We start from the raw sequence: 576716 nt of genomic DNA on the forward strand, positions 1-576716 counted from the left end.
GAAAGCCCCCCACTCTCTCCCCATCACAGGTATGTGACAGCCCCCAGCTCTCTCCCCATCACAGGTGTTTTACAGTCCCCATCTCTCGTGCCATCACAGGTGTGTGACAACCCCAAGGTCTCTCCCCATCACAGCTGTGTGACATCCCCCAGCTCTCTCCCCATCACCGGTGAGTTACAGCCCCCAGGTCTCTCCCCACCACTGGTATGTGACAACCCCCAGCTGTCCCGTATCACAGGTGCCTGACAAACCCCAAGTCTCTCCCCATCACATGTATGTGAGAGCCCCCAGCTGTCGCCACATCACAGGTATGTGACAACGCCAAGCTCTCTCCTCATCACAGGTGTGTGACCATCCCCAGTTGTCTCCATATCGCAGGTGCGAGAAAGCCCGCAGCTCTTTCCACTTCACAGGTGGGTGACAGCCGCCAGCTCTCGCCCCATCACAGTTGACTGACAGCCCCCATCTCTCTCTCCATCACAAGTGAGTGACAGCCCCCAGTTCTCTCCCCATCACAGGTGTTTGACAGTCCCCATCACTTTTCCCATCACAGGTGTGTGACAGACCCCAGCTCTCTCCCCATCACAGGTATCTGAGAGCCCCCATCTTTCTCCGCATCACAGGAGCCTAACAGCCCCCAACTCACTCCCCATCACAGGTATGTCACAACCGCCATTGTCTCCACATCACAGGGATGTGACAACCACTTGCTGTCTCTGCATCATAGGTATGTGGGAGCCCCCAGCTCTCTCCCCATCACAGGTGTGTGAGAGCCCCCAGCTCTCTACCCATCAAAGGTGTGTGAAGCACCCAGCTATTTCCCCATCACAGGTTTGTGACAGCCACCAGCTGTCTCCACATCACAAGTATGTGACAGCAACTACCTGACTCCACATCACAGGTATGTGACTGGCCCCAGCACTCTCCCCATCAGAAGTGTTTGACAGTCCCCATCTATTTCCCCTTCACAAGTGAGTGACAGCCCCAAGCTCCCTTCCCTTCACAGGTGTGTGATATCCCCCAGCTCTCTCCTCATCCCCGGTGAGTGACAGCCCTCAGCTGTCTGCCAATCACAGAGGTGTGACAGCCCCCAGCTGTCCTACAATTACAAGTAAGTGACAATCCCCATCTCTCTCTCCATCACAGGTGTGTGACAACCCCAAGCTCTCTCCCCATCAGAGATGTGTGACATCCCCTAGGTCTATCCCCATCACCGGTGAGTTACAGCCCCCAGCTCTCTCCCCGTCACTGGTATGTGACAGCCCCCAACTGTCTCCATATCACAGGTGCCTGAGAAACCCCAAGTCGCTCCCCATCACAGGTATGTGACAGCCCCCACGTCTCTCACCGTCACAGGTGTTTGATTGTCTGCATGTCTTTCCCCATCACAGGTGTGTGATAGCCGCCAGCTCGTTCCCCATCACAGGTGTGTCAGTCCCCAACTCTCGCCCCATCACAGGGGAGTGACAGTCCCTATCCCTTCCCCTTCACAGGTGTGTGACAGCCCCCAGCTCTCTCATGATCACAGGTATGTGACAGCCCCCAGCTCTCTCCACATCACAGGCATGTGACAGCCCCCAGCTCTGTCCGCATCACAGGTGCCTGAAAGCCCAACACTCTCTCCCCATCAAAGGTATGTGACAGCCCCCAGTTGTCTCCACATCACAGTTATGTGACAGACCCCAGCTCTCTCCCCATCTCAGGTGTTTGACAGTCCCCATCTCTCGTGCCATCACAGGTGTGTGACAACCCCAAGGTCTCTCCCCATCACAGTTGTGTGACATCCCCCAGCACTCTCCCCATCACCGGTGAATTACAGCCCCCAGCTCTCTCCCCACCACTGGTATGTGACAACCCCCAGCTGTCTCCGCATCACAGGTGCCTGACAGCCCCCAACTCTCTCCGCATCACTTGTATGTTAACACCCTCAGCTGTCTGCACATCACAGGTGTGTGACGGTCCCCAGTTGTCTCCATATCACAGGTGCGTGAAAGCCCCCAGCTCTCTCCGCTTCACCGGTGGGTGAGGGCCCCAAGCTCTCTCCTGATCACAGGTGAGTGACAGCGCCCAGCTCTCTCCCCATCACAGGTGTTTGATATTCCCCATCTCTCTCCCCATCACAGATGTGTGACAGCCCCCAGCGCTCTCCCCATCACAGGTATGTGACAGTTCCCAGCTGTCACAGCATCACAGGTATTTGACAGGCCCCAGCTGTCTCAGCATCACAGGTATGTGACAGTCCCCATCTCTCTCCCCATCACAGGTGAGTGACGATCCCCAGCTGTCTCTCCATCACATGTATGGGACAGCCCCCAGCTCTCTCCGCATCAAAGGTGCCTGACAGCCCCCAACTCTCTAGGCATCACTGGTATCTTAACGCCCCCAGCCGTTTGCACATCACATGTGTGTGACCGTCACCAGTTGTCTCCATATCAGAGGTTCGTGAAAACCCCCAGCTCCCTCCCCTTCACATGTGGGTGACAGCCCCAAGCTCTCTCCTGATCACAGGTGAGTGACAGCCCCCAGCTCTCTCCCCATCACAGGTATGTGACAGCCCCCACCTGTGTCCACATCACACGTATGTGACAGCCCCCAGCTCTCTCCCCATCACAGGTGTTTGACATTCTTCATCTCTCTCCCCATCACAGGTGTGTGACAGCCCCCAGCTTTCTACCCATCCGAGCTATTTGACATCCCCCAGCTTTCAATGCATCACAGTTGCCTGACAGGCCCCAGCTTTCTCCCCATCACAGGTATGTGACAGCCCCCAGCTGTCTCAGCATCACAGGTATGTGGCAGTCCCCATCTCTCTCCACATCACAGGTGTGTCACAGACCTCAGCTCTCTCCCCATCTCAGGTGAGTAACGGCCCCCGGCTGTCTCCCCATCACATGTATGTGACGCCCCCAGCTGTCTCCGCATTAAAGGTGCCTGACAACCCCTCAACTCTCTCCCCATCACAAGTATGTTACAGCCGACAGCTGTCTCCACATCACAAGTATGTGACAGCCACCAGGTCTCTCCCCATCGCAAGTATGTGATAGCCCCCAGCTCTCTCCCCGTTATACGTATGTGACAGCCCCCAGCTGTCTCCACATCACAGGTATGTGACAATGCAAAGCTCTCTCCCCATCACATTTGTGTGACCGTCCCCAGCTGTCTCCATATCACAGGAGTGTGAATGTCCCCCGCTCTCTCCCCTTCACAGGTGGGTGACAGCCCCCAGCTCTAGCCCCATCAAAATTGATTGACAGACCCCATGTCTTTCCACATCACAAGTGAGTGACAGCCCCAAGCTCTCTCCCCATCACAGGTGAGTGACGACCCCCAGCTGTCTCCCCATCACAGGTGTGTGAGAGCCCCCAGCTCTCTCTGCATCACAGGTATGTGAAAGAAACCAGCTGTCTCCGCATTACAGGTATCTGACAGTCCCCATCTCTTTCCACATCACAGGTGTTTGACAGACCCCAGCTCTCTCCCCATTTCAGGTTAGTAAGAAATCCCAGCTCTCTCCCCATCACAGGTATCTGAGAGCCCCCATCTGTCCCCGCATCACTGGAGCCTAACAGCCCCCAACTCTCTACCCATCACAGGTATGTCACAACCGCCATTGTCTCCACAGCACAGGGATGTGACAACCACTAGCTGTCTCTGTACCATAGCTATTTGTGAGCCCCCAGCTCTCTCCCCATCACAGGTGTGTGACAACACCCAGCTGTCTCCACATCACAAGTATGTGACAGCAACTCCCTGACTCCGCATTAAAGGTATGGAACTGGTCCCAGCACTCTCCCCATCAGAAGTGTTTGACAGTCCCCATCTCTTTCCCCTTCACAAGTGAGTGACAGCCCCAAGCACCTTTCCCATCACAGGTGTGTGACATCCCCCAGCTCTCTCCCCATCCCCGGTGAGTGACAGCCCCCAGCTCTCTCCCAATCACAGCAGTGTGACAGACTACATCTGTCTTAGAATTACAAGTAAGTGACAATCCCAATCTCTCTCCCCATCACAGGTGTGTGACAACCACAAGCTCTCTCCCCATCACAGGTGTGTGACATTCCCCAGCTCTCTCCCCATCACCGGTGAGTTACAGCCCCCAGCTCTCTCCCCATCACAGGTGAGTGACAGCCCCCAGCTGTCTACCCATCACAGGTGTGTGAAGCCCCAGCTCTCTCACCATCACAGGTGAGTGATAGGCCCCGGCTCTCTCCCCATCTCAGGTATGTGACAGCCCCCAGCTGTCTCCACATCACAAGTATGTGACAGCAACTGCCTGACTCGGCATCACAGGTATGTGACTGGCCCCAGCACTCTCACCATCAGAGGTGTTTGACAGTCCCCATCTCTTTCCCGTTCACAAGTGAGTGAAAGCCACAAGCTCCCTTCCCATCACAGGTGTGTGACATCCCCCAGCTCTCTCCCCATCCCCGGTGAGTGACAGCCCCCAGCTCTCTCCCAATCACAGCAGTGTGACAGCCCCAGCTGTCCTAGAATTACAAGTAAGTGACAATCCCCATCTCTCTCTCCATCACAGGTGTGTGACAACCCCAAGCTCTCTCTCCATCAGAGGTGTGTGATATACCCCAGCTCTATCCCCATCACCGTGGAGTTACAGCCCCCAGCTCTCTCCCCATCACAGGTATGTGACAGCCCCCACGTCACTCACCATCACAGGTGTTTGATAGTCCGCATGTCTTTCCCCATCACAGGTGTGTGATAGCCGCCAGGTCTCTCCCCATTACAGGAGAGTGACTGCCCCCAGCTTGCTCCCGAACACAGGTGTGTCAGTCCCCAACTCTCTCCCCATCACAGGGGAGTGACAGTCCCCATCCATTTCCCTTCACAGGTGTGTGACAGCCCCCAGCTCTCTCCCGATCCCAGGTATGTGACAGCCCCCAGCTCTCTCCACATCACAGTTGTGTGACAGCCCCCAGCTGTGTCCGCATCACAGGTGCCTGAAAGCCCCCAACTCTCTCCCCATCACAGGTGTGTGACAGCCCCCAGTTGTCTCCACATCAAAGGTATGTGAGAGATCCCAGCTCTCTCCCCGTCACAGGTGTTTCACAGTCCCCATCTCTCGCGCCATCACAGGTTTGTGACAACCCCCAGCTCTCTCCCCATCACCGGTGAGTTACAGCCCCCAGGTCTCTCCCCACCACTGGTATGTGACAACCCCCAGCTGTCCCGCATCACAGGTGCCTGACAAACCCCAAGTCTCTCCCCATCACATGTATGTGAGAGCCCCCAGCTGTCGCCACATAACAGGTATGTGACAACGCCAAGCTCTCTCCTCATCACAGGTGTGTGACCATCCCCAGTTGTCTCCATATCGCAGGTGCGAGAAAGCCCGCAGCTCTTTCCGCTTCACAGGTGGGTGACAGCCGCCAGCTCTCGCCCCATCACAGTTGACTGACAGCCCCCATCTCTCTCCCCATCACAAGTGAGTGACAGCACCCAGTTCTCTCCCCATCACAGGTGTGTGACCCTCCCAAGCTGTCTCCATATCACAGGTGCGTGAAAGATCCCAGCTCTCTCCCTTTCACAGGTGGGTGAGAGACACCAGCTCTCTCCCCATCACAGGTGAGTGACAACCCCCAGCTGTCTCCCCATCACAGGTGTGCGACAGACCCCAGCTGTCTCCCCATCACAGGTGAGTGATAGGCCCCAGCTTTCTTCCCATCGCAGGTATGTGACAGCCCCCAGCTGATTCTGCATCACAGGAGCCTGACAACCCCCAACTTTCTCCCCATCACTGGTATGTGTCAACCCACAGCTGTCTCCACATCACAGGTATGTGAAACACACCAGCTGTCTCCGCATCACAGGTATCTGACAGCCCCCAGTCTCTCCCTATCACAGGTGTTTGACAGTCCCCGTCACTTTTCCCATCACAGGTGTGTGACAGACCCCAGCTCTCTCCCCATCACAGGTATCTGAGAGCCCCCATCTTTCTCCGCATCACAGGAGCCTAACAGCCCCCAACTCTCTCCCCATCACAGGTATGTCACAACCGCCATTGTCTCCACATCACAGGGATGTGACAACCACTTGCTGTCTCTGCATCATAGGTATGTGGGAGCCCCCAGCTCTCTCCCCATCACAGGTGTGTGACAGCCCCCAGCTCTCTACCCATCAAAGGTGTGTGAAGCCCCCAGCTATTTCCCCATCACAGGTGAGTGATAGCCCCCAGCTCTCTCCCCATCACAGGTTTGTGACAGCCACCAGCTGTCTCCACATCACAAGTATGTGACAGCAACTACCTGACTCCACATCACAGGTATGTGACTTGCCCCAGCACTCTCCCCATCAGAAGTGTTTGACAGTCCCCATCTATTTCCCCTTCACAAGTGAGTGACAGCCCCAAGCTCCCTTCCCTTCACAGGTGTGTGATATCCCCCAGCTCTCTCCCCATCCCCAGTGAGTGACAGCCCTCAGCTATCTGCCAATCACAGAGGTGTGACAGACCCCAGCTGTCCTACAATTACAAGTAAGTGAAAATCCCCATCTCTCTCTCCATCACAGGTGTGTGACAACCCCAAGCTCTCTCCCCATCAGAGGTGTGTGACATCCCCCAGCTCTATCCCCATCACCGGTGAGTTACAGCCCCCAGCTCTCTCCCCATCCCTGGTATGTGACAGCCCCCAACTGTCTCCATATCACAGGTGCCTGAGAAACCCCAAGTCTCTCCCCATCACAGGTATGTGACAGCCCCCACGTCTCTCACCGTCACAGGTGTTTGATTGTCTGCATGTCTTTCCCCATCACAGGTGTGTGATAGCCGCCAGCTCGTTCCCCATCACAGGTGTGTCAGTCCCCAACTCTCTCCCCATCACAGGGGAGTGACAGTCCCTATCCCTTCCCCTTCACAGGTGTGTGACAGCCCCCAGCTCTCTCACGATCACAGGTATGTGACAACCCCCAGCTCTCTCCACATCACAGGCATGTGAGAGCCACCAGCTGTGTCCGCATCACAGGTGCCTGAAAGCCCCCCACTCTCTCCCCATCACAGGTATGTGACAGCCCCCAGCTCTCTCCCCATCACAGGTGTTTGACAGTCCCCATCTCTCGTGCCATCACAGGTGTGTGACAACCCCAAGGTCTCTCCCCATCACAGCTGTGTGACATCCCCCAGCACTCTCCCCATCACCAGTGAATTACAGCCCCCAGCTCTCTCCCCACCACTGGTATGTGACAACCCCCAGCTGTCTCCGCATCACAGGTGCCTGACAGCCCCCAACTCTCTCCGCATCACTTGTATGTTAACGCCCACAGCTGTCTGCGCATCACAGGTGTGTGACCGTCCCCAGTTGTCTCCATATCACAGGTGCGTGAAAGCCCCCAGCTCTCTCCGCTTCACCGGTGGGTGAGGGCCCCAAGCTCTCTCCTGATCACAGGTGAGTGACAGCCCCCAGCTCTCTCCCCATCACAGGTGTTTGATATTCCCCATCTCTCTCCCCATCACAGATGTGTGACAGCCCCCAGCTCTCTCCCCATCACAGGTATGTGACAGTTCCCAGCTGTCACAGCATCACAGGTATTTGACAGGCCCCAGCTGTCTCAGCATTACAGGTATGTGACCGTCCCCATCTCTCACCCCATCACAGGTGTGTCACAGCCCCCAGCTCTCTCCCCATCACAGGTGAGTGACGATCCCCAGCTGTCTCCCCATCACATGTATGTGACAGCCCCCAGCTCCCTCCCCTTCACATGTGGGTGATGGCCCCTAGCTATCGCTCCAACACATGTATGTGACAGCCCCCATCTCTCTCCCCATCACAAGTGAGTGACAGCCACCAGCTCTCTCCCATTCACAGGTGTGTGACAGACACCAGCTCTCTCCCAATCACAGGTGTGTGACAGCCCCCAGCTCTCTACCCATCAAAGGTGTGTGAAGCACCCAGCTATTTCCCCATCACAGGTTTGTGACAGCCACCAGCTGTCTCCACATCACAAGTATGTGACAGCAACTACCTGACTCCACATCACAGGTATGTGACTGGCCCCAGCACTCTCCCCATCAGAAGTGTTTGACAGTCCCCATCTATTTCCCCTTCACAAGTGAGTGACAGCCCCAAGCTCCCTTCCCTTCACAGGTGTGTGATATCCCCCAGCTCTCTCCCCATCCCCGGTGAGTGACAGCCCTCAGCTGTCTGCCAATCACAGAGGTGTGACAGCCCCCAGCTGTCCTACAATTACAAGTAAGTGACAATCCCCATCTCTCTCTCCATCACAGGTGTGTGACAACCCCTAGCTCTCTCCCCATCAGAGATGTGTGACATCCCCCAGGTCTATCCCCATCACCGGTGAGTTACAGCCCCCAGCTCTCTCCCCGTCACTGGTATGTGACAGCCCCCAACTGTCTCCATATCACAGGTGCCTGAGAAACCCCAAGTCGCTCCCCATCACAGGTATGTGACAGCCCCCACGTCTCTCACCGTCACAGGTGTTTGATTGTCTGCATGTCTTTCCCCATCACAGGTGTGTGATAGCCGCCAGCTCGTTCCCCATCACAGGTGTGTCAGTCCCCAACTCTCGCCCCATCACAGGGGAGTGACAGTCCCTATCCCTTCCCCTTCACAGGTGTGTGACAGCCCCCAGCTATCTCACGATCACAGGTATGTGACAGCCCCCAGCTCTCTCCACATCACAGGCATGTGACAGCCCCCAGCTGTGTCCGCATCACAGGTGCCTGAAAGCCCAACACTCTCTCCCCATCACAGGTATGTGACAGCCCCCAGTTGTCTCCACATCACAGTTATGTGACAGACCCCAGCTCTCTCCCCATCACAGGTGTTTGACAGTCCCCATCTCTCGTGCCATCACAGGTGTGTGACAACCCCTAGCTCTCTCCCCATCAGAGATGTGTGACATCCCCCAGGTCTATCCCCATCACCGGTGAGTTACAGCCCCCAGCTCTCTCCCCACCACTGGTATGTGACAACCCCCAGCTGTCTCCGCATCACAGGTGCCTGAGAGCCCCCAACTCTCTCTGCATCACTTGTATGTTAACGCCCTCAGCTGTCTGCACATCACAGGTGTGTGACCGTCCCCAGTTGTCTCCATATCACAGGTGCGTGAAAGCCCCCAGCTTCTCCACTTCACCGGTGGGTGAGGGCCCCAAGCTCTCTCCTGATCACAGGTGAGTGACAGCCCCCAGCTCTCTCCCCATCACAGGTGTTTGAGATTCCCCATCTCTCTCCCCATCACAGATGTGTGACAGCCCCCAGCCCTCTCCCCATCACAGGTATGTGACAGTTCCCAGCTGTCACAGCATCACAGGTATTTGACAGGCCCCAGCTATCTCAGCATCACAGGTATGTGACAGTCCCCATCTCTCACGCCATCACAGGAGTGTCACAGCCCCCAGCTCTCTCCCCATCACAGGTGAGTGACGATCCCCAGCTGTCTCCCCATCATATGTATGTGACAGCCCCCAGCTCTCTCCGCATCAAAGGTGCCTGAGAGACCCCAACTCTCTAGGCATCACTGGTATCTTAACGCCCCCAGCCGTTTGCAAATCACATGTGTGTGACCGTCCCCAGTTGTCTCCATATCACAGGTGCGTGAAAGCCCCCAGCTCCCTCCCCTTCACATGTGGGTGACAGCCCCAAGCTCTCTCCTGATCTCAGGTGAGTGACAGCCCCCAGCTCTCTCCCCATCACAGGTATGTGACAGCCCCCACCTGTGTCCACATCACAGGTATGTGACAGCCCCCAGCTCTCTCCCCATCACAGGTGTTTGACATTCTTCATCTCTCTCCCCATCACAGGTGTGTGACAGCCCCCAGCTCTCTACCAATCCGAGCTATTTGACATCCCCCAGCTGTCACTGCATCACAGTTGCCTGACAGGCCCCAGCTTTCTCCCCATCACAGGTATGTGACAGCCCCCAGCTGTCTCAGCATCACAGGTATGTGGCAGTCCCCATCTCTCTCCACATCACAGGTGTGTCACAGACCTCAGCTCTCTCCCCATCTCAGGTGAGTAACGGCCCTCGGCTGTCTCCCCATCAAATGTATGTGACAGCCCCCAGCTGTCTCCGCATTAAAGGTGCCTGACAACCCCTCAACTCTCTCCCCATCACAAGTATGTTACAGCCGACAGCTGTCTCCACATCACAAGTATGTGACAGCCACCAGGTCTCTCCCCATCGCAAGTATGTGATAGCCCCCAGCTCTCTCCCCGTTATACGTATGTGACAGCCCCCAGCTGTCTCCACATCACAGGTATGTGACAATGCAAAGCTCTCTCCCCATCACATTTGTGTGACCGTCCCCAGCTGTCTCCATATCACAGGAGTGTGTATGTCCCCCGCTCTCTCCCCTTCACAGGTGGGTGACAGCCCCCAGCTCTAGCCCCATCAAAATTGATTGACAGACCCCATGTCTTTCCACATCACAAGTGAGTGACAGCCCCAAGCTCTCTCCCCATCACAGGTGAGTGACGGCCCCCAGCTGTCTCCCCATCACAGGTGGGTGACAGCCCCTAGCTCTCTCTGCATCACAGGTATGTGAAAGAAACCAGCTATCTCCGCATCACAGGTATCTGACAGTCCCCATCTCCTTCCACATCACAGGTGTTTGAGAGACCCCAGCTCTCTCCCCATTTCAGGTGAGTAAGAAATCCCAGCTCTCTCCCCATCACAGGTATCTGAGAGCCCCCATCTGTCCCCGCATCACTGGAGCCTAACAGCCCCCAACTCTCTACCCATCACAGGTATGTCACAACCGCCATTGTCTCCACAGCACAGGGATGTGACAACCACTAGCTGTCTCTGTATCATAGCTATTTGTGAGCCCCCAGCTCTCTCCCCATCACAGGTGTGTGACAACACCCAGCTGTCTCCACATCACAAGTATGTGACAGCAACTCCCTGACTCCGCATTAAAGGTATGGAACTGGTCCCAGCACTCTCCCCATCAGAAGTGTTTGACAGTCCCCATCTCTTTCCCCTTCACAAGTGAGTGACAGCCCCAAGCACCTTTCCCATCACAGGTGTGTGACATCCCCCAGCTCTCTCCCCATCCCCGGTGAGTGACAGCCCCCAGCTCTCTCCCAATCACAGCAGTGTGACAGACTACATCTGTCTTAGAATTACAAGTAAGTGACAATCCCAATCTCTCTCCCCATCACAGGTGTGTGACAACCACAAGCTCTCTCCCCATCACAGGTGTGTGACATTCCCCAGCTCTCTCCCCATCACCGGTGAGTTACAGCCCCCAGCTCTCTCCCCATCACAGGTGAGTGACAGCCCCCAGCTGTCTACCCATCACAGGTGTGTGAAGCCCCAGCTCTCTCCCCATCACAGGTGAGTGATAGGCCCCGGCTCTCTCCCCATCTCAGGTATGTGACAGCCCCCAGCTGTCTCCACATCACAAGTATGTGACAGCAACTGCCTGACTCGGCATCACAGGTATGTGACTGGCCCCAGCACTCTCACCATCAGAGGTGTTTGACAGTCCCCATCTCTTTCCTGTTCACAAGTGAGTGAAAGCCCCAAGCTCCCTTCCCATCACAGGTGTGTGACATCCCCCAGCTCTCTCCCCATCCCCGGTGAGTGACAGCCCCCAGCTCTCTCCCAATCACAGCAGTGTGACAGCCCCCAGCTGTCCTAGAATTACAAGTAAGTGACAATCCCCATCTCTCTCTCCATCACAGGTGTGTGACAACCCCAAGCTCTCTCTCCAACAGAGGTGTGTGATATACCCCAGCTCTATCCCCATCACCGTGGAGTTACAGCCCCCAGCTCTCTCCCCATCCCTGGTATGTGACAGCCCCCAACTGTCTCCATATCACAGGTGCCTGAGAAACCCCAAGTCTCTCCCCATCACAGGTATGTGACAGCCCCCACGTCTCTCACCGTCACAGGTGTTTGATTGTCTGCATGTCTTTCCCCATCACAGGTGTGTGATAGCCGCCAGCTCGTTCCCCATCACAGGTGTGTCAGTCCCCAACTCTCTCCCCATCACAGGGGAGTGACAGTCCCTATCCCTTCCCCTTCACAGGTGTGTGACAGCCCCCAGCTCTCTCCACATCACAGGCATGTGACAGCCACCAGCTATGTCCGCATCACAGGTGCCTGAAAGCCCCCCACTCTCTCCCCATCACAGGTATGTGACAGCCCCCAGTTGTCTCCACATCACAGTTATGTGACAGACCCCAGCTCTCTCCCCATCACAGGTGTTTGACAGTCCCCATCTCTCGTGCCATCACAGGTGTGTGAAAACCCCAAGGTCTCTCCCCATCACAGTTGTGTGACATCCCCCAGCACTCTCCCCATTACCGGTGAATTACAGCCCCCAGCTCTCTCCCCACCACTGGTATGTGACAACCCCCAGCTGTCTCCGCATCACAGGTGCCTGACAGCCCCCAACACTCTCCGCAACACTTGTATGTAAACGCCCTCAGCTGTCTGCACATCACAGGTGTGTGACCGTCCCCAGTTGTCTCCATATCACAGGTGCGTGAAAGCCCCCAGCTCTCTCCGCTTCACCGGTGGGTGAGGGCCCCAAGCTCTCTCCTGATCACAGGTGAGTGACAGCCCCCAGCTCTCTCCCCATCACAGGTGTTTGATATTCCCCATCTCTCTCCCCATCACAGATGTGTGACAGCCCCCAGCCCTCTCCCCATCACAGGTATGTGACAGTTCCCAGCTGTCACAGCATCACAGGTATTTGACAGGCCCCAGCTGTCTCAGCATCACAGGTATGTGACAGTCCCCATCTCTCACCCCATCACAGGTGTGTCACAGCCCCCAGCTCTCTCCCCATCACAGGTGAGTGACGATCCCCAGCTGTCTCCCCATCACATGTATGTGACAGCACCCAGTTCCCTCCCCTTCACATGTGGGTGACGGCCCCTAGCTATCGCTCCAACACATGTATGTGACAGCCCCCATCTCTCTCCCCATCACAAGTGAGTGACAGCCACCAGCTCTCTCCCATTCACAGGTGTGTGACAGACACCAGCTCTCTCCCAATCACAGGTGTGTGACAGCCCCCAGCTCTCTACCCATCAAAGGTATGTGAAGCACCCAGCTATTTCCCCATCACAGGTTTGTGACAGCCACCAGCTGTCTCCACATCACAAGTATGTGACAGCAACTACCTGACTCCACATCACAGGTATGTGACTGGCCCCAGCACTCTCCCCATCAGAAGTGTTTGACAGTCCCCATCTATTTCCCCTTCACAAGTGAGTGACAGCCCCAAGCTCCCTTCCCTTCACAGGTGTGTGATATCCCCCAGCTCTCTCCCCATCCCCGGTGAGTGACAGCCCTCAGCTGTCTGCCAATCACAGAGGTGTGACAGCCCCCAGCTGTCCTACAATTACAAGTAAGTGACAATCCCCATCTCTCTCTCCATCACAGGTGTGTGACAACCCCAAGCTCTCTCCCCATCAGAGATGTGTGACATCCCCCAGGTCTATCCCCATCACCGGTGAGTTACAGCCCCCAGCTCTCTCCCCGTCAATGGTATGTGACAGCCCCCAACTGTCTCCATATCACAGGTGCCTGAGAAACCCCAAGTCGCTCCCCATCACAGGTATGTGACAGCCCCCACGTCTCTCACCGTCACAGGTGTTTGATTGTCTGCATGTCTTTCCCCATCACAGGTGTGTGATAGCCGCCAGCTCGTTCCCCATCACAGGTGTGTCAGTCCCCAACTCTCGCCCCATCACAGGGGAGTGACAGTCCCTATCCCTTCCCCTTCACAGGTGTGTGACAGCCCCCAGCTATCTCACGATCACAGGTATGTGACAGCCCCCAGCTCTCTCCACATCACAGGCATGTGACAGCCCCCAGCTGTGTCCGCATCACAGGTGCCTGAAAGCCCAACACTCTCTCCCCATCACAGGTATGTGACAGGCCCCAGTTGTCTCCACATCACAGTTATGTGACAGACCCCAGCTCTCTCCCCATCACAGGTGTTTGACAGTCCCCATCTCTCGTGCCATCACAGGTGTGTGAAAACCCCAAGGTCTCTCCCCATCACAGTTGTGTGACATCCCCCAGCACTCTCCCCATCACCGGTGAATTACAGCCCCCAGCTCTCTCCCCACCACTGGTATGTGACAACCCCCAGCTGTCTCCGCATCACAGGTGCCTGAGAGCCCCCAACTCTCTCTGCATCACTTGTATGTTAACGCCCTCAGCTGTCTGCACATCACAGGTGTGTGACCGTCCCCAGTTGTCTCCATATCACAGGTGCGTGAAAGCCCCCAGCTTCTCCGCTTCACCGGTGGGTGAGGGCCCCAAGCTCTCTCCTGATCACAGGTGAGTGACAGCCCCCAGCTCTCTCCCCATCACAGGTGTTTGATATTCCCCATCTCTCTCCCCATCACAGATGTGTGACAGCCCCCAGCCCTCTCCCCATCACAGGTATGTGACAGTTCCCAGCTGTCACAGCATCACAGGTATTTGACAGGCCCCAGCTGTCTCAGCATCACAGGTATGTGACAGTCCCCATCTCTCACCCCATCACAGGTGTGTCACAGCCCCCAGCTCTCTCCCCATCACAGGTGAGTGACGATCCCCAGCTGTCTCCCCATCATATGTATGTGACAGCCCCCAGCTCTCTCCGCATCAAAGGTGCCTGTCAGACCCCAACTCTCTAGGCATCACTGGTATCTTAACGCCCCCAGCCGTTTGCAAATCACATGTGTGTGACCGTCCCCAGTCGTCTCCATATCACAGGTGCGTGAAAGCCCCCAGCTCCCTCCCCTTCACATGTGGGTGACAGCCCCAAGCTCTCTCCTGATCTCAGGTGAGTGACAGCCCCCAGCTCTCTCCCCATCACAGGTATGTGACAGCCCCCACCTGTGTCCACATCACAGGTATGTGACAGCCCCCAGCTCTCTCCCCATCACAGGTGTTTGACATTCTTCATCTCTCTCCCCATCACAGGTGTGTGACAGCCCCCAGCTCTCTACCAATCCGAGCTATTTGACATCCCCCAGCTGTCACTGCATCACAGTTGCCTGACAGGCCACAGCTTTCTCCCCATCACAGGTATGTGACAGCCCCCAGCTGTCTCAGCATCACAGGTATGTGGCAGTCCCCATCTCTCTCCACATCACAGGTGTGTCACAGACCTCAGCTCTCTCCCCATCTCAGGTGAGTAACGGCCCTCGGCTGTCTCCCCATCAAATGTATGTGACAGCCCCCAGCTGTCTCGGCATTAAAGGTGCCTGACAACCCCTCAACTCTCTCCCCATCACAAGTATGTTACAGCCGACAGCTGTCTCCACATCACAAGTATGTGACAGCCACCAGGTCTCTCCCCATCGCAAGTATGTGATAGCCCCCAGCTCTCTCCCCGTTATACGTATGTGACAGCCCCCAGCTGTCTCCACATCACAGGTATGTGACAATGCAAAGCTCTCTCCCCATCACATTTGTGTGACCGTCCCCAGCTGTCTCCATATCACAGGAGTGTGTATGTCCCCCGCTCTCTCCCCTTCACAGGTGGGTGACAGCCCCCAGCTCTAGCCCCATCAAAATTGATTGACAGACCCCATGTCTTTCCACATCACAAGTGAGTGACAGCCCCAAGCTCTCTCCCCATCACAGGTGAGTGACGGCCCCCAGCTGTCTCCCCATCACAGGTGGGTGACAGCCCCTAGCTCTCTCTGCATCACAGGTATGTGAAAGAAACCAGCTATCTCCGCATCACAGGTATCTGACAGTCCCCATCTCTTTCCACATCAAAGGTGTTTGAGAGACCCCAGCTCTCTCCCCATTTCAGGTGAGTAAGAAATCCCAGCTCTCTCCCCATCACAGGTATCTGAGAGCCCCCATCTGTCCCCGCATCACTGGAGCCTAACAGCCCCCAACTCTCTACCCATCACAGGTATGTCACAACCGCCATTGTCTCCACAGCACAGGGATGTGACAACCACTAGCTGTCTCTGTATCATAGCTATTTGTGAGCCCCCAGCTCTCTCCCCATCACAGGTGTGTGACAACACCCAGCTGTCTCCACATCACAAGTATGTGACAGCAACTCCCTGACTCCGCATTAAAGGTATGGAACTGGTCCCAGCACTCTCCCCATCAGAAGTGTTTGACAGTCCCCATCTCTTTCCCCTTCACAAGTGAGTGACAGCCCCAAGCACCTTTCCCATCACAGGTGTGTGACATCCCCCAGCTCTCTCCCCATCCCCGGTGAGTGACAGCCCCCAGCTCTCTCCCAATCACAGCAGTGTGACAGACTACATCTGTCTTAGAATTACAAGTAAGTGACAATCCCAATCTCTCTCCCCATCACAGGTGTGTGACAACCACAAGCTCTCTCCCCATCACAGGTGTGTGACATTCCCCAGCTCTCTCCCCATCACCGGTGAGTTACAGCCCCCAGCTCTCTCCCCATCACAGGTGAGTGACAGCCCCCAGCTGTCTACCCATCACAGGTGTGTGAAGCCCCAGCTCTCTCCCCATCACAGGTGAGTGATAGGCCCCGGCTCTCTCCCCATCTCAGGTATGTGACAGCCCCCAGCTGTCTCCACATCACAAGTATGTGACAGCAACTGCCTGACTCGGCATCACAGGTATGTGACTGGCCCCAGCACTCTCACCATCAGAGGTGTTTGACAGTCCCCATCTCTTTCCCGTTCACAAGTGAGTGAAAGCCCCAAGCTCCCTTCCCATCACAGGTGTGTGACATCCCCCAGCTCTCTCCCCATCCCCGGTGAGTGACAGCCCCCAGCTCTCTCCCAATCACAGCAGTGTGACAGCCCCCAGCTGTCCTAGAATTACAAGTAAGTGACAATCCCCATCTCTCTCTCCATCACAGGTGTGTGACAACCCCAAGCTCTCTCTCCATCAGAGGTGTGTGATATACCCCAGCTCTATCCCCATCACCGTGGAGTTACAGCCCCCAGCTCTCTCCCCATCACAGGTATGTGACAGCCCCCACGTCACTCACCATCACAGGTGTTTGATAGTCCGCATGTCTTTCCCCATCACAGGTGTGTAATAGCCGCCAGGTCTCTCCCGATTACAGGAGAGTGACTGCCCCCAGCTCGCTCCCGAACAGAGGTGTGTCAGTCCCCAACTATCTCCCCATCACAGGGGAGTGACAGTCCCCATCCATTTCCCTTCACAGGTCTGTGACAGCCCCCAGCTCTCTCCCGATCACAGGTATGTGACAGCCCCCAGCTCTCTCCACATCACAGTTGTTTGACAGCCCCCAGCTGTGTCCGCATCACAGGTGCCTGAAAGCCCCCACTCTCTCCCCATCACAGGTATGTGACAGCCCCCAGTTGTCTCCACATCAAAGGTATGTGAGAGATCCCAGCTCTCTCCCCGTCACAGGTGTTTCACAGTCCCCATCTCTCGCGCCATCACAGGTGTGTGACAACCCCAAGCTCTCTCCCCATCACCGGTGAGTTACAGCCCCCAGGTCTCTCCCCACCACTGGTATGTGACAACCCACAGCTGTCCCGCATCACAGGTGCCTGAGAAACCCCAAGTCTCTCCCCATCACATGTATGTGAGAGCCCCCAACTGTCGCCACATCACAGGTATGTGACAACGCCAAGCTCTCTCCTCATCACAGGTGTGTGACCATCCCCAGTTGTCTCCATATCGCAGGTGAGAGAAAGCCCACAGCTCTTTCCGCTTCACAGGTGGGTGACAGCCGCCAGCTCTCGCCCCATCACAGTTGACTGACAGCCCCCATCTGTCTCCCCATCACAAGTGAGTGACAGCCCCCAGTTCTCTCCCCATCACAGGTGTGTGACCCTCCCAAGCTGTCTCCATATCACAGGTGCGTGAAAGATCCCAGCTCTCTCCCTTTCACAGGTGGGTGAGAGACACCAGCTCTCTCCCCATCACAGGTGAGTGACAACCCCCAGCTGTCTCCCCATCACAGGTGTGCGACAGACCCCAGCTGTCTCCCCATCACAGGTGAGTGATAGGCCCCAGCTTTCTTCCCATCGCAGGTATGTGACAGCCCCCAGCTGATTCTGCATCACAGGAGCCTGACAGCCCCCAACTTTCTCCCCATCACTGGTATGTGTCAACCCACAGCTGTCTCCACATCACAGGTATGTGAAACACACCAGCTGTCTCCGCATCACAGGTGTCTGACAGCCCCCAGTCTCTCCCCATCACAGGTGTTTGACAGTCCCCGTCACTTTTCCCATCACAGGTGTGTGACAGACCCCAGCTCTCTCCCCATCACAGGTATCTGATAGCCCCCATCTTTCTCCGCATCACAGGAGCCTAACAGCCCCCAACTCTCTCCCCATCACAGGTATGTCACAACCGCCATTGTCTCCACATCACAGGGATGTGACAACCACTTGCTGTCTCTGCATCATAGGTATGTGGGAGCCCCCAGCTCTCTCCCCATCACAGGTGTGTGACAGCCCCCAGCTCTCTACCCATCAAAGGTGTGTGAAGCCCCCAGCTATTTCCCCATCACAGGTGAGTGATAGCCCCCAGCTCTCTCCCCATCACAGGTTTGTGACAGCCACCAGCTGTCTCCACATCACAAGTATGTGACAGCAACTACCTGACTCCACATCACAGGTATGTGACTGGCCCCAGCACTCTCCCCATCAGAAGTGTTTGACAGTCCCCATCTATTTCCCCTTCACAAGTGAGTGACAGCCCCAAGCTCCCTTCCCTTCACAGGTGTGTGATATCCCCCAGCTCTCTCCCCATCCCCAGTGAGTGACAGCCATCAGCTGTCTGCCAATCACAGAGGTGTGACAGCCCCCAGCTGTCCTACAATTACAAGTAAGTGAAAATCCCCATCTCTCTCTCCATCACAGGTGTGTGACAACCCCAAGCTCTCTCCCCATCAGAGGTGTGTGACATCCCCCAGCTCTATCCCCATCACCGGTGAGTTACAGCCCCCAGCTCTCTCCCCATCCCTGGTATGTGACAGCCCCCAACTGTCTCCATATCACAGGTGCCTGAGAAACCCCAAGTCTCTCCCCATCACAGGTATGTGACAGCCCCCACGTCTCTCACCGTCACAGGTGTTTGATTGTCTGCATGTCTTTCCCCATCACAGGTGTGTGATAGCCGCCAGCTCGTTCCCCATCACAGGTGTGTCAGTCCCCAACTCTCTCCCCATCACAGGGGAGTGACAGTCCCTATCCCTTCCCCTTCACAGGTGTGTGACAGCCCCCAGCTCTCTCACGATCACAGGTATGTGACAACCCCCAGCTCTCTCCACATCACAGGCATGTGAGAGCCACCAGCTGTGTCCGCATCACAGGTGCCTGAAAGCCCCCCACTCTCTCCCCATCACAGGTATGTGACAGCCCCCAGTTGTCTCCACATCACAGTTATGTGACAGACCCCAGCTCTCTCCCCATCACAGGTGTTTGACAGTCCCCATCTCTCGTGCCATCACAGGTGTGTGACAACCCCAAGGTCTCTCCCCATCACAGCTGTGTGACATCCCCCAGCACTCTCCCCATCACCAGTGAATTACAGCCCCCAGCTCTCTCCCCACCACTGGTATGTGACAACCCCCAGCTGTCTCCGCATCACAGGTGCCTGACAGCCCCCAACTCTCTCCGCATCACTTGTATGTTAACGCCCTCAGCTGTCTGCACATCACAGGTGTGGGACCGTCCCCAGTTGTCTCCATATCACAGGTGCATGAAAGCCCCCAGCTCTCTCCGCTTCACCGGTGGGTGAGGGCCCCAAGCTCTCTCCTGATCACAGGTGAGTGACAGCCCCCAGCTCTCTCCCCATCACAGGTGTTTGATATTCCCCATCTCTCTCCCCATCACAGATGTGTGACAGCCCCCAGCCCTCTCCCCATCACAGGTATGTGACAGTTCCCAGCTGTCACAGCATCACAGGTATTTGACAGGCCCCAGCTGTCTCAGCATTACAGGTATGTGACCGTCCCCATCTCTCACCCCATCACAGGTGTGTCACAGCCCCCAGCTCTCTCCCCATCACAGGTGAGTGACGATCCCCAGCTGTCTCCCCATCACATGTATGTGACAGCCCCCAGCTCCCTCCCCTTCACATGTGGTTGACGGCCCCTAGCTATCGCTCCAACACATGTATGTGACAGCCCCCATCTCTCTCCCCATCACAAGTGAGTGACAGCCACCAGCTCTCTCCCATGCACAGGTGTGTGACAGACACCAGCTCTCTCCCAATCACAGGTGTGTGACAGCCCCCAGCTCTCTACCCATCAAAGGTGTGTGAAGCACCCAGCTATTTCCCCATCACAGGTTTGTGACAGCCACCAGCTGTCTCCACATCACAAGTATGTGACAGCAACTACCTGACTCCACATCACAGGTATGTGACTGGCCCCAGCACTCTCCCCATCAGAAGTGTTTGACAGTCCCCATCTATTTCCCCTTCACAAGTGAGTGACAGCCCCAAGCTCCCTTCCCTTCACAGGTGTGTGATATCCCCCAGCTCTCTCCCCATCCCCGGTGAGTGACAGCCCTCAGCTGTCTGCCAATCACAGAGGTGTGACAGCCCCCAGCTGTCCTACAATTACAAGTAAGTGACAATCCCCATCTCTCTCTCCATCACAGGTGTGTGACAACCCCAAGCTCTCTCCCCATCAGAGATGTGTGACATCCCCCAGGTCTATCCCCATCACCGGTGAGTTACAGCCCCCAGCTCTCTCCCCGTCACTGGTATGTGACAGCCCCCAACTGTCTCCATATCACAGGTGCCTGAGAAACCCCAAGTCGCTCCCCATCACAGGTATGTGACAGCCCCCACGTCTCTCACCGTCACAGGTGTTTGATTGTCTGCATGTCTTTCCCCATCACAGGTGTGTGATAGCCGCCAGCTCGTTCCCCATCACAGGTGTGTCAGTCCCCAACTCTCTCCCCATCACAGGGGAGTGACAGTCCCTATCCCTTCCCCTTCACAGGTGTGTGACAGCCCCCAGCTATCTCACGATCACAGGTATGTGACAGCCCCCAGCTCTCTCCACATCACAGGCATGTGACAGCCCCCAGCTGTGTCCGCATCACAGGTGCCTGAAAGCCCAACACTCTCTCCCCATCACAGGTATGTGACAGGCCCCAGTTGTCTCCACATCACAGTTATGTGACAGACCCCAGCTCTCTCCCCATCACAGGTGTTTGACAGTCCCCATCTCTCGTGCCATCACAGGTGTGTGAAAACCCCAAGGTCTCTCCCCATCACAGTTGTGTGACATCCCCCAGCACTCTCCCCATCACCGGTGAATTACAGCCCCCAGCTCTCTCCCCACCACTGGTATGTGACAACCCCCAGCTGTCTCCGCATCACAGGTGCCTGAGAGCCCCCAACTCTCTCTGCATCACTTGTATGTTAACGCCCTCAGCTGTCTGCACATCACAGGTGTGTGACCGTCCCCAGTTGTCTCCATATCACAGGTGCGTGAAAGCCCCCAGCTTCTCCGCTTCACCGGTGGGTGAGGGCCCCAAGCTCTCTCCTGATCACAGGTGAGTGACAGCCCCCAGCTCTCTCCCCATCACAGGTGTTTGATATTCCCCATCTCTCTCCCCATCACAGATGTGTGACAGCCCCCAGCCCTCTCCCCATCACAGGTATGTGACAGTTCCCAGCTGTCACAGCATCACAGGTATTTGACAGGCCCCAGCTGTCTCAGCATCACAGGTATGTGACAGTCCCCATCTCTCACCCCATCACAGGTGTGTCACAGCCCCCAGCTCTCTCCCCATCACAGGTGAGTGACGATCCCCAGCTGTCTCCCCATCATATGTATGTGACAGCCCCCAGCTCTCTCCGCATCAAAGGTGCCTGTCAGACCCCAACTCTCTAGGCATCACTGGTATCTTAACGCCCCCAGCCGTTTGCAAATCACATGTGTGTGACCGTCCCCGTCGTCTCCATATCACAGGTGCGTGAAAGCCCCCAGCTCCCTCCCCTTCACATGTGGGTGACAGCCCCAAGCTCTCTCCTGATCTCAGGTGAGTGACAGCCCCCAGCTCTCTCCCCATCACAGGTATGTGACAGCCCCCACCTGTGTCCACATCACAGGTATGTGACAGCCCCCAGCTCTCTCCCCATCACAGGTGTTTGACATTCTTCATCTCTCTCCCCATCACAGGTGTGTGACAGCCCCCAGCTCTCTACCAATCCGAGCTATTTGACATCCCCCAGCTGTCACTGCATCACAGTTGCCTGACAGGCCACAGCTTTCTCCCCATCACAGGTATGTGACAGCCCCCAGCTGTCTCAGCATCACAGGTATGTGGCAGTCCCCATCTCTCTCCACATCACAGGTGTGTCACAGACCTCAGCTCTCTCCCCATCTCAGGTGAGTAACGGCCCTCGGCTGTCTCCCCATCAAATGTATGTGACAGCCCCCAGCTGTCTCGGCATTAAAGGTGCCTGACAACCCCTCAACTCTCTCCCCATCACAAGTATGTTACAGCCGACAGCTGTCTCCACATCACAAGTATGTGACAGCCACCAGGTCTCTCCCCATCGCAAGTATGTGATAGCCCCCAGCTCTCTCCCCGTTATACGTATGTGACAGCCCCCAGCTGTCTCCACATCACAGGTATGTGACAATGCAAAGCTCTCTCCCCATCACATTTGTGTGACCGTCCCCAGCTGTCTCCATATCACAGGAGTGTGTATGTCCCCCGCTCTCTCCCCTTCACAGGTGGGTGACAGCCCCCAGCTCTAGCCCCATCAAAATTGATTGACAGACCCCATGTCTTTCCACATCACAAGTGAGTGACAGCCCCAAGCTCTCTCCCCATCACAGGTGAGTGACGGCCCCCAGCTGTCTCCCCATCACAGGTGGGTGACAGCCCCTAGCTCTCTCTGCATCACAGGTATGTGAAAGAAACCAGCTATCTCCGCATCACAGGTATCTGACAGTCCCCATCTCTTTCCACATCAAAGGTGTTTGAGAGACCCCAGCTCTCTCCCCATTTCAGGTGAGTAAGAAATCCCAGCTCTCTCCCCATCACAGGTATCTGAGAGCCCCCATCTGTCCCCGCATCACTGGAGCCTAACAGCCCCCAACTCTCTACCCATCACAGGTATGTCACAACCGCCATTGTCTCCACAGCACAGGGATGTGACAACCACTAGCTGTCTCTGTATCATAGCTATTTGTGAGCCCCCAGCTCTCTCCCCATCACAGGTGTGTGACAACACCCAGCTGTCTCCACATCACAAGTATGTGACAGCAACTCCCTGACTCCGCATTAAAGGTATGGAACTGGTCCCAGCACTCTCCCCATCAGAAGTGTTTGACAGTCCCCATCTCTTTCCCCTTCACAAGTGAGTGACAGCCCCAAGCACCTTTCCCATCACAGGTGTGTGACATCCCCCAGCTCTCTCCCCATCCCCGGTGAGTGACAGCCCCCAGCTCTCTCCCAATCACAGCAGTGTGACAGACTACATCTGTCTTAGAATTACAAGTAAGTGACAATCCCAATCTCTCTCCCCATCACAGGTGTGTGACAACCACAAGCTCTCTCCCCATCACAGGTGTGTGACATTCCCCAGCTCTCTCCCCATCACCGGTGAGTTACAGCCCCCAGCTCTCTCCCCATCACAGGTGAGTGACAGCCCCCAGCTGTCTACCCATCACAGGTGTGTGAAGCCCCAGCTCTCTCCCCATCACAGGTGAGTGATAGGCCCCGGCTCTCTCCCCATCTCAGGTATGTGACAGCCCCCAGCTGTCTCCACATCACAAGTATGTGACAGCAACTGCCTGACTCGGCATCACAGGTATGTGACTGGCCCCAGCACTCTCACCATCAGAGGTGTTTGACAGTCCCCATCTCTTTCCCGTTCACAAGTGAGTGAAAGCCCCAAGCTCCCTTCCCATCACAGGTGTGTGACATCCCCCAGCTCTCTCCCCATCCCCGGTGAGTGACAGCCCCCAGCTCTCTCCCAATCACAGCAGTGTGACAGCCCCCAGCTGTCCTAGAATTACAAGTAAGTGACAATCCCCATCTCTCTCTCCATCACAGGTGTGTGACAACCCCAAGCTCTCTCTCCATCAGAGGTGTGTGATATACCCCAGCTCTATCCCCATCACCGTGGAGTTACAGCCCCCAGCTCTCTCCCCATCACAGGTATGTGACAGCCCCCACGTCACTCACCATCACAGGTGTTTGATAGTCCGCATGTCTTTCCCCATCACAGGTGTGTAATAGCCGCCAGGTCTCTCGCGATTACAGGAGAGTGACTGCCCCCAGCTCGCTCCCGAACAGAGGTGTGTCAGTCCCCAACTATCTCCCCATCACAGGGGAGTGACAGTCCCCATCCATTTCCCTTCACAGGTCTGTGACAGCCCCCAGCTCTCTCCCGATCACAGGTATGTGACAGCCCCCAGCTCTCTCCACATCACAGTTGTTTGACAGCCCCCAGCTGTGTCCGCATCACAGGTGCCTGAAAGCCCCCACTCTCTCCCCATCACAGGTATGTGACAGCCCCCAGTTGTCTCCACATCAAAGGTATGTGAGAGATCCCAGCTCTCTCCCCGTCACAGGTGTTTCACAGTCCCCATCTCTCGCGCCATCACAGGTGTGTGACAACCCCAAGCTCTCTCCCCATCACCGGTGAGTTACAGCCCCCAGGTCTCTCCCCACCACTGGTATGTGACAACCCACAGCTGTCCCGCATCACAGGTGCCTGAGAAACCCCAAGTCTCTCCCCATCACATGTATGTGAGAGCCCCCAACTGTCGCCACATCACAGGTATGTGACAACGCCAAGCTCTCTCCTCATCACAGGTGTGTGACCATCCCCAGTTGTCTCCATATCGCAGGTGAGAGAAAGCCCACAGCTCTTTCCGCTTCACAGGTGGGTGACAGCCGCCAGCTCTCGCCCCATCACAGTTGACTGACAGCCCCCATCTGTCTCCCCATCACAAGTGAGTGACAGCCCCCAGTTCTCTCCCCATCACAGGTGTGTGACCCTCCCAAGCTGTCTCCATATCACAGGTGCGTGAAAGATCCCAGCTCTCTCCCTTTCACAGGTGGGTGAGAGACACCAGCTCTCTCCCCATCACAGGTGAGTGACAACCCCCAGCTGTCTCCCCATCACAGGTGTGCGACAGACCCCAGCTGTCTCCCCATCACAGGTGAGTGATAGGCCCCAGCTTTCTTCCCATCGCAGGTATGTGACAGCCCCCAGCTGATTCTGCATCACAGGAGCCTGACAGCCCCCAACTTTCTCCCCATCACTGGTATGTGTCAACCCACAGCTGTCTCCACATCACAGGTATGTGAAACACACCAGCTGTCTCCGCATCACAGGTGTCTGACAGCCCCCAGTCTCTCCCCATCACAGGTGTTTGACAGTCCCCGTCACTTTTCCCATCACAGGTGTGTGACAGACCCCAGCTCTCTCCCCATCACAGGTATCTGATAGCCCCCATCTTTCTCCGCATCACAGGAGCCTAACAGCCCCCAACTCTCTCCCCATCACAGGTATGTCACAACCGCCATTGTCTCCACATCACAGGGATGTGACAACCACTTGCTGTCTCTGCATCATAGGTATGTGGGAGCCCCCAGCTCTCTCCCCATCACAGGTGTGTGACAGCCCCCAGCTCTCTACCCATCAAAGGTGTGTGAAGCCCCCAGCTATTTCCCCATCACAGGTGAGTGATAGCCCCCAGCTCTCTCCCCATCACAGGTTTGTGACAGCCACCAGCTGTCTCCACATCACAAGTATGTGACAGCAACTACCTGACTCCACATCACAGGTATGTGACTGGCCCCAGCACTCTCCCCATCAGAAGTGTTTGACAGTCCCCATCTATTTCCCCTTCACAAGTGAGTGACAGCCCCAAGCTCCCTTCCCTTCACAGGTGTGTGATATCCCCCAGCTCTCTCCCCATCCCCAGTGAGTGACAGCCATCAGCTGTCTGCCAATCACAGAGGTGTGACAGCCCCCAGCTGTCCTACAATTACAAGTAAGTGAAAATCCCCATCTCTCTCTCCATCACAGGTGTGTGACAACCCCAAGCTCTCTCCCCATCAGAGGTGTGTGACATCCCCCAGCTCTATCCCCATCACCGGTGAGTTACAGCCCCCAGCTCTCTCCCCATCCCTGGTATGTGACAGCCCCCAACTGTCTCCATATCACAGGTGCCTGAGAAACCCCAAGTCTCTCCCCATCACAGGTATGTGACAGCCCCCACGTCTCTCACCGTCACAGGTGTTTGATTGTCTGCATGTCTTTCCCCATCACAGGTGTGTGATAGCCGCCAGCTCGTTCCCCATCACAGGTGTGTCAGTCCCCAACTCTCTCCCCATCACAGGGGAGTGACAGTCCCTATCCCTTCCCCTTCACAGGTGTGTGACAGCCCCCAGCTCTCTCACGATCACAGGTATGTGACAACCCCCAGCTCTCTCCACATCACAGGCATGTGAGAGCCACCAGCTGTGTCCGCATCACAGGTGCCTGAAAGCCCCCCACTCTCTCCCCATCACAGGTATGTGACAGCCCCCAGTTGTCTCCACATCACAGTTATGTGACAGACCCCAGCTCTCTCCCCATCACAGGTGTTTGACAGTCCCCATCTCTCGTGCCATCACAGGTGTGTGACAACCCCAAGGTCTCTCCCCATCACAGCTGTGTGACATCCCCCAGCACTCTCCCCATCACCAGTGAATTACAGCCCCCAGCTCTCTCCCCACCACTGGTATGTGACAACCCCCAGCTGTCTCCGCATCACAGGTGCCTGACAGCCCCCAACTCTCTCCGCATCACTTGTATGTTAACGCCCTCAGCTGTCTGCACATCACAGGTGTGGGACCGTCCCCAGTTGTCTCCATATCACAGGTGCATGAAAGCCCCCAGCTCTCTCCGCTTCACCGGTGGGTGAGGGCCCCAAGCTCTCTCCTGATCACAGGTGAGTGACAGCCCCCAGCTCTCTCCCCATCACAGGTGTTTGATATTCCCCATCTCTCTCCCCATCACAGATGTGTGACAGCCCCCAGCCCTCTCCCCATCACAGGTATGTGACAGTTCCCAGCTGTCACAGCATCACAGGTATTTGACAGGCCCCAGCTGTCTCAGCATTACAGGTATGTGACCGTCCCCATCTCTCACCCCATCACAGGTGTGTCACAGCCCCCAGCTCTCTCCCCATCACAGGTGAGTGACGATCCCCAGCTGTCTCCCCATCACATGTATGTGACAGCCCCCAGCTCCCTCCCCTTCACATGTGGGTGACGGCCCCTAGCTATCGCTCCAACACATGTATGTGACAGCCCCCATCTCTCTCCCCATCACAAGTGAGTGACAGCCACCAGCTCTCTCCCATGCACAGGTGTGTGACAGACACCAGCTCTCTCCCAATCACAGGTGTGTGACAGCCCCCAGCTCTCTACCCATCAAAGGTGTGTGAAGCACCCAGCTATTTCCCCATCACAGGTTTGTGACAGCCACCAGCTGTCTCCACATCACAAGTATGTGACAGCAACTACCTGACTCCACATCACAGGTATGTGACTGGCCCCAGCACTCTCCCCATCAGAAGTGTTTGACAGTCCCCATCTATTTCCCCTTCACAAGTGAGTGACAGCCCCAAGCTCCCTTCCCTTCACAGGTGTGTGATATCCCCCAGCTCTCTCCCCATCCCCGGTGAGTGACAGCCCTCAGCTGTCTGCCAATCACAGAGGTGTGACAGCCCCCAGCTGTCCTACAATTACAAGTAAGTGACAATCCCCATCTCTCTCTCCATCACAGGTGTGTGACAACCCCAAGCTCTCTCCCCATCAGAGATGTGTGACATCCCCCAGGTCTATCCCCATCACCGGTGAGTTACAGCCCCCAGCTCTCTCCCCGTCACTGGTATGTGACAGCCCCCAACTGTCTCCATATCACAGGTGCCTGAGAAACCCCAAGTCGCTCCCCATCACAGGTATGTGACAGCCCCCACGTCTCTCACCGTCACAGGTGTTTGATTGTCTGCATGTCTTTCCCCATCACAGGTGTGTGATAGCCGCCAGCTCGTTCCCCATCACAGGTGTGTCAGTCCCCAACTCTCGCCCCATCACAGGGGAGTGACAGTCCCTATCCCTTCCCCTTCACAGGTGTGTGACAGCCCCCAGCTATCTCACGATCACAGGTATGTGACAGCCCCCAGCTCTCTCCACATCACAGGCATGTGACAGCCCCCAGCTGTGTCCGCATCACAGGTGCCTGAAAGCCCAACACTCTCTCCCCATCACAGGTATGTGACAGCCCCCAGTTGTCTCCACATCACAGTTATGTGACAGACCCCAGCTCTCTCCCCATCACAGGTGTTTGACAGTCCCCATCTCTCATGCCATCACAGGTGTGTGAAAACCCCAAGGTCTCTCCCCATCACAGTTGTGTGACATCCCCCAGCACTCTCCCCATCACCGGTGAATTACAGCCCCCAGCTCTCTCCCCACCACTGGTATGTGACAACCCCCAGCTGTCTCCGCATCACAGGTGCCTGATAGCCCCCAACTCTCTCTGCATCACTTGTATGTTAACGCCCTCAGCTGTCTGCACATCACAGGTGTGGGACCGTCCCCAGTTGTCTCCATATCACAGGTGCGTGAAAGCCCCCAGCTCTCTCCGCTTCACCGGTGGGTGAGGGCCCCAAGCTCTCTCCTGATTACAGGTGAGTGACAGCCCCCAGCTCTCTCCCCATCACAGGTGTTTGATATTCCCCATCTCTCTCCCCATCACAGATGTGTGACAGCCCCCAGCCCTCTCCCCATCACAGGTATGTGACAGTTCCCAGCTGTCACAGCATCACAGGTATTTGACAGGCCCCAGCTGTCTCAGCATCACAGGTATGTGACAGTCCCCATCTCTCACCCCATCACAGGTGTGTCACAGCCCCCAGCTCTCTCCCCATCACAGGTGAGTGACGATCCCCAGCTGTCTCCCCATCATATGTATGTGACAGCCCCCAGCTCTCTCCGCATCAAAGGTGCCTGACAGACCCCAACTCTCTAGGCATCACTGGTATCTTAACGCCCCCAGCCGTTTGCAAATCACATGTGTGTGACCGTCCCCAGTTGTCTCCATATCACAGGTGCGTGAAAGCCCCCAGCTCCCTCCCCTTCACATGTGGGTGACTGCCCCAAGCTCTCTCCTGATCACAGGTGAGTGACAGCCCCCAGCTCTCTCCACATCACAGGTATGTGACAGCCCCCACCTGTGTCCACATCACAGGTATGTGACAGCCCCCAGCTCTCTCCCCATCACAGGTGTTTGACATTCTTCATCTCTCTCCCCATTACAGGTGTGTGACAGCCCCCAGCTCTCTACCAATCCGAGCTATTTGACATCCCCCAGCTGTCACTGCATCACAGTTGCCTGACAGGCCCCAGCTTTCTCCCCATCACAGGTATGTGACAGCCCCCAGGTGTCTCAGCATCACAGGTATGTGGCAGTCCCCATCTCTCTCCACATCACAGGTGTGTCACAGACCACAGCTCTCTCCCCATCTCAGGTGAGTAACGGCCCTCGGCTGTCTCCCCATCAAATGTATGTGACAGCCCCCAGCTGTCTCGGCATTAAAGGTGCCTGACAACCCCTCAACTCTCTCCCCATCACAAGTATGTTACAGCCGACAGCTGTCTCCACATCACAAGTATGTGACAGCCACCAGGTCTCTCCCCATCGCAAGTATGTGATAGCCCCAAGCTCTCTCCCCGTTATACGTATGTGACAGCCCCCAGCTGTCTCCACATCACAGGTATGTGACAATGCAAAGCTCTCTCCCCATCACATTTGTGTGACCGTCCCCAGCTGTCTCCATATCACAGGAGTGTGTATGTCCCCCTCTCTCTCCCCTTCACAGGTGGGTGACAGCCCCCAGCTCTAGCCCCTTCAAAATTGATTGACAGACCCCATGTCTTTCCACATCACAAGTGAGTGACAGCCCCAAGCTCTCTCCCCATCACAGGTGAGTGACGGCCCCCAGCTGTCTCCCCATCACAGGTGTGTGACAGCCCCTAGCTCTCTCTGCATCACAGGTATGTGAAAGAAACCAGCTATCTCCGCATCACAGGTATCTGACAGTCCCCATCTCTTTCCACATCACAGGTGTTTGAGAGACCCCAGCTCTCTCCCCATTTCAGGTGAGTAAGAAATCCCAGCTCTCTCCCCATCACAGGTATCTGAGAGCCCCCATCTGTCCCCGCATCACAGGAGCCTAACAGCCCCCAACTCTCTACCCATCACAGGTATGTCACAACCGCCATTGTCTCCACAGCACAGGGATGTGACAACCACTAGCTGTCTCTGTATCATAGCTATTTGTGAGCCCCCAGCTCTCTCCCCATCACAGGTGTGTGACAACACCCAGCTGTCTCCACATCACAAGTATGTGCCAGCAACTCCCTGACTCCGCATTAAAGGTATGGAACTGGTCCCAGCACTCTCCCCATCAGAAGTGTTTGACAGTCCCCATCTCTTTCCCCTTCACAAGTGAGTGACAGCCCCAAGCACCTTTCCCATCACAGGTGTGTGACATCCCCCAGCTCTCTCCCCATCCCCGGTGAGTGACAGCCCCCAGCTCTCTCCCAATCACAGCAGTGTGACAGACTACATCTGTCTTAGAATTACAAGTAAGTGACAATCCCAATCACTCTCCCCATCACAGGTGTGTGACAACCACAAGCTCTCTCCCCATCACAGGTGTGTGACATTCCCCAGCTCTCTCCCCATCACCGGTGAGTTACAGCCCCCAGATCTCTCCCCATCACAGGTGAGTGACAGCCCCCAGCTGTCTACCCATCACAGGTGTGTGAAGCCCCAGCTCTCTCCCCATCACAGGTGAGTGATAGGCCCCGGCTCTCTCCCCATCTCAGGTATGTGACAGCCCCCAGCTGTCTCCACATCACAAGTATGTGACAGCAACTGCCTGACTCGGCATCACAGGTATGTGACTGGCCCCAGCACTCTCACCATCAGAGGTGTTTGACAGTCCCCATCTCTTTCCCGTTCACAAGTGAGTGAAAGCCCCAAGCTCCCTTCCCATCACAGGTGTGTGACATCCCCCAGCTCTCTCCCCATCCCCGGTGAGTGACAGCCCCCAGCTCTCTCCCAATCACAGCAGTGTGACAGCCCCCAGCTGTCCTAGAATTACAAGTAAGTGACAATCCCCATCTCTCTCTCCATCACAGGTGTGTGACAACCCCAAGCTCTCTCTCCATCAGAGGTGTGTGATATACCCCAGCTCTATCCCCATCACCGTGGAGTTACAGCCCCCAGCTCTCTCCCCATCCCTGGTATGTGACAGCCCCCAACTGTCTCCATATCACAGGTGCCTGAGAAACCCCAAGTCTCTCCCCATCACAGGTATGTGACAGCCCCCGCGTCTCTCACCGTCACAGGTGTTTGATTGTCTGCATGTCTTTCCCCATCACAGGTGTGTGATAGCCGCCAGCTCGTTCCCCATCACAGGTGTGTCAGTCCCCAACTCTCTCCCCATCACAGGGGAGTGACAGTCCCTATCCCTTCCCCTTCACAGGTGTGTGACAGCCCCCAGCTCTCTCCACATCACAGGCATGTGACAGCCACCAGCTATGTCCGCATCACAGGTGCCTGAAAGCCCCCCACTCTCTCCCCATCACAGGTATGTGACAGCCCCCAGTTGTCTCCACATCACAGTTATGTGACAGACCCCAGCTCTCTCCCCATCACAGGTGTTTGACAGTCCCCATCTCTCGTGCCATCACAGGTGTGTGACAACCCCAAGGTCTCTCCCCATCACAGTTGTGTGACATCCCCCAGCACTCTCCCCATCACCGGTGAATTACAGCCCCCAGCTCTCTCCCCACCACTGGTATGTGACAACCCCCAGCTGTCTCCGCATCACAGGTGCCTGACAGCCCCCAACTCTCTCCGCAACACTTGTATGTTAACGCCCTCAGCTGTCTGCATATCACAGGTGTGTGACCGTCCCCAGTTGTCTCCATATCACAGGTGCGTGAAAGCCCCCAGCTCTCTCCGCTTCACCGGTGGGTGAGGGCCCCAAGCTCTCTCCTGATCACAGGTGAGTGACAGCCCCCAGCTCTCTCCCCATCACAGGTGTTTGATATTCCCCATCTCTCTCCCCATCACAGATGTGTGACAGCCCCCAGCCCTCTCCCCATCACAGGTATGTGACAGTTCCCAGCTGTCACAGCATCACAGGTATTTGACAGGCCCCAGCTGTCTCAGCATCACAGGTATGTGACAGTCCCCATCTCTCACCCCATCACAGGTGTGTCACAGCCCCCAGCTCTCTCCCCATCACAGGTGAGTGACGATCCCCAGCTGTCTCCCCATCACATGTATGTGACAGCCCCCAGCTCTCTCCGCATCAAAGGTGCCTGACAGACCCCAACTCTCTAGGCATCACTGGTATCTTAACGCCCCCAGCCGTTTGCACATCACATGTGTGTGACCGTCCCCAGTTGTCTCCATATCACAGGTGCGTGAAAGCCCCCAGCTCCCTCCCCTTCACATGTGGGTGACAGCCCCAAGCTCTCTCCTGATCACAGGTGAGTGACAGCCCCCAGCTCTCTCCCCATCACAGGTATGGGACAGCCCCCACCTGTGTCCACATCACAGGTATGTGACAGCCCCCAGCTCTCTCCCCATCACAGGTGTTTGACATTCTTCATCTCTCTCCCCATCACAGGTGTGTGACAGCCCCCTGCTCTCTACCCATCCGAGCTATTTGACATCCCCCAGCTGTCACTGCATCACAGTTGCCTGACAGGCCCCAGCTTTCTCCCCATCACAGGTATGTGACAGCCCCCAGCTGTCTCAGCATCACAGGTATGTGGCAGACCCCATCTCTCTCCACATCACAGGTGTGTCACAGACCTCAGCTCTCTCCCCATCTCAGGTGAGTAACGGCCCCCGGCTGTCTCCCCATCACATGTATGTGACAGCCCCAAGCTGTCTCCGCATTAAAGGTGCCTGACAACCCCTCAACTCTCTCCCCATCACAAATATGTTACAGCCGACAGCTGTCTCCACATCACAAGTATGTGACAGCCACCAGGTCTCTCCCCATCGCAAGTATGTGATAGCCCCCAGCTCTCTCCCCGTTATACGTATGTGACAGCACCCAGCTGTCTCCACATCACAGGTATGTGACAATGCAAAGCTCTCTCCCCATCACATTTGTGTGACCGTCCCCAGCTGTCTCCATATCACAGGAGTGTGAATGTCCCCCGCTCTCTCCCCTTCACAGGTGGGTGACAGCCCCCAGCTCTAGCCCCATCAAAATTGATTGACAGACCCCATGTCTTTCCACATCACAAGTGAGTTACAGCCCCAAGCTCTCTCCCCATCACAGGTGAGTGACGGCCCCCAGCTGTCTCCCCATCAGAGGTGTGTGACAGCCCCCAGCTCTCTCTGCATCACAGGTATGTGAAAGAAACCAGCTGTCTCCGCATCACAGGTATCTGACAGTCCCCATCTCTTTCCACATCACAGGTGCTTGACAGACCCCAGCTCTCTCCCCATTTCAGGTGAGTAAGAAATCCCAGCTCTCTCCCCATCACAGGTATCTGAGAGCCCCCATCTGTCCCCGCATCACTGGAGCCTAACAGCCCCCAACCCTCTACCCATCACAGGTATGTCACAACCGCCATTGTCTCCACAGCACAGGGATGTGACAACCACTAGCTGTCTCTGTATCATAGCTATTTGTGAGCCCCCAGCTCTCTCCCCATCACAGGTGTGTGACAACACCCAGCTGTCTCCACATCACAAGTATGTGACAGCAACTCCCTGACTCCGCATTAAAGGTATGGAACTGGTCCCAGCACTCTCCCCATCAGAAGTGTTTGACAGTCCCCATCTCTTTCCCCTTCACAAGTGAGTGACAGCCCCAAGCACCTTTCCCATCACAGGTGTGTGACATCCCCCAGCTCTCTCCCCATCCCCGGTGAGTGACAGCCCCCAGCTCTCTCCCAATCACAGCAGTGTGACAGACTACATCTGTCTTAGAATTACAAGTAAGTGACAATCCCAATCTCTCTCCCCATCACAGGTGTGTGACAACCACAAGCTCTCTCCCCATCACAGGTGTGTGACATTCCCCAGCTCTCTCCCCATCACCGGTGAGTTACAGCCCCCAGCTCTCTCCCCATCACAGGTGAGTGACAGCCCCCAGCTGTCTACCCATCACAGGTGTGTGAAGCCCCAGCTCTCTCCCCATCACAGGTGAGTGATAGGCCCCGGCTCTCTCCCCATCTCAGGTATGTGACAGCCCCCAGCTGTCTCCACATCACAAGTATGTGACAGCAACTGCCTGACTCGGCATCACAGGTATGTGACTGGCCCCAGCACTCTCACCATCAGAGGTGTTTGACAGTCCCCATCTCTTTCCCGTTCACAAGTGAGTGAAAGCCCCAAGCTCCCTTCCCATCACAGGTGTGTGACATCCCCCAGCTCTCTCCCCATCCCCGGTGAGTGACAGCCCCCAGCTCTCTCCCAATCACAGCAGTGTGACAGCCCCCAGCTGTCCTAGAATTACAAGTAAGTGACAATCCCCATCTCTCTCTCCATCACAGGTGTGTGACAACCCCAAGCTCTCTCTCCATCAGAGGTGTGTGATATACCCCAGCTCTATCCCCATCACCGTGGAGTTACAGCCCCCAGCTCTCTCCCCATCACAGGTATGTGACAGCCCCCACGTCACTCACCATCACAGGTGTTTCACAGTCCGCATGTCTTTCCCCATCACAGGTGTGTAATAGCCGCCAGGTCTCTCCCCATTACAGGAGAGTGACTGCCCCCAGCTCGCTCCCGAACAGAGGTGTGTCAGTCCCCAACTATCTCCCCATCACAGGGGAGTGACAGTCCCCATCCATTTCCCTTCACAGGTCTGTGACAGCCCCCAGCTCTCTCCCGATCACAGGTATGTGACAGCCCCCAGCTCTCTCCACATCACAGTTGTGTGACAGCCCCCAGCTGTGTCCGCATCACAGGTGCCTGAAAGCCCCCAACTCTCTCCCCATCACAGGTATGTGACAGCCCCCAGTTGTCTCCACATCAAAGGTATGTGAGAGATCCCAGCTCTCTCCCCGTCACAGGTGTTTCACAGTCCCCATCTCTCGCGCCATCCCAGGTGTGTGACATCCCCCAGCACTCTCCCCATCACCGGTGAATTACAGCCCCCAGCTCTCTCCCCACCACTGCTATGTGACAACCTCCAGCTGTCTCCGAATCACAGGTGCCTGACAGCCTCCAACTCTCTCCGCATCACTTGTATGTTAACGCCCTCAGCTGTCTGCACATCACAGGTGTGTGACCGTCCCCATTTGTCTCCATATCACAGGTGCGTGAAAGCCCCCAGCTCTCTCCGCTTCACCGGTGGGTGAGGGCCCCAAGCTCTCTCCTGATCACAGGTGAGTGACAGCCCCCAGCTCTCTCCCCATCACAGGTGTTTGAGATTCCCCATCTCTCTCCCCATCACAGATGTGTGACAGCCCCCAGCCCTCTCCCCATCACAAGTATGTGACAGTTCCCAGCTGTCACAGCATCACAGGTATTTGACAGGCCCCAGCTGTCTCAGCATCACAGGTATGTGACAGTCCCCATCTCTCACCCCATCACAGGTGTGTCACAGTCCCCAGCTCTCTCCCCATCACAGGTGAGTGACGGTCCCCAGCTGTCTCCCCATCACATGTATGTGACAGCCCCCAGCTCTCTCCGCATCAAAGCTGCCTGACAGACCCCAACTCTCTATGCATCACTGGTATCATAACGCCCCCAGCCGTTTGCACATCACATGTGTGTGACGGACCCCAGTTGTCTCCATATCACAGGTGCGTGAAAGCCCCCAGCTCCCTCCCCTTCACATATGGGTGACAGCCCCAAGCTCTCTCCTGATCACAGGTGAGTGACAGCCCCCAGCTCTCTCCCCATCACATGTGTTTGACATTCTTCTTCTCTCTCCCCATCACAGGTGTGTGACAGCCACCAGCTCTCTACCCATCCGAGCTATTTGACATCCCCCAGCTGTCACTGCATCACAGTTGCCTGACAGGCCCCAGCTTTCTCCCCATCACAGGTATGTGACAGCCCCCAGCTGTCTCAGCATCACAGGTATGTGGCAGTCCCCATCTCTCTCCACATCACAGGTGTGTCACAGACCTCAGCTCTCTCCCCATCTCAGGTGAGTAACGGCCCCCTGCTGTCTCCCCATCACATGTATGTGACAGCCCCCAGCTGTCTCCGCATTAAAGGTGCCTGACAACCCCTCAACTCTCTCCCCATCACAAGTATGTTAAAGCCGACAGCTGTCTCCACATCACAAGTATGTGACAGCCACCAGGTATCTCCCCATCGCAAGTATGTGATAGCCCCCAGCTCTCTCCCCGTTATACGAATGTGACAGCCCCCAGCTGTCTCCACATCACAGGTATGTGACAATGCAAAGCTCTCTCCCCATCACATTTGTGTGACCGTCCCCAGCTGTCTCCATATCACAGGAGTGTGAATGTCCCCCGCTCTCTCCCCATCACAGGTGGCTGACAGCACCCAGCTCTAGCCCCATCAAAATTGATTGACAGACCCCATGTCTTTCCACATCACAAGTGAGTGACAGCCCCAAGCTCTCTCCCCATCACAGGTGTGTGACAGCCCCCAGCTCTCTCTGCATCACAGGTATGTTAAAGGAACCAGCTGTCTCCGCATCACAGGTATCTGAGAGTCCCCATCTCTTTCCACATCACAGGTGTTTGACAGACCCCAGCTCTCTCCACATTTCAGGTGAGTAAGAAATCCCAGCTCTCTCCCCATCACAGGTATCTGAGAGCCCCCATCTGTCCCCGCATCACTGGAGCCTAACAGCCCCCAACCCTCTACCCATCACAGGTATGTCACAACCGCCATTGTCTCCACAGCACAGGGATGTGACAACCACTAGCTGTCTCTGTATCATAGCTATTTGTGAGGCCCCAGCTCTCTCCCCATCACAGGTGTGTGACAACACCCAGCTGTCTCCACATCACAAGTATGTGACAGCAACTCCCTGACTCCGCATTAAAGGTATGGAACTGGTCCCAGCACTCTCCCCATCAGAAGTGTTTGACAGTCCCCATCTCTTTCCCCTTCACAAGTGAGTGACAGCCCCAAGCACCTTTCCCATCACAGGTGTGTGACATCCCCCAGCTCTCTCCCCATCCCCGGTGAGTGACAGCCCCCAGCTCTCTCCCAATCACAGCAGTGTGACAGACTACATCTGTCTTAGAATTACAAGTAAGTGACAATCCCAATCTCTCTCCCCATCACAGGTGTGTGACAACCACAAGCTCTCTCCCCATCACAGGTGTGTGACATTCCCCAGCTCTCTCCCCATCACCGGTGAGTTACAGCCCCCAGCTCTCTCCCCATCACAGGTGAGTGACAGCCCCCAGCTGTCTACCCATCACAGGTGTGTGAAGCCCCAGCTCTCTCCCCATCACAGGTGAGTGATAGGCCCCGGCTCTCTCCCCATCTCAGGTATGTGACAGCCCCCAGCTGTCTCCACATCACAAGTATGTGACAGCAACTGCCTGACTCGGCATCACAGGTATGTGACTGGCCCCAGCACTCTCACCATCAGAGGTGTTTGACAGTCCCCATCTCTTTCCCGTTCACAAGTGAGTGAAAGCCCCAAGCTCCCTTCCCATCACAGGTGTGTGACATCCCCCAGCTCTCTCCCCATCCCCGGTGAGCGACAGCCCCCAGCTCTCTCCCAGTCACAGCAGTGTGACAGCCCCCAGCTGTCCTAGAATTACAAGTAAGTGACAATCCCCATCTCTCTCTCCATCACAGGTGTGTGACAACCCCAAGCTCTCTCTCCATCTGAAGTGTGTGATATACCCCAGCTCTATCCCAATCACCGTGGAGTTACAGCCCCCAGCTCTATCCCCATCACAGGTATGTGACAGCCCCCACGTCACTCACCATCTCAGGTGTTTGATAGTCCGCATGTCTTTCCCCATCACAGGTGTGTGATAGCCGCCAGGTCTCTCCCCATTACAGGAGAGTGACTGCCCCCAGCTCGCTCCCGAACAGAGGTGTGTCAGTCCCCAACTATCTCCCCATCACAGGGGAGTGACAGTCCCCATCCATTTCCCTTCACAGGACTGTGACAGCCCCCAGCTCTCTCCCGATCACAGGTATGTGACAGCCCCCAGCTCTCTCCACATCACAGTTGTGTGACAGCCCCCAGCTGTGTCCGCATCACAGGTGCCTGAAAGCCCCCAACTCTCTCCCCATCACAGGTATGTGACAGCCCCCAGTTGTCTCCACATCAAAGGTATGTGAGAGATCCCAGCTCTCTCCCCATCACAGGTGTTTCACAGTCCCCATCTCTCGCGCCATCACAGGTGTGTGACAACCCCAAGCTCTCTGCCCATCACAGGTGTGTGACATCCCCCAGCTCTCTCCCCATCACCGGTGAGTTACAGCCCCCAGGTCTCTCCCCACCACTGGTATGTGACATCCCCCAGCTGTCCCGCATCACAGGTGCCTGACAAACCCCAAGTCTCTCCCCATCACATGTATGTGAGAGACCCCAGCTGTCGCCACATCACAGGTATGTGACAGCGCCAAGCTCTCTCCTCATCACAGGTGTGTGACCATCCCCAGTTGTCTCCATATCGCAGGTGCGAGAAAGCCCGCAGCTCTTTCCGCTTCACAGGTGGGTGACAGCCGCCAGCTCTCGCCCCATCACAGTTGACTGACAGCCCCCATCTCTCTCCCCATCACAAGTGAGTGACAGCCCCCAGCTGTCTCCCCATCACAGGTGTGTGACCTTCCCAAGCTGTCTCCATATCACAGGTGCGTGAAAGATCCCAGTTCTCTCCCTTTCACAGGTGGGTGACGGACCCTAGCTATCGCTCCAACACATGTATGTGACAGCCCCCATCTCTTTCCCCATCACAAGTGAGTGACAGCCACAAGCTCTCTCCCCATCACAGGTATCTGAGAGCCCCCATCTGTCTCCGCATCACAGGAGCCTAACATCCCCCACCTCTCTCCCCATCACAGGTATGTCACAACGCCCATTGTCGCCACATCAAAGGTATGTGACAACTACTAGCTGTCTACGCATCACAGGTATGTGTGAGCCCCAGCTCTCTCCCCATCACAGGTGAGTGACAACCCCCAGCTGTCTCCCCATCACAGGTGTGCGACAGACCCCAGCTGTCTCCCCATCACAGGTGAGTGATAGGCCCCAGCTTTCTTCCCATCGCAGGTATGTGACAGCCCCCAGCTGATTCTGCATCACAGGAGCCTGACAGCCCCCAACTTTCTCCCCATCACTGGTATGTGTCAACCCCCAGCTGTCTCCACATCACAGGTATGTGAAACACACCAGCTGTCTCCGCATCACAGGTATCTGACAGCCCCCAGTCTCTCCCCATCACAGGTGTTTGACAGTCCCCATCACTTTTCCCATCACAGGTGTGTGACAGACCCCAGCTCTCTCCCCATCACAGGTATCTGAGAGCCCCCATCTTTCTCCGCATCACAGGAGCCTAACAGCCCCCAACTCTCTCCCCATCACAGGTATGTCACAACCGCCATTGTCTCCACATCACAGGGATGTGACAACCACTTGCTGTCTCTGCATCATAGGTATGTGGGAGCCCCCAGCTCTCTCCCCATCACAGGTGTGTGACAGCCCCCAGCTCTCTACCCATCAAAGGTGTGTGAAGCACCCAGCTATTTCCCCATCACAGGTGACTGATAGCCCCCAGCTCTCTCCCCATCACAGGTTTGAGACAGCCACCAGCTGTCTCCACATCACAAGTATGTGACAGCAACTACCTGACTCCACATCACAGGTATGTGACTGGCCCCAGCACTCTCCCCATCAGAAGTGTTTGACAGTCCCCATCTATTTCCCCTTCACAAGTGAGTGGCAGCCCCAAGCTCCCTTCCCTTCACAGGTGTGTGATATCCCCCAGCTCTCTCCCCATCCCCGGTGAGTGACAGCCCTCAGCTGTCTGCCAATCACAGAGGTGTGACCGCCCCCAGCTCTCCTACAATTACAAGTAAGTGACAATCCCCATCTCTCTCTCCATCACAGGTGTGTGACAACCCCAAGCTCTCTCCCCATCAGAGGTGAGTGACATCCCCCAGCTCTATCCCCATCACCAGTGAGTTACAGCCCCCAGCTCTCTCCGCATCCCTGGTATGTGACAGCCCCCAACTGTCTCCATATCACAGGTGCCTGAGAAACCCCAAGTCTCTCCCCATCACTGGTATGTGACAGCCCCCACGTCTCTCACCGTCACAGGTGTTTGATTGTCTGCATGTCTTTCCCCATCACAGGTGTGTGATAGCCGCCAGCTCGTTCCCCATCACAGGTGTGTCAGTCCCCAACTCTCTCCCCATCACAGGGGAGTGACAGTCCCTATCCCTTCCCCTTCACAGGTGTGTGACAGCCCCCAGCTCTCTCCACATCTCAGGCATGTGACAGCCACCAGCTGTGTCCGCATCACAGGTGCCTGAAAGCCCCCCACTCTCTCCCCATCACAGGTATGTGACAGCCCCCAGTTGTCTCCACATCACAGTTATGTGACAGACCCCAGCTCTCTCCCCATCACAGGTGTTTGACATTCCCATCTCTCGTGCCATCACAGGTGTGTGACAACCCCAAGGTCTCTCTCCATCACAGTTGTGTGACATCCTCCAGCTCTCTCCCCATCACCGGTGAATTACAGCCCCCAGCTCTCTCCCCACCACTGGTATGTGACAACCCCCAGCTGTCTCCGCATCACAGGTGCCTGACAGCCCCCAACTCTCTCCGCATCACTTGTATGTTAACGCCTTCAGCTGTCTGCACATCACAGGTGTGTGACCCTCCCCATTTGTCTCCATATCACAGGTGCGTAAAAGCCCCCAGCTCTCTCCGCTTCACCGTTGGGTGAGGGCCCCAAGCTCTCTCCTGATCACAGGTGAGTGACAGACCCCAGCTCTCTCCCCATCACAGGTGTTTGATATTCCCCATCTCTCTCCCCATCACAGATGTGTGACAACCCACAGCCCTCTCCCCATCACAGGTATGTGACAGTTCCCAGCTGTCACAGCATCACAGGTATTTGACAGGCCCCAGCTGTCTCAGCATCACAGGTATGTGACAGTCCCCATCTCTCACCCCATCACAGGTGTGTCACAACCCCCAGCTTTCTCCCCATCACAGGTGTTTGATATTCCCCATCTCTCTCCCCATCACAGATGTGTGAGAGCCCACAGCCCTCTCCCCATCACAGGTATGTGACAGTTCCCAGCTGTCACAGCATCACAGGTATTTGACAGGCCCCAGCTGTCTCAGCATCACAGGTATGTGACAGTCCCCATCTCTCACCCCATCACAGGTGTGTCACAACCCCCAGCTCTCTCCCCATCACAGGTGAGTGACGATCCCCAGCTGACTCCCCATCATATGTATGTGACAGCCCCCAGCTCTCTCCGCATCAAAGGTGCCTGACAGCCCCCAAATCTCTATGCATCACTGGTATCTTAACGACCCCAGCCGTTTGCACATCACATGTGTGTGACCGTCCCCAGTTGTCTCCATTTCACAGGTGCGTGAAAGCCCACAGCTCCCTCCCCTTCACATGTGGGTGACAGCCCCAAGCTCTCTCCTGATCACAGGTGAGTGACAGCCCCCAACTCTCTCCCCATCACAGGTGTTTGACATTCTTCATCTCTCTCCCCATCACAGGTGTGTGACATCCCCCAGCTCTCTACCCATCCGAGCTATTTGACATCCCAAAGCTGTCACTGCATCACAGTTGCCTGACAGGCCCCAGCTTTCTCCCCATCACAGGTATGTGACAGCCCCCAGCTGTCTCAGCATCACAGGTATGTGGCAGTCCCCATCTCTCTCCACATCACAGGTGTGTCACAGACCTCAGCTCTCTCCCCATCTCAGGTGAGTAACGGCCCCCGGCTGTCTCCCCATCACATGTATGTGACAGCCCCCAGCTGTCTCCGCATTAAAGGTGCCTGACAACCCCTCAACTCTCTCCCCATCACAAGTATGTTACAGCCGACAGCTGTCTCCACATCACAAGTATGTGACAGCCACCAGGTCTCTCCGCATCGCATGTATGTGATAGCCCCCAGCTCTCTCCCCGTGATACATATGTGACAGCCCACAGCTCTCTCCCCATCACAGGTGTGTGACAGACCCCAGCTCTCTCTGCATCACAGGTATGTGAAAGAAACCAGCTGTCTCCGCATCACAGGTATCTGACAGTCCCCATCTCTTTCCACATCACAGGTGTTTGAGAGACCCCAGCTCTCTCCCCATTTCAGGTGAGTAAGAAATCCCAGCTCTCTCCCCATCACAGGTATCTGAGAGCCCCCATCTGTCCCCGCATCACTGGAGCCTAACAACCCCCAACTCTCTACCCATCACAGGTATGTCACAACCGCCACTGTCTCCACAGCACAGGGATGTGACAACCACGAGCTGTCTCTGTATCATAGCTATTTGTGAGCCCCCAGCTCTCTCCCCATCACAGGTGTGTGACAACACCCAGCTGTCTCCACATCACAAGTATGTGACAGCAACTCCCTGACTCCGCATTAAAGGTATGGAACTGGTCCCAGCACTCTCCCCATCAGAAGTGTTTGACAGTCCCCATCTCTTTCCCCTTCACAAGTGAGTGACAGCCCCAAGCACCTTTCCCATCACAGGTGTGTGACATCCCCCAGCTCTCTCCCCATCCCCGGTGAGTGACAGCCCCCAGCTCTCTCCCAATCACAGCAGTGTGACAGACTACATCTGTCTTAGAATTACAAGTAAGTGACAATCCCAATCTCTCTCCCCATCACAGGTGTGTGACAACCACAAGCACTCTCCCAATCACAGGTGTGTGACATTCCCCATCTCTCTCCCCATCACCGGTGAGTTAGAGCCCCCAGCTCTCTCCCCATCACAAGTGAGTGATAGGCCCCGGCTCTCTCCCCATCTCAGGTATGTGACAGCCCCCAGCTGTCTCCACATCACAAGTATGTGACAGCAACTGCCTGACTCGGCATCACAGGTATGTGACTGGCCCCAGCACTCTCACCATCAGAGGTGTTTGACAGTCCCCATCTCTTTCCCGTTCACAAGTGAGTGAAAGCCCCAAGCTCCCTTCCCATCACAGGTGTGTGACATCCCCCAGCTCTCTCCCCATCCCCGGTGAGTGACAGCCCCCAGCTCTCTCCCAATCACAGCAGTGTGACAGCCCCCAGCTGTCCTAGAATTACAAGTAAGTGACAATCCCCATCTCTCTTTCCATCACAGGTGTGTGACAATCCCAAGCTCTCTCTCCATCACAGGTGTGTGATATACCCCAGCTCTATCCCCATCACCGTGGAGTTACAGCCCCCAGCTCTCTCCCCATCACAGGTATGTGACAGCCCCCACGTCACTCACCATCACAGGTGTTTGATAGTCCGCATGTCTTTCCGCATCACAGGTGTGTGATAGCCGCCAGGTCTCTCCCCATTACAGGAGAGTGACTGCCCCCAGCTCGCTTCCGAACACAGGTGTGTCAGTCCCCAACTCTCTCCCCATCACAGGGGAGTGACAGTCCCCATCCATTTCCCTTCACAGGTGTGTGACAGCCCCCAGCTCTCTTCCGATCACAGGTATGTGACAGCCCCCAGCTCTCTCCACATCACAGTTGTGTGACGGCCCCCATCTGTCTCCTCATCACAGGAGCCTAACATCCCCCACCTCTCTCCCCATCACAGGTATGTCACAACGCCCATTGTCGCCACATCAAAAGTATGTGACAACCACTAGCTGTCTACGCATCACAGGTATGTGTGAGCCCCAGCTCTCTCCCCATCACAGGTGAGTGACAACCCCCAGCTGTCTCCCCATCACAGGTGTGCGACAGACCCCAGCTGTCCCCCATCACAGGTGAGTGATAGGCCCCAGCTTTTTTCCCATCGCAGGTATGTGACAGCCCCCAGCTGATTCTGCATCACAGGAGCCTGACAGCCCCCAACTTTCTCCCCATCACTGGTATGTGTCAACCCCCAGCTGTCTCCACATCACAGGTATGTGAAACACACCAGCTGTCTCCGCATCACAGGTATCTGACAGCCCCCAGTCTCTCCCCATCACAGGTGTTTGACAGTCCCCATCACTTTTCCCATCACAGGTGTGTGACAGACCCCAGCTCTCTCCCCATCACAGGTATCTGAGAGCCCTCATCTTTCTCCGCATCACAGGAGCCTAACAGCCCCCAACTCTCTCCCCATCACAGGTATGTCACAACCGCCATTGTCTCCATATCACAGGGATGAGACAACCACTTGCTGTCTCTGCATCATAGGTATGTGGGAGTCCCCAGCTCTCTCCCCATCACAGGTGTGTGACAGCCCCCAGCTCTCTACCCATCAAAGGTGTGTGAAGCCCCCAGCTATTTCCCCATCACAGGTGAGTGATAGGCCCCAGCTCTCTCCCCATCACATGTTTGTGAAAGCCACCAGCTGTCTCCACATCAAAAGTATGTGACAGCAACTACCTGACTCCACATCACAAGTATATGACTGGCCCCAGTACTCTCCCCATCAGAAGTGTTTGACAGTCCCCATCTATTTCCCCTTCACAAGTGAGTGACAGCCCCAAGCTCCCTTCCCATCACAGGTGTGTGACATTCACCAGCTGTCTCCCTATCCCCGGTGAATGGCAGCCCTCAGCTCTCTCCCAATCACAGCAGTGTGACAGCCCCCAGCTGTCCTAGAATTACAAGTAAGTGACAATCCCCATCTCTCTCTCCATCACAGGTGTGTGACAACCCCAAGCTCTTTCCCCATCAGAGGTGTGTGACATCCCCCAGCTCTATCCCCATCACCGGTGAGTTACAGCCCCCAGCTCTCTCCCCATCACTGGTATGTGACAGCCCGCAACTGTCTCCATATCACAGGTGCCTGACAAACCCCAAGTCTCTCCCCATCACTGGTATGTGACAGCCCCCACGTCTCTCACCGTCACAGGTGTTTGATTGTCTGCATGTCTTTCCCCATCACAGGTGTGTGATAGCCGCCAGCTCGTTCCCCATCACAGGTGTGTCAGTCCCCAACTCTCGCCCCATCACAGGGGAGTGACAGTCCCTATCCCTTCCCCTTCACAGGTGTGTGACAGCCCCCAGCTATCTCACGATCACAGGTATGTGGCAGCCCCCAGCTCTCTCCACATCACAGGCATGTGACAGCCCCCAGCTGTGTCCGCATCACAGGTGCCTGAAAGCCCAACACTCTCTCCCCATCACAGGTATGTGACAGGCCCCAGTTGTCTCCACATCACAGTTATGTGACAGACCCCAGCTCTCTCCCCATCACAGGTGTTTGACAGTCCCCATCTCTCGTGCCATCACAGGTGTGTGAAAACCCCAAGGTCTCTCCCCATCACAGTTGTGTGACATCCCCCAGCACTCTCCCCATCACCGGTGAATTACAGCCCCCAGCTCTCTCCCCACCACTGGTATGTGACAACCCCCAGCTGTCTCCGCATCACAGGTGCCTGATAGCCCCCAACTCTCTCTGCATCACTTGTATGTTAACGCCCTCAGCTGTCTGCACATCACAGGTGTGGGACCGTCCCCAGTTGTCTCCATATCACAGGTGCGTGAAAGCCCCCAGCTCTCTCCGCTTCACCGGTGGGTGAGGGCCCCAAGCTCTCTCCTGATCACAGGTGAGTGACAGCCCCCAGCTCTCTCCCCATCACAGGTGTTTGATATTCCCCATCTCTCTCCCCATCACAGATGTGTGACAGCCCCCAGCCCTCTCCCCATCACAGGTATGTGACAGTTCCCAGCTGTCACAGCATCACAGGTATTTGACAGGCCCCAGCTGTCTCAGCATCACAGGTATGTGACAGCCCCCACCTGTGTCCACATCACAGGTATGTGACAGCCCCCAGCTCTCTCCCCATCACAGGTGTTTGACATTCTTCATCTCTCTCCCCATCACAGGTGTGTGACAGCCCCCAGCTCTCTACCAATCCGAGCTATTTGACATCCCCCAGCTGTCACTGCATCACAGTTGCCTGACAGGCCCCAGCTTTCTCCCCATCACAGGTATGTGACAGCCCCCAGCTGTCTCAGCATCACAGGTATGTGGCAGTCCCCATCTCTCTCCACATCACAGGTGTGTCACAGACCTCAGCTCTCTCCCCATCTCAGGTGAGTAACGGCCCTCGGCTGTCTCCCCATCACATGTATGTGACAGCCCCCAGCTGTCTCGGCATTAAAGGTGCCTGACAACCCCTCAACTCTCTCCCCATCACAAGTATGTGACAGCCACCAGGTCTCTCCCCATCGCAAGTATGTGATAGCCCCCAGCTCTCTCCCCGTTATACGTATGTGACAGCCCCCAGCTGTCTCCACATCACAGGTATGTGACAATGCAAAGCTCTCTCCCCATCACATTTGTGTGACCGTCCCCAGCTGTCTCCATATCACAGGAGTGTGAATGTCCCCCGCTCTCTCCCCTTCACAGGTGGGTGACAGCCCCCAGCTCTAGCCCCATCAAAATTGATTGACAGACCCCATGTCTTTCCACATCACAAGTGAGTGACAGCCCCAAGCTCTCTCCCCATCACAGGTGAGTGACGGCCCCCAGCTGTCTCCCCATCACAGGTGTGTGACAGCCCCCAGCTCTCTCTGCATCACAGGTATGTGAAAGAAACCAGCTGTCTCCGCATCACAGGTATCTGACAGTCCCCATCTCTTTCCACATCACAGGTGTTTGACAGACCCCAGCTCTCTCCCCATTTCAGGTGAGTAAGAAATCCCAGCTCTCTCCCCATCACAGGTATCTGAGAGCCCCCATCTGTCCCCGCATCACTGGAGCCTAACAGCCCCCAACCCTCTACCCATCACAGGTATGTCACAACCGCCATTGTCTCCACAGAACAGGGATGTGACAACCACTAGCTGTCCCTGTATCATAGCTATTTGTGAGCCCCCAGCTCTCTCCCCATCACAGGTGTGTGACAACACCCAGCTGTCTCCACATCACAAGTATGTGACAGCAACTCCCTGACTCCGCATTAAAGGTATGGAACTGGTCCCAGCACTCTCCCCATCAGAAGTGTTTGACAGTCCCCATCTCTTTCCCCTTCACAAGTGAGTGACAGCCCCAAGCACCTTTCCCATCACAGGTGTGTGACATCCCCCAGCTCTCTCCCCATCCCCGGTGAGTGACAGCCCCCAGCTCTCTCCCAATCACAGCAGTGTGACAGACTACATCTGTCTTAGAATTACAAGTAAGTGACAATCCCAATCTCTCTCCCCATCACAGGTGTGTGACAACCACAAGCTCTCTCCCCATCACAGGTGTGTGACATTCCCCAGCTCTCTCCCCATCACCGGTGAGTTACAGCCCCCAGCTCTCTCCCCATCACAGGTGAGTGACAGCCCCCAGCTGTCTACCCATCACAGGTGTGTGAAGCCCCAGCTCTCTCCCCATCACAGGTGAGTGATAGGCCCCGGCTCTCTCCCCATCTCAGGTATGTGACAGCCCCCATCTGTCTCCACATCACAAGTATGTGACAGCAACTGCCTGACTCGGCATCACAGGTATGTGACTGGCCCCAGCACTCTCACCATCAGAGGTGTTTGACAGTCCCCATCTCTTTCCCGTTCACAAGTGAGTGAAAGCCCCAAGCTCCCTTCCCATCACAGGTGTGTGACATCCCCCAGCTCTCTCCCCATCCCCGGTGAGTGACAGCCCCCAGCTCTCTCCCAATCACAGCAGTGTGACAGCCCCCAGCTGTCCTAGAATTACAAGTAAGTGACAATCCCCATCTCTCTCTCCATCACAGGTGTGTGACAACCCCAAGCTCTCTCTCCATCAGAGGTGTGTGATATACCCCAGCTCTATCCCCATCACCGTGGAGTTACAGCCCCCAGCTCTCTCCCCATCCCTGGTATGTGACAGCCCCCAACTGTCTCCATATCACAGGTGCCTGAGAAACCCCAAGTCTCTCCCCATCACAGGTATGTGACAGCCCCCACGTCTCTCACCGTCACAGGTGTTTGATTGTCTGCATGTCTTTCCCCATCACAGGTGTGTGATAGCCGCCAGCTCGTTCCCCATCACAGGTGTGTCAGTCCCCAACTCTCTCCCCATCACAGGGGAGTGACAGTCCCTATCCCTTCCCCTTCACAGGTGTGTGACAGCCCCCAGCTCTCTCCACATCACAGGCATGTGACAGCCACCAGCTATGTCCGCATCACAGGTGCCTGAAACCCCCCCACTCTCTCCCCATCACAGGTATGTGACAGCCCCCAGTTGTCTCCACATCACAGTTATGTGACAGACCCCAGCTCTCTCCCCATCACAGGTGTTTGACAGTCCCCATCTCTCGTGCCATCACAGGTGTGTGAAAACCCCAAGGTCTCTCCCCATCACAGTTGTGTGACATCCCCCAGCACTCTCCCCATCACCGGTGAATTACAGCCCCCAGCTCTCTCCCCACCACTGGTATGTGACAACCCCCAGCTGTCTCCGCATCACAGGTGCCTGACAGCCCCCAACTCTCTCCGCAACACTTGTATGTTAACGCCCTCAGCTGTCTGCACATCACAGGTGTGTGACCGTCCCCAGTTGTCTCCATATCACAGGTGCGTGAAAGCCCCCAGCTCTCTCCGCTTCACCGGTGGGTGAGGGCCCCAAGCTCTCTCCTGATCACAGGTGAGTGACAGCCCCCAGCTCTGTCCCCATCACAGGTGTTTGATATTCCCCATCTCTCTCCCCATCACAGATGTGTGACAGCCCCCAGCCCTCTCCCCATCACAGGTATGTGACAGTTCCCAGCTGTCACAGCATCACAGGTATTTGACAGGCCCCAGCTGTCTCAGCATCACAGGTATGTGACAGTCCCCATCTCTCACCCCATCACAGGTGTGTCACAGCCCCCAGCTCTCTCCCCATCACAGGTGAGTGACGATCCCCAGCTGTCTCCACATCACATGTATGTGACAGCCCCCAGCTCTCTCCGCATCAAAGGTGCCTGACAGCCCCCAACTCTCTAGGCATCACTGGTATCTTAACGCCCCCAGCCGTTTGCACATCACATGTGTGTGACCGTCCCCAGTTGTCTCCATATCACAGGTGCGTGAAAGCCCCCAGCTCCCTCCCCTTCACATGTGGGTGACAGCCCCAAGCTCTCTCCTGATCACAGGTGAGTGACAGCCCCCAGCTCTCTCCCCATCACAGGTATGGGACAGCCCCCACCTGTGTCCACATCACAGGTATGTGACAGCCCCCAGCTCTCTCCCCATCACAGGTGTTTGACATTCTTCATCTCTCTCCCCATCACAGGTGTGTGACAGCCCCCTGCTCTCTACCCATCCGAGCTATTTGACATCCCCCAGCTGTCACTGCATCACAGTTGCCTGACAGGCCCCAGGTTTCTCCCCATCACAGGTATGTGACAGCCCCCAGCTGTCTCAGCATCACAGGTATGTGGCAGTCCCCATCTCTCTCCACATCACAGGTGTGTCACAGACCTCAGCTCTCTCCCCATCTAAGGTGAGTAACGGCCCCCGGCTGTCTCCCCATCACATGTATGTGACAGCCCCAAGCTGTCTCCGCATTAAAGGTGCCTGACAACCCCTCAACTCTCTCCCCATCACAAATATGTTACAGCCGACAGCTGTCTCCACATCACAAGTATGTGACAGCCACCAGGTCTCTCCCCATCGCAAGTATGTGATAGCCCCCAGCTCTCTCCCCGTTATACGTATGTGACAGCCCCCAGCTGTCTCCACATCACAGGTATGTGACAATGCAAAGCTCTCTCCCCATCACATTTGTGTGACCGTCCCCAGCTGTCTCCATATCACAGGAGTGTGAATGTCCCCCGCTCTCTCCCCTTCACAGGTGGGTGACAGCCCCCAGCTCTAGCCCCATCAAAATTGATTGACAGACCCCATGTCTTTCCACATCACAAGTGAGTGACAGCCCCAAGCTCTCTCCCCATCACAGGTGAGTGACGGCCCCCAGCTGTCTCCCCATCACAGGTGTGTGACAGACCCCAGCTCTCTCTGCATCACAGGTATGTGAAAGAAACCAGCTGTCTCCGCATCACAGGTATCTGACAGTCCCCATCTCTTTCCACATCACAGGTGTTTGACAGACCCCAGCTCTCTCCCCATTTCAGGTGAGTAAGAAATCCCAGCTCTCTCCCCATCACAGGTATCTGAGAGCCCCCATCTGTCCCCGCATCACTGGAGCCTAACAGCCCCCAACCCTCTACCCATCACAGGTATGTCACAACCGCCATTGTCTCCACAGCACAGGGATGTGACAACCACTAGCTGTCTCTGTATCATAGCTATTTTTGAGCCGCCAGCTCTCTCCCCATCACAGGTGTGTGACAACACCCAGCTGTCTCCACATCACAAGTATGTGACAGCAACTCCCTGACTCCGCATTAAAGGTATGGAACTGGTCCCAGCACTCTCCCCATCAGAAGTGTTTGACAGTCCCCATCTCTTTCCCCTTCACAAGTGAGTGACAGCCCCAAGCACCTTTCCCATCACAGGTGTGTGACATCCCCCAGCTCTCTCCCCATCCCCGGTGAGTGACAGCCCCCAGCTCTCTCCCAATCACAGCAGTGTGACAGACTACATCTGTCTTAGAATTACAAGTAAGTGACAATCCCAATCTCTCTCCCCATCACAGGTGTGTGACAACCACAAGCTCTCTCCCCATCACAGGTGTGTGACATTCCCCAGCTCTCTCCCCATCACCGGTGAGTTACAGCCCCCAGCTCTCTCCCCATCACAGGTGAGTGACAGCCCCCAGCTGTCTACCCATCACAGGTGTGTGAAGCCCCAGCTCTCTCCCCATCACAGGTGAGTGATAGGCCCCGGCTCTCTCCCCATCTCAGGTATGTGACAGCCCCCAGCTGTCTCCACATCACAAGTATGTGACAGCAACTGCCTGACTCGGCATCACAGGTATGTGACTGGCCCCAGCACTCTCACCATCAGAGGTGTTTGACAGTCCCCATCTCTTTCCCGTTCACAAGTGAGTGAAAGCCCCAAGCTCCCTTCCCATCACAGGTGTGTGACATCCCCCAGCTCTCTCCCCATCCCCGGTGAGTGACAGCCCCCAGCTCTCTCCCAATCACAGCAGTGTGACAGCCCCCAGCTGTCCTAGAATTACAAGTAAGTGACAATCCCCATCTCTCTCTCCATCACAGGTGTGTGACAACCCCAAGCTCTCTCTCCATCAGAGGTGTGTGATATACCCCAGCTCTATCCCCATCACCGTGGAGTTACAGCCCCCAGCTCTCTCCCCATCACAGGTATGTGACAGCCCCCACGTCACTCACCATCACAGGTGTTTGATAGTCCGCATGTCTTTCCCCATCACAGGTGTGTAATAGCCGCCAGGTCTCTCCCCATTACAGGAGAGTGACTGCCCCCAGCTCGCTCCCGAACAGAGGTGTGTCAGTCCCCAACTATCTCCCCATCACAGGGGAGTGACAGTCCCCATCCATTTCCCTTCACAGGTCTGTGACAGCCCCCAGCTCTCTCCCGATCACAGGTATGTGACAGCCCCCAGCTCTCTCCACATCACAGTTGTGTGACAGCCCCCAGCTGTGTCCGCATCACAGGTGCCTGAAAGCCCCCAACTCTCTCCCCATCACAGGTATGTGACAGCCCCCAGTTGTCTCCACATCAAAGGTATGTGAGAGATCCCAGCTCTCTCCCCGTCACAGGTGTTTCACAGTCCCCATCTCTCGCGCCATCACAGGTGTGTGACAACCCCAAGCTCTCTCCCCATCACCGGTGAGTTACAGCCCCCAGGTCTCTCCCCACCACTGGTATGTGACAACCCACAGCAGTCCCGCATCACAGGTGCCTGAGAAACCCCAAGTCTCTCCCCATCACATGTATGTGAGAGCCCCCAACTGTCGCCACATCACAGGTATGTGACAACGCCAAGCTCTCTCCTCATCACAGGTGTGTGACCATCCCCAGTTGTCTCCATATCGCAGGTGAGAGAAAGCCCACAGCTCTTTCCGCTTCACAGGTGGGTGACAGCCGCCAGCTCTCGCCCCATCACAGTTGACTGACAGCCCCCATCTCTCTCCCCATCACAAGTGAGTGACAGGCCCCAGTTCTCTCCCCATCACAGGTGTGTGACCCTCCCAAGCTGTCTCCATATCACAGGTGCGTGAAAGATCCCAGCTCTCTCCCTTTCACAGGTGGGTGAGAGACACCAGCTCTCTCCCCATCACAGGTGAGTGACAACCCCCAGCTGTCTCCCCATCACAGGTGTGCGACAGACCCCAGCTGTCTCCCCATCACAGGTGAGTGATAGGCCCCAGCTTTCTTCCCATCGCAGGTATGTGACAGCCCCCAGCTGATTCTGCATCACAGGAGCCTGACAGCCCCCAACTTTCTCCCCATCACTGGTATGTGTCAACCCACAGCTGTCTCCACATCACAGGTATGTGAAACACACCAGCTGTCTCCGCATCACAGGTATCTGACAGCCCCCAGTCTCTCCCCATCACAGGTGTTTGACAGTCCCCGTCACTTTTCCCATCACAGGTGTGTGAAAGACCCCAGCTCTCTCCCCATCACAGGTATCTGAGAGCCCCCATCTTTCTCCGCATCACAGGAGCCTAACAGCCCCCAACTCTCTCCCCATCACAGGTATGTCACAACCGCCATTGTCTCCACATCACAGGGATGTGACAACCACTTGCTGTCTCTGCATCATAGGTATGTGGGAGCCCCCAGCTCTCTCCCCATCACAGGTGAGTGATAGCCCCCAGCTCTCTCCCCATCACAGGTTTGTGACAGCCACCAGCTGTCTCCACATCACAAGTATGTGACAGCAACTACCTGACTCCACATCACAGGTATGTGACTGGCCCCAGCACTCTCCCCATCAGAAGTGTTTGACAGTCCCCATCTATTTCCCCTTCACAAGTGAGTGTCAGCCCCAAGCTCCCTTCCCTTCACAGGTGTGTGATATCCCCCAGCTCTCTCCCCATCCCCAGTGAGTGACAGCCCTCAGCTGTCTGCCAATCACAGAGGTGTGACAGCCCCTAGCTGTCCTACAATTACAAGTAAGTGAAAATCCCCATCTCTCTCTCCATCACAGGTGTGTGACAACCCCAAGCTCTCTCCCCATCAGAGGTGTGTGACATCCCCCAGCTCTATCCCCATCACCGGTGAGTTACAGCCCCCAGCTCTCTCCCCATCCCTGGTATGTGACAGCCCCCAACTGTCTCCATATCACAGGTGCCTGAGAAACCCCAAGTCTCTCCCCATCACAGGTATGTGACAGCCCCCACGTCTCTCACCGTCACAGGTGTTTGATTGTCTGCATGTCTTTCCCCATCACAGGTGTGTGATAGCCGCCAGCTCGTTCCCCATCACAGGTGTGTCAGTCCCCAACTCTCTCCCCATCACAGGGGAGTGACAGTCCCTATCCCTTCCCCTTCACAGGTGTGTGACAGCCCCCAGCTCTCTCACGATCACAGGTATGTGACAACCCCCAGCTCTCTCCACATCACAGGCATGTGAGAGCCACCAGCTGTGTCCGCATCACAGGTGCCTGAAAGCCCCCCACTCTCTCCCCATCACAGGTATGTGACAGCCCCCAGTTGTCTCCACATCACAGTTATGTGACAGACCCCAGCTCTCTCCCCATCACAGGTGTTTGACAGTCCCCATCTCTCGTGCCATCACAGGTGTGTGACAACCCCAAGGTCTCTCCCCATCACAGCTGTGTGACATCCCCCAGCACTCTCCCCATCACCAGTGAATTACAGCCCCCAGCTCTCTCCCCACCACTGGTATGTGACAACCCCCAGGTGTCTCCGCATCACAGGTGCCTGACAGCCCCCAACTCTCTCCGCAACACTTATATGTTAACGCCCTCTGCTGTCTGCGCATCACAGGTGTGTGACCGTCCCCAGTTGTCTCCATATCACAGGTGCATGACAGCCCCCAGCTCTCTCCGCTTCACCGGTGGGTGAGGGCCCCAAGCTCTCTCCTGATCACAGGTGAGTGACAGCCCCCAGCTCTCTCCCCATCACAGGTGTTTGATATTCCCCATCTCTCTCCCCATCACAGATGTGTGACAGCCCCCAGCCCTCTCCCCATCACAGGTATGTGACAGTTCCCAGCTGTCATAGCATCACAGGTATTTGACAGGCCCCAGCTGTCTCATCATTACAGGTATGTGACCGTCCCCATCTCTCACCCCATCACAGGTGTGTCACAGCCCCCAGCTCTCTCCCCATCACAGGTGAGTGACGATCCCCAGCTGTCTCCCCATCACATGTATGTGACAGCCCCCAGCTCCCTCCCCTTCACATGTGGGTGACGGCCCCTAGCTATCGCTCCAACACATGTATGTGACAGCACCCATCTCTCTCCCCATCACAAGTGAGTGACAGCCACCAGCTCTCTCCCATTCACAGGTGTGTGACAGACACCAGCTCTCTCCCAATCACAGGTGTGTGACAGCCCCCAGCTCTCTACCCATCAAAGGTGTGTGAAGCACCCAGCTATTTCCCCATCACAGGTTTGTGACAGCCACCAGCTGTCTCCACATCACAAGTATGTGACAGCAACTACCTGACTCCGCTTCACAGGTATGTGACTGGCCCCAGCACTCTCCCCATCAGAAGTGTTTGACAGTCCCCATCTATTTCCCCTTCACAAGTGAGTGACAGCCCCAAGCTCCCTTCCCTTCACAGGTGTGTGATATCCCCCAGCTCTCTCCCCATCCCCGGTGAGTGACAGCCCTCAGCTGTCTGCCAATCACAGAGGTGTGACAGCCCCCAGCGGTCCTACACTTACAAGTAAGTGACAATCCCCATCTCTCTCTCCATCACAGGTGTGTGACAACCCCAAGCTCTCTCCCCATCAGAGATGTGTGACATCCCCCAGGTCTATCCCCATCACCGGTGAGTTACAGCCCCCAGCTCTCTCCCCATCACTGGTATGTGACAGCCCCCAACTGTCTCCATATCACAGGTGCCTGAGAAACCCCAAGTGGCTCCCCATCACAGGTATGTGACAGCCCCCACGTCTCTCACCGTCACAGGTGTTTGATTGTCTGCATGTCTTTCCCCATCACAGGTGTGTGATAGCCGCCAGCTCGTTCCCCATCACAGGTGTGTCAGTCCCCAACTCTCGCCCCATCACAGGGGAGTGACAGTCCCTATCCCTTCCCCTTCACAGGTGTGTGACAGCCCCCAGCTATCTCACGATCACAGGTATGTGACAGCCCCCAGCTCTCTCCACATCACAGGCATGTGACAGCCCCCAGCTGTGTCCGCATCACAGGTGCCTGAAAGCCCAACACTCTCTCCCCATCACAGGTATGTGACAGCCCCCAGTTGTCTCCACATCACAGTTATGTGACAGACCCCAGCTCTCTCCCCATCACAGGTGTTTGACAGTCCCCATCTCTCATGCCATCACAGGTGTGTGAAAACCCCAAGGTCTCTCCCCATCACAGTTGTGTGACATCCCCCAGCACTCTCCCCATCACCGGTGAATTACAGCCCCCAGCTCTCTCCCCACCACTGGTATGTGACAACCCCCAGCTGTCTCCGCATCACAGGTGCCTGATAGCCCCCAACTCTCTCTGCATCACTTGTATGTTAACGCCCTCAGCTGTCTGCACATCACAGGTGTGGGACCGTCCCCAGTTGTCTCCATATCACAGGTGCGTGAAAGCCCCCAGCTCTCTCCGCTTCACCGGTGGGTGAGGGCCCCAAGCTCTCTCCTGATTACAGGTGAGTGACAGCCCCCAGCCCTCTCCCCATCACAGGTATGTGACAGTTCCCAGCTGTCACAGCATCACAGGTATTTGACAGGCCCCAGCTGTCTCAGCATCACAGGTATGTGACAGTCCCCATCTCTCACGCCATCACAGGTGTGTCACAGCCCCCAGCTCTCTCCCCATCACAGGTGAGTGACGATCCCCAGCTGTCTCCCCATCATATGTATGTGACAGCCCCCAGCTCTCTCCGCATCAAAGGTGCCTGACAGACCCCAACTCTCTAGGCATCACTGGTATCTTAACGCCCCCAGCCGTTTGCAAATCACATGTGTGTGACCGTCCCCAGTTGTCTCCATATCACAGGTGCGTGAAAGCCCCCAGCTCCCTCCCCTTCACATGTGGGTGACAGCCCCAAGCTCTCTCCTGATCACAGGTGAGTGACAGCCCCCAGCTCTCTCCCCATCACAGGTATGTGACAGCCCCCACCTGTGTCCACATCACAGGTATGTGACAGCCCCCAGCTCTCTCCCCATCACAGGTGTTTGACATTCTTCATCTCTCTCCCCATCACAGGTGTGTGACAGCCCCCAGCTCTCTACCAATCCGAGCTATTTGACATCCCACAGCTGTCACTGCATCACAGTTGCCTGACAGGCCCCAGCTTTCTCCCCATCACAGGTATGTGACAGCCCCCAGCTGTCTCAGCATCACAGGTATGTGGCAGTCCCCATCTCTCTCCACATCACAGGTGTGTCACAGACCTCAGCTCTCTCCCCATCTCAGGTGAGTAACGGCCCTCGGCTGTCTCCCCATCAAATGTATGTGACAGCCCCCAGCTGTCTCGGCATTAAAGGTGCCTGACAACCCCTCAACTCTCTCCCCATCACAAGTATGTTACAGCCGACAGCTGTCTCCACATCACAAGTATGTGACAGCCACCAGGTCTCTCCCCATCGCAAGTATGTGATAGCCCCCAGCTCTCTCCCCGTTATACGTATGTGACAGCCCCCAGCTGTCTCCACATCACAGGTATGTGACAATGCAAAGCTCTCTCCCCATCACATTTGTGTGACCGTCCCCAGCTGTCTCCATATCACAGGAGTGTGTATGTCCCCCGCTCTCTCCCCTTCACAGGTGGGTGACAGCCCCCAGCTCTAGCCCCATCAAAATTGATTGACAGACCCCATGTCTTTCCACATCACAAGTGAGTGACAGCCCCAAGCTCTCTCCCCATCACAGGTGAGTGACGGCCCCCAGCTGTCTCCCCATCACAGGTGTGTGACAGCCCCTAGCTCTCTCTGCATCACAGGTATGTGAAAGAAACCAGCTATCTCCGCATCACAGGTATCTGACAGTCCCCATCTCTTTCCACATCACAGGTGTTTGAGAGACCCCAGCTCTCTCCCCATTTCAGGTGAGTAAGAAATCCCAGCTCTCTCCCCATCACAGGTATCTGAGAGCCCCCATCTGTCCCCGCATCACTGGAGCCTAACAGCCCCCAACTCTCTACCCATCCCAGGTATGTCACAACCGCCATTGTCTCCACAGCACAGGGATGTGACAACCACTAGCTGTCTCTGTATCATAGCTATTTGTGAGCCCCCAGCTCTCTCCCCATCACAGGTGTGTGACAACACCCAGCTGTCTCCACATCACAAGTATGTGACAGCAACTCCCTGACTCCGCATTAAAGGTATGGAACTGGTCCCAGCACTCTCCCCATCAGAAGTGTTTGACAGTCCCCATCTCTTTCCCCTTCACAAGTGAGTGACAGCCCCAAGCACCTTTCCCATCACAGGTGTGTGACATCCCCCAGCTCTCTCCCCATCCCCGGTGAGTGACAGCCCCCAGCTCTCTCCCAATCACAGCAGTGTGACAGACTACATCTGTCTTAGAATTACAAGTAAGTGACAATCCCAATCTCTCTCCCCATCACAGGTGTGTGACAACCACAAGCTCTCTCCCCATCACAGGTGTGTGACATTCCCCAGCTCTCTCCCCATCACCGGTGAGTTACAGCCCCCAGCTCTCTCCCCATCACAGGTGAGTGACAGCCCCCAGCTGTCTACCCATCACAGGTGTGTGAAGCCCCAGCTCTCTCCCCATCACAGGTGAGTGATAGGCCCCGGCTCTCTCCCCATCTCAGGTATGTGACAGCCCCCAGCTGTCTCCACATCACAAGTATGTGACAGCAACTGCCTGACTCGGCATCACAGGTATGTGACTGGCCCCAGCACTCTCACCATCAGAGGTGTTTGACAGTCCCCATCTCTTTCCCGTTCACAAGTGAGTGAAAGCCCCAAGCTCCCTTCCCATCACAGGTGTGTGACATCCCCCAGCTCTCTCCCCATGCCCGGTGAGTGACAGCCCCCAGCTCTCTCCCAATCACAGCAGTGTGACAGCCCCCAGCTGTCCTAGAATTACAAGTAAGTGACAATCCCCATCTCTCTCTCCATCACAGGTGTGTGACAACCCCAAGCTCTCTCTCCATCAGAGGTGTGTGATATACCCCAGCTCTATCCCCATCACCGTGGAGTTACAGCCCCCAGCTCTCTCCCCATCCCTGGTATGTGACAGCCCCCAACTGTCTCCATATCACAGGTGCCTGAGAAACCCCAAGTCTCTCCCCATCACAGGTATGTGACAGCCCCCACGTCTCTCACCGTCACAGGTGTTTGATTGTCTGCATGTCTTTCCCCATCACAGGTGTGTGATAGCCGCCAGCTCGTTCCCCATCACAGGTGTGTCAGTCCCCAACTCTCTCCCCATCACAGGGGAGTGACAGTCCCTATCCCTTCCCCTTCACAGGTGTGTGACAGCCCCCAGCTCTCTCCACATCACAGGCATGTGACAGCCACCAGCTGTGTCCGCATCACAGGTGCCTGAAATCCCCCACTTTCTCCCCATCACAGGTATGTGACAGCCCCCAGTTGTCTCCACATCACAGTTATGTGACAGACCCCAGCTCTCTCCCCATCACAGGTGTTTGACAGTCCCCATCTCTCGTGCCATCACAGGTGTGTGACAACCCCAAGTTCTCTCCCCATCACAGTTGTGTGACATCCCCCAGCACTCTCCCCATCACCGGTGAATTACAGCCCCCAGCTCTCTCCCCACCACTGGTATGTGACAACCCCCAGCTGTCTCCGCATCACAGGTGCCTGACAGCCCCCAACTCTCTCCGCAACACTTGTATGTTAACGCCCTCAGCTGTCTGCACATCACAGGTGTGGGACCGTCCCCAGTTGTCTCCATATCACAGGTGCGTGAAAGCCCCCAGCTCTCTCCGCTTCACCGGTGGGTGAGGGCCCCAAGCTCTCTCCTGATTACAGGTGAGTGACAGCCCCCAGCTCTCTCCCCATCACAGGTGTTTGATATTCCCCATCTCTCTCCCCATCACAGATGTGTGACAGCCCCCAGCCCTCTCCCCATCACAGGTATGTGACAGTTCCCAGCTGTCACAGCATCACAGGTATTTGACAGGCCCCAGCTGTCTCAGCATCACAGGTATGTGACAGTCCCCATCTCTCACGCCATCACAGGTGTGTCACAGCCCCCAGCTCTCTCCCCATCACAGGTGAGTGACGATCCCCAGCTGTTTCCCCATCATATGTATGTGACAGCCCCCAGCTCTCTCCGCATCAAAGGTGCCTGACAGACCCCAACTCTCTAGGCATCACTGGTATCTTAACGCCCCCAGCCGTTTGCAAATCACATGTGTGTGACCGTCCCCAGTTGTCTCCATATCACAGGTGCGTGAAAGCCCCCAGCTCCCTCCCCTTCACATGTGGGTAACAGCCCCAAGCTCTCTCCTGATCACAGGTGAGTGACAGCCCCCAGCTCTCTCCCCATCACAGGTATGTGACAGCCCCCACCTGTGTCCACATCACAGGTATGTGACAGCCCCCAGCTCTCTCCCCATCACAGGTGTTTGACATTCTTCATCTCTCTCCCCATCACAGGTGTGTGACAGCCCCCAGCTCTCTACCAATCCGAGCTATTTGACATCCCACAGCTGTCACTGCATCACAGTTGCCTGACAGGCCCCAGCTTTCTCCCCATCACAGGTATGTGACAGCCCCCAGCTGTCTCAGCATCACAGGTATGTGGCAGTCCCCATCTCTCTCCACATCACAGGTGTGTCACAGACCTCAGCTCTCTCCCCATCTCAGGTGAGTAACGGCCCTCGGCTGTCTCCCCATCAAATGTATGTGACAGCCCCCAGCTGTCTCGGCATTAAAGGTGCCTGACAACCCCTCAACTCTCTCCCCATCACAAGTATGTTACAGCCGACAGCTGTCTCCACATCACAAGTATGTGACAGCCACCAGGTCTCTCCCCATCGCAAGTATGTGATAGCCCCCAGCTCTCTCCCCGTTATACGTATGTGACAGCCCCCAGCTGTCTCCACATCACAGGTATGTGACAATGCAAAGCTCTCTCCCCATCACATTTGTGTGACCGTCCCCAGCTGTCTCCATATCACAGGAGTGTGTATGTCCCCCGCTCTCTCCCCTTCACAGGTGGGTGACAGCCCCCAGCTCTAGCCCCATCAAAATTGATTGACAGACCCCATGTCTTTCCACATCACAAGTGAGTGACAGCCCCAAGCTCTCTCCCCATCACAGGTGAGTGACGGCCCCCAGCTGTCTCCCCATCACAGGTGTGTGACAGCCCCTAGCTCTCTCTGCATCACAGGTATGTGAAAGAAATCAGCTATCTCCGCATCACAGGTATCTGACAGTCCCCATCTCTTTCCACATCACAGGTGTTTGAGAGACCCCAGCTCTCTCCCCATTTCAGGTGAGTAAGAAATCCCAGCTCTCTCCCCATCACAGGTATCTGAGAGCCCCCATCTGTCCCCGCATCACTGGAGCCTAACAGCCCCCAACTCTCTACCCATCACAGGTATGTCACAACCGCCATTGTCTCCACAGCACAGGGATGTGACAACCACTAGCTGTCTCTGTATCATAGCTATTTGTGAGCCCCCAGCTCTCTCCCCATCACAGGTGTGTGACAACACCCAGCTGTCTCCACATCACAAGTATGTGACAGCAACTCCCTGACTCCGCATTAAAGGTATGGAACTGGTCCCAGCACTCTCCCCATCAGAAGTGTTTGACAGTCCCCATCTCTTTCCCCTTCACAAGTGAGTGACAGCCCCAAGCACCTTTCCCATCACAGGTGTGTGACATCCCCCAGCTCTCTCCCCATCCCCGGTGAGTGACAGCCCCCAGCTCTCTCCCAATCACAGCAGTGTGACAGACTACATCTGTCTTAGAATTACAAGTAAGTGACAATCCCAATCTCTCTCCCCATCACAGGTGTGTGACAACCACAAGCTCTCTCCCCATCACAGGTGTGTGACATTCCCCAGCTCTCTCCCCATCACCGGTGAGTTACAGCCCCCAGCTCTCTCCCCATCACAGGTGAGTGACAGCCCCCAGCTGTCTACCCATCACAGGTGTGTGAAGCCCCAGCTCTCTCCCCATCACAGGTGAGTGATAGGCCCCGGCTCTCTCCCCATCTCAGGTATGTGACAGCCCCCAGCTGTCTCCACATCACAAGTATGTGACAGCAACTGCCTGACTCGGCATCACAGGTATGTGACTGGCCCCAGCACTCTCACCATCAGAGGTGTTTGACAGTCCCCATCTCTTTCCCGTTCACAAGTGAGTGAAAGCCCCAAGCTCCCTTCCCATCACAGGTGTGTGACATCCCCCAGCTCTCTCCCCATCCCCGGTGAGTGACAGCCCCCAGCTCTCTCCCAATCACAGCAGTGTGACAGCCCCCAGCTGTCCTAGAATTACAAGTAAGTGACAATCCCCATCTCTCTCTCCATCACAGGTGTGTGACAACCCCAAGCTCTCTCTCCATCAGAGGTGTGTGATATACCCCAGCTCTATCCCCATCACCGTGGAGTTACAGCCCCCAGCTCTCTCCCCATCCCTGGTATGTGACAGCCCCCAACTGTCTCCATATCACAGGTGCCTGAGAAACCCCAAGTCTCTCCCCATCACAGGTATGTGACAGCCCCCACGTCTCTCACCGTCACAGGTGTTTGATTGTCTGCATGTCTTTCCCCATCACAGGTGTGTGATAGCCGCCAGCTCGTTCCCCATCACAGGTGTGTCAGTCCCCAACTCTCTCCCCATCACAGGGGAGTGACAGTCCCTATCCCTTCCCCTTCACAGGTGTGTGACAGCCCCCAGCTCTCTCCACATCACAGGCATGTGACAGCCACCAGCTATGTCCGCATCACAGGTGCCTGAAATCCCCCACTTTCTCCCCATCACAGGTATGTGACAGCCCCCAGTTGTCTCCACATCACAGTTATGTGACAGACCCCAGCTCTCTCCCCATCACAGGTGTTTGACAGTCCCCATCTCTCGTGCCATCACAGGTGTGTGACAACCCCAAGGTCTCTCCCCATCACAGTTGTGTGACATCCCCCAGCACTCTCCCCATCACCGGTGAATTACAGCCCCCAGCTCTCTCCCCACCACTGGTATGTGACAACCCCCAGCTGTCTCCGCATCACAGGTGCCTGACAGCCCCCAACTCTCTCCGCAACACTTGTATGTTAACGCCCTCAGCTGTCTGCACATCACAGGTGTGTGACCGTCCCCAGTTGTCTCCATATCACAGGTGCGTGAAAGCCCCCAGCTCTCTCCGCTTCACCTGTGGGTGAGGGCCCCAAGCTCTCTCCTGATCACAGGTGAGTGACAGCCCCCAGCTCTCTCCCCATCACAGGTGTTTGATATTCCCCATCTCTCTCCCCATCACAGATGTGTGACAGCCCCCAGCCCTCTCCCCATCACAGGTATGTGACAGTTCCCAGCTGTCACAGCATCACAGGTATTTGACAGGCCCCAGCTGTCTCAGCATCACAGGTATGTGACAGTCCCCATCTCTCACCCCATCACAGGTGTGTCACAGCCCCCAGCTCTCTCCCCATCACAGGTGAGTGACGATCCCCAGCTGTCTCCCCATCACATGTATGTGACAGCCCCCAGCTCTCTCCGCATCAAAGGTGCCTGACAGCCCCCAACTCTCTAGGCATCACTGGTATCTTAACGCCCCCAGCCGTTTGCACATCACATGTGTGTGACCGTCCCCAGTTGTCTCCATATCACAGGTGCGTGAAAGCCCCCAGCTCCCTCCCCTTCACATGTGGGTGACAGCCCCAAGCTCTCTCCTGATCACAGGTGAGTGACAGCCCCCAGCTCTCTCCCCATCACAGGTATGGGACAGCCCCCACCTGTGTCCACATCACAGGTATGTGACAGCCCCCAGCTCTCTCCCCATCACAGGTGTTTGACATTCTTCATCTCTCTCCCCATCACAGGTGTGTGACAGCCCCCTGCTCTCTACCCATCCGAGCTATTTGACATCCCCCCAGCTGTCACTGCATCACAGTTGCCTGACAGGCCCCAGCTTTCTCCCCATCACAGGTATGTGACAGCCCCCAGCTGTCTCAGCATCACAGGTATGTGGCAGTCCCCATCTCTCTCCACATCACAGGTGTGTCACAGACCTCAGCTCTCTCCCCATCTCAGGTGAGTAACGGCCCCCGGCTGTCTCCCCATCACATGTATGTGACAGCCCCAAGCTGTCTCCGCATTAAAGGTGCCTGACAACCCCTCAACTCTCTCCCCATCACAAATATGTTACAGCCGACAGCTGTCTCCACATCACAAGTATGTGACAGCCACCAGGTCTCTCCCCATCGCAAGTATGTGATAGCCCCCAGCTCTCTCCCCGTTATACGTATGTGACAGCCCCCAGCTGTCTCCACATCACAGGTATGTGACAATGCAAAGCTCTCTCCCCATCACATTTGTGTGACCGTCCCCAGCTGTCTCCATATCACAGGAGTGTGAATGTCCCCCGCTCTCTCCCCTTCACAGGTGGGTGACAGCCCCCAGCTCTAGCCCCATCAAAATTGATTGACAGACCCCATGTCTTTCCACATCACAAGTGAGTGACAGCCCCAAGCTCTCTCCCCATCACAGGTGAGTGACGGCCCCCAGCTGTCTCCCCATCACAGGTGTGTGACAGCCCCCAGCTCTCTCTGCATCACAGGTATGTGAAAGAAACCAGCTGTCTCCGCATCACAGGTATCTGACAGTCCCCATCTCTTTCCACATCACAGGTGTTTGACAGACCCCAGCTCTCTCCCCATTTCAGGTGAGTAAGAAATCCCAGCTCTCTCCCCATCACAGGTATCTGAGAGCCCCCATCTGTCCCCGCATCACTGGAGCCTAACAGCCCCCAACCCTCTACCCATCACAGGTATGTCACAACCGCCATTGTCTCCACAGCACAGGGATGTGACAACCACTAGCTGTCTCTGTATCATAGCTATTTGTGAGCCCCCAGCTCTCTCCCCATCACAGGTGTGTGACAACACCCAGCTGTCTCCACATCACAAGTATGTGACAGCAACTCCCTGACTCCGCATTAAAGGTATGGAACTGGTCCCAGCACTCTCCCCATCAGAAGTGTTTGACAGTCCCCATCTCTTTCCCCTTCACAAGTGAGTGACAGCCCCAAGCACCTTTCCCATCACAGGTGTGTGACATCCCCCAGCTCTCTCCCCATCCCCGGTGAGTGACAGCCCCCAGCTCTCTCCCAATCACAGCAGTGTGACAGACTACATCTGTCTTAGAATTACAAGTAAGTGACAATCCCAATCTCTCTCCCCATCACAGGTGTGTGACAACCACAAGCTCTCTCCCCATCACAGGTGTGTGACATTCCCCAGCTCTCTCCCCATCACCGGTGAGTTACAGCCCCCAGCTCTCTCCCCATCACAGGTGAGTGACAGCCCCCAGCTGTCTACCCATCACAGGTGTGTGAAGCCCCAGCTCTCTCCCCATCACAGGTGAGTGATAGGCCCCGGCTCTCTCCCCATCTCAGGTATGTGACAGCCCCCATCTGTCTCCACATCACAAGTATGTGACAGCAACTGCCTGACTCGGCATCACAGGTATGTGACTGGCCCCAGCACTCTCACCATCAGAGGTGTTTGACAGTCCCCATCTCTTTCCCGTTCACAAGTGAGTGAAAGCCCCAAGCTCCCTTCCCATCACAGGTGTGTGACATCCCCCAGCTCTCTCCCCATCCCCGGTGAGTGACAGCCCCCAGCTCTCTCCCAATCACAGCAGTGTGACAGCCCCCAGCTGTCCTAGAATTACAAGTAAGTGACAATCCCCATCTCTCTCTCCATCACAGGTGTGTGACAACCCCAAGCTCTCTCTCCATCAGAGGTGTGTGATATACCCCAGCTCTATCCCCATCACCGTGGAGTTACAGCCCCCAGCTCTCTCCCCATCACAGGTATGTGACAGCCCCCACGTCACTCACCATCACAGGTGTTTCACAGTCCGCATGTCTTTCCCCATCACAGGTGTGTAATAGCCGCCAGGTCTCTCCCCATTACAGGAGAGTGACTGCCCCCAGCTCGCTCCCGAACAGAGGTGTGTCAGTCCCCAACTATCTCCCCATCACAGGGGAGTGACAGTCCCCATCCATTTCCCTTCACAGGTCTGTGACAGCCCCCAGCTCTCTCCCGATCACAGGTATGTGACAGCCCCCAGCTCTCTCCACATCACAGTTGTGTGACAGCCCCCAGCTGTGTCCGCATCACAGGTGCCTGAAAGCCCCCAACTCTCTCCCCATCACAGGTATGTGACAGCCCCCAGTTGTCTCCACATCAAAGGTATGTGAGAGATCCCAGCTCTCTCCCCGTCACAGGTGTTTCACAGTCCCCATCTCTCGCGCCATCACAGGTGTGTGACATCCCCCAGCACTCTCCCCATCACCGGTGAATTACAGCCCCCAGCTCTCTCCCCACCACTGCTATGTGACAACCTCCAGCTGTCCCGCATCACAGGTGCCTGACAAACCCCAAGTCTCTCCCCATCACATGTATGTGAGAGCCCCCAGCTGTCGCCACATCACAGGTATGTGACAGCGCCAAGCTCTCTCCTCATCACAGGTGTGTGACCATCCCCAGTTGTCTCCATATCGCAGGTGCGAGAAAGCCCGCAGCTCTTTCCGCTTCACAGGTGGGTGACAGCCGCCAGCTCTCGCCCCATCACAGTTGACTGACAGCCCCCATCTCTCTCCCCATCACAAGTGAGTGACAGCCCCCAGCTCTCTCCCCATCACAGGTGTGTGACCGTCCCAAGCTGTCTCCATATCACAGGTGCGTGAAAGATCCCAGCTCTCTCCCTTTCACAGGTGGGTGACGGACCCTAGCTATCGCTCCAACACATGTATGTGACAGCCCCCATCTCTCTCCCCATCACAAGTGAGTGACAGCCACAAGCTCTCTCCCCATCACAGGTATCTGAGAGCCCCCATCTGTCTCCGCATCACAGGAGCCTAACATCCCTCACCTCTCTCCCCATCACAGGTATGTCACAACGCCCATTGTCGCCACATCAAAGGTATGTGACAACTACTAGCTGTCTACGCATCACAGGTATGTGTGAGCCCCAGCTCTCTCCCCATCACAGGTGAGTGACAACCCCCAGCTGTCTCCCCATCACAGGTGTGCGACAGACCCCAGCTGTCTCCCCATCACAGGTGAGTGATAGGCCCCAGCTTTCTTCCCATCGCAGGTATGTGACAGCCCCCAGCTGATTCTGCATCACAGGAGCCTGACAGCCCCCAACTTTCTCCCCATCACTGGTATGTGTCAACCCCCAGCTGTCTCCACATCACAGGTATGTGAAACACACCACCTGTCTCCGCATCACAGGTATCTGACAGCCACCAGTCTCTCCCCATCACAGGTGTTTGACAGTCCCCATCACTTTTCCCATCACAGGTGTGTGACAGACCCCAGCTCTCTCCCCATCACAGGTATCTGAGAGCCCCCATCTTTCTCCGCATCACAGGAGCCTAACAGCCCCCAACTCTCTCCCCATCACAGGTATGTCACAACCGCCATTGTCTCCACATCACAGGGATGTGACAACCACTTGCTGTCTCTGCATCATAGGTATGTGGGAGCCCCCAGCTCTCTCCCCATCACAGGTGTGTGACAGCCCCCAGCTCTCTACCCATCAAAGGTGTGTGAAGCCCCCAGCTATTTCCCCATCACAGGTGAGTGATAGCCCCCAGCTCTCTCCCCATCACAGGTTTGTGACAGCCACCAGCTGTCTCCACATCACAAGTATGTGACAGCAACTACCTGACTCCACATCACAGGTATGTGACTGGCCCCAGCACTCTCCCCATCAGAAGTGTTTGACAGTCCCCATCTATTTCCCCTTCACAAGTGAGTGACAGCCCCAAGCTCCCTTCCCTTCACAGGTGTGTGATATCCCCCAGCTCTCTCCCCATCCCCGGTGAGTGACAGCCCTCAGCTGTCTGCCAATCACAGAGGTGTGACCGCCCCCAGCTCTCCTACAATTACAAGTAAGTGACAATCCCCATCTCTCTCTCCATCACAGGTGTGTGACAACCCCAAGCTCTCTCCCCATCAGAGTTGTGTGACATCCCCCAGCTCTATCCCCATCACCGGTGAGTTACAGCCCCCAGCTCTCTCCCCATCCCTGGTATGTGACAGCCCCCAACTGTCTCCATATCACAGGTGCCTGAGAAACCCCAAGTCTCTCCCCATCACTGGTATGTGACAGCCCCCACGTCTCTCACCGTCACAGGTGTTTGATTGTCTGCATGTCTTTCCCCATCACAGGTGTGTGATAGCCGCCAGCTCGTTCCCCATCACAGGTGTGTCAGTCCCCAACTCTCTCCCCATCACAGGGGAGTGACAGTCCCTATCCCTTCCCCTTCACAGGTGTGTGACAGCCCCCAGCTCTCTCCACATCACAGGCATGTGACAGCCACCAGCTGTGTCCGCATCACAGGTGCCTGAAAGCCCCCCACTCTCTCCCCATCACAGGTATGTGACAGCCCCCAGTTGTCTCCACATCACAGTTATGTGACAGACACCAGCTCTCTCCCCATCACAGATGTTTGACAGTCCCCATCTCTCGTGCCATCACAGGTGTGTGACGACCCCAAGGTCTCTCCCCATCACAGTTGTGTGACATCCCCCAGCTCTCTCCCCATCACCGTTGAATTACAGCCCCCAGCTCTCTCCCCACCACTGGTATGTGACAACCCCCAGCTGTCTCCGCATCACAGGTGCCTGACAGCCCCCAACCCTCTCCGCATCACTTGTATGTTAACGCCCTCAGCTGTCTGCACATCACAGGTGTGTGACCGTCCCCAGTTGTCTCCATATCACAGGTGCGTGAAAGCCCCCAGCTCTCTCCGCTTCACCGGTGGGTGAGGGCCCCAAGCTCTCTCCTGATCACAGGTGAGTGACAGCCCCCAGCTCTCTCCCCATCACAGGTGTTTGATATTCCCCATCTCTCTCCCATCACAGATGTGTGACAGCCCCCAGCCCTCTCCCATTCATAAGTATGTGACAGTTCCCAGCTGTCACAGCATCACAGGTATTTGACAGGCCCCAGCTGTCTCAGCATCACAGGTATGTGACAGTCCCCATCTCTCACCCCATCACAGGTGTGTCACATCCCCCAGCTCTCTCCCCATCACAGGTGAGTGACGATCCCCAGCTGTCTCCCCATCACATGTATGTGACAGCCCCCAGCTCTCTCCGCATCAAAGGTGCCTGACAGCCCCCAACTCTCTATGCATCACTGTTATCTTAACGCCCCCAGCCATTTGCACATCACATGTGTGTGACCGTCCCCAGTTGTCTCCATATCACAGGTGCGTGAAAGCCCCCAGCTCCCTCCCCTTCACATGTGGGTGACAGCCCCAAGCTCTCTCCTGATCACAGGTGAGTGACAGCCCCCAGCTCTCTCCCCATCACAGGTATATGACAGCCCCCACCTGTGTCCACATCACAGGTATGTGACAGCCCCCAGCTCTCTCCCCATCACAGGTGTTTGATATTCTTCATCTCTCTCCCCATCACAGGTGTGTGACCGCCCCCAGCTCTCTACCCATCAGAGCTATTTGACATCCCCCAGCTGTCACTGCATCACAGTTGCCTGACAGCCCCCAGCTTTCTCCCCATCACAGGTATGTGACAGCCCCCAGCTGTCTCAGCATCACAGGTATGTGGCAGTCCCCATCTCTCTCCACATTACAGGTGTGTCACAGACCTCAGCTCTCTCCCCATCTCAGGTGAGTAACGGCCCCCGGCTATCTCCCCATCACATGTATGTGACAGCCCCCAGCTGTCTCCGCATTAAAGGTGCCTGACAACCCCTCAACTCTCTCTCCATCACACGTATGTTACAGCCGACAGCTGTCTCCACATCACAAGTATGTGACAGCCACCAGGTCTCTCCCCATCGCAAGTATGTGATAGCCCCCAGCTCTCTCCCCGTTATACGTATGTAACAGCCCACAGCTGTCTCCACATCACAGGTATGTGACAACGCAAAGCTCTCTCCCCATCACATTTGTGTGACCGTCCCCAGCTGTCTCCATATCACAGGAGTGTGAATGTCCCCTGCTCTCTCCCCTTCACAGGTGGGTGACAGCCCCCAGCTCTAGCCCCATCAAAATTGATTGACAGACCCCATGTCTTTCCACATCACAAGTGAGTGACAGCCCCAAGCTCTCTCCCCATCACAGGTGAGTTATGGCCCCAGCTGTCTCCCCATCACAGGTGTGTGACAGACCCCAGCTCTCTCTGCATCACAGGTATGTGAAAGAAACCAGCTGTCTCCGCATCACAGGTATCTGACAGTCCCCATCTCTTTCCACATCACAGGTGTTTGAGAGACCCCAGCACTCTCCTCATTTCAGGTGAGTAAGAAATCCCAGCTCTCTCCCCATCACAGGTATCTGAGAGCCCCCATCTATCCCCGCATCACTGGAGCCTAACATCCCCCAACTCTCTACCCATCACAGGTATGTCACAACCGCCATTGTCTCCACAGCACAGGGATGTGAAAACCACGAGCTGTCTCGGTATCATAGCTATTTGTGAGCCCCCAGCTCTCTCCCCATCACAGGTGTGTGACAACACCCAGCTGTCTCCACATCACAAGTATGTGACAGCAACTCCCTGACTCCGCATTAAAGGTATGGAACTGGTCCCAGCACTCTCCCCATCAGAAGTGTTTGACAGTCCCCATCTCTTTCCCCTTCACAAGTGAGTGACAGCCCCAAGCACCTTTCCCATCACAGGTGTGTGACATCCCCCAGCTCTCTCCCCATCCCCGGTGAGTGACAGCCCCCAGCTCTCTCCCAATCACAGCAGTGTGACAGACTACATCTGTCTTAGAATTACAAGTAAGTGACAATCCCAATCTCTCTCCCCATCACAGGTGTGTGACAACCACAAGCTCTCTCCCCATCACAGGTGTGTGACATTCGACAGCTCTCTCCCCATCACCGGTGAGTTACAGCCCCCAGCTCTCTCCCCATCACAGGTGAGAGACAGCCCCCAGCTGTCTACCCATCACAGGTGTGTGAAGCCCCAGCTCTCTCCCCATCACAGGTGAGTGATAGGCCCCGGCTCTCTCCCCATCTCAGGTATGTGACAGCCCCCAGCTGTCTCCACATCACAAGTATGTGACAGCAACTGCCTGACTCGGCATCACAGGTATGTGACTGGCCCCAGCACTCTCACCATCAGAGGTGTTTGACAGTCCCCATCTCTTTCCCGTTCACAAGTGAGTGAAAGCCCCAAGCTCCCTTCCCATCACAGGTGTGTGACATCCCCCAGCTCTCTCCCCATCCCCGGTGAGTGACAGCCCCCAGCTCTCTCCCAATCACAGCAGTGTGACAGCCCCCAGCTGTCCTAGAATTACAAGTAAGTGACAATCTCCATCTTTCTCTCCATCACAGGTGTGTGACAACCCCAAGCTCTCTCTCCATCAGAGGTGTGTGATATACCCCAGCTCTATCCCCATCACCGTGGAGTTACAGCCCCCAGCTCTCTCCCCATCACAGGTATGTGACAGCCCCCACGTCACTCACCATCACAGGTGTTTGATAGTCCACATGTCTTTCCCCATCACAGGTGTGTGATAGCCGCCAGGTCTCTCCCCATTACAGGAGAGTGACTGCCCCCAGCTCGCTCCCGAACAGAGGTGTGTCAGTCCCCAACTCTATCCCCATCACAGGGGAGTGACAGTCCCCATCCATTTCCCTTCACAGGTGTGTGACAGCCCCCAGCTCTCTACCCATCAAAGGTGTGTGAAGCACCCAGCTATTTCCCCATCACAGGTTTGTGACAGCCACCAGCTGTCTCCACATCACAAGTATGTGACAGCAACTACCTGACTCCACATCACAGGTATGTGACTGGCCCCAGCACTCTCCCCATCAGAAGTGTTTGACAGTCCCCATCTATTTCCCCTTCACAAGTGAGTGACAGCCCCAAGCTCCCTTCCCTTCACAGGTGTGTGATATCCCCCAGCTCTCTCCCCATCCCCGGTGAGTGACAGCCCTCAGCTGTCTGCCAATCACAGAGGTGTGACAGCCCCCAGCTGTCCTACAATTACAAGTAAGTGACAATCCCCATCTCTCTCTCCATCACAGGTGTGTGACAACCCCAAGCTCTCTCCCCATCAGAGATGTGTGACATCCCCCAGGTCTATCCCCATCACCGGTGAGTTACAGCCCCCAGCTCTCTCCCCGTCACTGGTATGTGACAGCCCCCAACTGTCTCCATATCACAGGTGCCTGAGAAACCCCAAGTCGCTCCCCATCACAGGTATGTGACAGCCCCCACGTCTCTCACCGTCACAGGTGTTTGATTGTCTGCATGTCTTTCCCCATCACAGGTGTCTGATAGCCGCCAGCTCGTTCCCCATCACAGGTGTGTCAGTCCCCAACTCTCGCCCCATCACAGGGGAGTGACAGTCCCTATCCCTTCCCCTTCACAGGTGTGTGACAGCCCCCAGCTCTCTCACGATCACAGGTATGTGACAGCCCCCAGCTCTCTCCACATCACAGGCATGTGACAGCCCCCAGCTGTGTCCGCATCACAGGTGCCTGAAAGCCCAACACTCTCTCCCCATCACAGGTATGTGACAGGCCCCAGTTGTCTCCACATCACAGTTATGTGACAGACCCCAGCTCTCTCCCCATCACAGGTGTTTGACAGTCCCCATCTCTCGTGCCATCACATGTGTGTGAAAACCCCAAGGTCTCTCCCCATCACAGTTGTGTGACATCCCCCAGCACTCTCCCCATCACCGGTGAATTACAGCCCCCAGGTCTCTCCCCACCACTGGTATGTGACAACCCCCAGATGTCTCCGCATCACAGGTGCCTGATAGCCCCCAACTCTCTCTGCATCACTTGTATGTTAACGCCCTCAGCTGTCTGCACATCACAGGTGTGGGACCGTCCCCAGTTGTCTCCATATCACAGGTGCGTGAAAGCCCCCAGCTCTCTCCGCTTCACCGGTGGGTGAGGGCCCCAAGCTCTCTCCTGATCACAGGTGAGTGACAGCCCCCAGCTCTCTCCCCATCACAGGTGTTTGATATTCCCCATCTCTCTCCCCATCACAGATGTGTGACAGCCCCCAGCCCTCTCCCCATCACAGGTATGTGACAGTTCCCAGCTGTCACAGCATCACAGGTATTTGACAGGCCCCAGCTGTCTCAGCATCACAGGTATGTGACAGTCCCCATCTCTCACGCCATCACAGGTGTGTCACAGCCCCCAGCTCTCTCCCCATCACAGGTGAGTGACGATCCCCAGCTGTCTCCCCATCATATGTATGTGACAGCCCCCAGCTCTCTCCGCATCAAAGGTGCCTGACAGACCCCAACTCTCTAGGCATCACTGGTATCTTAACGCCCCCAGCCGTTTGCAAATCACATGTATGTGACCGTCCCCAGTTGTCTCCATATCACAGGTATGTGACAGCCCCCAGCTCTCTCCACATCACAGTTGTGTGACAGCCCCCAGCTGTGTCCGCATCACAGGTGCCTGAAAGCCCCCAACTCTCTCGCCATCCCAGGTATGTGACAGCCCCCAGTTGTCTCCACATCAAAGGTATGTGAGAGATCCCAGCTCTCTCCCCGTCACAGGTGTTTCACAGTCCCCATCTCTCGCGCAATCACAGGTGTGTGACAACCCCAAGCTCTCCCCCATCACAGGTGTGTGACATCCCCCAGCTCTCTCCCCATCACCGGTGAGTTACAGCCCCCAGGTCTCTCCACACCACTGGTGTGTGACAAACCCCAGCTGTCCCGCATCACAGGTGCCTGACAAACCCCAAGTCTCTCCCCATCACATGTATGTGAGAGCCCCCAGCTGTCTCCACATCACAAGTATGTGACAGCAACTACCTGACTCCACATCACAGGTATGTGACTGGCCCCAGCACTCTCCCCTTCAGAAGTGTTTGACAGTCCCCATCTATTTCCCCTTCACAAGTGAGTGACAGCCCCAAGCTCCCTTCCCATCACAGGTGTGTGACATTCCTCAGCTGTCTCCCCATCCCCGGTGAGTGACAGCCCTCAGCTCTCTCCCAATCACAGCAGTGTGACAGCCCCCAGCTGTCCTAGAATTACAAGTAAGTGACAATCCCCATCTCTCTCTCCATCACAGGTGTGTGACAACCCCAAGCTCTCTCCCCATCAGAGGTGTGTGACATCCCCCAGCTATATCCCCATCACCGGTGAGTTACAGCCCCCAGCTCTCTCCCCATCATTGGTATGTGACAGCCCGCAACTGTCTCCATATCACAGGTGCCTGACAAACCCCAAGTCTCTCCCCATCACTGGTATGTGACAGCCCCCACGTCTCTCACCATGACAGGTGTTTGAGGGTCCGCATGTCTTTCCCCATCACAGGTGTGTGATAGCCGCCAGCTCCCTCCCCATTACAGGTGAGTGACAGCCCCCAGCTCGCTCCGCATCACAGGTGTGTCAGTCCCCAACTCTCTCCCCATCACAGGGGAGTGACAGTCCCCATCCCTTCCCCTTCACAGGTGTGGAACAGCCCCCAGCTCTCCTCCGATCACAGGTATGTGACAGCCCCCAGCTCTCTCCACATCACAGGTGTGTGTCAGCCCCCAGCTGTGTCCACATCACAGGTGCCTGAAAGCCGCCACCTCTCTCCCCATCACAGGTATGTGACAGCCCCCAGTTGTCTCCACATCACAAGTATGTGACACACCCCAGCTCTCTCCCCATCACAGGTGTTTGACAGTCCCCATCTCTCGCTCCATCACAGGTGTGTGACAGCCCCCAACTCTAGCTCCATCACAGGTGTGTGACCGTCCCCATCTATCTCCATATCACAAGTGCGTGACTACGCCCAGCTCTCTCCCCTTCACAGGTGGGTGACAGCCCCAAGCTCTCTCCTGATCACAGGTGAGTGACAGCCCCCAGCTCTCTCCAAATCACAGGTGACTGACATCCCCCATCTCTCTTCCCATCTCAGGTGAGTAACCGCCCTCAGCTCGCTCCCCATCATAGGTATGTGACAGCCCCACCTGTAACAGCATCACAGGTATGTGACAGTCCCCATCTCTCTCTCCATCACAGGTGTGAGATAGCCCCAAACTGTCTCCCCATCACAGGTGAATGACGGCCCCCAGCTCTCTCCGAATTACAGGTATATTATAGTCCCCAGCACTCTCCACATCACAGGTATGTGACAATGCCAAGCTCTCTCCCCATCACAGGTGTGTGACCGTCCCCAGTTGTCTCCATATCACAGGTGCGTGAAATCCCCCAGCTATCTCCCCTTCACCGGTGGGTGAGAGCCCAAAGCTCTCTCCTGATCACAGGTGAGTGACAACCACCAGCTCTCTCCCTGTCACAGGTGTTTGATATTCCCAATCTCTCTCCCCATCACAGGTGTGTGACAGCCCCCAGCTCTCTCCCCGTCACAGGTGTTTGATATTCCCCATCTCTCTCCCCATCACAGGTGTGTCACAGCCCCCAGCTCTCTCCCCATCAGAGGTATGTGACACATCCCAGCTGTCACAGCATCACAGGTGTTTGACAGCCCACAGCTGTCTCAGCATCACATGTATGTGACAGTCCCCATCTCGCTCCCCATCACAGGTGAGTCACAGCCCCCAGCTCTCTCTCCATCACAGGTGAGTGACGGCCCCCAGCTGTCTCCCCATCACATGTATGTGACAGCCCCCAGCTCTCTCTGCATCACAGGTATGTGAAAGAAACCAGCTGTTTCCGCATCACAGGTATCTGACAGTCCCCATCTCTTTCCCCATCACAGGTGTTTGACCGACCCCAGCTCTCTCCCCATTTCAGGTGAGTAAGAAATCCCAGCTCTCTCCCCATCACAGGTATCTGAGAGCCCCCATCTGTCCCCGCATCACAGGAGCCTAACAGCCCCCAACTCTCTACCCATCACAGGTATGTCACAACCGCCATTGTCTCCACAGCACAGGGATGTGACAACCACTAGCTGTCTCTGTATCATAGGTATGTGTGAGCCCCCAGCTCTCTCCCCATCACAGGTGTGTGACAACACTCAGCTGTCTCCACATCACAAGTATGTGACAGCAACTACCTGACTCCGCATTAAAGGTATGGAACTGGCCCCAGCACTCTCCCCATCGGAAGTGTTGGACAGTCCCCATCTCTTTCCCCTTCACAAGTGAGTGACAGCCCCAAGCTCCTTTCCAATCACAGGTGTGTGACATCCCCCTGCTCTCTCCCCATCCCCGGTGAGTGACAGCCCCCAGCTCTCTCCCAATCACAGCAGTGTGACAGTCCACATCTGTCTTAGAATTACAAGTATGTGACAATCCCCATCTCTCTCCCCATCACAGGTGTGTGACAACCTCAAACTCTCTCCCCATCACAGGTGTGTGACATCCCCAAGCTCTCTCCCCATAACAGGGGAGTGACAGTCCCTATCCCTTCCCCTTCACAGGTGTGTGACAGCCCCCAGCTCTCTCCACATCACAGGCATGAGACAGCCCACAGCTGTGTCTGCATCACAGGTGCCTGAAAGCGCCCCACTCTATCCCCAACACAGGTATGTGACAGCCCCCATTTGTCTCCACATCACAGTTATGTGACAGACCCCAGCTCTCTCCCCATCACAGGTGTTTGACAGTCCCCATCTCTCGTGCCATCACAGGTGTGTGACAACCCCAAGGTCTCTCCCCATCACAGTTTTGTGACATCCCCCAGCTCTCTCCCCATCACCGGTGAATTACAGCCCCCAGCTCTCTCCCCACCACTGGTATGTGACAACCCCCAGCTGTCTCCGCATCACAGGTGCCTGAGAGCCCCCAACTCTCTCCGCATCACTTGTATGTTAACGCCCTCAGCTGTCTGCACATCACAGGTGTGTGACCGTCCCCAGTTGTCTCCATATCACAGGTTCGTGAAAGGCCCCAGCTCTCTCCGCTTCACCGGGGGGTGAGGGCCCCAAGCTCTCTCCTGATCACAGGTGAGTGACAGCCCCCAGCTCTCTCCCCATCACAGGTGTTTGATATTCCCCATCTCTCTCCCCATCACAGATGTGTGACAGCCCCCAGCCCTCTCCCCATCACAAGTATGTTACAGTTCCCAGCTGTCACAGCATCACAGGTATTTGACAGGCCCCAGCTGTCTCAGCATCACAGGTATGTGACAGTCCCCATCTCTCACCCTATCACAGGTGTGTCAAAGCCCCCAGCTCTCTCCGCATCAAAGGTGCCTGACAGCCCCCAACTCTCTATGCATCACTGGTATCTTAACGCCCCCAGCCTTTTGCACATCACATGTGTGTGACCGTCCCCAGTTGTCTCCATATCACAGGTGCGTGAAAGCCCCCAACTCCCTCCCCTTCACATGTGGGTTACAGCCCCAAGCTCTCTCCTGATCACAGGTGAGTGACAGCCCCCAGCTCTCTCCACATCACAGGTATGTGACAGCCCCCACCTGTATCCACATCACAGGTATGTGACAGCCCCCAGCTCTCTCCCCATCACAGGTGTTTGACATTCTTCATCTCTCTCCCCATCACAGGTGTGTGACAGCCCCCAGCTCTCTACCCATCCGAGCTATTTGACATCCCCCAGCTGTCACTGCATCACAGTTGCCTGACATCCCCCAGCTTTCTCCCCATCTCAGGTATGTGACAGCCCCCAGCTGTCTCAGCATCACAGGTATGTGGCAGTCCCCATCTCTCTCCACATCACAGGTGTGTCACAGACCTCAGCTCTCTCCCCATCTCAGGTGAGTAACGGCCCCCGGCTGTCTCCCCATCACATGTATGTGACAGCCCCCAGCTGTCTCCGCATTAAAGGTGCCTGACAACCCCTCAACTCTCTCTCCATCACACGTATGTTACAGCCGACAGCTGTCTCCACATCACAAGTATGTGACAGCCACCAGGTCTCTCCCCATCGCAAGTATGTGATAGCCCCCAGCTCTCTCCCCATTATACGTATGTGACAGCCCCCAGCTGTCTCCACATCACAGGTGAGTGACGGCCCCCAGCTGTCTCCCCATCACAGGTGTGTGACAGCCCCCAGCTCTCTCTGCATCACAGGTATGTGAAAGAAACCAGCTGTCTCCGCATCACAGGTATCTGACAGTCCCCATCTCTTTCCACATCACAGGTGTTTGACAGACCCCAGCTCTCTCCCCATTTCAGGTGAGTAAGAAATCCCAGCTCTCTCCCCATCACAGGTATCTGAGAGCCCCCATCTGTCCCCGCATCACTGGAGCCTAACAGCCCCCAACTCTCTACCCATCACAGGTATGTCACAACCTCCATTGTCTCCACAGCACAGGGATGTGACAACCACTAGCTGTCTCTGTATCATAGCTATTTGTGAGCCCCCAGCTCTCTCCCCATCAGAGGTGTGTGACAACACCCAGCTGTCTCCACATCACAAGTATGTGACAGCAACTCCCTGACTCCGCATTAAAGGTATGGAACTGGTCCCAGCACTCTCCCCATCAGAAGTGTTTGACAGTCCCCATCTCTTTCCCCTTCACAAGTGAGTGACAGCCCCAAGCACCTTTCCCATCACAGGTGTGTGACATCCCCCAGCTCTCTCCCCATCCCCGGTGAGTGACAGCCCCCAGCTCTCTCCCAATCACAGCAGTGTGACAGACTACATCTGTCTTAGAATTACAAGTAAGTGACAATCCCAATCTCTCTCCCCATCACAGGTGTGGGACAACCACACGGTCTCTCCCCATCACAGGTGTGTGACATTCCCCAGCTCTCTCCCCATCACTGGTGAGTTACAGCCTCCAGCTCTCTCCCCATCACAGGTGAGTGACAGCCCCCAGCTGTCTACCCATCACAGGTGTGTGAAACCCCAGCTCTCTCCCCATCACAGGTGAGTGATAGGCCCCGGCTCTCTCCCCATCTCAGGTATGTGACAGCCCCCAGCTGTCTCCACATCACAAGTATGTGACAGCAACTGCCTGACTCGGCATCACAGGTATGTGACTGGCCCCAGCACTCTCACCATCAGAGGTGTTTGACAGTCCCCATCTCTTTCCCGTTCACAAGTGAGTGAAAGCCCCAAGCTCCCTTCCCATCACAGGTGTGTGACATCCCCCAGCTCTCTCCCCATCCCCGGTGAGTGACAGCCCCCAGCTCTCTCCCATTCACAGGTGTGTGACAGACACCAGCTCTCTCCCCATCACAGGTGTGTGACCGTACCAAGCTGTCTCCATATCACAGGTGCCTGAAAGTTTCCAGCTCTCTCCCTTTCACAGGTGGGTGACGGCCCCTAGCTATCGCTCCAACACATGTATGTGACAGCCCCCATCTCTCTCCCCATCACAAGTGAGTGACAGACACCAGCTCTCTCCCATTCACAGGTGTGTGACAGACACCAGCTCTCTCCCCATCACAGGTGAGTGACAGCCCCCAGCTCTCTCCCCATCACAGGTATCTGAGAGCCCCCATCTTTCTCCGCATCACAGGAGCCTAACATCCCCCACCTCTCTCCCCATCACAGGTATGTCACAACGCCCATTGTCGCCACATCAAAGGTATGTGACAACCACTAGCTGTCTACGCATCACAGGTATGTGTGAGCCCCAGCTCTCTCCCCACCACAGGTGAGTGACAACCCCCAGCTGTCTCCCCATCACAGGTGTGCGACAGACCCCAGCTGTCTCCCCATCACAGGTGAGTGATAGGCCCCAGCTTTCTTCCCATCGCAGGTATGTGACAGCCCCCAGCTGATTCTGTATCACAGGAGCCTGACAGCCCCCAACTTTCTCCCCATCACTGGTATGTGTCAACCCCCAGCTGTCTCCACATCACAGGTATGTGAAACACACCAGCTGTCTCCGCATCACAGGTATCTGACAGCCCCCAGTCTCTCCCCATCACAGGTTTTTGACAGTCCCCATCACTTTTCCCATCACAGGTGTGTGACAGACCCCAGCTCTCTCCCCATCACAGGTATCTGAGAGCCCCCATCTTTCTCCGCATCACAGGAGCCTAACAGCCCCCAACTCTCTCCCCATCACAGGTATGTCACAACCGACATTGTCTCCACATCACAGGGATGTGACAACCACTTGCTGTCTCTGCATCATAGGTATGTGGGAGCCCCCAGCTCTCTCCCCATCACAGGTGTGTGACAGCCCCCAGCTCTCTACCCATCAAAGGTGTGTGAAGCCCCCAGCTATTTCCCCATCACAGGTGAGTGATAGCCCCCAGTTCTCTCCCCATCACAGGTTTGTGACAGCCACCAGCTGTCTCCACATCACAAGTATGTGACAGCAACTACCTGACTCCACATCACAGGTATGTGACTGGCCCCAGCCCTCTCCCCATCAGAAGTGTTTGAGAGTCCCCATCTATTTCCCCTTCACAAGTGAGTGACAGCCCCAAGCTCCCTTCCCTTCACAGGTGTGTGATATCCCCCAGCTCTCTCCCCATCCCCAGTGAGTGACAGCCCTCAGCTGTCTGCCAATCACAGAGGTGTGAAAGCCCCCAGCTGTCCTACAATTACAAGTAAGTGACAATCCCCATCTCTCTCTCCATCACAGGTGTGTGACAACCCCAAGCTCTCTCCCCATCAGAGGTGTGTGACATCCCCCAGCTCTATCCCCATCACCAGTGAGTTACAGCCCCCAGCTCTCTCCCCATCCCTGGTATGTGACAGCCCCCACGTCTCTCACCGTCACAGGTGTTTGATTGTCTGCATGTCTTTCCCCATCACAGGTGTGTGATAGCCGCCAGCTCGTTCCCCATCACAGGTGTGTCAGTCCCCAACTCTCTCCCCATCACAGGGGAGTGACAGTCCCTATCCCTTCCCCTTCACAGGTGTGTGACAGCCCCCAGCTCTCTCCACATCACAGGCATGTGACAGCCCCCAGCTGCGTCCGCATCACAGGGGGCTGAAAGCCCCCCACTCTCTCCCCATCACAGGTATATGACAGCCCCCAGTTGTCTCCACATTCACAGTTATGTGACAGACCCCAGTTCTCTCCCCATCACAGGTGTTTGACAGTCCCCATCTCTCGTGCCATCACAGGTGTGTGACAACCCCAAGGTCTCTCCCCATCACAGTTGTGTGACATCCCCCAGCTCTCTCCCCATCACCGGTGAATTACAGCCCCCATCTCTCTCCCCACCACTGGTATGTGACAACCCCCAGCTGTCTCCGCATCACAGGTGCCTGACAGCCCCCAACTCTCTCCGCATCACTTGTATGTTAACGCCCTCAGCTGTCTGCACATCACAGGTGTGTGACCGTCCCCAGTTGTCTCCATATCACAGGTGCGTGAAAGCCCCCAGCTCTCTCCGCTTCACCGGTGGGTGAGGTCCCCAAGCTCTCTCCTGATCACAGGTGAGTGACAGCCCCCAGCTCTCTCCCCATCACAGGTGTTTGATATTCCCCATCTCTCTCCCCATCACAGATGTGTGACAGCCCTCAGCCCTCTCCCCATCACAGGTATGTGACAGTTCCCAGCTGTCACAGCATCACAGGTATTTGACAGGACCCAGCTGTCTCAGCATCACAGGTATGTGACAGTCCCCATCTCTCACCCCATCACAGGTGTGTCACAGCCCCCAGCTCTCTCCCCATCACAGGTGAGTGACGATCCCCAGCTGTCTCCCCATCACATGTATGTGACAGCCCCCAGCTGTCTCAGCATCACAGTTGCGTGACAGGCCCCAGCTTTCTCCCCATCACAGGTATGTGACAGCCCCCAGCTGTCTCAGCATCACAGGTATGTGGCAGTCCCCATCTCTCTCCACATCACAGGTGTGTCAGAGACCTCAGCTCTCTCCCCATCTCAGGTGAGTAACGGCCCCCGGCTGTCTCCCCATCACATGTATGTGACATTCCCCAGCTGTCACTGCATCACATTTGCCTGACAGGCCCCAGCTTTCTCCCCATCACAGGTATGTGACAGCCCCCAGCTGTCTCAGCATCACAGGTATGTGGCAGTCCCCATCTCTCTCCACATCACAGGTGTGTCACAGACCTCAGCTCTCTCCCCATCTCAGGTGAGTAACGGCCCCCGGCTGTCTCCCCATCACATGTATGTGACAGCCCCCAGCTGTCTCCGCATTAAAGGTGCCTAACAACCCCTCAACTCTCTCCCCATCACAAGTATGTTACAGCCGTCAGCTATCTCCACATCACAAGTATGTGACAGCCACCAGGTCTCTCCCCATCGCAAGTATGTGATAGCCCCCAGCTCTCTCAGCGTTATACGTATGTGACAGCCTCCAGCTGTCTCCACATCACAGGTATGTGACAATGCAAAGCTCTCTCCCCATCACATTTGTGTGACCGTCCCCAGCTGTCTCCATATCACAGGAGTGTGAATGTCCCCCGCTCTCTCCCCTTCACAGGTGGGTGACAGCCCCCAGCTCTAGCCCCATCAAAATTGATTGACAGACCCCATGTCTTTCCACATCACAAGTGAGTGACAGCCCCAAGCTCTCTCCCCATCACAGGTGTGTGACAGCCCCCAGCTCTCTCTGCATCACTGTTATGTGAAAGAATCCAGCTGTCTCCGCATCACAGGTATCTGACAGTCCCCATCTCTTTCCACATCACAGGTGTTTGACAGACCCCAGCTCTCTCCCCATTTCAGGTGAGTAAGAAATCCCAGCTCTCTCCCCATCACAGGTATCTGAGAGCCCCCATCTGTCCCCGCATCACTGGGGCCTAACAGCCCCCAACTCTCTACCCATCACAGGTATGTCACAACCGCCATTGTCTCCACAGCACAGGGATGTGACAACCACTAGCTGTCTCTGTATCATAGCTATTTGTGAGCCCCCAGCTCTCTCCCCATCACAGGTGTGTGACAACACCCAGCTGTCTCCACATCACAAGTATGTGACAGCAACTCCCTGACTCCGCATTAAAGGTATGGAACTGGTCCCAGCACTCTCCCCATCAGAAGTGTTTGACAGTCCCCATCTCTTTCCCCTTCACAAGTGAGTGACAGCCCCAAGCACCTTTCCCATCACAGCTGTGTGACATCCCCCAGCTCTCTCCCCATCCCCGGTGAGTGACAGCCCCCAGCTCTCTCCCAATCACAGCAGTGTGACAGACTACATCTGTCTTAGAATTACAAGTAAGTGACAATCCCAATCTCTCTCCCCATCACAGGTGTGTGACAACCACAAGCTCTCTCCCCATCACAGGTGTGTGACATTCCCCAGCTCTCTCCCCATCACCGGTGAGTTACAGCCCCCAGCTCTCTCCCCATCACAGGTGAGAGACAGCCCCCAGCTGTCTACCCATCACAGGTGTGTGAAGCCCCAGCTCTCTCCCCATCACAGGTGAGTGATAGGCCCCGGCTCTCTCCCCATCTCAGGTATGTGACAGCCCCCAGCTGTCTCCACATCACAAGTATGTGACAGCAACTGCCTGACTCGGCATCACAGGTATGTGACTGGCCCCAGCACTCTCACCATCAGAGGTGTTTGACAGTCCCCATCTCTTTCCCGTTCACAAGTGAGTGAAAGCCCCAAGCTCCCTTCCCATCACAGGTGTGTGACATCCCCCAGCTCTCTCCCCATGCCCGGTGAGTGACAGCCCCCAGCTCTCTCTCAATCACAGCAGTGTGACAGCCCCCAGCTGTCCTAGAATTACAAGTAAGTGACAATCCCCATCTCTCTCTCCATCACAGGTGTGTGACAACCCCAAGCTCTCTCTCCATCAGAGGTGTGTGATATACCCCAGCTCTATCCCCATCACCGTGGAGTTACAGCCCCCAGCTCTCTCCCCATCACAGGTATGTGACAGCCCCCACGTCACTCACCATCACAGGTGTTTGATAGTCCGCATGTCTTTCCCTACCACAGGTGTGTGATAGCCGCCAGGTCTCTCCCCATTACAGGAGAGTGACTGCCCCCAGCTCGCTCCTGAACACAGGTGTGTCAGTCCCCAACTCTCTCCCCATCACAGGGGAGTGACAGTCCCTATCCATTTCCCTTCACAGGTGTGTGAAAACCCCAGCTCTCTCCCGATCACAGGTATGTGACAGCCCCCAGCTCTCTCCCCATCACAGGTGTTTGACAGTCCCCATCTCTCGCTCCATCACAGGTGTGTGACAGCCCCCAGCTCTACCTCCATCACAGGTGTGTGACCGTCCCCATCTATCTCCATATCACAAGTGCGTGACTACGCCCAGCTCTCTCCCCTTCACAGGTGGGTGACAGGCCCAAGCTCTCTCCTGATCACAGGTGAGTGACAGCCCCCAGCTCTCTCCCCATCACAGGTGACTGACATCACCCATCTCTCTTCCCATCTCAGGTGAGTAACCGCCCTCAGCTCGCTCCCCATCATAGGTATGTGACAGCCCCACCTGTAACAGCATCACAGGTATTTGACAGTCTCCATCTCTCTCTGCATCACAGGTGTGAGATAGCCCCAAACTGTCTCCCCATCACAGGTGAATGACGGCCCAAGCTCTCTCCGAATTACAGGTATATTATAGCCCCCAGCAGTCTCCACATCACAGGTATGTGAAAATGCCAAGCTCTCTCCCCATCACAGGTGTGTGACCGTCCCCCGTTGTCTCCATATCACAGGTGCGTGAAAGCCCCCAGCTATCTCCCCTTCACCGGTGGGTGAGAGCCCAAAGCTCTCTCCTGATCACAGGTGAGTGACAGCCACCAGCTCTCTCCCTGTCACAGGTGTTTGATATTCCCCATCTCTCTCCCCATCACAGGTGTGTGACAGCCCCCAGCTCTCTCCCCGTCACAGGTGTTTGATATTCCCCATCTCTCTCCCCATCACAGGTGTGTCACAGCCCCCAGCTCTCTCCCCATCAGAGGTATGTGACAGATCCCATATGTCACAGTATCACAGGTATTTGACAGCCCCCAGCTGTCTCAGCATCACAGGTATGTGACAGTCCCCATCTCTTTCCCCATCACAGGTGTTTGACAGACTCCAGCTCTCTCCCCATTTCAGGTGAGTAAGAAATCCCAGCTCTCTCCCCATCACAGGTATCTGAGAGCCCCCATCTTTCTCCGCATCAAAGGAGCCTAACAGCCCCCAGCTCTCTCCCCATCACAGGTATGTCACAACCGCCATTGTCTCCACATCACAGGGATGTGACAACCACTTGCTGTCTCTGCATCATAGGTATGTGGGAGCCCCCAGCTCTCTCCCAATCACAGGTGTGTGACAGCCCCCAGCTCTCTACCCATCAAAGGTGTGTGAAGCCACCAGCTATTTCCCCATCACAGGTGAGTGATAGCCCCCAGCTCTCTCCCCATCACAGGTTTGTGACAGCCACCAGCTGTCTCCACATCACAAGTATGTGACAGCAACTACCTGACTCCACATCACAGGTATGTGACTGGCCCCAGCACTCTCCCCATCAGAAGTGTTTGACAGTCCCCATCTATTTCCCCTTCACAAGTGAGTGACAGCCCCAAGCTCCCTTCCCTTCACAGGTGTGTGATATCCCCCAGCTCTCTCCCCATCCCCGGTGAGTGACAGCCCTCAGCTGTCTGCCAATCACAGAGGTGTGACAGCCCCCAGCTGTCCTACAATTACAAGTAAGTGACAATCCCCATCTCTCTCTCCATCACAGGTGTGTGACAACCCCAAGCTCTCTCCCCATCAGAGATGTGTGACATCCCCCAGGTCTATCCCCATCACCGGTGAGTTACAGCCCCCAGCTCTCTCCCCGTCACTGGTATGTGACAGCCCCCAACTGTCTCCATATCACAGGTGCCTGAGAAACCCCAAGTCGCTCCCCATCACAGGTATGTGAGAGCCCCCACGTCTCTCACCGTCACAGGTGTTTGATTGTCTGCATGTCTTTCCCCATCACAGGTGTGTGATAGCCGCCAGCTCGTTCCCCATCACAGGTGTGTGAGTCCCCAACTCTCTCCCCATCACTGGGGAGTGACAGTCCCTATCCCTTCCCCTTCACAGGTGTGTGACAGCCCCCAGCTATCTCACGATCACAGGTATGTGACAGCCCCCAGCTCTCTCCACATCACAGGCATGTGACAGCCCCCAGCTGTGTCCGCATCATAGGTGCCAGAAAGCCCCACACTCTCTCCCCATCACAGGTTTGTGACAGCCCCCAGTTGTCTCCACATCACAGTTATGTGACAGCCCCCAGCTCTACCTCCATCACAGGTGTGTGACCGTCCCCATCTATCTCCATATCACAAGTGCGTGACTACGCCCAGCTCTCTCCCCTTCACAGGTGGGTGACAGCCCCAAGCTCTCTCCTGATCACAGGTGAGTGACAGCCCCCAGCTCTCTCCCCATCACAGGTGACTGACATCCCCCATCTCTCTTCCCATCTCAGGTGAGTAACCGCCCTCAGCTCGCTCGCCATCATAGGTATGTGACAGCCCCACCTGTAACAGCATCACAGATATGTGACAGTCCCCATCTCTCTCTCCATCACAGGTGTGAGATAGCCCCAAACTTTCTCCCCATCACAGGTGAATGACGGCCCCCAGCTCTCTCCGAATTACAGGTATATTATAGCCCCCAGCAGTCTCCACATCACAGGTATGTGACAATGCCAAGCTCTCTCCCCATCACAGGTGTGTGACCGTCCCCAGTTGTCTCCATATCACAGGTGCGTGAAAGGCCCCAGCTATCTCCCCTTCACCGGTGGGTGAGAGCGCAAAGCTCTCTCCTGATCACAGTTGAGTGACAACCACCAGCTCTCTCCCTGTCACAGGTGTTTGATATTTCCCATCTCTCTCCCAATCACAGGTGTGTGACAGCCCCCAGCTCTCTCCCCATCAGAGGTATGTGACAGATCCCAGCTGTCACAGCATCACAGGTATTTGACAGCCCCCAGCAGTCTCAGCATCACAGGTATGTGACAGTCCCCATCTCGCTCCCCATCACAGGTGTGTCACAGCCCCCAGCTCTCTCCCCATCACAGGTGAGTGACGGCCCCCAGCTGTCTCACCATCACATGTATGTGACAGCCCCCAGCTCTCTCTGCATCACAGGTATGTGAAGGAAACCAGCTGTTTCCGCATCACAGGTATCTGACAGTCCCCATCTCTTTCCCCATCACAGGTGTTTGACCGACCCCAGCTCTCTCCCCATTTCAGGTGAGTAAGAAATCCCAGCTCTCTCCCCATCACAGGTATCTGAGAGCCCCCATCTGTCCCCGCATCAAAGGAGCCTAACAGCCCCCAACTCTCCTCCCATCACAGGTATGTCACAACCGCCATTGTCTCCACAGCACAGGGATGTGACAACCACTAGCTGTCTCTGTATCATAGGTATGTGTGAGCCCCCAGCTCTCTCCCCATCACAGGTGTGTGACAACACTCAGCTGTCTCCACATCACAAGTATGTGACAGCAACTACCTGACTTCGCATTAAAGGTATGGAACTGGCCCCAGCACTCTCCCCATCAGAAGTGTTGGACAGTCCCCATCTCTTTCCCCTTCACAAGTGAGTGACAGCCTCAAGCTCCTTTCCAATCACAGGTGTGTGACATCCCCCTGCTCTCTCCCCATCCCCGGTGAGTGACAGCCCCCAGCTCTCTCCTCACCACAGGTATGTGACAGCCCCCAGCTGTCTCCGCATCACAGGTGCCTGACAAACCCCAAGTCTCTCCCCATCACACGTATGTGAGAGACCCCATCTCTCGCCACATCACATGTATGTGACAACTCCAAGCTCTCTCCTCATCACAGGTGTGTTACCATCCCCACCTGTGTCCATATCACAGGTGCGTGAAAGCCCCCAGGTCTTTCCGCTTCACAGGTGGGTGACAGCACCCAGTTCTCGCCCCATCACAGTTGATTGACTGCCCCCACCTCTCTCACCATCACAGGTGAGTCACAGCCCCCAGCTGTCTCCCCATCACAGGTATATGACAGCTCCCAAGTCTCTCCCCATCACGGTTATGTGAAAGCCCCCAGCTGTCTCCGCACCACAGGTGCCTGACAGCCCCCAGCTCTCTCCGCATCACAGGTATGTGACATCCCCCAGCCGTCTCCACATCACAGCTATGTGACAGCCCCCAGCTGTCTCCCCATCACAGGTATGTGGCAGCCCCCAGCTGTCTCCGCATCACAGGGGTGTGACAGCCCCCAGCTCTCTCCCTATCACAGGTGTGTGACAGCCCCCCTTCTCTTCTGGTCACTCCTCCCCCATTTGGCCACAGCCTCCTCCTTTCCGACATCCCACAAAATCCTCACATCTACTCAGTTTACCCTGAGACCCAAACTTCCCCAATGTAAGGTATAGTCACAGCCAAACCTTGTTCTCGAGAACAGAGTGTTTGCTGGGCTGCTAAGCTCCGTGCTCTTCTACAGAACATATCTTCCATGGATTCTGTCTCTACATGGCTTTGTGTCCTTGATCCTGTCACTAGATCCCTTAGGATCTCAGACCGCTGACCTACAAAACTAGAGCAGACCCAATGCCCTCTAAAGCCCCTTCTATTTCTGAAACCATGATTCTATGTGTTTTCTCCACAGTAGTCTCCCCCGGTCCTCTCTGTGACCCTTTTGTGTACCGTGTGAAGGTTCAGGGTCATACAGGTGTTCTGTTGTTCCTCCCTCTGCATCTTCAGGTGAGGCCACACACCTGTGTCTTGTCGACACCTCCCCCGAAAGGTTTCCCTGTATTTGTCCTCTCCTAAATGAAAGTCATGAATGAATCACCAATCCCCAAATTCCCTGGCAAATGCCTGTGCTATCAGACAGAGCCTGTGAGAACAGCCTAAATCAAGCCTGTCCTTTGCAGAAGAGATTTCCGACTTAACCATGCAGATTGCGGAAATGAGCAAGAATCTTCAGGAAGTGGAGAAGACCAGGAAGCAAGTGCAGTGAGAAAAGTCAGATCTCCAGGCTGCCCTGGAAGAGATGGAGGCACGTGTCAGGAATGTGAAGGAGGGCGGGGCGCTGAGGAAGGGGACTAGACCACCCCCAGTGGCCCTTCCTGCAGTAGGCTCTGGGTCTCCAATGGGAAGAATCCAGCCCCAACTCCGCCCTGGGCTGGGACCAGCTGCTCTCTGCTGCCTCGCCTCATGGGTGTTCCCTAGTCCATCGTATTTCTCCTATTGAATAAATAAACTTGTTCATTATGACCTCAACGTCTTCCTCTCAGAAAGCAAGAACTCAATCACCAAACATTATGAGAGCCAGCTCAGAATCCCTTAGTTTTAACAGAGAGTTATACACGGTCATCTTTGGCTGCTGGGAATTCTGTGTGGTCCAAACAGTGCAGGATCCTGATGCTATCACCAGCTGTGGCCAGAGAGGGGCAGATGCTTAAGAGGGTCTAGGGAAATTTGACCTATGCAGGATAACAGGAGAGCAATTCCTCTGTCTTTCTCTGTCTTTTTTGAGAAGAGGTTGGCTCCTGACTTATAGTCTCTATTTAAAAAGTCACAGTAATCAAAATTTTTACTAATTGAAAATGATGCTCTCTCCTCCTCAAGACATAAGATTGTTAACAACAAAGCTTCAGTTCTAGTTTCATTACTAGTAACAATTTGGGAGCAAACTGTTTGACCTTCTTGAGTACTGTTGTATTTATTTGTAAAATGAGCCTAATAATACCCTTTTTATCATAATGGGGATGAAAAACCTCATTCAAGAAGGTGGCTGCCCCTGGCAATCCCAATCACTCCTTTACTTTTATCAGGGTTCCTTGAAGCATGAAGAGGGCAAGATTTTGCGTGTCCAGCTAGAGTTGAACCAGCTGAAATCTGAGCTTGACTGCAAGATCATTGAGAAGGAAGAAGAAATCGAGCAGCTGAAAAGAAACAGCCAGCGGGCAGCAAAGGCCATGCAGAGCGTGCTGGATGCTGAGATCCGGAGCCGGAATGTTGCTCTGAGGCTGAAGAAGAAGTTGGAGAGAGACCTCAGTGAGATGGAGATTCAGCTGGGCCACTCCAACCGCCAGGTGGCAGAGACCCAGAAACACCTGTGCTCAGTCCAGAGCCAGCTCAAGGTGAGTGCACGGCCCCTGGAGGACCTGGCGGAACCTCAGCCAGCCCTGGGCTCCAGTCTCACCCCTGGTTTCTCGTGAAGGACTCCCAGCTGCATCTGGATGACGCCCTGAGGAGCAACGAGGACCTCAAGGAGCAGCTGGCCCTCGTGGAGCGCAGGAATGGCCTCTTGCTGGAGGAGCCGGAGGAGAGGAAGGTGGCCCTGGCGCGGACGGAGCGCACCCGCAAGCTGGCGGAGCACGAGCTGCTGGAGGCCAGCGACCGCGTGTAGCTCCTTCACTCCCACGTTTGTCCGTCCTCACTCCACTCTGGGTCCACCCTGGAGGCAGGCAGGACCCAGGCTTGATGGAGAGGAGTTCCCACCGCTCCTTCCAGGCTAGTGGTCAAGAAAAACTTTCATTAGGCCTAGTTCTCGGAATAACTTGGTCTCTAGATGGACAGATTGCTGAGCTTTCTTTTATCTGAAGATAAAAGATCATGGGGAAATGAGAGCAAGGCATGACAAATTACTGCATAAAAGGGCTGGAAAAAGCTTCACAGAGGTGGTAACATTTAAGCTGTAAGCTTAGAAAATTAGGATTGTCTTTTGAAATAATTACTTTTAGGAAAGTTAAAGAATTTCTTGTTTCATTTCTTATTTTTTTGGACCACACCACATGGCATAAGGTATCTTAGTTCCCCAACCAGGGATCGAAACCGCACCCTGCGCAGTGGAAACACAAAGCCCTGATCACTGGACCGCCAGGGAATTCCCCCAAAATTCCTTGCTTTAAAAACTATTTTTTGAATTAGCCAAAAAACTAGAAAAATACCAACCATATTGTTAGCATTTTGGGGATCTCCTATTCTAGGCTCTTGTTTCTATACATAAATATGCTATTTTTTGTAAACGTGATCAATCCTTTTGCAACTTTTTTTCATTTAACAACGTGTTGTGAACATATTTCTATATTTTAAAATAGTTTTCTATGATACGGTTTTTTAATGGCAGAAAAGCAGTCCATTTTAGTTGTGTATTATGGCACATTTATTTAATCAGTCTTCTACGGTTGGATATTTTTAGACTGTTCCCAATAAAAATTTTTAGGATTAGAAGATTGTATGACTAACTTCTTCATAACTAAATTTTCACATATATCCATGATTACTATTTCCTTAATATTCCTAAAAGTAAGTAAATTCCTGGAAGTATATATTCATGGTCAAAACAGCAAAGACATTTATGATATGTTGTAAATTGGTCTTTAACAAAGTTGTCCCAATTTTTACTCCCATGGGGAAAAGAAGTGAGAGTGCTTAGCTATTTTTTTTTAATCTTCACTGATTTTATGGTTGAAAATGCCTCATTTTAAAAATTCTTATTTCTTTGATTACTAATGAGGTGGAACACTTTTGTCGTATTTGTTGGCTATTTGTATTTCTTCTGGTGTGTCTTAGCTATTTGTACTTTTGCCCTTTTTTCTTAATGATTTGTATTTTTTACATATTAAGGAAGGAAATATTTTTTCAGTAATGCACATTGCAAATGTTTTCTCGTTTGTCATCATCCTAACAACTCTGTACAATGTTTTGATCATGAGAATTATTTTTCATTTCACATAGTTATGTCAACCATTTCCTTGTTCCAGCACCTTTAACTAAATAATTTATCCTTCCTCAAATATTTGAATGTCCACATTTATCATTTACTCAATTCTTTTATGTACAATTCTCGGGCCTGTTTTGGGATATCTGTCCTGTCACAAATGAAAGTCTTTTTAATTTTTTTTCACCTGTGTGAAAAATAAGAAATGGAACGTTCTCGAGCTTGACTTCTTTCCCCACCCAACCCTCTCCCTTCCAATCGTTGTAAGTGTCCAAATGTAGCCCGAAACTCTTATCTAATTTTTCTTGTAGAACACGTGCCTGATAAATACCAAGAAAAAACTGGGAGCTGACATAGCCCAATGCCAGGCAGAGGTGGAGAAGTCTATCCAGGAGTCCAAAAATGCAGAGGAGAAGGCCAAGAAGGCCGTCACGGATGTGCACTCCATTCTTTCTTATCAGAGATGCTGTCTGGAGATAAGAAAGGGGCTTCTACGCCGCCCCTTTGGGACCTGCAAGTAGGTTTCCTCTCCTCACCCCTGCATTCAGTCAGTGGTGGCTTCCCAGAGAGACGGAAGGAGACAGAGCCTCAGCAGAGGCAAAGTGGGAGGGGAACCATGCAGCATCAGTGGTGGCTGCGGGAAGGAGGAAAGCATCACCGTGCCTAGTACCAGCTTCACAGCACCCTCCGTGTGCCCGCATAGGAGGGGTGGGTGGCCCACTGATGCCTCTTGTGAACTTAACCAGGCGGCCATGATGGCCGAGGAGCTGACAGAGAAGGAGCAGGACACCAGCGCCCACCTGGAATGGCTGAAGAAGCACCTGGAGCAGATGGTGAAGGACCTGCAGCACCGCCTGGACAAGGCTGAGCAGCTGGCCTTGAAGGGCGGCAAGAAGCACATCCAGAAGCTGGAGGCCAGTGTGGGTCTCTCAATCTCTCTGAATCCGGGAAGTGAAAACGGCACTCCCCGATCCTTCTCTCTTCTTGTATATTGACTCACATCCTTATCCTGTGGCTGGGGACAGCCACCCAATATCGTCAGTAGTTCCTGAGTTAATTAACATCCCCCAAGACTGACTATATAAGTATCTTTTTTGATTGTAGGTACGTGAGCTTGAAGGAGAGGTAGGTTGAAAGTGAGCAGAAACGTAATGCTGAGGCTGTTAAAGGTTTGCGGAAACACGAGAGAAGAGTAAAGGAACTCACCTACCAGGTAAGGGGAAGAGCTTTCTAGAATATCCAGACTTCCTACACAAAGGGAAATTGAAAACCTGGTGACTATGTGGTACTCACAAATAGCTACATGTTAACTTGATATACATAAGGGGCAAATGACACAATCACCTATCACAGACCCTTTCCTAAGCTAGGAAAATCAGGAAGGCCTTTAGAAAATCGTGTAAGTGAGGAAGGAATACAGGTTTCAAAGACAGATAAACTGGTATTAGTCCTAGTTTGGCCTCTTACTTTTTAAACTCGATGGGTTACCTAACACTCTCAACTTTAATTCATCACCTGTAAAATAGAATAAAAACATCTACTCACCAGAGTAGGGAGGTAAGGATTAGAGACGTGTATAACTCTCCAATATAGTGCCTGCACACAGTGGACATTTAACAAGAGTGGCTACTGTTAATACTATGAAGGAAGCCTCAGAGTGGACCACATTTATCCCAGGCCCACCTGCCATCATATCAAAGTGATTTACTTCACCACCTGTAGTGGGTTGATTTTGTTGGATTCAATGCAGACCATTTTTGTCAAACTTCCAGACTGAGGAAGAGTGCAAGAATGTTCTCAGGCTGCAAGACCTGGTAGATAAATTACAGGCAAAGGTGAAATCATACAAGAGACAAGCTGAGGAGGCTGTAAGTATCTTTAATCCCTTGAGGGAAGAAGAAAACTTCGTTGGGGCTAGAAAGTATATTAAGAGAATGTGTTAATGAGAAAGAAAGAGACCAAGTAAGAATATGTCATTCTTATTTTAAGAGAGATGATATAAATATGAATTTACCCCCAAATCCTAATTATAGAATAAGACCTCAAGACGAGATATTTTTATTATTAAGCAATTTGTAGGGGTTGGGGGAAAAAAAGAAAATTCCAAATAACCCACCTTACTTGATAGCTGCAAAGAATATCCAGCAGAAAATCTAACACCATGATAAATATTCCTCTCCCTCTAGAAATGCACAAAATCAATTGTTCCCAAAAGCCAAACAGAAATCTTTTACCCCAGCTGACTCCTTCCCTCACTACCACTGTCATCAGCAGGGACTTATCCCTGCACATTCGCTGTAGCAAATTAGGATGTGTTGGAGGGTTCTCCAGCTTCACTTTTCCTGGTTTTTCCCCACTCTTCCAGACACAATGGAGTGGGAAAGAGGTAAGAAAAGGGAACACGAAAGGGAGAGGCACGAATGGTAGTAAGTCCAAGCAACAAAGGGTATACTTTCTTCCTATCCCCATCCCCCCACCCGCAGCGTCTCTGTATACCAGAGTCAAAATATATGGCAAAAACATTTCAACTGGGATTTTCCCAAAGTTAGAATTTGACCTTACATTTACTGTCTAACTTCTGTGAGCGAGCGCACATGGGTCTCTTCCTCCTTTCCACTCAGTCCATACATCGTAAATAGACTTCACGTATACATGGGTTTGACATAATGAGCTCGTCTCTTCCATTTCAAAACTATTTCTTCTTTCATTCTTTAGAATAAAAAATGTAATTGAAGTTACAACTTCTGTCTGCATTTGAAATCAGACATGACAAACAAACCCTAAGAAGAAAATATCTGAGTTGAGGAAATAATCCTGTTTGTGAAAAGTGCAATGAGAACCACAAAGTCTAACTCTCACAACTTTATTCTTAGGAGGAACAATCCAATGCTAATCTTGCCAGATTCCGCAAGCTCCAGCACGAGCTGGAGGAGGCCGAGGAACGGGCTGACATTGCCGAGTCCCAGGTCAACAAGCTGCGGGTGAAGAGCCGGGAGATTCACACACAAGTCAGTGCAGAGTGAACACATCTGCCTGATGCTGCCAAGGGGCTGAAGAAATGCACAAAATGTGCTATTTTGGGTCACTTGCTTTCTGATGTTTTTCTCTTCATGTTGAATAAATAAAAACTACAGTGAACTGATAAACTGAACCAGACTTATTTACTTCCAAAATTATTTATTCTCAAACACAGCTCTCACCTAGCTATTATTTTTTTAACATTATATATGGCTTTGTGGAACATTCAATATCTGTACCTCCCTCACCACCCCGCATCCCCGTTCCCATCTCCAGCTCCACCACACACACACACAATTATCTTTTACTGGACTTAATTTTATTAAACCTCTCTAGACTGTTACAAATGACTAAGGAAACCACTCATGGAGGTTACCCCTTCAGACAGGACACACTCATGCACCCACTCCACAGGTGGTTACTGAGCATCTACTATGCGCCCGGGCACTGCTCTCAGTACTATGGAGATAGCAGTGAACAAAGCATAGTTCCCTCCCTCTGGGAACTTATATTCTGCAAGGAAAGAAAGGCAGACAACAAATAAGAAGCTGTGTCTACTATATTTAAAATAGATAATCAACAAGAACCTACTGTATAGCACAGGGAACTCGGCTCAGTATTCTGTAATAACTTAAATGGGAAAAGAATTCGAAAAAGAATGGACACTTGTATGGGTATAAATGATTCACTCTGCTGTACACCTGTAACTAACACATCATTGTTAATCAACTATACTCCATCATAAAATTTTTGTAAAAAGATCTACCAAAAAAATAAGAAGCTGTGTAATGTGTCAGGTAAGTGCTCATGAGAAATAAAAAAAAGTAAGAGGGAGGCAGTTAGTACTTTGTAGAGAGGAATCAAGCAAGGCCTCTCTAAGAAAAACACATTTGAGCTGAGACCTGAAGGAGGCAAGAGTATTCCAGGCAGAGGGAACAAAAGAAAATGCAACGGCCCTGAGGCAGGGGCAGTTTGGCATGTCCCAGGGACAGGAAGGAGGCCAGCAGGGCTAGAGGAGAATGAGCAAGATAGTTACGGCATAAGAGAGGAACCTGGGACCCCAGGGATCATGTAGGGCTTCAGGGCCACCTGAGGACTTTTTTCTTCACTCAGAGTGAGATGGGACATCTTTGGAGTGTTTTGAGCAGAGGAGTGATATTAACACACATTTTAAAAGAATCACTCTGGGGACTTCCCTGGTGGCGCAGTGGTTGAGAATCTGCCTGCCAATGCAGGGGACACTGGTTCGAGCCCTGGTCCTGGAAGATCCCACATGCCGCGGAGCAACTAAGCCCATGCACCACAACTACTAAGCCTGTGCTCTAGAGCCCGCAAGCCACAACTACTGAGCCCGCATGCTGCAACTACTGAGGCCCTCACACCTAGAGCCCGTGCTCCGCAACAAGAGAAGCCACCTCAATGAGAAGCCTCTGCACCGCAAGGGAGAGTAGCCCCCTCTCGCTGCAACTAGAGAAAGCCCGTGCGCAGCAAAGAAGACCCAACACAGCCAAAATGAATAAATAAATAAGTCTTTTAAAAAAAAAAAAAAGAATCACTCTGCTGCATTGAGAATACAGTGAAGGAGGCAGAGGTAGAAACTGTGAGACCAGTTAGGAGCCTACTGCAAAATAAAAGATAAAAAATGACAGTGGCTTAGACCAGAGAGATAGGCACTGGGAGATGACGAGAAGCAGATGGATTCTAGATGTACTGTGAAGGTAGCGCACATAGGGTTTTCTGACAGATTGGATGGATGAGTGGGTGAGGGAGAGAGAGAGAGAGAGGACTTATGAAAAGAGGAAGAATAAAACAAGAAAGATTTAGTGCAGTATAAACATGAGGAGTTTGGTATCTAGAAAGAGAGGAAGCAGTAGAACAAAAATGCAATCTAGACAAAAATTGTACTTTATGCACCCCTGTCCCACTTCCTCCTTCTACCATCCACACTCCCTTGCCTCCCAACCCCTATCAGCCTCACTCCTTTACAGTATAAACTGCACAGGCCTCAATCGCAAAAATGTCTAAAATTAATAACAGTTTAAAACAAAAAAATTCAAAATACTCTCCTAAATTAAATTTTGGATCAAAGAGGCAGCCAAAAGTAGAATCACAAAAATTTCTAGAAGTAAACATAAGAGTAAATCTTTGTGACCTTGGTTTACACAAAGATTTCTTAGATGCCAACACCAAAAGCACAAGCCATGAGAGAAAAAATTGATAAACTAGATTTCATCAAAATTCAGTTTCTGGGCTTCCCTGGTGGCGCAGTGGTTAAGAATCCACCTGCCAATGCAGGGGACACGGGTTCGATCCCTGGTCCGGGAAGATCCCACATGCCGCGGAACAACTAAGCCCCTGTGCCACAACTACTGAGCCTGTGCTCTAGAGCCTGCGAGCCGCAACTACTGAAGCCTGTACACCTAGAGCCTTTGCTCCGCAGCAAGAGAAGCCACTGCAATGGGAAGCCCACGCACCGCAACGAAGAGTAGCCCCCGCTCGCTGCAACTAGAGAAAGCCCGCATGCAGCAACGAAGACCCAACACAGCCAAAAATAAAAATAAAAATAAATAAATTTATTTTAAAAAAAATTCAGTTTCTGCACTTTGAAAAACACTGTTAAACAGAATGAAAGGACAAGCCACCGACTGAGAAAAAGTATTTGCAAATTATACCCCTGATAAAGGACTTGTGTCCAGAATACATACAGAAATCTATATCTTCACTAAAAAGAAAACAAATCACCCAATTTTTAAAGAGCCAAAAGATTTAACCAAACATTTCACCAAAGAAGATATACACAGAGCACATGAAAAATGCTCATCATGAATCATTAGGGGACTAATAATTAAAACATAATGAGATATCACAACACACCTATTACAATGACTAAAAGTCCAAGTGTTGGCCAAGAGGTGGAGGTACTGGACCTCTCACACTGGCTAGTGGTCATGTAAAACAGCATAACCATTTTGGAAAATACTTTGGCAGCCTCTTAAAAAGTTAAGAAATTACCCATTTGTTCCAGTCGTTCCACTTCTAGGTATTTACTCAAGAGAAATGAAAACGTATGTCCACACAAATATTCACAGCATATTTATCTGTAATAGCCCCAACTGAAAACCACCCAAATGGCCATTAACAGGTGAATGGACAAACACATTGTGGTAAATCCATATAATGTAATACTACAAAATGATAAAAATAAACTATTGGGTTTCCCTGGTGGCACAGTGTTTAAGAATCCGCCTGCCAATGTAGGGGACACGGGTTCGAGCCCTGGTCCTGGAAGATACCACATGCCGTGGGGCAACTAAGTCCATGCACCACAACTACTGAGCCTGTGCTCTAGAGCCCGAGAGCCACAACTACTGAAGCCCACGCACCTAGAGCCCGTGCTCCACAACAAGAGAAGCCACTGCAATGAGAAGCCCGCACATCGCAACGAAGAGTAGCCTCCGCTCGCCGCAACCAGAGAAAAGCCCGCCCGCAGCAACGAAGACCCAATGCAGCCAGAAACAATAAATAAATAAAATAATAAAATAAATAATTTAAAAAAAAATGATAAAAATAAACTATTAACACACACAAAAACATGGATGGATCTCAAAATAATAATGCTGATGGAAAGTAGCCAGACCAAAAAAGTGTATACTCTATTATTCCATTTATATAAAATTCTAGGGAAAAAAAATGAATCTATAGTGACTGAAAGCTGACTAGTGGTTGCCTAGGTATAGAGAGGCAGGATTTATGGGAGGCACAGAAGGACAGTAGGATGTATTACAAAAGACCAGGAGGAAACTTTGGGGGTGATGGACATGTTCATTATCTTGATTCAGATGATGGTGTCACAGTGTCTACATATGTCGAGACTCTTTAAATATGTACAGTTCGTTATACATCAATTATATCCCCATAAAGCTGTTAAAATTTTTCATTGGGGGAAATACTACAATTATAGTGCTTTGGGAAAATAATAATTAGGATACTGTATGTCCAACTTTAAAGCCAGAGTTATAATTTTTGATAGGAATTACATTAAATCTATTTACCAGTTTGGGGAAAATTAGCTTACTTACTATGTTGATTCTTCCAATTCGTGAATAAAGTATGTTTTTCCATTTATTCAGATCCTCTTCAATTTCTGTCTTCCTTGTTTTACAGTTTCCAGCATACAAGTCCTGTACATGTTTTGTTAGATTTACACCTAAATTCTTCTTTTTCTTTCTTTTTGTTTTTAAGTAATTGTAAATTGTATTGTATTTCTTTGTGGTTTTTTTTGTGGCTGCATTGGGCCTTTGTTGCTGCATGCAGGCTTTCTCTAGTTGCAGCGAGCGGGGGTTACTCTTCATTGTGATGCGCGGGCTTCTCACTGCAGTGGCTTCTCTTGTTGTGGAGCACGGGCTCTAGGCACATGGGCTTCAGTAGTTGTGGCTCTCGGGCTCTAGAGCATAGGCTCAGTTGTTGTGGTGCACGGCCTGAGTTGCTCCATGGCATGTGGGATCTTCCCGGACCAGGGATCAAACCTGTGTCCCCTGCATTGGCAGGCAGATTTTTAACCACTGCGCCACCAGGGAAGTCCCTGTATTTCTAATTTTGGTGTCCACATGTTCACTGCTAGCATACAGCCTAAAGAAATACAACTGATTTTTGTATGTTTATGTTATACACTGAAACCCTACTGAACTCACTTCATAGTTCTGAGTTTGGGGGAAAATTCTTTGGGATTTTCTACATCAACAATCATGTACCTCAGAAAACAACCACTTAAGGTGAATCTAAATTAATTAAAATGAAGTCCAAAATTACACAGTAAACTGTGGGGAAAAAGTCTGATTGGGATTTTATCATAAAAATCAAGCCAGAACTACTGAAATAAATTTATTTTCTCTTATACTTCCCAAGATTTACGTTATAACTGCATCTCTGTTAATTCTCAGAACAAAGAATGAATCAATGTTGGAATTGGGAGGGAAGGAACATCCTTCTCACAATCTTGTATGATGTGGCACCCTTTATGTTTAACTTTTGCAATGCAATCATAAAGAATGTCCTTTTTTGCAAAAACTGTATCATGTCTTCATTAATATTTTAAGGGTCTTCCTAATCCTTTGATCCTAAACTCACTCTCTTGAAGCACTTATTAGATCATCACTGTCCATGTTCAGAACTTTATAATTATTAACTTGTTCAGTGCTGCTGCATCACCCTGGCCAGTGGCTTTGCAGAATTCAAGCAGGTTTCTAATACCACTTTCATCAACTTCATTAAATTCTGAAAATTTTGCAGTATTTGTCATTTTATTTTGCAGTCATGTTGCACTGACTATTGCATATTTACAACACCTGATAATCAGTATGCTCATGTACTAGGGAATAACAAAACTGACTCCATATCAGATCTGTTTCTTTTACTTTAACCTTTGTACTTCGTTTTTGCTACAACTTAATGTTGCCTATAGCCTGAAATATACAGGATAGCCAATTCTCAAGGCTCTGGACTTTACAGGTGTAACACTTTTCCATTCATAGAGAGATAAAAAGTTGCAGAACAGAGAATAACATTTGTCTTGTTGGAGGTTTACAGGAACACCATGACCTGACCTAAGTGGACAGTGCAAGAGCAAAGGATTCCGACACCAAGTTTGCAACAGCTAACAACACTCCCTCCCCTTTTAGTATAAAAAAAGCCTGAATTCTACCTCAGGGAAGATCGTTCTAGCCCATCCTACCTGAGGACCCTAGCCCACCATCTTCTCGGTCTGCTGGCTTTCTGAATAAAGTCACTATTCCTTGCCCCAACCACTCGTCTCTCGATTTGTTAACCTGTTGTGCAGCAAGCAATATGAGCTTGGGCTCCGTAACGATCATTAGAGAATACTTATTGTTTTCTTATGCCACATCGCTACTGTGGAGACTCTAATAACAGGCATTGTACTACTGCAAACCTTAAAACAGTCATACCCTTTGCCCAGAAAGTCTATTCTATAAATATCGTCAAGATATGCATAAACATATGTACACATATGTTTACAGGAATATTTAAAAGAAAAAAAAATTAGCGCACCCTAAGTGCCCCAAAATAGAAAACTGAGTACAGTCATAGGATGGAACGATATGTAACTATTAAAAATCATGATGTAGAAAAAGAGTTAATATCATGATAAAATTTCCTATAATCTGTTAAGTTGTAAAGGCAGAACACAAAACCATGCTTACAGGCTGATACCCTAATTGTGTATTTGTTTAAAGCACGTGTTTAAAAAAAAAACTGTGTATGTGTTTACAAACATAAAAAAAAGTGTAAAAGGACTTAATCCAAATTCCGGTAGAGATTACTTCTATGCTAAAATCTTAGGAGTGATTTAACTTTTTCATTCAGTGTTTGATTATGTTTGTCAATCTTTCTACAATGTGTACCTCACTTTGGGAATTTTTTTAAAGGCTCGTATTTTTTAAATACAATAAATAAAAGGAACGTGCTTCTTAAGAGGACTTCATATTCAATTCTCATCAAAGACATGGGTATAACTGACAAGAGAAAGGTGAAGAGGAGAAGGTCATTTGATGGACGAGACCATTAGCACAACTACTAAAAGCTGTTGCCTTTCATCCAAGTTTTTGGTAAGCATTAACATTCCAGGGCTAACACAGCAGCTGTCGGTGAGCAAACTTAAATTCTGCCTCCTGGCTGTGACAGAGGTTTGGACACATGTTACGTTGACACCAGTGTCCCCAGGCACCTTCACTGCGGACTTAGTCGGTCCCATTTTCCTAAGTGGGAAGCTGAAGAATCAGCTGTGGGCAGAATCAAAGAACCTTACTTCCTTAAGGATGGAAGTTACCAGCCTGATTCCTCCCTCCTGGCTCCAAGCGCCACCAAGATGCTGCTTCCGGAGCCCACGAGAGAAAAAGAAAGCCTCTTCGCTGATGAAGGATGAAAACATTCCCCTTGGGGAACACACCCAAAACAGGGCTTTTCTTATATTATAGTAGCCTGACCTTCCCAAGAGGGCGGGCTATTTTCTCAGCTCCTCACAGAAACAACGGCTTATGGCTCTCTCTTGGGGCAACTGAGGTACAACACAGGGGGAGCCCTCAGATTATGAAAAATGTTGTTAGGAGGATGGATGGGAAAGGTGGTATCTTTGGAGCAACAGAATCATATTTTTTTCCGGTATATTCTGAAAAATAATTCTATTGATACCCACAGTTTTTAGTACCCAAAAATGGATTTAGCCCTATATATTACATAAGTATATGTATATGCAATGTAATAAAATGCCTATAAACGTACTGAAAAACTTCAAATGGAATTTGGCGACTTGAGAATTTTCAGAAATTTCCTTGCAGCCCAGTCACGTCAAGAGCCGGGAGTTCGAATTCCCTCGCCACTTCCGGCTTCACACCCTCCCACCACACGCACAGTTAAGCTCTGGTATCGCGGAGCTGACGAGAAACGCCTGCCTCTCTCACAAACTCCAAATGTACACTCACCGGCCAGGGCCCCTCACCATCTCCAGGCTGGTCCCAACCCTGGCGGAATCACTTCCAGCCTTTCCTTCCCCGGTGGTGCACTCCTCCCATGATGCCCCGGGGCGCACCCCTCCCATGATGCCCCGGGGCGCACCCCTCCCATGATGCCCCAGGGCGCACCCCTCCCATGATGCCCCGGGGCACACTCCTCCCATGATGCCCCGGGGCGCACCCCTCCCATGATGCCCCGGGGCGCAACGGAAGCAACTCCTCACCTCTCTGGGAAATTGAAACCGCCTTTCTTCTCGGTAGTTACCGGGTGTTTCCTTGGAAGTCGACGGCTGCTGATTTTTTCATGTGTTTTCAATACTGTGATCCATCCACCCTCCCTGAACTAGATGGTAAGCTGTTTGAGAGAACCAACTTCTAATCCCCAATGCCTGGAACGGTGTCTTTATAAGCCATTTGCTAAATGAAGAGCAGCTAAACTTTTTGTTTGACAGAGTGAAGCAAAGCTGAGTAGAAAAACAGCAGATAACAGAGCCAACGCTCAGCAGAGAATATGGAAGAATAGTGTTACCTTTATAATAACAGCTGACATTTAAAACCCTAAATCCTTACCTTAGTTTGCAAGGCTCTAAGCATCTGGCCCCTAGCCGCTTCTGCCACTTCATTCCTTGCTACTGTATCCCTGGCTCCTTTCATCCCTGCCCTACTGGCCTTTATTCTGTTCCTCTGCAGGCAAGTTCCCCTCCCAGAGCCTTTGCATTTGTTTCCTCTGCCTGGAATACTGTGCCCCGTTGATATTCTCCTGGCTTGCTCTTCCTCTAAGTGCTCAAATACCATCTCTTTAGAGAAACTTATCCTGATTGATCCATTTCAAACCCACACAGCCACTGTTTCCTTATCCTAATTTTCCTTTCCTTCAGAGAATTTATCACTAATTGACATTTGATATCTGTTTGTTTGTTGTCTGTCCCCACATACACACACACTAGAATAGAGTTTCCATGAGGGCAGAGACTTTGCCTGTTCTGTTCCCTAGTGCTTAAAATCTTCCCAGCATGTAGTAAGCCCTCAATGAATGTTTGATGAATAAACAATTGAATACGTGCATGCTCCCTGTTACCGGCTCTGTGCATTACAGCTTCAAAATTAGCAATTCCATATGTGAATTTCATCACCATCCTGGTTTTGTGAGAGATCTCAAGCTGGTTCCATCTAGCCCCATCTTGGTCAAGTTTGAGGATTTTGCCATCACACCCCCACCACCTTTTGGGTAGGGTGATAAATTTATCTGGGTTTGCCCAGGATTGTCCAGATTTTAAAACTGAAGTCTCGGGAATCTCTTCAATTCCAAGCAAATTAGGAAGGTTGGTCACCCTGCTTTGAGGTATCTAGGCTCCATCTTCCTCGTCTTGTTTTATTGTTGTGAGTGTGTGGAATGAGGGGGTGGGGGTGGGGGGTGGTGGTGACTTAAAGAGTGTTCTGGGCCATCTGGAGAGGAAATTGGCTATATGTAGTGGGTAGAATGGGAGGGCTGGATGGCCAGTAGTGAGGCTGTGGTCAGCTGATGGGCCTTACCAAACAGCAACAAAAAAAGAGATGAAAGAACAATAGAAGATGCTGTCCTGGCTTCCAGAGCCCTCTGGCACAAGCAATGGTTGGTACATTCTCTAGAGAAAGCTCCTGGCTTCTACGTCTCAGGCTCTGCTGTTGACATGGCCTCACCCACTCCATGTCACTTTCAAAAAGTAGCCTATCATGCATTTATTAACTCAGTTGTCACAAGAACCCCATGAGTTAGGTATTGTCATTATCCCCATTTTACAGATGAAGAAACTGAGGCTCAGAAAAGTAGAATAAGTTGCGCAAATTCAAATAGTTTAAATAGTGAAGTCAGGATTTGAACCTCAGTATTCTGACTCTCAAAGTCCACTCTTAGTCACTACATTATCACGCAGCTCTTAACAATGTAAATATACATTTGGGCTATGCCTAGCCAAGGGCATAAAATATTTTTTTTTTTTTAGGCTACGTTGTTTCATGCCCCAACAGTTGAAATTAAAAGTAATTGATCACGCGTTTCTTAGTTCTAATGAGGCTTTAAGCACTGAAGAAACCAACAAAAAAAATACAACTACTAGACAAAAAAGGGCAAATGACATAGACCCTAAGTCTCACAGGCATCAGTCAAGATTATGAGGCCAGATAAGAAAGTCTCCAGTTTACTGGACAGACCTAACTGGTAGAGTTTCTTCTCTGAACACAATGTTCCCAGGCCATGCACACACTCTCTCCATGATATTTTCAAAGAAGGATGCTTCATTTGCATGTAATTCTGAGAAGCATGTATAATTCTGAGAGCGTTAGTGTCTTAACAGGATCTTGCAAAGCCAGAAACAGCTGTCTTGTAGTGAAAACACAAACTGGACTTGGATTCAAACCAGACTTGTTCTAGCTCCCATTCTGCCACTTACTAGCTGTATGACTAAGTCACTTAATCTCGCCAAGCCTCAGTTTTCCAACCTGTAAAACTGATAAATCTATATCCTCACTGATTGAAGGAAAATCAGTTTAAACATTTCTCTGGATAATCCCCCATCAACTTTTTGCTTTGCAAAATTGTAGTGTAGAAATGCCAGCAGTATGGAAGTTTATGTATTGCACTTGAAAGAGTTCTGAACTAGCGCTCTTGGATCTGAGAGTAGAATGGGAAGGGGGTCTGTCTAATTAATTAGCATTAATTAGGTAACCTGTCCAGAACCTCAGTTTCTGATTCTGTAACATCAGGGTTAGATTAGGTAATATTCAAGGTTCCCCTCTAGTTCTGGATCTAATATTCTCACTCAATATTTTTAATTAGGCGATTAAATATAAATTTGTATCATTCACTAATATACCTGTCCTGTGACTTTTGCCCAGAAATTTCTGTTTCTGGCTGGGGAACTTCTTGCTGCTTTTGGAAATTTCATCTGTTACATAGCTCTTAGATAGTTGTAACGGGTAAGGGATAATCCTCCTATCAGCACAATTAACTGCCCTTTCTTCTCAAGTAGCCCTCTGCGGAATGAACTTGATTACACTTGTTTCCTGGGCCTCTCTATTTGGCCCTGCTGCTGCTTTCTCCATCCAAATCTGCATTTCCTCTGAATGCACATTATATAGTGATTGGTGGAGAGATTTGCTCCCAGGGAAATCAGGAAAACTTGTTCCTCCTCCTTAACACCTGCTCACTCCTTAATCCTTGCCTTCAAAGCTTCCACCGCCACCATCCTGCTGACATTAATGTCAGGATCACCTCTCTGACTGACCCAATGCCCTTTTCATGGTCCTCCTTTTCTCCATCTTCCCTGTAGAGCTTTTTAGTATATCCTCTCTCTTGAAAATACCACCCTCTCAAAAATACCACCTCCCTTGACTTCTTCTGACACTAATAATGAAGTTCCCATCACCTTAGAGTTGACAAAATGATTTTGTAACAAGACTGGAGAAAACCCTCATTGACAGAACTCCTCTCAGGGTTGGGAGAGATGGAATGATGGTGTGGGGTGTGAGCTGGGGACTACAGGGCATAGTGGTGGGATAAAGATGAAGCTCCCAAAGGGAGTATGTGAGTAAAAATAGGTGATCACCAAACTTTCTAAGGATAAAAGTGGTGTTCTTTACTTGAGGACTTTTATTTTGTTGTGTAACCGGATGAGTAGGCATGCAGGTCAATGGCAGAGCTAAAACGCCCCATGTAACAGAGGAACAACTGAGTACCCATAGGGGTCGGGCAGACACCTCAGGGGAAGAAAGGAAATCAACCACCTGCATCAGTGTGAAGGAAAATGGACTTCGTGGAAGTCATTGCTGATGGAAACTGAATACTTTAGGGGATGTAATATAATCCTCTTCTAGTCTGCTCTACAAAATCTTCAGTAAAGCCTGCATTGCTCACTTATGTTTTTTGTGCTAGTGGATTATTTGCCAAGGTCTGTGTCAAGGTTGATACAGATTGAAGCATACTGTTTGGCACTGGCTGGAAAGAGACTGCCTGTGGAGACAGCCACATCTTGACAGTATCTCATTTGATCCCCACACTATCCTCATGACTTGGGCAGAAACAGAATTATGTTTCTGATTTTGCAGCGGAAGGAGAAACATCACAGCTGCGAAGAGAGGTGATGGGACTTGCCATTTATGGCAGTAAATGACAGAAGTAAAATATGGATCCACGTGGCTCTTTTGACTCCAGCAAGATCTCACTCAGGTATTTGTTTACCTGAAGAATAACCTTTTTTTTTCCACTCTTTTTCTCTTCATTTCCACCTCTCACCTCCGCAACATGCAGCCTTTCTCTGAGAACCCAGCTTCCTTAATAAGTTCAACTATCAACTGCATACAGGTGACACCCTCATACTCACAGACCTACATCTTCAGCCTTAATGTCTCCTGTATGTAAACTTTGAATCCTTATCTCTACCTACTTAGCTGGATATCACCATCATCTCAATCTCAATCTGTCCAAAATCGAAATTCCTATTTCCCCCCCTTCACTATTTCTCCTGGGCAGGTATCATGCCCCTAGATTTCTAGGCTGCAATGAGGGCTGTACGAAACGTAGGATCCTCTGATTCCTTTTTCCTCCTCAAACTCGGCATCATCAAAGTCTTGTGGATCCTGCCTTCAGGGTATCCCTTGGGTTTTCTCTTTCCTTTTACATCTCATTTCTGTACTGTTTAATCAAAGGCCCTCTTCATTTTACACCATGATTATTTTTATATTCAATGCAAATAGATATTACTTGCATGTTTAATATTATGTTGAGAGGATTGTAATATATTAATGTGGGATAGGGCCTCGAAAAATAAGTCTAGAGGACTTCCCAGTGGTCCAGTGGGTAAGACTCCGCGCTCCCAATGCAGGGGGCCCGGGGTCGATCCCTGGTCGGGGAACTAGATCCCACGTGCATGCCACAACTAAAGATCCCGCATGCCACAAAGAGGATCTCACATGCCGCAACTAAGACCTGGAGCAGCCTAAATAAATAAATAAATGTTAAAAATAATAATAATAAGTCTAGAGCTCAGAGAGGTCTTAAATGAGCTAAACATATTCCTTTCACCTCCTGGGGTTCTCTTTTTGCCAGGCCTAAATGGGACAGTGAGGCAGACAACTTCAAGCCCACACAATACTCTTCTTGAACCTACGGGATGGATCCGGAGATACCAGGGGACAATCACTGGGAAAGCCAGCCCTCTGGTGCTATGGAGAATTTTAACACACATCTGAATTTATAGGGTCATCCAGGGGTTAATTCTAACTGCCCACCTACTCCCATAAATCATATCAGAGCCTGTATAATCATCTTGGCAAGTTGTACACCAAGATTTTCTAAATAGTTGCTAAGTGGTTCTAGGACCTCAGGTTCTCCCTCTCCATTATATCCTACCATCAGTTCTATACTAATCTTCAGATATATGTGTGTGTCTACACACACACGTTCACTTTTCTGCTTAAAACCTTAAAAGGTTCCCCAATGATCTCAGAATAATGTCCTGACTCCTTCCATGGGCATTGGGAGCCCATCACAGACAAGCCCAGCCCACTTCTCCAGCCTCACCTCCGTGTTACCCCCAACCCTTCCATCCAGGCTTGCCCATTCCACCTTCCTGAAACACACCCTGGGAAGTCTTGTTTCTAGCCACAATCCCTACGTTCCCTAAGCCTGGAACCTCCTCCCTGTACTCTTAAAATCTGCCTCCTTTAAGAGAGAGTAGAGGATAGAGGAAAAGGCGAGGCTTTGGAATCAGCAACCTGGGATTCCAATTCTGGCTCCATTGCCTATTAACTGTGGGGTCTTTTGGTCAATCACTTAACTCCCTTAGGCCTCAGTTCCCCATATGGACAATGGGAATAATAAGAATATAAACAGTATAACCCCCTAAGGCTTGCAGAGAAAAATAAACATAATAAAATATACAAAAGTGCTATGTAAACTGGAAAGAACTACAAAAAACATTATTATTATTATTTATTATTATTATTATTATTATAATCTCCACAGTCTCCATCCCCTTCAGATCTCTTCTCTCCTCCAAAGCAGTATCATTATCATTTATAACAATTCGAGAATATTTTACATACACAACATACCTTACGGGTTTTAAATACCTTGTCCATACATCTAGTCCACTGTGCATCTCACTCATATTGGCACTTAACCTTGGAAAAGTAATTTATCTTTTCGTGTCTATGTACTCTCTTCCCATGTCCATTATCACCTCCTTTGGAGCAATGTCCCTATTTCATATCTCCTTTCCCCATTGCCAGCACTCAAAAGTGATGGGCTTGCACAAGTGAAAGGTTATAGGCATTGGCTCTAGAGCCAGAGAGGATTTGAATCCCATTTCTGCCACTTACTAGTTGTGTGGCCTTAGGCAGTTTATTTAAACTCTCAGTGGCCCAAATTTCTTCAGCCATAAAATGGGAATGATGTTAGCACCTACCCCACACAATTATTATGATGCTTAAGTGAGCCAATATGGATAAAGCCTGGCACGTAGTGAGTTCTTAATAAATATAAACTATTACTATTAAGTGAGACTGAGTCTGATTCCATTCTTTTCTGCCTTATCACTTCAGCCCTCTTTCAACACAGATTCCCCATGCATCGTCCTTATTCATTTATACACAGGAACAAAATCTACTGAGCATCTGTTACATACAAAAGACTGTCCCTTGGATAAAAGCAGCTGTGTTTATGCCTGATCACTCTCTGTTGCTTTCTCCTGGGCCAAATGGTACTAAGAATGAGACGAGTTCTCTGTGGATTGCAGCCTTCAGCCTTCTCCTCTTGTTTTCTCAAGCAGGGAGTAAGATGGTGTTCCAACAACATCACATCACCAGGTACAAAAAAGTTCTTCATATTTTTTTACTGAAAGGCTTCTCAGGCCCATTAACACGCTAGTATTTATGGTGAATCTCCAACAACAGGGAATAGAGTTGGCCACGTTTCCTGAACTCATTTAACCACGGGACCTTTTATTTCACAGTTTCTCTCAGAATCAGCATTCTGTCAAATCTATTTTGGAAAATGCTCCGTGGAAGTCCTATTCCTATCTGTTTCTCCTTTGTCCACAATTTCATTTTGACTAATGCAAACTGTCCTTGGAAATGCCTCACCTATATGAGACTACCCACTGGAAGACTAGAGAATCTTTTTTTCTTTTTAATTGAAGTATAGTTGATTTACAATATTGTGTTAGTTTCAGGTGTACGGAAAAGTGACTCAGTTTTATTGTTTTCAGATTATATTCCATTATAGGTTATTACAAAATATTGAGTATAATTCAGTACACATTGATCATATACAACATAAACAAGTCAGGCTGTATTGCTGTAAATGGCTCTAACTTCTAAAATGTATGATAATTCCCACGTAGTCAAACATTACTTATGTTTCAGCCAAAAAACAACCCCAAGCAACCATAAGAGTTGTCACAAAGACCATGTATTTTCATTAGAACTTCTAGAACTTCCCATGGAACATACGACTCCTTTTTTTTGTTTGTTTTTTCCTTTAGCTTGCTCATCTGTTTCCCATTCTATAGCAGATTAGAAAAAGGAAGATTGGGCTAACAGAGGCAAACACACTAACCACTCGTTCATTGTGGCATTATTTAGAATAGCCAAGACATGGAAACGATCTAAGTGTCCACTGATGGATAAATGGATAAAGAAAAGGTCATATATAATGGAATATTATTCAGCCATAGAAGAGAATTGAAATCTTGCCATTGGCAACAGTGGACCTTGAGGGCGTTATGCTATGTGAAATAAGTCAGACACACAAAGACAGATCCTGTATAATCTCATGTATATGTGGAATCTTAAAAAACCAAACTCATAGCAACAGAGATCAGATCTGTGGCTGCCAGAGGTGGCGGGTGAGAGGAGGGAGAACTGGGTGAAAGGGGTTAAAAGGTACAAACTTCCAATTATGACATAAATAAGTTCCGTGGTTTTTAAGTACAGCATGGTAACTGTAGTTAATTACACTGTGTTGTATATTTGAAATTTGCTAAGAGAGTAGAGCTTAAAAGCTCTCATCACAAGGGCTTCCCTGGTGGCGCAGTGGTTGAGAGTCTGCCTGCCAATGCAGGGGACACGGGTTCGAGCCCTGGTCTGGGAGGATCCTACATGCCGCGGAGCAACTGGGACCGTGAGCCACAACTCCTGAGCCTGCGCATCTGGAGCCTGTGCTCCGCAACAAGAGAGGCCGTGATAATGAGAGGCCCGCGTGCCGCGATGAAGAGTGGCCCCCACTTGCCGCAACTAGAGAAAGCCCTCGTACAGAAACGAAGACCCAACACAGCCATAAAAAAAAAAAATCTCATCACAAGAAAAAGAAAGTGTAAGTGAAGGGATAGATGTTAAGTAGACCTAATGCTGTGATCATTTTGCAATATATACATATATCAAATCATTATGTTGTACACCTTAAACATATACAGTGTTATATGTCAGTTACATCTCAATAAAACTGGTGGGGCAGGTGGGTAGGAAAGGCCACCTCTGTGTCCTCAGGACTCACTGGACACACCCTCTTGTGTCTGTCTCCAGGCAACGCCGGGGTGAGCAAGAAGGGTGGGAAGAAGAAGGGCTCATCTTTCCAGACCGTGTCCGCTGTGTTCAGGGTTTGTTTTTTGGCAACTTCCACATTCGGTTGTATTTCTGCCCAGTGCAACGGCGTTTGCTAAGGTTAATGTGCTTCTTCTGGTTTGTGTCTCAGGAAAATTTAAACAAATTGATGGCCAATTTAAGGAGCACTCATCCTCACTTTGTGTGATGTCTGATTCCCAATGAGACCAAGACTCCTGGTGAGTAAGAATCCATCAGAACAGGACTCCCTGAAACGTATGCAAAATTCTGTGGGTGTGGGTGTGGGTGCACACGTGAGTATGTACATGTGTCCGTGTGCACGTGCATGTGTGTTTCCCTGAGGACAGGCTCATGATAGCCTTTATCACTTCTCAGTCTCTGAAATAGGGCTGCCAAATTTAGCAAATTAAAACCGCGAGATGCCCCATTAAATTCGAATTTCAGATGAGACAATGAAAAATTTCTTAGTATAAATATGACCCATGCAATATTTGGGATATACTTATACTAAAAAAAAAAAAAAAAGATTTACTGTTTCTCTGAAATTCAAATTCAACTGGGCATCCTGGGCATATTTTATCTGGCATCCCTACTATGAAATTATATCCAAAATATTACGTACATATATAGGTACATTAAATCCATACCTTTCATAAAATTCTTAAAAACCTTTCCCCCCAAAGTGAAGAGCCACTATATTTGGCAAATAATCAGCTTAGGTGTTCCATAATAAAAACAGCATCAATAACAACTGTTTTCTGAGCCTAATTCAGTCCCATTATTATGTTATCTCTACTGTTTACAACACTTCACTGCAAGATAAGCATAATCATCTCCATTTTATAAATGAGAAAACTGAGAGTCAGAGACCAGGTATATAGACATAGAACACCATGTGGTACAGTAGAGGTTTAACCATTACCAATCCTGGATTCACAAATATGGCTGAGTTTCAGGGCCATTTGTCACAAAGGAACGAACAAACCATCACACAGACTGGCTATGAGGCAGCTCTCTCACCAGCCAAGCTGTTGAATCCCAAAGGCTGGGCTTCTGGCATCAAGGTCCTGCTTCAGCAATGTTACAGGAGAGCAGAGGAATTAGATGATCAAGGAAAAGATCCCAGCTCCACCTATTACTGCCCAAGGGACCGCAGCTGAGTCCTTTAGCTTTCTAGTCTATAAAAGGAGGATTAAAATGGCATTTTCTTTATGCATTCACTTAGTTATTAATTCATTCATTTATTGAGTGAGCGCTTATAAAGTGTTGACTCATTTTGTAAATATTAACTCATTTAACCTGCCTTAGAGGGCTGTTGTGAGAATTAAATAAGCCAGTACACGTAAAGCATTAGAACCAGGTCCCATCACAAGAACAAAAAAATTGTAACTATGTATGTTGACGGAGGTTAACCAGACTTATTGTGGTGATCATCTCAAAATATATACAAACATCGAATCAATATGTTGTACACCTGAAACTAGTAAAATGTTATATGCCAATTACACCTAATTTTTTTCACACACGCACACTGTATTTTATTTTTACAAGAGATAAATAGACTGACACCAAGCATCGTACATGGATGACCACAACAAAAGCAACAATGATTGCAATTACCAAACATGAAACACACTCATACTATGTCATAATATTGACATTCAGTCCAGTAATCCTCCACTGTAACAGCTCCTTTACTTTGCAGTGAAAATTGATTTGTATATTCTTTGCCTCTGAGTCCTTGTGGGATTTTTTTTTAAATTCAGACAGAAAGTCACAAAAATTATACTCAGCCTCATCAGTTCACTCAGTCCCATGTAATTAATTTTTTTGTTCATCTTGATCTTTTGTTAGCACTTTTATGAGTTCCTCAGTTTTTCATTAGAGTTCTGAAAATGCTTATTCATTCAGTTCAGCTGTACAGTCAGTTATCAGAAACATGTACTTGTCAGTCTTTGCCATGAATTTCTTGAAGATGAAACCCTTTTATAGGAACATATTTGCAAAAGCATCAGAGTACACCCAGAACTGTCTGTAAATGACAAAAGACTTAAAAATGACCACAGTTAAAGATCTGATGAAAGTTCATAATAATGCAGTTGACAAGAAAATTAGTTATTTCTGAGATATACATTTTAAAGTAATAACTAGGATTATGACTTATAACATTATACCAGAACATATAAGATTTTTAGAAATTTCATGTAATGTCTGAAACATTTATATTAACATATTTCCATACAAATAACCCAATGAAAGTTTAGTATTAGTTGTTTTGTTTGTTTGTTTGTTTTATACTGCAGGTTCTTATTAGGCATCCATTTTATACACATCAGTGTATACATGTCAATCGCAATCGCCCAATTCAGCACACCACCATCCCCACCCCACCGCAGTTTTCCCCCCTTGGTGTCCATATGTCCGTTCTCTACATCTGTGTCTCAACTTCTGCCCTGCAAACCGGCTCATCTGTACCATTTTTCTAGGTTCCACATACATGCGTTAATATACGATATTTGTTTTTCTCTTTTTGACTTACTTCACTCTGTATGACAGTCTCTAGATCCATCCACGTCTCAACCATTGACTCAATTTCCGTCCTTTTTATGGCTGAGTAGTATTCCACTGTATATATGTACCACACTTCTTTATCCATTCGTCTGTCGATGGGCATTTAGGTTGCTTCCATGACCTGGCTATTGTAAATAGTGCTGCAGTGAACATTCGGGTGCGTGTGTCTTTTTGAATTACGGTTTTCTCTGGGTATATACCCAGTAGTGGGATTGCTGGGTCATATAGTAATTCTAATTTTAGTTTTTTAAGGAACCTCCATATTGTTCTCCATAGTGGCTGTATCAATTTACATTCCCACCAACAGTGCAAGAGGGTTCCCTTTTCTCCACACCCTCTCCAGCATTTGTTGTTTGTAGATTTTCTGATGATGCCCATTCTAACTGGTGTGAGGTGATACCTCATTGTAGTTTTCATTTGCATTTCCCTAATAATTAGTGATGTTGAGCATCTTTTCATGTGCTTCGTGGCCGTCTGTATGTCTTCTTTGGAGAAATGTCTATTTAGGTCTTCTGCCCATTTTTGGATTGGGGTGTTTGTTTCTTTAATATTAAGCTGAATGAGCTGTTTATATATTTTGGAGATTAATCCTTTGTCCGTTGATTCGTCTGCAAATATTTTCTCCCATTCTGGGGGTTGTCTTTTCATCTTGTTTATGGTTTCCTTTGCTGTGCAAAAGCTTTGAAGTTTCATTAGGTCCCATTTGTTTATTTTTGTTTTTATTTCCATTACTCTAGGAGGTGGATCAAAAAAGATCTTGCTGTGATTTATGTCAAAGAGTGTTCTTCCTGTGTTTTCCTCTAAGAGTTTTATAGTGTCCATTCTCACATTTAGGTCTCTAATCCATTTTGAGTTTAGTTTTGTGTATGGTGTTAGGGAGTATTCTAATTTCATTCTTTTACATGTAGCTTTCCAGTTTTCCCAGCACCACTTATTGAAGAGACTGTCTTTTCTCCATTGTATATCTTGGCCTCCTTTGTCATAGATTAGTTGACCATAGGTGTGTGGGTTTATCTCTGGGTTTTCTATCTTGTTCCATTGATCTATGTTTCTGTTTTTGTGCCAGTACCATACGGTCTTGATTACTGTAGCTTTGTAGTATAATCTGAAGTCAGGGAGTCTGATTCCTCCAGCTCCGTTTTTTCCCCTCAAGACTGCTTTGGCTATTACAGGTATGTGACATTCCCCATCTCTCCCCCCATCACAGGTGAGTGACAGCCCCCAGCTCTCTCCCAATCTCAGGTATGTGACAGCCCCCAGCTGTCTTCGCATCACAGGTGCCCGACAGCCCCCAACTCTCTCCCCATCACAGGTATCAGACAGCCCCCAACTCTCTCCCCATCACAGGTATGAGACAGCCCCCAGCTGTCTCCGCATCACAGGTATGTGACAGCCAGCAGCTGTCTGCGCAGCACAGGAATGTGACAGCCACCAGTAGTTTCTGCATCAAAGGTATGTGACAGACCCAGCTCTCTCCCCATCACAGGTGTTTGACGGTCCCCATTTGGCTCCCCATCAGAGGTGTGTGACAGCCGCCAGCTCTCTCCCCATGAGAGGTGAGTGACAGCCCACAGCTCTCTACTCATCAGAGGTGTCCGAAGCCCCCAGCTCTCTCCCAATCACAGGTGAGAGACAGTCCCCAAATCTCTCCCCATCACAGGTATGTGAGAGCCCCCAGCTGTCTCCACATCACAGGTATGTGTGAACCCCAGCTCTCTACCCTTCACAGGTGTTTGACAGTCCCCATCTCTCCCTCCATCACAGGTATGGGACAGTCCCCATCTCTCCCCCCATAACAGGTGCGAGAGAGCCCCCAGCTCTCTCCCTATCAAAGGTGAGTCACAGCCTCCAGCTCTCTCCCCATGTGAGGTATATGACAGACCCCAGCTGTCTCTGCATCACAGGTGAACGAAAGCCCCCAACACTCTCCCGATCACAGGTATGTGACAGCCCCAAGCTGTCTCGGCATCAAAGGTATGTTACAGCCCCCAACTCTCCCCCCATCACAAGTGTTTTACGGTCCCCATCTCTCTCCCCATCACAGGTGTGTGACAGCCCCCAACTCTCTCCCCATCACAGGTACGTGACAGCCCCAGCTGTCTCCACATCTCAGGTATATGACAGCCATTAGCTGTCTCCGCATCACAGGTATGCGTGAGCCTCCAGCTCTTTCCCCATCACAGGTGAGTGACAGCCCGATCTCTCTACCCTTCATAGGTGTGTGAAGCCCCCAGCTCTCTCCCCATCACAGGTGAGGGACAGCCCCAAATTCTCTCCCCATCACAGGTATGTGAAAGCCCCCAGCTCTCTCCCCATCACAGGTGTGTGACAGCCCCCAGCTGTCTCAGCATTACAGGTATGTGAAAGTCCCCATCTCTCCCACCATCACAGGTGTGTGAGAGCCCCCAGATCTCTCCCGATCACAGGTGAGTGACAGCCCACATCTCTCTCCCCATCTCAGGTATGTGACAGCCTACAGCTCACTCCCCATCACAGGTGCCCGACAGCCCACAACTCTTTCCACATCACACGTATGTGACAGCCAGCAGCTGTCTCCGCATCACAGGTGCCTGATAGCCCCCAACTCTCTCCCCATCACAGCTAAGTTACAGCCCCCAGGTCTCCACACATCACAGGGATTTGACAGTCCCCATCTCCTTCCCATTTACAGGTGGGGGACAGCCCCCAGCTCTCTCCCCATTCCTGGTGTGTGAGAGCCCGCAGCTCTCTCCCCATCACAGGTGTGTGACAGCCCCCAGGTTTCTGCACATCACAGGTATGTAACAGCCATCAGCTCTCTCCCCATCACAGGTGTGTTACAGCCCCTAGGTCTCTCCCCATCACTGGTGAGTGGCAGGAACCAACGCTCCCCCCATCACAGGTATTTGACAGCCCCGTGCTGTCTCCATATCACAGGTATGTGACAACGCCAAGCTCTCTTCCCATCAGACGTGTGTGACCATCCCAAGCTCTCTCCATATAACAGGTGCGTGAAAGCCCCCAGCTCTCTCCCCTTCACAAGTGGGTGACATGCCCCAGCTCTCTCCCCATCACAGGTGATTGACAGCCCCCATCTCTCTCCCCATCAAAGGTGAGTGATAGCCCCAAGCTCTCTCCACATCACTTTTGTGTGACAGCCCCCAGCACTCTCCCCATCACAGGCATGTGACAGCACCCAGCTGTCTCCCAATCACAAGTTTGTGAGAGCCCCCAACTGTCTCCGCATTACAGGTGCCTGACAGCTCCCAACTCTGTCCTGATAACAGGTATTTGACAGCCCCCAGCTGTCTCCGCATCACAGGTGCCTGACAGCTCCCAACTCTGTCCTGATAACAGGTATTTGACAGCCCCCAGCTGTCTCCGCATCACAGGTGCCTGACAGACCCCAACTCTCTCCTCATCACAGGTATGTGACAGAGCCCAGTATCTCCACATCAAAGGTATGTAAGAGCCACTAGTTGTCTCCACATCACAAGTATGAGTGAGCCCCAGCTCTCTCCCAATCACAGGTGAGTGACAGCCAAATCTCTCTCCCCATCACAATTGTGTGACAGCCCCCAGCTCTCTTCCCATCACAGGTGTTTGACAGTCCCCATCTCTCTATCCATTACTGGTGTGTGAAAGCCTCCAGATCTCTCGCCATCCAATGTGAGTGATAGCCTCCAACTCTCTCCCCATTACAGGTATGTGAAAGACCCCATTGTGTCCACATCACAGGTATGTGAAAACCACTACCTAGCTCCCCATTACAGGTGTTTGACAGTCCCCATCGCTCTCACCATCAGAGGTGTGCAACAGCCCCCAGCTCTCTCCCCATCACAGGTATGTGACAGCCCCCAGATCTCTCCCCATCACAGGTGTTTGAGAGTCCCAATATCTCTCCCCATCACAGATGTGTCACAGCACCCAGGTCTCTCCCCATCACTGTTGCGTGACAGCCCCCAACTCTCCCCCCATCACAGGTATGTGACAGCCCCCAGCAGTCTCCAAATCACAGGTATGTGACAACGCCAAGCTCTTTCCCCATAACAGGTGTGTGACCATCCACAGCTGTCTCCATATAACAGGTGACTGACAGCCCCCAGCTCTCTCCCCTTCACAGGGGGGTGACAGCTGCCAGCTATCTCCCCATCACAGTAGACTGACAGACCCCATCTCTCTCCCCATCACAGGTATGTGACAAACCCAAGCTCTCTCCCCATCACAGTTGGGTAAAAGCCCCCATCGCGCTTCCCATTACAGTTCAGTGAGAGCCCCTAGCTCTCTCTCGAACACAAGTGTTTGACAGTCCCCATCTCTCTCCCCATCACAGCTGAGTGACAGCTCCCAGCTATCTCCCCATCACAGGTGAGTGACAGAGCCCATCTCTCTCCGCATCACAGGTTAGTGAGAGCCCTCTGCTCTCTCCCCATCACAGGTGAGTGACAGCCACTAGCTCTCTCCCCTTTACTGGTATGTGACAGCCCCCAGCTGTCTCAGCATTACAGGCATGTGACAGTCCCAATCTCTCCCCCCTTCACAGGTGTGTGAGAGCCCCCAGCTCTCTCTCGATCACAGGTGTGTGACAGCCCACAGCTCTCTCCCCTTCTCAGGTATGTGACAGCCCACAGCTGTCTCCACATCACAGGTATGTGACAGCCAGCAGCTCTCTCCACATCACAGGTATATGACAGCCAGCAGATGTCTCCGCATCACAGGTGCCTGATAGCCACCAACTCTCTCCCCATCACAGGTATATGACAGCCCCCAGGTTTTGCCCCATCACAGGTGTTTGACAGTTCCCATCACTTTCCCGATCAAAGGTGTGGGACAGCCCCCAGTTCTCTCCCCATTACAGGTGAGTGACAGCCCCCATCTCTCTCCCCATCACAGGTGTGTGACAGTCCCCAGCTCTCTTCCCATCATAGGGGAGTGACATCCCCCACCACTCTCCCCAAAAAAGGTATGTGACAGCCCCCAGCTTTCTGCACATCACAGCTATGTAACAGCCACCAGTTTTCTCAACATCACAGGTACGTGACAGACCCCAGCTCTCTCGCAATCACAGGTGTGTGACAGCCCCCAGGTCTTTCCCCATCACTGGTGAGTTAAAGCCCCCAAATCTCCCCCCATCACAGGTATGTGACTGCCCACAGCTGTCTCCACATCATAGGTATGTGACAACCCCAAGCTCTCGCCCCATCAGCGGTGTATGACCGTGCCCAGCTGTCTCTATATCACAGGTGTTTGAAAGTCCCCAGCTCTATCCGCTTCACAGGTGGGTGACAACCCCCATCTCTCACCTCATCACAGGTGATTGACCGATCCATCTCTCTCCCCATCAAAGGTGAGTGACAACCCCAAGCTCTCTCCACATCACTTTTGTGTGACAGCTCCCAGCACTCTCCCCGTCACCAGTATGTGAGAGCAACCAACTCTCTCCCAGTCACAGGTATGTGAGGGCCCCCAGCTGTCTTCACATTATAGGTGATTGAGAGCCCCCATCTCTCTCCCCATCACAGGTATGTTACAAAACCCAGCATCTCCACATCACAGGTATGTGACAGCCCCCAGCTGTCTCCACATCACAGGTGCCTGACAGCCCCAAACATTCTCCCCATCACAGGTATGTGTCAACCCCCAGCTCTCTCCACATCACAGGTACGTGAAAGACACCAGCTCTCTCTGCATCACAGGTATCTGACAGCTCCCAAGTCTCTCCCCATCACAGGTGTTTGACAGTCCCCATCTCTTTCCCCATCACAGGTGTGTGAAGACCCCAGCTCTCTCCCCATTTCAGGTGAGTAAGAGATCCCAGCTCTTTCCACATCACAGGTATCTGAGAGACCCCAGCTGTCTCCACATCACAGGAGCCTAACAGCCCCCAACCCTCTCCCCATCACAGGAATGTCACAACCCCCATTGTCTCCACATCACAGGTATGTGACAACCACTAGCTGTCTCAGCATCATAGGTATGTGTGAGCCCCCAACTCTCTCCCTATCACAGATGTGTGACAGCCCTCAGCTCTCTCCCCATCACAGGTGAGTGACAGGTCCCAGCTCTCCGCCAATCACAGGTGGTTGACAGCCCCCATCTCTCTTCCCATTACAGGTGAGTAACAACCCCCAGCTCTCTCCCCATCACAGGTATATGACAGCCCCCAGCTTTCTCCGCCTCACAGGTGAGTGACAGCACCCAACTCTCTCCCAATCAGAGGTATGTGACAGGCCCCAATACTCTCCCCTTCAGAAGTGTTTGACAGTCCCCATCTCTTTCCCCTTCACAAGTGCGTGACAACCCCAAGCTCCCTTCGCATCACAGGTGTGTGAAATCCCCCAGCTCTCTCCCCATCCCCGGTGTGTGACAGCCCCCAGCTCTCTCCCAATCACAACATTGTGACAGCGCCCAGCTGACTTAGCATTACAAGTAAGTGACAATCCCCAACACTCTCCTCATCACAGGTATGTGACAGCCCCAAGCTTTCTCCCCATCACAGGTGTGTGACATCCCCCAGCTCTTTCCCCATCACCGGTGAGTTACAGCCCCCAGCTCTCTCCCCATTACAGGTATGTGATAGCCCCCAGCTGTCTCCGCATCACAGGTGCCTGACAAACCCAAAGTCTCTCCCCATCACAGGTATGTGAGAGACCCCAGCTGTCTCCAGATCACAGGTATGTGACAATGCCAAGCTCTCTCCCCATCACATGTGTGTGACCGTCCACAGGTGTCTCCATATCACAGGTGCGTGACAGACCCCAGCTCTCGCCCCATCACAGTTGACTGACAGCTCCCCTCTCTCTCCCCATCACAATAGCGTGACAGCCCACAGCTCTCTCCCCATCACAGGTGTGTGACCGTCCCCAGCTGTCTCCATATCACAGGTGAGTGACAACGCGCAGCTCTCTCCCCATCACAGGTGAGAGACAGCCCCCATCTCTCTCCTCATTACAGGTGAGTGACAGCCCCCAGCTCTCTGCCCATCACAGGTGAGTGGCAGCCCCCAGCACTACCCATCACAGTTATGTGACAGCCCCCAGCTGTCTCAGCGTCACAGGTATGTGACAGTCCCCATCTCTCTCCCCATCAAAGGTGTCTGACAGCCCCCAGCAGTCTCCACATCACAGGTATTTGACAGCCCCCACCACTCTTCCCATCACCGGTGTTTGACAGTCCCCATCTCTCTCCCCATCACAGGTATGTGACAGCCCCCAGCTGTCTCCGAATCACAGGTGCCTGAAAGTCCCCAACTCTATCCGCATCACAGGTATGTGACAGATCCCATCAGTCTCCAAGTCACAAGTATGTGATAGCGACCAGCGTTCTCCGCATCAAAGGTATTTAACATCCCCCACCTCTCTTCCCATCACCAGTGTTTGACAGTCCCCATCTCTCTCCCCATCACAGATATGTGACAGCCCCCAGCTGTCTCCGCATCACAGGTGCCTGACAGGCCCCTAGTCTCTCCCCATCACAGGTATGTGACAGCCCACAGCTGTCTCCACATCACAGGTATAAGACAGCCCGCAGCTGTCTCCACATCACAAGTATGTGATAGTACCCATCTCTCTCCCCATCACAGGTATGTGACAGAACCCAGCTGTCTCCACATCACAGGTATGTGACAGCCCCCAGCTCTCTACCCATCAGAGGTGTTTGACAGTCCTCATCTCTCCCCATCACAGGTGAGTGACATCCCCCAGCTCTCTCCCCTTCAGAAGTAGTTGACAGACCCCAGGTGTCACCGCATCACAGTTGCCTGGCAGACCCCAACTCTCTCCCAATCACAGGTGTGTGACCGACCCCAGCTATCTCCATATCACAGGTGTGTGTCAGCCCCAGCTCTCTCCCCATCACAGGTGATTGACATACCCATCTATCTTCCCATCTCTGGTAATTAAGAGCCCTCAGCTCTCTCCCCATCACAAGTATGTGACAGCGCCCAGTTGTAACAGCATCACAGGTATGTGACAGTCCCCATCTCTCTCCCCATCACAGGTGTGTGACAGCCAGAAGCTGTCTCCCCATCACAGGTGAGTGAAGGGCCCCAGCTCGCTCCCAATTACAGGTATATGATAGCCCCCAGCAGTCTCCAAATCACAGGTGTGTGACAACGCCAAGCTCTCTCCCCATCACAGGTGTGTGACCGTCACCAGTTGTCTCCATAACACAGGTGCGTGAAAGCCCCAAGCTCTCTCCCCTTCACAGGTGGGTGACAGACCCAAGCTCTCTCCCCATCACAGGTATGTGACAGCCCCCACCTGTCTCCACATCACAGGTATGTGACAGGCCCCAGCTCTCTCCCCATCACAGGTGTTTGATATTCCCCATCTCTCCCCCCATCACAGGTGTGTGACAGCTCCCAGCTCTCTCCCCATCAGAGCTATTTGACATCCCCCAGCTGTCACTGCATCACAGTTGCCTGACAGCCCCCAGCTCTCTCCCCATCACAGGTATGTGACAGCGCCCAGCGGTCTCAGCATCACAGGTGCCCGACAGCCATCAACTCTCTCCCCATCACAGGTATGTGACAGGCCCCAGGTGTCTCCTCATTACAGGTATGTAAAAGCCACCAGCTGACTCCGCATAACAGGTATGTGACAGACCCCAGCTCTCTCCCCATCACAGGGGTTTGACAGTCCTCATGTCTCTCCCCATCACAGGTGAGTGACAGCCTCCAGCTCTCTCCCCATCACAGGTGAGTGACAACACTCAGCTCTGTCCCCATCACAGGTATGTGACAGCCCTTTGCTGTCTCTGCATCACAGGTGTTTGACAGTCCCCTACTCTCGCCCCTTCACACGTATGTGACAGCCCCCAGCTCTCTCCCCATTACAGGTGAGTGACAGCCCCAAGCTCTCTCTCCATCACAGGTCTGTGACAGCCCCAAGCTCTCTCCCCGTCAGAGGTATTTGAGAGCCCCCAGCTGTCACGGCATAACAGTTGCCTGACCTCCCTCATCGCTATCACCATCAGAGGTGTGTGACCGTCCCAAGTTGTCTCCATATCACAGCTGTGTAACACTCCCGGCTCTCTTCCCATCACAGGTATGTCCAGCCACCAAGTGTCTCAGCATCACAGGTATGTGACAGCCCCCAGGTGTCTCCACATCATAGGAGCCTGACAGCCACCAGATCTCTCTCCATCACAATTGTTTGACAGTCCCCATCTCCCTCCCCATCACAGGTGATTGACTGTCCTCATGTCTCACCGCATCACAGGTGTCTGACAAACCCCAAGTCTCTCCCCATGACAAGTATGTGAGAGCCCCCAGCTGTCGCCACATCACAGGTATTTGACAACGCCAAGCTCTCTCCTCATCACAGGTGTGTGACCACCCCAGCTGTCTCCATATGGCAGGTGCGTGAAAGCCTGCAGCTCTTTCCGCTTCACAGGTGGGTGACAGCCCCCATCTCTCTCCCCATCACAAGTGAGTGACAGCCCACAGCTCTCTCCTCATCACAGGTGTGTGACCGTCCCCAGCTGTCTCCATATCACAGGTGCGTGAAAGATCCCAGCTCTCTCCCTTTCACAGGTGGGTGACGGCCCCTAGCTATCGCTCCAACACATGTATGTTACAGCCCCCATCTCTCTCCCCATTACAAGTGAGTGACAGCCCCCAGCTCTCTCCCAATCACAGGTGTGTGACCGTCCCCAGGTGTCTCCATATCACAGGTGAGTGACAATGCCCAGCTCTCTCCCATTCACAGATGTGTGACAGCCACCAGCTCTCTCCCAATCACAGGTGAGTGACAGCCCCCAGCTCTCTCCCCATCACAGGTATCTGAGAGCCCCCATCTGTCTCCGCATCACAGGAGCCTAATATCCCCCACCTCTCTCCCCATCACAGGTATGTCACAACGCCCATTGTCTCCACATCACAGGTATGTGGCAACCACTAGCTGTCTACGCATCACAGGTATGTGTGAGCCCCAGCTCGCTCTGCATCACAGGTGAGTGACAACCCCCAGCTCTCTCCCCATCACAGGTGTGCGACAGACCCCAGCTGACTCCCCATCACAGGTGAGTGGTAGGCACCTGCTTTCTCCCCATCACAGGTATGTGTCAACCCCCAGCTGTCTCCACATCACAGGTATGGGAAACACACCAGCTGTCTCCGCATCAGAGGTATCTGACAGCCCCCAGATCTCTCGCCATCACAGGTGTTTGACAGTACCCATCTCTTTTCCCATCACAGGTGTGTGACAAGCCCCAGCTCTCTCCCCATCACAGGCATCTGAGAGCCCCCATATTTCTCCGCCTCACAGGAGTCTAACAGCGCCCAACTCTCTCCCCATCACAGGTATGTCACAACCCCCATTGTCTCCACATCACAGGGATGTGACAACCAGTAGCTGTCTCTGCATCATAGGTATGTGTGAGCCCACAGCTCTCTCCCCATCACAGGTGTGTGACAGCCATCAACTGTCTCCACATCACAAGTATGTGACAGGAACTACCTGACTCCGCATCACAGGTATGTGACGGGCCTCAGCACTCTCCCCATCAGAAGTGTTTGACAGTCCCCATCTCTTTCCCCTTCCCAAGTGAGTGACAGTCCCAAGCTCCCTTCCCAACACAGGTGTGTGACATCTCCCAGCACTCTCCCGATCCCTGGTGAGTGACAGCCCCCAGCTTTCTCCCAATCACAGCAGTGTGACAGCCCCCAGCTGTCTACCCATCAGAGCTATTTGACATCCCCCAGCTGTCACTGCATCACAGTTGCCTAACAGCCGCCAACATTCTCCCCATCACAGGTATGTGACAGCCCCCAACTGTCTCAGCTTCACAGGTATGAGGCAGTCCCCATCTCTCTCCACATCACAGGTGTGTGACAGCCCTCAGCTCTCTCCCCATCACAGGTGCGTAATGGTCCCCGGCTGTCTCCCCATCACATGTATGTGACAGCTCCCAGCTGTCTCCGCATGAAGGGTGCCTGACAACCCCTCAACTCTCTCCCCATCACAAGTATGTTACAGCCGACAGCTGTCTCCACATCACAGGTATGTGACAGCCACCAGGTCTCTCCCCATCGCAGGTATGTGATAGCCCCCAGCTCTCTCCCCGTTATACGTAGGTGACAGCCCACAGCTGTCTCCACATCACAGGTATGTGACAACGCAAAACTCTCTCCCCATCACATTTGTGTGACCGTCCCCAGCTGTCTCCATATCACAGGGGTGTGAAAGTCCCCCGCTCTCTCCCCTTCACAGGTGGGTGACAGCCCCCAGCTCTAACCTCATCAAAATTGATTGACAGACCCCATCTCTTTCCACATCACAAGTGAGTGACAGCCCCAAGCTATCTCCCCATCACAGGTGAGTGACGGCACCCAGCTGTCTCCCCATCACAGGTAATTGACAACACCCAGCTCTCTCTGCATCACAGGTATGTGAAAGAAACCAGCTGTCTCCGCATCACAGGTATCTGACAGTCCCCATCGCTTTCCCCATCACAGGTGTTTGACAGACCCCAGCTCTCTCCCCGTTTCAGGTGAGTAAGAAATCCCAGCTCTCTCCCCATCACAGGTATCTGAGAGCCGCCATCTGTCCCCGCATCACAGGAGCCTAACAGCCCCCAACTCTCTACCCATCACAGGTATTTCACAACCGCCATTGTCTCCACAGCACAGGGATGTGACAACCACTAGCTGTCTCTGTATCATAGATATGTGTGAGCCCCCAGCTCTCTCCCCATCACAGGTGTGTGACAACACCCAGCTGTCTCCACATCACAAGTATGTGACAGCAACTACCTGACTCCGCATTAAAGGTATGGAACTGGCCCCAGCACTCTCCCCATCACAAGTGTTTGACAGTCCGCATCTCTTTCCCCTTCACAAGTGAGTGACAGCCCCAAGCTCCTTTCCCATCACAGGTGTGTGACATCCCCCAGCTCTCTCCCCATCCCCGGTGAGTGAGAGCCCCCAGCTCTCTCCCAAACACAACAGTGTGACAGTCGACATCTGTATTGGAATTACAAATAAGTGAAAATCCCCATCTCCCTCCCCATCACAGGTGTGTGACAAACCCAAACTCTCTCCCCATCACAGGTGTGTGACATCCCCCAGCCCTCTCCCCATCACCCGTGAGTTACAGCCCCCAGCTCTCTCCCCATCACAGGTGAGTGATAGGCCCAGCTCTCTCCCCATCACAGGTGCTTGATATTCCCCATCTCTCTCCCCATCACAGGTGTGTGACAGCCCCCAGCCCTCTCCCCATCACAGGTATGTGACAGTTCCCAGCTGTCACAGCATCACAGGTATTTGACAGGCCCCAGCTGTCTCAGCATCACAGGTATGTGACAGTCCCCATCTCTCTCCCCATCACAGGTGTGTCAGAGCCCCCAGCTCTCTCCCCATCACAGGTGAGTGCCGGCACCCAGCTGTCTCCCCATCACATGTATGTGACAACACCCAGCTGTCTACGCATCAAAGGTGCCTGACAGCCCCCAACTCTCTCTGCATCACCTGTATCTTAACGCCCCCAGCTGTCTACACATCACAGGTGTGTGACTGTCCCCAGTTGTCTCCATATCACAGGTGCGTGAAAGCCCCCAGCTCTCTCCCCTTCACATGTGGGTGACAGCCCCAAGCTCTCTCCTGATCACAGGTGAGTGACAGCCCCCAGCTCTCTTCCCATCACAGGTATGTGAAAGGCCCCACCTGTGTCCACATCACAGTTATGTGACAGCCCCCAGCTCTCTCCCCATCACAGGTGTTTGACATTCTTCATCTCTCTCCCCATCACAGGTGTGTGACAGCCCCCAGCTCTCTACCCATCAGAGCTATTTGACATCCCCCAGCTGTCACTGCATCACAGTTGCCTAACAGCCCCCAGCTTTCTCCCCATCACAGGTATGTGACAGCCCCCAGCTGACTCACCCTCACAGGTATGTGGCAGTCCCCATCTCTCTCCACATCACAGGTGTGTCACAGCCCTCAGCTCTCTCCCCAGCTCAGGTGAGTAACGGTCCCCGGCTGTCTCCCCATCACATGTATGTGACAGCCACCAGCTGTCTCCGCATTAAAGGTGCCTGACAACCCCTCAACTCTCTCCCCATCACAAGTATGTTACAGCCGACAGCTGTCTCCACATCACAAGTATGTGACAGCCACCAGGTCTCTCCCCATCGCAAGTATGTGATAGCCCCCAGCTCTCTCCCCGTTATACATATGTAACAGCCCACAGCTGTCTCCACATCACAGGTATGTGACAACGCAAAGCTCTCTCCCCATCACATTTGTGTGACCGTCTCATGCTGTCTCCAAATCACAGGTGTGTGAATGTCCCCCGCTCTCTCCCCTTCACAGGTGGGTGACAGCCCCCAGCTCTAGCCCCATCAAAATTGATTGACAGACCCCATCTCTTTCCGCATCACAAGTGAGTGACAGCCCCAAGCTCTCTCCCCATCACAGGTCAGTGAAGGCCCCCAGCTGTCTCCCCATCACAGGTGTTTGACAGTCCCCAGCTCTCTCCCCATCACAGGTGTGTTACACAACCCAGCACTATCCCCATCACAGTTGAGTGACATCGCCAAGCTCTCTCCCCATCACAGGTGTGTGACAGCCCGCAGCTCTCTCCCCATCTCTGGTGAGTGATAGCTCCCAGCTCTCTCCCCATCACAGGTTTGTGACAGCCCCCAGCTGTCTCCACATCACAGCTTCCTGACAAGCCCCAACCCTCTTCCCATCACAGGTATGTGACAGCCACCAGATATCTCCACATCACAGGTATGTGACAATGCCAAGCTCTCTCCCCATCACAGGTGTGTGGCCGTCCCCAGCTGTCTCCATATCACAGTTGCTTGAAAGCCCCCAGCTCTCTCCACTTAACCAGTGGGGGACGGCATGCAGGTCTCGCCCCATCACATGTATGTGACAGACCCCATCTCTCTCCCCATCACAGCTGTGTCAAGTCTCCAGGTCTCTCCCCATCACAGGTGAGTGACAGCCTCCAACTCTCTCCCCATCACAGGTATGTCACAGCCCCCAGCTGTCTCCACATCACAGGTATGAGACAGCTCCCAGCTGTCTCCACATCACAAGTATGTGATAGTCCCCATCTCTCTACCCATCACAGGTATGTGACAGACCCCAGCTGTCTCCACATCACAGGTATGTGACAGACACCAGGTGTCTCCGCATCACAGTTATGTGACATCCCCCAGCTCTCTCCCCATCGCAGGTGTTTGACAGTCCCCATCTCTCTCCCCATCACAGGTGTGTGGAAGGCCCCAGCTCTCTCATCCTCAGATGTGTTGGACAGTCCCCATCTCTCTCCCCATCACAGGTGAGTAACCGCCCCCAGCTCTCTCCCTATCACACGTGTGTGACAGCCCCCAGCTGTCTCCGCATCACAGGTATGTGACAGCAACTAGCTCTCTCCTTATCCCAGGTATGTGACAGCCGCCAGCTCTCTCCCCATCACAGGTGTTTGACAGTCCCCATCTCTCTCCCCATCACAGGTGTGTGACAGAACCCAGCACTCTCCCCATCACTGGTGAGTGACATCCCCAAGCTCTCTCCCAATCACAGGTGAGTAACAACCGCAAGCTCCTCCCCCATCACAGGAATGTAACAGTCCCCAGCTGTCTCTGCATCACAGGTGCCTGAGAGCCCCCAACTCTATCCCCATCACAGGTATTTGACAGCCCCCAGCTGTCTCCACATCACAGGTATTTGACAGCCCCCAAGTCTCTTCCCATCAACGGTGTTTGACAGTTCCCATCTCTCTCCCCATCACAGGTGTGTGACAGCCCACATCTCTCTCCCCATTCACAGGTGAGTGACAGCCCCCAGCTGTCTCCCCATCACAGGTATGTGACAGCCCCCAGCTCTCTACGCATCACATGTGTCTGACAGCCCTCAACTCTATCCCCATCACACGTATGTGACAGCCCCCAGCTGTCTCCTCATCACAGGTATGTGACAGCCACTAGCTGTCTCCACATCCCAGGTATGTGACAGCCGCCATCTCCCTCCCCATCACAGGTGTTTCACAGTCTCCCACTCTCTCTCCATCACAGGTGAGTGACAGCCCCAAGCTTTCTCCCCGTCACAGGTGAGTGACACCCCCCAGCTCTCTCCCCATCAGAAGTAGTTGACAGACCCCAGGTGTCACCGCATCACAGTTGCCTGGCAGACCCCAAGACTCTCCCAATCACAGGTGTGTGACTGACCCCAGGTCTCTCCCCATCACAGGTAATTGACATACCCCATCTTTCTTCCCATCTCAGGTAATTAAGAGCCCTCAGCTCTCTCCCCATCACAAGTATGTGACAGCGCCCAGCTGTAACAGCATCACGGGTAGGTGACAGTCCCCATCTCTCTCCCAATCACAGGTGTGTGACAGCCAGAAGCTGTCTCCCCATCACAGGTGAGTGACAGCACTCAGCTCTCTCCCAATTACAGGTATATGATAGCCCCCAACAGTGTCCACGTCACAGGTGTGTGACAACGCCAAGCTCTCTCCCCATCACAGGTATGTGACAGCCCCCAAGTGTCTCCACTTCACAGGTATGTGAAAACGCCCAGCTCTCTCCCCTTCACATGTGGGTGCCATCCCCCAGCTCTCTCCCCAAAATAGGTGAGAGACAGCCACCATCTCCCTCCCCATTACAGGTGAGGGACAGTCCCCAGCTCTCACCCCATCACAGGTGAGTGGCAGCCACCAGCTCTCTCCCCATCAAAACTGTGTGACATACCCCAGCTTTCTCCACATCACAGGTGAGTGCCAAGCCCCAGCTTTCTCCCATTCACAGGTATGTGTCAGACCCTAGCTGTCTCCACAACACAGGTATGTGAAAGAAACCAGTTGTCTCCGCATCACAGGTATGTGACAGCCCCCAGGTCACCCCCATCACAGGTGTTTGACAGTCCGCATCTCTTTCCCAATCACAGGTGTGTCACAGCCCCCAGCTCTCTCACTATTACAGGTATGTGACAACCTCCAGATGTCTCCGCATCACAGGTATGTGACAGCCCCCATCTCTCTCCCCATCACAGGTGTGTGACAGCCACCAGCTCTCTCCCCATCATAGGTGAGCAACATGCCACAGCTCTCTCCCCATCACAGGTGAGAGACAGCCCCCTGCTATCTCCCCATTACAGGTGTGTGAGAGACCCGAGCTCTCTCTCTATAAAAGTTTAATGAGAGCCCACAACTCTCTCATGGTCACAGGTATGTGAGAGCCCCTAGCTGACTCTGCATCACTGGTGATCGACAGCCCCCAGCTCTCTGCCAATCACAGGTATGTGACAGCCCCCATCTCTCTCCCCATCACAGGTGTGTGACAGCCACCAGCTCTCTCCCCATCATAGGTGAGCAACATGCCACAGCTCTCTCCCCATCACAGGTGAGAGACAGCCCCCTGCTATCTCCCCATTACAGGTGTGTGAGAGACCCGAGCTCTCTCTCTATAAAAGTTTAATGAGAGCCCACAACTCTCTCATGGTCACAGGTATGTGAGAGCCCCTAGCTGACTCTGCATCACTGGTGATCGACAGCCCCCAGCTCTCTGCCAATCACAGGTATGTGACAGCCCCCATCTCTCTCCCCATCACAGGTGTGTGACACCCCCAGCTTTCCCACCATCACCTGTGTGTGACATCCCCCAGCTGTCTCAGCATTACAAGTATGATACAATCCCTAACTCTCTCCCCATTCCAGGTATGTGACAGCCCTCACTTCTCTCCACAACACAGGTATGTGACAACCCAAACCTGTCTCCGCATCACAGGTGTCTGAGAGCCCCGAACTCTCTCCCCATCACAGGAGTGTGACCGTCCCCATTTGTCTACATATCACAGGTGCGTGACAGCCCCAGCTCTCTCCCCATCACAGGTATGTAACCTCCTCCATCTCTCTCCCCATCACAGGTGAGTGACAGTCCCCAGCTCTCTCCCCATCACAGGTGAGTGACATCCCCTTCTTTTCTCCAAATCACTGGTATGTGACAGCCACCAGCTCTCTCCGCATCACAGGTGCGTGACAGCCACCAAATGTCTCCCCATCACAGGTATGTGTCAACCCCCAGCTGTTACCGCATCACAGGTAGCTGACAGCTCCCAGGTCTCTCCCCATCACAGGTGTTTGACAGTCCCCATCTCTTTCCCCATCACAGGTGTGTGACAGACCCCAGCTCTCTCCCCATTTCAGGTGAGTAAGAAATCCCAGCTATCTCCCCATCACAGGTATCTGAGAACCCCCATCTGTCTCTGCATCACAGGAGCCTAACAGCCCCCAACTCTCTACCCATCACAGGTATGTCACAACACCCATTGTCTCTACATCACAGGTATGTGACAACGACTAGCTGTCTCTGCATCATATGTATGTGTGAGCCCCCAGCTCTCTCCCCATCACAGGTGTGTGACAACCCCCAGCTCTCTCCCCATCACAGATGAGTGAGAGGCCCCAACTCTCTACCCATAACAGGTGTGTGAAGCCCCCAGCTCTCTCCCCATCACAGGTATGTGACAAACCCCACCTGTCTCCACTTCAGAAGTATGTGACAGCAACTCCCTGACTCTGAATCACAGGTATGTGACTGGCCCCAGCACTCTCCCCATCAGAAGTGTTTGACAGTCCCCATCTCTTTCTCCTTCAGAAGTGAGTGAGAGCCCGAACCTCCCTTCCCATCACAGGTGTGTGACATTCCCCAGCTCTCTCCCCATCCCCGGTTCGTGACAGCCCCTAGCTCTTTCCAAGTCACAGAAGTGTGAGAGCCCCCAGGTGTCTTAGCATTACATGTAAGTGACAATCCCAATCTCTCTCCCCATCACAGGAGTGTGACAACACCAAGCTCTCTCCCCATCACACGTGTGTGACATCCCCAGGCTCTCTCCCCATCTCAGGTGACTTACAGCCCACAGCTCTTACCCATCACAGGTATGTGACAGCCCGCAGCTGTCTCCGCATCACAGGTGCCTGACAAACCCCTCAACTCTATCCCCATCACAAGTATGTTACAGCCGACAGCTGTCTCCACATCACAGGTATGTGACAGCCACCAGGTCTCTCCCCATCGCTCGTATGTGACAGCCCCCATCTCTCTCCCCATCACAGGTGTTTGACATTCTTCATCTCTTTCCCCATCACAGATGTGTGACAGCCCCCAGCTCTCTACCCATCAGGGCTATTTGACATCCCCCAGCTGTCACTGCATCAGAGTTGCCTGACAGCCCCCAGCTTTCTCCCCATCACAGGTATGTGACAGCCCCCAGCTGTCTCAGCATCACAGGTATGTGGCAGTCCCCATATCTCTCCACATCAAAGGTGTATGACAGCCCTCAGCTCTCTCCGCATCACAGGTGAGTAACGACCGCCGGCTGTCTCCCCATCACATGTATGTGACAGTCCCCAGCTGTCTCCGCATTAAAGTTGCCTGACAACCTCTCAACTCTCTCCCCATCACAAGTATGTTACAGCCGATAACTGTCTCCACATCACAGGTATGTGACAGCCACCAGGTCTCTCCTCATCGCAGGTATGTGATAGCCCCCAGCTCTCTCCCCGTTGTACGTATGTGACAGCCCCCAGCTGTCTCCACATCACAGGTATGTGACAACGCAAAACTCTCTCCCCATCACATTTGTGTGACCGTCCCCAGCTGTCTCCATATCATAGGTGTGTGAAAGTCCCCCGCTCTCTCCCCTTCACAGGTGGGTGACAGCCCCCAGCTCTAGCCCCATCAAAATTGGATTGACAGACCCCATCTCTTTCCATATCGAAAGTGAGTGACAGCCCCAAGCTCTCTCCCCATTACAGGTGAGTGACGGCCCCCAGCTGTCTCCCCATCACAGGTGTGTGACAGCCCCCAGCTCTCTCTGCATCACAGGTATGTGAAAGAAACCAGCTGTCTCCGCATGACAGGTATCTGACAGTCCCCATCTCATTCCCCATCACAGGTGTTTGACAGACTCCAGCTCTCTCCCCATTTCAGGTGAGTAAGAAATCCCAGCTCTCTCCCCATCACAGGTATCTGAGAGCCCCCATTTTTCCCTCATCACAGGAGCCTAACAGCCCCGAACTCTCTACCCATCACAGGTATGTCACAACCGCCATTGTCTCCACAGCACAGGGATGTGACAACCACTAGCTGTCTCTTTATCATAGCTATGTGTGAGCCCCCAGCTCTCTCCCCATCACAGGTGTGTGACAACACCCAGCTGTCTCCACATCAAAAGAATGTGACAGCAACTACCTGACTCCGCATTAAAGGTATGGAACTGGCCTCAGCACTCTCCCAATATGAAGTGTTTGACAGTCCCCATCTCTTTCCCCTTCAAAAGTGAGTGACAGCCCCAAGCTCCTTTCCCATCACAGGTGTGTGACATCCCCCAGCTCTCTCCCCATCCACGGTGAGTGACAGCCCGCAGCTCTCTTCCAATCACAGAAGTGTGACAGTCCATATCTCTCTTAGAATTACAAGCAAGTAACAATCCGCGTCTCTCTCCCCATCACAGGTGTGTGACAACCCCAAGCTCTCTCCTCATCACAGGTGTGTGACCATCCCCAGCTGTCTCCATATCGCAGGTGCGTGAAAGCCCGCAGCTCTTTCCGCTTCACAGGTGGGTGACAGCCCCCATCTCTCTCCCCATCACAAGTGAGTGACAGCCCCCAGCTCTCTCCCAATCACAGGTGTGTGACCGTCCCCAGGTGTCTCCATATCACAGGTGAGTGACAATGCCCAGCTCTCTCCCATTCACAGGTGTGTGACAGCCACCAGCTCTCTCCCCATCACAGGTATCTGAGAGCCCCCATCTGCCTCCACATCACAGGAGCCTAACATCCCCCACCTCTCTCCCCATCACAGGTATATCACAAATTCCATTGTCTCCACATAACAGGTATGTGTGAGCCCCAGCTCTCTCCCCATCACAGGTGAGTGACAACCCCCAGCTCTCTCCCCATCACAGGTGTGCGACAGACCCCAGCTGTCTCCCCATCACAGGTGAGTGGTAGGCCCCAGCTTTCTCCCCATCACAGGTATGTGACAGCCCCCAGCTGATGCCGCATCACAGGAGCCTGACAGCCCACAACTTTCTCCCCATCACAGGTATGTGTCAACCCACAGCTGTCTCCACATCACAGGTATGAGAAACACACCAGCTGTCTCTGCATCACAGGTATCTGACAGCCCCCAGTTCTCTCCCCATCACAGGTGTTTGACAGTCCCCATCTCTTTTCCCATCACAGGTGTGTGACAGACCCCAGCTCTCTCCCCATCACAGGCATCTGAGAGCCCCCATATTTCTCCGCATCACAGGAGTCTAACAGCCCCCAACTCTGTCCCCATCACAGGTATGTCACAACCCCCATTGTCTCCTCATCACAGGGATGTGACACCCACTAGCTGTCTCTGCAACATAGGTATGTGTGAGCCCCCAGCTCTCTCCCCATCACAGGTGTGTGACAGCCACCAGCTGTCTCCACATCACAAGTATGTGACAGCAACTACCTGACTCCGCATCACAGGTATGTGACTGTCCCCAGCACTCTCCACATTAGAAGTGTTTGACAGTCCCCATCTCTTTCCCCTTCACAAGTGAGTGACAGTCCCAAGTTCCCTTCCCATCACAGGTGTGTGACAACCCCAAGCTCTCTCCTCATCACAGGTGTGTGACCATCCCCAGCTGTCTCCATATCGCAGGTGCGTGAAAGCCCGCTGCTCTTTCCGCTTCAAAGGTGGGTGACAGCCCCCATCTCTCTCCCCATCACAAGTGAGTGATAGCCCCCAGCTCTCTCCTCATCACAGGTGTGTGACCGTCCCCAGCTGTCTCCATATCACAGGTGAGTGAAAGATCCCAGCTCTCTCCCTTTCACAGGTGGGTGACGGCCCCTAGCTATCACTCCAACACATGTATGTGACAGCCCCAATCTCTCTCCCCATCACAAGTGAGTGACAGCCCCCAGCTCTCTCCCAATCACAGGTGTGTGACCGTCCCCAGGTGTCTCCATATCACAGGTGAGTGACAATGCCCAGCTCTCTCCCATTCACAGGTGTGTGACAGCCACCAGCTCTCTCCCCATCACAGGTATCTGAGAGCACCCATCTGTCTCCACATCACAGGAGCCTAACATCCCCCACTTCTCTCCCCATCACAGGTATGTCACAAATCCCATTGTCTCCACATAACAGGTATGTGTAAGCCCCAACTCTCTCCCCATCACAGGTGAGTGACAAACCCCAGCTCTCTCCCCATCACAGGTGTGCGGCAGACCCCAGCTGTCTCCCCATCACAGGTGAGTGGTAGGCCCCAGCTTTCTCCCCATCACAGGTATGTGACAGCCCCCAGCTGATGCCGCATCACAGGAGCCTGAGAGCCCCCAACTTTCTCCCCATCACAGGTATGTGTCAACCCATAGCTGTCTCCACATCACAGGTATGTGAAACACACCAGCTGTCTCCGCATCACAGGTATCTGACAGCCCCCAGTTCTCTCCCCATCACAGGTGTTTTACAGTCCCCATCTCTTTTCCCATCACAGGTGTGTGACAGACCCCAGCTCTCTCCCCATCACAGGCAGCTGAGAGCCCCCATATTTCTCCGCATCACAGGAGTCTAACAGCCCCCAACTCTGTCCCCATCACAGGTATGTCACAACCCCCATTGTCTCCTCATCACCGGGATGTGACACCCACTAGCTGTCTCTGCATCATAGATATGTGTGAGCCCCCAGCTCTCTCCCCATCACAGGTGTGTGACAGCCACCAGCTATCTCCACATCACAAGTATGTGACAGCAACTACCTGACTCCGCATCACAGGTATGTGACTGGCCCCAGCACTCTCCACATCAGAAGTGTTTGACAGTCCCCATCTCTTTCCCCTTAACAAGTGAGTGACAGTCACAAGCTCCCTTCCCATCACAGGTGGGTGACATCTCCCAGCTCTCTCCCCATCACTGGTGAGTGACAGCCCCCAGCTCTCTCCCAATCACAGCAGTGTGACAGCCCCCAGCTCTCTACCCATCAGAGCTATTTGACATCCCCCAGCTGTCACTGCATCACAGTTGCCTGACAGACCCCAGCTTTCCCCCTTCACATGTATGTAACAGCCCCCACCTGTCTCAGCATCACAGGTATGAGGCAGTCCCCATCTCTCTCCACATCACAGGTGTGTGACAGCCCCCAGCTCTCTCCTAATCACAGCAGTGTGACAGTCGACATCTGTCTTAGAATTACAAGTAAGTGACAATCCGCATCTCTCTCCCCATCACAGGTGTGTGGCATCCCCCAGCTCTCTCCCCATCACCGGTGAGTTACAGCCCCCAACTCTCTCCCCATCACAGGTGAGTGACAGCCCCCAGCTGTCTACCCATCACAGGTGTGTGAAGCCCCCAGCTCTCTACCAATCACAAGTGAGTGATAGGCCCCAGCTCTCTCCCCATCTCAGGTATGTGACAGCCCCCAGCTGTCTCCACATCATAAGTATGTGACAGCAACTGCCTGACTCGGCATCACAGGTATGTGACTGGTCCCAGCACTCTCACCATCTGAGGTGTTTGACAGTCCCCATCTCTTTCCCGTTCACAAATGAGTGAAAGCCCCAAGCTCCCTTCACATCACAGGTGTGTGACATCCCCCAGCTCTCTCCCCATCCCCGGTGAGTAACAGCCCCCAGTTCTCTCCCAATCACAGCAGTGTCACAGCCCCCAGCTGTCCTAGAATTACAAGTAAGTGACAATCCCCATCTCTCTCTCCATCACAGGTGTGTGAAAACCCCAAGCTCTCTCCCCATCAGAGGTGTGTGACATCCCCCAGCTCTATCGCCATCACCGGTGAGTTACAGCCCCCAGCTCTCTCCCCATCACTGGTATGAGATAGCCCCCAACTGTCTCCATATCACAGGTGCCTGACAAACCCCAAGTCTCTCCCCATCACAGGTATGTGACAGCCCCCTACGTCTCTCACCATCACAGGTGTTTGATAGTGCGCATGTCTTTCCCCATCACAGGTGTGTGATAGCCGCCAGGTCTGTCCCCATTACAGGTGAGTGACAGACCCCAGCTCGCTCCCCAACACAGGTGTGTCAGTCCCCAACTCTCTCCCCATCACAGGGAAGTGACAGTCCCCATCCCTTCCCCTTTACAGGTGTGTGACAGCCCCCAGCTCTCTCCCGATCACAGGTATGTGACAGCCCCCAGCTCTATCCACATCCCAGGTGTGTGACAACCCCCAGCTCTGTCCACATCACAGGTACCTGAAAGCCCACAACTCTCTCCCCATCACAGGTATGTGACAGCCCCCAGTTGTCTCCACATCACAGGTATGTGACAGACCCCAGCTCTCTCCCCATCACAGGTGTTTGACAGTCCCCATCTCTCGCGCCGTCACAGGTGTGTGACAACCCCAAGCTCTCTCCCCATCACAGGTGTGTGACATCCCCCAGCTCTCTCCCCATCACCGGTGAGTTACAACCCCCAGCTCTCTCCCCACCACAGGTATGTGACAACCCCCAGCTGTCTCCGCATCACAGGTCCCTGACAAACCCCAAGTCTCTCCCCATCACAGGTATGTGAGAGACCACAGCTGTCGCCACATCACAGGTATGTGACAACGCCAAGTTCTCTCCTCATAACAGGTGTGTTACCATTCCCAGCTGTCTCCATATCACAGGTGCATGAAAGCCCGCAGCTCTTTCCGCTTCACAGGTGGGTGACAGCACCCAGCTATCGCCCCATCACAGTTGATTGACAGCCCCCATCTCTCTCTCCATCACAAGTGAGTTACAGCCCACAGCTCTCTCCCCATCACAGGTGTGTGACCGTCCCCAGCTGTCTCCATATCATAGGTGCGTGAAAGATCCCAGCTCTCTCCCTTTCACAGGTAGGTGACGGCCCCTAGCTATCGCTCCAACACATGTATGTGACAGCCCCCAGCTGTCTCCGCATTAAAGGTGCCTGACAACCCCTCAACTCTCTCCCCATCACAAGTATGTTACAGCCGACAGCTGTCTCGACATCACAGGTATGTGACAGCCAACAGGTCTCTCCCCATCGCATGTATGTGATAGCCCCCAGCTCTCTCCCCGTTATACATATGTGACAGCCCCCAGCTGTCTCCACATCACAGGTATGTGACAACACAAAGGTCTCTCCCCATCACATTTGTGTGACCGACCCCAGCTGTCTCCATAACACAGGGGTGTGAAAGTCCCCCGCTCTCTCCCCTTCACAGGTGGGTGACAGCCCACAGCTCTAGCCACATCAAAATTGATTGACAAACCCCATCTCTTTCCACATCACAAGTGAGTGACAGCCCCAAGCTCTCTCCCAATTACAGGTGAGTGACGGCCCCCAGTTGTCTCCCCATCACAGGTGTGTGACAGCCCCCAGCTCTCTATGCATCACAGGTATGTGAAAGAAACCAGCTGTCTCCGCATCACAGGAGCCTAACATCCCCCACCTCTCTCCCCATCACAGGTATGTCACAACGCCCATTGTCTCCACATCAGAGGTATGTGGCAAGCAGTAGCTGTCTACGCATCACAGGTATGTGTGAGCCCCAGCTCTCTCCCCATCACAGGTGAGTGACAAACCCCAGCTGTCTCCCCATCACAGGTGTGCGACAGACCCCAGCTCTCTCCCCATCACAGGTGAGTGATAGGCCCCAGCTTTCTCCCCATCACAGGTATGTGACAGCCACCAACTGATTCCGCATCACAGGAGCCTGAGAGCCCACAACTTTCTCCCCATCACAGGTATGTGTCAACCCCCAGCTGTCTGAACCTCACAGGTATGTGAAACACACCAACTGTCTCCGCATCACAGGTATCTGACAGGCCCCAGGTCTCTCCCCATCACAGGTGTTTGACAGTCCCCATCGCTTTTCCCATCACAGGTGTGTGACAGACGCCAGCTCTCTCCCCAACACAGGTATCTGAGAGCCCACATCTTTCTCCTCATCACAGGAGCCTAACAGCGCCCAACTTTCTCCCCATCACAGGTATGTCACAACCCCCATTGTCTCCACATCACAGGGATGTGACAACCACTAGCTATCTCTGCATCATAGGTGTGTGTGAGCCCCCAGCTCTCACCCCATCACATGTGTGTGACAGCCCCCAGCTCTCTACCCATCACAGGTGTGTGAAGCCCCCAGCTATTTTCCCATCACAGGTGAGTGATAGCCCCTAGCTCTCTCCCCATCACAGGTTTGTGACAGCCACCAGCTGTCTCCACATCACAAGTATGTGACAGCAACTACCTGACTCCGCTTCACAGGTATGTGACTGGCCCCAGCACTCTCCCCATCAGAAGTGTTTGAGAGTCACCATCTATTTCCCCTTCACAAGTGAGTGACAGCCCCAAGCTCCCTTCCCTTCACAGGTGTGTGATATCCCCCAGCTCTCTCCCCATCCCCGGTGAGTGACAGCCCTCAGCTGTCTGCCAATCACAGAGGTGTGACAGCCCCCAGCTGTCCTACAATTACAAGTAAGTGACAATCCCCATCTCTCTCTCCATCACAGGTGTGTGACAACACCAAGCTCTCTCCCCATCAGAGGTGTGTGACATCCCCCAGCTCTATCCCCATCACCGGTGAGTTACAGCCCCCAGCTCTCTCCCCATCACTGGTATGTGACAGCCCCCAAGTGTCTCCATATCACAGGTGCCTGAGAAACCCCAAGTCTCTCCCCATCACAGGTATGTGACAGCCCCCACGTCTCTCACCGTCACAGGTGTTTGATTGTCTGCATGTCTTTCCCCATCACAGGTGTGTGATAGCCGCCAGCTCGTTCCCCATCACAGGTGTGTCAGTCCCCAACTCTCTCCCCATTACAGGGGAGTGACAGTCCCTATCCCTTCCCCTTCACAGGTGTGTGACAGCCCCCAGCTCTCTCACGATCACAGGTATGTGACAGCCCCCAGTTCTCTCTACATCACATGTATGTGACAGCCCCCAGCTGTGTCCACATCACAGGTGCCTGAAAGCCCCCCACTCTCTCCCCATCACAGGTATGTGACAGCCCCCAGTTGTCTCCACATCACAGTTATGTGACAGACCCCAGCTCTCTCCCCATCACAGGTATCTGAGAGCCCACATCTTTCTCCGCATTACAGGAGCCTAACAGCGCCCAACTCTCTCCCTATCACAGGTATGTCACAACCCCCATTGTCTCCACATCACAGGGATGTGACAACCACTAGCTGTCTCTGCATCATAGGTGTGTGTGAGCACCCAGCTCTCACCCCATCACAGTAGTGTGACATCCCCCAGCTCTCTCCCCATCACCTGTGAATTACAGCCCCCAGCTCTCTCCCCACCACTGGTATGTGACAACCCACACCTGTCTCCGCATCACAGGTGCCTGACAGCCCCCAACTCTCTCCGCATCACTTGTATGTTAACGCCCTCAGCTGTCTGCACATCACAGGTGTGTGACCGTCCCCAGTTGTCTCCATATCACAGGTGCGTGAAAGCCCCCAGCTCTCTCCGCTTCACCGGTGGGTGAGGGCCCCAAGCTCTCTCCTGATCACAGCTGAGTGACAGCCCCCAGCTCTCTCCCCATCACAGTTGTTTGATATTCCCCATCTCTCTCCCCATCACAGATGTGTGACAGCCCCCAGCCCTCTCCCCATCACAGGTATGTGACAGTTCCCAGCTGTCACAGCATCACAGGTATTTGAAAGGCCCCAGCTGTCTCAGCATCACAGGTATGTGACAGTCCCCATCTCTCACCCCATCACAGGTGTGTCACAGCCCCCAGCTCTCTCCCCATCACAGGTTAGTGACGATCCCCAGCTGTCTCCCCATCACATGTATGTGACAGCCCCCAGCTCTCTCCGCATCAAAGGTGCCTGAGAGCCCCCAACTCTCTAGGCATCACTGGTATCTTAACGCCCCCAGCCGTTTGCACATCACATGTGTGTGACCGTCCCCAGTTGTCTCCATATCACAGGTGCGTGAAAGCCCCCAGCTCCCTCCCCTTCACATGTGGGTGACAGCCCCAAGCTCTCTCCTGATCACAGGTGAGTGACAGCCCCCAGCTCTCTCCCCATCACAGGTATGTGACAGCCCCCACCTGTGTCCACATCACAGGTATGTGACAGCCCCCAGCTCTCTCCCCATCACAGGTGTGTGACATCCCCCAGCTCTCTCCCCATCACCGGTGAGTTACAACCCCCAGCTCTCTCCCCACCACAGGTATGTGACAACCCCCAGCTGTCTCCGCATCACAGGTGCCTGACAAACCCCAAGTCTCTCCCCATCACAGGTATGTGAGAGACCACAGCTGTCGCCACATCACAGGTATGTGACAACGCCAAGCTCTCTCCTCATCACAGGTGTGTTACCATCCCCAGCTGTCTCCATATCACAGGTGCATGAAAGCCCGCAGCTCTTTCCACTTCACAGGTGGGTGACAGCACCCAGCTATCGCCCCATCACAGTTGATTGACAGCCCCCATCTCTCTCTCCATCACAAGTGAGTTACAGCCCACAGCTCTCTCCCCATCACAGGTGTGTGACCGTCCCCAGCTGTCTCCATATCATAGGTGCGTGAAAGATCCCAGCTCTCTCCCTTTCACAGGTAGGTGACGGCCCCTAGCTACCGCTCCAACACATGTATGTGACAGCCCCCAGCTGTCTCCGCATTAAAGGTGCCTGACAACCCCTCAACTCTCTCCCCATCACAAGTATGTTACAGCCGACAGCTGTCTCGACATCACAGGTATGTGACAGCCAACAGGTCTCTCCCCATCGCATGTATGTGATAGCCCCCAGCTCTCTCCCCGTTATACATATGTGACAGCCCCCAGCTGTCTCCACATCACAGGTATGTGACAACACAAAGGTCTCTCCCCATCACATTTGTGTGACCGACCCCAGCTGTCTCCATATCACAGGGGTGTGAAAGTCCCCCGCTCTCTCCCCTTCACAGGTGGGTGACAGCCCACAGCTCTAGCCCCATCAAAATTGATTGACAAACCCCATCTCTTTTCACATCACAAGTGAGTGACAGCCCCAAGCTCTCTCCCAATTACAGGTGAGTGACGGCCCCCAGTTGTCTCCCCATCACAGGTGTGTGACAGCCCCCAGCTCTCTATGCATCACAGGTATGTGAAAGAAACCAGCTGTCTCCGCATCACAGGAGCCTAACATCCCCCACCTCTCTCCCCATCACAGGTATGTCACAACGCCCATTGTCTCCACATCAGAGGTATGTGGCAAGCAGTAGCTGTCTACGCATCACAGGTATGTGTGAGCCCCAGCTGTCTCCCCATCACAGGTGAGTGACAAACCCCAGCTGTCTCCCCATCACAGGTGTGCGACAGACCCCAGCTCTCTCCCCATCACAGGTGAGTGATAGGCCCCAGCTTTCTCCCCATCACAGGTATGTGACAGCCACCAACTGATTCCGCATCACAGGAGCCTGAGAGCCCACAACTTTCTCCCCATCACAGGTATGTGTCAACACCCAGCTCTCTGAACCTCACAGGTATGTGAAACACACCAACTGTCTCCGCATCACAGGTATCTGACAGGCCCCAGGTCTCTCCCCATCACAGGTGTTTGACAGTCCCCATCGCTTTTCCCATCACAGGTGTGTGACAGACGCCAGCTCTCTCCCCAACACAGGTATCTGAGAGCCCACATCTTTCTCCTCATCACAGGAGCCTAACAGCGCCCAACTTTCTCCCCATCACAGGTATGTCACAACCCCCATTGTCTCCACATCACAGGGATGTGACAACCACTAGCTATCTCTGCATCATAGGTGTGTGTGAGCCCCCAGCTCTCACCCCATCACATGTGTGTGACAGCCCCCAGCTCTCTACCCATCACAGGTGTGTGAAGCCCCCAGCTATTTTCCCATCACAGGTGAGTGATAGCCCCTAGCTCTCTCCCCATCACAGGTTTGTGACAGCCACCAGCTGTCTCCACATCACAAGTATGTGACAGCAACTACCTGACTCCGCTTCACAGGTATGTGACTGGCCCCAGCACTCTCCCCATCAGAAGTGTTTGAGAGTCACCATCTATTTCCCCTTCACAAGTGAGTGACAGCCCCAAGCTCCCTTCCCTTCACAGGTGTGTGATATCCCCCAGCTCTCTCCCCATCCCCGGTGAGTGACAGCCCTCAGCTGTCTGCCAATCACAGAGGTGTGACAGCCCCCAGCTGTCCTACAATTACAAGTAAGTGACAATCCCCATCTCTCTCTCCATCACAGGTGTGTGACAACACCAAGCTCTCTCCCCATCAGAGGTGTGTGACATCCCCCAGCTCTATCCCCATCACCGGTGAGTTACAGCCCCCAGCTCTCTCCCCATCACTGGTATGTGACAGCCCCCAAGTGTCTCCATATCACAGGTGCCTGAGAAACCCCAAGTCTCTCCCCATCACAGGTATGTGACAGCCCCCACGTCTCTCACCGTCACAGGTGTTTGATTGTCTGCATGTCTTTCCCCATCACAGGTGTGTGATAGCCGCCAGCTCGTTCCCCATCACAGGTGTGTCAGTCCCCAACTCTCTCCCCATTACAGGGGAGTGACAGTCCCTATCCCTTCCCCTTCACAGGTGTGTGACAGCCCCCAGCTCTCTCACGATCACAGGTATGTGACAGCCCCCAGTTCTCTCTACATCACATGTATGTGACAGCCCCCAGCTGTGTCCACATCACAGGTGCCTGAAAGCCCCCCACTCTCTCCCCATCACAGGTATGTGACAGCCCCCAGTTGTCTCCACATCACAGTTATGTGACAGACCCCAGCTCTCTCCCCATCACAGGTATCTGAGAGCCCACATCTTTCTCCGCATTACAGGAGCCTAACAGCGCCCAACTCTCTCCCTATCACAGGTATGTCACAACCCCCATTGTCTCCACATCACAGGGATGTGACAACCACTAGCTGTCTCTGCATCATAGGTGTGTGTGAGCACCCAGCTCTCACCCCATCACAGTTTTGTGACATCCCCCAGCTCTCTCCCCATCACCTGTGAATTACAGCCCCCAGCTCTCTCCCCACCACTGGTATGTGACAACCCACACCTGTCTCCGCATCACAGGTGCCTGACAGCCCCCAACTCTCTCCGCATCACTTGTATGTTAACGCCCTCAGCTGTCTGCACATCACAGGTGTGTGACCGTCCCCAGTTGTCTCCATATCACAGGTGCGTGAAAGCCCCCAGCTCTCTCCGCTTCACCGGTGGGTGAGGGCCCCAAGCTCTCTCCTGATCACAGCTGAGTGACAGCCCCCAGCTCTCTCCCCATCACAGTTGTTTGATATTCCCCATCTCTCTCCCCATCACAGATGTGTGACAGCCCCCAGCCCTCTCCCCATCACAGGTATGTGACAGTTCCCAGCTGTCACAGCATCACAGGTATTTGACAGGCCCCAGCTGTCTCAGCATCACAGGTATGTGACAGTCCCCATCTCTCACCCCATCACAGGTGTGTCACAGCCCCCAGCTCTCTCCCCATCACAGGTTAGTGACGATCCCCAGCTGTCTCCCCATCACATGTATGTGACAGCCCCCAGCTCTCTCCGCATCAAAGGTGCCTGAGAGCCCCCAACTCTCTAGGCATCACTGGTATATTAACGCCCCCAGCCGTTTGCACATCACATGTGTGTGACCGTCCCCAGTTGTCTCCATATCACAGGTGCGTGAAAGCCCCCAGCTCCCTCCCCTTCACATGTGGGTGACAGCCCCAAGCTCTCTCCTGATCACAGGTGAGTGACAGCCCCCAGCTCTCTCCCCATCACAGGTATGTGACAGCCCCCACCTGTGTCCACATCACAGGTATGTGACAGCCCCCAGCTCTCTCCCCATCACAGGTGTGTGACATCCCCCAGCTCTCTCCCCATCACCGGTGAGTTACAACCCCCAGCTCTCTCCCCACCACAGGTATGTGACAACCCCCAGCTGTCTCCGCATCACAGGTGCCTGACAAACCCCAAGTCTCTCCCCATCACAGGTATGTGAGAGACCACAGCTGTCGCCACATCACAGGTATGTGACAACGCCAAGCTCTCTCCTCATCACAGGTGTGTTACCATCCCCAGCTGTCTCCATATCACAGGTGCATGAAAGCCTGCAGCTCTTTCCACTTCACAGGTGGGTGACAGCACCCAGCTATCGCCCCATCACAGTTGATTGACAGCCCCCATCTCTCTCTCCATCACAAGTGAGTTACAGCCCACAGCTCTCTCCCCATCACAGGTGTGTGACCGTCCCCAGCTGTCTCCATATCATAGGTGCGTGAAAGATCCCAGCTCTCTCCCTTTCACAGGTAGGTGACGGCCCCTAGCTACCGCTCCAACACATGTATGTGACAGCCCCCAGCTGTCTCCGCATTAAAGGTGCCTGACAACCCCTCAACTCTCTCCCCATCACAAGTATGTTACAGCCGACAGCTGTCTCGACATCACAGGTATGTGACAGCCAACAGGTCTCTCCCCATCGCATGTATGTGATAGCCCCCAGCTCTCTCCCCGTTATACATATGTGACAGCCCCCAGCTGTCTCCACATCACAGGTATGTGACAACACAAAGGTCTCTCCCCATCACATTTGTGTGACCGACCCCAGCTGTCTCCATATCACAGGGGTGTGAAAGTCCCCCGCTCTCTCCCCTTCACAGGTGGGTGACAGCCCACAGCTCTAGCCCCATCAAAATTGATTGACAAACCCCATCTCTTTCCACATCACAAGTGAGTGACAGCCCCAAGCTCTCTCCCAATTACAGGTGAGTGACGGCCCCCAGTTGTCTCCCCATCACAGGTGTGTGACAGCCCCCAGCTCTCTATGCATCACAGGTATGTGAAAGAAACCAGCTGTCTCCGCATCACAGGAGCCTAACATCCCCCACCTCTCTCCCCATCACAGGTATGTCACAACGCCCATTGTCTCCACATCAGAGGTATGTGGCAAGCAGTAGCTGTCTACGCATCACAGGTATGTGTGAGCCCCAGCTGTCTCCCCATCACAGGTGAGTGACAAACCCCAGCTGTCTCCCCATCACAGGTGTGCGACAGACCCCAGCTCTCTCCCCATCACAGGTGAGTGATAGACCCCAGCTTTCTCCCCATCACAGGTATGTGACAGCCACCAACTGATTCCGCATCACAGGAGCCTGAGAGCCCACAACTTTCTCCCCATCACAGGTATGTGTCAACCCCCAGCTCTCTGAACCTCACAGGTATGTGAAACACACCAACTGTCTCCGCATCACAGGTATCTGACAGGCCCCAGGTCTCTCCCCATCACAGGTGTTTGACAGTCCCCATCGCTTTTCCCATCACAGGTGTGTGACAGACGCCAGCTCTCTCCCCAACACAGGTATCTGAGAGCCCACATCTTTCTCCTCATCACAGGAGCCTAACAGCGCCCAACTTTCTCCCCATCACAGGTATGTCACAACCCCCATTGTCTCCACATCACAGGGATGTGACAACCACTAGCTATCTCTGCATCATAGGTGTGTGTGAGCCCCCAGCTCTCACCCCATCACATGTGTGTGACAGCCCCCAGCTCTCTACCCATCACAGGTGTGTGAAGCCCCCAGCTATTTTCCCATCACAGGTGAGTGATAGCCCCTAGCTCTCTCCCCATCACAGGTTTGTGACAGCCACCAGCTGTCTCCACATCACAAGTATGTGACAGCAACTACCTGACTCCGCTTCACAGGTATGTGACTGGCCCCAGCACTCTCCCCATCAGAAGTGTTTGAGAGTCACCATCTATTTCCCCTTCACAAGTGAGTGACAGCCCCAAGCTCCCTTCCCTTCACAGGTGTGTGATATCCCCCAGCTCTCTCCCCATCCCCGGTGAGTGACAGCCCTCAGCTGTCTGACAATCACAGAGGTGTGACAGCCCCCAGCTGTCCTACAATTACAAGTAAGTGACAATCCCCATCTCTCTCTCCATCACAGGTGTGTGACAACACCAAGCTCTCTCCCCATCAGAGGTGTGTGACATCCCCCAGCTCTATCCCCATCACCGGTGAGTTACAGCCCCCAGCTCTCTCCCCATCACTGGTATGTGACAGCCCCCAAGTGTCTCCATATCACAGGTGCCTGAGAAACCCCAAGTCTCTCCCCATCACAGGTATGTGACAGCCCCCACGTCTCTCACCGTCACAGGTGTTTGATTGTCTGCATGTCTTTCCCCATCACAGGTGTGTGATAGCCGCCAGCTCGTTCCCCATCACAGGTGTGTCAGTCCCCAACTCTCTCCCCATTACAGGGGAGTGACAGTCCCTATCCCTTCCCCTTCACAGGTGTGTGACAGCCCCCAGCTCTCTCACGATCACAGGTATGTGACAGCCCCCAGTTCTCTCTACATCACATGTATGTGACAGCCCCCAGCTGTGTCCACATCACAGGTGCCTGAAAGCCCCCCACTCTCTCCCCATCACAGGTATGTGACAGCCCCCAGTTGTCTCCACATCACAGTTATGTGACAGACCCCAGCTCTCTCCCCATCACAGGTATCTGAGAGCCCACATCTTTCTCCGCATTACAGGAGCCTAACAGCGCCCAACTCTCTCCCTATCACAGGTATGTCACAACCCCCATTGTCTCCACATCACAGGGATGTGACAACCACTAGCTGTCTCTGCATCATAGGTGTGTGTGAGCACCCAGCTCTCACCCCATCACAGTTTTGTGACATCCCCCAGCTCTCTCCCCATCACCTGTGAATTACAGCCCCCAGCTCTCTCCCCACCACTGGTATGTGACAACCCACACCTGTCTCCGCATCACAGGTGCCTGACAGCCCCCAACTCTCTCCGCATCACTTGTATGTTAACGCCCTCAGCTGTCTGCACATCACAGGTGTGTGACCGTCCCCAGTTGTCTCCATATCACAGGTGCGTGAAAGCCCCCAGCTCTCTCCGCTTCACCGGTGGGTGAGGGCCCCAAGCTCTCTCCTGATCACAGCTGAGTGACAGCCCCCAGCTCTCTCCCCATCACAGTTGTTTGATATTCCCCATCTCTCTCCCCATCACAGATGTGTGACAGCCCCCAGCCCTCTCCCCATCACAGGTATGTGACAGTTCCCAGCTGTCACAGCATCACAGGTATTTGACAGGCCCCAGCTGTCTCAGCATCACAGGTATGTGACAGTCCCCATCTCTCACCCCATCACAGGTGTGTCACAGCCCCCAGCTCTCTCCCCATCACAGGTTAGTGACGATCCCCAGCTGTCTCCCCATCACATGTATGTGACAGCCCCCAGCTCTCTCCGCATCAAAGGTGCCTGAGAGCCCCCAACTCTCTAGGCATCACTGGTATATTAACGCCCCCAGCCGTTTGCACATCACATGTGTGTGACCGTCCCCAGTTGTCTCCATATCACAGGTGCGTGAAAGCCCCCAGCTCCCTCCCCTTCACATGTGGGTGACAGCCCCAAGCTCTCTCCTGATCACAGGTGAGTGACAGCCCCCAGCTCTCTCCCCATCACAGGTATGTGACAGCCCCCACCTGTGTCCACATCACAGGTATGTGACAGCCCCCAGCTCTCTCCCCATCACAGGTGTGTGACATCCCCCAGCTCTCTCCCCATCACCGGTGAGTTACAACCCCCAGCTCTCTCCCCACCACAGGTATGTGACAACCCCCAGCTGTCTCCGCATCACAGGTGCCTGACAAACCCCAAGTCTCTCCCCATCACAGGTATGTGAGAGACCACAGCTGTCGCCACATCACAGGTATGTGACAACGCCAAGCTCTCTCCTCATCACAGGTGTGTTACCATCCCCAGCTGTCTCCATATCACAGGTGCATGAAAGCCCGCAGCTCTTTCCACTTCACAGGTGGGTGACAGCACCCAGCTATCGCCCCATCACAGTTGATTGACAGCCCCCATCTCTCTCTCCATCACAAGTGAGTTACAGCCCACAGCTCTCTCCCCATCACAGGTGTGTGACCGTCCCCAGCTGTCTCCATATCATAGGTGCGTGAAAGATCCCAGCTCTCTCCCTTTCACAGGTAGGTGACGGCCCCTAGCTACCGCTCCAACACATGTATGTGACAGCCCCCAGCTGTCTCCGCATTAAAGGTGCCTGACAACCCCTCAACTCTCTCCCCATCACAAGTATGTTACAGCCGACAGCTGTCTCGACATCACAGGTATGTGACAGCCAACAGGTCTCTCCCCATCGCATGTATGTGATAGCCCCCAGCTCTCTCCCCGTTATACATATGTGACAGCCCCCAGCTGTCTCCACATCACAGGTATGTGACAACACAAAGGTCTCTCCCCATCACATTTGTGTGACCGACCCCAGCTGTCTCCATATCACAGGGGTGTGAAAGTCCCCCGCTCTCTCCCCTTCACAGGTGGGTGACAGCCCACAGCTCTAGCCCCATCAAAATTGATTGACAAACCCCATCTCTTTCCACATCACAAGTGAGTGACAGCCCCAAGCTCTCTCCCAATTACAGGTGAGTGACGGCCCCCAGTTGTCTCCCCATCACAGGTGTGTGACAGCCCCCAGCTCTCTATGCATCACAGGTATGTGAAAGAAACCAGCTGTCTCCGCATCACAGGAGCCTAACATCCCCCACCTCTCTCCCCATCACAGGTATGTCACAACGCCCATTGTCTCCACATCAGAGGTATGTGGCAAGCAGTAGCTGTCTACGCATCACAGGTATGTGTGAGCCCCAGCTGTCTCCCCATCACAGGTGAGTGACAAACCCCAGCTGTCTCCCCATCACAGGTGTGCGACAGACCCCAGCTCTCTCCCCATCACAGGTGAGTGATAGGCCCCAGCTTTCTCCCCATCACAGGTATGTGACAGCCACCAACTGATTCCGCATCACAGGAGCCTGAGAGCCCACAACTTTCTCCCCATCACAGGTATGTGTCAACCCCCAGCTCTCTGAACCTCACAGGTATGTGAAACACACCAACTGTCTCCGCATCACAGGTATCTGACAGGCCCCAGGTCTCTCCCCATCACAGGTGTTTGACAGTCCCCATCGCTTTTCCCATCACAGGTGTGTGACAGACGCCAGCTCTCTCCCCAACACAGGTATCTGAGAGCCCACATCTTTCTCCTCATCACAGGAGCCTAACAGCGCCCAACTTTCTCCCCATCACAGGTATGTCACAACCCCCATTGTCTCCACATCACAGGGATGTGACAACCACTAGCTATCTCTGCATCATAGGTGTGTGTGAGCCCCCAGCTCTCACCCCATCACATGTGTGTGACAGCCCCCAGCTCTCTACCCATCACAGGTGTGTGAAGCCCCCAGCTATTTTCCCATCACAGGTGAGTGATAGCCCCTAGCTCTCTCCCCATCACAGGTTTGTGACAGCCACCAGCTGTCTCCACATCACAAGTATGTGACAGCAACTACCTGACTCCGCTTCACAGGTATGTGACTGGCCCCAGCACTCTCCCCATCAGAAGTGTTTGAGAGTCACCATCTATTTCCCCTTCACAAGTGAGTGACAGCCCCAAGCTCCCTTCCCTTCACAGGTGTGTGATATCCCCCAGCTCTCTCCCCATCCCCGGTGAGTGACAGCCCTCAGCTGTCTGCCAATCACAGAGGTGTGACAGCCCCCAGCTGTCCTACAATTACAAGTAAGTGACAATCCCCATCTCTCTCTCCATCACAGGTGTGTGACAACACCAAGCTCTCTCCCCATCAGAGGTGTGTGACATCCCCCAGCTCTATCCCCATCACCGGTGAGTTACAGCCCCCAGCTCTCTCCCCATCACTGGTATGTGACAGCCCCCAAGTGTCTCCATATCACAGGTGCCTGAGAAACCCCAAGTCTCTCCCCATCACAGGTATGTGACAGCCCCCACGTCTCTCACCGTCACAGGTGTTTGATTGTCTGCATGTCTTTCCCCATCACAGGTGTGTGATAGCCGCCAGCTCGTTCCCCATCACAGGTGTGTCAGTCCCCAACTCTCTCCCCATTACAGGGGAGTGACAGTCCCTATCCCTTCCCCTTCACAGGTGTGTGACAGCCCCCAGCTCTCTCACGATCACAGGTATGTGACAGCCCCCAGTTCTCTCTACATCACATGTATGTGACAGCCCCCAGCTGTGTCCACATCACAGGTGCCTGAAAGCCCCCCACTCTCTCCCCATCACAGGTATGTGACAGCCCCCAGTTGTCTCCACATCACAGTTATGTGACAGACCCCAGCTCTCTCCCCATCACAGGTATCTGAGAGCCCACATCTTTCTCCGCATTACAGGAGCCTAACAGCGCCCAACTCTCTCCCTATCACAGGTATGTCACAACCCCCATTGTCTCCACATCACAGGGATGTGACAACCACTAGCTGTCTCTGCATCATAGGTGTGTGTGAGCACCCAGCTCTCACCCCATCACAGTTTTGTGACATCCCCCAGCTCTCTCCCCATCACCTGTGAATTACAGCCCCCAGCTCTCTCCCCACCACTGGTATGTGACAACCCACACCTGTCTCCGCATCACAGGTGCCTGACAGCCCCCAACTCTCTCCGCATCACTTGTATGTTAACGCCCTCAGCTGTCTGCACATCACAGGTGTGTGACCGTCCCCAGTTGTCTCCATATCACAGGTGCGTGAAAGCCCCCAGCTCTCTCCGCTTCACCGGTGGGTGAGGGCCCCAAGCTCTCTCCTGATCACAGCTGAGTGACAGCCCCCAGCTCTCTCCCCATCACAGTTGTTTGATATTCCCCATCTCTCTCCCCATCACAGATGTGTGACAGCCCCCAGCCCTCTCCCCATCACAGGTATGTGACAGTTCCCAGCTGTCACAGCATCACAGGTATTTGACAGGCCCCAGCTGTCTCAGCATCACAGGTATGTGACAGTCCCCATCTCTCACCCCATCACAGGTGTGTCACAGCCCCCAGCTCTCTCCCCATCACAGGTTAGTGACGATCCCCAGCTGTCTCCCCATCACATGTATGTGACAGCCCCCAGCTCTCTCCGCATCAAAGGTGCCTGAGAGCCCCCAACTCTCTAGGCATCACTGGTATCTTAACGCCCCCAGCCGTTTGCACATCACATGTGTGTGACCGTCCCCAGTTGTCTCCATATCACAGGTGCGTGAAAGCCCCCAGCTCCCTCCCCTTCACATGTGGGTGACAGCCCCAAGCTCTCTCCTGATCACAGGTGAGTGACAGCCCCCAGCTCTCTCCCCATCACAGGTATGTGACAGCCCCCACCTGTGTCCACATCACAGGTATGTGACAGCCCCCAGCTCTCTCCCCATCACAGGTGTGTGACATCCCCCAGCTCTCTCCCCATCACCGGTGAGTTACAACCCCCAGCTCTCTCCCCACCACAGGTATGTGACAACCCCCAGCTGTCTCCGCATCACAGGTGCCTGACAAACCCCAAGTCTCTCCCCATCACAGGTATGTGAGAGACCACAGCTGTCGCCACATCACAGGTATGTGACAACGCCAAGCTCTCTCCTCATCACAGGTGTGTTACCATCCCCAGCTGTCTCCATATCACAGGTGCATGAAAGCCCGCAGCTCTTTCCACTTCACAGGTGGGTGACAGCACCCAGCTATCGCCCCATCACAGTTGATTGACAGCCCCCATCTCTCTCTCCATCACAAGTGAGTTACAGCCCACAGCTCTCTCCCCATCACAGGTGTGTGACCGTCCCCAGCTGTCTCCATATCATAGGTGCGTGAAAGATCCCAGCTCTCTCCCTTTCACAGGTAGGTGACGGCCCCTAGCTACCGCTCCAACACATGTATGTGACAGCCCCCAGCTGTCTCCGCATTAAAGGTGCCTGACAACCCCTCAACTCTCTCCCCATCACAAGTATGTTACAGCCGACAGCTGTCTCGACATCACAGGTATGTGACAGCCAACAGGTCTCTCCCCATCGCATGTATGTGATAGCCCCCAGCTCTCTCCCCGTTATACATATGTGACAGCCCCCAGCTGTCTCCACATCACAGGTATGTGACAACACAAAGGTCTCTCCCCATCACATTTGTGTGACCGACCCCAGCTGTCTCCATATCACAGGGGTGTGAAAGTCCCCCGCTCTCTCCCCTTCACAGGTGGGTGACAGCCCACAGCTCTAGCCCCATCAAAATTGATTGACAAACCCCATCTCTTTCCACATCACAAGTGAGTGACAGCCCCAAGCTCTCTCCCAATTACAGGTGAGTGACGGCCCCCAGTTGTCTCCCCATCACAGGTGTGTGACAGCCCCCAGCTCTCTATGCATCACAGGTATGTGAAAGAAACCAGCTGTCTCCGCATCACAGGAGCCTAACATCCCCCACCTCTCTCCCCATCACAGGTATGTCACAACGCCCATTGTCTCCACATCAGAGGTATGTGGCAAGCAGTAGCTGTCTACGCATCACAGGTATGTGTGAGCCCCAGCTGTCTCCCCATCACAGGTGAGTGACAAACCCCAGCTGTCTCCCCATCACAGGTGTGCGACAGACCCCAGCTCTCTCCCCATCACAGGTGAGTGATAGGCCCCAGCTTTCTCCCCATCACAGGTATGTGACAGCCACCAACTGATTCCGCATCACAGGAGCCTGAGAGCCCACAACTTTCTCCCCATCACAGGTATGTGTCAACCCCCAGCTCTCTGAACCTCACAGGTATGTGAAACACACCAACTGTCTCCGCATCACAGGTATCTGACAGGCCCCAGGTCTCTCCCCATCACAGGTGTTTGACAGTCCCCATCGCTTTTCCCATCACAGGTGTGTGACAGACGCCAGCTCTCTCCCCAACACAGGTATCTGAGAGCCCACATCTTTCTCCTCATCACAGGAGCCTAACAGCGCCCAACTTTCTCCCCATCACAGGTATGTCACAACCCCCATTGTCTCCACATCACAGGGATGTGACAACCACTAGCTATCTCTGCATCATAGGTGTGTGTGAGCCCCCAGCTCTCACCCCATCACATGTGTGTGACAGCCCCCAGCTCTCTACCCATCACAGGTGTGTGAAGCCCCCAGCTATTTTCCCATCACAGGTGAGTGATAGCCCCTAGCTCTCTCCCCATCACAGGTTTGTGACAGCCACCAGCTGTCTCCACATCACAAGTATGTGACAGCAACTACCTGACTCCGCTTCACAGGTATGTGACTGGCCCCAGCACTCTCCCCATCAGAAGTGTTTGAGAGTCACCATCTATTTCCCCTTCACAAGTGAGTGACAGCCCCAAGCTCCCTTCCCTTCACAGGTGTGTGATATCCCCCAGCTCTCTCCCCATCCCCGGTGAGTGACAGCCCTCAGCTGTCTGACAATCACAGAGGTGTGACAGCCCCCAGCTGTCCTACAATTACAAGTAAGTGACAATCCCCATCTCTCTCTCCATCACAGGTGTGTGACAACACCAAGCTCTCTCCCCATCAGAGGTGTGTGACATCCCCCAGCTCTATCCCCATCACCGGTGAGTTACAGCCCCCAGCTCTCTCCCCATCACTGGTATGTGACAGCCCCCAAGTGTCTCCATATCACAGGTGCCTGAGAAACCCCAAGTCTCTCCCCATCACAGGTATGTGACAGCCCCCACGTCTCTCACCGTCACAGGTGTTTGATTGTCTGCATGTCTTTCCCCATCACAGGTGTGTGATAGCCGCCAGCTCGTTCCCCATCACAGGTGTGTCAGTCCCCAACTCTCTCCCCATTACAGGGGAGTGACAGTCCCTATCCCTTCCCCTTCACAGGTGTGTGACAGCCCCCAGCTCTCTCACGATCACAGGTATGTGACAGCCCCCAGTTCTCTCTACATCACATGTATGTGACAGCCCCCAGCTGTGTCCACATCACAGGTGCCTGAAAGCCCCCCACTCTCTCCCCATCACAGGTATGTGACAGCCCCCAGTTGTCTCCACATCACAGTTATGTGACAGACCCCAGCTCTCTCCCCATCACAGGTATCTGAGAGCCCACATCTTTCTCCGCATTACAGGAGCCTAACAGCGCCCAACTCTCTCCCTATCACAGGTATGTCACAACCCCCATTGTCTCCACATCACAGGGATGTGACAACCACTAGCTGTCTCTGCATCATAGGTGTGTGTGAGCACCCAGCTCTCACCCCATCACAGTTTTGTGACATCCCCCAGCTCTCTCCCCATCACCTGTGAATTACAGCCCCCAGCTCTCTCCCCACCACTGGTATGTGACAACCCACACCTGTCTCCGCATCACAGGTGCCTGACAGCCCCCAACTCTCTCCGCATCACTTGTATGTTAACGCCCTCAGCTGTCTGCACATCACAGGTGTGTGACCGTCCCCAGTTGTCTCCATATCACAGGTGCGTGAAAGCCCCCAGCTCTCTCCGCTTCACCGGTGGGTGAGGGCCCCAAGCTCTCTCCTGATCACAGCTGAGTGACAGCCCCCAGCTCTCTCCCCATCACAGTTGTTTGATATTCCCCATCTCTCTCCCCATCACAGATGTGTGACAGCCCCCAGCCCTCTCCCCATCACAGGTATGTGACAGTTCCCAGCTGTCACAGCATCACAGGTATTTGACAGGCCCCAGCTGTCTCAGCATCACAGGTATGTGACAGTCCCCATCTCTCACCCCATCACAGGTGTGTCACAGCCCCCAGCTCTCTCCCCATCACAGGTTAGTGACGATCCCCAGCTGTCTCCCCATCACATGTATGTGACAGCCCCCAGCTCTCTCCGCATCAAAGGTGCCTGAGAGCCCCCAACTCTCTAGGCATCACTGGTATCTTAACGCCCCCAGCCGTTTGCACATCACATGTGTGTGACCGTCCCCAGTTGTCTCCATATCACAGGTGCGTGAAAGCCCCCAGCTCCCTCCCCTTCACATGTGGGTGACAGCCCCAAGCTCTCTCCTGATCACAGGTGAGTGACAGCCCCCAGCTCTCTCCCCATCACAGGTATGTGACAGCCCCCACCTGTGTCCACATCACAGGTATGTGACAGCCCCCAGCTCTCTCCCCATCACAGGTGTGTGACATCCCCCAGCTCTCTCCCCATCACCGGTGAGTTACAACCCCCAGCTCTCTCCCCACCACAGGTATGTGACAACCCCCAGCTGTCTCCGCATCACAGGTGCCTGACAAACCCCAAGTCTCTCCCCATCACAGGTATGTGAGAGACCACAGCTGTCGCCACATCACAGGTATGTGACAACGCCAAGCTCTCTCCTCATCACAGGTGTGTTACCATCCCCAGCTGTCTCCATATCACAGGTGCATGAAAGCCCGCAGCTCTTTCCACTTCACAGGTGGGTGACAGCACCCAGCTATCGCCCCATCACAGTTGATTGACAGCCCCCATCTCTCTCTCCATCACAAGTGAGTTACAGCCCACAGCTCTCTCCCCATCACAGGTGTGTGACCGTCCCCAGCTGTCTCCATATCATAGGTGCGTGAAAGATCCCAGCTCTCTCCCTTTCACAGGTAGGTGACGGCCCCTAGCTACCGCTCCAACACATGTATGTGACAGCCCCCAGCTGTCTCCGCATTAAAGGTGCCTGACAACCCCTCAACTCTCTCCCCATCACAAGTATGTTACAGCCGACAGCTGTCTCGACATCACAGGTATGTGACAGCCAACAGGTCTCTCCCCATCGCATGTATGTGATAGCCCCCAGCTCTCTCCCCGTTATACATATGTGACAGCCCCCAGCTGTCTCCACATCACAGGTATGTGACAACACAAAGGTCTCTCCCCATCACATTTGTGTGACCGACCCCAGCTGTCTCCATATCACAGGGGTGTGAAAGTCCCCCGCTCTCTCCCCTTCACAGGTGGGTGACAGCCCACAGCTCTAGCCCCATCAAAATTGATTGACAAACCCCATCTCTTTCCACATCACAAGTGAGTGACAGCCCCAAGCTCTCTCCCAATTACAGGTGAGTGACGGCCCCCAGTTGTCTCCCCATCACAGGTGTGTGACAGCCCCCAGCTCTCTATGCATCACAGGTATGTGAAAGAAACCAGCTGTCTCCGCATCACAGGAGCCTAACATCCCCCACCTCTCTCCCCATCACAGGTATGTCACAACGCCCATTGTCTCCACATCAGAGGTATGTGGCAAGCAGTAGCTGTCTACGCATCACAGGTATGTGTGAGCCCCAGCTGTCTCCCCATCACAGGTGAGTGACAAACCCCAGCTGTCTCCCCATCACAGGTGTGCGACAGACCCCAGCTCTCTCCCCATCACAGGTGAGTGATAGGCCCCAGCTTTCTCCCCATCACAGGTATGTGACAGCCACCAACTGATTCCGCATCACAGGAGCCTGAGAGCCCACAACTTTCTCCCCATCACAGGTATGTGTCAACCCCCAGCTCTCTGAACCTCACAGGTATGTGAAACACACCAACTGTCTCCGCATCACAGGTATCTGACAGGCCCCAGGTCTCTCCCCATCACAGGTGTTTGACAGTCCCCATCGCTTTTCCCATCACAGGTGTGTGACAGACGCCAGCTCTCTCCCCAACACAGGTATCTGAGAGCCCACATCTTTCTCCTCATCACAGGAGCCTAACAGCGCCCAACTTTCTCCCCATCACAGGTATGTCACAACCCCCATTGTCTCCACATCACAGGGATGTGACAACCACTAGCTATCTCTGCATCATAGGTGTGTGTGAGCCCCCAGCTCTCACCCCATCACATGTGTGTGACAGCCCCCAGCTCTCTACCCATCACAGGTGTGTGAAGCCCCCAGCTATTTTCCCATCACAGGTGAGTGATAGCCCCTAGCTCTCTCCCCATCACAGGTTTGTGACAGCCACCAGCTGTCTCCACATCACAAGTATGTGACAGCAACTACCTGACTCCGCTTCACAGGTATGTGACTGGCCCCAGCACTCTCCCCATCAGAAGTGTTTGAGAGTCACCATCTATTTCCCCTTCACAAGTGAGTGACAGCCCCAAGCTCCCTTCCCTTCACAGGTGTGTGATATCCCCCAGCTCTCTCCCCATCCCCGGTGAGTGACAGCCCTCAGCTGTCTGACAATCACAGAGGTGTGACAGCCCCCAGCTGTCCTACAATTACAAGTAAGTGACAATCCCCATCTCTCTCTCCATCACAGGTGTGTGACAACACCAAGCTCTCTCCCCATCAGAGGTGTGTGACATCCCCCAGCTCTATCCCCATCACCGGTGAGTTACAGCCACCAGCTCTCTCCCCATCACTGGTATGTGACAACCCCCAAGTGTCTCCATATCACAGGTGCCTGAGAAACCCCAAGTCTCTCCCCATCACAGGTATGTGACAGCCCCCACGTCTCTCACCGTCACAGGTGTTTGATTGTCTGCATGTCTTTCCCCATCACAGGTGTGTGATAGCCGCCAGCTCGTTCCCCATCACAGGTGTGTCAGTCCCCAACTCTCTCCCCATTACAGGGGAGTGACAGTCCCTATCCCTTCCCCTTCACAGGTGTGTGACAGCCCCCAGCTCTCTCACGATCACAGGTATGTGACAGCCCCCAGTTCTCTCTACATCACATGTATGTGACAGCCCCCAGCTGTGTCCACATCACAGGTGCCTGAAAGCCCCCCACTCTCTCCCCATCACAGGTATGTGACAGCCCCCAGTTGTCTCCACATCACAGTTATGTGACAGACCCCAGCTCTCTCCCCATCACAGGTATCTGAGAGCCCACATCTTTCTCCGCATTACAGGAGCCTAACAGCGCCCAACTCTCTCCCTATCACAGGTATGTCACAACCCCCATTGTCTCCACATCACAGGGATGTGACAACCACTAGCTGTCTCTGCATCATAGGTGTGTGTGAGCACCCAGCTCTCACCCCATCACAGTTTTGTGACATCCCCCAGCTCTCTCCCCATCACCTGTGAATTACAGCCCCCAGCTCTCTCCCCACCACTGGTATGTGACAACCCACACCTGTCTCCGCATCACAGGTGCCTGACAGCCCCCAACTCTCTCCGCATCACTTGAATGTTAACGCCCTCAGCTGTCTGCACATCACAGGTGTGTGACCGTCCCCAGTTGTCTCCATATCACAGGTGCGTGAAAGCCCCCAGCTCTCTCCGCTTCACCGGTGGGTGAGGGCCCCAAGCTCTCTCCTGATCACAGCTGAGTGACAGCCCCCAGCTCTCTCCCCATCACAGTTGTTTGATATTCCCCATCTCTCTCCCCATCACAGATGTGTGACAGCCCCCAGCCCTCTCCCCATCACAGGTATGTGACAGTTCCCAGCTGTCACAGCATCACAGGTATTTGACAGGCCCCAGCTGTCTCAGCATCACAGGTATGTGACAGTCCCCATCTCTCACCCCATCACAGGTGTGTCACAGCCCCCAGCTCTCTCCCCATCACAGGTTAGTGACGATCCCCAGCTGTCTCCCCATCACATGTATGTGACAGCCCCCAGCTCTCTCCGCATCAAAGGTGCCTGAGAGCCCCCAACTCTCTAGGCATCACTGGTATCTTAACGCCCCCAGCCGTTTGCACATCACATGTGTGTGACCGTCCCCAGTTGTCTCCATATCACAGGTGCGTGAAAGCCCCCAGCTCCCTCCCCTTCACATGTGGGTGACAGCCCCAAGCTCTCTCCTGATCACAGGTGAGTGACAGCCCCCAGCTCTCTCCCCATCACAGGTATGTGACAGCCCCCACCTGTGTCCACATCACAGGTATGTGACAGCCCCCAGCTCTCTCCCCATCACAGGTGTGTGACATCCCCCAGCTCTCTCCCCATCACCGGTGAGTTACAACCCCCAGCTCTCTCCCCACCACAGGTATGTGACAACCCCCAGCTGTCTCCGCATCACAGGTGCCTGACAAACCCCAAGTCTCTCCCCATCACAGGTATGTGAGAGACCACAGCTGTCGCCACATCACAGGTATGTGACAACGCCAAGCTCTCTCCTCATCACAGGTGTGTTACCATCCCCAGCTGTCTCCATATCACAGGTGCATGAAAGCCCGCAGCTCTTTCCACTTCACAGGTGGGTGACAGCACCCAGCTATCGCCCCATCACAGTTGATTGACAGCCCCCATCTCTCTCTCCATCACAAGTGAGTTACAGCCCACAGCTCTCTCCCCATCACAGGTGTGTGACCGTCCCCAGCTGTCTCCATATCATAGGTGCGTGAAAGATCCCAGCTCTCTCCCTTTCACAGGTAGGTGACGGCCCCTAGCTACCGCTCCAACACATGTATGTGACAGCCCCCAGCTGTCTCCGCATTAAAGGTGCCTGACAACCCCTCAACTCTCTCCCCATCACAAGTATGTTACAGCCGACAGCTGTCTCGACATCACAGGTATGTGACAGCCAACAGGTCTCTCCCCATCGCATGTATGTGATAGCCCCCAGCTCTCTCCCCGTTATACATATGTGACAGCCCCCAGCTGTCTCCACATCACAGGTATGTGACAACACAAAGGTCTCTCCCCATCACATTTGTGTGACCGACCCCAGCTGTCTCCATATCACAGGGGTGTGAAAGTCCCCCGCTCTCTCCCCTTCACAGGTGGGTGACAGCCCACAGCTCTAGCCCCATCAAAATTGATTGACAAACCCCATCTCTTTCCACATCACAAGTGAGTGACAGCCCCAAGCTCTCTCCCAATTACAGGTGAGTGACGGCCCCCAGTTGTCTCCCCATCACAGGTGTGTGACAGCCCCCAGCTCTCTATGCATCACAGGTATGTGAAAGAAACCAGCTGTCTCCGCATCACAGGAGCCTAACATCCCCCACCTCTCTCCCCATCACAGGTATGTCACAACGCCCATTGTCTCCACATCAGAGGTATGTGGCAAGCAGTAGCTGTCTACGCATCACAGGTATGTGTGAGCCCCAGCTGTCTCCCCATCACAGGTGAGTGACAAACCCCAGCTGTCTCCCCATCACAGGTGTGCGACAGACCCCAGCTCTCTCCCCATCACAGGTGAGTGATAGGCCCCAGCTTTCTCCCCATCACAGGTATGTGACAGCCACCAACTGATTCCGCATCACAGGAGCCTGAGAGCCCACAACTTTCTCCCCATCACAGGTATGTGTCAACCCCCAGCTCTCTGAACCTCACAGGTATGTGAAACACACCAACTGTCTCCGCATCACAGGTATCTGACAGGCCCCAGGTCTCTCCCCATCACAGGTGTTTGACAGTCCCCATCGCTTTTCCCATCACAGGTGTGTGACAGACGCCAGCTCTCTCCCCAACACAGGTATCTGAGAGCCCACATCTTTCTCCTCATCACAGGAGCCTAACAGCGCCCAACTTTCTCCCCATCACAGGTATGTCACAACCCCCATTGTCTCCACATCACAGGGATGTGACAACCACTAGCTATCTCTGCATCATAGGTGTGTGTGAGCCCCCAGCTCTCACCCCATCACATGTGTGTGACAGCCCCCAGCTCTCTACCCATCACAGGTGTGTGAAGCCCCCAGCTATTTTCCCATCACAGGTGAGTGATAGCCCCTAGCTCTCTCCCCATCACAGGTTTGTGACAGCCACCAGCTGTCTCCACATCACAAGTATGTGACAGCAACTACCTGACTCCGCTTCACAGGTATGTGACTGGCCCCAGCACTCTCCCCATCAGAAGTGTTTGAGAGTCACCATCTATTTCCCCTTCACAAGTGAGTGACAGCCCCAAGCTCCCTTCCCTTCACAGGTGTGTGATATCCCCCAGCTCTCTCCCCATCCCCGGTGAGTGACAGCCCTCAGCTGTCTGACAATCACAGAGGTGTGACAGCCCCCAGCTGTCCTACAATTACAAGTAAGTGACAATCCCCATCTCTCTCTCCATCACAGGTGTGTGACAACACCAAGCTCTCTCCCCATCAGAGGTGTGTGACATCCCCCAGCTCTATCCCCATCACCGGTGAGTTACAGCCACCAGCTCTCTCCCCATCACTGGTATGTGACAACCCCCAAGTGTCTCCATATCACAGGTGCCTGAGAAACCCCAAGTCTCTCCCCATCACAGGTATGTGACAGCCCCCACGTCTCTCACCGTCACAGGTGTTTGATTGTCTGCATGTCTTTCCCCATCACAGGTGTGTGATAGCCGCCAGCTCGTTCCCCATCACAGGTGTGTCAGTCCCCAACTCTCTCCCCATTACAGGGGAGTGACAGTCCCTATCCCTTCCCCTTCACAGGTGTGTGACAGCCCCCAGCTCTCTCACGATCACAGGTATGTGACAGCCCCCAGTTCTCTCTACATCACATGTATGTGACAGCCCCCAGCTGTGTCCACATCACAGGTGCCTGAAAGCCCCCCACTCTCTCCCCATCACAGGTATGTGACAGCCCCCAGTTGTCTCCACATCACAGTTATGTGACAGACCCCAGCTCTCTCCCCATCACAGGTATCTGAGAGCCCACATCTTTCTCCGCATTACAGGAGCCTAACAGCGCCCAACTCTCTCCCTATCACAGGTATGTCACAACCCCCATTGTCTCCACATCACAGGGATGTGACAACCACTAGCTGTCTCTGCATCATAGGTGTGTGTGAGCACCCAGCTCTCACCCCATCACAGTTTTGTGACATCCCCCAGCTCTCTCCCCATCACCTGTGAATTACAGCCCCCAGCTCTCTCCCCACCACTGGTATGTGACAACCCACACCTGTCTCCGCATCACAGGTGCCTGACAGCCCCCAACTCTCTCCGCATCACTTGTATGTTAACGCCCTCAGCTGTCTGCACATCACAGGTGTGTGACCGTCCCCAGTTGTCTCCATATCACAGGTGCGTGAAAGCCCCCAGCTCTCTCCGCTTCACCGGTGGGTGAGGGCCCCAAGCTCTCTCCTGATCACAGCTGAGTGACAGCCCCCAGCTCTCTCCCCATCACAGTTGTTTGATATTCCCCATCTCTCTCCCCATCACAGATGTGTGACAGCCCCCAGCCCTCTCCCCATCACAGGTATGTGACAGTTCCCAGCTGTCACAGCATCACAGTTATTTGACAGGCCCCAGCTGTCTCAGCATCACAGGTATGTGACAGTCCCCATCTCTCACCCCATCACAGGTGTGTCACAGCCCCCAGCTCTCTCCCCATCACAGGTTAGTGACGATCCCCAGCTGTCTCCCCATCACATGTATGTGACAGCCCCCAGCTCTCTCCGCATCAAAGGTGCCTGAGAGCCCCCAACTCTCTAGGCATCACTGGTATCTTAACGCCCCCAGCCGTTTGCACATCACATGTGTGTGACCGTCCCCAGTTGTCTCCATATCACAGGTGCGTGAAAGCCCCCAGCTCCCTCCCCTTCACATGTGGGTGACAGCCCCAAGCTCTCTCCTGATCACAGGTGAGTGACAGCCCCCAGCTCTCTCCCCATCACAGGTATGTGACAGCCCCCACCTGTGTCCACATCACAGGTATGTGACAGCCCCCAGCCTTCTCCCCATCACAGGTGTTTGACATTCTTCATCTCTCTCCCCATCACAGGTGTGTGACAGCCCCCAGCTCTCTACCCATCCGAGCTATTTGACATCCCCCAGCTGTCACTGCATCACAGGTGCCTGACAGGCCCCAGCTTTCTCCCCATCACAGGTATGTGACAGCCCCGAGCTGTCGCAGCATCACAGGTATGTGGCAGTCCCCATCTCTCTCCATATCACAGGTGTGTCACAGACCTCAGCGCTCTCCCCATCTCAGGTGAGTAACGGCCCCCGGCTGTCTACCCATCACATGTATGTGACAGCCCCCAGCTGTCTCGGCATTTAAGGTGCCTGACAACCCCTCAACTCTCTCCCCATCACAAGTATGTTACAGCGGACAGCTGTCTCCACATCACAAGTATGTGACAGCCACCAGGTCTCTCCCCATCGCAAGTATGTGATAGCCCCCAGCTCTCTCCCAGTTATACGTATGTGACAGCCCCCAGCTGTCTCCACATCACAGGTATGTGACAATGCAAAGCTCTCTCCCCATCACATTTGTGTGACCGTCCCCAGCTGTCTCCATATCACAAGAGTGTGAATGTCCCCCGCTCTCTCCCCTTCACAGGTGGGTGACAGCCCACAGCTCTAGCCCCATCAAAATTGATTGACAGACCCCATGTCTTTCCACATCACAAGTGAGTGACAGCCCCAAGCTCTCTCCCCATCACAGGTGAGTGACGGCCCCCAGCTGTCTCCCCATCACAGGTGTGTGACAGCCCCCAACTCTCTCTGCATCACAGGTATGTGAAAGAAACCAGCTGTCTCCGCATCACAGGTATCTGACAGTCCCCATCACTTTCCACATCACAGGTGTTTGACAGACCCCAGCTCTCTCCCCATTTCAGGTGAGTAAGAAATCCCAGCTCTCTCCCCATCACAGGTATCTGAGAGCCCCCATCTGTCCCCGCATCACTGGAGCCTAACAGCCCCCAACTCTCTACCCATCACAGGTATGTCACAACCGCCATTGTCTCCACAGCACAGGGATGTGACAACCACTAGCTGTCTCTGTATCATAGCTATTTGTGAGCCCCCAGCTCTCTCCCCATCACAGGTGTGTGACAACACCCAGCTGTCTCCACATCACAAGTATGTGACAGCAACTCCCTGACTCCGCATTAAAGGTATGGAACTGGTCCCAGCACTCTCCCCATTAGAAGAGTTTGACAGTCCCCATCTCTTTCCCCTTCACAAGTGAGTGACAGCCCCAAGCTCCTTTCCCGTCACAGGTGTGTGACATCCCCCAGCTCTCTCCCCATCCCCGGTGAGTGACAGCCCCCAGCTCTCTCCCAATCACAGCAGTGTGACAGCCCCCAGCTGTCCTAGAATTACAAGTAAGTGACAATCCCCATCTCTCTCTCCATCACAGGTGTGTGACAACCCCAAGCTCTCTCTCCATCAGAGGTGTGTGATATACCCCAGCTCTATCCCCATCACCGTGGAGTTACAGCCCCCAGCTCTCTCCCCATCACAGGTATGTGACAGCCCCCACGTCACTCAGCATCACAGGTGTTTGATAGTCCGCATGTCTTTCCCCATCACAGGTGAGTGACAGCCCCCAGCTCTCTCCCCATCACAGGTGAGTGACATCCCCTTCTTTTCTCCAAATCACTGGTATGTGACAGCCACCAGCTCTCTCCGCATCACAGGTGCGTGACAGCCACCAAATGTCTCCCCATCACAGGTATGTGTCAACCCCCAGCTGTTACCGCATCACAGGTAGCTGACAGCTCCCAGGTCTCTCCCCATCACAGGTGTTTGACAGTCCCCATCTATTTCCCCATCACAGGTGTGTGACAGACCCCAGCTCTCTCCCCATTTCAGGTGAGTAAGAAATCCCAGCTATCTCCCCATCACAGGTATCTGAGAACCCCCATCTGTCTCTGCATCACAGGAGCCTAACAGCCCCCAACTCTCTACCCATCACAGGTATGTCACAACACCCATTGTCTCTACATCACAGGTATGTGACAACGACTAGCTGTCTCTGCATCATATGTATGTGTGAGCCCCCAGCTCTCTCCCCATCACAGGTGTGTGACAACCCCCAGCTCTCTCCCCATCACAGATGAGTGAGAGGCCCCAACTCTCTACCCATAACAGGTGTGTGAAGCCCCCAGCTCTCTCCCCATCACAGGTATGTGACAAACCCCACCTGTCTCCACTTCAGAAGTATGTGACAGCAACTCCCTGACTCTGAATCACAGGTATGTGACTGGCCCCAGCACTCTCCCCATCAGAAGTGTTTGACAGTCCCCATCTCTTTCTCCTTCAGAAGTGAGTGAGAGCCCAAACCTCCCTTCCCATCACAGGTGTGTGACATTCCCCAGCTCTCTCCCCATCCCCGGTTCGTGACAGCCCCTAGCTCTTTCCAAGTCACAGAAGTGTGAGAGCCCCCAGGTGTCTTAGCATTACATGTAAGTGACAATCCCAATCTCTCTCCCCATCACAGGAGTGTGACAACACCAAGCTCTCTCCCCATCACACGTGTGTGACATCCCCAGGCTCTCTCCCCATCTCAGGTGACTTACAGCCCACAGCTCTTACCCATCACAGGTATGTGACAGCCCGCAGCTGTCTCCGCATCACAGGTGCCTGACAAACCCCTCAACTCTCTCCCCATCACAAGTATGTTACAGCCGACAGCTGTCTCCACATCACAGGTATGTGACAGCCCCCAGCTGTCTCAGCATCACAGGTATGTGGCAGTCCCCATATCTCTCCACATCAAAGGTGTATGACAGCCCTCAGCTCTCTCCGCATCACAGGTGAGTAACGACCGCCGGCTGTCTCCCCATCACATGTATGTGACAGTCCCCAGCTGTCTCCGCATTAAAGTTGCCTGACAACCTCTCAACTCTCTCCCCATCACAAGTATGTTACAGCCGATAACTGTCTCCACATCACAGGTATGTGACAGCCACCAGGTCTCTCCTCATCGCAGGTATGTGATAGCCCCCAGCTCTCTCCCCGTTGTACGTATGTGACAGCCCCCAGCTGTCTCCACATCACAGGTATGTGACAACGCAAAACTCTCTCCCCATCACATTTGTGTGACCGTCCCCAGCTGTCTCCATATCATAGGTGTGTGAAAGTCCCCCGCTCTCTCCCCTTCACAGGTGGGTGACAGCCCCCAGCTCTAGCCCCATCAAAATTGATTGACAGACCCCATCTCTTTCCATATCGAAAGTGAGTGACAGCCCCAAGCTCTCTCCCCATTACAGGTGAGTGACGGCCCCCAGCTGTCTCCCCATCACAGGTGTGTGACAGCCCCCAGCTCTCTCTGCATCACAGGTATGTGAAAGAAACCAGCTGTCTCCGCATGACAGGTATCTGACAGTCCCCATCTCATTCCCCATCACAGGTGTTTGACAGACCCCAGCTCTCTCCCCATTTCAGGTGAGTAAGAAATCCCAGCTCTCTCCCCATCACAGGTATCTGAGAGCCCCCATTTTTCCCTCATCACAGGAGCCTAACAGCCCCGAACTCTCTACCCATCACAGGTATGTCACAACCGCCATTGTCTCCACAGCACAGGGATGTGACAACCACTAGCTGTCTCTTTATCATAGCTATGTGTGAGCCCCCAGCTCTCTTCCCATCACAGGTGTGTGACAACACCCAGCTGTCTCCACATCAAAAGAATGTGACAGCAACTACCTGACTCCGCATTAAAGGTATGGAACTGGCCTCAGCACTCTCCCAATATGAAGTGTTTGACAGTCCCCATCTCTTTCCCCTTCAAAAGTGAGTGACAGCCCCAAGCTCCTTTCCCATCACAGGTGTGTGACATCCCCCAGCTCTCTCCCCATCCCCGGTGAGTGACAGCCCGCAGCTCTCTTCCAATCACAGAAGTGTGACAGTCCATATCTCTCTTAGAATTACAAGCAAGTAACAATCCGCATCTCTCTCCCCATCACAGGTGTGTGACAACCCCAAGCTCTCTCCTCATCACAGGTGTGTGACCATCCCCAGCTGTCTCCATATCGCAGGTGCGTGAAAGCCCGCAGCTCTTTCCGCTTCACAGGTGGGTGACAGCCCCCATCTCTCTCCCCATCACAAGTGAGTGACAGCCCCCAGCTCTCTCCCAATCACAGGTGTGTGACCGTCCCCAGGTGTCTCCATATCACAGGTGAGTGACAATGCCCAGCTCTCTCCCATTCACAGGTGTGTGACAGCCACCAGCTCTCTCCCCATCACAGGTATCTGAGAGCCCCCATCTGCCTCCACATCACAGGAGCCTAACATCCCCCACCTCTCTCCCCATCACAGGTATATCACAAATTCCATTGTCTCCACATAACAGGTATGTGTGAGCCCCAGCTCTCTCCCCATCACAGGTGAGTGACAACCCCCAGCTCTCTCCCCATCACAGGTGTGCGACAGACCCCAGCTGTCTCCCCATCACAGGTGAGTGGTAGGCCCCAGCTTTCTCCCCATCACAGGTATGTGACAGCCCCCAGCTGATGCCGCATCACAGGAGCCTGACAGCCCACAACTTTCTCCCCATCACAGGTATGTGTCAACCCACAGCTGTCTCCACATCACAGGTATGAGAAACACACCAGCTGTCTCCGCATCACAGGTATCTGACAGCCCCCAGTTCTCTCCCCATCACAGGTGTTTGACAGTCCCCATCTCTTTTCCCATCACAGGTGTGTGACAGACCCCAGCTCTCTCCCCATCACAGGCATCTGAGAGCCCCCATATTTCTCCGCATCACAGGAGTCTAACAGCCCCCAACTCTGTCCCCATCACAGGTATGTCACAACCCCCATTGTCTTCTCATCACAGGGATGTGACACCCACTAGCTGTCTCTGCAACATAGGTATGTGTGAGCCCCCAGCTCTCTCCCCATCACAGGTGTGTGACAGCCACCAGCTGTCTCCACATCACAAGTATGTGACAGCAACTACCTGACTCCGCATCACAGGTATGTGACTGTCCCCAGCACTCTCCACATTAGAAGTGTTTGACAGTCCCCATCTCTTTCCCCTTCACAAGTGAGTGACAGTCCCAAGTTCCCTTCCCATCACAGGTGTGTGACAACCCCAAGCTCTCTCCTCATCACAGGTGTGTGACCATCCCCAGCTGTCTCCATATCGCAGGTGCGTGAAAGCCCGCTGCTCTTTCCGCTTCAAAGGTGGGTGACAGCCCCCATCTCTCTCCCCATCACAAGTGAGTGATAGCCCCCAGCTCTCTCCTCATCACAGGTGTGTGACCGTCCCCAGCTGTCTCCATATCACAGGTGAGTGAAAGATCCCAGCTCTCTCCCTTTCACAGGTGGGTGACGGCCCCTAGCTATCACTCCAACACATGTATGTGACAGCCCCAATCTCTCTCCCCATCACACGTGAGTGACAGCCCCCAGCTCTCTCCCAATCACAGGTGTGTGACCGTCCCCAGGTGTCTCCATATCACAGGTGAGTGACAATGCCCAGCTCTCTCCCATTCACAGGTGTGTGACAGCCACCAGCTCTCTCCCCATCACAGGTATCTGAGAGCCCCCATGTGTCTCCACATCACAGGAGCCTAACATCCCCCACTTCTCTCCCCATCACAGGTATGTCACAAATCCCATTGTCTCCACATAACAGGTATGTGTAAGCCCCAACTCTCTCCCCATCACAGGTGAGTGACAAACCCCAGCTCTCTCCCCATCACAGGTGTGCGGCAGACCCCAGCTGTCTCCCCATCACAGGTGAGTGGTAGGCCCCAGCTTTCTCCCCATCACAGGTATGTGACAGCCCCCAGCTGATGCCGCATCACAGGAGCCTGAGAGCCCCCAACTTTCTCCCCATCACAGGTATGTGTCAACACATAGCTGTCTCCACATCACAGGTATGTGAAACACACCAGCTGTCTCCGCATCACAGGTATCTGACAGCCCCCAGTTCTCTCCCCATCACAGGTGTTTTACAGTCCCCATCTCTTTTCCCATCACAGGTGTGTGACAGACCCCAGCTCTCTCCCCATCACAGGCAGCTGAGAGCCCCCATATTTCTCCGCATCACAGGAGTCTAACAGCCCCCAACTCTGTCCCCATCACAGGTATGTCACAACCCCCATTGTCTCCTCATCACCGGGATGTGACACCCACTAGCTGTCTCTGCATCATAGATATGTGTGAGCCCCCAGCTCTCTCCCCATCACAGGTGTGTGACAGCCACCAGCTATCTCCACATCACAAGTATGTGACAGCAACTACCTGACTCCGCATCACAGGTATGTGACTGGCCCCAGCACTCTCCACATCAGAAGTGTTTGACAGTCCCCATCTCTTTCCCCTTAACAAGTGAGTGACAGTCACAAGCTCCCTTCCCATCACAGGTGGGTGACATCTCCCAGCTCTCTCCCCATCACTGGTGAGTGACAGCCCCCAGCTCTCTCCCAATCACAGCAGTGTGACAGCCCCCAGCTCTCTACCCATCAGAGCTATTTGACATCCCCCAGCTGTCACTGCATCACAGTTGCCTGACAGACCCCAGCTTTCCCCCTTCACATGTATGTAACAGCCCCCAACTGTCTCAGCATCACAGGTATGAGGCAGTCCCCATCTCTCTCCACATCACAGGTGTGTGACAGCCCCCAGCTCTCTCCTAATCACAGCAGTGTGACAGTCGACATCTGTCTTAGAATTACAAGTAAGTGACAATCCGCATCTCTCTCCCCATCACAGGTGTGTGACATCCCCCAGCTCTCTCCCCATCACCGGTGAGTTACAGCCCCCAACTCTCTCCCCATCACAGGTGAGTGACAGCCCCCAGCTGTCTACCCATCACAGGTGTGTGAAGCCCCCAGCTCTCTACCAATCACAGGTGAGTGATAGGCCCCAGCTCTCTCCCCATCTCAGGTATGTGACAGCCCCCAGCTGTCTCCACATCATAAGTATGTGACAGCAACTGCCTGACTCGGCATCACAGGTATGTGACTGGTCCCAGCACTCTCACCATCTGAGGTGTTTGACAGTCCCCATCTCTTTCCCGTTCACAAATGAGTGAAAGCCCCAAGCTCCCTTCACATCACAGGTGTGTGACATCCCCCAGCTCTCTCCCCATCCCCGGTGAGTAACAGCCCCCAGTTCTCTCCCAATCACAGCAGTGTCACAGCCCCCAGCTGTCCTAGAATTACAAGTAAGTGACAATCCCCATCTCTCTCTTCATCACAGGTGTGTGAAAACCCCAAGCTCTCTCCCCATCAGAGGTGTGTGACATTCCCCAGCTCTATCGCCATCACCGGTGAGTTACAGCCCCCAGCTCTCTCCCCATCACTGGTATGAGATAGCCCCCAACTGTCTCCATATCACAGGTGCCTGACAAACCCCAAGTCTCTCCCCATCACAGGTATGTGACAGCCCCCACGTCTCTCACCATCACAGGCGTTTGATAGTGCGCATGTCTTTCCCCATCACAGGTGTGTGATAGCCGCCAGGTCTGTCCCCATTACAGGTGAGTGACAGACCCCAGCTCGCTCCCCAACACAGGTGTGTCAGTCCCCAACTCTCTCCCCATCACAGGGAAGTGACAGTCCCCATCCCTTCCCCTTTACAGGTGTGTGACAGCCCCCAGCTCTCTCCCGATCACAGGTATGTGACAGCCCCCAGCTCTATCCACATCCCAGGTGTGTGACAACCCCCAGCTCTGTCCACATCACAGGTACCTGAAAGCCCACAACTCTCTCCCCATCACAGGTATGTGACAGCCCCCAGTTGTCTCCACATCACAGGTATGTGACAGACCCCAGCTCTCTCCCCATCACAGGTGTTTGACAGTCCCCATCTCTCGCGCCGTCACAGGTGTGTGACAACCCCAAGCTCTCTCCCCATCACAGGTGTGTGACATCCCCCAGCTCTCTCCCCATCACCGGTGAGTTACAACCCCCAGCTCTCTCCCCACCACAGGTATGTGACAACCCCCAGCTGTCTCCGCATCACAGGTCCCTGACAAACCCCAAGTCTCTCCCCATCACAGGTATGTGAGAGACCACAGCTGTCGCCACATCACAGGTATGTGACAACGCCAAGTTCTCTCCTCATCACAGGTGTGTTACCATCCCCAGCTGTCTCCATATCACAGGTGCATGAAAGCCCGCAGCTCTTTCCGCTTCACAGGTGGGTGACAGCACCCAGCTATCGCCCCATCACAGTTGATTGACAGCCCCCATCTCTCTCTCCATCACAAGTGAGTAACAGCCCACAGCTCTCTCCCCATCACAGGTGTGTGACCGTCCCCAGCTGTCTCCATATCATAGGTGCTTGAAAGATCCCAGCTCTCTCCCTTTCACAGGTAGGTGACGGCCCCTAGCTATCGCTCCAACACATGTATGTGACAGCCCACAGCTGTCTCCGCATTAAAGGTGCCTGACAACCCCTCAACTCTCTCCCCATCACAAGTATGTTACAGCCGACAGCTGTCTCGACATCACAGGTATGTGACAGCCAACAGGTCTCTCCCCATCGCATGTATGTGATAGCCCCCAGCTCTCTCCCCGTTATACATATGTGACAGCCCCCAGCTGTCTCCACATCACAGGTATGTGACAACACAAAGGTCTCTCCCCATCACATTTGTGTGACCGACCCCAGCTGTCTCCATAACACAGGGGTGTGAAAGTCCCCCGCTCTCTCCCCTTCACAGGTGGGTGACAGCCCACAGCTCTAGCCACATCAAAATTGATTGACAAACCCCATCTCTTTCCACATCACAAGTGAGTGACAGCCCCAAGCTCTCTCCCAATTACAGGTGAGTGACGGCCCCCAGTTGTCTCCCCATCACAGGTGTGTGACAGCCCCCAGCTCTCTATGCATCACAGGTATGTGAAAGAAACCAGCTGTCTCCGCATCACTGGAGCCTAACATCCCCCACCTCTCTCCCCATCACAGGTATGTCACAACGCCCATTGTCTCCACATCAGAGGTATGTGGCAAGCAGTAGCTGTCTACGCATCACAGGTATGTGTGAGCCCCAGCTGTCTCCCCATCACAGGTGAGTGACAAACCCCAGCTGTCTCCCCATCACAGGTGTGCGACAGACCCCAGCTCTCTCCCCATCACAGGTGAGTGATAGGCCCCAGCTTTCTCCCCATCACAGGTATGTGACAGCCACCAACTGATTCCGCATCACAGGAGCCTGAGAGCCCACAACTTTCTCCCCATCACAGGTATGTGTCAACCCCCAGCTCTCTGAACCTCACAGGTATGTGAAACACACCAACTGTCTCCGCATCACAGGTATCTGACAGGCCCCAGGTCTCTCCCCATCACAGGTGTTTGACAGTCCCCATCGCTTTTCCCATCACAGGTGTGTGACAGACGCCAGCTCTCTCCCCAGCACAGGTATCTGAGAGCCCACATCTTTCTCCTCATCACAGGAGCCTAACAGCGCCCAACTTTCTCCCCATCACAGGTATGTCACAACCCCCATTGTCTCCACATCACAGGGATGTGACAACCACTAGCTATCTCTGCATCATAGGTGTGTGTGAGCCCCCAGCTCTCACCCCATCACATGTGTGTGACAGCCCCCAGCTCTCTACCCATCACAGGTGTGTGAAGCCCCCAGCTATTTTCCCATCACAGGTGAGTGATAGCCCCTAGCTCTCTCCCCATCACAGGTTTGTGACAGCCACCAGCTGTCTCCACATCACAAGTATGTGACAGCAACTACCTGACTCCGCTTCACAGGTATGTGACTGGCCCCAGCACTCTCCCCATCAGAAGTGTTTGAGAGTCACCATCTATTTCCCCTTCACAAGTGAGTGACAGCCCCAAGCTCCCTTCCCTTCACAGGTGTGTGATATCCCCCAGCTCTCTCCCCATCCCCGGTGAGTGACAGCCCTCAGCTGTCTGCCAATCACAGAGGTGTGACAGCCCCCAGCTGTCCTACAATTACAAGTAAGTGATAATCCCCATCTCTCTCTCCATCACAGGTGTGTGACAACACCAAGCTCTCTCCCCATCAGAGGTGTGTGACATCCCCCAGCTCTATCCCCATCACCGGTGAGTTACAGCCCCCAGCTCTCTCCCCATCACTGGTATGTGACAGCCCCCAAGTGTCTCCATATCACAGGTGCCTGAGAAACCCCAAGTCTCTCCCCATCACAGGTATGTGACAGCCCCCACGTCTCTCACCGTCACAGGTGTTTGATTGTCTGCATGTCTTTCCCCATCACAGGTGTGTGATAGCCGCCAGCTCGTTCCCCATCACAGGTGTGTCAGTCCCCAACTCTCTCCCCATTACAGGGGAGTGACAGTCCCTATCCCTTCCCCTTCACAGGTGTGTGACAGCCCCCAGCTCTCTCACGATCACAGGTATGTGACAGCCCCCAGTTCTCTCTACATCACATGTATGTGACAGCCCCCAGCTGTGTCCACATCACAGGTGCCTGAAAGCCCCCCACTCTCTCCCCATCACAGGTATGTGACAGCCCCCAGTTGTCTCCACATCACAGTTATGTGACAGACCCCAGCTCTCTCCCCATCACAGGTATCTGAGAGCCCACATCTTTCTCCGCATTACAGGAGCCTAACAGCGCCCAACTCTCTCCCTATCACAGGTATGTCACAACCCCCATTGTCTCCACATCACAGGGATGTGACAACCACTAGCTGTCTCTGCATCATAGGTGTGTGTGAGCACCCAGCTCTCACCCCATCACAGTTTTGTGACATCCCCCAGCTCTCTCCCCATCACCTGTGAATTACAGCCCCCAGCTCTCTCCCCACCACTGGTATGTGACAACCCACACCTGTCTCCGCATCACAGGTGCCTGACAGCCCCCAACTCTCTCCGCATCACTTGTATGTTAACGCCCTCAGCTGTCTGCACATCACAGGTGTGTGACCGTCCCCAGTTGTCTCCATATCACAGGTGCGTGAAAGCCCCCAGCTCTCTCCGCTTCACCGGTGGGTGAGGGCCCCAAGCTCTCTCCTGATCACAGCTGAGTGACAGCCCCCAGCTCTCTCCCCATCACAGTTGTTTGATATTCCCCATCTCTCTCCCCATCACAGATGTGTGACAGCCCCCAGCCCTCTCCCCATCACAGGTATGTGACAGTTCCCAGCTGTCACAGCATCACAGGTATTTGACAGGCCCCAGCTGTCTCAGCATCACAGGTATGTGACAGTCCCCATCTCTCACCCCATCACAGGTGTGTCACAGCCCCCAGCTCTCTCCCCATCACAGGTGAGTGACGATCCCCAGCTGTCTCCCCATCACATGTATGTGACAGCCCCCAGCTCTCTCCGCATCAAAGGTGCCTGAGAGCCCCCAACTCTCTAGGCATCACTGGTATCTTAACGCCCCCAGCCGTTTGCACATCACATGTGTGTGACCGTCCCCAGTTGTCTCCATATCACAGGTGCGTGAAAGCCCCCAGCTCCCTCCCCTTCACATGTGGGTGACAGCCCCAAGCTCTCTCCTGATCACAGGTGAGTGACAGCCCCCAGCTCTCTCCCCATCACAGGTATGTGACAGCCCCCACCTGTGTCCACATCACAGGTATGTGACAGCCCCCAGCTCTCTCCCCATCACAGGTGTGTGACATCCCCCAGCTCTCTCCCCATCACCGGTGAGTTACAACCCCCAGCTCTCTCCCCACCACAGGTATGTGACAACCCCCAGCTGTCTCCGCATCACAGGTGCCTGACAAACCCCAAGTCTCTCCCCATCACAGGTATGTGAGAGACCACAGCTGTCGCCACATCACAGGTATGTGACAACGCCAAGCTCTCTCCTCATCACAGGTGTGTTACCATCCCCAGCTGTCTCCATATCACAGGTGCATGAAAGCCCGCAGCTCTTTCCACTTCACAGGTGGGTGACAGCACCCAGCTATCGCCCCATCACAGTTGATTGACAGCCCCCATCTCTCTCTCCATCACAAGTGAGTTACAGCCCACAGCTCTCTCCCCATCACAGGTGTGTGACCGTCCCCAGCTGTCTCCATATCATAGGTGCGTGAAAGATCCCAGCTCTCTCCCTTTCACAGGTAGGTGACGGCCCCTAGCTACCGCTCCAACACATGTATGTGACAGCCCCCAGCTGTCTCCGCATTAAAGGTGCCTGACAACCCCTCAACTCTCTCCCCATCACAAGTATGTTACAGCCGACAGCTGTCTCGACATCACAAGTATGTGACAGCCAACAGGTCTCTCCCCATCGCATGTATGTGATAGCCCCCAGCTCTCTCCCCGTTATACATATGTGACAGCCCCCAGCTGTCTCCACATCACAGGTATGTGACAACACAAAGGTCTCTCCCCATCACATTTGTGTGACCGACCCCAGCTGTCTCCATATCACAGGGGTGTGAAAGTCCCCCGCTCTCTCCCCTTCACAGGTGGGTGACAGCCCACAGCTCTAGCCCCATCAAAATTGATTGACAAACCCCATCTCTTTCCACATCACAAGTGAGTGACAGCCCCAAGCTCTCTCCCAATTACAGGTGAGTGACGGCCCCCAGTTGTCTCCCCATCACAGGTGTGTGACAGCCCCCAGCTCTCTATGCATCACAGGTATGTGAAAGAAACCAGCTGTCTCCGCATCACTGGAGCCTAACATCCCCCACCTCTCTCCCCATCACAGGTATGTCACAACGCCCATTGTCTCCACATCAGAGGTATGTGGCAAGCAGTAGCTGTCTACGCATCACAGGTATGTGTGAGCCCCAGCTCTCTCCCCATCACAGGTGAGTGACAAACCCCAGCTGTCTCCCCATCACAGGTGTGCGACAGACCCCAGCTCTCTCCCCATCACAGGTGAGTGATAGGCCCCAGCTTTCTCCCCATCACAGGTATGTGACAGCCCCCAGCTGATGCCGCATCACAGGAGCCTGAGAGCCCCCAACTTTCTCCCCATCACAGGTATGTGTCAACCCATAGCTGTCTCCACATCACAGGTATGTGAAACACACCAGCTGTCTCCGCATCACAGGTATCTGACAGCCCCCAGTTCTCTCCCCATCACAGGTGTTTTACAGTCCCCATCTCTTTTCCCATCACAGGTGTGTGACAGACCCCAGCTCTCTCCCTATCACAGGCAGCTGAGAGCCCCCATATTTCTCCGCATCACAGGAGTCTAACAGCCCCCAACTCTGTCCCCATCACAGGTATGTCACAACCCCCATTGTCTCCTCATCACCGGGATGTGACACCCACTAGCTGTCTCTGCATCATAGATATGTGTGAGCCCCCAGCTCTCTCCCCATCACAGGTGTGTGACAGCCACCAGCTATCTCCACATCACAAGTATGTGACAGCAACTACCTGACTCCGCATCACAGGTATGTGACTGGCCCCAGCACTCTCCACATCAGAAGTGTTTGACAGTCCCCATCTCTTTCCCCTTAACAAGTGAGTGACAGTCACAAGCTCCCTTCCCATCACAGGTGGGTGACATCTCCCAGCTCTCTCCCCATCACTGGTGAGTGACAGCCCCCAGCTCTCTCCCAATCACAGCAGTGTGACAGCCCCCAGCTCTCTACCCATCAGAGCTATTTGACATCCCCCAGCTGTCACTGCATCACAGTTGCCTGACAGACCCCAGCTTTCCCCCTTCACATGTATGTAACAGCCCCCAACTGTCTCAGCATCACAGGTATGAGGCAGTCCCCATCTCTCTCCACATCACAGGTGTGTGACAGACCCCAGCTCTCTCCTAATCACAGCAGTGTGACAGTCGACAACTGTCTTAGAATTACAAGTAAGTGACAATCCGCATCTCTCTCCCCATCACAGGTGTGTGACATCCCCCAGCTCTCTCCCCATCACCGGTGAGTTACAGCCCCCAACTCTCTCCCCATCACAGGTGAGTGACAGCCCCCAGCTGTCTACCCATCACAGGTGTGTGAAGCCCCCAGCTCTCTACCAATCACAGGTGAGTGATAGGCCCCAGCTCTCTCCCCATCTCAGGTATGTGACAGCCCCCAGCTGTCTCCACATCATAAGTATGTGACAGCAACTGCCTGACTCGGCATCACAGGTATGTGACTGGTCCCAGCACTCTCACCATCTGAGGTGTTTGACAGTCCCCATCTCTTTCCCGTTCACAAATGAGTGAAAGCCCCAAGCTCCTTTCACATCACAGGTGTGTGACATCCCCCAGCTCTCTCCCCATCCCCGGTGAGTAACAGCCCCCAGTTCTCTCCCAATCACAGCAGTGTCACAGCCCCCAGCTGTCCTAGAATTACAAGTAAGTGACAATCCCCATCTCTCTCTCCATCACAGGTGTGTGAAAACCCCAAGCTCTCTCCCCATCAGAGGTGTGTGACATCCCCCAGCTCTATCGCCATCACCGGTGAGTTACAGCCCCCAGCTCTCTCCCCATCACTGGTATGAGATAGCCCCCAACTGTCTCCATATCACAGGTGCCTGACAAACCCCAAGTCTCTCCCCATCACAGGTATGTGACAGCCCCCACGTCTCTCACCATCACAGGCGTTTGATAGTGCGCATGTCTTTCCCCATCACAGGTGTGTGATAGCCGCCAGGTCTGTCCCCATTACAGGTGAGTGACAGACCCCAGCTCGCTCCCCAACACAGGTGTGTCAGTCCCCAACTCTCTCCCCATCACAGGGAAGTGACAGTCCCCATCCCTTCCCCTTTACAGGTTTTGACAGCCCTCAGCTCTCTCCCGATCACAGGTATGTGACAGCCCCCAGCTCTATCCACATCCCAGGTGTGTGACAACCCCCAGCTCTGTCCACATCACAGGTACCTGAAAGCCCACAACTCTCTCCCCATCACAGGTATGTGACAGCCCCCAGTTGTCTCCACATCACAGGTATGTGACAGAACCCAGCTCTCTCCCCATCACAGGTGTTTGACAGTCCCCATCTCTCGCGCCGTCACAGGTGTGTGACAACCCCAAGCTCTCTCCCCATCACAGGTGTGTGACATCCCCCAGCTCTCTCCCCATCACCGGTGAGTTACAACCCCCAGCTCTCTCCCCACCACAGGTATGTGACAACCCCCAGCTGTCTCCGCATCACAGGTCCCTGACAAACCCCAAGTCTCTCCCCATCACAGGTATGTGAGAGACCACAGCTGTCGCCACATCACAGGTATGTGACAACGCCAAGTTCTCTCCTCATCAAGGGTGTGTTACCATCCCCAGCTGTCTCCATATCACAGGTGCATGAAAGCCCGCAGCTCTTTCCGCTTCACAGGTGGGTGACAGCACCCAGCTATCGCCCCATCACAGTTGATTGACAGCCCCCATCTCTCTCTCCATCACAAGTGAGTTACAGCCCACAGCTCTCTCCCCATCACAGGTGTGTGACCGTCCCCAGCTGTCTCCATATCATAGGTGCGTGAAAGATCCCAGCTCTCTCCCTTTCACAGGTAGGTGACGGCCCCTAGCTATCGCTCCAACACATGTATGTGACAGCCCACAGCTGTCTCCGCATTAAAGGTGCCTGACAACCCCTCAACTCTCTCCCCATCACAAGTATGTTACAGCCGACAGCTGTCTCGACATCACAGGTATGTGACAGCCAACAGGTCTCTCCCCATCGCATGTATGTGATAGCCCCCAGCTCTCTCCCCGTTATACATATGTGACAGCCCCCAGCTGTCTCCACATCACAGGTATGTGACAACACAAAGTTCTCTCCCCATCACATTTGTGTGACCGACCCCAGCTGTCTCCATAACACAGGGGTGTGAAAGTCCGCCGCTCTCTCCCCTTCACAGGTGGGTGACAGCCCACAGCTCTAGCCACATCAAAATTGATTGACAAACCCCATCTCTTTCCACATCACAAGTGAGTGACAGCCCCAAGCTCTCTCCCAATTACAGGTGAGTGACGGCCCCCAGTTGTCTCCCCATCACAGGTGTGTGACAGCCCCCAGCTCTCTATGCATCACAGGTATGTGAAAGAAACCAGCTGTCTCCGCATCACAGGAGCCTAACATCCCCCACCTCTCTCCCCATCACAGGTATGTCACAACGCCCATTGTCTCCACATCAGAGGTATGTGGCAAGCAGTAGCTGTCTACGCATCACAGGTATGTGTGAGCCCCAGCTCTCTCCCCATCACAGGTGAGTGACAAACCCCAGCTGTCTCCCCATCACAGGTGTGCGACAGACCCCAGCTCTCTCCCCATCACAGGTGAGTGATAGGCCCCAGCTTTCTCCCCATCACAGGTATGTGACAGCCACCAACTGATTCCGCATCACAGGAGCCTGAGAGCCCACAACTTTCTCCCCATCACAGGTATGTGTCAACCCCCAGCTCTCTGAACCTCACAGGTATGTGAAACACACCAACTGTCTCCGCATCACAGGTATCTGACAGGCCCCAGGTCTCTCCCCATCACAGGTGTTTGACAGTCCCCATCGCTTTTCCCATCACAGGTGTGTGACAGACGCCAGCTCTCTCCCCAACACAGGTATCTGAGAGCCCACATCTTTCTCCTCATCACAGGAGCCTAACAGCGCCCAACTTTCTCCCCATCACAGGTATGTCACAACCCCCATTGTCTCCACATCACAGGGATGTGACAACCACTAGCTATCTCTGCATCATAGGTGTGTGTGAGCCCCCAGCTCTCACCCCATCACATGTGTGTGACAGCCCCCAGCTCTCTACCCATCACAGGTGTGTGAAGCCCCCAGCTATTTTCCCATCACAGGTGAGTGATAGCCCCTAGCTCTCTCCCCATCACAGGTTTGTGACAGCCACCAGCTGTCTCCACATCACAAGTATGTGACAGCAACTACCTGACTCCGCTTCACAGGTATGTGACTGGCCCCAGCACTCTCCCCATCAGAAGTGTTTGAGAGTCACCATCTATTTCCCCTTCACAAGTGAGTGACAGCCCCAAGCTCCCTTCCCTTCACAGGTGTGTGATATCCCCCAGCTCTCTCCCCATCCCCGGTGAGTGACAGCCCTCAGCTGTCTGCCAATCACAGAGGTGTGACAGCCCCCAGCTGTCCTACAATTACAAGTAAGTGACAATCCCCATCTCTCTCTCCATCACAGGTGTGTGACAACACCAAGCTCTCTCCCCATCAGAGGTGTGTGACATCCCCCAGCTCTATCCCCATCACCGGTGAGTTACAGCCCCCAGCTCTCTCCCCATCACTGGTATGTGACAGCCCCCAAGTGTCTCCATATCACAGGTGCCTGAGAAACCCCAAGTCTCTCCCCATCACAGGTATGTGACAGCCCCCACGTCTCTCACCGTCACAGGTGTTTGATTGTCTGCATGTCTTTCCCCATCACAGGTGTGTGATAGCCGCCAGCTCGTTCCCCATCACAGGTGTGTCAGTCCCCAACTCTCTCCCCATTACAGGGGAGTGACAGTCCCTATCCCTTCCCCTTCACAGGTGTGTGACAGCCCCCAGCTCTCTCACGATCACAGGTATGTGACAGCCCCCAGTTCTCTCTACATCACATGTATGTGACAGCCCCCAGCTGTGTCCACATCACAGGTGCCTGAAAGCCCCCCACTCTCTCCCCATCACAGGTATGTGACAGCCCCCAGTTGTCTCCACATCACAGTTATGTGACAGACCCCAGCTCTCTCCCCATCACAGGTATCTGAGAGCCCACATCTTTCTCCGCATTACAGGAGCCTAACAGCGCCCAACTCTCTCCCTATCACAGGTATGTCACAACCCCCATTGTCTCCACATCACAGGGATGTGACAACCACTAGCTGTCTCTGCATCATAGGTGTGTGTGAGCACCCAGCTCTCACCCAATCACAGTTTTGTGACATCCCCCAGCTCTCTCCCCATCACCTGTGAATTACAGCCCCCAGCTCTCTCCCCACCACTGGTATGTGACAACCCACACCTGTCTCTGCATCACAGGTGCCTGACAGCCCCCAACTCTCTCCGCATCACTTGTATGTTAACGCCCTCAGCTGTCTGCACATCACAGGTGTGTGACCGTCCCCAGTTGTCTCCATATCACAGGTGCGTGAAAGCCCCCAGCTCTCTCCGCTTCACCGGTGGGTGAGGGCCCCAAGCTCTCTCCTGATCACAGCTGAGTGACAGCCCCCAGCTCTCTCCCCATCACAGTTATTTGATATTCCCCATCTCTCTCCCCATCACAGATGTGTGACAGCCCCCAGCCCTCTCCCCATCACAGGTATGTGACAGTTCCCAGCTGTCACAGCATCACAGGTATTTGACAGGCCCCAGCTGTCTCAGCATCACAGGTATGTGACAGTCCCCATCTCTCACCCCATCACAGGTGTGTCACAGCCCCCAGCTCTCTCCCCATCACAGGTTAGTGACGATCCCCAGCTGTCTCCCCATCACATGTATGTGACAGCCCCCAGCTCTCTCCGCATCAAAGGTGCCTGAGAGCCCCCAACTCTCTAGGCATCACTGGTATCTTAACGCCCCCAGCCGTTTGCACATCACATGTGTGTGACCGTCCCCAGTTGTCTCCATATCACAGGTGCGTGAAAGCCCCCAGTTCCCTCCCCTTCACATGTGGGTGACAGCCCCAAGCTCTCTCCTGATCACAGGTGAGTGACAGCCCCCAGCTCTCTCCCCATCACAGGTATGTGACAGCCCCCACCTGTGTCCACATCACAGGTATGTGACAGCCCCCAGCTCTCTCCCCATCACAGGTGTGTGACATCCCCCAGCTCTCTCCCCATCACCGGTGAGTTACAACCCCCAGCTCTCTCCCCACCACAGGTATGTGACAACCCCCAGCTGTCTCCGCATCACAGGTGCCTGACAAACCCCAAGTCTCTCCCCATCACAGGTATGTGAGAGACCACAGCTGTCGCCACATCACAGGTATGTGACAACGCCAAGCTCTCTCCTCATCACAGGTGTGTTACCATCCCCAGCTGTCTCCATATCACAGGTGCATGAAAGCCCGCAGCTCTTTCCACTTCACAGGTGGGTGACAGCACCCAGCTATAGCCCCATCACAGTTGATTGACAGCCCCCATCTCTCTCTCCATCACAAGTGAGTTACAGCCCACAGCTCTCTCCCCATCACAGGTGTGTGACCGTCCCCAGCTGTCTCCATATCATAGGTGCGTGAAAGATCCCAGCTCTCTCCCTTTCACAGGTAGGTGACGGCCCCTAGCTACCGCTCCAACACATGTATGTGACAGCCCCCAGCTGTCTCCGCATTAAAGGTGCCTGACAACCCCTCAACTCTCTCCCCATCACAAGTATGTTACAGCCGACAGCTGTCTCGACATCACAGGTATGTGACAGCCAACAGGTCTCTCCCCATCGCATGTATGTGATAGCCCCCAGCTCTCTCCCCGTTATACATATGTGACAGCCCCCATCTGTCTCCACATCACAGGTATGTGACAACACAAAGGTCTCTCCCCATCACATTTGTGTGACCGACCCCAGCTGTCTCCATATCACAGGGGTGTGAAAGTCCCCCGCTCTCTCCCCTTCACAGGTGGGTGACAGCCCACAGCTCTAGCCCCATCAAAATTGATTGACAAACCCCATCTCTTTCCACATCACAAGTGAGTGACAGCCCCAAGCTCTCTCCCAATTACAGGTGAGTGACGGCCCCCAGTTGTCTCCCCATCACAGGTGTGTGACAGCCCCCAGCCTTCTCCCCATCACAGGTGTTTGACATTCTTCATCTCTCTCCCCATCACAGGTGTGTGACAGCCCCCAGCTCTCTACCCATCCGAGCTATTTGACATCCCCCAGCTGTCACTGCATCACAGGTGCCTGACAGGCCCCAGCTTTCTCCCCATCACAGGTATGTGACAGCCCCGAGCTGTCGCAGCATCACAGGTATGTGGCAGTCCCCATCTCTCTCCACATCAAAGGTGTGTCACAGACCTCAGCTCTCTCCCCATCTCAGGTGAGTAACGGCCCCCGGCTGTCTCCCCATCACATGTATGTGACAGCCCAAGGCTGTCTCGGCATTAAAGGTGCCTGACAACCCCTCAACTCTCTCCCCATCACAAGTATGTTACAGCCGACAGCTGTCTCCACATCACAAGTATGTGACAGCCACCAGGTCTCTCCCCATCGCAAGTATGTGATAGCCCCCAGCTCTCTCCCAGTTATACGTATTTGACAGCCCCCAGCTGTCTCCACATCACAGGTATGTGACAATACAAAGCTCTCTCCCCATCACATTTGTGTGACCGTCCCCAGCTGTCTCCATATCACAAGAGTGTGAATGTCCCCCGCTCTCTCCCCTTCACAGGTAGGTGACAGCCCACAGCTCTAGCCCCATCAAAATTGATTGACAGACCCCATGTCTTTCCACATCACAAGTGAGTGACAGCCCCAAGCTCTCTCCCCATCACAGGTGAGTGACGGCCCCCAGCTGTCTCCCCATCACAGGTGTGTGAGAGCCCCCAACTCTCTCTGCATCACAGGTATGTGAAAGAAACCAGCTGTCTCCGCATCACAGGTATCTGACAGTCCCCATCACTTTCCACATCACAGGTGTTTGACAGACCCCAGCTCTCTCCCCATTTCAGGTGAGTAAGAAATCCCAGCTCTCTCCCCATCACAGGTATCTGAGAGCCCCCATCTGTCCCCGCATCACTGGAGCCTAACAGCCCCCAACTCTCTACCCATCACAGGTATGTCACAACCGCCATTGTCTCCACAGCACAGGGATGTGACAACCACTAGCTGTCTCTGTATCATAGCTATTTGTGAGCCCCCAGCTCTCTCCCCATCACAGGTGTGTGACAACACCCAGCTGTCTCCACATCACAAGTATGTGACAGCAACTCCCTGACTCCGCATTAAAGGTATGGAACTGGTCCCAGCACTCTCCCCATTAGAAGAGTTTGACAGTCCCCATCTCTTTCCCCTTCACAAGTGAGTGACAGCCCCAAGCTCCTTTCCCATCACAGGTGTGTGACATCCCCCAGCTCTCTCCCCATCCCCGGTTAGTGACAGCCCCCAGCTCTCTCCCAATCACAGCAGTGTGACAGACTACATCTGCCTTAGAATTACAAGTAAGTGACAATCCCAATCTCTCTCCCCATCACAGGTGTGTGACAACCACAAGCTCTCTCCCCATCACAGGTGTGTGACATTCCCCAGCTCTCTCCCCATCACCGGTGAGTTACAGCCCCCAGCTCTCTCCCCATCTCAGGTATGTGACAGCCCCCAGCTGTCTCCACATCATAAGTATGTGACAGCAACTGCCTGACTCGGCATCACATGTATGTGACTGGCCCCAGCACTCTCACCATCAGAGGTGTTTGACAGTCCCCATCTCTTTCCCGTTCAGAAGTGAGTGAAAGCACCAAGCTCCCTTCCCATCACAGGTGTGTGACATCCCCCAGCTCTCTCCCCATCCCCGGTGAGTGACAGCCCCCAGCTCTCTCCCAATCACAGCAGTGTGACAGCCCCCAGCTGTCCTAGAATTACAAGTAAGTGACAATCCCCATCTCTCTCTCCATCACAGGTGTGTGACAACCCCAAGCTCTCTCTCCATCAGAGGTGTGTGATATACCCCAGCTCTATCCCCATCACCATGGAGTTACAGCCCCTAGCTCTCTCCCCATCACAGGTATGAGACAGCCCCCACGTCACTCACCATCACAGGTGTTTGATAGTCCGCATGTCTTTCCCCATCACAGGTGTGTGATAGCCGCCAGGTCTCTCCCCATTACAGGAGAGTGACTGCCCCCAGCTCGCTCCCGAACACAGGTGTGTCAGTCCCCAACTCTCTCCCCATCACAGGGGAGTGACAGTCCCCATCCATTTCCCTTTACCGGTGTGTGACAGCCCCCAGATCTCTCCCGATCACAGGTATGTGACAGCCCCCAGCTCTCTCCACATCACAGTTGTGTGACAGCCCACAGCTGTGTCCGCATCACAGGTGCCTGAAAGCCCCCAACTCTCTCCCCATCACAGGTATGTGACAGCCCCCAGTTGTCTCCACATCAAAGGTATGTGCGAGATCCCAGCTCTCTCCCCGTCACAGGTGTTTCACAGTCCCCATCTCTCGCGCCATCACAGGTGTGTGACAACCCCACGCTCTCTCCCCATCACAGGTGTGTGACATCCCCCAGCTCTCTCCCCATCACCGGTGAGTTGCAGCCCCCAGGTCTCTCCCCACCACTGGTATGTGACAACCCCCAGCTGTCCCGCATCACAGGTGCCGGACAAACCCCAAGTCTCTCCCCATCACATGTATGTGAGAGCCCCCAGCTGTCGCCACATCACAGGTATGTGACAACGCCAAGCTCTCTCCTCATCACAGGTTTGTGACCATCCCCAGTTGTCTCCATATCGCAGGTGCGAGAAAGCCCGCAGCTCTTTCCGCTTCACAGGTGGGTGACAGCCGCCAGCTCTCGCCCCATCACAGTTGACTGACAGCCCCCATCTCTCTCCCCATCACAAGTGAGTGACAGCCCCCAGCTCTCTCCCCATCACAGGTGTGTGACCGTCCCAAGCTGTCTCCATATCACAGGTGCGTGAAAGATCCCAGCTCTCTCCCTTTCACAGGTGGGTGACGGCCCCTAGCTATCGCTCCATCACATGTATGTGACAGCCCCCATCTCTCTCCCCATCACAGGTGAGTGACATCCCCCACCTCTCTCCCCATCACAGGTATGTCAAACGCCCATTGTCGCCACATCAAAGGTATGTGACAACCACTAGCTGTCTACGCATCACAGGTATGTGTGAGCCCCAGCTCTCTCCCCATCACAGGTGAGTGACAACCCCCAGCTGTCTCCCCATCACAGGTGTGCGACCGACCCCAGCTGTCTCCCCATCACAGGTGAGTGATAGGCCCCAGCTTTCTTCCCATCGCAGGTATGTGACAGCCCCCAGCTGATTCTGTATCACAGGAGCCTGACAGCCCCCAACTTTCTCCCCATCACTGGTATGTGTCAACCCCCAGCTGTCTCCACATCACAGGTATGTGAAACACACCAGCTGTCTCCGCATCACAGGTATCTGACAGCCCCCAGTCTCTCCCTATCACAGGTGTTTGACAGTCCCCAACACTTTTCCCATCACAGGTGTGTGACAGACCCCATCTCTCTCCCCATCACAGGTATCTGAGAGCCCACATCTTTCTCCGCATCACAGGAGCCTAACAGCCCCCAACTCTCTCCCCATCACAGGTATGTCACAACCGCCATTGTCTCCACATCACAGGGATGTGACAACCACTTGCTGTCTCTGCATCATAGGTATGTGGGAGCCCCCAGCTCTCTCCCCATCACAGGTGTGTGACAGCCCCCAGCTCTCTACCATCAAAGGTGTGTGAAGCCCCCAGCTATTTCCCCATCACAGGTGAGTGATAGCCCCCAGCTCATTCCCCATCACAGGTTTGTGACAGCCACCAGCTGTCTCCACATCACAAGTATGTGACAGCAACTACCTGACTCCACATCACAGGTATGTGACTGGCCCCAGCACTCTCCCCATCAGAAGTTTTTGACAGTCCCCATCTATTTCCCCTTCACAAGTGAGTGACAGCCCCAAGCTCCCTTCCCTTCACAGGTGTGTGATATCCCCCAGCTCTCTCCCCATCCCCGGTGAGTGACAGCCCTCAGCTGTCTGCCAATCACAGAGGTGTGACCGCCCCCAGCTCTCCTACAATTACAAGTAAGTGACAATCCCCATCTCTCTCTCCATCACAGGTGTGTGACAACCCCAAGCTCTCTCCCCATCAGAGGTGTGTGACATCCTCCAGGTCTATCCCCATCACCGGTGAGTTACAGTCCCCAGCTCTCTCCCTGTCACTGGTATGTGACAGCCCCCAACTGTCTCCATATCACATGTGCCTGAGAAACCCCAAGTCTCTCCCCATCACAGGTATGTGACAGCCCCCACGTCTCTCACCGTCACAGGTGTTTGATTGTCTGCATGTCTTTCCCCATCACAGGTGTGTGATAGCCGCCAGCTCGTTCCCCATCACAGGTGTGTCACTCCCCACCTCTCTCCCCATCACAGGGGAGTGACAGTCCCTATCCCTTCCCCTTCACAGGTGTGTGACAGCCCCCAGCTCTCTCACGATCACAGGTATGTGACAGCCCCCAGCTGTCTCCACATCACAGATGCCTGACAGCCCCCAACTCTATCCCCATCACAGGTGTGTGACAGACCCCAGCTGTCTCCACATCACAGGTATGTGACTGTCTCCATTTCACTCCACATCACAGGTGTGTGACAGACGCCAGCTCTCTACCTATCACAGGTGAGTGACAGCCAACAGCTCTCTACCTATCACAGGTATGTGACAAGTCCCAGCTGTCTCCACATCACAGGTATGTGAAAGCCACCAGCTTTCTCCGCATCAGAGGTATGTGTGAGCCGCCAGCTCTCTCCCCATCAGAGGTTTTTGAAAGTTCCCATCTCTCTCCCCATCACAGGTGTGTGATATCCCAAGGGTCTCTCCCTATCACAGGTGCCTGAAAGACCCCAACTCTCTCCCCATGAAATGTGTGTGACAGCCCCAAGCTGTCTCCATGTCACAGGTATGTGATAGCCACAAGCGATCTCTGCATCACAGGTATTAGACAGCCCCTACCCCTCTTCTCATCACTGGTGTTTGACAGTCCCCATCTATCTCCCCATCACAGGTGTGTGAAGCCCACAGCTCTCTCCTCATCACAGGTGAGTGACAGCCCCCAACTCTCTCCCCATCACAGGTATGTGACAGGCCCCACCTGTTTCCGCATCACAGGTGCCTGACAAACCCCAACTCTCTCCCCATTACAGGTGTGTGACAGCCCCAGCTGTCTCAGCATTACAAGTGTGTGACAATTCCCAGCTCTTATCCCATCACACGTGTATGACAGCCCCCAGCTCTCTCCCCATCACAGGTGAGTGACAGCCCCCAGCTATCTACACATCACAGGTATGTGACAGCCCCCAGCTGTCTCCACATCACAGGTATGTGAGAGTCCCCATTTCTCTTCCCATTTCAGGTGTGTGACAGACGCCATCTATCACCCCATCAGAGGTGAGTGACAGCCCCAAGCACTCTCCCCATCACAAGTGTCTGACCACCGCCAGCTCTCTCCACATCACAGGTGTTTGACAGTCCCCAACTCTCTCCCCATCACAGGTATGTGACAGCCACCAGCTGTCTCCACATCACAGGTATGTGACAGCCGCCAGCTCTCTCCCCGTTACAAGTATGTGACAGCCCCCAGCTTTCTCCGCATCACAGGTGCCTGACAGCCCCCAACTTTCTCCTAATCACAGGTGTGTGACAGCCCCCGGCTGTCTCCATATCACAAGTATGTGACAGCAACTAGCTGACTCCGCATCACAGGTATGTGACAGGCCCCAGCACTCTACCCATCAGAAATGTTTGACAGTCCCCATCTTTTTCCCCATCACAGGTGAGTGACAGACCCAAGCTCTCTCTCCATCACAGGTGTCTGACATCCCCCAGTTCTGTCCCCATCACAGGTGAGTGACATCCCCCAGCACTCTCCCCATTACAGGTATGTGACAGCCCCCATCTCTCTCTGCATCACAGGTATGTGACAGCCCCCAGCTGTGTCCACATCACAGATATGTGACAGCCCCCAACTCTCTCCCCATCACAGGTGAGTGACAGTCCCCAAGCTCTCTCCCCATCACAGGTGTGTGACAGCCCACAGCACTCTCCCCATCACAGGTGAGTGACAGTGCCCAAGCTCTCTCCCCATCACAGGTGTGTGACAGCCCACAGCTCTCTCCCCATCCCCGGTGAGTGACAGCCCCCAGCTCTCTCCCAATCACAGAAGTGTGACAGCCCCCAGCTGTCCTAGAATTACAAGTAAGTGACAATCCCCATCTCTCTCTCCATCACAGGTGTGTGACAACCCCAAGCTCTCTCTCCATCAGAGGTGTGTGATATACCCCAGCTCTATCCCCATCACCGTGGAGTTACAGCCCCCAGCTCTCTCCCCATCACAGGTATGTGACAGCCCCCACGTCACTCACCATCACAGGTGTTTGATAGTCCGCATGTCTTTCCGCATCACAGGTGTGTGATAGCCGCCAGGTCTCTCCCCATTACAGGAGAGTGACTGCCCCCAGCTCGCTCCCGAACACAGGTGTGTCAGTCCCCAACTCTCTCCCCATCACAGGGGAGTGACAGTCCCCATCCATTTCCCTTCACAGGTGTGTGACAGCCCCCAGCTCTCTCCACATCACAGTTGTGTGACAGCCCCCAGCTGTGTCCGCATCACAGGTGCCTGAAAGCCCCCAACTCTCTCCCCATCACAGGTATGTGACATCCCCCAGTGGTCTCCACATCAAAGGTATGTGAGAGATCCCAGCTCTCTCCCTGTCACAGGTGTTTCACAGTCCCCATCTCTCGAGCCATCGCAGGTGTGTGACAACCCCAAGCTCTCTCCCCATCACAGGTGTGTGACATCCCCCAGCTCTCTCCCCATCACCGGTGAGTTACAGCCCCCAGGTCTCTCCCCACCACTGGTGTGTGACAACCCCCAGCTGTCCCGCATCACAGGTGCCTGACAAACCCCAAGTCTCTCCCCATCACATGTATGTGAGAGCCCCCATCTGTCTCCGCATCACAGGAGCCTAACATCCCCCACCACTCTCCCCATCACAGGTATGTCACAACGCCCATTGTCGCCACATCAAAGGTATGTGACAACCACTAGCTGTCTACGCATCACAGGTATGTGTGAGCCCCAGCTCTCTCCCCATCACAGGTGAGTGACAACCCCCAGCTGTCTCCCCATCACAGGTGTGCGACAGACCCCAGCTGTCTCCCCATCACAGGTGAGTGATAGGCCCCAGCTTTCTTCCCATCACAGGTATGTGACAGCCCCCAGCTGATTCTGCATCACAGGAGCCTGACAGCCCCCAACTTTCTCCCCATCACTGGTATGTGTCAACCCCCAGCTGTCTCCACATCACAGGTATGTGAAACACACCAGCTGTCTCCGCATCACAGGTATCTGACAGCCCCCAGTCTCTCCCCATCACAGGTGTTTTACAGTCCCCATCACTTTTCCCATCACAGGTGTGTGACAGGCCTCAGCTCTCTCCCCATCACAGGTATCTGAGAGCCCCCATCTTTCTCCGCATCACAGGAGCCTAACAGCCCCCAACTCTCTCCCCATCACTGGTATGTCACAACCGCCATTGTCTCCACATCACAGGGATGTGACAACGCCAAGCTCTCTCCTCATCACAGTTGTGTGACCATCCCCAGTTGTCTCCATATCGCAGGTGCGAGAAAGCCCGCAGCTCTTTCCGCTTCACAGGTGGGTGACAGCCGCCAGCTCTCGCCCCATCACAGTTGACTGACAGCCCCCATCTCTCTCCCCATCACAAGTGAGTGACAGCCCCCAGCTCTCTCCCCATCACAGGTGTGTGACCGTCCCAAGCTGTCTCCATATCACAGGTGCGTGAAAGATCCCAGCTCTTTCCCTTTCACAGGTGGGTGACGGCCCCTAGCTATCGCTCCAACACATGTATGTGACAGCCCCCATCTCTCTCCCCATCACAAGTGAGTGAGAGCCACCAGCTCTCTCCCCATCACAGGTATCTGAGAGACCCCATCTGTCTCCGCATCACAGGAGCCTAACATCCCCCACCTCTCTCCCCATCACAGGTATGTCACAACGCCCATTGTCGCCACATCAAAGGTATGTGAGAACCACTAGCTGTCTACGCATCACAGGTATGTGTGAGCCCCAGCTCTCTCCCCATCACAGGTGAGTGACAACCCCAAGCTGTCTCCCCATCACAGGTGTGCGACAGACCCCAGCTGTCTCCCCATCACAGGTGAGTGATAGTCCCCAGCTTTCTTCCCATCGCAGGTATGTGACAGCCCCCAGCTGATTCTGCATTACAGGAGCCTGACAGCCCCCAACTTTCTCCCCATCACTGGTATGTGTCAACCCCCAGCTGTCTCCACATCACAGGCATGGGAAACACACCAGCTGTCTCCGCATCACAGGTATCTGACAGCCCCCAGTCTCTCCCCATCACAGGTGTTTGACAGTCCCCATCAGTTTTCCCATCACAGGTGTGTGACAGACCCCAGCTCTCTCCCCATCACAGGTATCTGAGAGACCCCATCTTTCTCCGCATCACAGGAGCCTAACAGCCCCCAACTCTCTCCCCATCAGAGGTATGTCACAACCACCATTGTCTCCACATCACAGGGATGTGACAACCACTTGCTGTCTCTGCATCATAGGTATGTGGGAGTCCCCAGCTCTCTCCCCATCACAGGTGTGTGACAGCCCCCAGCTCTCTACCCATCAAAGGTGTGTGAAGCCCCCAGCTATTTCCCCATCACAGGTGAGTGATAGCCCCCAGCTCTCTCCCCATCACAGGTTTGTGACAGCCACCAGCTGTCTCCACATCACAAGTATGTGACAGAAACTACCTGACTCCACATCACAGGTATGTGACTGGCCCCAGCACTCTCCCCATCAGAAGTGTTTGACAGTCCCCATCTATTTCCCCTTCACAAGTGAGTGACAGCCCCAAGCTCCCTTCCCTTCACAGGTGTGTGATATCCCCCAGCTCTCTCCCCATCCCCAGTGAGTGACAGCCATCAGCTGTCTGCCAATCACAGAGGTGTGACAGCCCCCAGCTGTCCTACAATTACAAGTAAGTGACAATCCCCATCTCTCTCTCCATCACAGGTGTGTGACAACCCCAAGCTCTCTCCCCATCAGAGGTGTGTGACATCCCCCAGCTCCATACCCATCACCGGTGAGTTACAGCCCCCAGCTCTCTCCCCATCCTTGGTATGTGACAGCCCCCACGTCTCTCACCGTCACAGGTGTTTGATTGTCTGCATGTCTTTCCCCATCACAGGTGTGTGATAGCCACCAGCTCGTTCCCCATCACAGGTGTGTCAGTCCCCAACTCTCTCCCCATCACAGGGGAGTGACAGTCCCTATCCCTACCCCTTCACAGATGTGTGACAGCCCCCAGCTCTCTCCACATCACAGGCATGTGACAGCCCCCAGCTGTGTCCGCATCACAGGTGCCTGAAAGCCCCCCACTCTCTCCCCATCACAGGTATGTGACAGCCCCCAGTTTTCTCCACATCACAGTTATGTGACAGACCCCAGCTCTTTCCCCATCACAGGTGTTTGACAGTCCCCATCTCTCGTGCCATCACAGGTGTGTGACAACCCCAAGGTCTCTCCCCATCACAGTTGTGTGACATCCCCCAGCTCTCTCCCCATCACCGGTGAATTACAGCCCCCAGCTCTCTCCCCACCACTGGTATGTGACAACCCCCAGCTGTCTCCGCATCACAGGTGCCTGACAGCCCCCAACTCTCTCCGCATAACTTGTATGTTAACGCCCTCAGCTGTCTGCACATCACAGGTGAGAGACCGTCCCCAGTTGTCTCCATATTACAGGTGCGTGAAAGCCCCCAGCTCTCTCCGCTTCACCGGTGGGTGAGGGCCCCAAGCTCTCTCCTGATCACAGGTGAGTGACAACCCCCAGCTCTCTCCCCATCACAGGTGTTTTTTATTCCCCATCTTTCTCCCCATCACAGATGTGTGACAGCCCCCAGCCCTCTCCCCATCACAGGTATGTGACAGTTCCCAGCTGTCACAGCATCACAGGTATTTGATAGGCCCCAGCTGTCTCAGCATCACCGGTATGTAACAGTTCCCATCTCTCACCCCATCACAGGTGTGTCACAGCCCCCAGCTCTCTCCCCATCACAGGTGAGTGACGATCCCCAGCTGTCTCCCCATCACATGTATGTGACAGCCCCCAGCTCTCTCCGCTTCAAAGGTGCCTGACAGCCCCCAACTCTCTAGGCATCACTGGTATCTTAACGGCCCCAGCCGTTTGCACATCACATGTGTGTGACTGTCCCCAGTTGTCTCCATATCACAGGTGCGTGAAAGCCCCCAGCTCCCACCCCTTCACATGTGGGTGACAGCCCCAAGCTCTCTCCTGATCACAGGTGAGTGACAGGCCCCAGCTCTCTCCCCATCACAGGTATGTGACAGCCCCCACCTGTGTCCACATCACAGGTATGTGACAGCCCCCAGCTCTCTCCCCATCACAGGTGTTTGACATTCTTCATCTCTCTCCCCATCAGAGGTGTGTGACAGCCCCCAGCTCTCTACCCATCCGAGCTATTTGACATCCCCCAGCTGTCACTGCATCACAGTTGCCTGACAGGCCCCAGCTTTCTCCCCATCACAGGTATGTGACAGCCCCCAGCTGTCTCAGCATCACAGGTATGTGGCAGTCCCCATCTCTCTCCACATCACAGGTGTGTCACAGACCTCAGCTCTCTCCCCATCTCAGGTGAGTAACGGCCCCCGGCTGTCTCCCCATCACATGTATGTGACAGCCCCCAGCTGTCTCCGCATTAAAGGTGCCTGACAACCCCTCAACTCTCTCCCCATCACAAGTATGTTACAGCCGACAGCTGTCTCCACATCACAAGTATGTGACAGCCACCAGGTCTCTCCCCATCGCAAGTATGTGATAGACCCCAGCTCTCTCCCCGTTATACGTATGTGACAGCCCCCAGCTGTCTCTACATCACAGGTATGTGACAATGCAAAGCTCTCTCCCCATCACATTTGTGTGACCGTCCCCAGCTGTCTCCATATCACAGGAATGTGAATGTCCCCCGCTCTCTCCCCTTCACAGGTGGGTGACAGCCCCCAGCTCTAGCCCCATCAAAATTGATTGACAGACCCCATGTCTTTCCACATCACAAGTGAGTGACAGCCCCAAGCTCTCTCCCCATCACAGGTGTGTGACAGCCCCCAGCTCTCTCCCCATCCTTGGTATGTGACAGCCCCCACGTCTCTCACCGTCACAGGTGTTTGATTGTCTGCATGTCTTTCCCCATCACAGGTGTGTGATAGCCACCAGCTCGTTCCCCATCACAGGTGTGTCAGTCCCCAACTCTCTCCCCATCACAGGGGAGTGACAGTCCCTATCCCTACCCCTTCACAGATGTGTGACAGCCCCCAGCTCTCTCCACATCACAGGCATGTGACAGCCCCCAGCTGTGTCCGCATCACAGGTGCCTGAAAGCCCCCCACTCTCTCCCCATCACAGGTATGTGACAGCCCCCAGTTTTCTCCACATCACAGTTATGTGACAGACCCCAGCTCTTTCCCCATCACAGGTGTTTGACAGTCCCCATCTCTCGTGCCATCACAGGTGTGTGACAACCCCAAGGTCTCTCCCCATCACAGTTGTGTGACATCCCCCAGCTCTCTCCCCATCACCGGTGAATTACAGCCCCCAGCTCTCTCCCCACCACTGGTATGTGACAACCCCCAGCTGTCTCCGCATCACAGGTGCCTGACAGCCCCCAACTCTCTCCGCATAACTTGTATGTTAACGCCCTCAGCTGTCTGCACATCACAGGTGAGAGACCGTCCCCAGTTGTCTCCATATTACAGGTGCGTGAAAGCCCCCAGCTCTCTCCGCTTCACCGGTGGGTGAGGGCCCCAAGCTCTCTCCTGATCACAGGTGAGTGACAACCCCCAGCTCTCTCCCCATCACAGGTGTTTTTTATTCCCCATCTTTCTCCCCATCACAGATGTGTGACAGCCCCCAGCCCTCTCCCCATCACAGGTATGTGACAGTTCCCAGCTGTCACAGCATCACAGGTATTTGATAGGCCCCAGCTGTCTCAGCATCACCGGTATGTAACAGTTCCCATCTCTCATCCCATCACAGGTGTGTCACAGCCCCCAGCTCTCTCCCCATCACAGGTGAGTGACGATCCCCAGCTGTCTCCCCATCACATGTATGTGACAGCCCCCAGCTCTCTCCGCTTCAAAGGTGCCTGACAGCCCCCAACTCTCTAGGCATCACTGGTATCTTAACGGCCCCAGCCGTTTGCACATCACATGTGTGTGACTGTCCCCAGTTGTCTCCATATCACAGGTGCGTGAAAGCCCCCAGCTCCCTCCCCTTCACATGTGGGTGACTGCCCCAAGCTCTCTCCTGATCACAGGTGAGTGACAGGCCCCAGCTCTCTCCCCATCACAGGTATGTGACAGCCCCCACCTGTGTCCACATCACAGGTATGTGACAGCCCCCAGCTCTCTCCCCAATACAGGTGTTTGACATTCTTCATCTCTCTCCCCATCAGAGGTGTGTGACAGCCCCCAGCTCTCTACCCATCCGAGCTATTTGACATCCCCCAGCTGTCACTGCATCACAGTTGCCTGACAGGCCCCAGCTTTCTCCCCATCACAGGTATGTGACAGCCCCCAGCTGTCTCAGCATCACAGGTATGTGGCAGTCCCCATCTCTCTCCACATCACAGGTGTGTCACAGACCTCAGCTCTCTCCCCATCTCAGGTGAGTAACGGCCCCCGGCTGTCTCCCCATCACATGTATGTGACAGCCCCCAGCTGTCTCTGCATTAAAGGTGCCTGACAACCCCTCAACTCTCTCCCCATCACAAGTATGTTACAGCCGACAGCTGTCTCCACATCACAAGTATGTGACAGCCACCAGGTCTCTCCCCATCGCAAGTATGTGATAGACCCCAGCTCTCTCCCCGTTATACGTATGTGACAGCCCCCAGCTGTCTCTACATCACAGGTATGTGACAATGCAAAGCTCTCTCCCCATCACATTTGTGTGACCGTCCCCAGCTGTCTCCATATCACAGGAATGTGAATGTCCCCCGCTCTCTCCCCTTCACAGGTGGGTGACAGCCCCCAGCTCTAGCCCCATCAAAATTGATTGACAGACCCCATGTCTTTCCACATCACAAGTGAGTGACAGCCCCAAGCTCTCTCCCCATCACAGGTGTGTGACAGCCCCCAGCTCTCTCTGCATCACAGGTATATGAAAGAAACCAGCTGTCTCCGCATCACAGATATCTGACAGTCCCCATCTCTTTCCACATCACAGGTGTTTGACAGACCCCAGCTCTCTCCCCATTTCAGGTGAGTAAGAAATCCCAGCTCTCTCCCCATCACAGGTATCTGAGAGCCCCCATCTGTCCCCGCATCACTGGAGCCTAAGAGCCCCCAACTCTCTACCCATCACAGGTATGTCACAACCGCCATTCTCTCCACAGCACAGGGATGTGACAACCACTAGCTGTCTCTGTATCATAGCTATTTGTGAGGCCCCAGCTCTCTCCCCATCACCGGTGAGTTACAGCCCCCAGCTGTCTACCCATCACAGGTGTGTGAAGCCCCAGCTCTCTCCCCATCACAGGTGAGTGATCGGCCCCGGCTCTCTCCCCATGTCAGGTTTGTGACAGCCCCCAGCTTTCTCCACATCACAATTATGTGACAGCAACTGACTGACTCGGCATCACAGGTATGAGACTGGCCCCAGCACTCTCACCATCAGAGGTGTTTGACAGTCCCCATCTCTTTCCCGTTCACAAGTGAGTGAAAGCCCCAAGCTCCCTTCCCATCACAGGTGTGTGACATCCCCCAGCTCTCTCCCCATCCCCGGTGAGTGACAGCCCCCAGCTCTCTCCCAATCACAGCAGTGTGACAGCCCCCAGCTGTCCTAGAATTACAAGTAAGTGACAATCCCCATCTCTCTCTCCATCACAGGTGTGTGACAACCCCAAGCTCTCTCTCCATCAGAGGTGTGTGATATACCCCAGCCCTATCCTCATCACCGTGGAGTTACAGCCCCCAGCTCTCTCCCCATCACAGGTATGTGACAGCCCCCGCGTCACTCACCATCACAGGTGTGTGATAGTCCGCATGTCTTTTCCCATCACAGGTGTGTGATAGCCGCCAGGTCTCTCCCCATTACAAGAGAGTGACTGCCCCCAGCTCACTCCCGAACACAGGTGTGTCAGTCTCCAACTCTCTCCCCATCACAGGGGAGTGACAGTCCCCATCCATTTCCCTTCACAGGTGTGTGACAGCCCCCAGCTCTCTCCCGATCAGAGGTATGTGACAGCCCCCAGCTCTCTCCCGATCACAGGTATGTGACAGCCCCCAGCTCTCTCCACATCAAAGTTGTTTGACAGCCCCCAGCTGTGTCCGCATCACAGGTGCCTGAAAGCCCCCAACACTCTCCCCATCACAGGTATGTGACAGCCCCCAGTTGTCTCCACATCAAAGGTATGTGAGAGATCCCAGCTCTCTCCCCGTCACAGGTGTTTCACAGTCCCCATCTCTCGCGCCATCACAGGTGTGTGACAACCCCAAGCTCTCTCCCCATCACAGGTGTGTGACATTACCCAGCTCTCTCCCCATCACCGGTGAGTTACAGCCCCCAGGTCTCTCCCCACCACTGGTATGTGACAACCCCCAGCTGTCCCGCATCACAGGTGCCTGACAAACCCCAAGTCTCTCCCCATCACATGTATGTGAGAGCCCCCAGCTGTCGCCACATCACAGGTATGTGACAACGCCAAGCTCTCTCCTCATCACAGTTGTGTGACCATCCCCAGTTGTCTCCATATCGCAGGTGCGAGAAAGCCCGCAGCTCTTTCCGCTTCACAGGTGGGTGACAGCCGCCAGCTCTCGCCCCATCACAGTTGACTGACAGCCCCCATCTCTCTCCCCATCACAAGTGAGTGACAGCCCCCAGCTCTCTCCCCATCACAGGTGTGTGACCGTCCCAAGCTGTCTCCATATCACAGGTGCGTGAAAGATCCCAGCTCTCTCCCTTTCACAGGTGGGTGACGGCCCCTAGCTATCGCTCCAACACATGTATGTGACAGCCCCCATCTCTCTCCCCATCACAAGTGAGTGACAGCCACCAGCTCTCTCCCCATCACAGGTATCTGAGAGCACCCATCTGTCTCCGCATCACAGGAGCCTAACATCCCCCACCTCTCTCCCCATCACAGGTATGTCACAACGCCCATTGTCGCCACATCAAAGGTATGTGACAACCACTAGCTGTCTACGCATCACAGGTATGTGTGAGCCCCAGCTCTCTCCCCATCACAGGTGAGTGACAACCCCCAGCTGTCTCCCCATCACAGGTGTGCGACAGACCCCAGCTGTCTCCCCATCACAGGTGAGTGATAGTCCCCAGCTTTCTTCCCATCGCAGGTATGTGACAGCCCCCAGCTGATTCTGCATCACAGGAGCCTGACAGCCCCCAACTTTCTCCCCATCACTGGTATGTGTCAACCCACAGCTGTCTCCACATCACAGGTATGTGAAACACACCAGCTGTCTCCGCATCACAGGTATCTGACAGCCCCCAGTCTCTCCCCATCACAGGTGTTTGACAGTCCCCATCACTTTTCCCATCACAGGTGTGTGACAGACCCCAGCTCTCTCCCCATCACAGGTATCTGAGAGCCCCCATCTTTCTCCGCATCACAGGAGCCTAACAGCCCCCAACTCTCTCCCCATCACAGGTATGTCACAACCGCCATTGTCTCCACATCACAGGGATGTGACAACCACTTGCTGTCTCTGCATCATAGGTATGTGGGAGCCCCCAGCTTTCTCCCCATCACAGGTGTGTGACAGCCCCCAGCTCTCTACCCATCAAAGGTGTGTGAAGCCCCCAGCTATTTCCCCATCACAGGTGAGTGATAGCCCCCAGCTCTCTCCCCATCACAGGTTTGTGACAGCCACCAGCTGTCTCCACATCACAAGTATGTGACAGCAACTACCTGACTCCACATCACAGGTATGTGACTGGCCCCAGCACTCTCCCCATCAGAAGTGTTTGACAGTCCCCATCTATTTCCCCTTCACAAGTGAGTGACAGCCCCAAGCTCCCTTCCCTTCACAGGTGTGTGATATCCCCCAGCTCTCTCCCCATCCCCAGTGAGTGACAGCCATCAGCTGTCTGCCAATCACAGAGGTGTGACAGCCCCCAGCTGTCCTACAATTACAAGTAAGTGACAATCCCCATCTCTCTCTCCATCACAGGTGTGTGACAACCCCAAGCTCTCTCCCCATCACAGGTGTGTGACATCCCCCAGCTCTATCCCCATCACCAGTGAGTTACAGCCCCCAGCTCTCTCCCCATCACTGGTATGTGACAGACCCCTACTGTCTCCATATCACAGGTGCCTGAGAAACCCCAAGTCTCTCCCCATCACAGGTATGTGACAGCCCCCACGTCTCTCACCGTCACAGGTGTTTGATTGTCTGCATGTCTTTCCCATCACAGGTGTGTGATAGCCGCCAGCTCTTTCCCCAGCACAGGTGTGTCAGTCCCCAACTCGCTCCCCATCACAGAGGAGTGACAGTCCCTATCCCTTCCCCTTCAGAGGTGTGTGACAGCCCCCAGCTCTCTCACGATCACAGGTATGTGACAGCCCCCAGCTCTCTCCACATCACAGGCATGTGACAGCCCCCAGCTCTGACCGCATCACAGGTGCGTGAAAGCCCCACACTCTCTCCCCATCACAGGTATGTGACAGCCCCCAGTTGTCTCCACATCACAGTTATGTGACAGACCCCAGCTCTCTCCCCATCACAAGTGAGTGACAGCCACCAGCTCTCTCCCCATCACAGGTATCTGAGAGCCCCCATCTGTCTCCGCATCACAGGAGCCTAACATCCCCCACCTCTCTCCCCATCACAGGTATGTCACAACGCCCATTGTCGCCACATCAAAGGTATGTGACAACCACTAGCTGTCTACGCATCACAGGTATGTGTGAGCCCCAGCTCTCTCCCCATCACAGGTGAGTGACAACCCCCAGCTGTCTCCCCATCACAGGTGTGCGACAGACCCCAGCTGTCTCCCCATCACAGGTGAGTGATAGGCCCCAGCTTTCTTCCCATCGCAGGTATGTGACAGCCCCCAGCTGATTCTGCATCACAGGAGCCTGAGAGCCCCCAACTTTCTCCCCATCACTGGTATGTGTCAACCCCCAGCTGTCTCCACATCACAGGTATGTGAAACACACCAGCTGTCTCTGCATCACAGGTATCTGACAGCCCCCAGTCTCTCCCCATCACAGGTGTTTGACAGTCCCCATCACATTTCCCATCACAGGTGTGTGACAGACCCCAGCTCTCTCCCCATCACAGGTATCTGAGAGCCCCCATTTTCTCCGCATCACAGGAGCCTAACAGCCCCCAACTCTCTCCCCATCACAGGTATGTGACAGCCCCCAGTTGTCTCCACATCACAGTTATGTGACAGACCCCAGCTCTCTCCTCATCACAGGTGTTTGACAGTCCCCATCTCTCGTGCCATCACAGGTGTGTGACAACCCCAAGGTCTCTCCCCATCACAGTTGTGTGACATCCCCCAGCTCTCTCCCCATCACCGGTGAATTACAGCCCCCAGCTCTCTCCCCACCACTGGTATGTGACAACACCCAGCTGTCTCCGCATCACAGGTGCCTGACAGCCCCCAACTCTCTCCGCAACACTTGTATGTTAAAGCCCTCAGCTGTCTGCACATCACAGGTGTGTGACCGTCCCCAGTTGTCTCCATATCACAGGTGCGTGAAAGCCCCCATTTCTCTCCGCTTCACCGGTGGGTGAGGGCCCCAAGCTCTCTCCTGATCACAGGTGAGTGACAGCCCCCAGCTCTCTCCCCATCACAGGTGTTTGATATTCCCCATCTCTCTCCCCATCACAGATGTGTGACAGCCCCCAGCCCTCTCCCCATCACAGGTATGTGACAGTTCCCAGCTATCACAGCATCACAGGTATTTGACAGGCCCCAGCTGTCTCAGCATCACAGGTATGTGACAGTCCCCATCTCTCACCCCATCACAGGTGTGTCACAGCCACCAGCTCTCTCCCCATCACAGGTGAGTGACGATCCCCAGCTGTCTCCCCATCACATGTATGTGACAGCCCCCAGATCTCTCCGCATCAAAGGTGCCTGACAGCCACCAACTCTCTATGCATCACTGGTATCTTAACGCCCGCAGCCGTTTGCACATCACATGTGTGTGACCGTCCCCAGTTGTCTCCATATCACAGGTGTATTAAAGCCCCCAGCTCCCTCCCCTTCACATGTGGGTGACAGCCCCAAGCTCTCTCCTTATCACAGGTGAGTGACAGCCCCCAGCTCTCTCCCCATCACAGGTATGTGACAGCCCCCACCTGTGTCCACATCACAGGTGTGTGACAGCCCCCAGCTCTCTACCCATCCGAGCTATTTGACATCCCCCAGCTGTCACTGCATCACAGTTGCCTGACAGGCCCCAGCTTTCTCCCCATCACAGGTATGTGACAGCCCCCAGCTGTCTCAGCATCACAGGTATGTGGCAGACCCCATCTGTCTCCACATCACAGGTGTGTCACAGACCTCAGCTCTCTCCCCATCTCAGGTGAGTAACAGCTCCCGGCTGACTCCCCATCACATGTATGTGACAGCCCCCAGCTGTCTCCGCATTAAAGGTGCCTGACAACCCCTCAACTCTCTCCCCATCACAAGTATGTTACAGCCTACAGCTGTCTCCACATCACAAGTATGTGACAGCCACCAGGTCTCTCCCCATCGCAAGTATGTGATAGCCCCCAGCTCTCTCCCCGTTATACGTATGTGACAGCCCCCAGCTGTCTCCACATCACAGGTATGTGACAATGCAAAGCTCTCTCCCCATCACATTTGTGTGACCGTCCCCATCTGTCTCCATATCTCAGGAGTGTGAATGTCCCCCGCTCTCTCCCCTTCACAGGTGGGTGACAGCCCCCAGCTCTAGCCCCATCAAAATTGATTGACAGACCCCATGTGTTTCCACATCACAAGTGAGTGACAGCCCCAAGCTCTCTCCCCATCACAGGTGTGTGACAGCCCCCAGCTCTCTCTGCATCACAGGTATGTGAAAGAAACCAGCTGTCTCCGCATCACAGGTATCTGAGTGTCCCCATCTCTTTCCACATCACAGGTGTTTGACAGACCCCAGCTCTCTCCCCATTTCAGGTGAGTAAGAAACCCCAGCTCTCTCCCCATCACAGGTATATGAGAGCCCCCATCTGTCTCCGCATCACAGGAGCCTAACAGCCCCCAACTCTCTACCCATCACAGGTATGTCACAACTCCCATTGTCTCTACATCACAGGTATGTGACAACCCCAAGCTCTCTCTCCATCATAGGTGTTTGATCGTCCCCAGCTGTCTCCATATCACAGGTGAGTGACAACGCCCTGCTCTCTCCCCTTCACAGGTGGGTGACAGCCCCTAGCTCGCTCCCCATTATATGTGAGTGACATCCCCCAGCTCTCTCCCCAGCACAGGTAGTTCACAGCCCCCAGGTGTCACCGCATCACAGTTGCCTGACAGACCCCAACACTCTCCCCATCACAGGTGTGTGACCGACCCCAGCTATCTCCATATGACAGGTGCGTTACAGCCCCAGCTCTCTCCAATCACAGGTGATTGACATCCCCCATCTCTCTTCCAATCTCAGTTGAGTAACAGTCCTCAGCTCTCTCCCCATCACAGGTATGTGACAGGACCCAGCTGTAACAGCATCACAGGTATATGACAGTCCCCATCTCTCTCCCTATCACAGGTGTGTGACAGTCCCCTTCTCTCTCTATATCCCAGGTGTGTGACAGCACCCAGCTCTCTCACTACCACAGGTAGGTGACAGACCCCAGCTCTCTCCCCATCACAGGTATGTGACAGCCCCCAGCTGTCTCCGCATCACAGGTGCCTGACAAACCCCAAGTCTCTCCCCATCACAGGTATGTGAGAGCCCCCAGCTGTCGCCACATCACAGGTATGTGACAACGCCACGCTCTCTCCTCATCACAGGTGTGTGACCATCCCCAGCTGTCTACATATCACAGGTGCGTGAAAGCCCCCAGCTCTTTCCCCTTCACAGGTGGGTGACAGCCCCCAGCTCTCGCCCCATCACAGTTGATTGACAGCCCCCATCTCTCTCCAAGTCACACGTATGTGAGAGCCCCAAGATCTCTCCCCATCACAGGTGAGTGATAGGCCCCAGCTTTCTCCCCATCACAGGTATGTGACAGCCCCCAACTCTCTCCGCATCACAGGTGCCTGACAGCCCCCACTTTCTCCCCATCACAGGGATGTGTCAACACCCAACTGTCTCCACATCACAGGTATGTGAAAGACACGAGCTGTCTCCGCATCACAGGGATCTGACAGCCTCCAAGTCTCTCCCCATCACAGGTGTTTGACAGTCCCCATCACTTTCCCCATCACAGGTGTGTGAAAGACACCAACTCTCTCCCCATTTCAGGTGAGTAAGAGATCCCAGCTCTGTCCCCATCACAGGTGATTGTAAGCCCTCAGCTCTTTCCCCATCACAGGTATGTGACAGCCACTACATGTCTCCGCATCACAAGTATGTGTGAGCCCCAGCTCTCTCCCCAACACAGGTGTTTGACAGTCCCCATTTCTCTGCCCTTCCTGGTGTGTGACAGCCCCCAGCTCTCTCCCCTTCACAGGTGAGTGACAGTCCCCATCTCTCCCTATCACAGGTGTGTGACAGTCCCCATCTCTCTCCATATCACAGGGGTGTGACAGCAACCAGGTCTCTCGCTAGCACAAATATGTGACAGCCCCCAGCTCTCTCCCAATCACAGGTGACTGACAGCCCCCAGCTCTCTCCCCATCACAGGTATGTGACAGCCCCCCGCTGTCGCCGCATCACAGGTGCCTGACAAACCACAAGTCTCTCCCCATCACAGGTATGTGAGAGCCCACAGCTGTCGCCACATCACAGGTATGTGACAGGCCCCAGGTCTCTCCCCATCACAGGTGTTTGACAATCCCCATCTCTTTCCCGATCACAGGTGTATGACCACCCCCAGCTCTCTCCCCATTACAGGTGAGTGACAGCCCCCAGCTCTCTCCCCATCACAGGGGTGTAACAGCCCCCAGGTCTCTCCCCATGACAGGGGAGTGAGAGTCCCCAGCTCTCTCCCCATCATAGGTATGTTACAGCCCCCAGCTGTCTCCACATCACAGGTTTGAAACAGCCACCAGCTCTCTCTGCATCACAGGTATGTGACACAGCCCAGCTCTCTCCCCATCATAGTTGTTTGACAGTCCCCAGCTCTCTCCCCATCACAGCTGTTTGAAAGACCCCAGCTCTCTCCCCATCACAGGTGAGTGACAGCCCCCAGCTGTCTCCCCATCACAGGTGCCCAAGAGCACCCAACTCTCTCCCCATCACAGGTATATGATAGGCCTCAGCTGTCTCCCCATTATAGGTATGTGACAGCCCCAGCAGTCTCCACATCACCTGTATGTGACAACCCCAAGCTCTCTCCCAATCACAGGTGTGTGACCGTCCCCAGGTGTCTCGATATCACAGGTGCGTGACAATGCCCAGCTCTATCCCCTTCACAGGTGGGTGACAGACCCCAGCTCTCTCCCCATCACAGATGTGTGACAGCCCCCAGCTCTCTCCCCATCACAGGTGAGTGACAGCCCCAAGCTCTCTCCACATCACTTTTGTGTGACAGCCCCCAGCACTCTCCCCATCACAGGTGTTTGACAGTCCCCATCTCTCTCCCCAAAACAGGTTTGTGAAAGTACCCAGCTGTGTCCCCATCACAGGTATTTAACAGCCTCCATCTCTCTCCCCATCACAGGTGAGTGACAGCCCACATCTATCTCCCCATCACAGGTGAGTGACAGCCCCCATCTCTCGCCCCATCACAGGTGAGTCACAGCCCCCAACTCTCTCCCCATCACAAATGAGTGACAGCCCCTAGCTGTCTCCCTATCACAGGTATGTGACAGCCCCCAACTATCTCCACATCACAGGTATGTGACAGACCCCAGCTCTCTCCCCATCACAGGTTTTTGACAGTCCCCATATCTCTCCCCATCACAGGTGTGTGACAGCCCCCAGCGCTCTCGCCATTACAGGTGTGTGACAGCCCCCAGGTCTCTCCCCATGACAGTGGAGTGACAGCCCCCAGCTCTCTCCATTTCATAGTTATGTGACAGCCGCCAGCTGTCTCCGCATCACAGGTGCCTGACAGCCCCCAACTCTCTCCCCATCAGAGGTATGTTACAGCCCCCAGCTGTCTCCACATCACAGGTATGAAACAGCCAACAGCTCTCTCTGCATCACACGTATGTGACAACCCCAAGCTCTCTCCCCATCACAGGTGTGTGACCGTCCCCAGCTATCTCCCCATCACAGGTGAGTGACAGCCCCAATCTCTAGCCCCATCACAGGTGAGTCACAGCCCCCAGCTCTCTCCCCATCACAGATGAGTGACAGCCCCTAGCTGTCTCCCTATCACAGGTATGTGACAGCCCCCAACTATCTCCACATCACAGGTATGTGACAGACCCCAGCTCTCTCCCCATCACAGGTGTTTGACAGTCCCCATCTCTCTCCCCATCACAGGTGTGTGACAGCCCCCAGCGCTCTCGCCATTACAGGTGTGTGAGAGCCCCCAGCTCTCTCCCCATCACAGGTTTGTGACAGCCCCCAGCGCTCTCGCAATTACAGGTGTGTGACAGCCCCCAGGTCTCTCCCCATGACAGGGGAGTGACAGCCTCCAGCTCTCTCCATTTCATAGTTATGTGACAGCCGCCAGCTGTCTCCGCATCACAGGTGCCTGACAGCCCCCAACTCTCTCCCCATCAGAGGTATGTTACAGCCCCCAGCTGTCTCCACATCACAGGTATGAAACAGCCACCAGCTCTCTCCGCATCACACGTATGTGACAACTCTAAGCTGTCTCCCCATCACAGGTGAGTGACTGCCCTCAGCTCTCTCCCAATTACAGGTATATGAGAGCCCCCAGCAATCTCCACATCACAGGTATGTAACAACGCCAAGCTCTCTCCCCATCACAGGTGTGTGACCATCCCCAGTGGTCTCCATATCACAGGTGCGAGAAAGCCCCCAGCTCTCTCCCCTTCACAGGTGTGTGACAGCTCCAAGCTCTCTCCTGATCACAGGTGAGTGACAGCCCCCAGCTCTCTCCCCATCACAGGTATGTGACAGCCCCCACCTGTCTCCACATCACAGGTATGTGACAGGCCCCACCTGTGTCCACATCACAGGTGTGTGAAAGCCCCCAGCACTCTCCCCATCACAGGTATGTGACAGCCCCCACCTGTCTCCCCATCACAGTTTCCTGACAGCCCACAACTCTCTCCAAATCACATGTATGTGACAACCCCAAGCTGTCTCCACATCACAAGTATGTGACAGCAACTAGCTGTCTCCGCATCACAGGTATGTGAAAGGCCCCATCTCGCTCCCCATCAGAAGTGATTGACAGTCCCCATCTCTTTCCCCATCACAGGTGAGTGACAGCCCCCAACTCTCCCCCCATCACAGGGGAGTGACAGCCCCCAGCTCTCTCCCAATCACAGGTATGTGACAGCCCCCAGCTGTCTCCACATCACAGATGCCTGACAGCCCCCAACTCTATCCCCATCACAGGTGTGTGACAGACCCCAGCTGTCTCCACATCACAGGTATGTGACTGTCTCCATTTCACTCCACATCACAGGTGTGTGACAGACGCCAGCTCTCTACCTATCACAGGTGAGTGACAGCCAACAGCTCTCTACCTATCACAGGTATGTGACAAGTCCCAGCTGTCTCCACATCACAGGTATGTGAAAGCCACCAGCTTTCTCCGCATCAGAGGTATGTGTGAGCCGCCAGCTCTCTCCCCATCAGAGGTTTTTGAAAGTTCCCATCTCTCTCCCCATCACAGGTGTGTGACATCCCAAGGGTCTCTCCCTATCACAGGTGCCTGAAAGACCCCAACTCTCTCCCCATGAAATGTGTGTGACAGCCCCAAGCTGTCTCCATGTCACAGGTATGTGATAGCCACAAGCGATCTCTGCATCACAGGTATTAGACAGCCCCTACCCCTCTTCTCATCACTGGTGTTTGACAGTCCCCATCTATCTCCCCATCACAGGTGTGTGAAGCCCACAGCTCTCTCCTCATCACAGGTGAGTGACAGCCCCCAACTCTCTCCCCATCACAGGTATGTGACAGGCCCCACCTGTTTCCGCATCACAGGTGCCTGACAAACCCCAACTCTCTCCCCATTACAGGTGTGTGACAGCCCCAGCTGTCTCAGCATTACAAGTGTGTGACAATTCCCAGCTCTTATCCCATCACACGTGTATGACAGCCCCCAGGTCTCTCCCCATCACAGGTGAGTGACAGCCCCCAGCTATCTACACATCACAGGTATGTGACAGCCCCCAGCTGTCTCCACATCACAGGTATGTGAGAGTCCCCATTTCTCTTCCCATTTCAGGTGTGTGACAGACGCCATCTATCACCCCATCAGAGGTGAGTGACAGCCCCAAGCACTCTCCCCATCACAAGTGTCTGACCACCGCCAGCTCTCTCCACATCACAGGTGTTTGACAGTCCCCAACTCTCTCCCCATCACAGGTATGTGACAGCCACCAGCTGTCTCCACATCACAGGTATGTGACAGCCGCCAGCTCTCTCCCCGTTACAAGTATGTGACAGCCCCCAGCTTTCTCCGCATCACAGGTGCCTGACAGCCCCCAACTTTCTCCTAATCACAGGTGTGTGACAGCCCCCGGCTGTCTCCATATCACAAGTATGTGACAGCAACTAGCTGACTCCGCATCACAGGTATGTGACAGGCCCCAGCACTCTACCCATCAGAAATGTTTGACAGTCCCCATCTTTTTCCCCATCACAGGTGAGTGACAGACCCAAGCTCTCTCTCCATCACAGGTGTCTGACATCCCCCAGTTCTGTCCCCATCACAGGTGAGTGACATCCCCCAGCACTCTCCCCATTACAGGTATGTGACAGCCCCCATCTCTCTCTGCATCACAGGTATGTGACAGCCCCCAGCTGTGTCCACATCACAGATATGTGACAGCCCCCAACTCTCTCCCCATCACAGGTGAGTGACAGTCCCCAAGCTCTCTCCCCATCACAGGTGTGTGACAGCCCACAGCACTCTCCCCATCACAGGTGAGTGACAGTGCCCAAGCTCTCTCCCCATCACAGGTGTGTGACAGCCCACAGCTCTCTCCCCATCCCCGGTGAGTGACAGCCCCCAGCTCTCTCCCAATCACAGAAGTGTGACAGCCCCCAGCTGTCCTAGAATTACAAGTAAGTGACAATCCCCATCTCTCTCTCCATCACAGGTGTGTGACAACCCCAAGCTCTCTCTCCATCAGAGGTGTGTGATATACCCCAGCTCTATCCCCATCACCGTGGAGTTACAGCCCCCAGCTCTCTCCCCATCACAGGTATGTGACAGCCCCCACGTCACTCACCATCACAGGTGTTTGATAGTCCGCATGTCTTTCCGCATCACAGGTGTGTGATAGCCGCCAGGTCTCTCCCCATTACAGGAGAGTGACTGCCCCCAGCTCGCTCCCGAACACAGGTGTGTCAGTCCCCAACTCTCTCCCCATCACAGGGGAGTGACAGTCCCCATCCATTTCCCTTCACAGGTGTGTGACAGCCCCCAGCTCTCTCCACATCACAGTTGTGTGACAGCCCCCAGCTGTGTCCGCATCACAGGTGCCTGAAAGCCCCCAACTCTCTCCCCATCACAGGTATGTGACATCCCCCAGTGTTCTCCACATCAAAGGTATGTGAGAGATCCCAGCTCTCTCCCCGTCACAGGTGTTTCACAGTCCCCATCTCTCGAGCCATCGCAGGTGTGTGACAACCCCAAGCTCTCTCCCCATCACAGGTGTGTGACATCCCCCAGCTCTCTCCCCATCACCGGTGAGTTACAGCCCCCAGGTCTCTCCCCACCACTGGTGTGTGACAACCCCCAGCTGTCCCGCATCACAGGTGCCTGACAAACCCCAAGTCTCTCCCCATCACATGTATGTGAGAGCCCCCATCTGTCTCCGCATCACAGGAGCCTAACATCCCCCACCACTCTCCCCATCACAGGTATGTCACAACGCCCATTGTCGCCACATCAAAGGTATGTGACAACCACTAGCTGTCTACGCATCACAGGTATGTGTGAGCCCCAGCTCTCTCCCCATCACAGGTGAGTGACAACCCCCAGCTGTCTCCCCATCACAGGTGTGCGACAGACCCCAGCTGTCTCCCCATCACAGGTGAGTGATAGGTCCCAGCTTTCTTCCCATCACAGGTATGTGACAGCCCCCAGCTGATTCTGCATCACAGGAGCCTGACAGCCCCCAACTTTCTCCCCATCACTGGTATGTGTCAACCCCCAGCTGTCTCCACATCACAGGTATGTGAAACACACCAGCTGTCTCCGCATCACAGGTATCTGACAGCCCCCAGTCTCTCCCCATCACAGGTGTTTGACAGTCCCCATCACTTTTCCCATCACAGGTGTGTGACAGGCCTCAGCTCTCTCCCCATCACAGGTATCTGAGAGCCCCCATCTTTCTCCGCATCACAGGAGCCTAACAGCCCCCAACTCTCTCCCCATCACAGGTATGTCACAACCGCCATTGTCTCCACATCACAGGGATGTGACAACGCCAAGCTCTCTCTTCATCACAGTTGTGTGACCATCCCCAGTTGTCTCCATATCGCAGGTGCGAGAAAGCCCGCAGCTCTTTCCGCTTCACAGGTGGGTGACAGCCGCCAGCTCTCGCCCCATCACAGTTGACTGACAGCCCCCATCTCTCTCCCCATCACAAGTGAGTGACAGCCCCCAGCTCTCTCCCCATCACAGGTGTGTGACCGTCCCAAGCTGTCTCCATATCACAGGTGCGTGAAAGATCCCAGCTCTCTCCCTTTCACAGGTGGGTGACGGCCCCTAGCTATTGCTCCAACACATGTATGTGACAGCCCCCATCTCTCTCCCCATCACAAGTGAGTGACAGCCACCAGCTCTCTCCCATTCACAGGTGTGTGACAGACACCAGCTCTCTCCCCATCACAGGTGAGTGACAGCCCCCAGCTCTCTCCCCATCACAGGTATCTGAGAGCCACCATCTGTCTCCGCATCTCAAGAGCCTAACATCCCCCACCTCTCTCCCCATCACCGGTATGTCACAACGCCCATTGTCGCCACATCAAAGGTATGTGACAACCACTAGCTGTCTACGCATCACAGGTATGTGTGAGCCCCAGCTCTCTCCCCATCACAGGTAAGTGACAACCCCCAGCTGTCTCCCCATCACAGGTGTGCGACAGACCCCAGCTGTCTCCCCATCACAGGTATGTGACAGCCCCCACGTCACTCACCATCACAGGTGTTTGATAGTCCGCATGTCTTTCCCCATCACAGGTGTGTGATAGCCGCCAGGTCTCTCCCCATTACAGGAGAGTGACTGCCCCCAGCTCGCTCCCGAACACAGGTGTGTCAGTCCCCAACTATCTCCCCATCACAGGGGAGTGACAGTCCCCATCCATTTCCCTTCACAGGTGTGTGACAGCCCCCAGCTCTCTCCCGATCACAGGTATGTGACAGCCCCCAGCTCTCTCCACATCACAGTTGTGTGACAGCCCCCAGCTGTGTCCGCATCACAGGTGCCTGAAAGCCCCCAACTCTCTCCCTATCACAGATATGTGACAGCCCCCAGTTGTCTCCACATCAAAGGTATGTGAGAGATCCCAGCTCTCTCCCCGTCACAAGTGTTTCACAGTCCCCATCTCTCGTGCCATCACAGGTGTGTGACAACCCCAAGCTCTCTCCCCATCACAGGTGTGTGACATCCCCCAGCTCTCTCCCAATAACCGGTGAGTTACAGCCCCCAGGTCTCTCCCCACCACTGTTATGTGACAACCCCCAGCTGTCCCGCATCACAGGTGCCTGACAAACCCCAAATCTCTCCCCATCACATGTATGTGAGAGCCCCCAGCTGTCGCCACATCACAGGTATGTGACAACGCCAAGCTCTCTCCTCATCACAGGTGTGTGACCATCCCCAGTTGTCTCCATATCGCAGGTGCGAGAAAGCCCGCAGCTCTTTCCGCTTCACAGGTGGGTGACAGCCGCCAGCTCTCGCCCCATCACAGTTGACTGACAGCCCCCATCTCTCTCCCCATCACAAGTGAGTGACAGCCCCCAGCTCTCTCCCCATCACAGGTGTGTGACCGTCCCAAGCTGTCTCCATATCACAGGTGCGTGAAAGATCCCAGCTCTCTCCCTTTCACAGGTGGGTGACGGCCCCTAGCTATTGCTCCAACACATGTATGTAACAGCCCACATCTCTCTCCCCATCACAAGTGAGTGACAGCCACCAGCTCTCTCCCATTCACAGGTGTGTGACAGACACCAGCTCTCTCCCCATCACAGGTGAGTGACAGCCCCCAGCTCTCTCCCCATCACAGGTATCTGAGAGCCCCCATCTGTCTCCGCATCACAGGAGCCTAACATCCCCCACCACTCTCCCCATCACAGGTATGTCACAACGCCCATTGTCACCACATCAAAGGTATGTGACAACCACTAGCTGTCTACGCATCACAGGTATGTGTGAGCCCCAGCTCTCTCCCCATCACAGGTGAGTGACAACCCCCAGCTGTCTCCCCATCACAGGTGTGCGACAGACCCCAGCTGTCTCCCCATCACAGGTGAGTGATAGGCCCCAGCTTTCTTCCCATCGCAGGTATGTGACAGCCCCCAGCTGATTCTGCATCACAGGAGCCTGACAGCCCCAAACATTCTCCCCATCACTGGTATGTGTCAACCCCCAGCTGTCTCCAGATCACAGGCATGTGAAACACACCAGCTGTCTCCGCATCACAGGTATCTGACAGCCCCCAGTCTCTCCCCATCACAGGTGTTTGACAGTCCCCATCACTTTTCCCATCACAGGTGTGTGACAGCCCCCAGCTCTCTACCCATCAAAGGTGTGTGAAGCCCCCAGCTATTTCCCCATCACAGGTGAGTGATAGCCCCCAGCTCTCTCCCCATCACATGTTTGTGACAGCCACCAGCTGTCTCCACATCACAAGTATGTGACAGCAACTACCTGACTCCACATCACATGTATGTGACTGGCCCCAGCACTCTCCCCATCAGAAGTGTTTGAGAGTCACCATCTATTTCCCCTTCACAAGTGAGTGACAGCCCCAAGCTCCCTTCCCATCACAGGTGTGTGACATTCCCCAGCTGTCTCCCCATCCCCGGTGAGTGACAGCACTCAGCTCTCCCCAATCACAGCAGTGTGACAGCACCCAGCTGTCCTAGAATTACAAGTAAGTGACAATCCCCATCTCTCTCTCCATCACAGGTGTGTGACAACCCAAAGCTCTCTCCCCATCAGAGGTGTGTGACATCCCCCAGCTCTATCCCCATCACCGGTGAGTTACAGCCCCCAGCTCTCTCCCCATCACTGGTATGTGACAGCCCCCAAGTGTCTCCATATCACAGGTGCCTGAGAAACCCCAAGTCTCTCCCCATCACAGGTATGTGACAGCCCCCACGTCTCTCACCGTCACAGGTGTTTGATTGTCTGCATGTCTTTCCCCATCACAGGTGTGTGATAGCCGCCAGCTCGTTCCCCATCACAGGTGTGTCAGTCCCCAACTCTCTCCCCATTACAGGGGAGTGACAGTCCCTATCCCTTCCCCTTCACAGGTGTGTGACAGCCCCCAGCTCTCTCACGATCACAGGTATGTGACAGCCCCCAGTTCTCTCTACATCACATGTATGTGACAGCCCCCAGCTGTGTCCACATCACAGGTGCCTGAAAGCCCCCCACTCTCTCCCCATCACAGGTATGTGACAGCCCCCAGTTGTCTCCACATCACAGTTATGTGACAGACCCCAGCTCTCTCCCCATCACAGGTATCTGAGAGCCCACATCTTTCTCCGCATTACAGGAGCCTAACAGCGCCCAACTCTCTCCCTATCACAGGTATGTCACAACCCCCATTGTCTCCACATCATAGGGATGTGACAACCACTAGCTGTCTCTGCATCATAGGTGTGTGTGAGCACCCAGCTCTCACCCCATCACAGTTTTGTGACATCCCCCAGCTCTATCCCCATCACCGGTGAGTTACAGCCCCCAGCTCTCTCCCCATCACTGGTATGTGACAGCCCGCAACTGTCTCCATATCACAGGTGCCTGACAAACCCCAAGTCTCTCCCCATCACTGGTATGTGACAGCCCCCACGTCTCTCACCATCATAGGTGTTTGAGAGTCCGCATGTCTTTCCCCATCACAGGTGTGTGACAGCCCCCAGCTCTCTCCCCATCAGAGGTATGTGACAGATCCCAGATGTCACAGCATCACAGGTATTTGACAGCCCCCAGCTGTCTCAGCATCACAGGTATGTGACAGTCCCCATCTCGCTCCCCATCACAGGTATGTGACAGCCCCCACGTCTCTCACCGTCACAGGTGTCTGATTGTTTGCATGTCTTTCCCCATCACAGGTGTGTGATATCCGCCAGCTCGTTCCCCATCACAGGTGTGTCAGTCCCCAACTCTCTCCCCATCACAGGTGTGTGACAGCCCCCAGCTCTCTCCACATCACAGGCATGTGACAGCCCCCAGCTGTGTCCGCATCACAGGTGCCTGAAAGCCCCCCACTCTCTCCCCATCACAGGTATGTGACAGCCCCCAGTTGTCTCCACATCACAGTTATGTGACAGACCCCAGCTCTCTCCCCATCACAGGTGTTTGACAGTCCCCATCTCTCGTGCCATCACAGGTGTGTGACAACCCCAAGGTCTCTCCCCATCACAGTTGTGTGACATCCCCCAGCTCTCTTCCCATCACCGGTGAATTACAGCCCCCAGCTCTCTCCCCACCACTGGTATGTGACAACCCCCAGCTGTCTCCGCATCACAGGTGCCTGACAGCCCCCAACTCTCTCCGCATCACTTGTATGATAACGCCCTCAGCTGTCTGCACATAACAGGTGTGTGACAGTCCCCAGTTGTCTCCATATCACAGGTGCGTGAAAGCCACCAGCTCTCTCCACTTCACCGGTGGGTGAGGGCCCCAAGCTCTCTCCTGATCACAGGTGAGTGACAGCCCCCAGCTCTCTCCCCATCACAGGTGTTTGATATTCCCCATCTCTCTCCCAATCACAGATGTGTGACAGCCCCCAGCCCACTCCCCTTCAAAGGTATGTGACAGTTCCCAGCTGTCACAGCATCACAGGTATTTGACAGGCCCCAGCTGTCTCAGCATCACAGGTATGTGACAGTCCGCATCTCTCACCCCATCACAGGTGTGTCACAGCCCCCAGCTCTCTCCCCATCACAGGTTAGTGACGATCCCCAGCTGTCTCCCAATCACATGTATGTGACAGCCCCCAGCTCTCTCCGCATCAAAGGTGCCTGACAGCCCCCAACTCTCTATGCATCACTGGTATCTTAACGCCCCCAGCCGTTTGCACATCACATGTGTTTGACGGTCCCCAGTTGTCTCCATATCACAGGTGCGTGAAAGCCCCCAGCTCCCTCCCCTTCACATGTGGGTGACAGCCCCAAGCTCTCTCCTGACCACAGGTGAGTGACAGCCCCCAGCTCTCTCCCCATCACAGGTATGTGACAGCCCCCAGCTCTCTCCCCATCACAGGTGAGTGATAGGCCCCAGCTCTCTCCCCATCACAGGTGTTTGACATTCTTCATCTCTCTCCCCATCACAGGTGTGTGACAGCCCCCAGCTCTCTACCCATCCGAGCTATTTGACATCCCCCAGCTGTCACTGCATCACAGTTTCCTGACAGGCCCCAGCTTTCTCCCCATCACAGGTATGTGACAGCCCCCAGCTGTCTCAGCATCACAGGTATGTGGCAGTCCCCATCTCTCTCCACATCACAGGTGTGTCACAGACCTCAGCTCTCTCCCCATCTCAGGTGAGTAACGGCCCCCGGCTGTCTCCCCATCACATGTATGTGACAGCCCCCAGCTGTCTCCGCATTAAAGGTGCCTGACAACCCCTCAACTCTCTCCCCATCACAAGTATGTTACAGCCGACAGCTGTCTCCACATCACAAGTATGTGACAGCCACCAGGTCTCTCCCCATCGCAAGTGTGTGATAGCCACCAGCTCTCTCCCCGTTATACGTATGTGACAGCCCCCAGCTGCCTCCACATCACAGGTATGTGACAATGCAAAGTTCTCTCCCCATCACATTTGTGTGACCGTCCCCAGCTGTCTCCATATCACAGGAGTGTGAATATCCCCCGCTCTCTCCCCTTCATAGGTGGGTGACAGCCCCCAGCTCTAGCCCCTTCAAAATTGATTCACAGACCCCATGTCTTTCCACGTCACAAGTGAGTGACAGCCCCAAGCTCTCTCCCCATCACAGGTGTGTGACAACCCCCAGCTCTCTCTGCATCACAGGTATGTGAAAGAAACCAGCTGTCTCCGCATCACAGGTATCTGACAGTCCCCATCTTTTTCCACATCACAGGTATTTGACAGACCCCAGCTCTCTCCCCATTTCAGGTGAGTAAGAAATCCCAGCTCTCTCCCCATCACAGGTGTCTGAGAGCCCCCATCTGTCCCCGCATCACTGGAGCCTAACAGCACCCAACTCTCTACTCATCACAGGTATGTGACAACCGCCATTGTCTACACAGCACAGGGATGTGACAACCACTAGCTGTCTCTGTATCATAGCTATTTGTGAGCCCCCAGCTCTCTCCCCATCACAGGTGTGTGACAACACCCAGCTGTCTCCACATCACAAGTATGTGACAGCAACTCCCTGACTCTGCATTAAAGGTATGGAACTGGTCCCAGCACTCTCCCCATCAGATGTGTTTGACAGTCCACATCTCTTTCTCCTTCACAAGTGAGTGACAGCCCCAAGCACCTTTCCCATCACAGGTGTGTGACATCCCCCAGCTCTCTCTCCATCCCCGGTGAGTGACAGCCCCCAGCTCTCTCCCAATCACAGCAGTGTGACAGACTACATCTGTCTTAGAATTACAAGTAAGTGACAATCCCAATCTCTCTCCCCATCACAGGTGTGTGACAACCACAAGCTCTCTCCCCATCACAGGTGTGTGACATTCCCCAGCTCTCTCCCCATCACCGGTGAGTTACAGCCCCCAGCTCTCTCCCCATCACAGTTGAGTGACAGCCCCCAGCTGTCTACCCATCACAGGTGTGTGAAGCCCTAGCTCTCTCCCCATCACAGGTGAGTGATAGGCCCCGGCTCTCTCCCCATCTCAGGTATGTGACAGCCCCCAGCTGTCTCCACATCACATTTATGTGACAGCAACTGCCTGACTCGGCATCACAGGTATGTGACTGGCCCCAGCACTCTCACCATCAGAGGTGTTTGACAGTCCCCATCTCTTTCCCGTTCACAAGTGAGTGAAAGCCCCAAGCTCCCTTCCCATCACAGGTGTGTGACATCCCCCAGCTCTCTCCCCATCCCTGGTGAGTGACAGCCCCCAGCTCTCTCCCAATCACAGCAGTGTGACAGCCCCCAGCTGTCCTAGAATTACAAGTAAGTGACAATCCCCATCTCTCTCTCCATCACAGGTGTGTGACAAACCCAAGCTCTCTCTCCATCAGAGGTGTGTGATATACCCCAGCTCTATCCCCATCACCGTGGAGTTACAGCCCCCAGCTCTCTCCCCATCACAGGTATGTGACAGCCCCCACGTCACTCACCATCACAGGTGTTTGACAGTCCGCATGTCGTTCCCCATCACAGGTGTGTGATAGCCGCCAGGTCTCTCCCCATTACAGGAGAGTGACTGCCCCCAGCTCGCTCCCGAACACAGGTGTGTCAGTCCCCAACTCTCTCCCCATCACAGGGGAGTGACAGTCCCCATCCATTTCCCTTCACAGGTGTGTGACAGCCCCCAGCTCTCTCCCGATCACCGGTATGTGACAGCCCCCAGCTCTCTCCACATCACAGTTGTGTGATATCCCCCAGCTGTGTCCGCATCACAGGTGCCTGAAAGCCCCCAACTCTCTCCCCATCACAGGTATGTGACAGCCCCCAGTTGTCTCCACATCAAAGGTATGTGAGAGATCCCAGCTCTCTCCCCGTCACAGGTGTTTCACAGTCCCCATCTCTCGCGCCATTACAGGTGTGTGACAACCCCAAGCTCTCTCCCCATCACAGGTGTGTGACATCCCCCAGCTCTCTCCCCATCACCGGTGAGTTACAGCCCCCAGGTCTCTCCCCACAACTGGTATGTGACAACCCCCAGCTGTCCCGCATCACAGGTGCCTGACAAAACCCAAGTCTCTCCCCATCAAATGTATGTGAGAGCCCCCAGCTGTCGCCACATCACAGGTATGTGACAACGCCAACCTCTCTCCTCATCACAGGTGTGTGACCATCCCCAGTTGTCTCCATATCGCAGGTGCGAGAAAGCCCGCAGCTCTTTCCGCTTCACAGGTGGGTGACAGCCGCCAGCTCTCGCCCCATCACAGTTGACTGACAGCCCCCATCTCTCTCCCCATCACAAGTGAGTGACAGCCCCCAGCTCTCTCCCCATCACAGGTGTGTGACCGTCCCAAGCTGTCTCCATATCACAGGTGCGTGAAAGATCCCAGCTCTCTCCCTTTCACAGGTGGGTGACGGCCCCTAGCTATCGCTCCAAAACATGTATGTGACAGCCCCCATCTCTCTCCCCATCACAAGTGAGTGACAGCCACCAGCTCTCTCCCCATCACAGGTATCTGAGAGCCCCCATCTGTCTCCGCATCAGAGGAGCCTAACATCCCCCACCTCTCTCCCCATCACAGGTATGTCACAACGCCCATTGTCGCCACATCAAAGGTATGTGATAACCCCTAGCTGTCTACGCATCACAGGTATGTGTGAGCCCCAGCTCTCTCCCCATCACAGGTGAGTGACAACCCCCAGCTGTCTCCCCATCACAGGTGTGCGACAGACCCCAGCTGTCTCCCCATCACAGGTGAGTGATAGGCCCCAGCTTTCTTCCCATAGCAGGTATGTGACAGCCCCCAGCTGATTCTGCATCACAGGAGCCTGACAGCCCCCAACGTTCTCCCCATCACTGGTATGTGTCAACCCCCAGCTGTCTCCACATCACAGTTGTGTGACAGCCCCCTGCTGTGTCCGCATCACAGGTGCCTGAAACCCCCAACTCTCTCCCCATCACAGGTATGTGACAGCCCCCAGTTGTCTCCACATCAAAGGTATGTGAGAGATCCCAGCTCTCTCCCCGTCACAGGTGTTTCACAGTCCCCATCTCTCGCGCCATCACAGGTGTGTGACAACCCCAAGCTCTCTCCCCATCACCGGTGAGTTACAGCCCCCAGGTCTCTCCCCACCACTGGTATGTGACAACCCCCAGCTGTCCCGCATCACAGGTGCCTGACAAACCCCAAGTCTCTCCCCATCAAATGTATGTGAGAGCCCCCAGCTGTCGCCACATCACAAGTATGTGACAACGCCAAGCTCTCTCCTCATCACAGGTGTGTGACCATCCCCAGTTGTCTCCATATCGCAGGTGCGAGAAAGCCCGCAGCTCTTTCCGCTTCACAGGTGGGTGACAGCCGCCAGCTCTCGCCCCATCACAGTTGACTGACAGCCCCCATCTCTCTCCCCATCACAAGTGAGTGACAGCCCCCAGATCTCTCCCCATCACAGGTGTGTGACCGTCCCAAGCTGTCTCCATATCACAGGTGCGTGAAAGATCCCAGCTCTCTCCCTTTCACAGGTGGGTGACGGCCCCTAGCTATCGCTCCAACACATGTATGTGACAGCCCCATCTCTCTCCCCATCACAAGTGAGTGACAGCCACCAGCTCTCTCCCCATCACAGGTATCTGAGAGCCCCCATCTGTCTCCACATCACAGGAGCCTAACATCCCCCACCTCTCTCCCCATCACAGGTATGTCACAACGCCCATTGTCGCCACATCAAAGGTATGTGACAACCACTAGCTGTCTACGCATCACAGGTATGTGTGAGCCCCAGCTCTCTCCCCATCACAGGTGAGTGACAATCCCCAGCTGTCTCCCCATCACAGGTGTGCGACAGACCCCAGCTGTCTCCCCATCACAGGTGAGTGAGAGGCCCCAGCTTTCTTCCCATCACAGGTATGTGACAGCCCCCAGCTGATTCTGCATCACAGGAGCCTGACAGCCCCCAACTTTCTCCCCATCACTGGTATGTGTCAACCCCCAGCTGTCTCCACATCACAGGTATGTGAAACACACCAGCTGTCTCCGCATCACAGGTATCTGACAGCCCCCAGTCTCTCCCCATCACAGGTGTTTGACAGTCCCCATCACTTTTCCCATCACAGGTGTGTGACAGGCCCCAGCTCTCTCCCCATCACAGGTATCTGAGAGCCCCCATCTTTCTCCGCATCACAGGAGCCTAACAGCCCCCAACTCTCTCCCCATCACAGGTATGTCACAACCGCCATTGTCTCCACATCACAGGGATGTGACAACCACTTGCTGTCTCTGCATCATAGGTATGTGGGAGTCCCCAGCTCTCTCCCCATCACAGGTGTGTGACAGCCCCCAGCTCTCTACCCATCAAAGGTGTGTGAAGCCCCCAGCTATTTCCCCATCACAGGTGAGTGATAGCCCCCAGCTCTCTCCCCATCACAGGTTTGTGACAACCACCAGCTGTCTCCACATCACAAGTATGTGACAGCAACTACCTGACTCCACATCACAGGTATGTGACTGGCCCCAGCACTCTCCCCATCAGAAGTGTTTGACAGTGCCCATCTATTTCCCCTTCACAAGTGAGTGACAGCCCCAAGCTCCCTTCCCATCACAGGTGTGTGACATTCCCCAGCTGTCTCCCCATCCCCGGTGAGTGACAGCACTCAGCTCTCCCCAATCACAGCAGTGTGACAGCACCTAGCTGTCCTAGAATTACAAGTAAGTGACAATCCCCATCTCTCTCTCCATCACAGGTGTGTGACAACCCAAAGCTCTCTCCCCATCAGAGGTGTGTGACATCCCCCAGCTCTATCCCCATCACCGGTGAGTTACAGCCCCCAGCTCTCTCCCCATCACTGGTATGTGACAGCCCCCAAGTGTCTCCATATCACAGGTGCCTGAGAAACCCCAAGTCTCTCCCCATCACAGGTATGTGACAGCCCCCACGTCTCTCACCGTCACAGGTGTTTGATTGTCTGCATGTCTTTCCCCATCACAGGTGTGTGATAGCCGCCAGCTCGTTCCCCATCACAGGTGTGTCAGTCCCCAACTCTCTCCCCATTACAGGGGAGTGACAGTCCCTATCCCTTCCCCTTCACAGGTGTGTGACAGCCCCCAGCTCTCTCACGATCACAGGTATGTGACAGCCCCCAGTTCTCTCTACATCACATGTATGTGACAGCCCCCAGCTGTGTCCACATCACAGGTGCCTGAAAGCCCCCCACTCTCTCCCCATCACAGGTATGTGACAGCCCCCAGTTGTCTCCACATCACAGTTATGTGACAGACCCCAGCTCTCTCCCCATCACAGGTATCTGAGAGCCCACATCTTTCTCCGCATTACAGGAGCCTAACAGCGCCCAACTCTCTCCCTATCACAGGTATGTCACAACCCCCATTGTCTCCACATCACAGGGATGTGACAACCACTAGCTGTCTCTGCATCATAGGTGTGTGTGAGCACCCAGCTCTCACCCCATCACAGTTTTGTGACATCCCCCAGCTCTATCCCCATCACCGGTGAGTTACAGCCCCCAGCTCTCTCCCCATCACTGGTATGTGACAGCCCGCAACTGTCTCCATATCACAGGTGCCTGACAAACCCCAAGTCTCTCCCCATCACTGGTATGTGACAGCCCCCACGTCTCTCACCATCATAGGTGTTTGAGAGTCCGCATGTCTTTCCCCATCACAGGTGTGTGACAGCCCCCAGCTCTCTCCCCATCAGAGGTATGTGACAGATCCCAGATGTCACAGCATCACAGGTATTTGACAGCCCCCAGCTGTCTCAGCATCACAGGTATGTGACAGTCCCCATCTCGCTCCCCATCACAGGTATGTGACAGCCCCCACGTCTCTCACCGTCACAGGTGTCTGATTGTTTGCATGTCTTTCCCCATCACAGGTGTGTGATATCCGCCAGCTCGTTCCCCATCACAGGTGTGTCAGTCCCCAACTCTCTCCCCATCACAGGTGTGTGACAGCCCCCAGCTCTCTCCACATCACAGGCATGTGACAGCCCCCAGCTGTGTCCGCATCACAGGTGCCTGAAAGCCCCCCACTCTCTCCCCATCACAGGTATGTGACAGCCCCCAGTTGTCTCCACATCACAGTTATGTGACAGACCCCAGCTCTCTCCCCATCACAGGTGTTTGACAGTCCCCATCTCTCGTGCCATCACAGGTGTGTGACAACCCCAAGGTCTCTCCCCATCACAGTTGTGTGACATCCCCCAGCTCTCTTCCCATCACCGGTGAATTACAGCCCCCAGCTCTCTCCCCACCACTGGTATGTGACAACCCCCAGCTGTCTCCGCATCACAGGTGCCTGACAGCCCCCAACTCTCTCCGCATCACTTGTATGATAACGCCCTCAGCTGTCTGCACATAACAGGTGTGTGACAGTCCCCAGTTGTCTCCATATCACAGGTGCGTGAAAGCCACCAGCTCTCTCCACTTCACCGGTGGGTGAGGGCCCCAAGCTCTCTCCTGATCACAGGTGAGTGACAGCCCCCAGCTCTCTCCCCATCACAGGTGTTTGATATTCCCCATCTCTCTCCCAATCACAGATGTGTGACAGCCCCCAGCCCACTCCCCTTCAAAGGTATGTGACAGTTCCCAGCTGTCACAGCATCACAGGTATTTGACAGGCCCCAGCTGTCTCAGCATCACAGGTATGTGACAGTCCGCATCTCTCACCCCATCACAGGTGTGTCACAGCCCCCAGCTCTCTCCCCATCACAGGTTAGTGACGATCCCCAGCTGTCTCCCAATCACATGTATGTGACAGCCCCCAGCTCTCTCCGCATCAAAGGTGCCTGACAGCCCCCAACTCTCTATGCATCACTGGTATCTTAACGCCCCCAGCCGTTTGCACATCACATGTGTTTGACGGTCCCCAGTTGTCTCCATATCACAGGTGCGTGAAAGCCCCCAGCTCCCTCCCCTTCACATGTGGGTGACAGCCCCAAGCTCTCTCCTGACCACAGGTGAGTGACAGCCCCCAGCTCTCTCCCCATCACAGGTATGTGACAGCCCCCAGCTCTCTCCCCATCACAGGTGAGTGATAGGCCCCAGCTCTCTCCCCATCACAGGTGTTTGACATTCTTCATCTCTCTCCCCATCACAGGTGTGTGACAGCCCCCAGCTCTCTACCCATCCGAGCTATTTGACATCCCCCAGCTGTCACTGCATCACAGTTTCCTGACAGGCCCCAGCTTTCTCCCCATCACAGGTATGTGACAGCCCCCAGCTGTCTCAGCATCACAGGTATGTGGCAGTCCCCATCTCTCTCCACATCACAGGTGTGTCACAGACCTCAGCTCTCTCCCCATCTCAGGTGAGTAACGGCCCCCGGCTGTCTCCCCATCACATGTATGTGACAGCCCCCAGCTGTCTCCGCATTAAAGGTGCCTGACAACCCCTCAACTCTCTCCCCATCACAAGTATGTTACAGCCGACAGCTGTCTCCACATCACAAGTATGTGACAGCCACCAGGTCTCTCCCCATCGCAAGTGTGTGATAGCCACCAGCTCTCTCCCCGTTATACGTATGTGACAGCCCCCAGCTGCCTCCACATCACAGGTATGTGACAATGCAAAGTTCTCTCCCCATCACATTTGTGTGACCGTCCCCAGCTGTCTCCATATCACAGGAGTGTGAATATCCCCCGCTCTCTCCCCTTCATAGGTGGGTGACAGCCCCCAGCTCTAGCCCCTTCAAAATTGATTCACAGACCCCATGTCTTTCCACGTCACAAGTGAGTGACAGCCCCAAGCTCTCTCCCCATCACAGGTGTGTGACAACCCCCAGCTCTCTCTGCATCACAGGTATGTGAAAGAAACCAGCTGTCTCCGCATCACAGGTATCTGACAGTCCCCATCTTTTTCCACATCACAGGTATTTGACAGACCCCAGCTCTCTCCCCATTTCAGGTGAGTAAGAAATCCCAGCTCTCTCCCCATCACAGGTGTCTGAGAGCCCCCATCTGTCCCCGCATCACTGGAGCCTAACAGCACCCAACTCTCTACTCATCACAGGTATGTGACAACCGCCATTGTCTACACAGCACAGGGATGTGACAACCACTAGCTGTCTCTGTATCATAGCTATTTGTGAGCCCCCAGCTCTCTCCCCATCACAGGTGTGTGACAACACCCAGCTGTCTCCACATCACAAGTATGTGACAGCAACTCCCTGACTCTGCATTAAAGGTATGGAACTGGTCCCAGCACTCTCCCCATCAGATGTGTTTGACAGTCCACATCTCTTTCTCCTTCACAAGTGAGTGACAGCCCCAAGCACCTTTCCCATCACAGGTGTGTGACATCCCCCAGCTCTCTCTCCATCCCCGGTGAGTGACAGCCCCCAGCTCTCTCCCAATCACAGCAGTGTGACAGACTACATCTGTCTTAGAATTACAAGTAAGTGACAATCCCAATCTCTCTCCCCATCACAGGTGTGTGACAACCACAAGCTCTCTCCCCATCACAGGTGTGTGACATTCCCCAGCTCTCTCCCCATCACCGGTGAGTTACAGCCCCCAGCTCTCTCCCCATCACAGTTGAGTGACAGCCCCCAGCTGTCTACCCATCACAGGTGTGTGAAGCCCTAGCTCTCTCCCCATCACAGGTGAGTGATAGGCCCCGGCTCTCTCCCCATCTCAGGTATGTGACAGCCCCCAGCTGTCTCCACATCACATTTATGTGACAGCAACTGCCTGACTCGGCATCACAGGTATGTGACTGGCCCCAGCACTCTCACCATCAGAGGTGTTTGACAGTCCCCATCTCTTTCCCGTTCACAAGTGAGTGAAAGCCCCAAGCTCCCTTCCCATCACAGGTGTGTGACATCCCCCAGCTCTCTCCCCATCCCTGGTGAGTGACAGCCCCCAGCTCTCTCCCAATCACAGCAGTGTGACAGCCCCCAGCTGTCCTAGAATTACAAGTAAGTGACAATCCCCATCTCTCTCTCCATCACAGGTGTGTGACAAACCCAAGCTCTCTCTCCATCAGAGGTGTGTGATATACCCCAGCTCTATCCCCATCACCGTGGAGTTACAGCCCCCAGCTCTCTCCCCATCACAGGTATGTGACAGCCCCCACGTCACTCACCATCACAGGTGTTTGACAGTCCGCATGTCGTTCCCCATCACAGGTGTGTGATAGCCGCCAGGTCTCTCCCCATTACAGGAGAGTGACTGCCCCCAGCTCGCTCCCGAACACAGGTGTGTCAGTCCCCAACTCTCTCCCCATCACAGGGGAGTGACAGTCCCCATCCATTTCCCTTCACAGGTGTGTGACAGCCCCCAGCTCTCTCCCGATCACCGGTATGTGACAGCCCCCAGCTCTCTCCACATCACAGTTGTGTGATATCCCCCAGCTGTGTCCGCATCACAGGTGCCTGAAAGCCCCCAACTCTCTCCCCATCACAGGTATGTGACAGCCCCCAGTTGTCTCCACATCAAAGGTATGTGAGAGATCCCAGCTCTCTCCCCGTCACAGGTGTTTCACAGTCCCCATCTCTCGCGCCATTACAGGTGTGTGACAACCCCAAGCTCTCTCCCCATCACAGGTGTGTGACATCCCCCAGCTCTCTCCCCATCACCGGTGAGTTACAGCCCCCAGGTCTCTCCCCACAACTGGTATGTGACAACCCCCAGCTGTCCCGCATCACAGGTGCCTGACAAAACCCAAGTCTCTCCCCATCAAATGTATGTGAGAGCCCCCAGCTGTCGCCACATCACAGGTATGTGACAACGCCAACCTCTCTCCTCATCACAGGTGTGTGACCATCCCCAGTTGTCTCCATATCGCAGGTGCGAGAAAGCCCGCAGCTCTTTCCGCTTCACAGGTGGGTGACAGCCGCCAGCTCTCGCCCCATCACAGTTGACTGACAGCCCCCATCTCTCTCCCCATCACAAGTGAGTGACAGCCCCCAGCTCTCTCCCCATCACAGGTGTGTGACCGTCCCAAGCTGTCTCCATATCACAGGTGCGTGAAAGATCCCAGCTCTCTCCCTTTCACAGGTGGGTGACGGCCCCTAGCTATCGCTCCAAAACATGTATGTGACAGCCCCCATCTCTCTCCCCATCACAAGTGAGTGACAGCCACCAGCTCTCTCCCCATCACAGGTATCTGAGAGCCCCCATCTGTCTCCGCATCAGAGGAGCCTAACATCCCCCACCTCTCTCCCCATCACAGGTATGTCACAATGCCCATTGTCGCCACATCAAAGGTATGTGATAACCCCTAGCTGTCTACGCATCACAGGTATGTGTGAGCCCCAGCTCTCTCCCCATCACAGGTGAGTGACAACCCCCAGCTGTCTCCCCATCACAGGTGTGCGACAGACCCCAGCTGTCTCCCCATCACAGGTGAGTGATAGGCCCCAGCTTTCTTCCCATAGCAGGTATGTGACAGCCCCCAGCTGATTCTGCATCACAGGAGCCTGACAGCCCCCAACGTTCTCCCCATCACTGGTATGTGTCAACCCCCAGCTGTCTCCACATCACAGTTGTGTGACAGCCCCCTGCTGTGTCCGCATCACAGGTGCCTGAAACCCCCAACTCTCTCCCCATCACAGGTATGTGACAGCCCCCAGTTGTCTCCACATCAAAGGTATGTGAGAGATCCCAGCTCTCTCCCCGTCACAGGTGTTTCACAGTCCCCATCTCTCGCGCCATCACAGGTGTGTGACAACCCCAAGCTCTCTCCCCATCACCGGTGAGTTACAGCCCCCAGGTCTCTCCCCACCACTGGTATGTGACAACCCCCAGCTGTCCCGCATCACAGGTGCCTGACAAACCCCAAGTCTCTCCCCATCAAATGTATGTGAGAGCCCCCAGCTGTCGCCACATCACAAGTATGTGACAACGCCAAGCTCTCTCCTCATCACAGGTGTGTGACCATCCCCAGTTGTCTCCATATCGCAGGTGCGAGAAAGCCCGCAGCTCTTTCCGCTTCACAGGTGGGTGACAGCCGCCAGCTCTCGCCCCATCACAGTTGACTGACAGCCCCCATCTCTCTCCCCATCACAAGTGAGTGACAGCCCCCAGATCTCTCCCCATCACAGGTGTGTGACCGTCCCAAGCTGTCTCCATATCACAGGTGCGTGAAAGATCCCAGCTCTCTCCCTTTCACAGGTGGGTGACGGCCCCTAGCTATCGCTCCAACACATGTATGTGACAGCCCCATCTCTCTCCCCATCACAAGTGAGTGACAGCCACCAGCTCTCTCCCCATCACAGGTATCTGAGAGCCCCCATCTGTCTCCACATCACAGGAGCCTAACATCCCCCACCTCTCTCCCCATCACAGGTATGTCACAACGCCCATTGTCGCCACATCAAAGGTATGTGACAACCACTAGCTGTCTACGCATCACAGGTATGTGTGAGCCCCAGCTCTCTCCCCATCACAGGTGAGTGACAATCCCCAGCTGTCTCCCCATCACAGGTGTGCGACAGACCCCAGCTGTCTCCCCATCACAGGTGAGTGAGAGGCCCCAGCTTTCTTCCCATCACAGGTATGTGACAGCCCCCAGCTGATTCTGCATCACAGGAGCCTGACAGCCCCCAACTTTCTCCCCATCACTGGTATGTGTCAACCCCCAGCTGTCTCCACATCACAGGTATGTGAAACACACCAGCTGTCTCCGCATCACAGGTATCTGACAGCCCCCAGTCTCTCCCCATCACAGGTGTTTGACAGTCCCCATCACTTTTCCCATCACAGGTGTGTGACAGGCCCCAGCTCTCTCCCCATCACAGGTATCTGAGAGCCCCCATCTTTCTCCGCATCACAGGAGCCTAACAGCCCCCAACTCTCTCCCCATCACAGGTATGTCACATCCGCCATTGTCTCCACATCACAGGGATGTGACAACCACTTGCTGTCTCTGCATCATAGGTATGTGGGAGTCCCCAGCTCTCTCCCCATCACAGGTGTGTGACAGCCCCCAGCTCTCTACCCATCAAAGGTGTGTGAAGCCCCCAGCTATTTCCCCATCACAGGTGAGTGATAGCCCCCAGCTCTCTCCCCATCACAGGTTTGTGACAACCACCAGCTGTCTCCACATCACAAGTATGTGACAGCAACTACCTGACTCCACATCACAGGTATGTGACTGGCCCCAGCACTCTCCCCATCAGAAGTGTTTGACAGTGCCCATCTATTTCCCCTTCACAAGTGAGTGACAGCCCCAAGCTCCCTTCCCTTCACAGGTGTGTGATATCCCCCAGCTCTCTCCCCATCCCCAGTGAGTGACAGCCCTCAGCTGTCTGCCAATCACAGAGGTGTGACAGCCCCCAGCTTTCCTACAATTACAAGTAAGTAACAATCCCCATCTCTCTCTCGATCACAGGTGTGTGACAACCCCAAGCTCTATCCCCATCAGAGGTGTGTGACATCCCCCAGCTCTATCCCCATCACCGGTGAGTTACAGCCCCCAGCTCTCTCCCCATCCCTGGTATGTGACAGCCCCCAACTGTCTCCATATCACAGGCGCCTGAGAAACCCCAAGTCTCTCCCCATCACAGGTATGTGACAGCCCCCACATCTCTCACCGTCACAGGTGTTTGATTGTCTGCATGTCTTTCCCCATCACAGGTGTGTGATAGCCGCCAGCTCGTTCCCCATCACAGGTGTGTCAGTTCCCAACTCTCTCCCCATCACAGGGGAGTGACAGTCCCTATCCCTTCCCCTTCACAGGTGTGTGACAGCCCCCAGCTCTCTCCACATCACAGGCATGTGACAGCCCCCAGCTGTGTCCGCATCACAGGTGCCTGAAAGCCCCTCACTCTCTCCCCATCACAGGTATGTGACAGCCCCCAGTTGTCTCCACATCACAGTTATGTGACAGACCCCAGCTCTCTCCCCATCACAGGTGTTTGACAGTCCCCATCTCTCGTGCCATCACAGGTGTGTGACAACCCCAAGGTCTCTCCCCATCACAGTTGTGTGACATCCCCCAGCTCTCTCCCCATCACCGGTGAATTACAGCCCCCAGCTCTCTCCCCACCACTGGTATGTGACAACCCCCAGCTGTCTCCGCATCACAGGTGCCTGACAGCCCCCAACTCTCTCCGCATCACTTGTATGTTAACGCCCTCAGCTGTCTGCACATCACAGGTGTGTGACCGTCCCCAGTTGTCTCCATATCACAGGTGCGTGAAAGCCCCCAGCTCTCTCCGCTTCACCGGTGGGTGAGGGCCCCAAGCTCTCTCCTGATCACAAGTGAGTGACAGCCCCCAGCTCTCTCCCCATCACAGGTGTTTGATATTCCCCATCTCTCTCCCCATCACAGATGTGTGACAGCCCCCAGCCCTCTCCCCATCACAGGTATGTGACAGTTCCCAGCTGTCACAGCATCACAGGTATGTGTCAGTCCCCATCTCTCTCCACATCACAGGTGTGTCACAGACCTCAGCTCTCTCCCCATCTCAGGTGAGTAACGGCCCCCGGCTGTCTCCCCATCACATGTATGTGACAGCCCCAAGCTGTCTCCACATTAAAGGTGCCTGACAGCCCCCAACTCTCTATGCATCACTGGTATCTTAACGCCCCCAGCCGTTTGCACATCACATGTGTGTGACCGTCCCCAGTTGTCTCCATATCACAGGTGCGTCAAAGCCCCCAGCTCCCTCCCCTTCACATGTGGGTGACAGCCCCAAGCTCTCTCCTGATCACAGGTGAGTGACAGCCCCCAGCTCTCTCCCCAGCACAGGTATTTGACAGCCCCCACCTGTGTCCACATCACAGGTATGTGACAGCCCCCAGCTCTCTCCCCATCACAGGTGTTTGACATTCTTCATCTCTCTCCCCTTCACAGGTGTGTGACAGCCCCCAGCTCTCTACCCATCCGAGCTATTTGACATCCCCCAGCTGTCACTGCATCACAGTTGCCTGACAGGCCCCAGCTTTCTCCCAATCACAGGTATGTGACAGCCCCCAGCTGTATCAGCATCACAGGTATGTGGCAGTCCCCATCTCTGTCCACATCACAGGTGTGTCACAGACCTCAGCTCTCTCCCCATCTCAGGTGAGTAACGGCCCCCGGCTGTCTCCCCGTCACATGTATGTGACAGCCCCCAGCTGTCTCCGCATTAAAGGTGCCTGACAACCCCTCAACTCTCTCCCCATCACAAGTATGTTACAGCCGACAGCTGTCTCCACATCACAAGTATGTGACAGCCACCAGGTCTCTCCCCATCGCAAGTATGTGATAGCCCCCAACTCTCTCCCTGTTATACATATGTAACAGCCCCCAGCTGTCTCCACATCACAGGTATGTGACAATGCAAAGCTCTCTCCCCATCACATTTGTGTGACCGTCCCCAGCTGTCTCCATATCACAGGAGTGTGAATGTCCCCCACTCTCTCCCCTTCACAGGTGGGTGACAGCCCCCAGCTCTAGCCCCATCAAAATTGATTCACAGACCCCATGTCTTTCCACATCACAAGTGAGTGACAGCCCCAAGCTCTCTCCCCATCACAGGTGAGTGACGGCCCCAGCTGTCTCCCCATCACAGGTGTGTGACAGCCCCCAGCTCTCTCTGCATCACAGGTATGTGAAAGAAACCAGCTGTCTCCGCATCACAGGTATCTGACAGTCCCCATCTCTTTCCACATCACAGTTGTTTGAGAAACCCCAGCTCTCTCCCCATTTCAGGTGAGTAAGAAATCCCAGCTCTCTCCCCATCACAGGTATCTGAGAGCCCCCATCTGTCCCCGCATCACTGGAGCCTAACAGCCCCCAACTCTCTACCCATCACAGGTATGTCACAACCGCCATTGTCTCCACAGCACAGGGATGTGACAACCACGAGCTGTCTCTGTATCATAGTTATTTGTGAGCCCCCAGCTCTCTCCCCATCACAGGTATGTGACAACACCCAGCTGTCTCCACATCACAAGTATGTGACAGCAATTCCCTGACTACGCATTAAAGGTATGGAACTGGTCCCAGCACTCTCCCCATCAGAAGTGTTTGACAGTCCCCATCTCTTTCCCCTTCACAAGCGAGTGACAGTCCCAAGCACCTTTCCCATCACAGGTGTGTGACATCCCCCAGCTCTCTCCCCATCCCCAGTGAGTGACAGCCCCCAGCTCTTTCCCAATCACAGCAGTGTGACAGACTACATCTGTCTTAGAATTACAAGTAAGTGACAATCCCAATCTCTCTCCCCATCACAGGTGTGTGACAACCACAAGCTCTCTCCCCATCACAGGTGTGTGACATTCCCCAGCTCTCTCCCCATCACTGGTGAGTTACAGCCCCCAGCTCTCTCCCCATCACAGGTGAGTGACAGCCCCCAGCTGTCTACCCATCACAGGTGTGTGAAGCCCCAGCTCTCTTCCCATCACAGGTGAGTGATAGGCCCCGGCTCTCTCCCCATCTCAGGTATGTGACAGCCCCCAGCTGTCTCCACATCACAAGTATGTGACAGCAAATGCCTGACTCGGCATCACAGGTATGTGACTGGCCCCAGCACTCTCACCATCAGAGGTGTTTGACAGTCCCCATCTCTTTCCCGTTCACAAGTGAGTGAAAGCCCCAAGCTCCCTTCCCATCACAGGTGTGTGACATCCCCCAGCTCTCTCCCCATCCCCGGTGAGTGACAGCCCCCAGCTCTCTCCCAATCACAGCAGTGTGACAGCCCCCAGCTGTCCTAGAATTACAAGTAAGTGACAATCCCCATCTCTCTCTCCATCACAGGTGTGTGACAACCCCAAGCTCTCTCTCCATCAGAGGTGTGTGATATACCCCAGCTCTATCCCCATCACCGTGGAGTTACAGCCCCCAGCTCTCTCCCCATCACAGGTATGTGACAGCCCCCACGTCACTCACCATCACAGGTGTTTGATAGTCCGCATGTCTTTCCCCATCACAGGTGTGTGATAGCCGCCAGGTCTCTCCCCATTACAGGAGAGTGACTGCCCACAGCTCACTCCCGAACACAGGTGTGTCAGTCCCCAACTCTCTCCCCATCACAGGGGAGTGACAGTCCCCATCCATTTCCCTTCACAGGTGTGTGACAGGCCCCAGCTCTCTCCTGATCACAGGTATGTGACAGCCCCCAGCTCTCTCCACATCACAGTTGTGTGACAGCCCCCAGCTGTGTCCGCATCACAGGTGCCTGAAAGCCCCCAACTCTCTCCCCATCACAGGCATGTGACAGCCCCCAGATGTCTCCACATCAAAGGAATGTGAGAGATCCCAGCTATCTCCCCGTCACAGGTGTTTCACAGTCCCCATCTCTCGCGCCATCACAGGTGTGTGACAACCCCAAGCTCTCTCCCCATCACAGTTGTGTGACATCCCCCAGCTCTCTCCCCATCACCGGTGAGTTACAGCCCACAGGCCTCTCCCCACCACTGGTATGTGACAACCCCCAGCTGTCCCGCATCACAGGTGCCTGACAAACCCCAAGTCTCTCCCCATCAAATGTATGTGAGAGCCCCCAGCTGTCGCCACATCACAGGTATGTGACAACGCCAGGCTCTCTCCTCATCACAGGTGTGTGACCATCCCCAGTTGTCTCCATATCGCAGGTGCGAGAAAGCCCGCAGCTCTTTCCGCTTCACAGGTGGGTGACAGCCGCCAGCTCTCGCCCCATCACAGTTGACTGACAGCCCCCATCTCTCTCCCCATCACAAGTGAGTGACAGCCCCCAGCTCTCTCCCCATCACAGGTGTGTGACCGTCCCAAGCTGTCTCCATATCAAAGGTGCGTGAAAGATCCCAGCTCTCTCCCTTTCACAGGTTGGTGACGGCCCCTAGCTATTGCTCCAACACATGTATGTGACAGCCCCCATCTCTCTCCCCATCACAAGTGAGTGAGAGCCACCAGCTCTCTCCCATTCACAGGTGAGTGACAGCCCCCAGCTCTCTCCCCATCACAGGTATCTGAGAGCCCCCATCTGTCTCCGCATCACAGGAGCCTAACATCCCCCACCTCTCTCCCCATCACAGGTATGTCACAACGCCCATTGTCGCCACATCAAAGGTATGTGACAACCACTAGCTGTCTACGCATCACAGGTATGTGTGAGCCCCAGCTCTCTCCCCATCACAGGTGAGTGACAACCCCCAGCTGTCTCCCCATCACAGGTGTGCGACAGACCCCAGCTGTCTCCCCATCACAGGTGAGTGATAGGCCCCAGCTTTCTTCCCATCGCAGGTATGTGACAGCTCCCAGCTGTTTCTGCATCATAGGAGCCTGACAGCCCCCAACATTCTCCCCATCACTGATATGTGTCAACCCCCAGCTGTCTCCACATCACAGGTATGTGAAACACACCAGCTGTCTCCGCATCACAGGTATCTGACAGCCCCCAGTCTCTCCCCATCACAGGTGTTTGACAGTCCCCATCACTTTTCCCATCACAGGTGTGTGACAGACCCCAGCTCTCTCCCCATCACAGGTATCTGAGAGCCCCCATCTTTCTCCGCATCACAGGAGCCTAACAGCCCCCAACTCTCTCCCCATCACAGGTATGTCACAACCGCCATTGTCTCCACATCACAGGGATGTGACAACCACTTGCTGTCTCTGCATCATAGGTATGTGGGAGTCCCCAGCTCTCTCCCCATCACAGGTGTGTGACAGCCCCCAGCTCTCTACCCATCAAAGGTGTGTGAAGCCCCCAGCTATTTCCCCATCACAGGTGAGTGATAGCCCCCAGCTCTCTCCCCATCACAGGTTTGTGACAGCCACCAGCTGTCTCCACATCACAAGTATGTGACAGCAACTACCTGACTCCACATCACAGGTATGTGACTGGCCCCAGCACTCTCCCCATCAGAAGTGTTTGACAGTCCCCATCTATTTCCCCTTCACAAGTGAGTGACAGCCCCAAGCTCCCTTCCCATCACAGGTGTGTGACATCCCCCAGCTGTCTCCCCATCCCCGGTGAGTGACAGCCCTCAGCTCTCTCCCAATCACAGCAGTGTGACAGCCCCCAGCTGTCCTACAATTACAAGTAAGTGACAATCCCCATCTCTTTCTCTATCACAGGTGTGTGACAACCCCAAGCTCTCTCCCCATCAGAGGTGTGTGACATCCCCCAGCTCTATCCCCATCACCGGTGAGTTACAGCCCCCAGCTCTCTCCCCATCACTGGTATGTGACAGCCCGCAACTGTCTCCATATCACAGGTGCCTGACAAACCCCAAGTCTCTCCCCATCACTGGTATGTGACAGCCCCCACGTCTCTCACCATCACAGGTGTTTGAGAGTCCGCATATCTTTCCCCTTCACAGGTGTGTGATAGCCGCCAGCTCTCTCCCCATTACAGGTGAGTGACAGCCCCCAGGTCGCTCCGCATCACAGGTGTGTCAGTCCACAAATCTCTCCCCATCACAGGGGAGTGACAGTCCCCATCTCTTCCCCTTCACAGGTGTGGAACAGCCCCCAGCTCTCCCCCGATCACAGGTATGTGACAACCCCCAGCTCTCTCCACATCACAGGTGTGTGACAGCCCCCAGCTGTGTCCACATCACAGGTGCCTGAAAGACCCCAATTCTCTCCCCATCACAGGTATGTGACAGCCCCCAGTTGTCTCCACATCACAAGTATGTGACACACCCCAGCTCTCTCCCCATCACAGGTGTTTGACAGTCCCCATCTCTCGCTCCATCACAGGTGTGTGACAGCCCCCAGCTCTACCTCCATCACAGGTGTGTGACCGTCCCCATCTATCTCCATATCACAAGTGCGTGACTACGCCCAGCTCTCTCCCCTTCACAGGTGGGTGACAGCCCCTAGCTCTCTCCTGATCACAGGTGAGTGACAGCCCCCAGCTCTCTCCCCATCACAGGTGACTGACATCCCCCATCTCTCTTCCCATCTCAGGTGAGTAACCGCCCTCAGCTCGCTCCCCATCATAGGTATGTGACAGCCCCACCTGTAACAGCATCACAGGTATGTGACAGTCCCCATCTCTCTCTCCATCACAGGTGTGAGATAGCCCCAAACTGTCTCCCCATCACAGGTGAATGACGGACCCCAGCTCTCTCCGAATTACAGGTATATTATAGCCCCCAGCAGTCTCCACATCACAGGTATGTGACAATGCCAAGCTCTCTCCCCATCACAGGTGTGTGACCGTCCCCAGTTGTCTCCATATCACAGGTGCGGGAAAGCCCCCAGCTATCTCCCCTTCACCGGTGGGTGAGAGCCCAAAGCTCTCTCCTGATCACAGGTGAGTGACAACCACCAGCTCTCTCCCTGTCACAGGTGTTTGATATTCCCCATCTCTCTCCCCATCACAGGTGTGTGACAGCCCCCAGCTCTCTCCCCGTCACAGGTGTTTGATATTCCCCATCTCTCTCCCCATCACAGGTGTGTGACAGCCCCCAGCTCTCTCCCCATCAGAGGTATGTGACGGATCCCAGCTGTCACTGCATCACAGGTATTTGACAGCCCCCAGCTGTCTCAGCATCACAGGTATGTGACAGTCACCATCTCGCTCCCCATCACAGGTGTGTCACAGCCCCCAGCTCTCTCCCCATCACAGGTAAGTGACGGCCCCCAGCTGTCTCCCCATCACATGTATGTGACAGCCCCCAGCTCTCTCTGCATCACAGGTATGTGAAAGAAACCAGCTGTTTCCGCATCACAGGTATCTGACAGTCCCCATCTCTTTCCCCATCACAGGTGTTTGACCGACCCCAGCTCTCTCCCCATTTCAGGTGAGTAAGAAATCCCAGCTCTCTCCCCATCACATGTTTCTGAGAGCCCCCATCTGTCCCCGCATCACAGGAGCCTAACAGCCCCCAACTCTCTCCCCATCACAGGTATGTCACAACCGCCATTGTCTCCACAGCACAGGGATGGGACAACCACTAGCTGTCTCTGTATCATAGGTATGTGTGAGCCCCCAGCTCTCTCCCCATCACAGGTGTGTGACAACACTCAGCTGTCTCCACATCACAAGTATATGACAGCAACTACCTGACTCCGCATTAAAAGTATGGAACTGGCCCCAGCACTCTCCCCATTAGAAGTGTTGGACAGTCCCCATCTCTTTCCCCTTCACAAGTGAGTGACAGCCCCAAGCTCCATTCCAATCACAGGTGTGTGACATCCCCCTGCTTTCTCCCAATCACAGCAGTGTGACAGTCCACATCTGTCTTAGAATTACAAGTATGTGACAATCCCCATCTCTCTCCCCATCACAGGTGTGTGACAACCCCAAGCTCTCTCCCCATCACAGGTGTGTGACATCCCCCAGCTCTCTCCCCATCACCGGTGAGTTACAGCCCCCAGCTCTCTCCTCACCACAGGTATGTGACAGCCCCCAGCTGTCTCCGCATCACAGGTGCCTGACAAACCCCAAGTCTCTCCCCATCACAGGTATGTGAGAGACCCCATCTCTCACCACATCACATGTATGTGACAACTCCAAGCTCTCTCCTCATCACAGGTGTGTGACCATCCCCAGCTGTCTCCATATCGCAGGTGCGTGAAAGCCCCCAGGTCTTTCCGCTTCACAGGTGGGTGACAGCACCCAGTTCTGTCCCCATCACAGTTGATTGACAGCCCCCACCTCTCTCCCCATCACAGGTGAGTCACAGCCCCCAGCTGTCTCCCCATCACAGGTATGTGACAGCTCCCAAGTCTCTCCCCATCACGGGTATGTGAAAGCCCCCAGCTGTCTCCGCACCACAGGTGCCTGACAGCCCCCAGCTCTCTCCCCATTACAGGTAGGTGACAGCCCCCAGCTGTCTCCACATCACAGCTATGTGACAGCCCCCAGCTGTCTCCCCATCACAGGTATGTGGCAGTCCCCATCTCTGTCCAAATCACAGGTGTGTCACAGACCTCAGCTCTCTCCCCATCTCAGGTGAGTAACGGCCCCCGGCTGTCTCCCCGTCACATGTATGTGACAGCCCCCAGCTGTCTCCGCATTAAAGGTGCCTGACAACCCCTCAACTCTCTCCCCATCACAAGTATGTTACAGCCGACAGCTGTCTCCACATCACAAGTATGTGACAGCCACCAGGTCTCTCCCCATCGCAAGTATGTGATAGCCCCCAACTCTCTCCCTGTTATACATATGTAACAGCCCCCAGCTGTCTCCACATCACAGGTATGTGACAATGCAAAGCTCTCTCCCCATCACATTTGTGTGACCGTCCCCAGCTGTCTCCATATCACAGGAGTGTGAATGTCCCCCACTCTCTCCCCTTCACAGGTGGGTGACAGCCCCCAGCTCTAGCCCCATCAAAATTGATTCACAGACCCCATGTCTTTCCACATCACAAGTGAGTGACAGCCCCAAGCTCTCTCCCCATCACAGGTGAGTGACGGCCCCAGCTGTCTCCCCATCACAGGTGTGTGACAGCCCCCAGCTCTCTCTGCATCACAGGTATGTGAAAGAAACCAGCTGTCTCCGCATCACAGGTATCTGACAGTCCCCATCTCTTTCCACATCACAGTTGTTTGAGAAACCCCAGCTCTCTCCCCATTTCAGGTGAGTAAGAAATCCCAGCTCTCTCCCCATCACAGGTATCTGAGAGCCCCCATCTGTCCCCGCATCACTGGAGCCTAACAGCCCCCAACTCTCTACCCATCACAGGTATGTCACAACCGCCATTGTCTCCACAGCACAGGGATGTGACAACCACGAGCTGTCTCTGTATCATAGTTATTTGTGAGCCCCCAGCTCTCTCCCCATCACAGGTATGTGACAACACCCAGCTGTCTCCACATCACAAGTATGTGACAGCAATTCCCTGACTACGCATTAAAGGTATGGAACTGGTCCCAGCACTCTCCCCATCAGAAGTGTTTGACAGTCCCCATCTCTTTCCCCTTCACAAGCGAGTGACAGTCCCAAGCACCTTTCCCATCACAGGTGTGTGACATCCCCCAGCTCTCTCCCCATCCCCAGTGAGTGACAGCCCCCAGCTCTCTCCCAATCACAGCAGTGTGACAGACTACATCTGTCTTAGAATTACAAGTAAGTGACAATCCCAATCTCTCTCCCCATCACAGGTGTGTGACAACCACAAGCTCTCTCCCCATCACAGGTGTGTGACATTCCCCAGCTCTCTCCCCATCACTGGTGAGTTACAGCCCCCAGCTCTCTCCCCATCACAGGTGAGTGACAGCCCCCAGCTGTCTACCCATCACAGGTGTGTGAAGCCCCAGCTCTCTTCCCATCACAGGTGAGTGATAGGCCCCGGCTCTCTCCCCATCTCAGGTATGTGACAGCCCCCAGCTGTCTCCACATCACAAGTATGTGACAGCAAATGCCTGACTCGGCATCACAGGTATGTGACTGGCCCCAGCACTCTCACCATCAGAGGTGTTTGACAGTCCCCATCTCTTTCCCGTTCACAAGTGAGTGAAAGCCCCAAGCTCCCTTCCCATCACAGGTGTGTGACATCCCCCAGCTCTCTCCCCATCCCCGGTGAGTGACAGCCCCCAGCTCTCTCCCAATCACAGCAGTGTGACAGCCCCCAGCTGTCCTAGAATTACAAGTAAGTGACAATCCCCATCTCTCTCTCCATCACAGGTGTGTGACAACCCCAAGCTCTCTCTCCATCAGAGGTGTGTGATATACCCCAGCTCTATCCCCATCACCGTGGAGTTACAGCCCCCAGCTCTCTCCCCATCACAGGTATGTGACAGCCCCCACGTCACTCACCATCACAGGTGTTTGATAGTCCGCATGTCTTTCCCCATCACAGGTGTGTGATAGCCGCCAGGTCTCTCCCCATTACAGGAGAGTGACTGCCCCCAGCTCACTCCCGAACACAGGTGTGTCAGTCCCCAACTCTCTCCCCATCACAGGGGAGTGACAGTCCCCATCCATTTCCCTTCACAGGTGTGTGACAGCCCCCAGCTCTCTCCTGATCACAGGTATGTGACAGCCCCCAGCTCTCTCCACATCACAGTTGTGTGACAGCCCCCAGCTGTGTCCGCATCACAGGTGCCTGAAAGCCCCCAACTCTCTCCCCATCACAGGCATGTGACAGCCCCCAGATGTCTCCACATCAAAGGAATGTGAGAGATCCCAGCTCTCTCCCCGTCACAGGTGTTTCACAGTCCCCATCTCTCGCGCCATCACAGGTGTGTGACAACCCCAAGCTCTCTCCCCATCACAGTTGTGTGACATCCCCCAGCTCTCTCCCCATCACCGGTGAGTTACAGCCCACAGGCCTCTCCCCACCACTGGTATGTGACAACCCCCAGCTGTCCCGCATCACAGGTGCCTGACAAACCCCAAGTCTCTCCCCATCAAATGTATGTGAGAGCCCCCAGCTGTCGCTACATCACAGGTATGTGACAACGCCAGGCTCTCTCCTCATCACAGGTGTGTGACCATCCCCAGTTGTCTCCATATCGCAGGTGCGAGAAAGCCCGCAGCTCTTTCCGCTTCACAGGTGGGTGACAGCCGCCAGCTCTCGCCCCATCACAGTTGACTGACAGCCCCCATCTCTCTCCCCATCACAAGTGAGTGACAGCCCCCAGCTCTCTCCCCATCACAGGTGTGTGACCGTCCCAAGCTGTCTCCATATCAAAGGTGCGTGAAAGATCCCAGCTCTCTCCCTTTCACAGGTTGGTGACGGCCCCTAGCTATTGCTCCAACACATGTATGTGACAGCCCCCATCTCTCTCCCCATCACAAGTGAGTGAGAGCCACCAGCTCTCTCCCATTCACAGGTGAGTGACAGCCCCCTGCTCTCTCCCCATCACAGGTATCTGAGAGCCCCCATCTGTCTCCGCATCACAGGAGCCTAACATCCCCCACCTCTCTCCCCATCACAGGTATGTCACAACGCCCATTGTCGCCACATCAAAGGTATGTGACAACCACTAGCTGTCTACGCATCACAGGTATGTGTGAGCCCCAGCTCTCTCCCCATCACAGGTGAGTGACAACCCCCAGCTGTCTCCCCATCACAGGTGTGCGACAGACCCCAGCTGTCTCCCCATCACAGGTGAGTGATAGGCCCCAGCTTTCTTCCCATCGCAGGTATGTGACAGCTCCCAGCTGTTTCTGCATCATAGGAGCCGGACAGCCCCCAACATTCTCCCCATCACTGGTATGTGTCAACCCCCAGCTGTCTCCACATCACAGGTATGTGAAACACACCAGCTGTCTCCGCATCACAGGTATCTGACAGCCCCCAGTCTCTCCCCATCACAGGTGTTTGACAGTCCCCATCACTTTTCCCATCACAGGTGTGTGACAGACCCCAGCTCTCTCCCCATCACAGGTATCTGAGAGCCCCCATCTTTCTCCGCATCACAGGAGCCTAACAGCCCCCAACTCTCTCCCCATCACAGGTATGTCACAACCGCCATTGTCTCCACATCACAGGGATGTGACAACCACTTGCTGTCTCTGCATCATAGGTATGTGGGAGTCCCCAGCTCTCTCCCCATCACAGGTGTGTGACAGCCCCCAGCTCTCTACCCATCAAAGGTGTGTGAAGCCCCCAGCTATTTCCCCATCACAGGTGAGTGATAGCCCCCAGCTCTCTCCCCATCACAGGTTTGTGACAGCCACCAGCTGTCTCCACATCACAAGTATGTGACAGCAACTAACTGACTCCACATCACAGGTATGTGACTGGCCCCAGCACTCTCCCCATCAGAAGTGTTTGACAGTCCCCATCTATTTCCCCTTCACAAGTGAGTGAAAGCCCCAAGCTCCCTTCCCATCACAGGTGTGTGACATCCCCCAGCTCTCTCCCCATCCCCGGTGAGTGACAGCCCCCAGCTCTCTCCCAATCACAGCAGTGTGACAGCCCCCAGCTGTCCTAGAATTACAAGTAAGTGACAATCCCCATCTCTCTCTCCATCACAGGTGTGTGACAACCCCAAGCTCTCTCTCCATCAGAGGTGTGTGATATACCCCAGCTCTATCCCCATCACCGTGGAGTTACAGCCCCCAGCTCTCTCCCCATCACAGGTATGTGACAGCCCCCACGTCACTCACCATCACAGGTGTTTGATAGTCCGCATGTCTTTCCCCATCACAGGTGTGTGATAGCCGCCAGGTCTCTCCCCATTACAGGAGAGTGACTGCCCCCAGCTCACTCCCGAACACAGGTGTGTCAGTCCCCAACTCTCTCCCCATCACAGGGGAGTGACAGTCCCCATCCATTTCCCTTCACAGGTGTGTGACAGCCCCCAGCTCTCTCCTGATCACAGGTATGTGACAGCCCCCAGCTCTCTCCACATCACAGTTGTGTGACAGCCCCCAGCTGTGTCCGCATCACAGGTGCCTGAAAGCCCCCAACTCTCTCCCCATCACAGGCATGTGACAGCCCCCAGATGTCTCCACATCAAAGGAATGTGAGAGATCCCAGCTCTCTCCCCGTCACAGGTGTTTCACAGTCCCCATCTCTCGCGCCATCACAGGTGTGTGACAACCCCAAGCTCTCTCCCCATCACAGTTGTGTGACATCCCCCAGCTCTCTCCCCATCACCGGTGAGTTACAGCCCACAGGCCTCTCCCCACCACTGGTATGTGACAACCCCCAGCTGTCCCGCATCACAGGTGCCTGACAAACCCCAAGTCTCTCCCCATCAAATGTATGTGAGAGCCCCCAGCTGTCGCTACATCACAGGTATGTGACAACGCCAGGCTCTCTCCTCATCACAGGTGTGTGACCATCCCCAGTTGTCTCCATATCGCAGGTGCGAGAAAGCCCGCAGCTCTTTCCGCTTCACAGGTGGGTGACAGCCGCCAGCTCTCGCCCCATCACAGTTGACTGACAGCCCCCATCTCTCTCCCCATCACAAGTGAGTGACAGCCCCCAGCTCTCTCCCCATCACAGGTGTGTGACCGTCCCAAGCTGTCTCCATATCAAAGGTGCGTGAAAGATCCCAGCTCTCTCCCTTTCACAGGTTGGTGACGGCCCCTAGCTATTGCTCCAACACATGTATGTGACAGCCCCCATCTCTCTCCCCATCACAAGTGAGTGAGAGCCACCAGCTCTCTCCCATTCACAGGTGAGTGACAGCCCCCTGCTCTCTCCCCATCACAGGTATCTGAGAGCCCCCATCTGTCTCCGCATCACAGGAGCCTAACATCCCCCACCTCTCTCCCCATCACAGGTATGTCACAACGCCCATTGTCGCCACATCAAAGGTATGTGACAACCACTAGCTGTCTACGCATCACAGGTATGTGTGAGCCCCAGCTCTCTCCCCATCACAGGTGAGTGACAACCCCCAGCTGTCTCCCCATCACAGGTGTGCGACAGACCCCAGCTGTCTCCCCATCACAGGTGAGTGATAGGCCCCAGCTTTCTTCCCATCGCAGGTATGTGACAGCTCCCAGCTGTTTCTGCATCATAGGAGCCGGACAGCCCCCAACATTCTCCCCATCACTGGTATGTGTCAACCCCCAGCTGTCTCCACATCACAGGTATGTGAAACACACCAGCTGTCTCCGCATCACAGGTATCTGACAGCCCCCAGTCTCTCCCCATCACAGGTGTTTGACAGTCCCCATCACTTTTCCCATCACAGGTGTGTGACAGACCCCAGCTCTCTCCCCATCACAGGTATCTGAGAGCCCCCATCTTTCTCCGCATCACAGGAGCCTAACAGCCCCCAACTCTCTCCCCATCACAGGTATGTCACAACCGCCATTGTCTCCACATCACAGGGATGTGACAACCACTTGCTGTCTCTGCATCATAGGTATGTGGGAGTCCCCAGCTCTCTCCCCATCACAGGTGTGTGACAGCCCCCAGCTCTCTACCCATCAAAGGTGTGTGAAGCCCCCAGCTATTTCCCCATCACAGGTGAGTGATAGCCCCCAGCTCTCTCCCCATCACAGGTTTGTGACAGCCACCAGCTGTCTCCACATCACAAGTATGTGACAGCAACTAACTGACTCCACATCACAGGTATGTGACTGGCCCCAGCACTCTCCCCATCAGAAGTGTTTGACAGTCCCCATCTATTTCCCCTTCACAAGTGAGTGACAGCCCCAAGCTCCCTTCCCATCACAGGTGTGTGACATCCCCCAGCTGTCTCCCCATCCCCGGTGAGTGACAGCCCTCAGCTCTCTCCCAATCACAGCAGTGTGACAGCCCCCAGCTGTCCTACAATTACAAGTAAGTGACAATCCCCATCTCTCTCTCTATCACAGGTGTGTGACAACCCCAAGCTCTCTCCCCATCAGAGGTGTGTGACATCCCCCAGCTCTATCCCCATCACCGGTGAGTTACAGCCCCCAGCTCTCTCCCCATCACTGGTATGTGACAGCCCGCAACTGTCTCCATATCACAGGTGCCTGACAAACCCCAAGTCTCTCCCCATCACTGGTATGTGACAGCCCCCACGTCTCTCACCATCACAGGTGTTTGAGAGTCCGCATATCTTTCCCCATCACAGGTGTGTGATAGCCGCCAGCTCTCTCCCCATTACAGGTGAGTGACAGCCCCCAGGTCGCTCCGCATCACAGGTGTGTCAGTCCACAAATCTCTCCCCATCACAGGGGAGTGACAGTCCCCATCCCTTACCCTTCACAGGTGTGGAACAGCCCCCAGCTCTCCCCCGATCACAGGTATGTGACAACCCCCAGCTCTCTCCACATCACAGGTGTGTGACAGCCCCCAGCTGTGTCCACATCACAGGTGCCTGAAAGACCCCAATTCTCTCCCCATCACAGGTATGTGACAGCCCCCAGTTGTCTCCACATCACAAGTATGTGACACACCCCAGCTCTCTCCCCATCACAGGTGTTTGACAGTCCCCATCTCTCGCTCCATCACAGGTGTGTGACAGCCCCCAGCTCTACCTCCATCACAGGTGTGTGACCGTCCCCATCTATCTCCATATCACAAGTGCGTGACTACGCCCAGCTCTCTCCCCTTCACAGGTGGGTGACAGCCCCAAGCTCTCTCCTGATCACAGGTGAGTGACAGCCCCCAGCTCTCTCCCCATCACAGGTGACTGACATCCCCCATCTCTCTTCCCATCTCAGGTGAGTAACCGCCCTCAGCTCGCTCCCCATCATAGGTATGTGACAGCCCCACCTGTAACAGCATCACAGGTATGTGACAGTCCCCATCTCTCTCTCCATCACAGGTGTGAGATAGCCCCAAACTGTCTCCCCATCACAGGTGAATGACGGACCCCAGCTCTCTCCGAATTACAGGTATATTATAGCCCCCAGCAGTCTCCACATCACAGGTATGTGACAATGCCAAGCTCTCTCCCCATCACAGGTGTGTGACCGTCCCCAGTTGTCTCCATATCACAGGTGCGGGAAAGCCCCCAGCTATCTCCCCTTCACCGGTGGGTGAGAGCCCAAAGCTCTCTCCTGATCACAGGTGAGTGACAACCACCAGCTCTCTCCCTGTCACAGGTGTTTGATATTCCCCATCTCTCTCCCCATCACAGGTGTGTGACAGCCCCCAGCTCTCTCCCCGTCACAGGTGTTTGATATTCCCCATCTCTCTCCCCATCACAGGTGTGTGACAGCCCCCAGCTCTCTCCCCATCAGAGGTATGTGACGGATCCCAGCTGTCACTGCATCACAGGTATTTGACAGCCCCCAGCTGTCTCAGCATCACAGGTATGTGACAGTCACCATCTCGCTCCCCATCACAGGTGTGTCACAGCCCCCAGCTCTCTCCCCATCACAGGTAAGTGACGGCCCCCAGCTGTCTCCCCATCACATGTATGTGACAGCCCCCAGCTCTCTCTGCATCACAGGTATGTGAAAGAAACCAGCTGTTTCCGCATCACAGGTATCTGACAGTCCCCATCTCTTTCCCCATCACAGGTGTTTGACCGACCCCAGCTCTCTCCCCATTTCAGGTGAGTAAGAAATCCCAGCTCTCTCCCCATCACATGTTTCTGAGAGCCCCCATCTGTCCCCGCATCACAGGAGCCTAACAGCCCCCAACTCTCTCCCCATCACAGGTATGTCACAACCGCCATTGTCTCCACAGCACAGGGATGTGACAACCACTAGCTGTCTCTGTATCATAGGTATGTGTGAGCCCCCAGCTCTCTCCCCATCACAGGTGTGTGACAACACTCAGCTGTCTCCACATCACAAGTATATGACAGCAACTACCTGACTCCGCATTAAAAGTATGGAACTGGCCCCAGCACTCTCCCCATTAGAAGTGTTGGACAGTCCCCATCTCTTTCCCCTTCACAAGTGAGTGACAGCCCCAAGCTCCTTTCCAATCACAGGTGTGTGACATCCCCCTGCTTTCTCCCAATCACAGCAGTGTGACAGTCCACATCTGTCTTAGAATTACAAGTATGTGACAATCCCCATCTCTCTCCCCATCACAGGTGTGTGACAACCCCAAGCTCTCTCCCCATCACAGGTGTGTGACATCCCCCAGCTCTCTCCCCATCACCGGTGAGTTACAGCCCCCAGCTCTCTCCTCACCACAGGTATGTGACAGCCCCCAGCTGTCTCCGCATCACAGGTGCCTGACAAACCCCAAGTCTCTCCCCATCACAGGTATGTGAGAGACCCCATCTCTCACCACATCACATGTATGTGACAACTCCAAGCTCTCTCCTCATCACAGGTGTGTGACCATCCCCAGCTGTCTCCATATCGCAGGTGCGTGAAAGCCCCCAGGTCTTTCCGCTTCACAGGTGGGTGACAGCACCCAGTTCTGTCCCCATCACAGTTGATTGACAGCCCCCACCTCTCTCCCCATCACAGGTGAGTCACAGCCCCCAGCTGTCTCCCCATCACAGGTATGTGACAGCTCCCAAGTCTCTCCCCATCACGGGTATGTGAAAGCACCCAGCTGTCTCCGCACCACAGGTGCCTGACAGCCCCCAGCTCTCTCCCCATTACAGGTAGGTGACAGCCCCCAGCTGTCTCCACATCACAGCTATGTGACAGCCCCCAGCTGTCTCCCCATCACAGGTATGTGGCAGCCCCCAGCTGTCTTCGCATCACAGGGGTGTGACAGCCCCCAGCTCTCTCCCTATGACAGGTGTGTGACAGCCCCCCTTCTCTTCTGGTCACCCCTCCCCCATTTGGCCACAGCCTCCTCCTTTCCGACGCCCCACAAAATCCTCACATCTACTCAGTTTACCCTGAGACCCAAACTTCCCCAATGTAAGGTATAGTCACAGCCAAACCTTGTTCTCGAGAACAGAGTGTTTGCTGGGCTGCTAAGCTCCGTGCTCTTCTACAGAACATATCTTCCATGGATTCTGTCTCTACATGGCTTTGTGTCCTTGATCCTGTCACTAGATCCCTTAGGATCTCAGACCGCTGACCTACAAAACTAGAGCAGACCCAATGCCCTCTAAAGCCCCTTCTATTTCTGAAACCATGATTCTATGTGTTTTCTCCACAGTAGTCTCCCCCGGTCCTCTCTGTGACCCTTTTGTGTACCGTGTGAAGGTTCAGGGTCATACAGGTGTTCTGTTGTTCCTCCCTCTGCATCTTCAGGTGAGGCCACACACCTGTGTCTTGTCGACACCTCCCCCGAAAGGTTTCCCTGTATTTGTCCTCTCCTAAATGAAAGTCATGAATGAATCACCAATCCCCAAATTCCCTGGCAAATGCCTGTGCTATCAGACAGAGCCTGTGAGAACAGCCTAAATCAAGCCTGTCCTTTGCAGAAGAGATTTCCGACTTAACCATGCAGATTGCGGAAATGAGCAAGAATCTTCAGGAAGTAGAGAAGACCAGGAAGCAAGTGCAGTGAGAAAAGTCAGATCTCCAGGCTGCCCTGGAAGAGATGGAGGCACGTGTCAGGAATGTGAAGGAGGGCGGGGCGCTGAGGAAGGGGACTAGACCACCCCCAGTGGCCCTTCCTGCAGTAGGCTCTGGGTCTCCAATGGGAAGAATCCAGCCCCAACTCCGCCCTGGGCTGGGACCAGCTGCTCTCTGCTGCCTCGCCTCATGGGTGTTCCCTAGTCCATCGTATTTCTCCTATTGAATAAATAAACTTGTTCATTATGACCTCAACGTCTTCCTCTCAGAAAGCAAGAACTCAATCACCAAACATCCTGAGAGCCAGCTCGGAATCCCTTAGTTTTAACAGAGAGTTATACACGGTCATCTTTGGCTGCTGGGAATTCTGTGTGGTCCAAACAGTGCAGGATCCTGATGCTATCACCAGCTGTGGCCAGAGAGGGGCAGATGCTTAAGAGGGTCTAGGGAAATTTGACCTATGCAGGATAACAGGAGAGCAATTCCTCTGTCTTTCTCTGTCTTTTTTGAGAAGAGGTTGGCTCCTGACTTATAGTCTCTATTTAAAAAGTCACAGTAATCAAAATTTTTACTAATTGAAAATGATGCTCTGTCCTCCTCAAGACATAAGATTGTTAACAGCAAAGCTTCAGTTCTAGTTTCATTACTAGTAACAATTTGGGAGCAAACTGTTTGACCTTCTTGAGTACTGTTGTATTTATTTGTAAAATGAGCCTAATAATACCCTTTTTATCATAATGGGGATGAAAAACCTCATTCAAGAAGGTGGCTGCCCCTGGCAATCCCAATCACTCCTTTACTTTTATCAGGGTTCCTTGAAGCATGAAGAGGGCAAGATTTTGCGTGTCCAGCTAGAGTTGAACTAGCTGAAATCTGAGCTTGACTGCAAGATCATTGAGAAGGAAGAAGAAATCGAGCAGCTGAAAAGAAACAGCCAGCGGGCAGCAAAGGCCATGCAGAGCGTGCTGGATGCTGAGATCCGGAGCCGGAATGTTGCTCTGAGGCTGAAGAAGAAGTTGGAGAGAGACCTCAGTGAGATGGAGATTCAGCTGGGCCACTCCAACCGCCAGGTGGCAGAGACCCAGAAACACCTGTGCTCAGTCCAGAGCCAGCTCAAGGTGAGTGCACGGCCCCTGGAGGACCTGGCGGAACCTCAGCCAGCCCTGGGCTCCAGTCTCACACCAGGTTTCTCGTGAAGGACTCCCAGCTGCATCTGGATGACGCCCTGAGGAGCAACGAGGACCTCAAGGAGCAGCTGGCCCTCGTGGAGCGCAGGAATGGCCTCTTGCTGGAGGAGCCGGAGGAGAGGAAGGTGGCCCTGGCGCGGACGGAGCGCACCCGCAAGCTGGCGGAGCACGAGCTGCTGGAGGCCAGCGACCGCGTGCAGCTCCTTCACTCCCACGTTTGTCCGTCCTCACTCCACTCTGGGTCCACCCTGGAGGCAGGCAGGACCCAGGCTTGATGGAGAGGAGTTCCCACCGCTCCTTCCAGGCTAGTGGTCAAGAAAAACTTTCATTAGGCCTAGTTCTCGGAATAACTTGGTCTCTAGATGGACAGATTGCTGAGCTTTCTTTTATCTGAAGATAAAAGATCATGGGGAAATCAGAGCAAGGCATGACAAATTATTGCATAAAAGGGCTGGAAAAAGCTTCACAGAGGTGGTAACATTTAAGCTGTAAGCTTAGAAAATTAGGATTGTCTTTTGAAATAATTACTTTTAGGAAAGTTAAAGAATTTCTTGTTTCATTTCTTATTTTTTTGGACCACACCACATGGCATAAGGGATCTTAGTTCCCCAACCAGGGATCGAAACCGCACCCTGTGCAGTGGAAACACAAAGCCCTGATCACTGGACCGCCAGGGAATTCCCCCAAAATTCCTTGCTTTAAAAACTATTTTTTGAATTAGCCAAAAAACTAGAAAAATACCAACCATATTGTTAGCATTTTGGGGATCTCCTATTCTAGGCTCTTGTTTCTATACATAAATATGCTATTTTTTGTAAACGTGATCAATCCTTTTGCAACTTTTTTTCATTTAACAACGTGTTGTGAACATATTTCTATATTTTAAAATAGTTTTCTATGATACGGTTTTTTAATGGCAGAAAAGCAGTCCATTTTAGTTGTGTATTATGGCACATTTATTTAATCAGTCTTCTATGGTTGGATATTTTTAGACTGTTCCCAATAAAAATTTTTAGGATTAGAAGATTGTATGACTAACTTCTTCATAACTAAATTTTCACATATATCCATGATTACTATTTCCTTAATATTCCTAAAAGTAAGTAAATTCCTGGAAGTATATATTCATGGTCAAAACAGCAAAGACATTTATGATATGTTGTAAATTGGTCTTTAACAAAGTTGTCCCAATTTTTACTCCCATGGGGAAAAGAAGTGAGAGTGCTTAGCTATTTTTTTTTTAATCTTCACTGATTTTATGGTTGAAAATGCCTCATTTTAAAAATTCTTATTTCTTTGATTACTAATGAGGTGGAACACTTTTGTCGTATTTGTTGGCTATTTGTATTTCTTCTGGTGTGTCTTAGCTATTTGTACTTTTGCCCTTTTTTCTTAATGATTTGTATTTTTTACATATTAAGGAAGGAAATATTTTTTCAGTAATGCACATTGCAAATGTTTTCTCGTTTGTCATCATCCTAACAACTCTGTACAATGTTTTGATCATGAGAATTATTTTTCATTTCACATAGTTATGTCAACCATTTCCTTGTTCCAGCACCTTTAACTAAATAATTTATCCTTCCTCAAATATTTGAATGTCCACATTTATCATTTACTCAATTCTTTTATGTACAATTCTCGGGCCTGTTTTGGGATATCTGTCCTGTCACAAATGAAAGTCTTTTTAATTTTTTTTCACCTGTGTGAAAAATAAGAAATGGAACGTTCTCGAGCTTGACTTCTTTCCCCACCCAACCCTCTCCCTTCCAATCGTTGTAAGTGTCCAAATGTAGCCCGAACCTCTTATCTAATTTTTCTTGTAGAACACGTGCCTGATAAATACCAAGAAAAAACTGGGAGCTGACATAGCCCAATGCCAGGCAGAGGTGGAGAAGTCTATCCAGGAGTCCAAAAATGCAGAGGAGAAGGCCAAGAAGGCCGTCACGGATGTGCACTCCATTCTTTCTTATCAGAGATGCTGTCTGGAGATAAGAAAGGGGCTTCTACGCCACCCCTTTGGGACCTGCAAGTAGGTTTCCTCTCCTCACCCCTGCATTCAGTCAGTGGTGGCTTCCCGGAGAGACGGAAGGAGACGGAGCCTCAGCAGAGGCAAAGTGGGAGGGGAACCATGCAGCATCAGTGGTGGCTGCGGGAAGGAGGAAAGCATCACCGTGCCTAGTACCAGCTTCACAGCACCCTCCGTGTGCCCGCATAGGAGGGGTGGGTGGCCCACTGATGCCTCTTGTGAACTTAACCAGGCGGCCATGATGGCCGAGGAGCTGACAGAGAAGGAGCAGGACACCAGCGCCCACCTGGAATGGATGAAGAAGCACCTGGAGCAGACGGTGAAGGACCTGCAGCACCGCCTGGACGAGGCTGAGCAGCTGGCCTTGAAGGGCGGCAAGAAGCACATCCAGAAGCTGGAGGCCAGTGTGGGTCTCTCAATCTCTCTGAATCCGGGAAGTGAAAACGGCACTCCCCGATCCTTCTCTCTTCTTGTATATTGACTCCCATCCTTATCCTGTGGCTGGGCACAGCCACCCAATATCGTCAGTAGGTCCTGAGTTAATTAACATCCCCCAAGACTGACTATATAAGTATCTTTCTTGATTGTAGGTACGTGAGCTTGAAGGAGAGGTAGGTTGAAAGTGAGCAGAAACGTAATGCTGAGGCTGTTAAAGGTTTGTGGAAACACGAGAGAAGAGTAAAGGAACTCACCTACCAGGTAAGGGGAAGAGCTTTCTAGAATATCCAGACTTCCTGCACAAAGGGAAATTGAAAACCTGGTGACTATGTGGTACTCACAAATAGCTACATGTTAACTTGATATACATAAGGGGCAAATGACACAATCACCTATCACAGACCCTTTCCTAAGCTAGGAAAATCAGGAAGGCCTTTAGAAAATCGTGTAAGTGAGGAAGGAATACAGGTTTCAAAGACAGATAAACTGGTATTAGTCCTAGTTTGGCCTCTTACTTTTTAAACTCGGATGGGTTACCTAACACTCTCAACTTTAATTCATCACCTGTAAAATAGAATAAAAACATCTACTCACCAGAGTAGGGAGGTAAGGATTAGAGACGTGTATAACTCTCCAATATAGTGCCTGCACACAGTGGACATTTAACAAGAGTGGCTACTGTTAATACTATGAAGGAAGCCTCAGAGTGGACCACATTTATCCCAGGCCCACCTGTCATCATATCAAAGTGATTTACTTCACCACCTGTAGTGGGTTGATTTTGTTGGATTCAATGCAGACCATTTTTGTCAAACTTCCAGACTGAGGAAGAGTGCAAGAATGTTCTCAGGCTGCAAGACCTGGTAGATAAATTACAGGCAAAGGTGAAATCATACAAGAGACAAGCTGAGGAGGCTGTAAGTATCTTTAAGCCCTTGAGGGAAGAAGAAAACTTCGTTGGGGCTAGAAAGTATATTAAGAGAATGTGTTAATGAGAAAGAAAGAGACCAAGTAAGAATATGTCATTCTTATTTTAAGAGAGATGATATAAATATGAATTTACCCCCAAATCCTAATTATAGAATAAGACCTCAAGACGAGATATTTTTATTATTAAGCAATTTGTAGGGGTTGGGGGAAAAAAAGAAAATTCCAAATAACCCACCTTACTTGATAGCTGCAAAGAATATCCAGCAGAAAATCTAACACCATGATAAATATTCCTCTCCCTCTAGAAATGCACAAAATCAATTGTTCCCAAAAGCCAAACAGAAATCTTTTACCCCAGCTGACTCCTTCCCTCACTACCACTGTCATCAGCAGGGACTTATCCCTGCACATTCGCTGTAGCAAATTAGGATGTGTTGGAGGGTTCTCCAGCTTCACTTTTCCTGGTTGTTCCCCACTCTTCCAGACACAATGGAGTGGGAAAGAGGTAAGAAAAGGGAACACGAAAGGGAGAGGCACGAATGGTAGTAAGTCCAAGCAACAAAGGGTATACTTTCTTCCTATCCCCATCCCCCCACCCGCAGCGTCTCTGTATACCAGAGTCAAAATATATGGCAAAAACATTTCAACTGGGATTTTCCCAAAGTTAGAATTTGACCTTACATTTACTGTCTAACTTCTGTGAGCGAGCGCACATGGGTCTCTTCCTCCTTTCCACTCAGTCCATACATCGTAAATAGACTTCACGTATACATGGGTTTGACATAATGAGCTCGTCTCTTCCATTTCAAAACTATTTCTTCTTTCATTCTTTAGAATAAAAAATGTAATTGAAGTTACAACTTCTGTCTGCATTTGAAATCAGACATGACAAACAAACCCTAAGAAGAAAATATCTGAGTTGAGGAAATAATCCTGTTTGTGAAAAGTGCAATGAGAACCACAAAGTCTAACTCTCACAACTTTATTCTTAGGAGGAACAATCCAATGCTAATCTTGCCAGATTCCGCAAGCTCCAGCACGAGCTGGAGGAGGCCGAGGAACGGGCTGACATTGCCGAGTCCCAGGTCAACAAGCTGCGGGTGAAGAGCCGGGAGATTCACACACAAGTCAGTGCAGAGTGAACACATCTGCCTGATGCTGCCAAGGGGCTGAAGAAATGCACAAAATGTGCTATTTTGGGTCACTTGCTTTCTGATGTTTTTCTCTTCATGTTGAATAAATAAAAACTACAGTGAACTGATAAACTGAACCAGACTTATTTACTTCCAAAATTATTTATTCTCAAACACAGCTCTCACCTAGCTATTATTTTTTTAACATTATATATGGCTTTGTGGAACATTCAATATCTGTACCTCCCTCACCACCCCGCATCCCCGTTCCCATCTCCAGTTCCACCACACACACACACAATTATCTTTTACTGGACTTAATTTTATTAAACCTCTCTAGACTGTTACAAATGACTAAGGAAACCACTCATGGAGGTTACCCCTTCAGACAGGACACACTCATGCACCCACTCCACAGGTGGTTACGGAGCATCTACTATGCGCCGGGCACTGCTCTCAGTACTATGGGAATAGCAGTGAACAAAGCATAGTTCCCTCCCTCTGGGAACTTATATTCTGCAAGGAAAGAAAGGCAGACAACAAATAAGAAGCTGTGTCTACTATATTTAAAATAGATAATCAACAAGAACCTACTGTATAGCACAGGGAACTCGGCTCAGTATTCTGTAATAACCTAAACGGGAAAAGAATTCGAAAAAGAATGGACACTTGTATGGGTATAAATGATTCACTCTGCTGTACACCTGTAACTAACACATCATTGTTAATCAACTATACTCCAACATAAAATTCTTGTAAAAAGATCTACCAAAAAAATAAGAAGCTGTGTAATGTGTCAGGTAAGTGCTCATGAGAAATAAAAAAAGTATGAGGGAGGCAGTTAGTACTTTGTAGAGAGGAGTCAAGCAAGGCCTCTCTAAGAAAAACACATTTGAGCTGAGACCTGAGGGAGGCAAGAGTATTCCAGGCAGAGGGAACAAAAGAAAATGCAACGGCCCTGAGGCAGGGGCAGTTTGGCATGTCCCAGGGACAGGAAGGAGGCCAGCAGGGCTAGAGGAGAATGAGCAAGATAGTTACGGCATAAGAGAGGAACCTGGGACCCCAGGGATCATGTAGGGCTTCAGGGCCACCTGAAGACTTTTTTCTTCACTCAGAGTGAGATGGGAAATCTTTGGAGTGTTTTGAGCAGAGGAGTGATATTAACACACATTTTAAAAGAATCACTCTGGGGACTTCCCTGGTGGCGCAGTGGTTGAGAATCTGCCTGCCAATGCAGGGGACACGGGTTCGAGCCCTGGTCCTGGAAGATCCCACATGCCGCGGAGCAACTAAGCCCATGCACCACAACTACTAAGCCTGTGCTCTAGAGCCCGTAAGCCACAACTACTGAGCCCACATGCTGCAACTACTGAAGCCCTCACACCTAGAGCCCGTGCTCCGCAACAAGAGAAACCACTGCAATGAGAAGCCTCTGCACTGCAAGGGAGAGTAGCCCCCTCTCACCACAACTAGAGAAAACCCGTGCACAGCAAAGAAGACCCAACACAGCCAAAATGAATAAATAAATAAGTCTTTAAAAAAAGAAGAATCACTCTGCTGCATTGAGAATACACTGAAGGGGGCAGAGGTAGAAACTGTGAGACCAGTTAGGAGTCTACTGCAAAATAAAAGATAAAAATGACAGTGGCTTAGACCAGAGAGATAGGCACTGGGAGATGACGAGAAGCAGATGGATTCTAGATGTACTGTGAAGGTAGCGCACATAGGGTTTTCTGACAGATTGGATGGATGAGTGGGTGAGAGAGAGAGAGGGAGAGAAAGGACTTATGAAAAGAGGAAGAATAAAACAAGAAAGATTTAGTGCAGTATAAACATGAGAAGTTTGGTATCTAGAAAGAGAGGAAGCAGTAGAACAAAAATGCAATCTAGACAAAAATTGTACTTTATGCACTCCTGTCCCTCTTCCACCTTCTACCATCCACACTCCCTTGCCTCCCAACCCCTATCAGCCTCACTCCTTTACAGTATAAACTGCACAGGCCTCAATCGCAAAAATGTCTAAAATTAATAACAGTTTAAAACAAAAAAATTCAAAATACTCTCCTAAATTAAATTTTGGATCAAAGAGGCAGCCAAAAGTAGAATCACAAAAACTTCTAGAAGTAAACATAAGAGTAAATCTTTGTGACCTTGGTTTACACAAAGATTTCTTAGATGCCAACACCAAAAGCACAAGCCATGAGAGAAAAAATTGATAAACTAGATTTCATCAAAATTCAGTTTCTGGGCTTCCCTGGTGGCGCAGTGGTTAAGAATCCACCTGCCAATGCAGGGGACACGGGTTCGATCCCTGGTCCGGGAAGATCCCACATGCCGCGGAGCAACTAAGCCCCTGTGCCACAACTACTGAGCCTGTGCTCTAGAGCCTGCGAGCCGCAACTACTGAAGCCTGTACACCTAGAGCCTTTGCTCCGCAGCAAGAGAAGCCACTGCAATGGGAAGCCCACGCACCGCAACGAAGAGTAGCCCCCGCTCGCTGCAACTAGAGAAAGCCCGCATGCAGCAACGAAGACCCAACACAGCCAAAAATAAAAATAAAAATAAATAAATTTATTTAAAAAAAAATTCAGTTTCTGCACTTTGAAAAACACTGTTAAACAGAATGAAAGGACAAGCCACCGACTGAGAAAAAGTATTTGCAAATTATACCCCTGATAAAGGACTTGTGTCCAGAATACATACAGAAATCTATATCTTCACTAAAAAGAAAACAAATCACCCAATTTTTAAAGAGCCAAAAGATTTAACCAAACATTTCACCAAAGAAGATATACACAGAGCACATGAAAAATGCTCATCATGAATCATTAGGGGACTAATAATTAAAACATAATGAGATATCACAACACACCTATTACAATGACTAAAAGTCCAAGTGTTGGCCAAGAGGTGGAGGTACTGGACCTCTCACACTGGCTAGTGGTCATGTAAAACAGCATAACCATTTTGGAAAATACTTTGGCAGCCTCTTAAAAAGTTAAGAAATTACCCATTTGTTCCAGTCGTTCCACTTCTAGGTATTTACTCAAGAGAAATGAAAACGTATGTCCACACAAATATTCACAGCATATTTATCTGTAATAGCCCCAACTGAAAACCACCCAAATGGCCATTAACAGGTGAATGGACAAACACATTGTGGTAAATCCATATAATGTAATACTACAAAATGATAAAAATAAACTATTGGGTTTCCCTGGTGGCACAGTGTTTAAGAATCCGCCTGCCAATGTAGGGGACACGGGTTCGAGCCCTGGTCCTGGAAGATACCACATGCCGTGGGGCAACTAAGTCCATGCACCACAACTACTGAGCCTGTGCTCTAGAGCCCGAGAGCCACAACTACTGAAGCCCACGCACCTAGAGCCCGTGCTCCACAACAAGAGAAGCCACTGCAATGAGAAGCCCGCACATCGCAACGAAGAGTAGCCTCCGCTCGCCGCAACCAGAGAAAAGCCCGCCCGCAGCAACGAAGACCCAACGCAGCCAGAAACAATAAATAAATAAAATAATAAAATAAATAATTTAAAAAAAAAATGATTAAAATAAACTATTAACACACACAAAAACATGGATGGATCTCAAAATAATAATGCTGATGGAAAGTAGCCAGACCAAAAAAGTGTATACTCTATTATTCCATTTATATAAAATTCTAGGGAAAAAAAATGAATCTATAGTGACTGAAAGCTGACTAGTGGTTGCCTAGGTATAGAGAGGCAGGATTTATGGGAGGCACAGAAGGACAGTAGGATGTATTACAAAAGACCAGGAGGAAACTTTGGGGGTGATGGACATGTTCATTATCTTGATTCAGATGATGGTGTCACAGTGTCTACATATGTCGAGACTCTTTAAATATGTACAGTTCGTTATACATCAATTATATCCCCATAAAGCTGTTAAAATTTTTCATTGGGGGAAATACTACAATTATAGTGCTTTGGGAAAATAATAATTAGGATACTGTATGTCCAACTTTAAAGCCAGAGTTATAATTTTTGATAGGAATTACATTAAATCTATTTACCAGTTTGGGGAAAATTAGCTTACTTACTATGTTGATTCTTCCAATTCGTGAATAAAGTATGTTTTTCCATTTATTCAGATCCTCTTCAATTTCTGTCTTCCTTGTTTTACAGTTTCCAGCATACAAGTCCTGTACATGTTTTGTTAGATTTACACCTAAATTCTTCTTTTTCTTTCTTTTTGTTTTTAAGTAATTGTAAATTGTATTGTATTTCTTTGTGGTTTTTTTTGTGGCTGCATTGGGCCTTTGTTGCTGCACGCAGGCTTTCTCTAGTTGCAGCGAGCGGGGGCTACTCTTCATTGTGATGCGCGGGCTTCTCACTGCAGTGGCTTCTCTTGTTGTGGAGCACGGGCTCTAGGCACATGGGCTTCAGTAGTTGTGGCTCTCGGGCTCTAGAGCATAGGCTCAGTTGTTGTGGTGCACGGCCTGAGTTGCTCCATGGCATGTGGGATCTTCCCGGACCAGGGATCAAACCTGTGTCCCCTGCATTGGCAGGCAGATTTTTAACCACTGCGCCACCAGGGAAGTCCCTGTATTTCTAATTTTGGTGTCCACATGTTCACTGCTAGCATACAGCCTAAAGAAATACAACTGATTTTTGTATGTTTATGTTATACACTGAAACCCTACTGAACTCACTTCATAGTTCTGAGTTTGGGGGAAAATTCTTTGGGATTTTCTACATCAACAATCATGTACCTCAGAAAACAACCACTTAAGGTGAATCTAAATTAATTAAAATGAAGTCCAAAATTACACAGTAAACTGTGGGGAAAAAGTCTGATTGGGATTTTATCATAAAAATCAAGCCAGAACTACTGAAATAAATTTATTTTCTCTTATACTTCCCAAGATTTACGTTATAACTGCATCTCTGTTAATTCTCAGAACAAAGAATGAATCAATGTTGGAATTGGGAGGGAAGGAACATCCTTCTCACAATCTTGTATGATGTGGCACCCTTTATGTTTAACTTTTGCAATGCAATCATAAAGAATGTCCTTTTTTGCAAAAACTGTATCATGTCTTCATTAATATTTTAAGGGTCTTCCTAATCCTTTGATCCTAAACTCACTCTCTTGAAGCACTTATTAGATCATCACTGTCCATGTTCAGAACTTTATAATTATTAACTTGTTCAGTGCTGCTGCATCACCCTGGCCAGTGGCTTTGCAGAATTCAAGCAGGTTTCTAATACCACTTTCATCAACTTCATTAAATTCTGAAAATTTTGCAGTATTTGTCATTTTATTTTGCAGTCATGTTGCACTGACTATTGCATATTTACAACACCTGATAATCAGTATGCTCATGTACTAGGGAATAACAAAACTGACTCCATATCAGATCTGTTTCTTTTACTTTAACCTTTGTACTTCGTTTTTGCTACAACTTAATGTTGCCTATAGCCTGAAATATACAGGATAGCCAATTCTCAAGGCTCTGGCCTTTACAGGTGTAACACTTTTCCATTCATAGAGAGATAAAAAGTTGCAGAACAGAGAATAACATTTGTCTTGTTGGAGGTTTACAGGAACACCATGACCTGACCTAAGTGGACAGTGCAAGAGCAAAGGATTCCGACACCAAGTTTGCAACAGCTAACAACACTCCCTCCCCTTTTAGTATAAAAAAAGCCTGAATTCTACCTCAGGGAAGATCGTTCTAGCCCATCTTACCTGAGGACCCTAGCCCACCATCTTCTCGGTCTGCTGGCTTTCTGAATAAAGTCACTATTCCTTGCCCCAACCACTCGTCTCTCGATTTGTTAACCTGTTGTGCGGCAAGCAATATGAGCTTGGGCTCCGTAACGATCATTAGAGAATACTTATTGTTTTCTTATGCCACATCGCTACTGTGGAGACTCTAATAACAGGCATTGTACTACTGCAAACCTTAAAACAGTCATACCCTTTGCCCAGAAAGTCTATTCTATAAATATCGTCAAGATATGCATAAACATATGTACACATATGTTTACAGGAATATTTAAAAGAAAAAAAAAATTAGCGCACCCTAAGTGCCCCAAAATAGAAAACTGAGTACAGTCATAGGATGGAACGATATGTAACTATTAAAAATCATGATGTAGAAGAAGAGTTAATATCATGATAAAATTTCCTATAATCTGTTAAGTTGTAAAGGCAGAACACAAAACCATGCTTACAGGCTGATACCCTAATTGTGTATTTCTTTAAAGCACGTGTTTAAAAAAAAAACTGTGTATGTGTTTACAAACATAAAAAAAAGTGTAAAAGGACTTAATCCAAATTCCGGTAGAGATTACTTCTATGCTAAAATCTTAGGAGTGATTTAACTTTTTCATTCAGTGTTTGATTATGTTTGTCAATCTTTCTACAATGTGTACCTCACTTTGGGAATTTTTTTAAAGGCTCGTATTTTTTAAATACAATAAATAAAAGGAACGTGCTTCTTAAGAGGACTTCATATTCAATTCTCATCAAAGACATGGGTATAACTGACAAGAGAAAGGTGAAGAGGAGAAGGTCATTTGATGGACGAGACCATTAGCACAACTACTAAAAGCTGTTGCCTTTCATCCAAGTTTTCGGTAAGCATTAACATTCCAGGGCTAACACAGCAGCTGTCGGTGAGCAAACTTAAATTCTGCCTCCTGGCTGTGACAGAGGTTTGGACACATGTTACGTTGACACCAGTGTCCCCAGGCACCTTCACTGCGGACTTAGTCGGTCCCATTTTCCTAAGTGGGAAGCTGAAGAATCAGCTGTGGGCAGAATCAAAGAACCTTACTTCCTTAAGGATGGAAGTTACCAGCCTGATTCCTCCCTCCTGGCTCCAAGCGCCACCAAGATGCTGCTTCCGGAGCCCACGAGAGAAAAAGAAAGCCTCTTCGCTGATGAAGGAGGAAAACATTCCCCTTGGGGAACACACCCAAAACAGGGCTTTTCTTATATTATAGTAGCCTGACCTTCCCAAGAGGGCGGGCTATTTTCTCAGCTCCTCACAGAAACAACGGCTTATGGCTCTCTCTTGGGGCAACTGAGGTACAACACAGGGGGAGCCCTCAAATTATGAAAAATGTTGTTAGGAGGATGGATGGGAAAGGTGGTATCTTTGGAGCAACAGAATCATATTTTTTTCCGGTATATTCTGAAAAATAATTCTATTGATACCCACAGTTTTTAGTACCCAAAAATGGATTTAGCCCTATATATTACATAAGTATATGTATATGCAATGTAATAAAATGCCTATAAACGTACTGAAAAACTTCAAATGGAATTTGGCGACTTGAGAATTTTCAGAAATTTCCTTGCAGCCCAGTCACGTCAAGAGCCGGGGGTTCGAATTCCCTCGCCACTTCCGGCTTCACACCCTCCCACCACACGCACAGTTAAGCTCTGGTATCGCGGAGCTGACGAGAAACGCCTGCCTCTCTCACAAACTCCAAATGTACACTCACCGGCCAGGGCCCCTCACCATCTCCAGGCTGGTCCCAACCCTGGCGGAATCACTTCCAGCCTTTCCTTCCCCGGTGGTGCACTCCTCCCATGATGCCCCGGGGCGCACCCCTCCCATGATGCCCCGGGGCGCACCCCTCCCATGATGCCCCGGGGCGCACCCCTCCCATGATGCCCCGGGGCACACTCCTCCCATGATGCCCCGGGGTGCACTCCTCCCATGATGCCACGGGGCGCACCCCTCCCATGATGCCATGGGGCGCACTCCTCCCATGATGCCCCGGGGCGCACCCCTCCCATGATGCCATGGGGCACACCCCTCCCATGATGCCCCAGGGCGCACCCCTCCCATGATGCCCCGGGGCGCAACGGAAGCAACTCCTCACCTCTCTGGGAAATTGAAACCGCCTTTCTTCTCGGTAGTTACCGGGTGTTTCCTTGGAAGTCGACGGCTGCTGATTTTTTCATGTGTTTTCAATACTGTGATCCACCCACCCTCCCTGAACTAGATGGTAAGCTGTTTGAGAGAACCAACTTCTAATCCCCAATGCCTGGAACGGTGTCTTTATAAGCCATTTGCTAAATGAAGAGCAGCTAAACTTTTTGTTTGACAGAGTGAAGCAAAGCTGAGTAGAAAAACAGCAGATAACAGAGCCAACGCTCAGCAGAGAATATGGAAGAATAGTGTTACCTTTATAATAACAGCTGACATTTAAAACCCTAAATCCTTACCTTAGTTTGCAAGGCTCTAAGCATCTGGCCCCTAGCCGCTTCTGCCACTTCATTCCTTGCTACTGTATCCCTGGCTCCTTTCATCCCTGCCCTACTGGCCTTTATTCTGTTCCTCTGCAGGCAAGTTCCCCTCCCAGAGCCTTTGCATTTGTTTCCTCTGCCTGGAATACTGTGCCCCGTTGATATTCTCCTGGCTTGCTCTTCCTCTAAGTGCTCAAATACCATCTCTTTAGAGAAACTTATCCTGATTGATCCATTTCAAACCCACACAGCCACTGTTTCCTTATCCTAATTTTCCTTTCCTTCAGAGAATTTATCACTAATTGACATTTGATATCTGTTTGTTTGTTGTCTGTCCCCACATACACACACACTAGAATAGAGTTTCCATGAGGGCAGAGACTTTGCCTGTTCTGTTCCCTAGTGCTTAAAATCTTCCCAGCATGTAGTAAGCCCTCAATGAATGTTTGATGAATAAACAATTGAATACGTGCATGCTCCCTGTTACCGGCTCTGTGCATTACAGCTTCAAAATTAGCAATTCCATATGTGAATTTCATCACCATCCTGGTTTTGTGAGAGATCTCAAGCTGGTTCCATCTAGCCCCATCTTGGTCAAGTTTGAGGATTTTGCCATCACACCCCCACCACCTTTTGGGTAGGGTGATAAATTTATCTGGGTTTGCCCAGGATTGTCCAGATTTTAAAACTGAAGTCTCGGGAATCTCTTCAATTCCAAGCAAATTAGGAAGGTTGGTCACCCTGCTTTGAGGTATCTAGGCTCCATCTTCCTCGTCTTGTTTTATTGTTGTGAGTGTGTGGAATGAGGGGGTGGGGGTGGGGGGTGGTGGTGACTTAAAGAGTGTTCTGGGCCATCTGGAGAGGAAATTGGCTATATGTAGTGGGTAGAATGGGAGGGCTGGATGGCCAGTAGTGAGGCTGTGGTCAGCTGATGGGCCTTACCAAACAGCAACAAAAAAAGAGATGAAAGAACAATAGAAGATGCTGTCCTGGCTTCCAGAGCCCTCTGGCACAAGCAATGGTTGGTACATTCTCTAGAGAAAGCTCCTGGCTTCTACGTCTCAGGCTCTGCTGTTGACATGGCCTCACCCACTCCATGTCACTTTCAAAAAGTAGCCTATCATGCATTTATTAACTCAGTTGTCACAAGAACCCCATGAGTTAGGTATTGTCATTATCCCCATTTTACAGATGAAGAAACTGAGGCTCAGAAAAGTAGAATAAGTTGCGCAAATTCAAATAGTTTAAATAGTGAAGTCAGGATTTGAACCTCAGTATTCTGACTCTCAAAGTCCACTCTTAGTCACTACATTATCACGCAGCTCTTAACAATGTAAATATACATTTGGGCTATGCCTAGCCAAGGGCATAAAATATTTTTTTTTTTTTAGGCTACGTTGTTTCATGCCCCAACAGTTGAAATTAAAAGTAATTGATCACGCGTTTCTTAGTTCTAATGAGGCTTTAAGCACTGAAGAAACCAACAAAAAAAATACAACTACTAGACAAAAAAGGGCAAATGACATAGACCCTAAGTCTCACAGGCATCAGTCAAGATTATGAGGCCAGATAAGAAAGTCTCCAGTTTACTGGACAGACCTAACTGGTAGAGTTTCTTCTCTGAACACAATGTTCCCAGGCCATGCACACACTCTCTCCATGATATTTTCAAAGAAGGATGCTTCATTTGTATGTAATTCTGAGAAGCATGTATAATTCTGAGAGCGTTAGTGTCTTAACAGGATCTTGCAAAGCCAGAAACAGCTGTCTTGTAGTGAAAACACAAACTGGACTTGGATTCAAACCAGACTTGTTCTAGCTCCCATTCTGCCACTTACTAGCTGTATGACTAAGTCACTTAATCTCGCCAAGCCTCAGTTTTCCAACCTGTAAAACTGATAAATCTATATCCTCACTGATTGAAGGAAAATCAGTTTAAACATTTCTCTGGATAATCCCCCATCAACTTTTTGCTTTGCAAAATTGTAGTGTAGAAATGCCAGCAGTATGGAAGTTTATGTATTGCACTTGAAAGAGTTCTGAACTAGCGCTCTTGGATCTGAGAGTAGAATGGGAAGGGGGTCTGTCTAATTAATTAGCATTAATTAGGTAACCTGTCCAGAACCTCAGTTTCTGATTCTGTAACATCAGGGTTAGATTAGGTAATATTCAAGGTCCCCCTCTAGTTCTGGATCTAATATTCTCACTCAATATTTTTAATTAGGCGATTAAATATAAATTTGTATCATTCACTAATATACCTGTCCTGTGACTTTTGCCCAGAAATTTCTGTTTCTGGCTGGGGAACTTCTTGCTGCTTTTGGAAATTTCATCTGTTACATAGCTCTTAGATAGTTGTAACGGGTAAGGGATAATCCTCCTATCAGCACAATTAACTGCCCTTTCTTCTCAAGTAGCCCTCTGCGGAATGAACTTGATTACACTTGTTTCCTGGGCCTCTCTATTTGGCCCTGCTGCTGCTTTCTCCATCCAAATCTGCATTTCCTCTGAATGCACCTTATATAGTGATTGGTGGAGAGACTTGCTCCCAGGGAAATCAGGAAAACTTATTCCTCCTCCTTAACACCTACTCACTCCTTAATCCTTGCCTTCAAAGCTTCCACCCCCACCATCCTGCTGACATTAATGTCAGGATCACCTCTCTGACTGACCCAATGCCCTTTTCATGGTCCTCCTTTTCTCCATCTTCTCTGTAGAGCTTTTTACTATATCCTCTCTCTTGAAAATACCACCCTCTAGAAAATACCATCTCCCTTGACTTCTTCTGACACTAATAATGAAGTTCCCATCACTTTAGAGTTGACAAAATGATTTTGTAACAAGACTGGAGAAAACCCTCATTGACAGAACTCCTCTCAGGGTTGGGAGAGATGGAATGATGGTGTGGGGTGTGAGCTGGGGACTACAGGGCTTAGTGGTGGGATAAAGATGAAGCTCCCAAAGGGAGTATGTGAGTAAAAATAGGTGATCACCAAACTTTCTAAGGATAAAAGTGGTGTTCTTTACTTGAGGACTTTTATTTTGTTGTGTAACCAGATGAGTAGGCATGCAGGTCAATGGCAGAGCTAAGAGGCCCCATGTAACAGAGGAACAAATGAGTACCCATAGGGGTCGGGCAGACACCTCAGGGGAAGAAAGGAAATCAACCACCTGCATCAGTGTGAAGGAAAATGGACTTCGTGGAAGTCATTGCTGATGGAAACTGAATACTTTAGGGGATGTAATATAATCCTCTTCTAGTCTGCTCTACAAAATCTTCAGTAAAGCCTGCATTGCTCACTTATGTTTTTTGTGCTAGTGGATTATTTGCCAAGGTCTGTGTCAAGGTTGATACAAATTGAAGCATACTGTTTGGCACTGGCTGGAAAGAGACTGCCTGCGGAGACAGCCACATCTTGACAGTATCTCATTTGATCCCCACACTATCCTCATGACTTGGGCAGAAACAGAATTATGTTTCTGATTTTGCAGCGGAAGGAGAAAACATCACAGCTGCGAAGAGAGGTGATGGGACTTGCCATTTATGGCAGTAAATGACAGAAGTAAAATATGGATCCACGTGGCTCTTTTGACTCCAGCAAGATCTCACTCAGGTATTTGTTTACCTGAAGAATAACCTTTTTTTTTCCACTCTTTTTCTCTTCATTTCCGCCTCTCACCTCCGCAACATGCAGCCTTTCTCTGAGAACCCAGCTTCCTTAATAAGTTCAACTATCAACTGCATACAGGTGACACCCTCATACTCACAGACCTACATCTTCAGCCTTAATGTCTCCTGTATGTAAACTTTGAATCCTTATCTCTACCTACTTAGCTGGATATCACCATCATCTCAATCTCAATCTGTCCAAAATCGAAATTCCTATTTCCCCCCCTTCACTATTTCTCCTGGGCAGGTATCATGCCCCTAGATTTCTAGGCTGCAATGAGGGCTGGATGAAAGGTAGGATCCTCTGATTCCTTTTTCCTCCTCAAACTCGGCATCATCAAAGTCTTGTGGATCCTGCCTTCAGGGTATCCCTTGGGTTTTCTCTTTCCTTTTACATCTCATTTCTGTACTGCTTAATCAAGGCCCTCTTCATTTTACACCATGATTATTTTTATATTCAATGCAAATAGATATTACTTGCATGTTTAATATTATGTTGAGAGGATTGTAATATATTAATGTGGGATAGGGCCTCGAAAAATAAGTCTAGAGGACTTCCCAGTGGTCCAGTGGGTAAGACTCCGCGCTCCCAATGCAGGGGGCCCGGGGTCGATCCCTGGTCGGGGAACTAGATCCCACGTGCATGCCACAACTAAAGATCCCGCATGCCACAAAGAGGATCTCACATGCCACAACTAAGACCTGGAGCAGCCTAAATAAATAAATAAATGTTAAAAATAATAACAATAAGTCTAGAGCTCAGAGAGGTCTTAAATGAGCTAAACATATTCCTTTCACCTCCTGGGGTTCTCTTTTTGCCAGGCCTAAATGGGACAGTGAGGCAGACAACTTCAAGCCCACACAATACTCTTCTTGAACCTACGGGATGGATCCGGAGATACCAGGGGACAATCACTGGGAAAGCCAGCCCTCTGGTGCTATGGAGAATTTTAACACACATCTGAATTTATAGGGTCATCCAGGGGTTAATTCTAACTGCCCACCTACTCCCATAAATCATATCAGAGCCTGTATAATCATCTTGGCAAGTTGTACACCAAGATTTTCTAAATAGTTGCTAAGTGGTTCTAGGACCTCAGGTTCTCCCTCTCCATTATATCCTACCATCAGTTCTATACTAATCTTCAGATATATGTGTGTGTCTACACACACACGTTCACTTTTCTGCTTAAAACCTTGAAAGGTTCCCCAATGATCTCAGAATAATGTCCTGACTCCTTCCATGGGCATTGGGAGCCCATCACAGACAAGCCCAGCCCACTTCTCCAGCCTCACCTCCGTGTTACCCCCAACCCTTCCATCCAGGCTTGCCCATTCCACCTTCCTGAAACACACCCTGGGAAGTCTTGTTTCTAGCCACAATCCCTACGTTCCCTAAGCCTGGAACCTCCTCCCTGTACTCTTAAAATCTGCCTTCTTTAAGAGAGAGTAGAGGATAGAGGAAAAGGCGAGGCTTTGGAATCAGCAACCTGGGATTCCAATTCTGGCTCCATTGCCTACTAGCTGTGGGGCCTTTTGGTCAATCACTTAACTCCCTTAGGCCTCAGTTCCCCATATGGACAATGGGAATAATAAGAATATAAACAGTATAACCCCCTAAGGCTTGCAGAGAAAAATAAACATAATAAAATATACAAAAGTGCTATGTAAACTGGAAAGAACTACAAAAAGCATTATTATTATTTTTTATTATCTCCACAGTCACCATCCCCTTCAGATCTCTTCTCTCCTCCAAAGCAGTATCATTATCATTAATAACAATTCGAGAATATTTTACATACAGAACACACCTTACGGGTTTTAAATACCTTGTCCATACATCTAGTCCACTGTGCATCTCACTCATCTTGGCACTTAACCTTGGAAAAGTAATTTATCTTTTCGTGTCTATGTACTCTCTTCCCATGTCCATTATCACCTCCTTTGGAGCAATGTCCCTCTTTCATATCTCCTTTCCGCATTGCCAGCACTCAAAAGTGATGGGCTTGCACAAGTGAAAGGTTATAGGCATTGGCTCTAGAGCCAGAGAGGATTTGAATCCCATTTCTGCCACTTACTAGTTGTGTGGCCTTAGGCAGTTTATTTAAACTCTCAGTGGCCCAAATTTCTTCAGCCATAAAATGGGAATGATGTTAGCACCTACCCCACACAATTATTATGATGCTTAAGTGAGACAATATGGATAAAGCCTGGCACGTAGTGAGTTCTTAATAAATATAAACTATTACTATTAAGTGAGACTGAGTCTGATTCCATTCTTTTCTGCCTTATCACTTCAGCCCTCTTTCAACACAGATTCCCCATGAATCGTCCTTATTCATTTATACACAGGAACAAAATCTACTGAGCATCTGTTACATACAAAAGACTGTCCCTTGGATAAAAGCAGCTGTGTTTATGCCTGATCACTGTCTGTTGCTTTCTCCTGGGCCAAATGGTACTAAGAATGAGACGAGTTCTCTGTGGATTGCAGCCTTCAGCCTTCTCCTCTTGTTTTCTCAAGCAGGGAGTAAGATGGTGTTCCAACATCAGATCACCAGGTACAAAAAAGTTCTTCATATTTTTTTACTGAAAGGCTTCTCAGGCCCATTAACACGCTAGTATTTATGGTGAATCTCCAACAACAGGGAATAGAGTTGGCCACGTTTCCTGAACTCATTTAGCCACGGGACCTTTTATTTCACAGTTTCTCTCAGAATCAGCATTCTGTCAAATCTACTTTGGAAAATGCTACGAGGAAGTCCTATTCCTATCTGTTTCCCCTTTGTCCACAATTTCATTTTGACTAATGCAAACTGTCCTTGGAAATGCCTCACCTATATGAGACTACCCACTGGAAGACTAGAGAATCTTTTTTTCTTTTTAATTGAAGTATAGTTGATTTACAATATTGTGTTAGTTTCAGGTATACGGAAAAGTGACTCAGTTTTATTGTTTTCAGATTATATTCCATTATAGGTTATTACAAAATATTGAGTATAATTCAGTACACATTGATCATATACAACATAAACAAGTCAGGCTGTATTGCTGTAAATGGCTCTAACTACTAAAATGTATGGTAATTCCCACATAGTCAAACATTACTTATGTTTCAGCCAAAAAACAACCCCGAGCAACCATAAGAGTTGTCACAAAGACCATGTATTTTCATTAGAACTTCTAGAACTTCCCATGGAACTTATGACTCCTTTTTGTTTGTTTGTTTTTTCCTTTAGCTTGCTCATCTGTTTCCCATTCTACAGCAGATTAGAAAAAGGAAGATTGGGCTCACAGAGGCAAACACACTAACCACTCGTTCATTGTGGCATTATTTAGAATAGCCAAGACATGGAAACGATCTAAGTGTCCACTGATGGATAAATGGATAAAGAAAAGGTCATACATAATGGAATATTATTCAGCCATAGAAGAGAATGAAATCTTGCCATTGGCAACAGTGGACCTTGAGGGTGTTATGCTATGTGAAATAAGTCAGACACAGAAAGACAGATCCTGTATAATCTCACGTATATGTGGAACCTTAAAAAACCAAACTCATAGCAACAGAGATCAGATCTGTGGCTGCCAGAGGTGGCAGATGAGAGGTGGGAGAACTGGGTGAAAGGGGTTAAAAGGTACAAACTTCCAATTATGACATAAATAAGTTCCGTGGTTGTTAAGTATAGCATGGTAACTGTAGTTAATTACACTGTGTTGTATATTTGAAACTTGCTAAGAGAGTAGAGCTTAAAAGCTCTCATCACAAGGGCTTCCCTTGTGGCGCAGTGGTTGAGAGTCTGCCTGCCAATGCAGGGGACACGGGTTCGAGCCCTGGTCTGGGAGGATCCCACATGCCGCGGAGCAACTGGGCCCGTGAGCCACAAATCCTGAGCCTGCGCGTCTGGAGCCTTTGCTCCCCAACAAGACAGGCCGCGATAATGAGAGGCCCGCGTGCCGCGATGAAGAGTGGCCCCCATTTGCCGCAACTAGAGAAAGCCCTCGCACAGAAACGAAGATCCAACACAGCCATAAAAAAAAAATCTCATCACAAGAAAAAGAAACTGTAAGTGAAGGGATAGATGTTAAGTAGACCTAATGCTGTGATCATTTTGCAATATATACATATATCAAATCATTATGTTGTACACCTTAAACATATACAGTGTTATATGTCAGTTACATCTCAATAAAACTGGTGGGGCAGGTGGGTAGGAAAGGCCACCGCTGTGTCCTCAGGACTCAGTGGACACACCCTCTTGTGTCTGTCTCCAGGCAACGCCGGGGTGAGCAAGAAGGGCGGGAAAAGAAGGGCTCCTCTTTCCAGACCGTGTCCGCTGTGTTCAGTGTTTGTTTTTTGGCAACTTCCACATTCGGTTGTATTTCTGCCCAGTGCAACGGCGTTTGCTAAGGTTAATGTGTTTCTTCTGGTTTGTGTCTCAGGAAAATTTAAACAAATTGATGGCCAATTTATGGAGCACTCATCCTCATTTTGTGTGATGTCTGATTCCCAATGAGACCAAGACTCCTGGTGAGTAAGAATCCATCAGAACAGGACTCCCTGAAACGTATGCAAAATTCTGTGGGTGTGGGTGTGGGTGCACACGTGAGTATGTACATGTGTCTGTGTGCACGTGCATGTGTGTTTCCCTGTGGATAGGCTCATGATAGCCTTTATCACTTCTCAGTCTATGAAATAGGGCTGCCAAATTTAGCAAATTAAAACCGCGAGACGCCCCATTAAATTCGAATTTCAGATGAGACAATGAAAAATTTCTTAGTATAAATATGACCCATGCAATATTTGGGATATACTTATACTAAAAAAAAAAAAAGAGATTTACTGTTTCTCTGAAATTCAAATTCAACTGGGCATCCTGGGCATATTTTATCTGGCATCCCTACTATGAAATTATATCCAAAATATTATGTACATATATAGGTACATTAAATCCATACCTTTCATAAAATTCTTAAAAACCTTTCCCCCCAAAGTGAAGAGCCACTATATTTGGCAAATAATCAGCTTAGGTGTTCCATAATAAAAACAGCATCAATAACAACTGTTTTCTGAGCCTAATGCAGTCCCATTATTATGTTATCTCTACTGTTTACAACACTTCACTGCAAGATAAGCATTATCATCTCCATTTTATAAATGAGAAAACTGAGAGTCCGAGACCAGGTATATAGACATAGAACACCATGTGGTACAGTAGACGTTTAACCATCACCCATCCTGGATTCACAAATATGGCTGAGTTTCAGGGCCATTTGTCACAAAGGAAAGAACAAACCATCACACAGACTGGCTATGAGGCAGCTCTCTCACCAGCCAAGTTGTTGAATCCTAAAGGCTGGGCTTCTGGCATCAAGGTCCTGCTTCAGCAATGTTACAGGAGAGCAGAGGAATTAGATGATCAAGGAAAAGATCCCAGCTCCACCTATTACTGCCCAAGGGACCGCAGCTGAGTCCTTTAGCTTTCTGGTCTATAAAAGGAGGATTAAAATGGCATTTTCTTTATGCATTCACTTAGTTATTAATTCATTTATTTATTGAGTGAGCGCTTATAAAGTGTTGACTCATTTTGTAAATATTAACTCATTTAACCCGCCTTAGAGGGCTGTTGTGAGAATTAAATAAGCCAGTACACGTAAAGCATTTGAAACAGGTCCCATCACAAGAACAAAAAAATTGTAACTATGTATGCTGACGGAGGTTAACCAGACTTATTGTGGTGATCATCTCAAAATATATACAAACATCGAATCAATATGTTGTACACCTGAAACTAGTAAAATGTTATATGCCAATTACACCTAATTTTTTTCACACACACACACTGTATTTTATTTTTACAAGAGATAAATAGACTGACACCAAGCATCGTACACGGATGACCACAACAAAAGCAACAATGATTGCAATTACCAAACATGAAACACACTCATACTATGTCATAATATTGACATTCAGTCCAGTAATCCTCCACTGTAACAGCTCCTTTACTTTGCAGTGAAAATTGATTTGTATATTCTTTGCCTCTGAGTCCTTGTGGGATTTTTTTTTAATTCAGACAGAAAGTCACAAAAATTATACTCATCCTCATCAGTTCAGTCAGTCCCATGTAATTAATTTTTTTGTTCATCTTGATCTTTTGTTAGCACTTTTATGAGTTCATCAGTTTTTCATTAGAGTTCTGAGAATGCTTATTCATTCAGTTCAGCTGTACAGTCAGTTATCAGAAACCTGTACTTGACAGTCTTTTCCATGAATTTCTTGAAGATGAAACCCTTTTATAGGAACATATTTGCAAAAGCATCAGAGTACACCCAGAACTGTCTGTAAATGACAAAAGACTTAAAAATGACCACAGTTAAAGATCTGATGAAAGTTCATAATAATGCAGTTGACAAGAAAATTAGTTATTTCTGAGATATACATTTTAAAGTAATAACTAGGATTATGACTTATAACATTATACCAGAACATATAAGATTTTTAGAAATTTCATGTAATGTCTGAAACATTTATATTAACATATTTCCATACAAATAACCCAATGAAAGTTTAGTATTAGTTGTTTTGTTTGTTTGTTTGTTTTATACTGCAGGTTCTTATTAGGCATCCATTTTATACACATCAGTGTATACATGTCAATCGCAATCGCCCAATTCAGCACACCACCATCCCCACCCCACCGCAGTTTTCCCCCCTTGGTGTCCATATGTCCGTTCTCTACATCTGTGTCTCAACTTCTGCCCTGCAAACCGGCTCATCTGTACCATTTTTCTAGGTTCCACATACATGCATTAATATACGATATTTGTTTTTCTCTTTTTGACTTACTTCACTCTGTATGACAGTCTCTAGATCCATCCACGTCTCAACCAATGACTCAATTTCGGTCCTTTTTATGGCTGAGTAGTATTCCATTGTATATATGTACCACACTTCTTTATCCATTCGTCTGTTGATGGGCATTTAGGTTGCTTCCATGACCTGGCTATTGTAAATAGTGCTGCAGTGAACATTCGGGTGCATGTGTCTTTTTGAATTACGGTTTTCTCTGGGTATATGCCCAGTAGTGGGATTGCTGGGTCATATGGTAATTCTAATTTTAGTTTTTTAAGGAACCTCCATATTGTTCTCCATAGTGGCTGTATCAATTTACATTCCCACCAACAGTGCAAGAGGGTTCCCTTTTCTCCACACCCTCTCCAGCATTTGTTGTTTGTAGATTTTCTGATGATGCCCATTCTAACTGGTGTGAGGTGATACCTCATTGTAGTTTTGATTTGCATTTCCCTAATAATTAGTGATGTTGAGCATTTTTTCATGTGCTTCGTGGCCGTCTGTATGTCTTCTTTGGAGAAATGTCTACTTAGGTCTTCTGCCCATTTTTGGATTGGGGTGTTTGTTTCTTTAATATTAAGCTGAATGAGCTGTTTATATATTTTGGAGATTAATCCTTTGTCTGTTGATTCGTCTGCAAATATTTTCTCCCATTCTGGGGGTTGTCTTTTCATCTTGTTTATGGTTTCCTTTGCTGTGCAAAAGCTTTGAAGTTTCATTAGGTCCCAATTGTTTATTTTTGTTTTTATTTCCATTACTCTAGGAGGTGGATCAAAAAAGATCTTGCTGTGATTTATGTCAAAGAGTGTTCTTCCTGTGTTTTCCTCTAAGAGTTTTATAGTGTCCATTCTCACATTTAGGTCTCTAATCCATTTTGAGTTTAGTTTTGTGTATGGTGTGAGGGAGTATTCTAATTTCATTCTTTTACATGTAGCTTTCCAGTTTTCCCAGCACCACTTATTGAAGAGACTGTCATTTCTCCATTGTATATCTTTGCCTCCTTTGTCATAGATTAGTTGACCATAGGTGCGTGGGTTTATCTCTGGGTTTTCTATCTTGTTCCATTGATCTATGTTTCTGTTTTTGTGCCAGTACCATACGGTCTTGATTACTGTAGCTTTGTAGTATAATCTGAAGTCAGGGAGTCTGATTCCTCCAGCTCCGTTTTTTCCCCTCAAGACTGCTTTGGCTATTACAGGTATGTGACATTCCCCATCTCTCCCCCCATCAGAGGTGTGTGACAGCCGCCAGCTCTCTCCCCATGACAGGTGAGTGACAGCCCACAGCTCTCTACTCATCACAGGTGTCCGTATCCCCCAGCTCTCTCCCCATCCCAGGTGAGAGACAGTCCCCAACTCTCTCCCCATCACAGGTATGTGAGAGCCCCCAGCTGTCTCCACATCATAGGTATGTGTGACCCCCAGGTCTCTCCCCATCCCAGGTGTTTAACAGTCCCCATCTCTCCCTCCATCACAGGTATGGGAGAGTCCCCATCTCTCCCCCCATATCAGGTGTGTGAGAGCCCCCAGCTCTCTCCCTATAAAAGGTGAGTCACAGCCTCCAGCTCTCTCCCCATCTGAGGTATATGACAGACCCCAGCTGTCTCTGAATCACAGGTGAACGAAAGCCCCCAACACTCTCCCGATCACAGGTATGTGACAGCCCAAGCTGTCTCTGCATCAAAGGTATGTTACACCCCCAACTCTCCCCCCATCACAGGTGTTTGACGGTCCCCATCTCTCTCCCCATCACAGGTGTGTGACGGCAGCCAGCTCTCTCCCCATCACAGGTGCGTGAGAGCCCCAAGTTCTCTACCTATCAAAGGTGTGTGAAGCCCCCTGCTCTCTCCCCATCACAGTTGAGTGTAAGCCCCCAACTCTCTCCCCATCACAGGTATGTGACACACAACAACAGTCTGCTCATCACAGGTATGTGACAGCCACCAGTATTTTCCCCATCAAAGGTATGTGACAGCCCCCTGCTCTCTCCCCATCACACGTGTTTGACGGTCCCCATCTCTCTCCCCATCACAGGTGTGTGACAGCGCCCAACTCTCTCCCCATCACAGGTACGTGACAGCCCCCAGCTGTCTCCATATCTCAGGTATATGACAGCCATTAGCTGTCTCTGCATCACAGGTATGTGTGAGCCTCCAGCTCTTTCCCCATCACAGGTGAGTGACAGCCCCCATCTCTCTACCCTTCATAGGTGTGTGAAGCCCCCAGCTCTCTCCGCATCACAGGTGAGGGACAGTCCCAAACTCTCTCCCCATCACAGGTATGTGAAAGCCCCCAGCTCTCTCCCCAGCACAGGTGTGTGACAACCCCCAGCTGTCTCAGCATTACAGGTATGTGAGAGTCCACAGCGGTCGCCACATCACCGGTATGTGAGAACGCCAAGCTCTCTCCTCATCAGAGGTGTGTGACCATCCCCATCTGTCTCCATATCGCAGGTGCATGCAAGCCCGCAGCTCCTTCCGCTTCACAGGTGGGTGACAGCACCCAGCTCTCGCCCCATCACAGTTGATTGACAGCCCCCATCTCTCTCCCCATCACAAGTGAGTGACAGCCCACAGCTCTCTCCCCATCACATGTGTGTCACCGTCCCCAGCTGTCTCCATATAACAGGTGCGTGAAAGATCCAGGCTCTCTCCCTTTCACAGGTGGGTGACGGCCCCTAGCTATCGCTCCAACACATGTATGTGACAGCCCCCATCTCTCTCCCCATCACAAGTAAGTGACAACCCCCAGCTCTCTCCCAATCACAGGTGTGTGACCGTCCCCAGGTGTCTCCAGATCACAGGTGACTGACAATGCCCAGCTCTCTCCCATTCACAGGTATGTGACAGCCACCAGCTCCTTCCCCATCACAGGTGAGTGACAGCCCCCAGCTCTCTCTCCATCACAGGTATCTGAGAGCTCCCATCTGTCTCCGCATCACAGGAGCCTAACATCCCCCACCTCTCTACCCATCACAGGTATGTCACAACGCCCAATGTCTCCACATCACAGGTATGTGGCACCACTAGCTGTCTACGCATCAGAGGTATGTGTGAGCCCCACCTCTCTCCCCATCACAGGTGACTGACAACCCCCAGGTCTCTCCCCATCACAGGTGTGCGACAGACCCCAGCTATCTCCCCATCACAGGTGAGTGGAAGTCCCCAGCTTTCTCCCCATCACAGGTATGTGACAGCCCCCAGCTGATTACGCATCACAGGAGCCTGACAGCCCCCAACTTTCTCCCCATCACAGTTATGTATCAACCCCCAGCTGTCTCCACATCACAGGTATGTGAAACACACCAGCTGTCTCCGCATCACATGTATCTGACAGCCCCCAGGTCTCTCCCCATCACAGATGTTTGACAGTCGCCAACTCTTTTCCCATCACAGGTGTGTGACAGACCTCAGCTCTCTCCCCATCTCAGGCATCTGAGAGCCCCCATCCTACTCCGCATCACAGGAGTCTAACAGCCCCCAACTTTCTCCCCATCACAGATATGTCACAACCCCCATTGTCTCCACATCACAGGGATGTGACAACCACTAGCTGTCTCTGCATCATAGGTATGTGTGAGCCCCCAGCTCTCTCCCCATCACAGGTGTGTGACAGCCCCCAGCTCTCTCTGAATCACAGGTATGTGAAAGAAACCAGCTGTCTCCGCATCACAGGTATCTGACAGTCCCCATCTCTTTCCCCATCACAGGTGTTTGACAGACCCCAGCTCTCTCCCCATTTTGGGTGAGTAAAGAAATCCCAGCTCTCTCCCCATCACAGGTTTCTGAGAGCCCCCATCTGTCCCCTCATAACAGGAGCCTAACAGCCCCCAACTCTCTACCCATCACAGGTATGTCACAACCGCCATTGTCTCCACAGCACAGGGATGTGACAACCACTAGCTGTCTCTGTATCATAGGTATGTGAGAGCCCCCAGCTGTCTCCCCATCAAAGGTGTGTGACAACACCCAGCTGTCTCCACATCACAAGAATGTGGCAGCAACTACCTGACTCCGCATTAAAGGTATGGAATTGGCCCCAGCACTCTCCGCATCAGAAGTGTTTGACAGTCCCCATCTCTTTCCCCTTCACAAGTGAGTGACAGACCCAAGCTCCTTTCCCATCACAGGTGTGTGACAGCCCCCAGTTATCTCCACATCCCCGGTGAGTGACAGCCCCCAGCTCTCTCCCAATCACAGCAGTTTGACAGTCGATATCTGTCTTAGAAATACAAGTAAGTGAAAATCCCAATCTCTCTCTCCATCACAGGTGTGTGACAAACCCAATCTCTCTGCCCATCACAGGTGTGTGATATCCCCCAGCTCTCTCCCCATCACCGGTGAGTTACAGCCCCCAGCTGTCTCCCCATCACAGGTGAGTGACAGCCCCCAGCTGTCTACCCATCACAGGTGTGTGACATCCCCCATCTCTCTCCCCATCTCAGGTATGTGACAGCCCCCAGCTGTCTCTACATCACAAGTATGTGACATCAACTGCCTGACTCGGCATTACAGGTATGTGACTGGCCCCAGCACTCTCACCATCAGAGGTGTGTGACTGTCCCCATCTCTTTCCCGTTCACAAGTGAGTGAAAGCCCCAAGCTCCCTTCCCATCACAGGTGTGTGACATCCCCCAGCTCTCTCCCCATTCCTGGTGAGTGACAGCACCCAACTCTCTCCCAATCACAGCAGTGTGACATCCCCCAGCTGTCCTAGAATTACAAGTAAGTGACAATCCCCATCTCTCTCTCCATCACAGGTGTGTGACAACCCCCAGCTCTCTCCCCATCAGAGGTGTGTGACATCCCCCAGCTCTATCCCCATCACCAGTGAGTTACAGCCCCCACCTCTCTCTCCATCACTGGTATGTGACAGCCCCCAACTGTCTCCATATCACAGGTGCCTGACAAACCCCAAGTCTCTCCCCATCACAGGTATATGACAGCCCCCACGTCTCTCACCATCACAGGTGTTTGATAGTCCGCATGTCTTTCCCCATCACAGGTGTGTGATAGCCGCCAGCTCTCTCCCCATTACAGGTGAGTCACAGTCCCCAGCTCGCTCCCCAACACAGGTGTGTCAGTCCCCAACTCTCTCCCCATCACAGGGGAGTGACAGTCGCTATCACTTCCCCTTCACAGGTGTGTGACAGCCCCCAGCTCTCTCCCGATCACAGGTATGTGACAGCCCCCAGCTCTCTCCACATCACAGGTTTGTGACAGCCCCCAGCTCTCTCCCCATCACAGGTGACTGACATCCCCCATCTCTCTTCACATCTCAGGTGAGTAACCGCCCTCAGCTCTCTCCCCATCAGAGGTATGTGAAAGCCACCAACTGTAACAGCATCACAGGTATCTTACAGTCCCCATCTCTCTCTCCATCACAGGTGTGTGATAGTCCCAAACTGTCTCCCCATCACAGGTGAGTGACGGCTCCCAGCTCTCTCCGAATTACAGGTATATGATAGCCCACAGCAGTCTCCACATCACAGGTATGTGACAACGCCAAGCTCTCTCCCCATCACAGGTGTGTGACCTTCCCCAGTTGTCTCCATATCACAGGTGCGTGAAAGCCCCCATCTCTCTCGCCTTCACATGTGGGTGACAGCCCCAAGCTCTCTCCTGATCACAGGTGAGTGACAGCCCCCAGCTCTCTCCCCATCACAGGTTTGTGACAGCCCGAACCTGTGTCCACATCACAGGTCTGTGACAGCCCCCAGCTCTCTCCCCATCACAGGTGTTTGACATTCTTCATCTCTCTCCCCATCACAGGTGTGTGACAGCCCCCAGCTCTCTACCCATCAGAGCTATTTGACATCCCCCAGCTGTCACTGCATCACAGTTGCCTGACAGCCCCCAGCTTTCTCCCCATCACAGGTATGTGACAGCCCCCAGCTGTCTCAGCATCACAGATATGTGGCAGTACCCAACTCTCTCCACATCACAGGTGTGTGACAGCCCTCAGCTCTCTCCCCATCACAGGTGAGTACCGGTCACTGGCTGTCTCCCCATCACATGTATGTGACAGCCCCCAGCTGTCTCCGCATTAAAGGTGCCTGACAACCCCTCAACTCTCTCCCCATCACAAGTAAGTTACAGCCGACAACTGTCTCCACATCACAGGTATGTGACAGCCACCAGGTCTCTCCCCATCGCAGGTATGTGATAGACCCCAGCTCTCTCACAGTTATACGTATGTGACAGCCCCCTGCTGTCTCCACATCACAGATATGTGACAACGCAAATCTCTCTCCTCATCACATTTGTGTGACCGTCCCCAGCTGTCTCCATGTCACAGGGGTGTGAAGGTCCCCCGCTCTCTCCCCTTCACAGGTGGGTGAAAGCCCCCAGCTCTAGCCCCATCAAAATTGATTGACAGACCCCATCTCTTTCCACATCACAAGTGAGTGACAGCGCCAAGCTCTCTCTCCATCACAGGTGAGTGACGGCCCCCAGCTGTCTCCCCATCACAGTATGTGACAGCCCCCAGCTCTCTCTGCATCACAGGTATGTGAAAGAAACCAGCTGTCGCCGCATCACAGGTATCTGACAGTCCCCATCTCTTTCCCCATCACAGGTGTTTGACAGACCCGGGCTCTCTCCCCATATCTGGTGAGTAAGAAATCCCAGCTCTCTCCCCATCACAGGTATCTGAGAGCCCCCATCTGTCCCCGCATCACAGGAGCCTAAAAGCCCCCAACTCTCTACCCATCACAGGTATGTCACAACCGCCATTGTGTCCACAGCACAGGGATGTGACAACCACTAGCTGTCTCTGTATCATAGGTATGTGTGAGCCCCCAGCTCTCTCCCCATCACAGGTGTGTGACAACACCCAGCTGTCTCCACATCACAAGAATGTGACAGCAACTACCTCACTCCGCATTAAAGGTATGGAACTGGCCCTAGCATTCTCCCCATCAGAAGTGTTTGACAGTCCTCATCTCTTTCCCCTTCACAAGTGTGTGACATCCCCCTGCTCTCTCCCCATCCCCGGTGAGTGACAGCCCCCAGCTCTCTCCCAATCACAGCAGTGTGGCAGTCCACATCTGTCTTAGAATTACAAGCAAGTGACAATCCCCATCTCTCTCCCCATCACAGGTGTGTGACAAACCCAAGCTCTCTCCCCATCACAGGTGTGTGACATCCCCCAGCTCTATCCCCATCACCAGTGATTTACAGCCCCCAGCTCTCTCCCTACCACTGGTATGTGACAACACCCAGTTGTCTCCGCATCGCAGGTGCCTGACAAACCCCAAGTCTCTCCCCATCACAGGTATATGAGAGTCCACAGCGGTCGCCACATCACCGGTATGTGAGAACGCCAAGCTCTCTCCTCATCAGAGGTGTGTGACCATCCCCATCTGTCTCCATATCGCAGGTGCATGCAAGCCCGCAGCTCCTTCCGCTTCACAGGTGGGTGACAGCACCCAGCTCTCGCCCCATCACAGTTGATTGACAGCCCCCATCTCTCTCCCCATCACAAGTGAGTGACAGCCCACAGCTCTCTCCCCATCACATGTGTGTCACCGTCCCCAGCTGTCTCCATATAACAGGTGCGTGAAAGATCCAGGCTCTCTCCCTTTCACAGGTGGGTGACGGCCCCTAGCTATCGCTCCAACACATGTACGTGACAGCCCCCATCTCTCTCCCCATCACAAGTGAGTGACAACCCCCAGCTCTCTCCCAATCACAGGTGTGTGACCGTCCCCAGGTGTCTCCATATCACAGGTGAGTGACAATGCCCAGCTCTCTCCCATTCACAGGTGTGTGACAGCCACCAGCTCTCTCCCCATCACAGGTATCTGAGAGCCCCCATCTGCCTCCACATCACAGGAGCCTAACATCCCCCACCTCTCTCCCCATCACAGGTATATCACAAATTCCATTGTCTCCACATAACAGGTATGTGTGAGCCCCACCTCTCTCCCCATCACAGGTGACTGACAACCCCCAGGTCTCTCCCCATCACAGGTGTGCGACAGACCCCAGCTATCTCCCCATCACAGGTGAGTGGAAGTCCCCAGCTTTCTCCCCATCACAGGTATGTGACAGCCCCCAGCTGATTACGCATCACAGGAGCCTGACAGCCCCCAACTTTCTCCCCATCACAGTTATGTATCAACCCCCAGCTGTCTCCACATCACAGGTATGTGAAACACACCAGCTGTCTCCGCATCACATGTATCTGACAGCCCCCAGGTCTCTCCCCATCACAGATGTTTGACAGTCGCCAACTCTTTTCCCATCACAGGTGTGTGACAGACCTCAGCTCTCTCCCCATCTCAGGCATCTGAGAGCCCCCATCCTACTCCGCATCACAGGAGTCTAACAGCCCCCAACTTTCTCCCAATCACAGATATGTCACAACCCCCATTGTCTCCACATCACAGGGATGTGACAACCACTAGCTGTCTCTGCATCATAGGTATGTGTGAGCCCCCAGCTCTCTCCCCATCACAGGTGTGTGACAGCCCCCAGCTCTCTCTGAATCACAGGTATGTGAAAGAAACCAGCTGTCTCCGCATCACAGGTATCTGACAGTCCCCATCTCTTTCCCCATCACAGGTGTTTGACAGACCCCAGCTCTCTCCCCATTTTAGGTGAGTAAAGAAATCCCAGCTCTCTCCCCATCACAGGTTTCTGAGAGCCCCCATCTGTCCCCTCATAACAGGAGCCTAACAGCCCCCAACTCTCTACCCATCACAGGTATGTCACAACCGCCATTGTCTCCACAGCACAGGGATGTGACAACCACTAGCTGTCTCTGTATCATAGGTATGTGAGAGCCCCCAGCTGTCTCCCCATCAAAGGTGTGTGACAACACCCAGCTGTCTCCACATCACAAGAATGTGGCAGCAACTACCTGACTCCGCATTAAAGGTATGGAATTGGCCCCAGCACTCTCCCCATCAGAAGTGTTTGACAGTCCCCATCTCTTTCCCCTTCACAAGTGAGTGACAGACCCAAGCTCCTTTCCCATCACAGGTGTGTGACAGCCCCCAGTTATCTCCACATCCCCGGTGAGTGACAGCCCCCAGCTCTCTTCCAATCACAGCAGTTTGACAGGCGATATCTGTCTTAGAAATACAAGTAAGTGAAAATCCCCATCTCTCTCTCCATCACAGGTGTGTGACAAACCCAATCTCTCTGCCCATCACAGGTGTGTGATATCCCCCAGCTCTCTCCCCATCACCGGTGAGTTACAGCCCCCAGCTGTCTCCCCATCACAGGTGAGTGACAGCCCCCAGCTGTCTACCCATCACAGGTGTGTGACATCCCCCATCTCTCTCCCCATCTCAGGTATGTGACAGCCCCCAGCTGTCTCTACATCACAAGTATGTGACATCAACTGCCTGACTCGGCATTACAGGTATGTGACTGGCCCCAGCACTCTCACCATCAGAGGTGTGTGACTGTCCCCATCTCTTTCCCGTTCACAAGTGAGTGAAAGCCCCAAGCTCCCTTCCCATCACAGGTGTGTGACATCCCCCAGCTCTCTCCCCATTCCTGGTGAGTGACAGCACCCAACTCTCTCCCAATCACAGCAGTGTGACATCCCCCAGCTGTCCTAGAATTACAAGTAAGTGACAATCCCCATCTCTCTCTCCATCACAGGTGTGTGACAACCCCCAGCTCTCTCCCCATCAGAGGTGTGTGACATCCCCCAGCTCTATCCCCATCACCAGTGAGTTACAGCCCCCACCTCTCTCTCCATCACTGGTATGTGACAGCCCCCAACTGTCTCCATATCACAGGTGCCTGACAAACCCCAAGTCTCTCCCCATCACAGGTATATGACAGCCCCCACGTCTCTCCCCATCACAGGTGTTTGATAGTCCGCATGTCTTTCCCCATCACAGGTGTGTGATAGCCGCCAGCTCTCTCCCCATTACAGGTGAGTCACAGTCCCCAGCTCGCTCCCCAACACAGGTGTGTCAGTCCCCAACTCTCTCCCCATCACAGGGGAGTGACAGTCGCTATCACTTCCCCTTCACAGGTGTGTGACAGCCCCCAGCTCTTTCCCGATCACAGGTATGTGACAGCCCCCAGCTCTCTCCACATCACAGGTTTGTGACAGCCCCCAGCTGTGTCCGCATCACAGGTATCTGAAAGCCCACAACTCTCTCCCAATCACAGGTATGTGACAGCCCCCATTTGTCTCCATATCAGAGGTATGTGACAGACACCTGCTCTCTCCCCATCACAGGTATTTGACAGTCCCCATCTCTCGTGCCATCACAGGTGTGTGACAAACCCAAGCTCTCTCCCCATCACAGGAGTGTGACATCCCCAAGCTCTCTCCCCATCTCCGGTGAGTTACAGCCCCCAGCTTTCTCCCCACCACTGGTATGTGACAACACCCAGCTGTCTCCGCATCACAGGTGCCTGACAAACCCCAAGTCTCTCCCCATCACAGGTATGTGAGAGTCCCCAGCTGTCGCCACATCACAGGTATGTGACAACGCCAAGCTCTCTCCTCATCAGAGGTGTGTGACCATCCCCAGCTGTCTCCATATCGCAGGTGCGTGAAAGCCCGCAGCTCTTTCTGCTTCACAGGTGTGCGACAGACCCCAGTTGTCTCCCCATCAGAGGTGAGTGACAGGCCCCAGCTTTCTCCCCATCACAGGTATGTGTCAACCCCCAGCTGTCTCCACATCACAGGTATGTGAAATACACAAGCTGACTCCGCATCACACGTATCTGACAGCCCCCAGGTCTCTCCCCATCACAGGTGTTTGACAGTCCCCATCTCTTTTCCCATCACAGGTGTCTGACAGACCACAGCTCTCTCCCCATTACAGGTATCTGAGAGCCCCCATCTTTCTCTGCATCACAGGAGCCTAACAGCCGCCAACTCTCTCCCCATCACAGGTATGTCACAACCACCATTGTCTCCACATCACAGGGATGTGACAACCACTAGCTGTCTCTGCATCATAGGTATGTGTGAGACCCCAGCTCTCTCCCCTTCACAGGTGTGTGACAGCCCCAGGCTCTCTACCCATCACAGGTTTGTGAAGACCCCAGCTCTCTCCCCGTCACAGGTGAGGGATAGCCCCTAGGTCTCTCCCCATCACAGGTGTGTGACCGTCCAGATTTTTCTCCATATCACAGGTGCGTGAAAGCCCCCAGCTCTCTCCCCTTCACCGGTGGGTAAGAGCCCCAAGCTCTCTCCTGATCACAGGTGAGTGACAGCCCCCAGCTCTTTCCCCATCACAGGTGTTTGATACTCCCCATCTCTCTCCCCATCACATGTGTGTGACAGTCCCCATCTCTCTCCCCATCACAGGTGTGTCACAGGCCCCAGCTCTCTCCCCATCACAGGTGAGTTACGGCCCCCAGCAGTCTCCCCATCATATGTGTGTGACAGCCCCCAGCTGTCTCCGCATCAAAGGTGCCTGACAGCCCCCAACTCTCTCCGCATCACTGGTATGTTAACGCGACCAGATGTCTGCACATCACAGGTGTGTGACCGTCACCAGTTGTCTCCATATCACAGGTGCGTGAAAGCCCCCAGCTCTCTCCCCTTCACATGTGGGTGACAACCCCAAGCTCACTCCTGATCACAGGTGAGTGACAGCCCCCAGCTCTCTCCCCATCATAGGTATGTGACAGCCCCCACCTGTGTCCACATCACAGGTATGTGACAGCCCCCAGCTCTCTCCCCATCACATGTGTTTGACATACTTCATCTCTCTCCACATCATAGGTATGTGACAGCCCCCACCTGTGTCCACATCACAGGTATGTGACAGCTCCCAGCTCTCTCCCCATCACATGTGTTTGACATACTTCATCTCTCTCCCCATCACAGGTGTGTGACAGCCCCCAGCTCTCTACCCATCAGAGCTATTTGACATCCCCCAGCTGTCCCTGCATCACAGTTGCCTGACTGCCCACAGCTTTCTCCCCATCACAGGTATGAGACAACCCCCAGCTGTCTCAGCATCACAGGTATGTGGCAGTCCCCATCTCTCTCCACATCACAGGTGTGTCACAGCCCTCAGCTCTCTCCCCATCTCAGGTGAGTAACGGCCCTCGGATGTCTCCACATCACATGTATGTGACAGCCCCCAGCTGTGTCCGCATTAAAGGTGCCTGACAACCCCTCAACTCTCTCCCCATCACAAGTAAGTTACAGCCGACAGCTGTCTCCACATCACAGGTATGTGTCATCCCCCACCTCTCTCCCCATCACATGTGTTTGACATTCTTCATCTCTCTCCCTATCACAGGTGTGTGACAGCCCCCAGCCCTCTACCCACCAGAGCTATTTGACAACCCCCAGCTGTCACTGCATCACAGTTCCCTGACAGACCCCAGATGTCTCCCCATCACAGGTGAGTGATAGGCCCCAGCTTTCTCACTATCACAGGTATGTGAGAGACCCCAGCTGATTCCGCATCACAGGAGATTGACAGCCCCCAACTTAATCCCCATCACAGGAATATGTCAACCCCCAGCTATCTCCACATCACAGGAATGGGAAACACACCAGCTGTCTCCACATCACAGGTATCTGACAGCTCCCAGGTCTCTCCCCATCACAGGTGTTTGACAGTCCCCATCTCTTTTCCCATCACAGGTGTGAGACAGGCCCCAACTCTCTCTCCATCACAGGCATCTGAGAGCCCCCATCCTACTCCGCATCACAGGAGTCTAACAGCCCCCCCACACACAGGTATGTCACAACCGCCATTGTCTCCACAGCACAGCGATGTGACAACCACTAGCTGTCTCTGTATCATAGGTATCTATGAGCCCCCAGCTCTCTCCCCATCACAGGTGTGTGACAACACACAGCAGTCTCCACATCACAAGTATGTGACAGCAACTACCTGACTCCGCATTAAAGGTATGGAACTGGCCCCAGCACTCTCCCCATCAGAAGTATTTCACAGTCCCCATCTCTTTCCCCTTCACATGTGAGTGACAGCCCCAAGCTCCTTTCCCTTCATAAGTGTGAGACATCCGCCAGCTCTCTCACCATCACAGGTGTGTGACAACACCCAGCTGTCTCCACATCACAAGTATGTGACAGCAACTACCTGACTCCGCATTAAAGGTATGGAACTGGCCCCAGCACTCTCCCCATCAGAAGTATTTCACAGTCCCCATCTCTTTCCCCTTCACATGTGAGTGACAGCCCCAAGCTCCTTTCCCTTCATAGGTGTGAGACATCCCCCAGCTCTCTCCCCATCCTCGGTGAGTGACAGCCCCCATCTCTCTCCCAATCACAGCAGTGTGACAGTCCACATCTGTCTTAGAATTACAAGTAAGTGACAATCCCCATCTCTCTCCCCATCACAGGTATGTGACAACCCCAAGCTCTCTCCCCATCACCGGTGAGTTACAGCCCCCAGCTCTCTCCCCATCACTGGTATGTGACAGCCCCCAACTCTCTCCATATCACACGTGCCTGACAAACCCCAAATCTCTCCCCATCACTGGTATTCGACAGCCCCCACGTCTCTCACCATCACAGGTGTTTGATAGTCCGCATGTCTTTCCCCATCACAGGTGTGTGATAGCCGCCAGCTCTCTCCCCATTACAGGTGAGTGACAGGCCCCACCTCGCTCCCCATCACCGGTGTGTCAGTCCCCAACTCTCTCCCCATCACAGGGGAGTGACAGTCCCCATCCATTCCCCTTCACAGGTTTGTGACAGCCCCCAGCTCTCTCCCAATCACAGGTATGTGACAGCCCCCAGCTCTCTCCACATCACAGGTGTGTGACAGCCCCCAGCTGTGTCCGCATCACAGGTGCCTGAAAGCCCCCAACTCTCCCCCCATCACAGGTATGTGACAGCCCCCAGTTGTCTCCACATCACAGGTATGTGACAGACCCCAGCTATCTCCCCATCACAGGTGTTTGACAGTCCCCAGCTCTCCCTCCATCACAGGTGTGTGACCGTCCCCATCTATCTCCATATCACAGGTGCGTGACTACGCCCAGCTCTCTCCCCTTCACAGGTGGGTGACAGCCCCAAGCTCTCTCCTGATCACAGGTGAGTGACAGCCCCCAGCTCTCTCCCTATCACAGGTGACTGACATCCCCCATATCTCTTCCCATCTCAGGTGAGTAACCGCCCTCAGCTCTCTCCCCATCATAGGTATGTGACAGACCCCACCTGTAACAGCATCACAGGTATCATACAGTCCCCATCTCTCTCCCCATCACAGGTGTGTGATAGCCCCAAACTGTCTCCCCATCACAGGTGAGTGACGGCTCCCAGCTCTCTGCAAATTACAGGTATATGATAGCCCCCAGCAGTCTCCACATCACTGGTATGTGACAACGCCAAGCTCTCTCCCCATCCCAGGGGTGTGACCGTCCCCAGTTGTCTCCTTATCACAGGTGCGTGAAAACCCCCAGCTCTCTCCCCTTCACCGGTGGGTGAGAGCCCCAAGCTTTCTCCTGAACACAGGTGAGTGACAGCCCCCAGCTCTCTCCCCATCACAGGTATGTGACAGCTCCCAGCTGTCACAGCATCACAGGTATTTGAGAGACCCCAGCTGTCTCAGCACAACAGGCATGTGACAGACCCCATCTCTCTCCCCATCACAGGTGTGTCACAGCCCCCAGCTCTCTCCCCATCACAGGTGAGTGACGGCCCCCTGCTTTCTCCCCATCACATGTATGTGACAGCCCCCAGCTGTCTCCGCATCAAAGGTGCTTGAGAGCGCCCAACTCTCTCTGCATCACTGGTATGTTAACGCCCCCAGCTGTCTGCACATCACAGGTGTGGGACCGTCCACAGTTGTCTCCATATCACAGGTGCGTGAAAGCCCTCAGCTCTCTCCCCTTCACATGTGGGTGACAGCCCCAAGCTCTCTCCTGGTCACGGGTGAGTGACAGCACACAGCTCTCTCCCCATCACAGGTATGTGACAGCCCCCACCTGTGTCCACCTCACAGGTATGTGACAGCCCCCAGCTCTCTCCCCATCACAGGTGTTTGACATTCTTCATCTCTCTCCCCATCACAGGTGTGTGACAGCCCCCAGCTCTCTACCCATCATAGCTATTTGACATCCCCCAGCTGTCACTGCATCACAGTTGCCTGACAGACCCCAGCTTTCTCCCCATATCAGGTATGTGACAGCCCCCAGCTGTCTCAGCATCACAGGTATGTGGCAGTCCCCATCTCTCTCCACATCACAGGTGTGTCACAGCCCTCAGCTCTCTCCCCATCTCAGGTGAGTAACGGCCCCCGGCTGTCTCCACATCACATGTATGTGACAGCCCCCAGCTGTGTCCGCATTAAAGGTGCCTGACAACCCCTCAACTCTCTCCCCATCACAAGTATGTTACAGCCGACAACTGTCTCCACATCACAGGTATGTGACAGCCACCAGGTCTCTGCCCATCGCAGGTATGTGATAGACTCCAGCTCTCTCCCCGTTATACGTATGTGACAGCCCCCAGGTGTCTCCATATCACAGGTATGTGACAACGCAAAGCTCTCTCCCCATCACATTTGTGTCACTGTCCACAGCTGTCTCCATATCACAGGGGTGTGAAAGTCCCCCGCTCTCTCCCCTTCACAGGTGGGTGACAGCCCCCAGCTCTAGCCCCATCAACATTGATTGACAGACCCCATCTCTTTCCACATCACAAGTGAGTGACAGCCCCAAGCTATCTCCCCATCACAGGTGAGTGACGGCCTCCAGCTCTCTCTGCATCACAGGTACGTGACAGCACCCAGCTCTCTCTGCATCACAGGTATGTGAAAGAAACCAGCTGTCTCCGCATCACAGGTATCTGACAGTCCCCATCTCTTTCCCCATCATAGGTGTTTGACAGACCCCAGCTCTCTCCCCATTTCAGGTGAGTAAGAAATCCCAGCTCTCTCCCCATCACAGGTATCTGCGGGCACCCATCTGTCCCCGCATCACAGGAGCCTAACAGCCCCCAACTCTCTACCCATCACAGGTATGTCACAACCGCCATTGTCTCCACAGCACAGCGATGTGAAAACCACTAGCTGTCTCTGAATCATAGGTATCTATGAGCCGCCAGCTCTCTCCCCATCACAGGTGTGTGACACCACCCAGCAGTCTCCACATCACAATAATGTGACAGCAACTACCTGACTCCGCATTAAAGGTATGGAACTGGCCCCAGCACTCTCCCCATCAGAAGTGTTTGACAGTCCCCATCTCTTTCCCCTTCACAAGTGAGTGACAGCCCCAAGCTCCTTTCCCATCACAGGTCTGTGACATCCGCCAGCTCTCTCCCCATCCCCAGTGAGTGACAGCCCCCAGCTCTCTCCCAATCACAGCCGTGTTACAGTCCACATCTGTCTTAGAATTACAAGCAAGTGACAATCCCCATCTCTCTCCCCATCACAGGTGCGTGACATCCCCCAGCTCTCTCCCCATCACCGGTGAGTTACAGCCCCCAGCTCTCTCCCTACCACAGGTATGTGACAACCCCCAGCTGTCTCCGCATCACAGGTGCCTGACAAACCCCAAACCTCTCCCCCTCACAGGTATGTGAGAGTCCCCAGGTGTCTCCATATCACAGGTATGTGACAACGCCAAGCTCTCTCCCCATCAGTCGTGTGTGACCGTCCCAAGCTGTCTCCATATAACAGGTGCGTGAAATCCCCCAGCTCCCTCCCCTACACAAGTGGGTGACATGCCCCAGCTCTCTCCCCATCACAGGTGATTGACAGCCCCCATCTCTCTCCGCATCAAAGGTGAGTGACAGCCCCAAGCTCTCTCCACATCAGTTTTCTGTGACAGCCCCCAGCACTCTCCCCATCACAGGCATGTGACAGCAGCCAGCTGTCTCCCAATCATAGGTTTGTGAGAGCCCCCAACTGTCTCCGCATTACAGGTGCCTGACAGCCCCCAACTCTGTCCCGATAACAGGTATTTGACAGCCCCCAGCTGTCTCCGCATCACAGGTGCCTGACAGCCCCCAACTCTCTCCTCATCACCGGTATGTGAGAGACCCCAGTATCTCCACATCAAAGGTATGTAAGAGCCACTAGTTGTCTCCGCATCACAAGTATGAGTGAGCCCCAGCTCTCTCCCAATCACAGGTGAGTGACAGCCAAATCTCTCTCCCCATCACAGGTGTGTGACAGCTCCCAGCACTCTCCCCATCACAGGTGTTTGACAGTCCCCATCTCTCTCCCCATTACTGGTGTGTGAAAGCCTCCCGGTCTCTCGCCATCCAATGTGAGTGATAGCCTCCAAATCTATCCACATCACAGGTATGTGAAAGACCCCATTGTATCCACATCACAGGTATGTGACAACCACTACCTAGCTCCCCATTACAGGTGTTTGACAGTCCCCATCGCTCTCACCATCAGAGGTGCGCGACAGCCCCCAGCTCTCTCCCCATCACAGGTCAGTGACAGCCCAGTGCTTTCTACCCATCACAGTTATGTGTCAGACCCCAACAGTCTCCACACCACAAGTATCTGAAAGACACCAGCTGTCTCCCCATCACAGGTATGTGACAGCCCCCAGCTCTCTCCCAATCACAGCATTGTGACAGCGCCCAGCTGTCTTAGCATTACAAGTAAGTGACAATCCCCAACTCTCTCCTCATCACAGGTGTGTGACAGCCCCAAGCTTTCTCCCCATCACAGGTGTGTGACATCCCCCAGCTCTTTCCCCAACACCGGTGAGTTACAGCCCCCAGCTCTCTCCCCATTACAGGTATGTGACAGCCTCCAGCTGTCTCCGCATCACAGGTGCCTGACAAACCCAAAGCCTCTCCCCATCACAGGTATGTGAGAGCCCACAGCTGTCTCCATATCACAGGTATGTGACAACGCCAAGCTCTCTCCTCATCACAGGTGTGTGACCATCCCCAGCTGTCTCCATATCACAGGTGCGTGAAAGCCCCCTGCTCTTTCCCCTTCACAGGTGGGTGACAGCCCCCAGCTCTCGCCCCATCACAGTTGATTGACAGCCCCCATCTCTCTCCCCATCACAAGTGAGTGACAGCCCCCAGCTCTCTCCCCATCACAGGTGTGTGACCGTCCCCAGCTGTTTCCATATCACAGGTGCGTGAAAGCCCCCAGCTCTATTCCCTTCACAGGTGAGTGACGGCACACAGCTCTCGCCCCAGAACATGTATGTGAAAGCCCCATCTATCTCCCCATCACAAGTGAGTGACAGCCCCCAGCTCTCTCCCCATCACAGGTGTGTGACATCCACAAGCTCTCGCCCCATTACCGTTGAGGGACAGACCCCAGCTCTCTCCCCATCACAGGTGTGTGACAGCCCCCAGCTGTCACAGCATTATAAGTATGTGACAATCCCCATCTCTCTCCCCATCACAGGTGTGTGACAGCCCGCAGCTCTCTCCCCATCACAGGTGAGTGACAGCCCCCAGCTCTCTCCCCATCACAGGTATCTGACAGCCCCCAGCTGTTTCCGCATCACAGGTATCTGACAGCTCCCAGGTCTCTCCCCGTCACAGGTGTTTGACAGTCTCCATCTCATTCCCCATCACAGGTGTGTGACAGACCCCAGCTCTCTCCCCATTTCAGGTGAGTAAGAAATCCCAGCTATCTCTCCATCACAGGTATCTGAGAGCCCCCATCTGTCTCCGCATCACAGGAGCCTAACAGCCCCCAACTCTCTACCCATCACAGGTATGTCAAAACTCCCGTTGTCTCTACATCACAGGTATGTGACAACCCCAAGCACTCTCTCCATCATAGGTGTTTGATCGTCCCCAGCTGTCTACATATCACAGCTGAGTGACAACGCCCTGCTCTCTCCCCTTCACAGGTGCGTGACAGCCCCCAGCTCTCTCCCCATCATATGTGAGAGACATCCCCCAGCTATCTCCCCATCACAGGTAGTTGACAGCCGCCAGGTGTCACCGCATCACAGTTGCCTGACAGACCCCAACTCTCTCCCCGTCAGAGGTGTGTGACTGACCCCAGCTATCTCCATATGACAGGTGCGTTACAGCCCCAGCTCTCTCCAATCACAGGTGATTGACATCCCCCATTTCTCTTCCAATCTCAGTTGAGTAACAGTCCTCAGCTCTCTCCCCATCACAGGTATGTGACAGGACCCAGCTGTAACAGCATCACAGGTATATGACAGTCCCCATCTCTCTCCACATCACAGGTGTGTGACAGCCCCAAGCTGTCTCCCCATCACAGGTGAGTGACCGTCCCCATCTCTCTCCCTATCACAGGTGTGTGACAGTCCCCTTCTCTCTCCATATCACAGGTGTGTGACAGCACCCAGCTCTCTCACTATCACAGGTATGTGACAGCCCCCAGCTCTCTCCCTATCACAGGTATGTGACAGCCCCCAGCTGTCGCCACATCACAGGTATGTGACAACTCCAAGCTCTCTCCTCATCACAGGTGTGTGACCATCCCCAGCTGTCTCCATATCACAGGTGCGTGAAAGCCCCCAGCTCTTTCCCCTTCACAGGTGGGTGACAGCCCCCAGCTCTCGCCCCATCACAGTTGATTGACAGCCCCCATCTCTCTCCAAGTCACACGTATGTGAGAGCCCCAAGATCTCTCCCCATCACAGGTGAGTGATAGGCCCCAGCTTTCTCCCCATCACAGGTTTGTGTCAACCCCAAGCTGTCTCCACATCACAGGTATGTGAAAGGCACCAGCTGTCTCCGCATCACAGGGATCTGAGAGCCTCCACGTCTCACCCCATCACAGGTGTTTGACAGTCCCCATCACTTTCCCCATCACAGTTGTGTGACACACACCAACTCTCTCCCCATTTCAGGTGAGTAAGAGATCCCAGCTCTGTCCCCATCACAGGTGATTGTAAGCCCTCAGCTCTTTCCCCATCACAGGTATGTGACAGCCACTACATGTCTCTGCATCACAAGTATTTGTGAGCCCCAGCTCTCTCCCCAACACAGGTGTTTGACAGTCCCCATCTCTCTCCACTTCCAGGTGTGTGACAGCTCCCAGATCTCTCCCCATCACAGGTGAGTGACAGTCCCCATCTCTCTCCCTATGACAGGTGTGTGACAGTCCCCATCTCTCTCCCCATCACATGTGAGTGATATTCCCCAGCTCTCTCCACAGCACAGGTAGTTGACAGCCCCCAGGTGTCACCACATCACAGTTGCCTGACACAACCCAACTCTCTCCCCATCACAGGTGTGTGACCGACCCCAGCTATCTCCATAAATCAGGTGCGTGACAGCCCCAGATCTCTCCCCATCACAGGTGATTGACAGCCCCCATCTCTCTCCTCATTACAGGTGTGTGACATTCCCCAGCTCTCCCCCCATCCCTGGTTCGTGACAGCCCCTAGCTCTTTCCAAGTCACAGAAGTGTGAGAGCCCCCAGGTGTCTTAGCATTACATGTAAGTGACAATCCCAATCTCTCTCCCCATCACAGGAGTGTGACAACACCAAGGTCTCTCCCCATCACACGTGTGTGACATCCCCAGGCTCTCTCCCCATCTCAGGTGACTTACAGCCCACAGCTCTTACCCATCACAGGTATGTGACAGCCCGCAGCTGTCTCCGCATCACAGGTGCCTGACAAACCCCTCAACTCTCTCCCCATCACAAGTATGTTACAGCCGCCAGCTGTCTCCATATCACAGGTATGTGACAGCCACCAGGTCTCTCCCCATCGCTTGTATGTGACAGCCCCCATCTCTCTCCCCATCACAGGTGTTTGACATTCTTCATCTCTCTCCCCATCACAGGTGTGTGACAGCCCCCAGCTCTCTACCCATCAGGGCTATTTGACATCCCCCATCTGTCACTGCATCAGAGTTGCCTGACAGCCCCCAGCTTTCTCCCCATCACAGGTATGTGACAGCCCCCAGCTGTCTCAGCATCACAGGTATGTGGCAGTCCCCATATCTCTCCACATCAAAGGTGTATGACAGACCTCAGCTCTCTCCCCATCACAGGTGAGTAACGACCGCCGGCTGTCTCCCCATCACATGTATGTGACACTCCCCAGCTGTCTCCGCATTAAAGTTGCCTGACAACCTCTCAACTCTCTCCCCATCACAAGTATGTTACAGCCGATAACTGTCTCCACATCACAGGTATGTGACAGCCACCAGGTCTCTCCTCATCGCAGGTATGTGATAGCCCCCAGCTCTCTCCCCGTTGTACGTATGTGACAGCCCCCAGCTGTCTCCACATCACAGGTATGTGACAACGCAAAACTCTCTCCCCATCACATTTGTGTGACCGTCCCCAGCTGTCTCCATATCATAGGTGTGTGAAAGTCCCCCGCTCTCTCCCCTTCACAGGTGGGTGACAGCCCCCAGGTCTAGCCCCATCAAAATTGATTGACAGACCCCATCTCTTTCCATATCGAAAGTGAGTGACAGCCCCAAGCTCTCTCCCCATTACAGGTGAGTGACGGCCCCCAGCTGTCTCCCCATCACAGGTGAGTGACAGCCCCCAGCTCTCTCCCCATCACAGGTATCTGAGAGCCCCCATCTGTCTCTGCATCACAGGAGCCTAACATCCCCCACCACTCTCCCCATCACAGGTATGTCACAACGCCCATTGTCGCCACATCAAAGGTATGTGACAACCACTAGCTGTCTACGCATCACAGGTATGTGTGAGCCCCAGCTCTCTCCCCATCACAGGTGAGTGACAACCCCCAGCTGTCTCCCCATCACAGGTGTGCGACAGACCACAGCTGTCTCCCCATCACAGGTGAGTGATAGGCCCCAGCTTTCTTCCCATCGCAGGTATGTGACAGCCCCCAGCTGATTCTGCATCACAGGAGCCTGACAGCCCCCAACTTTCTCCCCATCACTGGTATGTGTCAACCCCCAGCTGTCTCCACATCACAGGTATATGAAACACACCAGCTGTCTCCGCATCACAGGTATCTGACAGCCCCCAGCCTCTCCCCATCACAGGTATGTCACAACCGCCATTGTCTCCACATCACAGGGATGTGACAACCACTTGCTGTCTCTGCATCATAGGTATGTGGGAGCCCCCAGCTTTCTCCCCATCACAGGTGTGTGACAGCCCCCAGCTCTCTACCCATCAAAGGTGTGTGAAGCCCCCAGCTATTTCCCCATCACAGGTGAGTGATAGCCCCCAGCTCTCTCCCCATCAGAGGTGTGTGATATCCCCCAGCTCTATCCCCATCACCGATGAGTTACAGCCCCCAGCTCTCTCCCCATCACTGGTATGTGACAGCCCGCAACTGTCTCCATATCACAGGTGCCTGACAAACCCCATGTCTCTCCCCATCACTGGTATGTGACAGCCCCAACGTCTCTCACCATCACAGGTGTTTGAGTGTCCGCATGTCTTTCCCCATCACAGGTGTGTGATAGCCGCCAGCTCTCTCCCCATTACAGGTGAGTGACAGCCCCCAGCTCGCTCCACATCACAGGTGTGTCAGTCCCCAACTCTCTCCCCATCACAGGGGAGTGACAGTCCCCATCCCTTCCCCTTCACAGGTGTGGAACAGCCCCCAGCTCTCCCCCGATCACAGGTATGTGACAGCCCCCAGCTCTCTCCATATCACAGGTGTGTGACAGCCCCCAGCTGTGTCCACATCACAGGTGCCTGAAAGCCCCCAACTCTCTCCCCATCGTAGGTATGTAACAGCCCCCATTTTTCTCCACATCACAAGTATTTGACACACCCCAGCTCTCTCCCCATCACAGGTGTTTGACAGTCCCCATCTCTCGCTCCATCACAGGTGTGTGACAGCCCCCAGCTCTACCTCCATCACAGGTGTGTGACCGTCCCCATCTATCTCCATATCACAAGTGCGTGACTACGCCCAGCTCTCTCCCCTTCACAGGTGGCTGACAGCGCCAAGCTCTCTCCTGATCACAGGTGAGTGACAGCCCCCAGCTCTCTCCCCATCACAGGTGACTGACATCCCCCATCTCTCTTCCCATCTCAGGTGAGTAACCGCCCTCAGCTCGCTCCCCATCATAGGTATGTGACAGCCCTTCCTGTAACAGCATCACAGGTATGTGACAGTCCCCATCTCTGTCTCCATCACAGGTGTGATATAGCCCCAAACCGTCTCCCCATCACAGGTAAATGACGGCCCCCAGCTCTCTCCGAATTACAGGTATATTATAGCCCCCAGCAGTCTCCACATCACAGGTATGTGACAATGCCAAGCTGCCTCCCCATCACAGGTGTGTGACCGTCCCCAGTTGTCTCCATATCACAGGTGCGTGAAAGCCCCCAGCTATCTCCCCTTCACCGGTAGGTGAGAGACCAAAGCTCTCTCCTGATCACAGGTGAGTGACAGCCACCAGCTCTCTCCCTGTCACAGGTGTTTGATATTCCCCATCTCTCTCCCCATCACAGGTGTGTGACAGCCCCCAGCTCTCTCCCCGTCACAGGTGTTTGATATTCCCCATCTCTCTCCCCATCACAGGTGTGTGACAGCCCCCAGCTCTCTCCCCATCAGAGGTATGTGACAGATCCCAGATGTCACAGCATCACAGGTATTTGACAGCCCCCAGCTGTCTCAGCATCACAGGTATGTGACAGTCCCCATCTTGCTCCCCATCACAGTTGTTTGACAGCCCTCAACTCTCTCCCCATCACAAGTGAGTGACAGCCACCAGCTCTCTCCCCATCACAGGTATCTGAGAGCCCCCATCTGTCTCCGCATCACAGGAGCCTAACATCCCCCACCTCTCTCCCCATCACAGGTATGTCACAACGCCCATTGTCGCCACATCAAAGGTATGTGACAACCACTAGCTGTCTACGCATCACAGGTATGTGTGAGCCCCAGCTCTCTCCCCATCACAGGTGAGTGACAACCCCCAGCTGTCTCCCCATCACAGGTGTGCGACAGACCCCAGCTGTCTCCCCATCACAGGTGAGTGATAGGCCCCAGCTTTCTTCCCATCACAGGTATGTGACAGCCCCCAGCTGATTCTGCATCACAGGAGCCTGACAGCCCCCAACTTTCTCCCCATCACTGGTATGTGTCAACCCCCAGCTGTCTCCACATCACAAGTATGTGAAACACACCAGCTGTCTCCGCATCACAGGTATCTGACAGCCCCCAGTCTCTCCCCATCACAGGTGTTTGACAGTCCCCATCACTTTTCCCATCACAGGAGTTTGACAGGCTTCAGCTCTCTCCCCATCACAGGTATCTGAGAGCCCCCATCTTTCTCCGCATCACAGGAGCCTAAGAGCCCCCAACTCTCTCCCCATCACAGGTATGTCACAACCGCCATTGTCTCCACATCACAGGGATGTGACAACCACTTGCTGTCTCTGCATCATAGGTATGTGGGAGCCCCCAGCTCTCTCCCCATCACAGGTGTGTGACAGCCCCCAGCTCTCTACCCATCAAAGGTGTGTGAAGCCCCCAGCTATTTCCCCATCACAGGTGAGTGATAGCCCCCAGCTCTCTCCCCATCACAGGTTTGTGACAGCCACCAGCTGTCTCCACATCACAAGTATGTGACAGCAACTACCTGACTCCACATCACAGGTATGTGACTGGCCCCAGCACTCTCCCCATCAGAAGTGTTTGACAGTCCCCATCTATTTCCCCTTCACAAGTGAGTGACAGCCCCAAGCTCCCTTCCCTTCACAGGTGTGTGATATCCCCCAGCTCTCTCCCCATCCCCAGTGAGTAACAGCCCTCAGCTGTCTGCCAATCACAGAGATGTGACAGCCCCCATCTGTCCTACAATTACAAGTAAGTGACAATCCCCATCTCTCTCTCCATCACAGGTGTGTGACAACCCCAAGCTCTATCCCCATCAGAGGTGTGTCACGTCCCCCAGCTCTATCCCCATCACCGGTGAGTTACAGCCCCCAACTCTCTCCCCATCCCTGGTATGTGACAGCCCCCAAGTGTCTCCATATCACAGGTGCGTGAGAAACCCCAAGTCTCTCCCCATCACAGGTATGTGACAGCCCCCACGTCTCTCACCGTAACAGGTGTTTGATTGTCTGCATGTCTTTCCCCATCACAGGTGTGTGATAGCCGCCAGCTCGTTCCCCATCACAGGTGTGTCAGTACCCAACTCTCTCCCCATCACAGGGGAGTGACAGTCCCTATCCCTTCCCCTTCACAGGTGTGTGACAGCCCCCAGCTCTCTCCACATCACAGGCATGTGACAGCCCCCAGCTGTGTCCGCATCACAGGTGTCTGAAAGCCCCTCACTCTCTCCCCATCACAGGTATGTGACAGCCCCCAGTTGTCTCCACATCACAGTTATGTGACAGACCCCAGCTCTCTCCCCATCACAGGTGTTTGACAGTCCCCATCTCTCGTGCCATCACAGGTGTGTGACAACCCCAAGGTCTCTCCCCATCACAATTGTGTGACATCCCCCAGCTCTCTCCCCATCACCGGTGAATTACAGCCCCCAGCTCTCTCCCCACCACTGGTATGTGACAACCCCCAGCTGTCTCCTCATCACAGGTGCCTGACAGCCCCCAACTCTCTCCGCATCACTTGTATGTTAACGCCCTCAGCTGTCTGCACATCACAGGTGTGTGACCGTCCCAAGTTGTCTCCATATCACAGGTGCGTGAAAGCCCCCAGCTCTCTCCGCTTCACCGGTGGGTGAGGGCCCCAAGCTCTCTCCTGATCACAGGTGAGTGACAGCCCCCAGCTCTCTCCCCATCACAGGTGTTTGATATTCCCCATCTCTCTCCCCATCACAGATGTTTGACAGCCCCCAGCCCTCTCCCCATCACAGGTATGTGACAGTTCCCAGCTGTCACAGCATCACAGGTATTTGGCAGGCCCCAGCTGTCTCAGCATCACAGGTATGTGGCAGTCCCCATCTCTCTCCACATCACAAGTGTGTCACAGACCTCAGCTCTCTCCCCATCTCAGGTGAGTAACGGCCCCCGGCTGTCTCCCCATCACATGTATGTGACAGCCCCCAGCTGTCTCCGCATTAAAGGTGCCTGACAACCCCTCAACTCTCTCCCCATCACAAGTATGTTACAGCCGACAGCTGTCTCCACATCACAAGTATGTGACAGCCACCAGGTCTCTCCCCATCGCAAGTATGTGATAGCCCCCAGCTCTCTCCCCGTTATACGTATGTGACAGCCCCCAGCTGTCTCCACATCACAGGTATGTGACAATGCAAAGCTCTCTCCCCATCACATTTGTGTGTCCGTCCCCAGCTGTCTCCATATCACAGGAGTGTGAATGTCCCCCGCTCTCTCCCCTTCACAGGTGGGTGACAGCCCCCAGCTCTAGCCCCATCAAAATTGATTGACAGACCCCATGTCTTTCCACATCACAAGTGAGTGACAGCCCCAAGCTCTCTCCCCATCACAGGTGAGTGACGGCCCCAGCTGTCTCCCCATCACAGGTGTGTGACAGCCCCCAGCTCTCTCTGCATCACAGGTATGTGAAAGAAACCAGCTGTCTCCGCATCACAGGTATCTGACAGTCCCCATCTCTTTCCACATCACAGGTGTTTGAGAGACCCCAGCTCTCTCCCCATTTCAGGTGCGTAAGAAATCCCAGCTCTCTCCCCATCACAGGTATCTGAGAGCCCCCATCTGTCCCCGCATCACTGGAGCCTAACAGCCCCCAACACTCTACCCATCACAGGTATGTCACAACCGCCATTGTCTCCACAGCACAGGGATGTGACAACCACGAGCTGTCTCTGTATCATAGCTATTTGTGAGCCCCCAGCTCTCTCCCCATCACAGGTGTGTGACAACACCCAGCTGTCTCCACATCACAAGTATGTGACAGCAACTCCCTGACTACGCATTAAAAGTATGGAACTGGTCCAAGCACTCTCCCCATCAGAAGTGTTTGACAGTCCCAATCTCTTTCCCCTTCACAAGTGAGTGACAGTCCCAAGCACCTTTCCCATCACAGGTGTGTGACATCCCCCAGCTCTCTCCCCATCCCCGGTGAGTGACAGCCCCCAGCTCTCTCCCAATCACAGCAGTGTGACAGACTACATCTGTCTTAGAATTACAAGTAAGTGACAATCCCAATCTCTCTCCCCATCACAGGTGTGTGACAACCACAAGCTCTCTCCCCATCACAGGTGTGTGACATTCCCCAGCTCTCTCCCCATCACTGGTGAGTTACAGCCCCCAGCTCTCTCCCCATCACAGGTGTGTGACATTCCCCAGCTCTCTCCCCATCACCGTTGTGTTACACCCACCAGCTCTCTCCCCATCACAGGTGAGTGATTTGCCCCAGCTCTCTCCCCATCTCAGGTATGTGACAGCCCCCAGCTGTCTCCACATCACAAGTATGTGACAGCAACTGCCTGACTCGGCATCACAGGTATGTGACTGGCCTCAGCACTCTCACCATCAGAGGTGTTTGACAGTCCCCATCTCTTTCCCGTTCACAAGTGAGTGAAAGCCCCAAGCTCCCTTCCCATCACAGGTGTGTGACATCGCCCAGCTCTCTCCCCATCCCCGGTGAGTGACAGCCCCCAGCTCTCTCCCAATCACCGCAGTGTGACAGCCCCCAGCTGTCCTAGAATTACAAGTAAGTGACAATCCCCATCTCTCTCTCCATCACAGGTGTGTGACAACCCCAAGCTCTCTCTCCATCAGAGGTGTGTGATATACCCCAGCTCTATCCCCATCACCGTGGAGTTACAGCCCCCAGCTCTCTCCCCATCACAGGTATGTGACAGCCCCCACGTCACTCACCATCAAAGGTGTTTGATAGTCCGCATGTCTTTCCCCATCACAGGTGTGTGATAGCCGCCAGGTCTCTCCCCATTACAGGAGAGTGACGGCCCCCAGCTCGCTCCCGAACACAGGTGTGTCAGTCCCCAACTCTCTCCCCATCACAGGTATGTCACAACCGCCATTGTCTCCACATCACAGGGATGTGACAACCACTTGCTGTCTCTGCATCATAGGTATATGGGAGCCCCCAGCTCTCTCCCCATCACAGGTGTGTGACAGCCCCCAGCTCTCTACCCATCAAAGGTGTGTGAAGCCCCCAGCTATTTCCCCATCACAGGTGAGTGATAGCCCCCAGCTCTCTCCCCATCACAGGTTTGTGACAGCCACCAGCTGTCTCCACATCACAAGTATGTGACAGCAACTACCTGACTCCACATCACAGGTATGTGAGTGGCCCCAGCACTCTCCCCATCAGAAGTGTTTGACAGTCCCCATCTATTTCCCCTTCACAAGTGAGTGACAGCCCTAAGCTCCCTTCCCTTCACAGGTGTGTGATATCCCCCAGCTCTCACCCCATCCCCAGTGAGTGACAGCCCTCAGCTGTCTGCCAATCACAGAGCTGTGACAGCCCCCAGCTGTCCTACAATTACAAGTAAGTGACAAACCCGATCTCTCTCTCCATCACAGGTGTGTGAAAACCCCAAGCTCTATCCCCATCAGAGGTGTGTGACATCCCCCAGCTCTATCCCCATCACCGGTGAGTTACAGCCCCCAGCTCTCTCCCCATTCCTGGTATGTGACAGCCCCCAACTGTCTCCATATCACAGGTGCCTGAGAAACCCCAAGTCTCTCCCCATCACAGGTATGTGACAGCCCCCACGTCTCTCACCGTCACAGGTGTCTGATTGTCTGCATGTCTTTCCCCATCACAGGTGTGTGATATCCGCCAGCTCGTTCCCCATCACAGGTGTGTCAGTCCCCAACTCTCTCCCCATCACAGGTGTGTGACAGCCCCCAGCTCTCTCCACATCACAGGCATGTGACAGCCCCCAGCTGTGTCCGCATCACAGGTGCCTGAAAGCCCCCCACTCTCTCCCCATCACAGGTATGTGACAGCCCCCAGTTGTCTCCACATCACAGTTATGTGACAGACGCCAGCTCTCTCCCCATCACAGGTGTTTGACAGTCCCCATCTCTCGTGCCATCACAGGTGTGTGACAACCCCAAGGTCTCTCCCCATCACAGTTGTGTGACATCCCGCAGCTCTCTCCCCATCACCGGTGAATTACAGCCCCCAGCTCTCTCCCCACCACTGGTATGTGACAACCCCCAGCTGTCTTCGCATCACAGGTGCCTGACAGCCCCCAACTCTCTCCGCATCACTTGTATGATAACGCCCTCAGCTGTCTGCACATAACAGGTGTGTGACCGTCCCCAGTTGTCTCCATATCACAGGTGCGTGAAAGCCCCCAGCTCTCTCCGCTTCACCGGTGGGTGAGGGCCCCAAGCTCTCTCCTGATCACAGGTGAGTGACAGCCCCCAGCTCTCTCCCCATCACAGGTATGTGACAGCCCCCACCTGTGTCCACATCACAGGTATGTGACAGCCCCCAGATCTCTCCCCATCACAGGTGTTTGACATTCTTCATCTCTCTCCCCATCACAGGTGTGTGACAGCCCCCAGCTCTCTACCCATCTGAGCTATTTGACATCCCCCAGCTGTCACTGCATCACAGTTGCCTGACAGGCCCCAGCTTTCTCCCCATCACAGGTATGTGACAGACCCCAGCTGTCTCAGCATCACAGGTATGTGGCAGTCCCCATCTCTCTCCACATCACAGGTGTGTCACAGACCTCAGCTCTCTCCCCATCTCAGGTGAGTAACGGCCCCCGGCTGTCTCCCCATCACATGTATGTGACAGCCCCCAGCTGTCTCCGCATTAAAGGTGCCTGACAACCCCTCAACTCTCTCCCCATCACAAGTATGTTACAGCTGACAGCTGTCTCCACATCACAAGTATGTGACAGCCACCAGGTCTCTCCCCATCGCAAGTGTGTGATAGCCCCCAGCTCTCACCCCGTTATACGTATGTGACAGCCCCCAGCTGCCTCCACATCACAGGTAGGTGACAATGCAAAGTTCTCTCCCCATCACATTTGTGTGACCGTCCCCAGCTGTCTCCATATCACAGGAGTGTGAATGTCCCCCGCTCTCTCCCCTTCACAGGTGGGTGACAGCCCCCAGCTCTAGCCCCATCAAACTTGATTCACAGACCCCATGTCTTTCCACATCACAAGTGAGTGACAGCCCCTAGCTCTCTCCCCATCACAGGTGTGTGACAGCCCCCAGCTCTCTCTGCATCACAGGTTTGTGAAAGAAACCAGCTGTCTCCGCATCACAGGTATCTGACAGTCCCCATCTCTTTCCACATAACAGGTGTTTGACAGAGCCCAGCTCTCTCCCCATTTCAGGTGAGTAAGAAATCCCAGCTCTCTCCCCATCACAGGTGTCTGAGAGCCCCCATCTGTCCCCGCATCACTGGAGCCTAACAGCACCCAACTCTCTACCCATCACAGGTATGTGACAACCGCCATTGCCTACACAGCACAGGGATGTGACAACCACGAGCTGTCTCTGTATCATAGCTATTTGTGATCCCCCAGCTCTCTCCCCATCACAGGTGTGTGACAACACCCAGCTGTCTCCACATCACAAGTATGTGACAGCAACTCCCTGACTCTGCATTAAAGGTATGGAACTGTCCCAGCACTCTCCCCATCAGATGTGTTTGACAGTCCACATCTCTTTCCCCTTCACAAGTGAGTGACAGCCCCAAGCACCTTTCCCATCACAGGTGTGTGACATCCCCCAGCTCTCTCCCCATCCCCGGTGAGTTACAGCCCCCAGCTCTCTCCCAATCACAGCAGTGTGACAGACTACATCTGTCTTAGAATTACAAGTAAGTGACAATCCCAATCTCTCTCCCCATCACAGGTGTGTGACAACCACAAGCTCTCTCCCCATCACAGGTGTGTGACATTCCCCAGCTCTCTCCCCATCACCGGTGAGTTACAGCCCCCAGCTGTCTACCCATCACAGGTGTGTGAAGCCCCAGCTCTCTCCCCATCACAGGTGAGTGATAGGCCCCGGCTCTCTCCCCATCTCAGTTATGTGACAGCCCCCAGCTGTCTCCACATCACATTTATGTGACAGCAACTGCCTGACTCGGCATCACAGGTATGTGACTGGCCCCAGCACTCTCACCATCATAGGTGTTTGACAGTCCCCATCTCTTTCCCGTTCACAAGTGAGTGAAAGCCCCAAGCTCCCTTCCCATCACAGGTGTGTGACATCCCCCAGCTCTCTCCCCATCCCCGGTGAGTGACAGCCCCCAGCTCTCTCCCAATCACAGCAGTGTGACAGCCCCCAGCTGTCCTAGAATTACAAGTAAGTGACAATCCCCATCTCTCTCTCCATCACAGGTGTGTGACAACCCCAAGCTCTCTCTCCATCAGAGGTGTGTGATATACCCCAGCTCTATCCCCATCACCGTGGAGTTACAGCCCCCAGCTCTCTCCCCATCACAGGTATGTGACAGCCCCCACGTCACTCACCATCACAGGTGTTTGATAGTCCGCATGTCGTTCCCCATCACAGGTGTGTGATAGCCGCCAGGTCTCTCCTCATTACAGGAGAGTGACTGCCCCCAGCTCGCTCCCGAACACAGGTGTGTCAGTCCCCAACTCTCTCCCCATCACAGGGGAGTGACAGTCCCCATCCATTTCCCTTCACAGGTGTGTGACAGCCCCCAGCTCTCTCCCGATCACCGGTATGTGACAGCCCCCAGCTCTCTCCACATCACAGTTGTGTGACATCCCCCAGCTGTGTCCACATCACAGGTGCCTGAAAGCCCCCAACTCTCTCCCCATCACAAGTATGTGACAGCCCCCAGTTGTCTCCACATCAAAGGTATGTGAGAGATCCCAGCTCTCTCCCCGTCACAGGTGTTTCACAGTCCCCATCTCTCACGCCATCATAGGTGTGTGACAACCCCAAGCTCTCTCCCCATCACAGCTGTGTGACATCCCCCAGCTCTCTCCCCATCACCGGTGAGTTACAGCCCCCAGGTCTCTCCCCACCACTGGTATGTGACAACCCCCAGCTGTCCCGCATCACAGGTGCCTGACAAACCCCAAGTCTCTCCCCATCAAATGTATGTGAGAGCCCCCAGCTGTCGCCACATCACAGGTATGTGACAACGCCAAGCTCTCTCCTCATCACAGGTGTGTGACCATCCCCAGTTGTCTCCATATCGCACGTGCGAGAAAGCCCGCAGCTCTTTCCACTTCACAGGTGGGTGACAGCCACCAGCTCTCGCCCCATCACAGTTGACTGACAGCCCCCATCTCTCTCCCCATCACAAGTGAGTGACAGCCCCCAGCTCTCTCCCCATCACAGGTGTGTGACCGTCCCAAGCTGTCTCCATATCACAGGTGCGTGAAAGATCCCAGCTCTCTCCCTTTCACAGGTGGGTGACGGCCCCTAGCTATCGCTCCAACACATGTATGTGACAGCCCCCATCTCTCTCCCCATCACAAGTGAGTGACAGCCACCAGCTCTCTCCCCATCACAGGTATCTGAGAGCCCCCATCTGTCTCCGCATCACAGGAGCCTAACATCCCCCACCTCTCTCCCCATCACAGGTATGTCACAACGCCCATTGTCGCCACATCAAAGGTATGTGACAACCCCTAGCTGTCTACGCATCACAGGTATGTGTGAGCCCCAGCTCTCTCGCCATCACAGGTGAGTGACAACCCCCAGCTGTGTCCCCATCACAGGTGTGCGACAGACCCCAGCTGTCTCCCCATCACAGGTGAGTGATAGGCCCCAGCTTTCTTCCCATCGCAGGTATGTGACAGCCCCCAGCTGATTCTGCATCACAGGAGCCTGACAGCCCCCAACTTTCTCCCCATCACTGGTATGTGTCAACCCCCAGCTGTCTCCACATCACAGGTATGTGAAACACACCAGCTGTCTCCGCATCACAGGTATCTGACAGCCCCCAGTCTCTCCCCATCACAGGTGTTTGACAGTCCCCATCACTTTTCCCATCACAGGTGTGTGACAGACCCCAGCTCTCTCCCCATCACAGGTATCTGAGAGCCCCCATCTTTCTCCGCATCACAGGAGCCTAACAGCCCCCAACTCTCTCCCCATCACAGGTATGTCACAACCGCCATTGTCTCCACATCACAGGGATGTGACAACCACTTGCTGTCTCTGCATCATAGGTATGTGGGAGCCCCCAGCTCTCTCCCCATCACAGGTGTGTGACAGCCCCCAGCTCTCTACCCATCAAAGGTGTGTGAAGCCCCCAGCTATTTCCCCATCACAGGTGAGTGATAGCCCCCAGCTCTCTCCCCATCACAGGTTTGTGACAGCCACCAGCTGTCTCCACATCACAAGTATGTGACAGCAACTACCTGACTCCACATCACAGGTATGTGACTGGCCCCAGCACTCTCCCCATCAGAAGTGTTTGACAGTCCCCATCTATTTCCCCTTCACAAGTGAGTGACAGCCCCAAGCTCCCTTCCCTTCACAGGTGTGTGATATCCCCCAGCTCTCTCCCCATCCCCAGTGAGTGACAGCCCTCAGCTGTCTGCCAATCACAGAGGTGTGACAGCCCCCAGCTGTCCTACAATTACAAGTAAGTGACAATCCCCATCTCTCTCTCCATCACAGGTGTGTGACAACCCCAAGCTCTATCCCCATCAGAGGTGTGTGACATCCCCCAGCACTATCCCCATCACCGGTGAGTTACAGCCCCCAGCTCTCTCCCCATCCCTGGTATGTGACAGCCCCCAACTGTCTCCATATCACAGGCGCCTGAGAAACCCCAAGTCTCTCCCCATCACAGGTATGTGACAGCCCCCACATCTCTCACCGTCACAGGTGTTTGATTGTCTGCATGTCTTTCCCCATCACAGGTGTGTGATAGCCGCCAGCTCGTTCCCCATCACAGGTGTGTCAGTCCCCAACTCTCTCCCCATCACTGGGGAGTGACAGTCCCTATCCCTTCCCCTTCACAGGTGTGTGACAGCCCCCAGCTCTCTCCACATCACAGGCATGTGACAGCCCCCAGCTGTGTCCGCATCACAGGTGCCTGAAAGCCCCTCACTCTCTCCCCATCACAGGTATGTGACAGCCCCCAGTTGTCTCCACATCACAGTTATGTGACAGACCCTAGCTCTCTCCCCATCACAGGTGTTTGACAGTCCCCATCTCTCGTGCCATCACAGGTGTGTGACAACCCCAAGGTCTCTCCCCATCACAGTTGTGTGACATCCCCCAGCTCTCTCCCCATCACCGGTGAATTACAGCCCCCATCACTCTCCCCACCACTGGTATGTGACAACCCCCAGCTGTCTCCGCATCACAGGTGCCTGACAGCCCCCAACTCTCTCCGCATCACTTGTATGTTAACGCCCTCAGCTGTCTGCACATCACAGGTGTGTGACCGTCCCAAGTTGTCTCCATATCACAGGTGCGTGAAAGCCCCCAGCTCTCTCCGCTTCACCGGTGGGTGAGGGCCCCAAGCTCTCTCCTGATCACAGGTGAGTGACAGCCCCCAGCTCTCTCCCCATCACAGGTGTTTGATATTCCCCATCTCTCTCCCCATCACAGATGTGTGACAGCCCCCAGCCCTCTCCCCATCACAGGTATGTGACAGTTCCCAGCTGTCACAGCATCACAGGTATTTGACAGGCCCCAGCTGTCTCAGCATCACAGGTATGTGGCAGTCCCCATCTCTCTCCACATCACAGGTGTGTCACAGACCTCAGCTCTCTCCCCATCTCAGGTGAGTAACGGCCCCCGGCTGTCTCCCCATCACATGTATGTGACAGCCCCCAGCTGTCTCCGCATTAAAGGTGCCTGACAACCCCTCAACTCTCTCCCCATCACAAGTATGTTACAGCCGACAGCTGTCTCCACATCACAAGTATGTGACAGCCACCAGGTCTCTCCCCATTGCAAGTATGTGATAGCCCCCAGCTCTCTCCCCGTTATACGTATGTGACAGCCCCCAGCTGTCTCCACATCACAGGTATGTGACAATGCAAAGCTCTCTCCCCATCACATTTGTGTGACCGTCCCCAGCTGTCTCCATATCACAGGAGTGTGAATGTCCCCCGCTCTCTCCCCTTCACAGGTGGGTGACAGCCCCCAGCTCTAGCCCCATCAAAATTGATTGACAGACCCCATGTCTTTCCACATCACAAGTGAGTGACAGCCCCAAGCTCTCTCCCCATCACAGGTGAGTGACGGCCCCAGCTGTCTCCCCATCACAGGTGTGTGACAGCCCCCAGCTCTCTCTGCATCACAGGTATGTGAAAGAAACCAGCTGTCTCCGCATCACAGGTATCTGACAGTCCCCATCTCTTTCCACATCACAGGTGTTTGACAGACCCCAGCTCTCTCCCCATTTCAGGTGAGTAAGAAATCCCAGCTCTCTCCCCATCACAGGTATCTGAGAGCCCCCATCTGTCCCCGCATCACTGGAGCCTAACAGCCCCCAACACTCTACCCATCACAGGTATGTCACAACCGCCATTGTCTCCACAGCACAGGGATGTGACAACCACGAGCTGTCTCTGTATCATAGCTATTTGTGAGGCCCCAGCTCTCTCCCCATCACAGGTGTGTGACAACACCCAGCTGTCTCCACATCACAAGTATGTGACAGCAACTCCCTGACTACGCATTAAAGGTATGGAACTGGTCCCAGCACTCTCCCCATCAGAAGTGTTTGACAGTCCCCATCTCTTTCCCCTTCACAAGTGAGTGACAGTCCCAAGCACCTTTCCCATCACAGGTGTGTGACATCCCCCAGCTCTCTCCCCATCCCCGGTGAGTGACAGCCCCCAGCTCTCTCCCAATCACAGCAGTGTGACAGACTACATCTGTCTTAGAATTACAAGTAAGTGACAATCCCAATCTCTCTCCCCATCACTGGTGAGTTACAGCCCCCAGCTCTCTCCCCATCACAGGTGTGTGACATTCCCCAGCTCTCTCCCCATCACCGGTGTGTTACAGCCACCAGCTCTCTCCCCATCACAGGTGAGTGATTTGCCCCAGCTCTCTCCCCATCTCAGGTATGTGACAGCCCCCAGCTGTCTCCACATCACAAGTATGTGACAGCAACTGCCTGACTCGGCATCACAGGTATGTGACTGGCCTCAGCACTCTCACCATCAGAGGTGTTTGACAGTCCCCATCTCTTTCCCGTTCACAAGTGAGTGAAAGACCCAAGCTCCCTTCCCATCACAGGTGTGTGACATCCCCCAGCTCTCTCCCCATCCCCGGTGAGTGACAGCCCCCAGCTCTCTCACAATCACAGCAGTGTGACAGCCCCCATATGTCCTAGAATTACAAGTAAGTGACAATCCCCATATCTCTCTCCATCACAGGTGTGTGACAATCCCAAGCTCTCTCTCCATCAGAGGTGTGTGATATACCCCACCTGTATCCCCATCACCGTGGAGTTACAGCCCCCAGCTCTCTCCCCATCACAGGTATGTGACAGCCCCCACGTCACTCACCATCACAGGTGTTTGATAGTCCGCATGTCTTTCCCCATCACAGGTGTGTGATAGCCGCCAGGTCTCTCCCCATTACAGGAGAGTGACGGCCCCCAGCTCGCTCCCAAACACAGGTGTGTCAGTCCCCAACTCTCTCCCCATCACAGGGGAGTGACAGTCCCCATCCATTTCCCTTCACAGGTGTGTGACAGCCCCCAGCTCTCTCCCGATCACAGGTTTGTGACAGCCCCCAGCTCTCTCCACATCACAGTTGTGTGACAGCCCCCAGCTGTGTCCGCATCACAGGTGCCTGAAAGCCCCCAACTCTCTCCCAATCACAGGTATGTGACAGCCCCCAGTTGTCTCCACATCAAAGGTATGTGAGAGATCCCAGCTCTCTCCCCGTCACAGGTGTTTCACAGTCCCCATCTCTCGCGCCATCACAGGTGTGTGACAACCCCAAGCTCTCTCCCCATCACAGGTGTGTGACATCCCCCAGCTCTCTCCCAATCACCGGTGAGTTACAGCCCCCAGGTCTCTCCCCACCACTGGTATGTGACAACCCCCAGCTGTCCCGCATCACAGGTGCCTGACACACCCCAAATCGCTCCCCATCACATGTATGTGAGAGCCCCCAGCTGTCGCCACATCACAGGTATGTGACAACGCCAAACTCTCTCCTCATCACAGGTGTGTGACCATCCCCAGTTGTCTCCATATCGCAGGTGCGAGAAAGCCCGCAGCTCTTTCTGCTTCACAGGTGGGTGACAGACGCCAGCTCTCGCCCCATCACAGTTGACTGACAGCCCCCATCTCTCTCCCCATCACAAGTGAGTAACAGCCCCCAGCTCTCTCCCCATCACAGGTGTGTGACCGTCCCAAGCTGTCTCCATATCACAGGTGCGTGAAAGATCCCAGCTCTCTCCCTTTCACAGGTGTGTGACGGCCCCTAGCTATCGCTCCAACACATGTATGTGACAGCCCCCATCTCTCTCCCCATCACAAGTGAGTGACAGCCACCAGCTCTCTCCCCATCACAGGTATCTGAGAGCCCCCATCTGTCTCCGCATCACAGGAGCCTATCATCCCCCACCTCTCTCCCCATCACAGGTATGTCACAACGCCCATTGTCGCCACATGAAAGGTATGTGACAACCCCTAGCTGTCTACGCATCACAGGTATGTGTGAGCCCCAGCTCTCTCCCCATCACAGGTGAGTGACAACCCCCAGCTGTCTCCCCATCACAGGTGTGCGACAGACCCCAGCTGTCTCCCCATCACAGGTGAGTGATAGGCCCCAGCTTTCTTCCCATCGCAGGTATGTGACAGCCCCCAGCTGATTCTGCATCACAGGAGCCTGACAGCCCCCAACTTTCTCCCCATCACTGGTATGTGTCAACCCCCAGTTGTCTCCACATCACAGTTGTGTGACAGCCCCCTGCTGTGTCCGCATCACAGGTGCCTGAAACCCCCAACTCTCTCCCCATCACAGGTATGTGACAGCCCCCAGTTGTCTCCACATCAAAGGTATGTGAGAGATCCCAGCTCTCTCCCCTTCACAGGTGTTTCACAGTCCCCATCTCTCGCGCCATCACAGGTGTGTGACAACCCCAAGCTCTCTCCTCATCACCGGTGAGTTACAGCCCCCAGGTCTCTCCCCACCACTGGTATGTGACAACCCCCATCTGTCCCGCATCACAGGTGCCTGACAAACCCCAAGTCTCTCCCCATCAAATGTATGTGAGAGCCCCCAGCTGTCGCCACATCACAGGTATGTGACAACGCCAAGCTCTCTCCTCATCACAGGTGTGTGACCATCCCCAGTTGTCTCCATATCGCAGGTGCGAGAAAGCCCGCAGCTCTTTCCGCTTCACAGGTGGGTGACAGCCGCCAGCTCTCGCCCCATCACAGTTGACTGACAGCCCCCATCTCTCTCCCCATCACAAGTGAGTGACAGCCCCCAGATCTCACCCCATCACAGGTGTGTGACCGTCCCAAGCTGTCTCCATATCACAGGTGCGTGAAAGATCCCAGCTCTCTCCCTTTCACACGTGGGTGACGGCCCCTAGCTATCGCTCCAACACATGTATGTGACAGCCCCAACACTCTCCCCATCACAAGTGAGTGACAGCCACCAGCTCTCTCCCCATCACAGGTATCTGAGAGCCCCCATCTGTCTCCACATCACAGGAGCCTAACATCCCCCACCTCTCTCCCCATCACAGGTATGTCACAACGCCCATTGTCGCCACATCAAAGGTATGTGACAACCACTAGCTGTCTACGAATCACAGGTATGTGTGAGCCCCAGCTCTCTCCCCATCACAGGTGAGTGACAACCCCCAGCTGTCTCCCCATCACAGGTGTGCGACAGACCCCAGCTGTCTCCCCATCACAGGTGAGTGATAGGCCCCAGCTTTCTTCCCATCACAGGTATGTGACAGCCCCCAGCTGATTCTGCATCACAGGAGCCTGACAGCCCCCAACTTTCTCCCCATCACTGGTATGTGTCAACCCCCAGCTGTCTCCACATCACAGGTATGTGAAACACACCAGCTGTCTCCGCATCACAGGTATCTGACAGCCCCCAGTCTCTCCCCATCAAAGGTGTTTGACAGTCCCCATCACTTTTCCCATCACAGGTGTGTGACAGGCCCCAGCTCTCTCCCCATCACAGGTATCTGAGAGCCCCCATCTTTCTCTGCATCACAGGAGCCTAACAGCCCCCAACTCTCTCCCCATCACAGGTATGTCACAACCGCCATTGTCTCCACATCACAGGGATGTGACAACCACTTGCTGTCTCTGCATCATAGGTATGTGGGAGCCCCCAGCTCTCTCCCCATCACAGGTGTGTGACAGCCCCCAGCTCTCTACCCATCAAAGGTGTGTGAAGCCCCCAGCTATTTCCCCATCACAGGTGAGTGATAGCCCCCAGCTCTCTCCCCATCACAGGTTTGTGACAGCCACCAGCTGTCTCCACATCACAAGTATGTGACAGCAACTACCTGACTCCACATCACAGGTATGTGACTGGCCCCAGCACTCTCCCCATCAGAAGTGTTTGACAGTCCCCATCTATTTCCCCTTCACAAGTGAGTGACAGCCCCAAGCTCCCTTCCCTTCACAGGTGTGTGATATGCCCCCGCTCTCTCCCCATCCCTAATGAGTGACAGCCCTCAGCTGTCTGCCAATCACAGAGGTGTGACAGCCCCCAGCTGTCCTACAATTACAAGTAAGTGACAATCCCCATCTCTCTCTCCATCACAGGTGTGTGACAGCCCCAAGCTCTCTCCCCATCACAGGTGTGTGACAGCCCCCAGCTCTCTCTGCATCACAGGTATGTGAAAGAAACCAGCTGTCTCCGCATCACAGGTATCTGACAGTCCCCATCTCTTTCCACATCACAGGTGTTTGACAGACCCCAGCTCTCTCCCCATTTCAGGTGAGTAAGAAATCCCAGCTCTCTCCCCATCACAGGTGTCTGAGAGCCCCCATCTGTCCCCGCATCACTGGAGCCTAACAGCACCCAACTCTCTACCCATCACAGGTATGTGACAACCGCCATTGTCTACACAGCACAGGGATGTGACAACCACGAGCTGTCTCTGTATCATAGCTATTTGTGAGCCCCCAGCTCTCTCCCCATCACAGGTGTGTGACAACACCCAGCTGTCTCCACATCACAAGTATGTGACAGCAACTCCCTGACTCTGCATTAAAGGTATGGAACTGGTCCCAGCACTCTCCCCATCAGATGTGTTTGACAGTCCACATCTCTTTCCCCTTCACAAGTGAGTGACAGCCCCAAGCACCTTTCCCATCACAGGTGTGTGACATCCCCCAGCTCTCTCCCCATCCCCGGTGAGTTACAGCCCCCAGCTCTCTCCCAATCACAGCAGTGTGACAGACTACATCTGTCTTAGAATTACAAGTAAGTGACAATCCCAATCTCTCTCCCCATCACAGGTGTGTGACAACCACAAGCTCTCTCCCCATCACAGGTGTGTGACATTCCCCAGCTCTCTCCCCATCACCGGTGAGTTACAGCCCCCAGCTCTCTCCCCATCACAGGTGAGTGACAGCCCCCAGCTGTCTCCCCATCACAGGTGTTTGAAGCCCCAGCTCTCTCCCCATCACAGGTGAGTGATAGGCCCCGGCTCTCTCCCCATCTCAGGTATGTGACAGCCCCCAGCTGTCTCCGCATTAAAGGTGCCTGACAACCCCTCAACTCTCTCCCCATCACAAGTATGTTACAGCCGACAGCTGTCTCCACATCACAAGTATGTGACAGCCACCAGGTCTCTCCCCATCGCAAGTATGTGATAGCCCCCAGCTCTCTCCCCATTATACGTATGTGACAGCCCCCAGCTGTCTCCACATCACAGGTATGTGACAATGCAAAGCTCTCTCCCCATCACATTTGTGTGACCGTCCCCAGCTGTCTCCATATCACAGGAGTGTGAATGTCCCCCGCTCTCTCCCCTTCACAGGTGGGTGACAGCCCCCAGCTCTAGCCCCATCAAAATTGATTGACAGACCCCATGTCTTTCCACATCACAAGTGAGTGACAGCCCCAAGCTCTCTCCCCATCACAGGTGAGTGACGGCCCCAGCTGTCTCCCCATCACAGGTGTGTGACAGCCCCCAGCTCTCTCTGCATCACAGGTATGTGAAAGAAACCAGCTGTCTCCGCATCACAGGTATCTGACAGTCCCCATCTCTTTCCACATCACAGGTGTTTGACAGACCCCAGCTCTCTCCCCATTTCAGGTGAGTAAGAAATCCCAGCTCTCTCCCCATCACAGGTATCTGAGAGCCCCCATCTGTCCCCGCATCACTGGAGCCTAACAGCCCCCAACACTCTACCCATCACAGGTATGTCACAACCGCCATTGTCTCCACAGCACAGGGATGTGACAACCACGAGCTGTCTCTGTATCATAGCTATTTGTGAGCCCCCAGCTCTCTCCCCATCACAGGTGTGTGACAACACCCAGCTGTCTCCACATCACAAGTATGTGACAGCAACTCCCTGACTACGCATTAAAGGTATGGAACTGGTCCCAGCACTCTCCCCATCAGAAGTGTTTGACAGTCCCCATCTCTTTCCCCTTCACAAGTGAGTGACAGTCCCAAGCACCTTTCCCATCACAGGTGTGTGACATCCCCCAGCTCTCTCCCCATCCCCGGTGAGTGACAGCCCCCAGCTCTCTCCCAGTCACAGCAGTGTGACAGACTACATCTGTCTTAGAATTACAAGTAAGTGACAATCCCAATCTCTCTCCCCATCACAGGTGTGTGACAACCACAAGCTCTCTCCCCATCACAGGTGTGTGACATTCCCCAGCTCTCTCCCCATCACTGGTGAGTTACAGCCCCCAGCTCTCTCCCCATCACAGGTGTGTGACATTCCCCAGCTCTCTCCCCATCACCGGTGTGTTACAGCCACCAGTTCTCTCCCCATCACAGGTGAGTGATTTGCCCCAGCTCTCTCCCCATCTCAGGTATGTGACAGCCCCCAGCTGTCTCCACATCACAAGTATGTGACAGCAACTGCCTGACTCGGCATCACAGGTATGTGACTGGCCTCAGCAATCTCACTATCAGAGGTGTTTGACAGTCCCCATCTCTTTCCCGTTCACAAGTGAGTGAAAGCCCCAAGCTCCCTTCCCATCACAGGTGTGTGACATCCCCCAGCTCTCTCCCCATCCCCGGTGAGTGACAGCCCCCAGCTCTCTCACAATCACAGCAGTGTGACAGCCCCCAGCTGTCCTAGAATTACAAGTAAGTGACAATCCCCATCTCTCTCTCCATCACAGGTGTGTGACAACCCCAAGCTCTCTCTCCATCAGAGGTGTGTGATATACCCCAACTCTATCCCCATCACCGTGGAGTTACAGACCCCAGCTCTCTCCCCATCACAGGTATGTGACAGCCCCCACGTCACTCACCATCACAGGTGTTTGATAGTCCGCATGTCTTTCCCCATCACAGGTGTGTGATAGCCGCCAGGTCTCTCCCCATTACAGGAGAGTGACTGCCCCCAGCTCGCTCCCGAACACAGGTGTGTCAGTCCCCAACTCTCTCCCCATCACAGGGGAGTGACAGTCCCCATCCATTTCCCTTCACAGGTGTGTGACAGCCCCCAGCTCTCTCCCGATCACAGGTTTGTGACAGCCCCCAGCTCTCTCCACATCACAGTTGTGTGACAGCCCCCAGCTGTGTCCGCATCACAGGTGCCTGAAAGCCCCGAACACTCTCCCCATCACAGGTATGTGACAGCCCCCAGTTGTCTCCACATCAAAGGTCTGTGAGAGATCCCAGCTCTCTCCCCATCACAGGTGTTTCACAGTCCCCATCTCTCGTGCCATCACAGGTGTGTGACAACCCCAAGCTCTCTCCCCATCACAGGTGTGTGACATCCCCCAGCTCTCTCCCCATCACCGGTGAGTTACAGCCCCCAGGTCTCTCCCCACCACTGGTATGTGACAACCCCCAGCTGTCCCGCATCACAGGTGCCTGACACACCCCAAATCTCTCCCCATCACATGTATGTGAGGGCCCCCAGCTGTCGCCACATCACAGGTATGTGACAACGCCAAACTCTCTCCTCATCACAGGTGTGTGACCATCCCCAGTAGTCTCCATATCGCAGGTGCGAGAAAGCCCGCAGCTCTTTCCGCTTCACAGGTGGGTGACAGACGCCAGCTCTCGCCCCATCACAGTTGACTGAAAGCCCCCATCTCTCTCCCCATCACAAGTGAGTAACAGCCCCCAGCTCTCTCCCCATCACAGGTGTGTGACCGTCCCAAGCTGTCTCCATATCACAGGTGCGTGAAATATCCCAGCTCTCTCCCTTTCACACGTGGGTGACGGCCCCTAGCTATCGCTCCAACACATGTATGTGACAGCCCCAACACTCTCCCCATCACAAGTGAGTGACAGCCACCAGCTCTCTCCCCATCACAGGTATCTGAGAGCCCCCATCTGTCTCCGCCTCACAGGAGCCTAACATCCCCCACCTCTCTCCCCATCACAGGTATGTCACAACGTCCATTGTGGCCACATCAAAGGTATGTGACAACCACTAGCTGTCTACGCATCACAGGTATGTGTGAGCCCCAGCTCTCTCCCCATCACAGGTGAGTGACAACCCCCAGCTGTCTCCCCATCACAGGTGTGCGACAGACCACAGCTGTCTCCCCATCACAGGTGAGTGATAGGCCCCAGCTTTCTTCCCATCGCAGGTATGTGACAGCCCCCAGCTGATTCTGCATCACAGGAGCCTGACAGCCCCCAACTTTCTCCCCATCACTGGTATGTGTCAACCCCCAGCTGTCTCCACATCACAGGTATATGAAACACACCAGCTGTCTCCGCATCACAGGTATCTGACAGCCCCCAGCCTCTCCCCATCACAGGTATGTCACAACCGCCATTGTCTCCACATCACAGGGATGTGACAACCACTTGCTGTCTCTGCATCATAGGTATGTGGGAGCCCCCAGCTTTCTCCCCATCACAGGTGTGTGACAGCCCCCAGCTCTCTACCCATCAAAGGTGTGTGAAGCCCCCAGCTATTTCCCCATCACAGGTGAGTGATAGCCCCCAGCTCTCTCCCCATCAGAGGTGTGTGATATCCCCCAGCTCTATCCCCATCACCGATGAGTTACAGCCCCCAGCTCTCTCCCCATCACTGGTATGTGACAGCCCGCAACTGTCTCCATATCACAGGTGCCTGACAAACCCCATGTCTCTCCCCATCACTGGTATGTGACAGCCCCAACGTCTCTCACCATCACAGGTGTTTGAGTGTCCGCATGTCTTTCCCCATCACAGGTGTGTGATAGCCGCCAGCTCTCTCCCCATTACAGGTGAGTGACAGCCCCCAGCTCGCTCCACATCACAGGTGTGTCAGTCCCCAACTCTCTCCCCATCACAGGGGAGTGACAGTCCCCATCCCTTCCCCTTCACAGGTGTGGAACAGCCCCCAGCTCTCCCCCGATCACAGGTATGTGACAGCCCCCAGTTCTCTCCACATCACAGGTGTGTGACAGCCCCCAGCTGTGTCCACATCACAGGTGCCTGAAAGCCCCCAACTCTCTCCCCATCGTAGGTATGTGACAGCCCCCATTTTTCTCCACATCACAAGTATTTGACACACCCCAGCTCTCTCCCCATCACAGGTGTTTGACAGTCCCCATCTCTCGCTCCATCACAGGTGTGTGACAGCCCCCAGCTCTACCTCCATCACAGGTGTGTGACCGTCCCCATCTATCTCCATATCACAAGTGCGTGACTACGCCCAGCTCTCTCCCCTTCACAGGTGGCTGACAGCGCCAAGCTCTCTCCTGATCACAGGTGAGTGACAGCCCCCAGCTCTCTCCCCATCACAGGTGACTGACATCCCCCATCTCTCTTCCCATCTCAGGTGAGTAACCGCCCTCAGCTCGCTCCCCATCATAGGTATGTGACAGCCCTTCCTGTAACAGCATCACAGGTATGTGACAGTCCCCATCTCTGTCTCCATCACAGGTGTGATATAGCCCCAAACCGTCTCCCCATCACAGGTGAATGACGGCCCCCAGCTCTCTCCGAATTACAGGTATATTATAGCCCCCAGCAGTCTCCACATCACAGGTATGTGACAATGCCAAGCTGCCTCCCCATCACAGGTGTGTGACCGTCCCCAGTTGTCTCCATATCACAGGTGCGTGAAAGCCCCCAGCTATCTCCCCTTCACCGGTAGGTGAGAGACCAAAGCTCTCTCCTGATCACAGGTGAGTGACAGCCACCAGCTCTCTCCCTGTCACAGGTGTTTGATATTCCCCATCTCTCTCCCCATCACAGGTGTGTGACAGCCCCCAGCTCTCTCCCCGTCACAGGTGTTTGATATTCCCCATCTCTCTCCCCATCACAGGTGTGTGACAGCCCCCAGCTCTCTCCCCATCAGAGGTATGTGACAGATCCCAGATGTCACAGCATCACAGGTATTTGACAGCCCCCAGCTGTCTCAGCATCACAGGTATGTGACAGTCCCCATCTTGCTCCCCATCACAGTTGTTTGACAGCCCCCAACTCTCTCCCCATCACAAGTGAGTGACAGCCACCAGCTCTCTCCCCATCACAGGTATCTGAGAGCCCCCATCTGTCTCCGCATCACAGGAGCCTAACATCCCCCACCTCTCTCCCCATCACAGGTATGTCACAACGCCCATTGTCGCCACATCAAAGGTATGTGACAACCACTAGCTGTCTACGCATCACAGGTATGTGTGAGCCCCAGCTCTCTCCCCATCACAGGTGAGTGACAACCCCCAGCTGTCTCCCCATCACAGGTGTGCGACAGACCCCAGCTGTCTCCCCATCACAGGTGAGTGATAGGCCCCAGCTTTCTTCCCATCACAGGTATGTGACAGCCCCCAGCTGATTCTGCATCACAGGAGCCTGACAGCCCCCAACTTTCTCCCCATCACTGGTATGTGTCAACCCCCAGCTGTCTCCACATCACAAGTATGTGAAACACACCAGCTGTCTCCGCATCACAGGTATCTGACAGCCCCCAGTCTCTCCCCATCACAGGTGTTTGACAGTCCCCATCACTTTTCCCATCACAGGAGTTTGACAGGCTTCAGCTCTCTCCCCATCACAGGTATCTGAGAGCCCCCATCTTTCTCCGCATCACAGGAGCCTAAGAGCCCCCAACTCTCTCCCCATCACAGGTATGTCACAACCGCCATTGTCTCCACATCACAGGGATGTGACAACCACTTGCTGTCTCTGCATCATAGGTATGTGGGAGCCCCCAGCTCTCTCCCCATCACAGGTGTGTGACAGCCCCCAGCTCTCTACCCATCAAAGGTGTGTGAAGCCCCCAGCTATTTCCCCATCACAGGTGAGTGATAGCCCCCAGCTCTCTCCCCATCACAGGTTTGTGACAGCCACCAGCTGTCTCCACATCACAAGTATGTGACAGCAACTACCTGACTCCACATCACAGGTATGTGACTGGCCCCAGCACTCTCCCCATCAGAAGTGTTTGACAGTCCCCATTTATTTCCCCTTCACAAGTGAGTGACAGCCCCAAGCTCCCTTCCCTTCACAGGTGTGTGATATCCCCCAGCTCTCTCCCCATCCCCAGTGAGTAACAGCCCTCAGCTGTCTGCCAATCACAGAGATGTGACAGCCCCCATCTGTCCTACAATTACAAGTAAGTGACAATCCCCATCTCTCTCTCCATCACAGGTGTGTGACAACCCCAACCTCTATCCCCATCAGAGGTGTGTCACGTCCCCCAGCTCTATCCCCATCACCGGTGAGTTACAGCCCCCAACTCTCTCCCCATCCCTGGTATGTGACAGCCCCCAAGTGTCTCCATATCACAGGTGCGTGAGAAACCCCAAGTCTCTCCCCATCACAGGTATGTGACAGCCCCCACGTCTCTCACCGTAACAGGTGTTTCATTGTCTGCATGTCTTTCCCCATCACAGGTGTGTGATAGCCGCCAGCTCGTTCCCCATCACAGGTGTGTCAGTCCCCAACTCTCTCCCCATCACAGGGGAGTGACAGTCCCTATCCCTTCCCCTTCACAGGTGTGTGACAGCCCCCAGCTCTCTCCACATCACAGGCATGTGACAGCCCCCAGCTGTGTCCGCATCACAGGTGCCTGAAAGCCCCTCACTCTCTCCCCATCACAGGTATGTGACAGCCCCCAGTTGTCTCCACATCACAGTTATGTGACAGACCCCAGCTCTCTCCCCATCACAGGTGTTTGACAGTCCCCATCTCTCGTGCCATCACAGGTGTGTGACAACCCCAAGGTCTCTCCCCATCACAATTGTGTGACATCCCCCAGCTCTCTCCCCATCACCGGTGAATTACAGCCCCCAGCTCTCTCCCCACCACTGGTATGTGACAACCCCCAGCTGTCTCCTCATCACAGGTGCCTGACAGCCCCCAACTCTCTCCGCATCACTTGTATGTTAACGCCCTCAGCTGTCTGCACATCACAGGTGTGTGACCGTCCCAAGTTGTCTCCATATCACAGGTGCGTGAAAGCCCCCAGCTCTCTCCGCTTCACCGGTGGGTGAGGGCCCCAAGCTCTCTCCTGATCACAGGTGAGTGACAGCCCCCAGCTCTCTCCCCATCACAGGTGTTTGATATTCCCCATCTCTCTCCCCATCACAGATGTGTGACAGCCCCCAGCCCTCTCCCCATCACAGGTATGTGACAGTTCCCAGCTGTCACAGCATCACAGGTATTTGGCAGGCCCCAGCTGTCTCAGCATCACAGGTATGTGGCAGTCCCCATCTCGCTCCACATCACAGGTGTGTCACAGACCTCAGCTCTCTCCCCATCTCAGGTGAGTAACGGCCCCCGGCTGTCTCCCCATCACATGTATGTGACAGCCCCCAGCTGTCTCCGCATTAAAGGTGCCTGACAACCCCTCAACTCTCTCCCCATCACAAGTATGTTACAGCCGACAGCTGTCTCCACATCACAAGTATGTGACAGCCACCAGGTCTCTCCCCATCGCAAGTATGTGATAGCCCCCAGCTCTCTCCCCGTTATACGTATGTGACAGCCCCCAGCTGTCTCCACATCACAGGTATGTGACAATGCAAAGCTCTCTCCCCATCACATTTGTGTGTCCGTCCCCAGCTGTCTCCATATCACAGGAGTGTGAATGTCCCCCGCTCTCTCCCCTTCACAGGTGGGTGACAGCCCCCAGCTCTAGCCCCATCAAAATTGATTGACAGTCCCCATGTCTTTCCACATCACAAGTGAGTGACAGCCCCAAGCTCTCTCCCCATCACAGGTGAGTGACGGCCCCAGCTGTCTCCCCATCACAGGTGTGTGACAGCCCCCAGCTCTCTCTGCATCACAGGTATGTGAAAGAAACCAGCTGTCTCCGCATCACAGGTATCTGACAGTCCCCATCTCTTTCCACATCACAGGTGTTTGAGAGACCCCAGCTCTCTCCCCATTTCAGGTGCGTAAGAAATCCCAGCTCTCTCCCCATCACAGGTATCTGAGAGCCCCCATCTGTCCCCGCATCACTGGAGCCTAACAGCCCCCAACACTCTACCCATCACAGGTATGTCACAACCGCCATTGTCTCCACAGCACAGGGATGTGACAACCACGAGCTGTCTCTGTATCATAGCTATTTGTGAGCCCCCAGCTCTCTCCCCATCACAGGTGTGTGACAACACCCAGCTGTCTCCACATCACAAGTATGTGACAGCAACTCCCTGACTACGCATTAAAAGTATGGAACTGGTCCAAGCACTCTCCCCATCAGAAGTGTTTGACAGTCCCAATCTCTTTCCCCTTCACAAGTGAGTGACAGTCCCAAGCACCTTTCCCATCACAGGTGTGTGACATCCCCCAGCTCTCTCCCCATCCCCGGTGAGTGACAGCCCCCAGCTCTCTCCCAATCACAGCAGTGTGACAGACTACATCTGTCTTAGAATTACAAGTAAGTGACAATCCCAATCTCTCTCCCCATCACAGGTGTGTGACAACCACAAGCTCTCTCCCCATCACAGGTGTGTGACATTCCCCAGCTCTCTCCCCATCACTGGTGAGTTACAGCCCCCAGCTCTCTCCCCATCACAGGTGAGTGATTTGCCCCAGCTCTCTCCCCATCTCAGGTATGTGACAGCCCCCAGCTGTCTCCACATCACAAGTATGTGACAGCAACTGCCTGACTCGGCATCACAGGTATGTGACTGGCCTCAGCACTCTCACCATCAGAGGTGTTTGACAGTCCCCATCTCTTTCCCGTTCACAAGTGAGTGAAAGCCCCAAGCTCCCTTCCCATCACAGGTGTGTGACATCGCCCAGCTCTCTCCCCATCCCCGGTGAGTGACAGCCCCCAGCTCTCTCCCAATCACCGCAGTGTGACAGCCCCCAGCTGTCCTAGAATTACAAGTAAGTGACAATCCCCATCTCTCTCTCCATCACAGGTGTGTGACAACCCCAAGCTCTCTCTCCATCAGAGGTGTGTGATATACCCCAGCTCTATCCCCATCACCGTGGAGTTACAGCCCCCAGCTCTCTCCCCATCACAGGTATGTGACAGCCCCCACGTCACTCACCATCAAAGGTGTTTGATAGTCCGCATGTCTTTCCCCATCACAGGTGTGTGATAGCCGCCAGGTCTCTCCCCATTACAGGAGAGTGACGGCCCCCAGCTCGCTCCCGAACACAGGTGTGTCAGTCCCCAACTCTCTCCCCATCACAGGTATGTCACAACCGCCATTGTCTCCACATCACAGGGATGTGACAACCACTTGCTGTCTCTGCATCATAGGTATATGGGAGCCCCCAGCTCTCTCCCCATCACAGGTGTGTGACAGCCCCCAGCTCTCTACCCATCAAAGGTGTGTGAAGCCCCCAGCTATTTCCCCATCACAGGTGAGTGATAGCCCCCAGCTCTCTCCCCATCACAGGTTTGTGACAGCCACCAGCTGTCTCCACATCACAAGTATGTGACAGCAACTACCTGACTCCACATCACAGGTATGTGACTGGCCCCAGCACTCTCCCCATCAGAAGTGTTTGACAGTCCCCATCTATTTCCCCTTCACAAGTGAGTGACAGCCCTAAGCTCCCTTCCCTTCACAGGTGTGTGATATCCCCCAGCTCTCACCCCATCCCCAGTGAGTGACAGCCCTCAGCTGTCTGCCAATCACAGAGCTGTGACAGCCCCCAGCTGTCCTACAATTACAAGTAAGTGACAAACCCGATCTCTCTCTCCATCACAGGTGTGTGAAAACCCCAAGCTCTATCCCCATCAGAGGTGTGTGACATCCCCCAGCTCTATCCCCATCACCGGTGAGTTACAGCCCCCAGCTCTCTCCCCATTCCTGGTATGTGACAGCCCCCAACTGTCTCCATATCACAGGTGCCTGAGAAACCCCAAGTCTCTCCCCATCACAGGTATGTGACAGCCCCCACGTCTCTCACCGTCACAGGTGTCTGATTGTCTGCATGTCTTTCCCCATCACAGGTGTGTGATAGCCCCCAGCTCTCTCCACATCACAGGCATGTGACAGCCCCCAGCTGTGTCCGCATCACAGGTGCCTGAAAGCCCCCCACTCTCTCCCCATCACAGGTATGTGACAGCCCCCAGTTGTCTCCACATCACAGTTATGTGACAGACGCCAGCTCTCTCCCCATCACAGGTGTTTGACAGTCCCCATCTCTCGTGCCATCACAGGTGTGTGACAACCCCAAGGTCTCTCCCCATCACAGTTGTGTGACATCCCGCAGCTCTCTCCCCATCACCGGTGAATTACAGCCCCCAGCTCTCTCCCCACCACTGGTATGTGACAACCCCCAGCTGTCTTCGCATCACAGGTGCCTGACAGCCCCCAACTCTCTCCGCATCACTTGTATGATAACGCCCTCAGCTGTCTGCACATAACAGGTGTGTGACCGTCCCCAGTTGTCTCCATATCACAGGTGCGTGAAAGCCCCCAGCTCTCTCCGCTTCACCGGTGGGTGAGGGCCCCAAGCTCTCTCCTGATCACAGGTGAGTGACAGCCCCCAGCTCTCTCCCCATCACAGGTATGTGACAGCCCCCACCTGTGTCCACATCACAGGTATGTGACAGCCCCCAGATCTCTCCCCATCACAGGTGTTTGACATTCTTCATCTCTCTCCCCATCACAGGTGTGTGACAGCCCCCAGCTCTCTACCCATCTGAGCTATTTGACATCCCCCAGCTGTCACTGCATCACAGTTGCCTGACAGGCCCCAGCTTTCTCCCCATCACAGGTATGTGACAGACCCCAGCTGTCTCAGCATCACAGGTATGTGGCAGTCCCCATCTCTCTCCACATCACAGGTGTGTCACAGACCTCAGCTCTCTCCCCATCTCAGGTGAGTAACGGCCCCCGGCTGTCTCCCCATCACATGTATGTGACAGCCCCCAGCTGTCTCCGCATTAAAGGTGCCTGACAACCCCTCAACTCTCTCCCCATCACAAGTATGTTACAGCTGACAGCTGTCTCCACATCACAAGTATGTGACAGCCACCAGGTCTCTCCCCATCGCAAGTGTGTGATAGCCCCCAGCTCTCACCCCGTTATACGTATGTGACAGCCCCCAGCTGCCTCCACATCACAGGTAGGTGACAATGCAAAGTTCTCTCCCCATCACATTTGTGTGACCGTCCCCAGCTGTCTCCATATCACAGGAGTGTGAATGTCCCCCGCTCTCTCCCCTTCACAGGTGGGTGACAGCCCCCAGCTCTAGCCCCATCAAACTTGATTCACAGACCCCATGTCTTTCCACATCACAAGTGAGTGACAGCGCCTAGCTCTCTCCCCATCACAGGTGTGTGACAGCCCCCAGCTCTCTCTGCATCACAGGTTTGTGAAAGAAACCAGCTGTCTCCGCATCACAGGTATCTGACAGTCCCCATCTCTTTCCACATAACAGGTGTTTGACAGAGCCCAGCTCTCTCCCCATTTCAGGTGAGTAAGAAATCCCAGCTCTCTCCCCATCACAGGTGTCTGAGAGCCCCCATCTGTCCCCGCATCACTGGAGCCTAACAGCACCCAACTCTCTACCCATCACAGGTATGTGACAACCGCCATTGCCTACACAGCACAGGGATGTGACAACCACGAGCTGTCTCTGTATCATAGCTATTTGTGATCCCCCAGCTCTCTCCCCATCACAGGTGTGTGACAACACCCAGCTGTCTCCACATCACAAGTATGTGACAGCAACTCCCTGACTCTGCATTAAAGGTATGGAACTGTCCCAGCACTCTCCCCATCAGATGTGTTTGACAGTCCACATCTCTTTCCCCTTCACAAGTGAGTGACAGCCCCAAGCACCTTTCCCATCACAGGTGTGTGACATCCCCCAGCTCTCTCCCCATCCCCGGTGAGTTACAGCCCCCAGCTCTCTCCCAATCACAGCAGTGTGACAGACTACATCTGTCTTAGAATTACAAGTAAGTGACAATCCCAATCTCTCTCCCCATCACAGGTGTGTGACAACCACAAGCTCTCTCCCCATCACAGGTGTGTGACATTCCCCAGCTCTCTCCCCATCACCGGTGAGTTACAGCCCCCAGCTGTCTACCCATCACAGGTGTGTGAAGCCCCAGCTCTCTCCCCATCACAGGTGAGTGATAGGCCCCGGCTCTCTCCCCATCTCAGTTATGTGACAGCCCCCAGCTGTCTCCACATCACATTTATGTGACAGCAACTGCCTGACTCGGCATCACAGGTATGTGACTGGCCCCAGCACTCTCACCATCATAGGTGTTTGACAGTCCCCATCTCTTTCCCGTTCACAAGTGAGTGAAAGCCCCAAGCTCCCTTCCCATCACAGGTGTGTGACATCCCCCAGCTCTCTCCCCATCCCCGGTGAGTGACAGCCCCCAGCTCTCTCCCAATCACAGCAGTGTGACAGCCCCCAGCTGTCCTAGAATTACAAGTAAGTGACAATCCCCATCTCTCTCTCCATCACAGGTGTGTGACAACCCCAAGCTCTCTCTCCATCAGAGGTGTGTGATATACCCCAGCTCTATCCCCATCACCGTGGAGTTACAGCCCCCAGCTCTCTCCCCATCACAGGTATGTGACAGCCCCCACGTCACTCACCATCACAGGTGTTTGATAGTCCGCATGTCGTTCCCCATCACAGGTGTGTGATAGCCGCCAGGTCTCTCCTCATTACAGGAGAGTGACTGCCCCCAGCTCGCTCCCGAACACAGGTGTGTCAGTCCCCAACTCTCTCCCCATCACAGGGGAGTGACAGTCCCCATCCATTTCCCTTCACAGGTGTGTGACAGCCCCCAGCTCTCTCCCGATCACCGGTATGTGACAGCCCCCAGCTCTCTCCACATCACAGTTGTGTGACATCCCCCAGCTGTGTCCACATCACAGGTGCCTGAAAGCCCCCAACTCTCTCCCCATCACAAGTATGTGACAGCCCCCAGTTGTCTCCACATCAAAGGTATGTGAGAGATCCCAGCTCTCTCCCCGTCACAGGTGTTTCACAGTCCCCATCTCTCACGCCATCATAGGTGTGTGACAACCCCAAGCTCTCTCCCCATCACAGCTGTGTGACATCCCCCAGCTCTCTCCCCATCACCGGTGAGTTACAGCCCCCAGGTCTCTCCCCACCACTGGTATGTGACAACCCCCAGCTGTCCCGCATCACAGGTGCCTGACAAACCCCAAGTCTCTCCCCATCAAATGTATGTGAGAGCCCCCAGCTGTCGCCACATCACAGGTATGTGACAACGCCAAGCTCTCTCCTCATCACAGGTGTGTGACCATCCCCAGTTGTCTCCATATCGCAGGTGCGAGAAAGCCCGCAGCTCTTTCCACTTCACAGGTGGGTGACAGCCACCAGCTCTCGCCCCATCACAGTTGACTGACAGCCCCCATCTCTCTCCCCATCACAAGTGAGTGACAGCCCCCAGCTCTCTCCCCATCACAGGTGTGTGACCGTCCCAAGCTGTCTCCATATCACAGGTGCGTGAAAGATCCCAGCTCTCTCCCTTTCACAGGTGGGTGACGGCCCCTAGCTATCGCTCCAACACATGTATGTGACAGCCCCCATCTCTCTCCCCATCACAAGTGAGTGACAGCCACCAGCTCTCTCCCCATCACAGGTATCTGAGAGCCCCCATCTGTCTCCGCATCACAGGAGCCTAACATCCCCCACCTCTCTCCCCATCACAGGTATGTCACAACGCCCATTGTCGCCACATCAAAGGTATGTGACAACCCCTAGCTGTCTACGCATCACAGGTATGTGTGAGCCCCAGCTCTCTCGCCATCACAGGTGAGTGACAACCCCCAGCTGTCTCCCCATCACAGGTGTGCGACAGACCCCAGCTGTCTCCCCATCACAGGTGAGTGATAGGCCCCAGCTTTCTTCCCATCGCAGGTATGTGACAGCCCCCAGCTGATTCTGCATCACAGGAGCCTGACAGCCCCCAACTTTCTCCCCATCACTGGTATGTGTCAACCCCCAGCTGTCTCCACATCACAGGTATGTGAAACACACCAGCTGTCTCCGCATCACAGGTATCTGACAGCCCCCAGTCTCTCCCCATCACAGGTGTTTGACAGTCCCCATCACTTTTCCCATCACAGGTGTGTGACAGACCCCAGCTCTCTCCCCATCACAGGTATCTGAGAGCCCCCATCTTTCTCCGCATCACAGGAGCCTAACAGCCCCCAACTCTCTCCCCATCACAGGTATGTCACAACCGCCATTGTCTCCACATCACAGGGATGTGACAACCACTTGCTGTCTCTGCATCATAGGTATGTGGGAGCCCCCAGCTCTCTCCCCATCACAGGTGTGTGACAGCCCCCAGCTCTCTACCCATCAAAGGTGTGTGAAGCCCCCAGCTATTTCCCCATCACAGGTGAGTGATAGCCCCCAGCTCTCTCCCCATCACAGGTTTGTGACAGCCACCAGCTGTCTCCACATCACAAGTATGTGACAGCAACTACCTGACTCCACATCACAGGTATGTGACTGGCCCCAGCACTCTCCCCATCAGAAGTGTTTGACAGTCCCCATCTATTTCCCCTTCACAAGTGAGTGACAGCCCCAAGCTCCCTTCCCTTCACAGGTGTGTGATATCCCCCAGCTCTCTCCCCATCCCCAGTGAGTGACAGCCCTCAGCTGTCTGCCAATCACAGAGGTGTGACAGCCCCCAGCTGTCCTACAATTACAAGTAAGTGACAATCCCCATCTCTCTCTCCATCACAGGTGTGTGACAACCCCAAGCTCTATCCCCATCAGAGGTGTGTGACATCCCCCAGCACTATCCCCATCACCGGTGAGTTACAGCCCCCAGCTCTCTCCCCATCCCTGGTATGTGACAGCCCCCAACTGTCTCCATATCACAGGCGCCTGAGAAACCCCAAGTCTCTCCCCATCACAGGTATGTGACAGCCCCCACATCTCTCACCGTCACAGGTGTTTGATTGTCTGCATGTCTTTCCCCATCACAGGTGTGTGATAGCCGCCAGCTCGTTCCCCATCACAGGTGTGTCAGTCCCCAACTCTCTCCCCATCACTGGGGAGTGACAGTCCCTATCCCTTCCCCTTCACAGGTGTGTGACAGCCCCCAGCTCTCTCCACATCACAGGCATGTGACAGCCCCCAGCTGTGTCCGCATCACAGGTGCCTGAAAGCCCCTCACTCTCTCCCCATCACAGGTATGTGACAGCCCCCAGTTGTCTCCACATCACAGTTATGTGACAGACCCCAGCTCTCTCCCCATCACAGGTGTTTGACAGTCCCCATCTCTCGTGCCATCACAGGTGTGTGACAACCCCAAGGTCTCTCCCCATCACAGTTGTGTGACATCCCCCAGCTCTCTCCCCATCACCGGTGAATTACAGCCCCCATCACTCTCCCCACCACTGGTATGTGACAACCCCCAGCTGTCTCCGCATCACAGGTGCCTGACAGCCCCCAACTCTCTCCGCATCACTTGTATGTTAACGCCCTCAGCTGTCTGCACATCACAGGTGTGTGACCGTCCCAAGTTGTCTCCATATCACAGGTGCGTGAAAGCCCCCAGCTCTCTCCGCTTCACCGGTGGGTGAGGGCCCCAAGCTCTCTCCTGATCACAGGTGAGTGACAGCCCCCAGCTCTCTCCCCATCACAGGTGTTTGATATTCCCCATCTCTCTCCCCATCACAGATGTGTGACAGCCCCCAGCCCTCTCCCCATCACAGGTATGTGACAGTTCCCAGCTGTCACAGCATCACAGGTATTTGACAGGCCCCAGCTGTCTCAGCATCACAGGTATGTGGCAGTCCCCATCTCTCTCCACATCACAGGTGTGTCACAGACCTCAGCTCTCTCCCCATCTCAGGTGAGTAACGGCCCCCGGCTGTCTCCCCATCACATGTATGTGACAGCCCCCAGCTGTCTCCGCATTAAAGGTGCCTGACAACCCCTCAACTCTCTCCCCATCACAAGTATGTTACAGCCGACAGCTGTCTCCACATCACAAGTATGTGACAGCCACCAGGTCTCTCCCCATTGCAAGTATGTGATAGCCCCCAGCTCTCTCCCCGTTATACGTATGTGACAGCCCCCAGCTGTCTCCACATCACAGGTATGTGACAATGCAAAGCTCTCTCCCCATCACATTTGTGTGACCGTCCCCAGCTGTCTCCATATCACAGGAGTGTGAATGTCCCCCGCTCTCTCCCCTTCACAGGTGGGTGACAGCCCCCAGCTCTAGCCCCATCAAAATTGATTGACAGACCCCATGTCTTTCCACATCACAAGTGAGTGACAGCCCCAAGCTCTCTCCCCATCACAGGTGAGTGACGGCCCCAGCTGTCTCCCCATCACAGGTGTGTGACAGCCCCCAGCTCTCTCTGCATCACAGGTATGTGAAAGAAACCAGCTGTCTCCGCATCACAGGTATCTGACAGTCCCCATCTCTTTCCACATCACAGGTGTTTGACAGACCCCAGCTCTCTCCCCATTTCAGGTGAGTAAGAAATCCCAGCTCTCTCCCCATCACAGGTATCTGAGAGCCCCCATCTGTCCCCGCATCACTGGAGCCTAACAGCCCCCAACACTCTACCCATCACAGGTATGTCACAACCGCCATTGTCTCCACAGCACAGGGATGTGACAACCACGAGCTGTCTCTGTATCATAGCTATTTGTGAGGCCCCAGCTCTCTCCCCATCACAGGTGTGTGACAACACCCAGCTGTCTCCACATCACAAGTATGTGACAGCAACTCCCTGACTACGCATTAAAGGTATGGAACTGGTCCCAGCACTCTCCCCATCAGAAGTGTTTGACAGTCCCCATCTCTTTCCCCTTCACAAGTGAGTGACAGTCCCAAGCACCTTTCCCATCACAGGTGTGTGACATCCCCCAGCTCTCTCCCCATCCCCGGTGAGTGACAGCCCCCAGCTCTCTCCCAATCACAGCAGTGTGACAGACTACATCTGTCTTAGAATTACAAGTAAGTGACAATCCCAATCTCTCTCCCCATCACTGGTGAGTTACAGCCCCCAGCTCTCTCCCCATCACAGGTGTGTGACATTCCCCAGCTCTCTCCCCATCACCGGTGTGTTACAGCCACCAGCTCTCTCCCCATCACAGGTGAGTGATTTGCCCCAGCTCTCTCCCCATCTCAGGTATGTGACAGCCCCCAGCTGTCTCCACATCACAAGTATGTGACAGCAACTGCCTGACTCGGCATCACAGGTATGTGACTGGCCTCAGCACTCTCACCATCAGAGGTGTTTGACAGTCCCCATCTCTTTCCCGTTCACAAGTGAGTGAAAGACCCAAGCTCCCTTCCCATCACAGGTGTGTGACATCCCCCAGCTCTCTCCCCATCCCCGGTGAGTGACAGCCCCCAGCTCTCTCACAATCACAGCAGTGTGACAGCCCCCATATGTCCTAGAATTACAAGTAAGTGACAATCCCCATATCTCTCTCCATCACAGGTGTGTGACAATCCCAAGCTCTCTCTCCATCAGAGGTGTGTGATATACCCCACCTGTATCCCCATCACCGTGGAGTTACAGCCCCCAGCTCTCTCCCCATCACAGGTATGTGACAGCCCCCACGTCACTCACCATCACAGGTGTTTGATAGTCCGCATGTCTTTCCCCATCACAGGTGTGTGATAGCCGCCAGGTCTCTCCCCATTACAGGAGAGTGACGGCCCCCAGCTCGCTCCCAAACACAGGTGTGTCAGTCCCCAACTCTCTCCCCATCACAGGGGAGTGACAGTCCCCATCCATTTCCCTTCACAGGTGTGTGACAGCCCCCAGCTCTCTCCCGATCACAGGTTTGTGACAGCCCCCAGCTCTCTCCACATCACAGTTGTGTGACAGCCCCCAGCTGTGTCCGCATCACAGGTGCCTGAAAGCCCCCAACTCTCTCCCAATCACAGGTATGTGACAGCCCCCAGTTGTCTCCACATCAAAGGTATGTGAGAGATCCCAGCTCTCTCCCCGTCACAGGTGTTTCACAGTCCCCATCTCTCGCGCCATCACAGGTGTGTGACAACCCCAAGCTCTCTCCCCATCACAGGTGTGTGACATCCCCCAGCTCTCTCCCAATCACCGGTGAGTTACAGCCCCCAGGTCTCTCCCCACCACTGGTATGTGACAACCCCCAGCTGTCCCGCATCACAGGTGCCTGACACACCCCAAATCGCTCCCCATCACATGTATGTGAGAGCCCCCAGCTGTCGCCACATCACAGGTATGTGACAACGCCAAACTCTCTCCTCATCACAGGTGTGTGACCATCCCCAGTTGTCTCCATATCGCAGGTGCGAGAAAGCCCGCAGCTCTTTCTGCTTCACAGGTGGGTGACAGACGCCAGCTCTCGCCCCATCACAGTTGACTGACAGCCCCCATCTCTCTCCCCATCACAAGTGAGTAACAGCCCCCAGCTCTCTCCCCATCACAGGTGTGTGACCGTCCCAAGCTGTCTCCATATCACAGGTGCGTGAAAGATCCCAGCTCTCTCCCTTTCACAGGTGTGTGACGGCCCCTAGCTATCGCTCCAACACATGTATGTGACAGCCCCCATCTCTCTCCCCATCACAAGTGAGTGACAGCCACCAGCTCTCTCCCCATCACAGGTATCTGAGAGCCCCCATCTGTCTCCGCATCACAGGAGCCTATCATCCCCCACCTCTCTCCCCATCACAGGTATGTCACAACGCCCATTGTCGCCACATGAAAGGTATGTGACAACCCCTAGCTGTCTACGCATCACAGGTATGTGTGAGCCCCAGCTCTCTCCCCATCACAGGTGAGTGACAACCCCCAGCTGTCTCCCCATCACAGGTGTGCGACAGACCCCAGCTGTCTCCCCATCACAGGTGAGTGATAGGCCCCAGCTTTCTTCCCATCGCAGGTATGTGACAGCCCCCAGCTGATTCTGCATCACAGGAGCCTGACAGCCCCCAACTTTCTCCCCATCACTGGTATGTGTCAACCCCCAGTTGTCTCCACATCACAGTTGTGTGACAGCCCCCTGCTGTGTCCGCATCACAGGTGCCTGAAACCCCCAACTCTCTCCCCATCACAGGTATGTGACAGCCCCCAGTTGTCTCCACATCAAAGGTATGTGAGAGATCCCAGCTCTCTCCCCTTCACAGGTGTTTCACAGTCCCCATCTCTCGCGCCATCACAGGTGTGTGACAACCCCAAGCTCTCTCCTCATCACCGGTGAGTTACAGCCCCCAGGTCTCTCCCCACCACTGGTATGTGACAACCCCCATCTGTCCCGCATCACAGGTGCCTGACAAACCCCAAGTCTCTCCCCATCAAATGTATGTGAGAGCCCCCAGCTGTCGCCACATCACAGGTATGTGACAACGCCAAGCTCTCTCCTCATCACAGGTGTGTGACCATCCCCAGTTGTCTCCATATCGCAGGTGCGAGAAAGCCCGCAGCTCTTTCCGCTTCACAGGTGGGTGACAGCCGCCAGCTCTCGCCCCATCACAGTTGACTGACAGCCCCCATCTCTCTCCCCATCACAAGTGAGTGACAGCCCCCAGATCTCACCCCATCACAGGTGTGTGACCGTCCCAAGCTGTCTCCATATCACAGGTGCGTGAAAGATCCCAGCTCTCTCCCTTTCACACGTGGGTGACGGCCCCTAGCTATCGCTCCAACACATGTATGTGACAGCCCCAACACTCTCCCCATCACAAGTGAGTGACAGCCACCAGCTCTCTCCCCATCACAGGTATCTGAGAGCCCCCATCTGTCTCCACATCACAGGAGCCTAACATCCCCCACCTCTCTCCCCATCACAGGTATGTCACAACGCCCATTGTCGCCACATCAAAGGTATGTGACAACCACTAGCTGTCTACGAATCACAGGTATGTGTGAGCCCCAGCTCTCTCCCCATCACAGGTGAGTGACAACCCCCAGCTGTCTCCCCATCACAGGTGTGCGACAGACCCCAGCTGTCTCCCCATCACAGGTGAGTGATAGGCCCCAGCTTTCTTCCCATCACAGGTATGTGACAGCCCCCAGCTGATTCTGCATCACAGGAGCCTGACAGCCCCCAACTTTCTCCCCATCACTGGTATGTGTCAACCCCCAGCTGTCTCCACATCACAGGTATGTGAAACACACCAGCTGTCTCCGCATCACAGGTATCTGACAGCCCCCAGTCTCTCCCCATCACAGGTGTTTGACAGTCCCCATCACTTTTCCCATCACAGGTGTGTGACAGGCCCCAGCTCTCTCCCCATCACAGGTATCTGAGAGCCCCCATCTTTCTCTGCATCACAGGAGCCTAACAGCCCCCAACTCTCTCCCCATCACAGGTATGTCACAACCGCCATTGTCTCCACATCACAGGGATGTGACAACCACTTGCTGTCTCTGCATCATAGGTATGTGGGAGCCCCCAGCTCTCTCCCCATCACAGGTGTGTGACAGCCCCCAGCTCTCTACCCATCAAAGGTGTGTGAAGCCCCCAGCTATTTCCCCATCACAGGTGAGTGATAGCCCCCAGCTCTCTCCCCATCACAGGTTTGTGACAGCCACCAGCTGTCTCCACATCACAAGTATGTGACAGCAACTACCTGACTCCACATCACAGGTATGTGACTGGCCCCAGCACTCTCCCCATCAGAAGTGTTTGACAGTCCCCATCTATTTCCCCTTCACAAGTGAGTGACAGCCCCAAGCTCCCTTCCCTTCACAGGTGTGTGATATGCCCCCGCTCTCTCCCCATCCCCAATGAGTGACAGCCCTCAGCTGTCTGCCAATCACAGAGGTGTGACAGCCCCCAGCTGTCCTACAATTACAAGTAAGTGACAATCCCCATCTCTCTCTCCATCACAGGTGTGTGACAGCCCCAAGCTCTCTCCCCATCACAGGTGTGTGACAGCCCCCAGCTCTCTCTGCATCACAGGTATGTGAAAGAAACCAGCTGTCTCCGCATCACAGGTATCTGACAGTCCCCATCTCTTTCCACATCACAGGTGTTTGACAGACCCCAGCTCTCTCCCCATTTCAGGTGAGTAAGAAATCCCAGCTCTCTCCCCATCACAGGTGTCTGAGAGCCCCCATCTGTCCCCGCATCACTGGAGCCTAACAGCACCCAACTCTCTACCCATCACAGGTATGTGACAACCGCCATTGTCTACACAGCACAGGGATGTGACAACCACGAGCTGTCTCTGTATCATAGCTATTTGTGAGCCCCCAGCTCTCTCCCCATCACAGGTGTGTGACAACACCCAGCTGTCTCCACATCACAAGTATGTGACAGCAACTCCCTGACTCTGCATTAAAGGTATGGAACTGGTCCCAGCACTCTCCCCATCAGATGTGTTTGACAGTCCACATCTCTTTCCCCTTCACAAGTGAGTGACAGCCCCAAGCACCTTTCCCATCACAGGTGTGTGACATCCCCCAGCTCTCTCCCCATCCCCGGTGAGTTACAGCCCCCAGCTCTCTCCCAATCACAGCAGTGTGACAGACTACATCTGTCTTAGAATTACAAGTAAGTGACAATCCCAATCTCTCTCCCCATCACAGGTGTGTGACAACCACAAGCTCTCTCCCCATCACAGGTGTGTGACATTCCCCAGCTCTCTCCCCATCACCGGTGAGTTACAGCCCCCAGCTCTCTCCCCATCACAGGTGAGTGACAGCCCCCAGCTGTCTCCCCATCACAGGTGTTTGAAGCCCCAGCTCTCTCCCCATCACAGGTGAGTGATAGGCCCCGGCTCTCTCCCCATCTCAGGTATGTGACAGCCCCCAGCTGTCTCCGCATTAAAGGTGCCTGACAACCCCTCAACTCTCTCCCCATCACAAGTATGTTACAGCCGACAGCTGTCTCCACATCACAAGTATGTGACAGCCACCAGGTCTCTCCCCATCGCAAGTATGTGATAGCCCCCAGCTCTCTCCCCGTTATACGTATGTGACAGCCCCCAGCTGTCTCCACATCACAGGTATGTGACAATGCAAAGCTCTCTCCCCATCACATTTGTGTGACCGTCCCCAGCTGTCTCCATATCACAGGAGTGTGAATGTCCCCCGCTCTCTCCCCTTCACAGGTGGGTGACAGCCCCCAGCTCTAGCCCCATCAAAATTGATTGATAGACCCCATGTCTTTCCACATCACAAGTGAGTGACAGCCCCAAGCTCTCTCCCCATCACAGGTGAGTGACGGCCCCAGCTGTCTCCCCATCACAGGTGTGTGACAGCCCCCAGCTCTCTCTGCATCACAGGTATGTGAAAGAAACCAGCTGTCTCCGCATCACAGGTATCTGACAGTCCCCATCTCTTTCCACATCACAGGTGTTTGACAGACCCCAGCTCTCTCCCCATTTCAGGTGAGTAAGAAATCCCAGCTCTCTCCCCATCACAGGTATCTGAGAGCCCCCATCTGTCCCCGCATCACTGGAGCCTAACAGCCCCCAACACTCTACCCATCACAGGTATGTCACAACCGCCATTGTCTCCACAGCACAGGGATGTGTCAACCACGAGCTGTCTCTGTATCATAGCTATTTGTGAGCCCCCAGCTCTCTCCCCATCACAGGTGTGTGACAACACCCAGCTGTCTCCACATCACAAGTATGTGACAGCAACTCCCTGACTACGCATTAAAGGTATGGAACTGGTCCCAGCACTCTCCCCATCAGAAGTGTTTGACAGTCCCCATCTCTTTCCCCTTCACAAGTGAGTGACAGTCCCAAGCACCTTTCCCATCACAGGTGTGTGACATCCCCCAGCTCTCTCCCCATCCCCGGTGAGTGACAGCCCCCAGCTCTCTCCCAGTCACAGCAGTGTGACAGACTACATCTGTCTTAGAATTACAAGTAAGTGACAATCCCAATCTCTCTCCCCATCACAGGTGTGTGACAACCACAATCTCTCTCCCCATCACAGGTGTGTGACATTCCCCAGCTCTCTCCCCATCACTGGTGAGTTACAGCCCCCAGCTCTCTCCCCATCACAGGTGTGTGACATTCCCCAGCTCTCTCCCCATCACCGGTGTGTTACAGCCACCAGTTCTCTCCCCATCACAGGTGAGTGATTTGCCCCAGCTCTCTCCCCATCTCAGGTATGTGACAGCCCCCAGCTGTCCCCACATCACAAGTATGTGACAGCAACTGCCTGACTCGGCATCACAGGTATGTGACTGGCCTCAGCAATCTCACTATCAGAGGTGTTTGACAGTCCCCTTCTCTTTCCCGTTCACAAGTGAGTGAAAGCCCCAAGCTCCCTTCCCATCACAGGTGTGTGACATCCCCCAGCTCTCTCCCCATCCCCGGTGAGTGACAGCCCCCAGCTCTCTCACAATCACAGCAGTGTGACAGCCCCCAGCTGTCCTAGAATTACAAGTAAGTGACAATCCCCATCTCTCTCTCCATCACAGGTGTGTGACAACCCCAAGCTCTCTCTCCATCAGAGGTGTGTGATATACCCCACCTCTATCCCCATCACCGTGGAGTTACAGACCCCAGCTCTCTCCCCATCACAGGTATGTGACAGCCCCCACGTCACTCACCATCACAGGTGTTTGATAGTCCGCATGTCTTTCCCCATCACAGGTGTGTGATAGCCGCCAGGTCTCTCCCCATTACAGGAGAGTGACTGCCCCCAGCTCGCTCCCGAACACAGGTGTGTCAGTCCCCAACTCTCTCCCCATCACAGGGGAGTGACAGTCCCCATCCATTTCCCTTCACAGGTGTGTGACAGCCCCCAGCTCTCTCCCGATCACAGGTTTGTGACAGCCCCCAGCTCTCTCCACATCACAGTTGTGTGACAGCCCCCAGCTGTGTCCGCATCACAGGTGCCTGAAAGCCCCGAACACTCTCCCCATCACAGGTATGTGAGAGCCCCCAGTTGTCTCCACATCAAAGGTCTGTGAGAGATCCCAGCTCTCTCCCCGTCACAGGTGTTTCACAGTCCCCATCTCTCGTGCCATCACAGGTGTGTGACAACCCCAAGCTCTCTCCCCATCACAGGTGTGTGACATCCCCCAGCTCTCTCCCCATCACCGGTGAGTTACAGCCCCCAGGTCTCTCCCCACCACTGGTATGTGACAACCCCCAGCTGTCCCGCATCACAGGTGCCTGACACACCCCAAATCTCTCCCCATCACATGTATGTGAGGGCCCCCAGCTGTCGCCACATCACAGGTATGTGACAACGCCAAACTCTCTCCTCATCACAGGTGTGTGACCATCCCCAGTAGTCTCCATATCGCAGGTGCGAGAAAGCCCGCAGCTCTTTCCGCTTCACAGGTGGGTGACAGACGCCAGCTCTCGCCCCATCACAGTTGACTGAAAGCCCCCATCTCTCTCCCCATCACAAGTGAGTGACAGCCCCCAGCTCTCTCCCCATCACAGGTGTGTGACCGTCCCAAGCTGTCTCCATATCACAGGTGCGTGAAAGATCCCAGCTCTCTCCCTTTCACACGTGGGTGACGGCCCCTAGCTATCGCTCCAACACATGTATGTGACAGCCCTAACACTCTCCCCATCACAAGTGAGTGACAGCCACCAGCTCTCTCCCCATCACAGGTATCTGAGAGCCCCCATCTGTCTCCACATCACAGGAGCCTAACATCCCCCACCTCTCTCCCCATCACAGGTATGTCACAACGCCCATTGTCGCCACATCAAAGGTATGTGACAACCACTAGCTGTCTACGAATCACAGGTATGTGTGAGCCCCAGCTCTCTCCCCATCACAGGTGAGTGACAACCCCCAGCTGTCTCCCCATCACAGGTGTGCGACAGACCCCAGCTGTCTCCCCATCACAGGTGAGTGATAGGCCCCAGCTTTCTTCCCATCACAGGTATGTGAAAGCCCCCAGCTGATTCTGCATCACAGGAGCCTGACAGCCCCCAACTTTCTCCCCATCACTGGTATGTGTCAACCCACAGCTGTCTCCACATCACAGGTATGTGAAACACACCAGCTGTCTCCGCATCACAGGTATCTGACAGCCCCCAGTCTCTCCCCATCACAGGTGTTTGACAGTCCCCATCACTTTTCCCATCACAGGTGTGTGACAGGCCCCAGCTCTCTCCCCATCACAGGTATCTGAGAGCCCCCATCTTTCTCTGCATCACAGGAGCCTAACAGCCCCCAACTCTCTCCCCATCACAGGTATGTCACAACCGCCATTGTCTCCACATCACAGGGATGTGACAACCACTTGCTGTCTCTGCATCATAGGTATGTGGGAGCCCCCAGCTCTCTCCCCATCACAGGTGTGTGACAGCCCCCAGCTCTCTCTGCATCACAGGTATGTGAAAGAAACCAGCTGTCTCCGCATCACAGGTATCTGACAGTCCCCATCTCTTTCCACATCACAGGTGTTTGACAGACCCCAGCTCTCTCCCCATTTCAGGTGAGTAAGAAATCCCAGCTCTCTCCCCATCACAGGTATCTGAGAGCCCCCATCTGTCCCCGCATCACTGGAGCCTAACAGCCCCCAACACTCTACCCATCACAGGTATGTCACAACCGCCATTGTCTCCACAGCACAGGGATGTGACAACCACGAGCTGTCTCTGTATCATAGCTATTTGTGAGCCCCCAGCTCTCTCCCCATCACAGGTGTGTGACAACACCCAGCTGTCTCCACATCACAAGTATGTGACAGCAACTCCCTGACTACGCATTAAAGGTATGGAACTGGTCCCAGCACTCTCCCCATCAGAAGTGTTTGACAGTCCCCATCTCTTTCCCCTTCACAAGTGAGTGACAGTCCCAAGCACCTTTCCCATCACAGGTGTGTGACATCCCCCAGCTCTCTCCCCATCCCCGGTGAGTGACAGCCCCCAGCTCTCTCCCAATCACAGCAGTGTGACAGACTACATCTGTCTTAGAATTACAAGTAAGTGACAATCCCAATCTCTCTCCCCATCACTGGTGAGTTACAGCCCCCAGCTCTCTCCCCATCACAGGTGTGTGACATTCCCCAGCTCTCTCCCCATCACCGTTGTGTTACAGCCACCAGCTCTCTCCCCATCACAGGTGAGTGATTTGCCCCAGCTCTCTCCCCATCTCAGGTATGTGACAGCCCCCAGCTGTCTCCACATCACAAGTATGTGACAGCAACTGCCTGACTCGGCATCACAGGTATGTGACTGGCCTCAGCACTCTCACCATCAGAGGTGTTTGACAGTCCCCATCTCTTTCCCGTTCACAAGTGAGTGAAAGACCCAAGCTCCCTTCCCATCACAGGTGTGTGACATCCCCCAGCTCTCTCCCCATCCCCGGTGAGTGACAGCCCCCAGCTCTCTCACAATCACAGCAGTGTGACAGCCCCCATATGTCCTAGAATTACAAGTAAGTGACAATCCCCATATCTCTCTCCATCACAGGTGTGTGACAATCCCAAGCTCTCTCTCCATCAGAGGTGTGTGATATACCCCACCTGTATCCCCATCACCGTGGAGTTACAGCCCCCAGCTCTCTCCCCATCACAGGTATGTGACAGCCCCCACGTCACTCACCATCACAGGTGTTTGATAGTCCGCATGTCTTTCCCCATCACAGGTGTGTGATAGCCGCCAGGTCTCTCCCCATTACAGGAGAGTGACGGCCCCCAGCTCGCTCCCAAACACAGGTGTGTCAGTCCCCAACTCTCTCCCCATCACAGGGGAGTGACAGTCCCCATCCATTTCCCTTCACAGGTGTGTGACAGCCCCCAGCTCTCTCCCGATCACAGGTTTGTGACAGCCCCCAGCTCTCTCCACATCACAGTTGTGTGACAGCCCCCAGCTGTGTCCGCATCACAGGTGCCTGAAAGCCCCCAACTCTCTCCCAATCACAGGTATGTGACAGCCCCCAGTTGTCTCCACATCAAAGGTATGTGAGAGATCCCAGCTCTCTCCCCGTCACAGGTGTTTCACAGTCCCCATCTCTCGCGCCATCACAGGTGTGTGACAACCCCAAGCTCTCTCCCCATCACAGGTGTGTGACATCCCCCAGCTCTCTCCCAATCACCGGTGAGTTACAGCCCCCAGGTCTCTCCCCACCACTGGTATGTGACAACCCCCAGCTGTCCCGCATCACAGGTGCCTGACACACCCCAAATCGCTCCCCATCACATGTATGTGAGAGCCCCCAGCTGTCGCCACATCACAGGTATGTGACAACGCCAAACTCTCTCCTCATCACAGGTGTGTGACCATCCCCAGTTGTCTCCATATCGCAGGTGCGAGAAAGCCCGCAGCTCTTTCTGCTTCACAGGTGGGTGACAGACGCCAGCTCTCGCCCCATCACAGTTGACTGACAGCCCCCATCTCTCTCCCCATCACAAGTGAGTAACAGCCCCCAGCTCTCTCCCCATCACAGGTGTGTGACCGTCCCAAGCTGTCTCCATATCACAGGTGCGTGAAAGATCCCAGCTCTCTCCCTTTCACAGGTGTGTGACGGCCCCTAGCTATCGCTCCAACACATGTATGTGACAACCCCCATCTCTCTCCCCATCACAAGTGAGTGACAGCCACCAGCTCTCTCCCCATCACAGGTATCTGAGAGCCCCCATCTGTCTCCGCATCACAGGAGCCTATCATCCCCCACCTCTCTCCCCATCACAGGTATGTCACAACGCCCATTGTCGCCACATGAAAGGTATGTGACAACCCCTAGCTGTCTACGCATCACAGGTATGTGTGAGCCCCAGCTCTCTCCCCATCACAGGTGAGTGACAACCCCCAGCTGTCTCCCCATCACAGGTGTGCGACAGACCCCAGCTGTCTCCCCATCACAGGTGAGTGATAGGCCCCAGCTTTCTTCCCATCGCAGGTATGTGACAGCCCCCAGCTGATTCTGCATCACAGGAGCCTGACAGCCCCCAACTTTCTCCCCATCACTGGTATGTGTCAACCCCCAGTTGTCTCCACATCACAGTTGTGTGACAGCCCCCTGCTGTGTCCGCATCACAGGTGCCTGAAACCCCCAACTCTCTCCCCATCACAGGTATGTGACAGCCCCCAGTTGTCTCCACATCAAAGGTATGTGAGAGATCCCAGCTCTCTCCCCTTCACAGGTGTTTCACAGTCCCCATCTCTCGCGCCATCACAGGTGTGTGACAACCCCAAGCTCTCTCCTCATCACCGGTGAGTTACAGCCCCCAGGTCTCTCCCCACCACTGGTATGTGACAACCCCCATCTGTCCCGCATCACAGGTGCCTGACAAACCCCAAGTCTCTCCCCATCAAATGTATGTGAGAGCCCCCAGCTGTCGCCACATCACAGGTATGTGACAACGCCAAGCTCTCTCCTCATCACAGGTGTGTGACCATCCCCAGTTGTCTCCATATCGCAGGTGCGAGAAAGCCCGCAGCTCTTTCCGCTTCACAGGTGGGTGACAGCCGCCAGCTCTCGCCCCATCACAGTTGACTGACAGCCCCCATCTCTCTCCCCATCACAAGTGAGTGACAGCCCCCAGATCTCACCCCATCACAGGTGTGTGACCGTCCCAAGCTGTCTCCATATCACAGGTGCGTGAAAGATCCCAGCTCTCTCCCTTTCACACGTGGGTGACGGCCCCTAGCTATCGCTCCAACACATGTATGTGACAGCCCCAACACTCTCCCCATCACAAGTGAGTGACAGCCACCAGCTCTCTCCCCATCACAGGTATCTGAGAGCCCCCATCTGTCTCCACATCACAGGAGCCTAACATCCCCCACCTCTCTCCCCATCACAGGTATGTCACAACGCCCATTGTCGCCACATCAAAGGTATGTGACAACCACTAGCTGTCTACGAATCACAGGTATGTGTGAGCCCCAGCTCTCTCCCCATCACAGGTGAGTGACAACCCCCAGCTGTCTCCCCATCACAGGTGTGCGACAGACCCCAGCTGTCTCCCCATCACAGGTGAGTGATAGGCCCCAGCTTTCTTCCCATCACAGGTATGTGACAGCCCCCAGCTGATTCTGCATCACAGGAGCCTGACAGCCCCCAACTTTCTCCCCATCACTGGTATGTGTCAACCCCCAGCTGTCTCCACATCACAGGTATGTGAAACACACCAGCTGTCTCCGCATCACAGGTATCTGACAGCCCCCAGTCTCTCCCCATCACAGGTGTTTGACAGTCCCCATCACTTTTCCCATCACAGGTGTGTGACAGGCCCCAGCTCTCTCCCCATCACAGGTATCTGAGAGCCCCCATCTTTCTCTGCATCACAGGAGCCTAACAGCCCCCAACTCTCTCCCCATCACAGGTATGTCACAACCGCCATTGTCTCCACATCACAGGGATGTGACAACCACTTGCTGTCTCTGCATCATAGGTATGTGGGAGCCCCCAGCTCTCTCCCCATCACAGGTGTGTGACAGCCCCCAGCTCTCTACCCATCAAAGGTGTGTGAAGCCCCCAGCTATTTCCCCATCACAGGTGAGTGATAGCCCCCAGCTCTCTCCCCATCACAGGTTTGTGACAGCCACCAGCTGTCTCCACATCACAAGTATGTGACAGCAACTACCTGACTCCACATCACAGGTATGTGACTGGCCCCAGCACTCTCCCCATCAGAAGTGTTTGACAGTCCCCATCTATTTCCCCTTCACAAGTGAGTGACAGCCCCAAGCTCCCTTCCCTTCACAGGTGTGTGATATGCCCCCGCTCTCTCCCCATCCCCAATGAGTGACAGCCCTCAGCTGTCTGCCAATCACAGAGGTGTGACAGCCCCCAGCTGTCCTACAATTACAAGTAAGTGACAATCCCCATCTCTCTCTCCATCACAGGTGTGTGACAGCCCCAAGCTCTCTCCCCATCACAGGTGTGTGACAGCCCCCAGCTCTCTCTGCATCACAGGTATGTGAAAGAAACCAGCTGTCTCCGCATCACAGGTATCTGACAGTCCCCATCTCTTTCCACATCACAGGTGTTTGACAGACCCCAGCTCTCTCCCCATTTCAGGTGAGTAAGAAATCCCAGCTCTCTCCCCATCACAGGTGTCTGAGAGCCCCCATCTGTCCCCGCATCACTGGAGCCTAACAGCACCCAACTCTCTACCCATCACAGGTATGTGACAACCGCCATTGTCTACACAGCACAGGGATGTGACAACCACGAGCTGTCTCTGTATCATAGCTATTTGTGAGCCCCCAGCTCTCTCCCCATCACAGGTGTGTGACAACACCCAGCTGTCTCCACATCACAAGTATGTGACAGCAAATCCCTGACTCTGCATTAAAGGTATGGAACTGGTCCCAGCACTCTCCCCATCAGATGTGTTTGACAGTCCACATCTCTTTCCCCTTCACAAGTGAGTGACAGCCCCAAGCACCTTTCCCATCACAGGTGTGTGACATCCCCCAGCTCTCTCCCCATCCCCGGTGAGTTACAGCCCCCAGCTCTCTCCCAATCACAGCAGTGTGACAGACTACATCTGTCTTAGAATTACAAGTAAGTGACAATCCCAATCTCTCTCCCCATCACAGGTGTGTGACAACCACAAGCTCTCTCCCCATCACAGGTGTGTGACATTCCCCAGCTCTCTCCCCATCACCGGTGAGTTACAGCCCCCAGCTCTCTCCCCATCACAGGTGAGTGACAGCCCCCAGCTGTCTCCCCATCACAGGTGTTTGAAGCCCCAGCTCTCTCCCCATCACAGGTGAGTGATAGGCCCCGGCTCTCTCCCCATCTCAGGTATGTGACAGCCCCCAGCTGTCTCCGCATTAAAGGTGCCTGACAACCCCTCAACTCTCTCCCCATCACAAGTATGTTACAGCCGACAGCTGTCTCCACATCACAAGTATGTGACAGCCACCAGGTCTCTCCCCATCGCAAGTATGTGATAGCCCCCAGCTCTCTCCCCATTATACGTATGTGACAGCCCCCAGCTGTCTCCACATCACAGGTATGTGACAATGCAAAGCTCTCTCCCCATCACATTTGTGTGACCGTCCCCAGCTGTCTCCATATCACAGGAGTGTGAATGTCCCCCGCTCTCTCCCCTTCACAGGTGGGTGACAGCCCCCAGCTCTAGCCCCATCAAAATTGATTGACAGACCCCATGTCTTTCCACATCACAAGTGAGTGACAGCCCCAAGCTCTCTCCCCATCACAGGTGAGTGACGGCCCCAGCTGTCTCCCCATCACAGGTGTGTGACAGCCCCCAGCTCTCTCTGCATCACAGGTATGTGAAAGAAACCAGCTGTCTCCGCATCACAGGTATCTGACAGTCCCCATCTCTTTCCACATCACAGGTGTTTGACAGACCCCAGCTCTCTCCCCATTTCAGGTGAGTAAGAAATCCCAGCTCTCTCCCCATCACAGGTATCTGAGAGCCCCCATCTGTCCCCGCATCACTGGAGCCTAACAGCCCCCAACACTCTACCCATCACAGGTATGTCACAACCGCCATTGTCTCCACAGCACAGGGATGTGACAACCACGAGCTGTCTCTGTATCATAGCTATTTGTGAGCCCCCAGCTCTCTCCCCATCACAGGTGTGTGACAACACCCAGCTGTCTCCACATCACAAGTATGTGACAGCAACTCCCTGACTACGCATTAAAGGTATGGAACTGGTCCCAGCACTCTCCCCATCAGAAGTGTTTGACAGTCCCCATCTCTTTCCCCTTCACAAGTGAGTGACAGTCCCAAGCACCTTTCCCATCACAGGTGTGTGACATCCCCCAGTTCTCTCCCCATCCCCGGTGAGTGACAGCCCCCAGCTCTCTCCCAGTCACAGCAGTGTGACAGACTACATCTGTCTTAGAATTACAAGTAAGTGACAATCCCAATCTCTCTCCCCATCACAGGTGTGTGACAACCACAAGCTCTCTCCCCATCACAGGTGTGTGACATTCCCCAGCTCTCTCCCCATCACTGGTGAGTTACAGCCCCCAGCTCTCTCCCCATCACAGGTGTGTGACATTCCCCAGCTCTCTCCCCATCACCGGTGTGTTACAGCCACCAGTTCTCTCCCCATCACAGGTGAGTGATTTGCCCCAGCTCTCTCCCCATCTCAGGTATGTGACAGCCCCCAGCTGTCTCCACATCACAAGTATGTGACAGCAACTGCCTGACTCGGCATCACAGGTATGTGACTGGCCTCAGCAATCTCACTATCAGAGGTGTTTGACAGTCCCCATCTCTTTCCCGTTCACAAGTGAGTGAAAGCCCCAAGCTCCCTTCCCATCACAGGTGTGTGACATCCCCCAGCTCTCTCCCCATCCCCGGTGAGTGACAGCCCCCAGCTCTCTCACAATCACAGCAGTGTGACAGCCCCCAGCTGTCCTAGAATTACAAGTAAGTGACAATCCCCATCTCTCTCTCCATCACAGGTGTGTGACAAACCCAAGCTCTCTCTCCATCAGAGGTGTGTGATATACCCCAACTCTATCCCCATCACCGTGGAGTTACAGACCCCAGCTCTCTCCCCATCACAGGTATGTGACAGCCCCCACGTCACTCACCATCACAGGTGTTTGATAGTCCGCATGTCTTTCCCCATCACAGGTGTGTGATAGCCGCCAGGTCTCTCCCCATTACAGGAGAGTGACTGCCCCCAGCTCGCTCCCGAACACAGGTGTGTCAGTCCCCAACTCTCTCCCCATCACAGGGGAGTGACAGTCCCCATCCATTTCCCTTCACAGGTGTGTGACAGCCCCCAGCTCTCTCCCGATCACAGGTTTGTGACAGCCCCCAGCTCTCTCCACATCACAGTTGTGTGACAGCCCCCAGCTGTGTCCGCATCACAGGTGCCTGAAAGCCCCGAACACTCTCCCCATCACAGGTATGTGACAGCCCCCAGTTGTCTCCACATCAAAGGTCTGTGAGAGATCCCAGCTCTCTCCCCATCACAGGTGTTTCACAGTCCCCATCTCTCGTGCCATCACAGGTGTGTGACAACCCCAAGCTCTCTCCCCATCACAGGTGTGTGACATCCCCCAGCTCTCTCCCCATCACCGGTGAGTTACAGCCCCCAGGTCTCTCCCCACCACTGGTATGTGACAACCCCCAGCTGTCCCGCATCACAGGTGCCTGACACACCCCAAATCTCTCCCCATCACATGTATGTGAGGGCCCCCAGCTGTCGCCACATCACAGGTATGTGACAACGCCAAACTCTCTCCTCATCACAGGTGTGTGACCATCCCCAGTAGTCTCCATATCGCAGGTGCGAGAAAGCCCGCAGCTCTTTCCGCTTCACAGGTGGGTGACAGACGCCAGCTCTCGCCCCATCACAGTTGACTGAAAGCCCCCATCTCTCTCCCCATCACAAGTGAGTGACAGCCCCCAGCTCTCTCCCCATCACAGGTGTGTGACCGTCCCAAGCTGTCTCCATATCACAGGTGCGTGAAAGATCCCAGCTCTCTCCCTTTCACACGTGGGTGACGGCCCCTAGCTATCGCTCCAACACATGTATGTGACAGCCCCAACACTCTCCCCATCACAAGTGAGTGACAGCCACCAGCTCTCTCCCCATCACAGGTATCTGAGAGCCCCCATCTGTCTCCACATCACAGGAGCCTAACATCCCCCACCTCTCTCCCCATCACAGGTATGTCACAACGCCCATTGTCGCCACATCAAAGGTATGTGACAACCACTAGCTGTCTACGAATCACAGGTATGTGTGAGCCCCAGCTCTCTCCCCATCACAGGTGAGTGACAACCCCCAGCTGTCTCCCCATCACAGGTGTGCGACAGACCCCAGCTGTCTCCCCATCACAGGTGAGTGATAGGCCCCAGCTTTCTTCCCATCACAGGTATGTGACAGCCCCCAGCTGATTCTGCATCACAGGAGCCTGACAGCCCCCAACTTTCTCCCCATCACTGGTATGTGTCAACCCACAGCTGTCTCCACATCACAGGTATGTGAAACACACCAGCTGTCTCCGCATCACAGGTATCTGACAGCCCCCAGTCTCTCCCCATCACAGGTGTTTGACAGTCCCCATCACTTTTCCCATCACAGGTGTGTGACAGGCCCCAGCTCTCTCCCCATCACAGGTATCTGAGAGCCCCCATCTTTCTCTGCATCACAGGAGCCTAACAGCCCCCAACTCTCTCCCCATCACAGGTATGTCACAACCGCCATTGTCTCCACATCACAGGGATGTGACAACCACTTGCTGTCTCTGCATCATAGGTATGTGGGAGCCCCCAGCTCTCTCCCCATCACAGGTGTGTGACAGCCCCCAGCTCTCTACCCATCAAAGGTGTGTGAAGCCCCCAGCTATTTCCCCATCACAGGTGAGTGATAGCCCCCAGCTCTCTCCCCATCACAGGTTTGTGACAGCCACCAGCTGTCTCCACATCACAAGTATGTGACAGCAACTACCTGACTCCACATCACAGGTATGTGACTGGCCCCAGCACTCTCCCCATCAGAAGTGTTTGACAGTCCCCATCTATTTCCCCTTCACAAGTGAGTGACAGCCCCAAGCTCCCTTCCCTTCACAGGTGTGTGATATGCCCCGCTCTCTCCCCATCCCCAATGAGTGACAGCCCTCAGCTGTCTGCCAATCACAGAGGTGTGACAGCCCCCAGCTGTCCTACAATTACAAGTAAGTGACAATCCCCATCTCTCTCTCCATCACAGGTGTGTGACAGCCCCAAGCTCTCTCCCCATCACAGGTGTGTGACAGCCCCCAGCTCTCGCTGCATCACAGGTATGTGAAAGAAACCAGCTGTCTCCGCATCACAGGTGTCTGACAGTCCCCATCTCTTTCCACATCACAGGTGTTTGACAGACCCCAGCTCTCTCCCCATTTCAGGTGAGTAAGAAATCCCAGCTCTCTCCCCATCACAGGTGTCTGAGAGCCCCCATCTGTCCCCGCATCACTGGAGCCTAACAGCACCCAACTCTCTACCCATCACAGGTATGTGACAACCGCCATTGTCTACACAGCACAGGGATGTGACAACCACGAGCTGTCTCTGTATCATAGCTATTTGTGAGCCCCCAGCTCTCTCCCCATCACAGGTGTGTGACAACACCCAGCTGTCTCCACATCACAAGTATGTGACAGCAACTCCCTGACTCTGCATTAAAGGTATGGAACTGGTCCCAGCACTCTCCCCATCAGATGTGTTTGACAGTCCACATCTCTTTCCCCTTCACAAGTGAGTGACAGCCCCAAGCACCTTTCCCATCACAGGTGTGTGACATCCCCCAGCTCTCTCCCCATCCCCGGTGAGTTACAGCCCCCAGCTCTCTCCCAATCACAGCAGTGTGACAGACTACATCTGTCTTAGAATTACAAGTAAGTGACAATCCCAATCTCTCTCCCCATCACAGGTGTGTGACAACCACAAGCTCTCTCCCCATCACAGGTGTGTGACATTCCCCAGCTCTCTCCCCATCACCGGTGAGTTACAGCCCCCAGCTCTCTCCCCATCACAGGTGAGTGACAGCCCCCAGCTGTCTCCCCATCACAGGTGTTTGAAGCCCCAGCTCTCTCCCCATCACAGGTGAGTGATAGGCCCCGGCTCTCTCCCCATCTCAGGTATGTGACAGCCCCCAGCTGTCTCCGCATTAAAGGTGCCTGAAAACCCCTCAACTCTCTCCCCATCACAAGTATGTTACAGCCGACAGCTGTCTCCACATCACAAGTATGTGACAGCCACCAGGTCTCTCCCCATCGCAAGTATGTGATAGCCCCCAGCTCTCTCCCCGTTATACGTATGTGACAGCCCCCAGCTGTCTCCACATCACAGGTATGTGACAATGCAAAGCTCTCTCCCCATCACATTTGTGTGACCGTCCCCAGCTGTCTCCATATCACAGGAGTGTGAATGTCCCCCGCTCTCTCCCCTTCACAGGTGGGTGACAGCCCCCAGCTCTAGCCCCATCAAAATTGATTGACAGACCCCATGTCTTTCCACATCACAAGTGAGTGACAGCCCCAAGCTCTCTCCCCATCACAGGTGAGTGACGGCCCCAGCTGTCTCCCCATCACAGGTGTGTGACAGCCCCCAGCTCTCTCTGCATCACAGGTATGTGAAAGAAACCAGCTGTCTCCGCATCACAGGTATCTGACAGTCCCCATCTCTTTCCACATCACAGGTGTTTGACAGACCCCAGCTCTCTCCCCATTTCAGGTGAGTAAGAAATCCCAGCTCTCTCCCCATCACAGGTATCTGAGAGCCCCCATCTGTCCCCGCATCACTGGAGCCTAACAGCCCCCAACACTCTACCCATCACAGGTATGTCACAACCGCCATTGTCTCCACAGCACAGGGATGTGACAACCACGAGCTGTCTCTGTATCATAGCTATTTGTGAGCCCCCAGCTCTCTCCCCATCACAGGTGTGTGACAACACCCAGCTGTCTCCACATCACAAGTATGTGACAGCAACTCCCTGACTACGCATTAAAGGTATGGAACTGGTCCCAGCACTCTCCCCATCAGAAGTGTTTGACAGTCCCCATCTCTTTCCCCTTCACAAGTGAGTGACAGTCCCAAGCACCTTTCCCATCACAGGTGTGTGACATCCCCCAGCTCTCTCCCCATCCCCGGTGAGTGACAGCCCCCAGCTCTCTCCCAGTCACAGCAGTGTGACAGACTACATCTGTCTTAGAATTACAAGTAAGTGACAATCCCAATCTCTCTCCCCATCACAGGTGTGTGACAACCACAAGCTCTCTCCCCATCACAGGTGTGTGACATTCCCCAGCTCTCTCCCCATCACTGGTGAGTTACAGCCCCCAGCTCTCTCCCCATCACAGGTGTGTGACATTCCCCAGCTCTCTCCCCATCACCGGTGTGTTACAGCCACCAGTTCTCTCCCCATCACAGGTGAGTGATTTGCCCCAGCTCTCTCCCCATCTCAGGTATGTGACAGCCCCCAGCTGTCTCCACATCACAAGTATGTGACAGCAACTGCCTGACTCGGCATCACAGGTATGTGACTGGCCTCAGCAATCTCACTATCAGAGGTGTTTGACAGTCCCCATCTCTTTCCCGTTCACAAGTGAGTGAAAGCCCCAAGCTCCCTTCCCATCACAGGTGTGTGACATCCCCCAGCTCTCTCCCCATCCCCGGTGAGTGACAGCCCCCAGCTCTCTCACAATCACAGCAGTGTGACAGCCCCCAGCTGTCCTAGAATTACAAGTAAGTGACAATCCCCATCTCTCTCTCCATCACAGGTGTGTGACAACCCCAAGCTCTCTCTCCATCAGAGGTGTGTGATATACCCCACCTCTATCCCCATCACCGTGGAGTTACAGACCCCAGCTCTCTCCCCATCACAGGTATGTGACAGCCCCCACGTCACTCACCATCACAGGTGTTTGATAGTCCGCATGTCTTTCCCCATCACAGGTGTGTGATAGCCGCCAGGTCTCTCCCCATTACAGGAGAGTGACTGCCCCCAGCTCGCTCCCGAACACAGGTGTGTCAGTCCCCAACTCTCTCCCCATCACAGGGGAGTGACAGTCCCCATCCATTTCCCTTCACAGGTGTGTGACAGCCCCCAGCTCTCTCCCGATCACAGGTTTGTGACAGCCCCCAGCTCTCTCCACATCACAGTTGTGTGACAGCCCCCAGCTGTGTCCGCATCACAGGTGCCTGAAAGCCCCCAACTCTCTCCCAATCACAGGTATGTGACAGCCCCCAGTTGTCTCCACATCAAAGGTATGTGAGAGATCCCAGCTCTCTCCCCGTCACAGGTGTTTCACAGTCCCCATCTCTCGCGCCATCACAGGTGTGTGACAACCCCAAGCTCTCTCCCCATCACAGGTGTGTGACATCCCCCAGCTCTCTCCCAATCACCGGTGAGTTACAGCCCCCAGGTCTCTCCCCACCACTGGTATGTGACAACCCCCAGCTGTCCCGCATCACAGGTGCCTGACACACCCCAAATCTCTCCCCATCACATGTATGTGAGGGCCCCCAGCTGTCGCCACATCACAGGTATGTGACAACGCCAAACTCTCTCCTCATCACAGGTGTGTGACCATCCCCAGTAGTCTCCATATCGCAGGTGCGAGAAAGCCCGCAGCTCTTTCCGCTTCACAGGTGGGTGACAGACGCCAGCTCTCGCCCCATCACAGTTGACTGAAAGCCCCCATCTCTCTCCCCATCACAAGTGAGTGACAGCCCCCAGCTCTCTCCCCATCACAGGTGTGTGACCGTCCCAAGATGTCTCCATATCACAGGTGCGTGAAAGATCCCAGCTCTCTCCCTTTCACAGGTGGGTGACGGCCCCTAGCTATTGCTCCAACACATGTATGTGACAGCCCCCATCTCTCTCCCCATCACAAGTGAGTGACAGCCACCAGCTCTCTCCCATTCACAGGTGTGTGACAGACACCAGCTCTCTCCCCATCACAGGTGAGTAACAGCCCCCAGCTCTCTCCCCATCACAGGTATCTGAGAGCCCCCATCTGTCTCTGCATCACAGGAGCCTAACATCCCCCACCACTCTCCCCATCACAGGTATGTCACAACGCCCATTGTCGCCACATCAAAGGTATGTGACAACCACTAGCTGTCTACGCATCACAGGTATGTGTGAGCCCCAGCTCTCTCCCCATCACAGGTGAGTGACAACCCCCAGCTGTCTCCCCATCACAGGTGTGCGACAGCCCCCAGCTGTCTCCCCATCACAGGTGAGTGATAGGCCCCAGCTTTCTTCCCATCGCAGGTATGTGACAGCCCCCAGCTGATTCTGCATCACAGGAGCCTGACAGCCCCAAACATTCTCCCCATCACTGGTATGTGTCAACCCCCAGCTGTCTCCACATCACAGGCATGTGAAACACACCAGCTGTCTCCGCATCACAGGTATCTGACAGCCCCCAGTCTCTCCCCATCACAGGTGTTTGACAGTCCCCATCACTTTTCCCATCACAGGTGTGTGACAGACCCCAGCTCTCTCCCCATCACAGGTATGTCACAACCGCCATTGTCTCCACATCACAGGGATGTGACAACCACTTGCTGTCTCTGCATCATAAGTATGTGGGAGTCCCCAGCACTCTCCCCATCACAGGTGTGTGACAGCCCCCAGCTCTCTACCCATCAAAGGTGTGTGAAGCCCCCAGCTATTTCCCCATCACAGGTGAGTGATAGCTCCCAGCTCTCTCCCCATAACATGTTTGTGACAGCCACCAGCTGTCTCCACATCACAAGTATGTGACAGCAACTACCTGACTCCACATCACAGGTATGTGACTGGCCCCAGCACTCTCCCCATCAGAAGTGTTTGACAGTGCCCATCTATTTCCCCTTCACAAGTGAGTGACAGCCCCAAGCTCCCTTCCCATCACAGGTGTGTGACATTCCCCAGCTGTCTCCCCATCCCCGGTGAGTGACAGCCCTCAGCTCTCCCCAATCACAGCAGTGTGACAGCCCCCAGCTGTCCTAGAATTACAAGTAAGTGACAATCCCCATCTCTCTCTCCATCACAGGTGTGTGACAACCCAAAGCTCTCTCCCCATCAGAGGTGTGTGACATCCTCCAGCTCTATCCCCATCACCGGTGAGTTACAGCCCCCAGCTCTCTCCCCATCACTGGTATGTGACAGCCTGCAACTGTCTCCATATCACAGGTGCCTGACAAACCCCAAGTCTCTCCCCATCACTGGTATGTGACAGCCCCCACGTTTCTCACCATCACAGGTGTTTGAGAGTCCGCATGTCTTTCCCCATCACAGGTGTGTGACAGCCCCCAGCTCTCTCCCCGACACAGGTGTTTGATATTCCCCATCTCTCTCCCCATCACAGGTGTGTGACAGCCCCCAGCTCTCTCCCCATCAGAGGTATGTGACAGATCCCAGATGTCACAGCATCACAGGTATTTGACAGCCCCCAGGTGTCTCAGCATCACAGTTATGTGACAGTCCCCATCTCGCTCCCCATCACAGGTGTTTGACAGCCCCCATCTCTCTCCCCATCACAAGTGAGTGACAGCCACCAGCTCTCTCCCCATCACAGGTATCTGAGAGCCCCCATCTGTCTCCGCATCACAGGAGCCTAACATCCCCCACCTCTCTCCCCATCACAGGTATGTCACAACGCCCATTGTCGCCACATCAAAGGTATGTGACAACCACTAGCTGTCTACGCATCACAGGTATGTGTGAGCCCCAGCTCTCTCCCCATCACAGGTGAGTGACAAACCCCAGCTGTCTCCCCATCACAGGTGTGCGACAGACCCCAGCTGTCTCCCCATCACAGGTGAGTGATAGGCCCCAGCTTTCTTCCCATCGCAGGTATGTGACAGCCCCCAGCTCATTCTGCATCACAGGAGCCTGACAGCCCCCAACTTTCTCCCCATCACTGGTATGTGTCAACCCCCAGCTGTCTCCACATCACAGGTATGTGAAACACACCAGCTGTCTCCGCATCACAGGTATCTGACAGCCCCCAGTCTCTCCCCATCACAGGTGTTTGACAGTCCCCATCACTTTTCCCATCACAGGTGTGTGACAGGCCTCAGCTCTCTCCCCATCAGAGGTATCTGAGAGCCCCCATCTTTCTCCGCATCACAGGAGCCTAACAGCCCCCAACTCTCTCCCCATCACAGGTATGTCACACCTGCCATTGTCTCCACATCACAGGGATGTGACAACCACTTGCTGTCTCTGCATCATAGGTATGTGGGAGCCCCCAGCTCTCTCCCCATCACAGGTGTGTGACAGCCCCCAGCTCTCTACCCATCAAAGGTGTGTGAAGCCCCCAGCTATTTCCCCATCACAGGTGTGTGATAGCCGCCAGCTCGTTCCCCATCACAGGTGTGTCAGTCCCCAACTCTCTCCTCATCACAGGGGAGTGACAGTCCCTATCCCTTCCCCTTCACAGGTGTGTGACAGCCCCGAGCTCTCTCCACATCACAGGCATGTGACAGCCCCCAGCTGTGTCCGCATCACAGGTGCCTGAAAGCCCCTCACTCTCTCCCCATCACAGGTATGTGACAGCCCCCAGTTGTCTCCACATCACAGTTATGTGACAGACCCCAGCTCTCTCCCCATCACAGGTGTTTGACAGTCCCCACCTCTCGTGCCATCACAGGTGTGTGACAACCCCAAGGTCTCTCCCCATCACAGTTGTGTGACATCCCCCAGCTCTCTCCCCATCACCGGTGAATTACAGCCCCCAGCTCTCTCCCCACCACTGGTATGTGACAACCCCCAGCTGTCTCCGCATCACAGGTGCCTGACAGCCCCCAACTCTCTCCACATCACTTGTATGTTAACGCCCTCAGCTGTCTGCACATCACTGGTGTGTGACCGTCCCAATTTGTCTCCATATCACAGGTGCGTGAAAGCCCCCAGCTCTCTCCGCTTCACCGGTGGGTTAGGGCCCCAAGCTCTCTCCTGATCACAGGTGAGTGACAGCGTCCAGCTCTCTCCCCATCACAGGTGTTTGATATTCCCCATCTCTCTCCCCATCACAGATGTGTGACAGCCCCCAGCCCTCTCCCCATCACAGGTATGTGACAGTTCCCAGCTGTCACAGCATCACAGGTATTTGACAGGCCCCAGCTGTCTCAGCATCACAGGTATGTGGCAGTCCCCATCTCTCTCCACATCACAGGTGTGTCACAGACCTCAGCTCTCTCCCCATCTCAGGTGAGTAACGGCCCCCGGCTGTCTCCCCATCACATGTATGTGACAGCCCCCAGCTGTCTCCGCATTAAAGGTGCCTGACAACCCCTCAACTCTCTCCCCATCACAAGTATGTTACAGCCGACAGCTGTCTCCACATCACAAGTATGTGAGAGCCACCAGTTCTCTCCCCATCGCAAGTATATGATAGCCCCCAGCTCTCTCCCCGTTATACGTATGTGACAGCCCCCAGCTGTCTCCACATCACAGGTATGTGACAATGCAAAGCTCTCTCCCCATCACATTTGTGTGACCGTCCCCAGCTGTCTCCATATCACAGGAGTGTGAATGTCCCCCGCTCTCTCCCCTTCACAGGTGGGTGACAGCCCCCAGCTCTAGCCCCATCAAAATTGATTGACAGACCCCATGTCTTTCCACATCACAAGTGAGTGACAGCCCCAAGCTCTCTCCCCATCACAGGTGAGTGACGGCCCCAGCTGTCTCCCCATCACAGGTGTGTGACAGCCCCCAGCTCTCTCTGCATCACAGGTATGTGAAAGAAACCAGCTGTCTCCGCATCACAGGTATCTGACAGTCCCCATCTCTTTCCACATCACAGGTGTTTGAGAGACCCCAGCTCTCTCCCCATTTCAGGTGAGTAAGAAATCCCAGCTCTCTCCCCATCACAGGTATCTGAGAGCCCCCATCTGTCCCCGCATCACTGGAGCCTAACAGCCCCCAACACTCTACCCATCACAGGTATGTCACAACCGCCATTGTCTCCACAGCACAGGGATGTGACAACCACGAGCTGTCTCTGTATCATAGCTATTTGTGAGCCCCCAGCTCTCTCCCCATCACAGGTGTGTGACAACACCCAGCTGTCTCCACATCACAAGTATGTGACAGCAACTCCCTGACTACGCATTAAAGGTATGGAACTGGTCCCAGCACTCTCCCCATCAGAAGTGTTTGACAGTCCCCATCTCTTTCCCCTTCACAAGTGAGTGACAGTCCCAAGCACCTTTCCCATCACAGGTGTGTGACATCCCCCAGCTCTCTCCCCATCCCCGGTGAGTGACAGCCCCCAGCTCTCTCCCAGTCACAGCAGTGTGACAGACTACATCTGTCTTAGAATTACAAGTAAGTGACAATCCCAATCTCTCTCCCCATCACAGGTGTGTGACATTCCCCAGCTCTCTCCCCATCACTGGTGAGTTACAGCCCCCAGCTCTCTCCCCATCACAGGTGTGTGACATTCCCCAGCTCTCTCCCCATCACCGGTGTGTTACAGCCACCAGCTCTCTCCCCATCACAGGTGAGTGATTTGCCCCAGCTCTCTCCCCATCTCAGGTATGTGACAGCCCCCAGCTGTCTCCACATCACAAGTATGTGACAGCAACTGCCTGATTCGGCATCAAAGGTATGTGACTGGCCTCAGCACTCTCACCATCAGAGGTGTTTGACAGTCCCCATCTCTTTCCCGTTCACAAGTGAGTGAAAGCCCCAAGCTCCCTTCCCATCACAGGTGTGTGACATCCCCCAGCTCTCTCCCCATCCCCGGTGAGTGACAGCCCCCAGCTCTCTCACAATCACAGCAGTGTGACAGCCCCCATATGTCCTAGAATTACAAGTAAGTGACAATCCCCATATCTCTCTCCATCACAGGTGTGTGACAATCCCAAGCTCTCTCTCCATCAGAGGTGTGTGATATACCCCACCTGTATCCCCATCACCGTGGAGTTACAGCCCCCAGCTCTCTCCCCATCACAGGTATGTGACAGCCCCCACGTCACTCACCATCACAGGTGTTTGATAGTCCGCATGTCTTTCCCCATCACAGGTGTGTGATAGCCGCCAGGTCTCTCCCCATTACAGGAGAGTGACGGCCCCCAGCTCGCTCCCAAACACAGGTGTGTCAGTCCCCAACTCTCTCCCCATCATAGGGGAGTGACAGTCCCCATCCATTTCCCTTCACAGGTGTGTGACAGCCCCCAGCTCTCTCCCGATCACAGGTTTGTGACAGCCCCCAGCTCTCTCCACATCACAGTTGTGTGACAGCCCCCAGCTGTGTCCGCATCACAGGTGCCTGAAAGCCCCGAACACTCTCCCCATCACAGGTATGTGAGAGCCCCCAGTTGTCTCCACATCAAAGGTCTGTGAGAGATCCCAGCTCTCTCCCCGTCACAGGTGTTTCACAGTCCCCATCTCTCGTGCCATCACAGGTGTGTGACAACCCCAAGCTCTCTCCCCATCACAGGTGTGTGACATCCCCCAGCTCTCTCCCCATCACCGGTGAGTTACAGCCCCCAGGTCTCTCCCCACCACTGGTATGTGACAACCCCCAGCTGTCCCGCATCACAGGTGCCTGACACACCCCAAATCTCTCCCCATCACATGTATGTGAGGGCCCCCAGCTGTCGCCACATCACAGGTATGTGACAACGCCAAACTCTCTCCTCATCACAGGTGTGTGACCATCCCCAGTAGTCTCCATATCGCAGGTGCGAGAAAGCCCGCAGCTCTTTCCGCTTCACAGGTGGGTGACAGACGCCAGCTCTCGCCCCATCACAGTTGACTGAAAGCCCCCATCTCTCTCCCCATCACAAGTGAGTGACAGCCCCCAGCTCTCTCCCCATCACAGGTGTGTGACCGTCCCAAGCTGTCTCCATATCACAGGTGCGTGAAAGATCCCAGCTCTCTCCCTTTCACACGTGGGTGACGGCCCCTAGCTATCGCTCCAACACATGTATGTGACAGCCCTAACACTCTCCCCATCACAAGTGAGTGACAGCCACCAGCTCTCTCCCCATCACAGGTATCTGAGAGCCCCCATCTGTCTCCACATCACAGGAGCCTAACATCTCCCACCTCTCTCCCCATCACAGGTATGTCACAACGCCCATTGTCGCCACATCAAAGGTATGTGACAACCACTAGCTGTCTACGAGTCACAGGTATGTGTGAGCCCCAGCTCTCTCCCCATCACAGGTGAGTGACAACCCCCAGCTGTCTCCCCATCACAGGTGTGCGACAGACCCCAGCTGTCTCCCCATCACAGGTGAGTGATAGGCCCCAGCTTTCTTCCCATCACAGGTATGTGAAAGCCCCCAGCTGATTCTGCATCACAGGAGCCTGACAGCCCCCAACTTTCTCCCCATCACTGGTATGTGTCAACCCACAGCTGTCTCCACATCACAGGTATGTGAAACACACCAGCTGTCTCCGCATCACAGGTATCTGACAGCCCCCAGTCTCTCCCCATCACAGGTGTTTGACAGTCCCCATCACTTTTCCCATCACAGGTGTGTGACAGGCCCCAGCTCTCTCCCCATCACAGGTATCTGAGAGCCCCCATCTTTCTCTGCATCACAGGAGCCTAACAGCCCCCAACTCTCTCCCCATCACAGGTATGTCACAACCGCCATTGTCTCCACATCACAGGGATGTGACAACCACTTGCTGTCTCTGCATCATAGGTATGTGGGAGCCCCCAGCTCTCTCCCCATCACAGGTGTGTGACAGCCCCCAGCTCTCTCTGCATCACAGGTATGTGAAAGAAACCAGCTGTCTCCGCATCACAGGTATCTGACAGTCCCCATCTCTTTCCACATCACAGGTGTTTGACAGACCCCAGCTCTCTCCCCATTTCAGGTGAGTAAGAAATCCCAGCTCTCTCCCCATCACAGGTATCTGAGAGCCCCCATCTGTCCCCGCATCACTGGAGCCTAACAGCCCCCAACACTCTACCCATCACAGGTATGTCACAACCGCCATTGTCTCCACAGCACAGGGATGTGACAACCACGAGCTGTCTCTGTATCATAGCTATTTGTGAGCCCCCAGCTCTCTCCCCATCACAGGTGTGTGACAACACCCAGCTGTCTCCACATCACAAGTATGTGACAGCAACTCCCTGACTACGCATTAAAGGTATGGAACTGGTCCCAGCACTCTCCCCATCAGAAGTGTTTGACAGTCCCCATCTCTTTCCCCTTCACAAGTGAGTGACAGTCCCAAGCACCTTTCCCATCACAGGTGTGTGACATCCCCCAGCTCTCTCCCCATCCCCGGTGAGTGACAGCCCCCAGCTCTCTCCCAATCACAGCAGTGTGACAGACTACATCTGTCTTAGAATTACAAGTAAGTGACAATCCCAATCTCTCTCCCCATCACTGGTGAGTTACAGCCCCCAGCTCTCTCCCCATCACAGGTGTGTGACATTCCCCAGCTCTCTCCCCATCACCGTTGTGTTACAGCCACCAGCTCTCTCCCCATCACAGGTGAGTGATTTGCCCCAGCTCTCTCCCCATCTCAGGTATGTGACAGCCCCCAGCTGTCTCCACATCACAAGTATGTGACAGCAACTGCCTGACTCGGCATCACAGGTATGTGACTGGCCTCAGCACTCTCACCATCAGAGGTGTTTGACAGTCCCCATCTCTTTCCCGTTCACAAGTGAGTGAAAGACCCAAGCTCCCTTCCCATCACAGGTGTGTGACATCCCCCAGCTCTCTCCCCATCCCCGGTGAGTGACAGCCCCCAGCTCTCTCACAATCACAGCAGTGTGACAGCCCCCATATGTCCTAGAATTACAAGTAAGTGACAATCCCCATATCTCTCTCCATCACAGGTGTGTGACAATCCCAAGCTCTCTCTCCATCAGAGGTGTGTGATATACCCCACCTGTATCCCCATCACCGTGGAGTTACAGCCCCCAGCTCTCTCCCCATCACAGGTATGTGACAGCCCCCACGTCACTCACCATCACAGGTGTTTGATAGTCCGCATGTCTTTCCCCATCACAGGTGTGTGATAGCCGCCAGGTCTCTCCCCATTACAGGAGAGTGACGGCCCCCAGCTCGCTCCCAAACACAGGTGTGTCAGTCCCCAACTCTCTCCCCATCACAGGGGAGTGACAGTCCCCATCCATTTCCCTTCACAGGTGTGTGACAGCCCCCAGCTCTCTCCCGATCACAGGTTTGTGACAGCCCCCAGCTCTCTCCACATCACAGTTGTGTGACAGCCCCCAGCTGTGTCCGCATCACAGGTGCCTGAAAGCCCCCAACTCTCTCCCAATCACAGGTATGTGACAGCCCCCAGTTGTCTCCACATCAAAGGTATGTGAGAGATCCCAGCTCTCTCCCCGTCACAGGTGTTTCACAGTCCCCATCTCTCGCGCCATCACAGGTGTGTGACAACCCCAAGCTCTCTCCCCATCACAGGTGTGTGACATCCCCCAGCTCTCTCCCAATCACCGGTGAGTTACAGCCCCCAGGTCTCTCCCCACCACTGGTATGTGACAACCCCCAGCTGTCCCGCATCACAGGTGCCTGACACACCCCAAATCGCTCCCCATCACATGTATGTGAGAGCCCCCAGCTGTCGCCACATCACAGGTATGTGACAACGCCAAACTCTCTCCTCATCACAGGTGTGTGACCATCCCCAGTTGTCTCCATATCGCAGGTGCGAGAAAGCCCGCAGCTCTTTCTGCTTCACAGGTGGGTGACAGACGCCAGCTCTCGCCCCATCACAGTTGACTGACAGCCCCCATCTCTCTCCCCATCACAAGTGAGTAACAGCCCCCAGCTCTCTCCCCATCACAGGTGTGTGACCGTCCCAAGCTGTCTCCATATCACAGGTGCGTGAAAGATCCCAGCTCTCTCCCTTTCACAGGTGTGTGACGGCCCCTAGCTATCGCTCCAACACATGTATGTGACAGCCCCCATCTCTCTCCCCATCACAAGTGAGTGACAGCCACCAGCTCTCTCCCCATCACAGGTATCTGAGAGCCCCCATCTGTCTCCGCATCACAGGAGCCTATCATCCCCCACCTCTCTCCCCATCACAGGTATGTCACAACGCCCATTGTCGCCACATGAAAGGTATGTGACAACCCCTAGCTGTCTACGCATCACAGGTATGTGTGAGCCCCAGCTCTCTCCCCATCACAGGTGAGTGACAACCCCCAGCTGTCTCCCCATCACAGGTGTGCGACAGACCCCAGCTGTCTCCCCATCACAGGTGAGTGATAGGCCCCAGCTTTCTTCCCATCGCAGGTATGTGACAGCCCCCAGCTGATTCTGCATCACAGGAGCCTGACAGCCCCCAACTTTCTCCCCATCACTGGTATGTGTCAACCCCCAGTTGTCTCCACATCACAGTTGTGTGACAGCCCCCTGCTGTGTCCGCATCACAGGTGCCTGAAACCCCCAACTCTCTCCCCATCACAGGTATGTGACAGCCCCCAGTTGTCTCCACATCAAAGGTATGTGAGAGATCCCAGCTCTCTCCCCTTCACAGGTGTTTCACAGTCCCCATCTCTCGCGCCATCACAGGTGTGTGACAACCCCAAGCTCTCTCCTCATCACCGGTGAGTTACAGCCCCCAGGTCTCTCCCCACCACTGGTATGTGACAACCCCCATCTGTCCCGCATCACAGGTGCCTGACAAACCCCAAGTCTCTCCCCATCAAATGTATGTGAGAGCCCCCAGCTGTCGCCACATCACAGGTATGTGACAACGCCAAGCTCTCTCCTCATCACAGGTGTGTGACCATCCCCAGTTGTCTCCATATCGCAGGTGCGAGAAAGCCCGCAGCTCTTTCCGCTTCACAGGTGGGTGACAGCCGCCAGCTCTCGCCCCATCACAGTTGACTGACAGCCCCCATCTCTCTCCCCATCACAAGTGAGTGACAGCCCCCAGATCTCACCCCATCACAGGTGTGTGACCGTCCCAAGCTGTCTCCATATCACAGGTGCGTGAAAGATCCCAGCTCTCTCCCTTTCACACGTGGGTGACGGCCCCTAGCTATCGCTCCAACACATGTATGTGACAGCCCCAACACTCTCCCCATCACAAGTGAGTGACAGCCACCAGCTCTCTCCCCATCACAGGTATCTGAGAGCCCCCATCTGTCTCCACATCACAGGAGCCTAACATCCCCCACCTCTCTCCCCATCACAGGTATGTCACAACGCCCATTGTCGCCACATCAAAGGTATGTGACAACCACTAGCTGTCTACGAATCACAGGTATGTGTGAGCCCCAGCTCTCTCCCCATCACAGGTGAGTGACAACCCCCAGCTGTCTCCCCATCACAGGTGTGCGACAGACCCCAGCTGTCTCCCCATCACAGGTGAGTGATAGGCCCCAGCTTTCTTCCCATCACAGGTATGTGACAGCCCCCAGCTGATTCTGCATCACAGGAGCCTGACAGCCCCCAACTTTCTCCCCATCACTGGTATGTGTCAACCCCCAGCTGTCTCCACATCACAGGTATGTGAAACACACCAGCTGTCTCCGCATCACAGGTATCTGACAGCCCCCAGTCTCTCCCCATCACAGGTGTTTGACAGTCCCCATCACTTTTCCCATCACAGGTGTGTGACAGGCCCCAGCTCTCTCCCCATCACAGGTATCTGAGAGCCCCCATCTTTCTCTGCATCACAGGAGCCTAACAGCCCCCAACTCTCTCCCCATCACAGGTATGTCACAACCGCCATTGTCTCCACATCACAGGGATGTGACAACCACTTGCTGTCTCTGCATCATAGGTATGTGGGAGCCCCCAGCTCTCTCCCCATCACAGGTGTGTGACAGCCCCCAGCTCTCTACCCATCAAAGGTGTGTGAAGCCCCCAGCTATTTCCCCATCACAGGTGAGTGATAGCCCCCAGCTCTCTCCCCATCACAGGTTTGTGACAGCCACCAGCTGTCTCCACATCACAAGTATGTGACAGCAACTACCTGACTCCACATCACAGGTATGTGACTGGCCCCAGCACTCTCCCCATCAGAAGTGTTTGACAGTCCCCATCTATTTCCCCTTCACAAGTGAGTGACAGCCCCAAGCTCCCTTCCCTTCACAGGTGTGTGATATGCCCCCGCTCTCTCCCCATCCCCAATGAGTGACAGCCCTCAGCTGTCTGCCAATCACAGAGGTGTGACAGCCCCCAGCTGTCCTACAATTACAAGTAAGTGACAATCCCCATCTCTCTCTCCATCACAGGTGTGTGACAGCCCCAAGCTCTCTCCCCATCACAGGTGTGTGACAGCCCCCAGCTCTCTCTGCATCACAGGTATGTGAAAGAAACCAGCTGTCTCCGCATCACAGGTATCTGACAGTCCCCATCTCTTTCCACATCACAGGTGTTTGACAGACCCCAGCTCTCTCCCCATTTCAGGTGAGTAAGAAATCCCAGCTCTCTCCCCATCACAGGTGTCTGAGAGCCCCCATCTGTCCCCGCATCACTGGAGCCTAACAGCACCCAACTCTCTACCCATCACAGGTATGTGACAACCGCCATTGTCTACACAGCACAGGGATGTGACAACCACGAGCTGTCTCTGTATCATAGCTATTTGTGAGCCCCCAGCTCTCTCCCCATCACAGGTGTGTGACAACACCCAGCTGTCTCCACATCACAAGTATGTGACAGCAACTCCCTGACTCTGCATTAAAGGCATGGAACTGGTCCCAGCACTCTCCCCATCAGATGTGTTTGACAGTCCACATCTCTTTCCCCTTCACAAGTGAGTGACAGCCCCAAGCACCTTTCCCATCACAGGTGTGTGACATCCCCCAGCTCTCTCCCCATCCCCGGTGAGTTACAGCCCCCAGCTCTCTCCCAATCACAGCAGTGTGACAGACTACATCTGTCTTAGAATTACAAGTAAGTGACAATCCCAATCTCTCTCCCCATCACAGGTGTGTGACAACCACAAGCTCTCTCCCCATCACAGGTGTGTGACATTCCCCAGCTCTCTCCCCATCACCGGTGAGTTACAGCCCCCAGCTCTCTCCCCATCACAGGTGAGTGACAGCCCCCAGCTGTCTCCCCATCACAGGTGTTTGAAGCCCCAGCTCTCTCCCCATCACAGGTGAGTGATAGGCCCCGGCTCTCTCCCCATCTCAGGTATGTGACAGCCCCCAGCTGTCTCCGCATTAAAGGTGCCTGACAACCCCTCAACTCTCTCCCCATCACAAGTATGTTACAGCCGACAGCTGTCTCCACATCACAAGTATGTGACAGCCACCAGGTCTCTCCCCATCGCAAGTATGTGATAGCCCCCAGCTCTCTCCCCATTATACGTATGTGACAGCCCCCAGCTGTCTCCACATCACAGGTATGTGACAATGCAAAGCTCTCTCCCCATCACATTTGTGTGACCGTCCCCAGCTGTCTCCATATCACAGGAGTGTGAATGTCCCCCGCTCTCTCCCCTTCACAGGTGGGTGACAGCCCCCAGCTCTAGCCCCATCAAAATTGATTGACAGACCCCATGTCTTTCCACATCACAAGTGAGTGACAGCCCCAAGCTCTCTCCCCATCACAGGTGAGTGACGGCCCCAGCTGTCTCCCCATCACAGGTGTGTGACAGCCCCCAGCTCTCTCTGCATCACAGGTATGTGAAAGAAACCAGCTGTCTCCGCATCACAGGTATCTGACAGTCCCCATCTCTTTCCACATCACAGGTGTTTGACAGACCCCAGCTCTCTCCCCATTTCAGGTGAGTAAGAAATCCCAGCTCTCTCCCCATCACAGGTATCTGAGAGCCCCCATCTGTCCCCGCATCACTGGAGCCTAACAGCCCCCAACACTCTACCCATCACAGGTATGTCACAACCGCCATTGTCTCCACAGCACAGGGATGTGACAACCACGAGCTGTCTCTGTATCATAGCTATTTGTGAGCCCCCAGCTCTCTCCCCATCACAGGTGTGTGACAACACCCAGCTGTCTCCACATCACAAGTATGTGACAGCAACTCCCTGACTACGCATTAAAGGTATGGAACTGGTCCCAGCACTCTCCCCATCAGAAGTGTTTGACAGTCCCCATCTCTTTCCCCTTCACAAGTGAGTGACAGTCCCAAGCACCTTTCCCATCACAGGTGTGTGACATCCCCCAGCTCTCTCCCCATCCCCGGTGAGTGACAGCCCCCAGCTCTCTCCCAGTCACAGCAGTGTGACAGACTACATCTGTCTTAGAATTACAAGTAAGTGACAATCCCAATCTCTCTCCCCATCACAGGTGTGTGACAACCACAAGCTCTCTCCCCATCACAGGTGTGTGACATTCCCCAGCTCTCTCCCCATCACTGGTGAGTTACAGCCCCCAGCTCTCTCCCCATCACAGGTGTGTGACATTCCCCAGCTCTCTCCCCATCACCGGTGTGTTACAGCCACCAGTTCTCTCCCCATCACAGGTGAGTGATTTGCCCCAGCTCTCTCCCCATCTCAGGTATGTGACAGCCCCCAGCTGTCTCCACATCACAAGTATGTGACAGCAACTGCCTGACTCGGCATCACAGGTATGTGACTGGCCTCAGCAATCTCACTATCAGAGGTGTTTGACAGTCCCCATCTCTTTCCCGTTCACAAGTGAGTGAAAGCCCCAAGCTCCCTTCCCATCACAGGTGTGTGACATCCCCCAGCTCTCTCCCCATCCCCGGTGAGTGACAGCCCCCAGCTCTCTCACAATCACAGCAGTGTGACAGCCCCCAGCTGTCCTAGAATTACAAGTAAGTGACAATCCCCATCTCTCTCTCCATCACAGGTGTGTGACAACCCCAAGCTCTCTCTCCATCAGAGGTGTGTGATATACCCCACCTCTATCCCCATCACCGTGGAGTTACAGACCCCAGCTCTCTCCCCATCACAGGTATGTGACAGCCCCCACGTCACTCACCATCACAGGTGTTTGATAGTCCGCATGTCTTTCCCCATCACAGGTGTGTGATAGCCGCCAGGTCTCTCCCCATTACAGGAGAGTGACTGCCCCCAGCTCGCTCCCGAACACAGGTGTGTCAGTCCCCAACTCTCTCCCCATCACAGGGGAGTGACAGTCCCCATCCATTTCCCTTCACAGGTGTGTGACAGCCCCCAGCTCTCTCCCGATCACAGGTTTGTGACAGCCCCCAGCTCTCTCCACATCACAGTTGTGTGACAGCCCCCAGCTGTGTCCGCATCACAGGTGCCTGAAAGCCCCGAACACTCTCCCCATCACAGGTATGTGACAGCCCCCAGTTGTCTCCACATCAAAGGTCTGTGAGAGATCCCAGCTCTCTCCCCATCACAGGTGTTTCACAGTCCCCATCTCTCGTGCCATCACAGGTGTGTGACAACCCCAAGCTCTCTCCCCATCACAGGTGTGTGACATCCCCCAGCTCTCTCCCCATCACCGGTGAGTTACAGCCCCCAGGTCTCTCCCCACCACTGGTATGTGACAACCCCCAGCTGTCCCGCATCACAGGTGCCTGACACACCCCAAATCTCTCCCCATCACATGTATGTGAGGGCCCCCAGCTGTCGCCACATCACAGGTATGTGACAACGCCAAACTCTCTCCTCATCACAGGTGTGTGACCATCCCCAGTAGTCTCCATATCGCAGGTGCGAGAAAGCCCGCAGCTCTTTCCGCTTCACAGGTGGGTGACAGACGCCAGCTCTCGCCCCATCACAGTTGACTGAAAGCCCCCATCTCTCTCCCCATCACAAGTGAGTGACAGCCCCCAGCTCTCTCCCCATCACAGGTGTGTGACCGTCCCAAGCTGTCTCCATATCACAGGTGCGTGAAAGATCCCAGCTCTCTCCCTTTCACACGTGGGTGACGGCCCCTAGCTATCGCTCCAACACATGTATGTGACAGCCCCAACACTCTCCCCATCACAAGTGAGTGACAGCCACCAGCTCTCTCCCCATCACAGGTATCTGAGAGCCCCCATCTGTCTCCACATCACAGGAGCCTAACATCCCCCACCTCTCTCCCCATCACAGGTATGTCACAACGCCCATTGTCGCCACATCAAAGGTATGTGACAACCACTAGCTGTCTACGAATCACAGGTATGTGTGAGCCCCAGCTCTCTCCCCATCACAGGTGAGTGACAACCCCCAGCTGTCTCCCCATCACAGGTGTGCGACAGACCCCAGCTGTCTCCCCATCACAGGTGAGTGATAGGCCCCAGCTTTCTTCCCATCACAGGTATGTGACAGCCCCCAGCTGATTCTGCATCACAGGAGCCTGACAGCCCCCAACTTTCTCCCCATCACTGGTATGTGTCAACCCACAGCTGTCTCCACATCACAGGTATGTGAAACACACCAGCTGTCTCCGCATCACAGGTATCTGACAGCCCCCAGTCTCTCCCCATCACAGGTGTTTGACAGTCCCCATCACTTTTCCCATCACAGGTGTGTGACAGGCCCCAGCTCTCTCCCCATCACAGGTATCTGAGAGCCCCCATCTTTCTCTGCATCACAGGAGCCTAACAGCCCCCAACTCTCTCCCCATCACAGGTATGTCACAACCGCCATTGTCTCCACATCACAGGGATGTGACAACCACTTGCTGTCTCTGCATCATAGGTATGTGGGAGCCCCCAGCTCTCTCCCCATCACAGGTGTGTGACAGCCCCCAGCTCTCTACCCATCAAAGGTGTGTGAAGCCCCCAGCTATTTCCCCATCACAGGTGAGTGATAGCCCCCAGCTCTCTCCCCATCACAGGTTTGTGACAGCCACCAGCTGTCTCCACATCACAAGTATGTGACAGCAACTACCTGACTCCACATCACAGGTATGTGACTGGCCCCAGCACTCTCCCCATCAGAAGTGTTTGACAGTCCCCATCTATTTCCCCTTCACAAGTGAGTGACAGCCCCAAGCTCCCTTCCCTTCACAGGTGTGTGATATGCCCCCGCTCTCTCCCCATCCCCAATGAGTGACAGCCCTCAGCTGTCTGCCAATCACAGAGGTGTGACAGCCCCCAGCTGTCCTACAATTACAAGTAAGTGACAATCCCCATCTCTCTCTCCATCACAGGTGTGTGACAGCCCCAAGCTCTCTCCCCATCACAGGTGTGTGACAGCCCCCAGCTCTCGCTGCATCACAGGTATGTGAAAGAAACCAGCTGTCTCCGCATCACAGGTGTCTGACAGTCCCCATCTCTTTCCACATCACAGGTGTTTGACAGACCCCAGCTCTCTCCCCATTTCAGGTGAGTAAGAAATCCCAGCTCTCTCCCCATCACAGGTGTCTGAGAGCCCCCATCTGTCCCCGCATCACTGGAGCCTAACAGCACCCAACTCTCTACCCATCACAGGTATGTGACAACCGCCATTGTCTACACAGCACAGGGATGTGACAACCACGAGCTGTCTCTGTATCATAGCTATTTGTGAGCCCCCAGCTCTCTCCCCATCACAGGTGTGTGACAACACCCAGCTGTCTCCACATCACAAGTATGTGACAGCAACTCCCTGACTCTGCATTAAAGGTATGGAACTGGTCCCAGCACTCTCCCCATCAGATGTGTTTGACAGTCCACATCTCTTTCCCCTTCACAAGTGAGTGACAGCCCCAAGCACCTTTCCCATCACAGGTGTGTGACATCCCCCAGCTCTCTCCCCATCCCCGGTGAGTTACAGCCCCCAGCTCTCTCCCAATCACAGCAGTGTGACAGACTACATCTGTCTTAGAATTACAAGTAAGTGACAATCCCAATCTCTCTCCCCATCACAGGTGTGTGACAACCACAAGCTCTCTCCCCATCACAGGTGTGTGACATTCCCCAGCTCTCTCCCCATCACCGGTGAGTTACAGCCCCCAGCTCTCTCCCCATCACAGGTGAGTGACAGCCCCCAGCTGTCTCCCCATCACAGGTGTTTGAAGCCCCAGCTCTCTCCCCATCACAGGTGAGTGATAGGCCCCGGCTCTCTCCCCATCTCAGGTATGTGACAGCCCCCAGCTGTCTCCGCATTAAAGGTGCCTGAAAACCCCTCAACTCTCTCCCCATCACAAGTATGTTACAGCCGACAGCTGTCTCCACATCACAAGTATGTGACAGCCACCAGGTCTCTCCCCATCGCAAGTATGTGATAGCCCCCAGCTCTCTCCCCGTTATACGTATGTGACAGCCCCCAGCTGTCTCCACATCACAGGTATGTGACAATGCAAAGCTCTCTCCCCATCACATTTGTGTGACCGTCCCCAGCTGTCTCCATATCACAGGAGTGTGAATGTCCCCCGCTCTCTCCCCTTCACAGGTGGGTGACAGCCCCCAGCTCTAGCCCCATCAAAATTGATTGACAGACCCCATGTCTTTCCACATCACAAGTGAGTGACAGCCCCAAGCTCTCTCCCCATCACAGGTGAGTGACGGCCCCAGCTGTCTCCCCATCACAGGTGTGTGACAGCCCCCAGCTCTCTCTGCATCACAGGTATGTGAAAGAAACCAGCTGTCTCCGCATCACAGGTATCTGACAGTCCCCATCTCTTTCCACATCACAGGTGTTTGACAGACCCCAGCTCTCTCCCCATTTCAGGTGAGTAAGAAATCCCAGCTCTCTCCCCATCACAGGTATCTGAGAGCCCCCATCTGTCCCCGCATCACTGGAGCCTAACAGCCCCCAACACTCTACCCATCACAGGTATGTCACAACCGCCATTGTCTCCACAGCACAGGGATGTGACAACCACGAGCTGTCTCTGTATCATAGCTATTTGTGAGCCCCCAGCTCTCTCCCCATCACAGGTGTGTGACAACACCCAGCTGTCTCCACATCACAAGTATGTGACAGCAACTCCCTGACTACGCATTAAAGGTATGGAACTGGTCCCAGCACTCTCCCCATCAGAAGTGTTTGACAGTCCCCATCTCTTTCCCCTTCACAAGTGAGTGACAGTCCCAAGCACCTTTCCCATCACAGGTGTGTGACATCCCCCAGCTCTCTCCCCATCCCCGGTGAGTGACAGCCCCCAGCTCTCTCCCAGTCACAGCAGTGTGACAGACTACATCTGTCTTAGAATTACAAGTAAGTGACAATCCCAATCTCTCTCCCCATCACAGGTGTGTGACAACCACAAGCTCTCTCCCCATCACAGGTGTGTGACATTCCCCAGCTCTCTCCCCATCACTGGTGAGTTACAGCCCCCAGCTCTCTCCCCATCACAGGTGTGTGACATTCCCCAGCTCTCTCCCCATCACCGGTGTGTTACAGCCACCAGTTCTCTCCCCATCACAGGTGAGTGATTTGCCCCAGCTCTCTCCCCATCTCAGGTATGTGACAGCCCCCAGCTGTCTCCACATCACAAGTATGTGACAGCAACTGCCTGACTCGGCATCACAGGTATGTGACTGGCCTCAGCAATCTCACTATCAGAGGTGTTTGACAGTCCCCATCTCTTTCCCGTTCACAAGTGAGTGAAAGCCCCAAGCTCCCTTCCCATCACAGGTGTGTGACATCCCCCAGCTCTCTCCCCATCCCCGGTGAGTGACAGCCCCCAGCTCTCTCACAATCACAGCAGTGTGACAGCCCCCAGCTGTCCTAGAATTACAAGTAAGTGACAATCCCCATCTCTCTCTCCATCACAGGTGTGTGACAACCCCAAGCTCTCTCTCCATCAGAGGTGTGTGATATACCCCACCTCTATCCCCATCACCGTGGAGTTACAGACCCCAGCTCTCTCCCCATCACAGGTATGTGACAGCCCCCACGTCACTCACCATCACAGGTGTTTGATAGTCCGCATGTCTTTCCCCATCACAGGTGTGTGATAGCCGCCAGGTCTCTCCCCATTACAGGAGAGTGACTGCCCCCAGCTCGCTCCCGAACACAGGTGTGTCAGTCCCCAACTCTCTCCCCATCACAGGGGAGTGACAGTCCCCATCCATTTCCCTTCACAGGTGTGTGACAGCCCCCAGCTCTCTCCCGATCACAGGTTTGTGACAGCCCCCAGCTCTCTCCACATCACAGTTGTGTGACAGCCCCCAGCTGTGTCCGCATCACAGGTGCCTGAAAGCCCCCAACTCTCTCCCAATCACAGGTATGTGACAGCCCCCAGTTGTCTCCACATCAAAGGTATGTGAGAGATCCCAGCTCTCTCCCCGTCACAGGTGTTTCACAGTCCCCATCTCTCGCGCCATCACAGGTGTGTGACAACCCCAAGCTCTCTCCCCATCACAGGTGTGTGACATCCCCCAGCTCTCTCCCAATCACCGGTGAGTTACAGCCCCCAGGTCTCTCCCCACCACTGGTATGTGACAACCCCCAGCTGTCCCGCATCACAGGTGCCTGACACACCCCAAATCTCTCCCCATCACATGTATGTGAGGGCCCCCAGCTGTCGCCACATCACAGGTATGTGACAACGCCAAACTCTCTCCTCATCACAGGTGTGTGACCATCCCCAGTAGTCTCCATATCGCAGGTGCGAGAAAGCCCGCAGCTCTTTCCGCTTCACAGGTGGGTGACAGACGCCAGCTCTCGCCCCATCACAGTTGACTGAAAGCCCCCATCTCTCTCCCCATCACAAGTGAGTGACAGCCCCCAGCTCTCTCCCCATCACAGGTGTGTGACCGTCCCAAGATGTCTCCATATCACAGGTGCGTGAAAGATCCCAGCTCTCTCCCTTTCACAGGTGGGTGACGGCCCCTAGCTATTGCTCCAACACATGTATGTGACAGCCCCCATCTCTCTCCCCATCACAAGTGAGTAACAGCCCCCAGCTCTCTCCCCATCACAGGTATCTGAGAGCCCCCATCTGTCTCTGCATCACAGGAGCCTAACATCCCCCACCACTCTCCCCATCACAGGTATGTCACAACGCCCATTGTCGCCACATCAAAGGTATGTGACAACCACTAGCTGTCTACGCATCACAGGTATGTGTGAGCCCCAGCTCTCTCCCCATCACAGGTGAGTGACAACCCCCAGCTGTCTCCCCATCACAGGTGTGCGACAGCCCCCAGCTGTCTCCCCATCACAGGTGAGTGATAGGCCCCAGCTTTCTTCCCATCGCAGGTATGTGACAGCCCCCAGCTGATTCTGCATCACAGGAGCCTGACAGCCCCAAACATTCTCCCCATCACTGGTATGTGTCAACCCCCAGCTGTCTCCACATCACAGGCATGTGAAACACACCAGCTGTCTCCGCATCACAGGTATCTGACAGCCCCCAGTCTCTCCCCATCACAGGTGTTTGACAGTCCCCATCACTTTTCCCATCACAGGTGTGTGACAGACCCCAGCTCTCTCCCCATCACAGGTATGTCACAACCGCCATTGTCTCCACATCACAGGGATGTGACAACCACTTGCTGTCTCTGCATCATAAGTATGTGGGAGTCCCCAGCACTCTCCCCATCACAGGTGTGTGACAGCCCCCAGCTCTCTACCCATCAAAGGTGTGTGAAGCCCCCAGCTATTTCCCCATCACAGGTGAGTGATAGCTCCCAGCTCTCTCCCCATAACATGTTTGTGACAGCCACCAGCTGTCTCCACATCACAAGTATGTGACAGCAACTACCTGACTCCACATCACAGGTATGTGACTGGCCCCAGCACTCTCCCCATCAGAAGTGTTTGACAGTGCCCATCTATTTCCCCTTCACAAGTGAGTGACAGCCCCAAGCTCCCTTCCCATCACAGGTGTGTGACATTCCCCAGCTGTCTCCCCATCCCCGGTGAGTGACAGCCCTCAGCTCTCCCCAATCACAGCAGTGTGACAGCCCCCAGCTGTCCTAGAATTACAAGTAAGTGACAATCCCCATCTCTCTCTCCATCACAGGTGTGTGACAACCCAAAGCTCTCTCCCCATCAGAGGTGTGTGACATCCTCCAGCTCTATCCCCATCACCGGTGAGTTACAGCCCCCAGCTCTCTCCCCATCACTGGTATGTGACAGCCTGCAACTGTCTCCATATCACAGGTGCCTGACAAACCCCAAGTCTCTCCCCATCACTGGTATGTGACAGCCCCCACGTTTCTCACCATCACAGGTGTTTGAGAGTCCGCATGTCTTTCCCCATCACAGGTGTGTGACAGCCCCCAGCTCTCTCCCCGACACAGGTGTTTGATATTCCCCATCTCTCTCCCCATCACAGGTGTGTGACAGCCCCCAGCTCTCTCCCCATCAGAGGTATGTGACAGATCCCAGATGTCACAGCATCACAGGTATTTGACAGCCCCCAGGTGTCTCAGCATCACAGTTATGTGACAGTCCCCATCTCGCTCCCCATCACAGGTGTTTGACAGCCCCCATCTCTCTCCCCATCACAAGTGAGTGACAGCCACCAGCTCTCTCCCCATCACAGGTATCTGAGAGCCCCCATCTGTCTCCGCATCACAGGAGCCTAACATCCCCCACCTCTCTCCCCATCACAGGTATGTCACAACGCCCATTGTCGCCACATCAAAGGTATGTGACAACCACTAGCTGTCTACGCATCACAGGTATGTGTGAGCCCCAGCTCTCTCCCCATCACAGGTGAGTGACAAACCCCAGCTGTCTCCCCATCACAGGTGTGCGACAGACCCCAGCTGTCTCCCCATCACAGGTGAGTGATAGGCCCCAGCTTTCTTCCCATCGCAGGTATGTGACAGCCCCCAGCTCATTCTGCATCACAGGAGCCTGACAGCCCCCAACTTTCTCCCCATCACTGGTATGTGTCAACCCCCAGCTGTCTCCACATCACAGGTATGTGAAACACACCAGCTGTCTCCGCATCACAGGTATCTGACAGCCCCCAGTCTCTCCCCATCACAGGTGTTTGACAGTCCCCATCACTTTTCCCATCACAGGTGTGTGACAGGCCTCAGCTCTCTCCCCATCAGAGGTATCTGAGAGCCCCCATCTTTCTCCGCATCACAGGAGCCTAACAGCCCCCAACTCTCTCCCCATCACAGGTATGTCACACCTGCCATTGTCTCCACATCACAGGGATGTGACAACCACTTGCTGTCTCTGCATCATAGGTATGTGGGAGCCCCCAGCTCTCTCCCCATCACAGGTGTGTGACAGCCCCCAGCTCTCTACCCATCAAAGGTGTGTGAAGCCCCCAGCAATTTCCCCATCACAGGTGTGTGATAGCCGCCAGCTCGTTCCCCATCACAGGTGTGTCAGTCCCCAACTCTCTCCTCATCACAGGGGAGTGACAGTCCCTATCCCTTCCCCTTCACAGGTGTGTGACAGCCCCCAGCTCTCTCCACATCACAGGCATGTGACAGCCCCCAGCTGTGTCCGCATCACAGGTGCCTGAAAGCCCCTCACTCTCTCCCCATCACAGGTATGTGACAGCCCCCAGTTGTCTCCACATCACAGTTATGTGACAGACCCCAGCTCTCTCCCCATCACAGGTGTTTGACAGTCCCCACCTCTCGTGCCATCACAGGTGTGTGACAACCCCAAGGTCTCTCCCCATCACAGTTGTGTGACATACCCCAGCTCTCTCCCCATCACCGGTGAATTACAGCCCCCAGCTCTCTCCCCACCACTGGTATGTGACAACCCCCAGCTGTCTCCGCATCACAGGTGCCTGACAGCCCCCAACTCTCTCCACATCACTTGTATGTTAACGCCCTCAGCTGTCTGCACATCACTGGTGTGTGACCGTCCCAATTTGTCTCCATATCACAGGTGCGTGAAAGCCCCCAGCTCTCTCCGCTTCACCGGTGGGTTAGGGCCCCAAGCTCTCTCCTGATCACAGGTGAGTGACAGCGTCCAGCTCTCTCCCCATCACAGGTGTTTGATATTCCCCATCTCTCTCCCCATCACAGATGTGTGACAGCCCCCAGCCCTCTCCCCATCACAGGTATGTGACAGTTCCCAGCTGTCACAGCATCACAGGTATTTGACAGGCCCCAGCTGTCTCAGCATCACAGGTATGTGGCAGTCCCCATCTCTCTCCACATCACAGGTGTGTCACAGACCTCAGCTCTCTCCCCATCTCAGGTGAGTAACGGCCCCCGGCTGTCTCCCCATCACATGTATGTGACAGCCCCCAGCTGTCTCCGCATTAAAGGTGCCTGACAACCCCTCAACTCTCTCCCCATCACAAGTATGTTACAGCCGACAGCTGTCTCCACATCACAAGTATGTGACAGCCACCAGTTCTCTCCCCATCGCAAGTATATGATAGCCCCCAGCTCTCTCCCCGTTATACGTATGTGACAGCCCCCAGCTGTCTCCACATCACAGGTATGTGACAATGCAAAGCTCTCTCCCCATCACATTTGTGTGACCGTCCCCAGCTGTCTCCATATCACAGGAGTGTGAATGTCCCCCGCTCTCTCCCCTTAACAGGTGGGTGACAGCCCCCAGCTCTAGCCCCATCAAAATTGATTGACAGACCCCATGTCTTTCCACATCACAAGTGAGTGACAGCCCCAAGCTCTCTCCCCATCACAGGTGAGTGACGGCCCCAGCTGTCTCCCCATCACAGGTGTGTGACAGCCCCCAGCTCTCTCTGCATCACAGGTATGTGAAAGAAACCAGCTGTCTCCGCATCACAGGTATCTGACAGTCCCCATCTCTTTCCACATCACAGGTGTTTGACAGACCCCAGCTCTCTCCCCATTTCAGGTGAGTAAGAAATCCCAGCTCTCTCCCCATCACAGGTATCTGAGAGCCCCCATCTGTCCCCGCATCACTGGAGCCTAACAGCCCCCAACACTCTACCCATCACAGGTATGTCACAACCGCCATTGTCTCCACAGCACAGGGATGTGACAACCACGAGCTGTCTCTGTATCATAGCTATTTGTGAGCCCCCAGCTCTCTCCCCATCACAGGTGTGTGACAACACCCAGCTGTCTCCACATCACAAGTATGTGACAGCAACTCCCTGACTACGCATTAAAGGTATGGAACTGGTCCCAGCACTCTCCCCATCAGAAGTGTTTGACAGTCCCCATCTCTTTCCCCTTCACAAGTGAGTGACAGTCCCAAGCACCTTTCCCATCACAGGTGTGTGACATCCCCCAGCTCTCTCCCCATCCCCGGTGAGTGACAGCCCCCAGCTCTCTCCCAATCACAGCAGTGTGACAGACTACATCTGTCTTAGAATTACAAGTAAGTGACAATCCCAATCTCTCTCCCCATCACAGGTGTGTGACATTCCCCAGCTCTCTCCCCATCACTGGTGAGTTACAGCCCCCAGCTCTCTCCCCATCACAGGTGTGTGACATTCCCCAGCTCTCTCCCCATCACCGGTGTGTTACAGCCACCAGCTCTCTCCCCATCACAGGTGAGTGATTTGCCCCAGCTCTCTCCCCATCTCAGGTATGTGACAGCCCCCAGCTGTCTCCACATCACAAGTATGTGACAGCAACTGCCTGATTCGGCATCAAAGGTATGTGACTGGCCTCAGCACTCTCACCATCAGAGGTGTTTGACAGTCCCCATCTCTTTCCCGTTCACAAGTGAGTGAAAGCCCCAAGCTCCCTTCCCATCACAGGTGTGTGACATCCCCCAGCTCTCTCCCCATCCCCGGTGAGTGACAGCCCCCAGCTCTCTCACAATCACAGCAGTGTGACAGACTACATCTGTCTTAGAATTACAAGTAAGTGACAATCCCCATCTCTCTCTCCATCACAGGTGTGTGACAACCCCAAGCTCTCTCTCCATCAGAGGTGTGTGATATACCCCACCTCTATCCCCATCACCGTGGAGTTACAGCCCCCAGCTCTCTCCCCATCACAGGTATGTGACAGCCCCCACGTCACTCACCATCACAGGTGTTTGATAGTCCGCATGTCTTTCCCCATCACAGGTGTGTGATAGCCGCCAGGTCTCTCCCCATTACAGGAGAGTGACTGCCCCCAGCTCTCTCCCGAACACAGGTGTGTCAGTCCCCAACTCTCTCCCCATCACAGGGGAGTGACAGTCCCCATCCATTTCCCTTCACAGGTGTGTGACAGCCCCCAGCTCTCTCCCGATCACAGGTTTGTGACAGCCCCCAGCTCTCTCCACATCACAGTTGTGTGACAGCCCCCAGCTGTGTCCACATCACAGGTGCCTGAAAGCCCCCAACTCTCTCCCAATCACAGGTATGTGACAGCCCCCAGTTGTCTCCACATCAAAGGTATGTGAGAGATCCCAGCTCTCTCCCCGTCACAGGTGTTTCACAGTCCCCATCTCTCGCGCCATCACAGGTGTGTGACAACCCCAAGCTCTCTCCCCATCACAGGTGTGTGACATCCCCCAGCTCTCTCCCAATCACCGGTGAGTTACAGCCCCCAGGTCTCTCCCCACCACTGGTATGTGACAACCCCCAGCTGTCCCGCATCACAGGTGCCTGACACACCCCAAATCTCTCCCCATCACATGTATGTGAGAGCCCCCAGCTGTCGCCACATCACAGGTATGTGACAACGCCAAACTCTCTCCTCATCACAGGTGTGTGACCATCCCCAGTTGTCTCCATATCGCAGGTGCGAGAAAGCCTGCAGCTCTTTCCGCTTCACAGGTGGGTGACAGACGCCAGCTCTCGCCCCATCACAGTTGACTGACAGCCCCCATCTCTCTCCCCATCACAAGTGAGTGACAGCCCCCAGCTCTCTCCCCATCACAGGTGTGTGACAGTCCCAAGCTGTCTCCATATCACAGGTGCGTGAAAGATCCCAGCTCTCTCCCTTTCACAGGTGGGTGACGGCCCCTAGCTATTGCTCCAACACATGTATGTGACAGCCCCCATCTCTCTCCCCATCACAAGTGAGTGACAGCCACCAGCTCTCTCCCATTCACAGGTGTGTGACAGACACCAGCTCTCTCCCCATCACAGGTGAGTGACAGCCCCCAGCTCTCTCCCCATCACAGGTATCTGAGAGCCCCCATCTGTCTCCGCATCACAGGAGCCTAACATCCCCCACCACTCTCCCCATCACAGGTATGTTACAACGCCCATTGTCGATACATCAAAGGTATGTGACAACCACTAGCTGTCTACGCATCACAGGTATGTGTGAGCCCCAGCTCTCTCCCCATCACAGGTGAGTGACAACCCCCAGCTGTCTCCCCATCACAGGTGTGCGACAGACCCCAGCTGTCTCCCCATCACAGGTGAGTGATAGGCACCAGCTTTCTTCCCATCGCAGGTATGTGACAGCCCCCAGCTGATTCTGCATCACAGGAGCCTGACAGCCCCAAACATTCTCCCCATCACTGGTATGTGTCAACCCCCAGCTGTCTCCACATCACAGGCATGTGAAACACACCAGCTGTCTCCGCATCACAGGTATCTGACAGCCCCCAGTCTCTCCCCATCACAGGTGTTTGACAGACCCCATCACTTTTCCCATCACAGGTGTGTGACAGACACCAGCTCTCTCCCCATCACAGGTATCTGAGAGCCCCCATCTTTCTCTGCATTACAGGAGCCTAACAGCCCCCAACTCTCTCCCCATCACAGGTATGTCACAACCGCCATTGTCTCCACATCACAGGGATGTGACAACCACTTGCTGTCTCTGCATCATAGGTATGTGGGAGTCCCCAGCTCTCTCCCCATCACAGGTGTGTGACAGCCCCCAGCTCTCTACCCATCAAAGGTGTGTGAAGCCCCCAGCTATTTCCCCATCACAGGTGAGTGATAGCCCCCAGCTCTCTCCCCATCACATGTTTGTGACAGCCACCAGCTGTCTCCACATCACAAGTATGTGACAGCAACTACCTGACTCCACATCACAGGTATGTGACTGGCCCCAGCACTCTCCCCATCAGAAGTGTTTGACAGTGCCCATCTATTTCCCCTTCACAAGTGAGTGACAGCCCCAAGCTCCCTTCCCATCACAGGTGTGTGACATTCCCCAGCTGTCTCCCCATCCCCGGTGAGTGACAGCCCTCAGCTCTCCCCAATCACAGCAGTGTGACAGACCCCAGCTGTCCTAGAATTACAAGTAAGTGACAATCCCCATCTCTCTCTCCATCACAGGTGTGTGACAACCCAAAGCTCTCTCCCCATCAGAGGTGTGTGACATCCCCCAGCTCTATCCCCATCACCGGTGAGTTACAGCCCCCAGCTCTCTCCCCATCACTGGTATGTGACAGCCCGCAACTGTCTCCATATCACAGGTGCCTGACAAACCCCAAGTCTCTCCCCATCACTGGTATGTGACAGCCCCCACGTTTCTCACCATCACAGGTGTTTGAGAGTCCGCATGTCTTTCCCCATCACAGGTGTGTGACAGCCCCCAGCTCTCTCCCCGACACAGGTGTTTGATATTCCCCATCTCTCTCCCCATCACAGGTGTGTGACAGCCCCCAGCTCTCTCCCCATCAGAGGTATGTGACAGATCCCAGATGTCACAGCATCACAGGTATTTGACAGCCCCCAGCTGTCTCAGCATCACAGTTATGTGACAGTCCCCATCTCGCTCCCCATCACAGGTGTTTGACAGCCCCCATCTCTCTCCCCATCACAAGTGAGTGACAGCCACCAGCTCTCTCCCCATCACAGGTATCTGAGAGCCCCCATCTGTCTCCACATCACAGGAGCCTAACATCCCCCACCTCTCTCCCCATCACAGGTATGTCACAACGCCCATTGTCGCCACATCAAAGGTATGTGACAACCACTAGCTCTCTACGCATCACAGGTATGTGTGAGCCCCAGCTCTCTCCCCATCACAGGTGAGTGACAACCCCCAGCTGTCTCCCCATCACAGGTGTGCGACAGACCCCAGCTGTCTCCCCATCACAGGTGAGTGATAGGCCCCAGCTTTCTTCCCATCACAGGTATGTGACAGCCCCCAGCTGATTCTGCATCACAGGAGCCTGACAGCCCCCAACTTTCTCCCCATCACTGGTATGTGTCAACCCCCAGCTGTCTCCACATCACAGGTATGTGAAACACACCAGCTGTCTCCGCATCACAGGTATCTGACAGCCCCCAGTCTCTCCCCATCACAGGTGTTTGACAGTCCCCATCACTTTTCCCATCACAGGTGTGTGACAGACCCCAGCTCTCTCCCCATCACAGGTATCTGAGAGCCCCCATCTTTCTCCGCATCACAGGAGCCTAACAGCCCCCAACTCTCTCCCCATCACAGGTATGTCACAACCGCCATTGTCTCCACATCACAGGGATGTGACAACCACTTGCTGTCTCTGCATCATAGGTATATGGGAGCCCCCAGCTCTCTCCCCATCACAGGTGTGTGACAGCCCCCAGCTCTCTACCCATCAAAGGTGTGTGAAGCCCCCAGCTATTTCCCCATCACAGGTGAGTGATAGCCCCGAGCTCTCTCCCCATCACAGGTTTGTGACAGCCACCAGCTGTCTCCACATCACAAGTATGTGACAGCAACTACCTGACTCCACATCACAGGTATGTGACTGGCCCCAGCACTCTCCCCATCAGAAGTGTTTGACAGTCCCCATCTATTTCCCCTTCACAAGTGAGTGACAGCCCTAAGCTCCCTTCCCTTCACAGGTGTGTGATATCCCCCAGCTCTCTCCCCATCCCCAGTGAGTGACAGCCCTCAGCTGTCTGCCAATCACAGAGGTGTGACAGCCCCCAGCTGTCCTACAATTACAAGTAAGTGACAAACCCCATCTCTCTCTCCATCACAGGTGTGTGAAAACCCCACGCTCTATCCCCATCAGAGGTGTGTGACATCCCCCAGCTCTATCCCCATCACCGGTGAGTTACAGCCCCCAGCTCTCTCCCCATCCCTGGTATGTGACAGCCCCCAACTGTCTCCATATCACAGGCGCCTGAGAAACCCCAAGTCTCTCCCCATCACAAGTATGTGACAGCCCCCACATCACTCACCGTCACAGGTGTTTGATTGTCTGCATGTCTTTCCCCATCACAGGTGTGTGATAGCCGCCAGCTCGTTCCCCATCACAGGTGTGTCAGTCCCCAACTCTCTCCCCATCACAGGGGAGTGACAGTCCCTATCCCTTCCCCTTCACAGGTGTGTGACAGCCCCCAGCTCTCTCCACATCACAGGCATGTGACAGCCCCCAGCTGTGTCCGCATCACAGGTGCCTGAAAGCCCCTCACTCTCTCCCCATCACAGGTATGTGACAGCCCCCAGTTGTCTCCACATCACAGTTATGTGACAGACCCCAGCTCTCTCCCCATCACAGGTGTTTGACAGTCCCCATCTCTCGTGCCATCACAGGTGTGTGACAACGCCAAGGTCTCTCCCCATCACAGTTGTGTGACATCCCCCAGCTCTCTCCCCATCACCGGTGAATTACAGGCCCCAGCTCTCTCCCCACCACTGGTATGTGACAACCCCCAGCTGTCTTCGCATCACAGGTGCCTGACAGCCCCCAACTCTCTCCGCATCACTTGTATGTTAACGCCCTCAGCTGTCTGCACATCACAGGTCTGTGACCGTCCCAAGTTGTCTCCATATCACAGGTGCGTGAAAGCCCCCAGCTCTCTCCGCTTCACCGGTGGGTGAGGGCCCCAAGCTCTCTCCTGATCACAGGTGAGTGACAGCCCCCAGCTCTCTTCCCATCACAGGTGTTTGATATTCCCCATCTCTCTCCCCATCACAGATGTGTGACAGCCCCCAGCCCTCTCCCCATCACAGGTATGTGACAGTTCCCAGCTGTCACAGCATCACAGGTATTTGACAGGCCCCAGCTGTCTCAGCATCACAGGTATGTGGCAGTCCCCATCTCTCTCCAAATCACAGGTGTGTCACAGACCTCAGCTCTCTCCCCATCTCAGGTGAGTAACGGCCCCCGGCTGTCTCCCCATCACATGTATGTGACAGCCCCCAGCTGTCTCCGCATTAAAGGTGCCTGACAACCCCTCAACTCTCTCCCCATCACAAGTATGTTACATCCGACAGCTGTCTCCACATCACAGGTATGTGACAGCCACCAGGTCTCTCCCCATCGCAAGTATGTGATAGCCCCCAGCTCTCTCCCCGTTATACGTATGTGACAGCCCCCAGCTGTCTCCACATCACAGGTATGTGACAATGCAAAGCTCTCTCCCCATCACATTTGTGTGACCGTCCCCAGCTGTCTCCATATCACAGGAGTGTGAATGTCCCCCGCTCTCTCCCCTTCACAGGTGGGTGACAGCCCCCAGCTCTAGCCCCATCAAAATTGATTGACAGACCCCATGTCTTTCCACATCACAAGTGAGTGACAGCCCCAAGCTCTCTCCCCATCACAGGTGAGTGACGGGCCCAGCTGTCTCCCCATCACAGGTGTGTGACAGCCCCCAGCTCTCTCTGCATCACAGGTATGTGAAAGAAACCAGCTGTCTCCGCATCACAGGTATCTGACAGTCCCCATCTCTTTCCACATCACAGGTGTTTGAGAGACCCCAGCTCTCTCCCCATTTCAGGTGAGTAAGAAATCCCAGCTCTCTCCCCATCACAGGTATCTGAGAGCCCCCATCTGTCCCCGCATCACTGGAGCCTAACAGCCCCCAACACTCTACCCATCACAGGTATGTCACAACCGCCATTGTCTCCACAGCACAGGGATGTGACAACCACGAGCTGTCTCTGTATCATAGCTATTTGTGAGCCCCCAGCTCTCTCCGCATCACAGGTGTGTGACAACACCCAGCTGTCTCCACATCACAAGTATGTGACAGCAACTCCCTGACTACGCATTAAAGGTATGGAACTGGTCCCAGCACTCTCCCCATCAGAAGTGTTTGACAGTCCCCATCTCTTTCCCCTTCACAAGTGAGTGACAGTCCCAAGCACCTTTCCCATCACAGGTGTGTGACATCCCCCAGCTCTCTCCCCATCCCCGGTGAGTGACAGCCCCCAGCTCTCTCCCAATCACAGCAGTGTGACAGACTACATCTGTCTTAGAATTACAAGTAAGTGACAATCCCAATCTCTCTCCCCATCACAGGTGTGTGACATTCCCCAGCTCTCTCCCCATCACTGGTGAGTTACAGCCCCCAGCTCTCTCCCCATCACAGGTGTGTGACATTCCCCAGCTCTCTCCCCATCACCGGTGTGTTACAGCCACCAGCTCTCTCCCCATCACAGGTGAGTGATTTGCCCCAGCTCTCTCCCCATCTCAGGTATGTGACAGCCCCCAGCTGTCTCCACATCACAAGTATGTGACAGCAACTGCCTGACTCGGCATCAAAGGTATGTGACTGGCCTCAGCACTCTCACCATCAGAGGTGTTTGACAGTCCCCATCTCTTTCCCGTTCACAAGTGAGTGAAAGCCCCAAGCTCCCTTCCCATCACAGGTGTGTGACATCCCCCAGCTCTCTCCCCATCCCCGGTGAGTGACAGCCCCCAGCTCTCTCACAATCACAGCAGTGTGACAGACTACATCTGTCTTAGAATTACAAGTAAGTGACAATCCCCATCTCTCTCTCCATCACAGGTGTGTGACAACCCCAAGCTCTCTCTCCATCAGAGGTGTGTGATATACCCCACCTCTATCCCCATCACCGTGGAGTTACAGCCCCCAGCTCTCTCCCCATCACAGGTATGTGACAGCCCCCACGTCACTCACCATCACAGGTGTTTGATAGTCCGCATGTCTTTCCCCATCACAGGTGTGTGATAGCCGCCAGGTCTCTCCCCATTACAGGAGAGTGACTGCCCCCAGCTCGCTCCCGAACACAGGTGTGTCAGTCCCCAACTCTCTCCCCATCACAGGGGAGTGACAGTCCCCATCCATTTCCCTTCACAGGTGTGTGACAGCCCCCAGCTCTCTCCCGATCACAGGTTTGTGACAGCCCCCAGCTCTCTCCACATCACAGTTGTGTGACAGCCCCCAGCTGTGTCCACATCACAGGTGCCTGAAAGCCCCCAACTCTCTCCCAATCACAGGTATGTGACAGCCCCCAGTTGTCTCCACATCAAAGGTATGTGAGAGATCCCAGCTCTCTCCCCGTCACAGGTGTTTCACAGTCCCCATCTCTCGCGCCATCACAGGTGTGTGACAACCCCAAGCTCTCTCCCCATCACAGGTGTGTGACATCCCCCAGCTCTCTCCCAATCACCGGTGAGTTACAGCCCCCAGGTCTCTCCCCACCACTGGTATGTGACAACCCCCAGCTGTCCCGCATCACAGGTGCCTGACACACCCCAAATCTCTCCCCATCACATGTATGTGAGAGCCCCCAGCTGTCGCCACATCACAGGTATGTGACAACGCCAAACTCTCTCCTCATCACAGGTGTGTGACCATCCCCAGTAGTCTCCATATCGCAGGTGCGAGAAAGCCCGCAGCTCTTTCCGCTTCACAGGTGGGTGACAGACGCCAGCTCTCGCCCCATCACAGTTGACTGACAGCCCCCATCTCTCTCCCCATCACAAGTGAGTGACAGCCCCCAGCTCTCTCCCCATCACAGGTGTGTGACCGTCCCAAGCTGTCTCCATATCACAGGTGCGTGAAAGATCCCAGCTCTCTCCCTTTCACAGGTGGGTGACGGCCCCTAGCTATTGCTCCAACACATGTATGTGACAGCCCCCATCTCTCTCCCCATCACAAGTGAGTGACAGCCACCAGCTCTCTCCCATTCACAGGTGTGTGACAGACACCAGCTCTCTCCCCATCACAGGTGAGTGACAGCCCCCAGCTCTCTCCCCATCACAGGTATCTGAGAGCCCCCATCTGTCTCCGCATCACAGGAGCCTAACATCCCCCACCACTCTCCCCATCACAGGTATGTCACAACGCCCATTGTCGATACATCAAAGGTATGTGACAACCACTAGCTGTCTACGCATCACAGGTATGTGTGAGCCCCAGCTCTCTCCCCATCACAGGTGAGTGACAACCCCCAGCTGTCTCCCCATCACAGGTGTGCGACAGACCCCAGCTGTCTCCCCATCACAGGTGAGTGATAGGCACCAGCTTTCTTCCCATCGCAGGTATGTGACAGCCCCCAGCTGATTCTGCATCACAGGAGCCTGACAGCCCCAAACATTCTCCCCATCACTGGTATGTGTCAACCCCCAGCTGTCTCCACATCACAGGCATGTGAAACACACCAGCTGTCTCCGCATCACAGGTATCTGACAGCCCCCAGTCTCTCCCCATCACAGGTGTTTGACAGTCCCCATCACTTTTCCCATCACAGGTGTGTGACAGACACCAGCTCTCTCCCCATCACAGGTATCTGAGAGCCCCCATCTTTCTCTGCATCACAGGAGCCTAACAGCCCCCAACTCTCTCCCCATCACAGGTATGTCACAACCGCCATTGTCTCCACATCACACGGATGTGACAACCACTTGCTGTCTCTGCATCATAGGTATGTGGGAGTCCCCAGCTCTCTCCCCATCACAGGTGTGTGACAGCCCCCAGCTCTCTACCCATCAAAGGTGTGTGAAGCCCCCAGCTATTTCCCCATCACAGGTGAGTGATAGCCCCCAGCTCTCTCCCCATCACATGTTTGTGACAGCCACCAGCTGTCTCCACATCACAAGTATGTGACAGCAACTACCTGACTCCACATCACAGGTATGTGACTGGCCCCAGCACTCTCCCCATCAGAAGTGTTTGACAGTGCCCATCTATTTCCCCTTCACAAGTGAGTGACAGCCCCAAGCTCCCTTCCCATCACAGGTGTGTGACATTCCCCAGCTGTCTCCCCATCCCCGGTGAGTGACAGCCCTCAGCTCTCCCCAATCACAGCAGTGTGACAGACCCCAGCTGTCCTAGAATTACAAGTAAGTGACAATCCCCATCTCTCTCTCCATCACAGGTGTGTGACAACCCAAAGCTCTCTCCCCATCAGAGGTGTGTGACATCCCCCAGCTCTATCCCCATCACCGGTGAGTTACAGCCCCCAGCTCTCTCCCCATCACTGGTATGTGACAGCCCGCAACTGTCTCCATATCACAGGTGCCTGACAAACCCCAAGTCTCTCCCCATCACTGGTATGTGACAGCCCCCACGTTTCTCACCATCACAGGTGTTTGAGAGTCCGCATGTCTTTCCCCATCACAGGTGTGTGACAGCCCCCAGCTCTCTCCCCGACACAGGTGTTTGATATTCCCCATCTCTCTCCCCATCACAGGTGTGTGACAGCCCCCAGCTCTCTCCCCATCAGAGGTATGTGACAGATCCCAGATGTCACAGCATCACAGGTATTTGACAGCCCCCAGCTGTCTCAGCATCACAGTTATGTGACAGTCCCCATCTCGCTCCCCATCACAGGTGTTTGACAGCCCCCATCTCTCTCCCCATCACAAGTGAGTGACAGCCACCAGCTCTCTCCCCATCACAGGTATCTGAGAGCCCCCATCTGTCTCCACATCACAGGAGCCTAACATCCCCCACCTCTCTCCCCATCACAGGTATGTCACAACGCCCATTGTCGCCACATCAAAGGTATGTGACAACCACTAGCTCTCTACGCATCACAGGTATGTGTGAGCCCCAGCTCTCTCCCCATCACAGGTGAGTGACAACCCCCAGCTGTCTCCCCATCACAGGTGTGCGACAGACCCCAGCTGTCTCCCCATCACAGGTGAGTGATAGGCCCCAGCTTTCTTCCCATCACAGGTATGTGACAGCCCCCAGCTGATTCTGCATCACAGGAGCCTGACAGCCCCCAACTTTCTCCCCATCACTGGTATGTGTCAACCCCCAGCTGTCTCCACATCACAGGTATGTGAAACACACCAGCTGTCTCCGCATCACAGGTATCTGACAGCCCCCAGTCTCTCCCCATCACAGGTGTTTGACAGTCCCCATCACTTTTCCCATCACAGGTGTGTGACAGACCCCAGCTCTCTCCCCATCACAGGTATCTGAGAGCCCCCATCTTTCTCCGCATCACAGGAGCCTAACAGCCCCCAACTCTCTCCCCATCACAGGTATGTCACAACCGCCATTGTCTCCACATCACAGGGATGTGACAACCACTTGCTGTCTCTGCATCATAGGTATATGGGAGCCCCCAGCTCTCTCCCCATCACAGGTGTGTGACAGCCCCCAGCTCTCTACCCATCAAAGGTGTGTGAAGCCCCCAGCTATTTCCCCATCACAGGTGAGTGATAGCCCCGAGCTCTCTCCCCATCACAGGTTTGTGACAGCCACCAGCTGTCTCCACATCACAAGTATGTGACAGCAACTACCTGACTCCACATCACAGGTATGTGACTGGCCCCAGCACTCTCCCCATCAGAAGTGTTTGACAGTCCCCATCTATTTCCCCTTCACAAGTGAGTGACAGCCCTAAGCTCCCTTCCCTTCACAGGTGTGTGATATCCCCCAGCTCTCTCCCCATCCCCAGTGAGTGACAGCCCTCAGCTGTCTGCCAATCACAGAGGTGTGACAGCCCCCAGCTGTCCTACAATTACAAGTAAGTGACAAACCCCATCTCTCTCTCCATCACAGGTGTGTGAAAACCCCACGCTCTATCCCCATCAGAGGTGTGTGACATCCCCCAGCTCTATCCCCATCACCGGTGAGTTACAGCCCCCAGCTCTCTCCCCATCCCTGGTATGTGACAGCCCCCAACTGTCTCCATATCACAGGCGCCTGAGAAACCCCAAGTCTCTCCCCATCACAAGTATGTGACAGCCCCCACATCTCTCACCGTCACAGGTGTTTGATTGTCTGCATGTCTTTCCCCATCACAGGTGTGTGATAGCCGCCAGCTCGTTCCCCATCACAGGTGTGTCAGTCCCCAACTCTCTCCCCATCACAGGGGAGTGACAGTCCCTATCCCTTCCCCTTCACAGGTGTGTGACAGCCCCCAGCTCTCTCCACATCACAGGCATGTGACAGCCCCCAGCTGTGTCCGCATCACAGGTGCCTGAAAGCCCCTCACTCTCTCCCCATCACAGGTATGTGACAGCCCCCAGTTGTCTCCACATCACAGTTATGTGACAGACCCCAGCTCTCTCCCCATCACAGGTGTTTGACAGTCCCCATCTCTCGTGCCATCACAGGTGTGTGACAACGCCAAGGTCTCTCCCCATCACAGTTGTGTGACATCCCCCAGCTCTCTCCCCATCACCGGTGAATTACAGGCCCCAGCTCTCTCCCCACCACTGGTATGTGACAACCCCCAGCTGTCTTCGCATCACAGGTGCCTGACAGCCCCCAACTCTCTCCGCATCACTTGTATGTTAACGCCCTCAGCTGTCTGCACATCACAGGTCTGTGACCGTCCCAAGTTGTCTCCATATCACAGGTGCGTGAAAGCCCCCAGCTCTCTCCGCTTCACCGGTGGGTGAGGGCCCCAAGCTCTCTCCTGATCACAGGTGAGTGACAGCCCCCAGCTCTCTTCCCATCACAGGTGTTTGATATTCCCCATCTCTCTCCCCATCACAGATGTGTGACAGCCCCCAGCCCTCTCCCCATCACAGGTATGTGACAGTTCCCAGCTGTCACAGCATCACAGGTATTTGACAGGCCCCAGCTGTCTCAGCATCACAGGTATGTGGCAGTCCCCATCTCTCTCCAAATCACAGGTGTGTCACAGACCTCAGCTCTCTCCCCATCTCAGGTGAGTAACGGCCCCCGGCTGTCTCCCCATCACATGTATGTGACAGCCCCCAGCTGTCTCCGCATTAAAGGTGCCTGACAACCCCTCAACTCTCTCCCCATCACAAGTATGTTACATCCGACAGCTGTCTCCACATCACAGGTATGTGACAGCCACCAGGTCTCTCCCCATCGCAAGTATGTGATAGCCCCCAGCTCTCTCCCCGTTATACGTATGTGACAGCCCCCAGCTGTCTCCACATCACAGGTATGTGACAATGCAAAGCTCTCTCCCCATCACATTTGTGTGACCGTCCCCAGCTGTCTCCATATCACAGGAGTGTGAATGTCCCCCGCTCTCTCCCCTTCACAGGTGGGTGACAGCCCCCAGCTCTAGCCCCATCAAAATTGATTGACAGACCCCATGTCTTTCCACATCACAAGTGAGTGACAGCCCCAAGCTCTCTCCCCATCACAGGTGAGTGACGGGCCCAGCTGTCTCCCCATCACAGGTGTGTGACAGCCCCCAGCTCTCTCTGCATCACAGGTATGTGAAAGAAACCAGCTGTCTCCGCATCACAGGTATCTGACAGTCCCCATCTCTTTCCACATCACAGGTGTTTGAGAGACCCCAGCTCTCTCCCCATTTCAGGTGAGTAAGAAATCCCAGCTCTCTCCCCATCACAGGTATCTGAGAGCCCCCATCTGTCCCCGCATCACTGGAGCCTAACAGCCCCCAACACTCTACCCATCACAGGTATGTCACAACCGCCATTGTCTCCACAGCACAGGGATGTGACAACCACGAGCTGTCTCTGTATCATAGCTATTTGTGAGCCCCCAGCTCTCTCCGCATCACAGGTGTGTGACAACACCCAGCTGTCTCCACATCACAAGTATGTGACAGCAACTCCCTGACTACGCATTAAAGGTATGGAACTGGTCCCAGCACTCTCCCCATCAGAAGTGTTTGACAGTCCCCATCTCTTTCCCCTTCACAAGTGAGTGACAGTCCCAAGCACCTTTCCCATCACAGGTGTGTGACATCCCCCAGCTCTCTCCCCATCCCCGGTGAGTGACAGCCCCCAGCTCTCTCCCAATCACAGCAGTGTGACAGACTACATCTGTCTTAGAATTACAAGTAAGTGACAATCCCAATCTCTCTCCCCATCACAGGTGTGTGACAACCACAAGCTCTCTCCCCATCACAGGTGTGTGACATTCCCCAGCTCTCTCCCCATCACTGGTGAGTTACAGCCCCCAGCTCTCTCCCCATCACAGGTGTGTGACATTCCCCAGCTCTCTCCCCATCACCGGTGTGTTACAGCCACCAGCTCTCTCCCCATCACAGGTGAGTGATTTGCCCCAGCTCTCTCCCCATCTCAGGTATGTGACAGCCCCCAGCTGTCTCCACATCACAAGTATGTGACAGCAACTGCCTGACTCGGCATCACAGGTATGTGACTGGCCTCAGCACTCTCACCATCAGAGGTGTTTGACAGTCCCCATCTCTTTCCCGTTCACAAGTGAGTGAAAGCCCCAAGCTCCCTTCCCATCACAGGTGTGTGACATCCCCCAGCTCTCTCCCCATCCCCGGTGAGTGACAGCCCCCAGCTCTCTCACAATCACAGCAGTGTGACAGACTACATCTGTCTTAGAATTACAAGTAAGTGACAATCCCCATCTCTCTCTCCATCACAGGTGTGTGACAACCCCAAGCTCTCTCTCCATCAGAGGTGTGTGATATACCCCACCTCTATCCCCATCACCGTGGAGTTACAGCCCCCAGCTCTCTCCCCATCACAGGTATGTGACAGCCCCCACGTCACTCACCATCACAGGTGTTTGATAGTCCGCATGTCTTTCCCCATCACAGGTGTGTGATAGCCGCCAGGTCTCTCCCCATTACAGGAGAGTGACTGCCCCCAGCTCGCTCCCGAACACAGGTGTGTCAGTCCCCAACTCTCTCCCCATCACAGGGGAGTGACAGTCCCCATCCATTTCCCTTCACAGGTGTGTGACAGCCCCCAGCTCTCTCCCGATCACAGGTATGTGACAGCCCCAGGCTCTCTCCACATCACAGTTGTGTGACAGCCCCCAGCTGTGTCCGCATCACAGGTGCCTGAAAGCCCCCAACTCTCTCCCCATCACAGGTATGTGACAGCCCCCAGTTGTCTCCACATCAAAGGAATGTGAGAGATCCCAGCTCTCTCCCCGTCACAGGTGTTTCACAGTCCCCATCTCTCGCGCCATCACAGGTGTGTGACAACCCGAAGCTCTCTCCCCATCACAGGTGTGTGACATCCCCCAGCTCTCTCCCCATCACCGGTGAGTTACAGCCCCCAGGTCTCTCCCCACCACTGGTATGTGACAACCCCCAGCTGTCCCGCATCACAGGTGCCTGACAAACCCCAAGTCTCTCCCCATCACATGTATGTGAGAGCCCCCAGCTGTCGCCACATCACAGGTATGTGACAACGCCAAGCTCTCTCCTCATCACAGGTGTGTGACCATCCCCAGTTGTCTCCATATCGCAGGTGCGAGAAAGCCCGCAGCTCTTTCCGCTTCACAGGTGGGTGAGAGTCGCCAGCTCTCACCCCATCACAGTTGACTGACAGCCCCCATCTCTGTCCCCATCACAAGTGAGTGACAGCCCCCAGCTCTCTCCCCTTCACAGGTGTGTGACCGTCCCAAGCTGTCTCCATATCACAGGTGCGTGAAAGATCCCAGCTCTCTCCCTTTCACAGGTGGGTGACGGCCCCTAGCTATTGCTCCAACACATGTATGTGACAGCCCCCATCTCTCTCCCCATCACAAGTGAGTGAGAGCCACCAGCTCTCTCCCATTCACAGGTGTGTGACAGACACCAGCTCTCTCCCCATCACAGGTGAGTGACAGCCCCCAGCTCTCTCCCAATCACAGGTATCTGAGAGACCCCATCTGTCTCCGCATCACAGGAGCCTAACATCCCCCACCTCTCTCCCCATCACAGGTATGTCACAACGCCCATTGTCGCCACATCAAAGGTATGTGACAACCACTAGCTGTCTACGCATCACAGGTATGTGTGAGCCCCAGCTCTCTCCCCATCACAGGTGAGTGACAACCCCCAGCTGTCTCCCCATCACAGGTGTGCGACAGACCCCAGCTGTCTCCCCATCACAGGTGAGTGATAGGCCCCAGCTTTCTTCCCATCGCAGGTATGTGACAGCCCCCAGCTGTTTCTGCATCATAGGAGCCTGACAGCCCCCAACTTTCTCCCCATCACTGGTATGTGTCAACCCCCAGCTGTCTCCACATCACAGGTATGTGAAACACACCAGCTGTCTCCGCATCACAGGTATCTGACAGCCCCCAGTCTCTCCCCATCACAGGTGTTTGACAGTCCCCATCACTTTTCCCATCACAGGTGTGTGACAGACCCCAGCTCTCTCCCCATCACAGGTATCTGAGAGCCCCCATCTTTCTCCGCATCACAGGAGCCTAACAGCCCCCAACTCTCTCCCCATCACAGGTATGTCACAACCGCCATTGTCTCCACATCACAGGGATGTGACAACCACTTGCTGTCTCTGCATCATAGGTATGTGGGAGTCCCCAGCTCTCTCCCCATCACAGGTGTGTGACAGCCCCCAGCTCTCTACCCATCAAAGTGTGTGAAGCCCCCAGCTATTTCCCCATCACAGGTGAGTGATAGCCCCCACCTCTCTCCCCATCACAGGTTTGTGACAGCCACCAGCTGTCTCCACATCACAAGTATGTGACAGCAACTACCTGACTCCACATCACAGGTATGTGACTGGCCCCAGCACTCTCCCCATCAGAAGTGTTTTACAGTCCCCATCTATTTCCCCTTCACAAGTGAGTGACAGCCCCAAGCTCCCTTCCCATCACAGGTGTGTGACATCCCCCAGCTGTCTCCCCATCCCCGGTGAGTGACAGCCCTCAGCTCTCTCCCAATCACAGCAGTGTGACAGCCCCCAGCTGTCCTACAATTACAAGTAAGTGACAATCCCCATCTTTCTCTCTATCACAGGTGTGTGACAACCCCAAGCTCTCTCCCCATCAGAGGTGTGTGACATCCCCCAGCTCTATCCCCATCACCGGTGAGTTACAGCCCCCAGCTCTCTCCCCATCACTGGTATGTGACAGCCCGCAACTGTCTCCATATCACAGGTGCCTGACAAACCCCAAGTCTCTCCCCATCACTGGTATGTGACAGCACCCACGTCTCTCACCATCACAGGTGTTTGAGAGTCCGCATATCTTTCCCCATCACAGGTGTGTGATAGCCGCCAGCTCTCTCCCCATTACAGGTGAGTGACAGCCCCCAGGTCGCTCCGCATCACAGGTGTGTCAGTCCACAACTCTCTCCCCATCACAGGGGAGTGACAGTCCCCATCCCTTCCCCTTCACAGGTGTGGAACAGCCACCAGCTCTCCCCCGATCACAGGTATGTGACAACCACCTGCTCTCTCCACATCACAGGTGTGTGAGAGCCCCCAGCTGTGTCCACATCACAGATGCCTGAAAGACCCCAATTCTCTCCCCATCACAGGTATGTGACAGCCCCCAGTTGTCTCCACATCACAAGTATGTGACACACCCCAGCTCTCTCCCCATCACAGGTGTTTGACAGTCCCCATCTCTCGCTCCATCACAGGTGTGTGACAGCCCCCAGCTCTACCTCCATCACAGGTGTGTGACCGTCCCCATCTATCTCCATATCACAAGTGCGTGACTACGCCCAGGTCTCTCCCCTTCACAGGTGGGTGACAGCCCCAAGCTCTCTCCTGATCACAGGTGAGTGACAGCCCCCAGCTCTCTCCCCATCACAGGTGACTGACATCCCCCATCTCTCTTCCCATCTCAGGTGAGTAACCGCCCTCAGCTCACTCCCCATCATAGGTATGTGACAGCCCCACCTGTAACAGCATCACAGGTATGTGACAGTCCCCATCTCTCTCTCCATCACAGGTGTGAGATAGCCCCAAACTGTCTCCCCATCACAGGTGAATGACGGCCCCCAGCTCTCTCCGAATTACAGGTATATTATAGCCCCCAGCAGTCTCCACATCACAGGTATGTGACAATGCCAAGCTCTCTCCCCATCACAGGTGTGTGACCGTCCCCAGTTGTCTCCATATCACAGGTGCGGGAAAGCCCCCAGCTATCTCCCCTTCACCGGTGGGTGAGAGCCCAAAGCTCTCTCCTGATCACAGGTGAGTGACAACCACCAGCTCTCTCCCTGTCACAGGTGTTTGATATTCCCCATCTGTCTCCCCATCACAGGTGTGTGACAGCCCCCAGCTCTCTCCCCGTCACAGGTGTTTGATATTCCCCATCTCTCTCCCCATCACAGGTGTGTGACAGCCCCCAGCTCTCTCCCCATCAGAGGTATGTGACAGATCCCAGCTGTCACAGCATCACAGGTATTTGACAGCACCCAGCTGTCTCAGCATCACAGGTATGTGACAGTCACCATCTCGCTCCCATCACAGGTGTGTCACAGCCCCCAGCTCTCTCCCCATCACAGGTGAGTGACGGCAACCAGCTGTCTCCCCATCACATGTATGTGACAGCCCCCAGCTCTCTCTGCATCACAGGTATGTGAAAGAAACCAGCTGTTTCCGCATCACAGGTATCTGACAGTCCCCATCTCTTTCCCCATCACAGGTGTTTGACCGACCCCAGCTCTCTCCCCATTTCAGGTGAGTAAGAAATCCCAGCTCTCTCCCCATCACAGGTTTCTGAGAGCCCCCATCTGTCCCCGCATCACAGGAGCCTAACAGCCCCCAACTCTCTCCCCATCACAGGTATGTCACAACCGCCATTGTCTCCACAGCACAGGGATGTGACAACCACTAGCTGTCTCTGTATCATAGGTATGTGTGAGCCCCCAGCTCTCTCCCCATCACAGGTGTGTGACAACACTCAGCTGTCTCCACATCACAAGTATATGACAGCAACTACCTGACTCCGCATTAAAAGTATGGAACTGGCCCCAGCACTCTCCCCATCAGAAGTGTTGGACAGTCCCCATCTCTTTCCCCTTCACAAGTGAGTGACAGCCCCAAGCTCCTTTCCAATCACAGGTGTGTGACAACCCCCTGCTCTCTCCCCATCCCCGGTGAGTGACAGACCCCAGCTCTCTCCCAATCACAGCAGTGTGACAGTCCACATCTGTCTTAGAATTACAAGTATGTGACAATCCCCATCTCTCTCCCCATCACAGGTGTGTGACAACCCCAAGCTCTCTCCCCATCACAGGTGTGTGACATCCCCCAGCTCTCTCCCCATCACCGGTGGGTTACAGCCCCCAGCTCTCTCCTCACCACAGGTATGTGACAGCCCCCAGCTGTCTCCGCATCACAGGTGCCTGACAAACCCCAAGTCTCTCCCCATCACAGGTATGTGAGAGACCCCATCTCTCACCACATCACATGTATGTGACAACTCCAAGCTCTCTCCTCATCACAGGTGTGTGACCATCCCCAGCTGTCTCCATATCGCAGGTGCGTGAAAGCCCCCAGGTCTTTCTGCTTCACAGGTGGGTGACAGCACCCATTTCTGTCCCCATCACAGTTGATTGACAGCCCCCACCTCTCTCCCCATCACAGGTGAGTCACAGCCCCCAGCTGTCTCCCCATCACAGGTATGTGACAGCTCCCAAGTCTCTCCCCATCACGGGTATGTGAAAGCACCCAGCTGTCTCCGCACCACAGGTGCCTGACAGCCCCCAGCTCTCTCCCCATCACAGGTAGGTGACAGCTCCCAGCCGTCTCCACATCACAGCTATGTTACAGCCCCCAGCTGTCTCCCCATCACAGGTATGTGGCAGCCCCCATCTGTCTTCGCATCACAGGTGTGTGACAGCCCCCAGCTCTCTCCCTATGACAGGTGTGTGACAGCCCCCCTTCTCTTCTGGTCACCCCTCCCCCATTTGGCCACAGCCTCCTCCTTTCCGACGCCCCACAAAATCCTCACATCTACTCAGTTTACCCTGAGACCCAAACTTCCCCAATGTAAGGTATAGTCACAGCCAAACCTTGTTCTCGAGAACAGAGTGTTTGCTGGGCTGCTAAGCTCCGTGCTCTTCTACAGAACATATCTTCCATGGATTCTGTCTCTACATGGCTTTGTGTCCTTGATCCTGTCACTAGATCCCTTAGGATCTCAGACCGCTGACCTACAAAACTAGAGCAGACCCAATGCCCTCTAAAGCCCCTTCTATTTCTGAAACCATGATTCTATGTGTTTTCTCCACAGTAGTCTCCCCCGGTCCTCTCTGTGACCCTTTTGTGTACCGTGTGAAGGTTCAGGGTCATACAGGTGTTCTGTTGTTCCTCCCTCTGCATCTTCAGGTGAGGCCACACACCTGTGTCTTGTCGACACCTCCCCCGAAAGGTTTCCCTGTATTTGTCCTCTCCTAAATGAAAGTCATGAATGAATCACCAATCCCCAAATTCCCTGGCAAATGCCTGTGCTATCAGACAGAGCCTGTGAGAACAGCCTAAATCAAGCCTGTCCTTTGCAGAAGAGATTTCCGACTTAACCATGCAGATTGCGGAAATGAGCAAGAATCTTCAGGAAGTGGAGAAGACCAGGAAGCAAGTGCAGTGAGAAAAGTCAGATCTCCAGGCTGCCCTGGAAGAGATGGAGGCACGTGTCAGGAATGTGAAGGAGGGCGGGGCGCTGAGGAAGGGGACTAGACCACCCCCAGTGGCCCTTCCTGCAGTAGGCTCTGGGTCTCCAATGGGAAGAATCCAGCCCCAACTCCGCCCTGGGCTGGGACCAGCTGCTCTCTGCTGCCTCGCCTCATGGGTGTTCCCTAGTCCATCGTATTTCTCCTATTGAATAAATAAACTTGTTCATTATGACCTCAACGTCTTCCTCTCAGAAAGCAAGAACTCAATCACCAAACATCCTGAGAGCCAGCTCGGAATCCCTTAGTTTTAACAGAGAGTTATACACGGTCATCTTTGGCTGCTGGGAATTCTGTGTGGTCCAAACAGTGCAGGATCCTGATGCTATCACCAGCTGTGGCCAGAGAGGGGCAGATGCTTAAGAGGGTCTAGGGAAATTTGACCTATGCAGGATAACAGGAGAGCAATTCCTCTGTCTTTCTCTGTCTTTTTTGAGAAGAGGTTGGCTCCTGACTTATAGTCTCTATTTAAAAAGTCACAGTAATCAAAATTTTTACTAATTGAAAATGATGCTCTGTCCTCCTCAAGACATAAGATTGTTAACAGCAAAGCTTCAGTTCTAGTTTCATTACTAGTAACAATTTGGGAGCAAACTGTTTGACCTTCTTGAGTACTGTTGTATTTATTTGTAAAATGAGCCTAATAATACCCTTTTTATCATAATGGGGATGAAAAACCTCATTCAAGAAGGTGGCTGCCCCTGGCAATCCCAATCACTCCTTTACTTTTATCAGGGTTCCTTGAAGCATGAAGAGGGCAAGATTTTGCGTGTCCAGCTAGAGTTGAACCAGCTGAAATCTGAGCTTGACTGCAAGATCATTGAGAAGGAAGAAGAAATCGAGCAGCTGAAAAGAAACAGCCAGCGGGCAGCAAAGGCCATGCAGAGCGTGCTGGATGCTGAGATCCGGAGCCGGAATGTTGCTCTGAGGCTGAAGAAGAAGTTGGAGAGAGACCTCAGTGAGATGGAGATTCAGCTGGGCCACTCCAACCGCCAGGTGGCAGAGACCCAGAAACACCTGTGCTCAGTCCAGAGCCAGCTCAAGGTGAGTGCACGGCCCCTGGAGGACCTGGCGGAACCTCAGCCAGCCCTGGGCTCCAGTCTCACACCAGGTTTCTCGTGAAGGACTCCCAGCTGCATCTGGATGACGCCCTGAGGAGCAACGAGGACCTCAAGGAGCAGCTGGCCCTCGTGGAGCGCAGGAATGGCCTCTTGCTGGAGGAGCCGGAGGAGAGGAAGGTGGCCCTGTCGCGGATGGAGCGCACCCGCAAGCTGGCGGAGCACGAGCTGCTGGAGGCCAGCGACCGCGTGCAGCTCCTTCACTCCCACGTTTGTCCGTCCTCACTCCACTCTGGGTCCACCCTGGAGGCAGGCAGTACCCAGGCTTGATGGAGAGGAGTTCCCACCGCTCCTTCCAGGCTAGTGGTCAAGAAAAACTTTCATTAGGCCTAGTTCTCGGAATAACTTGGTCTCTAGATGGACAGATTTCTGAGCTTTCTTTTATCTGAAGATAAAAGATCATGGGGAAATCAGAGCAAGGCATGACAAATTATTGCATAAAAGGGCTGGAAAAAGCTTCACAGAGGTGGTAACATTTAAGCTGTAAGCTTAGAAAATTAGGATTGTCTTTTGAAATAATTACTTTTAGGAAAGTTAAAGAATTTCTTGTTTCATTTCTTATTTTTTTGGACCACACCACATGGCATAAGGGATCTTATTTCCCCAACCAGGGATCGAAACCGCACCCTGTGCAGTGGAAACACAAAGCCCTGATCACTGGACCGCCAGGGAATTCCCCCAAAATTCCTTGCTTTAAAAACTATTTTTTGAATTAGCCAAAAAACTAGAAAAATACCAACCATATTGTTAGCATTTTGGGGATCTCCTATTCTAGGCTCTTGTTTCTATACATAAATATGCTATTTTTTGTAAACGTGATCAATCCTTTTGCAACTTTTTTTCATTTAACAACGTGTTGTGAACATATTTCTATATTTTAAAATAGTTTTCTATGATACGGTTTTTTAATGGCAGAAAAGCAGTCCATTTTAGTTGTGTATTATGGCACATTTATTTAATCAGTCTTCTACGGTTGGATATTTTTAGACTGTTCCCAATAAAAATTTTTAGGATTAGAAGATTGTATGACTAACTTCTTCATAACTAAATTTTCACATATATCCATGATTACTATTTCCTTAATATTCCTAAAAGTAAGTAAATTCCTGGAAGTATATATTCATGGTCAAAACAGCAAAGACATTTATGATATGTTGTAAATTGGTCTTTAACAAAGTTGTCCCAATTTTTACTCCCATGGGGAAAAGAAGTGAGAGTGCTTAGCTATTTTTTTTTTAATCTTCACTGATTTTATGGTTGAAAATGCCTCATTTTAAAAATTCTTATTTCTTTGATTACTAATGAGGTGGAACACTTTTGTCGTATTTGTTGGCTATTTGTATTTCTTCTGGTGTGTCTTAGCTATTTGTACTTTTGCCCTTTTTTCTTAATGATTTGTATTTTTTACATATTAAGGAAGGAAATATTTTTTTAGTAATGCACATTGCAAATGTTTTCTCGTTTGTCATCATCCTAACAACTCTGTACAATGTTTTGATCATGAGAATTATTTTTCATTTCACATAGTTATGTCAACCATTTCCTTGTTCCAGCACCTTTAACTAAATAATTTATCCTTCCTCAAATATTTGAATGTCCACATTTATCATTTACTCAATTCTTTTATGTACAATTCTCGGGCCTGTTTTGGGATATCTGTCCTGTCACAAATGAAAGTCTTTTTAATTTTTTTTCACCTGTGTGAAAAATAAGAAATGGAACGTTCTCGAGCTTGACTTCTTTCCCCACCCAACCCTCTCCCTTCCAATCGTTGTAAGTGTCCAAATGTAGCCCGAACCTCTTATCTAATTTTTCTTGTAGAACACGTGCCTGATAAATACCAAGAAAAAACTGGGAGCTGACATAGCCCAATGCCAGGCAGAGGTGGAGAAGTCTATCCAGGAGTCCAAAAATGCAGAGGAGAAGGCCAAGAAGGCCGTCACGGATGTGCACTCCATTCTTTCTTATCAGAGATGCTGTCTGGAGATAAGAAAGGGGCTTCTACGCCGCCCCTTTGGGACCTGCAAGTAGGTTTCCTCTCCTCACCCCTGCATTCAGTCAGTGGTGGCTTCCCGGAGAGACGGAAGGAGACGGAGCCTCAGCAGAGGCAAAGTGGGAGGGGAACCATGCAGCATCAGTGGTGGCTGCGGGAAGGAGGAAAGCATCACCGTGCCTAGTACCAGCTTCACAGCACCCTCCGTGTGCCCGCATAGGAGGGGTGGGTGGCCCACTGATGCCTCTTGTGAACTTAACCAGGCGGCCATGATGGCCGAGGAGCTGACAGAGAAGGAGCAGGACACCAGCGCCCACCTGGAATGGATGAAGAAGCACCTGGAGCAGACGGTGAAGGACCTGCAGCACCGCCTGGACGAGGCTGAGCAGCTGGCCTTGAAGGGCGGCAAGAAGCACATCCAGAAGCTGGAGGCCAGTGTGGGTCTCTCAATCTCTCTGAATCCGGGAAGTGAAAACGGCACTCCCCGATCCTTCTCTCTTCTTGTATATTGACTCCCATCCTTATCCTGTGGCTGGGCACAGCCACCCAATATCGTCAGTAGGTCCTGAGTTAATTAACATCCCCCAAGACTGACTATATAAGTATCTTTCTTGATTGTAGGTACGTGAGCTTGAAGGAGAGGTAGGTTGAAAGTGAGCAGAAACGTAATGCTGAGGCTGTTAAAGGTTTGTGGAAACACGAGAGAAGAGTAAAGGAACTCACCTACCAGGTAAGGGGAAGAGCTTTCTAGAATATCCAGACTTCCTGCACAAAGGGAAATTGAAAACCTGGTGACTATGTGGTACTCACAAATAGCTACATGTTAACTTGATATACATAAGGGGCAAATGACACAATCACCTATCACAGACCCTTTCCTAAGCTAGGAAAATCAGGAAGGCCTTTAGAAAATCGTGTAAGTGAGGAAGGAATACAGGTTTCAAAGACAGATAAACTGGTATTAGTCCTAGTTTGGCCTCTTACTTTTTAAACTCGGATGGGTTACCTAACACTCTCAACTTTAATTCATCACCTGTAAAATAGAATAAAAACATCTACTCACCAGAGTAGGGAGGTAAGGATTAGAGACGTGTATAACTCTCCAATATAGTGCCTGCACACAGTGGACATTTAACAAGAGTGGCTACTGTTAATACTATGAAGGAAGCCTCAGAGTGGACCACATTTATCCCAGGCCCACCTGTCATCATATCAAAGTGATTTACTTCACCACCTGTAGTGGGTTGATTTTGTTGGATTCAATGCAGACCATTTTTGTCAAACTTCCAGACTGAGGAAGAGTGCAAGAATGTTCTCAGGCTGCAAGACCTGGTAGATAAATTACAGGCAAAGGTGAAATCATACAAGAGACAAGCTGAGGAGGCTGTAAGTATCTTTAAGCCCTTGAGGGAAGAAGAAAACTTCGTTGGGGCTAGAAAGTATATTAAGAGAATGTGTTAATGAGAAAGAAAGAGACCAAGTAAGAATATGTCATTCTTATTTTAAGAGAGATGATATAAATATGAATTTACCCCCAAATCCTAATTATAGAATAAGACCTCAAGACGAGATATTTTTATTATTAAGCAATTTGTAGGGGTTGGGGGAAAAAAAGAAAATTCCAAATAACCCACCTTACTTGATAGCTGCAAAGAATATCCAGCAGAAAATCTAACACCATGATAAATATTCCTCTCCCTCTAGAAATGCACAAAATCAATTGTTCCCAAAAGCCAAACAGAAATCTTTTACCCCAGCTGACTCCTTCCCTCACTACCACTGTCATCAGCAGGGACTTATCCCTGCACATTCGCTGTAGCAAATTAGGATGTGTTGGAGGGTTCTCCAGCTTCACTTTTCCTGGTTGTTCCCCACTCTTCCAGACACAATGGAGTGGGAAAGAGGTAAGAAAAGGGAACACGAAAGGGAGAGGCACGAATGGTAGTAAGTCCAAGCAACAAAGGGTATACTTTCTTCCTATCCCCATCCCCCCACCCGCAGCGTCTCTGTATACCAGAGTCAAAATATATGGCAAAAACATTTCAACTGGGATTTTCCCAAAGTTAGAATTTGACCTTACATTTACTGTCTAACTTCTGTGAGCGAGCGCACATGGGTCTCTTCCTCCTTTCCACTCAGTCCATACATCGTAAATAGACTTCACGTATACATGGGTTTGACATAATGAGCTCGTCTCTTCCATTTCAAAACTATTTCTTCTTTCATTCTTTAGAATAAAAAATGTAATTGAAGTTACAACTTCTGTCTGCATTTGAAATCAGACATGACAAACAAACCCTAAGAAGAAAATATCTGAGTTGAGGAAATAATCCTGTTTGTGAAAAGTGCAATGAGAACCACAAAGTCTAACTCTCACAACTTTATTCTTAGGAGGAACAATCCAATGCTAATCTTGCCAGATTCCGCAAGCTCCAGCACGAGCTGGAGGAGGCCGAGGAACGGGCTGACATTGCCGAGTCCCAGGTCAACAAGCTGCGGGTGAAGAGCCGGGAGATTCACACACAAGTCAGTGCAGAGTGAACACATCTGCCTGATGCTGCCAAGGGGCTGAAGAAATGCACAAAATGTGCTATTTTGGGTCACTTGCTTTCTGATGTTTTTCTCTTCATGTTGAATAAATAAAAACTACAGTGAACTGATAAACTGAACCAGACTTATTTACTTCCAAAATTATTTATTCTCAAACACAGCTCTCACCTAGCTATTATTTTTTTAACATTATATATGGCTTTGTGGAACATTCAATATCTGTACCTCCCTCACCACCCCGCATCCCCGTTCCCATCTCCAGTTCCACCACACACACACACAATTATCTTTTACTGGACTTAATTTTATTAAACCTCTCTAGACTGTTACAAATGACTAAGGAAACCACTCATGGAGGTTACCCCTTCAGACAGGACACACTCATGCACCCACTCCACAGGTGGTTACGGAGCATCTACTATGCGCCGGGCACTGCTCTCAGTACTATGGGAATAGCAGTGAACAAAGCATAGTTCCCTCCCTCTGGGAACTTATATTCTGCAAGGAAAGAAAGGCAGACAACAAATAAGAAGCTGTGTCTACTATATTTAAAATAGATAATCAACAAGAACCTACTGTATAGCACAGGGAACTCGGCTCAGTATTCTGTAATAACCTAAACGGGAAAAGAATTCGAAAAAGAATGGACACTTGTATGGGTATAAATGATTCACTCTGCTGTACACCTGTAACTAACACATCATTGTTAATCAACTATACTCCAACATAAAATTCTTGTAAAAAGATCTACCAAAAAAATAAGAAGCTGTGTAATGTGTCAGGTAAGTGCTCATGAGAAATAAAAAAAGTATGAGGGAGGCAGTTAGTACTTTGTAGAGAGGAGTCAAGCAAGGCCTCTCTAAGAAAAACACATTTGAGCTGAGACCTGAGGGAGGCAAGAGTATTCCAGGCAGAGGGAACAAAAGAAAATGCAACGGCCCTGAGGCAGGGGCAGTTTGGCATGTCCCAGGGACAGGAAGGAGGCCAGCAGGGCTAGAGGAGAATGAGCAAGATAGTTACGGCATAAGAGAGGAACCTGGGACCCCAGGGATCATGTAGGGCTTCAGGGCCACCTGAAGACTTTTTTCTTCACTCAGAGTGAGATGGGAAATCTTTGGAGTGTTTTGAGCAGAGGAGTGATATTAACACACATTTTAAAAGAATCACTCTGGGGACTTCCCTGGTGGCGCAGTGGTTGAGAATCTGCCTGCCAATGCAGGGGACACGGGTTCGAGCCCTGGTCCTGGAAGATCCCACATGCCGCGGAGCAACTAAGCCCATGCACCACAACTACTAAGCCTGTGCTCTAGAGCCCGTAAGCCACAACTACTGAGCCCACATGCTGCAACTACTGAAGCCCTCACACCTAGAGCCCGTGCTCCGCAACAAGAGAAACCACTGCAATGAGAAGCCTCTGCACTGCAAGGGAGAGTAGCCCCCTCTCACCGCAACTAGAGAAAACCCGTGCACAGCAAAGAAGACCCAACACAGCCAAAATGAATAAATAAATAAGTCTTTAAAAAAAGAAGAATCACTCTGCTGCATTGAGAATACACTGAAGGGGGCAGAGGTAGAAACTGTGAGACCAGTTAGGAGTCTACTGCAAAATAAAAGATAAAAATGACAGTGGCTTAGACCAGAGAGATAGGCACTGGGAGATGACGAGAAGCAGATGGATTCTAGATGTACTGTGAAGGTAGCGCACATAGGGTTTTCTGACAGATTGGATGGATGAGTGGGTGAGAGAGAGAGAGGGAGAGAAAGGACTTATGAAAAGAGGAAGAATAAAACAAGAAAGATTTAGTGCAGTATAAACATGAGAAGTTTGGTATCTAGAAAGAGAGGAAGCAGTAGAACAAAAATGCAATCTAGACAAAAATTGTACTTTATGCACTCCTGTCCCTCTTCCACCTTCTACCATCCACACTCCCTTGACTCCCAACCCCTATCAGCCTCACTCCTTTACAGTATAAACTGCACAGGCCTCAATCGCAAAAATGTCTAAAATTAATAACAGTTTAAAACAAAAAAATTCAAAATACTCTCCTAAATTAAATTTTGGATCAAAGAGGCAGCCAAAAGTAGAATCACAAAAACTTCTAGAAGTAAACATAAGAGTAAATCTTTGTGACCTTGGTTTACACAAAGATTTCTTAGATGCCAACACCAAAAGCACAAGCCATGAGAGAAAAAATTGATAAACTAGATTTCATCAAAATTCAGTTTCTGGGCTTCCCTGGTGGCGCAGTGGTTAAGAATCCACCTGCCAATGCAGGGGACACGGGTTCGATCCCTGGTCCGGGAAGATCCCACATGCCGCGGAGCAACTAAGCCCCTGTGCCACAACTACTGAGCCTGTGCTCTAGAGCCTGCGAGCCGCAACTACTGAAGCCTGTACACCTAGAGCCTTTGCTCCGCAGCAAGAGAAGCCACTGCAATGGGAAGCCCACGCACCGCAACGAAGAGTAGCCCCCGCTCGCTGCAACTAGAGAAAGCCCGCATGCAGCAACGAAGACCCAACACAGCCAAAAATAAAAATAAAAATAAATAAATTTATTTAAAAAAAAATTCAGTTTCTGCACTTTGAAAAACACTGTTAAACAGAATGAAAGGACAAGCCACCGACTGAGAAAAAGTATTTGCAAATTATACCCCTGATAAAGGACTTGTGTCCAGAATACATACAGAAATCTATATCTTCACTAAAAAGAAAACAAATCACCCAATTTTTAAAGAGCCAAAAGATTTAACCAAACATTTCACCAAAGAAGATATACACAGAGCACATGAAAAATGCTCATCATGAATCATTAGGGGACTAATAATTAAAACATAATGAGATATCACAACACACCTATTACAATGACTAAAAGTCCAAGTGTTGGCCAAGAGGTGGAGGTACTGGACCTCTCACACTGGCTAGTGGTCATGTAAAACAGCATAACCATTTTGGAAAATACTTTGGCAGCCTCTTAAAAAGTTAAGAAATTACCCATTTGTTCCAGTCGTTCCACTTCTAGGTATTTACTCAAGAGAAATGAAAACGTATGTCCACACAAATATTCACAGCATATTTATCTGTAATAGCCCCAACTGAAAACCACCCAAATGGCCATTAACAGGTGAATGGACAAACACATTGTGGTAAATCCATATAATGTAATACTACAAAATGATAAAAATAAACTATTGGGTTTCCCTGGTGGCACAGTGTTTAAGAATCCGCCTGCCAATGTAGGGGACACGGGTTCGAGCCCTGGTCCTGGAAGATACCACATGCCGTGGGGCAACTAAGTCCATGCACCACAACTACTGAGCCTGTGCTCTAGAGCCCGAGAGCCACAACTACTGAAGCCCACGCACCTAGAGCCCGTGCTCCACAACAAGAGAAGCCACTGCAATGAGAAGCCCGCACATCGCAACGAAGAGTAGCCTCCGCTCGCCGCAACCAGAGAAAAGCCCGCCCGCAGCAACGAAGACCCAACGCAGCCAGAAACAATAAATAAATAAAATAATAAAATAAATAATTTAAAAAAAAAATGATAAAAATAAACTATTAACACACACAAAAACATGGATGGATCTCAAAATAATAATGCTGATGGAAAGTAGCCAGACCAAAAAAGTGTATACTCTATTATTCCATTTATATAAAATTCTAGGGAAAAAAAATGAATCTATAGTGACTGAAAGCTGACTAGTGGTTGCCTAGGTATAGAGAGGCAGGATTTATGGGAGGCACAGAAGGACAGTAGGATGTATTACAAAAGACCAGGAGGAAACTTTGGGGGTGATGGACATGTTCATTATCTTGATTCAGATGATGGTGTCACAGTGTCTACATATGTCGAGACTCTTTAAATATGTACAGTTCGTTATACATCAATTATATCCCCATAAAGCTGTTAAAATTTTTCATTGGGGGAAATACTACAATTATAGTGCTTTGGGAAAATAATAATTAGGATACTGTATGTCCAACTTTAAAGCCAGAGTTATAATTTTTGATAGGAATTACATTAAATCTATTTACCAGTTTGGGGAAAATTAGCTTACTTACTATGTCGATTCTTCCAATTCGTGAATAAAGTATGTTTTTCCATTTATTCAGATCCTCTTCAATTTCTGTCTTCCTTGTTTTACAGTTTCCAGCATACAAGTCCTGTACATGTTTTGTTAGATTTACACCTAAATTCTTCTTTTTCTTTCTTTTTGTTTTTAAGTAATTGTAAATTGTATTGTATTTCTTTGTGGTTTTTTTTGTGGCTGCATTGGGCCTTTGTTGCTGCACGCAGGCTTTCTCTAGTTGCAGCGAGCGGGGGTTACTCTTCATTGTGATGCGCGGGCTTCTCACTGCAGTGGCTTCTCTTGTTGTGGAGCACGGGCTCTAGGCACATGGGCTTCAGTAGTTGTGGCTCTCGGGCTCTAGAGCATAGGCTCAGTTGTTGTGGTGCACGGCCTGAGTTGCTCCATGGCATGTGGGATCTTCCCGGACCAGGGATCAAACCTGTGTCCCCTGCATTGGCAGGCAGATTTTTAACCACTGCGCCACCAGGGAAGTCCCTGTATTTCTAATTTTGGTGTCCACATGTTCACTGCTAGCATACAGCCTAAAGAAATACAACTGATTTTTGTATGTTTATGTTATACACTGAAACCCTACTGAACTCACTTCATAGTTCTGAGTTTGGGGGAAAATTCTTTGGGATTTTCTACATCAACAATCATGTACCTCAGAAAACAACCACTTAAGGTGAATCTAAATTAATTAAAATGAAGTCCAAAATTACACAGTAAACTGTGGGGAAAAAGTCTGATTGGGATTTTATCATAAAAATCAAGCCAGAACTACTGAAATAAATTTATTTTCTCTTATACTTCCCAAGATTTACGTTATAACTGCATCTCTGTTAATTCTCAGAACAAAGAATGAATCAATGTTGGAATTGGGAGGGAAGGAACATCCTTCTCACAATCTTGTATGATGTGGCACCCTTTATGTTTAACTTTTGCAATGCAATCATAAAGAATGTCCTTTTTTGCAAAAACTGTATCATGTCTTCATTAATATTTTAAGGGTCTTCCTAATCCTTTGATCCTAAACTCACTCTCTTGAAGCACTTATTAGATCATCACTGTCCATGTTCAGAACTTTATAATTATTAACTTGTTCAGTGCTGCTGCATCACCCTGGCCAGTGGCTTTGCAGAATTCAAGCAGGTTTCTAATACCACTTTCATCAACTTCATTAAATTCTGAAAATTTTGCAGTATTTGTCATTTTATTTTGCAGTCATGTTGCACTGACTATTGCATATTTACAACACCTGATAATCAGTATGCTCATGTACTAGGGAATAACAAAACTGACTCCATATCAGATCTGTTTCTTTTACTTTAACCTTTGTACTTCGTTTTTGCTACAACTTAATGTTGCCTATAGCCTGAAATATACAGGATAGCCAATTCTCAAGGCTCTGGCCTTTACAGGTGTAACACTTTTCCATTCATAGAGAGATAAAAAGTTGCAGAACAGAGAATAACATTTGTCTTGTTGGAGGTTTACAGGAACACCATGACCTGACCTAAGTGGACAGTGCAAGAGCAAAGGATTCCGACACCAAGTTTGCAACAGCTAACAACACTCCCTCCCCTTTTAGTATAAAAAAAGCCTGAATTCTACCTCAGGGAAGATCGTTCTAGCCCATCTTACCTGAGGACCCTAGCCCACCATCTTCTCGGTCTGCTGGCTTTCTGAATAAAGTCACTATTCCTTGCCCCAACCACTCGTCTCTCGATTTGTTAACCTGTTGTGCGGCAAGCAATATGAGCTTGGGCTCCGTAACGATCATTAGAGAATACTTATTGTTTTCTTATGCCACATCGCTACTGTGGAGACTCTAATAACAGGCATTGTACTACTGCAAACCTTAAAACAGTCATACCCTTTGCCCAGAAAGTCTATTCTATAAATATCGTCAAGATATGCATAAACATATGTACACATATGTTTACAGGAATATTTAAAAGAAAAAAAAATTAGCGCACCCTAAGTGCCCCAAAATAGAAAACTGAGTAGAGTCATAGGATGGAACGATATGTAACTATTAAAAATCATGATGTAGAAGAAGAGTTAATATCATGATAAAATTTCCTATAATCTGTTAAGTTGTAAAGGCAGAACACAAAACCATGCTTACAGGCTGATACCCTAATTGTGTATTTCTTTAAAGCACGTGTTTAAAAAAAAAACTGTGTATGTGTTTACAAACATAAAAAAAAGTGTAAAAGGACTTAATCCAAATTCCGGTAGAGATTACTTCTATGCTAAAATCTTAGGAGTGATTTAACTTTTTCATTCAGTGTTTGATTATGTTTGTCAATCTTTCTACAATGTGTACCTCACTTTGGGAATTTTTTTAAAGGCTCGTATTTTTTAAATACAATAAATAAAAGGAACGTGCTTCTTAAGAGGACTTCATATTCAATTCTCATCAAAGACATGGGTATAACTGACAAGAGAAAGGTGAAGAGGAGAAGGTCATTTGATGGACGAGACCATTAGCACAACTACTAAAAGCTGTTGCCTTTCATCCAAGTTTTCGGTAAGCATTAACATTCCAGGGCTAACACAGCAGCTGTCGGTGAGCAAACTTAAATTCTGCCTCCTGGCTGTGACAGAGGTTTGGACACATGTTACGTTGACACCAGTGTCCCCAGGCACCTTCACTGCGGACTTAGTCGGTCCCATTTTCCTAAGTGGGAAGCTGAAGAATCAGCTGTGGGCAGAATCAAAGAACCTTACTTCCTTAAGGATGGAAGTTACCAGCCTGATTCCTCCCTCCTGGCTCCAAGCGCCACCAAGATGCTGCTTCCGGAGCCCACGAGAGAAAAAGAAAGCCTCTTCGCTGATGAAGGAGGAAAACATTCCCCTTGGGGAACACACCCAAAACAGGGCTTTTCTTATATTATAGTAGCCTGACCTTCCCAAGAGGGCGGGCTATTTTCTCAGCTCCTCACAGAAACAACGGCTTATGGCTCTCTCTTGGGGCAACTGAGGTACAACACAGGGGGAGCCCTCAGATTATGAAAAATGTTGTTAGGAGGATGGATGGGAAAGGTGGTATCTTTGGAGCAACAGAATCATATTTTTTTCCGGTATATTCTGAAAAATAATTCTATTGATACCCACAGTTTTTAGTACCCAAAAATGGATTTAGCCCTATATATTACATAAGTATATGTATATGCAATGTAATAAAATGCCTATAAACGTACTGAAAAACTTCAAATGGAATTTGGCGACTTGAGAATTTTCAGAAATTTCCTTGCAGCCCAGTCACGTCAAGAGCCGGGAGTTCGAATTCCCTCGCCACTTCCGGCTTCACACCCTCCCACCACACGCACAGTTAAGCTCTGGTATCGCGGAGCTGACGAGAAACGCCTGCCTCTCTCACAAACTCCAAATGTACACTCACCGGCCAGGGCCCCTCACCATCTCCAGGCTGGTCCCAACCCTGGCGGAATCACTTCCAGCCTTTCCTTCCCCGGTGGTGCACTCCTCCCATGATGCCCCGGGGCGCACCCCTCCCATGATGCCCCGGGGCGCACCCCTCCCATGATGCCCCAGGGCGCACCCCTCCCATGATGCCCCGGGGCACACTCCTCCCATGATGCCCCGGGGCGCACCCCTCCCATGATGCCCCGGGGCGCAACGGAAGCAACTCCTCACCTCTCTGGGAAATTGAAACCGCCTTTCTTCTCGGTAGTTACCGGGTGTTTCCTTGGAAGTCGACGGCTGCTGATTTTTTCATGTGTTTTCAATACTGTGATCCATCCACCCTCCCTGAACTAGATGGTAAGCTGTTTGAGAGAACCAACTTCTAATCCCCAATGCCTGGAACGGTGTCTTTATAAGCCATTTGCTAAATGAAGAGCAGCTAAACTTTTTGTTTGACAGAGTGAAGCAAAGCTGAGTAGAAAAACAGCAGATAACAGAGCCAACGCTCAGCAGAGAATATGGAAGAATAGTGTTACCTTTATAATAACAGCTGACATTTAAAACCCTAAATCCTTACCTTAGTTTGCAAGGCTCTAAGCATCTGGCCCCTAGCCGCTTCTGCCACTTCATTCCTTGCTACTGTATCCCTGGCTCCTTTCATCCCTGCCCTACTGGCCTTTATTCTGTTCCTCTGCAGGCAAGTTCCCCTCCCAGAGCCTTTGCATTTGTTTCCTCTGCCTGGAATACTGTGCCCCGTTGATATTCTCCTGGCTTGCTCTTCCTCTAAGTGCTCAAATACCATCTCTTTAGAGAAACTTATCCTGATTGATCCATTTCAAACCCACACAGCCACTGTTTCCTTATCCTAATTTTCCTTTCCTTCAGAGAATTTATCACTAATTGACATTTGATATCTGTTTGTTTGTTGTCTGTCCCCACATACACACACACTAGAATAGAGTTTCCATGAGGGCAGAGACTTTGCCTGTTCTGTTCCCTAGTGCTTAAAATCTTCCCAGCATGTAGTAAGCCCTCAATGAATGTTTGATGAATAAACAATTGAATACGTGCATGCTCCCTGTTACCGGCTCTGTGCATTACAGCTTCAAAATTAGCAATTCCATATGTGAATTTCATCACCATCCTGGTTTTGTGAGAGATCTCAAGCTGGTTCCATCTAGCCCCATCTTGGTCAAGTTTGAGGATTTTGCCATCACACCCCCACCACCTTTTGGGTAGGGTGATAAATTTATCTGGGTTTGCCCAGGATTGTCCAGATTTTAAAACTGAAGTCTCGGGAATCTCTTCAATTCCAAGCAAATTAGGAAGGTTGGTCACCCTGCTTTGAGGTATCTAGGCTCCATCTTCCTCGTCTTGTTTTATTGTTGTGAGTGTGTGGAATGAGGGGGTGGGGGTGGGGGGTGGTGGTGACTTAAAGAGTGTTCTGGGCCATCTGGAGAGGAAATTGGCTATATGTAGTGGGTAGAATGGGAGGGCTGGATGGCCAGTAGTGAGGCTGTGGTCAGCTGATGGGCCTTACCAAACAGCAACAAAAAAAGAGATGAAAGAACAATAGAAGATGCTGTCCTGGCTTCCAGAGCCCTCTGGCACAAGCAATGGTTGGTACATTCTCTAGAGAAAGCTCCTGGCTTCTACGTCTCAGGCTCTGCTGTTGACATGGCCTCACCCACTCCATGTCACTTTCAAAAAGTAGCCTATCATGCATTTATTAACTCAGTTGTCACAAGAACCCCATGAGTTAGGTATTGTCATTATCCCCATTTTACAGATGAAGAAACTGAGGCTCAGAAAAGTAGAATAAGTTGCGCAAATTCAAATAGTTTAAATAGTGAAGTCAGGATTTGAACCTCAGTATTCTGACTCTCAAAGTCCACTCTTAGTCACTACATTATCACGCAGCTCTTAACAATGTAAATATACATTTGGGCTATGCCTAGCCAAGGGCATAAAATATTTTTTTTTTTTTAGGCTACGTTGTTTCATGCCCCAACAGTTGAAATTAAAAGTAATTGATCACGCGTTTCTTAGTTCTAATGAGGCTTTAAGCACTGAAGAAACCAACAAAAAAAATACAACTACTAGACAAAAAAGGGCAAATGACATAGACCCTAAGTCTCACAGGCATCAGTCAAGATTATGAGGCCAGATAAGAAAGTCTCCAGTTTACTGGACAGACCTAACTGGTAGAGTTTCTTCTCTGAACACAATGTTCCCAGGCCATGCACACACTCTCTCCATGATATTTTCAAAGAAGGATGCTTCATTTGCATGTAATTCTGAGAAGCATGTATAATTCTGAGAGCGTTAGTGTCTTAACAGGATCTTGCAAAGCCAGAAACAGCTGTCTTGTAGTGAAAACACAAACTGGACTTGGATTCAAACCAGACTTGTTCTAGCTCCCATTCTGCCACTTACTAGCTGTATGACTAAGTCACTTAATCTCGCCAAGCCTCAGTTTTCCAACCTGTAAAACTGATAAATCTATATCCTCACTGATTGAAGGAAAATCAGTTTAAACATTTCTCTGGATAATCCCCCATCAACTTTTTGCTTTGCAAAATTGTAGTGTAGAAATGCCAGCAGTATGGAAGTTTATGTATTGCACTTGAAAGAGTTCTGAACTAGCGCTCTTGGATCTGAGAGTAGAATGGGAAGGGGGTCTGTCTAATTAATTAGCATTAATTAGGTAACCTGTCCAGAACCTCAGTTTCTGATTCTGTAACATCAGGGTTAGATTAGGTAATATTCAAGGTCCCCCTCTAGTTCTGGATCTAATATTCTCACTCAATATTTTTAATTAGGCGATTAAATATAAATTTGTATCATTCACTAATATACCTGTCCTGTGACTTTTGCCCAGAAATTTCTGTTTCTGGCTGGGGAACTTCTTGCTGCTTTTGGAAATTTCATCTGTTACATAGCTCTTAGATAGTTGTAACGGGTAAGGGATAATCCTCCTATCAGCACAATTAACTGCCCTTTCTTCTCAAGTAGCCCTCTGCGGAATGAACTTGATTACACTTGTTTCCTGGGCCTCTCTATTTGGCCCTGCTGCTGCTTTCTCCATCCAAATCTGCATTTCCTCTGAATGCACCTTATATAGTGATTGGTGGAGAGACTTGCTCCCAGGGAAATCAGGAAAACTTATTCCTCCTCCTTAACACCTACTCACTCCTTAATCCTTGCCTTCAAAGCTTCCACCCCCACCATCCTGCTGACATTAATGTCAGGATCACCTCTCTGACTGACCCAATGCCCTTTTCATGGTCCTCCTTTTCTCCATCTTCTCTGTAGAGCTTTTTACTATATCCTCTCTCTTGAAAATACCACCCTCTAGAAAATACCATCTCCCTTGACTTCTTCTGACACTAATAATGAAGTTCCCATCACTTTAGAGTTGACAAAATGATTTTGTAACAAGACTGGAGAAAACCCTCATTGACAGAACTCCTCTCAGGGTTGGGAGAGATGGAATGATGGTGTGGGGTGTGAGCTGGGGACTACAGGGCTTAGTGGTGGGATAAAGATGAAGCTCCCAAAGGGAGTATGTGAGTAAAAATAGGTGATCACCAAACTTTCTAAGGATAAAAGTGGTGTTCTTTACTTGAGGACTTTTATTTTGTTGTGTAACCAGATGAGTAGGCATGCAGGTCAATGGCAGAGCTAAGAGGCCCCATGTAACAGAGGAACAAATGAGTACCCATAGGGGTCGGGCAGACACCTCAGGGGAAGAAAGGAAATCAACCACCTGCATCAGTGTGAAGGAAAATGGACTTCGTGGAAGTCATTGCTGATGGAAACTGAATACTTTAGGGGATGTAATATAATCCTCTTCTAGTCTGCTCTACAAAATCTTCAGTAAAGCCTGCATTGCTCACTTATGTTTTTTGTGCTAGTGGATTATTTGCCAAGGTCTGTGTCAAGGTTGATACAAATTGAAGCATACTGTTTGGCACTGGCTGGAAAGAGACTGCCTGCGGAGACAGCCACATCTTGACAGTATCTCATTTGATCCCCACACTATCCTCATGACTTGGGCAGAAACAGAATTATGTTTCTGATTTTGCAGCGGAAGGAGAAAACATCACAGCTGCGAAGAGAGGTGATGGGACTTGCCATTTATGGCAGTAAATGACAGAAGTAAAATATGGATCCACGTGGCTCTTTTGACTCCAGCAAGATCTCACTCAGGTATTTGTTTACCTGAAGAATAACCTTTTTTTTTCCACTCTTTTTCTCTTCATTTCCGCCTCTCACCTCCGCAACATGCAGCCTTTCTCTGAGAACCCAGCTTCCTTAATAAGTTCAACTATCAACTGCATACAGGTGACACCCTCATACTCACAGACCTACATCTTCAGCCTTAATGTCTCCTGTATGTAAACTTTGAATCCTTATCTCTACCTACTTAGCTGGATATCACCATCATCTCAATCTCAATCTGTCCAAAATCGAAATTCCTATTTCCCCCCCTTCACTATTTCTCCTGGGCAGGTATCATGCCCCTAGATTTCTAGGCTGCAATGAGGGCTGGATGAAAGGTAGGATCCTCTGATTCCTTTTTCCTCCTCAAACTCGGCATCATCAAAGTCTTGTGGATCCTGCCTTCAGGGTATCCCTTGGGTTTTCTCTTTCCTTTTACATCTCATTTCTGTACTGCTTAATCAAGGCCCTCTTCATTTTACACCATGATTATTTTTATATTCAATGCAAATAGATATTACTTGCATGTTTAATATTATGTTGAGAGGATTGTAATATATTAATGTGGGATAGGGCCTCGAAAAATAAGTCTAGAGGACTTCCCAGTGGTCCAGTGGGTAAGACTCCGCGCTCCCAATGCAGGGGGCCCGGGGTCGATCCCTGGTCGGGGAACTAGATCCCACGTGCATGCCACAACTAAAGATCCCGCATGCCACAAAGAGGATCTCACATGCCACAACTAAGACCTGGAGCAGCCTAAATAAATAAATAAATGTTAAAAATAATAACAATAAGTCTAGAGCTCAGAGAGGTCTTAAATGAGCTAAACATATTCCTTTCACCTCCTGGGGTTCTCTTTTTGCCAGGCCTAAATGGGACAGTGAGGCAGACAACTTCAAGCCCACACAATACTCTTCTTGAACCTACGGGATGGATCCGGAGATACCAGGGGACAATCACTGGGAAAGCCAGCCCTCTGGTGCTATGGAGAATTTTAACACACATCTGAATTTATAGGGTCATCCAGGGGTTAATTCTAACTGCCCACCTACTCCCATAAATCATATCAGAGCCTGTATAATCATCTTGGCAAGTTGTACACCAAGATTTTCTAAATAGTTGCTAAGTGGTTCTAGGACCTCAGGTTCTCCCTCTCCATTATATCCTACCATCAGTTCTATACTAATCTTCAGATATATGTGTGTGTCTACACACACACGTTCACTTTTCTGCTTAAAACCTTGAAAGGTTCCCCAATGATCTCAGAATAATGTCCTGACTCCTTCCATGGGCATTGGGAGCCCATCACAGACAAGCCCAGCCCACTTCTCCAGCCTCACCTCCGTGTTACCCCCAACCCTTCCATCCAGGCTTGCCCATTCCACCTTCCTGAAACACACCCTGGGAAGTCTTGTTTCTAGCCACAATCCCTACGTTCCCTAAGCCTGGAACCTCCTCCCTGTACTCTTAAAATCTGCCTTCTTTAAGAGAGAGTAGAGGATAGAGGAAAAGGCGAGGCTTTGGAATCAGCAACCTGGGATTCCAATTCTGGCTCCATTGCCTACTAGCTGTGGGGCCTTTTGGTCAATCACTTAACTCCCTTAGGCCTCAGTTCCCCATATGGACAATGGGAATAATAAGAATATAAACAGTATAACCCCCTAAGGCTTGCAGAGAAAAATAAACATAATAAAATATACAAAAGTGCTATGTAAACTGGAAAGAACTACAAAAAGCATTATTATTATTTTTTATTATCTCCACAGTCACCATCCCCTTCAGATCTCTTCTCTCCTCCAAAGCAGTATCATTATCATTAATAACAATTCGAGAATATTTTACATACAGAACACACCTTACGGGTTTTAAATACCTTGTCCATACATCTAGTCCACTGTGCATCTCACTCATCTTGGCACTTAACCTTGGAAAAGTAATTTATCTTTTCGTGTCTATGTACTCTCTTCCCATGTCCATTATCACCTCCTTTGGAGCAATGTCCCTCTTTCATATCTCCTTTCCGCATTGCCAGCACTCAAAAGTGATGGGCTTGCACAAGTGAAAGGTTATAGGCATTGGCTCTAGAGCCAGAGAGGATTTGAATCCCATTTCTGCCACTTACTAGTTGTGTGGCCTTAGGCAGTTTATTTAAACTCTCAGTGGCCCAAATTTCTTCAGCCATAAAATGGGAATGATGTTAGCACCTACCCCACACAATTATTATGATGCTTAAGTGAGACAATATGGATAAAGCCTGGCACGTAGTGAGTTCTTAATAAATATAAACTATTACTATTAAGTGAGACTGAGTCTGATTCCATTCTTTTCTGCCTTATCACTTCAGCCCTCTTTCAACACAGATTCCCCATGAATCGTCCTTATTCATTTATACACAGGAACAAAATCTACTGAGCATCTGTTACATACAAAAGACTGTCCCTTGGATAAAAGCAGCTGTGTTTATGCCTGATCACTGTCTGTTGCTTTCTCCTGGGCCAAATGGTACTAAGAATGAGACGAGTTCTCTGTGGATTGCAGCCTTCAGCCTTCTCCTCTTGTTTTCTCAAGCAGGGAGTAAGATGGTGTTCCAACATCAGATCACCAGGTACAAAAAAGTTCTTCATATTTTTTTACTGAAAGGCTTCTCAGGCCCATTAACACGCTAGTATTTATGGTGAATCTCCAACAACAGGGAATAGAGTTGGCCACGTTTCCTGAACTCATTTAGCCACGGGACCTTTTATTTCACAGTTTCTCTCAGAATCAGCATTCTGTCAAATCTACTTTGGAAAATGCTACGAGGAAGTCCTATTCCTATCTGTTTCCCCTTTGTCCACAATTTCATTTTGACTAATGCAAACTGTCCTTGGAAATGCCTCACCTATATGAGACTACCCACTGGAAGACTAGAGAATCTTTTTTTCTTTTTAATTGAAGTATAGTTGATTTACAATATTGTGTTAGTTTCAGGTATACGGAAAAGTGACTCAGTTTTATTGTTTTCAGATTATATTCCATTATAGGTTATTACAAAATATTGAGTATAATTCAGTACACATTGATCATATACAACATAAACAAGTCAGGCTGTATTGCTGTAAATGGCTCTAACTACTAAAATGTATGGTAATTCCCACATAGTCAAACATTACTTATGTTTCAGCCAAAAAACAACCCCGAGCAACCATAAGAGTTGTCACAAAGACCATGTATTTTCATTAGAACTTCTAGAACTTCCCATGGAACTTATGACTCCTTTTTGTTTGTTTGTTTTTTCCTTTAGCTTGCTCATCTGTTTCCCATTCTACAGCAGATTAGAAAAAGGAAGTTTGGGCTCACAGAGGCAAACACACTAACCACTCGTTCATTGTGGCATTATTTAGAATAGCCAAGACATGGAAACGATCTAAGTGTCCACTGATGGATAAATGGATAAAGAAAAGGTCATACATAATGGAATATTATTCAGCCATAGAAGAGAATGAAATCTTGCCATTGGCAACAGTGGACCTTGAGGGCGTTATGCTATGTGAAATAAGTCAGACACAGAAAGACAGATCCTGTATAATCTCACGTATATGTGGAACCTTAAAAAACCAAACTCATAGCAACAGAGATCAGATCTGTGGCTGCCAGAGGTGGCAGATGAGAGGTGGGAGAACTGGGTGAAAGGGGTTAAAAGGTACAAACTTCCAATTATGACATAAATAAGTTCCGTGGTTGTTAAGTATAGCATGGTAACTGTAGTTAATTACACTGTGTTGTATATTTGAAACTTGCTAAGAGAGTAGAGCTTAAAAGCTCTCATCACAAGGGCTTCCCTTGTGGCGCAGTGGTTGAGAGTCTGCCTGCCAATGCAGGGGACACGGGTTCGAGCCCTGGTCTGGGAGGATCCCACATGTCGCGGAGCAACTGGGCCCGTGAGCCACAAATCCTGAGCCTGCGCGTCTGGAGTCTTTGCTCCCCAACAAGAGAGGCCGCGATAATGAGAGGCCCACGTGCCGCGATGAAGAGTGGCCCCCATTTGCCGCAACTAGAGAAAGCCTTCGCACAGAAACGAAGATCCAACACAGCCATAAAAAAAAAATCTCATCACAAGAAAAAGAAACTGTAAGTGAAGGGATAGATGTTAAGTCGACCTAATGCTGTGATCATTTTGCAATATATACATATATCAAATCATTATGTTGTACACCTTAAACATATACAGTGTTATATGTCAGTTACATCTCAATAAAACTGGTGGGGCAGGTGGGTAGGAAAGGCCACCGCTGTGTCCTCAGGACTCAGTGGACACACCCTCTTGTGTCTGTCTCCAGGCAACGCCGGGGTGAGCAAGAAGGGCGGGAAAAGAAGGGCTCCTCTTTCCAGACCGTGTCCGCTGTGTTCAGTGTTTGTTTTTTGGCAACTTCCACATTCGGTTGTATTTCTGCCCAGTGCAACGGCGTTTGCTAAGGTTAATGTGTTTCTTCTGGTTTGTGTCTCAGGAAAATTTAAACAAATTGATGGCCAATTTATGGAGCACTCATCCTCACTTTGTGTGATGTCTGATTCCCAATGAGACCAAGACTCCTGGTGAGTAAGAATCCATCAGAACAGGACTCCCTGAAACGTATGCAAAATTCTGTGGGTGTGGGTGTGGGTGCACACGTGAGTATGTACATGTGTCTGTGTGCACGTGCATGTGTGTTTCCCTGTGGATAGGCTCATGATAGCCTTTATCACTTCTCAGTCTATGAAATAGGGCTGCCAAATTTAGCAAATTAAAACCGCGAGACGCCCCATTAAATTCGAATTTCAGATGAGACAATGAAAAATTTCTTAGTATAAATATGACCCATGCAATATTTGGGATATACTTATACTAAAAAAAAAAAAAGAGATTTACTGTTTCTCTGAAATTCAAATTCAACTGGGCATCCTGGGCATATTTTATCTGGCATCCCTACTATGAAATTATATCCAAAATATTATGTACATATATAGGTACATTAAATCCATACCTTTCATAAAATTCTTAAAAACCTTTCCCCCCAAAGTGAAGAGCCACTATATTTGGCAAATAATCAGCTTAGGTGTTCCATAATAAAAACAGCATCAATAACAACTGTTTTCTGAGCCTAATGCAGTCCCATTATTATGTTATCTCTACTGTTTACAACACTTCACTGCAAGATAAGCATTATCATCTCCATTTTATAAATGAGAAAACTGAGAGTCAGAGACCAGGTATATAGACATAGAACACCATGTGGTACAGTAGACGTTTAACCATCACCCATCCTGGATTCACAAATATGGCTGAGTTTCAGGGCCATTTGTCACAAAGGAAAGAACAAACCATCACACAGACTGGCTATGAGGCAGCTCTCTCACCAGCCAAGCTGTTGAATCCCAAAGGCTGGGCTTCTGGCATCAAGGTCCTGCTTCAGCAATGTTACAGGAGAGCAGAGGAATTAGATGATCAAGGAAAAGATCCCAGCTCCACCTATTACTGCCCAAGGGACCGCAGCTGAGTCCTTTAGCTTTCTGGTCTATAAAAGGAGGATTAAAATGGCATTTTCTTTATGCATTCACTTAGTTATTAATTCATTTATTTATTGAGTGAGCGCTTATAAAGTGTTGACTCATTTTGTAAATATTAACTCATTTAACCCGCCTTAGAGGGCTGTTGTGAGAATTAAATAAGCCAGTACACGTAAAGCATTTGAAACAGGTCCCATCACAAGAACAAAAAAATTGTAACTATGTATGCTGACGGAGGTTAACCAGACTTATTGTGGTGATCATCTCAAAATATATACAAACATCGAATCAATATGTTGTACACCTGAAACTAGTAAAATGTTATATGCCAATTACACCTAATTTTTTTCACACACACACACTGTATTTTATTTTTACAAGAGATAAATAGACTGACACCAAGCATCGTACACGGATGACCACAACAAAAGCAACAATGATTGCAATTACCAAACATGAAACACACTCATACTATGTCATAATATTGACATTCAGTCCAGTAATCCTCCACTGTAACAGCTCCTTTACTTTGCAGTGAAAATTGATTTGTATATTCTTTGCCTCTGAATCCTTGTGGGATTTTTTTTTAATTCAGACAGAAAGTCACAAAAATTATACTCATCCTCATCAGTTCAGTCAGTCCCATGTAATTAATTTTTTTGTTCATCTTGATCTTTTGTTAGCACTTTCATGAGTTCATCAGTTTTTCATTAGAGTTCTGAGAATGCTTATTCATTCAGTTCAGCTGTACAGTCAGTTATCAGAAACCTGTACTTGACAGTCTTTTCCATGAATTTCTTGAAGATGAAACCCTTTTATAGGAACATATTTGCAAAAGCATCAGAGTACACCCAGAACTGTCTGTAAATGACAAAAGACTTAAAAATGACCACAGTTAAAGATCTGATGAAAGTTCATAATAATGCAGTTGACAAGAAAATTAGTTATTTCTGAGATATACATTTTAAAGTAATAACTAGGATTATGACTTATAACATTATACCAGAACATATAAGATTTTTAGAAATTTCATGTAATGTCTGAAACATTTATATTAACATATTTCCATACAAATAACCCAATGAAAGTTTAGTATTAGTTGTTTTGTTTGTTTGTTTGTTTTATACTGCAGGTTCTTATTAGGCATCCATTTTATACACATCAGTGTATACATGTCAATCGCAATCGCCCAATTCAGCACACCACCATCCCCACCCCACCGCAGTTTTCCCCCCTTGGTGTCCATATGTCCGTTCTCTACATCTGTGTCTCAACTTCTGCCCTGCAAACCGGCTCATCTGTACCATTTTTCTAGGTTCCACATACATGCATTAATATACGATATTTGTTTTTCTCTTTTTGACTTACTTCACTCTGTATGACAGTCTCTAGATCCATCCACGTCTCAACCAATGACTCAATTTCGGTCCTTTTTATGGCTGAGTAGTATTCCATTGTATATATGTACCACACTTCTTTATCCATTCGTCTGTTGATGGGCATTTAGGTTGCTTCCATGACCTGGCTATTGAAAATAGTGCTGCAGTGAACATTCGGGTGCATGTGTCTTTTTGAATTACGGTTTTCTCTGGGTATATGCCCAGTAGTGGGATTGCTGGGTCATATGGTAATTCTAATTTTAGTTTTTTAAGGAACCTCCATATTGTTCTCCATAGTGGCTGTATCAATTTACATTCCCACCAACAGTGCAAGAGGGTTCCCTTTTCTCCACACCCTCTCCAGCATTTGTTGTTTGTAGATTTTCTGATGATGCCCATTCTAACTGGTGTGAGGTGATACCTCATTGTAGTTTTGATTTGCATTTCCCTAATAATTAGTGATGTTGAGCATTTTTTCATGTGCTTCGTGGCCGTCTGTATGTCTTCTTTGGAGAAATGTCTACTTAGGTCTTCTGCCCATTTTTGGATTGGGGTGTTTGTTTCTTTAATATTAAGCTGAATGAGCTGTTTATATATTTTGGAGATTAATCCTTTGTCTGTTGATTCGTCTGCAAATATTTTCTCCCATTCTGGGGGTTGTCTTTTCATCTTGTTTATGGTTTCCTTTGCTGTGCAAAAGCTTTGAAGTTTCATTAGGTCCCAATTGTTTATTTTTGTTTTTATTTCCATTACTCTAGGAGGTGGATCAAAAAAGATCTTGCTGTGATTTATGTCAAAGAGTGTTCTTCCTGTGTTTTCCTCTAAGAGTTTTATAGTGTCCATTCTCACATTTAGGTCTCTAATCCATTTTGAGTTTAGTTTTGTGTATGGTGTGAGGGAGTATTCTAATTTCATTCTTTTACATGTAGCTTTCCAGTTTTCCCAGCACCACTTATTGAAGAGACTGTCATTTCTCCATTGTATATCTTTGCCTCCTTTGTCATAGATTAGTTGACCATAGGTGCGTGGGTTTATCTCTGGGTTTTCTATCTTGTTCCATTGATCTATGTTTCTGTTTTTGTGCCAGTACCATACGGTCTTGATTACTGTAGCTTTGTAGTATAATCTGAAGTCAGGGAGTCTGATTCCTCCAGCTCCGTTTTTTCCCCTCAAGACTGCTTTGGCTATTACAGGTATGTGACATTCCCCATCTCTCCCCCCATCAGAGGTGTGTGACAGCCGCCAGCTCTCTCCCCATGACAGGTGAGTGACAGCCCACAGCTCTCTACTCATCACAGGTGTCCGTATCCCCCAGCTCTCTCCCCATCCCAGGTGAGAGACAGTCCCCAACTCTCTCCCCATCACAGGTATGTGAGAGCCCCCAGCTGTCTCCACATCATAGGTATGTGTGAGCCCCAGGTCTCTCCCCATCCCAGGTGTTTAACAGTCCCCATCTCTCCCTCCATCACAGGTATGGGAGAGTCCCCATCTCTCCCCCCATATCAGGTGTGTGAGAGCCCCCAGCTCTCTCCCTATAAAAGGTGAGTCACAGCCTCCAGCTCTCTCCCCATCTGAGGTATATGACAGACCCCAGCTGTCTCTGAATCACAGGTGAACGAAAGCCCCCAACACTCTCCCGATCACAGGTATGTGACAGCCCAAGCTGTCTCTGCATCAAAGGTATGTTACACCCCCAACTCTCCCCCCATCACAGGTGTTTGACGGTCCCCATCTCTCTCCCCATCACAGGTGTGTGATGGCAGCCAGCTCTCTCCCCATCACAGGTGCGTGAGAGCCCCAAGTTCTCTACCCATCAAAGGTGTGTGAAGCCCCCTGCTCTCTCCCCATCACAGTTGAGTGTAAGCCCCCAACTCTCTCCCCATCACAGGTATGTGACACACAACAACAGTCTGGTCATCACAGGTATGTGACAGCCACCAGTATTTTCCCCATCAAAGGTATGTGACAGCCCCCTGCTCTCTCCCCATCACACGTGTTTGACGGTCCCCATCTCTCTCCCCATCACAGGTGTGTGACAGCGCCCAACTCTCTCCCCATCACAGGTACGTGACAGCCCCCAGCTGTCTCCATATCTCAGGTATATGACAGCCATTAGCTGTCTCTGCATCACAGGTATGTGTGAGCCTCCAGCTCTTTCCCCATCACAGGTGAGTGACAGCCCCCATCTCTCTACCCTTCATAGGTGTGTGAAGCCCCCAGCTCTCTCCGCATCACAGGTGAGGGACAGTCCCAAACTCTCTCCCCATCACAGGTATGTGAAAGCCCCCAGCTCTCTCCCCAGCACAGGTGTGTGACAACCCCCAGCTGTCTCAGCATTACAGGTATGTGAAAGTCCCCATCTCTCCCACCATCACAGGTGTGTGAGAGACCCCAGATCTCTCCCCATCACAGGTGAGTGACAGCCCACATCTCTCTCCCCATCTCAGGTATGTGACAGCCTACAGCTCACTCCCCATCACAGGTGCCCGACAGCCCACAACTCTTTCCACATCACAAGTATGTGACAGCCTCCAGCTGTCTCCGCATCACAGGTATGTGACAGCCAGCAGCTGTCTCCTCATCACACGTGCCTGATAGCGCCCAAATCTCTCCCCATCACAGCTAAGTGACAGCCCCCAGGTCTCCACACATCACAGGGATTTGACAGTCCCCATCTCCTTCCCATTTACAGGTGTGCGACAGCCCCCAGCTCTCTCCCCATTACTGGTGTGTGAGAGACCCCAGGTCTCTCCCCATCACAGGTGTGTGCCAGTCCCCATCTCTCTCCCCATCACAGGGAAGTCACAGCCCCCAGCACTCTCACCGTCACAGGTATGTGACAGCCCACAGTTTCTGCACATCACAGGTATGTAACAGCCATCAGGTCTCTCCCCATCACAGGTGTGTTACAGCCCCTAGTTCTCTCCCATCACTGGTGAGTGGCAGCCACCAACGCTCCCCCCATCACAGGTATTTGACAGCCCCGTGCTGTCTCTATATCACAGGTATGTGACAACGCCAAGCTCTCTCCCCATCAGACGTGTGTGACCGTCCCAAGCTGTCTCCATATAACAGGTGCATAAAAGCTCCCAGCTCTCTCCCCTTCACAAGTGGGTGACATGCCCCAGCTCTCTCCCCATCACAGGTGATTGACAGCCCCCATCTCTCTCCGCATCAAAGGTGAGTGACAGCCCCAAGCTCTCTCCACATCACTTTTCTGTGACAGCCCCCAGCACTCTCCCCATCACAGGCATGTGACAGCACCCAGCAGTCTCCGAATCACAGGTTTGTGAGAGCCCCCAACTGTCTCCGTTTTACAGGTGCCTGACAGCCCCCAACTCTGTCCCGATAACAGGTATTTGACAGCCCCCAGCTGTCTCCGCATCACAGGTGCCTGACAGCTCCCAACTCTCTCCTCATCACAGGTATGTGACAGACCCCAGTATCTCCACATCAAAGGTATGTAAGAGCCACTAGTTGTCTCCGTATAACAAGTATGAGTGAGCCCCAGCTCTCTCCCAATCACAGGTGAGTGACAGCCAAATCTCTCTCCCCATCACAGGTGTGTGACAGCCCCCAGGTCTCTCCCCATCACAGGTGTTTCACAGTCCCCATCTCTCTCCCCATTACTGGTGTGTGAAAGCCTCCAGGTCTCTCGCCATCCAATGTGAGTGATATCCTCCAACTCTCTCCCCATCACAGGTATGTGAAAGACCCCATTGTGTCCACATCACAGGTATGTGAAAACCACTACCTAGCTCCCCATTACAGGTGTTTGACAGTCCCCATCGCTCTCACCATCAGAGGTGTGCGAAAGCCCCTAGCTCTCTCCCCATCACAGGTGAGTGACAGCCCCCAGCTCTCTCCCCATCACAGGTATGTGACAGCACCCAGCTATCTCAGCATCACAGGTATGTGACTGTCCCCATTTCTCTCCCCATCACAGGTGTGTGAGAGCCCGCAACTCTCTCCCTATCACAGGTACGTGACAGCCCCCAGCTGTCTCCACATCACAGGTATATGACCGCCACTAGCTGTCTCCGCATAACACATATGTGTGAGCTCCCAGCTCTCTCCCCATCACAGGTGAGTGACAGTCCCCATCTCTCTAACCTTCAGAGGTGTGTGAAGACCCAGCTCTCTCCACATCACAGGTGTGTGACAGCCCCCAGCTGTCTCAGAATTACAGGTATGTGAAAGTCCCCATCTCTCCCCCCATCACAGGTGTGTGAGAGCCCCCAGATCTCTCCCCATCACAGGTGAGTTACAGCCCACCCCTCTCTGCCTATCTCAGGTATGTGACAGCCTACAGCTCTCTCCCCATCACAGGTGCCCGACAACCCCCAAGCTCTCTCCACATCACAGGTATGTGACAGCTTCCAGCTGTCTCCGCATCACAGGTATGTGACAGCCAGCAGCTGTCTCCTCATCACAGGTGCCTGAGAGACCCCAACTCTCTCCCCATCACAGGTAAGTGACAGCCCCCAGTTCACGACCCATCACAGGTGAGTGACAGCCCCCATCTCTCTCCCCATTACAGGTGAGTGACAGCCCCCTGCTCTTTCCCCATCACAGGTGAGCGACAGCCCCTAGCTCTCTCCCCATCACAGGTATGTGACAGCCCATATCTCTCCCCCATCACAGCTGAGTGACAGCTGCCAACTATCTCCCCATCACAGGTGAGTGACAGAGCCCATCTCCCTCCCCATCACAGTTTAGTAAGAGCCGCCTGCTCTCTCCCCATCACAGGTATGTGACAAACCCAAGCTCTCTCCCCATCACAGGTGGGTGACAGCCCCCATACCGCTTCCCATTACAGTTCAGTGACAGCCCCTATCTCTCTCTCGATTACAAGTGTTTGACAGTCCCCATCTCTCTCCCCATCACAGCTGAGTCACAGCTCCCAGCTATCTCCCCATCACAGGTGAGTGACAGAGCCCATCTCCCTCCCCATCACAGTTTAGTAAGAGCCGCCTGCTCTCTTCCCATCACAGGTTAGTGACAGCCCCTAGCTCTCTCCCCTTCACTGGTATGTGAGAGCCCGCAGCTGTCTCAGCATTACAGGTATGTGACAGTCCCCATCTCTCCCCCCATCACAGGTGTGTGAGAGCCCCCAGCTCTCTCCCGATCACAGGTGTGTGACAGCCCACAGCTCTCTCCCCATTTCAGGTAGGTGACAGCCCACAGATGTCTCAACATCACAGGTATGTGACAGCCAGCAGCTGTCTCCACATCACAGGTATATGACAGCCAGCAGCTCTCTCCGCATCACAGGTGCCTGATAGCCACCAACTCTCTCCCCATCACAGGTATACGACAGCCCCCAGGTTTTGCCCCATCACAGGTATTTGATAGTTCCCATCACTTTCCCGATCACAGGTGTGGGACTGCCCCCAGTTCTCTCCCCATTACAGGTGAGTGACAGCCCCCATCTCTCTCCCCATCACAGGTGTGTGACAGTCCCCAGCTCTCTTCCCATCACAGGAGAGTGACATCCCCCACCACTCTCCCCATCAAAGGTATGTGACAGCCCCCAGCTTTCTGCACATCACAGCTATGAACAGCCAGCAGTTTTCTCCACATCACAGGTATGTGACAGACCCCAGCTCTCTCGCCATCACAGGTGTGTGACAGTCCCCAGGTCTTTCCCCATCACTGGTGAGTGAAAGCCCCCAATTCTCCCCCCATCACAGGTATGTGACTGCCCACAGCTGTCTCCACATCATAGGTATGTGACAACCCAAAGATCTCTCCCCATCAGAGGTGTGTGACCGTGCCCAGCTGTCTCTATATCACAGGTGTGTGAAAGCCCCCAGCTCTCTCCACTTCACAGGTGGGTGACAACCCCCATCTCTCTCCTCATCACAGGTGTTTGACAGATCCATCTCTCTCCCCATCAATGGTGAGTGACAACCCCAAGCTCTCTCCACATCACTTTTGTGTGACAGCTCCCAGCACTCTCCCCATCACCGATATGTGACAGCACCCAACTCTCTCCCAGTCACAGGTATGTGAGTGCCCCCAGCAGTCTTCGCATTATAGGTGCCTGAGAGCCCCCATCTCTCTCCCCATCACAGGTATGTTACAAACCCCAGCATCTCCACATCACAGGTATGTGACAGCCCCCTGCTGTCTCCACATCACAGGTGCCTGACAGCCCCCAACATTCTCCCCATCACAGGTATGTGTCAACCCCCAGCTCTCTCCACATCACAGGTATGTGAAAGACACCAGCTGTCTCTGCATCACAGGTATCTGACAGCTCCCAAGTCTCTCCCCATCACAGGTGTTTGACAGTCCCCATCTCTTTCCGCATCACAGGTGTGTGAAGACCCCAGCTCTCTCCCCATTTCAGGTGAGTAAGAGATCCCAGCTCTCTCCACATCACAGGTATCTGAGAGACCCCAGCTGTCTCCGCATCACAGGAGCCTAACAGCCCCCAACTCTCTCCCCATCACAGGAATGTCACAACACCCACTGTCTCCACATCACAGGTATGTGACAACCACTAGCTGTCTCTGCATCATAGGTATGTTTGAGCCCCCAGCTCTCTCCCTATCACAGGTGTGTGACAGCCCCAAGCTCTCTCCCCATCACAGGTGAGTGACAGGTCCCAGCTCTCTGCCCATCACAGGTGATTGACAGACCCCATCTCTCTTCCCATTACAGGTGAGTAACAACCCGCAGCTCTCTCACCATCACAGGTATGTGACAGCCCCCAGCTTTCTCCGCCTCACAGGTGAGTGACAGCACCCAACTCTCTCCCAATCACAGGTATGTGACAGGCCCCAATACTCTCCACATCAGAAGTGTTTGACAGTCCCCATCTCTTTCCCCTTCACAAGTGAGTGACAGCCCCAAGCTCCCTTCGCATCACAGGTGTGTGAAATCCCCGAGCTCTCTCCCCATCCCCGGTGTGTGACAGCCCCCAGCTCTCTCCCAATCACAGAATTGTGACAGCGCCCAGCTGTCTTAGCATTACAAATAAGTGACAATCCCCAACTCTCTCCTCATCACAGGTGTGTGACAGCCCCAAGGTTTCTCCCCATTACAGGTATGTGACAGCCCCCAGTTGTCTCCGCATCGCAGGTGCCTGACAAACCCCAAGTCTCTCCCCATCACAGGTATTTGAGAGTCCACAGCGGTCGCCACATCACAGGTATGTGACAACGCCAAGCTCTCTCCTCATCACAGGTGTGTGACCATCCCCAGCTGTCTCCATATCACAGGTGCGTAAAAGTCCCCAGCTCTTTCCCCTTCACAGGTGGGTGACAGCCCACAGCTCTCTCCCCATCACAGGTGTGTGACCGTCCCAGCTGTCTCCATATCACAGGTGCGTGAAAGATCCCAGCTCTCTCCCTTTCACAGGTGGGTGACAGCCCCTAGCTATCGCTCCAACACATGTATGTGACAGCCCCCATCTCTCTCCCCATCCCAAGTGAGTGACAATCCCCAGCTTTCTCCCAATCACAGGTGTTTGACCGTCCCCAGCTGTCTCCATATCACAGGTGCGTGAAAGATCCCAGCTCTCTCCCTTTCACAGGTGGGTGACAGCCCCTAGCTATCGCTCCAACACATGTATGTGACAGCCCCCATCTCTCTCCCCATCCCAAGTGAGTGACAGTCCCCAGCTCTCTCCCAATCACAGGTGTTTGACCGTCCGCAGGTGTCTCCATATCACAGGTGAGAGACAATGCCCAGCTCTCTCTCATTCACAGGTGTGTGACAGCCACCAGCTCTCTCCCCATCACAGGTGAGTGACAGCCCCCATCTCTCTCCCCATCACAGGTATCTGAGAGACCCCATCTGTCTCCGCATCACAGGAGCCTAACATCCCCCAGCTCTATCCCCATCACAGGTATGTCACAACGCCCATTGTCTCCACATCACAGGTATGTGGCAACCACTAGCTGTCTATGCATCACAGGTATGTGTGAGTCCCAGCTCTCTCCCCATCACAGGTGAGTGACAACCCGCAGCTGTCTCCCCATCACAGGTGTGCGACAGAACCCAGCTGTCTCCCCATCACAGGTGAGTGATAGGCCCCAGCTTTCTCCCCATCACAGGTATGTGACAGCCCCCAGCTGTCTCCACATCACAGGAGCCTGACAGCCCCCAACTTTCTCCCCATCACAGATATGTGTCAACCCCCAGCTGTCTCCACATCACAGTTATGTGAAACACACCAGCTCTCTCCGCATCACAGGTATCTGACAGCACTCAGGTCTCTCCCCATCACAGGTGTTTGACATTCCCCATCTCTTTTCCCATCACAGGTGTGTGACAGACCCCAGCTCTCTCTCCATCACAGGTATCTGAGAGCCCCCATCCTTCTCCGCATCACAAGAGTCTAACAGCCACCAACTCTCTCCTCATCACAGATATGTCACAACCCCCATTGTCTCCACCTCACAGGGATGTGACAACCACTAGCTGTCTCTGCATCATAGGTATGTGTGAACCCCCAGCTCTCTCCCCATCACAGGTGTGTGACAGCCCCCAGCTCTCTCTGCATCACAGGTATGTGAAAGAACCAGCTGTCTCCGCATCACAGGTATCTGACAGACCCCATCTCTTTCCCCATCACAGGTGTTTGACAGACCCCAGCTCTCTCCCCATTTCAGGTGAATAAGAAATCCCAGCTCTCTCCCCATTACAGGTATCTGAGAGCCCACATCTGTCCCCGCATCACAGGAGCCTAACAGCCCCCAACTCTCTACCCATCAAAGGTATGTCACAACCGCCATTGTCTCCACAGCACAGGGATGTGACAACCACTAGCTGTCTCTGTATCATAGGTATGTGTGAGCCCCCAGCTCTCTCCCCATCACAGGTGTGTGACAACACCCAGCTGTCTCCACATCACAAGTATGTGACAGCAACTACCTGACTCCGCACTAAAGGTATGGAACTGGCCCCAGCACTCTCCCCATCAGAAGTGTTTCACAGTACCCATCACTTTCCCCTTCACAAGTGAGTTACAGCCCCAAGCTCCTTTCCCAACACAGGTGTGTGACATCCCCCTGCTCTCTCCCCATCACCGGTGAGTTACAGCCCCCAGCTTTCTCCCCACCACTGGTATGTGACAAACCCCAGCAGTCTCCGCATCACAGGTGCCTGACACCCCCAAATCTCTCCCCATCACAGGTATGTGAGAGCCCCCAGCTGTCGCCACATCACAGGTATGTGACAACTCCAAGCTCTCTCCTCATCACAGGTGTGTGACCATCCCCAGCTGTCTCCATATTGCAGGTTCGTGAAAGCCCGCAGCTCTTTCCGCTTCACAGGTGGGTGACAGCACCCAGCTCTCGCCCCATCCCAGTTGATTGACAGCCCCCATCTCGCTCCTCATCACAAGTGAGTGACAGCCCACAGCTCTCTCCCCATCACAGGTGTGTGACCGTCCCCAGCTGTCTCCATATCACAGTTGCGTGAAAGATCCCAGCTCTCTCCCTTTCACAGGTGGGTGACAGCCCCTAGCTATCGCTCCAACACATGTATGTGACAGCCCCCATCTCTCTCCCCATCCCAAGTGAGTGACAATCCCCAGCTCTCTCCCAATCACAGGTGTGTGCCGTCCCCAGGTGTCTCCATATCACAGGTGAGTGACAATGCCCAGCTCTCTCCCATTCACAGGTGTGTGACAGCCACCAGCTCTCTCCCCATCACAGGTGAGTTACAGCCCCCAGCTCTCTCCCCATCACAGGTATCTGAGAGCCCCCATCTGTCTCCGCATCACAGGAGCCTAACATCCCCCACCTCACTCCCCATCACAGGTATGTCACAACGACCATTGTCTCCATATCACAGGTATGTGGCAACCACTAGCTGTCTACGCATCACAGGTATGTGTGAGCCCCAGCTCTCTCCCCATCACAGGTGAGTGACAAACCCCAGCTCTCTCCCCATCTCAGGTGAGTGACAGACCCCAGCTGTCTCCCCATCACAGGTGAGTGATAGGCCCCAGCTTTCTCCCCATCACAGGTATGTGACAGCCCCCAGCTAATTCCGCATCACAGGAGCCTGACAGCCCCCAGCTTTCTCCCCATCACAGGTATGTGTCAACCCCGAGCTGTCTCCACATCACAGGTATGTGAAACACACCAGCTGTCTCCGCATCACAGGTATCTGACAGCACCCAGGTCTCTCCCCATCACAGGTGTTTGACAGTCCCCATCTCTTTTCCCATCACAGGTGTGGGACAGACCCGAGATCTCTCCCCATCACAGGTATCTGAGAGCCCCCATCTTTCTCCGCATCACAGGAGCCTAACAGCCCCCAACTCTCTCCCCATCACAGGTATGTCACAACCCCCACTGTCTCCACATCACAGGGATGTGACAATCACTAACGGTCTCTGCATCACAGGTATGTGTGAGCCCCCAGCTCTCTCCCCATTACAGGTGTGTGACAGCCCCCAGCTCTCTACCCATCACAGGTGTGTGAAGACCCCAGCTCTCTCCCCATCACAGGTGAGTGATAGCCCCTAGCTCTCTCCCCATCACAGGTATGTGACAGCTCCCAGCTCTCTCCCCATCACAGGTGTTTCATATTCCGCAGCTCTCTCCCCATCACAGGTGTGTGACAGCCCCCAGCTCTCTCCCCATTACAGGTGTGTGACAGCCCCCAGCTCTCTACCCATCACAGGTGTGTGAAGACCCCAGCTCTCTCCCCATCACAGGTGAGTGATAGCCCCTAGCTCTCTCCCGATCACAGGTGTGTGACCGTCTCCAGTTGTCTCCATATCACAGGTGCGTGAAAGCCCCCAGCTCTCTCCCCTTCACCGGTGGGTGAGAGCCCCAAGCTCTCTCCTGATCACAGGTGAGTGACAGACCCCAGCTCTCTCCCCATCACAGGTGTTTCATATTCCGCAGCTCTCTCCCCATCACAGGTGTGTGACAGCCCCCAGCTCTCTCCCCATCACAGGTATGTGACAGCTCCCAGCTGTCCCAGCATCACAGGTGTTTGAAAACCCCCAGCTGTCTCAACACAACAGGTATGTGACAGTCCCCATCACTCTCCCCATCACAGGTGTGTCACAGCCCCCAGCTCTCTCCCCATCACAGGTGAGTGACGGCCCCCAACAGTCTCCCCATCACATGTATGTGACAGCCCCCAGCTGTCTCCGCATCAAAGGTGCCTGACAGCCCCCAACTCTCTCTGCATCACTGGTATGTTAACGCCCCCAGCTGTCTGCACATCACAGGTGTGTGACCGTCCCCAGTTGTCTCCATATCACAGGTGCGTGAAGGCCCCCAGCTCTCTCCCCTTCACATGTGGGTGACAGCCCCAAGCTCTCTCCTGATCACAGGTGAGTGACAGCCCCCAGCTCTCTCCCCATCACAGGTATGTGACAGCCCACACCTGTGTCCACATCACAGGTATGTGACAGCCCCCAGCTCTCTCCCCATCACAGGTGTGTGACAGGCCCCAGCTGTCTCAGCATCACAGGTATGTGGCAGTCCCCATCTCTCTCCACATCACAGGTGTGTGACAGCCCTCCGCTCTCTCCCTATCACAGGTGAATAACTGCCCCCGGCTGTCTCCCCATCACATGTATGTGAAAGCCCCCAACTGTCTCCGCATTAAAGGTGCCTGACAATACCTCAACTGTCTCCCCATTACAAGTATGTTACAGCCGACAGCTGTCTCCACATCACAGGTATGTGACAGCCACCAGGTCTCTCCCCATCGCAGGTATGTGATAGCCCCGAGCTCTCTCCCCATTATACGTATGTGACAGCCCCCAGGTGTCTCCACATCACAGGTATGTGACAACGCAAAGCTCTCTCCCCATCACATTTGTGTGACTGTCCCCAGCTTTCTCCATATCTCAGTGGTGTGAAAGTCCCCCGCTCTCTCCCCTTCACAGATGGGTGACAGCCCCCAGCACTAGCCCCATCAAAATTGATTGACAGACCCCATCTCTTTCCACATCACAAGTGAGTGACAGCCCCAAGCTCTCTCCCCATCACAGGTGTGTGACAACACCCAGCTGTCTCCACATCACAAGTATGTGACAGCAACTACCTTACTCCGCATTAAAGGTATAGAACTGGCCCCACCACTCTCACCATCAGAAGTGTTTGACAGTCCCCATCTCTTTCCCCATCACAAGTGAGTGACAGCCCCAAGCTCCTTTCCCATCACAGGTGTGTGACATCCACCAGGTCTCTCCCCATCCCCGGTGTGTGACAGCCCCCAGCTCTCTCCCAATCACAGCAGTGTGGCAGTCGACATCTGTCTTAGAATTACAAGCATGTGACAATCCCCATCTCTCTCACCATCACAGGTGTGTGACAACCCCAAGCTCCTTTCCCATCACAGGTGTGTGACATCCTCCAGCTCTCTCCCAATCACCAGTGAGTTACAGCCCCCAGCTCTCTCCCCATCACAGGTATGTGACAGCTCCCAGCTGTCACAGCATCACAGGTATGTGACACCCCTAAGCTGTCTCAGCATCACAGGAATGTGACATTCCCCATCTCTCTCCCCATCACAGGTGTGTCACATCCCCCAGCTCTCTCCCCATCACAGGTGAGTGACGGGCCCCAGCTGTCTCCCCATCACATGTATGTGACATACCCCAGCTGTCTCCGCATCAAAGGTGCCTGACAGTCCCCAACTCTCTCCATATCACTGGTATGTTAACGCCCCCAGCTGTCTGCACATCACAGGTGTGTGAACGTCCCAAATTGTCTCCATATCACAGGTGCGTGAAAGCCCCCAGCTCTCTCCCTTTCACATGTGGGTGACAGCCCCAAGCTCTCTCATGATCACAGGTGAGTGACAGCCCCCAGCTCTCTCCCCATCACAGGTATGTGACAGCCCCCACCTGTGTCCACATCACAGGTATGTGACAGTCCCCAGCACTCTCCCCGTCACAGGTGTTTGACAATCTTCATCTCTCTCCCCATCACAGGTATGTGACAGCCCTCAGTTGTCTGACATCACAGGTTTGTGACTGACCCCAGCTCTCTCCCCATCACAGGTGTTTGACAGTCCCCATCTCTCGCTCCATCACAGGTGAGTGACAGTCCCCAGCTCTCCCTCCATAACAGGTGTGTGACCGTCCCCATCTATCTCCATATCACAGGTGCGTGACTAGGCCCAGCTCTCTCCCCTTCACAGGTGGGTGACAGCCCCTAGCTCTCTCCTGATCACAGGTGAGTGACAGCCCCCAGCTCTCTCCCCATCACAGGTGACTGACATCCCCCATCTCTCTTCACATCTCAGGTGAGTAACCGCCCTCAGCTCTCTCCCCATCAGAGGTATGTGAAAGCCACCAACTGTAACAGCATCACAGGTATCTTACAGTCCCCATCTCTCTCTCCATCACAGGTGTGTGATAGCCCCAAACTGTCTCCCCATCACAGGTGAGTGACGGCTCCCAGCTCTCTCCGAATTACAGGTATATGATAGCCCACAGCAGTCTCCACATCACAGGTATGTGACAACGCCAAGCTCTCTCCCCATCACAGGTGTGTGACCTTCCCCAGTTGTCTCCATATCACAGGTGCGTGAAAGACCCCATCTCTCTCGCCTTCACATGTGGGTGACAGCCCCAAGCTCTCTCCTGATCACAGGTGAGTGACAGCCCACAGCTCTCTCCCCATCACAGGTTTGTGACAGCCCGAACCTGTGTCCACATCACAGGTCTGTGACAGCCCACAGCTCCCTCCCCATCACAGGTGTTTGACATTCTTCATCTCTCTCCCCATCACAGGTGTGTGACAAACCCAGCTCTCTACCCATCAGAGCTATTTGACATCCCCCAGCTGTCACTGCATCACAGTTGCCTGACAGCCCCCAGCTTTCTCCCCATCACAGGTATGTGACAGCCCCCAGCTGTCTCAGCATCACAGATATGTGGCAGTACCCAACTCTCTCCACATCACAGGTATGTGACAACCCCCAGCTCTCTCCCCATCACATGTGTTTGACATTCTTCATCTCTCTCCCCATCACAGGTGTGTGACAACCCCCACCTGTGTCCACATCACAGGTATGTGACAGCCCCCAGCTCTCTCCCCATCACATGTGTTTGACATACTTCATCTCTCTCCACATCATAGGTATGTGACAGCCCCCACCTGTGTCCACATCACAGGTATGTGACAGCCCCCAGCTCTCTCCCCATCACATGTGTTTGACATTCTTCATCTCTCTCCCAATCACAGGTGTGTGACAGCCCCCAGCTCTCTACCCATCAGAGCTATTTGACATCCCCCAGCTGTCCCTGCATCACAGTTGCCTGACTGCCCCCAGCTTTCTCCCCATCACAGGTATGTGACAACCCCCAGCTGTCTCAGCATCACAGGTATGTGGCAGTCCCCATCTCTCTCCACATCACAGGTGTGTCACAGCCCTCAGCTCTCTCCCCATCTCACGTGAGTAACGGCCCTCGGATGTCTCCACATCACATGTATGTGACAGCCCCCAGCTGTGTCCGCATTAAAGGTGCCTGACAACCCCTCAACTCTCTCCCCATCACAAGTAAGTTACAGCCGACAGCTGTCTCCACATCACAGGTATGTGACATCCCCCACCTCTCTCCCCATCACATGTGTTTGATATTCTTCATCTCTCTCCCTATCACAGGTGTGTGACAGCCCCCAGCCCTCTACCCACCAGAGCTATTTGACAACCCCCAGCTGTCACTGCATCACAGTTCCCTGACAGACCCCAGATGTCTCCCCATCACAGGTGAGTGATAGGCCCCAGCTTTCTCACTATCACAGGTATGTGAGAGACCCCAGCTGATTCCGCATCACAGGAGATTGACAGCCCCCAACTTAATCCCCATCACAGGAATATGTCAACCCCCAGCTATCTCCACATCACAGGAATGGGAAACACACCAGCTGTCTCCGCATCACAGGTATCTGACAGCTCCCAGGTCTCTCCCCATCACAGGTGTTTGACAGTCCCCATCTCTTTTCCCATCACAGGTGTGAGACAGGCCCCAACTCTCTCTCCATCACAGGCATCTGAGAGCCCCCATCCTACTCCGCATCACAGGAGTCTAACAGCCCCCCCACACACAGGTATGTCACAACCGCCATTGTCTCCACAGCACAGCGATGTGACAACCACTAGCTGTCTCTGTATCATAGGTATCTATGAGCCCCCAGCTCTCTCCCCATCACAGGTGTGTGACAACACCCAGCAGTCTCCACATCACAAGTATGTGACAGCAACTACCTGACTCGCATTAAAGGTATGGAACTGGCCCCAGCACTCTCCCCATCAGAAGTATTTCACAGTCCCCATCTCTTTCCCCTTCACATGTGAGTGACAGCCCCAAGCTCCTTTCCCTTCATAGGTGTGTGACATCCCCCAGCTCTCTCCCCATCCTCGGTGAGTGACAGCCCCCATCTCTCTCCCAATCACAGCAGTGTGACAGTCCACATCTGTCTTAGAATTACAAGTAAGTGACATTCCCCATCTCTCTCCCCATCACAGGTATGTGACAACCCCAAGCTCTCTCCCCATCACCGGTGAGTTACAGCCCCAGCTCTCTCCCCATCACTGGTATGTGACAGCCCCCAACTCTCTCCATATCACAGGTGCCTGACAAACCCCAAATCTCTCCCCATCACTGGTATTCGACAGCCCCCACGTCTCTCACCATCACAGGTGTTTGATAGTCCGCATGTCTTTCCCCATCACAGGTGTGTGATAGCCGCCAGCTCTCTCCCCATTACAGGTGAGTGACAGGCCCCAGCTCGCTCCCCATAACCGGTGTGTCAGTCCCCAACTCTCTCCCAATCACAGGGGAGTGACAGTCCCCATCCATTCCCCTTCACAGGTTTGTGACAGCCCCCAGCTCTCTCCCAATCACAGGTATGTGACAGCCCCCAGCTCTCTCCACATCACAGGTGTGTGACAACCCCCAGCTGTGTCCGCATCACAGGTGCCTGAAAGCCCCCAACTCTCCCCCCATCACAGGTATGTGACAGCCCCCAGTTGTCTCCACATCACAGGTATGTGACAGACCCCAGCTATCTCCCCATCACAGGTGTTTGACAGTCCCCAGCTCTCCCTCCATCACAGGTGTGTGACCGTCCCCATCTATCTCCATATCACAGGTGCGTGACTACGCCCAGCTCTCTCCCCTTCACAGGTGGGTGACAGCCCCAAGCTCTCTCCTGATCACAGGTGAGTGACAGCCCCCAGCTCTCTCCCTATCACAGGTGACTGACATCCCCCATATCTCTTCCCATCTCAGGTGAGTAACCGCCCTCAGCTCTCTCCCCATCATAGGTATGTGACAGACCCCACCTGTAACAGCATCACAGGTATCATACAGTCCCCATCTCTCTCCCCATCACAGGTGTTTGATAGCCCCAAACTGTCTCCCCATCACAGGTGAGTGACGGCTCCCAGCTCTCTCCAAATTACAGGTATATGATAGCCCCCAGCAGTCTCCACATCACTGGTATGTGACAACGCCAAGCTCTCTCCCCATCCCAGGTGTGTGACCGTCCCAAGTTGTCTCCTTATCACAGGTGCGTGAAAACCCCCAGCTCTCTCCCCTTCACCGGTGGGTGAGAGCCCCAAGCTTTCTCCTGAACACAGGTGAGTGACAGCCCCCAGCTCTCTCCCCATCACAGGTATGTGACAGCTCCCAGCTGTCACAGCATCACAGGTATTTGAGAGACCCCAGCTGTCTCAGCACAACAGGCATGTGACAGACCCCATCTCTCTCCCCATCACAGGTGTGTCACAGCCCCCAGCTCTCTCCCCATCACAGGTGAGTGATGGCGCCCTGCTTTCTCCCCATCACATGTATGTGACAGCCCCCAGCTGTCTCCGCATCAAAGGTGCTTGAGAGCGCCCAACTCTCTCTGCATCACTGGTATGTTAACGCCCCCAGCTGTCTGCACATCACAGGTGTGGGACCGTCCACAGTTGTCTCCATATCACAGGTGCGTGAAAGCCCCCAGCTCTCTCTCCTTCACATGTGGGTGACAGCCCCAAGCTCTCTCCTGATCACGGGTGAGTGACAGCGCACAGCTCTCTCCCCATCACAGGTATGTGACAGACCACACCTGTGTCCACATCACAGGTATGTGACAGCCCCCAGCTCTCTCCCCATCACAGGTGTTTGACATTCTTCATCTCTCTCCCCATCACAGGTGTGAGACAGCCCCCAGCTCTCTACCCATCATAGCTATTTGACATCCCCCAGCTGTCACTGCATCACAGTTGCCTGACAGACCCCAGCTTTCTCCCCATATCAGGTATGTGACAGCCCCCAGCTGTCTCAGCATCACAGGTATGTGGCAGTCCCCATCTCTCTCCACATCACAGGTGTGTCACAGCCCTCAGCTCTCTCCCCATCTCAGGTGAGTAACGGCCCCCGGCTGTCTCCACATCACATGTATGTGACAGCCCCCAGCTGTGTCCGCATTAAAGGTGCCTGACAACCCCTCAACTCTCTCCCCATCACAAGTACGTTACAGCCGACAACTGTCTCCACATCACAGGTATGTGACAGCCACCAGGTCTCTCCCCATCGCAGGTATGTGATAGCTCCCAGCTCTCTCACAGTTATACGTATGTGACAGCCCCCTGCTGTCTCCACATCACAGATATGTGGCAACGCAAAGCTCTCTCCCCATCACATTTGTGTGACCGTCCCCAGCTGTCTCCATGTCACAGGGGTGTGAAGGTCCCCCGCTCTCTCCCCTTCACAGATGGGTGAAAGCCCCCAGCTCTAGCCCCATCAAAATTGATTGACAGACCCCATCTCTTTCCACATCACAAGTGAGTGACAGCGCCAAGCTCTCTCTCCATCACAGGTGAGTGACGGCCCCCAGCTGTCTCCCCATCACAGTATGTGACAGCCCCCAGCTCTCTCTGCATCACAGGTATGTGAAAGAAACCAGCTGTCGCCGCATCACAGGTATCTGACAGTCCCCATCTCTTTCCCCATCACAGGTGTTTGACAGACCCCAGCTCTCTCCCCATATCTGGTGAGTAAGAAATCCCAGCTCTCTCCCCATCACAGGTATCTGAGAGCCCCCATCTGTCCCCGCATCACAGGAGCCTAAAAGCCCCCAACTCTCTACCCATCACAGGTATGTCACAACCGCCATTGTCTCCACAGCACAGGGATGTGACAACCACTAGCTGTCTCTGTATCATAGGTATGTGTGAGCCCCCAGCTCTCTCCCCATCACAGGTGTGTGACAACACCCAGCTGTCTCCACATCACAAGAATGTGACAGCAACTACCTCACTCCGTATTAAAGGTATGGAACTGGCCCTAGCACTCTCCCCATCAGAAGTGTTTGACAGTCCCCATCTCTTTCCCCTTCACAAGTGAGTGACAGCCCCAAGCTCCTTTCCCATCACAAGTGTGTGACATCCCCCTGCTCTCTCCCCATCCCCGGTGAGTGACAGCCCCCAGCTCTCTCCCAATCACAGCAGTGTGGCAGTCCACATCTGTCTTAGAATTACAAGCAAGTGACAATCCCCATCTCTCTCCCCATCACAGGTGTGTGACAAACCCAAGCTCTCTCCCCATCACAGGTGTGTGACATCCCCCAGCTCTATCCCCATCACCAGTGATTTACAGCCCCCAGCTCTCTCCCTACCACTGGTATGTGACAACACCCAGTTCTCTCCGCATCGCAGGTGCCTGACAAACCCCAAGTCTCTCCCCATCACAGGTATGTGAGAGTCCACAGCGGTCGCCACATCACAGGTATGTGAGAACGCCAAGCTCTCTCCTCATCAGAGGTGTGTGACCATCCCCATCTGTCTCCATATCGCAGGTGCATGCAAGCCCGCAGCTCCTTCCGCTTCACAGGTGGGTGACAGCACCCAGCTCTCGCCCCATCACAGTTGATTGACAGCTCCCTTCTCTCTCCCCATCACAAGTGAGTGACAGCCCACAGCTCTCTCCCCATCACATGTGTGTCACCGTCCCCACCTGTCTCCATATCACAGGTGCGTGAAAGATCCAGGCTCTCTCCCTTTCACAGGTGGGTGACGGCCCCTAGCTATCGCTCCAACACATGTACGTGACAGCCCCCATCTCTCTCCCCATCACAAGTGAGTGACAACCCCCAGCTCTCTCCCAATCACAGGTGTGTGACCGTCCCCAGGTGTCTCCAGATCACAGGTGACTGACAATGCCCAGCTCTCTCCCATTCACAGGTATGTGACAGCCACCAGCTCCTTCCCCATCACAGGTGAGTGACAGCCCCCAGCTCTCTCACCATCACAGGTATCTGAGAGCTCCCATCTGTCTCCGCATCACAGGAGCCTAACATCCCCCACCTCTCTACCCATCACAGGTATGTCACAACGCCCAATGTCTCCACATAACAGGTATGTGGCAACCACTAGCTGTCTACGCATCAGAGGTATGTGTGAGCCCCAGCTCTCTCCCCATCACAGGTGACTGACAACCCCCAGGTCTCTCCCCATCACAGGTGTGCGACAGACCCCAGCTATCTCCCCATCACAGGTGAGTGGAAGGCCCCAGCTTTCTCCCCATCACAGGTATGTGACAGCCCCCAGCTGATTCCGCATCACAGGAGCCTGACAGCCCCCAACTTTCTCCCCATCACAGTTATGTATCAACCCCCAGCTGTCTCCACATCACAGGTATGTGAAACACACCAGCTGTCTCCGCATCACATGTATCTGACAGCCCCCAGGTCTCTCCCCATCACAGATGTTTGACAGTCGCCAACTCTTTTCCCATCACAGGTGTGTGACAGACCTCAGCTCTCTCCCCATCTCAGGCATCTGAGAGCCCGCATCCTACTCCGCATCACAGGAGTCTAACAGCCCCCAACTTTCTCCCCATCACAGATATGTCACAACCCCCATTGTCTCCACATCACAGGTGTGTGACAGCCCCCAGCTCTCTCTGAATCACAGGTATGTGAAAGAAACCAGCTGTCTCCGCATCACAGGTATCTGACAGTCCCCATCTCTTTCCCCATCACAGGTGTTTGACAGACCCCAGCTCTCTCCCCATTTTAGGTGAGTAAATAAATCCCAGCTCTCTCCCCATCACAGGTTTCTGAGAGCCCACATCTGTCCCCGCATCACAGGAGCCTAACAGCCCCCAACTCTCTACCCATCACAGGTATGTCACAACCGCCATTGTCTCCACAGCACAGGGATGTGACAACCACTAGCTGTCTCTGTATCATAGTTATGTGTGAGCCCCCAGCTGTCTCCCCATCAAAGGTGTGTGACAACACCCAGCTGTCTCCACATCACAAGAATGTGGCAGCAACTACCTGACTCCGCATTAAAGGTATGGAATTGGCCCCAGCACTCTCCCCATCAGAAGTGTTTGACAGTCCCCATCTCTTTCCCCTTCACAAGTGAGTGACAGACCCAAGCTCCTTTCCCTTCACAGGTGTGTGACATCCCCCAGTTATCTCCACATCCCCAGTGAGTGACAGCCCCCAGCTCTCTCCCAATCACAGCAGTTTGACAGTCGACATCTATCTTAGAAATACAAGTAAGTGAAAATCCCCATCTCTCTCTCCATCACAGGTGTGTGACAAACCCAATCTCTCTGCCCATCACAGGTGTGTGATATCCCCCAGCTCTCTCCCCATCACCGGTGAGTTACAGACCCCAGCTTTCTCCCCACCACTGGTATGTGACAACACCCAGCTGTCTCCGCATCACAGGTGCCTGACAAACCCCAAGTCTCTCCCCATCACAGGTATGTGAGAGTCCGCAGCCGTCGCCACATCACAGGTATGTGACAACGCCAAGCTCTCTCCTCATCAGAGATGTGTGACCATCCCCAGCTGTCTCCATATCGCAGGTGCGTGAAAGCCCGCAGCTCTTTCTGCTTCACAGGTTTGCGACAGACCCCAGCTGTCTCCCCATCAGAGGTGAGTGACAGGCCCCAGCTTTCTCCCCATCACAGGTATGTGTCAACCCCCAGCTGTCTCCACATCACAGGTATGTGAAATACACAAGCTGACTCCGCATCACACGTATCTGACAGCCCCCAGGTCTCTCCCCATCACAGGTGTTTGACAGTCCCCATCTCTTTTCCCATCACAGGTGTCTGACAGACCACAGCTCTCTCCCCATCACAGGTATCTGAGAGCCCCCATCTTTCTCTGCATCACAGGAGCCTAACAGCCGCCAACTCTCTCCCCATCACAGGTATGTCACAACCCCCATTGTCTCCACATCACAGGGATGTGACAACCACTAGCTGTCTCTGCATCATAGGTATGTGTGAGACCCCAGCTCTCTCCCCTTCACAGGTGTGTGACAGCCTCAGGCTCTCTACCCATCACAGGTTTGTGAAGACCCCAGCTCTCTCCCCGTCACAGGTGAGGGATAGCCCCTAGCTCTCTCCCCATCACAGGTGTGTGACCGTCCAGAGTTGTCTCCATATCACAGGTGCGTGAAAGCCCCCAGCTCTCTCCCCTTCACCGGTGGGTAAGAGCCCCAAGCTCTCTCCTGATCACAGCTGAGTGACAGCCCCCAGCTCTCTCCCCATCACAGGTGTTTGATACTCCCCATCTCTCTCCCCATCACAGGTGTTTGACAGTCCACATCTCTCTCCCCATCACAGGTGTGTCACAGCCCCCAGCTCTCTCCCCATCACAGGTGAGTTACGGCCCCCAGCAGTCTCCCCATCATATGTGTGTGACAGCCCCCATCTGTCTCCGCATCAAAGGTGCCTGACAGCCCCCAACTCTCTCCGCATCACTGGTATGTTAACGCCACCAGATGTCTGCACATCACAGGTGTGTGACCGTCACCAGTTGTCTCCATATCACAGGTGCGTGAAAGCCCCCAGCTCTCTCCCCTTCACATGTGGGTGACAACCCCAAGCTCACTCCTGATCACAGGTGAGTGACAGCCCCCAGCTCTCTCCCCATCATAGGTATGTGACATCCCCCACCTGTGTCCACATCACAGGTATGTGACAGCCCCCAGCTCTCTCCCCATCACATGTGTTTGACATACTTCATCTCTCTCCACATCATAGGTATGTGACAGCCCCCACCTGTGTCCACATCACAGGTATGTGACAGCCCCCAGCTCTCTCCCCATCACATGTGTTTGACATTCTTCATCTCTCTCCCCATCACAGGTGTGTGACAGCCCCCAGCTCTCTACCCATCAGAGCTATTTGACATGCCCCAGCTGTCCCTGCATCACAGTTGCCTGACTGCCCCCAGCTTTCTCCCCATCACAGGTATGTGACATCCCCCACCTCTCTCCCCATCACATGTGTTTGACATTCTTCATCTCTCTCCCTATCACAGGTGTGTGACAGCCCCCAGCCCTCTACCCACCAGAGCTATTTGACAACCCCCAGCTGTCACTGCATCACAGTTCCCTGACAGACCCCAGATGTCTCCCCATCACAGGTGAGTGATAGGCCCCAGCTTTCTCACTATCACAGGTATGTGAGAGACCCCAGCTGATTCCGCATCACAGGAGATTGACAGCCCCCAACTTAATCCCCATCACAGGAATATGTCAACCCCCAGCTATCTCCACATCACAGGAATGGGAAACACACCAGCTGTCTCCGCATCACAGGTATCTGACAGCTCCCAGGTCTCTCCCCATCACAGGTGTTTGACATTCCCCATCTCTTTTCCCATCACAGGTGTGAGACAGGCCCCAACTCTCTCTCCATCACAGGCATCTGAGAGCCCCCATCCTACTCCGCATCACAGGAGTCTAACAGCCCCCCCACACACAGGTATGTCACAACCGCCATTGTCTCCACAGCACAGCGATGTGACAACCACTAGCTGTCTCTGTATCATAGGTATCTATGAGCCCCCAGCTCTCTCCCCATCACAGGTGTGTGACAACACCCAGCAGTCTCCACATCACAAGTATGTGACAGCAACTACCTGACTCCGCATTAAAGGTATGGAACTGGCCCCAGCACTCTCCCCATCAGAAGTATTTCACAGTCCCCATCTCTTTCCCCTTCACATGTGAGTGACAGCCCCAAGCTCCTTTCCCTTCATAGGTGTGTGACATCCCCCAGCTCTCTCCCCATCCTCGGTGAGTGACAGCCCCCATCTCTCTCCCAATCACAGCAGTGTGACAGTCCACATCTGTCTTAGAATTACAACTAAGTGACAATCCCCATCTCTCTCCCCATCACAGGTATGTGACAACCCCAAGCTCTCTCCCCATCACCGGTGAGTTACAGCCCCCAGCTCTCTCCCCATCACTGGTATGTGACAGCCCCCAACTCTCTCCATATCACAGGTGCCTGACAAACCCCAAATCTCTCCCCATCACTGGTATTCGACAGCCCCCACGTCTCTCACCATCACAGGTGTTTGATAGTTCGCATGTCTTTCCCCATCACAGGTGTGTGATAGCCGCCAGCTCTCTCCCCATTACAGGTGAGTGACAGGCCCCAGCTCGCTCCCCATCACCGGTGTGTCAGTCCCCAACTCTCTCCCCATCACAGGGGAGTGACAGTCCCCATCCATTCCCCTTCACAGGTTTGTGACAGCCCCCAGCTCTCTCCCAATCACAGGTATGTGACAGCCCCCAGCTCTCTCCACATCACAGGTGTGTGACAGCCCCCAGCTGTGTCCGCATCACAGGTGCCTGAAAGCCCCCAACTCTCCCCCCATCACAGGTATGTGACAGCCCCCAGTTGTCTCCACATCACAGGTATGTGACAGACCCCAGCTATCTCCCCATCACAGGTGTTTGACAGTCCCCAGCTCTCCCTCCATCACAGGTGTGTGACCGTCCCCATCTATCTCCATATCACAGGTGCGTGACTACGCCCAGCTCTCTCCCCTTCACAGGTGGGTGACAGCCCCAAGCTCTCTCCTGATCACAGGTGAGTGACAGCCCCCAGCTCTCTCCCTATCACAGGTGACTGACATCCCCCATATCTCTTCCCATCTCAGGTGAGTAACCGCCCTCAGCTCGCTCCCCATCATAGGTATGTGACAGACCCCACCTGTAACAGCATCACAGGTATCATACAGTCCCCATCTCTCTCCCCATCACAGGTGTGTGATAGCCCCAAACTGTCTCCCCATCACAGGTGAGTGACGGCTCCCAGCTCTCTCCAAATTACAGGTATATGATAGCCCCCAGCAGTCTCCACATCACTGGTATGTGACAACGCCAAGCTCTCTCCCCATCCCAGGTGTGTGACCGTCCCCAGTTGTCTCCTTATCACAGGTGCGTGAAAACCCCCAGCTCTCTCCCCTTCACTGGTGGGTGAGAGCCCCAAGCTCTCTCCTGAACACAGGTGAGTGACAGCCCCCAGCTCTCTCCCCATCACAGGTATGTGACAGCTCCCAGCTGTCACAGCATCACAGGTATTTGAGAGACCCCAGCTGTCTCAGCACAACAGGCATGTGACAGACCCCATCTCTCTCCCCATCACAGGTGTGTCACAGCCCCCAGCTCTCTCCCCATCACAGGTGAGTGATGGCGCCCTGCTTTCTCCCCATCACATGTATGTGACAGCCCCCAGCTGTCTCCGCATCAAAGGTGCTTGAGAGCGCCCAACTCTCTCTGCATCACTGGTATGTTAACGCCCCCAGCTGTCTGCACATCACAGGTGTGGGACCGTCCACAGTTGTCTCCATATCACAGGTGCGTGAAAGCCCCCAGCTCTCTCCCCTTCACATGTGGGTGACAGCCCCAAGCTCTCTCCTGATCACGGGTGAGTGACAGCCCACAGCTCTCTCCCCATCACAGGTATGTGACAGCCCCCACCTGTGTCCACATCACAGGTATGTGACAGCCCCCAGCTCTCTCCCCATCACAGGTGTTTGACATTCTTCATCTCTCTCCCCATCACAGGTGTGTGACAGCCCCCAGCTCTCTACCCATCATAGCTATTTGACATCCCCCAGCTGTCATTGCATCACAGTTGCCTGACAGACCCCAGCTTTCTCCCCATATCAGGTATGTGACAGCCCCCAGCTGTCTCAGCATCACAGGTATGTGGCAGTCCCCATCTCTCTCCACATCACAGGTGTGTCACAGCCCTCAGCTCTCTCCCCATCTCAGGTGAGTAACGGCCCCCGGCTGTCTCCACATCACATGTATGTGACTGCCCCCAGCTGTGTCCGCATTAAAGGTGCCTGACAACCCCTCAACTCTCTCCCCATCACAAGTATGTTACAGCCGACAACTGTCTCCACATCACAGGTATGTGACAGCCACCAGGTCTCTGCCCATCGCAGGTATGTGATAGACTCCAGCTCTCTCCCCGTTATACGTATGTGACAGCCCCCAGGTGTCTCCATATCACAGGTATGTGACAACGCAAAGCTCTCTCCCCATCACATTTGTGTCACTGTCCACAGCTGTCTCCATATCACAGGGGTGTGAAAGTCCCCCGCTCTCTCCCCTTCACAGGTGCGTGACAGCCCCCAGCTCTAGCCCCATCAACATTGATTGACAGACCCCATCTCTTTCCACATCACAAGTGAGTGACAGACCCAAGCTCTCTCCCAATCACAGGTGAGTGACGGCCTCCAGCTCTCTCTGCATCACAGGTACATGACAGCACCCAGCTCTCTCTGCATCACAGGTATGTGAAAGAAACCAGCTGTCTCCGCATCACAGGTATCTGACAGTCCCCATCTCTTTCCCCATCATAGGTGTTTGACAGACCCCAGCTCTCTCCCCATTTCAGGTGAGTAAGAAATCCCAGCTCTCTCCCCATCACAGGTATCTGAGGGCCCCCATCTGTCCCCGCATCACAGGAGCCTAACAGCCCCCAACTCTCTACCCATCACAGGTATGTTCCAACCGCCATTGTCTCCACAGCACAGCGATGTGAAAACCACTAGCTGTCTCTGAATCATAGCTATCTATGAGCCGCCAGCTCTCTCCCCATCACAGGTGTGTGACACCACCCAGCAGTCTCCACATCACAAGAATGTGACAGCAACTACCTGACTCCGCATTAAAGGTATGGAACTGGCCCCAGCACTCTCCCCATCAGAAGTGTTTGACAGTCCCCATCTCTTTCCCCTTCACAAGTGAGTGACAACCCCAAGCTCCTTTCCCATCACAGGTGTGTGACATCCGCCAGCTCTCTCCCCATCTCCAGTGAGTGACAGCCCCCAGCTCTCTCCCAATCACAGCCGTGTTACAGTCCACATCTGTCTTAGAATTACAAGCAAGTGACAATCCCCATCTCTCTCCCCATCACAGGTGTGTGACAACCCCATGCTCTCTCCCCTTCACAGGTGCGTGACATCCCCCAGCTCTCTCCCCATCACCGGTGAGTTACAGCCCCCAGCTCTCTCCCCACCACAGGTATGTGACAACCCCCAGCTGTCTCCGCATCACAGGTGCCTGACAAACCCCAAACCTCTCCCCCTCACAGGTATGTGAGAGTCCCCAGGTGTCTCCATATCACAGGTATGTGACAACGCCAAGCTCTCTCCCCATCAGTCGTGTGTGACCGTCCCAAGCTGTCTCCATATAACAGGTGCGTGAAATCCCCCAGCTCCCTCCCCTACACAAGTGGGTGACATGCCCCAGCTCTCTCCCCATCACAGGTGATTGACAGCCCCCATCTCTCTCCGCATCAAAGGTGAGTGACAGCCCCAAGCTCTCTCCACATCACTTTTCTGTGACAGCCCCCAGCACTCTCCCCATCACAGGCATGTGACAGCAGCCAGCTGTCTCCCAATCATAGGTTTGTGAGAGCCCCCAACTGTCTCCGCATTACAGGTGCCTGACAGCCCCCAACTCTGTCCCGATAACAGGTATTTGACAGCCCCCAGCTGTCTCCGCATCACAGGTGCCTGACAGCCCCCAACTCTCTCCTCATCACCGGTATGTGAGAGACCCCAGTATCTCCACATCAAAGGTATGTAAGAGCCACTAGTTGTCTCCGCATCACAAGTATGAGTGAGCCCCAGCTCTCTCCCAATCACAGGTGAGTGACAGCCAAATCTCTCTCCCCATCACAGGTGTGTGACAGCTCCCAGCACTCTCCCCATCACAGGTGTTTGACAGTCCCCATCTCTCACCCCATTACTGGTGTGTGAAAGCCTCCCGGTCTCTCGCCATCCAATGTGAGTGATAACCTCCAAATCTATCCACATCACAGGTATGTGAAAGACCCCATTGTATCCACATCACAGGTATGTGACAACCACTACCTAGCTCCCCATTACAGGTGTTTGACAGTCCACATCGCTCTCACCATCAGAGGTGCGCGACAGCCCCCAGCTCTCTCCCCATCACAGGTCAGTGACAGCCCAGTGCTTTCTACCCATCACAGTTATGTGTCAGACCCCAACAGTCTCCACACCACAAGTATCTGAAAGACACCAGCTGTCTCCCCATCACAGGTATGTGACAGCCCCCAGATCTCTCCCCATCACAGGTGTTTGAGAGTCCCCATATCTCTCCCCATCACAGATGTTTGACAGCACCCAGGTCTCTCCGCATCACTGTTGTGTGACAGCCCCCAACTCTACCCCCATCACAGGTATGTGACAGCCCCCAGCAGTCTCCACATCACAGGTATGTGACAACGCCAAGCTCTTTCCCCATAACAGGTGTGTGACCGTCCCCAGCTGTCTCCATATCACAGGTGAGTGACAGCCCCCAGCTCTTTCCCCTTTACAGGTGGGTGACAGACCCCAGCTCTCTCTCCATCACAGGTGATTGACAGACCCCAGCTCTCTCCCCATCACCAGTGAGTGACAGCCCCCAGCTCTCTCCCCATCACAGGTATGTGACAGCACCCAGCTATCTCAGCATCACAGGTATGTGACTGTCCCCATCTCTTTCCCCATTACAGCTGTGTGAAAACCCCCAGTTCTCTCCCCACCACAGGTATGTGACAGCCACCAGCTGTCTTCGCCTCACAGATATGTGACAACCCCCAACACTCTCCCCAACACAGTTGTATGACTGTCCCCAGGTGTCTCCATATCACAGGTGCTTGACAGCCCCAGCTCCTACCCCATCACAGATATGTAACAGCCCCCATCTCTCTCCCCATCACAGCTGAGTGACAGCTCCCAGCTATATCCCCATCACAGGTCTGTGACAGCCCCCTTCTCGATGCCCATCCTATATGAGTGACAGCCCCTAGCTTTCTCCCCTTCACTGGTATGTGACAGCGCCCAGCTCTATCCCCATCACACGTGTTTGATGGTCCCCATGTCTCTCCCCATCACAGGTGTGTGAGAGCCCCCAACTCTCTCCCTATCACAGGTATGTGACAGCCCCCAGCTATCTCCACATCACAGGTATATGACCGCCACTAGCTGTCTCCGCATCACACATATGTGTGAGCCCCCAGCTCTCTCCCCATCTCAGGTGAGTGACAGTCCCCATCTCTCTAACCTTCATAGGTATGTGAATACCCAGCTCTCTCCACATCACAGGTGTGTGACAGCCCCCAGCTGTCTCAGCATTACAGGTATGTGAAAGTCCCCATCTCTCCCGCCATCACAGGTGTGTGAGAGCCCCCAGATCTCTCCCCATCACAGGTGAGTGGCAGCCCACCGCTCTCTGCCCATCTCAGGTATGTGACAGCCTACAGCTCTCTCCCCATCACAGGTGCCCAAAAACCCCCAACTCTCTCCACATCACAGGTATGTGAAAGCTCCCAGCTTTCTCCGCATCACAGGTATGTGACAGCCAGCAGCTGTCTCCTCATCACAGGTGCCTGATAGACCCCAACTCTCTCCCCATCACAGGTAAGTGACAGCCCCCAGGTCTCCACCCATCACAGTTGAGTGACAGCCACCATCTCTCTCCCCATTACAGGTGAGTGACAGCCCCCTGCTCTCTCCCCATCACAGGTATGTGAGAAACCCAAGCTCTCTCCCCATCACAGGTGGGAGACAGCCCCCATCGCGCTTCCCATTACAGTTCAGTGACAGCCCCTAGCTCTCTCTCGATCACAAGTGTTTGACAGTCCCCATCTCTCTCCCCATCACAGCTGAGTGACAGCTCCCAGCAATCTCCCCATCACAGGTGAGTGACAGAGCCCATCTCTCTCCCCATCACAGGTTAGTGAGAGCCCCCTGCTCTCTCCCCATCACAGGTGAGTGACAGCCCCTAGCTCTCTCCCCTTCACTGGTATGTGACAGACCCCAGCTGTCTCAGCATTACAGATATGTGACCGTCCCCATCTCTCCCCCCTTCACAGGTGTGTGAGAGCCCCCAGCTCTATCCCGATCACAGGTGTGTGACAGCCCACAGCTCTCTCCCCATCTCAGGTATGTGACAGCCCACAGCTTTCTCCACATCACAGGTATGTGACAGCCAGCAGCTGTCTCCACATCACAGGTATATGACAGCCCCCAGGTTTTGCCCCATCACAGGTGTTTGACAGTTCCCATCACTTTCCCAATCACAGGTGTGGGACAGCCCACAGTTCTCTCCCCATTACAAGTGAGTGACAGCCCCCATCTCTCTCCCGATCACAGGTGTGTGACAGTCCCCAGCTCTCTTCCCATCACATGGGAGTGACATCCCCCACCACTCTCCCCATCAAAGGTATGTGACAGCCCCCAGCTTTCTGCACATCACAGCTATGTAACAGCCACCAGTTTTCTCCACATCACAGGTATGTGACAGACCCCAGCTCTCTCGCCATCACAGGTGTGTGACAGCCCCCAGGTCTTTCGCCATCACTGGTGAGTGAAAGCCCCCAACTCTCCCCCAATCACAGGTATGTGACTGCCCACAGCTGTCTCCACATAATAGGTATGTGACAGCCCCAAGCTCTCTCCCCATCAGAGGTGTGTGACCGTGCCCAGCTGTCTCTATATCACAGGTGTGTGAAAGCCCCCAGCTCTCTCCACTTCACAGGTGGATGAAAACCCCCATCTCTCTCCTCATCACAGGTGATTGACAGATCCATCTCTCTCCCCATCAAATGTGAGTGACAACCCCAAGCTCACTCCATATCACTTTTGTGTGACAGCTCCCAGCACTCTCCCCATCACCGGTATGTGACAGCACCCAACTCTCTCTCAGTCACAGGTATGTGAGAGCCCCCAGCTGTCTTCACATTATAGGTGCCTGATAGCCCCCATCTCTCTCCCCATCACAGGTATGTAACAAACCCCAGCATCTCCACATCACAGGTATGTGACAGCCCCCAGCTGTCTCCACATCACAGGTGCCTGACAGCCCCCAACATTCTCCCCATCACAGGTATGTGTCAACCCCCAGCTCTCTCCATATCACAGGTATGTGATACCAGCTGTCTCTGCATCACAGGTATCTGACAGCTCCCAAGTCTCTCCCCATCACAGGTGTTTGACAGTCCCCATCTCTTTCCCCATCACAGGTGTGTGAAAACCACAGGTCTCTCCCCATTTCAGGTGAGTAAGAGATCCCAGCTCTCTCCACATTACAGGTATCTGAGAGACCCCAGCTGTCACCGCATCACAGGAGCCTAACAGCCCACAACTCTCTCCCCATCACAGGAATGTCACAACCCCTATTGTATCCACATCACAGGTATGTGACAACCATTAGCTGTCTCTGCATCATTGGTATGTGTGAGCCCCCAGCTCTCTCCCTATCACAGGTGTGTGACAGCCCCCAGCTCTCTCCCCATCACAGGTGAGTGACAGGTCCCAGCACTCTGCCCATCACAGGTGATTGACAGCCCCCATCTCTCTTCCTATTACACGTGAGTAACAACCCCCAGCTCTCGCCCCATCACAGGTATGTGACAGCCCCCAGCTTTCTCCGCCTCACAGGTGAGTGACAGCACCCAACTCTCTCCCAATCACAGGTATGTGAAAGGCCCCAATACTCTACCCATCAGAAGTGTTTGACAGTCCCCATCTCTTTCCCCTTCACAAGTGATTGACAGACCCAAGCTCCCTTCGCATCACAGGTGTGTGAAATCCCCCAGCTCTCTCCCCATCCCTCGTGTGTGACAGCCCCCAGCTCTCTCCCAATCACAGCATTGTGACAGCGCCCAGCTGTCTTAGCATTACAAGTAAGTGACAATCCCCAACTCTCTCCTCATCACAGGTGTGTGACAGCCCCAAGCTTTCTCCCCATCACAGGTGTGTGACATCCCCCAGCTCTTTCCCCAACACCGGTGAGTTACAGCCCCCAGCTCTCTCCCCATTACAGGTATGTGACAGCCTCCAGCTGTCTCCGCATCACAGGTGCCTGACAAACCCAAAGTCTCTCCCCATCACAGGTATGTGAGAGCCCACAGCTGTCTCCATATCACAGGTATGTGACAACGCCAAGCTCTCTCCTCATCACAGGTGTGTGACCATCCCCAGCTGTCTCCATATCACAGGTGCGTGAAAGCCCCCAGCTCTTTCCCCTTCACAGGTGGGTGACAGCCCCCAACTCTCGCCCCATCACAGTTGATTGACAGCCCCCATCTCTCTCCCCATCACAAGTGAGTGACAGCCCCCAGCTCTCTCCCCATCACAGGTGTGTGACATCCACAAGCTCTCGCCCCATTACCGTTGAGGGACAGACCCCAGCTCTCTCCCCATCACAGGTGTGTGACAGCCCCCAGCTGTCACAGCATTATAAGTATGTGACAATCCCCATCTCTCTCCCCATCACAGGTGTGTGACAGCCCGCAGCTCTCTCCCCATCACAGGTGAGTGACAGCCCCCAGCTCTCTCCCCATCACAGGTATCTGACAGCCCCCAGCTGTTTCTGCATCACAGGTATCTGACAGCTCCCAGGTCTCTCCCCGTCACAGGTGTTTGACAGTCTCCATCTCATTCCCCATCACAGGTGTGTGACAGACCCCAGCTCTCTCCCCATTTCAGGTGAGTAAGAAATCCCAGCTATCTCTCCATCACAGGTATCTGAGAGCCCCCATCTGTCTCCGCATCACAGGAGCCTAACAGCCCCCAACTCTCTACCCATCACAGGTATGTCAAAACTCCCGTTGTCTCTACATCACAGGTATGTGACAACCCCAAGCACTCTCTCCATCATAGGTGTTTGATCGTCCCCAGCTGTCTACATATCACAGCTGAGTGACAACGCCCTGCTCTCTCCCCTTCACAGGTGGGTGACAGCCCCCAGCTCTCTCCCCATCATATGTGAGAGACATCCCCCAGCTATCTCCCCATCACAGGTAGTTGACAGCCGCCAGGTGTCACCGCATCACAGTTGCCTGACAGACCCCAACTCTCTCCCCGTCAGAGGTGTGTGACCGACCCCAGCTATCTCCATATGACAGGTGCGTTACAGCCCCAGCTCTCTCCAATCACAGGTGATTGACATCCCCCATTTCTCTTCCAATCTCAGTTGAGTAACAGTCCTCAGCTCTCTCCCCATCACAGGTATGTGACAGGACCCAGCTGTAACAGCATCACAGGTATATGACAGTCCCCATCTCTCTCCACATCACAGGTGTGTGACAGCCCCAACCTGTCTCCCCATCACAGGTGAGTGACAGTCCCCATCTCTCTCCCTATCACAGGTGTGTGACAGTCCCCTTCTCTCTCCATATCACAGGTGTGTGACAGCACCCAGCTCTCTCACTATCACAGGTATGTGACAGCCCCCAGCTGTCGCCACATCACAGGTTAGTGGCAGCCCCCAGGTCTACCCATCAGTTATGTGACAGCCCCCTGCTGTCTCATCATCACAGGTATGTGACAGTCCCCATCTCTCTCCCCATCAAAGGTGTGTGACAGTGCCCAGATCTCTCCACATCATAGGTGAGTGATAGACCCCAGCCTTTTCCCAATCACAGGTATGTGACAACTCCGTGCCATCTCCACATCATAGATGCCTGACAGCACCCAACTTTCTCCCGATCACAGGTATGTGTTAGACTTTAGCTGTCTCCACATCACAGGTATGTGCAAGACACCAGGTGTCTCCGCATCACAGGTATGTGACAGCCCCCAGGTCTCTCCCCATCACAGGTGTTTGACAGTCCGCATGTGTTTCCCCATCACAGGTGTTTGAGATCCGCCAGCTCTCTCCCCATTACAGGTGAGTGACAGCCCCCAGCTTTCTCCCCAACACAGGGGAGTGAATGTCCCCATCCCTTCCCCTTCACAGGTGTGTGAGAGTCCCCAGCTCTCTCCCGATCACAGGTAAGGGACAGCCCCCAGCTCTCTCCACATCACAAGTGTGTCACAGCCCACAGCTGTGTCTGCATCACAGGTGTCTGAAAGCCCCCAACTCTGTCCGCATCACAGATATGTGACAGCCCCCAGTTGTCTCCACATCACAGGTATGTGAAAGACCCCATCTCTCTACCCATCACAGGTGTTTGACATTCCCCATCTCTTGCGCCATCACAGGTGTGGGAGAGCCCCCTGCTCTCTCTCCATCACAGGTGTGTGAACGTCCCCATCTATCTCCATATCACAGGTGCGTGACAACGCCCAGCTCTCTCCCCTTCACAGGTGGGTGAGAGCCCAAAGCTCTCTCTCCATCACAGGTGTGTGACAGCCCACAGTTCTTTTCCCAGCACATGTGAGTGACATCCCACAGCTCTCTCCCCATCACAGGTATTTAATAGCCTCCATCTCTCTCCCCATCATAGGTGTTTGACAGTCCCCTGCTCTCTCCCCATCACAGCTGTTTGAAAGACCCCAGCTCTCTCCCCATCAAAGGTGAGTGACAGCCCCCAGCTGTCTCCCCATCACAGGTGCCCAACAGCACCCAACTCTCTCCCCATCACAGGTATATGATAGGCCCCAGCTGTCTCCACATCACAGGTATGTGACAGCCCCCAGCTCTCTCCCCATTATAGGTATGTGACAGCCCCCAGCAGTCTCCACATCACATGTATGTGACAACCACAAGCTCTCTCCCCATCACAGGTGTGTGACCGTCCCCAGGTGTCTCCATAACACAGGTGCGTGACAATGCCCAGCTCTCTCCCCTTCACAGGTGGGTGACAGCCCCCAGCTCTCTCCCCATCACAGGTGAGTGACAGCCCCAAGCTCTCTCCACACCACTTTTGTATGACAGCCCCCAGCACTCTCCCCATCACAGGTGTTTGACAGTCCCCATCTCTTTCCCCAAAACAGGTTTGTGAAAGTACCCAGCTGTCTCCCCATTACAGGTATTTAACAGCCTCCATCTCTCTCCCCATCACAGGTGAGTGAGAGCCCACAGCAATCTCCCCATCACAGGTGCGTTACAGCCCCAGCTCTCTCCCATCACAGGTGATTGACATCCCCCATCTCTCTTCCAATCTCAGTTGAGTAACAGCCCTCAGCTCTCTCCGCATCACATGTATGTGACAGCCACCAGCTGTAACAGCATCACAGGTATATGTCAGTCCCCATCTCTCTCCCCATCACAGGTGTGTGACAGCCCCAAGCTGTCTCCCCATCACAGGTGTGTGACAGCACCCAACTCTTATCCCCATCACAGGTGAGTGACAGTCCCCATCTCTCTCCCTATCACAAGTGTGTGCCAGTCCCCATCTCTCCCCATATCACAGGTGTGTGACAGCAACCAGCTCTCTCGCTAGCACCAATATGTGACAGACCCCAGCTCTCTCCCAATCACAGGTGACTGACAGCCCCCAGCTCTCTCCCCATCACAGGTATGTGACAGCCCCCAGCTGTCGCCGCATCACAGGTGCCTGAGAAACCCCAAGTCTCTCCCCATCACAGGTATGTGAGAGCCCACAGCTGTCACCACATCACAGGTATGTGACAGCCCCCAGGTCTCTCCCCATCACAGGTGTTTGACAATCCCCATCTCTTTCCCCATCACAGATGTGTGACAACCCCCAGCTCTCTCCCCATTACAGGTGAGTGACAGCCCCCAGCTCTCTCCCCATCACAGGGGTGTAAGAGCCCCCAGATCTCTCCCCATGACAGGGGAGTGACAGCCCCCAGCTCTCTCCCCATCATAGGTGTGTGACAGCCGCCAGCTGTCTCCGCTTCACAGGTGCCTGACAGCCCCCAACTCTCTCCCCATCACAGGTATGTTACAGCCCCCAGCTGTCTCCACATCACAGGTTTGAAACAGCCACCAGCTCTCTCTGCATCACAGGTATGTGACAGAGCCCAGCTCTCTCCCCATCATAGGTGTTTGACAGTCCCCTGCTCTCTCCCCATCACAGCTGTTTGAAAGACCCCAGCTCTCTCCCCATCAAAGGTGAGTGACAGCCCCCAGCTGTCTCCCCATCACAGGTGCCCAACAGCACCCAACTCTCTCCCCATCACAGGTATATGATAGGCCCCAGCTGTCTCCACATCACAGGTATGTGACAGCCCCCAGCTGTCTCCCCATTATAGGTATGTGACAGCCCCCAGCAGTCTCCACATCACATGTATGTGACAACCACAAGCTCTCTCCCCATCACAGGTGTGTGACCGTCCCCAGGTGTCTCCATAACACAGGTGCGTGACAATGCCCAGCTCTCTCCCCTTCACAGGTGGGTGACAGCCCCCAGCTCTCTCCCCATCACAGGTGAGTGACAGCCCCAAGCTCTCTCCACACCACTTTTGTATGACAGCCCCCAGCACTCTCCCCATCACAGGTGTTTGACAGTCCCCATCTCTTTCCCCAAAACAGGTTTGTGAAAGTACCCAGCTGTCTCCCCATTACAGGTATTTAACAGCCTCTATCTCTCTCCCCATCACAGGTGAGTGAGAGCCCACAGCAATCTCCCCATCACAGGTGAGTGACAGCCCCCATCTCTCGCCCCATCACAGTTGAGTCACAGCCCCCAGCTCTCTCCCCATCACAGATGAGTGACATCCCCTAGCTGTCTCCCTATCACAGGTATGTGACAGCCCCCAGCTTTCTCCACATCACAGGTATGTGACAGACCCCAGCTCTCTCCCCATCACAGGTGTTTGATAGTCCACATCTCTCTCACCATCACAGGTGTGTGACAGCCCCCAGCTCTCTCCCCATTACAAGTATGTGACAGCCCCCATATGTCTCCCCATCTCAGGTGAATGACAGCCCCCAGCTGTCTCCCCATTACAGGTATGTGACAGCCCCCAGCTGTCTCCGCATCACAGGTGCCTGACAGCCCCCAACTCTCTCCCCATCACAGGTATGTGACAGACCCCTGTATCGCCACATCACAGGTATGTGACAGACACAACTTGTCTCCGCATCACAAATATGTGTGAGCCCCAGCTCACTCCCCATCACAGGGGTTTGGCAGTCACCATCCATCTCCCCTTCACAGGTTTGTGACAGCCCCCAGCTCTCTCCCCATGACAGGTGAGTGACAGCCCCCAACTCTCTCCCCATCACAGGTGTGTGACAGCCCCCAGGTCTCTCCCCATGACAGGGGAGTGACAGCCCCCAGCTCTCTCCCCTATATAGTTATGTGACAGCCGTCAGCTCTCTCCGCATCACAGGTGCCTGACAGCCCCCAACTCTCTCCCCATCACAGGTATGTTACAGCCCCCAGCTGTCTCCACATCACAGGTATGAAACAGCCACCAGCTCTCTCCGCATCACACGTATGTGACAACCCAAAGCACTCTCCCCATCACAGGTGTGTGACCGTCCCCACTGTCTCCATATCACAGGTATATGAAAACCCCCAGCTGTCTCCCCATTATAGGTGACAACCCCCAGCTGTCTCCACATAAAAGTTATGTGACAACCCCAAGCTCTCTCCCAATCACAGGTGTGTGACCTTCCCCAGCTTCCTCCATATCATAGGTGCATGACCACGCCCAGCTGTCTTCCTTTCACAGGTGGGTGATAGCACCCAGCTCTCTCCCCATCACAGGTGAGTGAGAGACCTCATCTCTCTCCCCATTACAGGTGAGTGACAGCCCCACGCTCTCTCCCCATCACACGTATCTGACAGCCCCCCGCTGTCTCCACATCACAGGAGCCTGACAGACCCCAACTCTCTCCCCATCACAGGTATGTGACAGCCCCCATTGTCTCCAAATCACAGGTATGTGACAACCCCTAGCTTTCTCCCCATAACAGTAATGTGACAGCCCCCACCTGTCTCCACATCACAGGTATGTGAGAGCCCCCAGGTCTCACCCCATCACAGGTGTTTAACAATCCCCATCTCCTTCCCCATCACAGGTGTGTGACAGCCCCCAGCTCTCTCACCGTTAAAGGTGAGTAACAGCCCCCAGGTCTTTCTCCATCACATGTGATTTTAAGCCCCCAGCTCTCTCCCCATTACAGGTATGTGACAGACACCAGGTGTTTCCACATCATAGGTGCCCGACAGCTCCCAACACTCTCCCCATCAAAGGTATGTGACAGCCCCCAGCTGTCTCCGCATCACAAGTATGTGACAGACCCCAGTATCGCCACATCACAGGTATGAGACAGCCACGACTTGTCTCCGCATCACAAATACGTGTGAGCCCCAGCTCACTCCCCATCACAGGTGTTTGACGGTCCCCATCCATCTCCCCTTCACAGGTGTGTGACAGCCCCCAGCTCTCTGCCCATCACAGGAGCCTGACAGCCCCCAGCTCTCTCCCCATCACAGGTATGTGACAGCCCCCAGCTTTTTCTGAATCACAGGTGCCTGACAGCCCTCAACTCTCTCCCCTTCACAGGTATGTGACAGCTCCCACCTATCTCCCCATCACACGTATGGGTCAGCCCCCAACTGTCTCCACTTCACAGGTATCTGAAAGACACGAGCTCTCTCCGCATCACAGGTATGTGACAGCCCCCAGGTCTCTCCCCATCACAGGTGTTTGACAGTCCCCATCTCTTTCCCCATCACAGGTGTGTGAAAACTCCCAGCTCTCTCCCCATTACAGGAGAGTGAAAGCCCCCAACTCTCTCCCCATCACAAGTGTATGAGAGCCCCCAGGTCTCTCCCCATGACAGGGGAGTGACAGCCCCCTGCTCTCTCCCCATCATAGGTATGTTACAGCCGCCAGCTGTCTCCGAATCACAGGTGCCTGACAGCCCCCAACTCTCTCCCTATCACAGGTATGTTACAGCCCCCAGCTGTCTCCACATCACAGGTATGAAACAGCCACCAGCTCTCTCTGCATCACAGGTATGTGACAGACCCCAGCACTCTGCAAATCATAGGTGTTTGACAGTCCCCAGCTCTCTCCGCATCACAGCTGTGTGACAGACCCCAGCTCTCTCCCCATCACAGGTGAGTGACAGCCCCCAGCTGTCTCCCCATCATAGGTGCCCGATAGCACCCAACTCTCTCCCCATCACAGGTATATAATAGGCCCCAGCTGTCTCCATATCACAGGTATGTGACAACCCCCAGCTGCCTCCCCATTATAGGTATGTGACAGCCCCCAGCAGACTCCACATCACATGTATGTGACAACCCCAAGCTCTCTCCCCATCACAGGTGTGTGACCGTCCCCAGGTGTCTCCATATCACAGGTGCGTGACAATGCCCAGCTCTCTCCCCTTCACAGGTGGGTGACAGACCCCAGCTCTCTCCCCATCACAGATGTGTGACAGCCCCCAGCTCTCTCCCCATCACAGGTGAGTGACAGACCCAAGCTCTCTCCACATCACTTTTGTGTGACAGCCCCCAGCACTCTCCCCATCACAGGTATTTAATAGCCTCCATCTCTCTCCCCATCACAGGTGTTTGACAGTCCCCATCTCTTTCCCCATCACAGGTGTGTGAAAACCCCCAGCTCTCTCCCCATTACAGGTGAGTGACAGCCCCCAACTCTCTCCCCATCACAGGGGTATGAGAGCCCCCAGGTCTCTCCCCATGACAGGGGAGTGACAGCCCCCTGCTCTCTCCCCATCACACGTATCTGACAGCCCCCCGCTGTCTCCACATCACAGGAGCCTGACAGACCCCAACTCTCTCCCCATCACAGGTATGTGACAGCCCACATTGTCTCCACATCACAGGTATGTGACAAACCCTAGCTTTCTCCCCATAACAGTAATGTGACAGCCCCCACCTGACTCCACATCACAGGTATGTGAGAGCCCCCAGGTCTCACCCCATCACAGGTGTTTAACAATCCCCATCTCCTTCCCCATCACAGGTGTGTGACAGCCTCCAGCTCTCTCACCGTTAAAGGTGAGTAACAGCCCCCAGGTCTCTCTCCATCACATGTGATTTTAAGCCCCCAGCTCTCTCCCCATTACAGGTATGTGGCAGACACCAGGTGTTTCCACATCATAGGTGCCCGACAGCTCCCAACACTCTCCCCATCAAAGGTATGTGACAGCCCCCAGCTGTCTCCGCATCACAAGTATGTGACAGACCCCAGTATCGCCACATCACAGGTATGAGACAGCCACGACTTGTCTCCGCATCACAAATATGTGTGAGCCCCAGCTCACTCCCCATCACAGGTTTTTGACGGTCCCCATCCATCTCCCCTTCACAGGTGTGTGACAGCCCCCAGCTCTCTGCCCGTCACAGGAGCCTGACAGCCCCCAGCTCTCTCCCCATCACAGGTATGTGACAGCCCCCAGCTTTTTCTGAATCACAGGTGCCTGACAGCCCTCAACTATCTCCCCTTCACAGGTATGTGACAGCCCCCACCTATCTCCCCATCACACGTATGTGTCAGCCCCCAACTGTCTCCACTTCACAGGTATCTGAAAGACACCAGCTGTCTCCGCATCACAGGTATGTGACAGCCCCCAGGTCTCTCCCCATCACAGGTGTTTGACAGTCCCCATCTCTTTCCCCATCACAGGTGTGTGAAAACCCCCAGCTCTCTCCCCATTACAGGTGAGTGACAGCCCCCAACTCTCTCCCCATCACAGGGGTATGAGAGCCCCCAGGTCTCTCCCCATGACAGGGGAGTGACAGCCCCCTGCTCTCTCCCCATCATAGGTATGTTACAGCCGACAGCTATCTCCGCATCACAGGTGCCTGACAGCCCCCAACTCTCTCCCTATCACAGGTATGTTACAGCCCCCAGCTGTCTCCACATCACAGGTATGAAACAGCCACCAGCTCTCTCCGCATCACAGGTATGTGACAGACCCCAGCACTCTCCAAATCATAGGTGTTTGACAGTCCCCAGCTCTCTCCCCATCACAGATATGTGACACCCCTCAACTCTCTCCCCATCACAGGTGTGTGACAGCCCCCAGTTGTCTCAGCATTACAGGTATGTGACAGTCCCCATCTCTCTCTCCATAACAGGTGTGTGACAGCCCCCAGCTCTCTCCCCATCACAGGTGAGTGACAGACCCAGCGCTCTCCCTATCTCAGATACGTGACAGCCCGCAGGTGTCTCCGCATCACAGGTGACTGACAGCCCCTAGCTCTCTCCACATCTCACATATGTTACAGTCCCCAGCTGTCTCCACAGCACAGGTATGTAACAGCCACCAGATGTCTACGCATCACAGGTATGTGACAACCCCCAGCTCTCTCCCCATCACAGGTGTGGGACAGTCCCCGGCTCTCTCCCCATCATATGTATGTGACAGCTGCGAGCTGTCTCACCATCACAGGTATGTGACAGCACCCAGGTATCTCCCCACTACTAGTATGTGATAGCCCCCATCTTTCCCCACATCACAGGTATGTGAACTACCCCAAGCTCTCTCCCCATCACAGGTGTGTGACCGTCCCCAGCTGTCTCCATATCACAGCTGAGTGACAGCCCTCATCTCTCTCCCCATCACAGGTGAGTGAAAACCCCCAGCTCTCTACTCATCACAGGTGTGTGAAACCCCCAGCTCTCTCCCAATCACAGGTGAGTGACAGCCCCCAACTCTATCCCCATCACAGGTATGTGACAGCCCCCAGCTTTCTCCGCACCACAGGTGCCTGACAGCCCCCAACTCTCTCCCCATCACAGGTATGTGACAGCCCCCAGCCGTCTGCACATCACAGGTATGTGACAGTTCCCAGCTGTCTCCCCATCTCAGGTATGTGAGAGCCCCCACCTGTCTTCCAATCACAGGTATGTGACAGCCGCCAGCTGTCTCCCAATCACAGTTGTGTGACAGCCCCCAGCTCTCTCCCAATCACAGGTGTTTGACTGTTTCCATATCTCTCCCCATCACAGGTGTTGACAGCCCCCATGTCTCTCCCCATTACTGGTGCGTGACAGCCCCCAACTCTCCCCCCATCACAGGTATGTGACAGCCCCCAGCTGTCTCCACATCTCAGGTATGTGATAGCCCCCAGCTCTCTCCCCATTACAGGTATATGATAGGCCCCAGCTGTCTCCACATTACAGGTATGTGAGAACGCCAAGCTCTTTCCCCATCACAGGTGTGTGACCTTCCCCAGCAGTCTCCATATCACAGGTGCGTGACTGCCCCCAGCTCTCTCCCTATCACAGATAGGTGCCAGCCCCCAGCTCTCTCCCAATCACAGGTGATTGACAGCCCCCATCTTTCTCCCCATCAAAAGTGAGAGACAGCCCCCAGCTCTCTCCCCATCATAGGTGAGTGACGGCCCCCAGCTGTCTCCCCATCACAGGTGAGTGACAGCCCCAAGCTCTCCCCACATCACTTTTGTGTGAAAGCCTCCAGCACTCTCCCCATCTCAGGTGTTTGACAGTCCCCATCTCTCTCCCCAACACAGGTGTGTGAATGTACCCAGCTCTCTCCTCATCACAGGTATATAACAGTCCCTATTTCTCTCCCCCTCACAGGTGAGGGACAGCCCACAGCTATCTCCCGATCACTGGTATGTGACAGCCCCCAGCTGTCTCCGCATCACAGGTGCGTGACAGCCCCCAGCTCTCTCCATATCACAGGTATGTGACAGCCCCCAGCTCTCTCCCCATCACAGGTGATAGACAAACCCTATCTCTCCTCCCATCACAGGTGAGTAACAGCCCCCAGCTCTCTCCCCATCATAGGTATGTGACAGACCCCAGCTCTCTCCATATCATAGATGTTTGACAGTCCCCATCGCTCTCCCCATCACAGGTGATTGACAGCCCTCAGCTCTCTCCGTATGATAGATATGTGACAACCCACGCTGTCTCCGCCTCACAGGTGCGTGACAGCCCCCAACTGTCTCCCCATTATAGGTATGTGTTAGACACCAGCTGTCTCCACATCACAGGTATGTGACAAGCCCGAGGTCTCTCCCCATCACAGGTGTGTGCCGTCCCCAGCTCTCCCCATATCACAGGTGCGTGACAACGCCCAACTCTCTCCCCTTCATAGGTTGGTGACAGCCCCCAGCTCTCTACCCATCACAGGTGAGAGACAGCCCCCATCTCTCTCCCCATTACAGGTGAGTGACAGCCGCCAGCCCTCTCCACATCACAGGTATCTGAGAGCCCCCAGCTGTCGTTGCATCACAGGAGCCTGACAGGTCCGAACTCTCTCCCCACCACAGGTATGTGACAGACCCCAGGTCTCTCCCCATCACAGGTGTTTGACAATCCCCATCTCCTTCCCCATCACAGGTGCCTGACAGCCCCCAACTCTCTCCCCATCACAGGTATGTGACAGCCCACAGCTGTCTCCACATCACAGGTGCCTGACAGCACCCAACTCTCTCCCCATCACAGGTACGTGACAGACCCCAGTATCTCCACATCACAGGTATGTGACAGCCACGACTTGTCTCCGCATCACAAATATGTGTGAGCCCCAGCTCATTCCCCATCACAGATATTTGACAGTCCCCATCCATCTCCCCTTACCAGGTGTGTGACAGCCCCCATCTCTCTCGCCATCAAAGGTGAGTGACAGCCCCCAGCTCTCTCCCCATCACAGGTTAGTGAGAGCTCCCAGGTGTCTCAGCATCACAGGTATGTGACGGTCCCCATCTCTCTCCCCATCACAGGTGTGTGATAGACCCCAGCTCTCTCCGCATCACAGGTGAGTGACGTCCCCCGGCTGTCTCCCCATCACATATATGTGACAGCCCCCAGCTGTCTCCGCATCAAAGGTGCCTGACTGCCTCCAACTCTCTCCCCATCTCAGGTATGTTACAGACGCCTGCTGTCTCCACATCACAGGTATGCGACAGCCCCCAGCACTCTCCACATCACAGGTGCATGACAGCCCCCAGCTCTCTCCCCATCACAAGTGTTTGACAGTCCCCATCTCATTCCCCAACACACGTATGTGACAGCCCTCAGCACTCTCTCCATTACAGGTGAGTAACAGCCCCAAGCTCTCTCCCCATCACTGCTGTGTGACCGTCCCCAGCTGTCTCCATACCACAGGTGCGTGACAGTCCCAGCTCTCTCCCCATCAAAGGTCAGTGACAGCCCCCACCTCTCTCCCCATCAGAGGGGATTGACAGCCCCCATCTCTCTTCCCATCACAGGTAAGTAACAGACCCCAGCTCTCTCTCCATCACAGGTATGTGACAGCCCACAGCTGTTTCAGCATCACAGGTATGTGACAGCCCCCAGCTGTCTCAGCATCACAGGTATGTGACATTCCCCATCACTCTCCCCATCACAGGTGAGTGACAGCCCCCAGCTGTCTCAGCATCATAGGTATGTGACAGTCCCCATCTCTCTCCCCATCACATATGTGTCACAGCCCCCAGCTCTCTCCCCATCACAGGTGAGTGACGGCCCCCGGCTGTCTCCCCATCACAAGTATGTCACAGCCACCAGCTCTCTCTGCATCACAGGTATGTGAAAGCCCCCAGCTCTCTACCCATCATAGGTGTTTGACAGTCTCCAGCTCTCTCCCCATCACAGGGGTGTGACAGCCCCCAGCTCTCTCCCCATCACAGGTTAGTGAGAGCCCCCAACTCTACCCATGATAGGTATGTGACAACCGACAGCTGTCTCCGCCTCAGTGTTGCGTGGCAGCCCCCAACTCTCTCCCCATCACAGGTACACGACAGGCCCCAGCTGTCTCCACTTCACAGATATGTGACAGCCCGCAGCTGTCTCCACATTATATGTATGGGACAGTACCCAGCTGTCTCCAAATCACAGGTATGTGACAACCCCAACCTCTCTCCCCATTACAGGTTTGTGACCATCCCCAGGTGTCTCCATATCACAGGTGAGTGACAGCCCCCAGCTCTCTCCCCATCCCAGGTGAGTGAGAGCCCCCATCTCTCTCCCCATCACAGGTGAGTGGCAGCCTCCAGCTCTCTCCCCATCACAGGTATGTGACAACCCCCAGCTGTCTCAGCGACACACATATGTGACAGTCCCAATCTGTCTCCCCATCTCAGGTATCTGACAGCCCCCAGCTGTCTCCTCATCACAGGTGCCTGACAGCCCCCACCTTTCTCCCCATCACAGGTATGTGTCAGCCCCCAACTGTCTCCACTTCACAGGTATCTGTAAGACATCAGCTGTCTCCGCATCAGAGGTATGTGGCAGACCCCAGGTCTCTCCCCACTACAGGTGTTTGACATACCCCATCTCTTCACCCATCACAGGTGTGTGACAACCCCCAGCTCTCTCCCCATTACAGGTGAGTGACAGCCCGCATCTCTCTCCCCATCACAGGTGTGTGACAGCCCCCAGCTCTCTCCCCATGACAGGGGAGTGACAGCCCCCAGCTCTCTCCCCATCATAGGTATGCGACAGCCACCAGCTGTCTCCGCATCACAGGTGCCTGACAGCCCCCAACTTTCTCCCCATTACCGGTATGTGACAGACCCAAAGTCTCTCTCCATCACAGGTGTTTGAATGTCCCCATAACTCTGTCCATCACAGGTGTGTGACAGCCGCCAGGTCTCGCCCCATCACTGGTGCCTGACAGCCACCAGCTCTCTACCCATCACAGGTGAGTGACAGCCCCCAGCAATCTCCCCATCACAGGTATGTGACAGCCCCCAGTTGTCTCTGCATCACAGTTGCCCGACAGCCCCCAACTCTCTGCCTATCACAGGTATTTGACAGCCCCCATCTCTCTTCCCATTACAGGTGAGTAAAAGACCCAGCTCTCTCCCCATCACAGGTATGTGACAGCCCCCACCTGTCCCCGCCTCACAGGTGTTTGACAGTCCCCATCTCTCTACTCATCACATGTATGTGACAGCCCCCAACTCTCTCCCCATCACAGGTGAGTGGCAGTCCCCAGCTCTCTCCCCTTCCGAGGTATTTGACTGCCCCCAGCTGTTACCTCATCAAAGTTGCCTGACAGCCCCCAATTCCCTCCCCATCACAGGTGAGTGAACGCCCCCTGCACTCTCCCCATCACAGGTATGTGACAGCCCCATCTTTCTTCCCATTACAGCTGAGTAAGAGCCCCCAGCTCTCTCCCCATCACAGGTATGTTACAGCCGCCACCTGTCTCCTCATCACAGGTATGTGACAACAACCAGCTCTCTCCCCATCATAGGTGTTTGACAGTCCCCATCTCTCTCCCCGTCACAGGTGTGTGACCGTCCCCATCTCTCTCCCCGTCACAGGTGTGTGACCGTCCCCATCTCTCTCCCCATCACAGGTGTTTGACAGTCCCCATCTCTCTCCCCATCACAGGTGTGTGAAAGTACCCAGCTCTCTCCCCATCACAGGTATGTAACTGCCTCTATCTCTCTCCCCATCACAGGTGAGTGACAGCCCCCAGCTATCTCCCCATCACAGGTGTGTGACAGCCCCCATCTCTCTCCCCATCACAGGTGAGTCACAGCGCCCTGCTCTCTCCCCATCACAGGTGAGTCACAGCCCCTAGCTCTCTCCCCCTCACTGGTATGTGACAGCCCACAGCTGTCTCCACATCACAGGTGCGTGACAGCTCCCAGCTCTCTCCCAATCTCAGGTACGTGACAGCCCCCTGCTCTCTCCCCATCACAGGTATGTGACAGCCCCCAGCTGTCTCCACATCACAGGTATGTGACAGCCCCCAGCTGTGTCCCCATTATAGGTATATAACAACCCCCAGCTGTCTCCACATCACGTGTATGTGACAATCACAAACTCTCTCCCCATCACAGGTGTGTAACCGTCCCCAGCTGTCTCCATATCACAGTTGCGTGACAGCCCGCTACCCTCTCCCCTTCACAGATGGGTGACAGCTCCCATCTCTCTCCCCGTCACGGGTATGTGACAGTCTGCATCTCTATCCCCATCACTTCTATGTGACAACCCCCAGCTGTCTCCACATCACAGGTGTGTGACAGCCCGAAGCTCTCTCCCCATCACCGGTGTGTGACACTCCCCAGCTGTCTCCATATCACAGGTGCTTGACAGACCCCCGCTCTCTCCCCATCAGAGATAGGTGACAGCCCCTATCTCTCTCCCAATCTCAGGTAGGTGACAGCCCCCACCTCTCTCCCCATCACAGGTGAGTCACAGCCCCCTGCTGTCTCCCCATCACAAGTATGTGACAGCTCCCAGGTCTCTCCCCATCACAGGTATGTGAAAACCCCCAGCTGTCTCCGCCCCACAGGTGCCTGACAGCCCCCAACTCTCTCCCCATCACAGGTAGGTGACAGCCCCCAGCCGTCTCCACATCACAGCTATGTGACAGCCCCCAGCTGTCTACCCATCACAGGTATGTGGCAGCCCCCAGCTGTCTTCCCATCACAGGGGTGTGACAGCCCTCAGCTCTCTGCCTATCACAGGTGTGTGACAGCCCCCCTTCTCTTCTGGTCACACCTCCCCCATTTGGCCACAGCCTCCTCCTTCCCGACGCCCCACAAAATCCTCACATCTATTCAGTTTTCCCTGAGACCCAAACTTCCCCAATGTAAGGTATAGTCAGAGCCAAACCTTGTTCTTGAGAACAGAGTGTTTGCTTGGCTGCTAAGCTCCGTGCTCTTCTACAGAACATATCTTCCATGGATTCTGTCTCTACATGGCTGTTTGTCCTTGATCCTGTCACCAGATCCCTTAGGATCTCAGACCGCTGACCTACAAAACTAGACCAGACCCAATGCCCTCTAAAGCCCCTTCTATTTCTGAAATCATGATTCTATGTGTTTTCTCCACAGTAGTCTCCCCCGGTCCTCTCTGTGACCCTTTTGTGTACCGTGTGAAGGTTTAGGGTTATACAGGTGTTCTGTTGTTCCTCCCTCCGCATCTTCAGGTGAGGCCACAAACCTGTGTCTTGTCGACACCTCCCCCGAAAGGTTTCACTGTATTTGTCCTCTCCTAAATGAAAGTCATGAATGAATCACCAATCCCCAAATTCCCTGGCAAATGCCTGTGCTATCAGACAGAGCCTGTGAAAACAGCCTAAATCAAGCCTGTCCTTTGCAGAAGAGATTTCCGACTTAACCATGCAGATTGCGGAAATGAGCAAGAATCTTCAGGAAGTGGAGAAGACCAGGAAGCAAGTGCAGCGAGAAAAGTCAGACCTCCAGGATGCCCTGGAAGAGATGGAGGCACGTATCTGGAATGTGAAGGAGGGCGGGGCGCTGAGGAAGGGGACTAGACCACCCCCAGTGGCCCTTCCTGCAGTAGGCTCTGTGTCTCCAATGGGAAGAATCCAGCCCCAACCCCGCCCTGGTGGGGACCAGCTGCTCTCTGCTGCCTCGCCTCATGGGTGTTCTCTAGTCCATCGTATTTCTCCTATTGAATAAATAAACTTGTTCATTATGTCCTCAACGTCTTCCTCTCAGAAAGCAAGAACTCAATCACCAAACATCCTGAGAGCAAGCTCAGAATCCCTTAGTTTTAACAGAGAGTTATACACGGTCATCTTTGGCTGTTGGGAATTCTGTGTGGTCCAAAGAGTGCAGGATCCTGATGCTATCACCAGCTGTGGCCAGTGAGGGGCGGATGCTTAAGAGGGTCTAGGGAAATTTGCACTATGCAGGATAACAGGAGAGCAATTCCTCTGTCTTTCTCTGTCTTTTTTGAGAAGAGGTTGGCTCCTGACTTATGGTCACTATTTAAAAAGACACAGTAATCAAAATTTTTACTAATTGAAAACGATGTTCTGTCCTCCTCAAGACATAAGATTGTTAACAACAAAGCTTCAGTTCTAGTTTCATTACTATTAACAATTTGGGAGCAAACTCTTTGAACTTCTTGAGTACTGTTCTATTTATTTGTAAAATAAGCCTAATAATACCCTTTTTATCATAATGGGGATGAAAAACCTCATTCAAGAAGGTGGCTGCCCCCGGCAATCCCAATCACTCCTTTACTTTTATCAGGGTTCCTTGAAGCATGAAGAGGGCAAGATTTTGCGTGTCCAGCTAGAGTTGAACCAGGTGAAATCTGAGCTTGACCGCAAGATCATTGAGAAGGAAGAAGAAATCGAGCAGCTGAAAAGAAACAGCCAGCGGGCAGCAAAGGCCATGCAGAGCGTGCTGGATGCTGAGATCCGGAGCCGGAATGTTGCTCTGAGGCTGAAGAAGAAGATGGAGAGAGACCTAAGTAAGATGGAGATTCAGCTGGGCCACTCCAACCGCCAGGTGGCAGAGACCCAGAAACACCTGTGCTCAGTCCAGAGCCAGCTCAAGGTGAGTGCACGGCCCCTGGAGGACCTGGCGGGACCTCAGCCTGCCCTGGGCTCCGGTCTCACCCCTGGTTTCTCGTGAAGGACTCCCAGCTGCATCTGGATGACGCCCTGAGGAGCAACGAGGACCTCAAGGAGCAGCTGGCCCTCGTGGAGCGCAGGAATGGCCTCTTGCTGGAGGAGCCGGAGGAGAGGAAGGTGGCCCTGGCGCGGACGGAGCGCACCCGCAAGCTGGCGGAGCGCGAGCTGCTGGAGGCCAGCGACCACATGCAGCTCCTTCACCCCCACGTGTGTCCGTCCTCACTCCACTCTGGGTCCACCCTGGAGGCAGGCAGGACCCAGGCTTGATGGAGAGGCGATCCCACCACTCCTTCCAGGCTAGTGGTCAAGACAAACTTTCATTAGGCCTAGTTCTCGGAATAACTTGGTCTCTAGATGGACAGATTGCTGAGCTTTCTTTTATCTGAAGATAAAAGATCATGGGGAAATCAGAGCAAGGCATGACAAATTATTGCATAAAAGGGCTGGAAAAGGCTTCACAGAGGTGGTAACATTTAAGCTGCAAGCTTAGAAAATTAGGATTGTCTTTTGAAATAATTACTTTTAGGAAAGTTAAAGAATTTCTTGTTTCATTTCTTATTTTTTTGGACCACACCACATGGCATAAGGGATCTTAGTTCCCCAACCAGGGATCGAACCCGCACCCTGCGTGGTGGAAACACAGAGCCCTAATCACTGGACCGCCAGGGAATTCCCCCAAAATTCCTTGCTTTAAAAACTATTTTTTGAATTAGCCAAAAAACTAGAAAAATACCAACCTTATTGTTAGCATTTTGGGGATCTCCTATTCTAGGCTCTTGTTTCTATACATAAATATGCTATTTTTTGTAAACGTGATCAATCCTTTTGCAACTTTTTTTCATTTAACAACGTGTTGTGAACATATTTCTATATTTTAAAATAGTTTTCTATGATACGGTTTTTTAATGGCAGAAAAGCAGTCCATTTTAGTTGTGTATTATGGCACATTTATTTAATCAGTCTTCTACGGTTGGATATTTTTAGACTGTTCCCAATAAAAATTTTTAGGATTAGAAGATTGTATGACTAACTTCTTCATAACTAAATTTTCACATATATCCATGATTACTATTTCCTTAATATTCCTAAAAGTAAGTAAATTCCTGGAAGTATATATTCATGGTCAAAACAGAAAAGACATTTATGATATGTTGTAAATTGGTCTTTAACAAAGTTGTCCCAATTTTTACTCCCATGGGGAAAAGAAGTGAGAGTGCTTAGCTATTATTTTTTTTAATCTTCAACGATTTTATGGTTGGAAATGCCTCATTTTCAAAATTCTTATTTGTTTGATTACTAATGAGGTGGAACATTTTTGTCGTATTTGTTGGCTATTTGTATTTCTTCTGGTGTGTCTTAGCTATTTGTACTTTTGCCCTTTTTTCTTAATGATTTGTCTTTTTTACATATTAAGGAAGGAAATATTTTTTCAGTAATGCACATTGCAAATGTTTTCTCGTTTGTCATCAACCGAACAACTCTGTACAATGTTTTGATCATGAGAATTATTTTTCATTTCACATAGTTATGTCAACCATTTCCTTGTTCCAGCACCTTTAACTAAATAATTTATCCTTCCTCAAATATTTGAATGTCCACATTTATCATTTACTCACTTCTTTTATGTACAATTCTCGGGCCTGTTTTGGGATATCTGTCCTATCAAAAATGAAAGTCTTTTTAATTTTTTTTTCACCAGTGTGAAAAATAAGAAATGGAACGTTCTCGAGCTTGACTTCTTTCCCCACCCAACCCTCTCCCTTCCAATCGTTGTAAGTGTCCAAATGTAGCACGAACCTCTTATCTAATTTTTCTTGTAGAACACGTGCCTGATAAATACCAAGAAAAAACTGGCAGCTGACATAGCCCAATGCCAGGCAGAGGTGGAGAAGTCTATCCAGGAGTCCAAAAATGCAGAGGAGAAGGCCAAGAAGGCCGTCACGGATGTGCACTCCATTCTTTCTTATCAGAGATGCTGTCTGGAGATAAGAAAGGGGCTTCTACGCCGCCCCTTTGGGACCTGCAAGTAGGTTTCCTCTCCTCACCCCTGCATTCAGTCAGTGGTGGCTTCCCGGAGAGACCGAAGGAGACGGAGCCTGAGCAGAGGCAAAGTGGGAAGGGAACCATGCAGCATCAGTGGTGGCTGCGGAAGGAGGAAAGCATCAGCGTGCCTAGTACCAGCCTCACAGCACCCTCCGTGTGCCTGCATAGGAGGGGTGGGTGGCCCACTGATGCCTCTTGTGAACTTAACCAGGCGGCCATGATGGCCGAGGTGCTGACAGAGAAGGAGCAGGACACCAGCGCCCACCTGGCACGGATGAAGAAGCACCTGGAGCAGACGGTGAAGGACCTGCAGCACCACCTGGACGAGGCTGAGCAGCTGGCCTTGAAGGGCGGCAAGAAGCACATCCAGAAGCTGGAGGCCAGTGTGGGTCTCTCAATCTCTCTGAACCCGGGAAGTGAAAACGGCACTCCCCGATCCTTCTCTCTTCTTGTATATTGACTCCCATCCTTATCCTGTGGCTGGGGACAGCCACCCAATATCGTCAGTAGTTCCTGAGTTAATTAACATCCCCCAAGACTGACTATATAAGTATCTTTTTTGATTGTAGGTACGTGAGCTTGAAGGAGAGGTAGGTTGAAAGTGAGCAGAAACGTAATGCTGAGGCTGTTAAAGGTTTGTGGAAACACGAGAGAAGAGTAAAGGAACTCACCTACCAGGTAAGGGGAAGAGCTTTCTAGAATATCCAGACTTCCTGCACAAAGGGAAATTGAAAACCTGGTGACTATGTGGTACTCACAAATAGCTACATGTTAACTTGATATACATAAGGGGCAAATGACACAATCACCTATCACAGACCCTTTCCTAAGCTAGGAAAATCAGGAAGGCCTTTAGAAAATCGTGTAACTGAGGAAGGAATACAGGTTTCAAAGACAGATAAACTGGTATTAGTCCTAGTTTGGCCTCTTACTTTTTAAACTCGGATGGGTTACCTAACACTCTCAACTTTAATTCATCACCTGTAAAATAGAATAAAAACATCTACTCACCAGAGTAGGGAGGTAAGGATTAGAGACGTGTATAACTCTCCAATATAGTGCCTGCACACAGTGGACATTTAACAAGAGTGGCTACTGTTAATACTATGAAGGAAGCCTCAGAGTGGACCACATTTATCCCAGGCCCACCTGCCATCATATCAAAGTGATTTACTTCACCACCTGTAGTGGGTTGATTTTGTTGGATTCAATGCAGACCATTTTTGTCAAACTTCCAGACTGAGGAAGAGTGCAAGAATGTTCTCAGGCTGCAAGACCTGGTAGATAAATTACAGGCAAAGGTGAAATCATACAAGAGACAAGCTGAGGAGGCTGTAAGTATCTTTAAGCCCTTGAGGGAAGAAGAAAACTTCGTTGGGGCTAGAAAGTATATTAAGAGAATGTGTTAATGAGAAAGAAAGAGACCAAGTAAGAATATGTCATTCTTATTTTAAGAGAGATGATATAAATATGAATTTACCCCCAAATCCTAATTATAGAATAAGACCTCAAGACGAGATATTTTTATTATTAAGCAATTTGTAGGGGTTGGGGGAAAAAAAGAAAATTCCAAATAACCCACCTTACTTGATAGCTGCAAAGAATATCCAGCAGAAAATCTAACACCATGATAAATATTCCTCTCCCTCTAGAAATGCACAAAATCAATTGTTCCCAAAAGCCAAACAGAAATCTTTTACCCCAGCTGACTCCTTCCCTCACTACCACTGTCATCAGCAGGGACTTATCCCTGCACATTCGCTGTAGCAAATTAGGATGTGTTGGAAGGTTCTCCAGCTTCACTTTTCCTGGTTGTTCCCCACTCTTCCAGACACAATGGAGTGGGAAAGAGGTAAGAAAAGGGAACACGAAAGGGAGAGGCACGAATGGTAGTAAGTCCAACCAACAAAGGGCATACTTTCTTCCTATCCCCATCCCCCCACCCGCAGCGTCTCTGTATACCAGTGTCAAAATATATGGCAAAAACATTTCAACTGGGATTTTCCTGAAGTTAGAATTTGACCTTACATTTATTGTCTAACCTCTGTGAGCGAGCGCACATGGGTCTCTTCTTCCTTTCCACTTAGTCCATACATCGTAAATAGACTTCACGTATACATGGGTTTGACATAATGAGCTCGTCTCTTCCATTTCAAAACTATTTCCTCTTGCATTCTTTAGAATAAAAAATGTAATGGAAGTTACAACTTCTGTCTGGATTTGAAATCACATATGACAAACAAACCGTAAGAAGAAAATATCTGAGTTGAGGAAATAATCCTGTTTGTGAAAAGTGCAATGAGAACCACAAAGTCTAACTCTCACAACTTTATTCTTAGGAGGAACAATCCAATGCTAATCTTGCCAGATTCCGCAAGCTCCAGCACGAGCTGGAGGAGGCCGAGGAATGGGCTGTCATTGCCGAGTCCCAGGTCAACAAGCTGCGGGTGAAGAGCCGGGAGATTCACACACAAGTCAGTGCAGAGTGAACACATCTGCCTGATGCTGCCAAGGGGCTGAAGAAATGCACAAAATGTGCTATTTTGGGTCACTTGCTTTGTGATGTTTTTCTCTTCATGTTGAATAAATAAAAACTACAGTGAACTGATAAACTGAACCAGACTTATTTACTTCCAAAATTATTTATTCTCAAACACATTTCTCACCTAGCTATTATTTTTTAACATTATATATGGCTTTGTGAACATTCAATATCTGTACCTCCCTCACCACCCCGCATCCCTGTTCCCATCTCCAGCTCCACCACACACACACACAATTACCTTTTACTGGACTTAATTTTATTAAATCTCTCTAGACTGTTACAAATGACTAAGGAAACCACTCATGGAGGTTACCCCTTCAGACAGGACACACTCATGAACCCACTCCACAGGTGGTTACTGAGCATCTACTATGCGCTGGGCACTGCTCTCAGTACTATGGGAATAGCAGTGAACAAAGCATAGTTCCCTCCCTCTGGGAACTTATATTCTGCAAGGAAAGAAAGGCAGACAACAAATAAGAAGCTGTCTCTACTATATTTAAAATAGATAATCAACAAGAACCTACTGTATAGCACAGGGAACTCGGCTCAGTATTCTGTAATAACCTAAACGGGAAAAGAATTCGAAAAAGAATGGACACTTGTATGGGTATAAATGATTCACTCTGCTGTACACCTGTAACTAACACATCATTGTTAATCAACTATACTCCAACATAAAATTTTTGTAAAAAGATCTACAAAAAAAATAAGAAGCTGTGTAATGTGTCAGGTAAGTGCTCATGAGAAATAAAAAAAGTAAGAGGGAGGCAGTTAGTACTTTGTAGAGAGGAGTCCAGAAAGGCCTCTCTAAGAAAAACACATTTGAGCTGAGACCTGAAGGAGGCAAGAGTATTCCAGGCAGAGGGAGCAAAAGAAAATGCAAAGGCCCTGAGGCAGGGGCAGTTTGGCATGTCCCAGGGACAAGAAGGAGGCCAGCAGGGCTAGAGGAGAATGAGCAAGATAGTTACGGCATAAGAGAGGAACCTGGGACCCCAGGGATCATGTAGGGCTTCAGGGCCACCTGAAGACTTTTTTCTTCACTCAGAGTGACATGGGAAATCTTTGGAGTGTTTTGAGCAGAGGAGTGATATTAACACACATTTTAAAAGAATCACTCTGGGGACTTCCCTGGTGGTGCAGTGGTTGAGAATCTGCCTGCCAATGCAGGGGACACGGGTTCGAGCCCTGGTCCTGGAAGATCCCACATGCCGCGGAGCAACTAAGCCCATGGACCACAACTACTAAGCCTGTGCTCTAGAGCCCGCAAGCCACAACTACTGAGCCCACATGCTGCAACTACTGAAGGCCTCACACCTAGAGCCCGTGCTCCACAACAAGAGAAGCCACTGCAATGAGAAGCCTCTGCACTGCAAGGGAGAGTAGCCCCCTTTCACCGCAACTAGAGAAAGCCCGTGCACAGCAAAGAAGACCCAACACAGCCAAAATGAATAAACAAATAAGCCTTTAAAAAAAAAAAGAATCACTCTGCTGCATTGAGAATACACTGAAGGGGGCAGAGGTAGAAACTGTGAGACCAGTTAGGAGTCTACTGCAAAATAAAAGATAAAAATGACAGTGGCTTAGACCAGAGAGATAGGCACTGGGAGATGACGAGAAGCAGATGGATTCTAGATGTACTGTGAAGGTAGCACACATAGGGTTTTCTGACAGACTGGATGGATGAGTGGGTGAGAGAGAGAGAGAGAGAGAGAGAGAGAGAAAGGACTTATGAAAAGAGGAGGAATAAAACAAGAAAGATTTAGTGCAGTATAAACATGAGAAGTTTGGTATCTAGAAAGAGAGGAAGCAGTAGAACAAAAATGCAATCTAGACAAAAATTGTACTTTATGCACTCCTGTCCCTCTTCCACCTTCTACCATCCACACTCCCTTGCCTCCCAACCCCTATCAGCCTCACTCCTTTACAGTATAAACTGCACAGGCCTCAATCGCAAAAATGTCTAAAATTAATAACAGTTTAAAACAAAAAAATTCAAAATACTCTCCTAAATTAAATTTTGGATCAAAGAGGCAACCAAAAGTAGAATCACAAAAACTTCTAGAAGTAAACATAAGAGTAAATCTTTGTGACATTGGTTTACACAAAGATTTCTTAGATGCCAACACCAAAAGCACAAGCCATGAGAGAAAAAATTGATAAACTAGATTTCATCAAAATTCAGTTTCTGCACTTTGAAAAACACTGTTAAACAGAATGAAAGGGCAAGCCACCGACTGAGAAAAAGTATTTAAATATTATACCCCTGATAAAGGACTTGTGTCCAGAATACATACAGAAATCTATATCTTCACTAAAAAGAAAACAAATCACCCAATTTTTAAAGAGCCAAAAGATTTAAACAAACATTTCACCAAAGAAGATATACACAGAGCACATGAAAAATGTTCATCATGAATCATTAGGGGACTAATAATTAAAACATAATGAGAAATCACAACACACCTATTACAATGACTAAAAGTCCAAGTGTTGGCCAAGAGGTGGAGGTACTGGACCTCTCACACTGGCTAGTGGTCATGTAAAACAGCATAACCATTTTGGAAAATACTTCGGCAGCCTCTTAAAAAGTTAAGAAATTACCCATTTGTTCCAGTCGTTCCACTTCTAGGTATTTACTCAAGAGAAATGAAAACATATGTCCACACAAATATTCAGAGCATATTTATCTGTAATAGCCCCAACTGAAAACCACCCAAATGGCCATTAACAGGTGAATGGACAAACACATTGTGGTAAATCCATATAATGTAATACTACAAAATGATAAAAATAAACTATTGGGTTTCCCTGGTGGCGCAGTGGTTAAGAATCCACCTGCCAATGTAGGGGACACGGGATCGAGCCCTGGTCCAGGAAGATCCCACATGCCGTGGAGCAACTAAGTCCATGCACCACAACTACTGAGCCTGCGCTCTAGAGCCCGAGAGCCACAACTACTGAAGCCCACGCACCTAGAGCCCGTGCTCCACAACAAGAGAAGCCACTGCAATGAGAAGCCCGCACATCGCAACGAAGAGTAGCCTCCGCTCGCCGCAACCAGAGAAAAGCCCGCCCGCAGCAACGAAGACCCAACACAGCCAGAAACAATAAATAAATAAAATAATAAAATAAATAAAATTTTTTAAAAAAATGATAAATATAAACTATTAACACACACAAAAACATGGATGGATCTCAAAATAATAATGCTGATGGAAAGTAGCCAGACCAAAAAAGTGTAGACTCTATTATTCCATTTATATAAAATTCTAGGGAAAAAAAATGAATGTATAGTGACTGAAAGCTGACTAGTGGTTGCCTAGGGATAGAGAGGCAGGATTTATGGGAGGCACAGAAGGACAGTAGGATGTATTACAAAAGACCAGGAGGAAACTTTGGGCGTGATGGACATGTTCATTATCTTGATTCAGATGATGGTGTCACAGTGTATGCATATGTCGAGACTCTTTAAATATGTACAGTTCGTTATACATCAATTATATCCCCATAAAGCTGTTAAAATTTTTCATTGGGGGAAATACTACAATTATAGTGCTTTGGGAAAATAATAATTAGGATACTGTATATCCAAGCCAGAGTTATAATTTTTGATAGGAATTACATTAAATCTATTTACCAGTTTGGGGAAAATTAGCTTACTTACTATGTTGATTCTTCCAATTCGTGAATAAAGTATGTTTTTCCATTTATTCAGATCCTCTTCAATTTCTGTCTTCCTTGTTTTACAGTTTCCAGCATACAAGTCTTGTACATGTTTTGTTAGATTTACACCTAAATTCTTCTTTTTCTTTCTTTTTGTTTTTAAGTAATTGTAAATTGTATTGTATTTCTTTGTTGTTGTTTTTTTTTTTGTGGCTGCATTGGGCCTTTGTTGCTGCACGCAGGCTTTCTCTAGTTGCAGCGAGCGGGGGCTACTCTTCATTGCGATGCGTGGGCTTCTCACTGCGGTGGCTTCTCTTGTTGTGGAGCACGGGCTCTAGGCACATGGGTTTCATTAGTTGTGGCTCTCGGGCTCTAGAGCATAGGCTCAGTTGTTGTGGTGCACGACCTGAGTTGCTCCATGGCATGTGGGATCTTCCCGGACCAGGGATCAAACCTGTGTCCCCTGCATTGGCAGGCAGATTTTTAACCACTGCGCCACCAGGGAAGTCCCTGTATTTCTAATTTCAGTGTCCACATGTTCACTGCTAGCATACAGCCTAAAGAAATACAACTGATTTTTGTATGTTTATGTTATACACTGAAACCCTACTGAACTCACTTCATAGTTTTGAGTTTGGGGGGAAATTCTTTGGGATTTTCTACATCAACAATCATGTACCTCAGAAAACAACCACTTAAGGTGAATCTAAATTAATTAAAATGAAGTCCAAAATTACACAGTAAACTGTGGGGAAAAAGTCTGATTGGGATTTTATCATAAAAATCAAGCCAGAACTACTGAAATAAATTTATTTTCTCTTATACTTCACAAGATTTAAGTTATAACTGCATCTCTATTAATTCTCGGAACAAAGAATGAATCAATGTTGGAATTGGGAGGGAAGGAACATCCTTCTCACAATCTTGTATGATGTGGCACCCTTTATGTTTAGCTTTTGCAATGCAATCATAAAGAATGTCCTTTTTTGCAAAAACTGTATCATGTCTTCATTAATATTTTAAGGGTCTTCCTAATCCTTTGATCCTAAACTCACTCTCTTGAAGCACTTATTAGATCATCACTGTCCATGTTCAGAACTTTATAATTATTAACTTGTTCAGTGCTGCTGCATCACCCTGGCCAGTGGCTTTGCAGAATTCAAGCAGGTTTCTAATACCACTTTCATCAACTTCATTAAATTCTGAAAATTTTGCAGTATTTGTCATTTTATTTTGCAGTCATGTTGCACTGACTATTGCATATTTACAACACCTGATAATCAGTATGCTCATGTACTAGGGAATAACAAAACTGACTCCATATCAGATCTGTTTCTTTTACTTTAACCTTTGTACTTCGTTTTTGCTACAACTTAATGTTGCCTATAGCCTGAAATATACAGGATAGCCAATTCTCAAGGCTCTGGCCTTTACAGGTGTAACACTTTTCCATTCATAGAGAGATAAAAAGTTGCAGAACAGAGAATAACATGTCTTGTTGGAGGTTTACAGGAACACCATGACCTGACCTAAGTGGACAGTGCAAGAGCAAAGGATTCCGACACCAAGTTTGCAACAGCTAACAACACTCCCTCCCCTTTTAGTATAAAAAAAGCCTGAATTCTACCTCGGGGAAGATCGTTCTAGCCCATCTTACCTGAGGACCCTAGCCCACCATCTTCTCGGTCTGCTGGCTTTCTGAATAAAGTCACTATTCCTTGCCCCAACCACTCGTCTCTCGATTTGTTGACCTGTTGTGCGGCAAGCAATATGAGCTTGGGCTCCGTAACGATCATTAGAGAATACTTATTGTTTTCTTATGCCACATCGCTACTGTGGAGACTCTAATAACAGGCATTGTACTACTGCAAACCTTAAAACAGTCATACCCTTTGCCCAGAAAGTCTATTCTATAAATATCGTCAAGATATGCATAAACATATGCACACATATGTTTACAGGAATATTTAAAAGAAAAAAAAATTAGCACACCCTAAGTGCCCCAAAATAGAAAACTGAGTACAGTCATAGGATGGAACGATATGTAACTATTAAAAATCATGATGTAGAAGAAGAGTTAATATCATGATAAAATTTCCTATAATCTGTTAAGTTGTAAAGGCAGAATACAAAACCATGTTTACAGGCTGATACCCTAATTGTGTATTTGTTTAAAGCACGTGTTTAAAAAAAAAACTGTGTATGTGTTTACAAACATAAAAAAAAAGTGTAAAAGGACTTAATCCAAATTCCGGTAGAGATTACTTCTATGCTAAAATCTTAGGAGTGATTTAACTTTTTCCTTCAGTGTTTGATTATGTTTTTCAATCTTTCTACAATATGTACCTCACTTTGGGAATTTTTTTAAAGGCTCGTATTTTTTAAATACAATAAATAAAAGGAACGTGCTTCTTAAGAGGACTTCATATCCAGTTCTCATCAAAGACATGGGTATAACTGACAAGAGAAAGGTGAAGAGGAGAGGGTCATTTGATGGACGAGACCATTAGCAGAACTACTAAAAGCTGTTGCCTTTTATCCAAGTTTTCGGTAAGCATTAACATTCCAGGGCTAACACAGCAGCTGTCGGTGAGCAAACTTAAATTCTGCCTCCTGGCTGTGACAGAGGTTTGGACACATGTTACATTGACACCAGTGTCCCCAGACACCTTCACTGAGGACTTAGTCGGTCCCATTTTCCTAAGTGGGAAGCTGAAGAATCAGCTGTGGGCAGATGCAAAGAACCTTATTTCCTTAAGGATGGAATTTACCAGACTGATTCCTCCCTCCTGGCTCCAAGCGCCACCAAGATGCTGCTTCCGGAGCCCACGAGAGAAAAAGAAAGCCTCTTCACTGATGAAGGAGGAAAACATTCCCCTTGGGGAACACACCCAAAACAGGGCTTTTCTTATATTATAATAGCCTGACCTTCCCAAGAGGGCGGGCTATTTTCTCAGCTCCTCACAGAAACAACGGCTTATGGCTCTCTCTCGGGGAAACTGAGGTACAACACAGGGGGAGCCCTCAAATTATGAAAAATGTTGTTAGGAGGATGGATGGGAAAGGTGGTATCTTTGGAGCAACAGAATCATATTTTTTTCCGGTATATTCTGAAAAATAATTCTATTGATACCCACAGTTTTTAGTACCCAAAAATGGATTTAGCCCTATATATTACATAAGTATATGTATATGCAATGTAATAAAATGCCTATAAACGTACTGAAAAACTTCAAATGGAATTTGGCGACTTGAGAATTTTCAGAAATTTCCTTGCAGCCCAGTCACGTCAAGAGCCGGGGGTTCGAATTCCCTCGCCACTTCCGGCTTCACACCCTCCCACCACACGCACAGTTAAGCTCTGGTATCGCGGAGCTGACGAGAAACGCCTGCCTCTCTCACAAACTCCAAACGTACACTCACCGGCCAGGGCCCCTCACCATCTCCAGGCTGGTCCCAACCCTGGCGGAATCACTTCCAGCCTTTCCTTCCCTGGTGGTGCACCCCTCCCATGATGCCATGGGGCGCACCCCTCCCATGATGCCCCGGGGCGCACCCCTCCCATGATGCCCCGGGGTGCAGCCCTCCCACGATGCCCCAGAGCACACTCCTCCCATAATGCCCCGGGGTGCACCCCTCCCATGATGCCCCGGGGCGCAACGGAAGCAACTCCTCACCTCTCTGGGAAATTGAAACCGCCTTTCTTCTCGGTAGTTACCGGGTGTTTCCTTGGAAGTCGACGGCTGCTGAGTTTTTCACGTGTTTTCAATACTGTGATCCACCCACCCTCCCCGAACTAGATGGTAAGCTGTTTGAGAGAACCAACTTCTAATCCCCAATGCCTGTAACGGTGTCTTTATAAGCCATTTGCTAAATGAAAACCAGCTAAACTTTTTGTTTGACAGAGTGAAGCAAAGCTGAGTAGAAAAACAGCAGATAACAGAGCCAACGCTCAGCAGAGAATATGGAAGAATAGTGTTACCTTTATAATAACAGCTGACATTTAAAACCCTAAATCCTTACCTTAGTTTGCAAGGCTCTAAGCATCTGGCCCCTAGCCGCTTCTGCCACTTCATTCCTTGCTACTGTATCCCTGGCTCCTTTCATCCCTGCCCTACTGGCCTTTATTCTGTTCCTCTGCAGGCAAGTTCCCCTCCCAGAGCCTTTGCATTTGTTTCCTCTGCCTGGAATACTGTGCCCCGTTGATATTCTCCTGGCTTGCTCTTCCTCTAAGTGCTCAAATACCATCTCTTTAGAGAAACTTATCCTGATTGATCCATTTCAAACCCACACAGCCACTGTTTCTTTATCCTAATTTTCCTTTCCTTCAGAGAATTTATCACTAATTGACATTTGATATCTGTTTGTTTGTTGTCTGTCCCCACATACACACACACTAGAATAGAGTTTCCATGAGGGCAGAGACTTTGCCTGTTCTGTTCCCTAGTGCTTAAAATCTTCCCAGCATGTAGTAAGCCCTCAATGAATGTTTGATGAATAAACAATTGAATACGTGCATGCTCCCTGTTACCGGCTCTGTGCATTACAGCTTCAAAATTAGCAATTCCATATGTGAATTTCATCACCATCCTGGTTTTGTGAGAGATCTCAAGCTGGTTCCATCTAGCCCCATCTTGGTCAAGTTTGAGGATTTTGCCATCACACCCCCACCGCCTTTTGGGTAGGGTGATAAATTTATCTGGGTTTGCCCAGGATTGTCCTGATTTTAAAACTGAAGTCTCAGGAATCTCTTCAATTCCAAGCAAATTAGGAAGGTTGGTCACCCTGCTTTGAGGTATCTAGGCTCCATCTTCCTCGTCTTGTTTTATTGTTGTGAGTGTGTGGAATGAGGGGGTGGGGGTGGGGGGTGGTGATGACTTAAAGAGTGTTCTGGGCCATCTGGAGAGGAAATTGGCTATATGTAGTGGGTAGAATGGGAGGGCTGGATGGCCAGTAGTGAGGCTGTGGTCAGCTGATGGGCCTTACCAAACAGCAACAAAAAAAGAGATGAAAGAACAATAGAAGATGCTGTCCTGGCTTCCAGAGCCCTCTGGCACAGGCAATGGTTGGTACATTCTCTAGAGAAAGCTCCTGGATTCTACGTCTCAGGCTCTGCTGTTGACATGGCCTCACCCACTCCATGTCACTTTCAAAAAGTAGCCTATCATGCATTTATTAACTCAGTTGTCACAAGAACCCCATGAGTTAGGTATTGTTATTATCCCCATTTTACAGATGAAGAAACTGAGGCTCAGAAAAGTAGAATAAGTTGCGCAAATTCAAATAGTTTAAATAGTGAAGTCAGGATTTGAACCTCAGTATTCTGACTCTCAAAGTCCACTCTTAGTCACTACATTATCACGCAGCTCTTAACAATGTAAATATACATTTGGGCTATGCCTAGCCAAGGGCATAAAATCTTTTTTTTTTTTTTTTTAGGCTACGTTGTTTCATGCCCCAACAGTTGAAATTAAAAGTAATTGATCACGCGTTTCTTAGTTCTAATGAGGCTTTAAGCACTGAAGAAACCAATAAAAAAAATACAACTACTAGACAAAAAAGGGCAAATGACATAGACCCTAAGTCTCACAGGCATCAGTCAAGATTATGAGGCCAGATAAGAAAGTCTCCAGTTTACTGGACAGACCTAACTGGTAGAATTTCTTCTCTGAACACAATGTTCCCAGGCCATGCACACACTCTCTCCATGATATTTTCAAAGAAGGATGCTTCATTTGCATGTAATTCTGAGAAGCATGTATAATTCTGAGAGCGTTAGTGTCTTAACAGGATCTTGCAAAGCCAGAAACAGCTGTCTTGTAGTGAAAACACAAACTGGACTTGGATTCAAACCAGACTTGTTCTAGCTCCCATTCTGCCACTTACTAGCTGTATGACTAAGTCACTTAATCTCGCCAAGCCTCAGTTTTCCAACCTGTAAAACTGATAAATCTATATCCTCACTGATTGAAGGAAAATCAGTTTAAACATTTCTCTGGATAATCCCCCATCAACTTTTTGCTTTGCAAAATTGTAGTGTAGAAATGCCAGCAGTATGGAAGTTTATGTATTGTACTTGAAAGAGTTCTGAACTAGTGCTCTTGGATCTGAGAGTAGAATGGGAAGGGGGTCTGTCTAATTAATTAGCATTAATTAGGTAACCTGTCCAGAACCTCAGTTTCTGATTCTGTAACATCAGGGTTAGATTAGGTAATATTCAAGGTTCCCCTCTAGTTCTGGATCTAATATTCTCACTCAATATTTTTAATTAGGCGATTAAATATAAATTTGTATCATTCACTAATATACCTGTCCTGTGATTTTGCCCAAAAATTTCTGTTTCTGGCTGGGGAACTTCTTGCTGCTTTTGGAAATTTCATCTGTTACATAGCTCTTAGATAGTTGTAACGGGTAAGGGATAATCCTCCTATCAGCACAATTAACTGCCCTTTCTTCTCAAGTAGCCCTCTGCAGAATGAGCTTGATTACACTTGTTTCCTGGGCCTCTCTATTTGGCCCTGCTGCTGCTTTCTCCATCCAAATCTGCATTTCCTCTGAATGCACCTTATATAGTGATTGGTGGAGAGATTTGTTCCCAGGGAAATCAGGAAAACTTGTTCCTCCTCCTTAACACCTGCTCACTCCTTAATCCTTGCCTTCAAAGCTTCCACCCCCACCATCCTGCTGACATTAATGTCAGGATCACCTCTCTGACTGACCCAATGCCCTTTTCATGGTCCTCCTTTTCTCCATCTTCTCTGTAGAGCTTTTTACTATATCCTCTCTCTTGAAAATACCACCCTCTCGAAAATACCACCTCCCTTGACTTCTTCTGACACTAATAATGAAGTTCCCATCACTTTAGAGTTGACAAAATGATTTTGTAACAAGACTGGAGAAAACCCTCATTGACAGAACTCCTCTCAGGGTTGGGAGAGATGGAATGATGGTGTGGGGTGTGAGCTGGGGACTACAGGGCATAGTGGTGGGATAAAGATGAAGCTCCCAAAGGGAGTATGTGAGTAAAAATAGGTGATCACCAAACTTTCTAAGGATAAAAGTGGTGTTCTTTACTTGAGGACTTTTATTTTGTTGTGTAACCAGATGAGTAGGCATGCAGGTCAATGGCAGAGCTAAAACGCCCCATGTAACAGAGGAACAAATGAGTACCCATAGGGGTCGGGCAGACACCTCAGGGGAAGAAAGGAAATCAACCACCTGCATCAGTGTGAAGGAAAATGGACTTCGTGGAAGTCATTGCTGATGGAAACTGAATACTTTAGGGGATGTAATATAATCCTCTTCTAGTCTGCTCTACAAAATCTTCAGTAAAGCCTGCATTGCTCACTTATGTTTTTTGTGCTAGTGGATTATTTGCCAAGGTCTGTGTCAAGGTTGATACAGATTGAAGCATACTGTTTGGCACTGGCTGGAAAGAGACTGCCTGCGGAGACAGCCACATCTTGACAGTATCTCATTTGATCCCCACACTATCCTCATGACTTGGGCAGAAACAGAATTATGTTTCTGATTTTGCAGTGGAAGGAGAAAACATCACAGCTGCGAAGAGAGGTGATGGGACTTGCCATTTATGGCAGTAAATGACAGAAGTAAAATATGGATCCACGTGGCTCTTTTGACTCCAGCAAGATCTCACTCAGGTATTTGTTTACCTGAAGAATAACCTTTTTTTTTCCCACTCTTTTTCTCTTCATTTCCGCCTCTCACCTCCTCAACATGCAGCCTTTCTCTGAGAACCCAGCTTCCTTAATAAGTTTAACTATCAACTGCATACAGGTGACACCCTCATACTCACAGACCTACATCTTCAGCCTTAATGTCTCCTGTATGTAAACTTTGAATCCTTATCTCTACCTACTTAGCTGGATATCACCATCATCTCAATCTCAATCTGTCCAAAATCGAAATTCCTATTCCCCCCCTTCACTATTTCTCCTGGGCAGGTATCATGCCCCTAGATTTCTAGGCTGCAATGAGGGCTGGATGAAAGGTAGGATCCTCTGATTCCTTTTTCCTCCTCAAACTCGGCATCATCAAAGTCTTGTGGATCCTGCCTTCAGGGTATCCCTTGGGTTTTCTCTTTCCTTTTACATCTCATTTCTGTACTGCTTAATCAAGGCCCTCTTCATTTTACACCATGAATATTTTTATATTCAATGCAAATAGATATTACTTGCATGTTTAATATTATGTTGAGAGGATTGTAATATATTAATGTGGGATAGGGCCTCGAAAAATAAGTCTAGAGGACTTCCCAGTGGTCCACTGTGTAAGACTCCGCGCTCCCAATGCAGGGGGCCCGGGGTCGATCCCTGGTCGGGGAACTAGATCCCACGTGCATGCCACAACTAAAGATCCCACATGCCACAAAGAGGATCTCACATGCTGCAACTAAGACCTGGAGCAGCCTAAATAAATAAATAAATGTTAAAAATAATAACAATAAGTCTAGAGCTCAGAGAGGTCTTAAATGAGCTAAACATATTCCTTTCACCTCCTGGGGTTCTCTTTTTGCCAGGCCTAAATGGGACAGTGAGGCAGACAACTTCAAGCCCACACAATACTCTTCTTGAACCTACGGGATGGATCCGGAGATACCAGGGGACAATCACTGGGAAAGCCAGCCCTCTGGTGCTATGGAGAATTTTAACACACATCTGAATTTATAGGGTCATCCAGGGGTTAATTCTAACTGCCCACCTACTCCCATAAATCATATCAGAGCCTCTATAATCATCTTGGCAAGTTGTACACCAAGATTTTCTAAATAGTTGCTAAGTGGTTCTAGGACCTCAGGTTCTCCCTGTCCATTATATCCTACCATCAGTTCTATACTAATCTTCAGATATATCTGTGTGTCTACACACACACACACACACACACGTTCACTTTTCTGCTTAAAACCTTGAAAGGTTCCCCAATGATCTCAGAATAATGTCCTGACTCCTTCCATGGGCATTGGGAGCCCATCACAGACAAGCCCAGCCCACTTCTCCAGCCTCACCTCCGTGTTACCCCCAACCCTTCCATCCAGGCTTGCCCATTCCACCTTCCTGAAACACACCCTGGGAAGTCTTGTTTCTAGCCACAATCCCTACGTTCCCTAAGCCTGGAACCTCCTCCCTGTACTCTTAAAATCTGCCTCCTTTAAGAGAGAGTAGAGGATAGAGGAAAAGACGAGGCTTTGGAATCAGCAACCTGGGATTCCAATTCTGGCTCCATTGCCTACTAGCTGTGGGGCCTTTTGGTCAATCACATAACTCCCTTACGCCTCAGTTCCCCATATGGACAATGGGAATAATAAGAATATAAACAGTATAACCCCCTAAGGCTTGCAGAGAAAAATAAACATAATAAAATATACAAAAGTGCTATGTAAACTGGAAAGAACTACAAAAAGCATTATTATTATTATTTTTTATTATTATTATTATCTCCACAGTCACCATCCCCTTCAGATCTCTTCTCTCCTCCAAAGCAGTATCATTATCATTAATAACAATTCGAGAATATTTTACATACACAACATACCTTACGGGTTTTAAATACCTTGTCCATACATCTAGTCCACTGTGCCTCACTCATCTTGGCACTTAACCTTGGAAAAGTAATTTATCTTTTCGTGTCTATGTACTCTCTTCCCATTCCATTATCACCTCCTTTGGAGCAATGTCCCTATTTCATATCTCCTTTCCCCATTGCCAGCACTCAAAAGTGATGGGCTTGCACAAGTGAAAGGTTATAGGCATTGGTTCTAGAGCCAGAGAGGATTTGAATCCCATTTCTGCCACTTACTAGTTGTGTGGCCTTAGGCAGTTTATTTAAACTCTCAGTGGCCCAAATTTCTTCAGCCATAAAATGGGAATGATGTTAGCACCTACTCCACACAATTATTATGATGCTTAAGTGAGCCAATATGGATAAAGCCTGGCACGTAGTGAGTTCTTAATAAATATAAACTATTACTATTAAGTGAGACTGAGTCTGATTCCATTCTTTTCTGCCTTATCACTTCAGCCCTCTTTCAACACAGATTCCCCATGAATCGTCCTTATTCATTTATACACAGGAACAAAATCTACTGAGCATCTGTTACATACAAAAGACTGTCCCTTGGATAAAAGCAGCTGTGTTTATGCCTGATCACTGTCTGTTGCTTTCTCCTGGGCCAAATGGTACTAAGAATGAGACGAGTTCTCTGTGGATTGCAGCCTTCAGCCTTCTCCTCTTGTTTTCTCAAGCAGGGAGTAAGATGGTGTTCCAACATCAGATCACCAGGTACAAAAAAGTTCTTCATATTTTTTTACTGAAAGGCTTCTCAGGCCCATTAACACGCTAGTATTTATGGTGAATCTCCAACAACAGGGAATAGAGTTGGCCACGTTTCTTGAACTCATTTAGCCACGGGACCTTTTATTTCACAGTTTCTCTCAGAATCAGCATTCTGTCAAATCTACTTTGGAAAATGCTCCGTGGAAGTCCTATTCCTATCTGTTTCTCCTTTGTCCACAATTTCATTTTGACTAATGCAAACTGTCCTTGGAAATGCCTCACCTACATGAGACTACCCACTGGAAGACTAGAGAATCTTTTTTTCTTTTTAATTGAAGTATAGTTGATTTACAATATTGTGTTAGTTTCAGGTGTACGGAAAAGTGACTCAGTTTTATTGTTTTCAGATTATATTCCATTATAGGTTATTACAAAATATTGAGTATAATTCAGTACACATTGATCATATACAACATAAACAAGTCAGGCTGTATTGCTGTAAATGGCTCTAACTACTAAAATGTATGGTAATTCCCACATAGTCAAACATTACTTATGTTTCAGCCAAAAAACAACCCCGAGCAACCATAAGAGTTGTCACAAAGACCATGTATTTTCATTAGAACTTCTAGAACTTCCCATGGAACTTATGACTCCTTTTTTTTTGTTTGTTTTTTCCTTTAGCTTGCTCATCTGTTTCCCATTCTATAGCAGTTTAGAAAAAGGAAGATTGGGCTCACAGAGGCAAACACACTAACCACTCGTTCATTGTGGCATTATTTAGAATAGCCAAGACATGGAAACGATCTAAGTGTCCACTGATGGATAAATGGATAAAGAAAAGGTCATACATAATGGAATATTATTCAGCCATAGAAGAGAATGAAATCTTGCCATTGGCAACAGTGGACCTTGAGGGCGTTATGCTATGTGAAATAAGTCAGACACAGAAAGACAGATCCTGTATAATCTCACGTACATGTGGAATCTTAAAAAAACAAACTCATAGCAACAGAGATCAGATCTGTGGCTGCCAGAGGTGGCGGGTGAGAGGTGGGAGAACTGGGTGAAAGGGGTTAAAAGGTACAAACTTCCAATTATGACATAAATAAGTTCCGTGGTTTTTAAGTACAGCATGGTAACTATAGTTAATTACACTGTGTTGTATATTTGAAAGTTGCTAAGAGAGTAGAGCTTAAAAGCTCTCATCACAAGGGCTTCCCTTGTGGCGCAGTGGTTGAGAGTCTGCCTGCCAATGCAGGGGACACGGGTTCGAGCCCTTGTCTGGGAGGATCCCACATGCCACGGAGCAACTGGGCCCGTGAGCCACAACTCCTGAGCCTGCGCGTCTGGAGCCTTTGCTCCGCAACAAGAGAGGCCGCGATAATAAGAGGCCCGCGTGCCGTGATGAAGAGTGGCCCCCACTTGCCGCAACTAGAGAAAGCCCTCGCACAGAAACGAAGACCCAACACAGCCATAAAAAAAAAATGTCGTCACAAGAAAAAGAAAGTGTAAGTGAAGGGATAGATGTTAAGTAGACCTAATGCTGTGATCATTTTGCAATATATACATATATCAAATCATTATGTTGTACACCTTAAACATATACAGTGTTATATGTCAGTTACATCTCAATAAAACTGGTGGGGAAGGTGGGTAGGAAAGGCCACCGCTGTGTCCTCAGGACTCACTGGACACACCCTCTTGTGTCTGTCTCCAGGCAACGCCGGGGTGAGCAAGAAGGGCGGGAAGAAGAAGGGCTCCTCTTTCCAGACCGTGTCCGCTGTGTTCAGGGTTTGTTTTTTGGCAACTTCCACATTCGGTTGCATTTCTGCCCAGTGCAACGGCGTTTGCTAAGGTTAATGTGTTTCTTCTGGTTTGTGTCTCAGGAAAATTTAAACAAATTGATGGCCAATTTAAGGAGCACTCATCCTCACTTTGTGTGATGTCTGATTCCCAATGAGACCAAGACTCCTGGTGAGTAAGAATCCATCAGAACAGGACTCCCTGAAACGTATGCAAAATTCTGTGGGTGTGGGTGTGGGTGCACACGTGAGTATGTACATGTGTCTGTGTGCACGTGCATGTGTGTTTCCCTGAGGATAGGCTCATGATAGCCTTTATCACTTCTCAGTCTATGAAATAGGGCTGCCAAATTTAGCAAATTAAAACCACGAGAAGCCCCATTAAATTCGAATTTCAGATGAGACAATGAAAAACTTCTTAGTATAAATATGACCCATGCAATATTTGAGATATACTTATACTAAAAAAAAAAAGGATTTACTGTTTCTCTGAAATTCAAATTCAACTGGGCATCCTGGGCATATTTTATCTGGCATCCCTACTATGAAATTATATCCAAAATATTATGTACATATATAGGTACATTAAATCCATACCTTTCATAAACTTCTTAAAAACCTTTCCCCCCAAAGTGAAGAGCCACTATATTTGGCAAATAATCAGCTTAGGTGTTCCATAATAAAAACAGCATCAATAACAACTGTTTTCTGAGCCTAATGCAGTCCCATTATTATGTTATCTCTACTGTTTAAAACACTTCACTGCAAGATAAGCATAATCATCTCCATTTTATAAATGAGAATGCTGAGAGTCAGAGACCAGGTATATAGACATAGAACACCATGTGGTACAGTAGACGTTTAACCATCACCAATCCTGGATTCACAAATATGGCTCAGTTTCAGGGCCATTTGTCACAAAGGAAAGAACAAACCATCACACAGACTGGCTATGAGGCAGCTCTCTCACCAGCCAAGCTGTTGAATCCCAAAGGCTGGGCTTCTGGCATCAAGGTCCTGCTTCAGCAATGTTACAGGAGAGCAGAGGAATTAGATGATCAAGGAAAAGATCCCAGCTCCACCTATTACTGCCCAAGGGACGGCAGCTGAGTCCTTTAGCTTTCTGGTCTATAAAAGGAGGATTAAAATGGTATTTTCTTTATGCATTCACTTGGTTATTAATTCATTTATTTATTGAGTGAGCGCTTATAAAGTGTTGACTCATTTTGTAAATATTAACTCATTTAACCCACCTTAGAGGGCTGTTGTGAGAATTAAATAAGCCAGTACACGTAAAGCATTTGAAACAGGTCCCATCACAAGAACAAAAAAATTGTAACTATGTATGCTGACGGAGGTTAACCAGACTTATTGTGGTGATCATCTCAAAATATATACAAACATCGAATCAATATGTTGTACACCTGAAACTAGTAAAATGTTATATGCCAATTACACCTAATTTTTTTCACACACACACACTGTATTTTATTTTTACAAGAGATAAATAGACTGACACCAAGCATCGTACATGGATGACCACAACAAAAGCAACAATGATTGCAATTACCAAACATGAAACACACTCATACTATGTCATAATATTGACATTCAGTCCAGTAATCCTCCACTGTAACAGCTCCTTTACTTTGCAGTGAAAATTGATTTGTATATTCTCTGCCTCTGAGTCCTTGTGGGATTTTTTTTTTAATTCAGACAGAAAGTCACAAAAATTATACTCAGCCTCATCAGTTCACTCAGTCCCATGTAATTAATTGTTTTGTTCATCTTGATCTTTTGTTAGCACTTTTATGAGTTCATCAGTTTTTCATTAGAGTTCTGAAAATGCTTATTCATTCAGTTCAGCTGTACAGTTAGTTACCAGAAACCTGTACTTGTCAGAGTCTTTTCCATGAATTTCTTGAAGATGAAACCCTTTTATAGGAACATATTTGCAAAAGCATCAGAGTACACCCAGAACTGTCTGTAAATGACAAAAGACTTAAAAATGACCACAGTTAAAGATCTGATGAAAGTTCATAATAATGCAGTTGACAAGAAAATTAGTTATTTCTGAGATATACATTTTAAAGTAATAACTAGGATTATGACTTATAACATTATACCAGAACATATAAGATTTTTAGAAATTTCATGTAATGTCTGAAACATTTATATTAACATATTTCCATACAAATAACCCAATGAAAGTTTAGTATTAGTTGTTTTGTTTGTTTGTTTGTTTTATACTGCAGGTTCTTATTAGGCATCCATTTTATACACATCAGTGTATACATGTCAATCGCAATCGCCCAATTCAGCACACCACCATCCCCACCCCACCGCAGTTTTCCCCCCTTGGTGTCTATATGTCCGTTCTCTACATCTGTGTCTCAACTTCTGCCCTGCAAACCGGCTCATCTGTACCATTTTTCTAGGTTCCACATACATGCGTTAATATACGATATTTGTTTTTCTCTTTTTGACTTACTTCACTCTGTATGACAGTCTCTAGATCCATCCACGTCTCAACCAATGACTCAATTTCGGTCCTTTTTATGGCTGAGTAGTATTCCATTGTATATATGTACCACACTTCTTTATCCATTCGTCTGTTGATGGGCATTTAGGTTGCTTCCATGACCTGGCTATTGTAAATAGTGCTGCAGTGAACATTCGGGTGCATGTGTCTTTTTGAATTACGGTTTTCTCTGGGTATATGCCCAGTAGTGGGATTGCTGGGTCATATGGTAATTCTAATTTTAGTTTTTTAAGGAACCTCCATATTGTTCTCCATAGTGGCTGTATCAATTTACATTCCCACCAACAGTGCAAGAGGGTTCCCTTTTCTCCACACCCTCTCCAGCATTTGTTGTTTGTAGATTTTCTGATGATGCCCATTCTAACTGGTGTGAGGTGATACCTCATTGTAGTTTTCATTTGCATTTCCCTAATAATTAGTGATGTTGAGCATCTTTTCATGTGCTTCGTGGCCGTCTGTATGTCTTCTTTGGAGAAATGTCTATTTAGGTCTTCTGCCCATTTTTGGATTGGGGTGTTTGTTTCTTTAATATTAAGCTGAATGAGCTGTTTATATATTTTGGAGATTAATCCTTTGTCCGTTGATTCGTTTGCAAATATTTTCTCCCATTCTGGGGGTTGTCTTTTCATCTTGTTTATGGTTTCCTTTGCTGTGCAAAAGCTTTGAAGTTTCATTAGGTCCCATTTGTTTATTTTTGTTTTTATTTCCATTACTCTAGGAGGTGGATCAAAAAAGATCTTGCTGTGATTTATGTCAAAGAGTGTTCTTCCTGTGTTTTCCTCTAAGAGTTTTATAGTGTCCATTCTCACATTTAGGTCTCTAATCCATTTTGAGTTTAGTTTTGTGTATGGTGTGAGGGAGTATTCTAATTTCATTCTTTTACATGTAGCTTTCCAGTTTTCCCAGCACCACTTATTGAAGAGACTGTCTTTTCTCCATTGTATATCTTGGCCTCCTTTGTCATAGATTAGTTGACCATAGGTGTGTGGGTTTATCTCTGGGTTTTCTATCTTGTTCCATTGATCTATGTTTCTGTTTTTGTGCCAGTACCATACGGTCTTGATTACTGTAGCTTTGTAGTATAATCTGAAGTCAGGGAGTCTGATTCCTCCAGCTCCGTTTTTTCCCCTCAAGACTGCTTTGGCTATTACAGGTATGTGACATTCCCCATCTCTCCCCCCATCACAGGTGAGTGACAGCTCCCAACTCTCTCCCCATCACAGGTATGAGACAGCCCCCAGCTGTCTCCGCATCACAGGTATGTGACAGCCAGCAGCTGTCTGCGCAGCACAGGAATGTGACAACCACCAGTAGTTTCTGCATCAAAGGTATGTGACAGACCCAGCTCTCTCCCCATCACAGGTGTTTGACGGTCCCCATTTGGCTCCCCATCAGAGGTGTGTGACAGCCACCAGCTCTCTCCCCATGAGAGGTGAGTGACAGCCCACAGCTCTCTACTCATCAGAGGTGTCCGAAGCCCCCAGCTCTCTCCCAATCACAGGTGAGAGACAGTCCCCAACTCTCTCCCCATCACAGGTATGTGAGAGCTCCCAGCTGTCTCCACATCACAGGTATGTGTGACCCCCAGCTCTCTCCCCATCACAGGTGTTTGACAGTCCCCATCTCTCCCTCCATCACAGGTATGGGACAGTCCCCTTCTCTCTACCCATAACAGGTGTGTGAGAGCCCCCAGCTCTCTCCTTATCAAAGGGGAGTCACAGCCTCCAGCTCTCTCCCCATCTGAGGTATATGACAGACCCCAGCTGTCTCTGCATCACAGGTGAACGAAAGCCCTCAACACTCTCCCGATCACAGGTATATGACAGCCCCAAGCTGTCTCTGCATCAAAGGTATGTTACAGCCCACAACTCTCCCCCCATCACAGGTGTTTGACCGTGCCCATCTCTCTCCCCATCACAGGTGTGTGACGGCAGCCAGCTCTCTCCCCATCACAGGTGCATGAGAGCCCCAAGTTCTCTACTCATCAAAGGTGTGTGAAGCCCCCTGCTCTCTCCCCATCACAGTTGAGTGTAAAAAACCAACTCTCTCCCCATCACAGGTATGTAACACACAACAGCAGTCTCCACATCACAGGTATGTGACAGCCACCAGTATTTTCCCCATCAAAGGTATGTGACAGCCCCCGGCTCTATCCCCATCACACGTGTTTGACGGTCCCGATCTCTCTCCCCATCACAGGTGTGTGACAGCCACCAACTCTCTCCCCATCACAGGTACGTGACAGCCCCCAGCTGTCTCCACATCTCAGGTATATGACAGGCATTAGCTGTATCCACATCACAGGTATGTGTGAGCCTCCAACTCTTTCCCCATCACAGGTGAGTGACAGCCCCCATCTCTCTACCCTTCATAGGTGTGTGAAGCCCCCAGCTCTCTCCTCATCACAGGTGAGGGACAGCCCCAAACTCTCTCCCCATCACAGGTATGTGAAAGCCCCCAGCTCTCTCCCCATCACAGGTGTGTGACAGCCTCCAGCTGTCTCAGCATTACAGGTATGTGAAAGTCTCCATCTCTCCCACCATCACAGGTGTGTGAGAGCCCCCAGATCTCTCCCCATCACAGGTGAGTTACAGCCCACATCTCTCTCCCCATCTCAGGTATGTGACAGCCTACAGCTCACTCCCCATCACAGGTGCCCAACAGCCCACAACTCTTTCCACATCACACGTATGTGACAGCCTCCAGCTGTTTCCGCATCGCACATATGTGACAGCCAGCAGCTGTCTCCTCATCACAGGTGCCTGATAGCCCCCAACTCTCTCCCCATCACAGCTAAGTGACAGCCCCCAGGTCTCCACACATCACAGGGATTTGACAGTCCCCATCTCCTTCCCATTTACAGGTGTGGGACAGCACCCAGCTCTCTCCCCATTACTGGTGTGTGAGAGCCCCCAGCTCTCTCCCCATCACAGGTGTGTGACAGTCCTCATCTCCCTCCCCATCACAGGAGAGTCACAGCCCCCAGCACTCTCACCGTCACAGGTATGTGACAGCCCCCAGCTTTCTGCACATCACAGGTATGTAACAGCCATCAGCTCTCTCCCCATCACAGGTGTGTTAAAGCCCCTAAGTCTCTCCCCATCACTGGTGAGTGGCAGCCACCAACGCTCCCCCCATCACAGGTATTTGACAGCCCCGGGCTGTCTCCATATCACAGGTATGTGACAGCGCCAAGCTCTCTCCCCATCAGACGTGTGTGACCGTCCCAAGCTGTCTCCATATAACAGGTGCGTGAAAGCCCCCAGCTCTCTCCCCTTCACAAGTGGATGACATGCCCCAGCTCTCTCCCCATCACAGGTGATTGACAGCCCCCACCTCTCTCCCCATCAAAGGTGAGTGACAGCCTCAAGCTCTCTCCACATCACTTTTGTGTGACAGCCCCCAGCACTCTCCCCATCACAGGCATGAGACAGCACCCAGCTGTCTCCCAATCACAGGTTTGTGAGAGCCCCCAACTTTCTCCGCATTACAGGTGCCTGACAGCCCCCAACTCTGTCCCGATAACAGGTATTTGACAGCCCCCAGCTGTCTCCGCATCACAGGTGCCTGACAGCCCCCAACTCTCTCCTCATCACAGGTATGTGAGAGACCCCAGTATCTCCACATCAAAGGTATGTAAGAGCCACTAGTTGTCTCCGCATCACAGGTATGAGTGAGCCCCAGCTCTCTCCCAATCACAGGTGTGTGACAGCCCAAAGCACTCTCCCCATCACAGGGGTTTGACAGTCCCCATCTCTCTCCCCATTACTGGTGTGTGAAAGCCTCCAGGTCTCTCGCCATCCAATGTGAGTGATAGCCTCCAACTCTATCCACATCACAGGTATATGAAAGACCCCATTGTGTCCACATCACAGGTATGTGACAACCACTACCTAGCTCCCCATTACAGGTGTTTGACAGTTCCCATCGCTCTCACCATCAGAGGTGCGCGACAGCCCCCAGCTCTCTCCCCATCACAGGTCAGTGACAGCCCACTGCCTTCTCCCCATCACAGTTATGTGTCAGACCCCAACAGTCTCCACATGACAAGTATCTGAAAGACACCAGCTGTCTCCCCATCACAGGTGTTTGAGTGTCCCCATATCTCTCCCCATCACAGATGTGTGACAGCACCCATGTCTCTCCCCATCACTGTTGCGTGACAGCCCCCAACTCTACCCCCATCACAGGTATGTGACAGCCCCCAGCAGTCTCCACATCACAGGTATGTGACAACGCCAAGCTCTTTCCCCATAACAGGTGTGTGACCGTCCCCAGCTGTCTCCATATCACAGGTGAGTGACAGCCCCCAGCTCTCTCCCTTTCGCAGGTGGGTGACAGACCCCAGCTCGCTCTCCATCACAGGTGATTGACAGACCCCAGCTCTCTCCCCATCACCAGTGAGTGACAGCCCCCAGCTCTCTCCCCATCACAGGTATGTGACAGCACCCAGCTATCTCAGCATCACAGGTATGTGACTGTTCCCATCTCTTTCCCCATTACAGGTGTGTGAAAACCCCCAGTTCTCTCCCCACCAGAGGTATGTGACAGCCACCAGCTGTCTTTGCCTCACAGGTATGTGACAGCCCCCAACACTCTCCCCAACACAGTTGTATGACTGTCCCCAGGTGTCTCCATATCACAGGTGCTTGACAGCCCCAGCTCCTACCCCATCACAGATATGTAACAGCCCCCATCTCTCTCCCCATCAGAGCTGAGTGACAGCTCCCAGCTATATCCCCATCACAGGTCTGTGACAGCCCCCTTCTCTCTGCCCATCATATATGAGTGACAGCCCCTAGCTCTCTCCCCTTCACTGGTATGTGACAGCCCCCAGCTCTCTCCCCATCACACGTGTTTGACGGTCCCCATGTCTCTCCCCATCACAGGTGTGTGAGAGCCCCCAACTCTCTCCATATCACAGGGATCTGACAGCCCCCAGCTGTCTCCACATCGCAGGTATATGACCGCCACTAGCTGTCTCCGTATCACACATATGTGTGAGCCCCCATCTCTCTCCCCATCTCAGGTGAGTGACAGTCCCCATCTCTCTAACCTTCATAGGTGTGTGAAGACCCAGCTCTCTCCACATCACAGGTGTGTGACAGCCCCCAGCTGTCTCAGCATTACAGGTATGTGAAAGTCCCCATCTCTCCCCCTATCACAGGTGTGTGAGACACTACAGATCTCTCCCCATCACAGGTAAGTGGCAGCCCACCGCTCTCTGCCCATCTCAGGTATGTGACAGCCTACAGCTCTCTCCCCATCACAAGTGTCCGACAACTCCCAACTCTCTCCACATCACAGGTATGTTACAGCTTCCAGCTGTCTCCGCATCACAGGTATGTGACAGTCAGCAGCTGTCTCCTGATCACAGGTGCCTGATAGACCCCAACTCTCTCCCCATCACAGGTAAGTGACAGCCCCCAGGTCTCCACCCATCACAGGTGAATGACAGCCACCATCTCTCTCCCCATTACAGGTGAGTGACAGCCACCTGCTCTCTCCCCATCACAGGTGAGTGACAGACCCTAGCTCTCTCCCCTTCACTGGTATGTGACAGTCCCCAGCTATCTTCACATCACAGGGGCGTGACAGCCACCAGCTCTCTCCCCATCACAGGTATGTGACAGACCATATCTCTCTCCCCATCACAGCTGAGTGACAGCTGCCAGCTATCTCTCCATCACAGGTGAGTGACAGACCCCATCTCTCTCTCCATCACAGGTATGTGACAAACCCAAGCTCTCTCCCCATCACAGGTGGGTGACAGCCCCCATCGCGCTTCCCATTACAGTTCAGTGACAGCCCCTAGCTCTCTCTCGATCACAAGTGTTTGACAGTCCCCATCTCTCTCCCCATCACAGCTGAGTGACAGCTCCCAGCTATCTCCCCATCACAGGTGAGTGACAGAGCCCATCTGTCTCCCCATCACAGGTTAGTGAGAGCCCCGTGCTCTCTCCCCATCACAGGTGAGTGACCGCCCCTAGCTCTCTCCCCTTCACTGGTATGTGACAGACCCCAGCTGTCTCAGCATTACAGATATGTGACAGTCCCAATCTCTCCCCCCTTCACAGGTGTGTGAGAGCCCCCAGCTCTATCCCGATCACAGGTGTGTGACAGCCCACAGCTCTCTCCCCATCTCAGGTATGTGACAGCCCTCAGCTGTCTCCACATCACAGGTATGTGACAGCCAGCAGCTGTCTCCACATCACAGGTATATGACAGCCAGCAGCTGTCTCCGCATCACATGTGCCTGATAGCCACCAACTATCTCCCCATCACAGGTATATGACAGCCCCCAGGTTTTGCCCCATCACAGGTGTTTCACAGTTCCCATCACTTTCCTGATCACAGGTGTGGGACAGCCCCCAATTCTCTCCCCATTACAGGTGAGTGACAGCCCCCATCTCTCTCCCCATCACAGGTGTGTGACAGTCCCCAGCTCTCTTCCCATCACAGGGGAGTGACATCCCCCACCACTCTCCCCATCAAAGGTATGTGGCAGCCCCCAGCTTTCTGCACATCACACCTATGTAACAGCCACCAGTTTTCTCCACATCACAGGTATGTGACAGACCCCAGCTCTCTCGCCATCACAGGTGTGTGACAGCCCCCAGAGCTTTCCCCATCACTGGTGAGTGAAAGCCCCCAACTCTCCCCCGATCACAGGTATGTAACTGCCCACAGCTGTCTCCACATCATAGGTATGTGACAACCCCAAGCTCTCTCCCCATCAGAGGTGTGTGACCGTGCCCAGCTGTTTCTGTATCACAGGTGTGTGAAAGCCCCCAGCTCTCTCCACTTCACAGGTGGGTTAAAACCCCCATCTCTCTCCTCATCACAGGTGATTGACAGATCCATCTCTCTCCCCATCAAAGGTGAGTGACAACCCCAAGCTCTCTCCATATCACTTTTGTGTGACAGCTCCCAGCACTCTCCCCATCACCGGTATGTGACAGCACCCAACTCTCTCCCAGTCACAGGTATGTGAGAGCCCTCAGCTGTCTTCGCATTATAGGTGCCTGAGAGCCCCCATCTCTCTCCCCATCACAGGTATGTTACAAACCCCAGCATCTCCACATCACAGGTATGTGACAGCCCCCAGCTGTCTCCACATCACAGGTGCCTGACAGCCCCCAACATTCTCCCCATCACAGGTATGTGTCAACCCCCTGCTCTCTCCACATCACAGGTATGTGAAAGACACCAGCTGTCTCTGCATCACAGGTATCTGACAGATCCCAAGTCTCTCTGCATCACAGGTGTTTGACAGTCCCCATCTCTCTCCCCATCACAGGTGTGTGAAGACCACAGCTCTCTCCCCATTTCAGGTGAGTAAGAGATCCCAGCTCTCTCCACATCACAGGTATCTGAGAGACCCCAGCTGTCTCCGCATCACAGGAGCCTAACAGCCCCCAACTCTCTGCCCATCACAGGAATGTCACAACCCCCATTGTCTCCACCTCACAGGTATGTGACAACCATTAGCTGTCTCTGCATCATAGGTATGTGTGAGCCCCCAGCTCTCTCCCTATCACAGGTGTGTGACAGCCCCCAGCTCTCTCCCCATCACAGGTGAGTAACAGGTCCCATCTCTCTTCCCATTACAGGTGAGTAAATACCCCCAGCTCTCTCCCCATCACAGGTATGTGACAGCCCCCAGCTTTCTCCGCATCACAGGTATCTGACAGCTCCCAGGTCTCTCCCCATCACAGGTGTTTGACAGTCTCCATCTCATTCCCCATCACAGGTGTGTGACAGACACCAGCTCTATCCCCATTTCAGGTGAGTAAGAAATCCCAGCTCTCTCCCCATCACAGGTATCTGAGAGCCCCCATCTGTCTCCGCATCACAGGAGCCTAACAGCCCCCAACTCTCTACCCATCACAGGTATGTCACAACTCCCATTGTCTCTACATCACAGGTATGTGACATCCCCAAGCTCTCTCTCCATCATAGTTGTTTGATCATCCCCAGCTGTCTCCATATCACAGGTGAGTGACAACGCCCTGCTCTCTCCCCTTCACAGGTGGGTGACAGCCCCTAGCTCGCTCCCCATTATATGTGAGTGACATCCCCCAGCTCTCTCCCGAGCACAGGTAGTTCACAGCCCCCAGGTGTCACCGCATCACAGTTGCCTGACAGACCCCAACTCTCTCCCCATCACAGGTATGTTACAAACCCCAGCATCTCCACATCACAGGTATGTGACAGCCCCCAGCTGTCTCCACATCACAGGTGCCTGACAGCCCCCAACATTCTCCCCATCACAGGTATGTGTCAACCCCCTGCTCTCTCCACATCACAGGTATGTGAAAGACACCAGCTGTCTCTGCATCACAGGTATCTGACAGATCCCAAGTCTCTCTGCATCACAGGTGTTTGACAGTCCCCATCTCTCTCCCCATCACAGGTGTGTGAAGACCACAGCTCTCTCCCCATTTCAGGTGAGTAAGAGATCCCAGCTCTCTCCACATCACAGGTATCTGAGAGACCCCAGCTGTCTCCGCATCACAGGAGCCTAACAGCCCCCAACTCTCTGCCCATCACAGGAATGTCACAACCCCCATTGTCTCCACCTCACAGGTATGTGACAACCATTAGCTGTCTCTGCATCATAGGTATGTGTGAGCCCCCAGCTCTCTCCCTATCACAGGTGTGTGACAGCCCCCAGCTCTCTCCCCATCACAGGTGAGTAACAGGTCCCATCTCTCTTCCCATTACAGGTGAGTAAATACCCCCAGCTCTCTCCCCATCACAGGTATGTGACAGCCCCCAGCTTTCTCCGCATCACAGGTATCTGACAGCTCCCAGGTCTCTCCCCATCACAGGTGTTTGACAGTCTCCATCTCATTCCCCATCACAGGTGTGTGACAGACACCAGCTCTATCCCCATTTCAGGTGAGTAAGAAATCCCAGCTCTCTCCCCATCACAGGTATCTGAGAGCCCCCATCTGTCTCCGCATCACAGGAGCCTAACAGCCCCCAACTCTCTACCCATCACAGGTATGTCACAACTCCCATTGTCTCTACATCACAGGTATGTGACATCCCCAAGCTCTCTCTCCATCATAGTTGTTTGATCATCCCCAGCTGTCTCCATATCACAGGTGAGTGACAACGCCCTGCTCTCTCCCCTTCACAGGTGGGTGACAGCCCCTAGCTCGCTCCCCATTATATGTGAGTGACATCCCCCAGCTCTCTCCCGAGCACAGGTAGTTCACAGCCCCCAGGTGTCACCGCATCACAGTTGCCTGACAGACCCCAACTCTCTCCCCATCACAGGTGTGTGACCGACCCCAGCTATCTCCATATGACAGGTGCGTTACAGCCCCAGCTCTCTCCAATCACAGGTGATGGACATCCCCCATCTCTCTTCCAATCTCAGTTGAGTAACAGTCCTCAGCTCTCTCCCCATCACAGGTATGTGACAGGACCCAGCTGTAACAGCATCACAGGTATATGACAGTCCCCATCTCTCTCCCTATCACAGGTGGGTGACAGTCCCCTTCTCTCTTCATATCCCAGGTGTGTGACAGCACCTAGCTCTCTCACTATCACAGGTAGGTGACAGCCCCCAGCTCTCTCCCCATCACAGGTATGTGACAGCCCCCAGCTGTCTCCGCATCACAGGTGCCTGACAAACCCCAAGTCTCTCCCCATCACAGGTATGTGAGAGCCCCCAGCTGTCGCCACATCACAGGTATGTGACAACGCCACGCTCTCTCCTCATCACAGGTGTGTGACCATCCCCAGCTGTCTACATATCACAGGTGCGTGAAAGCCCCCAGCTCTTTCCCCTTCACAGGTGGGTGACAGCCCCCAGCTCTCGCCCCATCACAGTTGATTCACAGCCCCCATCTCTCTCCAAGTCACACGTATGTGAGAGCCCCAAGATCTCTCCCCATCACAGGTGAGTGATAGGCCCCAGCTTTCTCCCCATCACAGGTATGTGACAGCCCCCAGCTGTCTCCGCATCACAGGTGCCTGACAGCCCCCAACTTTCTCCCCATCACAGGGTTGTATCAACCCCCAGCTGTCTCCACATCACAAGTATGTGAAAGACACCCGCTTTCTCCGCATCGCAGGAATCTGACAGCCTCCAAGTCTCTCCCCATCACAGGTGTTTGACAGTCCCCATCACTTTCCCCATCACAGGTGTGTGACAGACACCAACTCTCTCCCCATTTCAGGTGAGTAAGAGATCCCAGCTCTGTCCCCATCACAGGTGATTGTAAGCCCTCAGCTCTTACCCCATCACAGGTATGTGAAAGCCACTACATGTCTCCGCATCACAAGTATGTGTGAGCCCCAGCTCTCTCCCCAACACAGGTGTTTGACAGTCCCCATCTCTCTGCCCTTCGAGGTGTGTGACAGCCCCCAGCTCTCTCCCCATCACAGGTGAGTGACAGTCCCCATCTCTCCCTATCACAAGTGTGTGACAGTCCCCATCTCTCTCCATATCACAGGTGTGTGACAGCAACCAGCTCTCTCGCTAGCACAAATATGTGACAGCCCCCAGCTCTCTCCCAATCACAGGTAACTGACAGCCCCCAGCTCTCTCCCCATCACAGGTATGTGACAGCCCCCAGCTGTCGCCGCATCACAGGTGCCTGAAAAACCCCAAGTCTCTCCCCATCAAAGGTATGTGAGAGCCCACAGCTGTCGCCACATCACAGGTATGTGACAGCCCCCAGGTCTCTCCCCGTCACAGGTGTTTGACAATCCCCATCTCTTTCCCGATCACAGGTGTATGACAACCCCCAGCTCTCTCCCCATTACAGGTGAGTGACAGCCCCCAGCTCTCTCCCCATCACAGGGGTGTAACAGCCCCCAGGTCTCTCCCCATGACAGGGGAGTGACAGTCCCCAGCTCTCTCCCCATCATAGGTATGTTACAGACCCCAGCTGTCTCCACATCACTGGTTTGAAACAGCCACCAGCTCTCTCCGCATCACAGGTATGTGACACAGCCCAGCTCTCTCCCCATCATAGTTGTTTGACAGTCCCCAGCTCTCTCCCCATCACAGCTGTTTGAAAGACCCCAGCTCTCTCCCCATCACAGGTGAGTGACAGCCCCCAGCTGTCTCCCCATCACAGGTGCCCAACAGCACCCAACTCTCTCCCCATCACAGGTATATGATAGGCCCCAGCTGTCTCCACATCACAGGTATGTGACAGCTCCCAGCTGTCTCCCCATTATAGGTATGTGACAGCCCCCAGCAGTCTCCACATCACATGTACGTGACAACCCCAAGCTCTCTCCCAATCACAGGTGTGTGACCGTCCCCAGGTGTCTCCATATCACAGGTGCGTGACAATTCCCAGCTCTCTCCCCTTCACAGGTGGGTGACAGACCCCAGCTCTCTCCCCATCACAGATGTGTGACAGCCCCCAGCTCTCTCCCCATCACAGGTGAGTGACAGCCCCAAGCTCTCTCCACATCACTTTTGTGTGACAGCCCCCAGCACTCTCCCCATCACAGGTGTTTGACAGTCCCCATCTCTCTCCACAAAACAGGTTTGTGAAAGTACCCAGCTGTCTCCCCATCACAGGTATTTAACAGCCTCCATCTCTCTCCCCATCACAGGTGAGTGACAGCCCACAGCTATCTCCCCATCACAGGTGAGTGACAGCCCCCATCTCTCGCCCCATCACAGGTGAGTCACAGCCCCCAGCTCTCTCCCCATCACAGATGAATGAGAGCCCTTAGCTGTCTCCCTATCACAGGTATGTGACAGCCCCCAACTATCTCCACAACACAGGTATGTGACAGACCCCAGCTCTCTCGCCATCACAGGTGTTTGACAGTCCCCATCTCTCTCCCCATCACAGGTGTGTGACAGCCCACAGCGCTCTCGCCATTACAGGTGTGTGACAGGCCCCAGGTCTCTCCCCATGAAAGGGGAGTGACAGGCCCCAGCTCTCTCCCTTTCATAGTTATGTGACAGCCGCCAGCTGTCTCGGCATCACAGGTGCCTGACAGCCCCCAACTCTCTCCCCATCAGAGGTATGTTACAGCCCCAAGCTGTCTCCACATCACAGGTATGAAACAGCCACCAGCTCTCTCCGCATCACACGTATGTGACAACCCCAAGCTCTCTCCCCATCACAGGTGTGTGACCGTCCCCAGCTGTCTCCATATCACAGGTATATGACAACCCCCAGCTGTCTCCCCATTATAGGTGACAACCCCCAGCTCTCTCCACATAACAGTTATGGGACAACCCCAAGCTCTCTCCCAATCACAGGTGTGTGACCTTCCCCAGCTGCCTCCATATCACAGGTGCGTGACCACTCCCAGCTGTCTTCCCTTCACAGGTGGGTGATATCACCCAGCTCTCTCCCCATCACAGGTGAGTGAGAGACCCCATCTCTCTCCCCATTACAGGTGAGTGACAGCCCCTCGCTCTCTCCCCATCACAGGTGAGTGGCAGCCTCCAGCTCTCTCCCCACCACAGGTATGTGACAGACCCAAGCTATCTCAGCGACACAGGTATGTGACAGTCCCGATCTCTCTCCCCATCACAGGTGTGTGAGAGCCCCCACCTCTCTCCACATCACAGGTGAGAGACAGCCGCCAGCTCTCTCCCCATCACACGTATCTGACAGCCCCCCGCTGTCTCCACATCACAGGAGCCTGACAGAACCCAACTCTCTCCCCATCACTGGTATGTGACAGCCCCTATTGTCTCCAAATCACAGGTATGTGACAACCCCTAACTTTCTCCCCATAACAGTAATGTGACAGCCCCCACCTGTCTCCACATCACAGGTATGTGAGAGCTCCCAGGTCTCACCCCATCACAGGTGTTTGACAATCCCCATCTCCTTCTGCATCACAGGTGTGTGACAGCCCCCAGCTCTCTCACCGTTAAAGGTGAGTAACAGCCCCCAGGTCTCTCCCCATCACATGTGATTTTAAGCCCCCAGCTCTCTCCCCATTACAGGTATGTGACAGCCGCCAGGTGTTTCCACATCATAGGTGCCCGACAGCTCCCAACACTCTCCCCATCAAAGGTATGTGACAGCCCCCAGCTGTCTCCGCATCACAGGTGTGTGAGATTCCCCAGCACTCTCCCCATCACAGGTATGTGACAGCCCCCAGCTCTCTCCGCATCACAGGTGATAGACAGCCCCTATCTCTCCTCCCATCCCAGGTGAGTAACAGCCTCCAGCTCTCTCCCCATCACAGGTATGTGACAGCCCCCAGCTCTCTCCATATCATAGGTGTTTGACAGTCCCCATCTCTCTCCCCATCACAGGTGAATGACGGCCCCCAGCTCTCTCCCCATGATAGGTATGTGACAACCCACAGCTGTCTCCACCTCAGAGGTGCGTGACAGCCCCTAACTATATCTCCGTCACAGGTATGTGACAGCCCCCAACTGTCTCCCCATTATAGGTATGTGACAGTCCCCAGCTGTCTCCACATCACAGGTATGTGACAAGCCAAAAGTCTCTCCCCATCACAGGTATATGACAGGCCCCAGCTGTCTCCACATCACAGGTATATGACAGCCCCCAACTGTCTCCCCATTATAGGTGACAGACCTCAGCTGTCTCCACATAACAGTTATATGACAACCCAAAAGTTTCACCCCATCACAGGTGTTTGACCTTCCCCAGCTGTCTCCATATCACAGGTGTGTCACAACGCCCAGCTCTCTTGCCTTCACAGGTGGGTGACAGCACCCAGCTCTCTCCTCATCCCAGGTGAGTGAGAGCCCCCATCTCTTTCCCCATTACAGGTGAGTGACAGACCCCAGCTCTCTCCCCATCACAGGTAAGTGGCAGCCTCCAGCTCTCTCCCCATCACAGGTATGTGAAAACCCCCAGCTTTCTCAGTGACACAGATATGTGACAGTCCCCATCTCTCTCCCCGTCACAGGTGAATGACAGCCCACAGCTCTCTCCCCATCACAGGTTCGTGGCAGCCACCAGCTGCCTCAGAATTACATGTAGTTGACAGTCTCCATCTTTCTCCCCATTACAGGTGTGTGAAGCACGAAGCTCTCTCCCCATCACAGGTGAGTGACATCACCAAGCTCTCTCCCCATCACATGTGTGAGAAAGCTCCCAGCTCTCTCCCCATCAAAGGTAGCAGCCCACAGCTCTCTCCCAATCACAGGTATGTGACAACCCCTAGATCTCTTCCCATCACAGGTAAGTGCCATCCACCAACTCGCTCCCCATGACATGAATGTGACAGGCCCCAGCTGCCTCAGCATTACAGGTATGTGACCGTTTCCATCTTTCTCCGATCACAGGTGTGTGAAGCCCCCAGCTCTCTCCCCATCACAGGTGAGTGACATGCCACAGCTCGCTCACCATCACAGGTGTGTGACAGACCCCAGCTGTGTCCGCATCACAGGTGCCTGAAAGCCCCCAACTCTCTCCCCATCACAGGTATATGACAGCCACAGTTGTCTCCACATCAAAGGTATGTGACATACCCCAGCTCTCTCCCCATCACAGGTGTTTGACAGTCCCCATCTGTCACGCCATCTCAGGTGTGTGACAGCCCCCAGCTCTCCATCCATCACAGGAGTGTGACCGTCCCCATTTATCTCCATATCACAGCTGCGTGAAAATGCCCAGCTCACTCCCCTTCACAGGTGGGTGACAGCCCCTGCTCTCTCCCCATCACAGGTGAGTGACAACCCCCAGCTCTCTCCCCATCAGAGGTAGTTGACAGCCCCCAGGTGGCACCGCTTTACAGTTGCCTGACAGACCCCAAATCTCTCCCCATCACAGGTATGTGACAGCCCCAAGCTGTCTCCCCATCACAGGTGAGTGACTACCCTCAGCTCTCTCCCAATTACAGGTATATGAGAGCCCCCAGCAATCTCCACATCACAGGTATGTAACAACGCCAAGCTCTCTCCCCATCACAGGTGTGTGACCATCCCCAGTTGTCTCCATATCACAGGTGCGTGAAAGCCCACAGCTCTCTCCCCTTCACAGGTGTGTGACAGCTCCAAGCTCTCTCCTGATCACAGGTGAGTGACAGCCCCCACCTCTTTCCCCATCACAGGTATGTGACAGCCCCCACCTGTCTCCCCATCACAGTTGCCTGACAGCCCCCAACTCTCTCCAAATCACAGGTATGTGACAGCCCCAAGCTGTCTCCACATCACAAGTATGTGACAGCAACTAGCTGTCTCCGCATCACAGGTATGTGAAAGGCCCCATCTCGCTCCCCATCAGAAGTGTTTGACAGTCCCCATCTCTTTCCCCATCACAGGTGAGTGACAGACCCCAACTCTCCCCCCATCACAGGGGAGTGACAGCCCCCAGCTCTCTCCCAATCACAGGTATGTGACAGCCCCCAGCTGTCTCCACATCACAGATGCCTGACAGCCCCCAACCCTATCCCCATAACAGGTGTGTGACAGACCCCAGCTGTCTCCACATCACAGGTATGTGACTGTCTCCATCTCACTCCACATCACAGGTGTGTGACAGACGCCAGCTCTCTACCTATCACAGGTGAGTGACAGCCAACAGCTCTCTACCCATCACAGGTATGTGACAAGCCCCAGCTGTCTCCACATCACAGGTATGTGAAAGCCACCAGCTGTCTCCGCATCAGAGGTATGTGAGAGCCGCCAGCTCTCTCCCCATCAGAGGTTTTTGACAGTTCCCATCTCTCTCCCCATCACAGGTGTGTGACAGCCCCCAGCTCTCTCCCCATCACAGGTGTGTGACATCCCAAGGGTCTCTCCCCATCACAGGTTCCTGAAAGACCCCAACTCTATCCCCATGACATGTATGTGACAGCCCCAAGCTGTCTCCATGTCACAGGTATGTGATAGCCACAAGCGATCTCCGCATCACAGGTATTAGACAGCCCCTACCCCTCTTCTCATCACTGGTGTTTGACAGTCCCCATCTATCTCCCCATCACAGGTGTGTGAAGCCCACAGCTCTCTCCTCATCACAGGTGAGTGACAGCCCCCAACTCTCTCCCCATCACAGGTATGTGACAGCCCCCACCTGTCTCCGCATCACAGGTGCCTGACAAACCCCAACTCTCTCCCCATCACAGGTGTGTGACAGCCCCAGCTGTCTCAGCATTACAAGTATGTGACAATTCCCAGCTCTCTTCCCATCACACGTGTGTGACAGCCCCCAGCTCTCTCCCCATCACAAGTGAGTGACAGCCCCCAGCTATCTACACATCACAAGTATGTGACAGCCCCCAGCTGTCTCCACATCACAATTATGTGAGAGACCCCATTTCTCTTCCCATCACAGGTGTGTGACAGACGCCATCTATCACCCCATCAGAGGTGAGTGACAGCCCCAAGCACTCTCCCCATCACAAGTGTCTGAACACCGCCAGCTCTCTCCACATCACAGGTGTTTGACAGTCCCCAACTCTCTCCCCATCACAGGTATGTGACAGCCACCAGCTGTCTCCACATCACAGGTATGTGACAGCCCCCAGCTCTCTCCCCGTTACAAGTATGTGACAGCCCCCAGCTTTCTCCGCATCACAGGTGCCTGACACCCCCCAACTTTCTCATAATCACAGGTGTGTGACAGCCCCCGTCTGTCTCCATATCACAAGTATGTGACAGCAACTAGCTGACTCCGCATTACAGGTATGTGACAGGCCCCAGCACTCTACCCATCAGAAATGTTTGACAGTCCCCATCTTTTTCCCCATCACAGATGAGTTACAGACCCAAGCTCTCTCTCCATCACAGGTGTCTGACATCCCCCAGTTCTGTCCCCATCACAGGTGAGTGACATCCCCCAGCACTCTCCCCATTACAGGTATGTGACAGCCCCCATCTCTCTCTGCATCACAGGTATGTGACAGCCCCCAGCTGTGTCCACATCACAGATATGTGACAGCCCCCAACTCTCTCCCCATCACAGGTGAGTGACAGTCCCCAAGCTCTCTCCCCATCACAGGTGTGTGACGGCCCACAGCACTCTCCCCATCACAGGTGAGTGACAGTCCCCAAGCTCTCTCCCCATCACAGGTGGGTGACAGCCCACAGCTCTCTCCCCATCACAGGTGAGTGACAGCCCCCAGCTCTCTCCCCATCACAGTTATGTGACATCCGCCAGCTCTCTACCCAACACAGATTGTGAAAGCCCCGAGCTGTCTCCACGTCACAGGTATTTGACAGTCACCACCTCTCTTCCCATCACCCATGATTGACAGTCCCCATCTCTCTCACAATCACAGGTGTCTGAGAGCCCACAGGTCTCTCCCCATCACTGGTGAGTAACAGCACCCAGCTCTCTCCCGTTCACAGGTGTGTGACAACCCCCAGCTTTCTCAGCATTACAAGTACGTGAAAATCCCCATCTCTCGCCCCATCTCAGGTGTGTGACAGCCCCCAGCTCCCTCCCCAACACAGGTGTGTGACAGGCCCCAGCTCTCTCGGCATCACAAGTGAGTGACAGCCGCCAGCTCTCTCCCCTTGACAGGTGAGTGACAGCCACCAGCTGTTTCCCCATCACAGGTATGTGACAGGCCCCAGCTATCTCCACATCACAGGTGTCTGACAGGCCCCAACTCTCTCCCCATCACAGGTATGTGACAGTCCCTAGCTGTCTCCCCATCACAGATGTGTCACAGCCTCCAGCTCTGTCCCCATCACAGGTGAGTGAGAGCCCCCAGCTCTCTCCCCATCACAGATATGTGACAGCCGCCAGCTCTCTACCCAACACAGGTGTGTGACAGACCCCAACTCTGTCCCCATTTCAGGTGAGTAAGAAATCCAAGGTCTCTCCACTTCACAAGTATGTAACAGCAACTACCTGACTCTGCATCACAGGTATGTGACTGCCCCAGCACTCTCCCCATCAGAAGTGTTTGACAGTCTCCATCTATTTCCCCTTCACAAGTGAGTGACAGGCCCAAGCTCCCTTCCCATCACAGGTGTGTGACATCCCCCAGCTCTCTCCCCATCCCCGGTGAGTGACTGCCCCCAGCTCTCTCCCAATCACAGCAGTGTGAGAGCCCCCAGCTGTCTTAGCATTACAAGTAAGTGACCATCCCCATCTCTCTCCCCATCACAGGTGTGTGACAAACCCAAGCTCTCTCCCCATCATAGCTGTGTGACATCCCCCAGCTCTCTCCCCATCACTGGTGAGTTACAGCCCCCAGCTCTCTCCCCATCACACGTATGTGACAGCCACCAGCTGTCTCCTCATCACAGGTATGTGACAACAACCAGCTCTCTCGCCATCATAGGTGTTTTACAGTCCCCATCCCTCTCCCCGTCACAGGTGTGTGACCGTCCCCATCTCTCTCCCCATCACAGGTGTTTGACAGTCCTCATCTCTCTCCCCATCACAGGTGTGTGAAAGTACCCAGCTCTCTCCCCATCACAGGTATGTGACTTCCCCCATCTCTCTCCCCATCACAGGTGAGTGGCAGACCCCAACTCTCTCCCCATCACAGGTATGTTACAGCCGCCACCTGTCTCCACATCACAAGTATGTGACAACCACCAGCTCTCTCCCCATCATATGTTTTTGACAGTCCCCATCTGTCTCCCCATTACAGGTGGGTGACCGTCCCCAGCTCTCTCTATACCACAGGTGTGTGACAGCCCCAGCTCTCTCCGCATCACAGGTATGTGACAGTCACCATCTGTCTCCCCATCACAGGTGTGTGACAACTGCCAGGTCTCTCCCCATCACAAGTATATTATAGCCGCCAGCTGTCTTCACATCACAGGTATGTGACAGCCCCCAGCTTTCTCCACATCACAGGTATGTAACAGCCACCAGGTTTTTCCGCATCACAAGTATGTGACAGCCCCCAGCTGTCTCCGCATCACAGGTGCCTGAGAGCCCCCAACTTTCTCCCCATTACCGGTATGTGACAGACCCAAAGTCTCTCCCCAACACAGGTGTTTGACTGACCCCATAACTCTGCCCATAACAGGTGTGTGACAGCCGCCAGGTCTCTCCCCATCACTGGTGTGTGACAGCCACCAGCTCTCTACCTATCACAGGTATGTGACAGCCCCCAGTTGTCTCTGCATCACAGTTGCCCGACAGCCCCCAACTCTCTCCCTATCACAGGTATTTGACAACCCCCATCTCTCTTCCCATTACAGGTGAGTAAAAGACCCCAGCTCTCTCCCCATCACAGGTATGTGACAGCCCCCAGCTGTCCCCGCCTCACAGGTGTTTGACAGTCCCCATCTCTCTCCTCATCACACGTATGTGACAGCCCCCACTTCTCTCCCCATCACAGGTGAGTGACAGTCCCCTGCTCTCTCCCATTCCGAGGTATTTGACAGCCCCCAGCTGTTACCTCATCAAAGTTGCCTGACAGCCCCCAATTCCCTCCCCATCACAGGTGTGTGACCGCCCCCAGCACTCTCCCCATCACTGGTATGTGACAGCCCCCATCTTTCTTCTCATCACAGCTGAGTAAGAGCCCCCAGCTTTTTCCCCATCACAGGTATGTTACAGCCGCCACCTGTCTCCTCATCACAGGTATGAGACAACAACCAGCTCTCTCCCCATCATAGGTGTTTGACAGTCCCCATCTCTCTCCCCGTCACAGGTGTGTGAAAGTACCCAGCTCTCTCCCCATCACAGGTATGTAACTGCCTCCAACTCACTCCCCATCACAGGTGAGTGACAGCCCCCAGCTATCTCCCCATCACAGGTTTGTGACAGCCCCCATTTCTCTCCCCATCACAGGTGTGTCAGAGCGCCCTGCTCTCTCCCCATCACAGGTGAGTGACAGCCCCCAGCTATCTCCCCATCACAGGTGTGTGACAGCCCCCAGCTATCTCCCCATCACAGGTGAGTCACAGCGCCCTGCTCTCTCCCCATCACAGGTGAGTCACAGCCCCTAGCTCTCTCCCCATCACTGGTATGTGACAGCCCACAGCTGTCTCCACATCACAGGTACGTGACAGCCCCCAGCTCTCTCCCAATCACAGGTACGTGACAGCCCCCAGCTCTCTCCCCATCACAGGTATGTGAGAGCACCCAGCTCTCTCCACATCACAGGTATGTGACAGCCCCCAGCTGTGTCCCCATTATAGATATATAACAGCCTCCAGCTGTGTCCACATCACGTGTATGTGACAATCAAAAGCTCTCTCCCCATCACAGGTGTGTGACCATCCCCACCTGTCTCCATATCACAGTTGCGTGACAGCCCTCTATCCTCTCCCCTTCACAGATGGGTGACCGCCCCCATCTCTCTCCCCATCACAGGTATGTGACAGCCCGCATCTCTCTCCCCATCACTTCTATGACAACCCCTAGCTGTCTCCACATCACAGGTGTGTGACAGACCCAAGCTCTCTCCCCATCACCGGTGTGTGACACTCCCCAGCTGTCTCCATATCACAGGTGCCTGACAGCCCCCCGCTCTCTCCCCATCACAGGTAGGTGACAGCCCCTATCTCTCTCCCAATCTCAGGTAGGTGACAGCCCCCACCTCTCTCCCCATCACAGGTGAGTCGCAGCCCCCAGCTGTCTCCCCATCACAGGTATGTGACAGCCCCCAACTCTCCCCCATCACAGGTAGGTGACAGCCCTCAGCCGTCTCCACATCACAGCTATGTGACAGCCCCCAGCTGTCTCCCCATCACAGGTATGTGGCAGCCCCCACCTGTCTTCCCATCACAGGGGTGTGACAGCCCCCAGCTCTCTCCCTATCACAGGTGTGTGACAGCCCCCCTTCTCTTCTGGTCACACCTCCCCCATTTGGCCACAGCCTCCTCCTTCCCGACGCCCCACAAAATCCTCACATCTACTCAGTTTACCCTGAGACCCAAACTTCCCCAATGTAAGGTATAGTCACAGCCAAACCTTGTTCTCGAGAACAGAGTGTTTGCTGGGCTGCTAAGCTCCGTGCTCTTCTACAGAACATATCTTCCATGGATTCTGTCTCTACATGGCTTTTTGTCCTTGATCCTGTCACCAGATCCCTTAGGATCTCAGACCGCTGACCTACAAAACTAGACCAGACCCAATGCCCTCTAAAGCCCCTTCTATTTCTGAAACCATGATTCTATGTGTTTTCTCCACAGTAGTCTCCCCCGGTCCTCTCTGTGACCCTTTTGTGTACCGTGTGAAGGTTCAGGGTCATACAGGTGTTCTGTTGCTCCTCCCTCTGCATCTTCAGGTGAGGCCACACTCCTGTGTCTTGTCGACACCTCCCCCGAAAGGTTTCACTGTATTTGTCCTCTCCTAAATGAAAGTCATGAATGAATCACCAATCCCCAAATTCCCTGGCAAATGCCTGTGCTATCAGACAGAGCCTGTGAAAACAGCCTAAATCAAGCCTGTCCTTTGCAGAAGAGATTTCCGACTTAACCATGCAGATTGCGGAAATGAGCAAGAATCTTCAGGAAGTGGAGAAGACCAGGAAGCAAGTGCAGCAAGAAAAGTCAGACCTTCAGGCTGCCATGGAAGAGGTGGAGGCACGTGTCTGGAATGTGAAGGAGGGCGGGGCGCTGAGGAAGGGCGCTAGACCACCCCCAGGGGCCCTTCCTGCAGGAGGCACTGGGGCTCCAATTGGAAGTATCCAACCCCATCACCACCCTGGGGGGACCAGCTGTTCTCTGCTGCCTTGCCTCATGAGTGTTCTCTAGTCCATCGTATTTCTCCTATTGAATAAATAAACTTGTTCATTATGTCCTCAACGTCTTCCTCTCAGAAAGCAAGAACTCAATCACCAAACATCCTGAGAGCCAGCTCAGAATCCCTTAGTTTTCACAGAGAGTTATACACGGTCATCTTTGGCTGCTGGGAATTCTGTGTGGTCCAAACAGTGCAGGATCCTGATGCTATCACAAGCTGTGGCCAGAGAGGGGTGGATGCTTAAGAGGGTCTAGGGAAATTTGCCCTATGCAGGATAACAGGAGAGCAATTCCTCTGTCTTTCTCTGTCTTTTTTGAGAAGAGGTTGGCTCCTGACTTATGGTCACTATTTAAAAAGACTCAGTAATCAAAATTTTTACTAATTGAAAACAATGTTCTGTCCTCCTGAAGACATAAGATTTTTAACAACAAAGCTTCAGTTCTAGTTTCATTACTATTAACAATTTGGGAGCAAACTGTTTGATCTTCTTGAGTACTGTTCTCTTTATTTGTAAAATGAGCCTAATAATACCCTTTTTATCATAATGGGTATGAAAAACCTCATTCAAGAAGGTGGCTGCCCCCGGCAATCCCAATCACTCCTTTACTTTTATCAGGGTTCCTTGAAGCATGAAGAGGGCAAGATTTTGCGTGTCCAGCTAGAGTTGAACCAGCTGAAATCTGAGCTTGACCGCAAGATCATTGAGAAGGAAGAATAAATCCAGCAGCTGAAAAGAAACAGCCAGCGGGCAGAGTGACTTCAGGTACGAGGTCCTCGAAGAATTCTAAGCACAGTGTTTTCTCATGGAAGCTCAGATGGGGGCCATGACGAACACTTCCATGGCACGTCGCACTGCCTAGAAATGTGGTCCTGAGGCTGTTCCAGTGCTCTGGAAACGTAGCCCTCCTTAAGGAACGAGCAGTGTGTTGCCCATCACTCGGCATACACAGAGGGCCTCCGAGGGACAGACCTTTGGGCCTCGAAGTTGCCCAGCAGGTCCACAGGGGTCTGGAGGTACTCACTGATCTTGGAGGGAAAATGATGCACACCCGAGGGGCCTAAGAGTCCTGAAAAGGGTACTTCCTTTAAAATAAAGCAAAACAGTGACTAAGACCTCATGGAAACAGCTGCATGCCACCCATTCTGCACGGCTACTCAGGGCCATACCTCGAGTCCAGTACTCACGTTGAGTTTCCCTTTAGCTCTAGAGCGTGGCAGGATGAGTTCCACCCGGGCCATGGAAGCACCCGGCTTAGCTAGAGAAAATTCCTTTTCTTCCCAGAGCCATGCCTACAGTGGCTAGTGGCCTGTCCACAGCAGTCAATTTCAAGTATCTTCAAGGTAGCATGAATGGAGCTTTCAAAATGGGAAAGCAAGGCTAGTTCCATCAGGTCCCCATTTCCATGGGCACACTCAGCATACATCCCTGTGCTTTATAACAAGTCCAAACAGACCCAAGTTACCCAGTGGTTCCTTCCCTGAATCAACTCTTCGAAGCAGGGTGTTCTGCAAATATCGAACTACCTCAACCAAGGAACGCCCCAGCTAGGCCTCCGGGCCCGTGGCTCTTCAAAAGCCTGCAGTGTTACCCTAGGAACTGGGCTTTCGTTGCAGTCGGAACGCAAGCCGACTTTCTCCTGGAGGCAGGGTGACTTCAGGCATGGGGTCCCAGGTGGAATACGAAGCCGAGGGTTTTTCTCCGTGTAACTCAGACTTCGGCAATGAGCCAGACCTGCACGGCATGTTGGACCTGTTAGAACAGTGTTCGTCGACCTGTGGCAGTGCTGGGGAAATCAAGCTGTCCCAAGAAAGAGTGCAGTGTGCTGCCCTACACTCGGCATACACAGAGAGGCTCCGAAGGCCTACGGGCCTGGATGTGGCATAGCGGGCCCATGGGGGCCTGGGGTTACTCAGTGTTCTTGCACGGAAGAGGTTGCCCACGCGAGGCTCCTAGATGTCCTGCAAAGCGGACTGACGTTAAAATAATGCAGAGCAGGGGCTTCGCTTGTGGTGCAGTGGTTGGGAATCCACCTGCCGATGCAGGGGACATGGGTTCGAGCCTTGGTCCACCAAGATCTCACATGCTGCGGAGTAACTAAGCCCGTGCTCCACAACCACTGAGCCTGCGCTCTAGAGTCCGGGAGCCACAATGACTGAGCCCGCATGCCACAACTACTGAAGTCCACGTGCCTAGAGCTTCTGCTCCACAACAAGAGGAGCCACCGCAATGAGAAGCCCGAGCACCGCAACGAAGAGTAGCCCCTGCTCGCTACAACTAGAGAAAGCTCACATGCAGCAACGAAGACCCAACACAGTAAAACAAAAATGATAAATTACATAAAAAAATAAATAAATAGATAGACAGATAGATAAACAAATGAATAAATAAATAAACTACAGCTGAGCAGGGGCTACGGCCTCCTGAAAACTGCAGCACGCCTCCGCTTCTGCACGGCAATTCAGGGCCTTACCTCGAGGCAAGTGCTCACGCTGAGTGTCCCCTGAGCGCCACAGCATGGTAGGATGCTGGCTTTCTCCTCGAGCAGAGTGACTTCAGGTACGAGGTCCTCAAAGAATTCTAAGCACAGTGTTTTCTCATGGCAGCTCAGACGAGGGCCGTGACGAACACTTCCATGGCACGTCGCACTGCCTAGAAATGTGGTCCTGAGGCTGTTCCAGTGCTCTGGAAATGTAGCTCTCCTTAAGGAACGAGCAGTGTGTTGCCCCTCACTCGGCATACACAGAGGGCCTCCGAGGGACCGACCTTTGGGCCTCGATGTTGCCCAGCAGGCCCACAGGGGTCTGGAGGTACTCACTGATCTTGGAGGGAAAATGATGCACACCTGAGGGGCCTAGGAGTCCTGAAAAGGGTACTTCCTTTAAAATAAAGCAGAACAGGGGCTTCCCTGGTGGCGCAGTGGTTGAGAATCTGCCTGCCAATGCAGGGTACACGGGTTCCAGCCCTGGTCTGGGAGGATCCCACAGGCCGCGGGGCAACTGGGCCCGTGAGCCACAACTACTGAGCCTGAGCCTCTGGACCCTGTGCTCCGCAACAAGACAGGCCGCGATAGTGAGAGGCCTATGCACCGCGATGAAGAGTGGCCCCCACTTACCGCAACTGGAGCGGGCCCTAGAACAGAAACGAAGCCCCAACCTAGCAATCAATCAAGCAATACATAAATCTTAAAAAAACAATAAAACATTAAAAAAATAAAATACAATAAAGCAGAACAGCGACTAAGACTTCGTGGAAAGGGCTGCATGCCTCCATTTCTGCGCGGTTACTCAGGGACTTACCTGGAGGCCAGTACTCACGTTGAGTTTCCCTTTAGCTCTAGAGCGTGGCAGGATGAGCTCTACCCCGGCCATCGAAGCACCCAGCTTAGCTTGAGAAAACTCCTTTTCTTCCCAGAGCCATGCCTACAGTGGCTAGTGGCCTGTCAACAGCAGTCAATTTCAAGTAGCTTCAAGGCAGCATGAATGGAGCTTTCAAAATGGGAAAGCAAGGCTAGTTCCATCAGGCCCCCATTTCCACGGGCACACGCAGCATACATCCCTGTGCTTTCTAACAAGTCCAAAGAGACACAGGTTACCCAGTGGTTCCTTCCCTGAATCAACTCCTCGAAGCAGAGTGTTCTGCAAATATCAAACTACCTCAACCAAGGAACGCCCCAGCTAGGCCTCCGGGCCCGTGGCTCTTCAGAAGCCTGCAGTGTTACCCTAGGAACTGGGCTTTCGTTACAGTCGGAACGCAAGCCGACTTTCTCCTGGAGGCAGGGTGACTTCAGGCAGGGGGTCCCAGGTGGAATACGAAGCCGAGGGTTTTCCTAAGTGTAGCTCAGACTTCAGCAATGAGCCAGACCTGCACGGCATGTTGGACCTGTTAGAACAGTGTTCGTCGACCTGTGGGAGTGCTGAGGAAATCAAGCTGTCCCAAGAAAGAGTGCAGTGTGCTGCCCTACACTCGGCATACACAGAGTGGCTCCGAGGCCTACGGGCCTGGATGTGGCATAGCGGGCCCATGGGGGCCTGGGGTTACTCAGTGTTCTTGCAGGGAAGAGGTTGCCCACGCGAGGCTCCTAGATGTCCTGCAAAGCGGACTGACGTTAAAATAATGCAGAGCAGGGGCTTCGCTTGTGGTGCAGTGGTTGGGAATCCACCTGCCGCTGCAGGGGACATGGGTTCGAGCCTTGGTCCACCAAGATCTCACATGCTGCGGAGCAACTAAGCCCGTGCTCCACAACGACTGAGCCTGCGCTCTAGAGTCCGGGAGCCACAATGACTGAGCCCGCATGCCACAACTACTGAAGTCCACGTGCGTAGAGCTTCTGCTCCACAACAAGAGGAGCCACCGCAGTGAGAAGCCCGAGCACCGCAACGAAGAGTAGCCCCCGCTCGCTACACCTAGAGAAAGCTCACATGCAGCAACGAAGAACCAACACAGTAAACAAAAATGATAAATTACATAAAAAAATAAATAAATAGATAGACAGATAGATAAACAAATGAATAAATAAATAAACTACAGCTGAGCAGGGGCTACGGCCTCCTGAAAACTGCAGCACGCCTCCGCTTCTGCACGGCAATTCAGGGCCTTACCTCGAGGCAAGTGCTCACGCTGAGTGTCCCGTTAGCGCCACAGCATGGTAGGATGCTGGCTTTCTCCTCGAGCAGAGTGACTTCAGGTACGAGGTCCTCGAAGAATTCTAAGCACAGTGTTTTCTCATGGCAGCTCAGACGGGGGCCATGACGAACACTTCCATGGCACATCGCACTGCCTAGAAATGTGGTCCTGAGGCTGTTCCAGTGCTCTGGAAATGTAGCTCTCCATAAGGAACGAGCAGTGTGTTGCCCCTCACTCGGCATACACAGAGGGCCTCCGAGGGACCGACCTTTGGGCCTCGATTTTGCCCAGCAGGCCCACAGGGGTCTGGAGGTACTCACTGATCTTGGAGGGAAAATGATGCACACCCGAGGGGCCTAGGAGTCCTGAAAAGGATACTTCCTTTAAAATAAAACAGAACAGGGGCTTCCCTGGTGGCGCAGTGGTTGAGAATCTGCCTGCCAATGCAGGGTACACGGGTTCCAGCCCTGGTCTGGGAGGATCCCACATGCCGTGGGGCATCTGGGCCCGTGAGCCACAACTACTGAGCCTGAGCCTCTGGACCCTGTGCTCCGCAACAAGAGAGGCCACGATAGTGAGAGGCCTGCGCACCGCGATGAAGAGTGGCCCCCACTTACCGCAACTGGAGAGGGCCCTAGAACAGAAACGAAGACCCAACATAGCAATCAATCAATCAATACATAAATCTTAAAAAAACAATAAAACATTAAAAAAATAAAATACAATAAAGCAGAACAGCGACTAAGACTTCGTGGAAAGGGCTGCATGCCTCCATTTCTGCGCGGTTACTCAGGGACTTACCTGGAGGCCAGTACTCACGTTGAGTTTCCCTTTAGCTCTAGAGCGTGGCAGGATGAGCTCCACCCCGGCCATCGAAGCACCCAGCTTAGCTTGAGAAAACTCCTTTTCTTCCCAGAGCCATGCCTACAGTGGCTAGTGGCCTGTCAACAGCAGTCAATTTCAAGTAGCTTCAAGGCGGCATGAATGGAGCTTTCAAAATGGGAAAGCAAGGCTAGTTCCATCAGGCCCCCATTTCCACGGGCACACGCAGCATACATCCCTGTGCTTTCTAACAAGTCCAAACAGACACAGGTTACCCAGTGGTTCCTTCCCTGAATCAACTCCTCGAAGCAGGGTGTTCTGCAAATAGCGAACTGTCTCAACCAAGGAAAGCCCCAGCTAAGCCTCCGGGCCCGTGGCTCTTCAAAACCCGGCAGTGTTACATGAGGAACTGGGCTTTAGTTGCAGTCGGAACGCAGGCTGACATTCTCCTGGAGGCAGGGTGACTTCAAGTAGGGGGTCCCAGATGGAATGCGAAGCCGAGGGTTATTCTCAGTGCAGCTCAGACTAGGGCAATGAGGCTGACTTGCACGGAATGTTGGACCTGCTAGAACGGTGTTCGTCGATCTGTGGGAGTGTTGAGGAAATCAAGCTGTCCCAAGAAAGAGTGCAGTCTGTTGCCCTACACTCGCATACACAGAGTGGCTCCGAAGGGCTACGGGCCTGGATGTGGCTTAGCAGGCCCATGGGGGCCTGAGGGTACTCAGTGTTCTTGCAGGGAATAGGTTGCCCACGCGGGGTTCCTAGATATCCTGCAAAGCGTACTGACGTTAAAACAATGCAGGGCAGCGGCTACGGCCTCAGGGAAACTGCTGCACGCCTCCGCTTCTGCATGGCAATTCAGGGCCTTACCTTGAGGCACGTGCTCTCACTGAGTGTCCCGTTAGCGACACAGCATGGTAGGATGCTGGCTTTCTCCTCGAGCAGAGTGATTTCAGGTACGAGGTCCTCCAAGAATTCTAAACGGAGTGTTTTCTCATGGCAGCTCAGACGGGGGCCATGACGAACACTTCCATGGCACGTCGCACTGCCTAGAAATGTGGTCCTGAGGTTGTTCCAGTGCTCTGGAAATGTAGCTCTCCTTATGGAAGGAGCAGTGTGTTGCCCATCACTTGGCATACACAGAGGGCCTCCGAGGGACCGACCTTTGGGCCTCGATGTTGCTCAGCAGGCCCACAGGGGTCTGGAGGTACTCACTGATCTTGGAGGGAAACGGATGCACACCCGAGGGGCCTAGGAGTCCTGAAAAGGGTACTTCCTTTAAAAGAAAGCAAAACAGTGACTAAGACCTCATGGAAACAGCTGCATGCCACACATTCTGCACGGCTACTCAGGGCCGTACCTCGAGGCCAGTACACACGTTGAGTTTCCCTTTAGCTCTAGAGCGCGGCAGGATGAGTTCCACCCTGGCCATGGAAGCACCCGGCTTAGCTAGAGAAAATTCATTTTCTTCCCAGAGCCATGCCTACAGTGGCTAGTGGCCTGTCAACAGCAGTCAATTTCAAGTAGCTTCAAGGAAGCATGAATGGAGCTTTCAAAATGGGAAAGCAGGGCTAGTTCCATCAGGCCCCCATTTCCACGGGCACACGCAGCATACATCCATGTGCTTTCTAACAAGTCCAAACACACACAGGTTACCCAGTGGTTCCTTCCCTGAATCAACTCCTCGAGGCAGGGTGTTCTGCAAATATCAAACTACCTCAACCAAGGAACGCCCCAGCTAGGCCTCCGGGCCCGTGGCTCTTCAGAAGCCTGCAGTGTTACCCTAGGAACTGGGCTTTCGTTACAATCGGAACGCAAGCCGACTTTCTCCTGGAGGCAGGGTGACTTCAGGCAGGGGGTCCCAGGTGGAATACGAAGCCGAGGGTTTTTCTAAGTGTAGCTCAGACTTCAGCAATGAGACAGACCTGCACGGCATGTTGGACCTGTTAGAACAGTGTTCGTCGACCTGTGGGAGTGCTGGGGAAATCAAGCTGTCCCAAGAAAGAGTGCAGTGTGCTGCCCTACACTCGGCATACACAGAGTGGCTCCGAAGGCCTACGGGCCTGGATGTGGCATAGCGGGCCCATGGGGGCCTGGGGTTACTCAGTGTTCTTGCACGGAAGAGGTTGCCCACGCGAGGCTCCTAGATGTCCTGCAAAGCGGACTGACGTTAAAATAATGCACAGCAGGGGCTTCGCTTGTGGTGCAGTGGTTGGGAAACCACCTGCCGATGCAGGGGACATGGGTTCGAGCCTTGGTCCACCAAGATCTCACATGCTGCGGAGCAACTAAGCCCGTGCTCCACAACGACTGAGCCTGCGCTCTAGAGTCCGGGAGCCACAATGACTGAGCCCGCATGCCACAACTACTGAAGTCCACGTGCCTAGAGCTTCTGCTCCACAACAAGAGGAGCCACCGCAATGAGAAGCCCGAGCACTGCAACGAAGAGTAGCCCCCGCTCACTACAACTAGAGAAAGCTCACATGCAGCAACGAAGACCCAACACAGTAAAACAAAAATGATAAATTACATAAAAAACTAAATAAATTGATAGACAGATAGATAAACAAATGAATAAATAAATAAACTACAGCTGAGCAGGGGCTACGGCCTCCTGAAAACTGCAGCACGCCTCCGCTTCTGCACGGCAATTCAGGGCCTTACCTCGAGGCAAGTGCTCACGCTGAGTGTCCTGTTAGCGCCACAGCATGGTAGGATGCTGGCTTTCTCCTCGAGCAGAGTGACTTCAGGTACGAGGTCCTCGAAGAATTCTAAGCACAGTGTTTTCTCATGGCAGCTCAGACGGGGGCCGTGACGAACACTTCCATGGCACGTCGCACTGCCTAGAAATGTGGTCCTGAGGCTGTTCCAGTGCTCTGGAAATGTAGCTCTCCTTAAGGAACGAGCAGTGTGTTGCCCCTCACTCGGCATACACAGAGGGCCTCCGAGGGACCGACCTTTGGGCCTCGATGTTGCCCAGCAGGCCCACAGGGGTCTGGAGGTACTCACTGATCTTGGAGGGAAAATGATGCACACCCGAGGGGCCTAGGAGTCCTGAAAAGGGTACTTCCTTTAAAATAAAGCAGAACAGGGGCTTCCCTGGTGGCGCAGTGGTTGAGAATCTGCCTGCCAATCCAGGGTACACGGGTTCCAGCCCTGGTCTGGGAGGATCCCACATGCCGCGGAGCAACTGGGCCCGTGAGGCACAACTACTGAGCCTGCGCCTCTGGACCCTGTGCTCCGCGACAAGAGAGGCCGCGATAGTGAGAGGCCTACACACCGCGATGAAGAGTGGCCCCCACTTACCGCAACTGGAGAGGGCCCTAGGACAGAAACGAAGACCCAACATAGCAATCAATCAATCAATACATAAATCTTAAAAAAACAATAAAACATTAAAAAATAAAATACAATAAAGCAGAACAGCGACTAAGACTTCGTGGAAAGGGCTGCATGCCTCCATTTCTGCGCGGTTACTCAGGGACTTACCTGGAGGCCAGTACTCACGTTGAGTTTCCCTTTAGCTCTAGAGCGTGGCAGGATGAGCTCCACCCCGGCCATCGAAGCACCCAGCTTAGCTTGAGAAAACTCCTTTTCTTCCCAGAGCCATGCCTACAGTGGCTAGTGGCCTGTCAACAGCTGTCAATTTCAAGTAGCTTCAAGGAAGCATGAATGGAGCTTTCAAAATGGGAAAGCAAGGCTAGTTCCATCAGGCCCCCATTTCCACGGGCACACGCAGCATACATCCCTGTGCTTTCTAACAAGTCCAAACAGACACAGGTTACCCAGTGGTTCCTTCCCTGAATCAACTCTTCGAAGCAGAGTGTTCTGAAAATAGCGAACTGTCTCATCCAAGGAAAGCCCCAGCTAAGCCTCCGGTCCCGTGGCTCTTCAAAACCCGGCAGTGTTACATGAGGAACTGGGCTTTAGTTGCAGTCGGAACGCAGGCTGACATTCTCCTGGAGGCAGGGTGACTTCAAGCAGGGGGTCCCAGATGGAATGCGAAGCCGAGGGTTATTCTCAGTGCAGCTCAGACTAGGGCAATGAGGCTGACTTGCACGGAATGTTGGACCTGCTAGAAAGGTGTTCGTCGATCTGTGGGAGTGTTGAGGATATCAAGCTGTCCCAAGAAAGAGTGCAGTCTGTTGCCCTACACTCGGCATACACAGAGTGGCTCCGAAGGGCTACGGGCCTGGATGTGGCTGAGCAGGCCCATGGGGGCCTGAGGGTACTCAGTGTTCTTGCAGGGAATAGGTTGCCCACGCGGGGTTCCTAGATATCCTGCAAAGCGTACTGACGTTAAAACAATGCAGGGCAGCGGCTACGGCCTCAGGGAAACTGCTGCACGCCTCCGCTTCTGCATGGCAATTCAGGGCCTTACCTTGAGGCACGTGCTCTCACTGAGTGTCCCGTTAGCGACACAGCATGGTAGGATGCTGGCTTTCTCCTCGAGCAGAGTGATTTCAGGTACGAGGTCCTCCAAGAATTCTAAGCGGAGTGTTTTCTCATGGCAGCTCAGACGGGGGCCATGACGAACACTTCCATGGCACGTCACACTGCCTAGAAATGTGGTCCTGAGGCTGTTCCAGTGCTCTGGAAATGTAGCTCTCCTTATGGAAGGAGCAGTGTGTTGCCCATCACTTGGCATACACAGAGGGCCTCCGAGGGACCGACCTTTGGACCTCGATGTTGCTCAGCAGGCCCACAGGGGTCTGGAGGTACTCACTGATCTTGGAGGGAAAAGGATGCACACCCGAGGGGCCTAGGAGTCCTGAAAAGGGTACTTCCTTTAAAAGAAAGCAAAACAGTGACTAAGACCTCATGGAAACAGCTGCATGCCACCCATTCTGCACGGCTACTCAGGGCCGTACCTCGAGGCCAGTACACACGTTGAGTTTCCCTTTAGCTCTAGAGCGTGGCAGGATGAGTTCCACCCTGGCCATGGAAGCACCCGGCTTAGCTAGAGAAAATTCATTTTCTTCCCAGAGCCATGCCTACAGTGGCTAGTGGCCTGTCAACAGCAGTCAATTTCAAGTAGCTTCAAGGAAGCATGAATGGAGCTTTCAAAATGGGAAAGCAGGGCTAGTTCCATCAGGCCCCCATTTCCACGGGCACACGCAGCATACATCCCTGTGCTTTCTAACAAGTCCAAACACACACAGGTTACCCAGTGGTTCCTTCCCTGAATCAACTCCTCGAGGCAGGGTGTTCTGCAAATATCAAACTACCTCAACCAAGGAACGCCCCAGCTAGGCCTCCGGGCCCGTGGCTCTTCAGAAGCCTGCAGTGTTACCCTAGGAACTGGGCTTTCGTTACAGTCGGAACGCAAGCCGACTTTCTCCTGGAGGCAGGGTGACTTCAGGCAGGGGGTCCCAGGTGGAATACGAAGCCGAGGGTTTTTCTAAGTGTAGCTCAGACTTCAGCAATGAGCCAGACCTGCACGGCATGTTGGACCTGTTAGAACAGTGTTCGTCGACCTGTGGGAGTGCTGAGGAAATCAAGCTGTCCCAAGAAAGAGTGCAGTGTGCTGCCCTACACTCGGCATACACAGAGTGGCTCCGAGGCCTACGGGCCTGGATGTGGCATAGCGGGCCCATGGGGGCCTGGGGTTACTCAGTGTTCTTGCAGGGAAGAGGTTGCCCACGCGAGGCTCCTAGATGTCCTGCAAAGCGGACTGACGTTAAAATAATGCAGAGCAGGGGCTTCGCTTGTGGTGCAGTGGTTGGGAATCCACCTGCCGATGCAGGGGACATGGGTTCGAGCCTTGGTCCACCAAGATCTCACATGCTGCGGAGCAACTAAGCCCGTGCTCCACAACGACTGAGCCTGCGCTCTAGAGTCCGGGAGCCACAATGACTGAGCCCGCATGCCACAACTACTGAAGTCCACGTGCCTAGAGCTTCTGCTCCACAACAAGAGGAGCCACCGCAGTGAGAAGCCCGAGCACCGCAACGAAGAGTAGCCCCCGCTCGCTACACCTAGAGAAAGCTCACATGCAGCAACGAAGAACCAACACAGTAAACAAAAATGATAAATTACATAAAAAAATAAATAAATAGATAGACAGATAGATAAACAAATGAATAAATAAATAAACTACAGCTGAGCAGGGGCTACGTCCTCCTGAAAACTGCAGCACGCCTCCGCTTCTGCACGGCAATTCAGGGCCTTACCTCGAGGCAAGTGCTCACGCTGAGTGTCCCGTTAGCACCACAGCATGGTAGGATGCTGGCTTTCTCCTCGAGCAGAGTGACTTCAGGTACGAGGTCCTCGAAGAATTCTAAGCACAGTGTTTTCTCATGGCAGCTCAGACGGGGGCCATGACGAACACTTCCATGGCACGTCGCACTGCCTAGAAATGTGGTCCTGAGGCTGTTCCAGTGCTCTGGAAATGTAGCTCTCCATAAGGAACGAGCAGTGTGTTGCCCCTCACTCGGCATACACAGAGGGCCTCCGAGGGACCGACCTTTGGGCCTCGATTTTGCCCAGCAGGCCCACAGGGGTCTGGAGGTACTCACTGATCTTGGAGGGAAAATGATGCACACCCGAGGGGCCTAGGAGTCCTGAAAAGGGTACTTCCTTTAAAATAAAGCAGAACAGGGGCTTCCCTGGTGGCGCAGTGGTTGAGAATCTGCCTGCCAATCCAGGGTACACGGGTTCCAGCCCTGGTCTGGGAGGATCCCACATGCCGCGGAGCAACTGGGCCCGTGAGGCACAACTACTGAGCCTGCGCCTCTGGACCCTGTGCTCCGCGACAAGAGAGGCCGCGATAGTGAGAGGCCTACACACCGCGATGAAGAGTGGCCCCCACTTACCGCAACTGGAGAGGGCCCTAGGACAGAAACGAAGACCCAACATAGCAATCAATCAATCAATACATAAATCTTAAAAAAACAATAAAACATTAAAAAATAAAATACAATAAAGCAGAACAGCGACTAAGACTTCGTGGAAAGGGCTGCATGCCTCCATTTCTGCGCGGTTACTCAGGGACTTACCTGGAGGCCAGTACTCACGTTGAGTTTCCCTTTAGCTCTAGAGCGTGGCAGGATGAGCTCCACCCCGGCCATCGAAGCACCCAGCTTAGCTTGAGAAAACTCCTTTTATTCCCAGAGCCATGCCTACAGTGGCTAGTGGCCTGTCAACAGCTGTCAATTTCAAGTAGCTTCAAGGAAGCATGAATGGAGCTTTCAAAATGGGAAAGCAAGGCTAGTTCCATCAGGCCCCCATTTCCACGGGCACACGCAGCATACATCCCTGTGCTTTCTAACAAGTCCAAACAGACACAGGTTACCCAGTGGTTCCTTCCCTGAATCAACTCCTCGAAGCAGAGTGTTCTGAAAATAGCGAACTGTCTCATCCAAGGAAAGCCCCAGCTAAGCCTCCGGTCCCGTGGCTCTTCAAAACCCGGCAGTGTTACATGAGGAACTGGGCTTTAGTTGCAGTCGGAACGCAGGCTGACATTCTCCTGGAGGCAGGGTGACTTCAAGCAGGGGGTCCCAGATGGAATGCGAAGCCGAGGGTTATTCTCAGTGCAGCTCAGACTAGGGCAATGAGGCTGACTTGCACGGAATGTTGGACCTGCTAGAAAGGTGTTCGTCGATCTGTGGGAGTGTTGAGGAAATCAAGCTGTCCCAAGAAAGAGTGCAGTCTGTTGCCCTACACTCGGCATACACAGAGTGGCTCCGAAGGGCTACGGGCCTGGATGTGGCTGAGCAGGCCCATGGGGGCCTGAGGGTACTCAGTGTTCTTGCAGGGAATAGGTTGCCCACACGGGGTTCCTAGATATCCTGCAAAGCGTACTGACGTTAAAACAATGCAGGGCAGCGGCTACGGCCTCAGGGAAACTGCTGCACGCCTCCGCTTCTGCATGGCAATTCAGGGCCTTACCTTGAGGCACGTGCTCTCACTGAGTGTCCCGTTAGCGACACAGCATGGTAGGATGCTGGCTTTCTCCTCGAGCAGAGTGATTTCAGGTACGAGGTCCTCGAAGAATTCTAAGCGGAGTGTTTTCTCATGGCAGCTCAGACGGGGGCCATGACGAACACTTCCATGGCACGTCACACTGCCTAGAAATGTGGTCCTGAGGCTGTTCCAGTGCTCTGGAAATGTAGCTCTCCTTATGGAAGGAGCAGTGTGTTGCCCATCACTTGGCATACACAGAGGGCCTCCGAGGGACCGACCTTTGGGCCTCGATGTTGCTCAGCAGGCCCACAGGGGTCTGGAGGTACTCACTGATCTTGGAGGGAAAAGGATGCACACCCGAGGGGCCTAGGAGTCCTGAAAAGGGTACTTCCTTTAAAAGAAAGCAAAACAGTGACTAAGACCTCATGGAAACAGCTGCATGCCACCCATTCTGCACGGCTACTCAGGGCCGTACCTCGAGGCCAGTACACACGTTGAGTTTCCCTTTAGCTCTAGAGCGTGGCAGGATGAGTTCCACCCTGGCCATGGAAGCACCCGGCTTAGCTAGAGAAAATTCATTTTCTTCCCAGAGCCATGCCTACAGTGGCTAGTGGCCTGTCAACAGCAGTCAATTTCAAGTAGCTTCAAGGAAGCATGAATGGAGCTTTCAAAATGGGAAAGCAGGGCTAGTTCCATCAGGCCCCCATTTCCACGGGCACACGCAGCATACATCCCTGTGCTTTCTAACAAGTCCAAACACACACAGGTTACCCAGTGGTTCCTTCCCTGAATCAACTCCTCGAGGCAGGGTGTTCTGCAAATATCAAACTACCTCAACCAAGGAACGCCCCAGCTAGGCCTCCGGGCCCGTGGCTCTTCAGAAGCCTGCAGTGTTACCCTAGGAACTGGGCTTTCGTTACAGTCGGAACGCAAGCCGACTTTCTCCTGGAGGCAGGGTGACTTCAGGCAGGGGGTCCCAGGTGGAATACGAAGCCGAGGGTTTTCCTAAGTGTAGCTCAGACTTCAGCAATGAGCCAGACCTGCACGGCATGTTGGACCTGTTAGAACAGTGTTCGTCGACCTGTGGGAGTGCTGAGGAAATCAAGCTGTCCCAAGAAAGAGTGCAGTGTGCTGCCCTACACTCGGCATACACAGAGTGGCTCCGAGGCCTACGGGCCTGGATGTGGCATAGCGGGCCCATGGGGGCCTGGGGTTACTCAGTGTTCTTGCAGGGAAGAGGTTGCCCACGCGAGGCTCCTAGATGTCCTGCAAAGCGGACTGACGTTAAAATAATGCAGAGCAGGGGCTTCGCTTGTGGTGCAGTGGTTGGGAATCCACCTGCCGCTGCAGGGGACATGGGTTCGAGCCTTGGTCCACCAAGATCTCACATGCTGCGGAGCAACTAAGCCCGTGCTCCACAACGACTGAGCCTGCGCTCTAGAGTCCGGGAGCCACAATGACTGAGCCCGCATGCCACAACTACTGAAGTCCACGTGCGTAGAGCTTCTGCTCCACAACAAGAGGAGCCACCGCAGTGAGAAGCCCGAGCACCGCAACGAAGAGTAGCCCCCGCTCGCTACACCTAGAGAAAGCTCACATGCAGCAACGAAGAACCAACACAGTAAACAAAAATGATAAATTACATAAAAAAATAAATAAATAGATAGACAGATAGATAAACAAATGAATAAATAAATAAACTACAGCTGAGCAGGGGCTACGTCCTCCTGAAAACTGCAGCACGCCTCCGCTTCTGCACGGCAATTCAGGGCCTTACCTCGAGGCAAGTGCTCACGCTGAGTGTCCCGTTAGCGCCACAGCATGGTAGGATGCTGGCTTTCTCCTCGAGCAGAGTGACTTCAGGTACGAGGTCCTCGAAGAATTCTAAGCACAGTGTTTTCTCATGGCAGCTCAGACGGGGGCCATGACGAACACTTCCATGGCACATCGCACTGCCTAGAAATGTGGTCCTGAGGCTGTTCCAGTGCTCTGGAAATGTAGCTCTCCATAAGGAACGAGCAGTGTGTTGCCCCTCACTCGGCATACACAGAGGGCCTCCGAGGGACCGACCTTTGGGCCTCGATTTTGCCCAGCAGGCCCACAGGGGTCTGGAGGTACTCACTGATCTTGGAGGGAAAATGATGCACACCCGAGGGGCCTAGGAGTCCTGAAAAGGATACTTCCTTTAAAATAAAACAGAACAGGGGCTTCCCTGGTGGCGCAGTGGTTGAGAATCTGCCTGCCAATGCAGGGTACACGGGTTCCAGCCCTGGTCTGGGAGGATCCCACATGCCGTGGGGCATCTGGGCCCGTGAGCCACAACTACTGAGCCTGAGCCTCTGGACCCTGTGCTCCGCAACAAGAGAGGCCACGATAGTGAGAGGCCTGCGCACCGCGATGAAGAGTGGCCCCCACTTACCGCAACTGGAGAGGGCCCTAGAACAGAAACGAAGACCCAACATAGCAATCAATCAATCAATACATAAATCTTAAAAAAACAATAAAACATTAAAAAAATAAAATACAATAAAGCAGAACAGCGACTAAGACTTCGTGGAAAGGGCTGCATGCCTCCATTTCTGCGCGGTTACTCAGGGACTTACCTGGAGGCCAGTACTCACGTTGAGTTTCCCTTTAGCTCTAGAGCGTGGCAGGATGAGCTCCACCCCGGCCATCGAAGCACCCAGCTTAGCTTGAGAAAACTCCTTTTCTTCCCAGAGCCATGCCTACAGTGGCTAGTGGCCTGTCAACAGCAGTCAATTTCAAGTAGCTTCAAGGCGGCATGAATGGAGCTTTCAAAATGGGAAAGCAAGGCTAGTTCCATCAGGCCCCCATTTCCACGGGCACACGCAGCATACATCCCTGTGCTTTCTAACAAGTCCAAACAGACACAGGTTACCCAGTGGTTCCTTCCCTGAATCAACTCCTCGAAGCAGGGTGTTCTGCAAATAGCGAACTGTCTCAACCAAGGAAAGCCCCAGCTAAGCCTCCGGGCCCGTGGCTCTTCAAAACCCGGCAGTGTTACATGAGGAACTGGGCTTTAGTTGCAGTCGGAACGCAGGCTGACATTCTCCTGGAGGCAGGGTGACTTCAAGTAGGGGGTCCCAGATGGAATGCGAAGCCGAGGGTTATTCTCAGTGCAGCTCAGACTAGGGCAATGAGGCTGACTTGCACGGAATGTTGGACCTGCTAGAACGGTGTTCGTCGATCTGTGGGAGTGTTGAGGAAATCAAGCTGTCCCAAGAAAGAGTGCAGTCTGTTGCCCTACACTCGCATACACAGAGTGGCTCCGAAGGGCTACGGGCCTGGATGTGGCTTAGCAGGCCCATGGGGGCCTGAGGGTACTCAGTGTTCTTGCAGGGAATAGGTTGCCCACGCGGGGTTCCTAGATATCCTGCAAAGCGTACTGACGTTAAAACAATGCAGGGCAGCGGCTACGGCCTCAGGGAAACTGCTGCACGCCTCCGCTTCTGCATGGCAATTCAGGGCCTTACCTTGAGGCACGTGCTCTCACTGAGTGTCCCGTTAGCGACACAGCATGGTAGGATGCTGGCTTTCTCCTCGAGCAGAGTGATTTCAGGTACGAGGTCCTCCAAGAATTCTAAACGGAGTGTTTTCTCATGGCAGCTCAGACGGGGGCCATGACGAACACTTCCATGGCACGTCGCACTGCCTAGAAATGTGGTCCTGAGGTTGTTCCAGTGCTCTGGAAATGTAGCTCTCCTTATGGAAGGAGCAGTGTGTTGCCCATCACTTGGCATACACAGAGGGCCTCCGAGGGACCGACCTTTGGGCCTCGATGTTGCTCAGCAGGCCCACAGGGGTCTGGAGGTACTCACTGATCTTGGAGGGAAACGGATGCACACCCGAGGGGCCTAGGAGTCCTGAAAAGGGTACTTCCTTTAAAAGAAAGCAAAACAGTGACTAAGACCTCATGGAAACAGCTGCATGCCACACATTCTGCACGGCTACTCAGGGCCGTACCTCGAGGCCAGTACACACGTTGAGTTTCCCTTTAGCTCTAGAGCGCGGCAGGATGAGTTCCACCCTGGCCATGGAAGCACCCGGCTTAGCTAGAGAAAATTCATTTTCTTCCCAGAGCCATGCCTACAGTGGCTAGTGGCCTGTCAACAGCAGTCAATTTCAAGTAGCTTCAAGGAAGCATGAATGGAGCTTTCAAAATGGGAAAGCAGGGCTAGTTCCATCAGGCCCCCATTTCCACGGGCACACGCAGCATACATCCATGTGCTTTCTAACAAGTCCAAACACACACAGGTTACCCAGTGGTTCCTTCCCTGAATCAACTCCTCGAGGCAGGGTGTTCTGCAAATATCAAACTACCTCAACCAAGGAACGCCCCAGCTAGGCCTCCGGGCCCGTGGCTCTTCAGAAGCCTGCAGTGTTACCCTAGGAACTGGGCTTTCGTTACAATCGGAACGCAAGCCGACTTTCTCCTGGAGGCAGGGTGACTTCAGGCAGGGGGTCCCAGGTGGAATACGAAGCCGAGGGTTTTTCTAAGTGTAGCTCAGACTTCAGCAATGAGACAGACCTGCACGGCATGTTGGACCTGTTAGAACAGTGTTCGTCGACCTGTGGGAGTGCTGGGGAAATCAAGCTGTCCCAAGAAAGAGTGCAGTGTGCTGCCCTACACTCGGCATACACAGAGTGGCTCCGAAGGCCTACGGGCCTGGATGTGGCATAGCGGGCCCATGGGGGCCTGGGGTTACTCAGTGTTCTTGCACGGAAGAGGTTGCCCACGCGAGGCTCCTAGATGTCCTGCAACGCGGACTGACGTTAAAATAATGCACAGCAGGGGCTTCGCTTGTGGTGCAGTGGTTGGGAAACCACCTGCCGATGCAGGGGACATGGGTTCGAGCCTTGGTCCACCAAGATCTCACATGCTGCGGAGCAACTAAGCCCGTGCTCCACAACGACTGAGCCTGCGCTCTAGAGTCCGGGAGCCACAATGACTGAGCCCGCATGCCACAACTACTGAAGTCCACGTGCCTAGAGCTTCTGCTCCACAACAAGAGGAGCCACCGCAATGAGAAGCCCGAGCACTGCAACGAAGAGTAGCCCCCGCTCACTACAACTAGAGAAAGCTCACATGCAGCAACGAAGACCCAACACAGTAAAACAAAAATGATAAATTACATAAAAAACTAAATAAATTGATAGACAGATAGATAAACAAATGAATAAATAAATAAACTACAGCTGAGCAGGGGCTACGGCCTCCTGAAAACTGCAGCACGCCTCCGCTTCTGCACGGCAATTCAGGGCCTTACCTCGAGGCAAGTGCTCACGCTGAGTGTCCTGTTAGCGCCACAGCATGGTAGGATGCTGGCTTTCTCCTCGAGCAGAGTGACTTCAGGTACGAGGTCCTCGAAGAATTCTAAGCACAGTGTTTTCTCATGGCAGCTCAGACGGGGGCCGTGACGAACACTTCCATGGCACGTCGCACTGCCTAGAAATGTGGTCCTGAGGCTGTTCCAGTGCTCTGGAAATGTAGCTCTCCTTAAGGAACGAGCAGTGTGTTGCCCCTCACTCGGCATACACAGAGGGCCTCCGAGGGACCGACCTTTGGGCCTCGATGTTGCCCAGCAGGCCCACAGGGGTCTGGAGGTACTCACTGATCTTGGAGGGAAAATGATGCACACCCGAGGGGCCTAGGAGTCCTGAAAAGGGTACTTCCTTTAAAATAAAGCAGAACAGGGGCTTCCCTGGTGGCGCAGTGGTTGAGAATCTGCCTGCCAATCCAGGGTACACGGGTTCCAGCCCTGGTCTGGGAGGATCCCACATGCCGCGGAGCAACTGGGCCCGTGAGGCACAACTACTGAGCCTGCGCCTCTGGACCCTGTGCTCCGCGACAAGAGAGGCCGCGATAGTGAGAGGCCTACACACCGCGATGAAGAGTGGCCCCCACTTACCGCAACTGGAGAGGGCCCTAGGACAGAAACGAAGACCCAACATAGCAATCAATCAATCAATACATAAATCTTAAAAAAACAATAAAACATTAAAAAATAAAATACAATAAAGCAGAACAGCGACTAAGACTTCGTGGAAAGGGCTGCATGCCTCCATTTCTGCGCGGTTACTCAGGGACTTACCTGGAGGCCAGTACTCACGTTGAGTTTCCCTTTAGCTCTAGAGCGTGGCAGGATGAGCTCCACCCCGGCCATCGAAGCACCCAGCTTAGCTTGAGAAAACTCCTTTTCTTCCCAGAGCCATGCCTACAGTGGCTAGTGGCCTGTCAACAGCTGTCAATTTCAAGTAGCTTCAAGGAAGCATGAATGGAGCTTTCAAAATGGGAAAGCAAGGCTAGTTCCATCAGGCCCCCATTTCCACGGGCACACGCAGCATACATCCCTGTGCTTTCTAACAAGTCCAAACAGACACAGGTTACCCAGTGGTTCCTTCCCTGAATCAACTCTTCGAAGCAGAGTGTTCTGAAAATAGCGAACTGTCTCATCCAAGGAAAGCCCCAGCTAAGCCTCCGGTCCCGTGGCTCTTCAAAACCCGGCAGTGTTACATGAGGAACTGGGCTTTAGTTGCAGTCGGAACGCAGGCTGACATTCTCCTGGAGGCAGGGTGACTTCAAGCAGGGGGTCCCAGATGGAATGCGAAGCCGAGGGTTATTCTCAGTGCAGCTCAGACTAGGGCAATGAGGCTGACTTGCACGGAATGTTGGACCTGCTAGAAAGGTGTTCGTCGATCTGTGGGAGTGTTGAGGATATCAAGCTGTCCCAAGAAAGAGTGCAGTCTGTTGCCCTACACTCGGCATACACAGAGTGGCTCCGAAGGGCTACGGGCCTGGATGTGGCTGAGCAGGCCCATGGGGGCCTGAGGGTACTCAGTGTTCTTGCAGGGAATAGGTTGCCCACGCGGGGTTCCTAGATATCCTGCAAAGCGTACTGACGTTAAAACAATGCAGGGCAGCGGCTACGGCCTCAGGGAAACTGCTGCACGCCTCCGCTTCTGCATGGCAATTCAGGGCCTTACCTTGAGGCACGTGCTCTCACTGAGTGTCCCGTTAGCGACACAGCATGGTAGGATGCTGGCTTTCTCCTCGAGCAGAGTGATTTCAGGTACGAGGTCCTCCAAGAATTCTAAGCGGAGTGTTTTCTCATGGCAGCTCAGACGGGGGCCATGACGAACACTTCCATGGCACGTCACACTGCCTAGAAATGTGGTCCTGAGGCTGTTCCAGTGCTCTGGAAATGTAGCTCTCCTTATGGAAGGAGCAGTGTGTTGCCCATCACTTGGCATACACAGAGGGCCTCCGAGGGACCGACCTTTGGACCTCGATGTTGCTCAGCAGGCCCACAGGGGTCTGGAGGTACTCACTGATCTTGGAGGGAAAAGGATGCACACCCGAGGGGCCTAGGAGTCCTGAAAAGGGTACTTCCTTTAAAAGAAAGCAAAACAGTGACTAAGACCTCATGGAAACAGCTGCATGCCACCCATTCTGCACGGCTACTCAGGGCCGTACCTCGAGGCCAGTACACACGTTGAGTTTCCCTTTAGCTCTAGAGCGTGGCAGGATGAGTTCCACCCTGGCCATGGAAGCACCCGGCTTAGCTAGAGAAAATTCATTTTCTTCCCAGAGCCATGCCTACAGTGGCTAGTGGCCTGTCAACAGCAGTCAATTTCAAGTAGCTTCAAGGAAGCATGAATGGAGCTTTCAAAATGGGAAAGCAGGGCTAGTTCCATCAGGCCCCCATTTCCACGGGCACACGCAGCATACATCCCTGTGCTTTCTAACAAGTCCAAACACACACAGGTTACCCAGTGGTTCCTTCCCTGAATCAACTCCTCGAGGCAGGGTGTTCTGCAAATATCAAACTACCTCAACCAAGGAACGCCCCAGCTAGGCCTCCGGGCCCGTGGCTCTTCAGAAGCCTGCAGTGTTACCCTAGGAACTGGGCTTTCGTTACAGTCGGAACGCAAGCCGACTTTCTCCTGGAGGCAGGGTGACTTCAGGCAGGGGGTCCCAGGTGGAATACGAAGCCGAGGGTTTTTCTAAGTGTAGCTCAGACTTCAGCAATGAGCCAGACCTGCACGGCATGTTGGACCTGTTAGAACAGTGTTCGTCGACCTGTGGGAGTGCTGAGGAAATCAAGCTGTCCCAAGAAAGAGTGCAGTGTGCTGCCCTACACTCGGCATACACAGAGTGGCTCCGAGGCCTACGGGCCTGGATGTGGCATAGCGGGCCCATGGGGGCCTGGGGTTACTCAGTGTTCTTGCAGGGAAGAGGTTGCCCACGCGAGGCTCCTAGATGTCCTGCAAAGCGGACTGACGTTAAAATAATGCAGAGCAGGGGCTTCGCTTGTGGTGCAGTGGTTGGGAATCCACCTGCCGATGCAGGGGACATGGGTTCGAGCCTTGGTCCACCAAGATCTCACATGCTGCGGAGCAACTAAGCCCGTGCTCCACAACGACTGAGCCTGCGCTCTAGAGTCCGGGAGCCACAATGACTGAGCCCGCATGCCACAACTACTGAAGTCCACGTGCCTAGAGCTTCTGCTCCACAACAAGAGGAGCCACCGCAGTGAGAAGCCCGAGCACCGCAACGAAGAGTAGCCCCCGCTCGCTACACCTAGAGAAAGCTCACATGCAGCAACGAAGAACCAACACAGTAAACAAAAATGATAAATTACATAAAAAAATAAATAAATAGATAGACAGATAGATAAACAAATGAATAAATAAATAAACTACAGCTGAGCAGGGGCTACGTCCTCCTGAAAACTGCAGCACGCCTCCGCTTCTGCACGGCAATTCAGGGCCTTACCTCGAGGCAAGTGCTCACGCTGAGTGTCCCGTTAGCACCACAGCATGGTAGGATGCTGGCTTTCTCCTCGAGCAGAGTGACTTCAGGTACGAGGTCCTCGAAGAATTCTAAGCACAGTGTTTTCTCATGGCAGCTCAGACGGGGGCCATGACGAACACTTCCATGGCACGTCGCACTGCCTAGAAATGTGGTCCTGAGGCTGTTCCAGTGCTCTGGAAATGTAGCTCTCCATAAGGAACGAGCAGTGTGTTGCCCCTCACTCGGCATACACAGAGGGCCTCCGAGGGACCGACCTTTGGGCCTCGATTTTGCCCAGCAGGCCCACAGGGGTCTGGAGGTACTCACTGATCTTGGAGGGAAAATGATGCACACCCGAGGGGCCTAGGAGTCCTGAAAAGGGTACTTCCTTTAAAATAAAGCAGAACAGGGGCTTCCCTGGTGGCGCAGTGGTTGAGAATCTGCCTGCCAATCCAGGGTACACGGGTTCCAGCCCTGGTCTGGGAGGATCCCACATGCCGCGGAGCAACTGGGCCCGTGAGGCACAACTACTGAGCCTGCGCCTCTGGACCCTGTGCTCCGCGACAAGAGAGGCCGCGATAGTGAGAGGCCTACACACCGCGATGAAGAGTGGCCCCCACTTACCGCAACTGGAGAGGGCCCTAGGACAGAAACGAAGACCCAACATAGCAATCAATCAATCAATACATAAATCTTAAAAAAACAATAAAACATTAAAAAATAAAATACAATAAAGCAGAACAGCGACTAAGACTTCGTGGAAAGGGCTGCATGCCTCCATTTCTGCGCGGTTACTCAGGGACTTACCTGGAGGCCAGTACTCACGTTGAGTTTCCCTTTAGCTCTAGAGCGTGGCAGGATGAGCTCCACCCCGGCCATCGAAGCACCCAGCTTAGCTTGAGAAAACTCCTTTTATTCCCAGAGCCATGCCTACAGTGGCTAGTGGCCTGTCAACAGCTGTCAATTTCAAGTAGCTTCAAGGAAGCATGAATGGAGCTTTCAAAATGGGAAAGCAAGGCTAGTTCCATCAGGCCCCCATTTCCACGGGCACACGCAGCATACATCCCTGTGCTTTCTAACAAGTCCAAACAGACACAGGTTACCCAGTGGTTCCTTCCCTGAATCAACTCCTCGAAGCAGAGTGTTCTGAAAATAGCGAACTGTCTCATCCAAGGAAAGCCCCAGCTAAGCCTCCGGTCCCGTGGCTCTTCAAAACCCGGCAGTGTTACATGAGGAACTGGGCTTTAGTTGCAGTCGGAACGCAGGCTGACATTCTCCTGGAGGCAGGGTGACTTCAAGCAGGGGGTCCCAGATGGAATGCGAAGCCGAGGGTTATTCTCAGTGCAGCTCAGACTAGGGCAATGAGGCTGACTTGCACGGAATGTTGGACCTGCTAGAAAGGTGTTCGTCGATCTGTGGGAGTGTTGAGGAAATCAAGCTGTCCCAAGAAAGAGTGCAGTCTGTTGCCCTACACTCGGCATACACAGAGTGGCTCCGAAGGGCTACGGGCCTGGATGTGGCTGAGCAGGCCCATGGGGGCCTGAGGGTACTCAGTGTTCTTGCAGGGAATAGGTTGCCCACACGGGGTTCCTAGATATCCTGCAAAGCGTACTGACGTTAAAACAATGCAGGGCAGCGGCTACGGCCTCAGGGAAACTGCTGCACGCCTCCGCTTCTGCATGGCAATTCAGGGCCTTACCTTGAGGCACGTGCTCTCACTGAGTGTCCCGTTAGCGACACAGCATGGTAGGATGCTGGCTTTCTCCTCGAGCAGAGTGATTTCAGGTACGAGGTCCTCGAAGAATTCTAAGCGGAGTGTTTTCTCATGGCAGCTCAGACGGGGGCCATGACGAACACTTCCATGGCACGTCACACTGCCTAGAAATGTGGTCCTGAGGCTGTTCCAGTGCTCTGGAAATGTAGCTCTCCTTATGGAAGGAGCAGTGTGTTGCCCATCACTTGGCATACACAGAGGGCCTCCGAGGGACCGACCTTTGGGCCTCGATGTTGCTCAGCAGGCCCACAGGGGTCTGGAGGTACTCACTGATCTTGGAGGGAAAAGGATGCACACCCGAGGGGCCTAGGAGTCCTGAAAAGGGTACTTCCTTTAAAAGAAAGCAAAACAGTGACTAAGACCTCATGGAAACAGCTGCATGCCACCCATTCTGCACGGCTACTCAGGGCCGTACCTCGAGGCCAGTACACACGTTGAGTTTCCCTTTAGCTCTAGAGCGTGGCAGGATGAGTTCCACCCTGGCCATGGAAGCACCCGGCTTAGCTAGAGAAAATTCATTTTCTTCCCAGAGCCATGCCTACAGTGGCTAGTGGCCTGTCAACAGCAGTCAATTTCAAGTAGCTTCAAGGAAGCATGAATGGAGCTTTCAAAATGGGAAAGCAGGGCTAGTTCCATCAGGCCCCCATTTCCACGGGCACACGCAGCATACATCCCTGTGCTTTCTAACAAGTCCAAACACACACAGGTTACCCAGTGGTTCCTTCCCTGAATCAACTCCTCGAGGCAGGGTGTTCTGCAAATATCAAACTACCTCAACCAAGGAACGCCCCAGCTAGGCCTCCGGGCCCGTGGCTCTTCAGAAGCCTGCAGTGTTACCCTAGGAACTGGGCTTTCGTTACAGTCGGAACGCAAGCCGACTTTCTCCTGGAGGCAGGGTGACTTCAGGCAGGGGGTCCCAGGTGGAATACGAAGCCGAGGGTTTTTCTAAGTGTAGCTCAGACTTCAGCAATGAGCCAGACCTGCACGGCATGTTGGACCTGTTAGAACAGTGTTCGTCAACCTGTGGGAGTGCTGAGGAAATCAAGCTGTCCCAAGAAAGAGTGCAGTGTGCTGCCCTACACTCGGCATACACAGAGTGGCTCCGAGGCCTACGGGCCTGGATGTGGCATAGCGGGCCCATGGGGGCCTGGGGTTACTCAGTGTTCTTGCAGGGAAGAGGTTGCCCACGCGAGGCTCCTAGATGTCCTGCAAAGCGGACTGACGTTAAAATAATGCAGAGCAGGGGCTTCGCTTGTGGTGCAGTGGTTGGGAATCCACCTGCCGATGCAGGGGACATGGGTTCGAGCCTTGGTCCACCAAGATCTCACATGCTGCGGAGCAACTAAGCCCGTGCTCCACAACGACTGAGCCTGCGCTCTAGAGTCCGGGAGCCACAATGACTGAGCCCGCATGCCACAACTACTGAAGTCCACGTGCCTAGAGCTTCTGCTCCACAACAAGAGGAGCCACCGCAGTGAGAAGCCCGAGCACCGCAACGAAGAGTAGCCCCCGCTCGCTACACCTAGAGAAAGCTCACATGCAGCAACGAAGAACCAACACAGTAAACAAAAATGATAAATTACATAAAAAAATAAATAAATAGATAGACAGATAGATAAACAAATGAATAAATAAATAAACTACAGCTGAGCAGGGGCTACGTCCTCCTGAAAACTGCAGCACGCCTCCGCTTCTGCACGGCAATTCAGGGCCTTACCTCGAGGCAAGTGCTCACGCTGAGTGTCCCGTTAGCGCCACAGCATGGTAGGATGCTGGCTTTCTCCTCGAGCAGAGTGACTTCAGGTACGAGGTCCTCGAAGAATTCTAAGCACAGTGTTTTCTCATGGCAGCTCAGACGGGGGCCATGACGAACACTTCCATGGCACGTCGCACTGCCTAGAAATGTGGTCCTGAGGCTGTTCCAGTGCTCTGGAAATGTAGCTCTCCATAAGGAACGAGCAGTGTGTTGCCCCTCACTCGGCATACACAGAGGGCCTCCGAGGGACCGACCTTTGGGCCTCGATTTTGCCCAGCAGGCCCACAGGGGTCTGGAGGTACTCACTGATCTTGGAGGGAAAATGATGCACACCCGAGGGGCCTAGGAGTCCTGAAAAGGATACTTCCTTTAAAATAAAACAGAACAGGGGCTTCCCTGGTGGCGCAGTGGTTGAGAATCTGCCTGCCAATGCAGGGTACACGGGTTCCAGCCCTGGTCTGGGAGGATCCCACATGCCGTGGGGCATCTGGGCCCGTGAGCCACAACTACTGAGCCTGAGCCTCTGGACCCTGTGCTCCGCAACAAGAGAGGCCGCGATAGTGAGAGGCCTACACACCGCGATGAAGAGTGGCCCCCACTTACCGCAACTGGAGAGGGCCCTAGAACAGAAACGAAGACCCAACATAGCAATCAATCAATCAACACATAAATCTTAAAAAAACAATAAAACATTAAAAAAATAAAATACAATAAAGCAGAACAGCGACTAAGACTTCGTGGAAAGGGCTGCATGCCTCCATTTCTGCGCGGTTACTCAGGGACTTACCTGGAGGCCAGTACTCACGTTGAGTTTCCCTTTAGCTCTAGAGCGTGGCAGGATGAGATCCACCCCGGCCATCGAAGCACCCAGCTTAGCTTGAGAAAACTCCTTTTCTTCCCAGAGCCATGCCTACAGTGGCTAGTGGCCTGTCAACAGCAGTCAATTTCAAGTAGCTTCAAGGCAGCATGAATGGAGCTTTCAAAATGGGAAAGCAAGGCTAGTTCCATCAGGCCCCCATTTCCACGGGCACACGCAGCATACATCCCTGTGCTTTCTAACAAGTCCAAACAGACACAGGTTACCCAGTGGTTCCTTCCCTGAATCAACTCCTCCAAGCAGGGTGTTCTGCAAATAGCGAACTGTCTCAACCAAGGAAAGCCCCAGCTAAGCCTCCGGGCCCGTGGCTCTTCAAAACCCGGCAGTGTTACATGAGGAACTGGGCTTTAGTTGCAGTCGGAACGCAGGCTGACATTCTCCTGGAGGCAGGGTGACTTCAAGTAGGGGGTCCCAGATGGAATGCGAAGCCGAGGGTTATTCTCAGTGCAGCTCAGACTAGGGCAATGAGGCTGACTTGCACGGAATGTTGGACCTGCTAGAAAGGTGTTCGTCGATCTGTGGGAGTGTTGAGGAAATCAAGCTGTCCCAAGAAAGAGTGCAGTCTGTTGCCCTACACTCGGCATACACAGAGTGGCTCCGAAGGGCTACGGGCCTGGATGTGGCTTAGCAGGCCCATGGGGGCCTGAGGGTACTCAGTGTTCTTGCAGGGAATAGGTTGCCCACGCGGGGTTCCTAGATATCCTGCAAAGCGTACTGACGTTAAAACAATGCAGGGCAGCGGCTACGGCCTCAGGGAAACTGCTGCACGCCTCCGCTTCTGCATGGCAATTCAGGGCCTTACCTTGAGGCACGTGCTCTCACTGAGTGTCCCGTTAGCGACACAGCATGGTAGGATGCTGGCTTTCTCCTCGAGCAGAGTGATTTCAGGTACGAGGTCCTCGAAGAATTCTAAGCGGAGTGTTTTCTCATGGCAGCTCAGACGGGGGCCATGACGAACACTTCCATGGCACGTCGCACTGCCTAGAAATGTGGTCCTGAGGTTGTTCCAGTGCTCTGGAAATGTAGCTCTCCTTATGGAAGGAGCAGTGTGTTGCCCATCACTTGGCATACACAGAGGGCCTCCGAGGGACCGACCTTTGGGCCTCGATGTTGCTCAGCAGGCCCACAGGGGTCTGGAGGTACTCACTGATCTTGGAGGGAAAAGGATGCACACCCGAGGGGCCTAGGAGTCCTGAAAAGGGTACTTCCTTTAAAAGAAAGCAAAACAGTGACTAAGACCTCATGGAAACAGCTGCATGCCACACATTCTGCACGGCTACTCAGGGCCGTACCTCGAGGCCAGTACACACGTTGAGTTTCCCTTTAGCTCTAGAGCGCGGCAGGATGAGTTCCACCCTGGCCATGGAAGCACCCGGCTTAGCTAGAGAAAATTCATTTTCTTCCCAGAGCCATGCCTACAGTGGCTAGTGGCCTGTCAACAGCAGTCAATTTCAAGTAGCTTCAAGGAAGCATGAATGGAGCTTTCAAAATGGGAAAGCAGGGCTAGTTCCATCAGGCCCCCATTTCCACGGGCACACGCAGCATACATCCCTGTGCTTTCTAACAAGTCCAAACACACACAGGTTACCCAGTGGTTCCTTCCCTGAATCAACTCCTCGAGGCAGGGTGTTCTGCAAATATCAAACTACCTCAACCAAGGAACGCCCCAGCTAGGCCTCCGGGCCCGTGGCTCTTCAGAAGCCTGCAGTGTTACCCTAGGAACTGGGCTTTCGTTACAGTCGGAACGCAAGCCGACTTTCTCCTGGAGGCAGGGTGACTTCAGGCAGGGGGTCCCAGGTGGAATACGAAGCCGAGGGTTTTTCTAAGTGTAGCTCAGACTTCAGCAATGAGCCAGACCTGCACGGCATGTTGGACCTGTTAGAACAGTGTTCGTCGACCTGTGGGAGTGCTGGGGAAATCAAGCTGTCCCAAGAAAGAGTGCAGTGTGCTGCCCTACACTCGGCATACACAGAGTGGCTCCGAAGGCCTACGGGCCTGGATATGGCATAGCGGGCCCATGGGGGCCTGGGGTTACTCAGTGTTCTTGCACGGAAGAGGTTGCCCACGCGAGGCTCCTAGATGTCCTGCAAAGCGGACTGACGTTAAAATAATGCACAGCAGGGGCTTCGCTTGTGGTGCAGTGGTTGGGAAACCACCTGCCGATGCAGGGGACATGGGTTCGAGCCTTGGTCCACCAAGATCTCACATGCTGCGGAGCAACTAAGCCCGTGCTCCACAACGACTGAGCCTGCGCTCTAGAGTCCGGGAGCCACAATGACTGAGCCCGCATGCCACAACTACTGAAGTCCACGTGCCTAGAGCTTCTGCTCCACAACAAGAGGAGCCACCACAATGAGAAGCCCGAGCACTGCAACGAAGAGTAGCCCCCGCTCACTACAACTAGAGAAAGCTCACATGCAGCAACGAAGACCCAACACAGTAAAACAAAAATGATAAATTACATAAAAAACTAAATAAATTGATAGACAGATAGATAAACAAATGAATAAATAAATAAACTACAGCTGAGCAGGGGCTACGGCCTCCTGAAAACTGCAGCACGCCTCCGCTTCTGCACGGCAATTCAGGGCCTTACCTCGAGGCAAGTGCTCACGCTGAGTGTCCCGTTAGCACCACAGCATGGTAGGATGCTGGCTTTCTCCTCGAGCAGAGTGACTTCAGGTATGAGGTCCTCGAAGAATTCTAAGCACAGTGATTTCTCATGGCAGCTCAGACGGGGGCCGTGACGAACACTTCCATGGCACGTCGCACTGCCTAGAAATGTGGTCCTGAGGCTGTTCCAGTGCTCTGGAAATGTAGCTCTCCTTAAGGAACGAGCAGTGTGTTGCCCCTCACTCGGCATACACAGAGGGCCTCCGAGGGACCGACCTTTGGGCCTCGATGTTGCCCAGCAGGCCCACAGGGGTCTGGAGGTACTCACTGATCTTGGAGGGAAAATGATGCACACCCGAGGGGCCTAGGAGTCCTGAAAAGGGTACTTCCTTTAAAATAAAACAGAACAGGGGCTTCCCTGGTGGCGCAGTGGTTGAGAATCTGCCTGCCAATGCAGGGTACACGGGTTCCAGCCCTGGTCTGGGAGGATCCCACATGCCGTGGGGCATCTGGGCCCGTGAGCCACAACTACTGAGCCTGAGCCTCTGGACCCTGTGCTCCGCAACAAGAGAGGCCGCGATAGTGAGAGGCCTACGCACCGCGATGAAGAGTGGCCCCCACTTACCGCAACTGGAGAGGGCCCTAGGACAGAAACGAAGACCCAACATAGCAATCAATCAATCAATACATAAATCTTAAAAAAACAATAAAACATTAAAAAAATAAAATACAATAAAGCAGAACAGCAACTAAGACTTCGTGGAAAGGGCTGCATGCCTCCATTTCTGCGCGGTTACTCAGGGACTTACCTGGAGGCCAGTACTCACGTTGAGTTTCCCTTTAGCTCTAGAGCGTGGCAGGATGAGCTCCACCCCGGCCATCGAAGCACCCGGCTTAGCTAGAGAAAACTCCTTTTCTTCCCAGAGCCATGCCTACAGTGGCTAGTGGCCTGTCAACAGCAGTCAATTTCAAGTAGCTTCAAGGCAGCATGAATGGAGCTTTCAAAATGGGAAAGCAAGGCTAGTTCCATCAGGCCCCCATTTCCACGGGCACACGCAGCATACATCCCTGTGCTTTCTAACAAGTCCAAACAGACACAGGTTACCCAGTGGTTCCTTCCCTGAATCAACTCCTCGAAGCAGGGTGTTCTGCAAATAGCGAACTGTCTCATCCAAGGAAAGCCCCAGCTAAGCCTCCGGTCCCGTGGCTCTTCAAATCCCGGCAGTGTTACATGAGGAACTAGGCTTTAGTTGCAGTCGGAACGCAGGCTGACATTCTCCTGGAGGCAGGGTGACTTCAAGCAGGGGGTCCCAGATGGAATGCGAAGCCGAGGGTTATTCTCAGTGCAGCTCAGACTAGGGCAATGAGGCTGACTTGCACGGAATGTTGGACCTGCTAGAAAGGTGTTCGTCGATCTGTGGGAGTGTTGAGGAAATCAAGCTGTCCCAAGAAAGAGTGCAGTCTGTTGCCCTACACTCGGCATGCACAGAGTGGCTCCGAAGGGCTACGGGCCTGGATGTGGCTTAGCAGGCCCATGGGGGCCTGAGGGTACTCAGTGTTCTTGCAGGGAATAGGTTGCCCACGCGGGGTTCCTAGATATCCTGCAAAGCGTACTGACGTTAAAACAATGCAGGGCAGCGGCTACGGCCTCAGGGAAACTGCTGCACGCCTCCGCTTCTGCATGGCAATTCAGGGCCTTACCTTGAGGCACGTGCTCTCACTGAGTGTCCCGTTAGCGACACAGCATGGTAGGATGCTGGCTTTCTCCTCGAGCAGAGTGATTTCAGGTACGAGGTCCTCGAAGAATTCTAAGCGGAGTGTTTTCTCATGGCAGCTCAGACGGGGGCCATGACGAACACTTCCATGGCACGTCACACTGCCTAGAAATGTGGTCCTGAGGCTGTTCCAGTGCTCTGGAAATGTAGCTCTCCTTATGGAAGGAGCAGTGTGTTGCCCATCACTTGGCATACACAGAGGGCCTCCGAGGGACCGACCTTTGGGCCTCGATGTTGCTCAGCAGGCCCACAGGGGTCTGGAGGTACTCACTGATCTTGGAGGGAAAAGGATGCACACCCGAGGGGCCTAGGAGTCCTGAAAAGGGTACTTCCTTTAAAAGAAAGCAAAACAGTGACTAAGACCTCATGGAAACAGCTGCATGCCACCCATTCTGCACGGCTACTCAGGGCCGTACCTCGAGGCCAGTACACACGTTGAGTTTCCCTTTAGCTCTAGAGCGCGGCAGGATGAGTTCCACCCTGGCCATGGAAGCACCCGGCTTAGCTAGAGAAAATTCATTTTCTTCCCAGAGCCATGCCTACAGTGGCTAGTGGCCTGTCAACAGCAGTCAATTTCAAGTAGCTTCAAGGAAGCATGAATGGAGCTTTCAAAATGGGAAAGCAGGGCTAGTTCCATCAGGCCCCCATTTCCACGGGCACACGCAGCATACATCCCTGTGCTTTCTAACAAGTCCAAACACACACAGGTTACCCAGTGGTTCCTTCCCTGAATCAACTCCTCGAGGCAGGGTGTTCTGCAAATATCAAACTACCTCAACCAAGGAACGCCCCAGCTAGGCCTCCGGGCCCGTGGCTCTTCAGAAGCCTGCAGTGTTACCCTAGGAACTGGGCTTTCATTACACTCGGAACGCAAGCCGACTTTCTCCTGGAGGAGGGTGACTTCAGGCAGGGGGTCCCAGGTGGAATACGAAGCCGAGGGTTTTTCTAAGTGTAGCTGAGACTTCAGCAATGAGCCAGACCTGCACGGCATGTTGGACCTGTTAGAACAGTGTTCGTCGACCTGTGGGAGTGCTGGGGAAATCAAGCTGTCCCAAGAAAGAGTGCAGTGTGCTGCCCTACACTCGGCATACACAGAGTGGCTCCGAAGGCCTACGGGCCTGGATGTGGCATAGCGGGCCCATGGGGGCCTGGGGTTACTCAGTGTTCTTGCAGGGAAGAGGTTGCCCACGCGAGGCTCCTAGATGTCCTGCAAAGCGGACTGACGTTAAAATAATGCACAGCAGGGGCTTCGCTTGTGGTGCAGTGGTTGGGAAACCACCTGCCGATGCAGGGGACATGGGTTCGAGCCTTGGTCCACCAAGATCTCACATGCTGCGGAGCAACTAAGCCCGTGCTCCACAACGACTGAGCCTGCGCTCTAGAGTCCGGGAGCCACAATGACTGAGCCCGCATGCCACAACTACTGAAGTCCACGTGCCTAGAGCTTCTGCTCCACAACAAGAGGAGCCACCGCAATGAGAAGCCCGAGCACTGCAACGAAGAGTAGCCCCCGCTCGCTACAACTAGAGAAAGCTCACATGCAGCAACGAAGACCCAACACAGTAAAACAAAAATGATAAATTACATAAAAAACTAAATAAATTGATAGACAGATAGATAAACAAATGAATAAATAAATAAACTACAGCTGAGCAGGGGCTACGGCCTCCTGAAAACTGCAGCACGCCTCCGCTTCTGCACGGCAATTCAGGGCCTTACCTCGAGGCAAGTGCTCACGCTGAGTGTCCCGTTAGCACCACAGCATGGTAGGATGCTGGCTTTCTCCTCGAGCAGAGTGACTTCAGGTACGAGGTCCTCGAAGAATTCTAAGCACAGTGTTTTCTCATGGCAGCTCAGACGGGGGCCGTGACGAACACTTCCATGGCACGTCGCACTGCCTAGAAATGTGGTCCTGAGGCTGTTCCAGTGCTCTGGAAATGTAGCTCTCCTTAAGGAACGAGCAGTGTGTTGCCCCTCACTCGGCATACACAGAGGGCCTCCGAGGGACCGACCTTTGGGCCTCGATGTTGCCCAGCAGGCCCACAGGGGTCTGGAGGTACTCACTGATCTTGGAGGGAAAATGATGCACACCCGAGGGGCCTAGGAGTCCTGAAAAGGGTACTTCCTTTAAAATAAAACAGAACAGGGGCTTCCCTGGTGGCGCAGTGGTTGAGAATCTGCCTGCCAATGCAGGGTACACGGGTTCCAGCCCTGGTCTGGGAGGATCCCACATGCCGTGGGGCATCTGGGCCCGTGAGCCACAACTACTGAGCCTGAGCCTCTGGACCCTGTGCTCCGCAACAAGAGAGGCCGCGATAGTGAGAGGCCTACGCACCGCGATGAAGAGTGGCCCCCACTTACCGCAACTGGAGAGGGCCCTAGGACAGAAACGAAGACCCAACATAGCAATCAATCAATCAATACATAAATCTTAAAAAAACAATAAAACATTAAAAAAATAAAATACAATAAAGCAGAACAGCAACTAAGACTTCGTGGAAAGGGCTGCATGCCTCCATTTCTGCGCGGTTACTCAGGGACTTACCTGGAGGCCAGTACTCACGTTGAGTTTCCCTTTAGCTCTAGAGCGTGGCAGGATGAGATCCACCCCGGCCATCGAAGCACCCGGCTTAGCTAGAGAAAACTCCTTTTTTTCCCAGAGCCATGCCTCCAGTGGCTAGTGGCCTGTCAACAGCAGTCAATTTCAAGTAGCTTCAAGGCCGCATGAATGGAGCTTTCAAAATGGGAAAGCAAGGCTAGTTCCATCAGGCCCCCATTTCCACGGGCACACGCAGCATACATCCCTGTGCTTTCTAACAAGTCCAAACAGACACAGGTTACCCAGTGGTTCCTTCCCTGAATCAACTCCTCCAAGCAGGGTGTTCTGCAAATAGCGAACTGTCTCAACCAAGGATCGCCCCAGCTAAGCCTCCGGGCCCGTGGCTCTTCAAAACCCGGCAGTGTTACATGAGGAACTGGGCTTTAGTTGCAGTCGGAACGCAGGCTGACATTCTCCTGGAGGCAGGGTGACTTCAAGCAGGGGGTCCCAGATGGAATGCGAAGCCGAGGGTTATTCTCAGTGCAGCTCAGACTAGGGCAATTAGGCAGACTTGCACGGAATGTTGGACCTGCTAGAAAGGTGTTCGTCGATCTGTGGGAGTGTTGAGGAAATCAAGCTGTCCCAAGAAAGAGTGCAGTCTGTTGCCCTACACTCGGCATACACAAAGTGGCTCCGAAGGGCTACGGGCCTGGATGTGGCTTAGCAGGCCCATGGGGGCCTGAGGGTACTCAGTGTTCTTGCAGGGAATAGGTTGCCCACGCGGGGTTCCTAGATATCCTGCAAAGCGAACTGACGTTAAAACAATGCAGAGCAGCGGCTACAGCCTCATGGAAACTGCTGCACGCCTCCGCTTCTGCATGGCAATTCAGGGCCTTACCTTGAGGCACGTGCTCTCGCTGAGTGTCCCGTTAGCGACACAGCATGGTAGGATGCTGGCTTTCTCCTCGAGCAGAGTGATTTCAGGTACGAGGTCCTTGAAGAATTCTAAGCGGAGTGTTTTCTCATGGCAGCTCAGACGGGGGCCATGAGGAACACTTCCATGGCACGTCGCACTGGCTAGAAATGTGGTCCTGAGGCTGTTCCAGTGCTCTGGAAATGTAGCTCTCCTTAAGGAAGGAGCAGTGTGTTGCCCATCACTTGGCATACACAGAGGGCCTCCGAGGGACCGACCTTTGGGCCTCGATGTTGCTCAGCAGGCCCACAGGGGTCTGGAGGTACTCACTGATCTTGGAGGGAAAAGGATGCACACCCGAGGGGCCTAGGAGTCCTGAAAAGGGTACTTCCTTTAAAAGAAAGCAAAACAGTGACTAAGACCTCATGGAAACAGCTGCAGGCCACACATTCTGCACGGCTACTCAGGGCCGTACCTCGAGGCCAGTACTCACGTTGAGTTTCCCTTTAGCTCTAGAGCGTGGCAGGATGAGTTCCACCCTGGCCATGGAAGCACCCGGCTTAGCTAGAGAAAATTCATTTTCTTCCCAGAGCCATGCCTACAGTGGCTAGTGGCCTGTCAACAGCAGTCAATTTCAAGTAGCTTCAAGGCAGCATGAATGGAGCTTTCAAAATGGGAAAGCAAGGCTAGTTCCATCAGGCCCCCATTTCCACGGGCACACGCAGCATACATCCCTGTGCTTTCTAACAAGTCCAAAGAGACACAGGTTACCCAGTGGTTCCTTCCCTGAATTAACTCCTCGAAGCAGGGTGTTCTGCAAATAGCGAACTGTCTCAACCAAGGAAAGCCCCAGCTAAGCCTCCGGGCCCGTGGCTCTTCAAAAGCCTGCAGTGTTACCCTAGGAACCTTGCTTTCGTTGCAGTCGGAATGCAAGCCGACTTTCTCCTGGAGGCAGGGTGACTTCAGGCAGGGGGTCCCAGGTGAAATACGAAGCCGAGGGTTTTTCTAAGTGTAGCTCAGACTTCAGCAATGAGCCAGACCTGCACGGCATGTTGGACCTGTTAGAACAGTGTTCGTCGACCTGTGGGAGTGCTGGGGAAATCAAGCTGTCCCAAGAAAGAGTGCAGTGTGCTGTCCAACACTCGGCATACACAGAGTGGCTCCGAAGGCCTACGGGCCTGGATGTGGCATAGCGGGCCCATGGGGGCCTGGGGTTACTCAGTGTTCTTGCAGGGAATAGGTTGCCCACGCGAGCCCCTAGATGTCCTGCAAAGCGGACTGACGTTAAAATAATGCAGAGCAGGGGCTTCGCTTGTGGTGCAGTGGTTGGGAATCCACCTGCCGATGCAGGGGACATGGGTTCGAGCCTTGGTCCACCAAGATCTCACATGCTGCGGAGCAACTAAGCCTGTGCTCCACAACGACTGAGCCTGCGCTCTAGAGTCCGGGAGCCACAATGACTGAGCCCGCATGCCACAACTACTGAAGTCCACGTGCCTAGAGCTTCTGCTCCACAACAAGAGGAGCCACCGCAATGAGAAGCCCGAGCACCGCAACGAAGAGTAGCCCCCGCTCGCTACAACTAGAGAAAGCTCACATGCAGCAACGAAGACCCAACACAGTAAAACAAAAATGATAAATTACATAAAAAAATAAATAAATAGATAGACAGATAGATAAACAAATGAATAAATAAATAAACTAAAGCTGAACAGGGGCTACGGCCTCCTGAAAACTGCATCACGCCTCCGCTTCTGCACGGCAATTCAGGGCCTTACCTCGAGGCAAGTGCTCACGCTGAGTGTCCCATTAGCGCCACAGCATGGTAGGATGCTGGCTTTCTCCTCGAGCAGAGTGACTTCAGGTACGAGGTCCTCGAAGAATTCTAAGCACAGTGTTTTCTCATGGCAGCTCAGACGGGGGCCATGACGAACACTTCCATGGCACGTCGCACTGCCTAGAAATGTGGTCCTGAAGCTGTTCCAGTGCTCTGGAAATGTAGCTCTCCTTAAGGAACGAGCAGTGTGTTGTCCCTCACTCGGCATACACAGAGGGCCTCCGCGGGACCGACCTTTGGGCCTCGATGTTGCCCAGCAGGCCCACAGGGGTCTGGAGGTACTCACTGATCTTGGAGGGAAAATGATGCACACCCGAGGGGCCTAGGAGTCCTGAAAAGGGTACTTCCTTTAAAATAAAACAGAACAGGGGCTTCCCTGGTGGCGCAGTGGTTGAGAATCTGCCTGCCAATGCAGGGTACACGGGTTCCAGCCCTGGTCTGGGAGGATCCCACATGCCGTGGGGCATCTGGGCCCGTGAGCCACAACTACTGAGCCTGAGCCTCTGGACCCTGTGCTCCGCAACAAGAGAGGCTGCGATAGTGAGAGGCCTACGCACCGCGATGAAGAGTGGCCCCCACTTACCGCAACTGGAGAGGGCCCTAGGACAGAAACGAAGACCCAACATAGCAATCAATCAATCAATACATAAATCTTAAAAAAACAATAAAACATTAAAAAAATAAAATACAATAAAGCAGAACAGCGACTAAGACTTCGTGGAAAGGGCTGCATGCCTCCATTTCTGCGCGGTTACTCAGGGACTTACCTGGAGGCCAGTACTCACGTTGAGTTTCCCTTTAGCTCTAGAGCGTGGCAGGATGAGCTCCACCCCGGCCATCGAAGCACCCGGCTTAGCTTGAGAAAACTCCTTTTCTTCCCAGAGCCATGCCTACAGTGGCTAGTGGCCTGTCAACAGCAGTCAATTTCAAGTAGCTTCAAGGCAGCATGAATGGAGCTTTCAAAATGGGAAAGCAAGGCTAGTTCCATCAGGCCCCCATTTCCACGGGCACACGCAGCATACATCCCTGTGCTTTCTAACAAGTCCAAACAGACACAGGTTACCCAGTGGTTCCTTCCCTGAATCAACTCCTCCAAGCAGGGTGTTCTGCAAATAGCGAACTGTCTCATCCAAGGAAAGCCCCAGCTAAGCCTCCGGGCCCGTGGCTCTTCAAAACCCGGCAGTGTTACATGAGGAACTGGGCTTTAGTTGCAGTCGGAACGCAGGCTGACATTCTCCTGGAGGCAGGGTGACTTCAAGCAGGGGGTCCCAGATGGAATGCGAAGACGAGGGTTATTCTCAGTGCAGCTCAGACTAGGGCAATGAGGCTGACTTGCACGGAATGTTGGACCTGCTAGAAAGGTGTTCGTCGATCTGTGGGAGTGTTGAGGAAATCAAGCTGTCCCAAGAAAGAGTGCAGTCTGTTGCCCTACACTCGGCATACACAGAGTGGCTCCGAAGGGCTACGGGCCTGGATGTGGCTTAGCAGGCCCATGGGGGCCTGAGGGTACTCAGTGTTCTTGCAGGGAATAGGTTGCCCACGCGGGGTTCCTAGATATCCTGCAAAGCGTACTGACATTAAAACAATGCAGGGCAGCGGCTACGGCCTCAGGGAAACTGCTGCACGCCTCCGCTTCTGCATGGCAATTCAGGGCCTTACCTTGAGGCACGTGCTCTCACTGAGTGTCCCGTTAGCGACACAGCATGGTAGGATGCTGGCTTTCTCCTCGAGCAGAGTGATTTCAGGTACGAGGTCCTCGAAGAATTCTAAGTGGAGTGTTTTCTCATGGCAGCTCAGACGGGGGCCATGACGAACACTTCCATGGCACGTCGCACTGCCTAGAAATGTGGTCCTGAGGCTGTTCCAGTGCTCTGGAAATGTAGCTCTCCTTATGGAAGGAGCAGTGTGTTGCCCATCACTTGGCATACACAGAGGGCCTCCGAGGGACCGACCTTTGGGCCTCGATGTTGCTCAGCAGGCCCACAGGGGTCTGGAGGTACTCACTGATCTTGGAGGGAAAAGGATGCACACCCGAGGGGCCTAGGAGTCCTGAAAAGGGTACTTCCTTTAAAAGAAAGCAAAACAGTGACTAAGACCTCATGGAAACAGCTGCATGCCACCCATTCTGCACGGCTACTCAGGGCCGTACCTCGAGGCCAGTACACACGTTGAGTTTCCCTTTAGCTCTAGAGCGTGGCAGGATGAGTTCCACCCTGGCCATGGAAGCACCCGGCTTAGCTAGAGAAAATTCATTTTCTTCCCAGAGCCATGCCTACAGTGGCTAGTGGCCTGTCAACAGCAGTCAATTTCAAGTAGCTTCAAGTAAGCATGAATGGAGCTTTCTAAATGGGAAAGCAGGGCTAGTTCCATCAGGCCCCCATTTCCACGGGCACACGCAGCATACATCCCTGTGCTTTCTAACAAGTCCAAACACACACAGGTTACCCAGTGGTTCCTTCCCTGAATCAACTCCTCGAAGCAGGGTGTTCTGCAAATATCAAACTACCTCAACCAAGGAACGCCCCAGCTAGGCCTCCGGGCCCGTGGCTCTTCAGAAGCCTGCAGTGTTACCCTAGGAACTGGGCTTTCGTTACAGTCGGAACGCAAGCCGACTTTCTCCTGGAGGCAGGGTGACTTCAGGCAGGGGGTCCCAGGTGGAATACGAAGCCGAGGGTTTTTCTAAGTGTAGCTCAGACTTCAGCAATGAGCCAGACCTGCACGGCATGTTGGACCTGTTAGAACAGTGTTCGTCGACCTGTGGGAGTGCTGAGGTAATCAAGCTGTCCCAAGAAAGAGTGCAGTGTGCTGCCCTACACTCGGCATACACAGAGTGGCTCCGAGGCCTACGGGCCTGGATGTGGCATAGCGGGCCCATGGGGGCCTGGGGTTACTCAGTGTTCTTGCAGGGAAGAGGTTGCCCACGCGAGGCTCCTAGATGTCCTGCAAAGCGGACTGACGTTAAAATAATGCAGAGCAGGGGCTTCGCTTGTGGTGCAGTGGTTGGGAATCCACCTGCCGATGCAGGGGACATGGGTTCGAGCCTTGGTCCACCAAGATCTCACATGCTGCGGAGCAACTAAGCCCGTGCTCCACAACGACTGAGCCTGCGCTCTAGAGTCCAGGAGCCACAATGACTGAGCCCGCATGCCACAACTACTGAAGTCCACGTGCCTAGAGCTTCTGCTCCACAACAAGAGGAGCCACCGCAGTGAGAAGCCCGAGCACCGCAACGAAGAGTAGCCCCCGCTCGCTACACCTAGAGAAAGCTCACATGCAGCAACGAAGAACCAACACAGTAAACAAAAATGATAAATTACATAAAAAAATAAATAAATAGATAGACAGATAGATAAACAAATGAATAAATAAATAAACTACAGCTGAGCAGGGGCTACGTCCTCCTGAAAACTGCAGCACGCCTCCGCTTCTGCACGGCAATTCAGGGCCTTACCTCGAGGCAAGTGCTCACGCTGAGTGTCCCGTTAGCGCCACAGCATGGTAGGATGCTGGCTTTCTCCTCGAGCAGAGTGACTTCAGGTACGAGGTCCTCGAAGAATTCTAAGCACAGTGTTTTCTCATGGCAGCTCAGACGGGGGCCATGACGAACACTTCCATGGCACGTCGCACTGCCTAGAAATGTGGTCCTGAGGCTGTTCCAGTGCTCTGGAAATGTAGCTCTCCATAAGGAACGAGCAGTGTGTTGCCCCTCACTCGGCATACACAGAGGGCCTCCGAGGGACCGACCTTTGGGCCTCGATTTTGCCCAGCAGGCCCACAGGGGTCTGGAGGTACTCACTGATCTTGGAGGGAAAATGATGCACACCCGAGGGGCCTAGGAGTCCTGAAAAGGGTACTTCCTTTAAAATAAAACAGAACAGGGGCTTCCCTGGTGGCGCAGTGGTTGAGAATCTGCCTGCCAATGCAGGGTACACGGGTTCCAGCCCTGGTCTGGGAGGATCCCACATGCCGTGGGGCATCTGGGCCCGTGAGCCACAACTACTGAGCCTGAGCCTCTGGACCCTGTGCTCCGCAACAAGAGAGGCCACGATAGTGAGAGGCCTACGCACCGCGATGAAGAGTGGCCCCCACTTACCGCAACTGGAGAGGGCCCTAGAACAGAAACGAAGACCCAACATAGCAATCAATCAATCAATACATAAATCTTAAAAAAACAATAAAACTTTAAAAAAATAAAATACAATAAAGCAGAACAGCGACTAAGACTTCGTGGAAAGGGCTGCATGCCTCCATTTCTGCGCGGTTACTCAGGGACTTACCTGGAGGCCAGTACTCACGTTGAGTTTCCCTTTAGCTCTAGAGCGTGGCAGGATGAGATCCACCCCGGCCATCGAAGCACCCAGCTTAGCTTGAGAAAACTCCTTTTCTTCCCAGAGCCATGCCTACAGTGGCTAGTGGCCTGTCAACAGCAGTCAATTTCAAGTAGCTTCAAGGCAGCATGAATGGAGCTTTCAAAATGGGAAAGCAAGGCTAGTTCCATCAGGCCCCCATTTCCACGGGCACACGCAGCATACATCCCTGTGCTTTCTAACAAGTCCAAAGAGACACAGGTTACCCAGTGGTTCCTTCCCTGAATCAACTCCTCCAAGCAGGGTGTTCTGCAAATAGCGAACTGTCTCAACCAAGGAAAGCCCCAGCTAAGCCTCCGGGCCCGTGGCTCTTCAAAACCCGGCAGTGTTACATGAGGAACTGGGCTTTAGTTGCAGTCGGAACGCAGGCTGACATTCTCCTGGAGGCAGGGTGACTTCAAGTAGGGGGTCCCAGATGGAATGCGAAGCCGAGGGTTATTCTCAGTGCAGCTCAGACTAGGGCAATGAGGCTGACTTGCACGGAATGTTGGACCTGCTAGAAAGGTGTTCGTCGATCTGTGGGAGTGTTGAGGAAATCAAGCTGTCCCAAGAAAGAGTGCAGTCTGTTGCCCTACACTCGGCATACACAGAGTGGCTCCGAAGGGCTACGGGCCTGGATGTGGCTTAGCAGGCCCATGGGGGCCTGAGGGTACTCAGTGTTCTTACAGGGAATAGGTTGCCCACGCGGGGTTCCTAGATATCCTGCAAAGCGTACTGACGTTAAAACAATGCAGGGCAGCGGCTACGGCCTCAGGGAAACTGCTGCACGCCTCCGCTTCTGCATGGCAATTCAGGGCCTTACCTTGAGGCACGTGCTCTCACTGAGTGTCCCGTTAGCGACACAGCATGGTAGGATGCTGGCTTTCTCCTCGAGCAGAGTGATTTCAGGTACGAGGTCCTCGAAGAATTCTAAGCGGAGTGTTTTCTCATGGCAGCTCAGAGGGGGGCCATGACGAACACTTCCATGGCACGTCGCACTGCCTAGAAATGTGGTCCTGAGGTTGTTCCAGTGCTCTGGAAATGTAGCTCTCCTTATGGAAGGAGCAGTGTGTTGCCCATCACTTGGCATACACAGAGGGCCTCCGAGGGACCGACCTTTGGGCCTCGATGTTGCTCAGCAGGCCCACAGGGGTCTGGAGGTACTCACTGATCTTGGAGGGAAAAGGATGCACACCCGAGGGGCCTAGGAGTCCTGAAAAGGGTACTTCCTTTAAAAGAAAGCAAAACAGTGACTAAGACCTCATGGAAACAGCTGCATGCCACACATTCTGCACGGCTACTCAGGGCCGTACCTCGAGGCCAGTACACACGTTGAGTTTCCCTTTAGCTCTAGAGCGCGGCAGGATGAGTTCCACCCTGGCCATGGAAGCACCCGGCTTAGCTAGAGAAAATTCATTTTCTTCCCAGAGCCATGCCTACAGTGGCTAGTGGCCTGTCAACAGCAGTCAATTTCAAGTAGCTTCAAGGAAGCATGAATGGAGCTTTCAAAATGGGAAAGCAGGGCTAGTTCCATCAGGCCCCCATTTCCACGGGCACACGCAGCATACATCCCTGTGCTTTCTAACAAGTCCAAACACACACAGGTTACCCAGTGGTTCCTTCCCTGAATCAACTCCTCGAGGCAGGGTGTTCTGCAAATATCAAACTACCTCAACCAAGGAACGCCCCAGCTAGGCCTCCGGGCCCGTGGCTCTTCAGAAGCCTGCAGTGTTACCCTAGGAACTGGGCTTTCGTTACAGTCGGAAAGCAAGCCGACTTTCTCCTGGAGGCAGGGTGACTTCAGGCAGGGGGTCCCAGGTGGAATACGAAGCCGAGGGTTTTTCTAAGTGTAGCTCAGACTTCAGCAATGAGCCAGACCTGCACGGCATGTTGGACCTGTTAGAACAGTGTTCGTCGACCTGTGGGAGTGCTGGGGAAATCAAGCTGTCCCAAGAAAGAGTGCAGTGTGCTGCCCTACACTCGGCATACACAGAGTGGCTCCGAAGGCCTACGGGCCTGGATGTGGCATAGCGGGCCCATGGGGGCCTGGGGTTACTCAGTGTTCTTGCACGGAAGAGGTTGCCCACGCGAGGCTCCTAGATGTCCTGAAAAGCGGACTGACGTTAAAATAATGCACAGCAGGGGCTTCGCTTGTGGTGCAGTGGTTGGGAAACCACCTGCCGATGCAGGGGACATGGGTTCGAGCCTTGGTCCACCAAGATCTCACATGCTGCGGAGCAACTAAGCCCGTGCTCCACAACGACTGAGCCTGCGCTCTAGAGTCCGGGAGCCACAATGACTGAGCCCGCATGCCACAACTACTGAAGTCCACGTGCCTAGAGCTTCTGCTCCACAACAAGAGGAGCCACCGCAATGAGAAGCCCGAGCACTGCAACGAAGAGTAGCCCCCGCTCACTACAACTAGAGAAAGCTCACATGCAGCAACGAAGACCCAACACAGTAAAACAAAAATGATAAATTACATAAAAAACTAAATAAATTGATAGACAGATAGATAAACAAATGAATAAATAAATAAACTACAGCTGAGCAGGTGCTACGGCCTCCTGAAAACTGCAGCACGCCTCCGCTTCTGCACGGCAATTCAGGGCCTTACCTCGAGGCAAGTGCTCACGCTGAGTGTCCTGTTAGCGCCACAGCATGGTAGGATGCTGGCTTTCTCCTCGAGCAGAGTGACTTCAGGTACGAGGTCCTCGAAGAATTCTAAGCACAGTGTTTTCTCATGGCAGCTCAGACGGGGGCCGTGACGAACACTTCCATGGCACGTCGCACTGCCTAGAAATGTGGTCCTGAGGCTGTTCCAGTGCTCTGGAAATGTAGCTCTCCTTAAGGAACGAGCAGTGTGTTGCCCCTCACTTGGCATACACAGAGGGCCTCCGAGGGACCGACCTTTGGGCCTCGATGTTGCCCAGCAGGCCCACAGGGGTCTGGAGGTACTCACTGATCTTGGAGGGAAAATGATGCACACCCGAGGGGCCTAGGAGTCCTGAAAAGGGTACTTCCTTTAAAATAAAGCAGAACAGGGGCTTCCCTGGTGGCGCAGTGGTTGAGAATCTGCCTGCCAATGCAGGGTACACGGGTTCCAGCCCTGGTCTGGGAGGATCCCACATGCCGCGGAGCAACTGGGCCCGTGAGGCACAACTACTGAGCCTGCGCCTCTGGACACTGTGCTCCGCGACAAGAGAGGCCGCGATAGTGAGAGGCCTACACACCGCGATGAAGAGTGGCCCCCACTTACCGCAACTGGAGAGGGCCCTAGGACAGAAACGAAGACCCAACATAGCAATCAATCAATCAATACATAAATCTTAAAAAAACAATAAAACATTAAAAAATAAAATACAATAAAGCAGAACAGCGACTAAGACTTCGTGGAAAGGGCTGCATGCCTCCATTTCTGCGCGGTTACTCAGGGACTTACCTGGAGGCCAGTACTCACGTTGAGTTTCCCTTTAGCTCTAGAGCGTGGCAGGATGAGCTCCACCCCGGCCATCGAAGCACCCAGCTTAGCTTGAGAAAACTCCTTTTCTTCCCAGAGCCATGACTACAGTGGCTAGTGGCCTGTCAACAGCTGTCAATTTCAAGTAGCTTCAAGGAAGCATGAATGGAGCTTTCAAAATGGGAAAGCAAGGCTAGTTCCATCAGGCCCCCATTTCCACGGGCACACGCAGCATACATCCCTGTGCTTTCTAACAAGTCCAAAGAGACACAGGTTACCCAGTGGTTCCTTCCCTGAATCAACTCCTCCAAGCAGGGTGTTCTGCAAATAGCGAACTGTCTCAACCAAGGAAAGCCCCAGCTAAGCCTCCGGGCCCGTGGCTCTTCAAAACCCGGCAGTGTTACATGAGGAACTGGGCTTTAGTTGCAGTCGGAACGCAGGCTGACATTCTCCTGGAGGCAGGGTGACTTCAAGTAGGGGGTCCCAGATGGAATGCGAAGCTGAGGGTTATTCTCAGTGCAGCTCAGACTAGGGCAATGAGGCTGACTTGCACGGAATGTTTGACCTGCTAGAAAGGTGTTCGTCGATCTGTGGGAGTGTTGAGGAAATCAAGCTGTCCCAAGAAAGAGTGCAGTCTGTTGCCCTACACTCGGCATACACAGAGTGGCTCCGAAGGGCTACGGGCCTGGATGTGGCTTAGCAGGCCCATGGGGGCCTGAGTGTACTCAGTGTTCTTGCAGGGAATAGGTTGCCCACGCGGGGTTCCTAGATATCCTGCAAAGCGTACTGACGTTAAAACAATGCAGGGCAGCGGCTACGGCCTCAGGGAAACTGCTGCACGCCTCCGCTTCTGCATGGCAATTCAGGGCCTTACCTTGAGGCACGTGCTCTCACTGAGTGTCCCGTTAGCGACACAGCATGGTAGGATGCTGGCTTTCTCCTCGAGCAGAGTGATTTCAGGTACGAGGTCCTCGAAGAATTCTAAGCGGAGTATTTTCTCATGGCAGCTCAGACGGGGGCCATGACGAACACTTCCATGGCACGTCGCACTGCCTAGAAATGTGGTCCTGAGGTTGTTCCAGTGCTCTGGAAATGTAGCTCTCCTTATGGAAGGAGCAGTGTGTTGCCCATCACTTGGCATACACAGAGGGCCTCCGAGGGACCGACCTTTGGGCCTCGATGTTGCTCAGCAGGCCCACAGGGGTCTGGAGGTACTCACTGATCTTGGAGGGAAAAGGATGCACACCCGAGGGGCCTAGGAGTCCTGAAAAGGGTACTTCCTTTAAAAGAAAGCAAAACAGTGACTAAGACCTCATGGAAACAGCTGCATGCCACACATTCTGCACGGCTACTCAGGACCGTACCTCGAGGCCAGTACACACGTTGAGTTTCCCTTTAGCTCTACAGCGCGGCAGGATGAGTTCCACCCTGGCCATGGAAGCACCCGGCTTAGCTAGAGAAAATTCATTTTCTTCCCAGAGCCATGCCTACAGTGGCTAGTGGCCTGTCAACAGCAGTCAATTTCAAGTAGCTTCAAGGAAGCATGAATGGAGCTTTCAAAATGGGAAAGCAGGGCTAGTTCCATCAGGCCCCCATTTCCACGGGCACACGCAGCATACATCCCTGTGCTTTCTAACAAGTCCAAACACACACAGGTTACCCAGTGGTTCCTTCCCTGAATCAACTCCTCGAGGCAGGGTGTTCTGCAAATATCAAACTACCTCAACCAAGGAACGCCCCAGCTAGGCCTCCGGGCCCGTGGCTCTTCAGAAGCCTGCAGTGTTACCCTAGGAACTGGGCTTTCGTTACAGTCGGAACGCAAGCCGACTTTCTCCTGGAGGCAGGGTGACTTCAGGCAGGGGGTCCCAGGTGGAATACGAAGCCGAGGGTTTTTCTAAGTGTAGCTCAGACTTCAGCAATGAGCCAGACCTGCACGGCATGTTGGACCTGTTAGAACAGTGTTCGTCGACCTGTGGGAGTGCTGGGGAAATCAAGCTGTCCCAAGAAAGAGTGCAGTGTGCTGCCCTACACTCGGCATACACAGAGTGGCTCCGAAGGCCTACGGGCCTGGATGTGGCATAGCGGGCCCATGGGGGCCTGGGGTTACTCAGTGTTCTTGCACGGAAGAGGTTGCCCACGCGAGGCTCCTAGATGTCCTGCAAAGCGGACTGACGTTAAAATAATGCACAGCAGGGGCTTCGCTTGTGGTGCAGTGGTTGGGAAACCACCTGCCGATGCAGGGGACATGGGTTCGAGCCTTGGTCCACCAAGATCTCACATGCTGCGGAGCAACTAAGCCCGTGCTCCACAACGACTGAGCCTGCGCTCTAGAGTCCGGGAGCCACAATGACTGAGCCCGCATGCCACAACTACTGAAGTCCACGTGCCTAGAGCTTCTGCTCCACAACAAGAGGAGCCACCGCAATGAGAAGCCCGAGCACTGCAACGAAGAGTAGCCCCCGCTCACTACAACTAGAGAAAGCTCACATGCAGCAACGAAGACCCAACACAGTAAAACAAAAATGATAAATTACATAAAAAACTAAATAAATTGATAGACAGATAGATAAACAAATGAATAAATAAATAAACTACAGCTGAGCAGGTGCTACGGCCTCCTGAAAACTGCAGCACGCCTCCGCTTCTGCACGGCAATTCAGGGCCTTACCTCGAGGCAAGTGCTCACGCTGAGTGTCCTGTTAGCGCCACAGCATGGTAGGATGCTGGCTTTCTCCTCGAGCAGAGTGACTTCAGGTACGAGGTCCTCGAAGAATTCTAAGCACAGTGTTTTCTCATGGCAGCTCAGACGGGGGCCGTGACGAACACTTCCATGGCACGTCGCACTGCCTAGAAATGTGGTCCTGAGGCTGTTCCAGTGCTCTGGAAATGTAGCTCTCCTTAAGGAACGAGCAGTGTGTTGCCCCTCACTCGGCATACACAGAGGGCCTCCGAGGGACCGACCTTTGGGCCTCGATGTTGCCCAGCAGGCCCACAGGGGTCTGGAGGTACTCACTGATCTTGGAGGGAAAATGATGCACACCCGAGGGGCCTAGGAGTCCTGAAAAGGGTACTTCCTTTAAAATAAAGCAGAACAGTGGCTTCCCTGGTGGCGCAGTGGTTGAGAATCTGCCTGCCAATCCAGGGTACACGGGTTCCAGCCCTGGTCTGGGAGGATCCCACATGCCGCGGAGCAACTGGGCCCGTGAGGCACAACTACTGAGCCTGCGCCTCTGGACCCTGTGCTCCGCGACAAGAGAGGCCGCGATAGTGAGAGGCCTACACACCGCGATGAAGAGTGGCCCCCACTTACCGCAAATGGAGAGGGCCCTAGGACAGAAACGAAGACCCAACATAGCAATCAATCAATCAATACATAAATCTTAAAAAAACAATAAAACATTAAAAAATAAAATACAATAAAGCAGAACAGCGACTAAGACTTCGTGGAAAGGGCTGCATGCCTCCATTTCTGCGCGGTTACTCAGGGACTTACCTGGAGGCCAGTACTCACGTTGAGTTTCCCTTTAGCTCTAGAGCGTGGCAGGATGAGCTCCACCCCGGCCATCGAAGCACCCAGCTTAGCTTGAGAAAACTCCTTTTCTTCCCAGAGCCATGCCTACAGTGGCTAGTGGCCTGTCAACAGCTGTCAATTTCAAGTAGCTTCAAGGAAGCATGAATGGAGCTTTCAAAATGGGAAAGCAAGGCTAGTTCCATCAGGCCCCCATTTCCACGGGCACACGCAGCATACATCCCTGTGCTTTCTAACAAGTCCAAAGAGACACAGGTTACCCAGTGGTTCCTTCCCTGAATCAACTCCTCCAAGCAGGGTGTTCTGCAAATAGCGAAATGTCTCAACCAAGGAAAGCCCCAGCTAAGCCTCCGGGCCCGTGGCTCTTCAAAACCCGGCAGTGTTACATGAGGAACTGGGCTTTAGTTGCAGTCGGAACGCAGGCTGACATTCTCCTGGAGGCAGGGTGACTTCAAGTAGGGGGTCCCAGATGGAATGCGAAGCTGAGGGTTATTCTCAGTGCAGCTCAGACTAGGGCAATGAGGCTGACTTGCACGGAATGTTGGACCTGCTAGAAAGGTGTTCGTCGATCTGTGGGAGTGTTGAGGAAATCAAGCTGTCCCAAGAAAGAGTGCAGTCTGTTGCCCTACACTCGGCATACACAGAGTGGCTCCGAAGGGCTACGGGCCTGGATGTGGCTTAGCAGGCCCATGGGGGCCTGAGGGTACTCAGTGTTCTTGCAGGGAATAGGTTGCCCACGTGGGGTTCCTAGATATCCTGCAAAGCGTACTGACGTTAAAACAATGCAGGGCAGCGGCTACGGCCTCAGGGAAACTGCTGCACGCCTCCGCTTCTGCATGGCAATTCAGGGCCTTACCTTGAGGCACGTGCTCTCACTGAGTGTCCCGTTAGCGACACAGCATGGTAGGATGCTGGCTTTCTCCTCGAGCAGAGTGATTTCAGGTACGAGGTCCTCGAAGAATTCTAAGCGGAGTGTTTTCTCATGGCAGCTCAGACGGGGGCCATGACGAACACTTCCATGGCACGTCGCACTGCCTAGAAATGTGGTCCTGAGGTTGTTCCAGTGCTCTGGAAATGTAGCTCTCCTTATGGAAGGAGCAGTGTGTTGCCCATCACTTGGCATACACAGAGGGCCTCCGAGGGACCGACCTTTGGGCCTCGATGTTGCTCAGCAGGCCCACAGGGGTCTGGAGGTACTCACTGATCTTGGAGGGAAAAGGATGCACACCCGAGGGGCCTAGGAGTCCTGAAAAGGGTACTTCCTTTAAAAGAAAGCAAAACAGTGACTAAGACCTCATGGAAACAGCTGCATGCCACACATTCTGCACGGCTACTCAGGGCCGTACCTCGAGGCCAGTACACACGTTGAGTTTCCCTTTAGCTCTAGAGCGCGGCAGGATGAGTTCCACCCTGGCCATGGAAGCACCCGGCTTAGCTAGAGAAAATTCATTTTCTTCCCAGAGCCATGCCTACAGTGGCTAGTGGCCTGTCAACAGCAGTCAATTTCAAGTAGCTTCAAGGAAGCATGAATGGAGCTTTCAAAATGGGAAAGCAGGGCTAGTTCCATCAGGCCCCCATTTCCACGGGCACACGCAGCATACATCCCTGTGCTTTCTAACAAGTCCAAACACACACAGGTTACCCAGTGGTTCCTTCCCTGAATCAACTCCTCGAGGCAGGGTGTTCTGCAAATATCAAACTACCTCAACCAAGGAACGCCCCAGCTAGGCCTCCGGGCCCGTGGCTCTTCAGAAGCCTGCAGTGTTACCCTAGGAACTGGGCTTTCGTTACAGTCGGAACGCAAGCTGACTTTCTCCTGGAGGCAGGGTGACTTCAGGCAGGGGGTCCCAGGTGGAATACGAAGCCGAGGGTTTTTCTAAGTGTAGCTCAGACTTCAGCAATGAGCCAGACCTGCACGGCATGTTGGACCTGTTAGAACAGTGTTCGTCGACCTGTGGGAGTGCTGGGGAAATCAAGCTGTCCCAAGAAAGAGTGCAGTGTGCTGCCCTACACTCGGCATACACAGAGTGGCTCCGAAGGCCTACGGGCCTGGATGTGGCATAGCGGGCCCATGGGGGCCTGGGGTTACTCAGTGTTCTTGCACGGAAGAGGTTGCCCACGCGAGGCTCCTAGATGTCCTGCAAAGCGGACTGACGTTAAAATAATGCACAGCAGGGGCTTCGCTTGTGGTGCAGTGGTTGGGAAACCACCTGCCGATGCAGGGGACATGGGTTCGAGCCTTGGTCCACCAAGATCTCACATGCTGCGGAGCAACTAAGCCCGTGCTCCACAACGACTGAGCCTGCGCTCTAGAGTCCGGGAGCCACAATGACTGAGCCCGCATGCCACAACTACTGAAGTCCACGTGCCTAGAGCTTCTGCTCCACAACAAGAGGAGCCACCGCAATGAGAAGCCCTAGCACTGCAACGAAGAGTAGCCCCCGCTCACTACAACTAGAGAAAGCTCACATGCAGCAACGAAGACCCAACACAGTAAAACAAAAATGATAAATTACATAAAAAACTAAATAAATTGATAGACAGATAGATAAACAAATGAATAAATAAATAAACTACAGCTGAGCAGGGGCTACGGCCTCCTGAAAACTGCAGCACGCCTCCGCTTCTGCACGGCAATTCAGGGCCTTACCTCGAGGCAAGTGCTCACGCTGAGTGTCCCGTTAGCACCACAGCATGGTAGGATGCTGGCTTTCTCCTCGAGCAGAGTGACTTCAGGTACGAGGTCCTCGAAGAATTCTAAGCACAGTGATTTCTCATGGCAGCTCAGACGGGGGCCGTGACGAACACTTCCATGGCACGTCGCACTGCCTAGAAATGTGGTCCTGAGGCTGTTCCAGTGCTCTGGAAATGTAGCTCTCCTTAAGGAACGAGCAGTGTGTTGCCCCTCACTCGGCATACACAGAGGGCCTCCGAGGGACCGACCTTTGGGCCTCGATGTTGCCCAGCAGGCCCACAGGGGTCTGGAGGTACTCACTGATCTTGGAGGGAAAATGATGCACACCCGAGGGGCCTAGGAGTCCTGAAAAGGGTACTTCCTTTAAAATAAAACAGAACAGGGGCTTCCCTGGTGGCGCAGTGGTTGAGAATCTGCCTGCCAATGCAGGGTACACGGGTTCCAGCCCTGGACTGGGAGGATCCCACATGCCGTGGGGCATCTGGGCCCGTGAGCCACAACTACTGAGCCTGAGCCTCTGGACCCTGTGCTCCGCAACAAGAGAGGCCGCGATAGTGAGAGGCCTACGCACCGCGATGAAGAGTGGCCCCCACTTACCGCAACTGGAGAGGGCCCTAGGACAGAAACGAAGACCCAACATAGCAATCAATCAATCAATACATAAATCTTAAAAAAACAATAAAACATTAAAAAAATAAAATACAATAAAGCAGAACAGCAACTAAGACTTCGTGGAAAGGGCTGCATGCCTCCATTTCTGCGCGGTTACTCAGGGACTTACCTGGAGGCCAGTACTCACGTTGAGTTTCCCTTTAGCTCTAGAGCGTGGCAGGATGAGCTCCACCCCGGCCATCGAAGCACCCGGCTTAGCGAGAGAAAACTCCTTTTCTTCCCAGAGCCATGCCTCCAGTGGCTAGTGGCCTGTCAACAGCAGTCAATTTCAAGTAGCTTCAAGGCAGCATGAATGGAGCTTTCAAAATGGGAAAGCAAGGCTAGTTCCATCAGGCCCCCATTTCCACGGGCACACGCAGCATACATCCCTGTGCTTTCTAACAAGTCCAAACAGACACAGGTTACCCAGTGGTTCCTTCCCTGAATCAACTCCTCGAAGCAGGGTGTTCTGCAAATAGCGAACTGTCTCAACCAAGGATCGCCCCAGCTAAGCCTCCGGGCCCGTGGCTCTTCAAAACCCGGCAGTGTTACATGAGGAACTGGGCTTTAGTTGCAGTCGGAACGCAGGCTGACATTCTCCTGGAGACAGGGTGACTTGAAGCAGGGGGTCCCAGATGGAATGCGAAGCCGAGGGTTATTCTCAGTGCAGCTCAGACTAGGGCAATTAGGCAGACTTGCACGGAATGTTGGACCTGCTAGAAAAGTGTTCGTCGATCTGTGGGAGTGTTGAGGAAATCAAGCTGTCCCAAGAAAGAGTGCAGTCTGTTGCCCTACACTCGGCATACACAAAGTGGCTCCGAAGGGCTACGGGCCTGGATGTGGCTTAGCAGGCCCATGGGGTCCTGAGGGTACTCAGTGTTCTTGCAGGGAATAGGTTGCCCACGCGGGGTTCCTAGATATCCTGCAAAGCGTACTGACGTTAAAACAATGCAGAGCAGTGGCTACGGCCTCATGGAAACTGCTGCACGCCTCCGCTTCTGCAAGGCAATTCAGTGCCTTACCTTGAGGCACGTGCTCTCGCTGAGTGTCCCGTTAGCGACACAGCATGGTAGGATGCTGGCTTTCTCCTCGAGCAGAGTGATTTCAGGTACGAGGTCCTCGAAGAATTCTAAGCGGAGTGTTTTCTCATGGCAGCTCAGACGGGGGCCATGACGAACACTTCCATGGCACGTCGCACTGGCTAGAAATGTGGTCCTGAGGCTGTTCCAGTGCTCTGGAAATGTAGCTCTCCTTAAGGAAGGAGCAGTGTGTTGCCCATCACTTGGCATACACAGAGGGCCTCCGAGGGACCGACCTTTGGGCCTCGATGTTGCTCAGCAGGCCCACAGGGGTCTGGAGGTACTCACTGATCTTGGAGGGAAAAGGATGCACACCCGAGGGGCCTAGGAGTCCTGAAAAGGGTACTTCCTTTAAAAGAAAGCAAAACAGTGACTAAGACCTCATGGAAACAGCTGCATGCCACCCATTCTGCACGGCTACTCAGGGCCGTACCTCGAGGCCAGTACTCACGTTGAGTTTCCCTTTAGCTCTAGAGCGTGGCAGGATGAGTTCCACCCTGGCCATGGAAGCACCCGGCTTAGCTAGAGAAAATTCATTTTCTTCCCAGAGCCATGCCTACAGTGGCTAGTGGCCTGTCAACAGCAGTCAATTTCAAGTAGCTTCAAGGCAGCATGAATGGAGCTTTCAAAATGGGAAAGCAGGGCTAGCTCCATCAGGCCCCCATTTCCACGGGCACACGCAGCATACATCCCTGTGCTTTCTAACAAGTCCAAACAGACACAGGTTACCCAGTGGTTCCTTCCCTGAATCAACTCCTCGAAGCAGGGTGTTCTGCAAATATCGAACTACCTCAACCAAGGAACGCCCCAGCTAGGCCTCCGGGCCCGTGGCTCTTCAGAAGCCTGCAGTGTTACCCTAGGAACTGGGCTTTCGTTGCAGTCGGAACGCAAGCCGACTTTCTCCTGGAGGCAGGGTGACTTCAGGCAGGGGGTCCCAGGTGGAATACGAAGCCGAGGGTTTTTCTAAGTGTAGCTCAGACTTCAGCAATGAGCCAGACCTGCACGGCATGTTGGACCTGTTAGAACAGTGTTCGTCGACCTGTGGGAGTGCTGGGGAAATCAAGCTGTCCCAAGAAAGAGTGCAGTGTGCTGCCCTACACTCGGCATACACAGAGTGGCTCCGAAGGCCTACGGGCCTGGATGTGGCATAGCGGGCCCATGGGGGCCTGGGGTTACTCAGTGTTCTTGCAGGGAAGAGGTTGCCCACGCGAGGCTCCTAGATGTCCTGCAAAGCGGACTGACGTTAAAATAATGCAGAGCAGGGGCTTCGCTTGTGGTGCAGTGGTTGGGAATCCACCTGCCGATGCAGGGGACATGGGTTCGAGCCTTGGTCCACCAAGATCTCACATGCTGCGGAGCAACTAAGCCCGTGCTCCACAACGACTGAGCCTGCGCTCTAGAGTCCGGGAGCCACAATGACTGAGCCCGCATGCCACAACTACTGAAGTCCACGTGCCTAGAGCTTCTGCTCCACAACAAGAGGAGCCACCACAATGAGAAGCCCGAGCACCGCAACGAAGAGTAGCCCCCGCTCGCTACAACTAGAGAAAGCTCACATGCAGCAATGAAGAACCAACACAGTAAACAAAAATGATAAATTACATAAAAAAATAAATAAATAGATAGACAGATAGATAAACAAATGAATAAATAAATAAACTACAGCTGAGCAGGGGCTACGGCCTCCTGAAAACTGCAGCACGCCTCCGCTTCTGCACGGCAATTCAGGGCCTTACCTCGAGGCAAGTGTTCACGCTGAGTGTCCCGTTAGCGCCACAGCATGGTAGGATGCTGGCTTTCTCCTCGAGCAGAGTGACTTCAGGTACGAGGTCCTCGAAGAATTCTAAGCACAGTGTTTTCTCATGGCAGCTCAGACGGGGGCCATGACGAACACTTCCATGGCACGTCGCACTGCCTAGAAATGTGGTCCTGAGGCTGTTCCAGTGCTCTGGAAATGTAGCTCTCCATAAGGAACGAGCAGTGTGTTGCCCCTCACTCGGCATACACAGAGGGCCTCCGAGGGACCGACCTTTGGGCCTCGATTTTGCCCAGCAGGCCCACAGGGGTCTGGAGGTACTCACTGATCTTGGAGGGAAAATGATGCACACCCGAGGGGCCTAGGAGTCCTGAAAAGGGTACTTCCTTTAAAATAAAACAGAACAGGGGCTTCCCTGGTGGCGCAGTGGTTGAGAATCTGCCTGCCAATGCAGGGTACACGGGTTCCAACCCTGGTCTGGGAGGATCCCACATGCCGTGGGGCATCTGGGCCCGTGAGCCACAACTACTGAGCCTGAGCCTCTGGACCCTGTGCTCCGCGACAAGAGAGGCTGCGATAGTGAGAGGCCTACACACCGCGATGAAGAGTGGCCCCCACTTACCGCAACTGGAGAGGGCCCTAGGACAGAAACGAAGACCCAACATAGCAATCAATCAATCAATACATAAATCTTAAAAAAACAATAAAACATTAAAAAATAAAATACAATAAAGCAGAACAGTGACTAAGACTTCGTGGAAAGGGCTGCATGCCTCCATTTCTGCGCGGTTACTCAGGGACTTACCTGGAGGCCAGTACTCACGTTGAGTTTCCCTTTAGCTCTAGAGCGTGGCAGGATGAGCTCCACCCCGGCCATCGAAGCACCCGGCTTAGCTAGAGAAAACTCCTTTTCTTCCCAGAGCCATGCCTACAGTGGCTAGTGGCCTGTCAACAGCAGTCAATTTCAAGTAGCTTCAAGGCAGCATGAATGGAGCTTTCAAAATGGGAAAGCAAGGCTAGTTCCATCAGGCCCCCATTTCCACGGGCACACGCAGCATACATCCCTGTGCTTTCTAACAAGTCCAAAGAGACACAGGTTACCCAGTGGTTCCTTCCCTGAATCAACTCCTCCAAGCAGGGTGTTCTGCAAATAGCGAACTGTCTCAACCAAGGATCGCCCCAGCTAAGCCTCCGGGCCCGTGGCTCTTCAAAACCCGGCAGTGTTACATGAGGAACTGGGCTTTAGTTGCATTCGGAATGCAGGCTGACATTCTCCTGGAGGCAGGGTGACTTCAAGCAGGGGGTCCCAGATGGAATGCGAAGCTGAGGGTTATTCTCAGTGCAGCTCAGACTAGGGCAATGAGGCTGACTTGCACGGAATGTTTGACCTGCTAGAAAGGTGTTCGTCGATCTGTGGGAGTGTTGAGGAAATCAAGCTGTCCCAAGAAAGAGTGCAGTCTGTTGCCCTACACTCGGCATACACAGAGTGGCTCCGAAGGGCTACGGGCCTGGATGTGGCTTAGCAGGCCCATGGGGGCCTGAGGGTACTCAGTGTTCTTGCAGGGAATAGGTTGCCCACGCGGGGTTCCTAGATATCCTGCAAAGCGTACTGACGTTAAAACAATGCAGGGCAGCGGCTACGGCCTCAGGGAAACTGCTGCACGCCTCCGCTTCTGCATGGCAATTCAGGGCCTTACCTTGAGGCACGTGCTCTCACTGAGTGTCCCGTTAGCGACACAGCATGGTAGGATGCTGGCTTTCTCCTCGAGCAGAGTGATTTCAGGTACGAGGTCCTCGAAGAATTCTAAGCGGAGTATTTTCTCATGGCAGCTCAGACGGGGGCCATGACGAACACTTCCATGGCACGTCGCACTGCCTAGAAATGTGGTCCTGAGGTTGTTCCAGTGCTCTGGAAATGTAGCTCTCCTTATGGAAGGAGCAGTGTGTTGCCCATCACTTGGCATACACAGAGGGCCTCCGAGGGACCGACCTTTGGGCCTCGATGTTGCTCAGCAGGCCCACAGGGGTCTGGAGGTACTCACTGATCTTGGAGGGAAAAGGATGCACACCCGAGGGGCCTAGGAGTCCTGAAAAGGGTACTTCCTTTAAAAGAAAGCAAAACAGTGACTAAGACCTCATGGAAACAGCTGCATGCCACACATTCTGCACGGCTACTCAGGACCGTACCTCGAGGCCAGTACACACGTTGAGTTTCCCTTTAGCTCTACAGCGCGGCAGGATGAGTTCCACCCTGGCCATGGAAGCACCCGGCTTAGCTAGAGAAAATTCATTTTCTTCCCAGAGCCATGCCTACAGTGGCTAGTGGCCTGTCAACAGCAGTCAATTTCAAGTAGCTTCAAGGAAGCATGAATGGAGCTTTCAAAATGGGAAAGCAGGGCTAGTTCCATCAGGCCCCCATTTCCACGGGCACACGCAGCATACATCCCTGTGCTTTCTAACAAGTCCAAACACACACAGGTTACCCAGTGGTTCCTTCCCTGAATCAACTCCTCGAGGCAGGGTGTTCTGCAAATATCAAACTACCTCAACCAAGGAACGCCCCAGCTAGGCCTCCGGGCCCGTGGCTCTTCAGAAGCCTGCAGTGTTACCCTAGGAACTGGGCTTTCGTTACAGTCGGAACGCAAGCCGACTTTCTCCTGGAGGCAGGGTGACTTCAGGCAGGGGGTCCCAGGTGGAATACGAAGCCGAGGGTTTTTCTAAGTGTAGCTCAGACTTCAGCAATGAGCCAGACCTGCACGGCATGTTGGACCTGTTAGAACAGTGTTCGTCGACCTGTGGGAGTGCTGGGGAAATCAAGCTGTCCCAAGAAAGAGTGCAGTGTGCTGCCCTACACTCGGCATACACAGAGTGGCTCCGAAGGCCTACGGGCCTGGATGTGGCATAGCGGGCCCATGGGGGCCTGGGGTTACTCAGTGTTCTTGCACGGAAGAGGTTGCCCACGCGAGGCTCCTAGATGTCCTGCAAAGCGGACTGACGTTAAAATAATGCACAGCAGGGGCTTCGCTTGTGGTGCAGTGGTTGGGAAACCACCTGCCGATGCAGGGGACATGGGTTCGAGCCTTGGTCCACCAAGATCTCACATGCTGCGGAGCAACTAAGCCCGTGCTCCACAACGACTGAGCCTGCGCTCTAGAGTCCGGGAGCCACAATGACTGAGCCCGCATGCCACAACTACTGAAGTCCACGTGCCTAGAGCTTCTGCTCCACAACAAGAGGAGCCACCGCAATGAGAAGCCCGAGCACTGCAACGAAGAGTAGCCCCCGCTCACTACAACTAGAGAAAGCTCACATGCAGCAACGAAGACCCAACACAGTAAAACAAAAATGATAAATTACATAAAAAACTAAATAAATTGATAGACAGATAGATAAACAAATGAATAAATAAATAAACTACAGCTGAGCAGGTGCTACGGCCTCCTGAAAACTGCAGCACGCCTCCGCTTCTGCACGGCAATTCAGGGCCTTACCTCGAGGCAAGTGCTCACGCTGAGTGTCCTGTTAGCGCCACAGCATGGTAGGATGCTGGCTTTCTCCTCGAGCAGAGTGACTTCAGGTACGAGGTCCTCGAAGAATTCTAAGCACAGTGTTTTCTCATGGCAGCTCAGACGGGGGCCGTGACGAACACTTCCATGGCACGTCGCACTGCCTAGAAATGTGGTCCTGAGGCTGTTCCAGTGCTCTGGAAATGTAGCTCTCCTTAAGGAACGAGCAGTGTGTTGCCCCTCACTCGGCATACACAGAGGGCCTCCGAGGGACCGACCTTTGGGCCTCGATGTTGCCCAGCAGGCCCACAGGGGTCTGGAGGTACTCACTGATCTTGGAGGGAAAATGATGCACACCCGAGGGGCCTAGGAGTCCTGAAAAGGGTACTTCCTTTAAAATAAAGCAGAACAGTGGCTTCCCTGGTGGCGCAGTGGTTGAGAATCTGCCTGCCAATCCAGGGTACACGGGTTCCAGCCCTGGTCTGGGAGGATCCCACATGCCGCGGAGCAACTGGGCCCGTGAGGCACAACTACTGAGCCTGCGCCTCTGGACCCTGTGCTCCGCGACAAGAGAGGCCGCGATAGTGAGAGGCCTACACACCGCGATGAAGAGTGGCCCCCACTTACCGCAAATGGAGAGGGCCCTAGGACAGAAACGAAGACCCAACATAGCAATCAATCAATCAATACATAAATCTTAAAAAAACAATAAAACATTAAAAAATAAAATACAATAAAGCAGAACAGCGACTAAGACTTCGTGGAAAGGGCTGCATGCCTCCATTTCTGCGCGGTTACTCAGGGACTTACCTGGAGGCCAGTACTCACGTTGAGTTTCCCTTTAGCTCTAGAGCGTGGCAGGATGAGCTCCACCCCGGCCATCGAAGCACCCAGCTTAGCTTGAGAAAACTCCTTTTCTTCCCAGAGCCATGCCTACAGTGGCTAGTGGCCTGTCAACAGCTGTCAATTTCAAGTAGCTTCAAGGAAGGATGAATGGAGCTTTCAAAATGGGAAAGCAAGGCTAGTTCCATCAGGCCCCCATTTCCACGGGCACACGCAGCATACATCCCTGTGCTTTCTAACAAGTCCAAAGAGACACAGGTTACCCAGTGGTTCCTTCCCTGAATCAACTCCTCCAAGCAGGGTGTTCTGCAAATAGCGAACTGTCTCAACCAAGGAAAGCCCCAGCTAAGCCTCCGGGCCCGTGGCTCTTCAAAACCCGGCAGTGTTACATGAGGAACTGGGCTTTAGTTGCAGTCGGAACGCAGGCTGACATTCTCCTGGAGGCAGGGTGACTTCAAGTAGGGGGTCCCAGATGGAATGCGAAGCTGAGGGTTATTCTCAGTGCAGCTCAGACTAGGGCAATGAGGCTGACTTGCACGGAATGTTGGACCTGCTAGAAAGGTGTTCGTCGATCTGTGGGAGTGTTGAGGAAATCAAGCTGTCCCAAGAAAGAGTGCAGTCTGTTGCCCTACACTCGGCATACACAGAGTGGCTCCGAAGGGCTACGGGCCTGGATGTGGCTTAGCAGGCCCATGGGGGCCTGAGGGTACTCAGCGTTCTTGCAGGGAATAGGTTGCCCACGTGGGGTTCCTAGATATCCTGCAAAGCGTACTGACGTTAAAACAATGCAGGGCAGCGGCTACGGCCTCAGGGAAACTGCTGCACGCCTCCGCTTCTGCATGGCAATTCAGGGCCTTACCTTGAGGCACGTGCTCTCACTGAGTGTCCCGTTAGCGACACAGCATGGTAGGATGCTGGCTTTCTCCTCGAGCAGAGTGATTTCAGGTACGAGGTCCTCGAAGAATTCTAAGCGGAGTGTTTTCTCATGGCAGCTCAGACGGGGGCCATGACGAACACTTCCATGGCACGTCGCACTGCCTAGAAATGTGGTCCTGAGGTTGTTCCAGTGCTCTGGAAATGTAGCTCTCCTTATGGAAGGAGCAGTGTGTTGCCCATCACTTGGCATACACAGAGGGCCTCCGAGGGACCGACCTTTGGGCCTCGATGTTGCTCAGCAGGCCCACAGGGGTCTGGAGGTACTCACTGATCTTGGAGGGAAAAGGATGCACACCCGAGGGGCCTAGGAGTCCTGAAAAGGGTACTTCCTTTAAAAGAAAGCAAAACAGTGACTAAGACCTCATGGAAACAGCTGCATGCCACACATTCTGCACGGCTACTCAGGGCCGTACCTCGAGGCCAGTACACACGTTGAGTTTCCCTTTAGCTCTAGAGCGCGGCAGGATGAGTTCCACCCTGGCCATGGAAGCACCCGGCTTAGCTAGAGAAAATTCATTTTCTTCCCAGAGCCATGCCTACAGTGGCTAGTGGCCTGTCAACAGCAGTCAATTTCAAGTAGCTTCAAGGAAGCATGAATGGAGCTTTCAAAATGGGAAAGCAGGGCTAGTTCCATCAGGCCCCCATTTCCACGGGCACACGCAGCATACATCCCTGTGCTTTCTAACAAGTCCAAACACACACAGGTTACCCAGTGGTTCCTTCCCTGAATCAACTCCTCGAGGCAGGGTGTTCTGCAAATATCAAACTACCTCAACCAAGGAACGCCCCAGCTAGGCCTCCGGGCCCGTGGCTCTTCAGAAGCCTGCAGTGTTACCCTAGGAACTGGGCTTTCGTTACAGTCGGAACGCAAGCTGACTTTCTCCTGGAGGCAGGGTGACTTCAGGCAGGGGGTCCCAGGTGGAATACGAAGCCGAGGGTTTTTCTAAGTGTAGCTCAGACTTCAGCAATGAGCCAGACCTGCACGGCATGTTGGACCTGTTAGAACAGTGTTCGTCGACCTGTGGGAGTGCTGGGGAAATCAAGCTGTCCCAAGAAAGAGTGCAGTGTGCTGCCCTACACTCGGCATACACAGAGTGGCTCCGAAGGCCTACGGGCCTGGATGTGGCATAGCGGGCCCATGGGGGCCTGGGGTTACTCAGTGTTCTTGCACGGAAGAGGTTGCCCACGCGAGGCTCCTAGATGTCCTGCAAAGCGGACTGACGTTAAAATAATGCACAGCAGGGGCTTCGCTTGTGGTGCAGTGGTTGGGAAACCACCTGCCGATGCAGGGGACATGGGTTCGAGCCTTGGTCCACCAAGATCTCACATGCTGCGGAGCAACTAAGCCCGTGCTCCACAACGACTGAGCCTGCGCTCTAGAGTCCGGGAGCCACAATGACTGAGCCCGCATGCCACAACTACTGAAGTCCACGTGCCTAGAGCTTCTGCTCCACAACAAGAGGAGCCACCGCAATGAGAAGCCCTAGCACTGCAACGAAGAGTAGCCCCCGCTCACTACAACTAGAGAAAGCTCACATGCAGCAACGAAGACCCAACACAGTAAAACAAAAATGATAAATTACATAAAAAACTAAATAAATTGATAGACAGATAGATAAACAAATGAATAAATAAATAAACTACAGCTGAGCAGGGGCTACGGCCTCCTGAAAACTGCAGCACGCCTCCGCTTCTGCACGGCAATTCAGGGCCTTACCTCGAGGCAAGTGCTCACGCTGAGTGTCCCGTTAGCACCACAGCATGGTAGGATGCTGGCTTTCTCCTCGAGCAGAGTGACTTCAGGTACGAGGTCCTCGAAGAATTCTAAGCACAGTGATTTCTCATGGCAGCTCAGACGGGGGCCGTGACGAACACTTCCATGGCACGTCGCACTGCCTAGAAATGTGGTCCTGAGGCTGTTCCAGTGCTCTGGAAATGTAGCTCTCCTTAAGGAACGAGCAGTGTGTTGCCCCTCACTCGGCATACACAGAGGGCCTCCGAGGGACCGACCTTTGGGCCTCGATGTTGCCCAGCAGGCCCACAGGGGTCTGGAGGTACTCACTGATCTTGGAGGGAAAATGATGCACACCCGAGGGGCCTAGGAGTCCTGAAAAGGGTACTTCCTTTAAAATAAAACAGAACAGGGGCTTCCCTGGTGGCGCAGTGGTTGAGAATCTGCCTGCCAATGCAGGGTACACGGGTTCCAGCCCTGGACTGGGAGGATCCCACATGCCGTGGGGCATCTGGGCCCGTGAGCCACAACTACTGAGCCTGAGCCTCTGGACCCTGTGCTCCGCAACAAGAGAGGCCGCGATAGTGAGAGGCCTACGCACCGCGATGAAGAGTGGCCCCCACTTACCGCAACTGGAGAGGGCCCTAGGACAGAAACGAAGACCCAACATAGCAATCAATCAATCAATACATAAATCTTAAAAAAACAATAAAACATTAAAAAAATAAAATACAATAAAGCAGAACAGCAACTAAGACTTCGTGGAAAGGGCTGCATGCCTCCATTTCTGCGCGGTTACTCAGGGACTTACCTGGAGGCCAGTACTCACGTTGAGTTTCCCTTTAGCTCTAGAGCGTGGCAGGATGAGCTCCACCCCGGCCATCGAAGCACCCGGCTTAGCGAGAGAAAACTCCTTTTCTTCCCAGAGCCATGCCTCCAGTGGCTAGTGGCCTGTCAACAGCAGTCAATTTCAAGTAGCTTCAAGGCAGCATGAATGGAGCTTTCAAAATGGGAAAGCAAGGCTAGTTCCATCAGGCCCCCATTTCCACGGGCACACGCAGCATACATCCCTGTGCTTTCTAACAAGTCCAAACAGACACAGGTTACCCAGTGGTTCCTTCCCTGAATCAACTCCTCGAAGCAGGGTGTTCTGCAAATAGCGAACTGTCTCAACCAAGGATCGCCCCAGCTAAGCCTCCGGGCCCGTGGCTCTTCAAAACCCGGCAGTGTTACATGAGGAACTGGGCTTTAGTTGCAGTCGGAACGCAGGCTGACATTCTCCTGGAGACAGGGTGACTTGAAGCAGGGGGTCCCAGATGGAATGCGAAGCCGAGGGTTATTCTCAGTGCAGCTCAGACTAGGGCAATTAGGCAGACTTGCACGGAATGTTGGACCTGCTAGAAAAGTGTTCGTCGATCTGTGGGAGTGTTGAGGAAATCAAGCTGTCCCAAGAAAGAGTGCAGTCTGTTGCCCTACACTCGGCATACACAAAGTGGCTCCGAAGGGCTACGGGCCTGGATGTGGCTTAGCAGGCCCATGGGGTCCTGAGGGTACTCAGTGTTCTTGCAGGGAATAGGTTGCCCACGCGGGGTTCCTAGATATCCTGCAAAGCGTACTGACGTTAAAACAATGCAGAGCAGTGGCTACGGCCTCATGGAAACTGCTGCACGCCTCCGCTTCTGCAAGGCAATTCAGTGCCTTACCTTGAGGCACGTGCTCTCGCTGAGTGTCCCGTTAGCGACACAGCATGGTAGGATGCTGGCTTTCTCCTCGAGCAGAGTGATTTCAGGTACGAGGTCCTCGAAGAATTCTAAGCGGAGTGTTTTCTCATGGCAGCTCAGACGGGGGCCATGACGAACACTTCCATGGCACGTCGCACTGGCTAGAAATGTGGTCCTGAGGCTGTTCCAGTGCTCTGGAAATGTAGCTCTCCTTAAGGAAGGAGCAGTGTGTTGCCCATCACTTGGCATACACAGAGGGCCTCCGAGGGACCGACCTTTGGGCCTCGATGTTGCTCAGCAGGCCCACAGGGGTCTGGAGGTACTCACTGATCTTGGAGGGAAAAGGATGCACACCCGAGGGGCCTAGGAGTCCTGAAAAGGGTACTTCCTTTAAAAGAAAGCAAAACAGTGACTAAGACCTCATGGAAACAGCTGCATGCCACCCATTCTGCACGGCTACTCAGGGCCGTACCTCGAGGCCAGTACTCACGTTGAGTTTCCCTTTAGCTCTAGAGCGTGGCAGGATGAGTTCCACCCTGGCCATGGAAGCACCCGGCTTAGCTAGAGAAAATTCATTTTCTTCCCAGAGCCATGCCTACAGTGGCTAGTGGCCTGTCAACAGCAGTCAATTTCAAGTAGCTTCAAGGCAGCATGAATGGAGCTTTCAAAATGGGAAAGCAGGGCTAGCTCCATCAGGCCCCCATTTCCACGGGCACACGCAGCATACATCCCTGTGCTTTCTAACAAGTCCAAACAGACACAGGTTACCCAGTGGTTCCTTCCCTGAATCAACTCCTCGAAGCAGGGTGTTCTGCAAATATCGAACTACCTCAACCAAGGAACGCCCCAGCTAGGCCTCCGGGCCCGTGGCTCTTCAGAAGCCTGCAGTGTTACCCTAGGAACTGGGCTTTCGTTGCAGTCGGAACGCAAGCCGACTTTCTCCTGGAGGCAGGGTGACTTCAGGCAGGGGGTCCCAGGTGGAATACGAAGCCGAGGGTTTTTCTAAGTGTAGCTCAGACTTCAGCAATGAGCCAGACCTGCACGGCATGTTGGACCTGTTAGAACAGTGTTCGTCGACCTGTGGGAGTGCTGGGGAAATCAAGCTGTCCCAAGAAAGAGTGCAGTGTGCTGCCCTACACTCGGCATACACAGAGTGGCTCCGAAGGCCTACGGGCCTGGATGTGGCATAGCGGGCCCATGGGGGCCTGGGGTTACTCAGTGTTCTTGCAGGGAAGAGGTTGCCCACGCGAGGCTCCTAGATGTCCTGCAAAGCGGACTGACGTTAAAATAATGCAGAGCAGGGGCTTCGCTTGTGGTGCAGTGGTTGGGAATCCACCTGCCGATGCAGGGGACATGGGTTCGAGCCTTGGTCCACCAAGATCTCACATGCTGCGGAGCAACTAAGCCCGTGCTCCACAACGACTGAGCCTGCGCTCTAGAGTCCGGGAGCCACAATGACTGAGCCCGCATGCCACAACTACTGAAGTCCACGTGCCTAGAGCTTCTGCTCCACAACAAGAGGAGCCACCACAATGAGAAGCCCGAGCACCGCAACGAAGAGTAGCCCCCGCTCGCTACAACTAGAGAAAGCTCACATGCAGCAATGAAGAACCAACACAGTAAACAAAAATGATAAATTACATAAAAAAATAAATAAATAGATAGACAGATAGATAAACAAATGAATAAATAAATAAACTACAGCTGAGCAGGGGCTACGGCCTCCTGAAAACTGCAGCACGCCTCCGCTTCTGCACGGCAATTCAGGGCCTTACCTCGAGGCAAGTGTTCACGCTGAGTGTCCCGTTAGCGCCACAGCATGGTAGGATGCTGGCTTTCTCCTCGAGCAGAGTGACTTCAGGTACGAGGTCCTCGAAGAATTCTAAGCACAGTGTTTTCTCATGGCAGCTCAGACGGGGGCCATGACGAACACTTCCATGGCACGTCGCACTGCCTAGAAATGTGGTCCTGAGGCTGTTCCAGTGCTCTGGAAATGTAGCTCTCCATAAGGAACGAGCAGTGTGTTGCCCCTCACTCGGCATACACAGAGGGCCTCCGAGGGACCGACCTTTGGGCCTCGATTTTGCCCAGCAGGCCCACAGGGGTCTGGAGGTACTCACTGATCTTGGAGGGAAAATGATGCACACCCGAGGGGCCTAGGAGTCCTGAAAAGGGTACTTCCTTTAAAATAAAACAGAACAGGGGCTTCCCTGGTGGCGCAGTGGTTGAGAATCTGCCTGCCAATGCAGGGTACACGGGTTCCAACCCTGGTCTGGGAGGATCCCACATGCCGTGGGGCATCTGGGCCCGTGAGCCACAACTACTGAGCCTGAGCCTCTGGACCCTGTGCTCCGCGACAAGAGAGGCTGCGATAGTGAGAGGCCTACACACCGCGATGAAGAGTGGCCCCCACTTACCGCAACTGGAGAGGGCCCTAGGACAGAAACGAAGACCCAACATAGCAATCAATCAATCAATACATAAATCTTAAAAAAACAATAAAACATTAAAAAATAAAATACAATAAAGCAGAACAGTGACTAAGACTTCGTGGAAAGGGCTGCATGCCTCCATTTCTGCGCGGTTACTCAGGGACTTACCTGGAGGCCAGTACTCACGTTGAGTTTCCCTTTAGCTCTAGAGCGTGGCAGGATGAGCTCCACCCCGGCCATCGAAGCACCCGGCTTAGCTAGAGAAAACTCCTTTTCTTCCCAGAGCCATGCCTACAGTGGCTAGTGGCCTGTCAACAGCAGTCAATTTCAAGTAGCTTCAAGGCAGCATGAATGGAGCTTTCAAAATGGGAAAGCAAGGCTAGTTCCATCAGGCCCCCATTTCCACGGGCACACGCAGCATACATCCCTGTGCTTTCTAACAAGTCCAAAGAGACACAGGTTACCCAGTGGTTCCTTCCCTGAATCAACTCCTCCAAGCAGGGTGTTCTGCAAATAGCGAACTGTCTCAACCAAGGATCGCCCCAGCTAAGCCTCCGGGCCCGTGGCTCTTCAAAACCCGGCAGTGTTACATGAGGAACTGGGCTTTAGTTGCATTCGGAATGCAGGCTGACATTCTCCTGGAGGCAGGGTGACTTCAAGCAGGGGGTCCCAGATGGAATGCGAAGCCGAGGGTTATTCTCAGTGCAGCTCAGACTAGGGCAATGAGGCAGACTTGCACGGAATGTTGGACCTGCTAGAAAGGTGTTCGTCGATCTGTGGGAGTGTTGAGGAAATCAAGCTGTCCCAAGAAAGAGTGCAGTCTGTTGCCCTACACTCGGCATACACAGAGTGGCTCCGAAGGGCTACGGGCCTGGATGTGGCTTAGCAGGCCCATGGGGGCCTGAGGGTACTCAGTGTTCTTGCAGGGAATAGGTTGCCCACGCGGGGTTCCTAGATATCCTGCAAAGCGTACTGACGTTAAAACAATGCAGAGCAGCGGCTACGGCCTCATGGAAACTGCTGCACGCCTCCGCTTCTGCATGGCAATTCAGTGCCTTACCTTGAGGCACGTGCTCTCGCTGAGTGTCCCGTTAGCGACACAGCATGGTAGGATGCTGGCTTTCTCCTCGAGCAGAGTGATTTCAGGTACGAGGTCCTCGAAGAATTCTAAGCGGAGTGTTTTCTCATGGCAGCTCAGACGGGGGCCATGACGAACACTTCCATGGCACGTCGCACTGGCTAGAAATGTGGTCCTGAGGCTGTTCCAGTGCTCTGGAAATGTAGCTCTCCTTAAGGAAGGAGGAGTGTGTTGCCCATCACTTGGCATACACAGAGGGCCTCCGAGGGACCGACCTTTGGGCCTCGATGTTGCTCAGCAGGCCCACAGGGGTCTGGAGGTACTCACTGATCTTGGAGGGAAAAGGATGCACACCCGAGGGGCCTAGGAGTCCTGAAAAGGGTACTTCCTTTAAAAGAAAGCAAAACAGTGACTAAGACCTCATGGAAACAGCTGCATGCCACCCATTCTGCACGGCTACTCAGGGCCGTACCTCGAGGCCAGTACTCACGTTGAGTTTCCCTTTAGCTCTAGAGCGTGGCAGGATGAGTTCCACCCTGGCCATGGAAGCACCCGGCTTAGCTAGAGAAAATTCATTTTCTTCCCAGAGCCATGCCTACAGTGGCTAGTGGCCTGTCAACAGCAGTCAATTTCAAGTAGCTTCAAGGCAGCACGAATGGAGCTTTCAAAATGGGAAAGCAGGGCTAGCTCCATCAGGCCCCCATTTCCACGGGCACACGCAGCATACATCCCTGTGCTTTCTAACAAGTCCAAACAGACACAGGTTACCCAGTGGTTCCTTCCCTGAATCAACTCCTCGAAGCAGGGTGTTCTGCAAATATCGAACTACCTCAACCAAGGAACGCCCCAGCTAGGCCTCCGGGCCCGTGGCTCTTCAGAAGCCTGCAGTGTTACCCTAGGAACTGGGCTTTCGTTGCAGTCGGAACGCAAGCCGACTTTCTCCTGGAGGCAGGGTGACTTCAGGCAGGGGGTCCCAGGTGGAATACGAAGCCGAGGGTTTTTCTAAGTGTAGCTCAGACTTCAGCAATGAGCCAGACCTGCACGGCATGTTGGACCTGTTAGAACAGTGTTCGTCGACCTGTGGGAGTGCTGAGGAAATCAAGCTGTCCCAAGAAAGAGTGCAGTGTGCTGCCCTACACTCGGCATACACAGAGTGGCTCCGAGGCCTACGGGCCTGGATGTGGCATAGCGGGCCCATGGGGGCCTGGGGTTACTCAGTGTTCTTGCAGGGAAGAGGTTGCCCACGCGAGGCTCCTAGATGTCCTGCAAAGCGGACTGACGTTAAAATAATGCAGAGCAGGGGCTTCGCTTGTGGTGCAGTGGTTGGGAATCCACCTGCCGATGCAGGGGACATGGGTTCGAGCCTTGGTCCACCAAGATCTCACATGCTGCGGAGCAACTAAGCCCGTGCTCCACAACGACTGAGCCTGCGCTCTAGAGTCCGGGAGCCACAATGACTGAGCCCGCATGCCACAACTACTGAAGTCCACGTGCCTAGAGCTTCTGCTCCACAACAAGAGGAGCCACCGCAGTGAGAAGCCCGAGCACCGCAACGAAGAGTAGCCCCCGCTCGCTACACCTAGAGAAAGCTCACATGCAGCAACGAAGAACCAACACAGTAAACAAAAATGATAAATTACATAAAAAAATAAATAAATAGATAGACAGATAGATAAACAAATGAATAAATAAATAAACTACAGCTGAGCAGGGGCTACGTCCTCCTGAAAACTGCAGCACGCCTCCGCTTCTGCACGGCAATTCAGGGCCTTACCTCGAGGCAAGTGCTCACGCTGAGTGTCCCGTTAGCGCCACAGCATGGTAGGATGCTGGCTTTCTCCTCGAGCAGAGTGACTTCAGGTACGAGGTCCTCGAAGAATTCTAAGCACAGTGTTTTCTCATGGCAGCTCAGACGGGGGCCATGACGAACACTTCCATGGCACGTCGCACTGCCGAGAAATGTGGTCCTGAGGCTGTTCCAGTGCTCTGGAAATGTAGCTCTCCATAAGGAACGAGCAGTGTGTTGCCCCTCACTCGGCATACACAGAGGGCCTCCGAGGGACCGACCTTTGGGCCTCGATTTTGCCCAGCAGGCCCACAGGGGTCTGGAGGTACTCACTGATCTTGGAGGGAAAATGATGCACACCCGAGGGGCCTAGGAGTCCTGAAAAGGGTACTTCCTTTAAAATAAAACAGAACAGGGGCTTCCCTGGTGGCGCAGTGGTTGAGAATCTGCCTGCCAATGCAGGGTACACGGGTTCCAGCCCTGGTCTGGGAGGATCCCACATGCCGTGGGGCATCTGGGCCCGTGAGCCACAACTACTGAGCCTGAGCCT

The 576716-nt window shown here is 52.8% G+C and overlaps 1 protein-coding gene, 2 long non-coding RNA genes and 3 pseudogenes across 6 annotated transcripts; 5 read left to right on the forward strand and 1 right to left on the reverse strand.

Annotated features, from left to right (window-relative positions):
* The first annotated feature begins 88696 nt into the window (after positions 1 to 88696).
* Positions 88697 to 89346, forward strand: LOC309653506 (myosin-13 pseudogene; annotated as a pseudogene). Its single transcript has 2 exons — positions 88697 to 89077; positions 89158 to 89346. The product of its transcript is annotated as a myosin-13 pseudogene (transcript).
* Positions 89347 to 89364: 18 nt separating this feature from the next.
* On the forward strand, positions 89365 to 91483 carry LOC309653510. Its single transcript, XR_014259230.1, has 3 exons — positions 89365 to 89450; positions 90972 to 91177; positions 91407 to 91483. It is a non-coding gene; the product is annotated as an uncharacterized lncRNA (long non-coding RNA).
* LOC309653509 lies at positions 91444 to 466229 on the reverse strand. The gene is made up of 4 exons (XR_014259229.1): positions 466198 to 466229; positions 394717 to 394854; positions 247677 to 247763; positions 91444 to 91537 (listed from the first exon to the last, which is right to left on the reverse strand). It is a non-coding gene; the product is annotated as an uncharacterized lncRNA (long non-coding RNA).
* Positions 245079 to 247670, forward strand: LOC309653508 (myosin-13-like). Its single transcript, XM_082478451.1, has 4 exons — positions 245079 to 245302; positions 245383 to 245586; positions 247198 to 247403; positions 247633 to 247670. Exons 1-4 carry the CDS (start codon positions 245138 to 245140, stop codon positions 247640 to 247642), a joined length of 585 nt encoding a protein of 194 aa, XP_082334577.1. The 5' UTR covers positions 245079 to 245137; the 3' UTR covers positions 247643 to 247670.
* LOC309653502 (myosin-13 pseudogene) lies at positions 391962 to 394731 on the forward strand (annotated as a pseudogene). The gene is made up of 3 exons: positions 391962 to 392342; positions 394238 to 394443; positions 394673 to 394731. The product of its transcript is annotated as a myosin-13 pseudogene (transcript).
* Positions 463425 to 464149, forward strand: LOC309653504 (myosin-13 pseudogene; annotated as a pseudogene). Its single transcript, XR_014268804.1, has 2 exons — positions 463425 to 463805; positions 463886 to 464149. The product of XR_014268804.1 is annotated as a myosin-13 pseudogene (transcript).
* Positions 466230 to 576716: the final 110487 nt, after the last annotated feature.

This window comes from Balaenoptera physalus, assembly GCF_965194825.1.
Source record: "Balaenoptera physalus genome assembly, contig: HAP1_SCAFFOLD_407, whole genome shotgun sequence".
Lineage (NCBI taxonomy): Eukaryota > Metazoa > Chordata > Mammalia > Artiodactyla > Balaenopteridae > Balaenoptera > Balaenoptera physalus.

What these genes read in the sequence shown, in the direction of transcription:
- LOC309653508 (XM_082478451.1), top strand. Translation starts at nt 245,138, where the DNA reads ATGCAGAGCGTGCTGGATGCTGAGATCCGGAGCCGGAATGTTGCTCTG. An exon ending in CAGTCCAGAGCCAGCTCAAG is followed by an intron (nt 245,303 to 245,382) that starts GTGAGTGCACGG and finishes TTTCTCGTGAAG; the next exon opens with GACTCCCAGCTGCATCTGGA. An exon ending in TGCAGCTCCTTCACTCCCAC is followed by an intron (nt 245,587 to 247,197) that starts GTTTGTCCGTCC and finishes TTTTTCTTGTAG; the next exon opens with AACACGTGCCTGATAAATAC.